The sequence below is a fragment of the Pholis gunnellus genome (genome assembly GCF_910591455.1).
Source record: "Pholis gunnellus genome assembly, chromosome: 7".
Taxonomy (NCBI): Eukaryota; Metazoa; Chordata; class Actinopteri; order Perciformes; family Pholidae; genus Pholis; species Pholis gunnellus.
In genome coordinates this window covers 4426017-5002732 of record NC_136533.1, presented here as the reverse complement: position 1 = coordinate 5002732, position 576716 = coordinate 4426017, and the positions used below count along the sequence as shown (strand labels likewise).

Sequence of the window (576716 nt, the reverse complement as noted above, 5' to 3'; positions counted from 1 at the left end):
GCTGAGGTCATTGACTGACCCTTGAGCGAGACATCGTGTCAGCAAACAGTGAGGCGGGATGTTGTGTAAGGAAAGAAATATGACAGAAAGGAGCCAAAGGAAAAAAAAGAGAATAGAGAGAAGAAAACTAAGAGTCTTTGAAGTTAAAGGAATGGTTCATCATTTTGGGATGAACGCTCTTTTTGCGTCCTTTGCGAGAGTGAGACGAGAAGATCGATATAAATCTCATGTCTTTAGTTAAGGCGAGGCACATTTATTTGTATAGCGTAGCGGCTTTCACATGAAAAGGATTACAAAAGGATTACAGTGCAAATTTAAGTATATGTAAGAATCAGGGCGTGGTTAGCCTAGCTTAGCATAAAGACTGGGGAAACAGCTAGCCTAGCTCACACCTAGAGCACAACAACTCTAATTCTGACATATTTACACAATGTATGTCGTTTTGTTTAACCATTACATGAACATAGATATGTAAAAACATAAATGTTCGATTTTAAAGTGAGTTATATCCTCCATTTCCTGATGAACAAAGTTAATTCTTCCGCTCATTGCTACTGTGCAGCATATTTGGCCATAGCGTGGGTTACAAGTTAGCATGCAACTCCAACCAAAACCAGAAATGGTCTCCTTACATTTTTTTTGGTTTATGTATTAGTAGACAAACTAAAGTGTGTGAATGAGGCAGCTTCAATTGTATTTGGTGTAGATGTTCACTTAAGACAGATCCAGGCTAGCTGTCTTTATGCTAAGCTAGGCATAACACATCCTGACTGTCTCCATATCGGAACGCATTGATGTCAATCTTCTCATCTCACTCGTGGAAAGAAAGCAAACAAGTAATATAGCAGTAATAATAGTATAATATATATATTCTTTGAAAATAATAGTCAACTGCAAATCTGTCTTCCTCCCCTCGAAGCTTTCTGTGAAACCTTTGTAGTGTTGTAGCTGATTCACAGAAGTTACGATGGTTTTAAACGGCAACCCGGAAAAACATTAATCAAAACTTATTATAAATAGTATAAACTTCTCAAATCACTCAGGCAGCTAAATCCACTTTACATGCTCAGTATGTTTCAAACAATGTTTACTTTGCCTATAAATATGCTGCTTCCATTGCTGGAGATTTGTTCTGCAGGAGTGATTTGAAAAAGGATAGACAGGAAATATTTCTACACATTTTTTGCTTTGACGCTGGAATCCATCTCAACTACTGGGAATCCAAAAGGACGACAGCATATCAGAGTGCCTTTCCATGCACAGAGGAGGGGAGTGTTTGATATTCGAAAGAAAGATTTAACTGGATAAATGTGGAGCAGAAACTACAAATAAGTTCTGAAGAAAGTAAGTGAGTGTCCTCATAAAGGTGCAATTTATTTGAAAGACGTGGGAGACAAAGAGACAAAGTCAAGAGGGATCAGACGAGTCGTATTTATACTAATCGACTCTCATGTCAAGTGTTTGCTCGCCGGCAAAGTCAAAGTAACACAATCACCTATTAGGAGATACTGAATCCCTTAACCACACAGAAACAAATCCCACTGACCAAACATTACTCACGTCAGGTGGAGACTGGCAAGACAGTGGCAGGCTCAGAGACCGGCAAACACACACACACACACACACACACACACACACACACACACAGACGAAATGGACCACACACTTAAAGGGAAGTTTCAGGAAGTGAAGCCAATTGATCACAATTCTCATAGAAAAAAAACAGCGTAAGGAAAGAAATAATAATGTTTGCTCGACATTTCCATTATCGTCTCTTGATATTTTAAGTTATTGTTCGGCTGTAATGAACTTCTCTAGTACTTCTCTAGACTCTTGGTGGTCAGACATTTTTAAGCAATATACATTTAATGTAATTAAATGATTTAATCACGCCTTTATATGGTAATTTTCCATTGTTGGTGGCGGGGTCCGCCATTCCTGTGCAGGATTCTAATTGCATATTGATGCGGGAGTGTAATCCAGTCATTCTATCTCAATGATCAAAGCGTTACTCTCATACAGCCTTACAATGTCTGCATTTAGTTATCTAGCAGCAGTTCTAGCAGCTAGTTCTTACTGCTGCTAGCTCACATTCAAAGCACAAGTACAAGCACATCAAAATGTGTGTACATCCTGTAAATACTTCTCTATAAAGTACTTTTTATTGTGGTGGAGTCCTGCTCTAATACGAGGGATTCACAGGAAATGATTCATGTAATCCAGGCCAGATTCTTCTCATTGATATCAGCCACACTGTTTACTACCTCAACCTTTCCTACTGTCGCTGCTTTACATTAAATATGATCTTGAGTTTGTTATCAACCTGATGCTTATTTAAATATCCAGCAGATACAGAGAATAATAGCATGGTAATATTCTCAAATATCTGTATTTGTACTGGATAAAAACATGTAATAGTGATCATTTAAAGCATGGGAGGTAATACATTTAAATGTAGAAGTGAAGGTAAAATCCTGAACCTTCCCTTTAAAGATGTCGGTTTCCAGGTTTGATGTAATCAATCAATCGCCAGACAGCAAAGCGTCCAAAGCCAAAAATTAGATTAAAGGGATTCCTTAATGTTTGACTTTTACTTGGTCAATCAGCGTTCATCTATATAGTCATGTTCCATTTCAGGGAGATGTCTCTTTGTTATCTTTGTTGCAACAGAAGTTACAGTAAATGATATAATTCTTTCAGTGTCAAATCACACTTTAACTGAGATACTTTAAAACGTACACAAATATCTTGAGACAAAAGAACTAAAGTCGTTACATTAAAGGTATCCCTTTAAACATTTTTCATTATCGAGCTCGACCAGCTGAGGTCAGTTCAGGTCGCCTCCATCTTTAGTCCATTTCAGTGAAAAGCAGGCGGGCGAGAGAGAACAAGACCCGAGACCAAAAACCACCAGAGAGCCACGACACACCCAATGAGCACAGACGTACACAGACAACTCGTCATCCACATGATACTGACCAGGTCGCTCTCATAGTAATTGTCCCAGTGGAGTTTGTGCGATTTCGTTGTCATCTGGAAGCAAGGCAGAGCGGGTTAAGAAGGAAGGAATTACACACCATGAATACGCACACGACTTGGGAAAGATGAGACATGCAGTTAAATATGTGAGGAAACAAATGACCAATCCTCACACACACACACGCAGACACGCAGACACGCAGACACGCAGACACACATCTCCAGAGCAGCACTCAGTTATTCCATGATGGTGGAGGTTATGTTTTGACTTTTTTTACACTACGTACACAAAGTATTGAGCTCTTTTACTGAAGTAAAAGTAGCAATAAACTGTAAAAAATACTCCCATTACAAGTACAAGTTTTGCAAATGAAATCTTACTGAACTTAAAGTACAGAAGTATTACCCAATGATTATTAAATTGTTGTATACTATTATATTGTGGAAGTAGCATTTTACAGTTTTAGCTTGTCACGCTGGAGATAGTTTACACTTATATAATGTACTCGGTTGTTTGATTTGTAACAATGTGTCATATTAACTGTCAAATAAATGTAGTATTAAAATGTACAACATTTCCCTCTTAAGTAAGCAGGTACAGGGAACATTAGCCTGATGATTGCAAGTCCTATATTCACTCTTTGCTCTGTTACAGTCAACTACAGTCAATATCTGACTTTTTAGAAGCTAAATGCTCCACTATTATCACCAGCGAGTCACTTACTGTGTTTATCTGCTGCGCATATTTAGATATTTTACACTGAAAACAGCTGCCTGTCTCGGCGAGAAATGATGTAAAGACACACGATGAGAGCTGTGAGAGTGAAGCAAAACAGAAGTTGAGGGGAGCTGCAGATTCTCTTTCGGATCATCACAATGAGCGACCCTTTGTCACGTTGTCATTTAAGAACAAGAACACGCAGAGAACAAAATCTGAGAGAGATAAATATGGATAAGCATTTTGTTCCTCTGTGACACCACGTGTGTCAGGAGTGTGTGTGTGTGTGTGTGTGTGTGTGTGTGTCTGACAGACAGAAGGCTTGCTGTGTGTCGTGCACACGCTCATAAACACACACACACACACACGCACGCACGACCGCCGGCGTCCTCTGCACGAGATCAAGTCAGATTAACTCCTGAGTATTGCAGTTGCCATGGAAACAGGGCTGCATGGTAACAGGCAGTCGGCAGCAGAAGATGAGGATGAGGATGGGGGGGGGGGGGGGGGGGGGGGGTTGTTGTCGTGGGGATTAAGGGAGGAAAAAAAAAAACTGTTACTTTTCGGGGGAAAGAGATGAACAAAGGGGGTTCTCTGATTGCCTCCTTCGTGTGCTGCCATAGGAAGAATATGAAGCCTCACACATCTGCTGCCAACACACACAGATGTGCTGCAGAAGATGGACACGTGGGGAATTTTTGGCATGTACACAAGCATGTAAACAACCCCCCCCCCCCCCCCCCCCCCCCCCCACACACACACACACACACATCTGAGACACAGTCACAGATGCAGGGTGGACATTTCTTGAGCTGCTGCAATCAACACTTCAAAGTGATCCAGTTATGATAAATGAGGGAATAAGATCCAACAGAGAGAAAAGGAGGGGGGGGGGGGACCATCTTCAGGGCGTCCATCAATCTCTCAAGCTTCGTTTCTGTGAGTTTGTGAAGGGAGAAAATACTAATTTCCATCACGTGGGCCTCATGCAAAAACAACTTGCACAAACAGATTTGTTTGTACGGCGATTAAAGAGAATTTGTGGCATTCACCAATTTTCCTCAGATTTACATTTTTCTCTTAGCTACTCACTAGATCTACGAGTGGTATTCTGCCTTTCATCGCAATGAAAAAATACATTTCATGCTTTAATCTGAATACATTTGGAATTTAAAGATAAGATTGAAATGTCTGGACCCTATTTCCCCGTGTTTCTGTGTCTCAGGGACTAACTGGGACAACACATTGTAAAATGGGTTCAGTATTGAGGGAGTACGCTTTAACCGGCTGCTGCAAAACGAGCCCCGAGGGCATTTGTGCACCTCAGTGTAATGTTACATTCACTAAAATGCTTGTTTTTGCAACCAAAATGCTCAGATTGTTGTTATAAGTGTCTGAAAACATTACGAAAAGCCATCAAATCCAACTCTTAGATCACAATAATACAAATCCTTTTCCCGCTTTTTTCCTTCTTTGGCGGTGGCAGAAACAGGATTTGAATCACTTGACGGGCAACATAACAGGATTTGCATGAATATATATCAACGTGGAGTTATTTTTTATTTTTTGTATTTGTGCACTGAATTCTGTGTTGTCTGCATTTGTGTGTGTGCCGACCTGGTTGAGGTAGTGGTATTCCTCAGGTTTCAGCAGGTGGAAGGACTTCCTCTCCTCTTCGCTGGCTCCGGCCAACAGGTAGTAGAAAACATGGTAGTTCCTACAGACACACACACACACACACACACACACACACGCACACACACACACACAACAAGTTAGAGGGGATGATTCTTTAACACAAAAACAGGTTTCCCATCATTTTAAATTCCCTCTGAGGTGAACTGAGGACAGCAGCTTTCACAACTCCTCGCTCTGCCTTAAACGACGCCTCGGGGAGGAGACTCCATTCAGAGGCTTTTGGAGTAGAGTACAGTGGAAAAACTCTCCATCTGCACCCTACAGTATGTCACAACTCAAACCTGCAGCATGTAATAAATAGGTCACACCTCTCCACCCGACAGGCTCGCGTTTCAAGTCAAACAAAGCGTCAGTGTGGCGTGTGTGTGTGTGGGCTGGAGGTTAGGACTTGTGCCTCTGTGACAAAGGCTGTGGCCTCGGCCAACGCACCCAGATGTCATTTTATTACAGCTGGAAACGAGCTTCCCTGCTCTGCACGGGGACACTTAACGCCCGATGGAGTGGTGGAAAGTTAAAAAGCCCAGAAAGGATATTAAAGAACCCCGATCTGTAACTGGTGGACGGGTAGAAGGATGTTTTAAATGAAACCGAGACGTAGTGCGAGTTAACGAGCTTCTAAACAATACCTCCACGAGTAGTTTTACTATTTCCATAACTGTCACTGCTCCTGCTGTCAAAACAGCCACTTTGAGCTGCGAAATGTGACCTGAAATTAACTTCAAGGTAACGTTTCTATCAATGTTTCTCTTTAACAAATAGAACTTCATTTATGTAATCCTCCTGAAAATGTTACCTCCATCTACTACAGACATTCAGGTAAATAATAAAATGAACCTTAATGAACATTTACTGGCAATAAATATTTAATGAGCTTCCAAAATAGAGGCCGAGCTGGCTGGCTTGCTACAGTCACAGCACTAAACACTAACACTGACACGTGAAGATCGGGTTTCTTGATGATTACATTTCCCTGAGCACAGCCATTACAAAACCAGTGCCCTTGACCACAAAATCGTTTTTTGCTGACCTGCCCAGAGGCTCATTTAAAGGCAGGAGCCATCAACAGAGCCATGCTAGCTGCTCCTAGCCTTTGTGCTAAGCTAAGCTAACCTGGTGGTGGTCACATTTATCGTACAGATCTGTGAGAGTGCTTCTTGGCAAGAAGGCGGAATAAACTAATTTCACAAATTATTATCTTTGACATGTTTTGGTTTTTATTTGTATTTTTTTTCTTCCATGTGAGGTTTTCTTCTATACGGTGACTCACAATCTGAAACGGTTTATGTATTAAGTATGTTTTGCATAAACAAAACCTTTGGTGATTGTTGCATGACAATAAACAGAGCGCTACAGTATAAGACATGAATACAAACATGATAATTTAAACAAACAATATAAGATTACGTTATAATAAGTTTATTATTAAAGCGTGTATTTTAAAGTGAAGAGTGGATGTGATTGTCTTGGGGATGTAAGCGTTAATGGTGGAGCACTATTATAGCTACGACTGTTAGCACTATTAATGATCCTCAGTTAGAGAGGCTAAAAAAACAACATATTAGCAAACTTAAACCTAAAACCATGCTACTAATAATGTCAGACAGAGCCACGGTTGCTGAGTAAAGTCACAGCGGAGTCGTAAAAGCGCGACGGCATCACCGGAGAGCTCGGCTACTCTTTTATTTCCTCACTCTGAGGTCGTACAGAGGCAACCTGTCACGATACCGGAGTTAAGATTTAAGATAGTTTGCGGTTCATCATCAGCCCGCCTGCTCCCCCACCTCTCCGCTTCAGGTCTGAGCGTCTGGGGGGTCCCGTCTTCAGTTCCTACCCTATTAATATGGCCGCCAGGGCCTGTCATCAGGATGAAATAGAAACCCAGAGGCCAATCAGGGTTAGAGGGATTAGATGACCGGTGGAGGGTTTTACATTGTTTTTTCTCCTTCGCTCAAAAGCTATTACACTGGTGGGACCTGTGATGAGTTTTTTTTTTTTTTTAAACCGTCGCCGAGAAGAGATGAGCGATACTGAGCCGGTTGAGAAGAGAGAGTGTGTGTTGTCTGAGAGAAGACATCTTAAGGATGTACAGGTGGACATTCCTGTGCATATGTTTATGTTTGTGTGTGTGTGTGTGTGTGTGTGTGTGTGAAAAAAGAAGAGAGAACAGACGGTGAAACCGATTTCTATGAAATATCTCAGAATCTATTTTCTCAAAAACAGTTCTGATGCGTAATTTGTGTTATTAAACAATCATGTCCTGTGAGTGTAAATGACCACACTCGGAGGGGAACCTGAGAGTTTGCCGTGTTAATTCAGAAAGCAAAGGGCAGAGGCCTTTGTCAGATGGACACCCGATATATATTCTCAGCTTGCAGAGGAAATGATGGCTATTTTAGTATTAGGTTTCTTAGACAAAGACAAATCAGCACAGAGATATGGATTTGACATACTATCTGTCAAACAAGTAGGAATATGGCTCCATGTTTTCTCCTTTCTTATTCATGGCTGTGCCCGGGTTGCCCGAGGTTCATTATTCTAATCGTTTAGAGATTTTAAGGAGCAGATTGATTTTAAAAGATGTTTGGCTTTCTGCTGCAACAAGATGTTGTTAACATGATCTTAATATCACCACAATTGAAAAAGCGGGTAGAAATTTAAATCAGTAAGCAGCTGAATGAACCACCAGGAGTCAAAGTGCCTCGCTCACCTCTCATTGTGCTCCTGGTACACCAGACGGGATTTCTCCAGCAGGTACTTCTCCACATAGGCTCTAAAAGTTAAAAATAAAACACACACACAGGCACATAAAAGTCAAAAGAGATATCCGGAAAAACAGTTGCAGGTCTGATAATAAAATCAGCTGATATTAAGTAAACAACATGAAAGAGTTCAGGGGAAACGAGTCGGCAACACTGAGCTGGGTTTTATCAACCCTGGCTTTAACTGATACACTCTAAATATTAAGTAACTGTTCAGTCACCATTAGTAAATGTTGCCACTCAACCAATTAGCATTGGTACGACTCCTATATATGTGTGTGTGTGTGTGTGTGTGTCTCACCCTCTGACAGCGCCACTCTCCTGGTAGTTGACCTGGATGAACTTGCCGAAGCGGCTGGAGTTGTTGTTGTGGGCCGTCTTCGCGTTCCCAAAGGCCTGAGGAGAAAATGGAAACATGTCAGCATGTAGACAGGTGACACTGTCACACCGGTACAGGTACAGGTGTGTGTTGTTCTCCTTCCATTCCGTGTGCACAGTAGTGAAACGGAAAGACGCACACATCCTTTAAACTACAGCAGAAGGATTCACTGCTCATCAACAAGTTGTTGCAAACAAGACAAGGTTTTCAGGTCTTCACACAAACTTTATGATGGGAACTGAACTCCGATCCAAAGTGAAAAAATGTGTTAGGAGTCGAGGGGAAAGCTACCAATCACAGAACTGTAACAGAGGTCATGAGGCTCAGGAAGAGGCCCACAAGGCACGCACACACACACACACACGCACGCACGCACACACACACACACACACACACACACACACTAAACTGCCAAATTCCTATAAAGGCAAACACACTACAGAGCTGAAAACAGACACACACACACACACGTACACACAGGGAGTCAGTCCATCATTAGAGGCCCCTGGAGGACTCATTCAGGTTCTCATTAGGTGTCTCGTGGGCCCCAGTGGAGCTGGTTAGCTAGAGGAGAGGAGAGGAGATGAGGAGCTAAAACAAGGAGAGGAGAGACGTGAAGAGAAGATGAGAAAAACAAAGACACGAGAGGAAAAAAGCAGAGGAGGAAAGAGAAGAGGAGGGGAGAGGAGAGGAATCAAGGAGAGAAAAGATGATGAGAGGAGAGGAGAGGAGAGACGAGGAGTCAAGGTAAAGAGATGGAACAAGGAAACAAAACAAGAAAAAGAGAGGAAAGCAGGGTAGAGGAGACCAAACAAGGAAAATAGATGAAACAAGGCAAGGAAACAGGGATGGAAGGGGAAACTAGGAAACTAGGAGATGATAATAGGAGAGGAGATACAGAAGAAATGGAGACAAAAAAAAGGAAAACTGTAGAGTTTGAGAAGAAAACAAGTGGGAGGGGGGAAGAAGGGAAGATCATCTAGGAGATGATGAAAGGAATGAACGAGGGCAGCAGCAAAGAGGAGAAGACGAAACAAAACAGATGACAAGATGGAAAATGAGGACAGGATAGAAGATCACAAACAAATGAGGAATGACATTAGAAAAGATGAAAGATGGAAATGTAAGAGTGAAAGAAGATGATGTGAAACATGAGAAAGATTTAACATAAAAAGACATCATATAGCGTCAGATAATTGATTGTGGCTGCTGGGTGAAAACTACAGCTCTGGAATAACACGGTTTAATAAAAGTAAAATCCTGCTCCTGAATCCTTTGATCTCTGTGAGGATTTGTTCAAAACGCCGCCGACCTGACACACATTTAACAGACCAATCAGGGCAAAGAAGAAAAAGATAACTGCATTACGACTCATCGTTTTATTTGTTTTGGTGTTTCTCTGTAACACCATAAACAATACTTATTGTCTCCTTCAAATCCGTTTTTTCTTTTCTCTCTCCACCAGACCGCTATGAAGGCTTTATAAATAAACGTCCATGGGTTGATACGTAATCAACCACAGAAGAAGAGAGGACCGGCAGCGAGATGAGCCTCAGTCCAAAATGTAAATCGAAACTGCAATTTACATGATAATGACAGAGCTTTCATTCTCAAGTCATTTACTGGATATAAGAGCCCTTTTGTGGCAAAATGTATCCAGTTTTGAGTTTTAGAGGAAATTCCTCTTCCTGAAATGATCGAGTGAAATGAGCACCGGCTCTAACGGAAACTGCCAATGACGATCAAACCACTGCTGGAGGAAGACCAGTCGGCAACTGCCGGGTGAAAGAAGTGAAGCCAATGTGGAAGAGTCTTGAACTTGCATTCTCTCTAATGACCATCAGGGGCGACTCCTCTGGTTATATAGAAGTCTATGAGTAAGTATTGATAGGTCAGAACCATGTCGTTCGGTCAGTGTTTTTGTCTTAAAACTTTAACCCTTTCACAGTGTGTTTTCAGTTGATGAAAGCCCGGTGCGTCTCATACAGACGCTAAAGGGTGACCTGATGCTTCGGCATCAGATAACGACGAGCACTGAACATGCTTTGGTATCTGACGAGTTGGGAGAGAGAATGGGATGTATGTTGGTTTGTTTTGTATATTTAATTTAATTTAAAACACATTGAGGGAGATCCATCATTTAGAAATGGTGCCGAGGTACACACAATAAATGCAAACACAACTACAATCAAATAGAAATAAAAGACGACGTTATGTACTGTTGGAGCTCATTATACCACCATGTGTGTCATGTGTGGATGCATGCAGCCATGTGTGTAGTGTGTGTGTGTGTGTGTGTGCTGTATGTGTGACAGAGATTAATGAGCAGGGCTGAAGTGTCTGGATGATTTAGTGGTGAACTCTGCTTCATGGTCAACGCCTGCTGTGACCACAGCACAGGAAAACACACACTGTGAATCGGTGATTACTCTGCGTGTGTGTGTGTGCGTGTGTGTGTGTGTGTGTGTGTGTGTGTTAAACATGTTAGTATTGAGAGGGAGAAAAGGGGAGTGCACGAGAAAGAGAGTGTGCCAGCATAAAAAACGAAACTAAACATAAAACAAACCGTTGTTACCTTTATGTCCTTCTCCTCCTCCTTCCCCCTCATTTAACGTCACCTCTTTACTGTCTAATCAGAGGCAATAAAGCCCACTCAGAGATTAAAAGTCAATAAAGAATCTGTCAATTAATTGAATGAATTTCTTAAACGGGTGATAACGACTGAGTCCTGTCAGTAGATTGTTGTTCGGGGCATGACAGGGTCAAGTTGAAGGTAATTCCCTGAGGGGAAAAAGGTTAATATTCAGTGATGTAATTATAATTCTGATTTTTCTTTTTGCTGAACCCTGTTTGTGTTCTTGGTGTCCATATGTGTGCGTTCATTGGGAACCATTGTGGCAGCCTGTGTTTAGTGTTGAGGTACAGTTCAGTTTCATTTAATTCTGAAGGTGTTTCTTTGTCAAAATGTAACATAACAGTAGTGTCTTATGTTAAAACATTATTTTTGTCTATTTTCTACACATTAATGTACAGATTCTCGTCCATATTTCAAAACATTCGGACTCCCCAATTCAAAAACGACAGCTCGGTCAGTGACCCGAATCTTCATAATACAGAACGTACCCGTCTACTGTCAGATGCGTACATCGTCTTTTCAAAATAAACTTTTAAAAAAGGGTTAAAATACGAAAGGTTGTTACTTTGTTACGTAGTTATTAGTACGTTACGTACGCGGCGTAAATTAAGTACGTCATGTACGCTACCTTACATAACTTAACATATATGTAACACAGGTCTAACACAGGTCTCCTGGGTGAAAGTCCTGTGTTTTCTGTCATGTCTTGTGAATTGTATTGCTCTTTATACTGCCTCACTTGACTCCCTCCTTTAATCCCGCAATAACTGACATTTATGAACACAACGCTTGGCTTTGTTTGGATCTTGGTCTAAATTAATGACATGTTTCATCTTTGGTTCTCTTTGAAAAACAACAACATGAAGGAAGCATCCAAGAACACTGAGTGAACACATTTGCTGTTCCCATAGACTTAAAAGTTATTTCAATTTAAAATTAAACATGACTCAATACAAACTCAATTAACCCCAGATTTCACTGCACAGCCTGTGGTGCCATATGGAGGTCCAGAAATAACCAACTTGAGTGTGTTAAAAACAGCTCGCCACATCGTCCACTTACACAAATCAAAAGATACAGCTTAGCCGGCCATATGTTAGAATTGATGTTGAAGCAAATGTGCTGACCCCCGAGGCTTAATCCTGCTCTGACTAAGTATGTATATGCGTGTGTGTGTGTGTGTGTGTGTGTGTATATCTCTATATTTAAGTCCAGCACTGGCTTCATACTGACATTATGCTAATGTATGCTCATGCACTGCGTTAGCCCCTGCGGGCTGTTCCACGCTGTCACAGTGCGTTAGTTGTTTCCTCCGCCGCTGCAGAGAAGCACGACTCTTCATCAGCCTCAGAGGAAGCAAGCAGTGTTGATGCTTCTATTTCAGAACGGGATCTAGTGTTGAGGGGACAAGATGGGAGCTAGCCTGCTAATTAGCATGTCAGGACCTTCTTCAAAGCAGTAGCTAAAATCAGCTCTAATACTAACGCGAACATCTCTTTCTCTCTCCTGCGCTTTCTCTCTTTGTCTTTTTTTTCCTCCCCCCGTACAGTTGCAGTGTTTCCCTAAACGCTCTTAAAAAAACCATTTGGTGACCTAGATTGGGAAAAGCAAGTGGCGAAGTGCCAAACCCACTGCTGGGCTATAGCTTCCATTAGCTGGTTCCTTCTGTGGAGCGCTGAGTGGTTGAAATTATTGATGCTGCTGGCTGCAGCGCCGTACGACCAGGTGATGGTTGACGGCTCCTTTCAGCAGGATGCTTCGTGAGGATCCAGGTCGAGAGGGGGTTGACATCATGTGGGGGACCAGGGTGAGACTACGGTCCACATCTACAGGCGGTCCCTTTTAGATCACACTTTATATTATTGCAATATATTGTCTTTGATCTGATTACTCAGTATTTTGTGTGCATGAATGCAAACCAGGGGAGACGTTTCCCAAAAAACAACCAGTTGAAAGCTGAGAACCCGGCTTCCGTGTACACTGCTGCTGCTCCGTACACATCAGAACACATCGCCATGATATGCACTTGCTGCAGAGACAGTATTGAAGCAGCTCCCAGACGGTTATTTTGGTTTTATCTTGCTGCATGTAAATTGTGCTTTAAAAACCAGCAGGTGGGCAGAAGCTCTCAACCTCCTCCCTGCAGATTCACTCTAACGAAAACCCAAACCCAGATACCGCCGCTCTGCATCCAGGCGCCACGTGCAGCACAAGTCAGTCAAGCTTATACCACACGCTGAAAGATTTTGTCAGCAGATACAGTAAATGCTATTCAATTACGTAGAGACACGCACTCACAGGCTCGGTGGGGGACACTAACCCCATTTGCTGCTTCATTGAACAGCTCCGTGACAGGAGCAGACTGACAAGTTAAACTGTTGATACGCGAGAACAGTTATACGCGCCAAAAGTGTGACTTTGACAGCTTCATCAGCCGTAAAACAGCAACATAGAGGAGAGGATCACGACTTTAAGTGTCACACAATTAGGGCTTAACAACAGTGAAAGTTGTTTTGTTGCAGCAAACGAGGACCAGAAAGAGAGAGGGGGAAACATTTCTCAAATAGGGAAATAAATTATTTATTTTCTCCAAAAAAAGAAACATTCAGGGGATTTACTGCAAGCGTGTTTCTGCCCTGTTCTCTAATCAAAGGCTTCCTCTTTTAAAGATGTGTTCAGTAGCTGGACTGCTTAGCGCCGGTTTACTCCTGAGCGGCTAATTTCAGCCCGCTGGGCCATTATTAGAGCAGACGTCTGCTGTTTCGTGTTTCTACCAGCACATTACAGTGTGATGAAAATACAGACACAGTCACAGCGGGACGGCAGGACGGCCTAAACTCAGTTAATCTACGTTATAAGCTGACAACGTATTATTACCTAGTAGTCAGCCTTCTTCTTTTTTTACACTATCGTTGAAACAATACCTACATTTATGTACTAACACCAAAACAAAATGTTTTCATGTATAAATATGTTTTTCCTCATTAGCAGCTGTATTTGCACTTCCTGTTGTCAGCTCCATTCCACACACTATTAATTTGTTTCAGCTTATACTTGACATATCATAGTTAAATTACTGACAAAGCTGCATTCGTTCGTACTGTACGTTTTGTTTATTTTGTGTTTAGCACAGTTGCATCCCTTCTCACTGTCACTACCACTTTGGTCTGTTCTGTTCTTTCTCTATATCTCTAAATGCACTTTTGCAACAGTTTGCTCTTTTGGTTTTTACCGTGTACGACAAAAACAATGTTGAATCTCATCTAATCTAGGCTCTGGTGACTTAAAGGGGACATAACATGTTTATACATGTGTTTTGGGTTTCTAGTAGAACATGCTTACATGCTTTAAAACACATCCGTCTGAAACCCTCTCCGTGTCTCTTTAAGCGCTCCTTCCGATAAAGCCCAGAGAAAAACACAGTGCAGGGACGTTCTCAAGCCGTATATTCTAATGAGCCTGCATGTGACGTAGGAAGGAGAGCCAAATCTGAATGGCTTGTTGAATCACATGTTTTCAGATGAATCACTGGGTTCTCTTATTTCACAGCTCTTTTTTCACGACGAGTCCCCTTCAATGCATTTGCTTTAGCTTCAGTGGTTTGCTTTGTTATGCTGAATCACAGCGAGTAACACTCATCATGAATAACACATAATACATCCCAGGAGTCACAGGACACAAGAGTCACTCTGCTCTGGGGGAGAACCGAGTTCAGGTGAACTGAAAAAGACTTCCAGGGACAGAGATGTGACAAAGACACTCATGTTGTAACTCCATCTCATCACCTCCGTCTCTTCTCCATCCCTTGTTCTTTCCATGTGTCTTGCTGCTAAACAGCATGTGGAGCAGCAGAAATACCTCGAGAACAATCTCTCAGAATGATCTCATGCTGTATGGACGGATTCCCCCAGAGGGCCGTCTGTGTCTGTCTGTGTGTGTGTGTGTGTGTGTGTGTGTGTGTGTGTGTGTGTGTGTGTGTGTGTGTGTGTGTGTGTGTGTGTGTGTGTGTGTGTGTCTGCTTTTAGACCCAGAGTTGTTGTTTGGTTAAGGCTTTACTGCTTCCACGTTCACAGGCGCTCTCGGCGAGATGACATCACACGGCATTCCTCCACTACAGCAGGTGCAGCTCGGCTTCACATGGCATGCTGGGAAAACAGAGCGTGTGTCTGTGTGTGTCTGTGTGTGTGTGTCTGTGTGTGGTTCTGTGTTTCATGGTGGCAGCCTTTCCTCTAGGTGTGCGGTCAGGCACGAATACACACAGTCACGCAGGAGAGCAGGTGCTTGTGAAGAGCTTCATTTCACGGCAACACTCATAAGATGAGACAAACGACAACAATGTGTGAGAGTGTGTGTGTGTGTGTGTGTGTGTGTGTGTGTGTGTTTGCGTTCAGCTCAAGTGCGCTGCCTCCTCAATCTGTTGAGACCGAGTTGGTAAAGTGCTCTGAGGTGGACGCCCACAGGGCCCTCATTAATGTGACCGACTGGTGTTTGTCACCAGCAGCTGGGAGGTTGAATCACACAGAGACTGACAGCTCGTAATGCTCGATCCTCTGCAGGAAGAGGGAGGAAGAAAGGTGGTTTCATTCTGCCGTCACTGCCCAAGTGTCTCTGAGCAAGGCACCAAACAAGAGCGGCGACTCACAATTACTTTCATTATGGATTAATCTGTCATGTGAACAAAGCTAATCAATAATGTTTCTGTCACTCCCCAGACTCTTGTCGTTCCTCTCTCTCTCTGTTCCTTTTCTTTCCCTCACTTCAGATACACTTTCTAGGAAAAAAGGAAACAAGGAAGGGAGAAGGAGGCGAGGACAGAGGAGGGGCGCAGTCACGTAAACATGACAGGTCACACTGACGGGCGTTACAGCCTGCATGTGTAGAAAGGAGAAACAAAGAAATACGATAGAGTACAACATAAATATGCACTTATTCGAGCAAACATTCACTAATATCTATAAGTCAACACACACACACACACACACATATTTATTACATAGTTTTGAGTTGCTGTCTGTCTGCACCCTTTAATCAACTGTTTATTAATTAAATGGTGATGTTTATACTGTATTATAATGTACTTTTTAATAAGTGACACTGTTCTGTAAGCCTTTCTGCAACTATGTCCACTTAAAGGAGAATTAAACTTGATCCGTAACGAGGCATCGATGTTTAATATACTGCACATTAACGTGAATCACATCCATCACATCATTTTCATCTCCTGCAGAGTCGGCTCTCTTTGGTTCCAGCTTTCTTCATCGCCGCTCTCCACGCGGGTGCACTTTCTGGCTCGCAGTGCTCTGCTAATAGGTGACACGCTGAGGACGGAGGTTCGTCTCGTGCGGTGAGCGCGAGCAGTCAACGTCACGGCCGAACGACTGGTGCGTGACGTGAAAAAAGGCCTCCTCCGCGACCGTCCTCCATTTGAGTAAGTGTTCGGTATTTATTGCCCAGTTTGACCACAAGAAGGTTTAAAACTGGGCAACGAGCTGTGGATCCACAGAGGAGGGAATAACAGACACGCGCTTTAGAGGGAAATAAAGAAAACGCAAGTAATAGGCAGTAAACTAAAAAAATATATGTAAGCACGTTCATTGATTTGCATCCAAGCTCTGTGAGCTGTGCATGAAAGAAAGTAGAAAATAAACAAGTAGTCATTTGTCTTGGCTATACAGAGGAAACACTGGCTCTTTCCAGAGAGAACATAGAGTACAAAGACAGCATAGCGTCTCTACATACATATATATATATATATATATATATATATATATATATATACATATATACATATATATATACATATATATATATATATATACATATATATATATATATACATATATATATATATATACATATATATATATATATACATATATATATATATATACATATATATATATATATATATATACATATATATATACATATATATATATATATATATATACATATATATATATATATATATATATATATATATATATATATATATATATATATATATATATATATATGTATACTGTGTACTCTTTCTGTACATATCCAGGATGTGCCCGCATGAATGTACAGTATTAGTCATCTGCGGCTCTTCGTCAGGGTCATCCTTTCAACAGGGGCCCATCAGTCCATTCACACACATTCACAAACATGAGCGCATACTGCACATGCAAGGTAACACCTCTGCAGCGTCTTTACAAAGAAAACATCACACACACACGCACACACACACAACGTGGAAAAGAGATGAAAGTCACTCGTGTCTCTCTTTAGTCCGGGAGGCCAGAGAGACACACAGAGTATTACATGACGAACACACATGTGTACTTCTGTACTTGTGAGGACACTTACTGACGTGGTGCATTGCCTCGCCCATGAGAATCACAGCAAGCCGATATAAAATGTGCTCAACACCAGACCATACTCCCTCCTTAACCATTAACACAAAATAAGTAAAAATAAGTATTAAAACTGAAATGTATAACTATAATTATAACTTTGGACAGTTTCCAAAAATGTTTTTTTATGTTATTCTATAGCAAAGGCAGGACATGGGGGGAGCGATAGGGGGATGGCATGCAACAATATCGACATTCGATGTATTCGTGGTTTGCAGAATGCCAAAAAAAATTTCAGGCGACTCGGCTGGCAAGAAAGGTCCCCAATCAAATATGTGGCTATATATGCGGTATGCGTCTCAGACCACAAGCCACTGAAAGTAATTCTAACCTTCACCCTGAAACCAAGTCTTAAACCCCAAACAGCTCTTTGAACATATGAGGAATGTCAAAAATGTCCTCGCTTTCCCCAAAAAACGTCCTCAGCCTCGAGGTCTGAAACTCAAATGATTCCTCACAAAGATCCACGCACACAAGAAGAGGCAGCAGCAGCGTAACGACCGCCTTTGAAACGGCGTCTTTATCCCGACGCCTCACACTGAATCGCCTCTTGGCGGGTCTTGCTCAAGGGCACTAGAGGCCGGTTCATGCCTCTGGCTTGTTAAATGCAAGTCCCACGCAGCCAAACACATCTGCACACGTGTTGAGAAGAACGACAACACACCCACACACACACACATTCTCTCTCTCGCTCCATAAATGGCTGCTGTCACTACAGCGCTGGGCCACATCTGGATCCCATTGGCCTCAGGAAGGGCTGAACACAGAGGCCCAATAAAAGCCTCCTTCCACTGCACGGGACTGTCAACAGGCCCTCTTCCACTGTCCACGAGGAGGGGGAGAGAGGAAGGGAGGGAGGGAGGGAGGGAGGGAGGGGGGAGGAATGTGAGATTGGAAGGAATTAAGGAGAGAAGATAGAGATAGAAAAAAGGTAGAAAGAGATTTTCTGAAGTTTTGACAAGTTGAAATGTCACTAGAATAAGCATGTGGCATCAAGACACACGAGCTTATCTTTGTTTTTGAGGAGTTGTAGCATTATTTCACCGACAAACAGACTGCACTGCTGCATTCACGTTACTGATAACGTCATTCTCATCGCCACACACTCTCTCTCTCTTTCTCTCTCTGACTTTACACCGATCTTACAATACACTGGTGGAAACCCTCACATAGTTTGCCAGACAGACGCGGCCTACTGGTCTAGATTCAATCTAGATTAGCATCCTTAATAGAAGCAAATACAGGTACTGTGTTATCGAGGTATTTTCAAAATATCTATTCTTACCAGTTTTTATTGTATATACGCCAACTTTTCCACCTTTTGCACTTTTCCATATTTGTATTTCTGGCATTTCCACTCAAATTTGGTTCCAGATCAGTGTGTGTCGGTCCAGTCATACCTCATAAGCTTCATGTCGTCTGCCAGGATAGCAAGTAGAAGGTTATCAAGTTGTGTGTGTGTGTCTGTGTGTGTGTGTTTCAACCTCAGCTACTAGCCCTCCAATAAAAAAAATAAAAAAAACACACCTTTCAACAAACATTAATCGAACCCGAAACCACGCTGTCTTCGATGCAGCGCTCTAACGCACCGCAGCTTCGCAGCGTTTGGCAAAATCCTGAGCGTTTCCGGGAGTGTGCTCGGAGCTGGCGGTGAGCCGGTAACGCTGCGCGGTGTGACTGACAGAAAATGTAACTCAGCTTGCGAGCTGGTGTGGGAAAATCCCACGACTGACTGTGCTGAAGTGTTAATCCCTCGAGAGCTGGACTCCTACATGCTGCAGTGTGCAAGTGTGTGTGTGTGTGTGTGTATATGTGTGTGTGTGCAGCAGTGAGAGATGATTAATTTAGGGATTTGCGTGGGAGGAGTGCATATGTGTAGTGTGTGTTTGTCTGTGTCGTTCAGGGGTTTGGATGTTGTGATGTAGAGTTTGTGCATGTGTGAGACGAAAGCATGTGTGTGTGTGCATGTGTGTGTGAGAGACAAAGGCCTCAATTAGAGTTTTTATGTGTGTATGAGACCATAACGGCTGTAAAGAGCAGGATATTTGTTCTGCCTGCATTTAGATTACACATCGGTATCTTCTGATTATTGTCTGAGTTTGCATTTGTTGTCAAAACTGTGATTTCCTAAAGTTGTCGCTTTATAACAAATATTTAGCCACGTACGATTTGCGTGTTAAATAAGTGTTGAATAAGTCAAACACATATCCACCACACCTGACATCATCAATTTGTGCAATGCAATCTGGCATTGAGTGAGGAGAAATCATGCGGTTTGTATAGATTTGTGTCCATGCGTTTGTGTGTACATTACATGCTTTGTTTACTGTTTTGCAGGGGAAGGGAACACTGGTTACAACCTCAGGCGTTTCCTCTCTCTCTCTCTCTCTCTCTCTCTCTCTCTCTCTCCTCTTCCTCCTCCACTACCCTCTTAATTTCACTTCATTAACTCAGTTCCACAGGCCTTAGCGAGCTCAATGTTGCTTTTCATTTCCTCGCGAGCAGTGCAGTCTCCTCTACAGTTTATAAAATATACAAAGAGGGATCGCGCAACCTCTTTGTCATATGCAACATTTAACGCACCTGAAGAGTAGCTCACACAGGCACTACAGATATTTACAGACACTGTATAGAGTACGCAAATGTACACACAGATTTATGTGTTTAAAGGTTTTTCAGCCTCAAAACACTGCAGAACGGTTTCTAAAACTCAGACGGGACTTTGCCTTCTTTCATCACGTTGATCGTGAGCAGAAACACGACGTTGCAAAGTCATCCACCAGGAATGTGTGCTTGCACGTTCGTGATTGGCTAATGCAACGCCTCGCCAGATGAAACGGGAAGTAGTGGAGTCATGACGTCCATGACTCCACTACTTCCCATTTCCCTGTGCATTGGCTAAGTTGCTCTCCATGTCCTACAGTAGGCTAAGAGACACAGCTTCAAAGTTCGCCATGAGACAGAGACGGATTAGTACAGAGAACCTCATCAATCACGTCGGGACTGTCTGAAAGGTCAACGATGATGAGAGGGAAAGACCGACCGCCACTTCAATCATTCTCCATCTTAGGTTGTGGGCTCAAAACTCATTTCTACAACAAGAACCTCACATCACTCTCCAAGCACCAAAGCACATCACTCTTCTACGAGGCTGACTGACGGGATTCAAGAGAAACACACACACACACACACACACACACACACATACAGACAGTGAGCTGATGACACACTCTGCAGTATGGATGCTTTTATGGATGCTACTTGCCTGGTCTCCATGTATATTTTATGTAACTGTTCTAAGGTTTTGTCACTCTTCAGTCTGCTGACGGTTTAGATGAGCGGGTACGTTAGAGACAGCGAAGCCGACTCATGTTGATGTTTAACTTCAATCTAAATTTAAAAAAGGCTGAATGAGAATCAGCAGGTCGGTTAAGAAGAGACTCATTTAATAGTTTGCTGCTGTGGAAGTATAAATGCTAGCAGTGCTTTACTTAGGCACAATGCTACTTTAAACTTAATACAAACTGACAAACATTCTCACAATGACAATAGTACAATGCTGATGTTAAGCATGTGCAATGTTTACTATATCCTCCATCTTAGCTTAGCGTGTTAGCATGCTAACGTTTGGTCATTGGCACTTAATGCAAAGTACAGCTGAGCTGATGGGAATGTTACTATAGTTTTGCAGACAAAGTGCTGCACAAATTATAAATGTCAGCACTAGAATTCGTCATGAGAGGGACGTGAATGTCTACACCAAATTTCATGGCAATTCATCAAATAGTTGTTGGGACATTTCGGCAAAAGAGTCGGATCGGATGGGTTGTCGTGAATTTTTGTACGCACAATGACGGTCTCCAAAGAGGTAGACCGTCCGACCAACACAGACACCATCTTTAAGATTAAACACCAGAAAGAGCGGCTTTACGTTTCCATATTTAGGTCACAGGTGAGCTCACTGCCTCTTCAGAAATACAGCTTTTAAATTCATGACTCAAACACAGTGGATTTATAGCCATTTTGGCTAACAAGTCCAGTTTCCAGTTTGGCCTTTTCCATGTCCAAACCATATTTCACATTGTCCAAAAATACAAATGAATAACTCCAGCTATAACTGAGAGTCACCCATCTGGCCATAACTCAGCGGACGCCAGGTTGAGAGCCAAAATGGCAGGTCTTGTGGAATAATCGTCCGATCTCTCCGCTCACGGATGTGCTATCATGTTACCAAAGTGCCAGGGGAAGAAAGAGTGAGGAAGTTGAATTAGTGCTGTGTATGAGCGGTGGATTTGGCCATAATAATTAAATAAAAGAGCACGGCATTTCCTCTGTGTTATCTCTGTCTGTCGGGGGGGAAAGTAACATCGGAAGGAACTGAAGCCACCTCAAGCGAGGCGCTCTGTGAAACTATTTCCTCTTTGTCTATCTGAAAAGAAGCTGGCGCTTCTCTCTGGAAACTGAGAAGCCATTCATTCTTTTTTCCCCTTCTATCTTTGGCTCTCAAGTTTTTCTAATAATATGCCACGCGCCATCCCTCTTGCTTTCCTCTGCCTCTTTTAGCCGCCATCACTTCTACCTCACTTCCAAGCTTCATTATCTTCCACTTCTCCTTCTCTATCTTATCTCATCCACGTCTCTCCTCCTGTGACCCCGGCGACTTTCAGACTTCAGGACGATGCCTCGCTCAACAAAGATCTATTTTTACATCAGCCGGCAGCCAGCGATGCCGCAAAAATGCACGGCGCCAGTGTGAAGAGTACAACAGGCCACTGGAGCACTTACCGCATGTAATACTAAAAACACATTCCCTGCACACTCACACAAACACACACACACACTCAGTGACTGAGTAAATAAAATAAAAAAAGATCCTCACAACAACAAACGTGTAACCACAAAAACAACAGCTAAACCACAGGATCAGCATGTTTCTCTCTACACGGTAAACGAGCGTGAACGTGACGAGACGGATGTCGAAGAGCACGTTAAACCGGCGTCTCAACACAGGCGCAGACGTGTAACACACATTTACAAATGACATTTCTTTTATTATCTTGAAAAGTGACTCAGTGAAGCAATATTTTCCACGTTCACATAGTTCAAAGTAGCACAATATCTCTTACAATCAATGTTACATGGATTCATTAGGGAATTGATCACTAACGTAAAATAATAATCTGCTTTCCCAACTCAACCTCCTCAAATCACACAGACATACGACTACAAAATCAGACATGTTTTGTATTTTGGCAGCAATTTAGAGGTCCGGTTGAGTCTCACCTCCCTCTGGTTAAGAAGATAAAGGAAGAGTCATATCGCTGAAATCAATATCACAATATTAATACGATTGTTTCCCCTATTATTTACAAAAACAAACATCTTCTCTACATCTCTTTATATAACATCTATATTTCTAGTCTTTTTTTAATTTACTCAAATGGTCAAAGATATTGAACTGAGATTTTGTCACAGAAAGGAAGTTTCATAAAGTTTGTTTTGTCAAGTCAATAAAAAGGCGGTTAACCGACTTAGACTCGGGCCTTTACACACCTGGGGCGGTTTGTTTCTTGCAGTTAATTCGTGTGTCAGTAGTGTTCAGAACCAAGAAGACTTTATTACTCCTTTCAACCTTAACAAAGGCGGCACCAACCAGATCCTCTCCTTCTGTTCTTATTTTTCACAATAAAAGCCCTAGATACATAATATTCACAGGGGGGGTATTTCGCATTTTCGTATTGTTTGATCGTCACGCCCCCGGTGTTTAAAGATTAAACATTATAAATAAGAGGGTTCACATTTGTGAATAAAGGACGTCCTCCATCAACGTTTTTGTGTTTGCACCCATGTGGAAATCTGCATCAGCAGAATCTCGCACGTCTTACATTACTAAAAATGAGCATCGAGCACATGTGACTTTAAAGTGACACTCCTCTGTCATCCTGCTTGGCTTTTGCCCAGAAGAGTGCTGAGGGTGCCGCGGTTGCTCGGGTGAAGCAGGGCTTGTTTGGTGTTTACTGGGAGGAAGCGGTTAACGGCGCAGGCTGCAGCAGACCTGGACTATTAAACACCTTAAAAGGATCTTTTACGGAAGTCAGAGCTCCAAGGACGCAAGTCTTCGTACGGTTCGTTTACAAGGTGAACCAGCTGCAGAGGGAGCGAGAGGCAAGGGGATATATACGGCGCGAGAATTGCTTTGCCCCCCCCCCCCCCTGGAGGAAGTGTTTTCTGCTGCACTGCTTTACTTCTGAGGGAAGACGGTAGAAATCTGTTGGCATTAACAGCCTCATCTCGATTTCAATAAACCCCCCGAAACTGGGGCACTTGGGAGCTCGCTCGCTTGAAAATGACTCTCTCGCTGTCTATTATTTAAGTGAGGATTTCATCCTCCGTCTCTCATCTCCCTCCTCCTCCTCCTCCTCCTCCTCCTCCCTTCCTTTACTCTCCTCTTGCTCCGTTATCCTCCCCCTTTCCTTTTTATCTCCCCCACCCCCTCCCTTCCATGTGCCCATGGCGCTGTAGTAGGGTGGGTGGGATGCAGAGAAGATTAAGGCAGGGAGACGGGGCTGCAACAGAGCGCTCTCATCTTCTCTCTGCAGGGTGGTTGCATCGGGGGGGGGGGGGGGGTTGTATCACAACTGTACACCACAGATGTACTTTATACGACTCAGTTCTACAACGATCTGGTCAGTCAAAATGTGCAGTGAGACAAGTTGTTATTACAGAAACTGCTCATTTTAAGCCTTCAGGAGATTCTGCTGCTTCCTGCTTTAAAGGAACTCCTCGACCACAATATGAGAATTCCAGAAGAAAACTGAGAAAAGTCTTGATGTACTTGAAGTAAATGGGGACAGCGTTTAACAACAGCACAACTATATCAAAACATCTGTTAGCAAACTCTCACGCAATGCGAGTGTCTCGTCAATAGCACAGTATTGCAACACTGCAGTTATTGCGACAGCCCTAATTGGATTATACTGCATGAGTTGTGTGAGAGTTTCAGACATTCTGATATAGTGTTGCTGTTGTTAAACGCTGACCCCATTTATTTCAATTCATCAAGGTTTTTATCCATTGTTGGACTCTTTACTGTGGAGGAATGCGAGAAAAAACAAAGTTTTCTTAAGTAATTCAAGGTAACACAGGGTGAGTAACTGATATACAAATGGTCATTTAGCGGGTGAAGTATTACTTTAACGTTGACCAACAACATGATTTATTTAAGTGCTGCGCAACAGAGACTGAAAGTAGTTTTTTTGTGACCTTACGGCTCATAAAACGATCTTAAAATTGAACTACATTCATATCTCATTGTGCAACGGGATACATTAGCCACGGTAGCTTTCCTTGCAACGTCCACAGGAAGAGGAGGAGGGACTCGTGGGACATCTGAGAGAGGAGAAGCTGGGATTTATTAATGTGAGGACTACAGAGGGTTTATGAAGTGAAAGCGTGGAGACATGAAAGGAAACCTGAACATTGTAAATAACCAATTTGCTGCAGGAAAGAGCCGTAATGAGAAGAGATGGTGGAGATAAAAAGACTGACATGCTCTGCTTTGTCAGGTGGGCTCGGCGCATCGAATACAGAAATAGTACAGTGCACACACACACAGATGTGTGTGTGTGTGTGTGTACAATAACATGACAACCCAAACCAAAGCATCAGCTGGTAGACTCAGTCTGAAAACAAGTTCAAACTTCCACCGGCCGCTCCCCACCTTTTCATTCACCCACCCACTCACACTCAGCAGGCCGCAGCTCTCAATGGCACATCTGCACCATTCAGCCCGTCATTCATTTACCCACAACAGCCTGCTGGGGCTTTCAGTGGCCGGACTGAACGTGACTGTACTTTGTTTGGTTACTGGTGGAGGTTTCCGTAGTTCAGACACAGACCTGTTGAAACCTGACGGACGAGGCTTCGTGTTCCGGTGCTTCACGTGTGAGAAGTTGCGTTTTGTGAGACGGTGATCGGGACTCACAAAGATGCTCGCAAGGCAAAGACAAAAGCAGAGCAGCGGGGGCTGAATACGGACCGCCGATGAGGACTTCCTGCCAATCTGATAGCGTGTCTGTTACTAAACTCGCACGGCAGCTGAACCACTTCACCGAGTGTGCAGTTTGACTAAAAGCACTGTCACGATTAGCAGTTATCTCACTGTTGCTGCTCTCTCTTTATGCACAGACCTCCATGTCAACAGTGTTCATTGGGACTACTTTCTGCTGATGAAATACTTCTTATGAAAGCTGTTCATAGAGTCACAGAGAAGCTGTTTCTGAGAGAGAGAGAGAGAGAAAGAGAGAGAGAGAGAGAGAGAGAGAGAGAGAGAGAGAGAGAGATTTAGTTGTTCTGTCAATCTAAATAGTGTTGGCTCCACATACATATTTAATATACAGACATGCGATGGTATCAGGATCTGTGTGATTCAGCTCAGCAGGTTATTTATAGATTGATCCCATTATATGTGATTGATCAATACGCTGCATGTAATCAGAGCACTCTCCTGGAAGAAAGCCTGACTGTTACAGAGTTAAATGACATGATGTTCGTCCTTTTGTTCAAAAACCAATAATCTTAAAGACGAGATAGTGAAAAGAAAAACTGTGAAACAGAAATGATTTGTGAACAGCTTCCCTCTCTTTTGTAATTCTCTTTTCAAAATGCCGTTTGCAGGGTGGATGTGGTTTTAAGCTCGCACATGTGATGCACACCAATTTGATAAAACGCTATTTCACGGCATTTCTTGAATCTCCCCTTGGTCCTCTGTGTGCGACACCATACGCTGCCGTCGTGCACCGAGGCCACCAATTAGTCTGAGGCAAAGCTTCCCCCAGAAAGGCACATACAAAAGCTGCATTTGTTTTTCTTTGGAGACTTAAAATAACTCTTCAAAAGGGCGGATCACAACCGCAGAACACAGAGAGAAAAGGTAAGGAGTAGCATGCTGGTGTTTTAAAAAAACACTGAAAACTTTCTAGGAATGAAAACGAAATCCCGAACAAAAAACACAGATCACAACAGACGACCCTTTCTGTTTCGATAGATGCTTAATTAGATTCCAATTTGATTGATGACGGTCTAGTTAACGGGCTCAAACAGACGAGATCATTAACGCAGATCGAGTTTGCTCAATTGCTCCCGTCATCCCAGATGGCCTCGTGTCCGACTACGACTCCTAATGTCTGTAATGTCATCTGTGTCTGATTGCTGTGTGACACCACGTAAGCAGGCTCGGATTGAATCAGGCCCATTTGGACTATCAATTTCCTGTCGCGGGCCTTTCACTAAACCCGGTGGGCGGAGTCGGCGAGAAAGAAGAAAAAGTGGCGCGAGGAAGGGATGAAATGTGGCTACTTCTTCCACTGTCAGAGCAGAGGCACGAAGGACATTCAATCGGGGTCACCGCACAAAAGAAAAGGACATATATGCAATACCCACGAATGCCAGAAAATGTACTTTATTATGCTTTTATTCTACATGAGTGCAGATCAACGGGCACTTCATACTGAGTGAATGTGGAAATACTTTTTACTTTGATGACTCAGCTCAGAGGCAGCATTTCATACATTAAAACTCAAGTTGCAGAAAGAAACAGTGAGCATTTTAGATTAAACACTTAATCCTGAACAAATAACTTCCCCGGGCTGCAGGGAGCAGAAAACCCGCTCGCTGATATCACATTGAACCCGGTCCAGGTCAACTACACGACCACAGAGTGTTCTGAGTACATTGTGTACAGCTGTCTGCTCTGCAGGGATAAACGCACGCTGTACTGAGCTTCCTGAGAGAGGAAAGCGAGAACTCTCCGGAGAAAGACAGAATGAGAAGGAGACGGGGATAATCCAGCCAACAGATGTTTGGGAGCACATCGAAGAGCGCTCGCTGCCCAGAGGACACGGATTATAGGGGTGGAAGTGCTAACAGGAACATAGAGGGCCCGAGGTGGGCTACGTGATTAGCCAACACATACGCACGATAGCTAGCCAACGTATGGCCCTCTGAGGTAAAGGCAGCAGCTATTGTTAAGCCACGCGTGATGAAAGCGAGACTCATTGCTGCTGCTGCTGCTGCTGCTGGAGAAAAGACGGGATTTAAAGTAGCAACGCACAGACGGAGTCTGCAGAGGAAGTAGTTTATGAGAATGAGAATGTTTCACCCTGAAAGAGGGACATTCTACCTGGTTAAATACAAAAGGGAGTAGCTTCTTCAGTCCAACAGCCACGTTAAAAATGATGAACGAGAGCTGACGTGAGCGCTCACTGAGGGAGGCAGAGAGAAGTGCTGTGCAACGCAACCAGAGGAGACCAGGCATGATGGCAGAGAGCTTTCGGTTGTCTCATTGTGATTTAGAAGACCGCGCGGACACACTCAGTCGTGGCTGAACCTCTCTGCTGGGAGAGCTGGATGCTAACACGTTCTGACAGGCACAGAGGTTAGCATCACACACACAGACACACACACACACACAGTAATACACGTACACAGTAGCAGCCTCGTTGGAGTGGGAATAAAAGCAGCTCACACTCCCTCAAGTGAAGGTGCTTTGCAGACCTGCCAGCCTCGTCACATGCATTATGGTTTTCAGTTGGTCCGTCGGGTGGACTGGGTTCACAGCAGCCATGTGATTACTAGCGACTATATGTGCACATGCTACATGGGATTTACAGCTTTAAAAAGTGAGTAGTTGTGGTCTGTGGCGCTGCGCAGCTTCTCGAGCCCTTACACACTTAATGATACACAGGCCTTTGAACACACACTTTTAAAACCAGAGGGCCGAGGCACTACCTGGAGCCATCTATCAGCCACAGGAGACAGGTCTCGTCCCTGAGGGCCTGGTTAGGAGCAGAGGGGTTGTGTGTGTGTGTGTGTGTGTATGTAGGGGGGGGGGGACATCTGGATGGGAACCATCTGGTGAAGAGATGGGAGGGGGGGGGGGGGGGGGGGGGGGGGGGAGATCGGCTCGGCTTCTAATGCAGCAGGCAGGGAGGCAGGTCTACCGGCCACACCACCAGAACAAAGACCGGCTGTAATCTGGCCCCCGCGGCCCCTCAGGAGCCCTCGGTCTGTCTGCCCCCAGATACAGCAGCACACAGCTGGGGTCAGTCGCAAAGCCTCAGTCGCTCTTCAGGGAAGATTTGAGGCACGGGTGCACGCTTGTCATGCAAGAGCCCGGGTCACCTATAGGGTCACGTCTGAAGCAGGAAAGAGCTGCCTTCACTGTTCAAAGACAACAACTAATATGTGAAAAAAACGAGGACTTTGACCAACAATGAGTCCAAGATGTGTAACTTATTTACAATTGTATTCTTTTCAGGGTCATTTGGCGTTTTCATTCCAGTATAAGACACAAGTCAGTGAAATATGCCGGCCAGTTGCCAGTTCAATGAGGTAAAAACGAAGAAATAAAATCTTTCAGTCTTGTTCAGCCAACGTGTCCATCAACAGCTGTGCACCTTGAATCAGACGAGACCCTAATTCATTGACTGGATGTGTTTACCAAACATCTTGAGGTAAATAATGAATGTTTCCATGCAGAGCATGAGAGTTCTGGAGAAACGCTTTGTTTTTTTTGGTTCAGATTCATGAGTCTGTGTGGAAGTCTGTCCAGTTCAGGAACGAGAATGAAGCAAACGAGTCCTTTCTTCCCGAGATTCATTGTTGGTTTTGGTCTTTTTACGGGATGAAATATACAAAATATCACCAGACTTCTACTTTAATCATTGTCAAATGGATAAAGCTGACCTTAAAACTCTCAGCACAAAAAAGGTCGCTGCAGGAATGAGTCCTAAAACCCAGAAATCAGTGAGCTGATGTCATCAATGGCTTTTTGGTTAGATGCCTGAAAGAAGGTCTGTGGTAAACACAAGTTTAAGAGATTGTTGTTCTACAACATAAAATGCGTCGGTAAATTACCCATTTGTGAATTTTGAAGCTTTTAAGTGTCTTAAAGAAAGCCGGTTGCTAACGAGGGGCTAAATGAAACTACAAAACGTCATCACTTCGACTAGTCCGCCTTCACAGCCTCGTTGTGTTTACGCTCACTCACGTGACCGCGGTGTAGTTCGTTTACAGCCTAACGTTAGCTTTTTATTGCATTTACGCTTCAAAAATTGCTTACGTTGTTTGTGAAGATTATCTTGCTGAACAAAATATGTAAATATCATAAACGTTTCTTTGCACTTTTGTTTTTGTAATAATCCAAAATCAATTTGAAAAATACCGCTTTCTGTCAAAGGACCTATTGGCCTACAGAAATGTTATCCCTGCAGTAGTCTATTCAATTCGAAACATTTGCTGTAAGTCTGATCAACAATCAAACACAGTAAAATTTCCCTTTATGTGCATGTTAATTGTCTGAAACCCATTAGCGTGCAGTGTTGAAGCTGGGGACAAAAAGGGAGCATCTGAGATCACCTGACTGCACGACGACCACCAGACCGCCAGACTCAAGCGGCCACAGAAGCCGAGTCCTTCCCATCAGCCCACCAGCTGTCTTCCCGTCAGCACCATCCTGCTGTAATGTCATATCTCTACTGTCGCCTGGCTCTGAACGCAGCTCACATTACACACGACCGCAGTTACTGGCCGTCTGCGGCGCGTTATTAAAAGGCTTTGACCAGAAGCGATGCCAGCGGGCGATCGGAGCATATAGAGAAAGCGTTAGATGACACCGCTGGCCTGATGTAATGCTGACCGCTCATTGTTTCGCCGTGTGGCTGCACCGCTTCATTCCTGAGAAGTGGTCCGGTGGCCACAAAGGCTGCAGTGTGGCCGACGAAAGGTCACAAGATCGATCCCTGCAGCCGCTGACGTGTCCATCAAGAGCGGGGGGTCGTCGATCGAGACAATAAAGCTCTATGTGCACAGTCACATCGACTCTCCTCGATGCTGCAAGTGTTAAATGGACAAAGAACACACACACACACACACACACACACACACTCACACACACACACACACACACTACTTGTCCTTGGTAGAAGAGCAAAGTCCTGGTGAAGGTGAATTGAGTCAAGTTGATGTCATAAGCTTGTTGTGTGCATGTTAATGTGTGCGTCTGTGTGTGTAGATAAGGCAATAAGGTACAAAATGCTCTTAAAAACAAAATGAAATAGAAGTAGGAGAAGGTATTATGGCTAAAATCAATATCAGGATACAAATACAGTAAGAGGAGCTGAAACGATTAATCGATTGAGAGAAAATTCCTCAGCAACTAAAATGATTGATAATCGTTTAAGTCATTTTTTAAGAAAACCACCAAACATGTCTCAGCTTCTCCATCGTGATGATTTAGAATATTTGCATTAGTTCAGACCTAAACTATTAATGTAAAAGGTAAAAAACTCATCACTGCTGTGCATCTGTGCGTACGTCTGAGTTTGGAGCTGTCTGTTACATTCTGTGCTTTCGTGCTCGTTATGTTGTGCGTATGAACGTATATGAACCTCCACTCTGGCTCAACGGATGACTAAAATAGCCTTCGCCCTGCGATGCCGTTGACCTCGCACTTCACAGTAACGCGATGTGAAGCGTTACGGCCGACGGCCGCACCGGATCCAACGGGAGAGGAGAGGTCGACAGACGAGGAGTTGAAGAGGAAAACTGGTTCAAGCTCTTCCATTTCATTCTCACCATCACATTCACCATAAGCGTGTTTCCTTTGATGTCCCCCGAGCAGAAAGAAGCGTTCACCGTTAAAATGTAAAACTAAGGCGAAGAAGAAGAAGAACCGAGGGAAATAATCCCCCCTTTCTGGATTTCGACTCAAAGCACACCCCCGTGGTGCTATTTAGGATCTGCGTGTCCCGTTTAAATGTTGTCAATCAAATGTGCAAAAGCACAATATAATTGATTTAGATAATTTCTAAAGAACAAGGTTTAAAAACTAATATTTCACTCGCCCGCAGTTTCTCCTCCCTCACTCCTTACATGCAGTTGGCAGTATGCTTCTTAAGTGAATCCAAAAAGAATGACTTATCTGAGTCTACAGGCAGAAACATAAATGTTCTCAACCACAGCATCTCCTGCCAGAGAGACACATTTCATCCTGAGAAATGTTTTCCTTTCTATCCCAGACGTTCTTTCTTGACACTGGTACACAGATACTGTTAAAGTCGTTGCATTGTGCTTCGCTTGTTGACACAAAGACACAAAGACGTGCCGGGCAGCCACATCCTTTCACATTGTTTCTCTGTTGGTTGCCTTTATTTTAAGGCATTTTTGAAACTGAAAAATAAACCATTATCACAATGCAAACTATAGGGCAGCACAATTAATCCAAATGTGATTGAAATCACAATATGGCTGACTGTAATTTAAAATCGTGGGAGGTGCTATCTTTGCTAAAGATCCTACAGACCAAAGAAAACATCTTTGTTTAGTAGTAAAACTACTTTTATACTCATTTCAATTGTTAGATTTATTGATTTATTACTAGCAACTACAATGAGTAATTGCTAACCTTTTGGATACTTTGAAAAACACCACTAGCAGAACAATTTACAGGCATTAAGAGGGAAGGTGGGAGTAGATGGAGGTACCATGCATAGAGCATCATGAACCGCATCAAGGAACCAACGAAGAAGACGGAATTAATTATTTGTCACGACTGGCGCGCATTTGAAATCCATCCAATATGAGGCCTTGCTGACCTCATATTTGCAGCCTGACTCACATTCAAACTCTCACAAAGCTTCAGTGCAGAGGCGGCAGCATCTGACCGAGGCAAATGGTTCTGTAATTGGCATTACAACTTGTGGAAACCAAAGAATTTGGCTGGTTCAACTCAGCAGCCTTGTTTCTTGGCTGGCGGTAAACTTTTTTTTTTTACCCCAGAGAGCTGCTTCTCAAAGAAACACATCAGGCCCCGGGGCACTCTCAGGCAGCAGCCCATAATGTCTCCAGCATCCAGCTGTTCTCCGTGGGATGCGAACAGCGCATTAATGTGGACGTCATGTTCAGCTGTGTTGGAAAAGCTACAGCACACCGGAGAACAGTTGGTGTTGTTTTTAGTGTGTGAGCAGCAGCTGGATGGTGAGAGTCACAAGTTCACACAGTGTGATGTCGTCACTTTGGCACGCGTGGTCACATATTTCTGTTATTATCAGATTATCCTATTTGTAAAAGCAGCTTTTTTTTAAATTACATGGCGAACCAGAATTACTGCCTCGCTTGACAGTTTTACATCCATGTCTGTCCAAAATGTCATCATTTTATCCTACTGGACATTTGTCATAATTGGCTTGCTTTAGGGCGGGGCTACCTTGTGATTGGTGGCCACCACAGCGTTGTCCGGTCTGGAAGTCGTCCATTTTTTCATCTTAGAATTTTAACTCTTTTAGTGTGTTTTTAGTTCATAAAAGTTAATTGTACATTTTTTTGTCGCCTAAAAATGTCAGTGTTTGGTTGTACTTAGCTCCACATTCTCGTGTCACTTCTGGTCCAAAAAAACACAATGGCAAGGCTAAAAAACAAAGATGGCGACAGCCAGAAACAGTCAACTTCAGGCTTCCAAACGGCAGTCGACAAACCAATAGGTGTGACGTCAAAGTGACTACGTCCACCTCTTATATAAAGCCTATGAAGTGGGAATTTGTACCAAATTTGAGAAAATGGCCCTCAAGGTGTTCCTCAGATATCTCGAATGGACTATTCCACAATATGGATAAACATATTCTGCCTCAACTGTGAAATAATTCCAACTAATATTGCTGTAATTTTCTTAACGCTGAAGCATTTTCTGATACAAAATTGTCAAATTCTCGACAAGAAAACAAGAAAAAGACACAAAACAAACACAACAACGGTAGAACAAATGTTCCCGCCCTCATAACTCCCTTTGCTTGTTCGTCTCGGTGACATTTCAGCTGTGCACCTTGTGTCTCCCACCTCGGTCAGGCAGGTGATTGATGGGGAAGTGATTACATGGGACACAGTCATGCTGCCACACACAGCACACACATCAGGCCACCAAGCACAGTATCTAGTTCCTCAGAGAGAAATGTTCCTCTATCTGTGCTATTATCAAAACAAGCCTCTCAGCTCTCCCAGTGTGGCCTCAGGCACCTGACAGGTATTCAGTCACGGGTGTCAAATCATCACCTGCAGAGAAGTGCAACTGTGTCCGTGTGACTGTGAGGTTCAACCGCAGATATGTGGCGAAACGCCAAAATACCAGTCATTTTCAACGCATGTAATACATCCCCTTGTTTGTTATTTAGCAAGAGATTCCTAGGATGTATGGCATAGTATGAAACCGTAGTCACAGGCAAACTGTCTGCTTCCAAAGCTTCTATTTTGCTGGAGATTTTATACAATATTACCTTTTTCACAGAGGCCAGACACCATTCGTTCTTCATGAAAAGCAGCTGCTCTTACACGTTTCTTCCCCGGAAGCAGCGAGGAGGTCTAAAATTTGATTCATGCCTTCCAGATGACAAAGCATACATGCACCTGACCGTACAACTATTTTCTGTTTGACTGTACGGACCTCCACATGGGACGCACACGGTGTCAACATGCACAGCTGCGTGTCGACACGACATCCCCGTATGTCCTGACAGGAAGCTGCAGAACAAAATGGTTGCCAGAAAACAACACACAGTTGGGAGCTCACCGAGTCACATTTATGGAGGCTGAAGAGAACATGTCGCCCTTCAGTAGACCTTCCGAAAACATGAAATTCCCAATGAAATTCCATAATCCATAATCCATTATTGATTCATAATCCAGGCGGATTAGTCGACATTCCATTAGTTTTTTCCCCCCCCATCAATGCAGAGATTGGATTCCCAGTTTCTGGGTCAAATAATATATCTAAGAGTCATAAAGCCGGGGATGAATAGAGGCTTCCCCGCACGTGGAGGAATTCCAGGTTCAGAAGGACATTTCCATAATCCATTTCATGCCTCGTCTCATGAGCTGACATTCCAACACCGGAGGAATAACCTGCTGACTTCTCTTCAGAGTTCATCAGGCTTTCGTCACTTACTTTCTACTACCTGGGCCGTATCGTTCACGCCAAATGAATTACATTCAGCCGGGCTTTCAGTTTGCTGCTACAGGAAGTAACACAACTAAACACAGGGATCTGTTGAGGAACACGTGGCATATAGAGTAGAATATTTCAGACCTATATTTAGCAGCTCTGGCACTACAACACGTGTTGATCTCAAGCTCAAAGACCTTTCTTGATCTTAAGCTACAGCTTCTATCCAACAACTAGTATTTTGCGTCTTGATCTGTCTGCTTTTGCTATGAAACGCCATCTTCTACACTGTCTACACCGAGATGTTAAGAGAACTTCACAAAGATATCTGAACGATCAAGCTACAGGATGGACTCTGTTAGTAGCGCTTGTAAAAAAACGTCTTTAAACAGTCGTCTCAGATTGAACGTGCACCAAATGGTTCTGGGAACTAAACTCAGGAACTAAATCAGGAACTAAATCAGGAACTAAATCAGGACGCCATTGTTTAACTTCCTGAGTTCGTTAAAAGGTTTGTGGGTTTCTGTGAAAGTTCCTGCAGTGCACTTATGCTGCGTTCACACTACGAGCGACACAGCAACAGTCTACAAGTCATTTTTAACGGTGAGCCGGTGACGTGAAGCTACAGGCTAACGCCCAGACACTTGTTGTTGACTGATGCGCTCCGAAGACGTGGTGAAGAGCCAAACAACCGTATATTTTTGTTTCACCCCGTTCCATCAACAAAAAAAAATGCCTTTAGCGAAGTTCCCAATGCTACTTACGCTACAACGAGTGCTTGAGCAACACTTAAACAGGGTCTTGCCGACAACTGTGTCGTTTTGTTGCTTTCGTCGCACATAATTGGAACATATCATTACAGTCATACCAGACAGTCGGGTACGATGCACTCAAAGCACAAATACATACAACAACAGGCTCATCACTCATCACCAGGCGGCATTCCAAGTGTTCCAAGTGTTAATCTGTATTTGTTTCTGAGATATTTGCTCATGGACTGAAAGGTGGAAATGAGATCTGAACCACAACCAAAATCAATCCTCTGTTCCTTTTTCCAGAACCAGACTTCATGAAAATCTATTGTTAAGATCTTGAGGTATCTTGCTGACAGACTAAACACAAGCAGAACCATGTCCTCTGTAACATTTGTTCAACACTGGAGGTGTTGTAATGTGGGTTTCTTACCTCCAACACGGGCCCCGCTCCCAGGATGATCTGCTCCACCCCGCTGGCGAACCCCTTCTGGCTGAGTGCGGTCAGGTGATGAATGAGGAAGTTGGTGCTCTGGGTCTTCCCAGACCCGCTCTCACCAGAAATGACTATGCACTGGTTCTTCCGTCGCTGTAGCATGGCGTGATACGCCACATCCGCCACGGCATAAATGTGGGGCTCCAGCTTCCCCAGTCTGTGGTTGTCGTACAATTTGACGTATTTCGGATTGTAGATTGGCAGGAACTGGAAGGGGTTAATCACAATAAGAATACTCCCAATGTAGGTGTAGATCTTCTCCTGGCGGAAACGTGCACGAAGGCTTTCCAAAATGGTGCGCTCTGTTAGTTCCGGGAGAGCGCAAAGGTCGGACGGAGGGTCGCTCCCTGCAGGCTGGGGGAGGAAACCCCGTTCCACCATGCGCCGGCGCTCCTCAGTCACCCGCAGCCACATCTGCAGGCTGCCGCCATAATGAATAGATCCGTCCAGGTTCTTCTCCCGCAGGAGGAAGCGGTAGTCGTCTCCACTGCCCAGGCCGCTGCGGTTCTCCAGGGCGCTCCGCGGCCACAGCAACATCCGCTGAACGGGGCAGTCGCCGGGGTTCAGGATCCACTCCTCCCCGCCGAACTCCTTCACCTCGGCCAACACGTAGCATTTGGTTCGATCCAGGCGCAACCGTTCGATGAGGCACTCGATGGCTTCGGCAGCTGTGGTGTTCTTGCGGGCGCTGACGGGGCAGTAGATGGTGCCCTCAGCCAGGGCGCCCGGGTAGACGCGCAGGGCGAACTCCTGGTCCTCCAGGCGCCGCCGCATGCTGCCACAAGCGGTGGCCATGTTGGCGCTGCTGGCGTAGCTGCAGCCGCCATCTTGTAAACTCATGGTGGTGCAGCAGGTCCCATCAGCACACCGCTCTCTGGGCCCGGAGGACAGACTCAGGACATCCCAACTGGAGGAGGACAGAGATGGAAGAGGTCAAACATAGTAGAACAGCAACACGACAACAAGGGTTCAAAGGAGGAATGAATGGTTTCAGACATCAGTTCATGTCCTCGGGCTTTTCCAGTACACTGAGTCACAACAGGGTCAGTAGAGTCATGGCGATTTCATCCGTCCCATGACAGAGTCGGGCGACTCAATAGGCTTTCTGTTTTGGATCGTAAAGGGGTCTACTATCACGAACGCCACAAAAGAGCAGCATGAGACCGAGTCAAAGAGGGAGACGAGAACCGATAGCTATTCAAAACAATGAGGAACAGTAGCTGCCTCATGAATTTAAAGGCTACCCGCCAGCTTATCAGAGCCACAAACCCTGTGTGTGTGTGCCTGTGTGTGTGTGTGTGTGTGTGCCTGTGTGTGTGGGTGTGTGTGTGGTGTGTGTGTGTGTGCTCATGTGATAATCCAAGGGCTCTAGCCGTGTGCCAAGATTAACAGCTGCCACCTTCCACACAAAAGTGGCTGTAATGAGAGCACAATGGTTTAATTCACCACTTCCCTGTTGATAGTGAACACAGCACTCCACTCTCTCTCACACTCACACTCACACTCACACACTCACACACACACACCTTCCCGTTTCACAGACTACAAAGGCTCAAATGTGACGTGTGAAAAAAAGATAAACGGTAAATTACTGTTAAATATGTTGATTGTGAGATCAAACGGACTACATGATACTGGTATACTGTGTGTAGCAATGTTTCTATCACGCTGATGTTTGATGTTAATGTTAATCTCACTGAACTGTGAGAAAATTCAGATGCTTTTACTTTAAACGATAATATTGAAATGCCGCTAAACTAGACTGAAATTAAACTAAAGTAACTATTTATTCAGATGAGTCTTTGCAGCATTAAGCTTTCCAAACATCATTTTAATTAAGTAGGTCAAAATTCATTATTTAAAGTGCATATAATCACATTTTTGGATGACATTCTTTAAAATTCAGCAAATTTAATTAGGTCTCTCAAACAAAATAATTACAGAGAATTTTGTGTCAAAACTAATACACACAATTATATATTAATCAAAGGACACAGAATAATCCCTGTTTTCTTTACTCAATTATGTTTATTAGATGTTGAGAGTAATATCATTAGGAAACCACAACTCTGACATTAGTCTGTTGTTTTTCATATTGTCCGTCAGATCCTGTTCTGTTCTACTGCATCATAACTAAATGCAGACAATGCATTAGGAGAGACAATAACCAGACGATGCATATGAATCGCTAAAGGTCTATCCCAAAAATGTCGAAACAAGAACTCGAATCAAACGCAGGTGAAACAAAGACCACCGCTGTGAACGCTTTACTGATCCCTGCTCTTCATGCTGCTCTCTTTTATTCTTCCAGGTTTTCTATCTGAGCTTCATCTCCCTCACGCTGTTTCTTTTTCTCTTTCTCTCTGGAGATTCACTTTCAACACAAACAATACGCATCACTTTTTCTTTTTTCTTTTTTACATTTCTACCTGTTTTCCCCTTTAAATGGATTCTCCATTGAAGTTCTGTTTGCACAGCCGGGTTTTATTTGGGAAGCACAAGCCATTAAGAATGAACGTCTTCACTAAAGTGAGGTTATTATTTAGATTAAAACATGTACCATTGTCCTCTTACGCTCTGACTCCTGCTCACATTTTTTAAATATCTCTTACCGGATGACTTTTAATTTACTTTAATGGCTGCCTCAGCTAAGTGCATGCACGAGACAGATAGAGGAGAAGAGAGAGAGAGAGAGAGAGAGAGAGAGAGAGAGAGAGAGAGAGAGAGAGAGAGAGAGAGAGAGAGAGAGAGAGAGAGAAGGGAGAGGATGAGCCAGCCAGTCGTCCTTTGAGTGCCCCAGACGGACCCTCCTCTCCCTCCTGCTGTCTGGAGGGATCCTGACCACCTACAGCAGTCTGCAGCAGCCCGCCACCACCAGAGAGAGAGAGAGAGAGAGAGAGAGAGAGAGGGGGAGAGAGAGAGGGAGGAAATAACCAGCTGGGCGTCTGTCAGAAACAAAGAGGTGAACTGTGATAGATGAAAGACGGAGCAGAGGCAGAGACGACGGAGAGAGAGAAAAAGTACACAAGATCCAAAACAACGTCCCTCGCGACTGATGCGGTCGCTTGTTGAGACACTAACGAGCTGTTCAAACGGATAACAGGTCGCAGTATCAAGTCTGTTATGCAGAAACGTAACTACAGTCAGTGTTCACGGTCCTTTCATGCTGTCTGGTGGGGGTCCCTATGAGCATTTCTGGTGCTTGTACAAGAAAGAACACAACAAATGAACGAAACAACTCTGAAGCAAAGCTACTCGGGTAAATGTCACTCCGACGTTCCCAGACAGCAGATCAAAATCTGCACAGCGGTATGTGAGGTAATGTATCCACTGGATCGATTGAATGGCAAACAAATAAACAAATGTAAATTGTCAATTGACTTATGACTGTAGTCACCATGTCCTTGTGTCACCACTAAAACGTTAGATAGAGGAGCATGGGACAGAGTTCAGTGTGTACGTCAGTAGAGTGTGTGAGTTTCATTAGTATTAAGTAACAACTGCATATATTTCCGCACACCGGAACAGAGACTATTAAATACCTAAAGAATATTATATATTACTTTAACCCAGGGAATGAAATGTTCAAAATATCATGTATTAAACAATATAAATCACAGTTGGTCTAAGCAAATCTTCCTGAAAGCCGAGCTTGTATCAACAAAGTTCTGCAGACTTACTGAGAATTTTAGTAGTTAAATGTACGAACCAGCAGGAAACTTACAATTCTGTACAAACAAAACACGAGACAGTCACCATTAACACATTATGAATATACAGTTAGTATTTTACCCTCGTCCTGATAAAAAAATATCATACCAAGATATAAAACAAGAGACTTTCTCAACTGGTGTCTGCAAGGTTTTTTGTTTGTAAAAATCTATTTTAGACAGACGGTTATTTTATCAACATAAAACTAAATAAAATACATTACAGTACAGTAATCCCTCTGGTACGCCAATGATCTCTGGGAAATACCATTCTTAAACACCCCAGATGTCACCAAAATAAAAGGATATTGCAGATTACCAGTTTAAAGAATAGGAGGGCAATCCAAATCCCTACTCCGGGTAATGACGGGGTTTTCCTCTCCCCCAAAACGGATATACGGCAAGTTTAATTCTTCCCTTGCCTGAAAAGCGAGGATGACCAAGTTAATTTGAGACTCGACTCAAACCTCGACCGTAGCGGAGCAGAAAATCACTCAACTGTCCGCTGAGAGGTTATGAACCAGCGAGCTGGACAGCAGCAAAACATCAGCTGGAAGGCTAAAGGGGTTGGAAATGACGGATGGTTATTTAAGGGTCAAAGGCCAGAGTGAGGAGCCAAGGTTACAGCTGGGGCTCTGAGCTACGGAGTTGGCCGGCAAATTTCTTTATTTGGGGGGGGGGGGGGGGGGTTGATAAACCCTTTTCTGGCATTTCCTTGAACAGATGCATGTGGTGAGGTCATTCAGGCGGGAACTGGACGGCTGTTAAGACACAAAGTACAACGGAGAGACGCAACCTTAATACTGTATGTTCAGCATTCACAGCGACGGAGTTTTGATGATGATGGATGCAGACGGAGAGTGATAGAAATCAGCCAGGCACAGCGAAGGAAGGGAGGAGACGAGGTGAGAAGAAAGAGGACAAACAAAAGCGAGGCGGTGAAGTGAAAGGAGGCTAAACGTCTGCTACGTCTTTGTTTTTGACACGGTCCGATCTGAAGCGCTGACAGCGTGTTGAGATAAAGCCGTGAGCTGACGGGGTGGAGGAATGAGCTGGTGCTTTCAATTGAAGAGAGATTGAAAGAGTAGAGGACGTCTTAATGACAGCGAGCCTGTCGTTTTGACTGGCGGACAGGTTCAGCGCCGGGTCACGGCCATTCAGAGCCATCACTCGGGTGCTAGTGTTGGAAAACAGAGCTCCTTTAAAAAAGGAGGCGTTAATATTTAAAGAGAAAGAGACCGACGGAGGAAGGAGAGGGGTTCAGTGAGGAGAGGAGGAATGGTAGTTTAGAGGAGAAAGAGCAAAGGATGTCTCCTCCATGAAGCCTGCAAGTCTACATTGCGGTTGCACACGTCCATTAGTTGCTGCATTAGAATATCATGAAGGGGGTTTATGTGTTTTCTGCATTTGTTCGAGGAACCGTCGGGCCAGACAACTTACAACTTGTGTTCTCTTGCTCTCGTTTATGTGACTTAGTAGTTTCTGTAAATCTTTGGGAATAAAAGGGGCTTCAAGACTTCAGACTTGCATCTCGTGAGTCATGAACATCTCTCCGTGTCCACTGACAAGACACTTTTGTCTCTCAAGCTGCTGAGATTAAGTTTTATTTTAAAACTCCTACATCTCTGGATCGTTCTTTGGCACAGAAAGAAAATAAAAAAAACACGCAGTAAATTACTCGGCCTCTGTTACGACTGCATTAGAGGAGACGGGGAATCTTTAGGATCTTATGAAGCAGAACGCTGCCAGGGACAGGCACGCATCCAAGACATTAAACACAGATGAGAAGCTCAACTCGTCCTGCAGGTCTTCAAGAGTCTGGCTGGCAAACAGTAACACCCCCTCCTCTCCCACAGTCGCTTCTCACCAGTATAATGGCAATAAACACCAAACCTCAGCATTCCTCCACAGCACTCACACACACACACACACACAGGTTCACCTCACTTTTAATCTCTTATCACGGAAGGTGTGTTTTCTTCCTGGTCCCCAAAAAGAGGCTTATTTTTTCTGTACTCATTACACTAAAGATGATTGCATTAGTAGAGAAGTTACTATTAGGTTCATTTGAACTGTGACTCACACACAGTTCTCTCTACCTACACACACACACACACACACACACACTGACTGCTCCCGCCCCTGATCACTCATCAGGGAAGATCATTAAAAGATTACAGGCATATTTTAAACTCCCTGTGCGGTTACTCCTCACTAGTGGCTGCTGATGATCTACAGTAGGTCCTGAAGCTTACTCCAAAAGCACACACACAGGCACACACGTACAAACACACACTCACGCCGGCTCAGACGAACGCCACACCTTGTGTTCACACATCTCACCAACGGTCCGCGAGTTCAAAACTAAGAAAGGTGTGTGTGTGTGTGTGTGTGTGATTTGCATGCAGCTGGTGTTATAGAGGACGAGAAGTCACCTGGAATTTTGTCTCATTGGTTTTGTTTTTGTGTACAAAATGTGTGTTTTTTGCTTTATTTATAATCAAAAACTGACATATTCCTGAATCTTCTCATTCAAAAGCAAAAATATAAGTAGCCGTGTCTGTACAGTAGGTGTAGAAAGTTCTCTGACTTCTTCTCATGAAACTCTTTCGTTTTAATACCAAGCATTCATTCTTATCAAGCTAAAATCAGTTGGTTGATTTTTCCTGAGTATCTACAGTTGAAGTGCCCTTTAGCAACATACAAAATCCCCCAAAACTGTTCCAGCAGAGCTGCCAAAGAGCCTCAGTGTTCTTTAAACGAAGCGCTTGTCGGATCGTCAAACACGCCCCTCTAAAACCTTTTTGATGTCTTGTACGTTTCAGAAACTTGTAACTTTCTGAAACTGACAATCCAACTTGATGCAGCGATTGGCCGGGTGTGTGGAGTCCAGAAAGCATGCAGGATACATTTTTTTTTTTGCTTCTTCAAAAGAATTACATCCGATACCTCTCAGGTGTACAACGGAGTGCATCATCATCGTCTTTGAAGAAGGATCGTCCGGACGTGTGAGCTGTTATCTCCGTCCAGCCCCTCACTTTGGCTCTATGAAGGCTTTATTTCCCTCTGAAACCTTCAGACGCGGTCGGACGACCTGCTTCGTTTGAGGCACACTGAGCCCTTCAGACTGAGCTTCCACTGCAGCGTTTACTACTGTAAGTGTGAACGTGACACAGGACGTTACTGGAAAACAGAGAATGTGTTCAGGCAACTTTCCCTGGAAAGTTAAAGTAAAAAAAAAAAAAACCCAAATAATAAATGCCTTGTGTGTGTGTGTGTGTGTGTGTGTGTGTGAATTCCTGAATTCCAGCAGGCCAGCAGAGCTCACAGGAACTGAGCCCACACACACACAAACATCTGCCTGAAACTCGTGCACACTGAGACAGAGTGTAGAGTCATTCAGTGAAGCGTGTGCGTGTGTGTGTGTGTGAATACGTAAAAGAAAAAAAATGCATGTGCAAGTTGAAATTTTCTACGCAAGTTGAAATTTTCTACGCGTGGCTCAAATCACCAATCTGATTGGTTCATATTTGTGATATAACCACAAACCACTGCTATGATGTCCAATTGCATTATCATGGTTCCTTAGCAAAAGTGTCATGAGAGGATCACCGTGACAGATAAAAAGTAACAAAGTAAGCTGCGTGTCTGTGGCTGTAAGTGGCGACAAGTGTGAAAACTTTCTCCAGAGCTACTGGCAACCGAAACTTGGGGAAAGTAGAGCATCACCCTCGCCACGCCAAGCAACACACCTCTCCCTAACAATCAACGGCACGCCGGGTACAAGCAGCTATCAAAGTACTGACGCTGGACAGTTTCTCAGTGGTTCAACGTACAAATAATACAGATGCACGTTACATCACAAACAAGGCTCTATTGCAACCGCCTCGGTATGCGCAGCGCGGCCAAAAGGCTATCATCGTGAACATTATCGTGAGCTATTGCTTATTTATGTCTTTACATGCCGTCATGTGGGTACACACCCTACACTGGTCCCCTCAGAAGGTCAATACTGTGTGTGTGTGTGTGTGTGTGTGTGTGTGTGTGTGTGTGTGTTAAAGGCATGATGCAGAGCCACTTCCCCATCCTCTGCACTATTACACTCCCCAATGGGAGATGACATCACCTCGACCTGCTCCACTCTACTCCTGGTGCGCACGCACACACACACACACACACACACACACACACACACACACACACACACACACACACACACACACTAATGGGCATCAATGTCAGAAAAAGGCTGCGACAGTGGGGAGCTATATTGATTAAAGCCCCCCCCCCCCCCCCCTCTACAAGACCCCTCACTACAATCAGACATCATCTGAGCATCTGAGCTGATAGCATGTGCATCTTGTGTCTTCCTATGTGATATTGTTGTGTTTGCTGGGTCGTATGTTGCATCATTGTGGCTCTGTCTTCAGTCAAGGATCAGAAGTGGGAGGGTCTTTGTTTTGTGGATTTTTCCCAAAAAATCTCTGTTTTCCGTCTTCCTTTCTCTTTTAAATCTTTCTTTTTACGCGACATAACGAGCAGCAGAGCCAGCAGTAGTGAAAGCAGCATTAATAGTGTTTGTTGGCCATTTAAGGACAGCAGAATGAAGCCGCAAACACTAGATCCTTGATGGCAACAATTAAGACGGAGCTAAAACATTTTGTGGGCCATAAAAGAGGGGCAAGTAACATTTGGCTCATTTCAAAACAAAATATCTCATTTAAAAGACATTCTTCACATAGTTTTAGAAAGCTGATGGTTCAATCTAAAATGTATAAATGTCCTTTTAGCACAAAATCTTTTCTTGAATTCCTAATAAGTGTTTTTTGCTCTTTTCTGTCATTTTATTCATGATTAAATATATTTTATTTTGAATAGTTTTCATAATTTGAGACCTCTCAAATGACATATATTGAGAACTTGTCCTATCTGTCCGTCTTTCTCAGGCTGGTGTCACCGCCCCCCCCCTTATGTGCCACAACCATGATATTTTCCAGAATAATATTAAAAACGTGCTTTTTCAGTGCTTGTGCACATGCATTTGGGTATCTGGAGTTCCTACCAACCAACAAACCGATAAATAAGACAACCCAGTCAGTTTTTGTGGTCTGCTTGGATCAGAAATCATGTGATTCAACAAGCCATTCAGATTCGGCTCCCCTTCCTATGTCACATGCAGGCTCATTAGAATACACCGCACATGGCTCGAGAACTGTCTTTGCAAAGATGCAGCATATTCTTTCTCACAAGACGACTTCTTTTTTTTTTTTTTTTTAAAGAGAAAGGTGTGAAAACTGAGCTTTTCAGACAGAGGGTGAATACAGGTGTATTCAGGCAGACAGTATGAGAAGAATATTGTGTTTTTTAATAATTAAATGTAAACATGTTCTAGTAGAAACCCAAAATAAAAGTATTAACATGAATATGAGCATGATATGTCCCCTTTAAAATGCATGTGAATTTAATCTTAGAATGATTTTTGTATCGTACATTTTTAATATCATCTTATAAACGTGAGTAAACTGCACTGCACACACAAAAGGGTGAGTTCTATCTGGCTCTTTGCCTTCTATTCTTCCTCAGGATGCAGCTAACCAACCCCCGGGGGACACAGATGACTCTATAAGTGATGAACAGCGAGTGGTTATCGATCCGAGCCTGTGTGCAGGGAGAACTTGCCGACCTCGTCTGCAGGGGGGGGGGGCGTGTCCCGCAGGCCTTCTGCCTGAGGTTTAGCCTGAACATGACCGACAGGAAGTGAGCCTGAGAGAGACAGACGGTCTGGGTGGTTTGCTTCTATGTGCATTATGTTATCTAACGTGACCACTCAAGCGTTAACATGCCGGTTTCAGACCGAACATGGTTGAAGCATGTTGTGTTCGAGTGTTTAAACAAGCTTGTTGGTTAGAGCATTAACGAATTATGTATACAAAGAATGATCTAACTTTCAAAGGATTGAGAGATCACACAAGTCTTTTCAAACAGGAAGAGTAGAGCAGCTGTAGTGCAGTCGAGTTTGTGTTTCGGCAGTGTTTGCTGATTTGTTGAATCCTATTGTAGCAGCAGTTACTGCACAGAGATTTCATTCTGAATTAGTTTCCTCTCAGAGATATTTATTCAAAGACTTGTCTGCCAGTTTCTAACAGGGCTACAGCCATGCTAGCAGCTCTGTGAGCTTTGAGCTCAATGCTAACGTCAGCATGCTAACATGCAATGTACAGCACGTAGACTGTTTACCACCATCTTTGCTTAGCATGCTAACATGTGCTAATTAGCAATGAACACAAAGTACAGCTGAGGCTGATGAGAATGTCGTTAGTTTGACAGGAATCTAGTCATAAACCAGAGATATGAACTTTCATGGCAATGCAACAAAGAGTTGTTGTCGGACTGCAACCACAAGTGTGGAAATGTAAAATAATAACCTTGACCATTTTGGTCAAAAACATGGGCAACATCCTTACTTTTGCCAAATTCTGTGCAACAATACATATTGTAATCGATACAACAGATTTAGTTTCAACAGTTTAGAGATGTCAGACATGTCTTCGATGTGGAAGTTCTTCAGCGTGAGTGAAGAAGACATACACCTTGCTATATGTCACAACTGCAAGTCCAAATGAATCAGTGGAGGAACAACCTTAAACACATTTGGAACGCCTAACTTAATCAGACACTTATTATATTGTAAATCATTCCAAAGATCATTGGACGGATTTGGCAGAAAATTGCAATCGGAGCATCTCTACCAAGTTTTCATGTAAATTACACCAAAAACTCGAGCCCTTCTCTTGCTGTTACTGTGCAGAATAAAAGTGCATGCGAGTCTGAGCCGAGGACAAGTTTGGCCTACATTTCTCTCCCACAACCTGAGCGAGGCCAACGGAAACACCCCTGAGTGTGTTTGCATTAAAGCAGCTTTGTCCGGGACTTGCGCTCCAGAATAAGAGATGATCTGCCCACAGATTTGGCTCTAAAAGGCGCGGTCAGCTGAACTTTATCCAGAGGGGCTATTGCTGAATAACTACTGGACACCACAGAGCTGTGGAAAATAAAAGAGTAGAATTTGAGAAGGCGGGCAGGATCAACAGACACACTTAAAGAAGCACAGGCCCGTATCAACACGGGTGAGGAAACCTAGGTCTGAAATGTCAACAGAACAACCACAGCGGTAGCATCAGCTCTCCCCGTAACCGCCGCACAGTTACCCAACATCAACAGTCCTACTTTCCAAACAATGCTACCAAAACCAAACAAACATCGACGGTGTCACTAATGGCTCCATCATCCTCATTGATCCTCCAGTTCCCACCTCAGTTTCCCGTCGGTCCCGCAGCTCTATGCTGGGATTTGTGTTTGCAGGACAAAGATCAATATCTGCCTCTCCGTTTCCTGCATTAGATGTCCACATTTTTCATTTTCAAATAATCAATGCAGAGATAAACTCAGATTTTCATTTCAAACTGCAGAGCTGTAAATGTCAAGAGGATGGAGCAGGTTAGGCCAAATTAGTTAACGTCAATGTTAACATCAAATTCATTTTCATCAAATTGAGAGTAAATATAAAGATGGGAAATAATTCAGAACGTACAGTAAAACAAAGCTTACTGCATTACTCACTCTGAGCTGCCCTTGTTATGATGACTGTCCATAAAAAGGTCAGGACCAATTAAACGCCCACAAAAGGATGCAATCCTCTTAACCCTGAATTTAAAACTGTTGTTTTTTTCTTTCCAATCATACCCAAAGGGCCTCAGGCTGAGTGATGTTTGCGGACTGACAGTTGCTCATGCATAATTTCCGCTCTGTAATGACTGGCAGGGCCGTGGCGTTTTTTGGAAAAGATCTAAGCAAAGCAAGTCTGGCCCTAATAATGGCCCTCACAGCGCTGGACCAGGAAGAACCAAACATGTCACGACCGGCAGGATGCGTGCACGTGTATCTAAGGAGAGCAGGAGATTACCCTTTTTGATGCAGATGCAAAACCTGGCTCCTAAAAACACAGGCTTTCGTGACCTTTGCTGAATGCAGTTTTGCAGGAGCTTTTTCAGACACAAAGTCATGTACAAAGCAGCGTGACACTTAAAGCGATTGTTTACTCCGAAACAGTTGACCAGCTTCTCTCTGCAGGCCTGTCACTGTTGGTTCACGTCAACAGGCTGCCACGCCTTGATTGTGGACGGACAAAACAGGTCAGCAGCCTAATGCGTGCATTTGTTTGGTGTTTGTGTGTGTAAAAATACATAAAAGCAGTTGCAGTCCTTGCGGACGGAGCCAAATGGCTTTTGAGATGAAGAGGTCTGCAGCGCGGGTTGCCTGAAACGCGACACCGGTCGCCGCACAGCCAGAAAAAGGCAAAGACAAGCAAAACCATGGGTGCCACAAGAATCACCAGTGGCATGTCTTTTAAACAAGCGATGGTATTTGACAATCAGCAGATGGGATGTCGAATTGCATGTTTGCGCCCACATTTTAGGCTCTGCCTTTGACAGCGGGTCTCAAACTTTCTGCAGATGTACAGGAATCTAAAATGACGTGCCGTCTGTTGGAGCACAAGCCTCCTTTTCCTCACCGTCTTTCTCTGGCTTTTATTCTCTTTGATCATTTTTTAGATCTTGAGAAAGCACAAGACGGTCCAGGAAGTACTGTGTCTTTATGTAGCGAGTGTGTGGAGGTCAGGGAGGTGGACGGGCTCATTACAGCATACAAGCTTCATACAGAAGACCGGAGTTCAGGCCCCTTTGCAGACCAACAACTAACGGTTACGATCCTTCCCGGCCATTAATTACGTGTTTTAGTTGTTTCACCCTCACCATAGCTTCACGTTTATTTGCCATAACCACAACCTTTCCTTAGCCTAAAGCTAAGGTGGGCTTCACTAAAGCCACTAATGATCGCACAACTTTCATCAGCAAAGGCTCTGGGGAGGTGCGACACATAACTCCTTGAGCCAAAAACGATGCATTCAAGAGCAGCCTGCAGTATTTGATAAGGGAACATGTATGCAATGCAATGCAAATTGATAGACATAAAAAAAAAATTATTAGCAATTTATATGTTTTTAATTCTCTTTTTTATTGTTTGCCTTAATGTTTTGCACCCAGGACTTAAAGCTGGACCATATAGCCCAAAATGTAACACACTTCTTGTTGGTCGTCTCAATGCTGCGTGCTAGTTAGTTAGCCAGCTAACTCCTGGTTAGCTTCATGCTAATTTGAATGGGGATAGGATCATTTAATCGTGCAGCTCGTCTACACTTTCCAAATGTTATTGGATCAAATTCATCAAAATTGGATCGTGAAACAAGTCGTTTTTGTGTGTCTTGAATGCATTGACGAGTAAGTAATTGTTGGATGATAATTTCCTCTATGGCACAGCTGAACAAGCCACGCTACCGGTAGGATAAGTGGATTGATTGCTCTTGATGATTGGTTGGTTGTAGTCTTTTCATGATAACTGCTGATAGCAAAGAGACAAAATTATCCTATTCTGTACAAAGGTAGGATGTACATACAGTACATAACGCATGGTGGTACAGATATGAAAGCACATCGTGGCCTTGATAGGAAACAACAGATGAAGAAGACAAGAGGCTCCGGGGGTTGACTCCGGTCAGAGTGAGTCACGAGAGACCAACCTTGGCAACATGCTTGTTAAGAGGAGTGGCGTCACTCAAGTGACGGGAAGAGGAGCCGTTATGTTCTCCGTGGTCAGCAAGGACGGACGGAGGAAGAGCAAAGACGAAGGTCTTTAAGGTTCATTTCAGTGTAACACAAAATACAGTTTAAGTCATTTAAAGAGCATTTTTACTAAACAAGTTGGGTATAAAATGTGTTGCACAGCAAGATTGGACAATGATCATACAAATCTCATTTGATGAGGGCTGGAATTAATAGGTTTCCCTAAAAGAGAACAACACATCTTACTTAAAAGTTCACATATAGTCCAAATATTCTTGGATGTCCAACGCATTCACTGAAGGACTATAAGCTTCATCCAAAAATCTGAGATCACTGAACAAAAATACAATGTTTGAGCTCTGACAAACTCCGTTGAAAGGCTTTCTAAACACTCTGAGGTGGAAGACCTCTCAGCCACACAAGGTGACGTGGTGAAGGAAATTAGGTGTTTCACTCGGGGAAACTGTTATCTGTAGGTGGTTAAATGGTAGCACCGTTTCCAAGCAATACCGTTTGACATTTTGATTTGTTTTCTGGAGGAAAAGCCTGTATTGTTTGTCTCAACCCCACCTATTGTGTGTGCCACACCTTGTGTTTCAGCAAATTCAACCAGTCTGCAGACACAATAACAATGTGAGGGCTTTTCTGCCCTACATTCACTTGTTCCCCTGTTCCCTCTTACCCTGAAATCCAAAAGGAAATGAGTCTCTAATTAGGGAAAGAGGAAGATGCTTCAAGGTCCTCTTTTCGTTCTGGTGAAACATGACACGATAAGAGGCGAAGGGGAAAACGCGGCACTGTGGTTGCTTTCACTTCCACCTCAGACATTTTAAGCCACAGAGATCTCTGCATTGTTTTTGCCCTCTTCCCATGAATCATTTCCTGTGACGATCACTTTGAATATGCAGACCAGCAAAAAATGTAGCAGGCCCTCTTCTGATAATTCACTGTTTCTGATCAGCACTGGACATTTTAATCGTGAGAAACCTGAGAGTCTGAACCTGCAGGACGGCCTAAATTACTCACAAGCCTCCCTGACAAGCTGCATTGTTGTCTCTGCCACTGCAGTGCTCTGAGCAGGTCAGACAGATGGGGGGGGGGCAGAAGAAACAACTGTCAAGTGCAGATCTGGGCTGTGGTGCAACGCCAGGTAATGACGGTGCTCTGCAGGATGCGAGACTGGTTCAACCCTTCATTAAGGCTCACGGGGCCGCCTCCAAATGAGACTGACTTTGAGGAGAAACACAAACTGAGGCTTTATTTAAGATGTCAAACACAACAAGGCCATGAAACGCAAAAGGACAGGATATACTCAGCACGCTGAAAGTCCAATGTTTACAAAAAGGTTTCCGAATCGGAATAGCCATCAAAAACACTGGCGAGCAGCTACAGGAAATGTAAGGTGCTTAGTTGGCGCTATTCTACAATAAAACAGGAATACACAACAACATATGAACACATTTGGTCAACGGATCTGTTTTATATATCTGAGGGAGTAATTGTACAAGCAGTGAGATGTTAGATGGATTACTGCATCATCCAGGGAAACCACTTCTTTTACCTTGACATGTTGTGAAGTGGAAAAACACACACATCACGCTAACGCGGATTGAGTGAATGTTGTTTCTCAGAGCTTGACAATCCACAACTACCATCGACAAAATCTGGGCCTCACTCTCCAACACAATAGTGCACTGCCAATAGGAAGTGGACGTAGTCAGCGTGACGTCACAAGTTGTTTGTGGACTTTCGTTTTGAAGCCTTGAGTTTGGCAATTTGGCCTTGAATTTTGCAACCAGAAGTGACACAATATGCTGAACAAGACATTTGTAGGCGACCAAAATGTCACAATTTACTTTCATAAACAGAAAACCCCAAAATGTCCAAGCTGTTTGACAAGCAAACAACAAAAAACGACAAAAGAAAAAAAGGGAACAAGTGAAATTGACCCGTCCCTGATATTTGGGAGTTAATTCTATAACCGATATGTCCTGAACAACTACAGTTTTAGGGCAACAGCGGGAATAGAGCTAGCAGCCGAATGTGGAGCTGATAGAGATTCTCATCTTCTCTCTGTGTTCAACTGATTATGTTATTGAGTGAAGACCTCTGGCACTGAACGCTCCACTGCGCCTCATCATTGAAAAATGGATGAAATGGCTGCAGAGACGGTGTTCAGTTCTCACCCTGGAGGCTAAGAGGGGGACACAAAAGGCTCCCTGGCAAAGACAACTCCAGATAGGGTCATAAATCAAGGTCTTACCTCAACGAGATCAGCGGCGCTGGTTACAGTTACTCACTTACACCTCAGATAAGATTCATGTAAAGAATTACATGATAATTACAACACTTAATTAAATGAGTTTGAGGCATTTAAATGCACAATATCCTCAGATTATGGGATTAGTAGTGTGTGACAAAAAATGTTTGGAACCAAATGAAATGACGCAACATTGAATATCAAAAACGGTCACGTTCTGAAATCTGGCATCAAGGCTTTTTGCTGAGGTCTTTTGCACCTCCTTTAATCACGTTTGATAAGTTTGGCTTCGTTTACTAAAAGGAACAATTGCAAATGTTGAGAATTATTTGCTTCCTTGATGAGAATTTAATGAAAACATCAATACCACACTCATATCTGTCCGTTAAATACGAACTGAAAAAGTTTAATGTGGGTTTCAAGAAATAGTCCGGCACGTAACCCTCTGTAAAAACCATCCTTCTTCTTTGGTGTCCTTATGGATTAAACAAATAAGATATTATGTTTTAATTAGTGATCTTTGGAGGTGCTGATAGTATGATTTAGTTAACTTTGGACGGAGCCAAGCTAGCCGTTTCCAGTTTTATGCTAAGCTAAGCTAACTGGCCGCTGGCTGTAGCTTGATTTTTACCATTCGGACATGAGACTTTAACATTTTAGAAGTTTGGCTTCTTTTGCTTTATGAAAAATAATGATTCATTATTGTAGCAAAAAACTGTTGAGTTTTGGTATCAGTACAGAAACTCAAGTATCGTATCAGCAATACTCAGCCCCCCACAAAAAAGCTCAACTGAGGTGAAATTCTCATCCTCTGAGCTACAGAAACCCTTCAAACACATCTCACTTTGCTTCTCCTGAAAGATGCCTGGCCCAATGATTATCCCTTCCTCAGTCACCATCTCTGCCCTCCAAATCCAATCCTGTACGGTTTAGATCACACAGAGGAACTGAATGCTCGGGGATTATATCACAGAAAACTCACAGCTGTACGCTCCCGACTCAGATTCCAGACTGAACTTGACCCTTCAAATAACTCGAAGGATGTTTTTAAGACCTTCATGTCGCCTGCAGACCAAATGTCTGTTTTCTGTCAGCTAGGCGGGGAAAAAAAAGAAAAAGTGTCCAAAGAGAAGAGGCAGTGAAGGGAAAGGGACAAATACAAAAAAAAAGAAAGAAAGTGGTGTCAAATTCTTCAGCTGCGCTTGCCAAATCCCGCTGGATGATGTCAGAGATGCTCAAATAAGATTATTAATACGGTAATGAGGCTTCATGGCCAACAGCTATTCCTGATTAACATTTAGACGCGTCACATTCACGATGACGTTTTAAAGAGCAAAGCTTCACTGAGGGTCCGTCTGCAGAGTTGGCCACCAGTCTGCTTCCTGCTCAGAGGGCCCTGAGGGAAGACGCTTGCTTTGTGCGAGTGTGTATGTCAGCATGTGTGTGTGTGTGTGTGTGTGTGTGTGTGTGTGGGGGTGTGTCTGTGGGGATATCAATGACGTGGATTAGGTACACTCCATTTAGTCCCAAGAATGCAGCCAATAGGCCAAACACATCTCCCACAAGGACAAGCCTCAGGGCACGCTTAAAACAGGGTGGGACCGAAGGTAGTCTCACACACACACACACACACACACACACACACACACACACACAATCACCACAACACATCCTCATCATCATATATATAACCATGTCTTCTCAGCCATTAACATGAAATCATACACATAGAAATACACACTCGCAGTGAATTTTCACACGCATGACCACGCAGAAATGAATAATACAGAAGACACGTGTGTGAATCCGCTCCGGCAGCAGAAAAGACGATACCATGCTCATCAATAAATCAGACACTGATGCGATGGGGTAATGGAGAGGAAGCCTGCTCCGCCATGACGGCCCTCTCAGGGAACTGACACGCTTTGCTCATGTGGAACATGCAGCGTTAAAGAAAGAGGAAGTCTACTGTGAGTAAAGGTGATCAAATGCAAGAGAAAACATATTAAAATGTAAATGTGTGAACTCCTCTTCCACTCCGCCATCACATTACTGTTTTTATACTGGATTGACTCCTTCGTTAAGCCCCGCCCCTCGCCGTTACTCCGTCAAGCTGTCAGAGCTACCGTGGAGCCCACACTGTCACCAACTGCTCTCACTGAAGAAATATTACATTTTTGGAAAGAGCTGTTTCAGAGAGCAGACAGAAGGGTCTATAATATGCGTGTTAAGGACATATCCAGGATGTCAAACTGATTCAGCAGTGAAAACAGGTTGAAAAGATAAAGACAGAAGCTACAGCTACAGATCACAGTGTCAACGTGAACCATCACGTCACCTGGAGGCCGAGACAGAGGACAAGGAAATTGAAGAACAACGCTATTCCTGCGAAGCCGGGTCTTTATTTACCGTTACAATCATTGAAAAGCAAACGCAGCACGTGTATACCTTCAGTATACCTTCAGCAGCTAGCATAGCATGGAAGTGTTAACGCTAGTGAATGATTTTTAGGGGGCGGGACTTAGTGAAGGGTCAGAGACAGAGCAAGTCAAGAACAGAGACAAATAACTGTCTAAACTTAGATATTTGCTCGTAGTCTGTTATCGTTTACCTGAGAGGATTTACTCACCGTATCAAACGACAGTCGAGTGACAAAGAGAGACTTGAGCTCTTTCCGCTTCCTTTAAAGTACGACCACAAACTCTCACCACCTTCAACACACTTCAACAAAAGATGAATCCAGCCACAGAGTGCGTCACAAAGTGCTGCAGCAACAACCGGCGATGAAGACGAGATGAAACTTCACATCAACAACAAACGTGTGCGAGCAACAGACAAAGACATCGGGTCGGGTTTTTAATGCTTTCTGCTTTGCGACAGTCCTAAAATGAGGAGAGTCATTGGTTCAACTGTGGGGCCTTCGAGACAGTGTTTCCTATGCTGCCATCCATCCATCTTCTAGGATCTGAAACCTCCTTCAACCTCTGCACTATTATATCAATAAGGTGGCGCTATACAATAGAAACCCCTCTCAAAATGTTTTAACAGGAACTGACATTATATCCATTAAGGTTGGATTTATTGTTGTACTGGATTGCATTTGTTTGAGCACCTAATAAACTGGTGACTGAGTGTAATTTTAATGTCGTCAATTACACACCTTTCTTATCATCATACATTGAAATTTCCTGGTAAAATGCACCATTTCTTATCTGTATCTTATTAATTTGTTGGTGAAACGACCCAGTTTTCTCCACATGGATCATTAAAATCATCTTACACACACACACACACACACACACACACACACACACACACACACACACACACACACACACACACACACACACACACACACACACACACACACACACACACACACACACACACACACACACACACACACACACACACACACACACACACACAAAACCCAACACGTGTCCAACACATTGCTGGCAAAAACCGAATCACTGCGCAGAACTGGCAACACACACTCCCATCATAAAAACAAAAGGCACATCTAACCACACACACACACACACACACACACACACACACACACTGTCCACAAGGCGATCTAGACACGTAGCACAGACGTCGTATCCCCTCCCCCTCCATCCCTCCATCCCTCCTTCCAGCCACCAAATCCACTTAGAAGCCAGTGAGAGAGTCTCTGATTGTTTTCTCTCTGGCAGCAGCTGCTCCGCCTGAATCTGTCTCGACCACCTAATCAACTGTCGGCCAGGCGGAGATGAACTGAAGAGGTGGGAGATTTAAATTTCCTTCAGCAATCAGCACGGCTCTCTGAGTCTCACACACAAGGGTAATGAATACGGGATTTGACGCAAGGATCCAATAGATTTGAAATGTAAATAAGTGATTTTTATTATTTGTATAAAAAAAAAAACACACAAAAGAAACAGATGGGCAAAACGAACCTCAACATAAACAGATGCAAATAATACGATAAAAACAAAAACAACAGTAAATTAACAAATAGTATAGGTGCTGAAACAGGAAAACTTATCTGATGCTGAAGGCGTTTTGCTTCTATGATGTTATCTTTTCTCAGAAGACTAAAGGTGCGAAACCTCATCTGCACACAGGAAGTGACATGTGTGGTACGGTGAAGACACTTGAGGGTTTTTCAATGTTGTCAAGTGAGGGAGCATCACAGTGGGAGGGGAATCAGCTTAAAAGGCCACGATGGAGGCTGCCATCTCATCTTCACAACCCAATATATGCACTAACGAGATTGCGTTTAATGCAAGCGCGCGCGCGCGCGCACACACACACACACACACACACACACACACACACACACACACACACACACACACACACACACACACACACACACACACACACACACACACACACACACACACACACACACACACACACACACACACACACACACAAAAGGAGCGAATCCATGCGGTTGCTCAGTGAACTAGAGGAACTGTTACAGATAAAACAACGCTGCAAATAACGCCAAATATATCAGGATTCTCTGTTTTTAAGGTTCTTTAATGAGAGGATTCTTTTCTGTTTTATAAATCATCGTGTATTTAATATTTTGAGGGTTTTGGACTGTTGGCTAGACAGAACAAGACATTTGCAGACATCTTGGGTTTCTGAGGAATTGTGATGGGCTATTTTGCAAAATGTTCTGCATGTATTAAATAAGCGATTTATTAAAAAATATAAATATCTGACAGTATCATTTGCAGCCCTACCTGCAATGAATCCTAACCTTTGTAGTCACATGTTGAATTCATGACTGTGAGCTTTCATTTTTAAGCGAGACTGTTACTTGCTCATGGATTTCACTTTTGATTTGTCAGGGATTAACGGTGTGTTATTTTTTCTCATAACAGTCACGCAGCCTCGCTTTAAGGTTTTCATGTCATTTGTTCCTCCCTATATATGAACACTTGCAATATCAAGCAATGAATCAAACATTACAAAACACAACTACAAACACCTTTATGTGAGCAGAACATGTTACATTATGTAAAGAAACAGGATTCTTTAATTAATAGTAGATATTATTACTGGTAATTTATGAATTTAACAGAGACTGGGAGACAAAGAAGTGGCATGAATGTGGACCTAGGTTATTAATCGTGTGTGTGCGTGTGCGTGTGCGTGTGTGTGTGTGTGTGTGTGTGTGTGTGTGTGTAGAGCGTGTCATGACTCAAAGACCCTTCATTCACACCCATGTAGCAACAGCAGGCCAGTTTTCACACCCTGCTCCGACTTAAATGAAACCCTACCGCGCTCACCTTGACCTTAGCTTTTTAACACACACCCACGCACACACACAAACACACACACACACACACACACACTTTCCCCCCCCCGGTGAGACTTATCAGCACCGTGACAACAGCCAACCGCATCGCGGCTCCTCAGAAACGACGAGCCAATCGCCCGCCTCCCTTCGTTCTCCACCGACCAATGAGAGAGCTCTCGTGTGCGGCTCGCTTTACACGAGCAGCTTTCATCATTGTTCCAGATGAGACGGTGGAGCTGCTGCCTCAGAGGGAACGGAGAGCTTTTCATTAACACAACAGCAGCCTGAGACTCCCTGATGTCGCTCCTTATTCATTATCGATGAGTCCACTGTGCTTCCCCGACTGCTCCTTTAAGATGTTTGTTCTCACTTTGTATTGGTCCATGTTGAGTTTGTTTACATGTCTTGTATTTCGTCTTTGTTTCATTACATTCTATTGAGTAACGATTATTTCCATTTTTTGATTACATCTGTCAATTATTTTCTCTCACGACATATTCAGATGTTTTGAATCATCAACCTAAGCCTCAGAAAACCAGAAAATATTCACATGTGAGAAGCTGAAACTAGTGAAAAATGCTTCATTTTCCTTCTTTTATATTGATCGACTAATCAACTAAACTGCTTCAGCTCCATTGTTTGATATTATCACAAGTATCATTCAAACATTTCAATATTACTGAAGCCAAATTAAAAGATTTTCGCCTCCAATACTGCATCTTACAATATTGCAGTAAGATGAATCTTTTGATATGTTGTTGACAAAGCCAGCCGTCAGCTACAGATCGGGAATAAGAGGAAAAACAACGACACAACTGAAGATCTCACAAAATGTGAGGAAAACTGTAAAGCTTCATCACACCTAAAAAGACTGAAAATATGCCTCTTTTTACTGAGTCTGAACATAAATATAAGAATAATCTCTCTTACCTGAAGCCGAGTCAATAAATAGAGAGAAACACCTCTGTGAAGCTCACCAGCAGTGACCCTGAGTGTTACCAACTAGCTGCTTATTTAAGAGCGAGCGAGTGAATCTGGCTCCTAGCAACTGGGGATGAAGAGGTATGTAGCCAGTCAAGACCATGAGTGACGAATGAGTGGCTGAATGAATGAATGAATGAATGATGAAGAGAAAAGGTGGAAGAAGGAGCCAGCTTTAAATCCCTGCAGAGAAGGCTGATTGCTTCCCGATACATCCGTGCCCGCAGCTGAAATGTTTCCTTTGGTGGAAGTGTTCTCTGAGCACAGATCTGAAAACATCATCAAGATCCGTCCACCTGTCCACCTGTCCTATCACACTATATTTAATAATTGAAAAGACTGAACGCATGTAACCAGCGTGTTGCTGGACTTTCGTAGGAAAGCTTTTAGGAGAAACTTTGACTGAAGACCGCATACAACTCTTTGTATGAGGAAACGTAGAAAACAGCAGGAGCCACAAACACATGTGATGAAAACATGTGGGTCTCCATTGTTGTGGTGAGCGTTTATGAAGGCCAGACACAAAGACATCATCAGCTAACAATGTTCATAAAGAACGAAGAAAGATGTGGTACTTCATGTTAAACAGCATAATCACATGTTCATAGCTCCTCCTCCACATTTACCTAAAATTAGATAATAGTGGCTTGTTTACATTTTAGGCAAATTTGCTGCCACTCTCCTCCAGAGAACCACGACGAGTCTCTCGTCTTCTTTACAGGACAGCGACACAAACGTTAACAAGACAGAGGAGAAGATGTCGGAACCTGCAGCGTCCGATCTGCACATCATGTGACTTTGAGCCACTGAACCACCGGCTCCCGCCTGCTATATTCGTACTGTGGCGTCCCAGTTTAGAGCCGAGCACCAAAGCAGGACGGACTGCAGGACGGAGCAACTTTCAGACAACCTTGGCAGAATGACTAAGCTGTTCGGGCCAGAAGAACAGAGACAGGAAACGAAGGAGAGACACAGAGTAAATGTATGGAGCTGGGGGGTTATTTGGATGTTTTTGATCCAGGCGACAATAAGACACTTACATTTTGGCACAAATGCCAAAGTCATACTTATATGAACATACTTCTGTTTATTCAACAGCCATACAAGAAGCGAAATTAAGGCAGAGTACTTTCCCAATTAACCACATGGTCTATAAAACGTCAGAGAATGTGAACGATGTCCCTTAAAGCCCGAGGTGACGTCTTCAAACGTCTTTATTTTGCCAAACCAACAATCCAAAAAAGCCAAAGACATTCAGTTTACGATCAAATAAAACAAGAGAAAGAGCAGGAAATCCTCACAACTGGGAAGCTGGACCTGGATGTTTGTGCTCGAAAAAAGTGACAAGATTAAGACTTGAATCAGGAAACACCTGATGAAGGAAAATGTAAACAAGACCTGACAGAGCAATGCAACACTTTGGTGCTTTGACAGTTTTTGATGCTTGATGAGACACGTTTCGGTCAGACCTCCTAAAAGTGTTGAGGTTTGCTGAAATGAAGAGAGGCTTTAAAGCACTGGCATTGAGACATCAGACTTCATTTGGTGCTTCATCAAACATGAGTGCCACACCCAAGTCCTCCGGTCGCAGACTGCTTTGTTCTGGCTCTGGCCACTGCTCTCTCTCTCTCCGTCTCTCTCTCTCTCTCTCTCTCTCTCCGTCTCTCTCTCTGTCTCTCTCTCTGTGTCTCACACACACGCACTGCCAACGGCATAATGCAACAAACCAGTGGCAGACAGCAGGTCACACGCTCGTTGCTGTATTCAAATTCCTTTCGCGTGTACGTCCGCTGCCAGCGCTCCTCAGCAGGCCGTCAATTTGGCTGCGAGTCCCGGCCAGTCCACGGTGACGGAAACCAGACGCCGCACAGACGGCACAAATGTGAGACGAGCGCTTATTAAAAGACAACAGCTTCCAGGGGGAAGTGACACGAGCGCTGGATAACGCAGCCTCCCGAGTCTGCAGGCCCAGGCTGTCAAAAAAATGTTAAGACCTGAGCCACAGACACGAGCGAGATGTGACATTATCGGCTGCCTCAAAACCCCAAAATGACACGGTGCTAATTGCAGAGGGGCGAGAGTTTATCTTCCTACTGATTTACCCTCAGAGGCGGGTTTTTTTTTCACAGGCTGGCTTTAGGGGAAAAGTGGCTTGCTGAGCTAGATCTGTCAATCTGAGCTGCAGCTCCATCAATCAGCTGGCAACACAGTGAGACAAACAATGCAGCCTCAGCAGCACAGCTGACAACATGCACTTCAAGGCACAAGCGAGCTTTTGGGCTCATCCACGACTGGTTTCCATCATCCTTTCCACACGCAAATTACAGCTGAAGTATAAATCGGAATGAATAGCAATTTGAGATGTTTCAGTACTGTTTGTGCATCGCATCCTCTGAGCCTCCTGCCATTGTTTTCTTTTGGTTCCAGCTGCAGCAGTCATGGTTTGGCTCCTGCCTGCGCTCAGCTGCCCGACGCTGAATTAAGAAAAAACTAAAAACAGCTTCCTGAGTTGGTAAACAAAATAATTAATGAGATATTTTATTCATTGCTGCAGGGAAAATTCCTTTTTCTTGTCTTTAGACCTCGGAGTGCAGGGTCAGCTGTCACACTGTGACCTCGAGGCTTTTAGGGATTCAGAGAACTGATCAGAGACACTTCAGCTCGGCAGATGACTGCCGGCTGAATGCTTGGGGTCGTGTGGATCATGTGGACGGGATCTCTGAGCAACCAAACCACCCAGAAGTCAACAAGAAGAGGGAGATAAAATAGAAAGACTTTTAGGGAAGTTACGGTTTCATATAGCTTGGCTCTTAAACCTCCAACATATTTGACATACAGGAAAAATAAACTACTGTAAAACACAACAATCATAGCAAAATTCTTCTAAAAACATTATTAGTTATGTAAATAATGCCTTCTGAAGAAGAAAAAACTGATCGTTGTGTTTTTAGGATAGTATGTGATACTTTAAATAAGGGCTCTTGGCAAACATTTTATCCATTCTATGTAATCTATTAAAACTGCATTGACTGCAATTGGGGGCTTTTGACAGGATCCCAATACTCTGGGATTTAAAGACATTATTCTGAAGCACCAATTTAAACAGAAAATAATTATTTTAAGTAATTAGAACAAATCTTGTTCATCAGCAAGAAGCGTGAATAATTGTGTGAAGAAGGCAAAGAGTATTAGCTAATCAGAGGGGCTGCTCTTCACGGAATAAGGGTGGGGAAACATCAAACTACCGGAAATAAGAACGAACAAAAGAGGTAATTTGGCATGCAGATCAGAGACAGTAAATAAGAAGTGGACGTAGTGACCATGACGTCATCAATTTTTGTGGGTTGCCGTTTTGAAGCCTTGAGTTCGGCATTTTGGCCGTCGCCATCTTGGTTTATGGCCGATGCCATCTTGGCTTTTTGCAACCAGAAGCGACACGAAAGGGTGTCGTTAAGTACCACTGAACGCTGGACAAGACATTTTAAGGCAAATAAAATAATTACAGTTAACCTCCATGAACTGAAAATATGGTGTTAAAGGGTTAAAGTTGTAAGACAAAAACTCGGACAACTCCCTGACCAGACAACGCCGTGGTAGCGACCTGTCAATCACCACGTAGCCCCGCCCTAAAGCATACCCTGCTTTATGGTTTATCTTAATAAATGGACCATCATTTACTAAATGAACATCATGCTGTATTGAAGAAGACTTGAAACTAGAGATTGAGACCATAAACTCATGTTTACGATGTTTACTGAGGTAAGAAATCAAGAGAGAAGTAGAGTCGTTTTCTCATAGACTTCTATACAACCAGAGGAGTCGCCCCCTGCTGGCCATTAAAAATAAAACAAGTTCAAGGCACCTTTGCTTTGGCTTCACTTTTCAGACCCGCAGGTTTCCGCCTGAAGTGGATGACAGGTCTCTTCAACATTTCCAAAAAAACTCTCTTGCACAGTGATTGCTAGTGTGTCAGTGGTTACGCTACCTGGTGCCAGTGGCCTACCCAATTATATACAGAAGCTAGTAGAGGGATATACAAAAAGGCTAGAGGCATAGTCCTATATTCTGCAGAGAGGGCCTGTTGGCTGGTTGATTTAAAAGGAATCCCTCAACATGTATTAACGCCTAGACTCTTTCTCATAATCATCCCTGTCAAACTCTCTGCTCTTGTCTCTCCATCTGTGATCAGCCAAGCAGGACGAAGCGTGGCGATGCCGCTCTTTGCCCCGGGATGTGCCCGGGGGGGTGACGGATCAACGCCCTCACCAGCTGCTGCCTGTTGCACTAAACACAATCAAGACTTGCTCCCTCCGACTCTCCACGTCAAAATAACTTCAGCAACAGAACCACGGCATTCGCACAACGACAAAATCTTTTCGTTTATGCCTAAAGCAGCGACAGCCATCGAACGAGGTTAAATGAATAATACAAAAGAGATGTGAGAAGCAATAATGGATGCAGAAATTCACAGAGGGCTTTGAAGAGCCGGAGGAATAACAAGCAGCAGCGCCCTGTTAAGAATCAAGCCATGTTGGAATCAAAAGGACTTCTGCTATCGTGCTAACAATCCGCGCCAGTGACACATATTATACTGCAGCAACTCCTTTGAAGGAGACTGTGGAAAAAGTGAAAGTGATCCTAATACTGTTGGACAGCCGCACAAGAGAGAGGTAGGATTTCTAGCCGGCTTGTCTTTTTTCTTTTGGACATAGTTTCTTTGAGTGTGAAGCCCAACAAGGAGAATGTGTTTGTGAATTAACCTCGTCTGTGGATGAAGGCTTCAGAGAAAGAAAGAAAAGGAGCGTCTGTGTGCGGTCGTCTGATTCCGACAGCGGTCAATGTGACGGAGGTCACTTTAACACTTAAAAGACTTGAGGCGTCAACACTGTGACTAAACACTTCCTGTCACATGAGTGTCACAGAGGTCAGCGGGTCAACGGGGCGAGCAGCATAAACGGCAGAAGTGTGTCGGCAGGATCCTTTTCAGATGCTTAAAATTACTGAGCATTCTCTATTTCAATGTTCAAGCTGCGTGCATGTGTATAATCAAGCGTGTTTGTTAGGAGCAATAAAAGATAGTTTGAGTAGAAAGAATGTGACCAGATGTGGCCGAAGTACATGAGCAACATCCATCAAAGAAGTGGCTCATGGTGTATTTTGCATTTCCGGGGAAATGTTGATGATCTGTTTGTTTTTTCTTCATTCATAGTGTGAACTTATCAAACCGGGATAACATGAAATAAGGCCGGCATTATTCTTTACACTTGACTTTCTTACCATGTCTGTGGCGTACTGATTGCTTTTGAAGATATGTGTCTTGAAATAAAAACAGGTGAGGAGTACATACATTCATTTAAAAAAAGAAAAATGATTTCCTAGAACAGCTGCTGTGTTGCTCAAACAGAAGTAAATAATGCGTTTGTTGGGGACTATTTTCAGCTGTGGATTTGTGTATTTGCTGCAGCAGGAGGATGTGGGTGGGATTAAGTCAAAATAATAATGGCCGAGTGAAGGAAGGCTAATTTGAGTGTTGTAATAGTTTTTGGTTAACAATGGAGCTTTATGGCACAGAGCAATAAGATACATCCAGCTTTGGGTACCCAGACAATACTTGTTTCTATGATCAATTCCTCGCTGGTTTTGTTTTTTCCATCAGATTTGTTGACAACAAGTAAAATATGGAATCTCAACAGATGCCCTCTAAATAGCAAGATGTATTTAATATCCACAATGTCACATGTTGGTGTCCATCAGAGGCAAACAGCAAATGCTCACGTTACAACTTGGCACAGCTGTATGACAAACATGCAGAGGAAAATGCATACAAAGAACAGGAAGACACGTCGATTACTCCACTGATAGCGGCCTCAATTGTCCAGAATGCATTGCAGCCTCGTGATTGTTTTTGTTTTTTTAATGAGGGCTGTGAGACTTTTCTTCTCTCACTATCACTATCACAATCACAACAGCTCCACCCAAACAACGTATCAACCATGCAGCTCAATGCAACCGGATCAGGCTCAGGTCACTGGGAAGTGTTGAAAAGCATTCTGGGAAAATCACTCTCTGCAGTGCGAGCAGATGAATGAGGAAAAGAGGTACAACTGGAGAGTAAATTAAAACGCTCCTTGTATGCATTTACACATCACAGATCAAAGATACAACAGTGTACAAAGCAACAAAGGCTTCCCTTTGAATGTGTAAAGAATGAAACTGTCCGTCTGACTGCTGTTAGGAGAGGTTTGAAGGAGTTGATCCATAGAAAAACATTACCTGGATACCAAGGAACAATAATGTTGACGCCAGTGATAACAATGGAAACCTGACTGCTTTACTGTAGAGTCTTCTCAAGTCCTCTTGTCTGTGTCAGGACAAAGACAGACGCTATATAAGATGCCCAACACACACACACACACACACCACCATTGTGGAAGGCTCTATAAATACACCTGGTTAGAGATGCATATAGGCACACTGACATGGTATGTGAGACATTGACCTCATCCTGGTATTGTCTTTCATGAAGCCTTGAGCGCTGCGGCAGCAGGTTGGAGCGTGATCTGACTGCTCGAGCGAGGACACTGGGATCCAGTGGCAACAAGAGAAAAAACATTTCTCTTAAAGACATCCGTTCAAGAGGTCAGACGAAACAGAAATGCGGGTCAGCGAGCTTCTTCAGCTCCTGCCTAAATCTGCTGATGAGTTTATCTTCGTCATCTGACACAGACTTCATCATCAGAGCTTGTAGATTGTGATACATCTGTGAGAGAAGTGTTTGAATGTCAGTGATAAAGGTCAGCTATGAGATCATATAGGACAGTTGTTTTTCCATTCAAAATATCAAAGAGAACACCTTCCTGTGACTCCAGTGTGGAACATACAATTCACGTCGCAAAAATATCATCACAAGATAACTGGGAAAACAATTCTAGTACTAATTCATAGGACACAAGGTTGGCAATTCGGTGCAAACTAACTCATTTGGTTTAGATGCTTCTCAGTCAGCTTTCAATGTGACTCAAAGCAAGCCGACCAAAGATGATGTATAGATGTTTTGGTTTTAGCATGAATTCAAAGGCTAAACTGCATTAAATCCATGTATTGATCATTAACTGTCAAGTAAGCCATCTTTTAAGTGGCCTTTTGTATTATATTTGGCAACAGCGAGTGCGGAGATTTAACCTGATCAACGTTCAGTCACATCGATGCACCAAAGTAAGTCTCTTTACTTGATTTGTTTCTCCTCGTTCTGGATCAAAGGTACTGTATGTATGGACCCAACGGACCTCAAGTGGTTCAGATGGACATCCTACGATGTTGAAGGAGAAGGACAGCATCGTTAACGCTAAAGAAAATGTCGGTAGCGTCCTCAAGCGGCTCCAGAAAAAGAGGCTTTCGTTCTATATGAATTATTCAAACGAATGACATTCCAATTCAAAGCCCCCTCATCCCCGTGTGCGATTAGCTGTTGTGGTGTTCATATTGACTGTGACTGGGTAGAACATGTGGATGCTCTCCTTCTGCCGGGACGTCTTCATCCGTCACACGATGAAGACGTGTTTGGAGCCGCTCTGCTTCGCTCACGAGCGCGTTCGCCGGGGCGGCTGGAGCTGTCAAAGCAATGTTTTCAGTCCTCCTCTCAAGAGCTTTGCCAATTACATAACAACCCGAATGAAATGTTAATGTCAGCAAAGTTCACATCGCGTTAGGGGGAATTCTCCCCCCTGACTGAATCAGCAGCCGGGGAGTCCGACGAGGCGACCCGGCTTTTCAAAAACGCCGCACCTGTAATGACTTTATCCCCCGTGGCGTTTCGTGAGCATTGCCACACATGCAGCCAACGGCTCCTCAGCGCTGTGGCTGAGCCGGAGAAGGAGGAGCTTTTTGGGCGTGTGGACAGAGACCTCGGGGGCCACTGCTGGTCTGGTCTGGTCTGGTCTGGTCTGGTCTGGTGTGGCCGAGGCCATGCAGGCCTGTTTCAACAGGTCAACCGACCGCTGCTGCTTTGCTGAGTCGCTCAACTGTGATTAGGTAAATCCACCAGAACTGCTTTGCTCTATCTGCCTTTAGAGGTGCCATTATTTCCTTCCCCCATATCCCAGACTGATTTTTTTTTCCTCATTTACGATATCAAAACACTTAATTATGTGGAGCACTTTGGAACACAATGGTTTTCTGCTTCAAAGCCGACATGTAAAGGCTTCACTTTATATGTTCTGACACTCAAATTACCCACCTCTTCATCATCAGAGATGTGATTTATCTGTTCTATAAGAATCCATTCATTGTTTGGTCAGAAAACAGTAGAAATACCCAAGTTGACAACTACAAATTGCTTTTTTTGTCCGTCTAGATGTCCAAAAGCAAAATATATTTAGTTTAATATCATAACAGCATGACAAAGCAAACAGGCAAATAGTCACACTTGAAACCAGTGAATGTTTTGGCAAAACAACTGACGTTACGAATACTTGACTAGTTGCACATTTTAGTGATATGACAACAAGACGTGTTAAGTCTGTGGGTTGTGACCCCACAGCAGCTTTCACGACAATACACTAAACAACATGAACCTCCATCCGCAGCAACACATAGTGTTGAAGTATAAGTGCACAGCAGATGAACATGATGTCCAGTTGTAAAATATATATATATATATATATATATATATATAAATACATTTTAAAAAGCCTCAGCCATGTTATCAGGCAGCAGCGGTGTGATGTAAGCAGACGAAACGCCTCACACATGACGAAGAATGTCACAACCGTCCGTCACAGCTCTCAACACCGCGTAGTAATGTGGCGCACACACACACACACACACACACACACACAAAGCTCTGCAGCCTTTTTTACAGCCCCATTCAGAGCCCCAACCTTCCTCTGCGACAATAAACCCAACCAGCTCTGGATGAATCGAGCTCTTAACAGCATCATCATCATCATCATCCATTTATACCAGTGCGTCACGTTTATTTCTACTGCTGCACCGTGTCACACTCACGCGGAGACCCAAACCGCAGCCCAGATGTGGCGTCCAGCATACACCGGGGCCACATCTGTAACGGCACATTAACGCATTATGTAAGAAGAAAGGAAACAGTGTGACATTTATCCGAGGCGGCGGCGATGGAGGGGTGAGGTGAGGAGGAAGGTGGGAGAGAGGGGGGGGGGGGAGGCTGGAGCCCTGGGTGCGTGCATGGGCTGCTGGAGGGTATTCTGACCATGCCGATCCATTTATTTCCCAATCACACCCGCTACGTGGTGTGATGTCCCGTTTGAATGGGGGGGGGGAGCAGGAGGCTGCATGCAGCTGATGGCACATTGACAGACAGCGAGCGACCCGTAAAAACGGAGGCTTGACATTCCGCACCACGAGCTCCGCTGGTTCCGTTTTACTGACAGCAAAATGCAAACACTAGGAGGACTTTGAGGGGAGAGAGGAGAAATAAAAAGAGGGGCTTACCTCCTCCACTGTGCCGTCAGTCCTCTGCTCCGTAAACCTCCCCGCTACGAGCCCTCTGTTCTGACGAGGAAGAGCAGCAAGCCGCGCGCCTCCTGTCCGAAAAGCTTGGGGTGTTTTTTTTTTTTACCGCAGGGAAACGCTGTCGTGCGTAACAGTCCGCACCACGTATCCCGCCGCACAAATCTCCAAATCTGCTGTAGATATGATCCAGTGTTTTCTGTTTTGCTTATTTCTGTGTGCGTGTGTATGTGCGCGTGTGTGTGTCGTACTCCTGAGAGCTTCTGTTTTGGGTGCTCCCGTCACGTCGTCCTCCTCTCACAACTCCCCTCTCTCTCTCTCTCTGTCTCTCTCTCTCTCTCTCTCTCTCTCTCTCTCTCTCTCTCTGTCTCTTTTTCTTTTCGTCCACAATCGCCTGCCTGTCGTATCGCGCGTGCACTCGCGCTGCGCGTCCACGTCATGGCCGTAGGGGTGGGAGCTATATCTCAGTTGTAATGGGCGGGTGGGATTTGGCTCCATAAGGACCCTCCTCTGTGTGAAATAACTGTGATTGTTTTCAAGTGAAATGTCAATTAAATTAGGATTTTTCTTTTTTTTTTTCCATTTATGTTAGTTTTCTTCAACAGAGTGATCATGTAGGATTCGATAACAGGCATTGTCACTCAGCACATGACTGACATGACATATGGGGGTGTGGCCAAAACCGAGGACACCCCCTCCCCAATGCACACACACACACACACACACACACACACACACACACACACACACACACACACACACACACACACACACACAGATGCATGTGGGGGATGAACCAGACTGTGAAAACCCTTTAATATTCCTTTTATTTCAAAGGATTTACATTATGTATCTGTGAGGTATACTTGTGAAAACATCTCTAAAATGTGTTATTCTGCTACTTGTCTATACATTTTCCCTCTAGAATTAATTGCATCAATAGAAATACTACATGCGCATTACTACTTGTTTTTATGAGGATATTAACAGGATTCTAATCAAAATTGGGGCTCAAAAAGCTCCAAAGACGTAAACATGTTTCAATATTTACCCTAAAGTTCACTGTTTTTATCTATTTATTCATTTATTCACTTTGCTTTATCGTGTTTTAAACACTACTCTGTGTGAACCATGCGATGTTTCATTTTGTGAGATAACAACTGATTTTCTCTTAAGATAAGTTATGCACAAAGACTTGGTTGTTCACATGTTTGAGCTAGATATTTGGACAAAACCTTGGAAGTGAAGACAAAAGAATTAGCATTTTGTAATTCTGTGTGGGAAGAGTAATGTGTTTGACATGTCACATATAAAAACTAGGATGTGAATGCTTTAATGCTAATAAAAGCCTCTAATGCTACCAATGCTGGTGGAAACCTGTCACCAAGAGACGTAGCTATTTGCGAACATAATCTTAATCCTAAATTTTAATCCGACAGCGGGGCTGTTGTTTTAGCCACAACAGCAGCACGGCTCTATGGGATGGGAATGTCGGTCAGTGGGTCGGTTGGCCACCACTTTGATCAAACGGAAGTATCCCAACAACTATTGGGTGGATTAACGCCTTTTAATGTTTGTGATCCCCTGACTTTTCCTTTTAGCTCCTCCATGAAGTTGACGTTTTTGGTATTGATGGAATTTTGCGCCAGTATTCATGTGCCTGATGGATGGATTCTAATGACTTTTATGACCCTCTAACCTTAATTTTTTTAGTACCACCAGCAGGTCAAAGTTGTTTTAGTTATCCATTGCAATAGCTTAACAACTGCTTCATGGATTGGCATGGAATGGGTCCTACAAGATTTAAAATTCACTAATAGCCAAATTCAGAGTTATTTTCCTTCCGCTGTTCATGTGGATGAGGCTGGACCGAGGGTGTTTGCTCGGAAGGCCCCTTGATGCAGAAAATTGCCAGAAGATCCGGATAATTTTATACTCGGCGGTCAAACTTTTTTGTGCCACTGAGTCACTTTAGCAAGAATGAACTGGGTCCCGCCTCTGACGCCGTATCCAGTTCTCTTTATAAATCCATACATGGTAAACATTACACCTGCTAACGGATCTGTCAGTTGAAAGGTCAGCGTCGTTTCAGTTTTTGTTATCACCGTGGGGGTGTTGAGTGAAATTCAACTCTTTTTCAGGTGCTTAGAAATAACACAGATAGAGAATCTTTGGTGAATCTAATTAGAGAAGATTTAGCAGCAGATCTCGGGTAAACTGCTCCGGGGCTGCTTACTCTTGACAGACAATACCTCTGCTGGCAGGGGATTGACACTCTTTACCCTCAAGTGTGTGTGAGGGAAGAAACAGATCGCACACACTCCTGTGGCGAGTTTGAAAACATCCCGCCTCTTTTTTCACGGGATCGGTTTCCAGCCTGGTGACATATTTACCAGCCAGACATTTTGAAAAGGAAATCCTCCCTTTGGCCCTCAAAGTTGGAATCCAACTCCGCGTCAGGGGCCCTCGGCGTGCATATTCAAGCCAACGTCAGAGTCCAAAATGACAGGAGCTTCTCATAAAATAACAGAGACAGTAGCTGAGGGCAGAGGGTGGGCTGGCGGAGACAATAGACTAGAAAGGTTGAAATGTTGGGGAGCAGAGCCAGGAGGCCGACAGGACTCTTCTGTCAACCAGAAAACTGAGACGGGATGAAGAAAAGAATGACAACAAAGGGGCCTCTTGGTATTTTAGCAAGTGTGACATTTGGACATTTATTTTACTGTAAAAGAATCCATCTGAAAAAGTTTCTGGATTTGTGTGTAAATGAATCTCATGTAGATTAAAGATACTGCCAAAATCAAGGAAAGGTCTGACATTTGGTAAATACGAGAGTTAGATAAGAAGATTGGTATCACTCTTGTACGGTTAATATGAAGCTACAGCTAGCAGCTGGTTAGCTTAAGTAAGCATAAAGACTGGAAACATTGGGAAACAATTCAAGGGTTACAACGTCTGCCTACCAGTACCTCTAAAGCTAACTATAATTAATACATTATATCTCATTAAAAGTGTAAAAACCACAATGTGTCGCTTTTAAACATGTTGTCAGGGATCATGCTAAGCTAAGCTAACTGGCTGCTGGCATGACGGTGGAATCTATTTTCTTTAATGCCATTTTGTATCAGTACTCTTTCTGTAAATTTGGGATTTTAGAAACCTTTATATTCTACACATAAACATTTCACATGGTGTGTATATTTTGGCAGATTTCAATATTTTTAGAGTCAGTATATCTAAAATATACTCCTTTAAGGCCAACAATACAAATTAATATGGGATTCAGTATTTCGCAACCAACGTTATAATTAGGTTGGGCAATACAGCGGTGACTCTTTATTTAAAGGTGTGTATAGTCATTTCCAAGAAATAGCAATATAGAAATAGAGACATTCTGAGATATTTGAGTTAAGAGTTTAGTTGAGTGTGTAGGCAGCTGTTCTGCAGATGATATAACTAATTAGCTAACTTAATCCAAATAATACAAACCTTTAAGAGACTTTTCTTTTGGTGTTGAGTGTGGGATGTTAGGGGGACTTCACCTCCTGGGATTAGACCCCAAAACTGCTTTCATGCTGCCTTTGTGCCCAATGAACACGACATAAATAACTCAGGAAATGGCAATAATATTCTTCGAAATTGATTCTCACGCTCCACCTGAGATGACACACTGTTGTTCTGATACCTGTCTCATGACACTATTTCAAAATTCACTGGTAGTTTCGTTTTGTGTCACGGTTTCCCAATTATGTCTCATGATGAAGCTGGGCAGACATTGTGACTCAATAAAACACAAAGAATAACCACTTTGAATAAAAGTAGATCCACTCGGCTGTGTGATGTGGCAAATAAGACACATAGAGATCGGATTATTTCCCAGATTCAAAACACCAAGCGGATGATCGTCCATCTTGCATTTTTGGTTTAATCTGAACCTGAATCTTGATAGAAATTGTCTTTATAAAGGACCACAAGAAATTGACTAGAATAGGAAGCCAATTTTATAAAGAAATGGCGTCCGCGAACGAAATACCGTTAGCTAGCTAACTTTTAAAGTGGCTAAAATGCTTCAGCTCCTGTCACATGAGTTCATATAATGATGCTTCAATGATGCTTCAATAATATGCAATTCATGAATGATTAACATGACGTGCACTGGCTGGTGTAGTTTTATGGTGAGAGTTAACTTCAGCTAGCTAGCTAGAAGGGCAGTTAGCGTCCATGTATGAAGAGATTTGGATACAGCGTTGGAGTCGGGGCCCATTTTACAACTGTTAGGACCAAATGATTCAAACACAAACTATTCTAGTGTTCACATTTGGAAACATTTGCATTTTTAAGTTGCTTTTTACTACATTTTGTCTCTAAATGTAGCAAAGAATTCGTTGCATTCGTTGCTACTCCAGCAACGAATACAATGCAGCAATTTATAATGTTATTAGTGGCATCTGTGTTTATTTCTGCAATGAAAAAGATCTATTTAACTTTTCCCCCATTTGATAAACACTGTATCATGCAATAACAATGTAACAAAATACAAATACTTGTTGTTTTGTGGAACCTATTGACCTTCTACTGAGAGCAGATGGAAGGAATTGAAGCTGATTTTTTGGTTCACGTATTGTTGGCAGCTTTACACACGAGAAAGTGAAATGTTACAGAGAGCTTGACAGTATGACTGAGTGTGTGTTTAAATGTTTGGTTTATCTGTGTCTCTATGCCTCCTCAGAGGGATTGGTGGCTGGCCACCACAGCCTTCTATAGTTCACCTGGCTGCTGAGCACCTTTTGCCACCTTGATACGTTTTATAGGGGCCCATAAAAATCCCCTTAAAGCTGGCCTCCACCACTGGCAGCTAAATAACACTTAAAACAACTTAAGCCACTTTAGAGATACCAAAAACTGTGAAGGCCAGGAGAGACTGGATAGTCCACATCCATCACTCAGCCTGTATGTCAAAACAATGTGGGAGATTGAGTCATAGAAAAGATGTTTCGAGTTCAGCTCAAATGTAGAAATGACAGTCTGTCGTGAGAACAATGTGAGAGCTGTGTCAGGGGCCTTTGGACGATAAATATGGCGAAGGAGTTATAAACTCTGCATCTTCAGGCAGATCCAGGAGGATCTGTGAGCCAGCTCCACAACGAGGTCAACAGAACAAATCGAAAAACGCAGCACACTCCTCATCGCTGAATAAACACTGCAGTGTTATGGGTTGTTTATTGAGGTGCTGCAGCTGCAACTTTACTGCGCCAATCCTCGGAGAGAACAATGTGAGGATGTGATTATTTTTGATAATCTCAAGGTAAGCTGCCAGGTCGTGGCAACACTCCGATGTATAACTGAGGGGAAAAGCTCAAACAAGAAACAAAGAGGTTTGTTCTGTAAGGCTATTCATTAGTAGACTAATGTATCAATCATTGGCTACTTCTTATCATGCGACTCCTCTAAAATATAAAGTATAGACAATAGATCTATGTTGTATTTGTACTGGATCCTCACCCTCAGGTGGAGTTTGCCATGTGTCGGGAAATTAAAGATGTTAAAATATCTATTTTGAGGAAAGGGTGTATTCATAACTGAGGATTTGAAAAAACAAAACTCAGCAGACTACTTGGCTGACAGAAGAGATGACTGTTTATGTGTCATCAATTAGAATCATGATTCATGTGGAATGAAAATTAGCTGAGTAACCTTCCAAAAATAGAGACTGAGCGCACTGTCTGACTGAAAAGGGACCACAGTGCACACACACCACCACCTGACCAGAGAGGTCACAGGTCAGAGGGCCTCCTACAGACAAACGCTTTGAGGAATTTTAAATCCCTGTAGGTGTACTTCAAAAGGAGATGGGCCTCATCTTTACCACACATTCAAGCCGAGGGGGCCTCCTAGTGGTGAAAATTATTAATTACACAAATTAAAAGCTGGTTCAATATGCATATCTGACTATTGTGTTAAGACACACTAGTTTATCGTGATTCCTACATTTAGAAAGTCTTGGATTTGTGATTTTTACACTTTTAGTTTCATTTGTGAAAGCAACTTCAATCTGAGCGGCCACAGAATGGAGAAATCTTCTTTTTCTCCTATATTTCGTAATATGAAAACACTGAAGGAAGGAAGTGACTCAACAAAGTGCAATGTAAGAGCTAAGAATCAGAACTTACCTTTATTGGAACCACAATGACTCGAGTTATGAGTTGTGCTGACATCCCATTTAGTTTAGCAAGAATGTATTGACTTGAAGGAAAATAGTAAACATGTCAAAAAAACCTGTCCTATTACAACATTTGTAGTAAAAATGTATTTTTAAGTATGTACAGTGAAAATATAGAATTACATCTTTCACAAACGGAAAACGACATCAAGTCTCACCAGTGTTTTGCTGTAAAATTGAAATAGTAGAAGATATGAGTATGTGACTGGAAATGTCTACAAAAAAGTGTGGAATGAAAACATTAGTGAGGTTAAAGTTACGTAGGATTTTACATTTATTTCTCTAACATTATTGGGTATACAGAAGGTTTAAGGTTATGACAAGGTTTCTTTTTCACTTCAAACATGCAAATGCTTTATGATCGACAGGGAACTTAAAGGTACGGATTCGTTTTTGAGAGGATAATTCATTGCTACATATTTTCATCGTATAATGTCGACATTGCTTGTTGGTGAATGAAAAAGTTTCAAAGTAGTTTGGATGGAGAGAAGTCACAAAATAATAGAAAAGCGTACCGGTAATATCTTTAAAATATGTACCTCTTTCATTTCCTTCCGTCTTTAATAGAGACATGTTCCCATGCTGATGTTTGTTTATCAAGATAATAATACTTTTTAACAACGGTTTTTCACTGTATATAAAAACTATTACAGCTTGTATCAATAAAAAGCCGATAAAAACTGTAAAGACGTGTTTAAAATTGTGCATGAAATATTTATTTTTCATTATATACATATATATATATACATTTTTGTCTGATTATCTCACCTTCTGCAGTTGCACTACTATTTATTTTTATTTTTAAAATGTGTGACATGTGCCATTTGTTCAATAAATAAATAAATAAATTAAAGTGTCGCGCCTACACGTCGTCGACACGACGCCTTTCTGTGATGTCATCAAAACGCGCCTCACAGAAAGCCCTTTAAGCGGTAAGCATTTTTTATTTTTTACAAATTAATATCATAACACTGTCGTAAATAACATCGTGTTCTTTCTCGATCAGTGTGAAAAGCATTTATAAAAAGTCTCCGTTGTTAGCATAGCCTGTATCGCTAGCTAACGTTAAATGCTAAAGCATAAAGCTGTTGCTAACATTTTGTTGATTCATCCCCCGTTCGTATCAACAGTCTAGCGAAGAATGAGCCTTTTCTTTAACGCTATAGTTGTTAGCGTACACTTTAACAACTTGAAATAATATGAGAACTTAATACCAGTTAGCTAGCTGGTAGTGGTTTAACAATACAGACGTTAACGACTCTTAGTTTGGTCTCTTTCACTTTCACGACCGTAGATAACCAAGCTAACTGGTCTCCACTGCCTCATAAAGACACTCAAGTCAACTTTGTGTTTGTTTTCCACAGAAGAAGAGTTCAACAGCAATCTGCAAACATGGTGAGTTATCTCTACTTTGTATGATGTAGTGTATTTATATTAATGATGTGCTGCTTGGCTTCTTCCTTTCTCTAATGTTCAGCTCTTGGACATGAGGAGTAGTTCAGGCTGAACCTGCTGATGTTCACAGTGGTCTGCCTTCAGGGGCTCCCCGTGGTCTTATTATGGGGCCTGTGTTCTGAGAATGATCAACAACATTTCAGTTATTTGTCTATTAGATAGCCGGGAGTTCTACATGCTGATGCTACAGTAAACAAGCTGTGTAGGTTCCCTTCATGTACGGAAGGTTGAAAACAAAGTGCCAGGAAGGTGTTGGGCCATCATGAGCCTCTCTTCTGCTTCGTCAACAAGCAGATTTAGTGATATTCTCTGTGATATGCTCAGCATCCACTTGCATCCAATTTCATAGCTACAAGAAAAAGAACGAAAACAATCTTCGGATGATTTAAAGAGTAGCCACATGTTACCATTGAACGTGTAAGATATTTATAAGAGAAAGCTTCCTATTTGTCCCAACAAAATACTCTTTAATATGTGTGGTCTGTGTTTCCTGTTTCCTGTCAGTCCCGTCGATATGATTCAAGAACAACCATCTTCTCACCGGAGGGTAAGAGCTCTTCAACAATAAAGCAACTGATGAGGCTGCAAGTTAGACTTTCTCACATTTTAAACCAGGAGAAAGCATCTTGTTTTGTTTTAGTTTCTGGCCTCTTGGTGCTCTGTTGTTGCGTCCTGGTCTTGACAGCGCTGTGTGTCCTCTGCAGGGCGTCTGTATCAGGTCGAGTATGCCATGGAAGCCATCGGCCACGCCGGCTCCTGCCTGGGAATTTTAGCCAATGACGGAGTGCTGCTGGCCGCTGAGAGGAGGAACATTCACAAGCTGCTGGATGAAGTGTTTTTCTCAGAGAAAATCTACAAGCTGAACGAGTGAGTTAAGCCTTGATGTTGTTTTTAAATAGTAGCTAGGCAGTGTGCAAAGGTTTGTCTTTGCAATGGTCCTACATCTTCCCATCTCCTTCTTGCAGAGACATGGCGTGCAGTGTGGCGGGCATCACATCCGACGCCAACGTACTGACCAATGAGCTGAGGCTCATCGCACAGAGGTGAGCTCCAGTCAGGCACACGGCCGTCTTCATTTCTGCTGCACCCGAATGCTTCTGGTGGGACAGAATATAAATATGGACGTAATTGTGATGATCTGTGTCGCTGTTGCAGGTACCTGCTGCAGTACCAGGAGCCAATCCCCTGCGAGCAGCTGGTCACGGCGTTGTGCGACATCAAACAGGCCTACACGCAGTTCGGAGGTACAAAGCAGCGCTACACAGTTCTGTCACAGCAGGAGACGAGTGTTTCATCTGAAAATACAAAGTTATGAAACTACCGAACATCATGTTTTAAAAGAATTTGGTTTAAAGAAAATAAATCTTAAGTTAGGAACACCAGACCCTCGACATGAGTCAGCGTTATGAAGCCACCGTGTGTTGTCGTCTGTCCTCACAGGAAAGCGTCCCTTTGGCGTGTCGCTGCTCTACATGGGCTGGGACAAACACTACGGCTTCCAGCTCTACCAGAGCGACCCCAGCGGAAACTACGGCGGCTGGAAGGCCACGTGCATCGGAAACAACAGTGCTGTAAGTCTCACCGGCGTCAACGCTCTCGACCGGGAATTGCTCGAGTTGGAAAGGAAACTAGTGTGTGTGTGGAATCTGAATATTTGGATGAAAACTGTGTGTACAGACCAAAACAAGGAAATTATAAAACATATTCCACCTCATGACACTAGAGGGCGCTGCTGCACTGAGGTTTTAAACACAATGGCCATGAACGGGGCTGGACCCTCAACAATGAACACGCTGTGGCCTACTTAGTGACGACTCTTGGGGCAGCTGATTGTGCAAGTCTTGATTTGATGGTGGCTTTGCTAATCTCAGCGGCTCTTCACAGGGCTGCACACAAAGCATTGTGGGTAACAGAGCCTCTTCAGAGCATCGGTACCCTGAGTGTACGCACGTTTAGTCTCACGTGAGGATTCATAAATCCTCCTACAAAGAGTTGCTCCCAGTGAAGACAAGATCCTGGTAAATATATTATTTACAAAGCATCTTAGCCCTTAAGAAAGCTTGTGAACTAAAGGTTTCCTAAACAGAGGAGCAATGGTGGAAAGACGAGGAGATAGAAGAAATATTCCCCCAAAGCTGAATTCTCCTAATGAGCCACTACAGATTTCATCATGCAGGGATAACGTTAGCGGTTTGTCTCATTATGCTCACATCGCCAACGCTGTGAGGCCAGACATTAATGTGGTCACTGTGTTCTCAAACATGTTGTTGGCCACTTTGAAAGTATGGTGTTATTTCATTCAAAAGGAGATTTGTCATTTGACAGCCGGCAATAGTCTGAGAGAGAGAGAGAGAATGAGGTTTAAATGGAATCTTCACATATGGAAACAGATGGAGACAACAATGCGTAAATGCTTCCTACATAATTTCTGCAGCACTAACGAGACGGACGGTGTGTTTAAGAGTGATTTTCTTTGTCTCCTTTGCTCGCTCTCAGGCAGCCGTCTCCATGCTGAAGCAGGACTTCAAGGAGGGAGACATGACGCTCTCCACAGCCCTCGCTCTCGCCGTTAAAGTTCTGAATAAAACCATGGACGTCAGCAAGCTGTCTGCAGAGAAAGGTGCGGATCAATGTACATCATGAACGTTCTACTTACTTGAGATTAAAGAAACTTCGTAGACTGCAGATTCCCTCAGCTCTGCAGAGCTTTTAGTGTCTTTCAACATATCGTCTGTCTGCGCGGTCCTCAGCCTCACTGTTAATAGCAGACAGACAGTTAATGAACATAGTGGAGCATTTAGCAGCTAAACAGCCAGATAAGAGACCAGGAAAGTAAATATTGCACTTGCATTCATCACTCAGTCTCTTTCAATTGGTTGTGCACAAAACATGACTATATTTGCATACAAGATAACATTTGTTTGGGGGACTTTCTACAAACTAAAAGCATGAATATAGAGTAATCCTCTCAGAACTCAACATTAAGTAGAAATATAGATGAACCACAGGTGTCCCTACTAATACGTTACCGTCTGTCTGTGTGTTTGTTGTTTCAGTGGAGATCGCCACTCTGACCCGCGAGAACGGAAAGACCTGCATCAAAGTGCTGAAGCAGAAGGAAGTCGAGGCGCTGATCAAGAAGCACGAAGCCGAGGAGGCCAAAGTGGAGAAAGAGAAGAAGGAGAAGGAGCAGAAAGAGAAGGACAAGTAGTCCGTTAGTCCAGTTTGTGTGTGAGATCCAATGTGAATCTTCAGGTATGTTTGCCTTTGTGTTGTTTCTTAAAATAAATCCAGATGATGAATTATTCACTTGATTTTTTTTTCATTGTTCTTATTGGTTTCAAATGAACTCTTTTACATAATGTTGGCGTTAACAAGTTCAAAATGGCGTAGTATAAGTTCTAGGTCATAAAGTCATATTTCATGTTGAACTCCCGAATCCAGAATGATAACTAGATCAAATATGTTCTCAGTCCTCCACTAAAGAGGCCGTTCACTGAGGGGCGATGGTTCAAATCTGCAGGAACTATTAATCAACTTTAACCCGTTGTGACGCTGTGCTGTGTCCTGGTTGGATGAAGATGCCTTCACATCATCGATAGGCTGTAAAAAGTATTTAGATATTTACATTTATCGAAACGGTCAGTGTTGGCCTGCAAGGTTCAGATTTGAAACATGGAGTGTTTCAACCCATGAAACGACGATTATAATATCCCATCATATGTCCTATCGTTTAGTTTACAGCTAAAACAAAATGTGTTTAGAGCTAAATGTGCGTCTGTTTGAGGACCGAGCAGCTGGTCTTAATGTATTCTGCATGAATTGTGTAATGCATACTTTTAATCCGTTATGAAACAGAGACCACGATTACGCAACGATACATATGTTCTATGTTTAAGTGGAGCTGCAGGACGTTCCAGTCCTCGGTGTAAAAACAGGAAGTTTCTTTTCTTAATGTTTTCTTGGTTTAGCCGAGTGGTTAGTAAGATGTCGATGTGATTATTATCTGGCAGCATCATTAACTTAAAGCGGATGTGGACATTTTTCTTCTTCTTCTTTTACATGTTTTACAAAAGCAACCGTACGCTCAATTCCTTTTTAATATTTAGTTGAGATTGGTGAATTTAAGTCAAATTAAAATAAGACTTCACAATAACAAAATGTGGGGGGAAAAAGTGCAGTGTTCTTAATATGCTGATGTTCATGTAAAACATTTAAAAAGCTTCTTGTTCTCTTCGGGTTCAAGAATCTAAAAAAGAAATGTGAACATCTATATCTGCTGATGTGCATCAGGACACTATTAGATAACAAACACAGAAAAGTAGGTTTACATTCAAGCACATCGGATGTGACGCGATCTTCAGTGGAGTCCCTTTAGAGCGGATTAGATATCCACCGGCTGGTTTTAAACTCCGCTAACCGGATGCTGGAAACCGAGATGGAAGAACAAGTGCCTGTGTACGTGATGTGGTAACGGCTTATCAGCCTCAATCTGAGGTGACTTTATGTAAAGTCATGGTAAGATTAAGGCCAGCAGGGGACTATCTGCCTCTTGTTGTTTAGTCCAGGGGATTAGTGACACAGCTGACTTCAGATTTCCAATGTGACGGTGAGGGAAGGCCCCAAACAGCTGGATCGTCTTTGGACAGAAACATGAATTCATTTAACAGAAGGGCCCAGAGACACATTTTATAGGTGGGAACTGTTTGTAGCATTCCGAGTGCTCATACTAGCACACTGACTGAGGGAATTTCCTAGACGGTCTTGATGCAGAGAGACTAATTTGTGGACTGACTTTTTTTCAAGCCTCAAGTTTGACATTTTGACCGTCGCCATCTTGTTTCTTTTGCAACCAGAAGAGTGACGGGAGGTTGGAGTACAACCAAAATTTGGCATTTTTAGGCAACCAAATCATTACATTTACCTTTCATGAACTGAGAACACATTGTGAAAGGGTTAAAGTTGTAAGATAAAAGACTGACAACGCGGTGGTGGAGACCTGTCAATCACCACGTAGCCCCGCCCTAAAGCATACCCTGCTTTATGGTCTGTTTGACTCTAAATGGACCATAATTTACTAAATGATCATGCTGTATTGAAGAAGACTTGAAACTAGAGATTGAGACCATAAACCCATGTTTACAATGTTTACTGAGGTAATAAATTAAGAGAGAAGTAGTCATTTTCTGATAGACTTCTATACAACCAGGAGTCGCCCCCTGGTGGCCATTAGAGAGAATGCAAGTTTAACTTTTCAGACCCGGAGGTTGCCGCCTGGTTTTGAGGTGATGTCGGCTTTTGTTGGTAATGACAATTGATAACTGACGCAATCAATGCAGAGAGAAATAATGAAGGATTTAAAATGTAAAAAATCTGCTTTGAGAATGTTTTATTTGGGAAGAAATGCATTCTACTCGTTTGTTACACACATTTCTATTTGGTCTAAAACCGTGAATGTAAAGTGAATGTTTAGCTTGTTTAAGTGATTTCTGTGATGTGTTTTGTGAAAGGTTTTCTATTTTGTCGACGTGTGTCGTCCAGGGCCGTTTAGCACCTCGGGGCCACCTCAGGATAAAGAACACGGACTGAACGTTCTCCGTCAGGCGGAGACAACGAAGGTTGCTGCTGCATTAGACACACAGATATAGCACAGCTGAGTTCATCCTGCCCTGCACACTGAAAATAGATCTCTAGATCAACCGACCTGGGAGGTTGTTGCCGTGTTTGGCGGGAAGCCAGCGGTTACGTACCGTGAGCTGAGCTGGTTGGGGGATTAGCGCCTGAGTCAGCGATCGGCTGGATCAGAGCTTCACACAACTACCGTTCAAGAAAAGCACTTTCATTACCTCACATCGGCCTCAGCGTCGCTGCTCTACTTCAACGTTTTCCGATCTCACGTCAGTCTTAATTTGTCTGCCATGGGGTTTTGCTTGTTATAGCATTTTCTGAAGCACAGCACTTCTTCTTCAGTTCAATTCAACTCAAAAATCTGCCTCAGAGGGCTTCAGTCTGTACACAGAAGACATCTTATTGCAAGATGTCTTGAAAAACTAGTTGAACGAACATACGTAAGAACGAAGCCTCAACCCTGATCTGACAAAAACAAACAGACACCAATTAAGATAACAAGTTTTATTGTCCCACCCTCCCAAGACAAAAAGTATACAAGTGTGGATTGTCATTGAATGGTTGCTAACTATTACACCGACAACACAAAATAAATCCCTAAACTATCACAGTAAACATTTGAGAAATATACATACATAAAAATATACCTCTGAGAAAAATCCTCTATTGACATTTCCTAACAGCTCATCGTCAGGGGGCTCAATCAGTAGCAATGAAGACTCGTGTGAACACATGCAGAAGAAGAAAAGCCCCCCCCCCCCCAACATGGAGCAGACCGCCATCATGTTCCTCTGACTATGGCCCATGGGGAATGTTGCTTATAATATTGCTTTACACACCATACTGGCATGGTTTCAAACCGACAGCACATTACAGACAGAATGGATTCTTTGGCGTTTTGTTAACTAAAATAAACCTGCACAGGATTCCTTTTATTTGCATATATGTAAATGACCTGAAGCCCCCCCCCCCCCCCCCCCCCACACACACACACACACACACACACACAGCATGGGTCTGACTCTGCATGTGATTAAATATATGAGTGAAAAATGTACACACTCCTCAAATAAGACTCAAGAGTAAAAAATATGAACATTGCACTCTCCTCCTTTAGGCACAAAAAGCCTCGTTACAGTCGAGCTTTCACCTGGTGAATGAATCTACGAAGCTCCACGAGCCTCCGTTTGTGCCGACGTCCATCTTTCATCCCATCGGTTTAGACTTTCATACAAAACAACGTCTCGACTTCTGTCATTTCCCACTTTCACTACCCGGATAAGACATTTAGCTTTCATCCAGATCATCAGAAGAAAAACCTAAAAGTTTTAACAACGGATGCGGAGCACAAACTGGGGCTAAAGCGTCACTAGATTCAAACCTTGTATGTACATTTTAATGCAATCTGACACCAGCAATTATTCAGCTTATGATTTTTGAAAGAACAAAAAAAAATTAAAAGAAAAGAAACTGAGCGTTTGTTTCTGTGTGTGACGGGCAAAGTGACTCACACCGTGAGCTTCACAGGGGGATTATTCCACAGAAGAGGAGGAGGAGGAGGAGGAGGAGAAGGAGGAGGAGGAGGAGGAGTTGTTTACCTCTGAGAACATTCAGGCTGCGGTTTTGCTTTGACACGTCTAGACAGACTAACAGAGTGTTTTGGGCAGATGAGAGCTAAGAAGTGATTGACATGATTGACGTGTGCTGGAATGATGCCTCAGGAAGAAGTGACAAGAAATGCTGACGTGTGATTTAATGTTAAATGTGACGGATCAGGCTTTCACCAATCTATATTATGAGGAAAAAAAACACACATTTTACTGACCATAACTCCCTCAACCAAACGCAGCTCACACACAAGGACAAACCAAAAGTCTCTTTTCTTATAAAAAGGTCGAAGCCGTCAGGAGAGAGATGCTGAATTTTAATGTAAAACGCCGCCTTCTCCTGAATGTCAAACAGTTGTTTGTCTGGTTGACGGCAGCACAAACAAATAATGTGGCCAGGAGAGGAACCGCTAAGAGGAAAGCCCAAATCCCAAGATGCCACGTGATGGCTTAGCTGAAGCTACGCCACTCCCTGTTTATCCAATCTGCAGATATCCTCTTGCATCACATGGAAATCCTACGGGAGGGAGAGCGAGGTGTGGAAGTCACTCCTCGTCCGAGCTGCTGCTGCTGTTGTCCAGAGAGTAAACCATGAAGGCCAGATCGGGCCGGGCCGGGACCATGGGGTGTCCCGGCTTCACCATCTCAAAGCCCATGTAGTGGAACGTCTTGACGATGGACACTGGAGGGCGGAGACAAAGAGAGAGTGTGAGAGGTTCAACTGGAGTCACCTCGACCCTGATGTTAATTAGTGACGGTCACTTGATTCATTAAAATGATGGTTTTAAGGGAATTTGCTCTACAAAAGTACAAAAGCGACTAAAACATGTCCTGCTGTATTACAGTATTCCTCTCGTTAGCCTAGCTTAGCATAAAGACTGGAAGCAGCTAGCCTGGCTTCCTCCAAAGTCAGACAGTTAAGTTACAGCTGAAGTTGAATGCGACGCGTTGTGGTTTTTGGGAGGATTAACTTTATGGAACCATTTGTTTGGCGAACGTCGAGGTGCAGGAGGCTTCCTGTTCTAAAAATAGAACTGTGTCTGTACCGACGTCTTTACCAAAACCTGTGCCAACCTGCGGAGGCCTAGCAGGGCTCCATAACTGGTTCATCCAGTCACGCACACACGGGGAAAAAAACAAAATCCGTATTATTGACTGCATACCCAGTTTAAGGTATTCCCATTTTCTAAAAAACATTATAAAAGAAGCAAACCCTGCCTCTACAAATAAAAACTAAAATAAACCAGCGTTTCAAGAATAAGACGAGCTCTTACATCGATCCTCTCTGTTTTTATGGAACCACAGGAACACGTAGTTAACTTTGATCTTCTCTTCCGCAAACTCCAGCAGAGCAGTTAGCCTGAGGATGAAGACACAGAGACAGAGACAGAGAGTCAGTGAGTCAGCTGGGGAGGCGATGACGCAAAGTATGTTTTTGTTTTTCCCACTCTACATAATAATGCAGTGGCGGCTGCTCTGTGCCGGCACGCTTACTCTGCTCTGGCATCGATTACAGCAGACACAAAGCCAGGCAATTAAAACAGAAACGTGATCACATCCATTTGAGACACACACACACACACACACACACAAAAACATCATTATAACCTCTTGTGTATAATTTACACCCATATGGTGAGCAGACTACCTCCACGCTTCACTTCTAATATCTTGCACTGAATTAGATCATTTAGCAGCATTAAGAAACAACATAACATTAAGAAATCATTTAAAAACGGTCCCCCGTCGAGCCTTTATTGTAAATAAATTACATTTTGTTTGCCGTTGACAATAAATGCAGTCCTTTTAGGTTTCTTTCATGTCAGGAGAAACACAGCAGAGTCCTTCGTGAGTCCTTAATGAGACGTTTGAGCACATTCCTACCCTTCTTTGCTGCCCTCCGCCAGCGGCCCAGCAGGGGTCTCCAGGAAGAGGCGGTCTCCTGACAGAGCCGTGTCCCAGGAGGCCGAGCGGCGCTCATTCAGCTGGTAGTGGAAGCGAAGAAAAGAGGAGTTCCCACTCGCTGGAGCGGCCTGCGTCACCGTTAACTTCTCATCCTGAGGACAGAAACATTCGGTTCATCAGTTCAATGCTCCGTCATCATTAATGCAGAGATTGGAGAGAGCTTCGAGGGGCCAGCTACATTGTTGACGAGTTGCTGTTAAAGTGTTGCTCAACAGCACTGGGAAACGTGGACGACGCTGAAAAAGACCAGCTCTTTTGTGTGTTTCGTGTGTCACGCACGTCTGCAGCGACAGTTTGTAGTTTCACGTCACCGACTTGTAGAAAAAGACCAAATCTATCATTTGATCACAGAAATATGATCTATAGTCACATACGTACTGAAACGGTTTGAGTTATGAATGAATGTTCTGCGTTTTCTCTCTTCCTCAACTGATCACAACTCAAAATACAAACATGTTTTACTCTCTACATCATCAGAAAACATCATAATATCGTCCCAGCTGGCAGGATTGTACCTGTTGTTACCCACTGCACCGCTGCAAGACAGCTTTCTGCTTTTGAGAACAGCTCTGAAGCGAGCTGGTAACAGAGGAAGTGGTTTTGGAGTCTTGTGCCGACGTGTGGTCAAACCACTTCTGTCTTTATCAGCTCACTCAGCTATTGGATCAGACTTATGATTATGTAATGTGTAATAGTTGGTTAGTTGTTTGGTAGTATCTAGATTGCTGCAAAATGTTTGAGCCGTCCTGTAAATACTGAAAGAGACGCGTCACTAAACTCATACTGTGTTACATAACCTCCACGCACAAGTACACAAGAGTACACAAAGTGGATGTATAGAAGAGTCTGTGACCAAATCTGATAAAAGCGGTGAAGTTAGAATTTTTGCTCGCTGAGGACAGATGAGGATGTTGATATGACAGCTGTGACTGATCCGTCTGATCCTAAAATCTCTAATCCCCGGGGACAGTCAGTCACATGTCTGGGGTACAATTTGACACACAAACACACACACACACACACACACACAAATGTTTGTGTGTAGAGGTTTACGCAATACATTCCTCTGATATCTGTATTGTTTTACTCTCTGATGTTCTCCCTTCGTTAATACTCATTTCTCTATAATATAAAATTTGTGAAAACTACGCAAATGAACTAATTAAACCCACTGCAGGTGCTTATGATGAGCAGGAGACAGATACAAGGATTTTTAAGCTTCAAAAAGTAATTTACAAGTAATTAGCTGGGTGATGAGTGGCTCTCTGAGGGATGAAGCACTTAACATAATTATTACTGGAAGTGCTGACAGCAAATACAAAGATACATCTCTCCTAATAATGAGTTCTGCCGGTGTCGTTTCACAGTTAATGTGACAATTATGGGCCCGATTTATGCTTCTAAACCAAAACATCACTGCAGCTCATTCCCACTATTCTACAGGGGGGGGGGGGGGGGGGGGGGGTCACCTGGTGTAGTAGCACTCCGAGAGAGTGATCCCTGACCGTCCCTCGCCCACTCGGGATCTTCAGTTGTGGGTGAGGGGCATCAGGAACACCACAGAGGCCCCGGAGACTGAGGGATGGAGCCGGGCAACCGGGGCCCCGACAACCAGGAACTGCAAAAGGACAAAGATCAGCTGGTTAGATTTTAATCTCCTGTACTTACTCTACACAATGACTGACTCACGTGAGTCACTCACACCGCCCACCCTAACTTCATTAATTCACCTCCCTGTTATTAGCAAACATAAAGCACCGGCGGCAACACGCCCCAACTCTGCCGTCAGGATTTAACTCGAGGATTACACGCTTTGCTTGTTTGTTGGATCTCTTTAGTGATTTGCAGGTCTGAATTTCAAAGATGCGCATCGAATGCCGCCATAGAAAAGTTCCGATGTCGAGGATCCTCCGTTCAGAGGATTTACAGGAAAATCCCACAAGGTTTTGGAAACGGGGGAAACATGTTCGAGTCAGTGTTTATTGTTTTGAGGAATGCAAAATGAATATCCCCACGAGAAATGATAATGTACTGAACTAATCTAAATCTGTAGGATCTGTCCTACCCAGGAAGCCTTCTTGACTGAAACCTTTCTGGAACTAAGTGTCCTTAAACATGAGACTCAGTGGTCACGTTAGTCAGGACTGGTTGGTTATATATATAGATTTTGGAATATTTCTTCAATCCTGTGACCCTAATTCAAACAAATTTGAGTCCCAATACATAAACAAAGGACAACGCCAACGAACATGTGATGTGGGTTTTCAGCCCAGTGACGCTACCGGCTGATTGTTTGTGACGAGCCTACGACAGACCAAATGAAAGCCTAATGATTAATAACAGAGCGCTCAAAGAGCTGCTGACGGGTTGTGCGTGGGGTGGAAGGCATGCATCGTAAACAAGCACATGACCTGTAAACACCTCTGCAAATAGCACGAGAGGCTTTTCGGGAACACACATCGCTGGCGTTTTGAGTTACAGTCGCGCATCTCAAACCAGACGCGATGGCAGCCGGCCGACGCTGCCAGACGGGCACGAGGGCCGGGCGACTCACATTTTGTCCTTTTTAAGACGAGCAAAAACTTCCCCCACCCTGCCTCAGATGTGTCCCCCCCGACGGATTCTCGCACGACACACAATCTTCTATCTCAAACTGCAGCAGAGAGAGCGATCTATGACCGAGTCGTGCCACAGTCAAACAACAGATACGTGCATCTCGGTGTTTTTTTGTGAAAGGGAGGAGCTGTGCAGCCAGTTTCCCTGCAGACCAGACAGGTAACCCGAACAACCTGATGTGCACAGTATAAGCCAAGAGAGCGAGCAATGGTAAACAAAGCACCCGCTCCCTGTCCCATCACCTCATGGTTCGTATCTACGATAGATAACAACATATGAAGAGCAGAAATAACTCAAAACACAATCCTGCTACCAGCAAAAATCTCCTCTTAGCACGGTATAGACAGCCAAGGGTTTCTCTTTATTCATGCATTTACAAAAGTGATGAAGACTGTGTCGAAGACAACAGGTAGGACGCAGATGGAGGAAGAGATTAGCACGCCTGCCAAGGCCCGCTTCTCTGTTTCCATCTTCCCTTCCAGAAGCAGACAGTAGAGCCCGTCCTTGATGGGAATGCCAGCTTGTTTTGAAAGGCAACACTTTCGTCTTCTGACATTTCGGCCACACTCAGGCCCCCCTCAGGCCCCCCCCCCTACAGAATTTAGGTTACGTCTTTAAAGAGTCTTTTAAGGTCAGGGGTTGACTTGCCGGGTGAAACAGACTCCGTGTAGGCCGATCACACTCACAAGCCTGGACTGCTTTAATGTGCTTGTGAGGATTTAATCATCAGTGTGTTACAGTGAGACTCAATGATGCAAAGTGCGTCACGGTGGGATCCTGCTGCCAGGAGGGGCGAGGTCATGCATGCGTCTGCAAGAGGAACTGCTGTGACATTATTTTAAAGGGTGAATGCTTCCACTGCTGGTTTGCTCTTCCTGGGCAGTGTTGTTTTGAGAACTGATTCAGGTAAACGGTTTGAGGGGATGCACGGCCCGAGTTGGCCGGCCGCTGACGCAGATTTTAGCCGAAAGCCAAGAAACACACAATTCAATCAAAACAGGAAGCGCTGTGGCAGCTTCTCCGAGAAGACTGAAACCGACTTCTAACACTGTAATTACCAGCTTAGTAATGGAAAAAAGACTCAACTTCAAAACCAAAATTGTCAACATATACAAGCTTGTTCGCTTAGGTCAGGGACACAAACAACACGTTGCTGCGTGGAGGAAAGTAAACAGGGTCCTCGGTCCTCCTCCTGGACGTTTGGCAGAGCGGCGCGTTGTTAAAGATGTCGAGACGGAGACAGGAAAAGGCGCTCATGCCTCGAGTAATGACGGATGTATTGCTGGCAAAACACGTTTCACTGACCCCTGGACTCAAACTGTGTCTGAGCGCGGCCGCTCAGACACACAGAACACAACAAACACAACCGGCCTGCTCTGAATAACCCGACCAGTACACAGCAGAGGACTCAAATCAGCCAAGTGTGAGCATGTGCCACTGAGAGCAGAATAGTCATTATTACAAAAAACAAAGTGAAAATAGAAGTCACGACAATTACAAAGCCACCAAACAGGAAGCACTATTATGGTGCACATCCCCTACAACACAATTCCAACACCTACATTGGTGTAATTCAGCAGAGTGTTTGTTCAGTACAGGAACAATTTTGGGAAGCCCTGTGGCAACGGTATGACACCAAACTGAAGAATGAGCACAACGACGCCATAATTCACCATGTTATTAACGCAGCGTTTGAGCCTGCACGTCTACCGCCTGTTGACAAAACAAGCTCATCGACCTATTCGTCCAGCAGCGAGGAGGGTGTGTCTGCGGTGGCGTTCTGCATCAAGTTAAATGTCGGGCATACTGCACTTCAGAGGGTGAAACCAGAAGCTGCCAACGAAGCCTGATTAAACTAAAACACCCGGAGAGAAACAGAAAACCATGTTTTTATTGTCCGAGTTCATTGTAGAGTAACAAACAGAAAAACAAATACTTTATTTCACATTCTAAAAAAGGTGAAGATGAGAATGACACTACTGTGTGACAGACACTTTCACTTCACTGCTTTCCCACTTTGCCAACTTCTGACTATATAATAAATTGATTAGAGATGAAACAATCAGTCAATTAGATGATCGGCAGAAAATAAATCAGCACTTCTTTATCCATATTTTAGTCATCAAATTATTGTTTGAAGTATTTTTTTTAAAAATGCCCAAAATGTGGGCTAACTGGTTTCAGCTTCTCACTACTGGATATCTGTGGTCGGGCTGTTATTTTCTTGGTTAATCATTTAGTCAATAAAACTTCAGGAAATAGTGAACAATGAGTCCACGGTGATGTCTTCGAATGTCTTGTTTTGTCTCACCAACAAAACCCCCAAATATTAAGTTACGATGTTATTTTTGGGAAATCCTGTCATTTCTAAAGTTCATCGATCGATTAATCGTTTTAGCTCCAATTGTTTGGTTTTTGATCGTTGGACGGACAAAATAAAACATCGTCAACATGGGCTTTGGGAACCTGTTCACTTATTACTATCTGACATTTTTATGTGAAGAATAAACTGTAAATTAAATGTGGAGAGCCTCCTCACGTGTTTTTTTGTGACACGTCCAATATCTTCATTTCAAACCCGTCTGCAACTCGTTACTCAATTGTGCCTGCGTGCCTCAGGTCCGCACCACAGCCTCGCCTGACTTCAACAATAATAGCCGAGGTTGACGTCTCCAGATGTCAGCTGACACCGGTTGGCACAGTTAATGTTTTGGTTTCGTTTACGGAAAAATTCGACAGCGCTCTGATCCAGAATCTTCCAGCAACCACTGAAAAAAACAAGTGTGCCAGTCAAGTAGAGGAGCGCTTAGTTCCACTCAGGTAGGTCAGGTTAGATCATCCAGCTGTTGCTCACTGAATGCACCGCCTGACGCTTGATAAAGTGAATCAGTAGACTGAGGTTATGCAACCAGGCTGATGTAGGCCAGTCGATGCCTTCAGCTGACATGGCCGTAACAGTCTGAGTGCTCATATAGTCACCGCTCTGGCTCACAGCATCAATGGGCCTCTCCCACTCTGCGCGTCAGACGATAGAACCCACAGGAGGACAAAAACAAGTCCCTATAGGACCGTCAATAGCAGGAACATCCAGTCCACAACAGCATACGGTCACCATGCTGCAGCATACGGTCACCATGCTGCAGCATGACGGCACATGCGCCACGTAAAGAAGGTCAAACATCATTTCAGCACGACTCGTTACGAGTGTTTCTCCCGTAGGCCTTGAATCAAGCTCGTTATTGTTGAAACAAGTAGTCGATTTATCGATGAGTTCATCAACATTAATCCAGTCACTTGAGTGGAAGCATCTGCAACTTTCTCTCTTTAGCTTCTTTGTAAATGTAGAATAATATTTGGGACATTTCACAGTTAAACCGATTAATCACATATTCGATTACAGCAAATCAACAGATTGATAAAAGAGTGAAAATAAGTATTAGTTGCAACCCTACGTCTTACAGTCTTTGCACGAACAAGAAACAGGTTCCCAGGAGAAACAACGATACTTTAAAAGTTGCATAAATGCGTTTGAATGGGGATTTAAAATGTAAAAAACATAAGAGGCTGGTGTGGTTTGGAGAACATCTGGCCTTGCAACGCCCCACATCTACCACTGAAATAAGTAATAATTGATTTCACTTCAACTTTACATTATATTATACATTCAAGGATCCTTTCTATTTGTTGTACACTCTTGCATCTAATGCATCTCTCTAGATATTTAACCTTAAATAATCTGCAGGATTAAAAAACAGTTATCATCTAGATGTCAGTCTGCAAACGTGTGTTTACTCTCTGCAGTGATGGAATACAACGAAGTACATTGTACTTAAATACAAATTCAAGGTACTTTAATTATGCTACAACTACATCTCAGAGGCAGATATTGTTTGACTTTTTATTCCACTAAAGTTTGAGTTATTAGTTACTTTCCAAATGTTTTAGTAAGGTAGTAGTACATTATTATAATAATAATTATAGAATAATTAAAATGAGCCCCATCTTTACCACCTACAACACGAATACATCAATAATATAATGATTTAGAGATGGGCATTCTGCATAATGAGTACTTCTACTTTTGAAACTTTAATACTCGTTTTTACTTTAAGTCAGAGGTTTAATTCAGGAGGACTCTTACTATAAAGAGTATTCTTAGACTGCAGTAAAGTAACAGACCTGAATACTTCCTCCACCGCTGCTTATCTGTCACTGTTTTCCTGCCATTTTGCCAGTTAGCTAAAAGTAAAGTCGAACTATTTAACAAGCTCAACTCCATAACAACCTGCTACCAGTGGAAACAGACCACCAGGCTGCACTCATTAAGCTTCTAGAAGAACATTAGCATTCTCCTACCTTTCCTCTGTGTTCAGCATGATAGCTTCGAGGAAACACGGGTCTTTAGCTCCTTTTTCACAACTAAAACAATTACTATTCGATAAGAACTCGACAGACAAGTTCACCATCCGTAAATTAAGACTAAACCTTGTCGCGGTAAAAGTATCTGGTGCGTTTGTGGGAGAGGAGGAAAAGCGAGTCTTCGACACTCCGCCGTGCAGCAGCGAGTCTGCGGTCCGCAGCAGCAGGAAGAGAGACTTTATAGTCGCAGCAAGGCATCATGGGTAACCCGGACTGGTTTTACGAGCCTTCACGAGAAGGTAAACAAACAGCCGTCCAACGGTTAAAACCTTCTCATATACAGTCTGTAGTTCAAACACAAAATAAAAACAATAATCACATATATGATGAGTATTTTTAATGTTATTAAGTGTACTGGAACTTTATCACACATAATGGTAGTTTTAATTGCATTATCGTAGTATTCTAACGTTACTTGTTAGACGTGATGGGAAGTACATTTACTCAAGTAGGCTACTGTAGCCTATTTAAATTAAGTTTAAGATACTTACGTTTTTAGTAAGCATACGGTTTGTTTTAAGATAGATAAGATAGAAACAATGCACAGTATGGCTCACTTCTTAGCGTGTGTGTGCGTGTGTGTGTGAAATTTGGCGTTTGTCTATTCTGCACTTGCACTTGTATCATTATGTTATTTTTACGTAAAGCACATTGTGTTGCATTTCATTTTTGTGCAAAATGTGCTCTACAAAGTCAAACAGTTGACTTTAATATGTACAGATGTTTTGTCTTGAATACATTCCTTGATGTTACTGTTGAAATATTTAGGATGCATTTTTTCTTGCAGTGATATTGTAGTAACCTTGATTAATGGATAATAATAGATTAGTATTTCTATCTACGTCTACAGTTTTTGTCTCGAAATCAGAGCTCTGCAGGATTACCTGCATCTATTTGCGCTGTAAATGTAGTGCAAGAAACATCTCAAATAGATGCATAAGGCTCTCAGTAGCTGATCGAGAGAAGAAATGTCATGGGGTCATAGGTAATCAAATTCTCAAACCAAGTAACTGTTGTTGGTGTTTTTCTATTGTGATGACTCAACATGTCTGGTGAATATCTGAGAAAAGGGGAAGCTGAATCAGACTGAGGAGGAGAAACTAGATTTGCAAGATGAATGTGGAAAGAAAAAATAAACACTAAATATAATATGAAAGTATTGTTGAGTCTGAAGCAATGATCGTGGCAACAGATTGTCCCTTATTTCCTTCATATGTGGGATAAAAAAGATTTATAATCCCAGTCTCAGCAGATTTGGGGGTTGTTGTTTGACTCTGACCCCTCTGAAGAAAAGCCTGACAACGTGAACTAAAGAGAGAGATAAAACAAGCTTAAGTTGCTTCCTTGAAGTGACCACAGTGTCCTTTTCTTCCTCTAAAGCTGTCCGTCTGTCCTTCGCAGTGTTATCTTCTCTGAACATGGACCCAGTTATGTAAGGAGGAACGGAAAGCAGCCCCTGTGCCAAACAGATTAGCAGATTAGTAACAAGATAGCAGCCCAGCTACTCGATCCTGGCACATCACAGCATTCATGTTGGCGGTCCATCTTGCCCGGGAAAGAGGGGACACGGGGGTCACCGCCACCTGCCAGCCACCATGGACCAGCCACCATGGACCAGCACCCTAATCATGATGTAACAGTGAGTGAGACCAGTAAACCACAGCAGCAGTGTCTGGACTAGACCGAGAGCAAATTTGACAGTAAAATCTGCTCGAGTTGAAGGTCAGTACCTTTGCAGAACTCACATCTCGAGCCTGGACTCAGACTTACATTTTATATCTCACATAAAAAACAGGTGACCAAAGCAGGTTTCTTTCATTTAAGAAATATTGTAAAGGCCGTTCTTTTGCCAACAAGATGCCTAAAAACGTGTTCATGCCTTTATTTCAAGCAAGAAATGTGCTGAGATGTTGTTGCATTAAAGCATTCATTTAGATTAGAACCTCATTTGTTACAAAAACATACATTTTCAATGACAAAAGGACGAAAAACTGCATAACTGACGACCGAGGGGTTCGTAGAGCGCCATTGGAAGCTTAGTGCCACTGACCAAAAGTGGGTTATTAAAGTAAGTCAGTCCCAGATGTAGGCCTACAGCAGCCAGCAGCAGACAAAACGCAATCCGAGCTCGAGCCGAAGCTCAGGTGGAAACTGAGCGTCTTAGTTTCCAGGACAAACTGTCCCTCCGCTGCCCTCCAGCGCAGCGTCGCAGATCCGCACATGAGCTGCTGGCTGAAATGCAGAAACATCTCTCGTGTTTCAACCCGTCGCCTCGGTGCTGTTTGAGACAGACCCCGCTGACCTGGTGTTTCATTTTCGTTCTCCTCGCACGAGCTCCTCACACGGGAGACAGAGGGCAGATCGTGTGAACGGCAGGAGACACTCTATCTCGGCTTGGAGGATGAAATATTCAGCAGGAGCTCGGTGGGGGAACGAGACTTGGTTGATGTTAGAAATGGGCCTCACCGGAGGATGCGTCATTCAGATAATAACATTTCTGCACGAGCGTATCCCTGTCTCACTCGTTCTCTTGTAAACACATGCTTTTTCAGTAAATATATGAAGTGCAGAGAAATGCACTCAACAAAAACTACATTCACATTGCAGAGCACAGTGCCAAAGTCAGTTTTTTGCTTGATTGCAGTCATTTGTTTTTGTTAAGTTTTTATTTTGAGTCCCTATGAATGAGGCTGGACCGTTATAACTCAACACAGTCTCTGCCAGGAAAGTAACAAAGTTTATTCCCCACAAAAAAGACTGATGATGATTCATGTTCGTGTTCATTACAGGTTTTTTTCTCTGACTTTCAACTTAGATTGTTGCTGATAAAGAGATGAATATTTAATGTAATGGAGAAATACTTGGAGCCAGTTGCACCAGCTGTTTGTGAGCTCAAACCTATCATAGCTCTAACGACAGCATTTACTCAGTAGACATTTACGTTCCACTTAATAAAATAAAGAGATTATTTACGAAGTATTTACACCAGCTAACTGACCGGTGTGACTGCCCTGAAGCTAATTGAACCAACAGGATCCTGAACCCGTTCAGACTGAAGATTACATTCAGTAATATGGAATACAGTCAACATTTCTGACCTGGAACCTGATAAAAGGATGTAAATCAACATTTCACACAGAAAACACAGCATGCCTCAAATTATGAAACATAATGCCAATAACATGACTAAATAATGTCATGTAGGTCAGCTTAATCGGATAATTCCCACTCATAATAAACTGTATGAAGACTACTGTATTGAGACATAAATAATACAAACACAAGGACACACTAAACTCTATGTCCAGAATTCCTTCATGTCTAAATATATCGACAACTGCTGTCTTCACTTTCTTGTAACGTGCAGCTAAAAAGTCTAGATACAGAGCATCCCTTCTCTCTTTGCCAAATCCTCAGTGGAAGTTATGATGATGATGATGATGATGATCGTGATTGTTGTGGGTGAGGCCCTCGTCAACAATGGAGCCAAGCGTGTGGGCGTCCAAAGGAAGGACAAGTTGTCCGCTTTTTGTTCTTCAGATGATTTGTTTTCATGTACTTTAGTGAGTCGCATGGCGGATGCTGTTACACAGAGCAGTGAGTGGATGGATGCTTTCCACTCCAGCTACACCACATCCTGACGTTCTAATAGAAATCATCACGATAGAACACATCCTGCTACTTTTATTTTGTATTTTACGTAGAATCATTCAGGAAATTGGGAAATGTTTGAAATTTAAAGCACCATCAGGCTGGAATAACCAACTCGCTCAGATTGATTACTTCTTTTCTTGACTACAGGACTTCTTTACTTTGCTAAATACTTGTTCTTGTTTCTGATTGTATGACTCCTCAACCTACCTGTTTACAATCATACAGACTGTGGAAGCTTTATGTGACATCAGATCATACTAGATTTGGTTAATTACATTCATTTACATTAACAGTGTGATTTTATTAGGAATCCATAACAAAAAATACGTATTATCTGCCTTTAAATGTTGCATTAGATGAAGTTAGCTGCACTGTTTCCAAGAAGCCTCGCTGTCTGTTCAGAGGGAAAGTGTTGCAGCCTGCAGGGTGTTGGAGGAAACATCGGCCCGATCCCGTCGCTCTCTGCACGTGTCGCCTTGTTTTTCTCAGGAAGTTGCCCTCCAGTGATAAAACTCTCAACACGTGCTGGAATTCATGTCTGAGAGCCACGCTGTTCTCTCTCTGAAGTCACACTCAGCACCTTTTATTCCTGAGCTGATTGTCTCACTGTAATGCAGCCCTGCAGGAGCATCTCACTGCTTCCAGGTAGAGCTGTCCAACCCGTCCTGCAGCTGATTTGATCTTCAGACACATCTTATCTCAGTCTGATCACATCAGTTAACTGCATCGATAATCAGTTATGGCAGGCTGAGACTCGGCTGTCTGTCTCACACACGATACCTCACTTCTCTTGTTTTGCATAAGAACAAGAGAAGTCTTGATTAAAATCAAACATGTGTCGAGTTTCTTTACCAATCATATTCCTTGTAGTGTGACAAATTATTTTAAACTTTAGAACATTGTGTGGAGAAATAAAATTGACAGAAAATATAATTTAGTAAAGTTAAAGCTGCAGTTTTCTCTAAACGACAAAAGAAAAAAAGGGCAGCGATGAGCCTTTTGGCTTCAGCTAACAGAAGGCTAAACTATTTGCAACTCTCCAGAACTGCCGGACTCGCATCTTGATAAGCAACTTTTTGGAGTTGCTTTGCAGTAGTAGCAGTTGATGCCAGCGCTGGAATTGCAACTTTTAATGCAGGATTTTACCAAAGCGACGTGCGCTCGCATCTCCATTTGTAGCCAATAGGAACACCTCTGGCTAGATTTTCTAAAGCCTGAAACCAGAGTCAAGAGGAGCTGCAGAAAGAAGTCTAGCTTTCTCTCAGACTACTTGACTTACAATATGCTAAAAGGTTATTATGAACGTTTTGCCCAAATGGCGCTAAAATATTCTGCTTTTTGTTTTTTTGGACTCATAACTTCTGTATATCTGAAATCCAAACTATTGAAAGCTGGACAATAGAAAGTCATCTTTACTGGCAGCGTAAAATACAGTGAATAATTGTTTGTCTTGGTTAGAGAGCAGCGTGCATACAGTAACCAACTACTGTGTTTTAATAGCATAAGTAAAACCACAGAAATACTTTTCAGACATTATCATTCTATAGGCAGTTGTCTTCACATCACCTTTTATTGCCCTCATGTAGATCTAATTTAATACAGAGAACACTAAATTATTATTCAAACACTATTATTTATTTTTTTACCACTACATATCTGTCCATCTCCTTTTAAGAATGACTAATTTACACAATATATTATATTTGTTTAATTTGCACAACGGCATCATTCATGACAGACGACATGTTCACTTATTTATGAACTCCCACCTCTCAAACCAGCAGCCCCACAGAACAGAAGCGGTGGTTGGACTGCAGGAATATGGTCATTTCTGGACGGGCGAGGCGGTCTGCAGGAACTGTGTAAGTGGGTAATCTCCCAGAGGGCTCACTGTCCGACTGGATATGCCGACGCCTCAAGTGGCAACACAACGGCTCTTTCTAAAAGAAGCCCATGTTGCCCCTCAGCTCTGCGCATTATTACGTAAGTCCTGCTGTCCCGTTTCCACCCACCATTCTATATATGTGCTCCACAGAGGAACGTCTGAAAGGACCGTGAAGACTTTCAGTGTACAAATCACAAGTTATGGTTCCTTTCCTGAAGTGTGTGTCCCCATGAATATTGAATTAACACTTACATTTACTCTTTCATGCATACATGCCTCCTCTATTTCTCCCACAACACATTTCAATACTTGAAAATCTGGCACCGGGTCCAAAGCCTGCCTGAGGAGCTACAGTAAGAATGAATATTTCATACTCTTACACAACCCCGTGAAGTCAGCATAACCCAGTGCAACTGCTGTTACCCGGCTACATGACACCAGCAGGAATGCAGCAGCACTTTTATTGTCTCTATAGCAGAGCACTTAACAGTGTCCCCATGCCACAGCTTTTATCGTGTCCCCAAAAATATGCGTTCAGGCTGTGACTTCAATTAGCCAAGTACCCTGGACTGAGTGTGCAGAGCATTGAGGCCAGCTGGTCTGTACAGAGCAAGCGGAAAGCCATTATCCCCTTGAGATTTTACTTATTAACTAGACTTTTGTTTTAATCCTGAGGCTGAGATGGAGATGATGGAGAGAAGATGAGGTTTAGAGGGATTTTAGAGCCTCAAGACAATTTATTAAAATTGAAACTTTTAAAAAAAGTGCAGTACGATTAAAGTTTTGGTGGCTCAATGATAATATGGTCCAATAACCTGTAAGCAAGGAGCTATTTATGAACAACAGTATTTTCTTAATTTATGGCATATAGCAACAAAAAAAAGAAATGCTCAAGAGTCTGAAGGATAAAAGTAGTCCACATGTTAAATAAGTAATGATTCTGTTTTGACTAAAGCTTTTTTTAGCACTAAGATTGTGGAAAATTATGTTCTGTTTTCCAACTTCTCTGGCTTGTGACTATTCAAAGTAAAGTAATGCTTTTAAATGACCCTTTGTCTTCAGTGTCAATGCACTCAAACAACGACTTTGAAGTAAATGTCTTCCCTTCTCAGTCTTCATTTGAATGACGTTTGGAGACCTGGAGGTTCTGGTACAATGTTTACCATGTTCACCATCTTAGTTTAGTGTGTTAGCATGCTAACAATTGCTAACGGTAATTAGTTTTGCGTGTATTTGGTCATAAACCAAAATAATGGAAAATTTAAATCAATGTCCTGATGATGGCACTATGGGGAAAAACCCATTCATCCTTTGGGGACCATGAATATCTGAACATTTCATGAAGATCTAGCTATTGAGATGTTTCAGGCGGGACCAAAGTGGTGAACGATCAACATTCCCAATCCGTTCTTGTAAGCACATTCATACCTCACAAGTTTAAAGCATGCACACTCTTAACTCAGATTCACTAATTAGCTTCAGAGAAGACACAGGCACATGGTCTTTCACGTAATTCCCATTTAAGACAATAGAAACCCATCAAAGACGGCCTAAATTAGCGCATACTCTCAGTGGCGTTGTTGCACCGTCTTCCTGTTCAGAGCGGCGAGCAAGCAGTCGCTCTGGAGGAAGGGCAGGAGATCGTGGGAACCCGGCGTGTCACCGCGGCCTCGGACAGGTCCAGAAAGAAAGCTCCTTCCAGAGAACAACATGACAAACTCTGCAAGCAGCAAAGGGGCGGAGGGACCGGCCCAGAGAGGAAACTGGAGAACAATGAAGAAATGGATGTGACACCACTCACTCGGCTATTGGTCTGGGTGGGAACCCAAAAGTCTGTTGTACTGGAGTCTCAAACTCATTGACAAAAACACGAGGCCCAGTTCCCACGGTGACCTTTCCCACGCTGCTGCTCATATTGTATATTTATGCTTCTCTTGTCAAACTGTTTCCCCTCTGATTTGTACACTGCATGTTTATGTTTCCTTATCTTGGTGGACGTGCTCCGGCTCTTGTTATGTTGAACTTGATCCCGGCTTTTTTTCGGGGCCTTTCAACTGCAGAGGCTTCTGTTTTGTTGTTGGTCGTTGAGTTTCTGTTGGCCCTTGCAGTCAAAGACGCTTTCATGTCCTTCCAAACTAACTTCTTTGACCTGCTTACTGGTATTAAAATGTGTTTCTTATTCCTGTTTTTTTCCATTATTTCAAACATTACACGTTTTGGAAGTCATTGTCTATAAAACCCCCAAAAGAACAATGAATTGATCCAATTATTGCCAACTCATGACATCCACGCAACTTTCAACACACTCTGAGGTAGATTTGATTTCCAAAAAATTGCAAAAGCACTGAAAAAGCCCCCAGAAGCACAGTGAGCTCCATCAGGAATATGAAACCACCGAGACTCTGGAGCTTGAAATCCTGCCAAGCACAGTATCTGAGCAGGAGTGACAACGTCAGACTTCCTCTGCAGAGAGGTTGGAAGCTGCCAGAAGGACATTAATCTCTGCAGCGCTCCATCACTCAGGTCTTTGCTTTAAAGAGAGTGAGAGAGAGAGGCTGAAACAAACGAGAGCTCACGTGATGAAGATTCAAATTCCAGCACAGCAATGATGCAAAACACAAAAAAACCCCACCACTGGAGTCTCTCTGTGCCCTGGAGAACCACAGCTAATGTTCGGACATGAACCCTGTGACCGAAAATTTGTAGCAACATGGTAGTTGTTACAACATGGTAGTTGCTACAAATAGATAGATGCTCCAAATTCAGAAATGGGATGAAATGTCCAAAGCTACAAGCCTGTTGATTTGTACATTTCCTTATTTTAACTTTTATATATCTGCAAACATTAAAAAGGAGATTGAAGAAGGACATTTAATATATTTTAAAGCAGAATTAATCTCTTTGGCCACTTGTGGGCAGAACTTAACTAACTGGAAGTCATACACACTTTTGACATATTATGGCCTAATAAAAGTTGCTAGCAAACAACTATTTGTCTAGTTACACATCCAGCAGATATGAAGCAACATTAGCATTAATGTGGAGCTGTGTTTGTGGCCATTAATTCCGATCATCGCTCTAATTTTAGCTCTGCTTTGGTCTCCACCGACCTCTGAGGAGCATATGACTGCATATGTCCAAAAAGAAGTTGTGTGGCTGCAGAGGCAGCTTCACAAAGTATGATATGATCCAGAGTGATAATTCCCTGTGGGTTTGTAGATGTTTGAACTTCTAATACAAAATAAATATAACTTTATGCAGCTTTAAGTCAACAGACAAACAGAAGAAGTGGTCTGACTACTTTCTGAAGGCCTATTCTGCTGCAGATGCACCTGCTTCTGTATCAGCTGCATGCAGACTTTCAGAGTGCGGAACATAACATAACGACATGTTTCACTGGTCCCTGACAGGAGGGCAGGATGTGGACGTTTCGGCCCTCCAGCGTGACAGAAAAACCTCCACGCTCCGTGTTGTGATCCTCTCCACTGTTCTTTTAATCTCGTTGACAAAGCCTCTTGCAGGAAGCTATGCCAGATATGTCCGGCTTCTCCAGCAAAGCCAGTAAGTGAAGAATAACAGTGTTTCACCGGACAATCCCCAATCGCCACAAACAAGGCCAAACCGAACAACAGAGGGTTTAACCAAGACCACGGTTGTGCCTACTCCGGGGAATTCTTGCCATATTTTCCTTCTGGTGAGTCACTCCACGCTGGAGTGAATCTGGGCAAAACAAATGACTGCCGGACGCAAACTGGCTTTCTGTATCTCATCAAAAAGTAGTTTTCCTTGGCTGGATAGTTGCGAAACATATTTCCCCTCAATTCATTTTTTTTTTTTTTTTAAAGCATGCATGACATGATAATGATACAGACAAATGTAATGTTATAAAACCCTTGAGGCACAAAATCCAGTTTGGCAACTTGCATCAAAGCTCATAAAAAGCCAAAGTGGATTATATAATTCCATACATATGGTGGGATAATCTTTCCAAATGATCACTCAGTAATGTTTACAGACTCCTCTGTAATTAATGCAACTTCACACAAACCCACGTCTGGTAATAAAGACGGACTTTCCCAGTGGTGAAGTCTTTTTAGTCAGGCTGTGTGCCTGTAGTATTACAGGATCATAATATGTCAAAAATATCACTTAATGTCTGAATCAGATGTGTACATTTGTGTTTTTGATGGCTGAGGTTAGTTTTAATCTTAAGTATAAATAAGTATATTCTGTATATTCTCATTTAATTCACCTTCAATGTAATCCAGAATCAGTCCAAATAGATTGATGTTCCTATGGCACCGTTTGATCCCTGTGTTTCATTCTGGATGAGAGGAGACCTTGCCTCGTCTTTAAGCCGTGGGTGTCTCCCCACCATTATAGTTGTCTGGGTCAATTCTGAAGCTCGACAGTCTGCTAAAGTTAGTGGGCCGCCTAATACTAACAGTCTGGGAGAGAAACCAGAATTACAAATACATTCATGAACTTCTCCTCCAGTTGTCACCAAAAACAGTTGCTACAAAATCCCTCCAGATCCTTTAGATTTCTAACACCCGGCATCGCCTCTGATCTTGAGTATAAACACTTAAAATGATGGGATTGGGACTAAGGATTCGAAGCTAAATCCTCTATTTCTGTCTATTTACATCTCCAGAAAAAGACCGGCCAGAAACAAGCAAACAGATCAGTGATTAACGCTGTTTAAGTTTGAGATGTGAAAGCGGAAACACATTTCAGACTACAGTCTGTCTGAGGTCAGTTATGTTTAGGAATACCGTTCCCTCACCCGGCACTGTTCCCATGACCTCTTCATGTTTCCAGACACTGCCTCTAAAAATGGCAACAAATTACATGATATTACAATTCTATCAGTTGTTATCAGGGGCAGCCGAAGAATGTGGCTTTAACATATTGGAAACATTAAGGTTTTTATGATGTAAGAGCCCAAAATATGTGAGCATCTAACATTTGTTTTTATCATTTATTCCCATGTGGCTAGTATACTCTATCATAAAGGTATTTAATGCAATGCTTACACTCAATAATAAACTGTATTTATTCACTTCTCTCTGTCAGTCTCTAATACGTTGCTATATGAATACACACCAGGTGAATAGTCACTTTAATCCTTAATCTACAGCCAGTTATAACTCAAAAACAAGCAGGACATACTGCACAGACCTGGCAGTGTTTTGTTTAAACATGCTTGAAGCTCCAGATGGGAGCGGTTTTGCCTCGTGAGCATCAGGAAGATGAGACAATCACAGGAAGGTGCGTCTAATGTCTCCTTTTCTTTTCTGTAATTGACCACGTTAACCACATGGTCCTGGTGCAGAGGGACACAGCCGCCGCGGTAGCAGAGAAAGAAGCAAACCCTGGAGATTCTTCTGTGAACGACTTCTTTCCCTCAGAGAGAATGTGTGGAACAAACCAAGCGGAGAGCCAGAGGAGCGGCTTTATGTCGTCAACAATCACGATTGCACTAAAATCACACGTGAAACCACAAACGTGGAGCTCCTGTGTTCTGCTGCAGCAGCTGATATCTGGTGTGAGGGAGCCCTCTGCAGTTCAGACACTTCAATGTAATCTGTGAACGGCTGTGACGCTTAGTCCAGAGGAGTCACTCAGTGAGCGTCCTCTGCTAAATAAATTAAAATTATAGTAAGTTATATAAGATAAATAAGTAGTGGAAAGAAACTACGTACATTTACTCAAGTACTGTACAATTTTGAGGTTCTTGTACTTTACCTGAGTACTTTTTTACTTCACTACATTTATCTGTTTATCTGGCAGCTGAGGTTACTGATGACTTTACAGATTGAGATATAAAAAACTAAACATTCGATCAATTTATGAAATATACAGAATTATAGATTAAACTACCCAGTACATACATTAGATCAGAACATAAAGTAGTTTAACAGTATATAAAGTAGCTCAAATGTCCTTCACCACATCTATATCAATCCATCCATATACTATACAGTATACATATACACAGAGAGGTATATACGAGTACAACTGAGTAGTAGTACTACAATGTAGAAACAAATCCTCTGTTATTGGTAAAAGTCCTGCATTCAAAATGTTACTTGAGTAATTGCACAAAGATTATCAAAATATACTTAAAAGTACCAAAGGTAAAACTACTCATGATGCAGAATGCACCAATCCTCAATCAGTATATATTATTAAACTACAATAACGGCATTAATATTTGTATCACTTACATGTTGCAAAGTTGAGGATAATATGAATCATTGTGTATTCTGCCAGGTCATGTGATCCACATTAATATATTAAAGTGTATTTTTTGATTGAATTTTGTAATAGTCTAAATCTGCAAAGTAAAATAAGCTTTAAAATAATGGTATAATATTTGGCACTGTATTGTAGCCAAGAAATAGAGAAATACTCAATAGTACATTACTGTATTTGGTAAATGCACTTAGTTACTTTCCACAACTGGTCATTGTAGCCAATAAGTCTTTTATTTCTACATGGCTTCATACTTTTTGAAGAAATCTGTACAAAAATAAAGATGAACGTTTAATTATAAAATAGGAACATATCTGAGCAAACAGCCCCCCCTAGCGGCCACAAGCATGATTATAAAGTGTGTGTATGATGAAGAGGAGATGAAGAGTCATTTGAGGGTTCTTACAGTGCATCACACTAAACACCCACATAACTAGAATAAATCACTAGATCTGCAACGCTGGACTGACAGAAATATCACTTTGAGGCTTGACTAACAAATGAAGACTAATAAATGCTATTCCTAGAGGAATCCTTCAGCTAACAATGACAGTCTAGAGTTACAGAAACCACCTCTTTTAAACAGAATATATATTTAAAAAAAAATCACTAATAAAAAATAGTTTGTCTGCTAAACAAAAAAACATTCCTCTGGGAAATGTGTTTTTCTAGTATTGATTGGGAAACATGGCTTCCTCCATAGAAATGAGTTATCCCCAACAAATGGATACAAATATAAGAAATAAGATTAAAAAAAGAAAAGAATTGTGGATAATATTTATCCCAGCAACAAAGTCATCTCAAGATTTGTGGTCTTTTTTTCTTTACTATATTACAGTTACTCAATGTCCTGTGATGCCTAAATGTTTACGTTTTGTCTTCATGTCACATGTAAGTGTTGACTTCTACAATAAAGAGTAAAACACGTTTTTGTCTTAATACGTCGAACACAAGTGAACAAGCAATATCAAGCAAAGCCAAAACATGAATTCCCGTAGTGCTCGTGATACCTAGTAGGTGTAATGAACGTCACTCCGCAGTTTAACAAAAAATTGAAACCTTTATTTCAGATCTCTTTCTTTTTTTACAAAACCAACAACGAACAGTTAAGTGCACCTTGGAATGCTCGTTGTAAATGGACCCATTGTGTCGTCGTGATTGCTCGTCTGGTGCTTTAAGATGGCAGCCACCGACACCGAGTGACCCACAAGAGCCCTTTCTCCGGGATCACAGGGCTGTTGGTGATAAAACAAGGTGGCCCGCACGATTCTCCTCTCTCCCCCCAGTCCTGGCCCCCCCCCCCCCTCTCCCACAGCACTCCACTACTCCTTGGCCACCGCGAATGGCTTGTCCACCTCGATCTTTCCGCAATCATGGATGACAACATCTTTAAGAGGCTTATCGCGTCCATCTGTCTTTGTGTTTTCGATCATTTTCACGACATCCTGGAAGATAAAAAAGAGGAAGTCATCAGAATAGTTAGTCGCATTCAAAATCAAAGTCAACCTGATATTCAAGCATTTCAACACAAACGCTGTAGGAACGTCTCAGTCGGTAAAGACACTCACCATCCCCTCCAGGATTTTCCCAAAGACGACGTGTTTGCCGTCCAGCCACGGAGTCTGAATGGTGGTGATGAAGAACTGGGAGCCGTTGGTGTCTTTGCCGGCGTTGGCCATGCTGAGCCAGCCAGGGGAGTAGTGCTTCAGCCTGAAGTTCTCATCGGCGAAGCGGTCTCCGTAGATGCTCTTGCCTTAATATAAAAAAGAAATCCATTTTAGTCAAGTCTGTGCAAGACAATTAGTTGATGTTTTGGTTTCCACAAACTAGTCTCTCCCTGTAGCGACCTTTGCATCTCACTTGGATGACTTTGATTGCAGCCAAATGTTTATCTTTCACTTTATCCGATGACCTTTTTCTTATTCGGAGTCATCCTGGATGAGCGCATCTGCCAAATGTCACATGTACTCAAGTGACTATTGTGAAACAACTCTTGGCACAAAGTTATAGATAACTTTCGGTGCTTATCAAATACAGGAGGACGTCTCTGTCCAAGTGTCATGACGTTCCCAAACCATAGAATAAACCATCAATTCATTAAAGCATAAACACTCAGGAGATCGTAGCAAATCTGTTCCCCCAATGATATGGAAACGAGGAAAAATATTCTCCTGACTGTTGGCACAGTTTAACTGCTTTAAGTAAAAACAAAAAACGACACCAAAGTGTGAAACAACCCTCAAGTCAAAGGTTCAGGACATCGTGAACATAAAAGCCATGCTGCAGGTGTGGGCGGTCTTACCTCCGGTGCCGTCTCCGCTGGTGAAGTCTCCGCCCTGAATCATGAAGTCCTTGATGACTCGGTGGAATTTGCTGCCCTTGTAACCGAATCCTTTCTGTTTTCGTTAGAATAAACAGAACAACACTTCAGAAAGGGAAATCAGCCGCCAGTATTTGAGATGAAAGAGAGTCAAATGATTTATTTAAAGTCTTACTAAGATATGGTTGTTTATGGTTTGGGGAAAGCAAACAAGGAAGTTGAACCCAAAAGTTAAAAGTACACAACACCAACTGAACTCTCTTTTCTGTTCTCTGTTACGGTGTAAAAACAAAAAGGAACAAGGACTCTTCTTGCTACAACTACTTTATTCTCGAGTCATGAATCTTGGCCAAACAAGTCACTGCAGACTGTCCCACTCTGAGCACGAATTATGAACCGCGACCTCCTCACCTCTCCTGTCGCCAGAGCGATAAAGTTGTCAGCTGTCTTGGGAACGGTTTTCCCAAACACCCCAATGACGATTCTCCCAACTTCTTCATCTCCAACTTTCATGTCAAAGAAAACCTGAGGAAGAGGATGATGAAAAAACCTTTATATTTACAGTTATTCAAAATCTAAAGGGGTGGGTTAAAATAACAACTATTATTAATAGTAATTAATCTTATAGTCAGATAAACAGTTTTGTATAATTTCAGTAAACACTTGAAATGATCGGTAGTACAAGATGTAAACAATACTTGGGTGCCTTCTTTTACTAATTGCTCACATCAGTCTTAATGTTTATGTTAATCACTCCATACAATTTCGACCACTGCAATTACATCTTCCTTTGTTGAAGAGATTGCCTGCAGCCGGTCATATTTTAAAGTAATATTCAGTCTGTGACAAATTAATTTATTGTGCAGTTTCATTTTCTCTTGGGTGCTCTATTTTCCAAAATTATTAATTTATAGGCACAACGTCAACATAACTTCGCTTCAAATCAAAGTTGCAGACCTTCAATGTACACAACAGCTTCTACCCAACTGACTCACCTATACACTGTTTTGTGGTGCAAGGCCGGTTTTTAATAGACGTGCATATAGAAAGAGATATTTGGTTTTTCCAAGTGGTGAATGAGTAATTGTGAGTTTTGCACTGAGGATTATTTCAGGAACAAAGAGCCCGTGGAGTCAGACGTTACAAACTGTAGACGTGGACAAACCTGATGGCCCCAGACATAACGAGGCCAGACATAACACCTCACTGAGCTGCAGCCGAGAGGGCTAGCCATAGATGTTATCACCCGTAGCTCAAACCTGACACTATGAGCGAAGCTTAAATATATGCAAGGCCATAAAAACGTTAAGTTACCGGCAGGTTAAGGCGAACTGACGTTAGCTAGCTCGAGCTACTGTTAGCTAGCACAAACTAACGTTAGCTAGCTCGAACTAGCGTTAGCTAGTAGAACCTAACCTTAGCTAGCTCGAACTAGCGTTAGCTAGCTCGGCTGAGATTAGCCAGGAGCAAAGGAATGCCCATTTCATAGCTGTATGCTAACCAGGTTTCATGCATCAACTTGGTCTGAATTAGCTACTGCACTAACGTAAGCTACAATACCCCACATTAGCCTCCGAGCTAAATACCACCAATCCCGGTTTGTAGCATTAAAAAAATGAACATTTACAGGCTAATCTTTGTGTGACGTGGCTCATCAGTCTGTAGCTAGCGGTCAGCATTAGATGGAAGGGAGAGATTTGATTTTTCTGCACGATCCACTAGCTAGCAAGCTAATGCTCGAGTTAACACACAACCTACCTTCGCAGTCACTTTGGGGCCTTTCTTCTTCTCGTCAGCGGATGAGCCATTTGGGAAAGCGAGGAAAATCAGGGATCCCACAATGATCGTAACGGCCACAAGGAACTTCATCCTTCTCTCGCAGAGTCTAACCATCAACAAGAAAAATGAACAGCCGGGGATCGGCCTATTGGTCCTGCTAGCTTTATATATACGAGTCGGGTAAGGAGCGTGGTATCCGGGGAGGAGACTGCCGCGGTGGCCGCTCAAGGCTGCGCTGCTGCTGCCGCGGCCTCCTCAAACACGGCGCACAGACGCACGGGCTTCTGATTGGTTCACGTACCGGAACGGTCTTAGCCAATCAGGTACAGCCGCGTAACACCGATCCAGCATTCCTCAGCAATGTTTAAACGTAAAGGACGTAAAACACTCATGACTCGGTACAATTTTGAGATGTCTGTACTTTATTGAAGTCTTTTCATGCCACTCCCTACTTCTACCCCACTAGAGCTCAGAAGGAAATGTTTGCACAAAAAACATACGAGGAGTTTGTGTACTTTTACTTTGTACTTTAAAAGTTTCTTGGAAACTTTCCTGATCATACTCTTTACTTAAGAAGTTGTTGTTTTTTTTAACAGTGAGGTATTACTGCTTTTTCTTAAAGGATCTGAATACTTCCTCCACCACAAATGTATAGTAAAAGGTTGTTCAGCAGCAGTTAATTGTTCATTAAAAGTTGTTTAATGAAACCCAGAACCGGACTCTGATCTGTTTAATAACTACAATGTATTTACAATTTTAAATGACTATGTAGCATGAAACCTGCTTTGACACATGCATTTGGGGACATACAGTATACTGAGGTCATAGAACCAGCAGATGTACGCGCAATGTATCTGTGTAGCTTATGCTGAATCAATTAAATGTCATTTAAGAAGGAAGCGTTATTTACAATGACTGAATAATAGATGACAAATGAGTTTGAAATAAAGTTTTTAAGATGGAAAGGAGCCGAGTTGCTGGCCTGAAATTCATGTTACCATAATGCCAACGGGCAGCAGGCACGGGTAGTAAACATCTGTAATTTCTTAAAGTAAAGCAATTTGAAAAGTACTTTACTAAAAACTAAACTCTTTTTCCAGCCTTCTTCCAAAATACTCAGACTAATACACAGGCATTGTTTTGTATATAAGTTTGAAAAAAGACAGTTTTTATCATCTTTAGCCTACACAAATACTATCATTTTAACAGCCAGATGAATATCGGTAGCTACCTAATAGCTATATTCTCTATATTCCGTCACATTTTGCATTTCTGATCCACTGATCGGTTTTTGATGGACTCTTTGAACATCTTTTAAAACTCACTATTTATAGCCACGACAGCGTCACTGGTGTCATTTTCACCTGGAGTCTGTGTGTGTGTGTGTCATCATGGCAACATGTGGTCCTGGAGAACGTTACTGTAGCAGGAACGACTAAAGAGGTTGAAAAAGTACTGAGCCAAGTGTTTGTTTAATCACAGCTGTAGTGTCGCAACTGTAAAAGATGCAGTCACGAAACTTTACAGGTGTGTAGTCGAGTTCAAATTGAAGGTCCGGTTGGAGGCTGGGCGTGGCCATTGCCCCCCCCCCCACACTTCATGACCCGATTTAACATCGCAGCTGGTGTGATCCTGTTGCAAGATGGTCTCTTCTTTGTTTAACCAATTCATCCATTTATCTGTCAATGAAATGCTTCTTCAATAAATTGTGAGAAATTAGTAAAAATAAACTAAAAACATTGCTATTTCTCAAGAGGACATCTTCCAACGTCGTGATTTGTTGAACCAACCATTGCTTCACAATGATATAAAAACAGAGAAAATAAAATAGAGAAACTGGATCAGAGAATGTTTAGAATGCATTCTTGAGAAATGCTTCTAAAATTGCTGCTGAAGAACGTAAGGCCGATCGACAAATCGAAAATTAAACTAATCATTGAAGCACTAATTTGAAGTTCTTTCAGAATTGGCAAACATGCACAATAATCTGCATCGCCACAATAAAAAGCTTCTACTCTCCGTACATATTTTAATGACAAACTACAAGTAAATGAAATGGGTCGACAGTTACAACTGTTCAAAAACATGATACATAAACTAGCAGATGAATAGATTGTACTTGCTAAAGATAAAGGGGGGCTTCGGAGGTTACATTCACCTTTGCAGGCACACCTGCCACTTTGTACTAGTGCAAAGAATTTATTCTGCTCAACAAAATGCCTCACATCGTTTAGTTGCATGTTTGCATTAAGACTCCATTATTGCAGGCCTTCAGTGGCCGTGTGAGGTATACAAACACATTGTTCTGACAGCTACGTACTGTATATAGCTTTCCTAAGTAAGCTCAGAAAACAACAAAAAAAACACATAATGTACCCATACACAAGAGCTAGGAAGCTTTCCCTGGAGTTTCCAGCCAATCAGTTTACATAGTCACATTTTATAAGTGAGCGAAAGCGACAACTGATAAGAAAGAATGGAAGTGTAAACAAAGAAACTAGTACCGTAACCCAGATAACATGGCGCATTTAGAAATGACCTTAAACTTACTTTAATGACACAACTTTTACGTGAATCACCGTAAACTCTGCTTAACTGCATAAAGAAGGATCCCCTTATAAGTGTAGAATTTCAATATTTGACAAAAAACTGTTTTACGGACGCTGCATCAGTGACTTATACGCAACAGAGATTACAAGTTTACAAACACCTTTAGAGCGAGAGTGCTTAGGCCAAAAGCTGAGAAGACACAGACTTCGTCACACTTTTATCCTCTCGGGACAAATAACAAAAATGTCAAGTATATCTAGTTAACAGTTTTTACTCGTAAAGAGCTCGAGCTTTCAAGTGGTCTAGTGACTCGTGACTTTGACGTGAATGCCACCAAAAAAGTTGAAGATACACAGAACATCAAAAACACCACTTACAATATAGAAAGACGCTCATCAGTTTCCAGTCAAACAGTGTGAATTCATGTCTATCTCAGAAATGCATGATGTAACGCTTAGTTTTAAGTTTGGTTGGCTCTGAAATATGAATAAACTATTATAACTTTTAGATTCTTGTATTTTCCCAAGGCACAGCATACTTAAGATATGCAGGTCGAAGTAAATTAGGTGAGCCAACAAAACTCTTTGGAGTTTGTGGAGATGGCTTTGAGCTGCGTCCGGTGCATAGAGTCAGGCCACCTCGCAGCCCGGTCACATGTCAAGTTCTGCCTCAGTTTCTGTGTCTGCAGGAGGACTCGAGGAGGGAGAACCGAGGAGACCGGAGCCGGCTGGTGGAGTCACCGGGCAGGATCTAAAACTATCGCCTACGATTCACATTCTTAAACTCAGTTTGGAGCTTCGGGAAGGAAGACACAGAAACGGGTTCAGGGCACGGAGGCCCGAACAAGTATAGAACTCCAAACCCAACAACCGCAGCCTTCCACACAAACGGGGTGTCCGATTCAAGCGAACCCTTTAGAAGGGCTGCTGGGTCATTAACTCGGAGTACACTAGTCCCTCTGCTGAGATGGCGTCCCCGAGCCCCACTGTCCGGAGAGGCTCTTTGCAGACCAGCACGACGGTCAGGTGGAAGGTGACGTTTCCTCGGCGCCACACGGTGACGGGCTCCGCGGGGTTCAGCCACAGCTTCTCTCGTGGCTCGGCGTGCGAGCTGTGAAACTCCAGCGGGGCCTTGAGCTCCACTTTGCCGGCGTCAACCGACTGGAGGCCGCAGGCCTGACTGCTGGCCACGCGCGCTCCAGCCATCACCGCCGCCGCCTGGTTCCCCCAGTATCCGTCCACCGTAGCCAGGATGTGGTAGGCCAGCGTGTGGAAGTGAATGCGAGTCAGGTCGGCTTCGGACGACGGCTCGCTGCGGCCGTGCTGCTCCAGGATCCAGAGGAGGATGTCGCTGACCCGGCCCACGTCCGGAATGCCTTTCCAGGCATCCAGGTGTGAGTGAGGCCCCTCACCAGCCTGAGAGAGGAAGAGCAGCTCCTGCTCGTTCAGCCCAATGGAGTTGACAATGGGCATAACCTGCTAACAGGGAAACAGAGGAGAAAAAAGACTCTCCGTGAAGGGCTTTGTGAGGTTCACCACATGAAAAAGACTCTTAGACACGACACGTTTTTGCACACGTACCTCCTGCATGATGCTGTTCATGTAGTCTTTGTCCGTCATGCTCGCCAGCTCCAAGTGGATGGGAATATCGTGACGGATGTCAGATATGGCTAACACAGCCTGCGAAGAGAACGCAAGTAAAAGATGTGAGATGAGCTGCACCGAAATGTGAGCAACATACTGTGAATAAAAATACATGTTTTGTTATGAATAATTAATACAATCTCTAGCTTTGTGCGTTGACTAATCCATGTGATGCAACTTTAAATGTATTTTATGTTTCAAGTCTATTGAATTGTTCTGGATCAAAGAATCACCTAAAATAAAAATAGGCACATTTTAGGACCACAAAGTTTTTGCATGTTTTTCTGTGAAGGAGTACATTACAGCAAACTATTTAAATAACACATAAAGTATAACATGATGTGCAGTTAACGGGCCAAACCATGCAAACACCAGCTCTGTTGATTTAAAACTGTAGAGGACAGCTTTCAGCCACTGACCTCCTTCAGTCGCTCCTCCCACAGCTCTCTGCCCTGACCCTCCATCATGTGGAGCCCCGACAGGACGACCAGGTCGGGCTCGAACTCGTCCAGGCTCGCCACGAACGTCTCCAGGGAGCTCATCTCCCCGTTGGTCACGTCGTGAGAGAAGATGAAGCGGTTGGCTTGAGGTGCCTGAGTTGAACCCCACTGTTCACCTGGAAACAGACAAAGAACCAAACACATGCTGCATCAACGCATCTTAACAGAATGAAGTGAGATCCTGTAGAAGCTGCAGCTTGTTTGTGTCTTTACCCGCTTTATACTCCAGGATGAGGTGATATTCGTCCGTGTCCTGCAGAGAGTCCGGGGGAACGACGATCTGCTCATCCAGCATCTCGTGAAGTTTAGGACCAACCGGCCCACATAACAAGACCTGTGGCATAAAACAGTCGTTTAAAGGCCGGGGTGTCTGAACTACACGACAATACTGTGTTTAAAAACACATGTGAAAATGTAAAGAACATGTTTTCACATTGTTACTTGCTGAAAACATGCTGTTGTACCATTAGATCAGGGTAGGTGGCGAGCTTCTGACCAATGAGAGCAGCATTCCCGCCCACATACAGCTGGAAGAAGACGCAAGTAAAGTTCACCAGGAGGAAGAACATTTATTTTAAAAAAGGACTTAATAAAAACAACAACAAGAAGTTTGGGGAGTGAGGTCGCCTTGCCTTCGCACCGGGGTACTCTGCTGCTGCGCGCGCGATCCTCTGAAAGGCCTCGTGGTCGCTGAAGAAGCGCTCGGCAGCCGCCCCGCGCTCCATGTAATGGATGAAGGCTTCCTTCAAGTCCTCTTTGGAGTGCAGCACATCGTGATCCAGGCCGGCGCCCGGATCCACCGCCATAGCCTGCAGCAGTCCCACTCCTGAGACGACCACGTCCACACAGGCATTCACCCTTAAAATGAGAGGGGAGAAAGAGTACGGGTTATTTGATTAGTTGATAATAATAATATATAATATTAAAGGTCTGCTGGTAGCCTGATCAGACTAAATTGGCAAAATTGGAGAAATGAGCAGCTGCTAGAAAGGCTCAGAATAGTCTGGTGTCAGTGCGTCAGCATGTGTGTCAGTGGGTTTTGTGCAGATGCAGAGAAATCATTTAAAATGTAAACAGGTCAGCTAGTTTTAAGGACACAGTGAAATAAAAGACAAGCCTTAAAAAGTAACTTCAGGTGATCCCCCACCCCCTCTCTACTTCTTTCCTGGTAGAAATAATCTGTCCATCCCTCTAGTAGGCGGTCCTTCAAGGCCAGCCAATCACCACCTTCCACTTTGATCCGGTGTGTTGGCTATTCTAAAGCATCCTAAAAGGCTTTAGGCTCCGTAGAGAATCAAGCCCTCCAAGTTGGGACTCCTGACAACACATTCCTTCACACCAGCAGAGCTGATTACCGCCTCTAAACATGCCGCCGTGAGCAGGAGGTCAACTTCAGGCATCTATATCTCACAGTCCAACCCTCTAAAACTCACCCTACTGCCACTTTGCTCCACTGGCGGGTCGGCAGAACTATCAGAGTCTCCCAGGCGCTGGAGATCACCTGCTCCAGGCTGTTCTGACTCTGAGACGACGGCTGAAAGTTTGGCAGGCCGATGTACTGCAGGATCTGCTCCGGCAGGTCCGGGCTGCCATGGTAGAAGTAGCCAACAGCTAACGCCAGCAGGGCCGCTGCTGAAGCCTTCCTCCACATGATGCTCCCACACACTCCTGCAGCGAAAGGGAAAAGATGTCACTTCTCTCATTTCAACCGTTCAAACGCGATTGTTGTGTGTTGAGCTACATGCCGAGGTTCAGTGCTCAAAGACATGAACAAGGATGAAAAAAAATAAGTGAATACTCGTCAAACACGCATGGGAAAAGGAAAACCGTGGACTAATTGTATAGTCTTGAATGACAGCTTGCTTCAAACAATTAACTTTGATAACATTTTCATATGATTGAGCGGAAAATGTATAAACAATAATACTGAATTGTTTGAATTGGAGCGGAAACAATAAGTTAATCAGCAGCTATTTTGATAATCACATTTTCTTTTGATGGTTGCAGGTTCTCAAACGTGAGAATTTGCTACATTTCTTGGCGTTACATTATTTCAAATTGAATATTTATTGTCAGTTAAAAAAAGAAAGGTCAAGTCATCCAATGTGTTTCTTTTTCTTTTGTCCGACCAACAGTCCAAAACCTCCAAATAATAAATGTACTACCACGAAGACCACGAAAAGCAACACATTCTCCCATCTGAGAATCTAATACCATCAAATGTTTGACATTTGTGCTTGAAAAATAACTCAAACAATGAATATATTCAAAAATAGTTTATATATATATATATATATATATATATATATATATATATATATATATATATATATATATATATATATTACAGTATATAGATGTAGAAAGACAGTACTTTGAGTTAACTTTACACATATTCTTATTAGTCTTTAACTCAGTTGATTAGCTCCACATTTACACCTTGATGACAGCGCAGGTTCAACACATGTTCCCAGATACTGTTACTACTCAGAGTACTGGGACAACCATAAGCCAACCATGAGAAACATTGCACTTTAACCTGCAACTTTGCCAGTATGTACTTTATGGTACAGAATACAGGGGTTAAATTACTGCTAACGTGTACACATACGCAGGCACGCGCACACAAACGCACACGCACGCGCACGCGCACACACACACACACACACACACACACACACACACACACACACACACAATTTTGTTAGCTGACATGCTAGCACCAGCACATAGGGTGAATCTTTAGGCTTCAGTTAATCAAAGCTAATCTGACAGCAGCAATTAGCTTGTAGCACAGCTTACCAGGCAATCTAATTTAGAGTCGAAGAGCAAAACGACTTTTCCAGCTAACTGCCACACGCGTCACCTTGATAACAGCTCTTGTTTTGTTAAAATCGAAGTAGCTTCGCAGCTTGTTAGCGGAACGTACCGACTGATAATGTGCAGGCTCCACGTTTAGTGAGTCAGGAAGACAATCCTGTTTCCTGGTGAACTACACAAACAGCATTCAGTGTGCTGAATAACGCCGCCAGTGGACTGAGAAGTGACTGAAGAAGTCGATGCATCGAAGGCGGAATGATTGGAAGAGACAGCTACTTCCGGGTACCGCTCTGCGCATGTGCCACTACAGGATCCATTCCATATAGGCTGTGCATTCGTGGTAGTGTGAAGAACACAACTGGGAGGGAAATGTGTGTGTGTGTGTGTGTGTGTGTAGGTCCTGAAGTAAAGTACAAACCTGAGGTACATTACAAGATTGTGCATAGTATTTATCTCAAGATATGTGGTTATTGATATATAAAACCCCTCATGGATCAGCTGGAAATTGAATGATCAGCCAAGAGTTCTTTTTTTCCTTCCTTTTTTAAAGCATACATTAAAAATGTGCAATAAACAGATGGATGGAAACATACTTATAGTAGGAAGAGCACAGGTGTAATAGTTCATGGTCGGATCCGTATAAAGAGAGAGTTGCGTCAACAGAAGATCAAAATGCTTGCTCGTCATGGGATTCACATGTACTTCAGATGATTCCAAGAAGTACTTGGAATTTGCATGTGTAGATATTGGTACAAATCGGTACAAACAGAGAGACGGAACCACGAAAGGAAGTTCTTTGTTCTCTGTCACTCATGATGCCACGCCCCTCTCAGTTGATGCCACGCCCCCCACGCTAGATCAGGATCAAAAGTCTGAACTGAAAAAAACCGATGTGAACTGAAAAAAACATTTGAAACCGAAAAGAAAAAGATTTGAATCTGAAAATATAAAATCTGAAACTGAAAAATATAAGAACTCAAATATCAAAATATATATGAAAGTGAAAACTGAAAAGAATAACTGTATTCAAAAAGATTCCAGAACTGAATCAAAATTATACTAAACTTGAACTTTCAGGTTACATTTTTTTTTTCAAATGACCAAAACTTTTGACCTGGATTTAGCTCCATAGATTTAGCTCCATAGATTTAGCTCCATGGTGGGGCGACGAACTTCGGTTAAGTGAAGCCCACTTCTGTATGGAGCCAAATCCAGGTCAATAGTTTTGATCATTTGAAGAAAAATAAAATAGAACTTGAAATTTCAAGTTGTGGTCTTGAACATTGAAAAATACAGCAATGTATTCAAAATAAAAATAAGTGAATGAAAAGTTTTTTGGGGGTTTAGTATAATTTTGATTAAGTTCTGGAATTGTTTTGAATATAATATTTATTTTCATTTTTCACTTTCATATATATTTTGATATTTGAGGTCTCTGTCCTTATCGTATTGGTTGGTCAGGTGTCAACGTGTTGCCAGCCAATCAGAAGAATCTGATGAGAGGTTTTGGTAACCTACCGGGTTCTTAGAGGGGCGGAACTAACGACCAGAGAGCGGGAAGCGGACAAAGGGGAGCCGAGAGGAATGACTGAGTCCACTGTGGACAACTGAGCGCCATCAGATGTGTAGCAAACAGCTAGCTACAGTAGCTAAGAAGCTCATTGACTCATAATGGGCAACTGTCAGTTTTCTTTAGTTTATTTATTTTAATTGATTAATCAAACTTCATTTTCTGCCTGTTAACAGGTCATATTAATCTTATTACCTGTCATAGTTTGGTCGGTATGATTGTGAAACGGGTATTAAAATGCTTTATATGTGTTGTTAAAACAATTTATTTAATGTAGCACCCTGCTAATTTGTTTACATCTGTTTTTTTTTATCATGTATTATTTGGTAGACCAGAAAGGAGAACTTTGCAGTCGTCCAGTCTGCTGGTTATAAAATGGCCTCATGTTGGAGATGTTCTTTGAATGTTAAAATGCTGTTTTTTGTGATGTGTCTTTTTAAGTTGATAAAGAAAGAACCATATTCAGCTAGCTGAACATCTAACAATATAAGGACCTGGAGAGTCGCCGCATGTTGACTTAACAGTTACGTCTGTTTCCTAGTTAGGCTCTGATGACGGTGTTCATGTTCACTAAGGATGGCTGGGTAAAAATAATATGCCGTGGGAGTGGACAAACGGGTATCTACTTTATGTTTTTACACTGTTAGGGTAAGGCAGGAGAGAGGTGTTAGGACAGTGGGCGGGGTGGTTTAAAATCCTGTGATACCACTACTGTTACTACTAGTACTTCTTCTAATCCTACTAATACTTTTTTTACTAATATTTATAGTACAACTACCACTTCTACTACTACAACTGCTATTACTACTTCTACTACAGCTATTACTACGACTACTTCTACTACCAATATTACTACTTCTACTAATACTGTTATTTCAACTACTACTATGATCAGTACTACTGCTATTACAATACTGAGCTACAGAGTGGAGTACCCTGCATTCATCTGGTTGTGGCTCTTAAAATCTCTCAATTTAAATACTCCTGCTAATAAATAATCAAGCCATAAGTAGGCCTATACATTAATACAAATCATTTGGTAAGAGCCATGACTGTGCATCTATATGCACATATATATATATATATGTACCTGTCTGTTGTGTTATTATACCTTTCATGGCCTAACAAGGTTGTCATCTGTTTGAAAACTGTCTAGAAAAAACTACAAAACATCCTGTTGACCATTTTACAGTCTCGTTCGTTCATAGCCTAACATTAGCTTATTTACCTCTGCTGATGAAAAACGTGAAGATGACTTAACTGAACAAAACGTGGAAGTATTATAAACTTGTATTTTTTGTAGAGTAAAGTAGTGCAATGCCAACTTCTGGGCTTGACTCAGGATGACATAAAATAAACTTTTATATATTTATTGGGCTGACAGAAAAAACGTCACCAAGCTGCCAACATACCCTTTAAACAGCACAGACCATCAGCCAATAGAAATTCAGCAAAGCAGACTTTAAAAGTCGAGTAGCTCATACCAATTATACAATAGGTGGGTACGGTTTCGTTAGATTTTGATTTTACTGTGTAGTTTACAGTAAAAACACCATATTCAAACAGGTGTATTGAATGAGAGTTAATAACAGTAAATAGTATTAAATAGGCCCCTTTGCGTTATTTTTCTCAGTTATACTCTGATATATATTTCTTCTCGCACCCCTATGTCTTAGACTTAAGATCGTCCGGTGTCAAAGTTGACCGGCGGGGCTGTCATGTCTTTGTTGCCTCTGTTGCACCTCATATGTTGTGAATAGAATAGCGGGATAGATGGAATAATAACGGTTATACGAACAGAAGATACTTGTTTAGACCTTACCCACAACAGGTACGTCTACGTTTTTTAAATACCGGTAAAGTCTGTGCAATTTATACGCGAGGAATCGGAGTGGACCCGAAACCATTCATCCATGCTAAGGTAGCTGAACAGCTAGCTGTTGGCTAATATTAGCTGCACTTGTGGCACTGCGGCTGAATTGCTTTTTAACAATACAATTCATCTTATGTCCCGGAATACGAAACGTATATGATTTCAACGAGACAGCAACACACTCATATATTTACTTGCTAGCAGTGTAACGTTATTTTAAACCTATTTAAAATGAATAACGTTCACTGGTTTCCATTCGGGTTTAGCTTATTAGTTAGCATAGCAGGTGAAACGTTAGCAGTGTTGTCGCAGAGTTTGCTGGGAAGAATATGCACTGTTGTACTTTTCATGAAGTGGGGCCTATAATGGCTATTTTAACTTTGTTGTATTGTGTTACCGCCATCGTCATCCTTTTGTTGGTATTGTTTATCTCGTGGTTTTACCTTTTTTTTTTTTTTTTTTTTTGCTAACTCCACAGTTTGTCTAAAATGCCCTGGCACATGCATTCAGATTCATATACACTGCCAGACTCTATGCTAAACCACATGTGCATCACCTAGCAATTCTTTTCCTCAATTTGCATATTGATTTATTCGATAAAGTCAAACCACCCAAAAGATGGAAGACAAGCTGAATGGATTCCCTGTTGTCTCCCCGGAGTATCTTCAACAGTGGTGAGTCTTCCTCCACACCTCAGTGTTGGCCGTACACATCATAGCTGCTAACCTCCGAATGGCAAAGTGTGATGAAAATGAAATTAAAGTATGTATGTGTGCCCCTTATTTGAGTTTTGTTTTCACCACTGATGATTTACAGTTTTGTGTCTATTGTTTTGTTTCAGTGCAGGGAAAAATAAAAGGAAGCGTCTCTTTGGTGGAATGATCTTTTCGCTTTTTACAGTGTCTTCATTTCACTCACCGTTGTTGACTGGGAGCTTACAGTGTGGGCTTCCCATCTGGTGTGCACACAACTCTGCACAGTGATCTGTATATTGTCCTTTTTTGAATCGTACACACTCCGGCTCATTAGGTCCACTGCGCTGAAACTAATGCAAACTTAATACAACAGACATGCAATCAATCAAAACTTTCATTCAAACTAAGCTCCACAAATATCTCTAAGTTGTCTCCAACTGAATAAATTAACCAAATACAAGCGTCATCCAATAACCTGGTAAACAATCTGGACCTAATAATTAAGGTAACATAAAGGAACCGATCCTTCATGAGGATTAACTGACTCATGATCATGTTGCATCACAATCCGGTTCATTAAGTAGGTTTTCACATACAAGGAATTTGCTTTGGTGCATAACGGCAAACAGAGAGTAAGTTCAAAATACATTAAAATTATAGAATTAAAATGAAAGAGCTGAACAGTTTAAAATGTTTTGTCCAGAAAAATACAAAATATTGTTCAGCGACTGTGCAAAAGTTCATAATATGATGAATACATAAATAACAAATGTGCCATTGGTTATATTTTAGAATTTATCAAACTGAATTCTACGTCCTCGCTGGTTAACACTATCTAATAGAGAAAGAAAGCACACGGTGCTTCTATTGTTACATAACACACCGGTCTAACTGAGCTTTAGCACTGCAGCACATCCCGCTGTGATTCCACTCGTATTAATACATCGCCCTGTTTGTTTTACAATCATTCTTCCTCACAGGGTTCAGTCTGCACAGCAGTTTCAAGCTCTCCAGGCCCAATATTCAGGCTTCAACCACAACCACCAGTCTCACTACCCAGAGGGGCAGACGGGAGAGACGGCCATGGCAAACATGGCTTATCCAGAACCCATGATGGAGGAGCAGGAACCTGCCAACCCGGCAAAACGTACTACGATCCCCTTTGAACTCCCTCACTGTTTATAGATCAGCTGGTTCTGGGTCAGATCCCAGAGTTCTTAATTTAGTATAAAGTGTTGACTCAGTATGGCAACAATAGGTCTGCACAATTAGACATACATGACTAAATCTGGTGCATAACATTAGCATGCTTGCTACTAGCCTGTGTGTCAACAGATTCAGGCAGGTCTTCCTTTTCACGTCTCCTCTCTGAACCTTTCTTGTAGCTCCAGCCAAAAAAAGAGGCAGAGCAGCTCAACCCAAGGAACCCAAGGCACCAAAACCACCTAAAGTCCCCAAGGCACCAAAACCACCAAAAGTCCCCAAGGCACCAAAGCCACCTAAGGACCCAAAAGCACCGAAAGCCAAACCCGGTCCTAAGCCCAAGAAGGCCGCTGAGGCTCAGGCAGATGGCAAGCAAGAGAAGATAGATGAGAGCTTCAAGAAGGTGAAGAGGAAATTCGACCGCTTCAAGGGAATGTCGGAGGAGGAAGTCATGACGAAAACTCTGCCAGACCTGCTGGATTACAACCTGGACTATGTCATTGTAAGATTCCCTGCTCAACTGTTGTGCTGGAGCCAAACACTGTGCTTGTCAGCAATGATTTTGGGGTTTGTAAGCGTAAAAAAAACATGCACTGCTTATTTTTCCAGATTGGTATCAACCCTGGACTGATGGCGGCTTTCATTGGACGGTGGTTTCCAGGTCCTGGAAATCATTTCTGTAAGTTATCCCATAAGAATGATTTTGAGTCGTAAGTTAAATGTTTTAAATGAAGCTGTGACTGTGACATCATTAACTTCAGACACATGCGTCTGCTTTTGTTGGCCCACAGAGATGAATGACGAGGTCACTTTTACATTTCAGGGAAGTGCCTCTTTCTGTCTGGGTTTACTGAGGAGCTGCTCAACCACATGAGCGACACCGTCCTGCCTGGCAAGTACAAAATGGGCTTCACCAACATGGTGGAGAGGGCGACGCCAGGGAGCAAAGACCTCTCGACGTAGGTGCAAAGACTGTCGCTCACCGTCATGTTCGCTTTGCGGTGACGCTGTGTTGTAACCATTTTTCTTTTGTTTTCATCTCGACAGTAAAGAGTTGCGTGAAGGAGGCAAAATCCTCGTAGAGAAGCTGAAGAAATTCAAGCCTCTTATTGCTGTTTTTAATGGAAAATGTAAGCACTCTACCACCACAGAGCAACGGTTACAATGAAGTTATTCTTTAACGTTAACGTAAGTCATATTTTCTGTTCTTCTGCCCCCCCACACACACCACCACCACCACCACCAAAGGCATCTATGAAATGTTCTGCAGAGAGATGTTTGGCAAGAAACCAAAGAAACTTGATTTTGGTTTGCAGCCACACAAGATCCCCGACTGTGACGTGGTGAGTCCTCGACCGCTTCACTGTCCTCGCGTATCGATGAAAGGTAGCCTCTCAACATGGATTTTTATGTAGATGGCGTTTGAGGTGCTGATCCGACGGTGCTCTCCCCTCCGCAGGCTCTGTATCTGATGCCCTCGTCCAGCGCTCGCTGTGCTCAGTTCCCTCGAGCTCAGGACAAAGTGCACTTCTACATCAAACTGAGGGAGCTCAGGGATCAGCTGAAGGGGGTCCAGAAGCCCGCCGAGATCGAGGAGGTCGATTACTCGTTTAACCTGTCGTTGGCGAAGGGTAAGCACGACGGTGGACGGACGGACGTGTGGTTTGATTAAAGTCATCCAGCCTGTATTTAACCACTTTGTGGCCGGGCAGTTACACATCTTTATTTTCTTAAAGTGAAACTAGAAAAGAAGCATCGTGGCACACTGAAGACAAACTACATATAACCATCATTTAAAAACCGTTAAATGAAGAATTAATGCTCATCGGCAGTGACAGTAGCATCATTGGCTCAATATCTTGTGCGTTTCAGGACATCCTCGTCTTATAATCCTGCGCCTGGTGTTCACTCTTCCCCTCCTTTTTGTTTCTTTTACGTGAACAGAGGATGCCAAGAGGATGTCGATAAAGGAGGAGCAGTACGATCCTGGTTACGAAGATGCCTTCGGTGGAGTGTATGCAGAGAGAGGAGCCGAAGAGGACGCGGCCCAAAGCCAGACCAACGGTCACTGTACGTTCTCCACTGCAGAAACCACAGGTAACAGTCACTCTGCACGCTTTATTAAACACGTCCAGGTAGATATTTGAACCATCTTTTAAGGTAAATGTTTGTGCTCAGCTGTGATTCAGTCGGCTTGTTTACATGAACTCAAAGGAATACTTCACCCACAGAAGTACCATTTGTATATTAATTACTGTGTTTTTTTAATTCTTTCACCGTAGAGGCATGCAAGAAAGATATTCTTTAAGGAGTTAAAGGTAACACGGGGTGAGTAATTGATATACAAATGGTTAAGTATTTACTTTAGTAACCAGCATGTACATTTTAGATTCTTTGATCAGGGTAGACAAACCTGAAATCTTTTCTTTTCCATGTAGGAGAGTTTCTAACCAGACCAGCCCGTCCTCCAATAACCAAGTCATTCTTGCAAAATAAAGTCTGGGGGGGAGAAATCAATTTGTGTGTGTGTGTGAGAGAGAAACGGGACTAACTACCGGTAAACGTGTGTGCAGCATGAACACAACGATCTGTTCTCCCGAAGTCATTCAATATTTACAAATACTACTGTATCATTGGTCTGGAGCTGCTATCGTGCATCAATGAACGTAATAGACTTCAGTTATGTGACGTTATCTTCAGTCTGAGTGTTGTCTGTCTTCAGAGGGAGCACAGGAGGCGACCACGTCCCAGATACCAGAGGGCCAGCTCCCAGACGGACAGTGGATGACCCAGTCCTTTGCAGACCAGATCCCAGACATCGGCGGGGCTCCAAAGGAGGCCCCCGTATAAGGAAAAGACTTTAGATCCTTTTCTTTTTTATTAGTGTCCGAGTGGAACATACACACATAGATGGACTTTTTTTGTAGCGTTTTTGCAGATTATTCTCTCTGCATTTTCTTTACTTTCTTGTACTAATGTATGATCATCTTCACGGCAGTCTTTTTTTTAAATATGTGAAATCAGGGACTTGACAATGATGCTCGACTGTCTTTGAAGAAGGTCATGTATTTAAGCGTTTGTGTTGCCTTCGTACTGCACGATGATGCAGTGAGTGTAAACATTCACGTCTACCGTGTTGACGGTAGATGAACCTCCAGGTGGTTTGATTGATCAGCCTGAGCCGTTACGTACGATCCTCTGTGATTTGGGGATTTTAGTTTTACCCTCATGGTGCTATGAACTGACCGCGATGCAAAGTGATCACTGGACGAACTCATCATGCATGTTAGAGATTCCACACAGGGAATTCCTGGCAAGCCTTTCAACATGTTAGTTATATTTTCATCTTTTATCATCACCTTTTTATTTTTATTCTGGACTTTAGGAATTTTAGAATTACATTTTGTATGTTTATGAAAATGTCATTCGCAAGGACTTTTATGAAAGGTGTCCATTAAAATGTCTTGATGATGCCTTTTTCTATATTATTGGACTAGCGTTCAGTCATTTCATTGTGAACTGATAGTGAAGATAACCGAGGCGTTTTGTTGTGTGGAGATTATATTAATAACAGAAAACAACATTAAAGACGAGGGTTGACATGCAGCAAAGGTTGTGCGTGAGATCGTGAAACATGTAACATGGTTTGCACATTCAACACAGGATTGAAACGTCCAGTTTGTAGGATTTAGGGGGATTTATTGGCAGAAATGGAATATGGTATTAATATGCATGTTTTCTCTAGGGTATAACCCCTGTGACTAAGAATCAGAGTACGCCAAGTGTCCATGGACAAACCCGAATCGAAATCTGCAACCTCACCCCTAGATGCCACTAAACTCTACAAACTAGACCTTTTAAGTTCAGCCCGACTAAAGGTGATGGTATACTCGCTCTGCTGTCAGGGGGCTGGGCTGCTTTTAAACAAACGAGAGGAATTAATCAAGATGTCAAAGGTCAAAATCAGCTGCAGGTGAAGAGGTCAGTGCATCAATTACTTTCATTAGCAGCATTACAGGAGCTTGTCACAGACTAAACGGTACCGTGCAAGTCACATAAGAGATGGATAAAGTAAATAAACAAACATCCAAATGTTGATATGAAAGACAGATCTATTCTTGCGAGGGTTTGTATGAAAAGTACAGCTATGTCATACCACTAACAGTATTTAACTGAACCTAGAAGAAGGCTCCACATTTACGTTCATACATTCTAGATGAAAACCACATTCAGCACCAACTTTGGTTTTCTTGTCGACTCTGGAAAGTCTCTGGAATGGTTTTATGAACCGCGTTCAACATGCTGGTCCTTCAACAACAAGGCATGCTGGGTAACTTTGATTCAGATCAGGGTACATTACTTTAAGTGTGATCATCTCAGTTCATTGTTGAGCCAATACTCGCACGAGTTAGACGAATCCAAACAAGCATTTCTTCTAGAAGTGTTGAGAGATCATAAATAAATATCAGCAGAGCTGCTCTACTTCTGATTCATCTGACATGTGATACATATTATATCCCATTCATAAAGGGTTTTACATTTGCGGTTGGTTTCTGGTGGATGAAGTGTCCGTTTTACTTCTGCGGTTTAAAGTCTCCTTACCACACGCAGGTGTAATGGGGCTGGGGACGTTGGATGGACCTAATGTGAGGGAGAAGAAGTCCAGGTTAGTGTTGTTGTCCCAATGAAGAGTTTCGTTGGAATTTGGGGTGATTGTTGAGGTCAGCGGTTCGATATTTCTGTCTCCTCCTGTCCGGGCTCTGAGGTCTTGAGTTAGAGGAGCTGCTGCTCACCGGAGAACACAAAGACAAAGACCAAAATAAGCATCTTCAGATGTCGGACTTTTACGATGACAAAGTGCTGTGTATGTAAATACCAAACCAATAACTGAGATTAAAATGACTCATTTGATAAACTCAAGGTTACGTTCAGTAAAGCGTTCTCAGTGCACAGACCTGTTGGGGCCTTTGCCTTCGCCGCTCCATGTCTGCCGGCAGAGATGTGAGGTCGACGTTAGCAGTGATAACGTGCTGTCACAATAAAAGACCAACAGAGTATGAGTGTACAAACTCAAGGTGATGCTACTGTGTGCCGTTGGTCCAGTGTTCAATCCACTTTACCTTCTGGTGAGTAAGAAGATCAGCTCAACGGGCAGCATGAGGAGGGTCAGGAGACACATCAGCAACTGGGTGACCCGGGACCACTGAGTGTCTCCACAGGGACTGTCCCTGCAGGCCTCGCACAGCACTAACACACACACACACACACACACACACACAATTTACCATTAAAATACACATCTACAGTAGTGATCTCCATATAGGAGCTTCACAGGAGCATGTGGTGGTTCAGTGTGTATACATATATTCCTCTCCGCTTACCCTTTTTTAATGCCAACTAAAACCTTTGTTTTGCAAACCTGTGACCTGCTGACCTCTGTCCTCCTTACCTTTCTTGATGCCTGCTGGGAGATTGTCTGTGACGTGCAGGCCCAGCCTCCAGTGGTCTTCCTGCTGATGGCTGTGTCCATTCAACAGTGTCTTCTTGGACCCTCTAGCTTGAGCCACTTCCTTCACCAGCTCACAACAAGCCGGTTTCACTGCGTCCGTCTCCGCCATCAAACTGGACGGAACACACCGTGCTCCAAGCAGACCTGTGACAGACAGGTAACTCATAACACGCTTTAGTCGTTACTACGTGGTGTGTGCTTACCAGACAAAGCAAGGACTCAGTGAGGAGGATGAAGGTGGAAGAGCTCACCTCTTTCTCTCAGGAAATGAAGAGCATCCATGTAGCCGTTGTGACAGATCTCTGCCAGCTTCTGTCAAACACAAAAGAGGAAACCATGAAGCTTTGTTTGCTCATCTCAAGTTACATTTGTCTTTTAACCTGAATTCATTCATTTTCGAGGTGTGACAGAGAACCGACGTAGAGATTGTATGTCTGCTGTGAAAGCTCTGTTAATTAAAACATGTTCAAACGTCACTGTTTTAAAGAAAAAAGCACCCACCTCTGGTCTGGGAGGGAGGAAGGACGTGCAGATCCGGTGCACATTGCCGGTGTTGATCTGGATGCTCATGTTGCCGTAGTGCGCCTCGAAGAAGTTGAAGGTTCCCTCTCTGGGGCAGATGTCGCTCTCGCCAGAGAACGGGGCCATGGTGATGGTGTTCCTCTGCTCAAACAGAGGCATGTTGTTGCTCAGGGCTCCATCCATGTAGTGCTGATGAGAAAGAAAGACACATGACTGAACGAACCCTGCATGACTTGCATGAACTCTATCTTTTTATAGAAGAGGCATGTGTAGTGTTGCAATGGAAATGGATTACACGGTAAAGACTTATTTGTTCGGTGCATTCAAGGAATTATTTTACATATAACTATCTTTTTTGGTGTGCTTTCATCTCCACCTGTGCATTTTACTTCAATTAAAGATGTTCTACATTACCCAGAGGACTTCTGCAGGTGTTGACGCAAGATTCGATATTCAGAGTATTATTATAGAGGCCAACATTCATCTGAACAAGAGAATGAAGGAGTGTGAACATTTAGCTATGACTTCAAATGTGATGTCTTCTGGATGCAATGCATTCTGCTCTGTTGAGGCAGAAGACGCTGGTGTCCGCTGCTCTATATTGGTTGTATGACTTGTGAACATGGGTGAAGAATGGGCAACTCTAATAAGTCTCTCATCCTGCCATGAAATTAGTTTTAAAACTATGTTTGTAGCTAAAGAAAATGCCTCGCTGATGGTCTCGTTTACTTATGCGGGTCATACGGAGGCATCAGAATTAAAGTCATTGTTATAAAAACGTTCATCACAGTTACTTTAAAGCCCCAATTTATAGGATTAAACCAAATCTGATTAGAGGGATGAGATCATATTGCATAACCATTTCCTTCTAATCCTCTCACAAAGACTTCAGAATACAGTATATATACCTACTCACCACTCCGTGGTATGAAGGTGGGGTGAAACCGCAGTAAACAGGGAAAAAGCAGCTGCACATCAGAGCCTGCGAAGGTAGAACAAAACTTCAGAACAGGTGCCGTGTGCAAACATTTCAGTCCCCCTCCTCCTCCTCCATTCTACCTGAATGAGCTCCTCTCTGCTGCCAAACTCCGACACCAGGACGTTCTTCCCATCAGCCAGTCTGGTGAGGGACACGCAGAGCTTTCCAGAGGCCCGAAGGTGGGCGTCAGCCGGAAGCTTCTCCAGCAGGGAGTCCCGTACTGTCCGCAGCAGACTGAAGGTCGGGTGGAAAACTCCCAGAGTGTGTTTTCTGGCCTCTTTGGCCAGAGTCAACACATCAGCACTGAACTGCTCTGAGGAAGGAAGATGTGACTAGTGAGGAGTCACGGCTCATGAATGAGTCCGAGTCGATAACGTTCAACCTTTAGTAGAATCAACGTTTGATATTGCTTTGATATTTTCTTCAGCTATTTGGGGTTACTTTTTTGATCTTGGATATATTGAAGAAGCAAAAGTTGTACCCCTGACTCCCTGAGCGCCTAGTCTCCGAGCTGCAAAATGCATTCTGGGTAATGAAGGAAATCTTTGGGGCGTTGTTTGTTTCTTATCTCACTGCTCTTTGGTTGTTATTGCTTTATTGCTTTACAACGGCAAACATACTCTTCAATACAAACACAGATTCAATTGAGTTCAATATAATATCGTCTGTTTCTCCTTTTTGGGGTTTCGCCACCATTCACTGTCATTTATAATGTTCATATTCTTCAGTGTTGGCATCACCTTCATGCGATAATTAAAACTAATGGTGCTCAAATTCTCCTCCTATTCTTTTATCTAAGACGCCATTATTACTCGCAGTTCAACGAAGGTTACAAAAAAATCCTTTAGTGACATGAATCTATGCTCTCATGCTGATTATTGTACTGTAACACGCTATTGATTGATATTTCCACACGTGGGTGCATTAGAGGACAGCGAGTGACGAGTGTTTCCCCTCGCTGGGCCTCCCTCCGCTGCTCTAAACTCAATGCGACCTCTGGAATTTGCTCAAACTATTGCATGAACTCTGCGTGTGTGTCAGTGAAATCATTACTACAGGCGTACACAACAACACTTGCTCTGAGATAACGTGTCCCTGAACCTTTCTGAATGACCATGCACTTCAACTACTGCAGGAGGAAAAATAAAAAACGTGTGGTAAACATGTCAGAAGTACAGTAAGTGTATAAGAAAACAAACATAATGTCATGTTACTTTAATAATGTTTGGTTTTAAAAACACACAGCGTTTAAACTTTACATGTTCTTTAATATGATCATTGTAGAGAACCATACTGCCACACTGCCAATGAATAACTTAATGAATAAATCAATTACCAAATTACTTATTTACCTGTTTAGGTCAGATTTAGTTGTCTTTAAACATTATAACGAGAGGGAAAATACATTATAAACTGTAACCTCAAAGCATTTGTTGATCATCACTAGAGAAACAAATGTCAGACAATAAAAGTCATCGACTGCAATGTGCAGCAAACTCACCGATGGGAATCCCAACAGTCAGAGCTGCAGCCACGAGACAACCAGATGAAGCTCCACAGATCTTAGAGGCTCCGTGAACCAGCTGTGGGACCCGCTGCAGGATACAGCTCAGAGCTCCCAGGTAGTAAATACTCCTGAAGCCACAGCCTGCAAAGGAGATGTTCCACTCCTCGTCCCAGTCGAACATCTTCTCTGAGGTTTCCATCAACCTCAAAGCCACATCGCTGTCGCCTCCGCGGTCTCTTCAATCATCTCCTAGAGTTCAGCAGGTGCACTTGGATTCCTATCAATACTCAGACATTGCCTTATCTCCGCTGCATCCACATGTAGAACGGGCAGTGCTTCAGTTGGATATGCTTTGCTATTGCCAAACTCACTCGGCTCAAATGTCACATGTTTCAAAATAGAAAGCAGGCTGGAGTCCCTTCACTTACGAAATGTAATTAAGCCAGCAGCATGACATGTGATACTGCTTTCATAACTTACTTACTGTACATGACAGGAGGGGACGACAACAACAAGCTCATTCAGAGGGATTTCTCCTCTTGTACCCACCAGCTGTTAACTTGTTGCACATCATCACACAGAGAGAAACAGACGTACAGGTTCAAACGATGCATGTGAAGCAACTAACTGAAATTGAAATTAATTATTATTTATCTTAAACCATCGGTGTGTTATCAAGTTCCTGAACTATAAAAAGACGGTGTCGGACGTAGATAGAAGCTTATCTCAAGATAAGTTGTATCTGATAGAGATTTCATTCACGACAACTCACTGATAGTGTCTTTGATAGTGACATCACAAAACACAGAATCGTTTTGAATTCATTTATTCAACATCTTCGCTTTCTCCTCTTTCACTGCAACGTTAAATACAGTTACTTGAATGCCGAAAGGACAATCCTCCTTCTTCACGGGGGTTTGAAGGTTGCTCGGATGCAATATTTTGCGTCCATCCCACAGCTCCGCCCATACCCCGCCGCCACCTGCGCTTTTGGGCGAGTCTGTGGCGTCGTCACCGAACCCAGAGGCGGGGCTGTCGGTGGGTGTGGGGGGGGGAGTCAGAGGCATGTGGTCCAACTCCTCATGTGTATCCCAGGAGAGGGTAAGACCGGAGGTGGGAGTGGCTCCTGGGGTCACTGGGAGAGCGTTCAGGTCTTCTTTTCTCGGATTGAGGTTGAGGCCTAGTGGCAGGCTTGTACATCTGCGCAGCGACGACTCACTGGAAAAAAAAATCACACGGCGGAGACAAGGATTCATCTTAAAGGGAGGAGTGGTGGTGGTGTGTCAGTCCGCCACTTTACCACTTTAAGAAAAGTTCACAACAACACGAGCATTCAGCCAAGCGTGAGGGCTTTTTCTCAGGCTTTGGAATTTGCATGACACAGTCTGCTCATTTTCTGAAATGATTATGAATGTTACGTTATCATGATGAATATTAAGACTGCATACCGGTCACCGTCCGTCACGGTGTCCTTCCAAGCTTGTTTGTACATGTCTCCAGCCATGCTGCAGAGCCTGCTCATGTCCCTCGGTACATGAAGGATCCAGCCCACAAGTCTAAAAAAGTCTTGAAGAGTCAAATATATATAAAAAAGTACTTTTACGTGACTAAAATCAGAGCTAGTCTAATAATCTATATACATATTTGACTAAAGTGAAAGCTGCAAATATTAGTAAGGAATTGTTCTAATTGTGAAAAACAGACATAAAACGTGTTATCTTTAAGGATTTATGTACTTTCACATGAGTTCAAAATGGAAAAGAAGAAGACAGGAAGGAATAGACAGACAGAGAGAGACGCTATGATGAAACATCACACAACATATTTATTTGTAACTACACAGAGAAATCAGACTATCCCAGAAAAAAACACCATCATCCCTCAAATATCCACATGTAGTTCATAGTCATCAACACATATTGGTCAAAGTGTATTTGCGGATCATCTGTAGCATCTGTTGCAGCCTGTTTGGACTACAGAAACAGACAGGTGGGGGGCTTTTGGCACCAAGATGACAAAGACGGTGATGATTTGACGATGTGGCTGCAAGCATATTAGAAATCATCTGGATGTGGTACTGTACCAGGTGGAACGCGGGCTCATACACTTTACCTCTGGGCCAGAGAGAAGGCAGATTTCACCGGCAGAGTGCAGGGGATCTGCAGGTAAGAGGTCACCCTCTTTGGCAGGTACTTGGCCATGTGGGACAACAGACCGCCGGCAGTATGCGTCTCCCTACAGGCCTCGCACAACGCTGACACAAGTACAGTTCACAGCATTACATGTGCTCCTCTGGCTCAGTGGTAAACTATTGTTTCTTTGGTTTGAATCACCTTACCCTTTTGGATATTAACTGGGAGGTTTTCTATGAGCTGTGGATCCAGCCAACAGTGCTCTTCCTCGTGTGGTTTCTCTCCATTCTGTTGCCTGCTGTCATTGGACTCTTCATCTTCAGCCGGGTGCTCCGCCTTCAGCCCACAACAAGCGGGTTTGGTGGAGTCCGTCTCCAAACTCCTCAGAGGACACTCGCTGCTGATCAGATCTGTGATGGGCATTTAAATTGAGATGATTTCTGCAATAAGAAGCACCGGATTATTGATCTTCAGCTGTTTAACATGAATATTCAACAGTGATCGTGTCCTCACTGTTCTCTTGAAGGAAGCGGAGAGCGTCTGTGTAGCCATTCTGGCAGATTTTAGCCATCGTCTGTATAATCCAAAAGGGGCTTGGTGAGGATGCATCTAAATATGCTTGATCTTCACAATATTGCAGGCATGGTATGGTGCATTGGTATCAAAATAAAGAGAGTTGTTGTATATTTGAGGTTGCATTTGAAATTGCAATTTCTGACCAGAAGAGGGCAGAAAAGAAATGTACGAGCCATGCTATCTCTCAGCCAAGTTTTGGTTCCTGCAGGACTTAAATCTCCTTTGAAAAGGAGAAGAAGCAACAACAGGTGGCCCGTATGCGTGGGTATTGATTAGTGTTGAGAATCAAAAAATAGCATATATTAGTACCAGAATAAAACCCATTTTAATGAAACCTTTTTCTTACAGTAGAGGAAATATGGCTCCCTTAGCTACGTCAAGCGTCTAAGAATAGAGGGTGTCTGTCTTATGATGTACAGATTGTGAAGCCCCTTGAGGCAAACGCGTGATTTGTGAAATTGGGCTAAAAAGATAAAACTGATTTGCCTTGAAAGGGCAGAAACGAGGAAAGAAATGACAAATGCACAGAAAACAAGTGTTTCACATACATCATATTAAATTCAATACTGTATTCTATTAAAGGAACAGTGTGTAGTAGTATGTGTGTGTGCCTGCGTGTTTTCTCTAGGATATCATCATCCTGAAAATAAGAATCGTTGTGTTTTTGTTACCTTAGAATGAGCCGTTTATATTCACATATGGAGTAGCCGTACGCCATGTTCCTACAGTAGCCCAGAATGGACAAACTAGATAAGGACAGATGTGTTTTTGCGTCGGCCACCGTAGTTCTCCTTCATGCACAGTTGAAGTTTCAGTTGGTTGCAATCTGAAACATCACCGCTAGATGCTGCACACTAGATCTTTAATTCAAACTTTTCAAAATGTCTGGTATAAATGAAAATGGCTGCGAGTCAGTAGCTTCTGAAACGCGGACCCCTCTGTGTCTCACCTCAGGCTGCGGGGGGAAGAAGGTGCTGGTGACCCTGTACATGTTGTCTGAGTTGACCTGGATGCTGACGTTGTTGAAGCGCACCTCGTGGAAGTTGAGCGCGCTCGATCGAGGGCAGAGGTCGTTCTCTCCGGCGTACGCGGAGAACGTGATGGTGTTTTTCAGGTGACACTGAGGCAGGTTGTCACTGGCGGCACCGTCCACATAATACTGAGTGGGAAAAAAAAGGAGCATGTTGATCAGTGGGTAGAAAAGAGAAACGCATCCATTAAGTTCTCAAGTATTCAGAATAATGAACACCGTTCAAGATATTAGGCGCCATTCCCACGAAGAGGTAATAATCAACAGATTATGCAATAACTAAATAAACATGAATGATATACAATCCTCTGCATACAATTACACAAAATAAATAAAAGTATGTGACACACATGTGTCATATAAATATATATATCTTGTTTAATAGCAGGGACTAGTGACCATAAAGTAAGACACATACGCATCAAATCTGATTCATTTATTTTCTTAATTTAATCTCAGGGAGGCTGCACTCATTCAATGTATGCTTCTTGAACTCAGTCTGGACGCAGTTGAGAGGGAAACTGTTGGCCATTAGCAAGTACTAAATGATGCTGAGCTGTAACGTGGTACAGACTGAGCAAAGTTCACCATAAGCGCCCCGGCTTAAGAGGAAACATTGCACGTCCTGTACAGCTTGCTGGTTCACTCACCACTCCCCGGTACGTAGGTGGAATAACACCACAGTAGAAAGGCACGAAGCAGCTGCATACCAGGACCTGGAAAAGCCGGACGTTACTGCGGATTACTTACAGAAACTCAAACTCCCTGTGCAGACACAATAGAGCAATGGTTAGATCAGATATGACAGATAAGACAATCACTCCTCCAGTCCTGGTCAAGGAGGGAACACTACACTTCCTCAGTAACAGTCTAATCTGTCTAGTCAGCTGTTCACTATCTAGAACTTGTAAACAGGGATGACTGTATCGCCAAAGATCCTATCTACTGTTTTTCTTGTTGCTGTTGGCAATCAGGACACTGAACTGTCGCCTGACCCGAGAAGACTTTATAAAAAAACTGTCAGCTTAACTCCCAAGCTGTAAAAATATACCTGAATGAGCTCCTCTCTGCTGTCAAACTCAGACACGAGAACGTTCTTCCCGTCAGACACTCGGGTCAGGGACACACAGAGCTTCCCGGAGGCTCGAACATGGGCGTCTTCTGGAAGGGCCCCCTGCAGAGAGTCCTGGACTATCCGCATCAGGTTGTAAGCCGGGTGCAGGGGCCCCAGTTTGTGCTTCCTGCCCTCTTTGGCCATGAACATCAAATCAGCACAGCATTTCTCTGCACACAGTAATTAACAGGGCTTGCATGTTTAGAAGCGAACACAGCGGAAAAAGCGCTTCATGATTAATCATGACTTTAGAGGATCTTTGAAACAGTGATTCTGTCAACTTAGGACTTTTAAAGTTGCCTCATTAGATTTAACATATGTCATGCTTTCCTTCCTTTTGTGCAATCAAAACTTGTGAAAGTAGACTATTGGGCACTTGCATCAAATAGTTGATGGAAACTGTTTAAAGTACTGTTAAAAGTAATATCTATTGATGTCAGATTGTGTCTAAAAATTCACCTGCATGGCTAATACGCCAAGGTTGATGGAAGGCCATCTGAGGTAAAGAACACAAGTTTGTTGCTTTTGAATTCAGAAAAATCTGAGGTGTTTCAACAGATCAAAATGTCAGCGGAGGCTTTTTGGTAGGCGATGTCCATGAGGGGACCAATGAGGTCAATGTGGGTACAAGGGTACAAGCAAAGTGATGAAGATGAAGTGGACACAATGAATCCATCATGGAAGAGACAGAGGAATCACCCGGAAACACAATTTCAAAATCTATATTTTAAAGTAATTAGGGGACAAAAGAAACAAAAATGTAGTGTGCTAGAATTACTCCCCATGGTGTTGACAGTGGCATTGACATTGGGGGATTTATCAAATTACAATGCTGTTTGGTGCATTAGATCAATGCTGAATAATATAATAAATGTAGTCCTTCAAAAAGGCAGCTGGAATATTGCTTCCTTTAAACCCACACGTTTGTTTATTACCATCGTAGCGTTGAAACGGCAGATTTTAGAATGGAGTTTGGTCAGACAAGAAGGGCGCTTCGGCTCCTCACCTAGGGGGACTCCAACCGCCAGAGCAGCGGCCATCAAAGCACCTGCAGACGATCCATAGATTTTAGAGGCGTCTTGTATGAAACGAGGGAACCTTTCAAGGATACAGCTGCTGGCTCCAACATAGTAAATCCCCATAAAACCGCATCCTGCAAAGGAGATGCTCCATTCCTTCTTCAAATCAAACATGTTCTCTGATCCCACCAGAGAAACTAACCAGTGATAGCAACAACTTGTTGAAGCGTTTATTTAAAAGGATCACTGTTGGCCCTAAGCTGCCACGTTCACATCACCTGCAAACAGCCTCCAAAGGTGACAAGATAACCAAACTGGTGCGTAATTTCGCACAATAGGAGCTCTTTCCCCTCATTGGCTGAACAAGGTCACGTGACAGCAGAACGTCACGTGACCTCGGAAGGTAGCTCGCAGCCAGAATGTGCGTCCAGCAGCTCAACACACGAGATCGTGGCAGACGCACTTAAAATGAGCATTCCGGTGGTTGACTTTGGTGCCTTCAGCCTGAGTGAGGAGGATGTTGCTGACGAGCAGATGCGCAACCTGAGCAAAGAGCTGGAATCAGCTTTCACTGAAGTTGGCTTCGTGTTTCTGAAGAACACTGGAATCACCCAGGAGGAAGTGAGAAAACGGCAAATAAAGTTTCGTTTGTTGCAGTAATAACTTACTGAAAAATACTCCGCTGCAGGCAAAAGTCATGCATTGAAATCCTTACTTAAGTACAAATGTTGAGTATCAAAAGTCTGTCTTGCTATTATTATGTTTCTGGATTAATATCACTGCTGCATTAATGTGAGTGTTGCATTTCACTGCTGTATATGTTTAAGGTTGTGCTCATTTTAACTCCTTTATATGTGTTAGGAGTCCTGTTTTCAGCTTTGTGCATTTTCCAGCTGATCCAAGACGCCTATTAAAACGTTTATTTAGCTCTTAGAAGCAGGACAGTTTTTTAATCAACCCATAAAGGAACTTTTCATCCTTCCTGTAAGAAAAACAGTCAAAACCACCAAATTAGGAGTGTCTCACTGGACAGGAAGAGGATAAAAAAATGTAATCTGTAAAAGTAACGAAAGCTGTCAGTGGAGTAGAAGTATAACGTTCCATAAAATGAAAATACTCAAGCAAACTACCTCGAATTTGTTCTAAAGTAGTAAAATGTCTTTTCTGCTGGTGTGCTTCGACAGGTGGATCGTGTTATGACCCTATCCAAGACGTTCTTCCTGCAGCCAGAAGAAGAGAAGCGACCCTTCAGCAGGAAAAGCTTCGCCATCAGTCCCAACCACGGCTGGGTGGGTCTGGAGATCGAGAGGTGGGGACCAGAAGAATGAACACAAACACACTTCTCATCTGCACAGTTCAGTCGTTTCAGAATTAAATCACTGTTTGTTTGTTTTTCAGGTTGAATCCTCGTCGCCCTGCGGACCTCAAGGAGTCATTCAACGTTACTTCACTCGATCCTGACATTGTAATGACTCATTGTTAATGTTTGATTAGAGATTGATCCCACTTTACAAGTTACTCTATAACTAGAAGCTCTGTCCTACTTGAATGTTCACCAGAGAGCAGAGGTCAGTTTTCAATTGTCCTGCCGAGCCCATATCTTTGTTCCCTATCAAAGCTGCAGATACATTTTCCTAAACAGTCACAAATCAATATCAGTTGTCCTCTGCTGTAGAAATGGCCATCGGGTGCTGTAAAAGGGTTCCAGGAGATCCAGGCCTCTTTCTTCCAGCGCTGTAAAGAGCTGAGTCTGCGGGTGCTGAGGGTGATGGCCCTCAGTCTGGGTCTGGACCCGGAGGTGTTCCTGAGCGCGCACCGTTTCCTAGGAAGTATGTACACTCGACAGTCAAGGAGTCTTAATCGGAGCTGCGTTCTAAATGACATACTCTTTTTTTTTTTTTTTTTTTTTTAACTTTTAGTTCATAATGCAGCTTACCTTACAAATAATGTACTGTTGGATGCAGTGTGCATCCAATTGGGACATACTACTACCTCATAACACCTTAAACTTTGACCCTCTTGCTCATACATCTGCTGAGCAAAGGATGGCTCAGAAATGCGAGCGGATGTTAGAACATCCTGGTATTTCTGGCGCACTGCATTTGACACACTATGTATTGGGACTCAAATAGTATGGGTATTGGAAAGCACAGCTGCTGATATGTGGCTCTGTGAGCCACTGTTTATCTGCATGGAGTCCATTCAACATTGCGTTCTGCTATGCAGGTGAAAATAAAGACATCTGCTCACAGCAACAGTGCTACAGATGTGGCCAGATGTTCCTAGTGATTCAAACTGTCCTCGCTGATGTAACACTCGCTAAGTTAACGTTGCCAAGCCTCTTGTTCTTGTACCATAGAGCCACGAATGCCATAACTCCCAGTGTAGTGTGGATCTGAGGCACAAGGTACGCGTTTATGATGCTAACAACCCAGTGTCGTCGTGTCTCCTCCAGCTGAAGGGAACAGCACAACACTGCGGTCTCTGTACTACCCAGCAGTAAACCACGAGAGCGTGAAGGAGGGTCAGCTGCGATGTGGGGAACATTCAGACTACGGCAGCATCACCCTGTTGTTTTCCAGCTCTGGGGGTCTGCAGGTAACACCGCCGAGAATTACCAATCGGGACGTTTGTTTTGATATTTGTTGCTATGAGAGAAACCTCCAGGCGTGCAATCCACCGGACGGTCTTGTTATAACTTCAGGTGCGGAGGCGTTCAGGTGAATTCATCTATGTTCCCTCCGTCCCCGGAGCGGTCCTCATCAATGTCGCCGACCTGATGCAGCGCTGGACCAGCGATCACTTCGTCTCTGTGGTGAGTTTGTTTTACAGTTATATGGTTTACAGACTCTCTCCCTCAACCTCCCAACGCTCATATTATACGTGTAGTTCATTTTCATTCCTCCAAATGTTCTATAGATATATTATCTTGATTTCTTTTGGCCAGGATAATTCTGTGTTAAAAGATCTAATATTGTGACAGCCCTAAGTGAGATAAAAAAAAAAAAAGATTTGCGTCATCATGGTTGTCCGCTCTGCCTCAGGTCCACAGAGTTTTGCTGCCCCCTGCTGGAGACTCCAGCACACGTCAGTCTCTGGCCTTCTTCGTCCAGCCGGATGACGAGGCTCTGATCAGCTGCTGCGACGGCTCCAACAAGTACCCCCCGGTTACAGGAGGCGGCTACCTGGAGGAGCGCTTCAAGGCCTCGTATGGACAGAACTGAATGTCCACCCATCACTTCATTCATACACAACTGATGATCCCGTACCTGGAAGGTCTTTAGATCACACACTGTTTTTACAGTGAGCCCAATGTGTACGACTAAAAGAAGAGACACAAACCTCAGACCTGCAAGCTCATTCATTTTATTGTCCACATTCAAACCTTGTACAGTTTCATGAATTCCTCACACAGGACGTCGGGTTGTGGGAAAGATGTAACTGCTCGTTGATCAGGAAAAGAGAAACTATCTTTGAGTCCTTTACTCTCTCTGATCTGTTTTATTAATATATATAATCAAGTTTAAATTTCCCATCTCGACCTGCTACGTTTCATTTACAGTGGTGTGGAGAATAAATAAATTAAGAATTATTCCATCATGAAAAGAAAAACACAAATTCACAGACAAGCTCTCTGCACACATACAGCAACTTTGGAATTCATACGATTGTCACTCTTAACACCAGCACAATTATATTACATTAATAGATTTAAATATATAATTATGTGACTTTATCTGTAAACATCATGTTATTCAATCATTTGGTCCTAAAGATGGATGCATTTTATGTAAGTATAAACTTTGTAAAATAACAAATAAAACAAACAAGATATCTAAAACAAATAAAATACGGATGCTGTTTCAGTGTGGACTCCTAAGAGCTGATAGAACAGTTGAGATGTATTAGAGAACAAAATCGACTGACATGTACCAACATGCATGTACAGTACACGATCACATGTGAAATTAAAGAAAGAAACAACATTTTACAGATCCAGGATGTTTGCTAATATTTGGAATATATTTTTCTTGTGTTACTACATGAAAGATGAGAATCAGACCATTTCGTTGTTTAGCCAGCAGCATAACGTGAAGTTAAGTGTCCGACATTCACGTTGATGAAATATTCAGCTCAGTTTAATGGAATAAATGCATCTTTTTCAAAGTATTTCCGCTACGAAACAATATCAGTGACAATGAACTAGAGTGTGCACAAAACAAAACATTCACTTTTCAGGCCCCCCCCCCCCCACACCGTTTCAGGCCAAAACACTTCCCATGGAGAACAGAGTCCTTGCTGTGATAAAAGGACCGAAATGACAAAAACAAAAGGGTTGATTGTTCACCAAGAACACTGGACCGGCTCCACATTTCGGATTTATGCCGCCCACATTCAGCGTAATGGGCACTGAAGCCTGAAATCGCGATTTTCTAAACGTGCGCTTAATATTTAGGCGTAGATTTTTTTTTGGTCAAGTGGTGTTTTGAAAATCCTGAACAAATAATGGAAAATTGAAATCATTACAAGGCAAACACGCACGCTCACTGGCATTCACACAGAGCCCCGAGGTCTGCTAAGAGTGTCCCGGCACTGGTACGTCTTTCTGCTGGTGACCAGCGGGCAGCGGTGGACTGTTTCCTGGTACAACTGGTGCAGGTTCACCTGCAGTCACAGCAGCGTCCGGCTCTGCAACAGAGAGTCATTGTCGATGAGCTGCACGAACGTGATCGGGACGCTAGCGATGACATTTCAGATAAAGACTATTTTCCCTTCCTCATTTGCTATTATGGCAGCTGAGGTTTTGAGTCCTTTTTTTAGGTGCTACTAGTAGAAGCAGAAGAAACATCGTTTTATTTCTGCACCGTATGACTTTAAAAGGGCTCTCCACTGATAATCTCTTCTGTGGCTCTGGAGGGAGATTTCCAACGTTTTGGGAACTCCAGGTCCAAGCAGGTTTGGAGTTTAACGCATACTAAACTAAAAACACAGGACGTCTTCGCCTCTGCTGCTTTGATTTTGACGATTCTTTTTTAATATCTATTGTGGGTCCCCAAACCTTATAGAAGTGCAATAGTGTAACTGTGTTACTGTAAACGTTCTGCATCGACTCTCTTTGGTTAAATAGGGTTTACACAACAATCATTGTAATGGGACACGTACCTTTGACCGCAGATTTTATCCTTTGGATTTCTTCTACCGCCTGAGGAGAGAAAACAAAATGGAAAATATTTTTGTCAGAACACAACTGTACAGTTTGCTTTAAGCTGCCCACTGCGTCTCAAAAGTGACCGCAGCACTAAAAATGTACGCTGTACTATGTCAGTCTACTGCACCTGCAGACTGTTGAAGTAATCCTGACTGAATTCAACCGGACAATCATTTGATGTTTTTAGTTCACCTGCTGCAGCCCAATCTTCTGAGCGTTAAGTTCTTCCTGTTTCCTCTCCAGCTCCTCCCTCTGTTTCTGCAGCTCCGCCGACTTCTTGTGGATGTCGTTCTCCTCGTTGTCCAGATGGTTTTCATACTCTCTCAGCTCCTCCTCGGTGTAAAGGGGTTTTTGATCTAAAGTCTGTGTCGGGAAGGGAACCATAATAGGATGAATTTACCATGATAAAGCAAAGCGGCACCACGTTGTGTGACATGGTGGATAACTGATTTTGTCTCAAATTAGGCAAACTGCAAAAGAACGGTTTACCACCTTGCGTTTGTCCTGACTTGTATTGAATTCAACATTGATGAAACGCACCAACATGACAGCAAGTTCAACCAAATTTGGACTCAGCTCAGTTGACGTCATCCTCTCACGTAAAGCTTCACATTTCTGTCGGCATCCATCAGACTCTTCCATTAAATCCAGCCCTTACCTCCCACTCGTCTTTTTCCAAGAACTCCTCCTTCTGAGTGGCAGCCATGAACTCGCTCAGTGACACCAGTCTGTCTTTGTTGGTGTCCACCTGAACATCAACACAAGCTTTTGGTCAGTAAATGATCTCCAAGATGAACTCTTGAGTACAATTTTGTCACATTTCTCCATCAATGACTAATCAAGTGATATCTGACACACACCTGTTCTGATTTTGGCATTGCTTAGATGGATATTGTAGTTTTTGCACTTTAAAAATGGACACATTTATCAAATAGGGGTGCTGTAAACTGAAATATTTCAAAAAAACAATACTGCACTTTTGACAAAAAAGGAGAAATGCACTTGGAGCTATGTTCTGGTGCTAAATATTCAAAGTCAATCTCTTTACTGACTGCATTCAAAGGGAGGATGTATCATCTGTGATTGTTGCTGTATCAATAACACTGGACAGGCTCCAGGTCTGTTACTGTGGCGGCTCACCTCACTCATAACGTGCTCTCTCATTCGTAGCCTCTCTTCCTCCATCTCGACCATGTCGTCCTCTTCATTTCCCGGGGTGTACACCTTCTCCAGCTTTAACGACACATACAGATGCTAATTTAGACTTCACGTTCTCCCAAAAATGTGCAGAACCAGTTAGACCTGAATACTGCAACACCAATACCTCTTTAGTGAAGAGAGCCTCAAGCTCGCTCTCATCCAGGAAGCCATCTCCGTTGCTGTCTGCAACACAAAACCAATGACCGGAATGAACACGTTTGTCACAGATTAATACGATGTCAACAGTGTGTTATGGTGCTCGTATCAAAAAAAACATTCAGATTTAATGAGATCTTTTTTCACTAGATTGTAGAATCACGAGTCTTATATTCAGAGGTGCATGATATGAGACTGGGAGCATTTTGACTGCCTCTCAACGGCTCATAGCTAACGATGCTAACAGCATTAAATAAGGGCGAAAGTGCTGACAGAGCTAACAGTGTTTCCCTGAGGGGGAACAAGAGGGTGGGTAAGATGTAAGCGGTTTTTGGGTTACCGTGCATTTTGAAGAAGGTCTTGGGATCAAAGTTGTCTGGGTCCATCCCGTCTGACTCCTGCCACACCTCCTTCAGCTGGTCTTTACTGCCCTGCACACACACACACACACACACACCACAGGAGGTTGTCAGTTCACCTTGAAGCACAAATCGCTTCAAATGAGTTGAATGAATGAGCTCCAGCAGCAGCCTTACAGGGTGGTTAACTTTGGGATGCTCGGCGTGTTTCTTTCTCATCTCCTCGTAGTGCTGCTCCTCCGTCTTGCGCTCCTCCTCATTCATGTTCCTCAGACGTTCCTTCCTCTCGTGCGCCTTCGTCATCTCGTACTTCTTGAACTCGTCGTGGCGGTCCTTGTCGTAGTTCTCCAGGTCTTTGGTCGCCTACGAATGAGAACAGAAAAAGGTGAGGAGGGGAAACTCACACGCAGGAGAGTTCACTTTTCTGGAATTGATCCCAACACAAGTTGTCCTGGGAACAATCAAGTAAAACCACCAGGCTGTGTGAATGTCAGGTCCATGCTCAGGGAACATGGCATTTGATGAAGCCATGTCTCAGAGGGGATCAATATGAAATGGTCCTCGTGTTTAGCTCGTGCAGTGCAAATTACACAATGTGATCCCTTTGAATCTGAAAGTATTGTTTTTGGACTGACTTTTGTGATAAAAAAAAACTAAACTTTCATGTAATTCTTTACTCTACATCCCTGCCGGTACTCGCCTGCTAAACAGTATATGAAAATCTTATGGCCGTTGATACTTGAGTAAAAACACAAAAGTATCTGTATTGTATGTATGTCACCGAGCAATACCAAGGCATGAATTGTTTGTTAACACCTAAAACACACAAATAGAGAGAGCTGACTTCCCCTTTGTTTATTCTTAGTTCACAAGAAACACGTTGCGCTCTCCAACAAAGAACCACGAAGCCGTCATGTGACACGAAAACAGTCCTGAGGCACCCGGCTCGCTGTTTGACACGTAGTTATCATCCTAGTTATAGTAATGATATGAGGCGAGGTGTTCTTTACTGGGATTATGGGTCGGACTGCGATGCAGTTACATACAAGCAGCATCACTACAGTACCCACACACAGTGTAGAGGAGAGGAGCATGTTCCCTATTCGCTTTTAAAAAGTCTTATCCATCCAATCTGTGACTAAAAACAGGAACAAAAACAAAATGTGGGAATCTGTATCTAAGATAACCCTGAGTGCGTGTGTGGGGCCGCCGTGTGTTTATGTCGGTTATTTGTTCTGCTCGAGCAGTCGATATGCTCTGAGGCAACAGCAGTTATTCCTCTGTTTGTTAAAGCCTGAGGCAGATCTCTGTTTGATCAAAATGTTGCGCAATTAATGTGCAGATCCTGTGGTTGATGGACTTTCTGTGATCCAGCATCTGTTGGAAGTTTTCTGGATGTGCGTACCCGACACTCTGTTACTGTTTGATGCTTGCTATGCCAATTTATGAATGGAGTTACTCTGTCTCACCTGATGCATTTCTATGAATGAGGATCCGCAACTACAGCCGTTGAGTAAAAACTACTTTGTCTATTTAGTGAAGTCATGACTGCCTTTTACCGATTGGATGAGGCGGTCCAGGTCCTCCACCTCGAAAGTGTTGGGATTGAGGTGGTTGAGATGCTCAAACTGTTTCAGCAGGGCCTGGTGGTCCACTGTCCGGCCTGCAAAGGACGGGAATAAGGAAACATGTTATTTCACCTTGAAACTGCTACAGCTGTAGCAGCTGAAGATATGAAACAGATCTTTTGACTTATTCTGCATTTCACAAAAAGAGACATTTTGTGCTTCAGTAGTTCAGCATATAACGGACACTCAGCTCGGCAAACACCGGCTTTGTTTACTTAAGTTTCTGCTCAAATTTACACTAGAAAAGAGTTAAGCAAGAGTAGATAAATGTAAATGTGTTGATTTATTATGACACCACCTCGGAAAATGTGTCCACACATTCTGTACGACTGTTTTTAAACGTCCACGTGATATTACTTTACACAACTCTTCACTCTGGCCAGTGTAAGTCCCCGTTAGCTGCTGTATTACATCATGTTCTTCTGTTTCAGAGCCACATCCTACGTTCGACTGCTGATGCGAATTACAAAACCTCTTGTGCAACTTTAAGAAGCTCAAGTTTGGTTAGCGACACATCAGCATGACGTGCCGGAGTGCTTACCGTTCCCCCCCTGGATGTCATGTTTGGCTCTGATGAGCATCCGCAGCCGGCCCATCTCCTCCCTCTTCAGCTCGTCCAGCTTGGTCCGAAAATTGTGTTGGACAAAGTCCAGCTCTTTGGAAAGTTTGCCATCCTGCGAACGGGAAAATCAACACGCCACAGCTCAATACAAAGTGTTCGTGTCAGACAAAAAACAGTGGCGTGTTTCGCGAGTGTGCAGACGCACCTTGATGTCATCCATGTTGGCATTTTTGAGCTTCTCTTTGAAGTGGGGGTCTTTCTCCAGGTACTCAATGACTTCCCTGAGGTAGCGGTCGTAGTGCAGCCCGGTCTCCTGAAGCATGAAGCCGAAGCACACATCAGTGTTTGTTGACAGAGGACTAACATCTTCACTTAACCTGTTAACTTCTAACTCGACTTAGGGCCATTATGGAAAACCTTTGTCTTACGCAACTCTGCTGATGACGACAGCACCTAATTCAAACGGGTATTGGTAACGGCTTGTTTGTTTTGAGCAAAACCTCTGAAATACTCTGAATTTTACAGTCAACCTTTCACCCAGAAGCAAGTGCACTTTCCATGTGAAACACCCCTCGCTGAGACACTGCAAACACACAAAAGATTCCATCCTGGGCCCGACCCAGAGGTATTTGGTGTAATCAGCTGCAAGACTTTAAGTGTGACATTGCTGTGTACGACGGAGACTCACAGCACTCTGTGGTGGCTGCAGCTTCTCTTCTTGAGGCTTCTCTTTGGTCTTGTCCACACTGATCGGAACTGACTGGATGCACAGCCACAAACTCAGCAGCACCAGCCCACAGTGGGCCACGCCTCTACCACTCGCCATCTGGTTCGGCACATAAATGAAGACAAATAGGAGTTAATTGATGTTAATTGATGTTGTGATGCTACACAAACACGGCACACATCTCTCGTGGAGTTCTTGTTGTGTATTCGTACATGTCCAGTGTGTGTGGACAGGTGCACACAACATCACGGGGGGACCATATGGAATGAGGTTATGCAAGTTAGTCCTAATCCCAAAAGCAACTCTCTGCCACAAGCAACGCGCTGTGCAACGTGTTTTGGTGGATAAAGACGCAACGAGCCCACTTTGAAGCAATTCGTCCACCTGTAGCCTTCCATCTTCAAACAGAGTTGTGTGAACCTGCAACTTACACGTCACGACAGGCTCACGAGCTAACCGTATCACTTTACGTTAACACGGTTGCTAGTTAATTCATTATCCCAAAGCTGCAAAAACAAGCCCTATGATGTGGTCAATTGGAAGAATGAATCGCATTTCACGTATAATAATCCCTACTTGCACATGTCTACTTACTTTGAGCTGCTCTTGCTTTGCTCTTGCTTTGCTCTTTACCGTTTGGTTGTTCCTCAAAGTGCCTCCGAGCTTCCCTGGAGCTTGTTTACAGCTGTCATCCACCAACAACACGAGCTTCTCTGAGGCCACAACCTACAGGGAGAGAGGAAAAGGTTGTGATCACCACGGCAACGCCCCGCCTCCCGACGCTCCTGATTGGCCAGGGGGAAAAGTACACTTTCTTTAGCAAAACAGTCGCGTTGAGAGCTGATTGGGCGCTCGACCTGTCAGTCAAAGAGTTTAAGCGCGTCAACACGTGTGACTTAATAAGGCGCTCTGAGAAAAAAACCGTACGTGGCGTTCACGAGGGCGGAGTTAGAGTTTGTGTGTAAGAAACGTTATTAATCGTGTTGTAAAACTGGATCACACACTTAGTTATATATGTGTACACGGCAGCACTGGTCCAGTGCGAATTAAATCAACGGAGATGGAGAATATTCAGCATTTCGATGGAATTGATGTCATTCATTTGGCGTTTTGGGTCAAAATTGCTGTAAAACACAAACTGTTTTTCTTTATGTTGTCCAAAAGCTCATTTAACATGTCTAATTTAATCAGAATCAGAATCATACTCAGCTTTATTGGTCATGTATGCGCACTCATAGAATACATAGAATATACAAAATAATATAAAAACAAGGACATTAAAGACAACAAAGTAGAACAGAGAAACTAAGCATACACATTTAACAGTCAACTACTATGTACAATATAAATATATATCGAAGAATATATATGAACATAAAGAGCAACAACAATGACAATGGACAATGGATTTGGGATGCACATTGTGTGTGTGTGTGTGTGTGTGTGTGTGTGTGTGTGTGTGTGTGTGTGTGTGTGTGTGTGTTTAGTCTATCATTGCATCATTGTTTCCTTTCACCCACATGTTTAACAGTGTTTACACAGTCTAGCTACTGCACACATGGTAGGAGTGAGTATGCCTGAACAACAAAACACCCACAGGGTACCAACAGTGGTGGGATAAGTAATCAGATATTTTATTTAAGTAAAAGTACGAGCAATTGCATAATGTTAAGATACTACATTGACACAAAAAGTCGAATTATTATAAGTCGTCTTATGTTCTTCATAGTTATTACGGATGCATTACTGTGTGAGAGTAATATAGTATTATATATGTAACATCTTACTCAAAATACACAAAGGATGTGTTTATATCATAGCATTGGACATCATTATCATTTTGTATTAATTATGTTTCTGTATTTTGGACATTGATACACTTCCCTCCTACTTCTGATAACTATTCTGATGACAGGTTTACAGTTTCATAAGAAAAACAAAGAAAAAAACAATTCTTCGTCGGAAAATGATTATCGGATTAACGCTTTAAACCGTAAAAGCCACAAATAATTAATTTGTCTGTTTAATTAGTTGTTAATAAATTAAACCAACCCCTCACTCTCTGCATGTTTACAGCAGTGAAATAAGTGTACACAATTTACAAAAAATATCTTGTTACAGTTTATATACAGGATACATTGTGGGGTTGTTATCACTGATACAATAAACAGCATTTTAATGTGGTGTTCAGTGATGGATTGTAACTTAGTACATTTACTCAAGTACTGTACTTTTGTACAATTTCGAGGTACTTTTACTTTACTTGAGTATTTACATGTTATGCTACTTTATATCTCTACTCCATTACATTTCAAAGTCAATATTGTGCACTACATTTATTCAAAAGCATTAGTTACTTTACTGATTCAGATCATTTTTAGAAAATATAAATCATCTAATATTTGATGTTGTATTATTATAGCCGAAGCTACCCAGCAGGACACACAGTAGTTTAAGATAGCTCCACCTTTTACCAGCTGCAACATTAGTGATGCTGACTCCTTGATAGATAGATAGATAGATGGATGGATGGATGGATGGACGGATAGACAGACAGATACTTTATTAATCCTGTAAGGGGAAATTTGTTCACTACAGCAGCATTATGATACAGATAAGCAATCAAAGTAACAGAGTATAAAAATGCACAATATGTACAATGAAATAGAACAATATTAAATTAACTAACTAAACAGTAGTGCAAAGTTAAAGTTGTACTAATTATAATGTCGTGGTGTAAATGTATATTTACACATGACTTTTCTCTGAGCATTGTATTCAGGCAACACGTGTGAGTACTTCTTCCATCACTGGCGGTGTGTTAATGCTGCACAAAACACGAACAGGTTCGTCTCAACACTAACTACTTTGGTCCACACGGTGGCGCTGCTGTCACATTTAATCTTCAGCAACAGAAAAAAAAAAAACCGACCCAACCAAAAACTCACATCCAACCACCTCAACAGGAACTGACGTCTCTTCGGTGCAAGTGGATGGAAAAAAAAATGCAGCTGCAGGAAAAATGGCTCCAAACACCGCACCGCTAAAAGGTAAGAAAGTAGCCGTGTCCGCGGTGAATGTCTGCGTGTTGAAGTTGTACTTCGTAGTGGCCTGAGATCCACGGTTTGCAGCTCCGTCGTGTCCCAACGGTCCGTTTCCAGCGCGACTAAAGCTGCGTTTCCTTCCTTGTTGTCGGCAGGACCGCAAAGCAGTTCTCTGGGTACTTTTAAATCATTTAAAAATCTCTGCCCCTGCAAAGTGCGGAACACTCGTGTAAACTTTCTCGCCGTGGTGTGCCGTGTTTTCAGCTCACGTTCCACGTTTCTCTCAGCGCTCTGTTTACCTGTTGGTGTTGCTTTTGCGTAACGTTCTGTTAGCGGCTAACTTTAGCATCCAACAAAGTTAAAAGTTCCAAAGTGTGTTTTAACGGCTGTACACACTGTTTGTATGTTCAGTTAGCGGTGAACGGAGGCGGAGTCACAACAACACTTCAGTCGGTTTGTATTTCCAGTGAATGTCTTCTAAAATGTGATTATTATACAATACCTCAGAGCTAACCATCCACACTGGGGATCAGAGGAAAGGGTTTCCCCCAAAGTCAGCAGAGGGACAATTTAGATTTTTAGCTAATTAACACACACACACACACACACACACACACACACACACACACACACACACACACACACACACACACACACACACACACACATCATAGTCAGATTTAAAGAATTCATGGGACTGCTTGTGTGCAGTGATTGTATGTGTTTCTCTGCTTATAACAAGCACCAAATGTGCAATTCTGTGTTCCATTAGAGCTCCTGCAGTTTCAAAGACACGGTTAGTTTTAATGCATTGTGTAAATACTGTGGTTGTCAGACTAAACCCTCGCTGGTGAACGTGGCCCAGTGGTCCTGTCTGTTGTTGTTTTCTTTCTGCAGACTTCGTGTTCTGCACAAGGCGAACATCAGCAATAGATGAGCCGGTGCAGGAAAAAGAAAACAAAGATTTGAGTGCGCCGTTAACTTTCCCCACAGAAACACATCTATAAACTTGACCTGGTTACTTATTTTCCTTATTTTAAAGATGTGCTGTACTTTGATCGGCGGTCCAGTGAAACGCAAACATCTGCACTTTTGCACAGCTACTGGAAGGAAACACTCTGTCTCATTAGGTTCAACATAGGTTCACAAGTTAAAACAAAAGTAAGTTCACTTACTGACATGAGGCAGCTTTTGATTGCTGTATCCGTATCATCCCGGTTGACATGAGGAGATCCTCTCCTGATGTACTTTCAGTGGAGGAGATGTGGAGGAAACTCTCTGTCCTCGCTCTGTGCACAAATGTATTCCACAGTTTATCTGAAGCAGTCCGAGTGAGTCTAACAAGTGTGTATCTTCTAAAGTTAGTCTTTTTAGTACAAAACCCCCGTTAGTGTTTCCCTGGGCAGGGTTTTTACACTGAAACGACTGTAACTTTGAAAGATATCCTCTTGATTTGACTTTCAGATGTACTGTGGATTGTATTATTGCACAGAGCAGGTTGTCCTCCATCACTTGCATTGAAATTGCTTCCAGAAGTGATCTCTTCAGGGTTTGTATGAACAGGACGACCGACGACAGCGATGCTCACATGGACACCGAGCTGTTGTTTCAACCGACTAGAACGCTTTTAAAACGTATTCTTTAATCTCTAATTCTAGTGGAAATCCAAAAGTCTCAGAAGACGCAAAATATGTATGAATCTTTGGCAACATATTTGTAAAATTGTGCTAAAAAATGTAGAACATTTACACGTAATGGGATCTATGGTTTGAATATATTGAAAGTAGGTATGTTTGTGATTATTTTGAGGTTAGGGGCCCTGATGCACCCAAAAGAGTAGTCTGTCAAGTAAGAGAGGGAATACGAGCTTCCTCCTCCTGCTAACGGGTACTTTATGTGAAATATAAATGCGGACTAATTATGGGGATGAATAGCCACAAATCTTTAATTTAGCTTCATTGAAAATCTGGAACAAGCTGATATATAATATATGTGTGAGGCTGGCACAATAAGATGATTTTACAATATTAAAGCGACCTAACGGGCAAGTTAAACTGCATGTTAAGGGGTTAAAAACCCACGATGGTGGCTTTGTCAAACCATCAAGCAAGTGATCTCCAGTCTCTCCGGTACAAACTGTTATTGTGACCTCCGCTTCCTCACATCTTTTCAGTCCGTGAAGCATCTTCACTGGAGGCTTACGGCTCTGCCATCCTCTGCCATGGTGCGGTGCAGAGTATTTGTCTTGGCTGCCGTTGGCTTTTCTCCACAAGTGGGGCTTTCCTTCTCTGTATGTCTCCTGGTGCCTTATATGGGCTTTAAGCATATGACCATCTTGATTCAGGAGGGTCTGTGTTTAGCCGTGGTTTTGGGTATTTTAGTGTAGCTTGAGTCCTGTTGAATCTCCCGTTTGTTAAAGCAGCATGCAGCCCATTGTGCTCGTCTCAGTCTTCCTTCTGTTGGATACGCTACTGTGTTTTGCATTATCGGCCCCAATCTGCAATTATCTACAGTAGGAAACAGTTTTATCACATTATGCGGTTTCTTAGATGACCTACTGATTACATACAGAACCAGGAAGTAGCTGCTGTTTAGTGTCTGGCTCGGTGAGTCAACCTGACACTCTGCAGTTAAGGGGCTCTGATCTTTTGGTTATAGAACAGTGACTTTAAGTACTAAGCTTACCATACAGGGCATTCTGACAGTATGCAGACTCAATAACACACAGATGGACTGCTTTGGTCGGAGCATGTGAATGAAGGCGTCGGTGACAGCAGGCGCCACGAAGACGATGACCCTTTGATGCGTTTAGTGTCCCAAAGCTGTGCTCCTGGCGGAGTTGGCACCGAGCTCCCAGAGTCAAATGCCTAATGAATGCAGCCACATTGTCACGGCCCGCTGGTGTTAGCACAGCTGATAAGACAATCTTGGGCCACGGTGCTAACATAATGCTAACAGAGTGAGAGAAAGCCAGGGGAAGAGAGCGAGAGGGAGAGGGAGAGAGACCCGTTGGGCTGATTAGCATGCCAAATTCCTCAGCTGCACAATAGTGCTAGGCTAGCCCCGAGCCCCAGCACAGCCAGCCCTCTCCACCACAATGGGAGGGGGGGGAAGCTCAGGAGAGGCCGGTGACGCCTGGGGAGGGAAGGAACTCACTCAACCCTGGGGCTTTGATCGCTCAATGAATGGTGGCCTTTGAGAAGGCGCCGTGTCGTTTCAGGACCACAAGACACTCTCTGCAGCGGTGTTGTTCTCGTCCTGTAGACGTGGGATACTCGTGGCTCCCGCCTGTTGTAGGGCAACCGTAAATAGTTTGGATTATCAAGAGTTAGCCATTGTTGGGTTGTTTTGAGAAGGAAAAAGCAGTTTGATGACATCACCCTGAGATGGGAGATTATTCACTAAGGAGCTGTTACTTCCTGTCCTGAACAGAAGCACACAGATTTGTAGGTTACAAAGTGGCGTGAGTCATATGTCACCTCCTTGTTATAAATCGCGTTGCTGCTGTTTGATTACGTCTTTTTTTGGTATGTGGTCGGCCCAGCTGCTTGGTTAAACAATTGCTCAGTGCACCTTTTCAATGTCACGGTGAACGACAAAGAGGCTCACTGATGGGCGAGAGCTTGTTGTGGGCGAGCTGATCAGCTTAGATGTCATGAACATGCTGGTAATGTGACCTGAATGACGCCCGTCACTCCAAAATCCAGCGCGAGTAATTACCGGCTGTGCATACGTGACAAATGACAAATCAATAATCAATCGATGCCAGGTCACAGCAGCAAGCCCAAGAGAAACCTTCCATAAAGAACTGAACTAAAGCTGTCATGCATTTCACACAATAAACAATATTTGATACACATTCTGTCTACGACCAGCTCATAAAGAAATGCTTATGAATGGCAATATTATAATTCTTCTGGTCTGATTTGCCAATATAGTCTCAAAATGTTTTTAAATTCTACACCGGCTGCTTTGAATCTGTTTGACCACCTCTTGATGTCATTAATCCAAATGTTTCCCCCTTCTTTTTTTTTAGGTGTTTAAAGATCTGCTACGCAACCCTTTCAGCCACACTTACAAGCTGTCACACTCATGGCACCTTCCAGTTGACACAATGGCCCAGATATCAAGTGGTAATGGGTTCAAGGTGGTTGTCCCCCAGCCAAAGGGGGTTGTGGGTAAAGAGGAAGCCCTCCGCATGGAGGAAGAGGCTTTAGCAAAGTTGCAAAGGGATAAGAGACCCACTCTTTCAGCTTCGACATCCTCGTCTTCCTCTGCAGCCTCCTTATCCTCCTCCAAAGCATCCACATCTACCACTACTGCTCCTCGGCCTTTACCCGCCACCAACAGACCCGAAAAGGACCTCATTGTCTTCCCAGAGACCAAGAAGCCGGCAGAGCAAAACACGTTCAGGGATATCGATGTTGACAAGCTGACCAATGAGGAACTTGAAAAGCTCCTACTGGATGACAACTTTGGGGTTAACAGCAAAGTGTCCCGCCCCTCGTCCCTGCTGGGGTTCAACCTCAGCGCCTCCTACCCTGGAGGCAACCCCGGTAGCTGCTCTCCCTTCAACAGCGGCCAGTGGACGCCTGTTCTGTCCACCCCATCGAACTCCAATGTGTCCACTCCCACCCACCAACCTGCCCCGCTTTTCCCCTCTGCTCCGTTCCCCAAACCAGGCACATTTCAGAATGGCTTCACTCCGACCATGTCGCCCTTCATGGCCCTGACGGCGACGCAGCCGTCCTTCATGGCCTTCGCTCCCATCCAGCCCGCCGCCGCCATGGTCTTCCCGCAGCCGACCGTGGACCTGGAGATGGCCAAACTGTTCGACAAGATTGCCAGCACCTCAGAATACTTGAAGAACGGCAAATCGGCCGGCATCGAGGTAGATTCCTCTCAAGCGGGCGCAGCTTCTCTGGCGCCCAACCCACCACCCCAGCAGCCAGCAGCGGTGGAATCCCCCAGCATCAGCCGCTTTGACTGGCTGGATCTGGACCCGCTGACAAAGCACAAAGCTGAGAATGAGGAAGCATCTATGGCATCGGGGGGCGCTGCGCCGACAGTACCAGGAGTCGCGGGGGATCCCTGGGACGCGGTGCTCGAGACCGAAGGGAACAGCACCACCACCACCACCACCACCACCACCACCAGCAGCAGCAGCCCTCCGCCGGAGGCGAAGGCGTTGCAGACGGTTCGCTCACAGCACAGGAGAGCATCAACGGGAGCCTCCGTCACCAGGAGTCACTCGCTCAACATCCCGGGGACCTCCTCGCAGCACAAACCAAACAACCAGGTAGGACTGCAGTGGAATGGAAATCTTGTCTTACCTTTTTTAGATTTCAGGGACATTCTGCAGAGTTTTCTATCGGCCTTTTCACAAGCACACTTTCTGGCATGTTATAGCAGGAAACCTGAAAACCTACTTCCTCAATCTGATTGCACCGTTGTCCTCCACGAACACACAGTTTTCTGCCAAAGCTTTTGTAATTTAACACCATAAATGTGTGTCCCTGCTGTTTTGTGATTTTCTCCCTGGTTTGAAGTGGACAGGACTCAATTGGGGAAAAGGCGATGTCACATACTTCTTCTGTGCACCATATCAAGATTTAGCAACAATCCAAAATGTGATGACGGTTGTGGGGTTGTTTGCTGATGTCGTCAGACTACTGCAAATCAAGTCTGATCAAACCACAAGCACACAGTTCTGATGAAGCAAATTAACTAACTCCTAATGTGTAAGGTCTTTCCGAACTATTGCTATTTTTGATCACACATATTTGATATCATGGAGAAAAGCTTCATATGTAAGAGTTTTGTCATGCGTTACTTGGGTCCAGTGCCACCCTGTAAAGTCCATTTACTGAGTACAATCTGCCTTTACACAGCATTGACAGCATTATGCATTGCAGAGTAGATTACTGAACAAACCCACAGGACTCTTGCAACATGAGCGAGTGGGGAGCAAAGTTTAGTCAGAACAGACGATGGTGGATCTTCTCTTTCACCCGAAACACCCATCAAAGTCTTTCTTACAACTGCAAGTATTCTCCTCATCCATTCACCAGCACAAGCAGAACATCCTCTTCACTTCTGCTCCCTGTAATTCAGTGTTTTCGCTGCGGTTAGCTTCCCACTGCTTCGCCCCACAATTTCCTCTCAACCGCGTTTTGTGATTAATTTTGCCGTGCAAGTGATCTGATTCCTTGTGATGAATATTTACAGCATTCATTTGGGACAGTGCTGACAGGCAAGTGGCATGGGACCATTGTTGCCTCCACTGCTCCCCCCCCCTTCAACCAAACAACCATCTGTCATTTGGCTGGCAGGTCTGTGTTGAGACGAGACGACCATCTTAGTCAGCAGTAAAACGCATACCGAGGCCGACCAGCCCAACATGAATGTGTCACCATGTGTCTTCCTCTTTATTCAGAGTCAGAGTAACCAGACGTTGTAAATCTTCTGTCGGGAAATGAATGAGTAAAGATATTACGGCACCTCGCAGTTGACCCTGCCTAAGTCCCGCCCCCTTTAGGTAATATTGCGAGCTTGACGATGTCAGGATGGGTCAATGGGTAGAAATATGAACAGTCACACCTAGTATAGTCATGCTTCAGGCATGCACGTCTCTCCCCAAACAGAGTACGAGGAACAAACAATACCGGATTATTAGGATAACTTCCTGCTCATTGTGTTTCTCTGTGTCACCATGACCAAACAATTTGTCTGTGGCATGTTTCAAATTGTTTACTGTACAAAACGTACGGTTATTTCACTTAACGTAGACATTCAACCTGAGCAGCCGAGGGGCAGTTCCAACGTACTGTTCCAGTAGAAGTCCTCGTGTGGGACTCGACAGACATGTAATTTGCGCCTCATCAAAGTCGTCCAGTCTGTACACCCAGCGGAGTCCTCCGGGGTTGAGGAATGTCTCTTATTTGCATATATGTTATGTCTTAAGTTCAAGCCGGCGTTTGCTGGTCAGACAACCGTGTTGTATAACTTGAGCCTTTTTTAGCTCAACATTCTTCACATTATGTCCTTAAACACTTTCACTTTTTTGTATGTTTGCCTGCACCTCTTGTTCCATCTGCTCGCTAGTCAGTCGGCGCCCATGTTGTTATGAACAGGAACAAGTCTGTACAGCTCCCCCGTGCCTCACAGCAGCACCACAATCACCTAAAGCATCGCCCTGATAAGTTGCTCACGGGATAAAGATGCCTTGTTTTTTATATGATGTCGGGATGCCTGAGGCATGCTGGGCTTCAGGATGAGATCCTGTGATGAGGGCAAATAAGACAACAATATCTGCTTCACAATAAAAGACTCCCAGTAGTTTGTGTGTGTGTGGAAAGTGTTTGATACGAAGCAGCTTGAAATGTTCAGTTTGCAGGAGGTTAATCAGAACAATCGGTAGACGTTGAGGTCGATTAGAGGGGCGTGAAAGCAGGAACACAGCAGCGGAACTAGACGTCCAACCACAGAGGCTGTAAATCCAGGAGCTACAAGACCAAATAACAAAGGCTTAACAAACAATCTTCCTCTTAGTTGCCTGCATGGTCGGTTTACAGTGATGACACAGCTCGGTTGAGGGCAGAGCTTAGTCGAGATCTGGCTTTGCTTTCCAAGAAAGACGAACATATCGCAGTCCCCTGAAAATAGTTTGTTGTCTCGCTTCACCTAAAAGAACATATGCTCGCATTTGCATTGCCGCAAAAAAACATCTTTCAAAGCATTTATGTTAGATTGCTGTCTGGTGTTCCTACCATTTCAGAGTGTCTCAGGTGAAATAGAAACTTGCTTGTTAAATGTTATTTTTATTGAACTTCCCAATCGATTAGTATCAGCGATGGTCGTAAACACCCACTTATGTTTTTACAACAGATACAAATAACTCTGCTGCTTCACAAAATGCATCGTAAGCAAATCAGTTGTGCAGAGTTCACGCTACACGACTTAAGCATATCGGCAATCAAGCATAGAAACAGTCTTTGAACTGTTCAAAGACGCAAGCAGACCGGCTCGCCGATGCATCGCGGAGACGTCCCAGATATCTAGCAGGCTAAATATCTGGGATGTCTCTATCGGCTGAGCGACAGCCAATGAGAGTGCAAGACACGGATTGAGGGGAATCCTGGGGTGAGGGTCGCCTGTAACAATAGCAACTTTACCGTATGTGTTGCATGTGCAACTCGGACCAAAGTTGTTGTTGCACTCATAGGAAACAGGCTATGAAGAGCAAAGTCGTGTGTGAACCGATATTAAAGTAAATAATGTTCTGTGGATTGATTGAACAAAAACAATCCTGTCCAGCCCATTGTATTACATCATTTCCTGCGCCACTTCTTGTGTGTGACCGGACATTACCGCTGGTAATAAATCATGTAGTGTGTGACCCCCCCCCCCAGTCATGTAGTGTGAAAACCACAAGGACTTCAAGAATCCCGATTCCATTAGTGTAACTGGAAAGAAACCAAAACAAACCCGGCTTTGTTGCCGGCCGTAACCTCGACAAATGTGGAGAAATTGATCCTGATGACTCTGATTCAGAGTTGCAGAATGTCACATGTTAATGGGGTCAGACTTAGCTTAGCATGTGGTCTAACAGAAGCCTTTTGAGGAATCGCATTTATGAAAAAGAAATAATTCTGAGTTCACCTGGCATTGTCCAAGGCATTTTTCTGTGTCACTAGCAATTATGTGTCCAAAGACGTTTTTTCTTCTCGTTTTTTTTCCCTCCATACCATTATTTCCAAGATGAGTGTTCGGATGGCAGTAAGCCTTGCTTTAGTTGGCCAGACCGCCGTGTAAGATGTGGTGGCGTGGGCAGAAGGGGCAACATGGAACGAATGAGGTTGAACTTGGAGACTTAGTCACACCATCTCTACTGTACGTCTCGTTCTCTTCTTTTAGTCTTCACTGTCTATTAGTTTCCCTCCTTTCGTTCTCATTCTGTGTTCACGATCTCTTCCTTCGTCTCTCGATTAGTTTCTTCACCTCTTGTCTCTCTCTGCTCTTCTTCTGCCCTCCATGTCTCCCTCCTTCCGTTCACCGTGGTGCCCGGCGACTGATCCCTTGCTTTGGCCTTGTGGGTATGAAGCTGTAGGTTCGTGATAATCAGCAGTCAAACAAATAGCTCTAATCTGCGGTCACGCCTCGCAGCACCAGCGCCTGTTCACACTGTTTGCAAAGCACTACTGGAAATGAATGCGTCATTTACCACATGTTGCCATGTCTGGCTTCATAATACTTATCTTCACAATTGTTTCAAGGAGTTCTGCTTGATTCAGTTGGGTTTTTCGGGGAGGGGGGGGGGGGGGGGTTGGTGGAGTAGGTCTTCAAATCCAGAGAGGAAATGGAACGGACGCAACTGTGGACTGAATACAAACCACAAAGCATATACGTATGCAAAGAGGTTGGACTAACTTGGCTATTCATCTGTTGGATTTAGCAGGACCAGTTTTTCAGTAACTCTATACTGATGCGCGTTGTGACTGTGGTTAATGGAGAGAACGATTACGTAAGGAGCCGGATCAAACACTCGGCTGGACTCGGTTTTGAGTGTCCCTGTTAAAACACACCCTGAAGTACTTCTCTCGCTCTTTCATTGCAGACGGTGTGAGCGTGTCTGTGCCTGTTCCTCCCCAATGACCCCGCGGGCTGGTTTTTGTCTGAACTAGCAAACATGTCTCTGCTGTGATTCAAGATCTTGTTGTGTGTGTGTGTTAAACTGAACCATACAGTACGCCAGCATGCACTGTACATGTTTTTGCCAATCAGATCTCTCCTTCCTCTTCCATTTATAGACCCCCAGCAGCTCTTTTACGTCTCTCACACCTCCGTGCCATCCCACTCCAGACGCCGGCCCATTTTCTTTTTATTATCCTCTAATTACACCTTAAGCACGGGTATGAAAGCGTTGTTCCACCGGGCGGATTGCAGGTTTAAAAAATGTTGCAGTTCCTGGTGGTGGCACGGATCCCAGTCAACTGTGTCTCCTAACCTTTGACCTTGTTTACTGGCATAAAAACAGCAGATGCATTGTGGGAGAGTGATTTAGGAAGCAGGTAGAAACCAGATGCCAATGCACATAATAAAACACGTGTTTAAGGAATGAGTCGAACTCTGCAGAGATTTCGGAAATGTCCTCAAATCACAAAATAGTGAATCTATCAGATGCTCTTTGACGGTCAGCCTGCGATTTCAGTCTCTCACAGGAAGGGCGAGCGAGGGAGCCGTCAGTCATTTCCTGATCGAAAGAAGAAGTGGATTTGTTTTCTGAGCAGCTGGTTCCTCCGACGTAAAACCACGGAGCTTCTCTCAGGCACCGATCGATGAAGCTGCATTCGGGCAGAAGTGCCACAAAACTTTTAGCTGACAGTTATGAGCATCAACAAGCCGTTAAAATCAATCTTCATCTCTTCAGTAAGTGCTGGATCAGCACAACGGCACCACTCAGCATTTTTCCCCTCACAAAGTCATGCTGTACAGTGAAGCCTGAGTTCACACTTCTGGGTCATTTACAGTTCGAGTGTCAGATGCATGAATTTAGATTTAAAACAATTATACAAGCTACTGATTTAAGCTACTGTTAACACATGTATTTGTCAGAGAATGGAAGTTTAATACTAAAGTATTTAAGATAAGATAATCTTGTAATGTAATGCCCAGCGTCTTGATTTAAGAACGGGAAGGCTGGTCTGATGTGTGCGATGGCTAGTGAACATGTGAGTGCAGGTGTCCTCTGTGTGGGGTAGTGTTCATTAGGCCGGCACAGAGCGGTGAGGAGGTATCTCGTGTCTAGATGTGTGGTGTAACTCGACACTGACGCCGGGCTTGGAATTACCACCAAGCCATCAGTCACGGCTGTGCTCGTCTCAGCCTTTCAGCTCTGCTACTGTAGTCAGGCTCAAAGTATAGTCAAGCTAACCGCGTTGTAGCTCGTGATGATGATCGTGTGCGTGCACGTGCATCCTTGTTTGCATGCACCAGAACAAGCAAAACCCACAGGAACCCACTCATAACACGGCACATATCATCCTCCGTGGTACTATAGTTAAACCACCTCGTCTGAAGGCTGAAGTGTTTCTATCTTTCCCTGCTGCTCTGAAGCACACTGACACCTTAGATCCCATCTCTAGCCTCAGCTGAAGAGCACATTTTCTAAAATGTTCCAGATTCATGAAATATCCATTAAAAACCCCTCATCAAAACATCATCATTCAATGCGTCTCCTCAGTCAACACCGAGGTTAAGTTACCCAAGACAAACATGAATAGTTGTACCTCTTGGTTCTTTAGTAGAAGCAGGAAGTCACATGTTTCATAATTGATTACGTCTCACTCAGGAGCACAAGGTGTCCAACTAAATGATGGAGGACAGAAACGCCTCTTTTCGCCAAAACAGACAATCTGTCAGGATGGTTATGTCAGAGCTCTCAGCTGGTTTGGAAAGTCTGATCATAGCTCGCCAAAAATCCATCAGTGGAATCCGTCATGATAATGTTGGAAGACGGCGAAAAACCAGCTGGAACCACCGGTTCACATACCACAGTTCACTCTGCATGACCGGCCGCCATCAGTGGTCATAATCTTCCTTTATGTCGTGCCGCGTGTTCTCGGTGTTACAGTCGGTACCGTGACACATCACACAGTTGACAGCGGAGAAAGGATGAAGGGAATTAGTCTGTGTGGGAATAACGTGAAGCCGTTCCCAGGACTTCAGACACCAGGAGCTCTCCGTCCCCGTCCAACTAAATCGATGGAGTGAAACGGAGACGGGCTGTCCCACCGGCGGCCCCGCTGAGTGTGTTTGTGTGTGCGTAGCAGCGTGACCATCGGTTAAAACGGCCTCGTTGGATTATCTGCCCGTGTTTGTTTTCGCCGAAGCGATCTTCACTCCAAACATAAACACTGCGAACGTCTCTTCTTCCTCCCCCCCCCCTCTGTTTTCTGAATCTCTCTCCCTCTGTCCCTCCCCGTCTCTATGTCGCCTCTCTCTGTTTATTGATTTCCCTGTTTTTGTTTTGTTTTCGTTGGTCATCAGCTCCAGAGCGATGTACGCGAATAGTCTTATTGAACCACTAACCGCATTGTTTGAGACAGAGTTTTTGTGCAGGCAGGATGCCAGTCTCCTCTGTGCCTCTTGCTGGGAGATGCAGGTGGTTTGGTGGTTCCAGGCTTGGCCTCCTTTCCAGGCTCCACATTGCTGGCTTTTGAGATTTCTATCTGCTGGTGGTTATGTCAGGTCAGCACTTTTGAGCAGAGCTCCTGGGGCTGCACAGTTATGGTCTACGTGATATCTTCGGATTAATCTGCTGGATGTTGTGATCTTGGTAATTTGGGTTGGCGCTCGTTTTAAGACGTATTTTGGGGGCATTTTGCCTTTTTAGTTGACAGGAAAGGCTTCAACGTGCAACGAACCGAACCGGGTTCATCGTAGTTATATGTTCTTTAGAATGTCAGACATTCTTTGGTTCTAGCGTCTCCAAAGTGAGGCGTTGCTGCTCTTCCTTCTTTTATATAATTGTCAATCGAATAGTTTTTGAGTTTTCGATTGTTGGTCAGACAAATTGAAAAGTCCGGGGCATTTAATACGCCGAATAATTAATACATTTGTCAGAATAATCAAAACTGAACATTATTTTTAAGCTGCAGCCCTAATGTTGTGGCTCCAACATAAATCCATATGATCTTTTTTCACTGTTTTAAAGCTACACTTTCAGGTAGTTTAATAATTCACAACATTAAATGACTTCAAGCATGTCTGAACTGACTGTGATTCCAGAACAGATTAATGTGAGGGCAGGAAAAGATCCCCTCACTGTACTGGGTCCTTTATGCATCTGATGATCTCCAGTGAGAACGTTTAAAACAATTTTTTACGCTCTCATTTCACTGCACATGAAAAATAAGCTGTACCTCCCCCCCCCCCAAGCTCATCAAACAAATAAACTCTTGCTTCAGAATCTCCCAGAGGTCTTTTAAGAGGAGGAATAAACTATTATTATTACTTTCCAAACATTCCCTTTACCCTCGCTCCCCTTTTTCTTCCCTGAGTGATGTCAGAGGCTCAGATTTGCAGGCCGTGACAGAGCACTTTTGCACACAGCCCACAGCCTGGTGCAGGAAGGGGCGGGGCCTGTCACTTCTCATTTCCTGTGCCACAGGAAGCGCATTCCTCAGCCGCTGACAGTAAGACGGCACGAAAAAAAAAGAAAAAGGGGAGAGTGTAACTACAAGTTCCAGGAACCTCTCAGAGTGAATCCTAAGGGGGGTGTGTGTGTGTGTGTGTGTGTGTGTGTGTGTGTGTGTGTGTGTGTGTGTGTGTGTGTGTGTGTGTGTGTGTGTGTGTGTGTGTGTGTGTGTGTGTGTGTGTGTGTGTGTGTGTGTGTGTGTGTGTGTGTGTGTGTGTGTGATGGAGAGACGGCGTTCAGCTCAATTCTTGAAATATTTATGAGTAAAAAAATAGATTTGATAGCAATGTTTTCTCTGCGTATTGCACCACGTTTTCTGGAGTGTATATGTGTTGTTGTTTGTGTCAGAGAGACGGTCTAAATCAGAATTTACACTTGAGAAGATAAACCAGTTCAGGAGATGAAGACCTCTCTGTGTGCTTCTTTGTGTCCCGCCTTTGCCCTTTGCTGACATGTTTATTGGCTCCGGAGGATTCATAGCTCTGAGATGTTTTTAATAACACTGCCCCTTGTTGTCCAGTCAGCCCTGTTAAACTGATGGAATGAGTTCATATGTGTTGCACTATAAAACCCACTGTGTGAGTGAAGCGTGTTACTCACATGTATTCTTCTTTGTGCACGTGTCTCCTGTAGGACAAGGGAAAAGGAAAAGGTTTGGTGAAGAACGCCGCCCTGGAAGAACAGGACGCTCAAAGCCTTGAGGTTGTCGCCTTCTGTGAAGACGTAGCAACGTAAGATCCTCCCTGTTGGGAAGATTCAGCCCTCCTCACGCTATTCTTCACCTTCTTTGCTTGTTTGAGTGCTTTGTAAAATGTTGACATAAATAATGACCTAATATAGATGTACATATAGCAGACTGCAGTTCTACACCTCAATGCCTGTCCAAAGTATCATAGCTAATCCAAAAATGTGTTTGTATGCGAGTGTAAATGCATGCTTACTCATATTCCTGCATATATACACATAATTGCATGTTTGCGTTTGCTGGGCCGGCACAGAGTCTCTCTCTCTCTGCAGCAGTTAGTTTGGGTGGAGTGATGATGAAGCTGCTCTCGGGGAATCCACTTACGTTGAGATAACGGAGTCAACGCCCGCTGTGTCTGCCCGCCTGTTGGTCGCTCCACATAGTCCACGACGAGTAACTTAACCGCTCATGAGAGTGTAAATGAAGAACAATGTCAAAATAGGCAGCTATTTCGACTAGAAATGGCACATTTCAGTTGATTTTACATGTAAATCCCATTTTTATTCAGAAGTCTTGGCCCCCCCCCCCCCTCCCCATCCTCCTTATGATGCATCCAATATTCTCATCCAAGCAGTCTGATGAGGCCGGCTGGCTCTGGCTGCCAAAACACTGGGGGAAAAAATGTTGACTCTTCTCTGTTGTGATTTTCATTTTTCCTCTACTAGTCTGCGCTCCAAATTCCCTCATGGCGACATGTCCACCAACCCCGGCTTCGTCCTGAGCCCCGTCATCACCCAGAGAGACAGCGGGGGGGACGGTAGCTGCTCCGTCAAGGTTTCTATTGAAATCTCAGAATCTCAGCAGCCGGTAACCTTCACCTGTGACGGTAAGTGTCTCTCGCATGTGAACCAGTTCAACAGAGGAAGAGAAGAGCATCTTACGCTGCCCTCGTCCTCTGTATTTTAGAGGTGTTGGACTTGTTTTCTCTCTCTCTAGAATAGACACACAGTTAACGGTAAGAATGGCCCAGTGTTGAGGAATGTATAAAATCAATATGCGGACCATCAAGTCAGCTAAAAATGGAAACCTTGTGCCCACTTTGCCTTTTAAGAGTGAGCGGCTCAGATTGCAGATATGAGAGCTCTGAATGAGGAAATGACATCCGCAGCTGCCAAACTCTTTAACCCCAGGCCCCCCCCCCCCCCCCCCCCCCCCCACACCACCACACCACCACCACCACCTCGTTTCTTCTTTTCTCTTTTTTTCTGTCGTGGGAAGTACACCACGTTCCTTTTCCGCACAAATAAAGGTTTGTCCCCTCACCATGAAGTACCCATGTTGGGACTCTTTGGTTTCCTTCCATGGGTATATTTGGGGAGCTGCTATTGGCTAACCTCCTCGTTATACTCGCACAAAACTACACCCGCCGTGATTGACGTGTCTTTTGGTGCCCCGAAGCCGAGCATACTGGAGGCTTGTCTGCTAGTCCACTGGGCCTTTTTGTTCAGCGTGTTATCCCAACTGTGTGACCAAGTTCACCAGTGTGGCTCCCTGAGGATCAGCACTAGGCCACTAAGTGTGTGCGTGTTGATGTAAGTTTATTGTTTGTATATATCTATATATCTATATCTTGTGTTTTGAATGATGGCCAACCAGAGTCGAGCTCTGAGCGCTCCGCGTTGTGTTTATGTAACGAACTGTCCCACTGACCCCTTCATCACTCTGCATTGCTCGGTTCAACAGCAGCAACCTATAGGAAGTATATTTACGACTTTCCTCGTCCTAAATGTACTCTCCTAGCTTCCTGCGTTGACTCCTGGTTTACCTCTCCTTCCTGCCCCGGGGTCACTTCCTAGATGCGTTTCCTTCTTTCCTAGTACGATGCCTCGTTCGTTGACTTCTTATGTTGTCGGCGGCGTGTTGACCCACATTGTTGGTGTTTGCATTCCTCCGGTTGGGCATTGCTGGAATTTTGCTCTCCGGAACAAAAGGCCTCAGTTCTGCTCAAAGCTTGGATAGAAAGATAGGAGAGAGATAGAGGACAGGAAAGCTGTTCTCCTGCCCTCTTTCTGTTACATCACTTTTGCTGTCCCACACTTCCTAGCTCCTGTGCCTCGCCTCCCTTCCCTCGCGTTACAATATTCTCCTCCACCCTTGTTTCCTAGCAGCCTCTCCTGAAGTCTCTTGAATGTGTCATCACCTCAGAGACTAAACAGATTTACTCAAGACTTAAGACATTTGTCACTCCCCTCCATCTTTTCTTTCTCGCATTCTTTCCCTCACACTTCTGTTTTTCTTTCTGACTTTTTTTCTGCTCTGGAAATGGCTAAATTGTGCAAAAAGATGAGGATGAAACATCTGTTGTTACTGCCTCCAGTGCTGAGAAATGAAGCCAAGTGCCAAAAACTGCAATTCTTAAGATGGCCTGGCTCCAAAACGGAGTCCATCCCCATAGACCTTCATGTTAGGATGCCCATCTGCAGAGCAGAAATAAACATGTTTACAGCCTGGTGCAAAACAACTCACCTGTTTGAATGATATCGAGGCTTTAAGTTGTGCTTAATTAAGGGCATGGCAGCTTAGAGTGACGTCAGGGCCTCATAACGACTCTTCAGAAACCAATGTGTGCCGTCACGGATCCTACGTCCATATTTTATACACTCTGTGGTCACTTCTGGTGTGATTCTGGTGTTGCGTCTTTGACTTTACCCTTCTTTGAGAGCGGGCAGAATGAAAGACAATCGATTGTTCCGGGGCTTCGCCGTGAACTGCTTTGATTCTGGGGATTCCTAACATACTGTGGCTGAAGAGGGGAGATGGAAGGAGTGAGGGAGAGTGAGAGAGTGAGAGAGGGGGAATGCATTAAATAGAAATACAGAAGAGAGGGAAATGCAGAATGCAGTAAGAGTTGGAGCAGAGAAAAATACTGAGGGAGGGAGCGAGGGGAAAGTGAATGTTCTCAAGGACCTGAAACCTGCTCCATAGGTTACCTTTACTAGCTATTGAGCAGTCATTGTGGAAGATTTATTTAACATTACCACTTCACTCCGTAGTCCTTAGACGTGTGTGTTTGTTCATCAATATTTTTGGGTGTGCCCACATGTGACCATGTGTGAAATGGTGAACAGCGTCACGCAAAGGAGGAATTCTCTCCTCCTTTTTAAGTGATGCCCGGCTGGGGAATCCCCTCACCACCTCAGAGCGCACACAAAACGAGGCGTAGCCCGTCTTAATTGCTTTGTCACAAAACACGCATGTATAACCCCGGCGAGCACCGCCGCGGCCACACAGGGCCGTGAAGCTGAAGCTTCTGGTCTCAGTGGTAAAAAGAGACGCGCCATTCCTCTGAAGGGTGGAGGTCTGTTCCCTCCCTGTGTGTCTATATGAACGTCTGTTTAGTAGCCGGAGTGTGTTTCCGAGTGTGAAGTGTCTGTGTCCGTCTGCCCGTGTTTGTGTATCGGCAAGGTTAAGAATGTGCTAAAATCCTCTTTGAAAGTAGCTGAACGGCAGGATAATCTTCTGTGTATCGGGTATCGCTCTCCACCCCGTCCTCCCTCGGCCAGACACATCAGATAACCGAGCATACACAAACTAGAGCTGACCCCCCCCCCCACCCCCTATTTTCACATCGCCCCACAACACACAGCTGTAATTCCTTTGACTCGAGAACAGGTCTGATACCTGAGCCGGTCAAAACACGGCAGGAAGGTTTGCGGTTAGAGTGAAAATCTGATTAAATGTGAGGCCTGGAGTTCAGCTCCCACAGCAGCAAATGAGTGTCTATGTTGAATAAGTCTCGTAAAGATTGTGTGATATTGTGTCATGACATAATTGGCACTTAACCTCTGATCCCTCAAGTGTGTGGGATGTGTTGTTTGGGATGCTCCAAATTCCTCAGTTCTTTGACTTGAACCACCACAAAGCCTCGTCTTGATGCTCCCACTTGTTTTTAGTTTCTTCTAATTGAGGTATAATCTTGTCGTTTTTAAAAGCATTATACCTCATTCTCATTATGTATTCTCTTTTTTTTTTGCTCCCTTCCATCATTCCCTTTCCTTCCATCTCTTATTTCTCTCTTTTCACCAACCGCTGACCCCTCCCTTCTCTCCGGTTCCCTTTCCCCTCCGTCTCCTTCACCACCCACCTCTCCGTCCTCTCCGCCTCCCTCAGTGAGCTCTCCGGTGGAGTTGTTGATCAGTCAGACTCTCTGCTGGGTCCACGATGACCTGGACCAGGTGGACTTCTCCAGCTACCTGCTCAAAGTCTGTGGCCAGGAGGAGGTGCTGCAGAAGTGAGTATACGCCAACAGAAACGTTGAAAAAGAAAAGGTGCATCCCCAAAACTGACTTAGCAGTTTTGTTAATCATGCACAGGGTTATGAATCATGTTAAGCCCTCGGCTCTATCTTTCTACCCCTCTTATCTTGACTTCCACTCAAAAGTCTTGTACAAAAGAGACCCCAAGCTGCCCTCCTTCACCATACCAGGACCTCAAGGCCCACGACACTCACATGTTCACAACAGCATAATGAATCTGTGGTGACTATCACGGCTGGACAGATGAATGTCTTGTATGATAAGTGAAGATGTACTGTAACCAGAATGCCCATAAATCAGAGGTTTGAGGTGTATGTTGCTCTCTTGTTTAACTGCTACTACTGAGGGCCGTTGTATGAAGTGTAAATCAGGATTATTACGGATACTTTGATGCGTTTAACAATGACATCATTGCTTCCCCTGTGATCACAATGAAGACGGCCCTCTCAGGATGAGGCCTAAAGCTGTGCGTCAACTGCCAGACCCCAAATGTAGGTCATGTAGTGAGAGTCCCCGGCCGCACCAGTGGTAACTTGTTCAAACAGTAAAGCCTTTTGTCTGCGAGCTTCTCTCCGACTGCGATCACAGGTTGGTTTCTGATTGGCTGCATTTAAAGCCAACTTTGCACAAGATTGACGACACAAAATATCTAAACTTGAGCAATCTCGGGCAGACGGTTTATCTCCAAAGAATGACATTCCTGACATTATTTCAATAACTGCTCATTGTGATCCTGGACATACGGTACGGTTTTGTTAACCTTGCGTCTCTGTGCCACAGTAAACACAGCTTAGGCAGCCATGAGTACGTCCAGAACTGCAGGAAGTGGGAGAATGAGATCACGTTACAGCTTCTCTCTCACTCCACCATGAGAAGAGACTTGGCCCGCAGCGTAAGTCCCTTCATCCACCTCACATAATGAGCTCTTGTAAACTTTATGGAAGGATTTTTGCTGAACTTTGACATAATACATTTCATGTTGTGCCGCTAAGATTCATTTGCAGCTTTTGTCCCGCTGCTGGAGAGCCAAGACATCGTAATCCTCTTTAATTAAAACGATGATTTATCGCTGAGACTTCGGCACCTGCTTACCTGTCATCTCACTTCTTTTGTTCAGGCGGAAGATGACAACTCTCTGGTAGATTTAGAGAAGCACCTGGGCCAAGTGGAGAGGCCATTTAAGGAGAACATCACCAGGTATGAGGGTCTACCTGTTGGGGAAAATGCTATTTAATTATCTATTATTGTTGAGAAATGATGTAATGAAGAAATATGATTGACTCAGTTTTCCTGGTTTGAGTTAAATGTGTCGCTTTAGTTTAGTTTGCTGAATTGTTGCAGGATTAATTAATACGGAGACTTCTGCAAGTTGTCTTTGTAGTTACAGTATAATCTGTCGTGTATTCTCTCTGTGTGCTGCTTTTTAAATTGCATATACATTTTGTTTTTGTTATTTCTATTATATATATTATCTATATACTAAAACATTTGAAAGACCTAATGGCTGTCTTGAGTTATTTTCAATTAACTTAAGTAAACTTTCTACATTCTGTCCTGATCTGATTCGCTCTAACAACGAGTGAAACTCATCCCTCTCTTCTCTCTCTTTGTGTCGTCTTGCAGACAAGGCCTGGCTGATTATTTAGAAGGCTATCACAACCAAGTCAACATCTGCCTTCAAAATGAGGTACATGTCGTCCCCCCGTGTAGGTCTTCAAGGTCCAATATTTCCCGGTCTTAAATCTGGAAAACATGAAATACTCCATTGTGTTACTGCTGCCATTGTGCTGTGAACTCTTTGCCCGTCCCTCAGTGGGAGTTTGTATACAGTTAAACCAACGACAACATTAACTTTCATATGTAGACCAGCTAGTAATGTCTCCACAGCATCTGCACCGGACTGTGTAGAAAGGTGCTGATTTATATAATTGGATTGTGTGTCGCTGCCCTGTATATCGAGACTCATTTAGCATCTACTATCAAATACTTCACACGTACATGTGAGTATACTACGACATTCCTGGAAGGCAGGCTTTCTAGAAACTGCACATCTGGTTTTCAGCCAGTGTGGGTTTCTGTGGAGTAATTGAATACAGACTGAACCGAAGCTAAATTAACGCTCCGCCCTCGACCCAACTTCAACCTGATAATGGCATCAAGATTTATTTGAGCGTGCCTTGTCCAAACCGAAGCATGTGCAGTAATTGATGTACTTGTAGCACGCAAGCGTGTGTTGTTGTGAGCCTTGTTTGTTGAAAGGTGCACACGCACAGTAGGCTGGCTCCAGTTTGAAATACCGTTTGAGGAATTGTTGGTGGTTGGTCCTCTCACAGAAACCCTGATGTGTGGTTCTTGTGCTAAACAACGTGGTTTTTACTGTTTTAAAGACGGGCACGTTGATGCACTTACAACACACTTGCTGTACCAACCTGCTCTCTACCTCGTGTGTTCAGAGTACCCAGTACAAGACCGTGGACCGGGTGGTGCAGACTTTGAAGAACCTATGCTGTGGCCTGGATGAGGTGGAGACCCGAGCCATTACAGAGGCTGTCAAAAGGCTGCGACACCTCGTCAACTTACCCAGGACTCGCTCACCCAAGGTGGGCATGCCTCACACGTTCACACATGGCATTGTTTGGATGTCTGGATGTTGCTCTAAGACCAACATGTTTTGCTTTGTAGATGGGGTCCACATCATCCGGTCAATCATCAAATGGTAAGTCCTGTACACGGTCACACTCGGCTTTCTCTCATTCAACTAAGCTTTGTTAGTTGCCCATCATGGACAGACTTATTAGGACGTTACTTTGATATATCAGACACGTCTATAATAGTCTTAAGTTATCAAAAGCTTATTAAAACCTATGTGGTTTATTCCGATACCAGTATACATCTTCTAATAACTGTGTTTGCAGTCTCAACAACTACCATGCTATCTCTATGACCTCGCCCTGAATCCCTCACCTGACTCTCGACAGGTCACCCCAGTCCTCTGGAGGAGGGCATGGCCGTACTGACGCAGGCCGTCTACGACCTGGCCAAGCTCTACCTGCGCTCCTTCTGCCCCCCCTCCGCCTCCTTCAGCTCTCCTCCGTTGCCCCATGCTGCGGACGGGGGAGGAGCAGAGGGGAGGAGCAGCAAAGAGGCTTCTGGCACCACAGACCACCTCCAGTTCACTCTGTTCGCATTGCACGGCATCCCGGCCAACTGGGTCAGCAGGTAAAGAGTCTGAGGATGAACCTGCTTCGTCTTTGTTTTTTAGGGACAGTAGAAAACCCTGAAGTGACAGAGATGAATGTCTCAGAGATGACTCTGTCGCTGATGATGCTACTTCTTGCACAACAATGTATCATTGTATAGAGACATCCGAGTACATGAAGCACGCAGTGGGACGTATTTTGCTGCAGAACGTTTGATTTTCACACAAATCTTTCCTCGGCTTATGTGAAATTGTAAGCGTTAGTAGTTGAAGTACTCTTTCCTTTGCTGCGGGATAATTAAAGCCTTTATTCATGCTTTTGATCTCGCATAATCACCCACTTCTTGTGTATTATTAGAGCAACCCACATTTCATTTAATTGCGCTTCTGCAAGATAGGGTTGAAGATGAAGGCAGAGGAAGGCCGTGCAGAAGTCTAATTACCCTGTTTGCTGAGTGCATACAATTAGTGCAACAGCAGCTTAAATTGACAAGCGACTGACAACATGATGGTCAAAAAGCGTGGTTTTGTCTCTGGATTAAGGTTGTATGATAACGGTTTATTGTTAAGCAGCAAGGACCAATGAGAGTGTTTTTTTGTGACCACATTACAGCGTCATAGCAACACAGTCTTGTTGTCTTCCACTAATCAAACGGCTCCGGTGTTGCTCCCCACGTCTTTTTTTTTTTTTTTCCATGCCAGTGTCCAGTTTCACCCCGACTTTATCTCCTGCAAAGTGTCCGGCCCACAGAGAGAGCTGAGACACATTTTCCGTTCCCCAGCTCTGTCACGCGTCAGTGACCAGCATCGGTACATTTGTGACAAGCCCTTCCACGGTTGCATAGGTTTGTCGGGTCGAGAAACGCGAGAAATGACTGTTACTCTTGCTGTAGGAGGGAAATAGAGAGATGAAAGATTTTGAAATTGCACAGGAAGTCTGTGTGACTAGAAAGAAGTTTCAGTGCCTCTGTCATTTTACCTATTGTCATCACAAAGAATCCTCCGCCATAGATTTGACCACATCTGGTCAAGAGTTACGGTTTGATGAAAGATTGATGGCAGTTGAAAATACACAGGAACTCTTGACTGTAAGATGGAGGCAGTTTAAAAACCTGCCACGGTCCCTTCCTTCCATGGTCATTTTGTGGTCGGCCAGCGAGGCCTTCATAGAGAGAGAGAGAGGAACTGCTTAATAACAGGCCTATTTGCTCCAGCACGGCCTCTTCCAGCAGCTATTTTAAGCCGGCACCAAACATTGCTGCAGTGACAGTCATTCCAAAGGCCCCTCCAGAAATATTTAGCTCTTCAGAACCCCAAGGCCAGAGGGACACGGCGAGTACAGTATCCTCCAGCCCAGACGAGTGGCTCGGCATATCTGTCGTGTTGCGGTGTTACTGTAAAGCCTTCTTGGCGTTGTTGTGGCTCGCGTGTCATCCATCTGGAGCCTCGCTGCATGCCGCGGCTTTGCCAGCATATTGAGGCACCGTGACTAGTGGTGGGGCTGCCAACACAGATGGCAGCGAGCTCTGGAGCCAGCCTGTAATAGTGGAAGTGAGTGTTTTGTGTTTTCACTCTCCACTCACATATGTATCTCTAGTAAAAAAACGCGGAGGTTATTTTTGGATGTGTGGTTGAGCAACAGCACTAGATGCTGCTGGAAGTTTCCGATTTTGTTTTATTGCATCAGAAATGGAAATATAAAACACCAAATGTGCATGCGACATTATCTTTAACCGTAATTATTTGAGTTTGTTTTTGTTTTTTTAAATCATGAAAGCATAAAGAGTTAATAATGACAATAAACAGCTGTTTTACTGTATAGTCTTAACGCCTCTGCACCGCCATGGCCCAACACACCTGATTACACCTCCTCTCCGGTCTGTGTGGGTTGACGCATCGAAACACAAGTGCAATTAATAACCTTAATAATGGCTCATTGATATGACTTACTGGGACTTTTCAGTAGAACTGGGGCATCGTTATTGTAATTAGTTCCACCCTGGGCTTCTTCTGGTGAGTCCAAATGAATAGAAAAAGGTTTATTAGCACATGGAGTTATGCGGTCTCATGTGATCCTCGGCATGGCTCCTCCCGTGGTGGAGAAGAAGACTTGTGACAGGAAGTCTGCTGGCTCAAACTCTGGACTAGCTGCAGAAATCTATGTGCGGAAATTGTCAAAGCGGCGCCTGCCCTTGCCCCTCATTAGCACCGCGGAGGTGTCCATGAGGGAGGCCTCATTAACCTGCAGGGAGCAGTAGATCTGAACGTGGTTGTACTGGGCAGCTTCAGGTGTGAAGTTATGCACCTGTGTGACTGTAAAGGAGAGTTGTGATACTCTGTGGTCTTAAAAGCACAGACATGCTCCACCCTCAGAGGTGTTTTCAGGTCTAATCAGAATGACTGAAAGGACCTGTGTGGGAGTCCAATCCTACTAGTACTACAATCAGTGTTATCAGTGGTAGATGGTCCCAAGCTCATGGATTCTAATGTTTTTTTTTGTCAAATCTATGTAAATATCTGACAGAGCCTCTGATCAGCCACATAGTGCTGTCTTAAAGGCACAGTAGCACAACTTATTGTGTTGTTTTTTTTGCAGTTATGAGAAGTACTTCCTGGTGTGTTCTCTCACCCACAATGGCAAGAACCTGTTTAAACCGGTCCAGTCCAAGAGGGTGGGCACATACAAAAGCTTCTTCTACCACATCAAATGGGATGAACTGTGAGTCCATGGCCCCTCTCCTTTCCTTTATTCTCATTTCCTTTCCTCTTCTCTCCTCTCCTCTCATCACGTTTCCTCTCTTGCATTTCCCTAACAACAAAATGCTGTTAGCACTGTACTTTCCTTTTCTCTCCTTTCCCCTTCTTTCGTTTCCTTTATATTAGTTTCTCCTCTCTTCTATTCCTCTTCTCTCCTCTTTGACATATCCCGAGTAACAACAACAAGCTGTTTGCACTGTCCTCTCCTCTTCTATCATTTCCTTTCCTTTTATATTTCTCTCCACTTGTTCTCTCCTCTCCCATGTTCCTCACACTGTCCCCGTCTCTCCCAGGATCAACTTTCCGATAGCGGTAGCTGTTCTCCCGCTGGAGTCCATACTGAGCCTGACTCTGTTCGGGGTGCTGAACCAGAATGCCGGCGGCTCCCCGGACTCCAACAAACAGAGGAAAGCTCCAGAGCTGCTGGGCAAAGTCTCTCTGCCGCTCTTTGACTTCAGACGGTGAGGAGAGAGGAACAGCCGCTTGTGGCTGGTCGTGTTTTTTTTTTTTTTGCATCTAATTTGACTGGATGTCCCACAAAATGAAATATCACTCAGTCGTGAAAGATGTATTTGAAAGAAGCAGTACCTGTGCACATTGTCAGCAGGATTAAAGTACGTGTTTTATACGTTCTTGTCATTTGATGGACCTGCAGCGATGCAAAGTGATTGAAAAATCCTCAAAGTTAACATCCTGGCCTCAGTGTTAGGAATGTTGCTTATTAATCTGTTTCCCCTTATTGTTGTTGTTCATTGCTGACTGTGCTTTGCAGGGTGCTCGCCAAGGGCAGCAGGTTGTTGTGTCTGTGGACATCCGCCCAGGGAGCTGCCGCCGCCGCCGGCTCTGCAGCCAGCCGCAAGAGGGTGCCCACAGAGAGGATCGTATTACAGGTATGTGTTGGTGGAGTAGCATCTGTCACAGTCGCAGCATTAGTATTTATCTGGGTTTTAGTATTATGAGTAGTCATGATTCATGTACGAGTAGTGTTGTTAGACTTTGTGGTAGAACTTATAGTGATCTTACAATTGTGATAGTAGTAGTAGTAGTAGTAGTAGTATTTGTGTTATCTTTTGCCTTTCTATCTCTTTCTGCCCTTTATTGTGACAGCTACAGTACTACTACTGCACTACCTTCATTTACATGATCTCTAAAAAATGATGCTCTATGCTAACTATTGCCACATTTGTCAGTAGTACTACAACATCAAAAGTGTATTGTACATCTAATACTTATCGTACTAGTGGTAGTAGAGGTAGCAGTACTGGTGTGTTTTGTAGTGGAAACAGTACTATGGTTTTTAATGATGCCAGTTCTTGTGTAATATCTACAACCTTGCAGTTTATTTTAGACCTCTTGTCATCTTCGTTACAAATAGGAAAGAACACACGGTAATTCTTAAATGAGTGTTCTTGAATTAAAGTTCCTTCAGAGGAATAAACTAACCACGTTTGGGTGTTTTGTTGTCGTCAGGTGGACTTCCCCAACTCGGCGTTGGATGTTTTGTACGTGGGACCAAAGGAAGAACCCAGCCCGGAGCTCGACACGCTGGAGGAACTGGACCCTGATCTGCGACGCAAACTGGAGAAAATCTGCAGCCGTGCTTCCAATTTTGGGTGAGGGAATCTCCCCCGTGTTATTATTACTATAAAGGAGGAATAACAATCTGAGAGCAGAACATTTCTAACAATGAACGTTTCAGCTTTTTTCTGCTGGTTTCCATCACTTCGCAGTTTGTAAGGGAAATTTGATTTGCAGGAGTGATTTTAAAATAAAAGCTCATTCCACTAGAGAGGTGTTCTTAATGTTGCTCAGCTTGATGTGCAAAGCAGACGTGCTTCTTTCACACACGAGAGGCTTGAAGCAGCTGCAGGATCGTGTAATTACTTCTCAATGTATTTATTAAAATGTCTTAACTGCAAGAGTAAAAAAACAACTAAATATGATATTCAAACTCTTTTTGTAACTTACCACCACGTGAAAGCACGTGTGCATGCAGGACAAAGTTTGAATGCTGTCTAATGAAACCAGCGTCTTTTTGTTTTCTATATGGAATACATTTTGCCTCTTCAAAATCAAAACCAAAGGTTGTCGCTTATTTATTTGACGTAGTTTATTCTGAATTAGAATTGTAGTCCATTGACTGCTGGTTGTGCGTTTTGTAGACTCAAAGTACTCTGTGTTGTGAGAGTTTCAGAAACAGGAGTCCTGCTTCTATTCATCCCGCTCAGCAGACAGCTCTTTGGCCGTCTCTCAGACCACCCGAAATCCACCGGACTTACTCGATTTACGGAGAGATTTTAAAAGATGCCACTGACTTTGCCAGCCACAGCTCCCCATAAACGCCTGCATGTTTGCTGCTGCAGTGTGTCTGTTCTCTTCCAGCTGCTCCAGGCGCAGCTAAATGCTCTCTTATGCCCGCCTGCCAGCCAAATCTCCTCCACTCTGCCAACATCCATGAGACTCAGCCGGCTCTTCAGCACAGAGCGCTCTCTCACTGGGCTCTCACCGCCTGCTGTCTGTCCGGCCCATTCATCTCTCCAGCCTTTGGGACTGCAGTTCACTGCTCTGTTGTGTGTCGTTTTCAGTGTGTGGGATATTCCATCAGTCCGTGAGGGAGAAATGTTTGTTTTTATTACTCCAGGGAGGTCAGGGTCCAGGTACAGACGACGATATAGAGGCGAAATGCTATCTGACAGAGAGATTTAACTTAAAGCACTGCTTCAAGTAGTGACTTAGTGGTTTCTGTCGTACCTTGAGTTTCGCGTTACACACACTCACAGCACTGAAGGACACAAAGCCAAGAGATTACAAACGTGTTCAATGTTTGTTTCCTTGCGTGGTTATAGTCTTATAGGTCTAATGTTGTGTGTGTTTTGCTCTCTAACCCTCTGCAGATTTTGTCAGATGTTCTCGTGTTATTCTATTTAAGTGTTCTTTCTCTGTTGTCTGTTTTAAACATTATTGTTCACCCTGCCAGGAAAACTCCTCATTTGGAGTCATTTGATATTTTCTGTTGGTTTATTTTTTGTGTTGAAACCTAGAAGCAGTTTTTAAACAGTGAAAGGCAAAATATGACACATTTGAGTTGGTTAGATTAGACTGATGAATCTCAGAAAAAGATGAATAACTCAAACTCATTTGTTGGCGCATCTTTATTCACATCTTTATTTAGTATTTTGTAAACACCATCTCATCCGTCTTCCGTCTCCAGGCTGAAGAGGGCCGACCACCAGCTCCTATGGGACCATCGGCTCCACTGTCGGAAGGACCACCCCAGCAGCCTCCCTAAGGTGCTGGCCAGCGTGCCCAGCTGGGACTGGGCCAGCATGGCTCACATCCACTCCCTGCTGCACCACTGGCCCCCTCTGCCCCCCGTCACTGCGCTGGAGCTGCTCGAATCAAAGTATGCACTGTGCTGAAGACGTAAAGTTACGACAAGAAACTAGTTGCACAACAGTGTCATTTTAATACTGACACTTCTAGATGACCTACATAAATAAAGTACGGTTAGTTTTTTAGCTTTCTTTTGCGCGTGTGTGTGTGTGTGTGTGTGTGTGTGTGTGTGTGTGTGTGTGTGTGTGTGTGTGTGTGTAGGTTTGCAGATACAGATGTAAGAAATGTGGCTGTCAGCTGGATTGAGAAGAGCAGTGACGATGAGCTGACTGACTACCTGCCACAGCTAGTTCAGGTACAGCTAAAAATGTCCACGCACAAATACTTACATGCACTTTTAAAATACTCTTGACGCTCACTTTCGCATGTCACCCACTCATGTCGCGATTCTCTTCCGTCTCTGAACAGGCGTTAAAGTTTGAGTGTCACCTTAAGAACGGCCTCGTCATGTTCCTGCTGTCCAGAGCACAAGGCAACATCAACATTGCCCACTACCTCTACTGGTGAGTCCGCGGCAGCACGGAAGATGCAACCAGTCGTCCGAACTGCTTTCAAACACACTTTGGGAAATGTTGCAAAAGAAATGTGATTTTATAGTGGCAATCGCCATAATAACCCACACACCTAGACAACCTAGAGGTTAGTTTTCCTCGGAGTCTAGGAACTAACAACACAGTGCTATGATGAAGGCGTAAAAGAGTGAAACACCCAGTGGTATTAGTAAGTAGTCATGTTTTGTTACTTACTGACTTAGAGGGATCCTTCTCCCAGGTTGGCCAGAAGTAAGTAGAAGTCCTGTGTACAGACTGAACAACATCGTAGAATTACAGCACAGTCAATCCATACGACGTAGATGACACAACGCCAGCTGAACGTCTGTTTGGAACCCTCTCAAGTCCCAGAGCTCTCTTCATCTAGTGCTGAAACAAAAAGAGATGTCCTCTCGTGTGTTTTGGTTGCGCAATGGTTGACACGCTTCCTTTGTGCCGTAAATCAAGCCTTCATTTTCCCGTGAGATCTTTCCTGGTGGCCGACAGAAAAGCGAGGATTATAGGGACCCAATCTAAACACCAACGGTGTCCTTATTCTACAGCCTTTACATCTTGCATTGTGCAACATTTACTTCAGAATGATACGTTATTAAAGCAAACAATGTGTCCACTGCCACTTTAAAGCTACTGTCCAGGATGATGGTGTCCCTTACATTTGGGCTGCTGCTGTTGTGTGTATGATGGCTGCAGGCTGCTGAAGGACGCTGTGCAGGATCCTGCCTGGGGACGACGCTACGAGCGGGTGCTGGGGGCCCTGCTGTGTCTGTGTGGAGTCAAGCTGAGGGCCGAGCTGGAGAAGCAGACTCGCCTGGTCACCCTGCTGGGAGCCGTGGCCGAGAGGGTTCGACAGGCCGGGGGGTCTACGCGACAGGTTAGTGTGTGTGTGTGTGTGTGTGTGTGTGTGTGTGTGTGATCTGACTGTATTATTCTACGTTATACATTTGAGTTAAAGGCAATTTGATTTTGGGGAAGTAAAACCAAGTTAAAGACAGGAAAAGGTAAAAACAGAGAGGAAACGGGTCGCTATATCTTGTGTTGTAACATTTCTGTGTTTTGTATTTTGTGTGTGTTCAGGTGGCGCTGCAGGAGGGCCTTGAAAACGTTCAAAACTTTTTCCAGAGGAACAGCTGCCGGCTGCCTCTCAGCCCCAGTCTGGTGGCTAAAGAGCTAAACATTAAGGTAACACACACACACACACACACACACACACACACACTGACAGGCTATGAATAATGACAAGTTGTCAAATTAGCTTAAAATAAATCAGGGTCTCCACAATATTCAGCTGTTAGCAGTAGTGAATTCAGAACTATAACATTAAATAGAAGCAGGAGAATAAGAAAACCTCAAAAGAACAAAAACAGCTACATACTCTTTATAGAACTACTGTGGTTCAGACCAGGAAATGAGCTCATTAAGCTACAGTTTCAACTAAATATAAAACACATGCATGTGTATATTCTTAAAAAGACGGACATAGATATTCATCACCGATCACTCTTAAGACAGAGGATGGTCACTACTTGTCACATAAGTAATTGTGGGCGATGAAGGAGCTTCTGACCTTCCTCTGGTGATTCTATCTGGATATCATTTTGTGTTCCTCAGGCTTCAATAGAGGCATTTATAGATGAATTGGTAATTAAATGTAGACTCTAGTAAGACATGACTTCAATGTATCTATTATGTGGATATGATCCACAATTAGTCATTGGATGTCGACGTTTTTGGACAAGCACAATGCTGACCTACGCTATGCGGCCTCTTGTTCGGAGAAACAAAACCACTGATTTGACATCATTTCAGTGGCTCAAAGACTCAAAGGCAACAATAAAGAAAGACACGATCAGAGGCTGTTGTAAAGCTTCATCTTAAAACAACATAATGTGGTGCAGAAGATTACAATCGTACTGTGTTTGTTTGTTTGTTTGTGTGTGTGTGTGTGTGTGTGTGTGTGTGTGTGTGTGTGTGTGTAGGCCTGCTCCTTCTTCAACTCCAACGCAGTTCCTCTGAAGCTGGCCCTGGTCAACGCCGACCCACTGGGAGAAGAGATCAATGTTATGTTTAAGGTACTGGACCCACGCACACCGTTATGAAATGTGTGTGGACACTCAATGGAAAATGATGAACATGAACCATATGAATAGACATCGTGATATGGTACACACACACACCTGAGAACTAGTTATTGTGTAACACCACTAGTTTAAACTAGGGAGTTGTCATCTGCTACATCAAAACTTGTTTTAACCAACTATTGTTTACATGCATTTTATCTGAACACTGCGCCCCCTGGTGGCTGAAGAAGTGAAATCCAACCCGTGATAATAAAAGTGTTGGTGTGATTCGTCTCTCTGTTTGTCTGTTGGTGTGTCAGGTCGGAGAGGACCTGAGGCAGGACATGTTGGCTCTTCAGATGATCCGCATCATGGACCGCATCTGGCTGCAAGAGGGGCTGGACCTCCGCATTGTCAACTTCAAATGCATCTCTACCGGCAAGGACAAAGGTAGCACGAGCAGGGACCCCATTATACACCTGTCATTTCAAGTGTCCCGGATCCAGATAAACCCCCGATGTGATTTTAAGAACAAAATATACAAAATAAAAGAGTCAGTCTACTGCAATACAACTCGACAGCACCATAAACTCGTGATCATACAAGTTAATTCATCACCTCTGAACAGTTTAAACAAAAACTGAACTTTATAACCTTCATAAACGTAGGATTTATTGCAGGACTGTTGTAGTGGACTCAGTTAGATTTAGCTCGGTGGAACCTAACAGACCAGCGGCTGAGTGTATATGCGCCTCTGTTGGTTGGATTCTGATCGTCCATGGCGGTACAATAAAAAAAAAAAGAGGAGAATTAACGCAGAGCAGACTGATGTGTGCTCGCATTGTGTTCAATAAAAGTCGTGGTGTCTTTGTAAAGGCATGGTGGAGCTGGTGCCGTCCTCCGACACCCTGAGAAAGATCCAGGTGGAGTACGGCGTCACCGGATCCTTCAAGGACAAACCGCTGGCTGAGTGGCTCCGCAAGTACAACCCTGCCGAGGATGAGTATGAGAAGGTGAAAACACAATAAAGCATTCGTGTGAACGCTCACATTTACAGCCAAAAAGCTGTGAAACTGTTATTTATTTGACACAAAGTCCTATATTATGAATCTCAGTTACACCACTGAGCTGCTTTTTTATGCCTTATGGTGTAAACGGCTCAAATATTTAAACCGTCATTATGCTTTGAAACAGTCATTTGCCTCTGTAGGAGTTAAAAAACACACCGTTTATGTGCTCTTGAAGTTTATAGCAGTCGTACAACTTTGTGACCTTTTGACGCCTATAAATGTGAAACCTTTACTCCACACTCGTAACCTCTGACCCTGACAATCTACTGCACAACGTTTGACCCTGAACTTCAGCAGGACGCAGGAGTAAGCTCGTTTTCACATACATGCTTATATGGAGCTCTGACGTTTTTGGGGCTGGTGACATTCTGGCACAATTTTTATAATTTTCGGATTTGCTTGAAACATCTGGAAAAGTAGGTAATACATGGTCAGAAGCTTCACAGTGTTCATATCTGTTCTTCCCTTCTGTCTTTGTGTCACTCTCCCCTTTTAGGCATCAGAGAACTTCATCTACTCGTGTGCGGGATGCTGCGTGGCAACCTACGTACTGGGCATCTGCGATCGCCATAATGACAACATCATGCTGCGCTCCACTGGCCACATGTTCCACATCGACTTCGGCAAGTTCCTGGGCCACGCCCAGATGTTTGGCAGCTTCAAAAGGTGAAAACCAGATATGCTTCTGGAACGCGTGATTGCGTGTGTCAAAGACGGTGCTTGTCAGATAAAACACGCTTTGGTGCGCAATCAGGGTTGAAAGGTCTTTCCATAAGTTATCAGATACTCGGTATAAGCTCATGCACCAGTTGTTTTCAGTAGGGAATGCACACAGCGCATCGCAACTCATTGCTAGTTTCAGATTGACACAGTTGTCGTGTTGCCCACGTCTTAAAATGAGGTGTGGTCAGGCGTGTTGTTGGCACATTGCTATCTTGAGGCAGCAGACGGCAATTGCTCAATTGACCAACCAAAATCTGGTCTAGTCAACGGCTTAGCGCCCCTGGCTTTTTAATTTTTATGTTGTGACCAAAACACTCCTGTGATTAATCACGAAACTAAATACAGGCCCTTTGCCCCTTCCGCCTCACTTTGCACCGTTTAGCAAAAGTGGAGTCAGCAACGCCCTCGATGCGCTTCAAACCATGTGCTACAGATCGTTTAAATAGGGCCTCAGAGCTCTGTGTCCCAGTTGTAGTGTTATAGTTTGTTGTTTGTCATTCGGTTACTTTCTAAGAAATGTCAGGTGTTGGATTCACTGTATTTCTACTCAATTAATGTGTCTCTTCAAGCATGACCCGGTTCAAAGCTCACACACTGCACTCGTTCCCAGCCGGTGGGCTGCCTCACAACCACGCTATTTTTAGCCTCCGAGCATCTCCACTGAAATATTTAGAGGCTTTGTAGTAACTTGCTTCAGGCTGTCCCTGTGGTAGCTTTAGTGTGGTGCATTCACTCTTTATACGATTCAAACTAAAGATCTTTGATCCACAAACACTGTTTTTTTAATAACTTTTTGAGTAACCCTCACAAGCTGACGTCTCTCTCCTTCCTTCCCATCAGGGACCGCGCTCCGTTCGTTCTGACCTCTGACATGGCGTACGTCATCAACGGAGGCGAGCGTCCCACCAGTCGCTTCCAGCTGTTTGTAGACTTGTGTTGCCAGGCCTACAACCTCATCCGCAAGCACTCCGGGCTTTTCCTCAACCTGTTGTCACTGGTGAGACAGAACACACACACACACACACACACACACACACACACACATGTATGCACGCATAGATACATAAACATCTTATAATTTACACACACCGTCATGGCAGAAAGGGATGCAGCGCAGTCTGTCACATAGGTGTGTGCATTAAGTGGACATTTTGTCATGGTTTTTACCTTGGCTGCAATAATGATTATTTTCATGAGAGACTAATCTACAGATTATTTTCTCAATTAATAGATGAATTGTTTGGTCTATAATTTCCTAGAGTCGATGGTGACATCTTCAGATGTCTTGTTTTGTCCAACCGACAGTTCAAATCCCCAAAATATTCAGTTTCAGATTATATAAAATAGAGAAAAGCAGCAAATCTTCACATTAAATAAGCTATAACCAGGGACAATGAGGAATTTGTTCTTTATTTATCTAAATTACTAATACGATTAATCAATTAACAAAATAGCTGCTGATTGATTTTATGTCAATCAACTAATTAATAATAAGCTAAACATTGCAGCTCTAGATTCTTGTTCTTACCTCTTGCAGCTGACTTGTTTTCTTACAGCCTTTTTCTACCTTCGGCTTCTTTTTCTTCATCAGTCTTTAAAGTCGTTTTGTCCTCTTTAAAGTGTCCTCATTGTTTAGGGGAACCCTTTTCTTTTGCACTTGCAGGAGCCACAATAATAAGACATGAGGAGAGAAAACAAGAAGAATTCTGCCTTCACTGTGCTTCACTAAGAAATAATAATGCATTAAAACAAAATACATTTTAATATGACTGTAGCTATTTTCACATTGTCTTCTGTAAGCCTGAACAAAACAAAATAATGATTTTATAGTTATTTTTTGTCATCTTGCTGTTATTTATTGCTATTATTTAACTTATTCAATACATATTCTTTAATATGCATGTACACTATTTCATATTGTTGCATGTACTGTGTATATATACAGGCTTTATGTAATTATCTTACTGTACATATTGATGGGTAATAATTGAGTAAATCTCTGTGTCTCTGTGTTGTAGATGACGTCCTCGGGCCTCCCAGAGCTGACCGGCTCTCAGGATCTAAAGTACGTGTTTGACGCTCTGCAGCCCCACAACACGGACGCTGAGGCAACCATCTTCTTCACCAGGTAAGTTACGGCTCGGCGATCTGACCACAAAATGCATTGACTGAAGAAAAACAACAACATAGGTTGGCAAAGTTTAAAATGTAATTTCTCCAACTCTTGGACAACCTCAAAGTTGTACACATCTCAAGAAAGAGAGGAATCCCTCTTCTTTGTTTTTTGTCCTCTCTTCTGAAGTATCCACATTTGCACAGCTGCTATTTTGGCCAGAGCTGTTATTTAGAGAAGAGTTGAGTTCAAGGACAATTCTGTTTCTTTTCTTTCTTTTTTGTTTTGGTTGCTACAGACTGAAAGTCCAGCAGGTGGCAGTATAAGCATAGGAAGGGAAACAACAGCTGCTGTCTCACATTACAGAAACAAAAAACCCTGACACACGAGAAGTATCATGTGGGCCGTGTTCTTTTAAAACCAGTCGGGTTAGATTATAACGACGTTTGTTGAAGGAAACTTTGTGACAGCTTTAGGTCGTAGAGAAAACAGCCTATTGATAAATGTTTCACCCGACTGGTTTCCTCCATATTGCTTTCTTTTCGGCGCCCTCCTCTCCAGGCTGATAGAGTCCAGTCTGGGCAGCGTTGCCACCAAGTTCAACTTCTTCATCCACAACCTCGCCCAGCTGCGATTCTCTGGTTTGCCGGCCAACGACGAGCCCATCCTGTCTTTCTCCCCCAAGACGTACACTCTGAAACAGGAGGGCCGCATCGTCCACGCCTCCATCTTCTCCTTCCAGAAGAGATACAACCCCGACAAGCACTATGTGAGTTTCGCTGCGTCGTGTCCATGTTCCATCACACCTCTGGATGTAAACTGTAAAAAGCACTGACACCTGACCCCCACGGCTGTCTCCCTGCCCGTCCTCTCTGTGCAGACGTATGTGGTGAGGCTCCTGAGGGAAGGTCAGAACGAGCCCCAGTTTGTCTTCCGCACTTTCGATGAGTTCCAGGAGCTCCACAACAAACTCACCATCCTCTTCCCGCTCTGGAAGCTGCCGAGGTAAGGCATCACCTCCGCCGCGACCCTCAGTTCGGATGTTTTGAAGTAGGGTTGCATGAGGTACTCATTCATAGTAAGCGTGTTACCTACGGTGAAGGTCGGCATGCCCCCAGTTTGGAGAAACAGAGAACCAGCACAGGAGCAAAGCAATATACTGCTGTGGAAGAGGGCAGCAGCAGCTAAATGTATTTTAGCTGGCTTAAAAAAAAAGAATAATTTAAATATATCAATATCCGTTTAAGTGTACGGTATATTTACAATATTTCCACCACTTTACCGTGGCATCAGAACTAAAGCTGTTTCATCCATCTGTGCTCTCTTCAAAGCCACAAGACTCCTTTAATACAAACAGTCATTTATTTTAGTTGCTGGTCTATCGCTGCCTCGATCGATTAGTTTGTTTGCGTTATTGTGTGGCTTTGGTGTTTTTAAAGAGTTAGTTCGGATTCACCAAAGTCACGCAATCACAAAACCTATCTAACTGATTGAGGCAGTGGTACTCTGTGAGGTAAAATTACTGGTTTTGTCAGTGGAGTCCTGTGGCTTTGAAGGGGGCATAGATTGCTATAACGGCTGTAGCTCCCCGTCGGAAAAGGGCTGTCTGACTGCAAGCTAAAGCGGTGAAAACATTCTAAATATAGCGTCAACCTACAGTAATATTGGCCTTTTCTTAGGTGGCTAAAATGTTTTGCTGCTCCTCCTTCTGCAGCAGTACATTCCTTTACTGCCGCGCTGTCTGTTTCTCCAAACCGCCTGCTACTGCGGATAAGTACCTCATACAACCGCACTTAAAATAATGCAAACTCACTGTGAAAACGGTCATTCTTTTATTGACACATCAGCATTCAAAACAGTGTAACTATCAAGATACTTGGCATGTTTTGGAAAGAGAGAATCTCGACCTTCTTGATTAATATCCCTCTTTAACAAGCCCACTATGGCCCACTTAACGTTCCCTCTTCATGCCTGTGAGACGGCTATGCAGACGCCACCTCAGTGCTGGAGCTTTGACGAACATCTGGTTGAATATGTGGAATATTCTCCCCTCTCTCCTCATCTCTAGTTTCACCAACAAGATGGTGCTCGGTCGCACCCACATCAAAGAAGTGGCAGCCAAGAGGAAGCTGGAGCTCAACAACTACGTCCACAACCTGATGAGGAGCTCCACCGAGGTCACCCAGGTACACATACACACGCAGTACACTCTGCTCTGACAATGTTAGTATTGAGTGCCAGTCAATGAAGCAATCTCATGATCTCTGTCTCTAGTGTGACCTGGTCTACACCTTCTTTCATCCGATTGCACGGGATGACAAGACAGAAGGTTTAGATGCCACGCCCAAAGCACTAGGTAAATAAAACCCATCCGCACGCTGGTTATATCTGAATTTGGCGAGTATGTTGCTAATCATTTTAGTTATTTATTGGGTAACAGACTAAGAGAAAAGGCTTGATTTAGAAATGTGTGTGTTCTTGTGGTAACGACGAGTGATGAGTGGTATCTGACTGTTGCAGAGCCTCCACTGAGTCCCACTTCTGGTCGGGTGGAAGGAGAAGTGAAGCTCTCAATCTCCTACAGGAACAGCAATCTCTTCATCATGGTCATGCACATCAGGGATCTGGTAAACAGCGATGACTGAATACGTAACTTGAGATGCTGCTTTGACAGACGTGCTCTGTCCTTTTGTTTGTCTTTCTGTTGTCATATTATAAATCCATCTCTCCAGGTTTCTGAAGAAGGAACGGATCCCAATCCATATGTGAAAACCTACCTGCTTCCAGATCCACACAAGACTTCCAAACGCAAGACAAAGATGTCGAGGAAAACCAGGAACCCTACTTTCAACGAGATGGTATGGAACTATTAAAAGTGGTTCATTCATGGCCAGTGTGAACCCAAATAAGAACTTCACAGTCACTTTTTCCTGCTCTTCCTCCACAGTTGGTGTACAGCGGCTACAGCAAGGAAACCCTGGGCCTGCGGGAGCTTCAACTGAGCGTGCTCAGTGCCGAGTCGCTGCGTGAGAACTACTTTCTGGGCGGCATCACGCTCAGACTCAAAGACTTTGACCTCAGCAAGGAGACGGTCAAGTGGTACAAACTCACGGCCGTCCCCTACTTCTAACCCTAAACCTGCCTCTCTCCCGTAGCCGGGAACGACTCCGCGTCTCCAGACAAAAGCTGCATTCTGATCATATGGGAAAGGCGGCAGATGCGGCCTTACTTGAAAATACCGGTCACTGCATTTTTCAGTTCGTACAAATACCGTTTCAGAACTTCATTTATTGGTTTATTTCAAACTTGGAGGCCTGGAGATGAATTGAGGATTTCTGACATGACATTAGAAGTATAAGCGGTGATTTATTTTCTTTCTCTTTTTTTTCATTTAAAATGTAATAAACCAAACGCACCGTTTCTTTCACATGAATGATGTTGTTATCAATATTCTGAAGACATGGAAGTTTACAGCTGCGCTTGTTGCTGAGAAACGAGCATCAATAAGTACATTTGTGTTGAGATCACTCACAGTATTTCAGGAAGGTATTGTTACGGCTTCAAACTAGGCTGAACACCACCAGGTCACTGCTTGTGATAAGGGTCATGTGGCTTCAGTGGTTTATTCCCATATGACGTGAATGCAGACTTAAAGGCTCCTTCAGACGCGCACTCTGAAAGAGCGACCGAACAGACCGATTCACGAACCCTCAAAGCGGAGCCTGCTCTCCATTCCTCTCTGTTTTTCTCTCTCCCTCTTCAACTAATCAAGATTGTTTCTGTGACAAACAATCTTCACTTATTTTGTCTCTCTCTCTTTTCTCTCTTTTTTTCCTAAACTATAACAAAGAGCTGTAATGTTTTGTACATTTTGATATTAGAGGACCAAAACGGCTTACTATGAGAAGAGTATATATAGATTGACACGTTTATTTTTTAAGGAATAGAAAGGGGGTTCATTTTTACATTTTCCTTGTTTATTTTCTATTCAGACAAATAGGAGGTATCAGGGTTTCCTGCTCCTCAGCAGACACTTCTGGGTAGAGTAGTCCAACACAACAGATTCCAGGAGATCAACAGTGACCTTATGATTCCCCGAGAATGTGCCAAAAGTAATGACGGCAAATCAAACCACTCTCCCACGTCGGGAGCTGAACTGGGTGCCCACGATCCCGTTTTAATGCTCAACTTGGCCTTATTGCTATATATATATATTTTATTAACAATGTGTCCTTATTCTAGAAAAATCTATATTCTCTAAAGCTAAATCAGTAGTTCTGACAGAGCAGGTCTGGTGCCGGACCGGCACCGTAAAGGTTTTTTGTAACAGTGGGCTGCCACTAAATGCACACTACCAGGTCTTTCTCTTGTGTTATTACTTGACTATTTTCACACAGCACACTTTTAAGGGGAATTTGTATCATAAGCTTTGGAACACGCTCTTGCCGTGTGCTTTGGATGAAGAGATTGTGGTTGCCCACTAACGCTGATCATAAGTCTGTTTCCTTCAGGTGGTTCAAAACCATAATTCAGACTTTTTCAGAGTGCAGTTAATGAGTTAAAACTGGACGTTTGGACGTGAGGCTGTCTGAGGCAGCAGGACCACCCTCGCTCCCAGTGCGCAAGAGTGGCGTAATGACGCCGCGATGAGTTACCGGGTGGAAATGTTAGCAATACACTGCCAGTGAAGTCCAGATCCCTCCAGGTTTTATGATACTGAAGTGAGAAAAGACTCTGAATTTTGAGGAAATGTCAGGCGAACTGAACTCAGATCAGCGCTGAAAATGCAACTTTAACTTAAACCATCTTCACAAAAAAGGGAACAAGATTCTGAGCATTGGCTGCTTTCCTCTCCCCTCGCTTACTCTAAATCTAAAGCTGTTATTAATGTTTAATAAAGAATTTGAATTTATCTGAAAAGGTTTTTTTTTTAAAGAGAAGATTCTACAAGACAATTTTGATCTGAGAGCATCACTCGCACTATGAATATTAGTGACTTGATCCACTCTTTTAGTGACTGTACAGAGAAAGCAAGCAAAGTTTGTATTAACATGGCCAGTTATTTATTCCTAATTGGTGACCTGTAACCTGAATGGATCAGTGTGAACTGTAATCCCTCTTTCCTAAAGCAAATTAAATGTTTTTGAAACGAATATGATGTGACTCTTTGTTTCTGTTGTATAAAATGGGATGGGTGTGGATGCATTGAATGAAGCAGTACAGACACCACTGAACGTCTTACGCTGTGAGTTTGTGGTTCACAATATAATTGTATAATTGATTGTAGCTTTAAGAAAAGATTTTGACACAGGACCCCACAAGAAAGCCCCCAGACCAAACCCAAAGGTCTCTTAAAACCCATACAGTTTAAATTACACAACATTGTAAAATGTTGCATACTGAAATTAAAAACTATTATACACATCGACTTTGCAGCCTGCTTTGCTGAGTCAGTATTCTAGCCTTGTTACCAGCAATAATAATACAATACTTGTTTTAATTATTACAGTAGAAGCACATTGTTACAAAGTTTAAACGAGATTCGAAACTACCTGAACAAATTTACAATTAAACAAAGACTGAGGAGGGATATTCAGGAAATATTGGGGAATATCTACGTTGAATGATTTACGTCAAAAATGTGTAACCAAACATTAAAATATATTTGCATGACTTTGTAATACTTCGATGCTACAACATGCAATTATCAATTTGATCAATTGTGTCTTTCCTTAGTTTCTTTCAGGCTACGTTTGACTTCATAACGTTCATCTTGAATTACTCGACGCCTTTTTTTTTGTCTGCGTCATTGCGTCACTTCCGACGCAGGCGCAAAATACCATTTTCTGACGCGTGTGCGGCCTCTCTTCCTCTACCGCCATCATGGGTCGCATGCACGCTCCCGGGTGAGCTCTCGTTTCACGATTTTAAGTTAAAATATTGTGTCGACAGACTGGTTTTGGTGGCACCAAATCGCATTTTAACATGTTATGGATGTCTGAGGAACATTTAGAGCGATTTAATCCAGTTTAGAAGCCAGAAAATAACTTGTATATACCGACCGCATATCGACATCCATCTCTAAGGCTAGCTAGCTAGCTTACTTAAGCTAACGGCGCTGGCAGCGCACCACGATTCTGCTGCTTGGCTTTGTCTTCCACGTTAGACAGTAATACACAGTAATATATTACACATTCACGGACGAAATGCAGGATTATTTACGTGAAATTGAACATTAAACGAAAGCATTAGACGTTTAAATTACCAACAGTCTTAACACGAGTAAGTAGCTAGAGCTAACGTTAGCCCAGCCCATCAACCTTCACCATGTTCGCAGATAAGCGAGCTAACATTACTAGAACCCTTTTAAACATGAATTTAATGTTGTTAAATGCGTCTTAACTAAACCTTTGTTTATTTCCTACAGAAAGGGCTTGTCCCAGTCTGCTCTGCCTTACAGGCGCAGTGTTCCCACTGTAAGTAACGTTAACAAAAATCATGTATTATAATGTATCAACGTTTTTCTGTACTACTTTGATCCGTTGGTTAATCATTTAAACATCACTTGCAGTGGCTGAAGCTCACATCTGATGATGTCAAAGAGCAGATCTTCAAACTGGCCAAAAAAGGCCTGACTCCCTCTCAGATCGGTAAGTTTTTCTTAGATTCTGGGTCTAGAAATGTACTCATGTGTCATGTGTTACAAAGTTATTGCATCGCTTGACAGAGTATGTGAACACCAACTGTTGTTGGTATGCAGCACGGTGCTTATAACGATATGTATAGTTGTATTAAAACACATTTAAATTAGTATAGTCTTAGTTGAGTATGTGGTTAATTGCAGAATAGGTATATTTGTACTTTTTATTTATTTTTATTTTTTTATTATATACAACTTACCTTTTATACAGCTGTTCAATTTGCAGCATAATGGTTGTTTTCTTTCAACAAAATCATACATAATGTGAAAAGGCTTTTCCAAAACCTGTCCATTGCTATGGGCTAATACAAGCAGTGAAATTGACTAATTCAACAGATGGGGGCATTGTGTCATAGATGTTGTAGAATCTATGACAAATGTCACCAGAGTCTCTAGCCATTTTAGGTTTGAGAACTCTACTGTTATCAACATTAACAAATCATCCATGTCTCTGTTTTAAGCATGCTCTATATCCAAATAGGGCTAATATTTGAGTGTTTGACTAATATATAATTAATAGTATAACTGTCCACACATGGTGACAGTCAAATAATGGGTATTTTGTATGAAAACAAGGGACTATTTAAGCACAATATGGAATTTAGGGTGTAACATCTTTCCCCATCAATCACCTACTTTAGTGGACTTGTTAAGTTGCACCTTTCTCTAAATTTTATGTCATGATTTCATACAATTGCAACTCATAGACATATAGGTTAGTTCTGACTCTTTATAACACAATGTAGACAAGTTGAGATTGATTTGAGGAGAGCAGAGAGACTTTACTGTCAGTCTGTACACAGTTGAGTACATCGAGGAACGGGTGTTTCTCTTCTGTCGCAAAACAAAAATAACAAATGATGCAACATTCAGACTGCACATCGGGTGAAAACAAGATGCAAACATTTAGTGCAATAATATAAAATATATTGTTAGATTTTTTTTCTTACCTCGGTATTTAAACTTTCATTGGCCTTTTGTGGAGTTAAAAAAATTGAATTATTACAATGAAAAGTCCCACTTAAGAAGCCTGTTCAACAGTCGTGTCGGAGGGGTTTACACTACAGGATGGGATCATTAGGTTTAAGATTTAAGTGATTCTATAACTATAAAGAAATTGATTCATGTGATCTGTTTGTTTTTAATTAAAAGATGCACAAATCATTGTCTGCTCTTCTCTTTATTGAGAGTAGTGATATTTCTGTTGTGCTATAAAACATGGAGGTAAATTAACAGAGTGGCTACTTGGTGCCACATCTGCCAGTCCCCTTCACACAATTACATTAAACATCTTTTAGGTGTTATTTCCTGCAAATGTATATTTTATGAATTGGACTAACTCCCTTTCTGGAGTCATTATAACCAAATGTATGGATTGTTTGATTACATTTCTTACCTAATTTCTGTTTTTAATAAAAACTTTTGAAGTACATGTTTAGTCCGACACCGGGCTGAAGGCTGGTATCGATACGTTGGCACCGTTCCATATCATTGACATAAGATGTAATGTTTGCAAATCTAGTTTACCAGCATCCACGAGAAATCCCTTTTGTTTAGAAACATTCTAACACATCAGTTGGATCAGTTTAGATGAAGTAAATAAACTAAGTTTGTCTATTGGCCCAACATACACTGTCCAAGTTTTAAGCCTGTCTGTCACCATGTCCAGGTGTGATTCTGAGGGACTCCCATGGTGTGGCCCAAGTACGTTTCGTCACTGGCAACAAGATCCTGAGGATCCTTAAGGGCAAGGGTCTGGCCCCGGACCTGCCCGAGGATCTCTACCACCTCATCAAGAAGGCTGTGGCAGTCAGGAAGCATCTGGAGAGAAACAGAAAGGTAAAAACGAGGCCCCGAAACCCTACCCACACCAAAATAATGAGACCAATGACTGTCATTCTCCGCACGGTTTAAGAGTGGCATCTGGTGTAGTGTGCTTCTGTTTCCTGAAGGCTTGAGAAGTCTGCTTTTTATGTCTTTTATATAACAACCATATGCTGAGCGAGTGGGTTACAAAACAATAACTTGTAATTTATAAATGCCACCAAATGTTTTGCACACATAACTTGGATAAGCAAGCTGTTTTGGGAGGTATTAGGATTGAGTAGACTATTACAATTTGTTTCATCAGGAATGCATGACTTGAATTTAACATTTGTTTCATGAATTTTGGCTTTTTTATGACATGAAAGAAAATGATCAGAGTAAGATGTAAAGGAAACCAAAGCTGTACTATATGTAAAGGCAGTTACTGGTGTTTTCATGGCTGAACGCACATATTCAGTAATATAACATGTGTTACACTTCAAACCCATAACATGTTTTTAACTGTACTTGCAGGACAGGGATGCCAAGTTCCGCCTGATTCTCACTGAAAGCAGAATCCACAGGCTGGCCCGCTACTACAAGACCAAGAGAGTACTGGCCCCCAACTGGAAGTAGTACGTATTGGTTCTGCTTTGCGAGGCTTCTATTTTTCACTTCCATTTTGTTAACAATTAAAAATGACTACTTGAGACTTGCTACTAACATTGGCTATTTGCATTAAAAGATGCACAAATCATTGTCCTGCTCTTCTCTTTATTGAGAGTAGTGATATTTCTGTTGTGCTATAAAACATGGAGGTAAATTAACAGAGTGGCTACTTGGTGCCACATCTGCCAGTCCCCTTCACACAATTACATTAAACATCTTTTTAAAGTGCTATTTCCTACTAATGTTCATTTTATGAATTGGGCTAACTCCCTTTCTGGAGTAATTATTTATAGTAACGGCAGAAACAAAACACTTGATATTGACTGTATTTTTCCTCACCATGTGAACTAGTCCTGGTTGTTGATCTGAAGGAGTGCTCCCTCTAACGGCGTGTTTTCTCTTTGTCTACAGTGAGTCCTCTACAGCTTCTGCTCTGGTGGCATAATCGCTACACTTTTTTGGATTAATAAAAAGATTTAAATTGGAAATGTTTCTGTTGTCTTTCTTTAAATTGTCAAGTGTTCAGATGTTTTTTTAAATATTAAAATATATATATAAATACAAATATATATTAGATGGTGTTGTGATAAAGCAGACATTTTCTGTATATGAGAATGTAAACCAAGTGATTGACTGAAATTGAAACTGCACCTTTTTTTTTTACAATTTGCTTTTGACTCTCAGAAAACTCCCGACCCTTTCACTTTATGTCCTTTATCTTCATTAAATGAACGGTAGAGGCTATTTACAGGGATTTCCAGCTGGTGCGGGAAATTACTAGGCAGTTTCCGCGCGTCACACGTTCGCTTACGTTACGTAACCCGAAGGAGTGGGTTATTGCGTAAGGGGCGGGCCTGTTCGGTGAGCGACAGTGACGCTCTCCAATCACAACCCGTTGCCCTACGTCACGTTTTTACGTTAAAAGGGACTGGTGTTGTAATCTCGAGACATTACGCTCTACTACTACAACTACGAAGACAACCACACAGACTGAGAAACATGGAGAAAATACACGGGGATGTTTGACGGACGACATCCGAAAATGGCGCACACTTGCCGGACAATGAAGCGACAGCACATCGACGCATATCGGTCACCGACTAATACGCGAAATCTGTTGGTTTTCGACGAGGAATACCAGAATACGTGAGGATTTTTTTTTTTTATTGTTGGTTCCAAGAAGAAGTAAAGATGGCTACGCTTGTTGGTTCCGAGAAGGGTTCTGAACGGACCGCGATGGAGAGGTTCGGTAGCGGAGGGATGGCGCTCCTGCCGTGGACTAAACAGATGCTCACCGTGCTGTGGGAACAGCTTCGACTGCTGGTGCAGGTCATATACTACACCTTCGTGTCCGGTAAGAACGACACATTAATGGAAGTAAAAACTTTGTTAGTCACCCCCAACCCCCTCGTAACCATTGACTTCATGGTTACTGGAAAGTCCAGAGACCGTTGAGTCGATACTTCACTTTTGAATTATTACAAAATCCTATTTAACAATACACCGTTAATTCACAGTACAACTCTATCATAATGACCCTTATGGAGTTTGTTTAGGCCAGTTGTATATTTTTCAGAAACATTATCTAATTTTTGTTGTCCTAATTTAGCCATAGTACTAATTCGCAGTATTAATCCCTGTAAAATCCATGTGGTACTACAGTGATTTTTATATTATATTTTCATGTTTTGAATCATAAAACACTGTTTAGCTGTTTTTAAAAATGCCATCTGTGACTTCTGCCTACAGTTATATATTTATACCCAGCCCTATGTTTCCATTATTATGCTCTTATTTAATAAAGGCTATTATTTTATACCAGGAAACACAGAAACACCAGCATTCTGTTGAAATCATTCTATTTTGAATTCCGACCCACTCTTTAACATTTTTTTTCTCCCGCCTGTCCAGTTTTCCAGATGTTCCGGTTTGAGGTCCATGTGAGAATCACAGACGAGACGGGTCAACACATCCAGCACATGACCACGGCGGCGAGCCCGACCGATTCCTTCCTGTTCTCCTCGTTGTTCGACGGCGACGTCGGCGGTTCGAACCCCCTCTCTAACTTCTGCGCCGACGTGGGCGACTCCGCCGCCGAAGCCCTGCTGTCCACGCTGCGCGCCGACGACCTGTGCTGCGGGTTAGTGGACGATTTTGTGTCCGGCAAAGACGACGGCCTCTTTCTGGGACACCAGTCCAGCTGGAAAATGGGCTTCCCCGGCGACTGGAACATCTTCGTGTCGAGCAGCGACACCTCCGGTTCAAGCGACGGCTGCCATAAAACCAGCGAGAAAGGCTTCAAGCAGGAAACTTCAGAAGAGGAGAGAACTTTCCTCTGGAGCAGCGAAGAAGACCAGAACGTAGTCGAATTTGACAGTGAGGAAAGTAAGGCGCTCTGGGAGTCCCTGTCAAAATCCAGTGATCCTTACAACCCCTTCTTTTTCTCTGCCTGCATTTCAACAAACACTAATATGGGGAGAAGTAAAGGCAAAGCGACGGAGAGCGACGCCGACCTCGTGTCGGCGAGGAAGGCCGGCGGGGAGATGTTGGGGCCCCAGGGCCTGAATGTCTGGGTCAGCCGCTCTGACAGCGAGAGCAGCTGGAGCAGCTGGGCCAGTTCGGAGGGGTCGAGTCCCGACATGGACGAGGAGAGCGAGAGGCTCCTGGAGTTCTTCAGCAGCCCCAACGACCCCTACAACCCCATGTGCTTCACCGCCTGCACCTCCGGCAGCGCGGCACCTCAAACCACCACCACGGCCTCCAAACAGCCGGCCTCGCTTCCCGCACCTCCCTCCAGGTCGGACACGGAGGAGAAGGAGAGCAGCGTCCCTCCTTCGTCCGAGGATGAAGAAGAGCAGCAGCTGTGGAAATCTCTCGGCCAAAAGGACGACCCGTACCACCCTCTCAACTTCCAGGCCTGTCTGCAGAGCTCCCTGGCAACGCCGCCGCCGCCGCCGCCGCCGCCGCCGCCTGGGGAGCATCCGGAAGACCTCGCTGTCCAAACTCCACCCACGAAGGGAAAGAAATGTGAAAAACAGTCCAAAACACCCAAAAAATCACCCAGAGCCGCCAAGCCCCCGCTAACACCGAGGAAGCTAAAGCATCACTCCCATCCAGACAAAACCCTGGTGCCCTGGAAGAGAACGGGACAAACACAGCCGTCACTGCCGGAGGAGACGAGAGAAAGCAAGACCAGCAGCACCCAGAAAAAGGTCATTACCTAATAATACCATGTGGTTAATCTAGCAGACGGGATTAGATGGAGCTTTACAGGAAACCCCGGTGGGATTTGAAGTGAAAAATAGTCTCCTCTGTAAATACTGCACAGCAAATGGGCTTTGATACATCAAGAGAAAAGGTTAAATAAGTATATCTATTGCACTTCGTACCGAGGTAGACGATATAAAGGGAAAAACTACAGCTTTGCCTTCAGGTAGATGACAGTTTCACTAGAGTAGATACTGAGGAGCACGTGATCCCTCAGTTTAGGATGGTACATTCATATCAAAGGAGTGTCCTGTGGTTGGAGGCGGTCTGAGTCACATACTGCACAGTGTGTTCGGCTGAGCTGTTGTTTGTCGTCGGTTAGCAACGCCGCCGGTCGCCATGACTAAGCCGTGTGTCACGTGACTCCGGCGAGTCAGCAGAGAGTTCGGCTTCTGCATTGGGCTAAATGTGAAGTTGCTGCAGTGTTGCAAACAATTTGTCCAGAAACACTTTGTCATCAGACTCGGGGGGAGGGGGGGGTTACAGCCAGGGGGGGAAAGTACAGGGTTTAGGGTGTTTACACATAAAGCTTCGCTCTGAGTGGTAATAACCATCTATATGAAGTTTAGACACCTTTTTACTTGCATCAGTTGCAGGTTAGAAACTCACTAAAAGCACAAATGAACGTCAGTACCATTTTAACAAAATGTACTCAATTTCTGTCTTCATCTCTTCTGGATTTCAGGTGCGGTTTTCTCCTCAAGTCCAAGTCCACGTCATGCGGACCTGGCCGTTCGCTCGCCAGGCGTCTCGTAAAGGACACTGGGAAGAAATGGTGCGAGACCGGGACCGCTTCCGGAGGCGGGTCCGGGAGACGGAGCAGGCCATCGGCCACTGCTTGGCCCCGGCCCACAGGGAGAGGGTGCGGGCGTATCTGGACGGTGCCTTGAAATAAACAAAAAAGTCCCAAACGCTGAATGTTTCCTTTCCTTTTCGGATGAGAACTCGTGATTGGTTGCAATGCAACAGTGATTTTGATTTAGGCCAATTAGGAATTTGATGTTAGGCCAACTTTTTAATGTTCGGTGTCAAGTTGAACAACCTTGTACCGCAGAAGGTTTTCTACATTTTGTGACTGTTGCACTGACCGACACTTTCTCATATTAACCTCAGCATTAACGTGTGGGATGTTGTTTTTGTATGCCTTATATACTGACCTAGTAATGTAACTTATTTATGCCCTATGGAGCTTGTTGTTTATTTTTTACCGTTGGTTTTAACTGTTTGTGTTTTTACGTGTGTGAACAAACCTCAGTGGTGAATCTAGAAGTAGAAGATGATGTCGTCGTAAGAACGCAGAGCTTCACAGTACAAAGTGTTTTGTTTAAGCATGACCTGTTGATATGAAGTTCTGCTTCCATTCTTGTTCAAATATTTTGGTTCTTGATATTTTTAAGTTTTGTCTCGTGTTTTCTTATTTGATGGAACATATTAGCAGTATGGAGATCTTTATTACTATATTGACTGGAAAGATTCAAACACTTCTCACGGTAACATCATGCAGACAGAAAATATGTCAGAAAATAGCAAGTTTGTCACTCGGTGTTTTGCCAAATCAATAAAGATTTGTTACACTGTATCATTGAGCGGGAGTTGTGCCTTTTATTTGTTCTACTTCACATAAGACAGAATGTTAACGCAGACCAAAACCACTTCCTGTTTCTGAGTCATGACGTGTATGTACTTTGAACTACTGGTCCATCTGGTGCTTCCTGGCTTCAGCGTAACAGGGAAGTGGAGACAGTACACAATGTCCCCGAACGATGTAAACAACACATACACACACACACACACACTGGGGTCAAATTTCTGTATGTGTGCTGTAGTGCAAGTATCAGCTGTGAGAGCCTTTTGTGAGGACGTACTTGGTAAATTCACAATCGTATCTTCAGTAAAAATGTGTATGTGTATCGCTGATACTTCTAAAATCCTGCACACAACACACACAGTCTCAGCAACCACAATCCGCCGAAGCAGCAGAAACATCCTGAAAAGCCAGACGGCGTTCCTAAAACAAAGTCTGTGAGTTGAAAACACACCGAGCACATTTCACTGCAGCACCGTTAACCTAAAAACACCCAGTTTGACCTCTCACCCAGTGTGTTCAGAGGCTCTGGAACCGGTTCACCTGTGGTGAGACAAAGCTGACTGCACAGCCTGCTTCCCTTTGCTGGTGCTTTATACACATTGTGCTGCACCTTCAACGTAAGCGACTACATTTTGGGACATAATATAAAAAGTCATGGGCCAAACATCTGCCGCTCTCAAATTTAATTTAATTTATTTCAATACTTTTAAACTACGTGCCCATTTGAAATATATAATGTTTTGTGTATATTTGTAAATGGGAAAAGTTCAAACAGGCAGCAATTGCCAAATCTTATTTTTTTTATTTAGATTTGTCTTGGCCTTAACCCCCACTTAAAAGATTACGATGCAAATGTAATGTTTGATGTGAACATGTAAGTTTAATATAAAGATCAGAACAGAAAGAAATGGTCAAATATTGGTTTCCGTACCAAGAGTTTAAGACACAGATGATTACACTGAATTTAGTTCACATCTACTGTTTAAACTAGGATGTGCATACAGTGCAAATTATAAGATCGTATTCTTTAAAACCTGCCTATTTTAAGATTGAAGGCTCAGCAGCCTGTAGTTACTACCTGCTCACTGCTGAACTGTAGTCATTGATGTTAAAACAACAGGTATAAATAGTCTAGACATCTTTAATCTGCAACAAAACAAACACGTGTTCTGGGTTTTACATTAATTCATGCTGCCTTGTTCGTTTTCCTCCCTGTTATGTTTTTCTCAAATATTTAAGACCAGTTAAAAGTCTGTGGTATGTAGAAATTATTAAAATACACATTGGTTTTTAAAACACAGCCCTCCTTCAAAGCTTCCTCCTCATGTACCTTGTGTGTGTGTGTGTGTGTGTCTCTCTCTCTCCCCTCCAGACATACACTCTCACACACACTCAGGAGCTTATAATTTCCCAGAGGGCCGTGAGTCTCCGTGCAGACTAACTGCTGTAAGGCTGTCGTAAGACAAGGGTTAAAAACACCAAGTATGATGAAATGACTTTCCAGAGGGCTGAAATCAATTAGCAGCTCTCCGACACCCCCCCCCCCCCCCCCGAGCATGGTGCAAAGGTGAGCAATTGCTGACACTGTTGCTGTGTCAACCCAGCGGTGGGTCTTTTTTGTCCTCCCTCCCTCATGTTGTGCACGTAATTGATCTCCTGCTGTTCTTTCACACAGAAAACATGAAGGTTCTTCTGAGAGGATGTTGGTTCAAAACTCGTAATAACGAGTTTAGTTCTACCGTTTTAATATTAATGACCTAAAAATTATTTCAGACATTTCACAGCATCGTGGAGGGTCTCTGTGGAACCACTCCAGCATTTAGGAAACCTTTCCGGGGTCTTTCAGTTTCTCACAGCGCCGTGAGAGATGTGAAGCAAGAGAACCGTTTTCAAGGAACTGTAATCTTTAAGCTAAAAGTCTGAATCGTATTTAATCACACTGAGAATTGCTGCGACATCCAGACATTTAACCAACCAATCGGCCCAAAGACCAGTCCAGAGTGTGAACACGAAGCCAGCTCGAATAGAGGAAACATCATGTATTCAAAACAGATATATTTATTGTTAATAAGATAAATGTCATGGTTTCTTCTTTCACGCGTTCTAAAACCCTTTTAGGTAAATGTGTGATGTGTGTGTAGCCTTTAGCCTTTTCCAGGTCTGAAAGCGAATAAGTGGACATTAAATTCATTGTGTTCCTCCTATTGTACGTGCAGCCATCATAACATGCTGTCCATGATGCAACCTCGAGGAATCGTTCCTGTCAAGCGTGCACATTTTCCAGATGCTTTGTCTTTGTTTCTGTGTTGTTGTTTTTTTATAAAGCCGACCTGATGACATTAGCTGGAAGCTGAGATGTGAAAAAACAAACTCTAATATCAGTTTTCCTCTGCTGTGTGAGGACAAAGGGACGGCTGTTTTTTTATTAGAATCCTGCTCAATGTCCATTTATTCTCCATTATCTTCTCCCTTCTCCCTCCTCTCCTTTTGTTTCTTCGAACCCACTCCCCTCTTTGTATCTTTGTCTCCGTCTCTCTCCTCCTCATCCTCTCCCAGTATCATTAGCTCTGTGGCCTAGGCGACCCCGTCTCCAGGCAACCGGCGGGAGTGGCGAGGCGTCGAAAGGATTGCAGGTGATTGCAGCAGCGGCAGAATCAGCATCAGCAGCAGCAGAGGAGGCAGTGGGTTTCCACTCTCACACACACACACACACACACACACACACACACACACACACACACACACACACACACACACACACGCTCGCGCGCGCGGTTGCCCCTCTCACTCGCCTGCCAGAGAGGGGTATCTCCTGGGTCACAATTAGCTGATGATGCAATCTACCAGCAGCTATTGTGTCTGACACCAACGCACACGGACGGACTGCATGAGCTGCAGAAGGCAACAAAGCCCAAATTCCTGTTTATACAGTACACTTAATGTGCAAAATACCAAAACCCACACCCCCGTCTGCCTTTTGATCCTGTCGCTCTGTTCGTTTATGGATTCTCCTCGTGACCTTTTTCAACATTTAGGATCCGCAGGGATTGATGCTTTCACTTAGATTCACCTGGTCTGGCTCAGGGATTAACAAGTGGTCTTCAGGGTCCCCTGTGAGGCCTTCAAGGGGCTCCAGAAGCCCTCTGCAAATAAGGGAATGATTCACTTTAGGAGAGTGAATGAAAACAAGAATTTAAAGGATACTATTCTGAACAACCCATATATGCAACTCATGCCCGGAATGATGAAACAGACATTATAAATAGTGTGTGACTAACACTGAGCAGTAGACATTTATTTGTTGTGTAATCAACATGTGCTCATGAGGATTAGCACGTCTGACCAACAAGCACACAGGCTAAACACATTTACATGAGTCTCAGTGTATTTGTGTCAGTGGGTGAATTTGAATAGGTGCAGTGTTTCATTTGAGGCACTGGGGGAAGCACGTCTCCTCTCTGGTACGTGTGACCTACGTGAGACACAATAGTGACACATGAAGAGGCCACAGGAAAGGGCAACGGTCAAACTGCAGGTGTGTGAGATTAGATTAGATCCAAGAGAATGATTGTATCGTGATTATAATTAAAGTGAAATGTGTCACTGACTGAAATCTAAAGTCCTAAGTCCTTAAAACCCTGTCGATCCAAAATAACAGCAGTGTCGGTATTAATATTCAGATCTTGCACATAAGTAAAAGCAGCATTACTCCAGTTGGAAATACTCTGTTACAAGTAAATGTTCATTAAAAATCCTTCTGATGTGAAAGTTTTAGCATTAAAATATGTGCCGAAAGTAAAAGAAAAGCCTATTTACGGTTCATATACTGTATATTATATTTTTGGATAATCATTATGTATGCCTTAATGTGTACATCATTTCCATGTTTGCAGTTGGTCGAGGTGGAGTGCATTTTAATTACTTTATATATACTGCCGGGTAACCTTTCCCCGAAGATCAATGAAGTTTTATCTTATCCTTTAATAATTCATCATCATTCATTTGTTGATTATATTTTGTATTATTAATCTGAACAAGCAAAGTAATAACTAAAGTGATCACTTCAATGCGGTGTGTTATCAAAACCAGAATTGAGTTTTGTGCTTTATTGAAATGTTCTTCCGTTACACAACAGTGATAACGCCGTAGATTAAAACACATAGAGATGCTTTTACTACCTTTGTTACTGATGAAAATGAATACACGTGGCTGGTTTGGGTGAGATTACCATGGCAGCAAAATACACTCATTTACTGTATCAGTGTGTGAACTATTTGGAGCTTCCTTCCACACCCAGAGGACCATATTTGGACATCATGTATCGAAGTAAAATAAAAGACTCTAGACACTGAACTGTGCAGCTCTGCTGCCCCCATGTGGTCAAAACCGACCACATCAAGGGTTTTAGTCGTTCGGAGATGATTTGACACTAACGTTCAATGAGCTTCAACCCTCTCTGTGTGTGCCTCGATTACTGTGCTGAAAAAGAGGAAAACAACATATTTAAATAAGGTCCTACAAAATAGTGTATACAGGACAATCACCTTAGTTCAGCGGATTGAAACAGAACAACACTGTAATCCAATCCACTAAGCTGCTTTTAAGGGGGATTCATGTCTGTGATCCGGCTGATGGACCGTCTTCTGTCTTACTGAGGAACTGAGCTTCTGTTTGCAAAGCTCTACATTTAAGTTTCTGAACTTCCCGGGATGATCCGGGGAAATCTGGACGAGGAGGCATTAAACCTGCAGTCCTGGTTGTTTTTCAGGAGTTTATGTGGTGGGGTTGTGGAAGTATTTCATCAGACTATAAATCATCAGATTATAATGACGAGGTTTCTCAGCACAGAGAGGAATGTACCATCATCCTCTAAATGTAGTTCTCATGTGACATCGCTGCAATGTTCCGATCGTGTCAGTCAGTGAGAGGAAACAAAGTTCCTTCAGGACGACGCGCAACCCTCAGATCATCACTGGCACTGTAACTAAGTACTTTTACTCAAGTACTCCAAGTACTATTATGCTACTTTATACTCCACTACATCTGAGAGAGACATGTTGTACTTTTTACTTCATTTATTTGTCAGCTGTAGTTACGAGTGACCTTTGCAAATTTAGAATTTACATAAAGCCATTTGAATTTGTTCGTCCCCATTGTCCTGTCTCAGATGAGTCGTTGATGGGACTTTTCCCCTCTAAACTGTTCAGATGAGTTCATTTAAAGAATGAAATCAAATCAAGAGATCAAATAATCAAACATTTCTCTAAAAAGATTAGAGATTGATCCAGAATACTGCCAGAATTGTGTGCAGCGGAGCTGTTTTCTTCTTTCCTCTGCATTAATCGTCTCAGATGTATCTAGTTGTTGTGGCCTAAACTACCCAACGTCACAGTATGAGGCGGTTCAAAGAGCTCCACTGAGGGATACGTGTGCATTGATTCATCAGAATCAACAAGCTGATAGTGTAAACATACAAGCACAAGTTTTACTTTTGATACTTTATCATTTTGATTATAATACTTCTGTGCTTTCACTTTTACTTGTAATAGAGTCAAATCATGGTATTGGTAGTTTTACTGCAGTATAAAGACCTGAGTACTTCCTCCACCACTGTCCATGCTGATGTTTTTCATCAAACAGCTTCATATCCATGAAATTGTTGGAGCTCAAAGGCACCGGTTCAGTCCTGAGTCTTCACTCAGTGAACTCATTCAGGTTTCGTTATGTTTAACACCACCAGCTGTGTAAGAAGCCCCTTCTGTTCACCACCATTAACACTCAGTATAGTGAATAATATATGTGAAAGGAAAGCGCACGAGTAACCGCTAACCCACATCTTAGTCATTTTAACACGGAGACCCTTGTTGCTGCACCTTATTAAAAGCTCTCTCTGAATAATTTGCTCCGTTTTTCATCTTTCCAAATCTTTGCAGTCAGTTTCACAGGAAAGAAATCCACCACATGCTCACTCTGAGAGCAATCTGGTGCAGCGAGTTTAGTTGTGCTTTGCCAAGACTGAAGATATTGGCTGTGTGGCTCAACGCAGTACAAAGGAACTCAGTGACATTTGATTAATAGTGCTCAATAACAGGTAATTCACTGACCTGGTTGTGAACAGTTTCTCTTTTCTGTCCACACACTGATGTACGTTGTTAGAAGTAGTTCTCGGATAAACTGTTTAAAATGTGATCCATATATTACCATCGGGAACTGTGTGATTTGTGTTGAGCAGACAACATCTCGGAACCTCCGCTCATCACCACACAGCTGTCTGTATGGATCGATATGACTACAGACAAATAGGGTCATTCACACAGGCAGCTCATTAAACATGTGGACTTTACTGCAGTGAATCCTTTTCTTCATTCAGTTCAGTTACAGTTCAAGATTCAGTTGGTACTCGGCGCTTCCATGACGAGAAATATTTGATCTATTTCCTAGTTTGTTGGTGCTGTTGTCCAGTGGTGAACAGCTGGAAATCTGATGCAACAAAAGAGTTGGAAGCAGAATAAGACATTTTCTATAATGAGTCCCATCAGCAAAGTTCCTTGATGTTTTGTTATTCAGATATAATGAAATCAGTGTACCATCAGTCCTCTATACTTTTGTTTCACAGCCAGCAGGATGAATTGACATCTGGTGTCCACCAGAGGGAGACAGAGTAATATAGAAAATGTTCCTGAAGAGGCTCAACTTGAGGAACTCTCACTTATAAGACGAATAAACAAAAGTAAAGAGACTTAATACAACAATTTTATAAGCATTTGTTCAGTTCACTGAGGCGGCTGCATACAGAAAACTCCATGTGTACTATTTTGACAATGAAACAATTCTGAACTCAAGTCTCACTCACAAGCCTTTTCTGGAGCTTTTGACCACATCCCACTGCCTTCTTCAGTTAAAGGAACTTGCTGAGGTCTCATCACCTGATTTAAAGGCGGACATCTTTTTGTGACTTGATAATAAAATCACAGAAAGAACCAGAAAAAGTAGGTGAACCTTGAACCAAGAATGACGTTTGGCTCTGTACTCTCCTTTTCTTTAAATGTGTATATCACAAGATTACTATGCTGACTTGCTTTATATTTAGACCTCGTATTCATTGTGTATTTCATGCACAGTTCAAGCAACAATTACCACATTACAGGTGCTGAAAGTAAGTTGATCAATGTATAAAACTCCCTAGAATTAAAGTCTTTACTGGTGCAGGAATGTTTCTGTCTCTGAATGTTTCTGTCTCCTTCAGGTGAGACATTTGAGTTTGTTTTTTATTCTTTATTTTAGGAGGCTGAAGCTCCATCCGGCCTGCAGGCTGCTTACACAAGTCACAAGCTGTGGGAAGGAGCCGCTCCGTGCATTATTCACCCCACATCTACATAAGACACAATGGGGCGAACGGTGCCAGACGACTGAGCTGTGTGTGCATATGTTCGCCGTGTGTGAGCTCGCCTCTGAATTTCTTCGCCACCTCTCTGTTCTTTCGATCAAATAATATTTATTTTTTTAACTCATCGACATGCTACATTCACCTCCCTGTCGTTTCTGATTTCTGTACTCAAAATGAGCCCCTGTAGGTTAAAGCCATTTGAAACAATATATATATTAAAAGGATAAAATACATGTATTGCAAAATGGTTTTAGTCACTGTTTCTTTATGTTCAAGATTGAACAACCTGAAAATGTCTCTGCGATGGTTTGAGACGGTCCACAGCTTCATGAAGAACACTTCTGTTCCTGTCGGCCTTAACTTGTCGACATGAACAATGCTGATCATGCCATCGTCTCTGTTTTCAAATTATATTTTCTGGGCTCTGTCACCTTTTTATTTCTTATGACTATACTCTCAGGCCAAAAACCTGCCGATAGAGCAGGAAATGAAAAATGTGTCAGGCCCCTAACATACATCTATTTCTGCCCCTTAGTTCTGTATAGAAGGAGCCCCACACTGTTAAATCCTCCATCCTCCTCGTCTCTGTGTTTGTGTGTTTGCTTTCTCTTTGTTTTCTCTTGTGTCTTTCAGCAGCTCCACACACACACACACACACACACACACACACACACACACACACACACACACACACACACACACACACACACACAACCGAAGATGTTGTTTGTCCTGGTGGTTGTTGTTTTCTTCTGCAGCATCGGTGAAACAGGGAGGAAATCAAGCTGCTGTTGCCGGCTCGGAGCAAAGTAACAAGAAATGACACTGTCTGAACACAAGGACACGAGGACAAACACAGCTGACACGTCTACAGAACGACAACAACGTCAACGTGACGGAACACAGCACAATAAAATGCATGACCTGGCAAATTAAATTCAACGTGATTGAGATAGCCCTAATCCAGGAAATGAAGTGAGTGTGGCGATCAGAGAGAGATTGTATTTCTTTTGAGTGAGTGTCTCTTATGTTGAAGAAGGAAAGAAAGAGAAAGAGAGACATTACATTACATTACAGACAGAATCCAGGACTATTTTCTGTTTGGATCATCAGACAGAAACTCTTATAAATTGATACTGTTGAACTATGTGCATATTATTCATTCATCAACAGTGTGCAGGAGCCTTCATATACCCACATGCAATTTAAAGCTGCACTAATCAATATTTTATACTAACAATGGATCACTTAATTGTGAGTATGTGTGAAAGGTGCTGCTTGTTGGGACAAACCCACAGAGAGTATCACCCAGTTCTCCTCTGGCCTACGGAGCATTTTAGCATCTTTCAGTGACTTGTTTTGGTTTTCCGGCCCACAACTTTATTGTTTTGGTTCGCTGTTGATTCCGGATGCAGCCGGCTGCTGTTTTCAGTGAAAAGACTCTGACAAGCCTCACTTTACGCTACATGTTCAGCACCAAACAGCAGACAGACACCGGTAGCGACTAGCTGGTGACCATAATGGAGCTTTAAGTAGCTTAAGCGACATACATTTCCAAACTATTCTTAACTATATAATTGGATAATATGTTAATTTTGTTACAGTTTGTTTGTGCTGCCCCCATGTGGCCACAAAACAGATACATTAATGCAGAGCTAAGAATTCTTTTGTCTTGTAGTTATTCTTAAATGCCCAATCTGTTATTATTTTTTGTTTGTTGTGTTTTGTCATGTTATTAATTAAAATAATTGAATAATTGACAAGAAATTGAACATAAAGAACTGCTTACAATTATTATTTACTGTAACAGCATATAAACAACATCAGAGAGCCAAGACACATTATGTTTAGCTGTTGTCTAGTTTTAGTCTGTATTATAATATAAGGGCTGTCTATCAACTCAGAGTCATAGCACGTTCCAGTCCTGTGATCAAAATGTTGTCCAGTGTGTATGGTATAGTGACATCTAGTGGTCAGGATGCAGATTGCAACCAGCTGAACGCCCCTCTGCTCACTGCGTGTTGGAGAACGTGAAAATGCAAAAGGCTCCGTCTAGAGCCAGTGTTTGGTTTGTCCATTCTGGGCTACTGTAGAAACACAGTGGCCAAATGTGTAGAGAAAGAAAATAGTTCCTCCATGAAACTGCTCACAACAAGGTCTGTGGAGTATCTTGAGTAACCAGGTCATGAAAGAGACTCTGCTGTTGACCTTTTTTACCAGCATCACACAATGAATGCCTCCTTGAGAGAAGGCCGACATCTCTGAGGCCGATATCTCAAACACTCGCACCAAAACAATCTTGATTGATAAATAGCACGACAGTTAAGAAGGAAAATATGTATTTTAGATTTTGTGGTGAACTGACCCTTAAAAGTAAGACTTTTTAATGCATTTTTGTGTGCTTTTTTTAAAAAAGTGTTTTGGTTTTCAGATCTGCAGCATGTGTGTAAGTTCAGCGTCAGGACAGCAGGCACCTGAACACACACACACACATACACACACACACACACACACACACACACACACTCATTGTAGCTTTGATTTACTTATCTGTTAGCCAGTGATATCCTAACTTGGCTGGAAAAGTCTCCATTGTTCTTTCCACTATGTGAGCACTTTTATCTTTCCACACAAATTCACTCCAAATGGTAGAAGGATCCCCTGGGCTGTCAGCGTTGTGTGCCGACCTCTACGCCCCCTTCGGCCCCCTTCGCCTCGTCAGGAGTTTCTGCTGTTGATGTTGAGGTGCCTCCAAAACCGAGAGCTGCCAACTGAAACCAAACAAGGCGGAGAGGAAATCAAGCACATGCACACAAAAGTCACCAGATGTGAAAAATATGCACACCTCTGGTAGAGAGTGTTTTGGATAAACGGTCAAATTGAGCCCGGTGAAAGGGTTGTCGGAAAGTCTTGCAGTCTTACCTGCTGGAGAGAGAAATGATTACAAAACAAGGAAATCACAAAAATATAAAAAAAAATAAGGCACAGGAAGTTCCACATGCTTTAGTGTTAGAAAAGGAATGACGTCTACCTCTCTATTAAAGCCCCGTGTTCCAGGGAGTAGATGAAGAACAGCGTGATGAATATCTACTCAGTCTCTCTGTTCTTCACACTGTGTTCCGCCCTTTTGGAAATTACTGTTTTTGGCGAGGAAATTCCTGCCGACTGTGAACTTAACAGCAGCTCAGGTCAACCGTTGGAAATGGCAGGTCTGCATGGAAAACATGTCAGGATGTTGTCATCAGCACGCCACCACACGTCTCCTGGATGCGGAGCCACTTTGGGAAAAAATGGAATTCCAATGAGCTCAGACTTCCTGGCGAGTGACTCAGAACAAACTGTCTGACAGCTGACGGAGGCTCTTATTTACTCTTAACGAGCCGTTGGGGAAAACCAACAATATGTTCGCTGTGTGTAAACATTAGAGCTCGACTGACATACCAGCAGGCTGATATTACTGTTTGATATCGGCTTATCGCAGACAAGTTGGTATCGGTGTGTATGTTGACGGAGAGAAATTGCAGCATCTGAATGCTTTGGTGACGCTTTATTTCACAGATTCGTCCTTTCTTTTTAAATTTCACCTCTTTTGAATGTTATCAAGCCCTTCAGACAGACGTTTTTAGTTATTATCACTCCCAGATGTATGCTTCAGAAGGACCAAACTGCCCTCGGGAACCTTTCTGGAAATAACTATGTGCTTTGGTACTAATAATAGAGAAATTACTGTCGAGATGTAGTTCAATTGCTGGACTCTCAATCAATTAATCAATTAAATGAATTGTTCAACTGTAATATATAATATATAGTCAGGAGTCTGAATGTTTCCGGCCTTACATAGTATCAGTCGGGCTCTGTTGCATCTCCTGGTCCTCTGCCCCCGACAATACTGTACTGCATCCAGTATTGTGTTGTATATATATATATATATGCAGTATACACATGGGCTTACTACTAATACTGCAACTAAATACAGTGTCCAACAAAATGCAGCCTGATTAGGATGAGAATTAACGTGCGAGTAGAGTAATTAAAATCAAAGCTTTTCCTTAATGACATCCCTAATTGGTTAAAGGAAGTCTTTAATCTTATAATCAGCCTCCTCCCAGTTAAATCACCTAAATACTAAGACGGCACATATTTTTTAAAAAGCCCCAAAATCAGCCCATTTTTCATTCACTCTCTACAATGACTGGCAGAATAAACACCAGCAGAACATCTCTCCTCCTCTGGTCTCTCACGGTAGAAGCCTGATGCCTTTATGTACTGACACAAATACTCATTATTAACTCCTAAAATATGAGTAGTCTCAACTAATGTCCCGGTTGGAGAGATGTGATTGTGAGTGTATTTCGATAAAATGTGTTTCACTGATGGATGTCTGCCGTAGGATGGAGACATGCATTATATTTATCCAGTGTGTAAAAACAAAACTAAGCTGAATTTAAACGACATCATTTCAATTTTGAGATGTAGTTGTACTAAGATAACCAAGTGAAAAGCAACATTCAAACTATCATTCGAAAGCATTATTTAAATCATACATCTTTGTGGCCAAACCAGGTACGGCAGGTGTGAAGAGTGCCACATAATTGAGGTTAACTTCACTTTTATATTTTGAATCAATAAACAACAGAGCAAATACATTTTGGCAGTTGAACCCTCGACCCTATGATTCATGAATAACTTGTTCTTCTGCAAATCAACAAACTACTACTATTGTTTTTGGGCGCTCCCGTTATTGTACTGACATAATGGTTTAGCAAAACCATTGGCCAGTTTTTCATTTAATGTATTTTTTGGGCAAGTTTGTCTTATTATACAGTGAACAATGAAGACCCGATGAGGCAAGAGAGAGATGGTGGATGACGTGCAGCTAAGATCCTTGTCTGGACTTGATGTGGGTGAGCTGCAACTACACGGTCAGCATGTTGAACCCCTATTGTCGATTGTTTTTGTTCTCATTACTCACGTTCATAACGAGGGCTGTAGCCAGGATTTTAGAAATATTCAGGGTTAGAAGTACAAAGTCCCCCGGCAGAAACTGTTTGACAAGCCACAAACCAAACGTGCACATTTCTGAGTATTTTAAGCAACAAGTTAATTTAATTGCTCAATTATATTTTCTGTAAATTCTGTATAGCTGAATTATAGTCTGGTACCAGCTGTGTTATTCCGGTGGGAAATTACTTTTATTTAAATTGTATATTTAGTTTGTGCCTAAAATCAATTAAATGTAGCATAACACATATTAGAATGACGATTATAAACAGTATGTGCAATGTGTGTGGAATTTTAATATAACTCCTCTTTATTTCATTATAATTAAATAAAACAGCAGAATGTTAGTGAAGACCAATCTGTCTGCAGTCTGCAATAAAACCAAACAACTACGATCTCCAACAGCTCACAATCCTGTGTTTTTCTTCAGCGGTTCAGCTCTCGGTGCTCAGATTTACGGGCTTCAGAGGAGTGCCTGAAGGCGGCGCTGGCCCTAGCGGTGATCGCTGAGCTCTCGGGAGAGACTCATGGAGAGGGAATGAGATGAAATAGGACTTCAGACCGGATCATGGCGGCGCCTCTCGGGCGAGACGCCTTACCTGAACACTGGTCGTACGGTGTCTGCAGGGACGGCCGGGTCTTCTTCATCAAGTGAGTGGATAACGAGCGCTTAAACGTACCGTCTCTCCCGGTTTAACGGGAGTTGGCGGAGTCTGCTGGTGTTTCCTTCCCGTTGGTGTAACAGGTGTTTTTTTCTCTCTCTCTCTCCGTGTGTGTGTGTGTTTGCGCTCGCGCTGCAGCGATGAGGCGCAGACCACCACCTGGCTCCATCCGCGCTCCGGTGAACCGGTTAACTCCGGACACATGATCCGCTCAGGTAGCTACCGTTTCACCTGTGTGTGTGTTTACCTGCGTGTTCATGCTGGGCCCAGCCCGACAGAGGGAGTGGGGGGTGGGGGGGAGGTAGGTAGACTTTCAGGTGTCACCAACGAAGTCTTGTCGTTTGTTTTTTATTTTTACTTTTTATTTCAGACCTACCTCAGGGATGGGAGGAAGGCTTCACGAACGACGGGGCCAGTTACTTCATAAAGTAAGTAGCGTGCGTCTCCGTTATGGCTCCGGGTCACCTGCGCATTGCTCAAAGTTACCGAGCAGCTTAATATGGCTGCTGTCCGTAATTACCGCGAGGACAGCGTGGATTTAAATGAGGTGAGACTGGGACTTACCTGCTGACCGATTAATGACCCCGCTGCTTTCATGAGCTGCTGTGCATGAGAGGAACACACCACGTTGCACGTTGCACTATGTTATTTATTTATTTTGCATGTTAGTGGTACTGAGATGTAGTATTGGAAGAAGTACTCAGACTACTGAAGTAAAAGTAGCAATACCACAGTATAAACAAATAACAAGTACACAGACATTCCAAACTTGACTTACTAAGGAAAAGAACAAAAGTATCAGACATATTTACTGCAGAATTAACCATTTACGATTATTATATTTTGCATTATTGTATTGTTCCGTATCTGTTTCCATATGATCCCCAACAGACACCGTCTTTATGGACAAGTTGTTGTTTCTTAGCAACGGACGTGTACTCAGCCCTTCCACCGTCAGATTATTTTGACCCGAGTCCTGAAAACGATGTCAAATCTTTGATACGTTGGGTTATTTTCCACGTTTCACGATTCTTCAATAATGAAACCGTTGTATGTGCCCGAGGTGCATGATGGTCTGAAAGCTTGTTCTCCACTCTGCCACGGATTAACTGTTGTATTTATTCATGCATTTGTTCATCTATCTTGGCCTAGAATAGTCAAATAAGTCAAAAATATTATAGCATAATTGTTGCATTAGTGATAGCGAGGTGAACTCTATGAACTGAGTGCATATTATGATGGAAGTGTGGAGAAAATCTAGAATCAGTCCACATGCAGCTGTTGAAAACACTTTCCACATCTGCTTTTGACAAATGTTGCCAATGTCCAGCCAACAGAACAAGTTGTGTCATTTGATCACTTAAGTAAATAATTATGTCGGTGGAGAAAATGCTGAATCGCCTCCAATGTAGCTGCATTGAGAATACAGTGTTGAAGCAGCAGTGGGACGCTTGTTCGTGGTTTACGGTTTGTCCTGTTGTCTGCAACAGTTAATGTTGAATAAACCACCAAACAATTGTACGGTTTTACAGTGTGGAGGCACATGTGGGCTGCGTAGACCAACAGAAAAGATAACACACTAGTTTAGCACTCGAAGAATACGTTTGAATTTGTTGTGTTGACTTTGAACTCGTAGCCAAAACCTTTGTCTCACTTAGGGCCTCAGTCCACCGACTGCATCATTTAGAAAAAACACAAAAAGAAAGGTGGGCACACGCCGTGTGAAGAAAGTCCTGATGAACATGATACGGCTACAGTAGTTTAGCTAGTTTAGTAGTTGAGCGTGAACATATGGTGGAATAAACGAGCGAACGTTCGCTAGGTACCAGTCGCTAAATGAGGATAGTTGGGATACCTTAATGCTTCATCTACTCACCGTGTAGGAGAGCACGCTGCTATCTGCAGATAATCAGTCATTAATACTGATTCAACGGACGTTGTAATGAGCTCATAGCTTCAATTTTAGTCACATATGGTTCTGGTATGGAAATGATAGTCGCTGTGGGGGGAGGCGAGTCTGATTAGAGAACGTTAACGTTCTTTAATTTCATGACGTAGATTAGTCCCAAACTCCATCTCAGTGTTCAGCTTTCAAGATTAGCGCTGAAACAGGGGATGTCGTTTTGAGCCATTTCCAACCATTAAATGATGATTTTTACGAGTCAGCGTTGATGGTTTTTCATGCAGTACAGTCATATCATTTAGTTTATAGATTAAAAAAAACAGTTTAAGCGTGCAGTTCCTCTCTAAATGTTTTTGGGTGGATGTGTTCTACATGTGGCTCCTAGGATCTTGTGAGTCGAATGTTTCTCGGGCCTGATTGGGAGCCCATGCCTCCACATACCGTCCTGCCGTTCATGTTTTTTCTGTGTGTGGGTTTTGTTTGTGAGGCTCCTGGGTGGATAATTGATTTCTCCGGTCGTTGAATATTCATACAAACACAGCCAGCACTTCTTCTAAAGCGTCTGTAAAATGGAGAGTTAACTCTCTGGATGTTAGATTAGTCGACTCAGTTGGTCAGTAATCCGTTGTTTTGACGTCTTGTAGTCTCCTCTGAAAATGCCCTCAGTGGGATTTAGTGTGGTTTTTTTTTTTTTATGAGATTTCAGTGTCGCTGCAGATAACGGAGGGCAAAGGTCGTCCATGTTGCCGTCGCTGCTGGTAATTGCTTCAGTACAAACAGAGAGTTCTTCTTCTTAAGTGAAAGCTGTTTCAGATTTTGAGGAAATGCTGTCGGAATTCAGGCTTCTTGCGAAATATCTTGTTGTTAGACACTGATTAAAATTCACCAGACTCCGTCCTGGTGTGCTGTTGTGGGTTTGATGTGCGACTCAGACTGTGTGTGTGTGTGTGTGTGTGTGTGTGTGTGTGTGTGTGTGTGTGTGTGTGTGTGTGTGTGTGTGTCTCTCTTTTCTGACACTCTCTTAAAAACATATCCTGAATGGAGTCATTTAAAAATACATGAAACTGGCAATTACTGTTTCTTTTCGTTCTTCTGAATGTCTGGTTTAAAATAAAACCTTTAATTTATTCCAAACCTTCTCTTGTTGAGCTTTAACGTGTAACTCTGTATTTTAATTGGCTATCCAGCTGTTAGCAGGCGGTTGTTGATGTTTCAGACATAACGTTGTTTGCATCTGAATTTTTTCCCCAAAATGTATGAACTTTCAGCCTCTGTGCTTTAAATATAGACCAACTGTACGTGATACTACCGTAATATAACAACTCAAGGCGTTTATGAAGGAGGAACGGCAAACATTTACATGTTTCTCTAATGTGAGGATTTCCTGCTTTTTTTCTTCTGTAGAGGAAGTGTCTTTTGGATTGACCCACAAATAATGATCATTGTCATTATTGATTCATTTATATACATATAGTTCAATATAATATGTTAGACAAAATGAAACAGATTTGTTTTGAAGTCTTGTTTTATCTGACAGACTCTCCGAAACCCCAAAGAATCTAAAACATAACATTCTCACACTCGAGGAGAAGCTTGAAAAAAACAAAGACTATTATTGTGCGATTATCAAAATAGTTACAGATAATTTTCTACCTGCTGACAAATCAATTACCAATCGTGGCTGCTCTACTTCTAACTTTGGGAAGACAAAACAAGCTAAAGGTTAACTTAGGACTTAAACATGTCATTTAAAGAGTCATTAAAGGACACAATTGTTAGTTACACCCCTGATCTTCTGTGCTAGTTACAGTGATACACTTAAATAATAAAGATGGAGGACTTCATGGAGAAGTATCAGAGGGGACTCTGACTTAAAGTGTGTTTATTCTGCAACACAAACAGGTTAAAACTTAAACTAAACACTCTTTTCTATTTGCCAGAGTGGGACATGTGTTTATTTACCGTCTCTCTCCAAGCTCTTAATTGGCTTATGAATGGTATTTCCTGAACAGAAACAATATGGTGGAGTAATAACTACCTTGAAATCCAATATCCTATTCACTTCGGAGGAGGACTATTCATCTAGAGGCCGTGTTATGTAACCCCCCCCCCCCCCCAGGGCTCTCTGTTCTGGAGCCTCTTCTATCTGAAAAAATGTTTTTCATGTTTTTATTACTGGCAAGAAGAACAACACGGCTCCCTCTGTGTCTCTGCATGTTTTTCTGAGAAAAGGAGTTTGATTCCTCCGAAGCGGGACAGTGTCTGTTTTTATGACGTTGTGTTTGACCGTGGTTTGCTTTTATCATTTTGAAGCTGTTAACAGAGAGATCCTCGGTGGCTCAGAACCAAGACAGACCCAGCAGATACACGGCAGGGGCCTCTAGAAAGGCCGGACTGGTTGTGAATAAATTATAACGTACGGTAAGCGTGACTTATCCGTCCCTCGGGCGTCACTGGAGGGACGAAAAACACTGTGTGGAGCAATGATGAGGAGACGTTCCTCAAACTAATGCAAACAAACACACATAAATGCTAATTCTTCTGCATCCTCATGGTTTAATGGCACAGGACTGGATAAAAACAGCTGTACGGAAATGCACATTAATTCACATTTTCTTTTGTAAAACTGAGAAAAGCATCTAATTGTCATATTTAATTAGCCGTCACCTTTTTGATTGTTTGATGTTTTTACTTGCTGTAGGTTAGCTGCTAACTGTCCAGCCTCAAACGGGGGCTACCGTTTGAATCTTAAGTTATCAGTTAACATGTCCACCTTCAATTCCTCGTATACAAAATTGTCTGTAAAAACAGAAGCCTGTACGAACGCGAGTAAACGCACCGACACACGCGCTGCGTTGACTAGATGTAGTTCTGACTGTCACAGGAATAGTTATAAATCAATGGAACAAAGACATTTTGTTGTGCTCGTTTTGCTGTTTACCGTTTTCTATATATTTATATATTAAGAAGCGAATGCCACTGATGGCAACCCAAAGGCCAAGTTCCCAACTTCTCATAGTGATCGCGCCTCGCTTAAACGATGAATCGATTATCAGAAGGGTTCATTTCTGCACGACTTCTAGACATCCAGACGGGGTTAAAAGCCTCTGAGGGAGTCTGAATCACTGAACCGTCATCACGTCCTCGGGGCACAATGTGTTTCCAGCTATAATCATCACACTCCACTATCTCTCAATAGGCCATGTGAACATCATTCTGTGACTCCCAGAACTGTAGATGAGCTCATTGTAGAAGTAGCAACAGTTTGTTTGTCAGACTCTTCCTCCGGCTCTGTTTCTTTTAACTTCGTTCCTGTCTGTCCCTGAAGTAATAACCCCCCCCCGTATGTCCCCCTAAGGACAAGTGGGATGTAAGTATGACTTTGAAGACGTCCACCTCCGCTGCGCTAAACCCACTCTCTCTCATACCTCTCCTCAGTATTACTCAGAGACGTTTGTTTGTCTGACGATGTTCTGACTCCCTCACAATCGGTGCCTCTGTTCTCGTGTTTGCTCACGCTCATACCTGCGCACATGCAAACAGACGTGATGTGTGATTCGCTCCTAAACCCTCGAGGGGCCTCCAGATGGGTCTTCTTCCTCCTCCTCCTCCTCCTCCTCCTCCTCCTCCTCCTCCTCCTCCTCCTCCTCCTCCTCCTCGATCCTGCAGCCACTCCCAGCGGGGGGGGGGGGAGCAGAGCCGATCAGATCCGAGGAGGGTTAAAGCTCCTGCAGGAACGTCTGCACGACCGGCTTCACTCAGAGGGGTTTAAGGGAGGCGGCAGGGGAGAGGGAGAAAGAATGAGACACACACACACACACACACAGTGAGAGACAGAGATGTCAGAGATGTCTGTTGGTAGCAGAAGACAGCTGTCCTTACTCATCATCCTGTGATCTAGAGATGTGTGAGAAACACGGTCACTACTCTGCTGCATGAGCCGTTGACTCTGTTTAGAAGTACTTCCTGTAGCTGTTTCAGTGACCTAGCAGTAGCTTTAGGCATTCATCCAGCTGAAATGCCAAACATTCTTGGCTTTCCAGCTTCTCAGATGTGAGGATTTGCTGCTTTTTCTCTGTTTTATATCGTTGGAAAGTGAAAATCTTTGGCTGTGTGTTTGGAAAAAAAGAACAATGTGAAGTCAACAAAGGCTCTGGGAAGTTGTGCTGGGTATTTTTCGTGATTGTTTTGACATATTTTAGACTAAACGATTAAAGGATGGGTTGAAAAAAGATAGTCAACAGAATAATTAAAAATAAGCACGAGTTGTAAGCTTCCTGTTTATGCCCGGTTGCTCTGAAGCGATGTGTGTGTGATGAGTGTCAGCTTGCTGCAAAAAGCCAAGTATGCTTCATGTTGACAACAAACATCCCAGTACAACACAGTATTACAACCCAACCCGCTCCAGAGCATTTAGTGTCAGTCACACAGGTATAACAGCTTTAAACTCCCATCAAGCTGTTTGCTGTATTGACCTGTGGGACTCGGCTACAGTCTAAACAGTCTTTCAGTGTATGCAGTTGAGTTTGAGTCACAGTAAATAAAAGATAGAAAAACGTAAGATCTACTGACTAGATAATGTTTTTCTTGACCTTTCAACCACATTTCATGGTCTTCCTTAGGTCAAAGAGAAGTGATCTTTATGTGAGGGATAAGATAGCAGCCCACTTAGTTAAATGCAGAGGTTCATATTTAGTGAATGTATTTAGACGAGGATTGATATAAAGTGTTTAATGGTCTGTAACAATAAGGATCGCCTTCAATCTAGTTAAAAAGTAAATTATATGAAGAGAATTTATGGGAGTGTACTGGCCAAGAACATAAAACATAGATGCTACAAAACAAGTTTAATATATTTGATAAATGATATAAAATATGAAGACGATGAATCGAGGATCACTCAAGATGGAAGATAAAAAAGATTCATAAAATAACAGCAGGGAATCTAAAATCAGTTCATTCAAATTCATAAAAAGTGAACCCATCACATGATCAGATCAGCTTGCCTCTGACTCTTCAATAAAAACAACATATATTTTAGAGAGTGTCTATAATCCGCTCCCAGCGAACGAGCGTGACGCTGAATGAGTTCTGCGGAGGTGCTGCTCTTGGCGAGGAACCCCGTTATTGGTTGTGCAGTGATTGGAGCTCTGCATGATCGGCAGCGTAAGCACAATGATGGTATCGCCAAGCCGTGACAGAGAGGCTTATCTCCAAGAAGCTTACGATAATGTCAGGAGTATGGCCTCGCAGGTTTAAACCCTTTTTGAGGCTCTTGTCTTATACCGGCTCTAGATACCATCAAGACCACTGGCGTAGTTTCTCTTTTAATAAATGTCTTTGTTAAACCTTTTAAAAGGTGAGATCTTTTGTCAGAAAAGTGCGGGATTCATTTGTTTTAACAGAGAACGTAGTCTTGGTTAAAAAGCCTTTTTTCACATTTATCTTTGATGAAATACAGAAGCTGACTCTGGTTCTTCCTCGGTGCTCAGTTAACCTTGACAAACTGTTAGAAAAACCCACTGATGAGTCACAGAACACGTCCATGTTTCCCCGGGAAGAGGCTTACGGATGTGAGCAGGTTTGACGTATTAAAGGCTGTTTTTCATTTCTCAAAACTTTCACGTTTGCGGTTGTCGCCCGGAGAGCGATGAATGGAGCTAAATATAGATTGTTATTTGCAGAGAAGGCCACGCTGCGTTCGAGAGGATCCACCTGAATGGCTGCTTTGTGGCCGTTTGCTCACACGGAAAAGGACGAACTTTAAAAGCAAAAAAAAACCAGCTGTTTTCCCAACCGTGATGGATAATATTTGTGAACCTGCTAATAAAACCGGCGGATCATGTTAAAGGCGTTTGTGCTCGCCGTCTAAAGCTCTTTGTCCTCGGATGAAAAAGAGGCTTTTGTTTGGCCGCGGCTAAAACCAAAGAACCAACAGTTCCCCAGCAGACAAATAAAAGGCTGGAAGAGAACGCTTTTGTCAACAACAGCTTTTTTTTTGTTTCTGTTGTTTTCATTGGTCGAAGGTGCGAACCAGTTTCTGTTTGCTTCCAGCGCACTAGGAAAGTTAAAGATTGTTTCTAAATGTCAGCCCAAGGACGGCGTCTCTAAGCGATGTTGTCTTTGCCGGCTGTGTTCCATACTTAATGAGGTTCCCTCCAGATATTTGCTTTCCAACACCTGCTTTCGCTACCGAACGCTCACTTCAGCAACATCTGCCAGGGTTATATCACGTGTTCACTTTAACATGCTTTTGCCTCTTTAGATTGTGAGAGTAAATTAGTAACTAATGAGGTTTGGATTATGTTTTTTTTTTAAACTGAACCTTTGAACTCTATCAAGTCACGTTTGATCAAAGCTCACCGGCTGCCTAGCTGGAATGCCGGGTACCCTTAATGGAGCACTCTTCGGGTGTTTTTGTCAAATTGAGAAATCACAGCTGTGTAATGATGATGCTATCGTAGCGCGGTTGTGGTTTCTTTGGCTTGGTTTAATAGTTTCTGCACACTTTGGTCTGCATGAAGCCGAAAGAACAAACACCCTCCGCAGGAATGTCGACTCTTTTGTGGAGCAAATGTTTGATGTTTGTTTTTGCCTCTGAAGGTGAGAGTTTTTTTTTTTTAGTTTGTAGTGAATGACTTTGGAAATAAGACGGGTACATTTTCATCAAACCCAGGAAGCTTCCCAAGAGGCAGCGTCTCTCTCACTGTTCCTCTCTGTCGCCATATGAACAGCTGATCTTGGTCCGTCGTGCTCATTAACTCTTCTTCTCTGGTTTTAAGTCTCTCGCTGTACCTTCACGTCTCATCCTCCACTCCGTCTTTCATGTGCTTTTCTGTTTCTCTCTCTGGGAGGTCAAGAGTGTGTGGGGTCCTTCTTCCAATTCTTTAGTACGCCATGCTTCATTCACCAAATGTTTTCGGCTAACTTTAGGCTAAAGTTAGCCGAAAAACGTCAACAAGAAGAGGTTTGTGCCATCGTTCTGGAGCTCTGGGAACTTTTGATGGACATTCGTCACGATTTGTTTTGACATTGTATCGCCTAATGATCTGATAATAAACAACATATAAAGTACAATTTACTTAAATCCATGTTGATTAGATATCAAGAAAAAGAGCTGAATATTCATTGATCTTGACTCAGCATTATGCTTTATTCATAAAGGAACAAAACAGCCTCGTCCGACACAAAATCGGCATCGATTCTGTGCTTCAGTGGCAGTGAGTGTGGGGCAGACTCGTCGTTCTCTCGGTATATTAATGTTTTAGAAGTGCGGGTGTAAGTTTTGAAAAAGTTTCTCGTCTAAAACGCCGAACAAAAAAAGAATCACTCATTTGAATTTTTAAAGCTGTGAGCTGCAGCTGCAGGTCTCCAGGAGGGACGTCAGGTGTGAGAAGTGAGCTCAGAGCAGTGAGTCAGTGTTAATGGCTGACTCACTCTATTCATGAAACCCCACAGGTCTCAGTCTGCATCACCACTGGCTAATGATTTATCAACAGCTCAGTGTGTGTCTGTGTGTGCGCTTTAACACATTCCTATTTCATTGGTTCATGACACCGGACAAACTCTGATAAAAGAGAAAATGCTCTGCTTGAAAGGCTTCTTTTATTGCCTCTCCACGAAATCACAGACATCCATTTAATACATATCTTTACCAGCTTCATCTACGGCAACACTAAGGTGCTTAATATCTCTTTTATTATTCCACACGTAATGTAATAAATCATCTTGAAATTCAGGCCAGACGGGGTTTCAGCTACACTTGACAAAATAGGACTACAGTACGTTTCATGTTTTAAACAGTTCGTACTATTAACAGATGTCTATGTGACAGTGGTGATAATGGCCCATTCTTCTGGGTGTTTGTGGGTGTAAATGTGCTGTAGTGTGGCATTTATTGAGGGAATTATCTTAACGATGTTGGTTACAATGAAGGGATGGGTCAACTACAATGAAGGGATGGGTCAACTATGAATCACAATCAAAGTACAAAGCAGGAAAGCAAATAATCATTTTTCATCAAATTTGTCGAACTATTCCTTTAACGCTCTGAACCTCGAGCAGTTTCAGAGCGTTCCTTATTGCTGTCGTCACATTTTACTCTCCGTGGCCTTGATCTTCACTGCACTATAGAAGTCCTGCACCTCTATGGAAACAACACAATAGACTAGAAGTAAGTAGAAGATGAAAAATGTCTTTTGTGCATTATAACACAGTTACCATGCCATAAATCTTAAATCATAAAAAATGCTTGTTGAATTTCTTTGATAACTTATTTTACAAAAAATGGAAAAACAATAGAATCTATACATCTAGATAGAACATTTGTTCACGTGTCCACAAGTGTTGGAGGCTCCGCGTGCCTCCAACATCTACTTACAGCCTCTCCTGTCCTCAATGCTCGGTGTTCAGCAGTTCAGTCCAAGTTTTACGACATTCTTCGTCACTTGACTGTTGGTCTCAGGCGGGTCAATCATGGCTTCCCAGTTGCGCTGAAGAGCGCAGAATGTAATGTATTTTAAGGTATCTGGTTAGAGCAAATGCTTTGTTTGTGGCGAGATTTTAAATGAGACGTGTAGAACAAAATATTTTTGATGAAATATCACAATTTGAAGCTTCGTTCCGGCTGCTTTTTTCTGATGGAAGCGTTTGTCACACATGAAGTGTTCAAGGACCGTCGGAAAGATGAAGATCTGACGATAATGGCGTTTTTTCACACCTCGTGGCAAAGATAAATAGTGTCGTTCTGGCGATTGTTTAAAGAAAATATGCTTTTCAATCCCTCAGGCAGGTTTTGGAGTTCAGCGGGTGTGAAGGAATTAATGCAGTTTGATTTGTACTTTTTATTCTCGTGCTATAAATCCCTTCTGTCCCCTTTGCTACGTCCACTTGGACACGATTAATCTCGCCTGAGTAGGCAGGCTGATTATTCAGCTGTTCGTTGATTTTCATCTCGTGGATGGAGGATCTCGTCAGTGACCTTTCCTCTTAACCTCAGCGCTGTAAGTGTTGTGGTACTTCTAGTCGTGTTCGGTTAGTTATTCTGTCTCCTCTCATTTGTGGGTGCTGCTGGTTGGAAATGGTTCTATTTAATGTTCAATTTTGGTTTTGTGGAAGCGGACTCGTACAAAAAGCATTTTTGTTGTACTCATCCTCAGGAGCCGTGAGCTTTTGTTCTGCCTTTCAGATGATCCTCCTTCACATCAAGGAATGTTTGTCCTAACCATGCGCCTCCTGAGTAGCTGATAATTCATCACTCATTTCTATTCCTCTTCAAACCGAGGTGTTCTTTTTGGAGGCTTCTCTCCCTCTTGTCCTCCTCTCGCCGCGCTGTTACAGATGCAAAGATGGTCGTCTTTCGGGGTCATTTCAGCACCAGTGTGTGTTTGTGTTTGTTCAATACCACCTTTTGAAGCAAGTCTGAAAATGGATGTCTTGAATATTTAACCTCGCCCCGAGGCTGCAGTATTAATCCACAGACTCTCACACAGGATCTGAGTACAACACAGATCTGTCGGGCTGATGTGTGGTTTATCGTGATGCTCTGTGTGAATCTGAAGCGGAGATGAAGCAGTGCAGACTGCTTGCTCCTTTTTTATTTATGTTTATGAACAAATAGATGAACAGAGGAATTTGTTCGGTACGAGACAAACACTCGCATTCACAAAAGATAATCAGAAAATAATGAAGAGCCCTCCAGCCTCATCCGAGGAATGCATTATTGAAAAGGAAACGCAGCGAAATGATTCTGTTCGTGAAGGTGAACAGTTTTAAAATGACAACTCCATAATTATTAGTCGTCCTTAAACTTTGGTTCGCTTGAGCATTGATTTGGTAATCATGTTGTGATCATTAAGTCCTATTTTTCTTTCTCTTTTTTGTCTTCGTCTTAATCAATATGTAAAAGTTCAAAAGCTGAGTGGCCTCTTCCTCATCATCTCTCCCCCCCCCCCCCCCCCCCAAGGAAAAAGAATAGGCCACTTTAAATGTTTCAGGAAGTCAAATTTCTGTGACAAATTGTACTTCGGATAAATGTCACTCCTGCACGTACACACACACACACAGAGAGTTTCTCACTCGCACACCATCTATTAAAATGTCTAAAAAGCAGATTTGTGTGCATGACGACGTTTCTCTTGACTGAGTGGGAAAAGCTGCACTTGGTTTCCTGCTGATTATTTTCCCTCTCTGTACTTTATCAGCAGTTATTTTACATGAGTTCAACACATTGGGATCAATACATCACTCCGTGAAGGTGCAACAATGTCCACTTGGACCCAAGGATTAACAAGAGTAGACTTTGGTGGTCAAAGGTCACTGCGACTTCACGAAACACAATTTTGGCCATAACTCAAGAAGTCGTATGCTAATTATGACAACTTCACACTACTAATGTGAAATTTGAATAAATTCCCTCGAGGCGTTCCTGAGATAATGCATTCACATTATCATTTGGTTCATATTGTGCAAAGACAAATTTCATCAGCTCACCGGTAAGGCCGATCATTTATTGTTTGGAGGTGCTGTAGTGTTGGAGCTGGTACTTTACGACAGCGTGTGTACTGCCACTAAACCTGTGGCTTATTGGTATAGAAACGATATATGTTTGGAGTCTATTGCCGCTGCCAGAATAGTCTGTGAGAAAGCCTTTCTAAAGTAAGCATATAACTTTGTCTTTGAAGAGGAAATGAGAAATATATCCCCGGTCTCTGGTCGGCTGATTAGGTGATTTTCTTGAGGGTCTCAGCAAATGCCATTTTCTCTGACACGGAGCCTATGAAGTTAATCCTCAGAGAGCTTTCTGTATTTCATGATGTATTCCATTTTTCCCCTTCCAGCCAAGTGTGCTTTGTCTACTCAGCCTCACTTCCCAAGAGATTGAAGTCACCTCTTCTGTGCACAACATTGACTGCTCGCTTGTAGCCTCAGATTTTCCTTTAGTTCTTTGATTTTTTTTTTTTCCCTGGTTCAATTGGCCTCTTTTATCAGGCTCTCAAAATAACACTTGTGAATAAAAGTCGCTCTCTGAGCGATGAGCGTAACACAGTTCATGAAGGAAGCGTGGCAGTAAACAAATCAACATGAGTTGTGCAATGAAACAGCATGGTGTCGTCCGTTCTTTTAACCAGAAAGTGGGCAGTAATGGGCCGTAAGTAAAATAAATGGCAAACTAAATAAAAAGCAGAATTCAAAAATTCGATAAACGGCACAGGATCAAAAGCTAGGCAATAATCCATCTCGCTAAGTGGCTGTTTTAATTCTAGATGTGTACATCGGTGCACCAGATCATCGCCATCAAAGGTGCTGTGGCAGCACAGAGCGTGCTTTCATAAACTTCAGAAGTGTAAAAATGTGTAAAATGCAGAGCCTACAAATGGAGACGTGGACCAAAAGGCTTAATTCCTCCACATGACAAGCCCACACATCTCTACCGCGTAGGACCAACCCGTCTCGCTCTACCCGACTGCTGTCTGTGGACCAGAAGAACAGGCCTGGGATTGGAACGTCCGTCTGTGTTCAACACTGAGCAAAGGAGGACAGACACAAAGGAGGGATTGAGGGACACAGATGCTAAACCGCGCGCGAGAGAGAAACGACAAGATGGTCAATACAATGTTGTGGCTCTTTAAAGTCCGGCATGGTTGTGGGAGACAGTAACACTTCTGTCAGTGTGAGGAGGAGGGCCAGGCGACCAAAACATTAGCAATGCAGCTCGTAGGGAGAGAGATCATGTGAGGAGCACTGGGGAGGTCGGAGACGGAGAGGACAAGGGAAGAAGGGGCGATACTTGTTGGGACAGTTGCAAGCTTTAGACTGAGAGGAAAGCACGGAGAGAAAAGTTTAAACATCTGAAATAGCGAGAGTGCGTCATCATGTCTGCAGCGATCGGCTTTGCTCTGGTCCTTTCCTGTGACTCAAGAATCTCCTAAAAGTAAAATTTGAGAGGGAAGACGAAACAGCGGCGAGAGACGGCGGTTGTAGGACACTGTAGAAGAACGACACTCGCAAGAGATGAAAGTCTGGGGGAAAGGAGCTAAATCGAGTGAGGTTTGCGTGAGATAAAGTCTCTAATCAAACAGCAAAGAGGTCCTTCTGTCGTGGAGGATGGGTACCTGCTGCAGCCGAGACCCCACGCGGGAGGCCGGCCACGAGCTGGTGGCGATCAAGCGCCACGCGGCCTGGCCCTCGACGGCCAAGGTGGTCACCAACGCTGACGATCACGAATTCTCCACGTGGGATCTGACGTGTGACTCGAGGTAAGCACGTCATCTTGGCGCTGCCGAGCATCGCGGAGGCGTAGTGTCGGGTTTAATACGTTGCAGAAGTTCTTTATGGTTTTCTGTGTCGTGCCTGAGGAGAGTGAAGTGGGTCAAAGCTCGTTAGCTTCCTTGTTTCCTAGGGAGAAACGCGGCTCCCTTCGGTACAGTACGCTGCCCGGCCGGCGCGTCATAAAACAAAGTTGCGTGCGGCGTAGTTTGTCAGCTTTATGGGATTGTATCGGGGCATAAGAGACATAAAAGCAGAGGCTCCAAATGTACACAAGTGAACACGCACACATCCTCAAGCGCACACTGCGCACCAGTTGTGGCGGAGGCTGCCACGGTGGGGTTTTACTGTAAGCACACACTCGGAACATCAACTGAATGCAAAGGCGAGATTAATTCAGCTTGACAAGAGCTGTATGACAGCTTTACTGGCACGCTCAGCACTTTCCTCAGCCTCACTCAGCTGTTCAGACCATAAAGAAAAGGTGGATTTCCTCCTGCTGTAAGAAACAGGGCGAGGCTGAGGACACAGGGGTGACAGAGGGGGACGGATTAGCCTATTGAAACTATAGACTGTTACTACATTAATCTCCCAATTGCCTTAAAGACACACAATCCAGATCTGTCATCAGAGTGGCACAAACTCAAAGTATCTGCTACTGTTTTCAATGCTTGGATGTCCAAACAGAAGCTTTTCTTCAAAATAGATGTTGTTTGCTCTACAATTTAAGAAGGGGGGAAGGATGGGATCTTAGAAACTGAATATCCTCCATATGTGTGCCCCCAGAAAAGATTTTAATTTCAAAAGAACCTGTGTGAGGATTTGCCTCAAACCCAAGCACCACTATTTTACATTTGAGGAGCTGAACATGATAAATATGCCAAGACAGCTTGATGACCCGACTGGAGTGTAAGCTTTATTTATTCTTAATCAAACACAGTGGCAGATAATGAAAGTGTGGTAGAGCGCTGCCATGTTTTCTGTTTTTTCTTTCTTTTATTAACATGGTGTGGAGTGGATTCACTATTCTAAAGCAGCTTTCATGATAAAAATAAAATTATTTTGAAAAAGTAAGAACTTGTCGGACCTTGAAATTACATAAACTGCTCATTTCTGAATCCAACTATTTTTTGTAATTGTAGTATTGGTGAAATAGTCCTTTAATTTAAATGCTGTTTAGGCAAATGTATTCAACACCTCAAACTACTGCCTCAGACATCGTCACACAGCTTTCACACACACAGTCCATGAATACTGAACATCGTAAACTTCATCAACTGTAATTGTGGCGCAGTGTGTTGCTTTGGAAAGTATTCCTGTTGTTTTACCAGCCTTAAACGCACACAAACCCAGTTTACACTGTAAGGCTGACAAACCTGTCCACACAGACTGGTTCAGCACTCCTTGATACTACACAAGTCTTAACATGCAGAACTTCAGCCTGCCTCTTGTGTTCTCTGATTCCATCGTGATAACGCACGTTAAAGCAGAAATATTGGGGGTACATCAGCCGCTCTGGGCTTATTATAAGACGGCCACTGCAGACAAGAGCAGAACACGACGGTTTCATGTTTGACACTGGAAGCACTTTGTTCTCTGCACAGGTGGTGGGAGTTGCTGTCAGCTTTAATGTCTGTCATGGGCGGAGGGGCTGCTGCGTTTGTATCTGGAGATGCAGTCAATTATTCAGGAGGAGGATTTAGCGACTTAATGCGCTCTTGATGTGACACCGTTGATTACCGCAAAAATCAAAATGGGAAGGACCTGCCTTTCCATTTATTCTCACCTTCCCCCACCCTCGGTGCCCTTTTGTAAAGCTGCCGGACTCACCCGAGCTAATAATATTGACTCCATGATGACAGAAATGGGAAACGCTCGTCACTGATGGGTTTAACCGGGCCAGATGTCAGATTTGTTGACGCGGTCTCTCCACCGTCTGAAGAAAGTCCCTGCTGTTGTCTTGTCTCATAAATGGAAGGTCAAGACTTCAACCACTCAGCCTCTTACTTTCTCTAAAGGCAATTCTAGTTTTTAAAGATAATTGTGTGATCTTCATACTGCATAGATTTTAGTTTTTTAACACAAGGTAAGACTTAAAAAAGATGACTCCACAGAGAAATAAAGAGAGCGAGTGCAGAGTGGTTAATGGTAGAAGTGCTTCAGACTGAGTGAAAAGGAATGAAGAAAATATATTTATAATCTGCTTTTAAAGGTGACTGAGTATTTTATTCCCTAGATGTTTGTTCCAGCTTTGTGTTTCATAAGTAAATATATTTATATGCAGAAGACAATGAGAGAAAACATCAACGGGAATAAATCGGACACAATGGATGCCAATGTAGAGTCCTGATAATTGGTCTGTTGTGTTCAGACCGACTCCGCACCGGCGATAGCCGCGGCCGGAGGCTTTGTGTTTTTGGGGTTGTTCGTCCGTCTGTCCGTTTTTTGTGTGTTTGTGTCATTAAGGATGAACCAAACTATCTTCTTCTTTTCCAGCACTGATTCTGTTCAGTTTACTGTGTGGAATGTTATGTAAGGTTAACATAATACACTACAATAATAAACTTCAAAACAGAGTTACAAAGTGTTTTACATGGTTGGACGAGAATTAAACCATTTCTTGGACGGTGTTGAGGCAAACACAATCACAACATGATACAAAAATACAATGGAGAACCCAGTAATAACACAGCGTTTGAATGACGAAAGTCATGAGTGTGAATTGGCAAAAACAGTATTTAATGTGAATTTCTGGTGTCATAACCGATACCTGATCCACTACATGAGGTCAGGATCGGTGCCAATACCAATCTGGTCGATCACACATTAACCAAAGTCCCAGTTAACACGTCAATAATTGTCACTTTTGCAGAGCGCCCAGTTCAATGAGAGGAAACGCACTTGTCTTTCATTCATCATTGGAGGATGACTTTGTTATTGTTTGAGGCGGCCATTAGAGCTGAGATCGGATTACATTGTTACACCAAGATTTCTTGCAGTGTCATTATACATTTGAAAGATTTGTGGGTTATTTATCCGGATATTAATAGGATGGCAAATGTAGGTTAAATGTCCCTTGTCAGCTTTTTGAAGTACGAATTTACTGGAAGATTAACTGAAGTGTTTCATATGCGTCACACTAATCTGCAGAGGAGCTTTCAACACTGACAAAGAGTGGTGGAATGTGTTTTTTTTTGGTGTCGTCTGTGACACCCAGTGCATCCAACCCTCGTATGCCGCTCAAAATAATCTGCCAACTGCCGAGCCACTGGGACGCGCTCAGTCCCTCGCTTCTGTCAGTGTTTTGGCCTGACAGGCTGTCTACTCATTGGCCAGCCTGTTTGGTATTCAGGTAGTGAATTGGCTGCTTGGTTGCCGCCAAGCACTGTGTGTTTGACTGAATCAGGTTAGCAGTAGAAAGCAGTCCATTAGTAAAAAGGACTGCTTTCGTCCAATCCCCTGGGGTGTTGTGATGATAAACCGCACACTGTGGCGGGACTCAGTGAGACGGGAAACTCTCCTTGTGGACGTTTTTTAACACCTCAGAAGACCGATAACGGGATGTTTCGAAGAGGAGGTTTCATGTTGATCGTACAGCTCGTAACATTCCTGAACATATCAAAGCACTATGAGCTGAGTAACCACTGAAATGTACCATAATGCAAGTAATACTGTACCTTACATATTGTATATGACTGGCATGTATTTGCTGACGTTCGGCTTTTAAGTTGACACAAGTCAGTGCACAATACACTAGAGTGCCGCAAGCATGATGTGTTCTTGTAGACCTACCCCGTAAATCAGCATCACACTGGTTCTCGCCAAAAAGTCAATGGGATTTTTCCATTGGATTTTGGATTATTGCAGAAAATAAGTAACCACTAAGCAAAAGGCGGACTAGTCGGCGTGATGACGTTTAGTATTCTCATTTAGCCACTTATTGGCAACCAACATGTAAAAGCATTCCTGCAACAAAATGTCAAAGAAATGTGAAGCGTTCAAGTTGATAAATTGATTTATCTGACAAACAGTCCAAAACCCAAAGACAATGATATAGAACAAAGAAGCAGCAATTCCTCACATACCAGCAAATGGTTTCAGATGTAGTACAATGCTTCTGCTCCTCCTGTCATCCAACACACAACCACACAAGATCTAGTTCACCCTGTTAATCATTGAACATTCTTTTATGAGGTGTACACACCCCACCTGGAGATTTTGGGCAGCTGGACACTACAGACACAATATTGGTGTATTGCACAAAGCAGGGTTGGGTCTCAGGTAATTGTTATGAGATTGTTTACATCTGAGTCATCCCTTTTCCTGTTGAGGTTATGAAAGGTATCCTTTCTCTTTACTTTGAAAGGCTGCAGTCAGGCCACCTTCACACAGCTATTCTGGTACGGAGTCTAGACATAGTGTGTCTGCCTTACCGGCTGTTATACATGCAAATCATGATCACAGATGCAAATTGTTTATGCAGCTGTTGATTTGTGACCAAATGCTTATTAACATTTCGTTGCACACAAGGGGCACTTACAATTTATTCAAATGTAAATCTGAATTAAGCAAGAAAAAAATGTCTGCAACAGCAGCGAGCAAGTAATTTATGCAAAGAAACTTGGTTTCTGCAACATTAGAGTCTCTTTACTTTTTGCTGCTTTTATATATCGTACAGCAAAAAGCAGAATACATTTTCTTGAAGTATTGCATGTAAAAAATATGCATTTGTCCCAATCCTCGTCATTTTTACCTAAATCACAGAAGTCTTTTTGTGCTGCTGGTATTTTGGCGACCGTTGGAGACGAACAAAGACGTCCGCACTCGGCACTTCTCACTCGTTCAATTTATCTGCCATTAAAAGTCAACTATTGACCTTCGTTGCATGACCATGTGACATTTCCAAACAATGGGAAGGCGTTGACAGAAAGATGAGCATGTGGAGAATTTCCCCCTTTATTTTCTTTCTTCAAAGGAAAGCTGAGCCACAATGCCCTCAAACACACTCTGTCCCTTTGTCCAGGCGTAACTCTCCCTGCCCTCTCTTACAGTAGTGCAACGTGGAACGCTTCATCACAGCAGCCACCACCCAAAACAGAGGCTAATTATAGCACATGGAAAGTATTTAACTAAAATTGTCAGCACGGGTTATTTTGTAACGCCTCCGTTCCATTAATTTCATGCATTTGTTTCTCCGCGTGCTTGCTGTTTTAATCTCAATCATCCCGTTTCAATAATTCAGCTGATGACACCCTGGTTCATCTGTCCGGCCTTTCCAGTGACACCTTTTCACACTTAAGCGAAAACAGTAAAAGCGTAACCTTGAGTTTCACCTTCGTGTCACCAGCAATGACGGATCGACAGTGAGCTCTTCCTCTGTTCCTCCGGCTGTGAACTGCCGGCCCGTTCACTGTCGATGCCCTTTGAAGGCCAACAGAAAGGGGTCACCTTTGGGTGGGGAGGTCGAGTTCACAGTCACAGAGACGCAGCGGGGGACTGATCATTACCATTTCAATCGGAATCCAAGTGAATCCAGTTCAGGAACCAGAATAGAGGAGATATATATATATATATATATATATATACAATGAAATACCTCGTATTATTAGCTCAAAGGCAAAGCTAATGGATTGCAATTTATATCAATTTGAGATGCTCTTATCTAGAGCAGATTGAATACTCTGCAGGGCATGATTTTCAGCTTCCAATGCAGAGTCAATAAGCATTACGAGAGCTAATGAAGCTTCATTTCTTGTTTACTTCCCTCTATGGGCCTAGAGAGACAATATTCAGGGTGCAATCATTGCTATTAGTGAGAGAAGCTGCAGTGATGTTAATAATTCAGAAAGCCTGATTTGAATACCAGCTTCCTATTATGGAAGGATCTTTCATATTCCAGTTATTAGCTGACACTCACAGGACCATAGAACAAGATTAGCTTCAGTTTAATTTAAGTAATATCACTAAAAATGGGCAGGACCGTGGAAGCAAGTAGAGCTGAATTTCCCTGGCAGTGTGATTATAATTATTATGCAAGCCAAGTGTTGGTAAAATCATTTTTAGAAATAGGTGCATATGATACAGTAAGTGGTTGAAGGTTGGTTTTTTTCCCCTTCAGGATAAGATCAAATTTGAGTTAATAGATGAAAGAAATGAGTGGGATGAAAGATGATTCAGGAGGCAGAGGGTGATGTGAGTTGCTCCAGGAGATTTCAGTCAGTGATGGAAGATAGAAAGTGATTCTGCTGCTCCGTCTTCAGCAGAACTGCAGGGTTACAGATACAAACCAGTCCAAACCAGCAAAGTACTGTCTGATAGGGACGTATGACCCTGGTGGTAGATCTAGTACGTTCAGCTCTGCATTAATGATCATCCCCCCCCCGTTGTCACCCGAGGCTTTGTGAACTCTGCAAATCTCTACTTTCATCACTTTCACTGCCAAACGGCCGGGAGCGAAGCCTCAAATCCAACTGCTAGTTGCAATTTCTACAAAGTAAGAGTGGCGAGGGCAGCACGTTTTAAGGGGATTTCTGACTTTGGCACACCCCAATATTAGTAGTATCATAAAAGACAGGCGGGCAGTTGGGATTGATAGAATATTAAAAAACACATTTTTATTAAAGTGAATATGTAATCTGCTGAATGAATCTGAATTCTGTCAAATCTAGTAGTGAAACCATTTGGAATCAATAAGTAACATCTAAATCAAACTGACACATTGGCTGAGAATGCCAGAGTCACTCTACACAAATACATCAAAATCTAAATGATAGCATCCATACTGCGATTCCTACATGTGGCACGTATTTCTAAGAAGAGAAGACAGAAATGGTGCTAGCGCTCATGAAGTGTCCGTCCTCCTCCATCAGGATTAGTTTGCTGTGTCGACCTGTCGGATGTCACTTATCGGCTCCCTACAAGCTCCAGAGCTTTGGTGTGAGGATCAACGTGGTGTGAGGTTAATATTTTAACATTTTTATGCCTCCTGCGCCGGCGACAGCTGTGGCCGGACGCATTGTGTGTGTTGTTTTTTTTTAATGCAACATCTCATGAACGCCTTGAGGGAATTTCTTCAAATCTGGCGCAGACGTTCACTTTGGACTCGAGGATGAACTCATCTGATTTTTGGATGTTTAAAAAGTCAAAGTCACTGTGTCCACACGTTCGTCCCATTCTCAGGAACACCGTGAGCACATTTCTTCACACGTGGCGCTGAGGTCCACCTGAACTCAAGGTGGAGCTGATCAGAGTGTGATGGTCAAAGCTAGCTCGAGAGTTCATATGCTGATTATGCCAATTCCACACAAATGTCTAAGAGGATAAAATGATGAAGTGATGAGCTTTTTGGACAGACATGGGAGTGCGAGGCGGTAATTCTAGTTTTTTATAATTTGTTGTCAAACTTAATATACTCTAGTTAAAGAAACAGACCGATCTGCTTCAGAGAGATGATCAGGTCATTTCAGCCTGTGGTTAAAGAAACAACGAAAAACGATCTTAACTCAGAAAGTTTCAGGAGCCTTTAGTGACTCCTTTCATCACCCCCCCCCCCCCCCCCCGCCTTACTCAAGTTTCTCTGTGTAATAGAAAATTCTTCTTCAGTTCGAGTTTTTTTATGGGGGAAAAGAAAACCAGTGAAATCCTCTTGTCTGTCTGTGTGGCTGTAGAAGCTGCCCGGCTTTGAACCTGAGCCTCTCGGTAGAGGGAGAATGAGCTTATGTGCTTTGATTTACAAAAGAGGAGAGTAATGCTGCTTCTTTCCCTTTGTGTATTAGATTCTCAATGCACAAAGAGACGCGTTTCTCTCTCTCCAGAGTGAGGTATTGTGTTTTGTGTTGGACTGGTTAAATATGATGCACATTAGCCTGCTATTGTGCCAGCAGCTGATCTCATTACGATAGTCCGTGGCTAATAAAGCACACCTTTTCAAACGCTCACACACGCGTGTCTACATTTGCAATGTCAGTGATGCAGTGATGCAGTGATGCAGTGATCCTTTGTGGCCGTTTACAGGTTGACATGCTGCCGTTTATTTTCTATTTCCCCTCGTTGTATGTCACTACTATTTACTGCAGCAACAGGATCATTACAGTTTCATTCTGTCCTTGTGGATTATGCATGCTTTGAATACCAATGGGGCTTTGTGTGTGTGTGTGTGTGTGTGTGTGTGTGTGTGTGTGTGTGTGTGTGTGTGTGTGTGTGTGTGTGTGTGTGTGTGTGTGTGTGTGTGTGTGTGTGTGTGTGTGTGTGTGTGTGTGTGTGTGTGTCAAGAGACAGTTTTTTTTTTTTTTTAAAGAGCTGTGATTTTAATTAATCATGATTGGACCAAACTACAAAATACAACTGTGGTCAGTATGCTTCATGCAGGCTGCTGTCGGGACTTCAAACTCAGCCAAAGATGGTTTCCTTCAGACTCAGTCTTGAGCAACTTTATCATTTTGATATTTCAAATGAAAGAGCATCTTTTTGCTGCTCAAAAAAATAATCTTTATTCAGATAAACGATCAAGCTGACCCACTGACCCACAATGTTTGACCCAACATTGGTCAAAACTGACTTTTTGAACATTTGTTCTTAAAAAAAACAAGTCAAACTATTTGAATATCATCTTTTGTGTATTATGTCCATGACAACGTGTCCTAACTGTCCGGGAGCAACGCAGCACGGCACGTTGAGCTGGACTTTTGTCAGATGCAATGTTTTCTATTTATTCCCGTTTGCCTGAAAGTTTCCTGCTTGCTGCTGGCTATATCATACATCATCTCCAGTAAATATCATTCTGTGAAATGTGGGTTTTCTGTTTAATAAGTATAAATGTTGCAAGACAGCAGTTACTACTCACCCGTCCTCCAGTCTGATCTCGACCACACAGCTGATTGGTACCCGGTTTGTTTACGTTTCATTGTCAATCAATCAAAGTTACATTGAGTGAGTCCTGTCATGCGGTAGATTCAGTGGCAAAGCTGCTTATTTTACTATTCAAATATACATTTAAACGTATTCATAGCATATTTGTTGACTAGTGAGCAGTAGTGGGGATCTCACTGTTACAGCTGGAAGCTTTTAACCTGAAAGCTCCGTCGGGTCTTTGGAAGAAGCCTCTCCTGTCAGTATAGAGCTGTCCACTGTCATCAAGGCAAGTTTATTTCTATAGCACATTTCAACAGCAAGGTAATTCAAAGTGCTTCACATAAAACCATTAAAAGCATCAAAACATAAGGCAAAAGAAAAGGAGATTTAAGAACATTCATTCATCAGTGACATATCAAAGCTTTTTCACAATCACATATGGCTTCACCCTGGTCCTTGACATGTGGCTTTCAGGGCACTAGCTAAGATATCGTTTTCTGGTTTCCTCTTAATAGTTTTTCACTGTTTGGTTTGATTATGCAAAGACGTGTCGGACTCCTGTTGCGCAGCACCAACGCATGCCTCGGAGAAAGTGTCTTTGCTTTCCTCTCAAGTCTGGTTCTGATCCAGAACATAAAAGAAGTCTCCTAATTGTGGTGTCATATTTTGTAGCTCGTGAGCCGGGGAGATGCGAGGCCTCGAGGCATGATGAAAGGAAAGAGCTCAGTGGAGGAGGTGTATTAATAGTAGGACCGAGTCTGTGTGTGTGTGTGTGTGTGACTGAAGATTGAAGAATCTGGATCAAAAGATCCCCAGAGATATTGACACACACGCACACACGCACGGCTACACACAGAAGGCATTGCGTCATTCAAGCTAGCAAAGCTTCTCCCAAGACAGTCGAGCACGTTCTTGAATTATATGAGCCAGATGACAGGAGGAGTTTATCCAACGTTCTCAGTTACAACGCACGTAAACAAGCCCGATCTGATTTATTTGGTCTATTTTTCATCCAGAGACTAGCATAGCAGAACCAATGCAAAGTCTTTAGGGCGGCCCTTCATTTTGGGGCGGTGACATGCAGAAGACAACATTTAAGCCAGTAAAAGGTTCCAGAATGTGACTCAGCGGTCGCTGGTTTTATTCCTCCAGAATCTTCGGCTAAGAAGTAGACGTAGTCGTCGTGACGTCAACCATTGGGTTGTGGACGGCGGTTTTGAAGCCTTGAGTTCGGCCTTTTGGCAGTCGCCATCTTGGATTTTTGCAACCAGTGAACAGAAGTGATAATATTTGGATGGCGGAGGAGTGACGCGGTGGTAGCGACCTGTCAATCACAATCATGTTTCCAATGCTTACTGAGGTAATAAACTAAGAGAGAATTAGTAATTTTCTCATAGACTTCTTCTTTTTGCAACCAGAGTCGCCGCCCCCTGCTGGACAGTAGAGAGAATGCAGGATGAAGGCACCTGCACATTTGCCGCCTGGTCCCCATGCGTGTAGATAAACGGCTGTGATTGGTGATTGTAGGTTTGTTCTAGCAAAAACTTTGCATTAAGAAATCCCCAGACATTCGGTAGATCAGGCAGTGACTGAACACAGGCGAGGTGGAGGAAATTAGGGAGCTAGAGATTGTGAGTGTGTCTAATTTTAGAAAGTGTGTGCGTGGGAGAGAGTGTCGAAAATGGGCCAAAATTATCCTTGCTTACAACTTTTTAAGACGGTAGTGAGAGTAATAGTAAAAATTTTGCCGAGCTAAGCAAGATGTCATATCCTTAGCTGCTGGGAGTGGTAGTGAAGAGGTTTACTGTTGTATATATTTGAATGGAGTTTTATGTTTTTACACCTTCCTGTGGCTATAAAAAAAACGTTTTCTGTGATTTCTGGGGGCAAAACAGGCGAAAGCGCAGTGACATCCTTGAGCGGCAAATGTCAGGTCCTGGAGGTTTTTTTATGTATGAGATTTTAAAACCAGTAATTTCAAGTTATGAGGAAACAAATGGTATCGATCAACAACTAGGTATATCATGTTTGTGCTGTTTGGCAGTGCTGGAGTAAAGGAAAGGGTGCAGGTGCGTGTTTTTAAGGATTTTCAGAAATATGGGCTCAGATGTGACCTTGACAGCAGGCGGAGGTGTGTTAGGTGTGTGTGTCTGTGTGTTCATTTAGAAGCGAGCGGCTATGAAAGGGCTTAGGCTGTAAAAGCCTGATAAGCCCAACCGCAGGCCGAATCACACTTCTGCCATCTCACCCACTGACACAATGATTCAACAAAGCTGTCAGCAAGACGCCAACCGCTGTGTGTGTGTGCGTGTGTGTGTGTGTGTGTGTGTGTGTGTGTGTGTGTGTGTGTGTGTGTGTGTGTGTGTGTGTGTGTGTGTGTGTGTGTGTGTGTGTGTGTGTGTGTGTGTGTGTGTGTGTGTGTGTGTGTGTGGTCTGCACACGCATGAATGTGTTTATAAAAATCAGTGTCAGTGAGGCTGTGCAGAAGATAGTCCACCTCTCGTGTGTGTGCGTGTGCGTGTGTGTGTGTGTGTGTGTGTGTGTGTGCGGGGGTGGATAGGCGAGCAGAGGTGGAGCCGGTCCACCTGCGTCTTCAAACAAGGCGAGTGAAGACAGAGACAGGGGATGGAGAAAAGGAAGGCGCAGGGTCCCCTGTGTTTCCCGGCCCTGATTAGATTGTGCTGGAATTAAATTTCACAACAAAAACAAACAGCGGGAGACGGGCAGGCGCACCTCCTTCCCTCCCACCTCCTCTGTGCTTTTTATACCTCCCAATCCCTCACCCTCCTCCCTCTCCTCCTCCTCCTCTTTTCCTCCCTTTTTTGTTTGTCTCTTTCTGTTTCGTTCTGTCTCACCACAGCAAAGAAGCCTGATGTAACCAGCCAATTAATCCACAGATGGTGATGTTCCTTCAGGTCCTGTGAATACATTGAAGTCTGTATGACATCAGAAGTTGCCAGACAGGGATGTGTGGCTCTTCATTAGGGTTGCCCCGATTGATCGGCAACCGATCGCCAATATTCAGTAAAAATATGCGATCAGGAAACGGGCATTATCATTTTTCGCCGACTGGGCTGTGGACGAACTAGTATTACACCTGAATACACACTCTTGTGCTTTCAGTGTATTATTCCTACGACACATATGTCCATACATTTAGTATAAATATGTAAAAGCAAGATGATAGTAGACATTAACATGCTATGACCTTTTGTATAAGAAGCAACCAGAGCTGCAAGTCATTATTTTTCAAGTTAATGATGAATTAATGACAATCATTAAATAAATCCAAAATATAAAAAATGGCCGTTTCCAAGAGCCTAAGACGACGTTCACTATCCTCTATGACAAAGCAGCACATCCTCACATTTGAGAAGCGAGAACCAAAGAACAGATTTTTGCTTTAAAAATAAGTGAAACAATTAGCTGGTTATCAATTTGGTGGCTGAGTAACTTTGTCAATCAACTAATCAAACATCGTCTCCGCTCTAGAGGCGATGTCTTGTTGCTCACACGTCAATGAGCTGTGAAGCACATTGACGTTCAAGCTTCTATTCAAGCTTTTATTCTCTCTTCATCATCTCATGACCCCTACAGGTCAGAAGCCTCTATGTAAGGGGGCTCTGGCTTGTTGTGGTGCTTCCCGTTAATTGCTTGTGACGTTAATAAATTGATCGGCATGACGTAAGCTCGTCCCGCTCTTTGTCACTTCTACCGCTGTCTGGTTTGAGTTACTGTGAAATATCTCCACGTGAAAGCTCCAAATGCCACCGACCTCGCCGCTCAATCCCTTTTCAATTGATTACATTTTGAACTGCGTGCTGCTTATCGGAATGCTTTTTTGATGAGGAGGAAAGTTTGTTTAGTTGGGCGACGAACGCCATGACCAAACGTCGTCTGGGTGTTGGCGTTTCTCGGCGGCTGATCGGAAACTTTTGACGATGTGAACGCCACAGGCTCGGGGAAATGAGCTTCTTCTGTCATTAGGCTGAGGGACTTTCACTTCACACGGGACAGTGATGCAAGATGATCGAAAGAGTGTCATAACGGGGTGTAAGATGTCATGAAAGAATGAGTAAACACATGCTCCTGAAGGGAGAAAAAGCCCAGCTAGTGCTCATTCCCTTCCCCATATATTATCCGATAACCAATTAAGACCTTTCATCATTAAAGTATCAATGTCGCGAGGTGAAAATCGCTTTAGGGAATACAGAAAGAAAACAAATACTCACGAACTAATCCAGTGGCAGCATGGTTGTAGGCACTACCTCCCTGTGGGAACTCTTTTTTTAACATCAGATTACACGTCTGGACTCTGACCCAACGTGAGTGAAGCTGTCATTTCGCCAGCCGGTGTTTCGTGTCGCCAGCCTTTCCCCAGGTGCAGCGCCGTCCTTGCAGCGGGGTCACGGCTGTGCTCTGCTTAGCAGAGCCATCTCTGTTCCTGACCTCTCACCCGCAGGCTTCATGTGCCGGTTGGGAGGTTTGAGTCGGAGTGTGTTCTGCTGTTCACTAACACCGTCTGCTGTTAGCTCACCCTTTTCTATTCTTCTCTCTCAGGGGGTTTGAGTTCCCTCTGGTTAATGGTAATGCAGTGGACTGTGTATGTCTAGGGCTTTTATTGTGAAAGGCAAGAATGTAAGGAGTGGATCATGGTCTTCATTTATTATTTGATTTGATATTTCTTGGTGGTGTTAAGACAACATTTAACATCTGAGAACTTTTTTTTGTTAAATGTAAAAAATCAGCTTTATGGGAAATATGTTTCTATAAATTTCAAAGTAAGGCATTGAAAAAAAACATAATACCTATAGAAACTCCGGTATAATATCGGCACTAGCTTTAAATAACAATACCCAACTATCATGACATTAGTTATTAAGATGAACATGCTCCACGTCAGCCCTGCACCTGCACAAATTGTTCATAAAGTACAATACAATAAAATACAATTGACACGTATACATATTCTTTCTGGCCTCCGTTTAGCATTCTACGTTCTTCACTGTGACTTCACAACCGCAGTTGACTGCAATCATAATTAGCCTGGCAGAGGTGAGGTGAAGGTGTTTACACGAGCTCTGCCAGCTTCTCATTCAGGTCTTAAATTACACCGTAGTCACATTTTCTGTGTGCATGTAAACACGTCACGGTCTCTCCGTCTTTCCTCACATTGTCTCTTTACCTTCCTCCCTCTCTCTCTCTCTCTCTCTCTCTCTTACACACACACACACACACACACACACACACACACATTTTGACTCTCTCTCTCTCGTCCTCTCAGCGGTGTGTATCCTGCCAGATGAGCACGAGGCGGGAAAAGGAATGCAGCTCCGCTCTGTTTACCTCTTCCTCGTTCTCTTGCCCTCTCACTACTGATCCATTCACTTCACTCTCTCTCTCTCTGCCAACTCACCCCCCTCTCTCCTGCTCTCTCTCTCTCTCTCTCTCTCTCTCTCTCTCTCTCTCTCTCTCTCTCTCTCTCTCTCTCTCTCTCTCTCTCTCTCTCTCTCTCTCTCTCTCTCTCTCTTTCTGTGAGTATGCTCAGTCATTCAGCGTCGTGCACCGCTGTTCTTTCGTGAGGGTGGAGAGCCGGTGGGAAGCCTGTGATTGGGGAAATAAGCGCTTGTGCCGGACTAGATGCAGCGGAGGGACGCAGGGGGCTGTGGATTTTAACCTGCTCATGTCCAGAAGAGATGGATTTGTGGCGCCTGTGAACTTTGGAGAGAATGTGCTGCACGTGCAAAAGACATAAACAGATCCTGCGTGGCGTCAGGGAGTGCTGGAGAAACGGAGGTCTCTGAAATCCTACATTGGACTCCTTCTGATGCAGATCGGCGTCTGTGAGGTCGTTAAAAACCCCCCCCTGGAAGTGCGAATTGAGACGCATATTACGCATGATTTATCAGGCAAAAGATACAGCTCAGCAAGGTTAACCCCAAAGACATCTGTTCTACCTGATTACACCTGAGACTGCGAGGGGAAATGACTGGCTCGAGGCAGGATTAAAGGAGCAGCCCGTGATGTCAGACTTCACCTGGGGCAGTCGTCTGAGACTCCGCTGAGCAGTCGTGGCCGTTGTCGAGGCGGCAGAAGCAGCAGACCTCATTTCCAGGTGTGTGTGAACCACACCAGACTTGACTCACCTGACATCATCCCCTCTCTGTATTTCAGCACAGCCCCCTCAGCTCATTTTCTCACCTCATCTCCTCAGTAATCCCTGCTCTCACCAACGCACCGTTTTCCTCCCCATGGAGCCACTCCAGAGGAGAGAGAAGAGGCGCTGATTAATGTGACTCTCCCAGCAAGCCCGCGTCTGATTCCCCTGCACTAGAAATAGAACGCCGACAGAAACGGCGGCGGGCACTTGTGAACTGTCATCCCGTGGAACGAGAGAAGCACCATGTGGAATCAGTCTGGATACTGCAGTCACATACCTCACCATGGATATCCCTTCTACCATGCGCCCTGCAGGTACGCTATCACAACCCCAGCGAGTACCCGAACTCTGGCTGTTACTTGGTTTTGAGTCTCCTTAAGTTTAAGTACCAGTTTCGATTCTAATCACTTTAATCTGTGGTGTCCCTCAGGGGTCAATGCTTGGCCTGTTGTTTTTTTTTGGGGGGGGGGGGGGTTCCGGAAAATTGTTATGGCCATTCGGGACAGCTGTTGATCCCTTGAGTCGGATTTAATGCATCCTTGTTCATTTTAAAATAAGCCTCTGTGTTTTAGTCTTTCCCCAAGTGGAGGTTGTGACCAAACTGGTTTGTGAGTAATGTTTGTTTGGCGTTTGCTTTAACGGAACCAGGAAACTGGTTTTGCCTGTGCAGAATAATAGAAGTTAGTGAATAGGCAGTAATACTGGTCAGTGTGACAATAGTGAAAGACAATAGTGCTGTTTTCAAGATCTAAGCTGTGATTGTGTTACCTAAAAAAAACCCACTCCTACAGTGAGGGTGTTGAGCTCATTCACCATACTGTATTTCAAAGTGACCGGCTCCATTTCTCTCTCTTAAAAAACACTGGATTGAAACGGATTGCATAACATTTTGCTGGTCCTCTTCCATTATGTCTCTGGTCCCCCCCACCACCTCGCAGCAGTAATGACATCATTACATTTATCACAAGGTTTCAGATGTGACCCAGTCTCAAATGAGCACCATCAATCCTCATTCCCTGAGGGCAGAAGAGACCCCCTGCCTACGCCTCTTTTCCTGTCTGATACTGTGATAGTCTCTCACCTCTAAAGGCTGCCGGAGCTCACGCACCTGAATACTGATTCACCATTACTAGTAATGTGGGGTTGAGCATATCGAGGACATGTTTAAAAACATGTATAGCGTGATAAATGCTATACATATTATGTATTATGTGTATAGCATTATGTCTTTATCCCAGGTGGCAACCTACGTTTCTGAAAAGTGAAGCCAGTGTGGAAGTGCCTTAAACTTGCATTCTGTCTGATGGACAGCAGGGGGCGACTCCTCTGGTTGCAAAAAGAAGGCTGTTTGTATAGAAGTCTATGAGAAAATGACTCTACTTCTCTCTTGATTTATTCCCTCAGTAAACATTGTAAACATTCTTCAATACAACATGTTGTTCATTTTGTAAAGGGTGGGGTCATTTAGAGTAAAATAGACGATAAAGCAGTTTACGCTTTAGGGGCGGGGCTACCTCGTGATTGACAAGTCGCTACCACTGCGTTGTCCGGTCTGGGAGTTGTCTGTTATTTCATCTCAGCTTAAACCCTTTCACAGTGTTTTTTTAGTTCATGAAGTTAATTGTACTTAGCTTCACCCTCTCGTGTCACTTCTGGTTCCAAAAAAAAACAAGATGGCAAACTCAAGGCTTAAAAACCGAATGGATGGCGTCCACTTCCTTAATACGGTCTATTATCTATCAATGTTGGTGCTCTAGCAGCAGTAGGCTGGAACAGTTGGGGTCGTCTGCACCGGGGGGACAGAGGGATTTAGCTGATGAGTGAGTCATACCTCAGACCAGTGGGCAGGTCAATGACCTGTCAGATCAGCCAGCTCATGGCGGAGAGAGGGAGAGAGGGAGAGAGGGAGAGAGGGGAGGGAGGGAGGGAATAGGAATCCAGGAAATAGCCCTGAGCTCCAAAACAAACTAACCATTGCTATTCACTCCCACTCTAGTCTCTTATGGTGAAGTACTCTGACTCACACGATGAATATTCCACCTGTTGCCCAATCACCTCATGTACTCGAGTCAAATTGGACATTGTGCTGCATAAATGCAACGTTCGACGTGCTTAAGATGCAGGAGAAACAAACTGGATGGCTGCAGGAGATCTACTCACAGTTTTATTTATCTTCCTTGTCGGTGCTTATTTTTGTGAACAGATCAGTGGCGTCCTGGTTGCTTCAATGTCACTTGTGCCCCGTTTCCCCATCTTCTCATCTCGATTTTTAATCCTCTTTTTGGATTTACAGTCCTCCTGCGGGATTTTCTGTTCACCTGCACATGCCTCCTCCTGTTGGGCGATTGAGTGCTAAGTAAAATATTAAAGTTAACTCCGACATCTCGCTGACAAGAAAGGGGAAAATGCTTTTTGGTTCACAGTTGAGGTGCTAAGGGAACATTTTGCAGGATACGAGGAAGCGGACAGCTGAAATACGATCTTTGTTTTTCCTTGGAGGAGGAAGTGATAAGGCTTCAATATTGCATTTGTCACTCCAATGAAATAATAAAGTGTTCTAACGGTTTTATTTATGAGCCTCCTACTGAACTGTCAAACGGCGGCTCATGTGTTACGAATAGCTTTTATTATTAATAAAAAGCCCAAAGCTGAAAAATAACACATCACACTAAAGAGAGAAAGAGGCATCGGCACGATAATGAAGCCCGTTCTATGAACTCTGTGAAAGGTCAGTGATCCTCTGCCGAGGCCGCTCCGGTTAATGATTCCCTCACCTGTCAACAGACGCGCCATTGACCCAGCTAGACTCCGCCCCCCTCATTCCTCCGCTTAATCCAATGTGTTTGCATTCAAATGACAAGGTAATCATCCGCTGTTTGAGGAAGTCCTCAGACAGACTCCGTTGTTTGGTCCGCTAATCCGGCGTAAGCCAGCAGCGTCGGTAGACCGCGGAGGCTTGAGGTGAGCGTGAAAGCCTAATGAGGGCCTGCGTGTGATTGCCTCAGAGTATTGATTATATTTATTTGTGTGTGTGTGTGTGTTTGTGAGTGTCATGTTTTCTGAGTGGGAGTATCTACTGTTCGACCTATGGTATAGGTGTTGATGCGCATATTTGACAAGTACAAGAATTAAAAATGTAGGAAGATTTGATAAATAAGTTAATTAGTGTATATTTATCAATGTAGCGTCATATATCGCATCATATTAGTATTCATCGGAGAGAACAAGAAGAAATACAAGAGAGTGACACACAGACTCGCATCTGCAGCGCTGCATGTGCTGAGTTACCACGGAGGTGTGTGTACCTGTGTGTACTTAACCTGCAAGGGAGAGTTTTACTTTCTATATACTGTACTGCAAGTGAGCGCGTGTGTGTGTGTGTGTGTGCACATTGCTGTCAGCCTTACAACGGCTCAGGGATGTAAATAGATTTGGGCAGGTGGCCCAGCAGGGGGTGAATGGAGCAGATTGTCTGAAAGCCTTTGCCTCATCCCTACACGCACACGCACACACTCGCACACCTACACACACACACACGAACACTCACACACACGCACACACACACACACTCACACACACACCTGCACGCACATTCATGCAGACACACGCACACACAGTGCCGCATATACACTCATACATACTGTAAATAGGCACAGCCGTTTCATAATGCAACTTCCAAAAACTCGTAAAAGAGTGGTGCAGGGAGGTTCCCTCAACTTGGGATTTTTCGATTTGAAATGTTTGATTATTGCAGAAAATAAGCTCTGTGGCAAAAACAACTTAATGATTCTTCCATGTTTTGCTCAGCAAGATAATCGTCACATAAGAACACCACTTTTCAGATTTTTGAAGCGTGAATGCAAGCGCCAGAAGTAAAGCGCTAACATTTAGGCTATAAGCTAACTAGACCACGGTCACCACTAAGCTAAAGGCAGACAAGTCCTCAGAGCGGTGACGTTAAGTCGTCTCATTTTTAAGACTCATAAAACCGTCAAAATTCACAAGAGGGGTATATACTGATGTATTTTTTTATCGTAGAACAAAGCCTTTGAATCTCCTGAGCGTGAGACCTTATTTTCAAGCATCTAACTTAAAAACTCATCCACAAAACCCACCGACTTCAAGATGGAACCGGAAGTATAAAGACGTTTTCGGACTCATTCCTGCAGCACTCTATTGACCCCGTAAGAGCTACTACCCTTCACCTTTCTCAAATATTTGGATGGCAAAGTGTGTGTGTGTGACTGTGACCACTCGCTAATCCCTAAACGTGGACTGAATGATGTGTCCGACAAATGAAACCCAGCAGGAAAATCTATTACAGTGGCGCCCTTGTCATCTGTAGTCAAAGTAATTAAATAGATTTGCGTAAAAGGATTCTTTCTGAAAGAATGAAAATGAGCGTTTAGTGTTCAAACTTTATCTGAAGCCAAAGCAGAAATAAGCGTGACGAGAGTGCGATAGGTAATAGCTGTAAAGAGGAAGGACACTGTAATAGTTTCAGAGGTTTTAATGTGAGTGAGTAGCTAAGAGACGACTGTATGTTCAGAAGCATTCAAACTTAATTGACACTTAGCAAGAAAATGCCCCCGTCCCCATAGACGGTGCATAACATGTGTTCTCTTTATTACAGTACAGTGCAGTAGGCGATCGAGAGGGGAGTTTTTTTTAAAGATATTCTTGTGTTCTGGGCAAGAAAAATGGCATTGTTTTTTAATAAGGAAGCAACTGACTACATAGCCTGAAGCTGTATAAATGTTGGCGCCGTTCAGCCTGGCATTAAAGAGCGTGCCAACAACTTCACATTACCAGTCAGCGTAAACTGGAAAATAAGACAATTGAGGGTTTGGAGCAGAGATTATTTTGGGGACAAAGAAACAGGAAATCCCTCTGCGTACAGCTTCCAGTACCGGCAAAGAAGATAAAACTAATCGCAGATGCTAAAACAAATCAGAATAAATGTGTCTTAAAGTTGATTAACCGCCCTCGTACACTGCATACTTGTATTTTTCTTTAACATTCAAATAGAAAATTGCACGGAAAATGTGCAAAGAGAATGTCCAAGTACAGTACAAGCTTCTGACCCAGCGTCTCCTCTCGAGACTCTGCAGTAGAATCTGTCATTCAGCTCTTCTCCCACTGAGTGTTGACACTCGGCTGCTGCTGCTGGCTGTTTGATGCGTCTGACACTTTGACAAAATGAATTCTCGACAAGTCACTCCGAGGGAGGGCGCCCTTATGTCACACAGTGCCGGGCTGTCACGGCAGCAGACTTGGATGAGGATTGCACCACCACTAAAGAGACAGAGAGGGCTGTGGTTTCTTCGACACTCGAGGTTTGTTTGTGGCGGTGGTGATGTGGTAAAAAAAAAGATGGTGGCCGAACCGTCGATGTCAGTCAATTTTCACTACAAAGTCAGAAAACCGCAGTAGAGCAGTAATCCTGGTTCGTTACGTCAACTGTAAAGCAAAAGTTGACCAGAGCACAATAAATAATCGACTTCATTCTGAAGGGTGCGCTTCTTAAAAAAAAAAAAAAGGCTCAGTTCAAAATTCGTCTCTTCTTTGACATGATTTTGACATCAGATGATTTGCTACGACGACACTTCATAGTGATGCTTGTTCAAACAGAGAGAGACTGAAAACCAGGTTCTAACATCTGTCATTAAAGGAATGTTTAAAAATAAAACATGTCTTCTGATCAATCTTAAACTCAGACTTTCACAGAGAAAGTCGTAGCTTCGTGTAGTACATCTAATCTTTTGGGGGACCTTCCTCCTTTCTTAGGACCTTCCTCTATTTATAATAGTTCATTAATGTGGATAGTTTAGCAGCCTAAGCCTAGCAGTAGAAATACAGGCTGAAAATGTTCCTTTTTGCTGACTGAAAGGCATTATATTGTTGCTGTTGGAAGAAAAGCATCGCCAGTTTGACATTTCAGCAACATTCTTGTTTGTTTGCACAAGTCAAAGGGCCATAGAACTGTATGGGGAAACAATGCAAACTCAGAATACAAATTTTAAGAATAAAAGACATTGCTGACATTTTTGTAATGTCACATTCTTAGACGGGACAATGTGTCCAAATGCCACCCTTCTTACAATTCAAGACGCGTCCTCGTCTCAACTTGCCTAATTCACGAGTTAAGTGGGAGAAAATAAAAACAAGCAAAGTGGTTTTCTCGAGTTCACTGGAGGTTTGGTGTCTAAATCCAGCCCAGAAAGCTGTTGGCGGCGAGTGTAATCTGTGTTTTTTGTTGTTGTTTTTAACTTCAGCGAGTTGAGAAGATCTCTCCACCAACCCTTGAAATTGCACCGAAAAATCTTGCTGGATATGATGTCATTGGACATCATATCCTAGCCTTGAGCGACTCTCGGAGAGCGCCGACTTCAAAGGCCTCTCAACTCTCAACTGTTGATTCTGGCTGAATCGGAGAGGAGACGAGATGTTGAGCACTTATGTTGTCAAGAGTAACATCCGTCCATCAATGTTGTCCTTGTCTCGAGTATGTGTTGTGTTTAACGCATACAGTTGCAGTAGTGTGGACTGTTTAACAGCACTGGATAGACCACACTCACTTCCAGATATTAGTAAATCTTTGCCTTAATGGCACAGAAGTGTCTTAAAGATAACCCGGTGTTAACAATAAATGATGAGACAAAGCCTTTTATGAGGAGAGTGGGCCTAAAGGTAGATACATTTTCCCCTCAAAAGACATTTTTATCTATTCAAACCTCTAGAACTGTATTCTGAAGGAGATGACACATTGCTGTGTTATATTGCAGAATATTATATATTGGTAAAAAAATAGTGATTTCCACTGGGAATGGGGGATGCACGTCGCCTGTCACTCAAAATCGTATTTTTGTCGCTCTCACTTTTGCAGTTTCAGTTAAATTTACTCATTTAAATCTCATTAAATAAAATCCTCTTACTGTCCAGCTGTCAAAATCCAGAGGTGATAAAAATGTAAATATTCTTATCTGAGAATACTGCAAAGTCCTCTGCGAGTTTTTCAGGGGAACTGTTTTCAATCTATATTTTCAAAGTCAATATTCTCCTGAAGAATGTTAGTATTGAACATTCATCAAATATTAAATATTGGGTAAAATGCTCTTTTTGTGAAAATGCGCATACAACATCATAAAGTATATGTTGCCTCTATTAACAAATAATGAATTATTCTATTAATGATACAGCAATATACACAGCATTGTTGTTTATTACTTACATTTTCATTAACTATTCTTAACTTGAAAAACCTGATGACATATTTTATATAATGTGTTATTTTCTAGATTGATAGAAATATGTAAAATGTTGGAAATAGAAATCATGTGTTTTTTTTTATTTTTTAAAGAACTTCTGACTTGGATGTATAAAATATGCAACTGTTAGCGTTCAACGTTAAAGGTCTTTGTTGTGCTCGCAGCGTGTTTCTGCTGCCCCCAAGTGGCCAAAAAATCTGTTATTGCAAGTATAAAAAACCTGATTTATGGGATCGGTTGTGTGCATGTTATGGTTTTATGTTAGCAGAATGAATAGTGACTGATGTATTGTTAATAGCTCTTTCAATTCTCAAATGTTACTTCTGGTATCAGCCTGGCTTTAGTTTGCTTTAGGGGTGCACTGATCCTCCGCTTCATCACCTGATACTGATTCCAGTATTTAAGATGATGTTTCCTCTTTTTTTTCTTTCATACATTTCAAATCTGTGTACTTTATTTTGTGAAACTCAATCATGTGTTAGATCATATAAGGCTATAACTTCACATAACCCAACATTCATGAAGCTTTCTTCTAAAGATCACGTGAATTTTACTCAAATTCGAAGGATTATGAAAGGTTGATGCAATTTTAGAACACTGACCGAGTCCTCATGTCTGGGCAACACCTGAAACCTTTAATAAGGTCATAAATGGCACCAATACTGATCCAGTGTATTTAGTGCATTACAATGTATTTGTTGTCAGTATTTATCCGGATGCACATTTTTCCCGTCCAAAGGCCATTAGCTTGAAGGACAGGAGCTTTCTTTCTATTTATATACGTCATTATGATATAAAGGACTAATTCGTCATATTAGCATGATAATGTGTTTTTGCACTCAGGGGAAATTAGACTGAATTGTGTTGTATTTTTCCTTGTAATTATCTTATTCATCTACCAGACAATGTAGATGGAGTCTGCAGCCTTTGCAGGTTTTAAGTAGCGGTTTTATCAGGAACGAGCCCCGACTTCCACTCCAGAGCTGGATGCGTAGGAGTTTTGGTATCAGCCTGCTCCCCATTCTCCATCTGTCTGTCACTGAAACCCTTTTGAGCTCGCCAGTCTCTCTGGTCTCACATTACGCCCCAGCTGGCTCAGTCTGTGTGGGCAGCACAGCTCTAATCCCGGCCTAATCTGAGACAGCTTTGTGTGTAATCAAAGCATCCACTGTACATGTATGAAGAGGCGGTGCTGTTCATGGGGAAAAAACCCCACAGATACAGGTTACACACCATATGGTTCCCATCAAAAACCCAAAGACGGATTGGTGTTGTCTTACAGGATATGCAGATAGACATTTGAAAGTCAAGTCCAGAACGTTTGTGCCCGACTGGATCTTTTTGAGTGGGCGGGGCTCACACAGACAGACCCACCCACCGCCTGACGTCATCACATTTCCTAACTTTACTGAGACGTTTTTAAAGTTGGTGGTGTCCACTCAGTATTGAACAGCGCTGACATAAGTGGAATTAATGTTTTTAGCATAGCTCCCCACCAGGTTAGGTTAAGGCAACACAAGTACCTGGTTAGGTTTAGGTCACAAAAGTACTTGGTTAGGTTTAGGTCACAAAAGTACTTGGTTAGGTTTAGGTCACAAAAGTACTTGGTTAGGTTTAGGTAACAAAAGTACTTGGTTGGTAATATAAGTCAGTTTGTTACATATCTGGCATTACTAAAGAACACATTGTGATAAAACTACGATAAAATAAGTCAACATTGACATTTTTTTGAGTCCTTTTTTCTGGCCACTTGAAGAATTTAAGTGCACTATTTACTTTTCGTCCAGCTTTGTGTTGGACTTCCACCAATTTCTGAGAAAGATATCTGGGTCTTTAGCTAAATTCTTCACCATTTGTTGGTAACTTTGTCGGTGTGCTGTTTGGTGCTGGGCAGGTAGCACACCGCGGGTTCATCAGCAGTTCACATATCAACCACACAGTAAGTGTGCAACACCTCCACTGTTGTGTTGTGTTATGTCTCTGGGGTTAAAAAAACATTGACTAATGCAGTTTTGAGGATGAATTTTCGGAAGTTCTGTGTATTTTGCAAGGTGGATATGCCTTACAAAAGCATTACTCACTCAGTAATAGCACTTTCATGTGTGACTTTGTGAAGCATAGTGTAGTATGTTTGGCACGGCAGCGAGGCGTTAAGTGCCGAAACTATCTGCTGCGGAGGAACACAGTTAAGTAGGACAAATGGGACAACCCAAACACATTTCCAGCGCTTGTATTCCACTTCCCACGTTGGCAGCTCCAAACAAGAAGGAACTCTGTCTCGCGTCGGTCTCAGTGGACTCGGCGAGGGGAGCGTGGGCCGGAGCAGAACTACACTGACTCTCCTCAGTGTCAGTGGGCAGACTGAATTCCACCTCCTAATGAGGCATAAAGTGCCATTGTATACCTGAGGTTAGCCACAGAGGTCCAAACTTTTAATATTTCAGCAGCAGTTGCCCCTAAAAATACACACAGGCGATTGTATCCGGTAGATTAAAAGAAGAACATGTGCAACTTGAGATTCAAAGCAGGGATGGACTTTATTTTTAGTGCCTGCATTTCTCCGCCTGCTGTGTTCTGAAACTTTTTTTAGTTTATGGGCACATTTGGATCTTGGGTAATAAATGCTGCTGCAGATCTGTGTGTCCCTCGTGGGGGAAGAAGTGTTCACGTCTTTGAAGCCAAGTTTCAGTGAAGTGATGAATGTTGCCGTAGTGGCCGGCCCCAGAAATGCAAATCTAACACTGATGGAAGTATGAATTTCTGAGTTAGTTTTCTTTTGCAGATTTTGTTTGAATATCGCTTTAACTTTAGACTTTTAACATCTTTCTGGGGTTTTATACTTACTTATCTGAAATAATCTGTTGGTTCAAATTCGGGTTGTAACCCATAATTCACCACTGCTGTGTTTTCTCAGACCAAGCCAGCTGAGTGAGGCCCGACTCTTTTGTTTGTTCATTACATCTTGATCGTAGAACTTGGTTTGGAGCTACGTTAACTTTACATTCATAGGCTATTGACTTAAATACCTCAAATGTTTCCAAAGCAGGGCTTGACATTTGCAAGAAATTTGCAAAATGGCCTTCGGTTGCCATCAGTGGCAACATCTTTTTAACATAATAAACACATACAAAAATAGGGACAGAAAACTTAGCAAACATGGAACCAAAAATAAATACTTTTTAATCTTTGTTGCATTCGTGATATTTAGATTTAACTGTTAAAGAACTGGAACCAGACGACGCTGCGTGTGCGTTGGAGAGTTTACTCTCCTGCACACAGCAGAGACAGCTGTGGTGACAAAAAATAGCATCTGTGTTTTCAGTTTCGGCAACCAAAACATGGCACAGATTTATGTTAGTGTGGATTCCTGCAAGGTGACTGTTATTTTTCATGGATAAGACGGAGCCCACAGAACCCACAAACCAGCCTTGCTAGCTCTAGTACTCCAGCACGCCTTCTAAAAGTCACATACAAAAAAACAAGTATTTCAAATTCTGCTGCTTCCTCCGTCTTCCTCTCCTCACACCGTGATTCACGAGATTATTTGGAGAGTGATGCCGGCCTTACTCCACACCGGCTGCACAGTTACGAGCACAACAGTGACAGCTGCGAGTCCTTCCTCAGTTTCTGGAGTGTCGGAGCTCACAGCCCGAAAATTCAACGGCGGGCTTGAGGTGTAAATAGATGCTTTGGTTTGCAGTTGCGGATGGAACGCTTGGGTGAATCATGAGTGAAGCATGAGTAGTGGCAGGTGTAGACGTGCCACTACTCATGTAGTGGCACATTTTATACAAATTTCTAAAAGGATAAAAGGATTAGGTGATGACATTTTCAACAGATGTATGTATGTAAACTGCAATTTTAAAGCATCGTCTATGACACTCTCCACATTATTCGTTCCTGATGCTCCCCGTCTGTCGGTCTTTGCTGTTCTCGGGCTCATAATATCATGTAGTCTGACCTGGCATTAGTCTTTTGCTCGGTCTAAAGCTGGGAAGACACTATGCGTTTTTATAGATCAAATTTGTTTCGTCAACTCACACGCTACACGTTACAGTCCGCTTTTTCTGCACAACCAGAACCTGCGACTTTCACGCTCACGTTGATGAATGGACCGGCCACGACGTGGGTACTACTCCTGCCTGGCTCAAAGTGCTGCTGCCTCGCTATCATCACTGCTGCTCACATGTGACATTAAATCCACCCAATCATCCACCTTCAGATTCTAATTTGTGTTACATTAACTGCACACTCAGTATTCACACAACTGTTCCCCAGGTGAGTTGGAGCTAAACGGCTTATTACGTTCAAGGGCCAAGGTGTATATTTGATTTGTTCCCGCTCAGCGATGTGTTGTTGCCCCTTTTAATCACCCGGATTAGTGCGGTATATCACCTTAATTAAACGTGGGAGCGGGTGGTTTGATTTGGTCATATTAAATATCACAGGGTCCTGCGTGGCATTCAGAGGCCTTTTCTCAGCTGGATCAATACGATGCTCGTCAGTCGGCCCTGAGAGGGAAACGTCTGTGTGTTTGTGTGGGCGAGTCTGTCTCCTTGTGACTGTGCCGTTTAAAATTTTTTTATTTTTTTATCTCCGTCTCACTCACCGTCTCTCTCTTGGACATTTTCTCATAGAATCTTAAGCTGTATTATCTTTGCATTTCTCCTTCACGCTGTCTTTATTCACAGAGAATCTGGTAAAACGCGTGGATCAAACGCAGCCTCTGAAGATATATGTGAGAAATTGCAAATGAGCAGATCTGCCTGTCCGAGAGTGCTGCCGGCCTCATTCCAAATTAGTCGCACTAACCGAAATAAGCCTGGCTTATTTGTTAAGCTCGCCTTATGGAACGGGCCCCTGGTATAAGTTCCATGTTTTTCCAGTGATGCTGTCACTAAGTCCAGGCTATATGGTTGACGACGTCACAATGATGATGATATTTTTCTGATTCATGGCGACATATGTCATGAATCATATGTTATGGTATTGGCTACCGTGGTGGTGTTTCATTCTCAAGAGCAAAACTCTTGTAAAAGAAAAAAAACTTATTTGTAACTCATTTGTTGAGCAACAATTTGCTTGAAATATTACAATATGGCACGGTTCCATTGAAACACCACAAAAGATATTAAATTATTGCTCCAGAAAGAGAAAATGATTCCTATGGTCAAAATATACAAAAGGGAGCTCAACTGGAAACAATTTTATGTATTTTTGTCTGCTTACTTGAATATTTCTGCGTTTATTTGACAGCGATAGTCGGGAGGTCAAAGGGAAGAGAAAGGAGAGAGAGTTTTGATCCACAAACATCCTCGGCCAACCTGAACTCGGGTCATCGCTCCAGGTCACCAGAATGCCCAAAAATGTATTTTGTAAAACTCTATACATTATATATATATATATATATATATATATATATATATATATATATATATATATATATATATATATATATATATATATATATATATATATATATATATATATATATATATATATATATGGTGTGTTTCAGTATAGGTATTAAACCTTGTTATACCTGCACGTGTTCAGATGTGTCAACAGCTCTTGTCCTCTTTTAGAGGTTACATCAACACATCTACAGTTCCTTGGTTTTCTCTGCTATTTTGCTTTCTTTCTTTCTTGCCAGATTTGATTCGACTCCCATTGATACTCTAACACACACGCACGCACACACACGCACACGCACACACACAAAATCCCTTCTCCTCTCTGAGACGGGGCCCCGTCAGGACACTGTGAAGTGTTTTGAATGTGAATGCAGTGTAGCCTTGTCTTCCGTTAGCATGCCAGGCTGTCGGTCTCAGTGCAGAGTCCCTGGCTGTCCGGCTGAAAGCTGCTCTCCTGTCGGACACACACACACACACACACACACACACACACACACACACACACACACACACACACACACACACACACACACACACACACACCACACACCACACACCACACACACACACACAGAAGAGGTGTTGCTTGCAGTAAACACTCTAATCTCCTTCTTTCGCAAAAAGCCTGCCATAAAATCCCAACGCTATTTGGCAATATTTATCGCAATGGACAAGAGTGAGGGGCTTATTTAAAGCCATCTCTATGTTGCCATAGCAACAAAATGTCCCGAAGCAGTCTCTTGACGGCTCGGGGGGGGGGTTTGTCTCTGCCTTGTGGCATCACCATTAGCAACGGAGGTGGACGCCACTCCGTCTGCCGTCTCTGATTGGTTGTGATGGACATCTCTATTACACCTCCATCCCTCCCCAAAACAAAACGGCCCCAATCAAGAGAGAGCAGCTCATCAGGGCTGAAGAATCCCAATCCTGCTACTTGATGGAGCTGCAATTAGATGTCAGAGCTGCTTTACAACCCGTGTGTCTGTCTGGGGGGGGGGGGGGAGCGTCCTGGTGGGAGGTGGGGAGGGACGCAGGGACATGAGGTGGGACAGCCTCAAAAAAAAAAAAAGATGACAATGATGAAGCTGAAATAAATGGCAGCGATTTGTCACAAAATATAACAGTTTTTTGTGAAACCAGGATGTTGAGGGGGAATAAAGAAATGCTCAGTCCAGGGCGATGAGAAAGAGAATAACAAAGAAAAGAAATAAAAAGGAGCTGGTAATATTCAGCGCGTGATAGAGAGGAGACGGGAGGTAGATGATGGAACAAGAAAGGTCACGGAGCCGGAGTCACGGCTGGGAGGTTGTGTGTAGCTGAGTCTGCCAAGCCGAGCCGGACGCTCTATAAATAGTCCGATACATGTACTTTTGAGGGGCACAAAGGTTGATATTTCTGGAATCAATGAAAATGCGATCGCCTCAAATTGAAGGTCAACAACAGTGACTCATGTGGCACTAGAGATTCAATTAACGTGGTTTTAGAGGGAACTCAAGTTGCTATTTCAAGCTGAGAACCACGGAGCCTTGGGAATGGTTTTAACAGCCGGAATATGTGCAGGAGACCATTTCAAATACTCAACCTAACGCCTGGTTTGACAATTATACAGCACAACAATAACAAAACATCCAGGTTCAAATCAATTTCCATTAGATTAATAATCAAGACAGCAATCCACCAGAAGCTAAAGATAACAAATGAATGAATTAAATATTAACAATGGAAGTATAAAAGATGACACTTTTACTCGTTATATGTTACTTGTGTTACCTGTTATCTTTCACAGACATTACAAAAGAACCATACAGAATTGTCAGATGAAAATACATTGGGTGTTTTCCTCATATGCTATTTTGCTGGCACCAAACAGAATTTACACAAGATAGCTGTGAGGAGTTGTAATATTCAAGCTGTGCAAATGTGTCTTATGTAAAGACTTGAAGCTTTTATTTGAGAGTTGACAGGAAACCAGGAGAGAGAGTTTGGGAAATCAAACAGAGACCAGTTTGACGGTATACATCCTGACATTCCAGGATCTATACAACTTAAGTTTCTATATCTGTCATTCAGAAGTAAAATAAAGTACCGAACTCATTTCTTCTTGGGATACTTTCCCACATTATTTACACTAAGAGCTTACACAGTAAAACATGTTTTCAGTACTAGATGTTTACTTCTATATCCCTGTTTCAGTTCTCTTTGTTTATCCTATTATAAATATTTGAATACTATTTATCTTTATCTTTCTTTGTCAAAGTTAAAGGCACTGACTCTTGCCAACATACGTGTCTCACTGGGATGATCATTTTCGGGGATGTAATCCACTTATCAGATCCGTCTTCTGTGCCGCTTCAGTTGCGTTGTCTGCCGTTACCGTTTTCTTTTTGTTGTCGTCGGCATATTTGCGTCCTGCTCTGTTTGCTCGGTGCCCTCGTGTTTGTATGAACGGGGGAATTGTTTCATGTCCACAGGCTGTCGGGACAGACAGGATAAGAGATGGTGGAAGTAGATCCTGTACAGCAGAGCGACTGCTACCTGTCGCTCCGTCAGGGGGATTGACGGCTCCGGTTCTGCCCTTAACAAGCTGCTAGTTGCGTTTCAGCACTCCAGAGTAAAGTAAAGTGAAACTGCTCTTCAGTTTTAACGACGGTAGTGATTTAATTATGATAGTGTACCATAAAGCCTATTTTGTTTTGATTTATCATCTCTTGCTTGTCCTTACATCCCAAAAGCTGTGCCAGAAATCACCAACATGTTTCCAGATCCATTACAAGAAGCGCATGTAGACGGCATTACCCAGATATTCAGCTACCATTTATGAATATGTTTGTATGTCAACATTGGCGTTAAAGGCTGCAGAATATTGCAAAAAGACTAATATTGTATTATTTATAGTTAAGGTAGCGGCGTGGCTCGATGGATGGCACGGTCAGTTAGTCTGTGCACTATATTTTAACAACTGTGGGATGGATTGCCTTGACATTTTTTTGCAGATATTCATGATTCACAGACGATGCATCCCATTGACTTTGCTGAGCCTCAGACTTTTCCTTTTGGCTCCTTTATCCACTCGATGATTTGGCAATACAGTTTGCTCTAAAAGAGATGTTAGAATTGTGTTAGAATTCCCAACTTTAAAGCAGAAATAAGCATGTCAACAGCCTGGTACAAAAGAGTGACAGGTAGGTGACGTATCATGTCACTAGCTGTCTGCTCTGCTGCGTCACCAGGCCCCGAATCAGCTCCACCGACGATCCACCTCTTTGCCCATTTTTAGAGTCCGGCTGTGTCGTCGCTACCGAGATGGCAACAGTCGGAGCCAGCAACATTGAGCTTCACAACAATCCTCAGAACCCTATGGGTGAACGTCGCAGCGACTACGTCCACATTGGATGCCTATAAAAAATGAAAAAAACACAGCTGCTCGCGGTATTTTTAATTGAAACCTTTATTTAACCAGGTGAGTCCCATTGAGATTAAAAATCTCTTTTTCAAGGGAGACCTGGCCAAGAAAGTTGAAATCAGAATCAACTTTTGGAGAAACGTAATCACATTTCAAAAGACAAGCCAGTCATGTAACTGGGGATCCAGATTTGTACAATCCGGCCACGAGGGAGCACAAACGCGTTAATCGTCGTGCAGTCGCTTGGCGTGAATGGCCCACTTAAATGACACGGCCACACCGCGGCACAACCCTGCGCTCATCGCCGCAACGCCTGATTTGGTGTGAATTCAGCTTTAGTCTAGTTTTATAAGGGGTGGAAGATTATCTTATTTTTTTTATAGTGAGAATTGAACTTTTTTTGTCTCTAGCATTCAAGTTTTAGTTTAATTAAATTTCATTGCAATCATTACCGCCGTATAAGTGCCCTTCAACAAATCCCTGAATCCCAGCCCGCTGCAGCAGAGCTCTTTTGCAGGATGTCCAAACTAAAAGAGAATTTGCCAACAGGGATCAATAAAGTATGCCGTTGTATTATTAACCCTGCACACCGTAAGCAGAAACTCTGCAGCTTTGAGGCTCCAAACAGCTGCTTGAGTTGCACCACTGACACGTTTTCCCTCCACTTTACCTCTCGACGTTGACCCTCGCCCACGAAGCCCCACCACCGCTGAAGAGCAACCATTAGATGGGACGCCTTGTTACTATGCTGATGACGTTAACGTTGCACTCATGTCCTACATTCTTGTCCTCTATTACTCTACAAACGTCATTCTCTTCCAGAAACCGATGGCCTTATTGTCTACAAAATGTTCGGCTCATACAGAAGCAGTTAATTTGTAATTATAAAATCCATAGAAATAGCTTCTTTTTGCAACACATTCTTTGCCCCCTGAATAGCCTCCCAAAATCCTCCCACTCTGAAGCACATCCTCAATTTGCTCGCAATGAATCTCACTTGCAGCGAAGGCACAAGCTGCCATGTGACGGCTAATTTTCAGTCAGCGCAGGCGCTTCCGTTATGAGCCGGGGCGTTATTCACTCCTCTACATGCTCCTCTGAATCACGGGGCTCCATTCCGCTGCCATCCCTGTTTATGCTAATGCCAATATTTTCATTATCTCTGCAATAAGACATTTAACAGGCACTCTGCTCCTCAGCCCGTCGAAGAGCGGCTATAATTAGAGTCAGCCAGGCGCTGAGGCAGGGGGGCCAAAACATCACGGCTGATTTGAATGCGGACAAGTGTCGAACAAGCCGGGATCTGATTTCCGTAGAGCTGTCAGGAAATGCGCCAGCATGTGGTCTGCATAATTGAAACGGGTTTATTCTTGAAGTAGAATGATTGTTGGAGAAGGTGACCCCGTGACTGTGATGCATACTGACTACGTAGTAACACAAATGCATACTGTATCGCCCTCATTGTAAACGACACCCTGATGGAATTTGTCCAGCATTTTGAAAGTTAAATCTGTGTTTTTTTAATGTAAAACTTTGAGGCATGAGAGCCGCAACCGTCCTAAACCTGGATTCAGACCGAGGTTTTAGTCTTGCTTGGCTTAAGAAATAAAAACTTGCCCCTTAGGGATGGAGTGAGACATAACCTTATTTCAAGTGTGATATAGTGAACTATAGCAACAGCCATCGCTAGCAGCTATGTGTCGCTCTACGTAGCACAATACACTAGTGCTTTGAGCTAAATGCTAACATGAATGCAGTGACCATGTTAAAAGGATGATATTCAGCAAATCTAATGTTTACCAATAGTCACCATCTTAGCGCATTAGCATGCTTGACATTTGCTAATTAGCACTAAACTCAAACCGCTGAGCTGAATGGGAATGCCATTAGTCGTGCAGGTGGTGCATAAACAAATAAACATCAACAAATGTCAACCTAATGATGTCGCTAGATGAATAGACAATAGTTACTACAATCTCTGCACCTCGATTCCATGGCAATCTATCTCTTTTAATTCATCCACACTAACAAAGTTGGTTGTTCATTGCAGACATCTTCATGCAAAGATAGTACTCTCATTCAGTGCAGAGAACTTGAGGAACTTCATCTGTTCGCCTTGAAAACACAAGGTGATTAAATACAGTTTGTAGAGGGAGACTGAGTTGGAGAAAACTGGTTTAAACAAAAGAGAATTTGACCGAGATGTAAATGTCCTATAGGTATGTGAAAGTGAATTTGTTCAACTTTGTAGCTCGAACAAAACACGTGAGAGACGGTGACGCTGTAAAGCTGAGAGCTGCAGTAAATAAAGAAAAAGAAAACCACTGCAGCATTGATGCGCTATGATATTTAGACTTTCAGAGGTATTATTATGCACCAGCCGTATGCAACCATGGGGTGAAAATGAAACTGGCTTGTTAACATTTCTCATTTAAAGTAATGAGCACTGCTCCCTCCAAGCCTCTTCACCCATTGCAGGTTGAGAGGTTTTTAATAATGAATGCTGATAATCTTACAAATTAATTTAGGGGGATGCTGGAGGGCAAACAGAAACCCATTTTTTTTGTCGTGCCTCCAGGCCGGCGATAGCATTATGTTTCTGGGGTTGTCTGTCTGTCAATCTGTCCCATTGTCATGAACCAGGCGGCAACCTCCGGTCCCGAAAAGTGCTTAAGTGTTTTAAACTTGCATTATTTATAATGGCCAGCAGGGGGCGACTCTTCTGGTTGTGAAAAGAAGTCTGATTGTATAGAAGTCTATGAGAAAATGACTATTATTCCCTCAGTAAACATTGTAAACATGAGTTTATGGTCTCAATCTCTAGATTCATGTTTTCTACAATACAGCATGATGTTCATTTAGTAAATTATGGTCCATTTAGAGTCAAAAAGACACTAATGAAGCGTTTGATTTAGCCACGGAGTTGTCCGGTGTGGGACTTTTGTTTGTTTTAATCTTAACTTTATCCTTTCACAGAGTGTTTTCAATTCATCAAAGTTAATTGTAAAACTTTTGTTGCTTAAAAATGTCTTGCCTGCTCAGAGTTCGGTTGTATTTAGCTCCAGCCTCTGATGTCACTTCTAGTCACAAAAAACAAAATGGTGACGAACAATAAAACAACATGGGGGACTTGAAAATGCTGAACTCAAGGCTTCAAAACCGTTTGGTGATGTCACAGTGACGTCCACTTCTTATGTACGGTCTATGTCGACTCGAGGTTTAACTGAAATTCCTATACACAATGATCTGTTTGGTGTGCAGTGTATCACTCAAACAAATAACCATACCGTTTCAGCACATATCTAACCTTCGCATAGCAGCACTATATAAACCGGCACCTCCCTTCATATAGCGCCAGGGCTCGTTCTGTCGCCTTATGGTGCGTTGGAGGTGCATTTGTTGTCGATGAGCTTCTCTGGCAGCAACACTGTGAAATATTTACCTTTTTCGTGGGCTGTCGACACAGAGAATGATGTACAGTATTTGTGAAGTGTTTATGTTGTGAGACAACTCCATCTCTAAACTTGGCAAGTTTAGAGATGGAGGGAAGGGATCATCTTCCCCAACTAGCATCACGAAAAGGTATTCATGCACTCGTTTATTATTCATTATGAAGTTTTACGAAACATAAGTTTCCATCCTGCTTGTTGATTTTAAGTTAACACCTGCTTATTTTCTTTGTAATCCAGGAATTATTTCAAATACTATCTTATAAGTTAGTAACGACACATACACAATAGTACATTTTATGAATATAACTGTATTTATAATTGTGTTTGCGAAATGTAGATAATGCAATCCAGATCATTTATAGCGGAAGTGTTTCATTATAAAACGTCATAGAAAGAAGTCATAAACTCTCAAAAGTTGTGGCTCCTCATAAATGTTTGCAGGTAATCTCATTTAGACTTTATTAAAAATGAAAACAGAACGTAATGTTACGTGCTTGATAATGTATATTGATCTGAAGAGCATATTGCGTGGTGTTGTAGAAGCATTTGAATTATTGCCTAATATAGACCGCCCTAAAAATGTATCTCATCTTCGAGATGAATGCCTCTGACTTGATGCGCTGGTAGAGCCGTTCCGCTTCCAAGCTGTACCTTGAGACCTTTAGACTGTTTATCTGGGAATTTCCAAAGTTATCAACTTCTTAAAGCCACATTTCTGCCTCTCAGTCGCTGCAGTGGAACTGGCAATATGTGGGTTGATTCACTTACTTGTGTGTCTGTCAACAGAAATAATGTGGTCATACATCCCATTAAAATACTTTGCTATCTAGTAGTACATTGCTGTGTTGTTGATGGCACTGGTGGGTACATGGTCTCCATGCCAGCGATGCCAGCGATGCTCGTGTGCTCAGTTATTACTGGCACACGAGACTGTTCTCAGTCTGCCAGCGGGGCTGAGCGGCTGCCCACCTCGTCCCCTCTGTGCTGCTGGAGATGTTTCTTTAATTTGTATTTTACTTGGTCGTGCTGAAACCAGAGACGGGCTGCCCTGGCATCGTAAAAAGTGCTGTGATGTAATGAGCAGAATGATCCTTCGTGCATCAGCTCCTTCGCTGAGGTCGTAGCGGTGCCCCTTTTACCTCTACTTCCTGTCTGAACAGTCAACAACGGGTGGGACGAAGGGAGCCAGGTGAGATGAGAAAATCCAATGTGATGCTGTGTCTCTTTACAACCCTCCAGCCTAACTCTAAGAGCCTTGCACAGTTTGTGATGAATCAACTTGAAAGCTGGAACCGTCGACCACTGAACGGGAAAATGTGGAACAAAAGACCAGCATTATGGGTCTTGCTTATCAGCCCCGTAGGCCGAGCTGTGACGCGAGCGATTTGTCAGAATAACCGTCATTACGGTGATTTTGGTGGCAGTGTGCTCACCGGTAGTGTTCAGCTCACACATGTTGTCTGGGTTTCACCACTTAACCTGACAAAACCTCTGTGGACTTGTATACACCTTCTTTTATTCAAACAAGGGGGGGGGGGGGGTGCAACTCTAAATGCCTTCCAGCCTTAGTGAGAGTGAGGAACTGAGGGATGGGGCAGAGTGTGTGTGTGTGTGTGTGTGTGTGTGTGTGTGTGTGTGTGTGTGTGTGTGTGTGTGTGTGTGTGTGTGTGTGTGTGTGTGTGTGTGTGTGTGTGTGTGTGTGTGAGAGAGAGAGAGAGAGACTGTGGGAAAATCAAATGAAAGAAGCTGATGTGTGGGTGGGTAGGCGGCAGTGGACGACTGTGAAACCTGAACAAGAGATAGTGGCAGGCAGCGGCGTGGAGCCGGACCAAATGTGTCACCGCCTCATGCTCACTAGGCCAAGGAAGGAATTTACTGGCAGCGTCGGCCTGCTAGGAATTCAGCGTCTCTGTCTGTGTGTGTGTGTGTGTATGTGTGTGTTTGTAGTGGTCAGATTGTGTTCCATCTTTTCACTCCCCCCCCGGCCAGTTATAGTACCGAAGCTAGCATGCCGGCGCTCCCTCCTACAGACAGGAAGAGCGTGCGGTTCATGCAGCACTCGCCCACACACTTGGAGGGGAAACAACAGTAATGACGCCGCAGCGGTGACCGAGTGGACACAGGTAAACAAAGATAAATACAGGAAACAGTCGGGGCTTTTCAGCTTTTCATTACGCTGAAGAGACTTCCTGCATGTTTTCATGGTTTTTATTTTTCTGCAGTGGCAGAACGAGGTGGAAGTGGACTCTAATGTAACGCTGAGCTGCTCTCTGTCTGCGCTGCCAGCCACCAGCAGAGATGCACTGATATTAATCAGCGTGCTTGATAGCTCTTTATGCGATGTTGTATCTCTGTGTATGAGTGCAGCCCAGCTTTGCCTTGATCAGGATAGATCATACACTAATCCATAGTGCTATTAATAACACTGCAGAATGCACTAAGTAGTCCGAGTGGAATGATAAGTGGGTTTGAAGTTTCTTTTATTGCTCTGCTGAATAACCTTTTAAAATATTGTGATTTGTTGACGACTAAATGACCGTCTCACAAAATCTCACATTTCTTGCTGTTTTTTTTAAATTTTTATTAGGAAGCGTTTGGCAAGGCATTACTTTCTGGTTCTGCTTTCCTCCTAAATTGAACATAAATGTATTTGTGTATCTTTTTACCAATTATGTACAGTGAGTCTGATCATTCTAAAACTAACAACAAAAAAGGCAAAAAAATGTATTTCTCTGTATATTTATATCAAAATCCATTGATGTTTTTCTTCTTGTAAAACTAAATATGACATGTGCTCAAATGAGCCAGAAACAAACTGTTTCAACCAAAAATATTATGACATCCATCCATCAATTTTAGCATCAAGGGCTAGATTCTAAACCCGCCCACTTTTTATCTGTCCAATCATATACAAATTACTCATAAATTCCGTTTCACTGTGTCTTTAAAGAATCTATTCATTTGTTCAGCACCAATACATTAAGATTGTGCTTTGAGAACCTCAACATAAACACTTGTGTGTTGGAGTTCATGTGTTGGGGAGAGCTGGAGGCTGAAAGCATCGTCACCGAGCTCCTCTGACTGTCGGAGGCTGTTAAATAATCAGGCCGCTCTGCAGGCTGCCAAAAATCAACCGTCATAATGTTTTAACCTACTTTTGTGCTGCGGCCAAATCAGGACCCCTTTTGCAGCTGTGGCATTGTGCAACTCAATTATGGGATTTTTATTTAAACATTAGGCCGTGGACCAAAGTGCCATTTAGTTCTTGGCAGAGGTGTGCGTGTGTGTCTGTGTGCCTGTGCATTCATGTGTGTGTTTATGTGCGGGTCTGTTATCGAATTAGTTAAAGGAAACGACTGGTGCTGGTCTGTGCTCTCTCCAATAGATTTCAAATTACAGTCTTTACAAAGAGCACGTTTTCTGGTCCCTCTATTTGAATTGTATCAGAAACCATCGCGCGTCAAACTGCTGGACTTTTTCCAAAGTGTTGTGTCATTTTGCCCGGAAGAGAAGTCATTTGGCTTTTTATTGTAATTTCTATTTTTTTCCCAATTAAGATTTGCACTCGGGCTGCTGCTTGTTAGTTTTGAAAAGGTCACACATAGCCACAGTGTTAAAAAAATAACTTCTACCGTGAGTGCATTTTAAATGAGCTACTTTAATTTTTTTACCAAAGATTTTTTAACTCTTCATTTCTTGATGTTTGCTCACCTGCAGCCTGAAACGCACTCTTGCATCGTCCACACACACTTTAAAATGCAAGCATTATTGCTCTCCCTCGGTCTCTCTGTGCCTAATACTGTACACACACACACACACACACACACACACACACTTTGTTAAACATGTACAGTGTGCTCTGAATGGCAATGACCTTGCTGTGTTTTCCCATACTGCACCGGCAGCGCTCCTCCCCGCCCGCCCTCGCTGCACTTCAAACACATTTCATGTGGAAAAAAGCCTTTAAATAGACGTAACCTTTGACTGAGAGAACACCTACTCGCCAAATCATTTAGAAACACGCTGTCTAGCTACACATCTGTTAACAGGCGGGCAGGGTGGCAAACGAAGACGAATACCTGCCATTCATCGGAGATGAGAGTTGCGGGCGAAGCCAACAGAAACGTTCAGTCAGGCGGAGGCGTGGCTTATCTGTGACGGTGACTCATCGATCAGCCCAGCGTCGATAGAAAGACGTGTCGGGGTGCCATGTGTAGCATTATAACTGCAGTAAATCATTAACACATTAACTTTAGCCCTGACAGTGTCGTTGGTTATTAACCGAACACAAAGGAGGAGCACAGACGAGAAGTCTGGCAGATTCAATTTAGCCTCTTTTATGCTGCGTCTTACATAACGCCATTAAACTCTGCAACCAATTAAAAAAAAAAAGCAGATTTTTTACCAGGAGAGATTTCACTGACGGTGAATAGGAATCAGAAAATAATGAGATACCATAAATGAGAGCTACACTAAAGGGTTTATACTTTTTAGTGTGAGTTACAGATTACAATTATATCAGTGCTTAGTTTTGTTTATCAATTTTCTGAAATTAAAAAAAGTTTGAAATTGAATTATATATATCCTTGTTCATTTAAGTCAGTATGGAGCTCCTTTAAAGCTAGGGTTGGTAATGTATTTTAAAAACAGTTTTTTCTATATTTGTTGAAATTGTCTTTACATCCAATGAATCAAATCCAAAACGATAAGCTACGGTATCTGTGGCTGCACATTGGACTCCCAGCCTGCTCGCCCGCCCGTCTACCTGCGCACACTTTGCCCGTGCACTCATTGCGTGTCACAGGATTCTTCCACAAGCCGCTAGCTTGACAGCTGTGAGTACGAAAAATAACCATTCGTTTACATTCATTACAAACGTATGTTGCCTCCACACGGCTCTCAACTCGCTGCTAACAGTGCAGTGCTAACAGTGCAAACAGTGGGGAGAACAGGAGGCTGTGTGAGGGCAGTGCAAAGTGTCGGCCATGAGCTAGCCAGTGTGTCACACAAACACACACACACACACACATGCACTAACGTGCACTAACGTGCACTAACGGGCACACAAGGCTGGCCCGGCTATGTCTACAAAACACAGAGAAGCTCTGAAAACAACGCACACAGAGGGAGAGTGACGTCATTCTCTCCTCGGGTAGACATTACTCCACTTCATCTTTACATATTTGTTTCCTGCTATATTAATGCTCTGAATATCGTATAGAGAATCTTAAAACCACATTACATAAGTGGACTAAACATAATTTCAAATCAGGTCTATTTGTTCTTTCCTCCCCCCAAAACCATTATATTGGGCATTTAGGTATTAAAAAGGCAACTACAAAAATCACTGACAGCCAATCATGACTGTGTGACTAGTCTCTCTGACCATAAAGGTATTTGTGCACTTTCACACAGGCTCTGAAGTAACCTTGATTATTAAGATGTGCCAACTCATTTTTGGCAAGAGGACTAATAGAAAGAAAGACCTTCAGACTGTAATTTGCTTTTAGAGCGACGAGTAATTATCATGTTCTTTATTGATTCAACTTTTCATTATTTTTCCGAGTAGCTGGCAATAGTTTTTTGTGTTTAAAATGTCAACAGCGAACATGTCCATCCCAGTCCCTCATAAACCAAGGTGATGAAGATGAAAATATTCCGTTCATAATGATGTAAATACTCTCATGAAATGTGTTGGTGATTAATCTTCAGTCAGTCGATTGATCATTTCAGCAGCACCCACTCGGCTCGTCCTGTAACTTGGCTACGAGGACAAACAAGAGTAAATAAAGCGAGCGGAGTTCCTCGAGAGACCCGGTGACACCCGAGTCACATGACGCAGCAGGTGCAGCCGTGCCAGATCATGTGTGGCATGCGTGATTGTGCCCGCTTACATGAGAGGTGGGACGCTGTTGTTTATGTAACCCCACCCCCCCCGGAGGTTTACCGCCCGTCCTTCATAAATGTCATGTGGATATCGACAGGGGCAGAAAAGTCAAACGCTGAGCAGCTGAAAGCAGTTCAGTGGTCAAGATTGTCTCGTAAGAGGAAGTTTAATTCCCCGATGTCATGCCTGCGTTAAAAAACAGAAAAAAAGTCTGCCTCAGCTGCAGGGGAGCTAGTCTGATAAATGGAGAACCAGAGAATAACAGAGTGGTGTTTGGATCTTCACCTTTTCTCAGAAGACAAAGTAATGAGCCGTTTTGTCTGAACAGCTTCTTTGGGTTTTCTTAAGAATGAAATGGCATGAAAGCGCTTCTTGTGTGTCTTCTTTAAGATCTTCCAGTCTCATGTCACAAAACCCCAAATTACTGTCTTGAGACTGGATGCTGGCGTGAAAGGGAGAGAAGTCACGGGAGTGATGAGCCTCTTTATCTGTCGGGGCAGTTTTCTCTGTAAAGCAAGCTGTCGTATCAACAACGAAAGTTCTGTGCCTCCAAAGTTACACAGACAAAGAAACTGTGATCAATGTGGTGGTTTTGATGGAGGCATATGTTCCCTGCTGGGATCAGCGCTGAAGCAGGTGCCAGAATCTCTCTCACACACACACACACACACACACACACACACACACAAAGAAAAGTGTGTCTGAGCTCAGCTTATTGGTGCAATCAGTCTTGTGTCGGGTGCATCTGAGAAACTCTGCTGACGCAGCTACATTTTTAGAAAAATGGCATCAGATTTGAGAATTCAAGCTGCCACTAATGGTGAGAGGAAGGATTCATTTGTTGGATTGATTCTGAGGAAATGATTCACGCTAACATGTTGCAGTGCATCAAGGCTGTGATGATCTGTTTATGAATGGCAGTTTGTTCACATGCTGACAGATCTGCTGCTGTCCTGTGTGGTCTGTATCAGAATCCCTCTGGCAGAAATGATGTTCTGCCTAAACTGCTTTCATGTTAAAAAGAAGGAAACATATTTCATGTAATTCTTTCGATCAGCGGCCGAAGGCGATATGTCTCCAGGTTGTCCTTCTCTCAGTCCGTCCCCGTTCTCGTGAATGCGATATCTCAGGAATGTCTTCAAATTATTGATATTAAATGATATCGTACGCTTGGACTTAAGGATGAATTGTTTAGAATTATTGGGTCACTGTGACCTCACGCCCGTCCCATTATTATGATATTTCAGGATCGCCTTGAGGGAATTTAAAAAAAATTGGACAAAGTTCCACTTGGACTCGAGAATAAACTGATTAGACTTTGGGTGGTCAAATGCCAAGGATCTCAAAAAACACATTTTTGGCCATAACTCAACAAGTCACATGCTAATTATGACAATTTCACACAAATGTCTAGGATAAAATGAAGAAGTCTGACATTTGGGACAGATGTAGACGTGGATGTAAACTGTCGACAAATGAAGCGCTAACCTCAGTGTCAAACACACGGTGCTTCCTGTGACTGCTTCACAATAATACCCATCCTGTGTTTTGTCAGTTGAATGCTTTTATTGTGAAGGAGTTTCAATCTGAAATGCTTTAGCAACAACTTAATGTAGCCCTGTAGAGAGAGATCAGAGATCACACTGAGATAAAATGACAGAATAAGTTAATAAACTAAACTATTATATGGACAGGTAGACACAAACAGCATCAAAAACCAGGTTTGGATTCATTAAAATCATTATTATAAGCGTCACTATTAGAGAACTTTGTCTTCCTTTGTTAAATGAATAAGAGGGTTTTTAGAAAAATGTCAACATTTAAGTAAAATATCATAAAAAGGTGATTTTCATATTGGCACAAAACTCAAATGTTCCATAAACTCTAAAAGAGTCGAGTCGTCGCTGCCACCCTGCAGGTAAATGCATCTTTTATGGAACGCTGCCGTCATAGTGTCGCCCTCATCTGAGACTATTATAATCAGTTGGAGTTGTTGTTTTTTTGAGGGGTGGCTCTTTAAATGATATGGTTATTATGTAAGTGCTGGAGAGAAGTAGAGTAGTGCCTCAGTTGTCCCTGTCCTTAAAGTTTATGGGACAACCAAGTTTTTTGGATGAGTGGAATACATTTTTACAGCTGCACTGTGTGCTTTCAGCTGATGCTGTGTTTCAGGTGCACTTACCTCTCAGCCACCGTGAGCTACAATGGAAATAACGTGAGATGTGAAACATGACGAACACGCTAAAAGGCCGAGCAGAAGCTTTGAATTCAAAGCCTCCGAGCACTCACATTCTCACCTGAGCCACGTGGGCCTTTAGTGAGTTCTGATAATGAGTTCATACAAACTTCATCTGTACCTCTTATCACAGCTTTCATCCACAGATAGCGTACCGTGTTCACACTCCAGGTACGCCGACCCACAAAACCACACAAGGGGACGCGTCAAAACAAACCAATACGGACAAAAAAAACAGTTTTCTGATTACTTTAATATGAGTCAGCATTTATATATGTATACAGGGGGAAATCAATTAGATTAATAGCTTAGTAACCCTTCATATTATCACCTGTTTGTTGTGTAGCAACGAGTTTTCTTCTGTAGAAAAACAAGCGGCAAGAATTCTCAGCCTTCTAAGCCTCATCTAATTCTAAACACACACACACACACACACACACACACACACACACACACTGCAGATATCAAAAGCATTAGTGATAGCATGATTAGAGCAACTTTTTCCGGACTCGTCTTTTCTCTGGATCTCCTTCTGATCGGCTGATGTTACTCTTGGTTTTGGTTCTTCTTGTGTGACTGATTAACACTCGAACTAAGCGGTCCCTCCATGTAAAAGCTCTCGCTCTTAAGTGATCTTTACCATTTATGTTTGAGACGCTGATGAATTCCATCTCTACTGAAGCTGCACTTCACTCGCTGTGAGAGCGAGACTCAAAGGACTCCCAGATGTGAGGACGCATTGTGTGGACGTGTCTTTTATTGCCTTTTATTAAAGGGCATTGTTAAAAGGGTGCTTTATAAAGCTTTTAGCGCCGCGTTCAACATTTTTTTTGTCCCTTCACAGCTCGGGTCATCGTTGCCTCGGCATCGACTGAAATGACACCATCATGGCGTCATTGCATGTCGCACCGTTTTGAACCTCGCTGCAGAGGGAAATCACAGCCGCAGATAAACAACCTCTCAGGACTCTGAGACGCTGTTCCCGTTCTCATCCTGCAATCAGACATGGATTTATCAGTTCCCCCAGGAGGAGTGCTCCACATATCAGCTGAGAAGTAAACAAATGCGCTTGATTTGATCTTGAAATGTACCGCTCTTTCACTGAGAGGATTTGAGGTGTCCTCAGCGGTCATAAATACCTCTGTTACCATTTAATAGTCTGGCAAGGAGATCAGAGTTAATAGGCTTAGCATTTTATTTCATGAGCTCTGTATGAATTCTGCATGCGTCTATTAGTACTCGCACATTAGTGTGAATGAGAGATGGTCTTACAGCTGTCATCATGGCGTAATTTACATTATTTCTTGAGCTCATGTTTATTGTGTGTTTTATTTATTGTATTAACGTCGCAGCGTGTTTATTCATTAGGACAAAGGTGTTTGAGGACGCTTTGCTTCACGCGTTCACACTTAGAAGTCGTAGATTGTTGCCGTCCTCTGAATCATTGTACTGTAAAAGCACTGTCACGTTAACAATAAACCAATAATCTATTCATTTGTATTAATCCTGTTAGCATCATTTCCCACTGAAGCTCCCATTTATGTGAGCTGTTCCTGACGATTTAACTCATTTTCTTTCTTAGTGTAATCCATGTACCCGACCAAAGACTCCTGCCGTACAGATTCATACCTTTTAAAAAATGTATCTCCAAATACTGTAGTTAGATAGATATGTCATGTTATATATTTATTACTTTAGAGGATTTTGTAGAGGATATCACCAAAAAGTTCTGCCATTTTTTGAAAAAATGAAAAAAAAAAAGTTAAAAACAAAGGTACCAAAAATGATTTACCTCAAACAGGTTGCGAGGACTTCCTCCAGATCTGCAACCATAATGCAACATACGTGACATCACCTGAATCGACCCCGGTAGCTGTTTAGCGGTAAACCGGCGCCGACCGACTGCGGCTGCCGTTTATCATCAGCTGTTGAATTTGCCTCTGCGAGGAGAGAACGTCTCGGCCATAAGTCATGGCTCAGAAGCCTGTCAGGACTTTCTGTTTCCCTTTACATGCTACAACTGATCTATTATAATTCCATCCTGTTCTCAGAGCGTATCCCCCCGAGGGATGCTACTATCTGGAGCACTTTGGTGTGTAACACACACACACACACAACCACACACACTCTGGCAGCATCTCCAGAACCGTGCTGCTGTCCTCTCCTTGTGGATTGGAAGCAACGGTTTTTTCTCCGTGTTCATGAACACACTCTTCTTCGTTTCGCTCTGTAGAGATTTTTTTATTTTTATTTTTATGGCCAGCTGTCAAACATTTGTGTGTAAGTGTGAGTGCAGTCCCCTGTGGGCCGCTGCAGGTGAGTCGTCAGGGTTTTTGGAAAACTATAAATTCCCCACATTGTGCTCCGGATGTCCTTTTTTCTTTTCCTGATATCTGACAATCGAACCCACAGCCAGCATCAGTCCAGTATGGTGACGTTATGCAGGCAGCCAGCAGTAGAAAAGGCCAGACTCCTCCGAACCTCAGCGGAAACTAAGATTAATCCGACCTGCACACTCACTGTTCAGTTGTGAACTTTTGTTTTCACAGGAAACGGCAGTTTGGTGTAAAACTACTTGGTTAGGTTTAGGGAAAGATCGTGAAATGCTTAGTTTGGGTTGTGTGTACATTAGCGCTCTTTAAACTTCCACATTCATGATTACGCACATAACATACATATAGCTACATGGGCCTGCAGTAGTGGCAACTAGTGAAAGAAAGCGTCTGGAGGCAGCGCGTTGAGACGTGACCAGCTTCATGTGATAAGTCGTGTTTAGGTCTCACGCTGTGAGCTAATAACAGCATCGTCGGTGCTTGTTATTCGCTCTTTGACATTGCTGTCATGTCGCCGGGTCTTCTGGGAAACCTTGTAGTCCTGTCGGGTTTGATCTTCTGCTACATGGAGCAGGAACCTGTACAACATGAGTAATGTGAGCTGATGCAGAATGGAAAACGGTGTCGCATCGATCGCTGTGAGATATGGGAAAAGGTTTCTGAACCTTTACACACACACACACACACACACACACACACACACACACACACACACACACACACACACACACACACACACACACACACACACACACACACACACACACACACACACACACACAGGGTTTGTTTGACGAGTGTTTCTGGTGTTTCTCTTCAGCGTTGGGCTTCTGTTCTCCAATTCAGGGGAAAGAACTTTTTATCAGACTTTTGTGTCGCTAGTGATTCTGTGGCAAACTGCATGCAGCACTGATGCTATTCTTCTATGTTTTTGAGGCTCTGTTTACCCAATTTTTGTCAGTGTGAATACATTAGTCTGTACACTCTATATATATATATATATATATATATATAAAGGGTTTATATTCACCGAATTGGCTGGAGAAGTGCTATTGGTTTATCTGCTATATTTCCGAACCAAAACTTTCTTAAATTCATGTTTTTAAAAAAGATATGATATAAATATTTAAGCACCAAACTACGGGTTATTTTCAATACATTTGTGGCATTTTTCAGATGAATCCATGACTTAGTTAGCTGCTAGTCTGAATGTCAGAAAACAGTGAAACATGTCCATCACAGTTTCTAAGAGGCGACGTCCCAAAGATGAGCGGATTACAGTGATGTGAAATTGAGCTTGTTTCAGCACTATTGTGTTGTCAGACAAAGACGAGGCAACGTGCCTTTTATCCTTTACAACGTTGTACTTTTCTAGTTTTAATTATTGCTTTCACATTTTGAAGTTTGTCCACTGACCTCTTTGTTCATTGACTTCAGAGCTGTAAAAACTTCACTATAAACATCAATATATCACTGCAGTCATTGTCAAATCCCTGCTGTGAGTCATTCAAGCTCCACACACACACACACACACACACACACACACACACACACACACACACACACACACACACACACACACACACACACACACACACACACACACACAGTGACCCTCCATGCCACCCTGTGTTGTTTACCCTGTCAAAGGCTTTTACACTCTGGCTTAGAATGACTGACCGAGTCTATAACTGATGGAGGCCCAGGCCTGCGCTGTCCAGCATTTTGTGCTGAGCCCAACACTTTGTTGCACACAGGCTGTATGGGACGGTTTGGTTTGGGTGGGGTGGGGTTGGGTGGGCGTCCCAGCAGCCAGCCCTCACATTCTACACGTTGCTGGGAAAGTCAGGGACGAAAGGCCCATCGGGGGTGGAGAGGTTGGACAGAGCCTCTAAGCCCGCTACTCCTCTGGGGAATGATCGGCTTGTGTCCGCTGTACTTGTAAAATCTTGGGGGGGGGGGGGGGATCCAGGGTGATACCCTCACAGTGTTTGCAGCACAGCCGCGGTTTCTAATTTTGTCTCTCCTCCCTCTGTCACATCAGTCATAACCAGAGGACCACGGCGTTTCGCCATCCTGTGAGCGGGCAGATCTCTGCAGAGAACATGGATTTTATCCTGCAAGAACAGTGAGTGATGACGTTTCTTTTTACTCCTCTGCAGCCCCATACATACAAACAATAAAAAGCTGTGAAGATAGAAATGATGCATTGACTTCCTCCTGCTGTCTTGATGTATATATATATACAACACTAAAAATTGGCAAAAATGTTTTTGTGTTTTCACCTGTGAGTTGAATGCCACGCTGTGAGCTGGTTATTTTATCACCTTCTTTAAAGCGATGATAAATCCGGAGGGATTTAGAGAAACTCCTTTTCTGCTCTTGCAGTTGTGACTGTTTTACGGTTTGTTATAGTGTTGCCTGAACTTCTGTTTGACAGTGACTTTGAAAACATCTAACCTGAGCCTTAAAGTAATCTTTTCTTAAAGTTTAGCTTTAAGTCATAGTTCTTTATTGAGTGGGTATTTGGCAGGTTTCAATAGAAGTTCAGGGTTGTTTTATGTGAAGACGTGGGCCTTTTCAATTCACTGCTATTTCAAATGAGAAAACTGAGCTTGAGAGGTGCTGCCAGGCTGTTTCCCCCTGTTTCCAGTCTTTATGCTAAGCTAAGCTAAGCTGTCACGATACAAGAAATTTAGAAGTAGATACCAATGCCAGTGAAATTCCACAATCTATTCCTTCAAACTATTGTATTTATTCAGGATTCTCGTCAAAAACTAGTACTTGAACGCATCATAATGAAACTCAATGCAACCTCCATTAACGTTGGCTGTTAGCTCCACAAGGCTGCTGATAGCTTAGACAAACGAGTACTGTCAGAGTTTTCAGAGTTTTGGGATCCACTTGGTACCGAGGTATCGGTTTTTCTACTAAGCTCGTAGGCCGCTGGCTGTAGTTTCATGATTAGTGAATTAGGGATTTATGGCACAACTTCACCGACTTCAAAGGTGCACGGAGAAGGGAAAAGGCCAGCAACACTTAGCGTGCAGAACAACTTCATTGTTGAACCAACGTGTTCCGGCTTGTGGCTTTCGTCAGGGTCATGGTCAGATATGAGAGTAATGTCGATCTTTGTCATCTGTCTCTCAACAAGGAAGCGGATGAGTGTATTCCCCCAAAATGCCGATCTGTTCCTCGCATTCCTAAACTAGAGGGTGTTTTTGCGAGGTGCGAGGGTTAAATCTACAGTGTTTGTGTTTTAACCAGACTGTCTCCCTGTGATCTCAACCTCACGGGACATAAATATGTTTCTTTGTACTATTTTGGTGCTTTATCACTTTAAGAGACCCGGTAAGTGCAGGTCTCCGTAGAATAAACAGGTCAGAGTGCTTACTCATGCTTATTTAGGAGACATCGCACTCTTAAGGGCTTTGTGTGAGCAAAGCTTTTCTTTCCAGTGACTCTATACCCGACACCAGACTTTCCCCATAATAGAGACGATCTCTAAGGTCTCAGTTACAATAGATTGGACACTCCTGCTGCCCCCAAATTGTGAAGTAGGTCAATAAGACTGGTGAATAATAAACACATCCTCTAGCTTGAATATAGAAAAAACTAAAGAAAACTACCTCTACTACAAACCAAAAAACAAACAAGAAAAAAACACTCTTTAACAGCGTTTGCACAGGGGGTTTGATTTGTTAGCGGCGGTGTGCCTTGAGAACAATAACTCCACATCTTGCTCCTGGCACTGTAAACCAGTTTCTTTTTTTATACGTGTGACAGTGTTCCCATGTTTTCAGTACTGCAGGCCGCTGTCTGGAAGCAGACTGCAGCACTTCCTCCATTTCTCTCAGCTGCTTTAAAAATCGTACCTGCATAAACCCTCGGGAGGCGAAGATGAATTTGAATGTGAGCTTGCGGAATAGATTTGGCGAGCGCCGTGCTACTTCCAAAATACCACAATTTAATTCATTCCTTCACAGCAGCCGTGGTGCTATTGAACATTTTGGCTGTCGCTGCTGTAGGAATGGAAGAGTCTGAATGCCGTGAAAATGTCTCAAAATGGTGTATTATACAGTGACCCTCATATTTTGGGTCTAAGAGCTGCATATTGTTGTCAAAGTATGATAATTGCTTTATTTATTTTTAGGTCCTAACCGATAAGTGGCATCATTATGCCGCCCTCTGTAGATTTTAAGGCTTTTGACGATACCACCACTCACAGGACTGTTTGATATAATTGCTAAAACCTTAGTTAACTCGTATCTTTTTGGTAGAACTCTAAACTGTTCTTGGTTGATGACAAGTGGTCGGATCTCTAAGGAGAGCATGTGTTCCTGGAGACTCTACCACAGAGGAGGGTTTGAGCACTTTGACAGGTGTTCACGTGTCTGTCTGTCTGTGGACAGATTTTGTCAACACAATAGCTTCACAACCGTCCAAGACACATTCATGAAACTTGAGATCAAAATGAAGGTCGAGTTTGAAGATGGGTGGGGTCCGAGCAAGAGCGCTGGAAGTAGAGGGGGGGGGCGGCTCCTCTATACACCCCTGAGCTGATTTGGCGTTGCAGCTGATTTGATCCTATCGCAACTTCTCCTCTCGTTTAAAACTGTTGTTGACAAGAGTTAATGCGGGAATCTGCTCTCCATCCAAAGTGCTCAGTACCATCACACTGTGCTGTTTCCATTAAACATCTAACGTTAGAAACCTTGATTTCTCTCAGGACGCTTCACTTCCTGAAACATAAACAATATCGGTGATTGTTGTAATCAGGGTCTCGGTGTGTGTGATAATTGTCCCACTGTGATCTTGACTAATATATTGTTGGGTCCCAGGCGTCATAGATATTAATCATTCAATGAGACTTCCTTAATAGATAAAGCTTAACACAATTATTTCCACTTATTTTGGTTGATTACTGTGTGTGTGTGTGTGTGTGTGTGTGTGTGTGTGTGTGCGTACGTACACCAACTTCATGTCTTTTGTGTCTATGGAGTTTGGGGACCTCAGCAAAGCTTTACCCCTTTAAAGCCTGAAGCAAGGTCTTATCAGCCAGAATAACTCAAAACGTGTGTGTGAGCAGTACCTTGAAACACTGAACTCGTACAGTATGTCCAGTGAAAAAAATATATCTCTTAATATAAGAAGGTCAGACAGAGGAAGCTTTTTTTGTGGCTCTTCACCTCCCGTCTGGATCTGAAGCCCCAAAGCTCCAAAGGCGGGAGACACCTTGAGCCAAGAGATCAGTGCTCTCAGCCTCCTGGCTTTAGATGTTCCTCACTCAACATCAGAGCTGCATCTGACCGATGCATTAAGGCTCCTGCATTGCATTTGTCTGCGTGTCCTTTTGCGTAACTCGAGAACCCGTTCATCCGATCTACTCCACACTTGGAAGGTGTATCGCTGGGGGGAAGAAGAACGGCTCTTGTTGGTGCAATTAAGACACGCGACCGGTTCAATATTAGTAAACTTTGAATAAACGCATGAACAGCGCTCTGTTCAGCAGCAGGGGGCGGGGCTTCAGGACTCTGCAGACTTGAGTCCAGCATGTCGTTCGCAGCGGGCAGATCAACACTCATCGACTGCAGTTCTCCTCACAACCAAACTCTTCGTCACTTCCTGGAGTCGACGTAAACTGACAGCCGACTGGACGCCGAGTTGAACCAGAGCGTATTTCACCAATCGAGAGCCGGGTGCGTTGGCTGTATGTCCTCGGTGTAGAAATTGTAACTAATTTGTTTCGCTAATAATATTACTGCCAGCAAGATATGCTGAGGAGATATAAGCACAACGGTTTCCTCTGGAGTAGAAGTACACAGTCAGTATAGTGGACAGTTGAGTTGCATATTTTTGTACACATTTTGCCAGTTATTTCAGGGTACAATGAGCAGTAATAGATCATAATAGATCTATTGCTAATTGCCCTCCCAAGAGTATGCCCCCGGTGGGTTTTCCTGAACCAGAGTGTTCTGAGGCTGAGCAGCGGTGTGGTGCGACTATCTCCCCGTCGATGTATCGCTGGTGACTCAGGAAAGTGCAGCGTTGAGTGTGAAGTTGTCGGTATGAGCTGCAGGAATTCAGCCGGTGGAGATCGGGCGTGTTTTGAACAGTCACTGCACTCTTGATTTCTAATTCGACTAAATCAAACTCCGCAACAGTTCACTCGGTAGAGGAGATACGCAGAGTGCTCTTCAGATTTGATAAATGAGTCTTGGTCGTTCACATTCATGAAGTTAAGGCTTCATGTTTTCACTGCTGTTTGGATAGAAGTGACAGCTGTTAGTGTTGATGATTTTAGGGACAGCGTTATTTCACTTCATCTGAAATAAAAGACATAACCTGAAATAATAATCAACCTTTTATTCGTCATCTTCTTTAAATTAGTTCTGGTTCAGACTCACATGTTTGTTTACTTGTATAGGTTTTTTTTTTTCTTGTTGCTTTTATTACCTTGAATTAAAAGATATTCTCCGGTACTCGGGAAGTGTTTGAATGAAAGTATCAACATATAAAAAGAACACATTTTGTCTGCACTGTTGGCTACAAAACACAAAATACTACAAAGGCTCAGTTCTTCCCGAGTTGTAGCTTGTGAGACGTCTCTTGAAGAGACCCTTCATTTAATGTTACCTACTTTAATTCCTCCTCTCAGACCTCAATGGAAACATTCTTAAGCTCTTGATGAACAGTTAATCATATACTTTTAGCTACATTGTGTTCCCTTCTTGAGAGTTATGATACTGGTTTTCTTTTCTCGTCCTATTAGTGCCAAATATTTTCCACGTTTTATTAAATATATCTATGCAGCCTCAAACACATATTTTACTAATTCAGTGAAGAGCAATTAATAGAGCTTTTGTACTGTAGCTTCTAATGCAATGAAGAAACGCATTAAAATGTAATGAAGTTTCACTCCATTTCCAGCGGCCTATTTTCATTTCACCTCTTGTTCATTTTTTTCCGTTTGTCTCATTCTTTTAATTTCCTCTTCTCTCTATTTCCATTCGTCCCACCCGTCCAACTTTTTCTGCTTTTCTCCGTCTTCCTTGTTTCTCAACTCTGCTCGTTTCGTCCCTTTTTATTTGATTTGTGCCCTTATCTTATCTTCAGTCTTTTCCCTTCTCCCTCTTTTCACTCTTTGATCTCTCTTCTTATTTACGCCTGCGTCTTGCTGTCTTTCTCCTTTTTTACGATTTTAAATTTGTCAGACAATAACCGTGAACTTGTCATTTCATAGAATTGATTAAGTGTTACAGACGAACATAAAACATGACATGAGAATGCAGTTTTTTTTACTAAGACTTGATTAAAAAATGTGAATAACAAAAACAAAATGCAAGAAATGTGTATGATGGATGCCCCCCCCCCCCCTCTGCTCTACTGTCTTCTTCTCTACTGTCTCTGGTCCATCTCTCCGTTCTAAAGGAGGAACCAGGTTACATTTTTCCTTGCTCTGTTCTGATGGATCTGTCTTATTAGCAGCTGTGTGGGCGTGAAGCAGGCCTGTCCAAGCTGCTATGATAACGTGTCAGTACAGCACACACAGACATTGGTGTGTGTGTATATGTGTGGTTATGTAATAGATGGTGGATTCTGCACAGGTTGGAAGGACAGGTGGTGGTTAATACAGGATGTGCACTCAGAAGCATTATTTTCTGCCTCAGTGTAATATTGCAATGATGCACTCGAGTGAAATTCTTTGCTGTGATTGTGCAGCACACAGCTGAGTACCATCAGCAGCATCGAGCTTCATACTCGCAGTAAAGAACGTCCATTGTGGCTTTGGAAGACCAGTGAACTTGACTGAAGAAGCTTCATTAAAAAAGTGCATGAAGGAAAAAAAAAGTGCTGTTTAATCCCCTGGTCATTTGCAAAGCAACTTATTAATCAGAATGTATAAGACTAAAAATACACTAGTTGTTCAATATTTAATTAGATCCTATCATTTATTTTTTTTGTATAAAAATAAAAAAAATACATGTTTAATGAAGATGTTGAACAAACTATCTTTGGTACAAAATGTTTTCTTCTTTAAAATCTTTGGGCTAACTTAACAGCACTTTTTATGAAGTTCTCTTCCAAGAGAATCTTAAGATCGTTCCCCATGGAATGCTTGTCTTTGGTTCATATATGATACTAGGAGTTACGCAAGCTTGTTTTTAAGAAGCATCATTTTATCTTCAATATCTTCGACGTATTATGTAAACATCAAATTAATATGCTTGCAGAGTTGGGAGTACTTGGTAATACTGCGAATGTGTTAAAATGTGTGATTAAATCCTTGAGCCAGGCTAGCTGTCTCCCTCTGTTTCCAGTCTTTGTGCTAAGCTAAGCTAATGGCCTCCTGAGTCTAGCTCTGTAGTCATGAGAGTGGTATCTATATTGGCAACTAACTCTCGACAAGAAAAGGAATAAGCTAATTTTCCAAAATGTTCAACTCTTTTCTCATAACATTACATTTGAATAGAGTACTATTTTGTAATAATCATAATGATGATAATATTAATAATAAATGTAATAAAAAATATAGCACCTTATTACAAGAAATGCAGCACAAAATGCTTTACAACAAAGAAAGACAGACATAAAATAAAATATATATATTAAAAATCCCTCAGTGGAGGTAATTTAAGGCTTAATAAAGTTAAATAAAGTTTGGTTCAATTACTTTTGGGTACCTGGGCATCTGAGGCAGAAGCAAACACGGACCCTCCCAGTTTACTGCCGGACACAAATTCCCTACAGGGCACAATTACACCGAAAAAAGCATTTTCCAGCCATCTCAGAACATCTTCCCCGGGGTTTAACCTCACGGCAGGTCTTATCTGTGTCGGGTACAGACAGAAAACTGCCCCGGAAAAAAAGACTGCTGGTCTTGATCGGCTCCTCACATTGAAGAATTACTGGATTTTTCTTTAAAAACAGTTCTTTAGTTGGGATTTTAAACGTCTCAGGGTCCAGTGTATTTGGGGCCATTCATCAGATAAATAAGACAGGAATTGTTGGAGGCTAGTTCCTTTAGCACGTCTCCACCAATAACCATGAAATCCAATGACCTTGTGTTTGTTATTGCTATCGGATTTTAGTTTGTTAGTATTACGGGTGACATGTTTGGTTGTAAATGTTGTAAATGCAATTCCTCTCATCTAATTATAATGTACCGTACACAACAGAGATGATGTAATTACCATTAATGTATGGAGAAGGCTGGGATTATATTCCCACCGTCTGTTATCTGTGAACCCTAATTATCCAATTACCATCGCTCCACTGCCAACAACACAAGAGAAACGATTTCAGCTGCTGCCCAAGGCGTTATCCAAAAACCTCCACCGTGGTGCTATTCAAGGCTTCTCTGAGCCGGCAATGAAGCTCTTGAGGTTTTCACTGAGGCCAAAGCTCTTTTGTAAACCTTTATACTCGTCCAAGGATGGAGCTTTTTTCGCTCAACTGAGCTGCTCTTTTTTTTCATCTTCACATTCATATACTTTCACACCTTTTTACTGTCGGCCACTGAGCCTCTCAGCTGGAGCCGAGCTAACCTTTGGATTACTGCCACCCTGTCGACGACACATGCTGGCACACAAGTTGTGGAGTTCACTGGAGCTCATACTGTGGTATAAATATCTGTCAACTCCAGCACCGAGCTGCACCAGCCGGGGCTCCTTTTTTTTTTTTATTTGATGTCAACGTCAACTATGATGGAGGCTTCAGCTCACGGGTCATGAAAGCAGAGTTGAAACTCCATCTGAGAGCGTTATTAGCAACGGGGTGCGGCAGGTATTTGTGTGCACGGCGGCCGGCGGCAGCGGGCCTGCTCACCATGGGTTATCGCAGATTAAAGTGGCTAAAGTGTCAGGACTTTACAGCTCCGAGGAGCACTTTATCAGCTCTTATTTTGGCAGCAGGAGAGATGGAATAACTTCCTTGGCTGGTTCTCAGTATCTGTCTGCATCTGAAGTGTGTCGAAGTCTATTTGCACCCCGTCTGTCCGTCTGTCTGCTTGTCATCAGCTCTGGGGTCATGCCGTGACACTGGTGGATTTCAAATTTTTTCCCATGTGTTCCTATACTGGGCTGCATATAACAAGTGTACGTAGTCACTTAACACCACCCATTTGTTAGTGGACTGCAGTTTTGAAGCCTTGAGTTTGGGACTAGGGGGTGGAGCTCGAGAGAAGCGAGGCCAGGCAGGGCCAGGTGCTGTACCTTATGCTAAGTTAGCAGCTAAATCTAATGCTAGCTAGCTTGGTTAGCAAGGTAATTAATGTTAACAGTGATTAATTTTGGCGACCAAGAAACAGCCAACTAATTAGCTTGTTTTAACGCTGAACAATGTTGTGGTAGCGACCTGTCAATCACAATGTAGCCACGCCTTTAAGGATAACCTGCTTTATCTTCTATTTCACTCTAAACGGGATCTAAATGTACTAAATGAACATCTTGCTGTATTGAAGAATGCTTAAAACTAGAGATTGAAACCATAAACTCATGTTTAGAATGATTCCTGAGGTAACAAATCAAGTGAGAAGTAGAGTCATGTTCTCATAGACTTCTATACAACCAGAGCTATAAGTTTAAAACAACTTCCACATTGGCTCCACTTTTCAGCAGAGGTTGTCCTTTGGTTCCCATACGTGTTATTCCAGACTTTATCAATATTCCTAATAAAGGAAATGACTCAGACTTTATAATTTACTTCTTCATTTTGTACAACATAATATAGATCTCTAGCCATGCACAAGGCTAAGACAAGACCGATTTTAGAACCAAAATCCTATTCCTCTCCTTAACTTTTGAGAAAAACGTTCTCGTTTTACTGGTTGAACGTATCTGGGGAATTAAACTGTTGTTTTGTTAACACATGCTTGTCAGGCTCGGGTCAAATAGACGCTTAGTTTAGCTGAAACAGAGCATGCATGCTTGGTGAAACCCTTTCCTTTTGTAAATGGAGGTAAACAGAATTCCTGGCTGTCACTCGGCGTGCCTTTTTTCCTTTTGTCGCATTTGTTTCTGTCAACTCTTCCTCCAACTATTCCTCTCATCACGTCCTCCAGAAGCTTCTTCTGTTCTCTCTCTCGTTGTCCTTGTAGTTTGTCCCCCCCCCTTGTCTCTGACCCTTCCGTTGCTCATTGATATGGGACCTGGTGATTTAAGAGAAGTTACGCCAGCAATGTGAACACATGGTGCTTCGCCGGGGGGGCAGCTTGGCAATGCTTTGGTTGACTGTTGCCATAGCAGCAGCATTGTGGAATTGAAACGGGGGATACAAATGTAGGAGGAATGTGTGGTCTCATTCTCTCTCAATTATGTTTCTGGCTTTTCTGATCATCCTACACTGGCTACAAACATTTAACATATAAACACATTCTACGTTTTCACAGTGATGGTGTTCTACTGGTCTCCATTATATTGAGGTGTTTCTAATCTGCCTCCTTCGTGTGTGTTAAGGGGAAGGACAAAGAAAGTTGAACACCTCTCAGTGTAATGTAGTGCAATGCAGCACCACCTTTAACTATGACCTCAGTGATAAACTTAATTGAATTTACACATTTCTGTTAATTTCAACAAAGAAATGAACATAATGAACTTCATGAAGGTAGACTTTGGGGCAGAGCTGCTGAATTGAAAATGGGAGAAAAATGTTGAACTTCTCCTTTAATACACAAAACTTTGACAACTGTGACACGCAAAACAACAAATCAACTCACCAAGATTTAAAGATAGACAGATGACAAAACAAATGTATGAACCAGAGACCGTCTTGTGACGGGATCACAGCAGCCGTGACGCAAAATCAGCCCGGACCACACCCATCGTCACACTTTGATCTCAGCTACACAGCTCTAAAGTTTCAGGACTGGGTCGTGCATGATTTAGACGCTGCCGCGGTGATAAGATCTGTCCACAGAGAAGCACATAGAAATACAAAACACCAGGTACGGTGCTGAAGACCTCCTCTGTTGTAGCTCCCGTGTCTCAAAGACCACATTTTTGCCACGACGACTCACAGACAGTCTCACAAGGTAAAAGCAATACCAGCGCCGCTGTTGTGGCTTTTAAAAATACTCCATGAAAGACAATTTGGCCCCATTAGCATCATGGAGGAAGATCTCACTCAGACGTGTCAGGGAAACTATGAAGCAGAGAATGGAGGTGCAGTAGGGGGATTGTTTGAATAGCAGTTATTTTAAGTAACATCCCTTTTGAAATGGGGACGCTGGCTGTCCGTACCAACATACTGTCTATTAAGAAAGTTTTGTCTTTTTGGGGGGAAATTGGGTTCAACAATGTGTCAAAGCTGAAATAATGATTTCCACTCTTCTGTTTGAGGACAGAGTACCTGTGTTTTTCTCTCAGATCATTTAAAATCTCTGAATATTTTGGTCTGCAGAATCCAAGCGGTGTATTTAAATGTCAGCTGCGCCTGTGTGGGAAGCCATTGTGTTGATTTCTGACATATTGTGGGGGTGGGAGTACGTTTTTTAAGTGTGTAAGTGTTTTAAGTTTACTTTTTCCTGTTGTCTTGTGAGAAGTATCATTAAATAACTGGTGGTAAAATGTCCGAATCCTTCCGACAATTACTTTTCCTGTGTGATTTAAATCTCCTCCGTGGCCTCTCCGTTCTCAACATGGCCGCCTTTATCCTCCCACAGACAAAACAAGAGGAGGCGACCTGCTTTGCTCCTGATGAGCAGCCAATAAATGCCCCCCGGCCCGTTCTGTGGGTCCACTTTTGACCCACAGCCACTACTGCTGAGTGAGGTTAATATGCAGCACTCTTTAGATCCGGGTTCCTGCCTTGTGTCATACTCTCACGGGGCGGCTAAGTGCCCGTCTTAAGTGTTGGTCCTTCAGGATCATTTTCTTCTTCTCCACACAGTTATTTGTTCACGTCAGAGAACATATTTCCAGCGAGGCTAGAAGAAATATGGCATGTTTGCATTGACTGGAAGATTTCACAAGAAGCTGAACGTTGTGCGTTTGTGTTTGAGTGATATTTGTTCCCATGTTTCCATGATTTATTTTAATGATAAGATGCGAGTATACGAAGCTTTCGCCCTTTATTTTAAAACAGCCCAGTGCATTTTAAGGTAGATGATCTGATTTCTCTGAGGCGATGGCCTGATTGGGTTTCATCACTACATCCCTTCCTTTCATTGGTCAAAGAAGTCATCATTCTGTGAAGCATTATTAAAATAGTACTCGGGTCTCACAAGAGGAAGATGAAGGCGAGACACCCCAGGCACATTTTCTTCATGCACTGTTCAATTTTGAGATTTTGGTTTCATAACTCCTGGTGAAAGAAAACCTCCAAAGTACACATTCACGGGATTATTTTACTTCACTAGATTCACCAAAAGTTAGCACTAGATAATGCCTCATTTGTGTATTCAAACACAACATTTCAGATCACTTGTAATACAAAAAAAGAATTGTCTTAATGTGAGTAATCAACTGGGGAAGTTTCATGGTGATGTAAGAAAATGAAGCAAGGATTTTGTACCTGGCTTTATCCAATGTTTTATCCGGAATAACAGATTGTTGTTGCGTATCTGAATCCACACGCCAGAACAATGTGATTGACATGTAGACGTAGACTCGGTTTAGATTGGGTTTGACTGGTGTTGTTGTACTAATACCTTTAGGGTCAGAGCTGTTGGATTGTAACAGGATGTCTGATAGTTTGAGTAATTACACCAGCTAGGAAAAACTTGGCATGAAAATGAAGTGAATAAAGCCTTTGCCCCCTCAGCTCAGCGAGCCCTTGAGTGGAGCACTTAAATCAAAACTGCTCCATGTAGTTTACTGTATGTTGTCGTATTGAATGATGTCTCGCTGTGTAACGGCAAGATGTGAAAATATTGTTATTGAAAATCAGATGTGTACATGAAGACGATAGACATCAACATCATTGTTTATTACCGTTTTGGAGCATTTGTTATTACATGTGGACTGATCTGATAAGAAATTGAATTGATACTCAACTTAGGTTATGTTGTTTAATACATATATATATATATAAACGTGTTTTTATAAAATTCTAACACAGTCCCATAGCAGGTTTCATATTGATGTTGGCAACATGCCCATTTAATCCAAATAAGTCTGCCAAAAGTTTAAGAAATGGATGTCCACTCTGGTGTATTTAAAGACAAATTGAAATTATATAAGTGACACAAATAAATAAATGGATAAAAAGTAAGTTTAACCCTTTTCGATCTGCTCCTTCTCTCATAATGAAAGCAGTCTGCGGAGACCGTGGACGCCGCACTGATGGAGCTGCAGCGACAACACGTTTAGTGGAGTGTGACCGCCTCCTTTCATGTGGTCTCCCTTGAATTACTCTTCATCACTCATCTGTTTCCCCCTTTTTCCTCACTTTCCCCTCTCCACTAGATTAGTTCATTTTGATTCAAAGAGGCTTGTTGGCTCGGTTAGAAGCCCCAAGTTCTGGTTATAAAACCAGTAAGTAAACTTCCAAAACTAGAAACTAGAAAGGTGCAGATCTAGAAACACCACCTCTGTTATGTTTGAATGAATGAATACAAACCAAAGATAATCAGATAATGCTCCATGTTGACTGTTTCCTCTGAACAGAAACGGTCAGTCTGGCTGTGTGTTAAGTTCCGTTAGCCGTTAGCTCTGTTAGCCAAACACACCGTAGGACAGACACAGGAGATGCACACACAAGCAAGCGCACACACATCTCCTGGCGGCGACAAATACATATTAATATAAAATGATAAACAGCTGACAGCTTTAACACAGAGTTGAGATGTGAATGTAATGCCTCAGTCTTATAGATTTCTCTATTGTTCTGTCATTTTCTCTCACGTTTAACTTTTGTACCGCTCTGTTTGCTGCAGAGAAGTACACTGATAACCACGAATGACCCCCTTCCTCTTTGGGCATTCGAAGTAATTAAGTGTCTTGTGTTTCCCGTGGACCTCCAGGAGCTTTGTGACATATAGATTACTTCACAGAAAAGAGAGGTCATACCTTTCTCCAGCCCTCCTGAGCAAGAACTGGCCTTTTTCCTCATGAAGGCCAGATTGTGCCCCTAAAGACTCAGGAGCTTACTCGATTGAAGTAAGACGACCTCGTATAGAAAATCAGATAACAGACTCCCAGTAGAATCTGTGTCCTTTATGGCCGATAGTAGACGCGAGCCTTGTGTGTTTCTCCGCACAAAAAGCAATCGTCTAATTTGTCTGTTTTTTTTAAAAATCTTTCTGAGAAGAAATCAAAGGCTCCGTCTTCGACTTTATCTCATTTCTATTTCAGGCTCAATTACCTCTCTGTGCTGATTTCCTCCTTCTTTCAACCAGAATGCACTCTTGTCGTTCTCTTGCGCTTCAGTCACTTCTACCTTTTAACTGCTTCTTTGCAAATGGTGCCATATCATGACCCAAAAGCGACACTCTAAAGAAAGACGTTTCATAGAAAAGATACCGGTCAGTGGAGTCGTTCGGTTTCATTGCACAAAAAGTGCCTCTCCATGTTATTAAATTAAAATTAATCAAAAAGAACGACGTTCCCTGATGTAAATGATTTTTTTTAGATCCGTTCTATTTCAAATCTTTCCAGTGAATACTTTTGACTTTGATGAAAAGGCATCTGATGTACATTTTATAGTTCCTGACCTTTCAACAGTTTGCATGAAATTCTCTTGACGGCAGAATGAGGAGAGAGCTAATGTCTCTCTCTCTCTCTCTCTCTCTCTCTCTCTCTCTCTCTCTCTCTCTCTCTCTCTCTCTCTCTCAACCCACCCACGCCATATTCCAGAGATTTACATTATCTGTAGATGAAAGTTGTTGATGTACTGAAACTGGTGGCTGTGTTACAGTGCAGCCTGTAATGTGGAGGACAGCAATGAGAAAAAGGAAGAAATACAGGGAGGATGGCCGCAACAGGGAAACTAAATATTCACCACAAAATCAAAGCGAGACAAAGACGGAGTAAGAAAATGTTAAGGGAGACCAATATTTAAAATTTATTCCAGAAATAATTGAAAACCGAACAAGTTGGCGCAGAACGGGTCACTAAAACAGCCGTTCTCCGACAGCCACAAGTGTTTGTTCGCACAAATAAAAAAACGTATGGATTTATATGAAAAAGATAGAGGCGTGTGTGTGTCAGAGAGAAATATAGTGCGAGGTAATTAGGTTGGATTCCTGGACGGAAGAATGCATCACACTGCCAGTGTTTTCCCTTCTGAAACTAATCAGACAGATTTATACCCACACTCCGCCTGGTGTCAGCCCGCTGACAATAAAACATCCGGCGCGGAACGTCTCATCCGTCTCACTGCGGCAACACAGCAGCAATAACGGGGCTGTCATCATGCAAAGAGATACACCAGTCAGTGTGTGAACTGTGTTTGTTTTCTTATCTGCTCTTTTTAGATTTACGATTGAAATCTCATTCACAGTAAACTAGTATCAGTGCAAAATATTTGTCACTTTTATTTATCCTTTATTTAGATCATCACTAGCCTCCACTAAGAAGTTGTTGCTCGTCTTTCAGGTTTAAACAAAAAAAAGGAAAATTAGGATTAAAAAAATCTAATTTTAAATGAACACATTATAAATCATACAAGCAAAGGGCAGTACATTAATGTTCATTATTATTAACTGATACTGCAAATGAAAAGGACAAACAATAAAAATACATGTTGAAAAGAAAAACCAACTGTTGGAAAAAGCGAAACATTAAAGTATCAGACAACAACCAAAGTCATTCATCTCTGTTTCAGTAACCTTTTGAAAGAAGGTTCTACTAATTAACTGTGTTTATGTGAAGCTGGCGTGAAGAAGGTCTGTAGAGAACACATTTTATCACATAACTTGTATGTGTAGACAACCAGGGGACATGTCTTATGCTATGTATTGAGATAGAAGGAAATGCACACAGTACTAGGTCTTTAAAGGCTCGTCCCGTGTTGGAGAGGCCTTTAAACACTCTTTTACCAGAGACAGGCGACTACTGAGACGGGACGGTTTGTGCATCCGTGGCTTGAATAATTCACATAATTCATTATTTCTTATTTGCCAAACTGCCAACTGTGAAAACTATTAATTCTATCAGCAAGTTCCAAAATATGTCAGCCTGTCTGAACATTTTTGTCAAAACTGTAAAATCGGAATAATCCGCCCTGCAGGAAAAACAACAACAAGTGTTGAGTGTTGGTGACCAACAGACAACTAGTGATAGTGTTGATTTGTTGAAGCTGTGCAGCAGTTTGGTAATGAACTGAAAGCCTCGTGCTGTACTCTACCTCTGTCCTTGGCAGCCGGTAAAGCCCTCCTACAAAAACGCTGCGAGATAAGAACATGATTTTGAGTGAGTGCTGCTTTTCTTCTTTTTTCGAAAACAAGCCGCCGCGCCAAAGACTGCAGACAGGAAGATGTGTTGAAGGGAACATTCGGCAAATTCTGATAAAGCTGATTTCTCCTTCTGTGATGTGTACCAGAATTGAGCGTGAGAGGCAACTTCGCCATGTTACACAACATCTGTTTCAACTAAAGGAAAAATATATAGGAAACAGGGTATAAAAGCCTTTGTAACTCTTCGTAAAACACGCTTTTTTTTCAAAATCAAAAACCAAAACCTTCTTTGTTTGTCTTTCCACTTTTCCAACAACTAGCAACTCTGGTTTGGTCTTAATAAATCCTTAATTCACTGAGTTAGATGTGACAATATGCCAACTCCACACGCTTTTTATGCCTCTGCTGTGCCGGCTGCCCGCTGAGCAGCTGCCCAGCTGTAGCAGCTCGTTGGCGTCTCTCGCTCCTTCTTCTTCGGAGGCAGACCGTTAAATTAAGAAAAATACAATGACAAAAAGAATTCCCCCAAAAATCCCCCTGCTGGTCTTGTGTTTTTATTCTTTATCTTCGGGCTCCTGATATCCTGTTGAAGGTCTCCAGCACACCTCTGTCCCGGTTTCATCCATAGAACACGCACACATGGGTTGCTGACTCTGCATCCAACAAAAGCTGCCCTGACATTCATTACAACTAAATGATTCCATTTCAGTTTGAGCAAATACGGCTGAATATCCGAGTCAGCCAAAACACTGTTAAATGTACGCTGAAAAAAACCTTGTCCATAACTTTTTCTCTGCATACGTATATTTTGGGATGCAATTTTTGAGGTTGGAAACGTAACACAAGCCTCTTCCTTGCCTCCAACGACGTCACTGTCATGTCACTGGATGCAGGAAGAACGATATCCCCCGAGACACAGAACATATTGGTGTTTTTCACAGGATATCTTGAACTCAGAAAGATAGAAATAAGGTTGAAAATCACCTTGAGCTGTGCAAATAGATCAATGTTTGCCTGAGAAGCGGTCTAAGATTAACAGAGCGTGCTACAGGGTTTCCGTGGTTCTTTATGAAAGAGCATGATTCATTAAACCACTGTACTATTCAGAGTAGTCTGGGTGCCCTTGTGAACATCACTTATTTATCACGTTATTGACCCCTGAATAGTGTTTTGTAGAGCGACCCATTCATCTTCAGTCTTTTTTATCATAGATGACGTAGGTCTGTAGCGCCGTTTGTCCCCCCCCCTCTCTGTTCCCCACATCTTCTGTTTCTCTCTCTTAACAGGCATAACGCATTCAAATGATTCCACTTCAGATCATAAAAAAAACAGAATGCAGATGACATCCAACACAAATATTTAGAAAGACAAATCCTTTTTAAAGCATCAAAATAATTCCGTAAACTTGTGACTGTATTATCTAGTTTACATTGGGATGAAGGACTGCTGCTCATTTATCTTCCTGTAGTACACAGTTACATAACGCAGTCTGCTGCTGTGTGCACTTTTATCTTTCTGCTGGGGATCTGATTTGTTAGTCTATTTATCAGCTTCCTGTTGTGAAACGGTCATGTAAGGTAAACCTGAGGGTACGAAAGGAAAATAGATTTGTACGCGCACACAAATATACACACACACACACACACACACACACACACACACACACACACTGTTCAGAGGAGGGACTTTATTTATTGCCCACCAAGGTGTGTGTGTGAGAGAGAGGGAGAAAATTTAGGACATCCTGTCTTCAGGTCATTCAACCGTCTCAGTGTCACTTGTTGGCTGTCAGACACACACACACACACACACACACACACACACACACACACACACACACACACACACACACACACACACACACACACACACACCCCGGATCTGTCCATAGCCTCGAGTATCTCCAGAAACATTTTCTATCCAGATTTTCTTTACCTCATCCATCCATCCTTCCCTCCTTCCCTCCTTAATGTCTTATTAATTTGATTATTAGTTATTTTATTTGGGTCATTTACGAAGTACGTGATGATGTTAATAAGATGTAATTCATACATTGTAATAACCAAAATTACAAGAAACCATTAGTGTGGAGTCAAAAGGATAAAATGTTTAATGACCACAAGATCTCTCTCTCTCGCTCTCGCTCCCCCCCCCCCCCTCTCTATTTTTTCAAAATAATGGACTGTCCAATAAAGTGGAATAATAGCATAAATCCGTCACCACACCCTGCTTTAGTGCTCCACAATGTTCTATCTACCCAGCCCTGTAATAAACAGTCAAAACTCTTAAAAAAAAGCCCAGATGATGTGCAGCAGATCTGTAAAGGTGTGTTTACCCTTTCTCTCTCTCTCTCTGTGTGTGTTTGTGTGGTCTTCTCCAGGCCGCAGGGTGCTTCCATGATGTCCAAACCCGCGGGTGAGCAGCTCTCCAGCACCACCATCAGTGAGGCCTCCACTGCCGTCACCTCCTCCACTGTGGACACCACCTCCAAGGTGGGTCTGTGTGTTTGTGTGTGTTGTTCTGCCGTGGTTATATTTACATCTTTCTCATAGCATGTTGAGGACAACCATGAAAAAAATATATATCACTGTCTGTATCATAGCGTGTGTATAAAGATGGACGCCACGTCTCCACTTCCTTCTGCTGTACGGTACAAAAATGAAGCCAAAGTAAGCGTTTCCTTGTTTTGTTGACATGTGTTGACACATGAGCCTATCCCCACTGGTTGGTTCACGGCCGCCGCTCTACTCTGCTCTCATACAGCAGTTACGGCTGATAATGCCGTCCCAGCCGTCAACCCTCAGGTAAACATTGTTCGCTCTGTCAGCACGTCAGTAGTTTATACATACATATAGTTTAGCGTCGCCATGTTGAGAGCCATGTGGAGGTAATCCCTCTATTTTATATATGCTCTGAATTTGGAATTTAGCAAATCAGTTGTCAGAAGTGACATAAATCCTGTGTTTTTAAAATTATTTTAGAGGTCTATTTTTTTTACTTCTTGCCTTTTTAAAATGTGCCGTTATGAGAACTTCTGAACCCCGTAGCTCTGTCTGTGGTGGATCAGTGGATACACAAAGCGGAGACGCCTGCGCGGGCGGACAATCTGCTCAGCACTGGTCTTGTTTGCTAACGTTAATTATTTTGATGGGTGAAGTCAATTGTTGTCAGAAATGTTAAACACTGCGTCCTTTCTCCGGAGCGCTTCAGACTCCTCTGACAGTCTCTCTGTCCTAAAGCTGACAGGTGCACTTTGCTGCCTGGACTGTGGAAAGTCATGCCTGAGGCATTTAGGCTGGCAAACTCCATCACATCATCACTATAAAGCAAACGTGACTTGCACTGTGAAAGGACTGCATTCATTTTAACACTTGTTTCTATATTTTGCTCTTATTTAATCACAAATGATTATGTCCAACCCTCCTTTCCTACTATTCCTCGTGGTGTCCTGGGTTCAGATGAGATCTACAATGTATGAGTAAAGCATTAGTCGCAGTAGGATTAGTTATAGAAAAAGAGCCTTTGCTGTTATTTATGGCCACTCACTGATCTGGCTAGCAGCGGTTTTTAGCTGACTCATGCCAGGATGTTATGGATGTTAGATAATGATGAATGGGGGTTCAGAGGTCTTTCGCGGTTGACCAAGATCCATGCCAGGCCTGCAGGAATGAGAACATGGGGCTTAATTGGAGGGAGAGGTGGAGGTGGAGGGTTGATTAAAACAGCATTCAGATCCAGGCAGGTAGACGTGATGTAACTACAACTGACTCCTACCTGTCAGACTGCATTGTTTTAGACGGTTCATTTAGTAAACTCTGGATCTCTCTCGTTTTTTCCAGACACTTAACTGACAACTTGTCACTGCAACATTAAAGTAACTATTGGACTCTCGATCAGTACTCTTTTTTTGGGAATTATTCACAACGTACAGCTCATTACAAATGGAATAACCGCTCATGATATCTTACACCACGCACAAGCAATAATTATACCTTACATTTTTGGCCATGGTATCGAGGGATCGCAGTGTCCGTTGGACTGTTGTTCTGTCAGTCAGCTGGTTCGTCTTTTTTTTGGTCCAGACTGAAATATGTCAACAAGTGTTTAAAGTAATCTCTAGCGTTTACAAGTGGTATTATTGTCGCAAAACCAAGTGGATTGGATAAATAGAATATAGTAAAATTCTCCCCTGTTCATTTAAGAAAGGCCACCGAATTTCTTTTCTTTTGTTTAGATTATGAAATGGACAATGACTGCTAGCATAGCTAGTGTTTGCAAAATGGCGAGCACTTTTGTTCTTTTGTTGTCTGGACCTATTTACCTTGTAGCGTTTAGTTTTTTTCCCTGCTGCTAGCATCGGGCCTTCATTCTCCCCAGAGATCACGACCCAGTGGAAGACAGAATTTCAAAGGGAAAGCCGGGCTTAAAGGGAGCCAATCTCAACTCTGATGATGTCAGTATTCTATAGCCATTACATTAATATTGCCACTGTAATGGGTTCAGTAAAATTCCATAAAGACGTTAATTACCCACTGTGGATGAGTCCTAGTGACTTTGGATCTCAATGGATCTGAATCTCAATTATTGGATGGATTGATATGAAATTTGATGCACATTCATGTCCCGCTCGAGATAAATTGTAATCACTATGCTAATCTTTTAACTTAGCGCCACGATCTGGTCAAAATTCGAGTTGGTCTAATACTTTGTTGTTTGGTTTATGACCAAATACTCGCTAAGCCTCAGCTGTGCTTGTCTGTGTTCAGTGCTAATTAGCAACTGTTAGCATGCTAACATGCAAATGGCGCTGAACGTGGCAAATAATATGCCAGCTAACTATCAACATGGTAGTATCGTCGTTGTGAGCATGTTAGCGTACAGCTGTTAGCATTTAGCTCAAAGCACTTTAATGCCTAAGTAGCCTCACAGAGCTGCTAACATGGCTGTAAACTCTTGTCGTAAACTCAGTTAACACTTCATTTGAAAGAAAATGTTAAATCCTTCATCTCTGTGTCTCTTTTGCTTTTTCTCTGGCCTTGTACTGTATCCGTATATATGTTCATGTCAGATTTGCTTTATGTCTCTGCTCATAACTGCTCTAGAATACAACCCACACACATACCAATATCCACTGACAGGAATGCCGGAAAGAGGCGTGAAGAGTAACAATAGAACAAGGCAATTTGTGTCCGGTTGTCCTTCATGCTGTCATTGGCTCAGGCAATGTGCTGTTGGCACCAAAATTATTAAATTTGTCAAAGCGGTTTTGCATAAGCCAATGCTGAGGAATCCCAATTTGAGCTTCCAAATGCAGATCTCAAAGAGGAGGTTACATTCTTTACGATCTGGTTTTGGCGCAACATAAAGTTTTCTAGGTTGGAATTGGAAAGTCTCTTTCTGTCTTGGTTGCTCATTTACTTCCGTTTTTTATTTATTTTTTGGCTCACTCCTTCACCCTGCCACTTTTTATTTTCTTTCAGTCTATATCTCACACTCCCTTTCACTCAGTCACTCGCACACATGCACATGCACAGCTCCACAGTGGCGTGAAATCTCATCCCGCACCATCAACAGGTGCCGCGGGACTAAGATTGAACACGTGTCATCGGGTGCGGTGCCGAGATGACAGGACATCTATCATGACGGCCTGTCGCCATTTCCACGCTCGGTGTTTTACTGGCCTGCGGCCCTCCCAGGTGCTCTGGCTCATCACCCCTGCCACCGAAACAGCAGGGGAATAGTACAGAAGCCTCATTCTGACAAGAAAAACTCTGAACAGAGGAAAGATGAGTCTTTCATTCCCCCACCCCCCGTTTTGCAGAGCACACCACTGTCAAGAAATGAATTCACAGTTTGAATAAGTCACATCCATTCCGCTTCTGACTAAACATCAGAGGGAGCGCCGAGACAGAAATCATCCCATTTTTCCAGAGAGTTTTGTGTCAGAATTCTCTTTTGAGCACTTGTGTTCTCTGTCGCTGGATGCATATTTAGGGATGTTGTGCTCATAACCAGTCTGCATAACGTCTTTGGGATTGATCAAAGTCAATGTCATTTGGGAGTCCCTGATGTTTCTCAGTTTACCGTTATGAATTTATGAAGCTTTATGTGCCTCGTCAGTTCCCTGCCTCAGTGGGTTTTTTTTAAATAGTGCCACTTCGAGCATGAAAACCAGCACATACCACCATTAAAGATTAGCCCATGCGCCGTTGGACTGTGATAGGTTGAAGGATTGGTTTGTCCACTTAAAGGTCCATGATTTGAGTTCCTGTGGTAACTGGAATAAATCAAATTTGAAAAAGAGTGACTGACACTCCCCCTTAACTACTGCCATTAAGGTAACACTCCTACCTCCTAATGCATTAATGTCATCAGTCATTTAACTGTAATTTGAGGTGATTTGGGGGTTTATGATATTCTGGTTTTACTTCTATTTTCAGTTTGATGAGCATGCAAGCTTTCCCACTAACATCAAGCTTTATGATCACACAGTTCACTGGAGATCAATAGTAGGAGACTATTTGTTCTGAGCAGCTCACATTTGGAAATCCACTGCTTAAGGCATATTAGTCTTTGTTCCTCACCCCGACCTGTAAATTCTTTAATTAAATTGTTTTAAGCCAAACTAGTGGCCTGGTCCTCAGGCTGGAAATGTTGGCCATTTAATTGGTCCATCCCTTTAGTGCAGACTGAAATATCTCAACAACTATTGGATGGATTGACATAAGATTCTGAGGAAACCTTCATGATCAAGAGAGGATGAAAACAAAAGACTTTGTTGAATCCCCGACTTTTCCTTTTGTCTGGTTGACATTTTATTTTTTTCGTGAAATATCTCAACATCTACTGGATCTATTGCCATGGATTATGGTACAGACGTTCATGATGCCCACAGGATGAATGTCAATTCTCTATTTTTAAATAGATATTTCACTGTCTGTATCATAGCGTTCACTGACAGTGAAATATCTCAACATCTACCAGATGAAAAATACCGGTCTGCAAGTTCTCTTCTTAACTGATTTATCTGTCCATTTGTATGCGTCCTTGCCGGAGACAGCCGTGACAGGAGGCATTATGTTTTCAGTTGTCCGTTCCCGTGAACAAGATATCTCAGGAACGCCTTGAGGGAATTCCTTCAAATTTGGCAAAGACATCCACCTGGACTCAAGGATGAACTGTTTACAATTTTGTGGTCAACGGTCAAGATCATTGCGACCTTCAGTCCGACCCATTCTTGTGAAAGCATTATCTCAGAGAGAACTTCTTTAAATTTGGCACAAACGTCCACTTCAACTCACGTCAAGAATTAACTGATTAGAAGTTGGCGTTCAAATGTCTAGATCGCTGTGACCTCACAAAACACGTTTTGGGCCATAACTCAAGAATTGATATGTTATAAGTTTATATAAATTTGACGATGTCTCATATAACGATAAAACGATGAAGCGATGACATTTTGGTTGTAGACTGCAACTTGACTGGTTGGCGAAGGCATACAACCGTGAGGCGTTAATTGTAGTTTACAAGTTTTTAGTCTGTAAAATATAAAAAATGTCTTAACACAATTGACTAATTGTTTCTGCACTAAAAGTAACCCAGAATGACTCTTGAGAGCTGCTGTGTTCTACTACACTCAAATGCTGTTAACGACTGATTAGATCGACTTGAACAGATTGAGATTTCTAAAGGGAGGGTAAAGTGCTACTCTTGTTTAATTACCTCAGTCTCCCAGATAATTCTCGTCTGGCTAGGGATTTGAACCTACAGCCTCCAGGTTTTTGACTCGTCCCTCCAGGCTTATAGGTTGTCTGATCGTGTGCCATTAATGTAACAAATAGCTGCTCTGCACCCCGAGTCGCTCACCTCCAACACAGAGTGCTACTTTCCAGCAGGGACCACAGCCTTTTCCACAGAATTACCCCCGACCTAAAAATAGACCACCGCATCACACACACACACATACAGGCAGAGACAAACACATCAACCATGCATAGACATACGCATACTGTATATTTACAGATAAGGGACTCCGATGTGACAGCACTGGAGCCGCTCTGCATCTTTGCATCATGCTTGGCCAACCAGCCTCCCTCTAATTAGTGAGTGGGTTTGCTGTTTTCCAGCCGTGGATGCCTCCCCAGTGCTGCTTCCAGTCCATATACACACTCATGCAGCCGTCACACTAAATCTTAAATTATAATAACAGAGTGACCGAGGTGGCAGGGTATTTGTGTGTGTGTGTGTGTGTGTGTGTGTGTGTGTGTTTGCACAGCCTTGGGGAGTCGTATTTCTTCTGAGGTTTCAGAATAGAGGATGGTGTAACGAGATTTCATGAATACATGCACGGTGTATAAGTATGTTTGCTGGCTTATACAACAGGCACGCACACACAAACACAACAATAATGCAAGAATTTCATGGTTAGCTGAGAGAGAGAGAGACGACCAGCATCCACGCATATCTTAAATGTGTGTAACGGAAGACAAATTGACGCCAGTGCCTGAATTGTATCTTAAAGGGCTACAACAGTTCTAAAGAGATAAACACTGCTTATAGACTTCAGCTGTAGGTTAGTTGCTTACAATAAGATTTCACCTGGTTTTGTATTGACTGACCGTTTCAAGGGCTTTATCACATTTATTTGACATTTTTTAGAATTAACAATTACTTGATTAATCCACAAAGATAATCAGAAGATTATTCGATAACAAAAATAATTGTTCTAGTCCTAGTGGCAGGAATGTGATTGTCACTCGTCAAGGGGGACATTGTAGTCAAGTGAGTGGTTCAGGAGATCAATAAATTGGTTTCCCGGAATTCAGATGTTGTATTTCCAGCTCAATATTCCATCGGGCCATCTGGAACTCTTTACCTGTTGAATTCAACAGTTTTCCGGCAGAGAAGTTGAAGCTGAAAAGTTTGAGTTTATCTGTGTGTACCTATCTGTTCAAGCTCAGAACCTTTTAATACTTTTTTTTAATGATTCAATTAAGCTCCTTTCTCTGTGAAGTTTACATGTTTTTTTTGTCTGCAAATGTTTTCTCTGATTTATTCCTAATTATCAAATCAGTGGCGTGCATGACAAGGGATGTCACAATAGTAAAACGGAATCCTATCCTGACTGGGACGCTGCTCCTGAAACATGAATGAACCGCTCACACCCTCTCCGTCTGGCTGATGTTAATTCTGGACTGTAGGCATCCTATAATATTTCATAGAGTGATACTATGGGCTACAAATAACCAGAAGCACCTAAAGTATTGACACTATGTTTAAAAATACAAACACGCCACCTTATGAAGTTACAGTTGAAATATCATTGGAGTACTATAGATCTACTATAGAAGATGCAGAGCCCAAGTGTTGAATGTAGAATGTATACAATAATGTAAACTTGGATTGCAACACACAGAGCGAGAGCGACTTAAGTCCCTGTTCAGGTAGACATTAAAGGCAACAACTCCATTGTTACAAAATCTTCTGTAGAGGGGCCTTTAGTTAACCTTCTTCTTCTATTAGTCCTTATTATTTCAGTTTATATTGTGCTTACATGGTGCATTCACTAAATCACTTTTATTCTGCTTTATACATAGACAAATCATACACTATTCACAGACATTTTGTAGGACACCGGATTTCTGCAACGGACGGATGCAGATATTCAGTGTTTTAAGACGATTTACATAGACCGGCTATTTTGGGGACAACCCTTGACTTGTATGCGTTCACTTCTGGATGCTGCTCAATGCAGCTGCAGTCCGTCACTGCTGACATTGAAAGACTTATTGCCTTTGCCTCTTTGATGGGAGCCGCTCAGGTTCACTGGCCAGACCTTCCAGCAGGTGTGCGTCTGGCGGTCGAACCAGCAACCTGCAGGTCACAAGCCCGCTTTTCTAACCTCCCACCTGATCTGTCTGCAGAGGCTTCGACAATTTCTGACTCATGTCATGGCAACCCTGGCTGGCGCTCTCGTTGGAGGCCCAGTGGAAAATTGTCTGTACTCAAATAATGGCTGTAATTACGAAACAACTGGGGCAGAAAAAGGTACCAGGAGAAGAAAAAAAAAAGGATAATCATGGTGTGTGTGAAGGTCCATTCAGTAATGTACTTAGCCAGAGTGAGTGGTCTGATGAGCTACAGATTGCCTGTTTCCAAATATAAGTCACTGTGACACACAGATCTGTCGCACTTTTGTCCCTTTTGGCAACAGTTCCGCTGCGGAGAATAAATATCCTTGTTATCTTGCTGTTAATTAACCAAGCTAATATAGCTCTGCAAATGGTAATGTTGACATGCAACAACTACTGCAGCCACACAGCTTTGCTTCTGAGCAAATTAGATGTGTAAAAAAAAAAAAATCTGTACAAATGTTTGGTCAATTAACTAACAAGCTGGCAATTAAACAGAACAGCTGATTGATGAGTAACAAACTGATCATCTGCCGGTCACCTGCACGTATGCATTCGTTAAGGGCTTCGATCATGTCTTCCTACACCTCATGAAAGCCCTCTTCATTTGTCTGTGTGTGTTTCAGGGCTCCCGGTCCAGTGGGAAGGTGCACAACTTTGGGAAGAGAGAGCAGGCCATTAAAAGGAATCCCAACGTTCCTGTGGTGGTGCGAGGATGGCTGTACAAACAGGTCAGGACACACACACACACACACACACACACACACTAACTGAAACACACTCATTCTAACGCATGACTGGGCTTGCACCGTGACATTCAGTATATTTACTGGACGGATATATTCCAAAACTAAGACTCTGAACAGCATTTTTCTGATTTCTTAAATACGCTCCTAGCTGTTGTGTGGGGCTACCAACCACATGGCTCGGTGTAGAGGTCTGGCCTGCTGCCAGTCTGGCAGCCGGCGAAGACAGGTTAAGTCCTTGTTGAATATCTTGACTCTTGGCTACAATAACTAGAATCTAGAAAAGAATATTGTACATTATAATGCCAAAATTAATTGAGCAAGGGCTGCAACTAACTATTATATATAACATAAATAATATGACCTATATTATCTCAATAAATCCCCAAAATGTTCCCATCACAACATCCAAAATGTCTTGGGTTGTCTCACCAACAGTCCAAAACCCAAAGATATTCTGTTCGCAGTGTTATACAACAGAGTTATATAACACGGTTAAAAAGCTGAGTACACCAGAGTACAATTACTCAAAGAGGACATATGATAGAAATCTCATGTGGGTATCTGCATACCAAGCTACTAACTGTGAAACTCTAAATGAAGCTATACTTCATAGCATTAAAATGAATGAGATAGTTCTTTAAACCTGCACGAACACCCTCATTGAAATACTGTCTTACATAGAATATCTTCAGTCTATTTGCTAATTCAGTCCTGAGATGTCCGTCTCTTTAATACACTACAAGGTTGAGTTCTAGCTTCAGTCTGCCACATTTCCTCCATTGGCCTACTTCTATTTTTTCTTGATTTATGCCTTTTGCGTTGGCAATATAGAGCACCTGCTGTTGATGACAGACAGGCTATTACTGGAGAGACTCTGAGTATTTGAAGTTGTACTTAAAATATCTGTAGTTGGCATCGTCCCGCTGGGTAACGCTTGGCGTCAGTACAAGACAAACAGTGAGTGATGTTACTGCGAAGCAATTATACTTTAATGACCGCACGCGGAGGCACGCACACACAAATACACACAAGCAGGAATGCACACACAACCGAATGCACAGCCGTTTGCACATACAGTCTAATTTTGCAATTATCTTTTAATTAGAAAAACACTGGCAGGAACACACACACACATGCACATGAATGTACACATATAGTTGCATGTGCACACATATTATCACATGCTATTCACACACATACATACACACTCACACACTAACAGGACCATACATACAGAAGGCTTTCAAAGAAGATGCATGTATCTGTGATCCCTCTGGATCTCCTCTCCTCTTCAAATGGCACCATTTTCAGACAGCGAACATAAAAGACGAAGCGGGCGGTAAAGCAGCCGTGACAAGCCCAGCGAGCCAGTGGACGAGGACAAATGATCCCTCCTTTCCTCCCTCTCATTCTTGTTCTCTCTTTTTTTATTTCTGCGCCTATCCACCTCACTTGTTTTCCTGTTTCCGCTGCCCCCTCGCCGCTCTTTTTCCATCTCGAAAAAAATCTCCAATCGTCTTTCTCGTTATCTCCTCCAATCTTGTGCTTCTTTGTGTCTCGTTATTCATTCACTCATTACTTACACTCTCTTACATCTCCTCCTCTCTGCAGGACAGCTCTGGGATGCGTCTTTGGAAGAGGAAGTGGTTCGTCTTGGCTGATTTCTGTCTGTTCTACTACAAAGGTGAGTCCTTGTTCCAGGAGAAGGTTCTGCGTAATGTCGACCGGACCTAACACGTGGAGGAAATGGTTAAAATTCACACTTACTACCTGTTCCACCCCCCCCAACAATCATACATTCAGGGAAGGTAAAAATAACAAAAACACCTCTACAACTAATAGACAAACACCTCCACTGCCTTTAAAATCACCACAGCATTGAATTAACACTTTAGAAAATCTCAACAAAACCTGAATGTCATAAGCGTCACATGTGTCGATCTATTGAATGGCTTTTGTATTGGACTGGATTTCTATTCTGCCGGTGTCTCACTGGTGTTGTTTGAAAAACATTTTTCTTACCATTTTTATGGTGTTTTGCTACCATAAAAGTGGAATTCACTGTAGAGTAATCCTACAGTTTAGAACACATCTATCTAAAATACGGAAGCGTTTTGCTGCCACTCCAGAGAAAGACAGACGGATCAGTATCGTGTCTCTTTCTCGTCTTTAAAATTGAGGGAAATACAGACAACCAGGGGGAAATATTTGTCACTGGAGATGAATAAAAGATATGTCTGTATTGGAAATATGAACGCTTTTAATAATAAAGAAAAAGGTTTGGACAAAGTTCAAACGTTTGATTGGATTCTGATGCTGCTGGGTTTGAAGTGAACTGCAGCTGACAAAGGAGCCAGTGATTCAATTTGGGCGAGCATTAATCTGATCTCTCTCAGTGAGTTATAGCTCAAACACCATGGGGAGATTTGGATGCACACTGAGCTGCATCACCGTCCCTCCCTCACCCTGGCTGTCTTTATCTGCCTCTCCACGCCTTTCTTTTTCATCTCCATATTCTTAACCAAACCTTTTGGGACATGCTCCTCTACCTCTTCGCCTCCACGGATGAAATCAATTCTCTTATCTGTCTTTCTCTCTCAGTTCAAAGGTTTCTCCTCTTGACATGAAAACACTTGATCTGTCTCCAGCATCCCTTGCTAAACCCTTGTTTTTACACAAACAAGCTAACCTTCCATTGCTGTCTTTGTATTTTAATTATCGTTATTTGTTTGATGGTTCGCATCAGGGCTGTAGAGGTCATGTCTATCATTTTTCTCCGAAAAAATGAGGTACTTGTAGCAGCCTGGTGTTTACATTTTAAGATTGAAAAACTTGCACATCGTATTCTATTGTCTCTGCCAGGAGAGAATGATATCGGTTGTGTGTGTTTGTGAGTGTGCACGCTTGCCTGTGTGTGTGTGTGTGTCTCTGTGTCTGTCCACAGCTAATCTCACATGCTGCTGCACCAAACTGCACAATATTGTCGGTGCTCATTAATGGCTGCATGCTCAAGGTCCTGTCGTGGTCGCAGTGGCTCACAGACAAAGATTAGAAACTCTTTCATTTTATTGTTTCAGTCATCTTTCAAGTTGAAAAGCCTCACATTCTCTGATTTCAGCTTCTAAAATGTGAGGATCCTCTTTTTTTTCTTGTCGTACAATTCAGATAAAACATGAAATTAAAGATGCCACAATGGGCCTTCTTCATTATCTTATAGACAAAACGCTTAATTACATCTGCAGATTAATCAGTCATTTACATGTTTGTTAATTGCAGCCCTAAATGAAATATGAAAAATCCATACAATATATATATATATATAGTTTTTTAATTTTACAGACTTTGCTTTTGTAAATTGGTTAAAAGAGGGAACTGTCCATTAGACACATACTGTCAGTATTTATAAATGTGTGGATACCTCACTGCTTTCTCCTTATTTCCATTACAGCACACACAACCTTTATCCTTAGTCCCTCAAGTCATATAAGAAAAAAAAACCTTTAACCGGGGACAAAATAGAGTGACAAAATACTGCCATTCATGTGCTCTTTGGATGCTATCTAACTTCACTCGTCACGCTCTGGTCTGCTCAATGTGTTTGTACGCGTGAGGGAGACAGACTGAGCAAAGCAGATAAAAAAGACCTCACCGTCTCGCCCACCATTTAGGGAATGTCTCCTCCAAAGGTCCTTGAATTATTTTTAAACAATTACCCCTTTAATCCACAGTGCTGCCTTATCACCCCTCAGGCAAACACACACACACACACACACAGAGGTGCCACACACACATATTTTCATACCATTACTAAATGTTGCGATGTGGTAATCGCTGTGTGGACACGCGTGCTCACACACATTCTAGCGGGCTGTCACAATGTTCCGTTGAAAACAAATGCTCAAGATATTTACAGATGTGTGAACTAATTAACTTGGGACATATTCTGGTGGCACACTTGTGTTGGTAGAGGACCTATTTTGAATTTGAGAGTAAGGATGTTTTTTTTTTTGGAAAGTGAGGACATTTTAACAGCCCTCGCTGCTTCAAAGGGCTGTTTGAGGGTTCGGAGTTTAGGTCACGGTGAAAGGTAAACAGGTTGAGGACTGCGTTATGTCAGTGAGGGTCCTTACAAATATAGAAGGACAAATATGTGTGTGTGTGTGTTCACTGTGATCTCAGCGTGTGAACCGCATGGGTCAGCCACAGAGGAATGGCGGCTGGCTGCCAGTTGGATCGGGCCGGCGTTAACTCTGTGACACTGGGATACCGGAATGGTCATTTACTGTTTTGGCACGACACCGCGGGCATGAGTGACGGCACACAAGTGTGTTTATGTGAGTGTTGTGATACTGGTGGCAGGCAAGTGATGAAATTAGTGGGTGATGACTGATATTTAATCTCTGGCTCTTTCCTCTCCCCCATATCTCCCTCGCTCCTCTTCTCACCTTCCTCACCCTGTTTATCTACTCCCTTCCTTTCTCTCCCCCGTTCCTCCCACCATCTCTCTCTCTCTCCTTCTCTCTCTCTCTCACCAGACAGCAGAGAGGAATCGGTCCTTGGCAGTATTCCTCTGCCCAGCTATGTCATTTCACCCGTGGGACCTGAGGACCACATCAGCCGCAAGTATGCCTTCAAGGTACGCCTCTCTTCGTTCTACTACTACTCTGTGCTGACTCAATCACTTTCTGATGCGATTGTTCTTTTTTTGTTTGTTTGTATTTCTGCTTTTTGGATTAAAAACAAAACTGTTTGCAGCACAGTCATGACACCTAATTCAGCCAAACACAAGCCTGCAAACTTCAGAGCTAGAATAGGGGAATACAAACTATTCAAATTATGTGTTGTTGTACCTCACGGCATGAACGTTTCTGTTAATTTGACGATAAAAACATTTGTATCCAATGTGATGACGTGATTCAGGCACTAACGAGTGGAATCAATGCAAAGAGTGCCAGTGCTATCCTGCTCATTTGATGCTGTTGAACATGATTCACACATCAAAAATATTTGAAATACTGAGGTTTTATTCCCACTTTAGGCCCATATGCTAACACTATATAACCCTTGTGAGATTTAATGCACCCGCTGAGAGTTTCCACCAAGTCATTCATATTGTTGATGACACATACGTTCATCAGTAATACACATACCCTTTCAACTGAAAACCTGCTGCCTCTTTAGAACATAATACGACCAGAACACCTGTTGCACTCTATGTTGACCGGCGGGTTTGGTGGCACGCAACTTTTCTCCCTATCCTGTCGAGCGTAATTTATGAGTTATATAACAGTTATGCACATTGTGCATTGATTTATTATTGAACAAACCTTTGTGTGCCGTTGAGAACACTTGTTTATAAGAGCCTGTTATAACTCACAGCAATGACAAGGTTGTTTGTTTGCCGAACATTAAGTCAGTTAATTTACGTTAAATTACTGTTTGTTTTTATTATCATTCCTTCTCATTCAAAATGTGTAGACATTTTTAAACCATTGCTTTTTCAGCAGTCACCTAATTGATTTTAGGCAGTTATGACAAAAACACGGAAACAACAAAAATGCTTTTTAAATGGTAGTGAATAAAACAGGTCTTCATACAGACATAAACCTAACTGCCCAGCCACCCCTCCGCTTTGTGCAGCACTCCCCACCTGTTGTAGCCATGTCTATTACCACTGAGTGTCTGTCAGTGTCTTTATTGAGACAGACAAGCTCCTCTGGAATGGAATGAAGCTTCTCCGTTCCCTGAGGCAGTGAAGTTGAGTCGAGCCCGACGCGTGTGAAGTTAAGAGGCAGACGTAATGTACAACAATCACAACTGAGTGTTTGCCCTCTTGTGCAAATAGGCTTCAACTCTGAGTGGACAGTGAGTCATCAAGTTTGATTTAACGTTTTTGGTTCACGACATGAAGTGACACGTTTGCTTAGTTGTTCAAGAAAAGCCTTGAGAACAAAAGGTCATAGTTTGATAGCTGCAGCGTCAATGTTTCCTGATCCTTGGGCAAGACACAGATCCACTACCTTCTCACTGCTTAAAGGTCTTTGGATAAACGTGTTGACTTAGTATGACTTAGTGAGGATTCAAATCTGAAAACTTACTAGCACTTACAGAAACAGTCAGACATTAAACTAAGCTTTCCCCCTGTGGGTCTCGACATGAGATCGGATCAGCTAGAGATTCCGTTAGCATCAGTGGTAGAAGGTGGCAAACATTCAGAGACTCAAAGGATCCATGTGAGCTCCAAGCTGGAGTTACAACAAGATCAGTCAGGAAATGGATATAAATAAACCAGGCAACAAGCTCTCTGAAGCTGTTCGACGTCAACGGCAGGAGGGGGAACGCCTCGGCTCGGTGTAGTGGGAGAAAGATAACAAGGCGTTCAAAAGCAGTTGAGCTAGGAAGGCAGGGGTCCAGGACCAAGTGGAAGCTACCCAAGAGGGAGGTCACATGGGCAGAGATATGGAGATCAGAACTCTTTACTGGGTTCAGTATATGACAATCATCCCTCACCAGCATGCACTGGGACAGCAAAGGGGAAAACGGCTTCTAACCCAAGGTAGATGGCGCCATGACACTGTCTTGCTGCTCTTAGATAATACATTGGAGCGGGAGAAGCAGCCAGTAGAACAAGTCCTTTGTTCAGGAGGAAACCAAGCCAGGCACATCCCGCAGACCAAAACCGACCATATGCTGCAAATGGCAATGAAAGGTTGATGTAGGACGGAAGCTGCAGTTTCAAGATGTGGCCGACTCCTTTCTACATCCAGACATTATGTTGTGGAATCAAGAAGACAAGAAGATAATCCTGGTGGAGCTTACATGGGAGGAGGGTCTTAACGTGGCACATAGGAAGATTGCCTCACGTTTGAGGGTTGAAACAGGGCTACAGTTACCTCCTTGAAAGGTAACTAAGAGAGAGCACCAACCACCAACTGGTGTACAAACACAGTGGGCATTAGAAAGATGCTGAACATTGGAAGAACATGGATTGTAGACCATGTCTATGATACAAGTCAAAATATTGTAGCCAGTTGCTCCTCCATGAAAAGACGTCTTTTACATAAGAAGCCTTGAAAATGTTTTAGTTTTGACTAAAACCTTACTGTGGTGATGTAGAAGTTTACCAGAGGGGTTGGTCAGTACAAAGTGACACCACAATTCCAACAACACCCAACTGTAAGTGTTGCTCGGTGCTGTCGGAGGTAAAAGCAGACATTGCAATACAACCCTGGTTTTCAGCCAGGTGGTAAGTTACTCCCAAAAAGGTTTAAAATATGCAGCATTTTGTTAGTTGGTGTTTTTGTAAACAGCATTCAAAGGTCATTCCTCCCTGGCGGTAATTGACGACTTGAACACACTGAACCAAAGGCCCCTTGCTGATGCCCAGAAATGAGACTGAGCTGAAGCAAAACCCAAGTTTCTACTGCAAGAAAGGTGACCCAAGTGATAACTTCCCTGCTGCAGAAATCCCCCATCAACTGGTTCAGAGCAGGTTCAAACAAACTCCTATTTAAGATGTAAAATGCTGCTAAACAAAGGTCTGTAACACCAGCAGGACCAGTTAGCCACCTACACGATCCCAATGGGGTGGGCATCATATGATGGTGGTTTACTGTGTGAATGCTGCACCAATTGTGTACCAAGTTGACCTACACACATCACGACGCCCCGAATGAAACCTTCAAGCTTCGACGACCCCCCCCCCCCCCCCCCCCCCCTCCCCCTATTCACTGAATCCTCTTCCCTCTCTTGTTCCCATTGGTTGGCTGCCCGACTGGGACTTCCCTCTGTCCCCGCGAGTGTGTCGCGTCGCCCAGTGACAGTCCTCCCATAAATAGGTACTCTAACCTCTCTCGTGCTCTCACTTTGCCAGATGTGAACGTTATATATCCCTGTTGTCCGCCGTCGGTGTGGCTTTTTTGGGTCCAAACATGACGGAATATACAGCAGCCTTGAATATTCCTCTGTTGGTTTTTTGATGCATGTTTTGAGAATAACGTCCTTTTGGCTGACGTGGTTGTGTCGTGTTTTTTTATTTCAGTGTTCTCTGTCTGATTTAATTCCCCCCTCTGTCTTTCTCCCCTCATCTCGCTCTCTCTTGCTCACCCCATCCTTGTTATCTCAATATGAATCTTTGTCTTTTGGCTTATCTGGCGTGGGGCTTATCGTTCATCTTTGTGCTGCGCTTGCTGCCTCCTCCATCTGTCACATCCACTGTACCGGCATGCAGTTTACTGATGGCGTGGAGGAAAAACTTCCTCTTCACACTACTTTTCCAGAAATGAAGATGCACTGTAGATGCAAGCTATGCAACCACACAGTCACTAAAATGTTTTTGTTTTTTCCAAAGCGGCTGCTGCTTAAGGGATCTTTTGAAGGAGAGAAACCTGTTATACTCCAGCTTCTTAACAGGATTATTCAACAAACAGAGTCGTAACACTGACTTTAAACCGAGACACCCACTTGCAATTGCTGTCTCTATTTTGTATTTATTTTTTTATTGTAAATTCAGTTTCTACAGATACAAGTTTAGGAGAACGTACCTTATCAGGAGCTTTGTGGTGCTCTGGCTGCTCAGGCTTATCTTTATGAGCACAGTGACTCTTTAAATAGCGCCCTGACAAAGAGTGTGTGTGTGTGTGTGTGTGTGTGTGTGTGTGTGTGTGTGTGTGTGTGTGTGTGTGTGTGTGTGTGTGTGTGTGTGTGTGTGTGTGTGTGTGTGTGTGTGTGTGTGTGTGTGTGTGTGTGTGTTTGTCTGGAGCCGTCCACCGGAAAAGAGCCCACACTATTGTAAGACCTTCCAAGTGCAGGAAGTAAGTGATATTCTTAAATGTGTAGAAAAAGAGCGCCTGTAGGAGAGGGCACACAGAAAGGGAAGGAAGTGATTAGGGCTGGAGAGTTAAAGGCGAATAATAGAGAGGAAGCGATAGGTGGAGTCATGACGGCTAGTAAAATACAGGGCAGGGAGATTTGGCGAGAGGGAGTTCTAATATTTTTCCATAAAGCATCGTTAAACAATACGGTGGAGAAAACAAATAATCAGGAACACCCTTAAAACGCCCACACAGTCACAGTCCACAAAGAGAAAAAAGAGGCTTAGCTGCGTATGAATTCAGTGTGTAGGTGTATCGGTCACGCACTCAGAGCTGAATGACCCACTCAGCATTCCTGCTAAAAGGAGGCAGAGTCTCTCGTTGTTATTTTGGACCGCCGGTGGTGCGTGTTGGATTTTGTCGCTATTGTGTGTGTGTGTGTGTGTCTGATGTAACTACAATAGGGATAAAACGAGGCTGGTGTTATGAGACTGAAATCGACAGAGCTTTTAAATGTGTGTTTGGTCTGGTGGAGCGTGTGGGCGTGTGGTAGAGGTCGACATCATTAAACAAACTATCGGTAGTGGCTGACCACCAGTCACGAGAGGACGTACATCAACGTTTAACATAGAGAGGCTGAAAATATCTGTGTGCATGTGATTAACTCCTGATAATAATCTAAACAACTGTTCAGGGCCCTATGAAATACTCTGCCGGAGGAGCTGTAAGCGGAGGATACATCGGTGTATCCTTTGCGGTAGACTTTTCAGCACCTGGCACATATAAAAGGGGCGTGACACACAGCTGGAATAATCTCAAGCCATGGCTGGACTCTACATGTGGAACTGTAAAGAGGGTTTTAAGACGATCAAATGCGCGGTCAAGCTTTAATGTAGCTACAGCGCCTCGTAAGGCGCCATTCTAACCGCATTCCCTAATGACATCTCACCTTGATACCTTGTTTTTGTCCTCTACATCCAAAATGGCAAATTATTATAACAATAGCAACTTTCTCTTGCATTCATGGCTAATTTGGGGAATTCTACGTTTTCTTATAGATAGACAGGACAATGAGATGTCTCATTTGTTAAATGCCCGTTGCCTCGACTCCTCTCCTTGCGACTCTTCCTCGCCTCCTCTGTTCGCGACTAAGACGCGAGGAGAGGAGGTGAGGAAAGGAGTGGAGGATGTACAAACTAATAAGAAAGTTGAGTTATTAACAGCAACTTGAAGTCATTTCTGTCCAAAAGCACCATGTGAATAGGATTTAGAATTAGGGTAAAGATTAGAGATAATCTTTGGTTAAAGTTTCTGTGATTCAAATAAGGGTTTGAATTCAGTTCAACATAATGCAGTACAAGTGTGTGTCTCTGTCTCTGCACTGTTTGTGTGTGTGTGTTCACTGCACTTACATGCCAATATCTCTGCACGTGCCTAAACATCTGACGAGCGGCGCATTCCTCGGTCTCTCATCAAGAAGCCTGTCCCATTGAAGCCATAAGAGGCCGTCTGTCAGAATGCTGATGGTGAGCGAACAGCCGTGTTTTGACAGCTGCTTCCTGAGGATGCTGTTATTCCTCTCGTCAAGATATTTAGTGCGTTTTGTTTGGGGATACATCCACCATTTGTTTTTTTTTTGTTAAGATGAATGGTTGCTAACTATTTCCCCTGCCTGTGTCCTGTCCTGTCTTAACACATCTGTATGCCTGACAGTGACGTGTGGTCCACATCTGTTGTTTTCCTCTGGGTAGCGTTGTGGTCAAACTTACAGCAACCAAATATTGCTTCAGCCGATTTAACTGATCAGACGGCAGTCAAGGATGAAGTAATCAGTGTAATCAGCTGCTGGAGTGTTTGGTTCGGATGCAAACCTGCGTAGCCCTGGATCATGGTTGGAAACAACATACGAAGTTCATTAGGATCCAGGTTTCTGCACGAACAGAATAACCTTCTGAATGTAACTACTTCTACGGCACTCTGGTAGATGAGGGAAATTATTTACAATTTTATTAAAACTCATCTTTTTAAATCTGCCTTTAACCTGTGATGTGAGTTCTGTATGTGTTTTTTACTGTTATGTCATCTATCTGCTTTGTTTATATTGTTGCTTTTATGGTTTGAGTTTTTACCATGTAAAGTGCATTTGAGTACCTTTTTTAAAGCGCTATACAAAATAATTTAATTATCATTATTGTTGAGATGAAGGAGGGACTACAAATGGACTAAAAATGGTCCGTTGGTAGAAAAGAAACCACTTTAGCACTGAAAAACAGGAACCACTTTGTCGATTTAGTGGAATTGCATTCATTTGAATTTAAATTTAACATTTTATCATCAATCACCATGTTAGAATAACCTTAAACAACCCCTCCCCACTACCAAAGTGCACAAGGTCATTAGGACTTGGACGAATCAAGTGAGCTCTGCAAGCAACTCCCGGATCTTAAAATATGTGCCAGGAATCAGCATCAAGTAGATTCTCAAGATTTCAAGTTTAAAGAGATACACATCATATCAAACGCACCTCTTCAGTGCTTGTGCACACATATACATATTGATATCTGAAGTGCCTGCCAACCCACAAAATAGGGTTGGCAGGCACAGCGTTTTAAATGTTAAATAGGTTGTTGAAATAAAGACATCCCAGTCAGTTTTCTGTGGGCTCCCGAGATCAGAAATATGTGTTAGAATATACCACCACCCATCTGAGTATCTCCACCCACGGCTTGAGAACTACCTTTGCAAAGGTGCACCATATATCGTGTTTCTTAAAGGGACAGGCACTAAAGTCAGTCAGTGGGCGAATGAAAGTATGTTCAAGCAGACAGTATGAGGAACATAAAGTGTTTTTTTTTTTTTTAACATGATATAATTTAAATGTGTTCTAGTAGAAACCCAGAATACAAGAATGAACATGATGCGTCTCCTTTAAGTAATTGTATTAGCGCTCAGCAGCAGCCACTGACATGAGCTTGTTTCAGCAGCCAGACGGCAGTTCTTTCAGACGGCAGGCGACCCATTAAGCTGCCGGGGAACCTGGAGGGGATGCAGGAATGGGAGCATTTATCTTTGTTTGTGTACATTGTCTGCGTGCTGGGATTAATTCAGACTTTATAGTAACAAAGATAGACAGTCTTTGTTTGCATTATTCACAAACTTGTTTAGCGCGTACAGTACATTGAACGGCACGAGTGGGTGTTTTGTTTGTTCCTGACTGTCATCGCGCCGCAGACAGGCAGCCAAACTGCTGAGGAATCATCTCATCTTATCACAATATAAAGTCCAAATGAAGAAATCCCAGTGAAATTATTGCTGCCGCTGTAGATCCCACCACAACACTCCTCGCACACTTATTATCCTGCATTCATTATTCAGTGAATGAATTAGGGTAGGGGAAGATTTAGCGTCTAATTACTTTTCATTTGCATGCATCTGTTGTTGAGTGGGCTCTCTCATTTGTCTTCCAAACCCAACCCCCTGAAACACTGAATGAAGGAAGGAAGGAAGAAAAGTAGGACATTTAAAGATCTGTGCCGTGCTCAGTGGAGTGCAACTCACTCTAAAAGGGCCTCTAATAACCCCACTTTCACTGCAAGGACATCTTCATCAAGGATACAAACACTTTTAACTAGACAGCTGTTAGTGATGTACTGTTCCTTGAATTTCTTGGCCACTTCTGTTGTTTGATGGTGTGCTTTCTTCTCCCTGTCAATAGCCAGCCAATTATAATATCAGTGACATCATGTTGAGCTATTTTAAGCACAGCCCGAAAACGAGTCCAGCGGCACCAAGAGGTCCTGCCTATATGAATTATCAAACGGTGAGCGTCTTGGTGTCGGCCTCTCGAGGTCTCCTCTCTGGACCGGCAGGAACTTGAAGGCAGAAATCCATAGTAGGAGAAAGCAGAGATACCAGCGTGTGGACTGACGGGAGTCTCAGTAGACCAAAATGCAGTGCTGCCAGAAACGTGTTGATTTTGTCAGAAAGAAAAAGCAGCTCTCATTTTATTTTGGCTGGAAAGAAAGTCTCCTGCAGTGACTGTGCTTTCGCTAGTATTGCTGCTCTCTCCGCCTACACGAACAGAATAACCTTTTGAATATCACTATCAGGCCCTCTGGTAGATGAGGGAAATTATTGTTAAGAGAAAGTAGGGACTAAAGCTGCATTCTTGATTATTTTTTTGGTCACTTCGGGGAACAAGTGGTAAACACAACATTGAAATAATTGATCTCTTATAAAGTGGTATAGTGCACGTGTTCGCCAACAGTTGCTTATTTACTCATCTACAAGACAAGGAGCAACATTAAAGCTCGGGTTCTTTAGAAACTAGCAAAAGTACGCTAGATTTTAAAGGACCAGTGTGCAGCATTTCTGGGGGATCTATTAGCAGATCATGTAATATTCATAACTATGTGTTCATTAGTGTAAATTATGATCTACAACTAAGAATCGTTGTGTTTTCTTTCGCGCAGAATGAGCCCTTCTAGTCTACACAGGGAGCAGGTCCTCGTGCACCTCCATGATTCTACAGTAGCCCAGAACGGACAAACCAAACATTGGCTTTTAGAGAGAGCCTTTCGGCATTCTTGCATTACCTGAAGGCCACCATAGTTCTCTGACATGCTTGTAAAACTGCGGTAACTTGAGCTGTAGAGTGTAAAACCGTGGTACCGCCAGCCGCCGTCTGACTTCCGCCTCTCCTAAAGTGGTGTTGTTATGGCACGGATGACCTCTGAGCGAGGCCACTGGCAATACCACAATTTAGCTCACATTACCAAAGAGTCTACAAAAAGGGTGAAGTGGGCAGAGGGGCATTCGGTTGGTTGCAATCTACAACCACGCTGCTAGATGCTACAAAAACGTACACACTGTGCCTGTTTGAAAAGGATTCCTCTACAGGTGCACAGACTGCACTCTATATTATTAGGCCTGTAGTAGCAGCGAAGGTAAAGTAGTGCTGCAACATCACATATCAAATGTTTTTGTTCAGCATAGCACAGAATGATTCTAGAATTCACTACACGCTGAGCCTTTATATCTTCCCCCATGATGAAACGGTGCAGATGTGCTCTCGACTTTCACACGCACACACACACACACACACACACACACACCAATAACAGTCTATTAGATCAATGACTAATAACCTTTTATACTGTGTATTCAAAGACATGTCAATCTCAAGTTTAGCTGTGCCTGTCATGAGCTCTGCACTTACATCACAGAGTACAATTCCCTTGTCATGGCGTCTAATCAGGCTTCCATTTCACACTGCGTCTTTGCAGAGACACTTTTCCATGCCAGACCACTTTAATGATGTTGCATCCTTTTTAAAAAAAAAACAGATATGGTGTTGAGAAATATGGCAAGCATAATGAAAAGCTATTCTCATATTGCTGTTTGTTTATAAACTGTCATTTGACCTTGTATGTATTCTTAGTAGGTTTCTAAGCTGTAGTAGCAGCAAAAAAACAAAACAGGTTTGTGAGGAGACCTTGGGGTTCTTTTTTTTCCTGACACTCACATTTCTACTTGTACCGGAGAATTTTTCCTCCCATCGGTCAACAGTTGTGGCTTTGTTGGTCGTTACTGGCTGGCATTTCTGTCTCTGTATTTCCCTGTGTGGTTCCCTTCATTGCCTCTGTCTCCCCGTGTTGGTCGATGCGTATGTGGCCCTCGATGTTGTTTCTTTTGTTGGACAGCATGACACCTCCCTGTCTCGTTGACCGAAGCTCTCTGCTGATCTCTCCTGCACCGCTGGCCTTTGACCCGGCCTCTTCTCTCTCTCCCTGTAGGCCAGCCACACTGGTATGCGCTCGTACATTTACAAGCAGAGCTCTGTGATTGGCTCGCAGGCGGAGCACACTGGGATGCGGACGTATTACTTCAGCGCCGACACCCAGGAGGACATGAACACCTGGCTGAGGGCCATGAACCAGGCCACACTGATGCAGAACCAGACCAACACACTCATCAGGTAGGGACACACACACACACACACAGCATGTCTCATGCATGATCCTTTAGTACATTCAGTCACTTAACACTTGAAACAACCTGAATAAGTTCCATATCTTTTCATTACGTTTCCACTGTCAATACTTTGATTTGTCCACCTCACGTCATGAGCTCCCCCTTGTGTCTGTTGCCAGTATTTTGATTCCTACGTTGCTTAAAAGGAAAACTTAAGTCATGTTTTGTATTTTTAAATAGATAAAAAAGAATGTTTATTTATGTACCATCCCTAATTTGGATTACACGAGGACTCACACCTGACTGAAAACACACATATACATGAACGTACACATATTCTGTAATTCAGTAATTATAGACACCTACACACACACACACACACACACACACACTTCAAATCTTCATCTTCCATTAGTTAATCTTTGGTGTCGAGTCTATTGTACAGTGCTGTGCTGATTTTGAACTATACTTCCCAGAGATCACCTGTTAATGAAGCAGGAGTCTCTTTACTGGCACTTCTTTTTTTAGACCTCCGTACTGTGTTGAATGGAATACATCCTCCACTTGGACTGAAGGATGAGTTGATTTAGAATTTGGAGGTCAAAGGTCACCGTGACCTCACAAACGACGTTCTTGGCTCAAGAATTCATTTGCTAACTACGGCATTTTCACACAAATGTCTAAAAGTGATGAAGTGATGACATTGTGGATGGGCTTGGACTTAAACTGCAACTTGACTGGTTGGCGGAGGCATACAACAGCGAGCCATTAATTATAGTTTCTACATATCTTGCAGTTCTCGGGACAATGTATTCATTTATTTGTTGCCTTGTTTGTAAATATTTATTTATTTTCTGCAATTAAACAAATTGTTTTCTCTTATAATCCTCCCCCCCCCCACACACACACACAATTCCATCAGTCTTATTTTAAATATTCCACACTGCTTTGTTTATAAATACCCGTACGTCATCACCATGCCCTTAGCGGTTGTGAGACATGACTTGTTAATGCTCTGTATGCGATAGCGACAGTTGTTAAATCCCACAAATACATACTTCCGAGTAAGTGTTGCCGTTCGTTTGTCTCTTTTCTCCACTCCGCTGTCGGTCCCGAAGCATACATACTGTATAGCATACAGCGCAGTGTATTTATGTTATTTGTTTTTGGATGTTTGCTTGTTTTCAAAGAGTACATCCTGATGTTGTCAAATGCTCCTTTTTGAACAAGCATCCTCTTTCACCATGTATTATTCATATGTTGACGTCGGGAGGTGGCACAGATCAAATGCATCCCATCATTCACTGGCAGCCCCAGACACACACAGCTTGTGTACGGCTCTGTTTTCTTGTTTTTTTGTTTTTGGGAGGAGAAATCCCACGAGCCTACAGCAGTACTTAATGACTGACGGGAAAGGAAATGTGGCTGAAGACAGCTTCCACTCGGGACATTTTTAAAACCACTTTTTCATCTCCTGTTTCTGCGTTTTCCTATTGAACAAACTATAAAAGTAGCATTACTATTTGCTGGCATGTTGCACTTCTTTTTCAAGAGTTTGGCTACTTTTACAAGATGGAAAATACATTCTCAATACAGCGATGGAACACACTACTTGTGAGCTAAAAGATAACGCCTTCAAAGCCCCATATAACTCTAAAAGGAACAAACCAGTCATCATAGTGCTAATTTGTATTAAATATCTTCCGATACCAGCTGCTGGCAGGGAGCACGACGCCACCTGTTTAATTCATTTTCCGACTTTGGTGTTTGGTTCAGTGAATTTCAAAGACCTGACTATTCCGCTCGCTTCTTGTCACAGGAGGTTTCATTAACGCGTTTGAAATCTAGCTGTGGTTACAAGACTTTGCTCGTCACCTGTCCCGCTTTAAAGCGACGTATTCAGCCCCCGTGCTTAAAGTTTAGGACGAGTTAAAAGTTTCTCTTTTATGTGACAGACATCGAGTTCAAATTCAGTCCAGCGCACCAGAACAAAGACTAAGGTGACTGAAACGGTGGAACACCAAGTCCTTTGAGAGATTCGAGTAAAAGAAATCAAATGTCAGCTGTAGTTAATTATCATCGGGTTCTCTTGTGAAGCGTAGGTTTATCCAAATATTTGAAGTAGGACTCGGGCGCCAGACAGGAGGATAATCATAATCCTACACATGTCATGTTAGTTTCTGTTCTCCTGCTGTTTTCGTTAGTTGTTTCCCTTCCTCCAGCTCACAGGTGTGTCAGATGTATTCTCCACCTTTCCTTACTAATGAAACAAAACATAAAACAACATAAAGTATGAAGAGGGTAAAAGGCTAACATTCATCCCGGCTTTTCATGCAATGTCATCTCTCAACAGACCATTCGACAAGTTCGAGACGTTTAACTTGTTGCAGCAGCAGGCTGTCCCGCAGATGAACCACGTGAACCACCACAGGTCCCCCGACTCTGACCCCATGAGACCCATCGTCCACGAGGTCCTCCTGGAGCCCATACACCGCGACGCCGACGAGCGCTGCAGCTGCCACAAGGACTCTCCGGCCACCACCGTGTTGGAGCACCCCACGGAAAGCACTGCCCTGGAAATGGACACACACACGTCCCTCCCCTCCAACCCCGCACCCTCGGCCCTCCCGCAGTTTGACCACGTCACCTCGGCCTCGGCCCCCGTGTCCCGGGCGCCGTCACGAGCCGCCTCCACGCTGCCCTCCAGCGTCTGCACGAGGAACGGCCTCGTGTCTACGCCCAGCCCCATCCTGGAGCCCAACGGGATCGCAGCGGGGACGTACCAGAGGGCCCCGGCGGAGACGCCCCCCGCCGACACTCACAAGCAGGTGCACAGGAGAAGCACTCTGGAGCAGGTGGAGCAGTGGGTCAAAGTGCAGAAGGCGGAGCACAAAGGGTGGGTCACTGTTTGTTGAATTTGTTATGTCGTTACATGAAATTCAAGGTGTGTTAAGATGAATCTATGGATATTCTGTTTATTGGTTTGTTAAAAATATCTCTGTGCGTCCTGCTGCTCAACAGCCCCCCGTCCAGAGAGAACACCCTCCCTCGTCGCACACCTCCAACCCAGCACAAGTTCACCTCCATGGACGCATATCAGACCCTGCCAAAGACCCCTCGCCAGAGCCCCACGCCGGCCCGACTTGGCGAGTACAAGTACGCCCAGGACCGCCTCAGCCACTTCCGCCTCACCCCCGACCCAGGGCCCAGCACCGTCTGGCAGCTGTACGAGTGGCAGCAGCGCCACCAGTTCCGTCACGGCAGCCCCACGGCGCCGCTCTACACTCCGGCCCCGGACTACCCATTCGGCCCCCGGCCCCCATCCACCGTGCCTCCCAGGTCCGAGGGGCCGCCCCGCTGTGTGTCGGTGCCACCGTCGCCTGCAGACATCCCTCCGCCGGGGCCCCCACCCGGCAGCAGCAGAACCCTGTCGCCCACACGGAGGCCGCACACGCCGGCTGGACGGGTGACTGTCAGGCCCGTGGGTGATAGGTCAGTGTTGGACATCCCCTTCTCTGTGTCCCCCCGCAGGACCAAATCTCAGCTGCTCAAGGTAAAGTAAAGTCTGACAGAAGCAGTTGCAAACTACCACATAGGGAAATTAACTGATAAAAACTTTTATTTTAATAGGCAACTCTGTAATTAGTTGTCAATAAACAACAGATGTTCAGTTTTACTAACCACACATGGTCTGTGATGCTCCTTACCAAAGGGACAAGAAATGGAAATACAAATGACATTAACAACTTTCTCTGGACACATTGATTCTGTATTCTATTCTACTCTCTGTACACAGAAGTACACAACACTTATATTTCATTTGGCAAATTAAGCAAAGGAATGAGATTAAACTGTCATGTAAGCTGGCATCGTATTTACATTTTAGGCATTAACCTCAAACTCTTATCAAAGGCAAACGACAGCAAACCCAAATGCCTCGCTCCCCAGTGATCAATCAACAGATAATTATTCAAGTGTTCCCAGAATATAAACGAAAAGACGAAATTGGCAGAGAAAAAAGAAGAAGGAATGCAGAAGAAAGTGCTGTGATGTATGAAGGATAGACACCGTAATGCTAGCATGTATAGATATCGATTACGAGACATTATCGGTAACGTCTGGATGGCAGCAGATTGTTTCCTGTCGTTCTTCTGCTGCAGGGCTTGTATGGAATTGATCCCGTTTGTTAGTGCTCTTTCAGAGATTGGACCATTAATGCCTTTTTTTTTTTTTTTCTTCCCATTGTCAAGTGCAAAGTGTCAAAAAGAATAGTTTCTCATCCAGAACAGTGTCAGTCATTCTGACAGTGTGGGGCGGGTGTTGGACCTGTGCTTCACTGAACAGAATAATTGTTTCAGAGCTTTTGGAGCACAATAGCTGACACATTTATTTAAGACACTCAGTCTGTGTAATTACCTCAACTGTGTCAGCAATCAGTCAAACGGCCAACTGTGAACTACATTGAAGATGTATACATACCATTTAATATACTGTATACTATATTGAATAATGTATATACAGTATACTGTGTATCAATACATTTGTCACATTTATGCAAACTGAGGAAACAATAGCAGCTCCATTAGTATTTTGCATATCACATTTCTCAAATTGAGTGAAACAACACAAATATGCAGATTTCCGCCCACTCTTCCACAAGCAACTCCATTTTGCCCAGAGATAATAAAGAATACAGTGTTAAGTCATCAAGGCCATGCAAAGCACTGCATCCTCTAAAAGAAGAATTGAAGCCTGTGGTGATTCTTCACTATTCAGATTACTTCGTGTGGTAGGACCGTCTTTTTTCTGTAATGGCTATAACACACATTGTCCGTCATTTTTTTACGTTATATTCTAAACTCCATTATATGTGTGGTTGTACTGTATGTGTGTAAAATGTGCTGTCTATGTGTTGTCAGGCTGCTACTATCGAGAGACGGTCAATGCCTTCATCTGGCTACATCACACACACAGTCAGTGCACCCAGCCTTCACGGCAAAACGGTACGTCTATAAATATAACACTTTACTGTGTTGCAAATATGAATGTTTTAACAAACATTACATGAGGCGTGGATTTCATTTCTCACTATTTGGAACTTGGAGCAGAAACCTTGACGCTTGACGGCTTAAGAGACCTGTGTTTGAGTATCCAGTGAAACGCTTCTTACAATGTGTTCTTAGTATCTTAACTGATATTGTCCAAATCTTGATTAGCCTTTTGTCTGCACGGGCCAGTTGGCTGTTGCTGAGCATTTTTTGGAGACATTGCCTGTCATCTACAGTGCGTTGCTGTGAGTTGTGCCTTTTTGTTTTCGACGCCGTTAATCCTCCTAAATTCTGCTTGTTCAATTTGGCCGTCAGCCAAGTCGCGCACCAAAGTGGCTGCTGGTGCTGTGAATGCAAAGGTTTGAAACAACAGACGTTTTTACTGAAGTTTGGCGTGGTCAGTTGTGATGCCAGATGTGTTGTCCTGTATTGGTGCCTGACAGCCCGAGGAGCTCACCCTGCTCCTCATTCAGCTGCGCCGACATCAGGCCAAGATGGCCTCCGCACGGCAGCACGCGTTTTCCCAGCTCCAGAGGCGCAGTGGCCCCAAAGAGGCCTACCACCACCACCACTTCCTCACCACCACCACTAGCTCCAGCCCCCTCCTCAGCTCCGGCCCCTCTCCTGTGTCCCACCTCGGACATGTGAGCCTCTCAGCTCCCCTGGGGTCTTACAACACCCAGGTGGGCCCCCCCCCCCCCCCCCCCCCCCCCCCCACCTCCTCCGCGTCATGCCTGCCCCTCATTTTACCAGGGGCTGGTAGAGGTTGCCACTCAACACATTGCGGGGCTGCATTACACTTCATTGTCATTTTCTTTTGGTTGATTTTATACATAGAACTCCATTTCTTATTGAGCACTGTTATCATTATGGTCAGGTTGACGAGCACAGAAGATATTTCTAAATATGCCGGATGGATTTTCATAACAGAATATTCAGTAACATCTCAGGTCTTTCCAGTGAAAGCAGTGAGATTCCTCCGTTGTAAAGGCCTTTGCACAACAAGACTGGTTTTTAATCCGTCATGCGATAAAGATCGTTTCACACAGAAACCTTTATTATTCTACTCGTTGAGAAAATTAGCAATTTTAGATGAAAAATATAGACTGTGTGTCTGAACCATTAAGTGACTTGTTGCCTAACTCAATCATGTGGCACCTTGTCTCTGGCTGCTGGATGATTAGGATCAAATTCATACACACAACCAGCATTTTATGCGGCCTAATATCACAAAAAAAGATATTATAAACTTTAAATTCCAAACTGATCCGATAAGTCTCTTATACCTTGTGTATCATTTAAAACAATGCAAAGTTTACCACCTTCACCCCACCACCACCAATGGAAGTTTAAAGCAACACATAGACCACCATTCATTTTCACCAGGGTGCTCCAATCACATGAGACTTTTACACAAATTCATCGTCTAAAAAGGTTCATTACATGTTGTCATATTCACTGATACTGACATCTCCTCCAGTCCTACACCAGACCTGTAGCTCTGTTGACTTGGGTAGTTCCCTAACTGTAAATACATGACTCAATGTGAAAAACAACCTACCCCCGGATAAATAAAGACACCAAAAGTTTAGAACAACAGCAGCATCAAGAGTCTCGGTATATCGGTGGCAACCTCTACCCAGAAGCCCCAGTGCTTTGGCGGTGTGACACCGGGCATGGTTAATCCGTGAGTGCTGGCCTTGCTGCCGTCATAGAACCATCCGCCGCCTCCTTTTCCATGTGCTGTTCTTGGCTGGCCCGTCTCCATACCGTGCTTCTAGTGAAACTGTCCATAAGCATGTTGTGCTGCTAACTTCTCGACGTCCGCAAAAAACACATCCCGTGCTTTTGGCTAACCGGCTGGATGTGTCGGTCAGTTTGGTCTTCTGATTTCGTGAATCTTGTTGTTGTTGTTGAGTGGTGTGAGCTGAATTCGAGCTGAATTCACGTTCATGTTTCAATATCTGCTGCTTCCAATGGATCTGGTTTGTGCTGGTGTCTTTTGTTTGTTGCAGTACGAGCATCTCAGAGAACATGAATTAATACGTTTTATGTGTTGTGATGCATGTTGGCACAGACGCATAACAAGCACTTCATGCCCGACGCACAAACATCAGTACGTCCTGCTACGTCAGTGAAGCTTCTTTAGAGTCAGAGGACTCAGATGGTGAATTATTTCATTCCTGTCGACGCAAATCAATAATCCACACTCGCGTGTTTGTCTCCCTCCAGAGCGATGACACCTACATGCAGCTGAAGAAGGACTTGGAGTATCTGGACCTAAAGGTGAGAAAACCAGAGATCAGCGTTCGTCCCACGATCCCCGTTAGTTCTTCTATTTTTGCTGTGCCTTTTTTTTTTTAAATGTCTCTAGCTCAAACTAACGCTCTTGGTGTGTTTCTCACTGACGACCACTTGTAACTCTCCGGCCACGAATAGAGATGCTCAGGCTTCTGGGAGAAACAAAACCTCCCCAAGTAGACTTCTAACTCCTCTTATTGACCGCGGCTCTGTGTCTTTGTGATTTTGACTCCCAGATCAGAGCTCTAGAGCCCCTGATCCTCGCAGTTCACAGTTTACTACTGCACTGCACTGCTGGGCCTCTCAGGCCTCTGATGAACGTAAGCTGTATGTGTCTGTGTGCGAGTGTCCGTACAGATGGATAGTGACGTTGTATGTAGTGCGCCTGTGACTGTGTGTGTGTGTGTGTGTGTGTGTGTGTGCAGGTGCATACATGCTTGTGCATGTCTCTCCTGTGTTTCTGAGTAGGGACGCATGTGTCCAGTCTGTGCGTGAGCGTATGTGTTTTAGATGACTCTGTTGTTCTAGAAAGACCATCCCATTGCTTCCAGCTTCGCATTCACGGCTTGAATGGCATCAGATGTCTTCTATGTGACCTTTGACCTGTCCTCTCCCCTCCCCCCTCTCCCCTCTCCCCTCCCCCCCGTGTGGTGATGTTTTTTTTCCCGCGATGCTGTTGAAACGTGGGCATGGGATGGCTCGGCAGTGCATGTGATGTGGCTGTGGCCCGGTGGTTGATAAGCCAGCTGCTTCTACCATCGTCTCTGAAACGCTGCACCTCCTCGACCAGAACACGGGGCTCTGCTGTGTCATGTCGCTACTCTAAAGGAGCACATGTGGTCCTAGACTAATCATTTCAAAGCACAAGAGAGAGCTGCTATCGGTGAAACTTCTCATTGTGAAATTTGTGCACTTGTGCCCTATTTGAGTGTTTTCTCAGCGCAAGTGTTCAAGGAGGTTATTTTAGACCCAGTAAAACTCAACGTGAGCACCTGAACCGGGTGTGTACTTAAAAACCAATACTTTCCTGTTTGGGACATAGTGTCCTGTATAGAGGTTTTATAGTCAATTTGTGCAGGGCTTCAAAGTCTCCATAGCCGTTGTGTTGAGCTGATGTTATGTGCAAAAGAAACCTCACTCATATTGTCATATTCCTTGGAGGCGAAGAGAATGTGTCACAGATAGCGTGTCTCAGCCTCGTGATGCTTTAGTTGGTAGCTGGTCTCTGTGTTCTCTGGACCTCCTTTGTTTCAGCACCATTGTGCCGCGGCTCAGACGCTTTGCCGTTAAGTAACGTGAAAATGCTTATTTTTTGCCGTTTCTAGGTAGCTGGAAGTCAGACGCTGAAGGAGTCAGGGAAACCTGTCAAGGTTGCAGAAAGTGACGTGGATGTAAGTACAGGCGAAACAGCTTCTCAATACGTTGGCTGCATTTGATGCGTCTGCATTCAAATTCCATTTCTGACGCTGTCGAGGGGCGATATGTGTTCCTTCCTAAAGAATGTTCACAAAATGCAGTTACATTTGGTAGAAAGTGAAGCTGTTGCCAATAAAATGTTGGACATTAATGTTTTTTTTTCATATTTTCTCATCTCTTACTTCAATGAAAATGTCTGGCAAATGTATCCGTCGATTTTCTTTTACTGTGTGTAGTTTGATGCAAATAGATATTCACAATAAGTGAAAGCGTTTCTACACGTTTGCTATCATTAAGATAACACATCTAATGTGTTAGAATGACATTATAGTTCATAGAGGCAGAGTTTCTATGCAGCATGGAGAAATTAGATTTTAGTCATTTCCAGGCCTGGATCAGTATGGAAAAGAGAATATGACAAAAAAAACATTGGGGTTTTTTTTTGGGGGGGGGGGGGGGGGGATATGAAATAGTTCAATAGTTAAGGCCAAACTAAATATGGATGCTGTGTAAAAGCGATAAAGTATTACTCTTGACCTCCAGAGGCAGCCAGCGTGGGAGTGTGTTCATAGGTGGATGCCAGAACTCCCTCAGTTTCATAATACAAACAATTCCCTCGGGGTCTCGTGTCTCCTGTGGAAGTATTCCTCAGCATAAGCTCCATACGCAGCTGTTTCAACAATTTATGAGAGCGTTGTCCGCGATGAATATTTGATCAGATCCAACAACAACATCACCGTGGAGACAACAACAGGATTAATAATTGATTTGATGGAATGTGAAAACTGGCGCCGAGTGCAACGAAATGTGTACGAGTAGCAACGGTTCACATCAAGCTGCTTAGGCCGTATTACATGAATGCTGTGCTGCTGTTTAACCGCAGGATGATAAAGGGATCCAACCTTTACCCTGGAGTTGGCAGAGTTCAATGGGGGGGATTAACAAACAAGGCTAACTCTGTAATTCAAAGTGTCGGGTGGGTCGCACACCCACTCTGTGTAATGTGTGCGCAATGTAATTACACCCGAACGAGACCCAACAGACCTGTAAACATTTAGAAAGAGATTTGCATGCACGCACATAAACACAAACACAGTCTGCAGCTGCAGAGACTAGGGGGAGTCGTAGTCAAGTGAATGGGCCACTTAATTACCGGAGGTCAACGCACACGGACACAAACTTTGTTGATCACTAGAGAAGTGAGCGTACAGTTCCTCCCTTTCTCTCTCTCAGCTCTGTTTCTATCCCCCCCGCAGGTGAAGTTAAGTCGGTTGTGTGAGCAGGACAAGATCCTCAAGGACCTGGAGGCGAGGATCAGCTCTCTGAAGGAGGACAAGGTACCTGCTCTGCTAGATGTATATACTCAGTCAGTGTGATGAGTCAACGGGAAAAACATGGTGGAAAATTAGAAGAAAATATTACACGATGGTGTCGCGTTCAAGGACAGAGTTGATAACGGAGGATGATTTTTAAGAGTAGAGAGCGTCACACGTCATATTTCACTGTCAGTCTAGAACCAAAGTGGTTTTCCTTCTATATTCAATATCAACAGTCATGAGAGGAAATTCTATTGAAGGGAGGGTCAGTCATATTGATGCCTCAGACTCTGCCTCTCTGATTCTTGACTGATGATTAAGTTGGTGTGGTATTAAAGACGCGTCCAGAAACAAACAAAGCCCAACCGAAGGCACTACGTTCCCATTAGCTCTTATACCGAAAGCAATAAAAAGTGAATTGCAATACAATATATACTATCAAGACTGGAATGCAAGTCTGATGAGATAAAGCTCAGAAGGTGAGTGAGAAGAAGTTAAAGATGGTATGAGGCTCATGACTGTAGAAACATGCTGCCCTCTGCAGGCATGTTTGATAAAGTGCCATCTGCTGAATATTTTCAGAGCAGCTCACAGGGAAGCAGGTCTTGTAGTTGCTTTGGTTGACCTCGTGCTTAACGACTCTCAACCTCCCACCCCCTTTCAGGACAAACTGGAGAGTGTACTGGATGTGTCCCACCAGCAGATGGAGCATTACCAGGAGCAGCCGGCCCACGCCCACAAGATCGCCTACCAGCAGAGGCTGCTGCAGGAAGATCTGGTGTCCATCCGGGCCCAAATATCACGCCTCTCCACGGTACGTACGCAAGTGTGTATCTGTCTTTAAAAAAAATTCTTGCACGATATACTGCGCAGTCTGGAGTAATGGGGTTGAAATCTATCATAATATCTCGAAGGATAGTTTTCTAAAACTTCGAATGTATGCAAACTCATATAATATGATGGTTTCCTTTTAGTATTTACAAGTGTGCTGAATTAAGTGTGTGTGTGTGTGTGTGTGTGTGTGTGTGTGTGTGTGTGTGTGTGTGTGTGTGTGTGTGTGTGTGTGTGTGTGTGTGTGTGTGTGTGTGTGTGTGTGTGTGTGTGTGTGTGTGTGTGTGTGTGTTTCTGGGCATGCATGTAGTGCAGTATGCGTCTGTAGAGTGTGTGATGCCTGTAATTTAGGTTGTGTATACATATAGATATCTCTATGAGGAATCAGTACTACTACTGTTCATGTAACCTAAGACTGTGTGTGTGTGTGTGTGTGTGTGTGTGTGTGTGTGTGTGTCTGTGTGATGCAGGAGATGGCTCACGCCTGGGATGAGTACAGCATGCTGGAGAGATCAGTGGAGCAGCTGAGGACGGCGCTGCAGGCACACATGAACCACAGCGCCACCCCTCAGGTGAGACCCGGTACTGCAGCTCGCAGCAGGTTCACCTCCAAACTGCCAGCTCTGCTTTTTCAGTTTAAAGATTTTCTTCATAGGCTGGGTTTTATTTACAGTATCTGTGGCTTTTGAACTGTCAATATTTAGTATTTCATCAAAGCTACAGTTGGTAACATTAATAAAAAGAACTTTTTGTCATAAATGCTCAAACTGTCGCTATATCCTGACAGTAGTACATGAGCCAGATAATCTGTGAGAAGAGCAGGTTTAGAAGCGTTAGAGGCTCTGATTTTTTTGTTTTTCTTCTGCTGTGGCGGTATCCCGCGAATGCCATCTTACATATATCTTCCACATCCTTTTCTTCTCATCTCCTCAATTCTTACATCACAAGTTCATTGATGGCATTTTCTTCAAACTATTTACAGGCCAAATGTGATAGATTATTAAATCTGTGACATTGAAAACTAAGTTGAACCAAACCAAAATGTGTGTGTCGTGTGTTTGTGTCGTGTGTGTGTGTGTGTGTGTGTGTGTGTGTGTGTGTGTGTGTGTGTGTGTGTCTCAAACTGCAGCAAGAGAAAGCTGAGATGAAGCGCGAGCTGTGGAGGATCGAGGACGTGATGGGGGGACTGTGTGCCAGCAAAGCCAACTACAAGATCACCATTGACTCGGTCCAGAACCCAGGTTGGTAACCACGGCACAGCAGCGGTTGGTACCGGCTGTTTAGGATTAGGACAGTGGATATCAAGATGAAAAGATGTGGAAAGAGCGTTTTCATAATGAAATACAGGTCGTCCCCAGTTAACAATGACCACACTGACACGTTCAGTGAATATATGGTCTACTACAGATTCTCAAGATATTTAGCATTGTCAACATATTATGAAGTTATTAGTTGTTATTGGTTCTAAAGATCAGAGTTTGAGGGAAGTTTAGAGTGAAGACTGTGATTGTGTAGTTTGATGCTACGTTTACTGAAGTCTGTCTCCTTGTCTGGTTTCACTACTCTTCTCAGAGTAAACTGTGGTCATAATTCCCCCCCTCTTTTCTCCATTTCAAAAGCTGCTTACATTTAAAAGCCAAACCTTGATTTCTCCGTGTGTTCACGCCCTCTCACCAGAGAGGAAACTAGTGCCTTCGGTGTCGGACCCGGCAGTGCCTTCTTTCAGCACAGAGGTCCAGCCGCCGCCTCGCAGCTCCATCCCCAGCATCCTCTCCCACACTTTGCCTCACAGAACCGTGCCAAAGTGGGTGAGTGTCCCCCTTCTGCCGATCGCTTCACATTCAGGGATTAATTGCCGGATTTTAGTCGGGTTGAGTTCAATACAGCAGCGCTTCTAAGATACTGAATCCTTTCCTGCCTCGCCGTCCAGGCGGAGGACACTGCCCCCCCGAGGCCACCGCTGCCTCGCCTCTACGACTACGAGGACACGCCGCCTGCGGTGCCGCCTCTCCCCAAAGAGGCCTCGGTCATCCGCCACACGTCGGTGCGTGGGCTGAAACGCCAGTCGGACGAGAGGAAGCGGGATAGGGAGAGTGGGCAGTATGTTGCCAATGGAGACTGTAAGGTATTCTCACCTTTTGTGGGAATGAAGCCTTGTAAATGTAGTTTGGGGGGATTTTAATGAGAAATTGAGACATTACGTTCTACAAATTGTTGTTTTTCTCTGTCTAACTTTTTGTGGTTGCAGGCGGACTTGCGGTCATACGTGAGTGAACCTGAGCTGCCAGGTCTGAGCCACCAGAGCGCCGTGTCTGACCCCGACTACCAGTATTTCCAGGACAAAGGTATCAGTGACGTGTAAAAAAATACACATTTAACAGACTTTGTGAGACTGTTTTTCATGGCTAGTGATAGAATGCAATCATCCTATCTTAGTGCATTTTTGTATTTCTTAAACGGTGTGCAGTAGATCGACGAGGTTATTTTGAATTTGAATATTTGTTACTGGAAACAAACTTGGTTTTGTTGTCAAGTATGAGAAAAATGTACTTGGCAAGCTGTATTCAATTAAAATATAACTTGTATATTTGTGTTCTGGAAGACATATTTTCATTAGAAATCCAATCTCTTTAGAACAGAACATTCATCACTTAAAACATGGAAGATGTTGTGCTTATCTGTGCGTAATGTTTCAAAGAGACAGTCGTCATTTGGAATGTTATTAAAATTCTTCTAAATCCCGAGACAAATTTTTAATAAAATCTAAAATTTTCTTTTGTAAATATTTTTACTGTTCAGCAATTAAGTTGAGGAATTTATTTTACCAGTGTCGATACAAAATATGTTTTTTTTGTTTCACCTGAAGTTAATTCTATTTATTTTATTGTGCAGTCTGTCACTGTGTTGTCATTGTCTGACCTTTGGTCACATATGAAACTAGACTCTGCTGGTCCTCGTCTTGTTGTTGTCTACTAGGTCTGTCCGGCTGCTCATTTCGACTGAACCAGTCCAACTCCATCGCATCCTACGTCACCCTAAGGAGAGGCCCAGGTAGCTCCGCAGCCAGGGTGAGTCGAGACAACAGCATCCGCAGATACCTGATGATCAGCTGGAGAAATCCACGCTCTCTCGTGTTTGTACACGCCTGCTTTGGTTTGAGATTCCGTGTTAATCATGTGTTTAATGGCAAGTTTAGGGTTTCAAATTTGAGGCTGAATGATTCTAAATAACACACAGCCCGAAGGAGAAAAGTTCCTCACGCGTGCAAGTGTTGTAAACACAAGCTTTGCTGTACAGCATGAGATTATTCAATACTGTATGTTCATGAGCCATCTATTGATTCTAATATATGTATTACAGACATTAGGTACGGATAACTAACGTACTGCAATAGGTGCATCTCTATATAAATATGCAGTTCTAATATGAATAAGGACAGGACAGGATTTTTTTGTGGGATTTCATGGGATTGGGGCAGAAGTCTTTTTGCAGGAGTGGGATGGAATTCTCTTTTCTTACTTTCTGTCCACTTTTCATCTTGTTCTGTTCTTAACTTTGTCCCCGCACTAACCATCCGTCCCCTCTCTCATCTCCACTCCTTCCCTCTTTCCTCCCCCGTCTCACCAGGAGAGACCCAAGAGTGCCTTGGAGCGTCTGTCGTCGCCCACAGAAGCCCCGCAGCTCCCGAGCGGCCAGCCGCGGGGGCGAATGACCGCGGAGGAGCAGCTGGAGCGGATGAAGCGCCACCAGAGGGCGCTGGTTCGCGAGCGCAAGAGGAACCTCAGCCAGGGCGAGCGCTCCTGCGCGGGCCTCTCGGCCTCCTCCGCCGCCGGCACCCAGCGCTCCTCCTCCTCCTCCAGGCTGCCCTCCGGCACCTCCGATCCTCCGGCCTCCGTACGTTACCCCCTGCCCCCGCGTAGCAGCAGCAGACACAGGGAGCACCACCACTGCTGCTATGCCACCCTTCAGCCCCCGGCCACATAATAACCTAACACACTAGCACTCTCTGCCTTGTGTGTAACCAGTGGTTGACGTGAGCACTAACATGCTAAAGGGCAGGACTGAACTTGGTTACGCTTTAAGAACAATGGGAGACCAAATGGGCACAGGGTAGTGAGGGGAATCCTTGGCTAGTTGTGGACCGGGGCAGTCACTCCCTGTTGATTTCATTTTTTTAAGGTCCGACCGTGTTACCGCTGCCCCCTGGTGGGACCTCACTGACACACTTCTGAATGTAAATGCACCGAGAAAACGAGGAGATGGAAAGCGTCACCCTGCGTTCCTTCCTCTGTTTTTATCACCAGACGGTAGAGAGAAGAGACCATTTATGTACATCTACACCACCGTGTACTTGTACACCTTTTATTTATTTACTGAGGGATATTTTCAGTATACAGTTGTACAGTTATATTTTGTAGAGATTTGGTATATAGAGCATATAGAGGAGTGTGTGGGGGGGGGGGGGGGTGTTGGAAAAAGAAGTATTCAGGTTGATGGAATATGAAGAAAAGAGGCAACGCTAGTGGCACAAATCATAATCACACCTCCCTGCTTTCTTTCCTTCTAATGAAATCCAAGTGCCTTGTTTTTGCTGAGGATCTTTTTTGCCTTTGTCCCAGATTTACCTCCTTAAATCAACATTTTAATTAGTCGTGATTTGTTTCAAGCACGCGTCTCCACTTCAGAGTCATAGAAATGATGCAAGAGCTGGCGTTAAGGTGGCTTTTCTGTGTAGTAGGAGAGACGCTGCTGGCTTTAACCCCTCGAGGAATACTTTGACATTAAGACTAAATCCAGTTCACCCTTTGGTTTCAGTATGGAATGCTAACAATGCTAACATGCCTGGGTGAAAAAGATGATTCAGAAAGTAACTCAAAATGTCAAAGTCTTCCATTAAGATAACATGACGCATAATAACCAGAATGGTTTTATGATTACAGACTAACACACACCAGACTGCTGTGAGATCTGCCTGTAATCGGACTACATTTTCCCTTAAATCCTTGAATTTTAAACGTCCCCATAACAGTGAGCAATACATAGTCTGTAATCCTCATCTCTTTTCACTGCACATAACCATAAAGCATATTTTATTTTCTCTACTCCACCAGCGTTAAACATGTTTACACCATTTTATATTTGAATTAGCAAACTCATTAATACAGCCTTTTTCCTGTGCAGATTGAAATGTTATTTTCTATCGTTTGACAGTGGTTGATAATAACTTTGCCACAATTAGAGTTGGAAAAAAAGAATCTGTACTCGTGTCTGAGTACTTTTTAAGTGGCCTATGCTGTGCTGTTTTATGCATCATAAATATACAGGACAGGTTCATGCTACAGGGCTGAAATGCAATAATATTAAGATAAGAATAGTTATGAACAAGGAGCGGACAACTTTGTCATCGGAAACATATGTGGAAAGTAAGACGGCAATGTACGGTGGCCACAATTGTCCATTTGTGTTAAACAGATTCAAGTCATTTTTTAATCGATAACGCAACTTCCCAAATACTAAGGTGATAATTGCCCAGTTTATCCTCATTCTGTTGTTATTTATGCAGCGAGTATGATATAAAGTCAGGGCTCGTCAGTTAGGGTCAGAGTCCCTTAAAGACAAAGGTCGGGAACCACAAAGCCCAGAGGTTCTCCAGAGGTTCTCCAGAGGTTCTCCAGAGGTTCTCCAGAGGTTCTCCATGGCGCTGCTGTCCGCTCCTTGTTTTTCTGACGAGTATTAATCCAGAAAGCTTTTCTGCCACATTGCTTTTTATCCTTCCACAGCTGCGTACAATATATCAGATCAAAGAAAACGATAGTTACAGGAGGTTTGCTCAGTTGGAGAGTAGAAATATAGTAGAGAACTTAGAGAAGTGAACCCGCTAATCGCCACCTAATTCTGTGTCATTGAGAAGCAACGCACAACTCTTCCCTCTTCTTTTCTATCATGTAGAGATTTGCACTCGACAATAAAGAGTTCCTTGCTTCTGAACCTCCTCTTGGCTGTGTTCTTCCTAATCTGTCCGGGGGTTTGATGAATCTGTGTCCGCATGGTTTTTCCTCCTCTCTATCTCTTCTTCGTGTGTGTGTGTGTGTGTGTGATTGATTCTCCTTGAGCACAACGAGGCGTGGGATTCTCAGAGCATGTTGAACACGCCAACAGATCAGACCGTGCTGCAGGCTACTGGAGGGGGAAGGATGCATGCATGGCTTTTGACGCTCCTTGGATGATTACTCACAAGTACCCCTTCACCACACACACACACACTCTCACACACACACACACACACACACACGTATATCAGAATAAGAGTCGAGAATATTTTTCTAGATGCAGAAGCGCTGGCGTACACAGGAGAGAAGCATGTGTATAACCACAGCTTCCAGAAACAGAGTCTTTTCTGGGGTAAAGATACTAAACTTGATCCTTTCAGACTCCTGAATGAGCTTCTTGCTATGAGTTTTCCTGGTTGTTACATTCATATATATATATATATTTATGTCTCCCTTTCAGTTCGGCGTTTTGTCTCCTCCTACCTGAGACACGACTCACTGCAGAAGCACTTGATGTTTTCATACACCGATATACTGTATGTTATAGAGGTTGCCCAGGGAGACGACAGTAGACTGTTGCCAATGCTAGTTTTCACATTTCCCCATAAACTCCACAGCTTTCAGTCACAAAGAGATCGTCACTTTCCTCTTCTGCTCTTCCTGCCGCCGCTCCACGTGGGTCGGTCTTTTCTTTCACTTTATTGAATTATATAAACACTTTTCTTTACTGATCTATAAACGTACTCGGGCTGCAACTACGGTGATTATTTTCATTCTCTGTTTACCTGCCGGTTATTTCCTCAATTCATCTTTTGCTCTGAAAATAATCTGCCCTTTTTTCAAATTGCTTGTCTTTTTTAGTCCCAACAAGCAAAAATATTTAGTTCACTATCACAGAAGACATACGATAACCAGCAGCAAATATTCAAATTTAAAAATGTATTTAATACGAGTTGAATAACTGATTAATCAACTAATAGTTTACGCTGAAAAAAAACATGCGTTGTGCGAAATGTTAAGGGCTTTAGCTCCTTATTTGTAGATCTTATGTTGACACATACTGTATGTAAAGTATTATAGACACTGGTATTATTCATAGAAAATCTGTGGCAATAATATCAAAGGCTCAACATCTATTTTTCAAATAATATGAAACATCCAGGACCTTTTTAAACACATGCTCAGACAAACAGAGGTTTTGTTCTTGATTTATACTTTAAAGGGCCAGTGCGTAACATTTAGGGGGATCTTTAGGCAGAAATGGAAAACTATATTAATATGTATGTTTTCTTTGGTGTATAATCGCCTGAAACTAAAAAATCCTTGTTACCTTAGAATGAGCCATTTATATCTACATACTAGAGTCGGTAACACTGGCACTCATACACGCTTGGCACACGGGAGAAGTTTCAGTTGGTTCCAATCTGCAACCTCACCGCTAGATGCCTCCAAATCCTAAACACTGGCCCTTAAAAGACTTTAAACGATGGCAGCAAATCTATTTCTATGTGTAATCCCGACTCCTGCCGTTTCCAGGTGTTTGACTGGCAGGAGGAGCGACTCGCTGCCGAGGGCCAGAGCGATGAAGGGTGGAATCAAGGGAAAGAGAGAGGAAGGATCCAGGCGGATGAGTGGATAGTGGCGACGGCCACACGCATACGAGAGGTGGATGTGGAGCCTCTCGACTACGACCTGGATATCAGCCGGGAGGTAAACACACATCAGTCGTGGCAAACACAAGCGGCAGGACACAAAACGATGCTAATCCTCTTAACAGCTCCACTGTTCTGATTCCTTTGGTTAAATCTGCACTTTATAGTTATCATCTGTTAATCTTTGACACCTTCCATGATCTTTCATAACATGCAGGTGTAAATCTGAGCTATTCTCTAAACCCGAGAGTTTCCTGTCATTAAGGAAAAGGTCCCACGTGATACAAAGCAAATGACTTAATATCTGTTATATTCCTCTGAATACAAATGGTCAAACTGCAGGGAACCGTCCACAGCTGTTCTTAAATTATGGGACTAAAAGACTTGACTGTCTATCCAACATGCAGCTGTCCAAACCGCAGAAAGTTCCCATCCCAGAGCGCTACGTAGAGTCTGACCCCGATGAGCCTCCGAGTCCAGAGGAGCTGGAGGAACGCTCCCGCCGGGCCGAGCGCATCAAGAACCTCTTGGCCAAATCCAGGTACTCAAAGTAAAACACTAAAAACAGACCGTATCACCTGCTGAGTCATTGTTTAACACTGGGGCTGCGTTAGTATGCAAAAGGGTTTGGAGTGAAATATTCTGTGTTTCTTAAACTAGACAAATGCACTGATGTACATGAAGTGAGTTCAGACGATCCACTGCATTCCTGGTTTGGTGTGTTTGTGTCCCGTCAATAGTTTTCGGAACATACAGCCGTCTGCACCGCTGGACTTCAGCGAGCTGGACTCGGCTCTACAGCAGCAGGAGAGGATCATGACCGTGTCCCACGCTCTGGCCTCCGAGGCCTCGCGCAAGAGCAAACTGGTGGCAGGTTAGTGTGCTCGCACCTTAATTGACATAATGCATCACCGAACACTTTAAAGCATCAACCGTCACAGCTGCGGCTTCCTGTAGACACTTATACTTACATTTTAATCAGCCTAACCTTTACACTAAAAGCAACTCAGCCCTCGATAAATGGTGAAGACCAACCAGAATGTCCTCACTCTGTAGAAGCTCAGTTATCACAGAGGACTCGTCATTAGCTGGTTATCTCAGAGGCTGTGTGTGGTTTGTCCCTGGTGTGCAGGGACTGAGTGGCTGGAGAGTCGGTGAGCGTGTCTGCTCCAGGTACTGGTTTTGTATCTCAGTATATTCACTTTGGGGTCAGGAATGTGCACAGATTGGTGACAAAAGGGACTCAAACCCATAAAAAAAACAAAAAATATATATATTTTAAAATCTGCTGCTGATGTAAATGATGTGTTCCGAGTGAACCTAACTTTGTTTAATTAGTTAGTTCATGAGCTCATTTTCTTCTGTAGATCAGATATGTTTTGATCGCATTTGTCCATAATTTCAGTTTGGAACAGGAAAAGTAAATGAACCTGTAAGAATAACGAAACAAAAGCTAATGACCTTCTCTACTTGAAAATAACATATTTTGCCTTTGATTGAATATTTTGTGGTTTGGTTTTGTAATTTCTTGTCCATTCATCCCTGAGACCAATCTGTGTGCAGTCCTGGTTCCTTTGTGTGGCTTGTTTTGCAGGTGTCCTTCGATGTGCAAGTGGTGTTTTGGTGCGAGTTGTGTGTTTTCTATTGACTGAACTCTTGCATACTACTCGTGGTTTGTGCAGCTCCTGTGTTCCTCAGGAAGTCACAAAGCACTTTACATCACACGGGTCCAACACTTGTACTAGATGACTTATTATTGTTTTACTGTTGAAATAGACATATTTGCACATACTATGTAAGCCATGGCTTCTCTCTACAGAATGAACAACATAATACAATGACAACATAGTTAATACATATGACAGAAATGATGCACAGCATGGAGGCAGTAGCAGCACAAATAATAGCAGTTTGTGTGTGTTTGATTTGCCAAACTACACAAATCTACAAGAGGCATTTTCTCCTGGGAGCAGTTTGTCTTCGTGAAATCTACTGAAACTAATTAAAGTCACAAATGCAAATAAAATGTTTTTATTTGTTTTATTGAAGAATGTAAACAAACAGACATTCAACACAATTCTTACACATTCCACTGTGATTAAATGTGTGTTTAATTTAAAGGTTTAGAACTTCAAAATGATCCTAATGTCTTCACTTGTCTTTTTGCTCCTCAGCCAAAGCTGCTGCCGAGCACTGACCCACATGAGCGACCGACACAACCCAGCAGACGAGTCTTTGAGAAGAAAAAGGAACTTAATCATTTATCAGCCGTTGCCAACTAACTGATTGACTTGTAACAAATCTATGTATGAGTGAGCACAAAACACATTTCTTTAAAGATTTGATTCCTTGTTTTAAAATAGAATCAATTCTTGCTACAGCACAATTAAGCAATAATAATTTATAACACGAGTGAACTGCTTTTTTTTTAAATCTGCAATTAGCTGTTTTGTAGTTTTTATGAGTGAAAAGAAAGCCAATGCCAACATGCTCCAACTACAGTAGGAATGCTATTTATTACATTGTTTGGCTTAACATGCTTGTTGAACTTCTACTGTACATTTTCTAAATAACAATGATCATGATCCTGTCAATCAACTGAAATGCATGAGAAATATAATATGAATTAAAACAAGTTCATTATTTGGTGTCATTTCCTTGATGGTCAATTATTTTTCAAAGATGTAATACATGTTTCTCTGTTACACTCAAAACATTTGTCATAGGCTGAATAGATTAGAAAATAACAGCAAAATATAATGCTGTTCATTTTATCGGCATATTTTCATTTGATTTGTTGATTTGAATATTGTTAGCTAGAAGGAAACAGCTAGCTATGATGATTCCATATATAGTTCTACACACGGAGGAGAGGCAGCCTTTCAGAGAACAAGAAAATAAAGACCAAGCTAAAATATAATTTTTTAAGCAACATGTTAAACTAAATATACAGTTGGGGCGCGTTCACACACACCAGCCTTGCTTGTCCGGTTGAATCGGACCCTGGAGCGTTTACCTCCTTGTTGCTGTTACTCCGGGTTGGTGTGAACAGACCAAACGGCTCTCTGGTCCGCCGCGAGGTGAACTCTGGAGTGGTTCATTTCTTATGTGACGGCATTAGAACCAACCACAGGACGCGCACCATTTATGTCTTTTTATTGTTTAGAAAAATGCTTGCTTTCCTATTTTGGTGACGGAAGCTTATTTGCACATTTACTTCTACTGAATTTGATGAATTTACTGTTTATCAGACAAATAATTCGGCAATAATTCGCTACCCCGCCCCATGGAGACCAATAGAAGAGCGGTCAGCAGCCCACTGTTTGCCTCACCAGTGTAGCATAAAATCATTATTGTTAATATTTATTCATTTGGCCATTGATGCTGCATTGAAGTATAAGAAGCGCTTCTATATTCTGCATGATGATTTTTAAATACATCTTGATTTTACTTTAATTTAAGTGACCGTGGCTCGTATTTGTTGTTGCAACGTAAAGTTTAAATATAACAAAGTAAGAATTGTGCTGCTAAGTGCACAGAAGACAATACTAACAAGTTGTCTTTGCTGAAGTTAGGATAACTTTCATTTAGACAGTTACAGGAAACTCAAGTGAACTAAACGGCCTTATCCTGAGCTTTGAATTGAGAGGTTGCTTCTGTGTTGTTTTATAAAAATAGATTTTATATTCTGCTTCAGAAACTGTGTTTTAAAACATTTGCACAGTATTTCATCATGCAGAGAAAAACATGGACCAAAAGCTATTCTACTCGTCTGCTGCACCAGTTTTCAGCTCTTGAGGACAAGAATCCAATCATCATGTTTAGCAGATCAAAAGTAAAGGAATCTCCTGAATCATTAGGATATTTGGGAGCAAAGTTCTTGCCCAGCGGGTTGATGGTTCAGTCATCGTTGCTGAAAAACATCCTCACAGCGAGATGCTGCCACCACCACGCTTCACCGTTGGGATGGTGTCACACCGGTTAAACGCAGTGCCTGGTTTCCTCCCAAAACTCCAAGCTTACATGTGACTTTCACTCTGGAGCTCATCCAGTGACCATCAGGTTCTTTGTCACCTCTTTTACCACAAAGGCTCTTCTCCTCCCATTGCTCGAGGAAGAGTCCTGGTTCTACCAAACTTCTTCCATTTAAGAATTATTTGGCCATTGTGCTCTGAATGCATCAGAATCTACTCCAGATCTGTGCCTCGTCACAATCCCGTCTCTGAGCTCTGCAGGCAGGCGGTCGGTTCTTAACTGAAGGCCGCAAAGCAACTAAACGGGCAAAGAGAGAAGGTGGCCGAATATCTTCTGGATATAAAGGCAAGGCAAATAGCCGCTGGACTGATAATCTTCTATTAGCGTAAAAAATGTGCTGTTTCCAAGTAAAGAAATGCCACCAACTTGTTGACTAAAATTCATGTAAAAACCCAAATTAGTAACCTCACTGGAGATGGTATCCAAAGAGGACATTTTATTTACCGCATTTCATCCATAAGAATTTTTCGGACACTTTACATTTCACCCCGGGAGACGAAATGAACCGTTTCCTCTAAAGAGAATGACTTACGTCTCAGTGACGAGGGCCGTGACGGGTTAAATTAATGGTCCATTTATTACCAGTATTAATGCTGACTTCAGACCCTGTTGAGGTAAAGGTGTCCACTTTATGTATCCTCAAGGATTCATAATGCAAAAACATTCTTACATAGAAACCCCCCTCCTTTGTCTGAAGTGTTAAGAACAGCAGATTGTATACAGACACTTCCTTTTATTGGTTTTCAAACAAGAATTCACAAAATGTACAATGTGTATACCAATCATGCTGAATGGCAAGCAATCCCGTTTCATCCAACATAATTTGTGCAGTGACTGTTAAAATGTTCAAACTAAATAAAAATGGGACTATTTGCCATCTTCGTAAAGCTGACTTCTTTAGCCGGCAGACTTAATTCTTCGACCACATGCACTCCAGGATGTCGGCCAATCATGATGAGTGCTTGTGTAGAGAACCCGTTTCTACGCAGTAAGAAGGACTGAAAGATGGGCGATCGCCTACAGTCAAACAAATAACGTCAAAATGTACAAATTTGAGATTACAAAAACTAGTTCCTCCCTGCGAGGACCGCAGCCCTACGCCGACTTCACAAAGGCCATTGTGTCGTTGTGTTTCTGTTCTTCGTCGCTACTGTCTGAGCTGGACCTGGCCTGGTCTGAGGTCTGTTTCTCTGAGTCGGGGTCGCTGCCTTCGTCCTGGGCATCTGAGGGTTTATCTTCACCGGTGGACTTCTCTGGCTCTGTGTCTTTTAACTGACCGTCTACCAGTGGGGAGGGCAACGACTCTCGCTCTGGGGAGGGCTGTGAGTAAGACAACAAAAATATATTGTTATTATTTTTGACTTCCGTCATTCTGACAACAGGATATCTGGAAAACCTAGAGCGTAAACAAACGTCCCTGGGTTACGGTGACTATGTTAAGCCCCGGGCTAAAGAACAACCATTACGTTGTGGTGGTGATCGTGACAGACTTCACTGTGAATTTAAATAAAGGGTAACGTCACGACACCGTGGGAAATGACTTGGTGTTGGAAGTTCTTCGGCTACATCCATCATTCCGGTTACTGTTCTGTACCATTTGAACTTTCTCGACCTCTCAGCTTATCCTGAACTGTTCTGCTGAGATGGAGAAGCAGCACATAAACGTGAGACTTGCCCGAACTTTTGCATCCTAAACTATCTCCTATTTTGTATCTCTTAAATGGTCTTTGTATATAAATTATACTCGATATATTAACTTCCCCGGCATTAAAGTATTTATTGAAATTCTAACAAGTGATTTCTAGTAATGCAATATAGCAACAGCTACAAATATGAGTTTTCCTGTGAAAAGTAAGAGAGTTAGTTTCCAATCATTTTAAATTAAATAAAAACATTCAGCACAATATTTCTGATAGTGTAAAAGAAAAGGAAGCTGCTGTCGGTCAAGAGTTGCTGGTGACTGCAAAATGAACATATAGTGTGTATTAAACTACAAGTCAATACACTCAAACACTTTACTGATGGACATGGTTTCACTAGAAAACTACAACAAAAGCAAGTCTGTTATGTAATCAACATTCAGCAGTCTGAGTCTCTCTGTGCTAAATCTGTTAAAAGGTTGTTTGTTTATGTCTGGCGAGATCAATTAAAGATCTGACCCCCTCACCTCATTGAAACCCAGGCCACAGTGTCTCCTGTTCCGGCCCGACAGCTTCCCATCCATGCTCTGCTGGTACTGCATCTCTAGCTGCTCGTTCATCTTCTTATCTTCGTTCCCTGCAGAGGAGACACCAGTCACAGCAGGCACACCCAGCCATTACAGGCCTATCCATGCATGGATAGTTCTGTGCGGCGGATGTGTAGTGGGGAAGCCGGGTTAATCGCATTGGGCAGAAGTACGAGGCAGCAAAGGGACAGTAGTTTGGACATTAGCAGAACAAATACGGCATTTGACAAAAGCTACATAAAGAAGCCTACCACTGCGGAACTGGGACGTCGACTTGTGGTCGCCAATGACGAGGCGTCCTGTGGGTTCTTTCTGGAAAACAGAAAAAAAATCCCATTTAAATCAAATATAAACGTCTCTTTATCTTACAGGCCCGCAATAAACCAAACTGAAAGTATAGTGATCTGAAACACACAAAACAAACCTTGCCAGCGCCCATCAAACGTAAAAACTTCTGCTTCCTCTCGTTGCTTCCCAGATCCGCTGCTGCCCACTGGGTAGACCCATCCTGCCAAGACAAAACAGTCATCATTTTGACTCACACGCTCAACAAGACCTCCATCAAACACCAGATCATTTACACAATGAATGTTTTTACAAAGCACTCGAGGCTGTTTCCAACCAACAGGGCCGATCGTCCCTTTACCCGCCGAAGACTCACAACACGATAAAACGAGACCAGAGGGATCAATGAGTCTATTGGAGGTACGATTGATGTTGTTCATTCCAGAATTCTCTTTTGGGATGATGTTGCCTTTTGTATGAGTAAGTATAACTGAGTCAATATTTTTCCTGTATATTTGTCAAATTCCTTGCATGCCTATGCGTACATGGCCAATAAAGCTGATTCTGATTCTATTGACATGGGACAGAAGACCCTTACAAATCAGAAAACTTAAATCATAAGATGATCCCCCCCCCCACACACACACGCACACACGCACACACACACACACACACACACACGTGGAACTGTCAAATATATAAAGTGAGAACATATGACCACATTACGCGATCCATTGGAGTTATGTCCTCTGTGTTCTGAGAGGAAAAGTATGCAGCTATTGTTAAAAAAAATAAAAAAAGTCTGAAATACTGGCATCATGCAGCCACACAATGGGAAGTGTAACCAAACCACAACACTAACAAAACAAATATGGGTTTCATGTATAATTAAAGCTGCAAGCAGCATTGACCGGGCCCTCGCACATTCACGCACGTCGAGGGTACTGGCAGGACTCTGGAGGACGCTGCCGTGCGTTTCTGTGACCATCAAACACTGCGTGCATGAGTTAGATGATATTTCCTGCGTCGACCAGCAGCGTAACAAGATCGCGTTGACAGGTCTTAAGCCTCAAATGTGTTGAGGGTACCTCCAATACAATCATAAATGAAAGCCTGTTAAGATCATCAAGAAAATGAATGTGCGTGAATGCGCTTCAGGGTTAGTAACATAACAGACTGTCAGTTTACTGGGATGGGGTTCAACTCCCTGCAGTGTCCTGATTTTATTTGGACTTACATGAAAGTTAAGAAAACAGTAGTATCATTTGCTTTTACTTGAACACTTTAATTTAACACCGTTTTCTTTTTAAGCTCTTCTGTAACTTTAGACTGTTTTGTGAAGCATTCATTGTGACATTTAACCTGATTCTCGTGTAGAAGCTCCGGACAGATCATTTATACTAATGTCGACTGACATGGTTTGGAAAACCTACTGTTATCTAACTTTTGCTCTCCAAGCATCTTAGTTTGCACATATTTAGATCAGAGAAGTCTTTTTCTCATGGTGTGCCCACAAACCCTTTTAATAAGTTCAGTGTTTGGTCCGCTGTAATTATAAAATCCTGCTTACGTCCGTGCTTATCAGTAGGTGGCGCTATGACTATGAGTTAATATTGTCATGCAGAAGTCCTAAAGTCATGACAGTCAACAACCATGTCAAGTTTGGGACAGTTTTGACAAAGTACAGTAGAGTTACAACAGCTTGATGGATGATGGTGAACCATGTAAAATGGCTGCCACACCAAATCCACGTCGTTTGATGAAACCTAAAGCTTTTAGTAACTTTTAATCACTAAGGTCTTGAGATTGTTCCGACCAAATTCTAAGTTGATCTGATTAATTCCCTAGGAGGAGTTCGTTAAAGTAGAGCGCCTGGAAATTGCACAAACGACACTATAAATTCATACAAAATTCAAAATGGCTGACTTCTGGTTGGGTTTAGAGCTTAGAACCCTAAGACCTTTTTTTAAGTCTATATGTGATACACCTACTTCCCAAATTGTATACATCTAGGTGTGACGTACTGCGAGGGCTGAATCGTCTAAATATTGTAGGGGGCGCCATCGAGCCAACTTGCTTCTCTGAAGCATTAAAATCACATCAGATAACTACATTCATGATTTTAAATGTGTTTGACAAGTTTCGTTATGTTTTGAGCATTTTTAGCCCCTCAAAAACACCTTCATTTTTCATGGCGAAGAATGCGTCGCCACGGCAACAGCTTTTCACGAAACAACAAGCTTTGAGTAACTTTTCATCACAAAGGTCTTTAGATTGTACTGACCAATTTTGAAGTTGATTAGATTATTTCCCTAGGAGGAGTTCGTTAAAGTGCAGCGCCTGGAAATGACAAAAACGACACTAGAAATTCAAAATAAATTCAAAATGGGTGACTTCCGGTTGGGTTTAGAGCATGGTCCCAAGAGACTTTTATTTAAGTCCACATGTGATACATGTGCCCACCAAATTTTGTAAATCTATGTGAAACGTAGTGCGAGGGCTGCTTCGTCGAAATGTTGTAGGGGGCGCTATTGAGCCGATTTGCCACTCTGAACGAATAAAATCATATTATATAACTACATTTTGGGCTTGTAATCTGCGTGCAGAGTTTGCTTATGTTTCGACCTTTTTTAGCCTCTCAAAATGACCTTCGTTTTTCACGGCGAAGACTGCGTTGCCACGGCAACGGCGTTTGACGAAACATCAAAAGCTTCATGAACTGGCATTATGAACTTCTTATATTTGTGTGGAAGTAGTTTGATGTTGATCTGATTTACCTACTAAGAGAAACAAGGCAAAGTATAAAGACTTTAACTTACTGTTACCAGTAGGTGGCGCTATGACTATGCTTAAAAATTGGCCTGCAGATGTCTTCAGGCCTGGAGTCTAATCAAAGATGTGAAATCTGGTAAAGATCTGATGATGTGGAGTCAAGTTACATCAGTTTATTCGTTCATGGCGAAGGATCGAAATTCGCCGAGCCGCCACGTCGCCGCCCTTCGACAACTTCTTTCAATCTTCATAATGAAGCATTATCAAGGTCTTAAGGCTTTCCTGGCAACATTTGAGAGGGATCTGATTAATCTGTGAGGAGCAGGATGTCAAAGTACAAAACGTACAACTTCCAGTTGCCACTAGGTGGCGCTCTTACTATGATTCTAAATTTTCATATACATGTGTTCTGAGTCCAGATGTTATGACATATGAGAGATTTGGAGTAGATTAGACAATGTACGGCCGAGTTACAACAACTTCCTTTTTCATGGCGAATGGTGTCTTTTTGACGCCACGCCACGGATACATAGTTCGATAACTTTTTGATCTTTGAGTAACATTTCACTGCCAAGGCGTCAAGAGCATACTGACCAAGTCTGAAGTCGATCGGGTTGAATCTCTAGGAGGAGTTTGTTAAAGTATGATGCCTTGAAACGGTCCGAAAACGCCATACACTTCAAAATGGCCGACTTCCTGTTTGGTTTGGTGAAAAATTCCAAGAGGATTTTTTGTACGCCCCATCACGTTCCACATACCTACCAAATTTCATACAGCTAGGTGAAACCCAATGTTGGGGCTACTCAATAGGGGGCGCTAGCGAGCCAATATTTCATAACGCAGCTGGACACCCAAATCAGATTAAAATTTTCACAAATTCTGGCTTGCGTGCAAAATTTCAAAGTTCTGCCAGTATCCCAAGCACCTCCTTTTTGAGCATAAACAGTAAAAATAATAATAATAATAATAAACATTACGATTACAATAGGTCCTCCGCTCCGACTACGTCGGTGCTCGGGCCCTAATTAGATCATTCTGTGCTGCAAGTTAGGAAGGTTTTTAAAAACTCCTACAGGTTGTTGTACTCTGGAGAGGTTCAGGGGCACATCCAACAAAACATTCCGGATGGTTTGATGTTTACAGCAGGATGCTGTATGTCATATCCATTGAATGTGTTGTAACTCTGTTGTGTTGTTCATTCGGTACCCATGACATGTATTGCTCTGATGTCGTATGTGTACAGAGTGTAAAACCCTGTGAGGCTAATTTGTGATTTTGTGCTAAACTAAATAATATAATTTAATCCGTTTATTGGTTGTGCAACAAAAAACACATATTACTCTATATACACCACAGCCCCACATTTGTTTTAATGTCATTTATTTACAATTGAGAATATAACTTTAGTGGTCCTTCAAAGTAAGATAGTGTTGTGATGCCCAGTCATTGCTGGGTAAAAACACTAAACAAAGACAAACGTACTATAAATCCACCCCGAGACAGTTTAACTTAATTAATACAACATAGTACAACGCGTGATGTGTTTTCTGCAGAAACGTTTTAAGTCAACCTAAAAAGGGAAGTAAACTTCTGTCTCGGGCTGCATAAAAAAACGTGTTCAGATTTCACGATAAAGCGCCTGAAGAATAGCGTTAGCAAACATGCTAACGTGATGCTAGCTATATTTAGGTGTCCCATAGCTTTCCTTTACGGGTTTCAGTTCAGATGTAATTAATTTACTCACGTCACTTGGAGACGCTGGTCGTTTTGTTCCATGCCTATCTTCTGGATAACTCATTATTAAAGAAAGCTTTAGTAAAAAATGTCAATGAAAATGGCATGCCACCTAGCAAAGGCTAGCTGGATTTGTCAACAACCCTCCGTGTCACCACTTCCGGTTCCGTCTTCTTCTACGTTTATGTTGCAGTCGGCTGTGCCAGCACTCTGCTGTCACTCACAGGTGGGTTTTGTTACATCACCCTTAATAAAACAGATAACTGTTTATCAAATTCACTGAAAGACCATTTTTAGAAAACCAGTTGGCAACACTGCCACATACAGTCATATGTATCATATTATTTTATGATTTTCTTTTTGTATTATATTGAACTAGAGGAGAGGTTTATCAAACTGCTAGAGAAGTCATCAGAAGCATAGATATGTATCTCTGCTCAGAAGTAGCCTATGGAATGAAAAAACAGCCCTACTTCTAATTCTAACAAACCACAAACAATAATTTGTATTTATTTATATGCTATGCGTAATTACATATCCTTGTGTCGTTCAGCAAATAGGCTATATTTAATCAAATAGTTGACTGGCTCAATTCAATTCTTGATTTGGCTAATGTTAGAATGTCCTTGTAAATGTCAAGAGGCTTTCTTAAAAAGGGGCTAAATGGAATTTAATTAATCACCAGTGTGATTCAAAACACAATGACCATCTCTGAAGCAGATGTTTTTGAATGAAACTAAAAATGTGTTTTCTCAACGGCTAGATTCAACCTGGTCTTGGAGAAATGCTAATTCTTGCAACGAAATAGCTCGGATTCATTAATTAAGGCTTGTTTGGAGGATGTTTAGAAACAAGTATCTCGGCTATTTGATAAAAATGGAGTAGTAGAGCAAGGCAGGGCAAGGTTATTTATCTAGCCTGGCACATTGCATACACAGAGGCCGCTCAAGGTGCGTTACATGATGACGTCTTTAAAAAAGACGCAGATATATAAGATAAAGAAATAAAATATTAAAAAAATGATGATTAAAGGGACGTAGATAAAATGGCAAAATAAAAGCGCAAGTTCAGTGCAAATAAAACACTTTAATTTAAAAAGCAGTCACCAGTCACATAAAAGTCAATACAAGTAGCTACAGTTGGGGCAAATCTGAGATGTTATTTCAGTTTTCAACATGCTGTTCTCATTCAGTTACATCACAAAGCTGTCACTTTTTAGTTTTACAGTATAAAAGGAGCTCTCTATTGGACGGCCTGCATCAACGCTGCCAAAAGGTGGCGTAAGAGTAAGTGTCATAAAGAAGCGCTCGCTCCTCTGACAGGACGCTAAAACTCAATTTCTGCAACACACAATCATCGAGATATAAAAAGAGAAGTTTTGGGGGCTTTTAGTCCCGTTTATTAAAATAAACACGTCTTGTAAAATTAATCAAGGTGAGCTTAGATACCATAGGACTACTTTATTATTTTCAATAAACTGGATTTGTTTACTTCAGCAAAATGAAGAATAATCAAACTTTGAAGACTTTGCAATTTATCGGTGATGCGTCAAAAGAGGAGATTCATTTTGGATCACAGACTCATTTTATTCCCAATCAGACTGTAACAATGTGTCTGTGTGTGTGTGTGTGTGTGTGTGTGTTTTAATAAGAAACGACCAGTGGTGAGACATCCTCTACTTACATCATGCAAAATAGGACCACAGAGAAAACTTTGTGGTTTAAAATTTGCCTAAACTGTTCAAAAAAAGCTATTTAAAAACATTTAAATGAACATGAACAAACATTACGTGTTAGTGTGTGTTTCAATGTGGGGCGATTTCTGACAAATAGAACATGTTTATAAGGAGAAATAAATATGGCCACAGTTAAATAGAAAGTAATACAAGCAATAGGCCTAATTTATTCAAATTGTATTAAAAGTGACTGCCAAAAGCAGGTGACCATGCAAGCGCGCCCACACATACACACGCGCACGCATACAGGCAACAGAAAAGGGGACAGCGGAAAAGTTAGAATGAGGAATAGGGGAGAAAAGGAAAATGTAAACTGTTTATGTTCTAATGAACAACACGCATTTAGAAAGCGAGACAGAGACACATGGAGAGAGAGAGAGAGAGAGAGAGTGAGAGAGAGAGAGAGAGAGAGAGAGCGAGAGAGAGAGAGAGGAGGGGTTATCCTGCATCTGCCTCTCTACCCGACACTGCCCCGCACTCTCACTTAACCTCCACACAGTGCCGGACGGGAAATAACTTAAAACCCTTTTTTGTTTTTAAAAATAGATCCTCCTAATGACAGCTCCTCGGGCTCAGTCTCACCCCTGACGACGACGCCGAAGCGTTTTATTCTACTTTCTGATCCCGAGCGGAGCGCAAACAGAGGAGTTACTAAAGTCCCAGACACGCTCCAACGATGGTGACTTTACGCACGAGATCTGAAGGCTGTTCCAACTGACTGCTCTTGTTTTTTGGTCTCGACGCTGAAACTCTTCATCATCGCCAGCAACGATCTCCCAAGTTTTGCCGAAAAACACGCAGCGAATGCCGAGCAAGTGAATCCAGGTAAGAGACGTCCTGTTGCATCAGTGTGGACCAGCGCGTCCTCCTGCGCTGCTCGTGTTTGTGAAAGTCGGTGCGCACTCCGGTTATCTCTGCTGCACAACAGGCAGCGATGACAGCAGAGGATTTGTGGCGTATCGGGTCTTTAAACCTGCAAGTTGGACCGTGATTAGACCCTACGTGACCTGCAAAAACTAACTCACAGATGACATTTCTCTTTTTGTTTTGTTTTGAAAAGTTTTTAAGGTGTTGTTGACCAAAACAAAACTGAAATAAGTAATAATAAGTCATTTATGGATGTCTTATCTTACTCTCAGAAAGGACCAAAAAATAACGACTGGCACGAGTTAACGGTCAATTATTGTTATAGTTGTAATCAACGACACGTGCACGTGATTAGATATATCAGTTATTCCCCCTTAAAATATCCAGAATTAAGCTTATTATAAACACACCAAAACCGCGTGGCTGTGATTCTGCCCCACTTTCATCCACTGAGACTCATGTTGGAGCTGACGAGGTGCTTAAAAGAAATACAATTGTAACATGAAATGTGTACTCCGGCAAACTACACCGATGTGATCAGAAATGTGACTTCCAAACACATGTTAATGAATTTGCAGCTCTATCTTCTTTTTTTTTTAATCCTCCAAGTTTTAGCTGGTGAGGTGTTTACATCCAAATTAAATATACTCGGTTAATTTTTGCCATAAAAGATGCAATATATAAATATAAATATGCTATATTGAAAAAGCAGAAACTTCAGTTTAACTTGCACCCTTCACTCCATCGCTGTCAGGCACAGAAATGGTTCAGCGGTTCTGTTCCATCAGAAAATGGTTCTACGGACTCAGAACCCACTAAGAGACATTTAGAAAGAGTCTCTGAAGCACCATGTACACAAAGACTTATTGCTATAACAAATTAAAGACCAAGCTTTATTTTTTAAGCACTTTTCTTTTTTTAAAATTAGTTTCAAGAAATCGGAGGACTCCTGAAGTCATCCCATCCGGACCCACTGGAGTCTTTGAGATGATACTTCCAGTAGTTTCTTCCTCGGCCACACAGCGGTAGCCTTCTGTCCAGGAGCGCTCTGTCCGGACAGGCTGCACCATGTGTTCCATGTGCTGGAATTAACAGAGATAAATAAAATAGATGAAAAAAGTGGTGCGTCATTAGGGCCAAAGTTAACTTTCCCTTCAGAGGTCACAGCGCCTGACCCCAGACCAATGCGCGAGTCTCAAATTAAAATAGACACGGAGTCCTAAAACGGACCCATTAGGAGACAATACAGAGGGACAACAGGACGGTGTCCCAGCACGGCGACAGAGAAATAAATGTGTAAGTTTCCTTTTTTTTTTTACTCTCCTCCATCATGATTTCCAGTTGCCTTTCTTTACGTTAGATCGTTAAAAGTTTGCACCGCGAGTCTTAACTTGGGTGCTCAAAAAGTGTGAATTTCACTTATGAGTTGTGCAGCCTGATAGAGTGACAGGCCGCGCTGATTGTGCATTGAGTTACGTTGTGGTCGCGTGAACTTGAGCCATGCACGCAGGTAGCCTACAGTTTTTATTTATTTTGTCCGGAGTCAGGAGTCTGAAGCTCGGACAATGAGGATGAGACAGGGGGTACGGGAGGACAAGGCGCACGACGACGGGCCTGGAAGTGACCGATAGAGCCACTTCAGGGTGTTCCCCGTATTTAGAGCCACGCTACACCTCTCAGATAAGCCGCTGCTCGCCTGCAGATAAGGAGCTTTTAGAGAAACAGAGCGAGAGCGAGAGAAAGAGAAAGAGAGAGAGAGAGATCACAAAATGAGTCTGAAAACCGCTGAAGAGGAAACGCACAATTATTCCTCTGATTTGTGAAGCAACTTGTTCTGGAGTTTTTGCGCAATTTCCCAGCATCAGCTTTAATTGTTTTACGCATCCACACTTTTTTGTTTTTTGTTTTGTTTGGCATCAAATCACTCCGCTATTCAGAGTTATAATTGCCCGGCTTGACAGATCCTCAAGTTGCCAGTTTGGACCTGCCCACGCGGGCCAGCGCAGTAAATCACAATTTCCAACAAGTTGTTTAATTGTTTGGACTGTGGCAGGACAATTTATAGACCCCCACCCCCATCCCCCCTCCCCCTCTCTTGTAAGTGAGAGTGTCTGTCTGAAAAACAATCCGAGCAGGAGGGGGTTGGGTGGGGGGGTCACCGAAGTTGATCTCCTATGGCATTTTGTTTTGAGCAGGTGCTGCGGGTTGAAGTTCCCTCATAAGGTAAAGTGGCATTAGAGTGTCCAAATGGCAGACTTATATATAGGCTGCCAATTCAGCACATTGTGCCGGGCTCCATGGTTGCGCTCTCTCCGCTGTCTGAGGGAGACCTGCAGCCTTTTCTTTTTTTTTCTTCTGTGGAGATCCGCGCTGACAACAGGCGGCCGGTCACTGTGTGGTCCATTAGGACCCCGTCAGCAACACTGAATCATATATTATGAGCCGTGCGTATAATGCCCCTTATTACTGGAACATTCGAATTAAAGTTTAATATGAGAGAAATTCAAAATAATTTACTAGAAGGAAATTATTTTCTCTTATCTTAATTTCTCTCATTTTCATTTTTAAGGTTACATTCTGTTTTTATTTTATTTATTATAATAATAATAATGAAATAATACAGGTACATCTGTTCAGTTAAAAATAAAATGCATCTTAATTGTTTGCGCCTGAAGTCTAATAAACAAATATTTATTTTATTTTCTGATTTTATATCTATATTTTCTGATTTGATATCTCCAACACTCACACTTTTCTTTCTGTCCTGGCAGCAACACAAGTTTAACCGCTATGAAAAAAATCCCTACAAAACATTTAGTAAAAATCTTGCTCTAAAAATAATTTATTTTTCTCTGCCTCCAACGTTAAGCTCCAAGAATGTGCGAACTCCTCTTAATGCAATGCAAGGCCAACCTCAGGATCTAATTGTCATACTTAGAAATCTATCCATTGCTCACACGTTATTCTAATTTGTCACATATTTCTTTGATTCTGAGAGACCCCCCCTCCGGTGTTGCCCAGAGAGACTCTTAAGTGTCAGAGAGAGGGGAAGAGCAGTTGGAGAGACTGAAGATTAAGAGATCTGACGGCTGAGCGAAAGAGGGAGAGATGGAGGGAGTGCATGAACAGAGGAGGTGGAGGAATGCTCTTGAGTTTTGACATTTGCGTCTGCCAGTTTGCCATTCATCAGACATCACCCCCCTGACATGCAAAAATAAATAATCACAGTTATAGGAAGCAGCATCATGTTTAACCTCTTCAGCATCACTGGGATTTTATTCACCCCGTCTATTATCGCTCTTCCATCTGACCACCGTGTTTGCACATTCAAGTGTTTGCACTCGTTTATTTTGTATTTCTTTTGAAGATGTCATTCACCTTCCTCGGAAAACCGTCGCTCCACCATGTTAAGCCTGTGGCCGATCCAGTTGAGTCTTAATTATTTGTTGCCGGGGCTTTGAAAAAGACACCAGCCCCCAAATTGGACATGTGTTGTACAAACACAAATTAAACATTTAGCCCTAAGTATTTCTCCCTGGGTCCTAAGTGCATATTAGTCAGCCTATACTTATCTGTGGCCCGACGGCACACCCAAATTGCAGTGTTGCTGCTGAAAAAGAAAGGTTGAGGCCCCCGGAGGATGAGCACTTGAAGCACACTGGCAGATGCCCATACGTTTCTAAAACCACAATGCAAGCTTAGGTGTGTGTGTGAAGGATTAATATGTGCATGTTTATGGGTTTCTATGTCTTTTTGTGATTGTCCACTTAAACAAATCCGTCAAATGTTCCTCTGTGCATTCTGACAGTGTGTTTTTTGCATGCTAGTGTGTTATAGGTACGTGTGTGTGTGTTTGCAGACTACCAATGTATATGTATGTTTGCATGTCCTTGTGCACACTGAGGTGTGTACGAAAGCCTTTGTCTGTGTCTCGTGATGTGTCCTTGCCATGTGTGTCTTTACTGGGCGGCCTTTCTGCCTGCACGTATGTATGTTCATGTATGTTCTTGACTCTGTGTGTGTGAGTGTGTGTGTATGTGTGTGTGTGTGTGTGTGCCCTGCTGGGTGGGCGTACTGCTCCGCGGATCCCTCCTCTGTTCTCCACCGGCGCATAACCTTGGAAACAGCTTCCTCATTTCCCCCCTTAGAGCGGAGAATAACGAGGGGCCGCGCTCATTCTCCTCTCTCTCAATGGTCGGAGTAACCTTTCCTTTCCGTCGCCGATCCTCCAGCACCTGCTCCCCACCATCCAATTTCAAAACTCAGAATAAGAGCTTACCTGACACACCAGCTCCTAGTGACAACAGCATTCCCTCTACACACTCACACACACACACACACACACACACACTCCTTCTTCCTCTTCACTTCCCATCTTAACGTAAGTTATAAGGGCGACATCTTTGTTCGGATGTCCTCGTCACATTTCTCAGCAGCTCGTAAGTCCTATAGAGCTGCTTGAGTTCAAGAAGTTTATCCTCTTCCTCGACCTTTTTCTCTCCCTGACTTTTGCTTTAGGCATCAGGGTGTGTGTGACAACAACAATGGCTATTATGTACCTGCAGAGGGATTGAGTAAGATTCATAAATGCGTGGTTTACATAAGAGCCTTTGACAAATGACTGCTGCAGTGTGAACACAGTCACAGACCTGGCGTCCTGCCTTGAGAGAAAATAACAAGGGGGTGGCTTAAATCCACACTTGACTGAAGCCTTTTTATAGATTGCCTGCAATCGTTGTCGCCTGCACCGTTGTCGTTGTTATTTTTCTGTTTCCTTGCTTGTTTTGTGATCTGTGAACAACTCGGCGTGGCAAACCGCAGCATCGCTCCCGCTGCTCTCTCACTTTTTGTCAAGTGGAAAAACTCACCATGAGACTCTCCGGCAGCAGATCACACAGAGCTGCCGTCCCTCTGAGTTGTTGAAAATACATTTTTTAAAACATAGGAACTCAGTAAGTCATTTTTTTGAATGCGCCAAACAATCAGACTCATCATGTCTGTACACATACTAGGTACTGCAGGAGAAACGTAGTTTTGGGAGGCCAGGTCAACGTTTGTTCTTGCATCCTGAGTCCTCTCAGAAGGAAAACTAAATGACATTTGCTTCATTTTGCATATAGTCACATTGACTGCTTCTTCAGAGTATTTGAAGCGCTCGGGAAACATTTTCACGTCGATCCGACCCCGCTGACCACGCTGACCTGCCCCAAACAGATGTTCCCTTTTTAGAGTAGGACACTTCTTATTATTCTCACCCCAAAAGAAACAGAAGATTCTCTGATGTTGCTTGAAAAATAGATTAGCTACCCCCAGTAATTATTCATTGCTGTTTGGTCATGGAAACCCCATCATTCTGACTTTATTGTTTCACTTTAAAGAGGCCGAATCGTCATAAAAAGACATAATTCAGACTGTTTCTTTCTTGGTTGCACTTGACGGGCGACTAAGCTTTGCCAGGAGCAGCAGCCAAATCAACGGAAAAAAGGAGTCCAGGAAAAATGTCCCACACAGTTAAATCTGTGCTAATTCATGGGCATAACATACCAGATTAAAGAGTTGTGGTCGGTTCTCTTTGTTTCAGACGGCAGACTTTTTGGTGAATTTCATACTAGACTGCAAGGTGACCAGGTGACTGACACTGGCACTCAAGTGGCTCTTTATCTGTCAGTCTGTAGTTGTGGCCTTGGATTGCTGCAGCGGCAGATGCTCCTGACGATTTTACAGAAAAGGGAAATCACATGTGAGCATGTCCGCATGTCCAGGAGGTTCAGCCTTTTCTGCTCCTTCCACTTCCTGTTGGTCTATCAGTCTGTCTTCAAATGGAGATGTGTTTTTCTCAACTCTACAGGAAGGTGTTGTTACTAAATGATTCTCCCCTCAGTAATATTAGTAGGTAAATGCTCTAAGATGACTCCCAACTTCAATAAGAGCCTTCAGTGTGCTTTACATAATGCAGGGAGTCAATATGGGACAATGGGTGTCATCAGCAAATATCTCCTGGTTTGTGTGGTTTTAAGAACCAGATGGGTGGGGCTCCATCTAAAAGACAATACAAGCGCCTGAAAGTTTTTACAATCAAATGAAAGTCTTTGAAGATGCATTTACTCGTCATTCGCAAAGAAAATAAATTATTCCAATTCCAATATCTGTTTAATGTTAACGCACGAATCACTCTCAGGTGCTCTGCTTGTTTGCTTTGCTATGCTTACGATTTTCAATAGAAGTTGTTTCCAGAGTCACTGGAAGTACAAGACTGGAAGTTTATTTTTGAGCTTTCACCAAAACGTAAAGGAAAAGAAAAAAGAACTGCGCTGAAAGCCAGGATAGGAAAAAGAGGGTGTGTAACCTTCACAAGAACAATTGTCTGTGAGACAAATATGACAAACATTTTGTCAAATGTAAGAATGCATTGGGGGAAAAACATGCCAAAATATAATTTAAAGGGGCACTCCAGCAATTTAGTGTTGCACCTCCAGAAAGTAGGGGGTCTTGTGGAGGACAGATTTCAGAACAAATCGTCCAAATTGAAGCAGCTTGTGATCAGATATCTTTTGTGTTCCCTAGTTTGGGTAGAGCTCCAAAACTGCTCAAACCTACATTTCCCGAAATGCAAGGGCGGCATGACTGACCTTGCAAAGAAATGAATCTGTGATATATCATACGATATGAAACAATCGAAGACATTTTCACCTTAGAATTAACACATTTCAAAATTAAATGCAGCAAGCTAGAACAAAATTAAGAGGCCAGAAAAACAATTTTGTGTGCTAGTAAACAATTTAATCATAAACACATTGGCTGTATAAATCTGAATGGTGATGACAGCGAAATAAGCATTTACCACAAAGCATGGTAAACGAGACGGGGGCCGTGTTTCAAGACGGGTTGGCTGGTTCACCGACATCACAGCAGAACCCTCGCACCGACGACAGTCCGCCCCCGTTGATTGTCAGGGACAGGTCCTCGCAGCATGCAGCCATAACCGGGAAAACCGAAATATTATGTAGTTTGCCTCAGCAGAATTGCAAGATTAGCCGTGGACAGACACAGAGGTGCACATTCACTCCCACACGCGACCGATCGCTTGATCCTTTTGTCGGAGATAATTAGGCGTCCTCTAGAAGAATGTTTCTCCCTTTGTTCAAGCAATTCATGAAGTACTTATTAAATTCGGAAATTTGTGACAGTTAAGCTTTTACTCCTGACAAGGTGGACTGCAATTTTAAAACAAATGCAAACGAGCCCGGCAGGATTGTGCTCTGAGCTCATGTTTACATTGTTTTTACAGTTTGATTCTGCTCCTCCCATCCACAGAAGCTCACCCTCCTCTAAAAGCAGGCCGGCTAACCTTCACTTAACCACTCGTAGTGGTTTGGAGTAATGGGGCGTGGCAGCAGGGTTTTCGGGGTGCGAGGCCTCTGAAATGACCCTGCGGTAAAGTAGTGCGGGCCAAGATAGCGTGGTCCCACCCACTGAAAAGCCCATATCCAATTGGTCGTTGTCCAGCTTGTCCACGCAGGGCGTTGCTAGGCCGTAAAGAAGTCTTTAATCGAGCCGTTGTCATCATGAGACGGTGGTGAGTGTTTTGGCTCGCGATGGAGAGATAGAGGCAACAGCAAAAAAAAGAGGGAGAAAGAGCTGGGGATCTACTTTCTGGCTGAGAATAGAAATGCACCGCTTGATGGACAGCTCTGAGAGTGGCAAGTCTTCACGAAACACACACATGAGGTTCATTCCTTGTGTCATGAAGTTCCCAGGGCTATATGGTGCCTGGGAACGTATTCATAAAAGAGAGTTCTCCTGACACACGCTCCTGGCTCATGTCTATTTTTCATACGGTATGCTATGTTCTGCACACGCTGTTGGATTAACACAAGTGTGGAGTGTGGTGTTCAGTGATGACGGGGTGTGCAGAGGAGTGGCGCTGGCTCGGGTATCGAGCTGACTGGGCTCAGACCTCAGGTTTCCGCCACGTAATCCAACACACTTTACATGGTATGGCGGACGGCGGCGCCGTGGCCCCGCTGACATTTGTGCCAGAGGGTTCCACGCACACAAGAATAGGCAAGACGCACTCAATGGCAACGTTAGCAGCATTGTGCGTGGGACCCACCTGTTGGGCTTTTTTTCACGTGTCTAACACGAACCGTATGTTTTGTTTTACCGTTCAGCCTGAGATGAGACTACAATGGAAACAACCAATCAGGTGAATCATACTACTGTATTGTTAAAGGTAGTTAATTTGGCTTGGCGGGCAGCCGGTGTGTAACTGAATAAAATGGCCCTTTGCCACAGTCCCTCAAGTCGATGGTTCCCTGTAGGAGGGACTGCTGTTTTCAGGGGGGGAAAATCGCTGCCTCAGCAAGCTGTTTAGTCTCATGCTCAAGGAGCTTACACTGTGTCTCCCTGTTTAATATGGGAAACATACGTAGGCTGGCCTGTGATGTCAATTGTTATTGCTGGAGGCCTGCTATAGGAAAAAAAAAAAAATCTCATTTGCCTTTGTAAAGCACTGTAGTGAAAAGGAGCTTATGTCATAAAGACGCTATTGTGGCCTGCCATGCGTGTGTGTGAGTGTGTGTGTCTTTAAGTGTCACCTACTTTGACTCACACATTGTGGATTGCACGTGTGTTTCCTCACATTTGCACAGGTTTCAATGGACAAAGGTTTCTGCTGCAGTTTGTTCACTGCTCGCACTAAGGGAGTTAAGCGGCGCTTTTGTGCCGTACCTTTATGAATGAGAGCTGCTATTGTAGCTGCCATAAATTATTGCATATTTCTGTCGTGCAGCTCCATGATTTTTGCTGGATGGAGGTTAAGGTACAAGATAATGACGGGGATGATGGAGGAGGTCATAGTGCGTCAGCTCAAACAGAACCAGAAATGCAACCAATTTGACATAACCCCACTTACACAAAGGAACGAGGTATTATTAATGCTTTTTATTGAATAAAACCCGTCAATCCAGTTCCACATGTAGAGCTGTTTCTGTGGCCCGCAGGGGTTGAACTGCTACATTTCCAAATGAGTGTAAATGTGTCAGTGTTGCTTAAAATATCATACATACTCGATCCACTTTCCCCGGATTATTTAATCTTTTCTAACAGCTCCAAATTGATAGTGTGAGCAGCATCGTAAAATAACAAAAAATGCAGCGTAGTGGATATCAGATCAATAACTGTTAGGCATGAAATCACTCAGACTGAATCTCACTGACCTCTAGCAGGCGAGAAGCAGCAACAATGCTCATATGCATGTATGAAATTTCTTTCTGCGGAAAAATCAAGTAACGGAAAAATGTCTTCATCCTCAGTAAACGTTTGTATCGCGCTTTAAAATGAAATACGTGTATTATTTCTTTAGTAAAAAACCTTCCACCTCACTGCAACAAGAAAGAGCAGTGTGGGGAGGAGGAGTTTGGATCTGGCACATCAGATAAACTGTATGTTTGATTTCTCTTATGAATACAAATTGGAGACACATGTGGGAGGAGAAGATTGAAGTAAAACATTTGATATTTATTGCTACCACTGTTGTTTTTTTTCATCCATTCCTGACGACCACCTCTTCCATCTCAGCGAGCCTCCCCTCACATTCAGCTTCTCCGTGTTTTACGGAGCAGCAGATTTGTGTGCTGTCTTCTAAATCATTTACCTCTCTCGCAGATTACTCCCCGCTGGAATATTGGCCCGACGGACGTTTTTTTTTCTTCCCTCCCTCCGCTTCCCCAGTGGACTCATTTACATTTATGCACGCAGCAATTAATTACAGGCTGGCGCTGGCCTTGTAAATTAGAGGGAGCCGAGGTCGGCCTCATTATTGCCCCTGACAGTTAAAGCCTTGTTTGGGTTGTGACAAGGTTGACTTCGGGCTGGGACAGTGGAAGCTCAGCAGTGGTTGGCTGGTCTTCATACATCTGATATCACTTTGCAGCAAATGAAGAAAATTTACTTTCTTGATGAATACGATATTTTGTTATCGTTTTCTTTTTTTTACTTACTGGAAACAAAACTCCATTTTCAATATTCCAGAAAATATTTTCTTCTCTTTGCAGCCATAGGTCATCATTCCAGGCCTTGTGTTTTGCCTTCAGCCTCATGCCTTCTGTGTGTTTTGGGGGTCTTTCATCCAAATACTTGTGGAGGTTATTTTTTTTCTATAGACCCGGGAGTCAGACAGGCGACTTCTCACGGTATTGGTCTTTTCATGCGAAGACGCTCCAACTTTTTTCCGGCTCTTTTCCCGACAAGGCCCTCCTTTCTTCTCTGTCACGCAGCGATGTGTTTGTGCATACCTTACCAGCTTGACAAAAGAAGGGAGAGATCCTATTCACTTCTGCCTTTGACATTCGCCTCTTGTTTTTACAATCTTTCCAAGGCGTGCTGTTTGCACAGTGGAACAGGCTTTGTCTTGAAGAAGCGGGACAATGGCGAGCGCCATAATGTAATCTCCTAAGGGTAGTGAGCAGAGGGGCGAGGTTTAGATGTATGTGCTGGCGCTTGCCCCTACCAACCCTCTCCCTCCCTTCTGCCCTTTACTTTTGCAATATTTCATGTTAACAGCGACTTAGGAGAGAATACATGTTGTCACTTAAGCCTCTCTAATGTTCACCTAGGTCTTTTGTGAAGGGAACACAAAGGCTTTTCACTCATGCAAACATCCCCTTCCCTCATTCCACCTATTAAAGGTGTTCTGTGTAGCAGTTTGCCCACCCACATGCATATCTGCAGCCCCGTGTTAGCAACATAACCACAAAGCATTTATATTGAAACATTATCTTTCCCCCACCTGAAGTAAGTGTTTTATCAGCTTAAACCAACCACACACATGGGATCAAAGTTCTGTGCTGTGTACCGATCAAGCACCCTTCGACATCTGTCCAGTGTAAGAAGGTCAGTGTGCCTCAACCCCAGTAAGATTAAACAATGCTCGAAAACCTACACCTCCCGCACCTCTCCGACATCTTTATTTAAGTGGGGCTGCATGCTGCATGCGTCTGAAAATCTTAAACTATCTCATATTTTGGAAGCGTTTGGAGGTGAGACAGCAGGCTAGGTTTGAACTCTCTCAAGCTCTCTTTTTTTCATTCTTCACACAACTACTTCTGCTCCTGCTTCTGCAAAATCATTAGATAAAGCGTGAAACCTCAGAAGTCTCAGGTTTGACATCTATCAGTGTCAATTTGTGATTGATTGTGTTTGAAATGCAGCAAAATAATAGATCAGCGATAATTGGAGAATAAGTTGCTTGAAACATTACGAGGCCCGTACAACATGGCCAGCCGACCTCTGAGAGTCAACGTGTGCTATAAACTCATCGTTTATGGGTCAAGTTAACCTCATTCTGGTTAAATTGCCCATATGATTAGTTGGAACCATATTTCGTTTCCTATGGTGCAGACATGGAAGTGGCAGCACGGAGCCTCATGTGGCGCTAAGCTCATTGAGAGAGCTTCTGTCTCATAGAGATCCATTGTTCTTACTCCAGTGCGTCCGCGTCTGCACAAGTGGCATTGACAGCTGCAACAAGACAACATTTGGGACTGTGCATATTTTGTTGCGTTTGAATGCGTGCATTCATTGTGCAGGTGCAGGCATCGCTCCGAATGTAATACAGTATATCTCCTTGACGTGCAACATATCTCTTACCTCTCTTGTTACTGATGTCAAGGCTTTGCCTTTGCAAAAAAAGCAAGGCCTTTTAGTTTTGCTGCTCCAAGTTGCTTTCGCAGCGGTATGGTAACATGTGTCGTTTTACAGCAGTTGGACAGTGGGCCAAAAAGGTAGCTGTTGCTTCCTGCAGTTGTCAGGAGGAGCCTGGGATGGCTTCATAGCCTGGGTCCCTTATGTCAGCTCCCCTCAGAGGTGGAAGAGAATGTATCTCATAATAATCCCATCACACAAAATGGACAGGCTCTAGGACAGAGATATTCAGTTCACAAACTGTGTTTCATGGTTGTGTCTTCCATGTTTTGCATCGTAATATTTTTTTGTTTTTTGTAAATCAATAGCACAACATTTTATCTTGACCAAACTTTCTTTGTCTTGGCTCTTGGTTTAGGATTCTGAAGCCTCAGTTTAAAAAAAAAACTTCTGTATAGATGTTGCAGTTCACAGAGAGTTAATATTCTTGAAACGCGTTATTGAAATCTTGTGCCACACCCTCAATGAGTGCAGTATAGTTAAACCTTTGCACGCACAGTTATTTACATTCATCTTCCCTGCACCACACCTCATTTCTACATATTAACAAAGTGAAAGTGCACCTTTAAACAAATGTATCTAGAGATTATTCACATGTCAGTGTATGCAGAAAATGCACGGGCCGTTTTGTGCAGAATTCTTGTAGGTTAGTGTGAATGCCAATGTGTGCCTGCACACAAGGCTTTTGCCGAATGTGTGTGTGTGTGTGTGAGAGAGAGCATGTGCGTTTTGCGGCAACTCTCCTGAACTGGGCAGCCAGCTGTCTCTCTGATTACCCAGCATCCTCCAGGTGTCAGATCTGCCATCTGCAGATGAGTGGCAGGGCGTGTGGAGAGCGGAGGAATGGAGGGAAGAGAGGGGGTAAAAACAAAAAAACGCCAAGAAAAAAAAAGAAGAGGCGAGGAAAGAGAATAACTGGTTCTGAAGACATCTGGAACGTGTTCAGACGGGTCAGCTAGAGGCGCAGAGTGTGAACGGCGCTCCACTGAAAAGGTGGCTTAAAAAGGTTTTTTTTGGGCAATACTGCTTCTTCTCCACACAAAAAGGAAAGAAAGAAAGAAGTTGCAGCTCACAGAAGTGTTTACAGGGGTATTTCACACAAGCGTGTTTTTGCCGACTATTTGTTACCATTATTATTATCACAAGAAACTCTTAGCGTAAGAGCCTTTGAGTTGTTTTAGTCAGAATTGCCCGTAATTGTGCCCTGAGAGGAAAAAGAGAGATCCAAGAGAGAATCATTTGGTTGATTAATATAAAGGCATGAATAAAAGATCATACATGCCCAGTGTTTGCTTTTTTCTTCATTGTTCTCAATTAGCCTCAAATTGTGGAATCAAAGGCCTGTTTGTGTTGTGCTCTTTGTGCAACTTAGATGTTGTGTTGGGGCGCCGCCGTGGTGCATAGCGTCAGAGAAATGCTGCCGTGCTGTGTTTTGTTGCTCGTCTGTGCGTGAACTGAGTCTCTCTTCATCCACTTCTGGTCTTCCTTTAATTAGCCGCCTCCCACTCTCAATTAAGACTCGTTCGCATCCTCTCTCAACTTAGGGGCCGTACTAGGGGCGGTCCCCATTCTGAACATGGTACCTTCAAAGCGCTCTGTCGGCAGTTTGACCTCTTTGATGTTATTATTTGTTTTCTGTGACCCCTGGTTTAGCGAATGGGCTGATTGCAGTGTGTGCTTGTGTGCGTGTGAGGCTATAACGCTGACCCCAGGTTAGCTGTCCGAGTCAGTGTGGTCTATTTAAACCAGGCAGCCCAGGAACGATTAGCTGTCCTCTTGATGAGAGTGGTCCCCCCCCCCCCCCCTCCGCCATCTCATTTTCTTCAATTTTTTTGAAATAAATATCGGGCATCACTAACTCTATTAAGACAGATTTACTACTTCAAAGCTTCGTACAAGAACTGCGCTGTTTGTCGTTTGTAAGACTCTGCGTGTGTGCCGTTGTTTGTGCAGTTAAAATGCTTTGCGAGAGATACACTGATCCTCTGTTGGCTCTGCTGAGGACTTCACACAGGACCTCTGTTCTGTCCTGAGCGTCCACTACAGAGGGACCTCAGGCGGCTCCAGAGTGCCTTCACTGGGCTCCAAAAGCACGTTTCAATCCAAATTTTCATACTTTGTCAAACCTCAATTTGTTAGCGGGATGTGAAGAATTTGGTCAGTGTCCATCAAAATGCACCCTGATGCGTATGGCAACACGCTCCTTTAAAGGGTTGGTTCACCCGCAATTAAATAAACCTCTTGTGCCATGCAGATAGTTTTGGTTTTACTTGCCAAGGCTTTAAAGGGGACATAAGGTCATAAGACATAAATTCAGCTTCATACTTGAATTTTGGGTTTCTACTAGAACATTTTTACATGCTGTGATGAAAAACACATTATTCTTCTCATACTGTCTGTCTAAAGATACCTGCTTTCACCCTCTGTCTGAAACGCTTCGTTTTAGCGCCTGTCTCTTTAAGCCCCCTCCCAAAAAAGCTTTGTCTGCTCAGATTGGCTTGTGAGAAAAAATAGAGTGCACCTTTTCAAAGGTTGTTTTCAAGCTGTGGGCAGCATATTGTAATATTCTGAGCCTGCATTTGAAACATGATTTCTGATTGAAGCAGCCCACAAAAAAACTGACTGTGTTATCTTATTTCACATATTGTTGGTTGGTGGGCACTCCAGATACCCGTATGTATATACCACATATAACGTATGTGCAACAGCACTGACAAAGTGAGTTTTTCATGATATGTCCCCTTAAAGATATTTATGATAGCATGATAATAAGAGAGTTTCTTCCCCTTCCGCAATCACATTTTGAAAGAAAAAAAATAAATCAGCAACATCTCATCCCAGAAACATGGGTGCTATTTCTTTGGTAGAATGTAGGCCTAGCTATAGTGAAAACTGTGACTGTAAAATTAGATTTAATTCCCCAGAAAATCATCTATCTTTGCAACCTGGACAAAAAAATCAAAACTATCTGTAGGCGAATGTGGCAAAATATATTTTTTGGGGGTGAAATGTCTCTTTTATTGATGGTGCTGATGCTATACGTGCTTGAGGAAAGTAATTTTTAAAGAAGCATGATAATAAATATTTTCCTCTGTTTTGCTCTTTTCCAGGTGACGTTCATGAATTTTAAAGTCATCCAGAAGTGAGAAGAGGGTGTTGGAGTTGAAGTCTCTTATTTCTGTAAGTTTCCCTAATTTACTGATATGAACAACTTTTATTTCCTTCCACTGTGACGTTGCCAGCTTCCGTATGCTCTTTGTGCCACATGCTGTTTGGCACTTTGGATGATTGCTCCCACCAAAATGGCAGATAATAAGCTTTTATAGAGAACACATGATTGTTTCCTCGGAGCGGTAACGGAGCAACACTTGCCTGTGTTCGTGGCGGTTTCGCAGCGGCAGAACAGCACGCAAAGTGTGTGTGTGTGTGTGTGTAGGTGTGTGTGTGTTCACGTTAACAAAACTGTAGCTGACTCTGTGCATGTTCACTGCCTCGGCACATACAGAACGCTTTTGATTTGTTTCACGGCTAACGCAGACCTCCACTCCCGGTTAGTATTCGGCCCTGTGCAGCCCTCAATAGCTGCTTTCACTTTGGTGAAGAAAGGGGTCTTTTAAAGACTCGCCCAGGCGTCACTCCAGGAAGCTTTCAGCGCCGGGACCTACAGTATGCCTTTTAATGGACTTTCTCTCTGTGAGCAATAAAGATTATATCTGGAGTCAAATAGTGCTGTAGGTAACACTAGCCCAAATTAAGCTAGTGAGGCCGATCTTGATGGCTTCAGCAGAGTTGGGAGACATATGAAATGTACAGATGGGAGAGGTTGGATAAAAGAGCGATCTGACCATCTGGCTAATCCTCCTGTTTAAGAATACTTATTAAGGCCCTCTCTAGTGGCCCTTGAGCCGTGTCACTGCTAGGTCAACAAGTGGCCTCACTGGCAACTTGCTCGCACAGTGGACAGACAAGCCTCAGTGTTCTGTTGTGGGTGATAATCTGTGTCCCGCTGGCTGGTGGAGGAGTTCGGTTTCAAAGGCTTGATTTATGGCTCGTGTAAATCGTGTTGTATCACAATCTGGAGTTATGGTTCCCACCCAGGGGGGTCGAGACCCTATTAAGGGGTTATACTGGCCTGTGACAAGATGTTACAAGTAGACAAAGCTTCATTTTAAGGGCTCACAAGTCAAAAGACACTGATTTGGAGCAACTAACATGGCGCAACGTCGGCTGAAAGATACTTTTCAATACATTGGAGGATGATATTTTCAGGATTTGAACAGCAATAAAATAATCCAAACATCACAGTAATCAATACAGGCCTCATCCGTTTACTTCCTCTGGCTAATTGCCCTGCGTTTGAAGAAAGAAATTGTGTCATTATCGGGGAAAACCGGACCACTTAGGTCCCTTTTAATTCCATTGAAACTCCCTTAACTTCATCAATTCATCTAGAAACTTGAAATGACGTTATTGAGTCTTTTAAAATGCAATTGCTTTTCAGATCTAATTACATGGTGGTGAGATGACAAGTGGCCCCTTCCAACAAAATTACCGTCTCTATAGGGTGCCGATCGTGTCATGACAGGAACAATTTATGATATCTTTGTTTTACAAGACTTTTGGAAGGAAGTGGTTGCAATTTGTTGGAGGATTTGCTAAGTCAAGGCCTTACTGTACACGCTGCATCTTTTGGCTTTGATCAGAGGAGCTGGGGGCGTGTCTGTGACTAATGCTTCAGATGATCTGACATCACTGGACATCTCAGGTTCGTATTGGTCACACTGTGTTTATCGTCGGAGCGTGGAGAACTACATCCAGATTCTTATTTGTGCATTAAAAATCTGTTTAGTGCTTGATAAGGGAAATACGATCACGGATCATTTAGTGCCGCCAGTGTGTGTTACTCTGTGCGGCGTGGCGTTTATAGATGTAAGAATGCTGAACATTAAGTCATAGTCTGTAAGTAGCGGTGAGAAAGAGTCTGAGAAAAGATTTCAGCCGCACCGTGCATCATGACAGGCCTATTTGCGGAGCTTTGTTGTTACGCATGGTTGCTGTAATGGCAGTCATTTGCAAAGAGTTAGACAAGTTACCAGACAGCAAGCAGCCATTGGGCCGATTTGGGTTAAGCTAACGAGCAAATGAGCTAATGAACTCACTGAGGTTACCTGTTTGGCTTCCCCAAAAACAATGTCCGTCTCTGCGTCTTTACTTCGGCTTTGTATGTGAACTTCACTGCGTCGCAGTGCAAGACGAATCACCGCTGCTAATGGGCAGCGTCTAACAGAATCTAATGCAGTTTCTCAGTACTTAACCTTATGTTAACAGTGAGCTATTATGCCCTCTTGAGCTCGGACATCTACCTAATTGATCTGATTTGTCCACACATATGAAATGTCCACTTAGGTCTAGGGTGGACAGAATGCCTTGCGGTAAGGGAACCTCATTCAACGGTGGGAAAAACAGAGCTGAAACTCCAGCGATCCATTCGCCGCGCTCCAACTCGGCACATCCGTTCATGTGCGCCAGCTCGCCGGCACATGTGCGACATGTACATATGTTTGTGTGTTATGCATTTAGTTGTTTTCCAGGCGTTGTCTGCATCAATTTATTTGTGTTTGCGCTCGCATGCGTGTTTGTGTTTTGCACACTCATGCCTCATCAACATCCCGTCTGAGGTCCCCATCTGGTTCGCTTTTAGAAGAGGCTCGTGGAGCTGCGGCGGGCCGGGGCTTTAAGGCAGGGCCGGGCCAGCAGCGGTTCCTCCCCACTTACACATAAATCCACGGTGCGAGGCGCTCTGCCAGAAACAGTATAGACCGACCCTCGTGGCTACTTCCCAAACCACCCAAGCTCATACCCCACTTTCTCTCTTCTATTGCCCTTGAAATGGGGCCTGCTCTAAATATTATCTCCCCTTGTGCTTTATCCCTCCGTTTATCCCTAAGTCGGCAGGGAGAAGAAAGGAGCCGTGGGGCTGAGTCACTTTTTCCCCTCACTTCTCCTCTCTCCAAAACCGCAGGCAGCGGCAGCGGCTTCCTGGAGATGAGCGCTTTTGTCTGTTGTGTGACCGCTGCGGCTTTAGGCAGATCCTCCTCTGATGAGGTAATGCTCAGGCTGGATGAGGAGGCAGAGTGAGAGAGGAGGGAGGTGAAGGAGGAGAGCGGTCTCCGGATCTATATTTGAACCTTTTGATTTATCCAGGGAAAGGGTACTTTATGGGGATGCATGCTCCTCTTCAGCAAACACCCCGCTCCACATGGAGGCCGCTGCACAGATCCACACCTACTTGGAGGTGGCCAGAGCCGCTGGTTATCGGCTGGTGCCTGCTGGTCTTCTCCACTGCAGCATCTGCGGGCGCTTTGATGAGTCAACAGTTGAGGGAGGAGGAATCGTATTTCCTTTATGTAAAGATTTCCCCCCAGGTGACCTTGTTTTCCAACCGTCAACCACTAAATAAGAAGAAATTGTATACTTGTAGGGAATTATGTTACTTTGAGGGTGAAATGTGCGATGCGGTGGTAAGGGGAACATCCCTGTTTGCGTTGCCGGGATAAGACAGTCAAACTTCCAAAAACATTAATTGTCCTCAAACGTGCTGCTGATGTAAAGTTGCTCATTAAAATCTACTTGACTTGATGTTAGTGTGATGGCGGTTGATGTATGGACAAATGTAATAGACTAGATGATCACCCTGAGGTCAGCGTGTCCAGAGAGTATTCTCCTTTATCAGGAAATAAAACTAACACAACAACAAGTCTGTGCCGGAGTATCAACCTTTCGGATGAAAAGAAGCGTCTGGCCACTTCAGTGCTGGTGCCGATGCTTCAGAAAAAGCACATGACACGCACGCAGCCCGGGCCGAGCGAAGGAGTTGGCGGCGGAGTGAACTGTAGCTACATGAGGAAGAGTGAGGCTGGAGAGGAGAGCCGGGAAAACGTTGAGGTGAAAGCGAGAGCGAATGTGCTTCTTGAGTTGTGTCTTACGGTGACACTGGACTCTGTTAGCGGTCTGCTGTGTTTCAGTTTGCTATTTTGTGTCACCTTCTAGGAGAAACAATACTTCAACAATGTTTGATCTTCAAATCTTGTCACACGCTGTTGTGAGATGAAGATACATTTTCTATGACGTAAAAGAGACAATGTTTCTGCTCAGCTTTCACATTTGACGATTCATTTAGTCGGTCCACTCGTGCTCACGTCTTTTCCTCTCGTCCCTCCGGTGACAACTGTCTCGGACTAGTGGCCTTCTGTTGAGGAATGCCCCCATACTCGCTGACATTCAGGATAATTGCTTCCTGTTTGAACTGTCATGGGTCACGGAGGTCAGAGGTCAGGGTCAATCTCAGCTGTTCTCAGGGCTTCACAGGGGGACACCACCTGGTCCTTAGATCATGGTGATGCAGCACACTATTCCCCTCCTAACACCTTTTTTACTTTCTTCAACAAGCCATAGCTAGAATGAACGGTCATTTTCAGCTGTCTGGCTTCCTTCAACACTTCATTAAAAAAAACGGAGGTTTTTTTAAAATAGCTTGTGTTTGAACGCAGTGTTGCCCGTGTAGGTAAAAAAGGAGGACGGTCGCGGCACAAAGCACCACCTCGCTGCAACAATGTTACCGCTGCAACGCTAACACCTGTTCCTATAAGACTTCCCTTCTGTGAGAGCGACCTTCCTGACTCTGAACTCAGCTCATTACCAGACACCAACATCACATCCTCATAATTACAGCATTCTCATTACAGTAAAAATCCTGCATCTCATTTTAAAGCTGCCATCAGCCAAAATTAACTGGCCTTAATGGCCGCTGATTGCATTCCTAAACTGGCCAACCCCTTCCTCCTTTTTTTTAGCGATCTGATCGTTTAAGTACATGCGAGCATAATTGAGGCCTCTCCCTTGATTAGATTTGCACCAGCTTTTAACAAAGCCTGCTCGAACTTAATCCAATGAGGCCCATTGTGGGGAGAGCAGAGAGACGACATCGCTCCTGGTTAGCTTCAGAATCAACCGAGCCGTCGGGCAATTAGAGGGCTACGCTGATAAAGAGGCCGGACAACCAAAACTAATGACATGACGTTTCTCAAAGCTCACAAGAAAACAAGTGGACAATTGAACAGTAATTCATCGCATGAATCTCCTTTTTACTTTGTTAAGACACTGACCTTTTAGGTAAGGCTTAGAAATGGGAATTATTTCCATGAATTTAAGTTTCAATGGTAATTCAACAACAAAAAAGCTTTTAATGAACAAAAAGACATGAAGCAACAAGGCAGCATTTAAAAAGAAACAAAGGCAATGAAACATAGTTTTGATTGGATTTAAAGTTGGTCTGGTTTATCAAGAAGGGCCTTGTTTTGACTGGAGTTGTCACGCCCAACGAGTTCCAGTGAAACCCCACTGCAGTGCTTCACCACTTCTGATGTGTCTGCTCAGCCAGCCCGGTTTAACCAAACAGCGTACGAATGACACAACAATTTAGAAGTCATTACAACGCCGTGCTTGCTTTTTTAATGCTGTGTAATGCGTACCGACTGCACATGTGTGAATATGCGTACCTCAGAGCAAATGGGATTGTATAAATAGTGAGAAAGACTACTAATGGTGGGTGGACGGCTCAAAAAAACACCAGACTTTAAACCAGGAGGCTGGTGTTCGTGTTCCAAAGCTTTGATGTTTGTGACTTGTTTGTTGTTTATGTTTTCAGTTCATATACTTATTTTAAGCCCAACCATGATGTTTTTTCTTAACCTAACTAGTGTTTTTATTGCCGGAACCCAACTGTGGCTGTTTCACGGTAATGCCGTGGCGTAAAACGACACACAAAAAGCCTAAAACGCATCGTCATATTTTATACAGTCTTTAGATGACGCCAGCGGCGAGGCATGTCAGTGTTTAGCAATTTCACACACAGTTGCAGGAACGTGATGCAATCAGCAGACCTGACCCACTGGGACTGGAACGAACGAGCAGCCCAGCAGGGAGCAGAGGTATCGGCTTTGGCCTCCAGTGACACCTGCCTCCATAATCTCAGTTAGTCTAAACCGCCTCCTGACCTGTGGCTGTGTGTCACACACTCAATCCCCTAATCTTCTCCTTTGTTCTCTGTCACCGTCAATTAGTCATGTACCAGGAGTTAGCCAGAGGAAAGTGTGTGTGTGTGTGTGTGTGTGTGTGCGTATGTGTGAGAGGAGACGTGCCTGTGCTTGACGATTTTAATTACCCTTACTGTTAACTGCTGTATGCATTTATGTGCAAGAGAATTAGAGTTATGTGTGAACTGTCTTCATTACTTTCTATAAACCAAATGATGAACCGATTATAGTAGAAAGTTGGCAGATGAATTGCTAATGAAAATAATTGGTAGGTGCAGCCCTGCAGGTGAAAATATAAAATCGATTATAAAATCAAAGTATTAGCTCGAAAAATCCGTACAAGAAGGCAACATCTTCTAGTTCTTCAAAAGCTATTTTTAAAAACACACACCATAAACAGATTTGACATGTTATGCTTATCTTTATGTCTCTTTACAGTCACTAGACTTGGTCTAATTGATCTCTTCTCTGACCAGATCAGTGTCTAGATTAAGAACAGGAAGGATTTTGACTGGGACAAGACTCTCTCTCTCTCTCTCTCTCTCTCTCTCTCTCTCTCTCTCTCTCTCTCTCTCTCTCCTTCCTATCTAACCTGTGCCGGTAAACCCTCCTCTGTTCTTAACAATGGGATTTCACACTCTCTATAAATACGTAGGCCTGAACAAGTCGGAGCTCACCTAGTCAAGCTGTAACTAATCCAGAACTATTTCTATAGTTCCCCTTGAGGTTCAATGATCCGGCTCCTCGAGGTGCCAGGGGATGAGCGGGCATGCTGGTATGTTGGAGAGAAAGAAACACATTGTTTTGGACGCACGCCCAGTTCGTAAAGGGGACGTTTTTTCCCCCAAATCAAAAGCTGTTGATTGCGGTTTCTGGATGTTTTTGCTTTGTTAGTGTACTTCATTGAACTCAATCACTCAGCTTTGGCAGAACAGGAATGGCAGGTCAGCGTATTGGCACACATCGTGCATAGCGCACTCACATGAAAGAGCATGTACGCCATCTTATCTGAGTCCTGTGTTTACAGGCGATTGTTGACAATAGCTGATATGCAGCGCGATAAATGCACTTTGATTTACAGAGGGAAACAATGCTGTATTATGTGAGCCAGGGACACTTAAGACCGGAGTAACTGTGATGTGAACACAAGCCAAATATATGCTTGTGTGTGTGTGTGTGTGTGTGTGTGTGTGTGTGTGTGTGTTCAAGTGGGCAAGCAGCTCCGGAGTATGTTTGTTAAAGCCTTTGGATGAGGCTCCAAAATGCTTGGCTCCCTTTCAAATCCTGGATCACTTGCTGATAATAGAGACAGATTTCTGATGCTGCTGCCAATATGTTGTTCTTAAAAGATGCTCGTTTGCATATGCAGTCAAAAGTGCTGCGTACAGGCATCGCTGAGGAGGAAATATACAAATGCAAATGATTTATCATCTGGATGCTATCAATTTAACCTACGGAGTCTTACTCAATAATTAATGTCTATTGGCGTATGACCCTATAAGCCATACAGTAAACAGCATGTCTCATAACTATGTATGAGATTTTGTAGTCTGCTAATATATGGCTGCACGACCCAGAGTCAAGCCCTGGGTCTTAATAAATCAACCATATCTAATGAACCCCCTAATTGTGATTTACAGCCTGCGAGCCCAGCGCTGTGATGGAGAGACAAATGGCTGCAGAGAGAGAGAGAGAGAGAGAGGGCGAGAGAGGGAGCAGTCAGGGAACGAGAGTATCCTCGTCCAGCGGAGCACCAGGCTAAAAAGAGGCTTTATTAAAAACGCTGCTCCTTCAGCAACTGTGAAATTCTTGCGTGAGTCTCAAGAGGTTTGTCAAGATACGATACTTACTGCGATAAAAACCAGAGCAGCTGGACGAGTAATCGTTACACTCACAGTCCAACCAACAGAGAGAGAGAGAGAGAGAGAGAGAGAGAGAGAGAGAGAGAGAGAGAGAGAGAGATTTGGGATATTTATACATTTACTTAAAGCTACAGTTGGTAACTTTATTGAAAATAAGTTTTTGTCTTATTTGCTCAGACTGTCACTATGTCCTGACAGTAGTACGTAAGACAGACTGTCTGTCTGTGAGACAATAAGCTTCCTCTGCCTCCTTTTAGTGCTCCTAATGGCATTTACAAGATTCCACCGCGCTCGAAGACATAGAAGCAGCCTCTAACGCAGCTGTCAATCAATGCTCGTGAAGCTTGTGAACTCCGATCAAACTGTCAAAATAGGCAGAGCTGATCAATTACGAATCAAGATCATGTTACGGTATGTTTTAGGGATTTACTGTTTAGCTTTAAAAAGATTTTGTTTGTGACCCGGCAGCCAAACAGTCGAGCCAAAACCGAGCACCGCCCACCCGCCGGAGCAAGCTTTCTCATTTTACAGCTGAACTGTTCACTAGAATATGTTTCTAAAAGAAGGAGAAAAAGGCAATGCAGTAACTGAATTTTGATTTGATATTTGATCAGCGCTGACTAGTCTGATCAGTAGTGATTGACAGCTGTGTTAGAGGCTCCTCGGCTGTGATTGGTTGTTTTTCTTCGGGCGCGTTGGAATCTTGCGTTGGCCATTAGCAGCTCTAAAAGGAAGCAGAGGAACTCGAGTTTTTCACGTGTTATCTGTCTCACGTACCACCGTCAGGACAATGTGACAGTTTTTTGCAAATAATAGAAATATATAGTTCCCAACTGTAGCTTTAAAGTAGCAATCCATGTAGGCCAGTTTCTTTTTTTTCAATTTGTAACGTGTTCTCCGTGGTGATTCGGGTGGAAGCATTGCCATGATGTATGTGTCTTTAGTTGTCTTTAATGTTTCTCTTTTTGTCGCTATCGCTGAATAATTATCCTCCTATTTATTGCAGACTGACTGAAAACATGCCGCACATTTTCTGTGAGGCAGATATTTGCTTTCATTAAAGACCAATCGGCCCCTCAGAACAACACATGTACAAGCTCTTATGAACCATCTGCACAATAGAATCACTACCGTTCTTAATGCCACTGTGTTATTTCAGTTGAGGAAACTAAGCAGCAACATATGAAAGGTTTATTGCCTGATGCACAAAATGCCGGACTCTGCACGGTTGACGTCAGTCATGTTGCTGAACAACCCTTATATATATATATAGTCTTATATATCTGCCCTGATTCAAAGGCTTAAGTCCATGTGAAGAACGGCTGCTGTGAGTTGCTAGGTTAATACCCTGCATGGTTTGAAGTGAGGCCTTGTGCACCGTGAACAATGTATATTCGCCGTCCGTAAAGGACAATGGATACCTTGTGTAGTAGCTCTGACCTCGCGGCACACACTCACACCTTCCCTACACTCAAGAATGTGACCGTGTGCATGTGTTTTTACGTCTTGCTTGTGTTCATATTCCAGAGCGTGACATATTCATTTTCTCCGGCAGGTTTTTTTCTCAGCTAGCATGAACTGTGCACAGAACATTTCCACCCTACATGTATCTATTGTATGTCGGCCACTCGTCCATGGTATCAGATGTATCCATCACACATAAGTGTTTCAAATCACACAGTTTCACATAATACACATATACCCTGTTCCCACCAGAATAAGGGCGTATATGCAGGTTTCTTTTTTAAGGATGGGAAACCCGCTAAAAATAGGCACTAGACTCCTTTCCAATTGCGAGCATGCCATGTCACTGGTCTTTCTGTCCCTGCTGTGCCACTTTCAATGGAAGAAGGGTCAGAAAATAGTGAAAATATTGAGGTGGTTTCTTATTTTTTTTTAATCTGCTACTTATCCAGTTTTTCTTTCAAACTTTCAAATCAGAGCTGGTGATTGTCGGAACAGTGGAAGGACTAACAAAGGGTTTGAATGAGGTGCGTTTCGACGATTATTAAAATGACTGTCGTCATGACTGGAGTCTGGTGGGATTGAGGAGAGCACATTAGTTGTTTTAAAAGTTTTGTACGTTGATGAATTATGATAATTGTCCAAATCCCATTAGATTTTATTTATTATATATTCACTTGAACACGCGTATGGGGAAAGGGGTCAAAAATTAGTAGTTTGTTATATTTCCACCACTGCCGATCGGAGCTGGAGCCGATAAATACCTAACTACTGCAGAGTCATTTGTCCCGGGAATGAATGCCAATTGTAAGTTTTCCTATTTCAGACAAAAGACAGATGTTAGTGGGTGTAAGTTGTTTTTTTGCCCGGTGGGAAAGAGGCTATATACAGCAAAACACACACTTTATAACAAGTGGCTGCAGCCAGACCAGGGGACACAGGATTGGAAAGGAAAGGATTAGTCTGGATTGTGACAGCTCGAAATGCCAGGGGACGTTGACATGCCTCCAACCGCCAAACCAGGCAACTGCTCCTGGAGAGGAGAAGAAGTTGCTCCACTGCTGGTTCAGCATTACTTCCCTCACTTCTCCTCTACCTTCTTTACACTGCGTTCAAGTCTTGTTGTGTAGATAAAGAAAGATATATTGTGTGACTCAAATTCCAGTTTTACATCTTGGGGATTTATTACACGTTCTCGTCCAGAGTTGACGAGAGGAAGTTAAGTAACAAATGAAACTTAAAGCTGCTAAATGTGAATTTCAGGGTATATCTATGATTAAGGGATTGCCTTCACATGGTTCTCAGCATGGACCTGCTGAGCTGGGGGCTAGAAGCTAACAGTGTTTACAGCATGAAGAGTGCAAACAACGACAGAGTTGACAGAGCTGACAGTGTTATCCTGAGGGTGACACTTCCGCAACGACGCCGTGGGTCGGGAAGGCGTTTTCAGTATGAACGCAGTGCAGTGCAGCGGTGATCAGGGCTCACACACTGGGACTCACGTACACTAACATGCATTCGAGGCCGGATTTATACGTAAACAAAGCGCGGAGAAACTCGGATTACAACACACACAGAGGGAGAGAGTTGTTTACTGCTATATTCCTGTTCTGAATTTGGAATTTATCAGCTTTAAATGACATAAAGTATACAGTACTTCATCAATACCAGAATCAGGTGACAGTTTATAGAAGATAAGAGACAGAAGCTTTTATTATTCTTTGATGTTTTAGATACTGTGGATTATAATCATCAGATTTCTGATTTGTCATGTTTATTTTCTTTATTGTGTTTGCTTTGTTGTCATCAGTTTAGTTCTATTTATTGTAATCTTTTGGCTCATTTGTCTTAACACAAAATTATATTTAAATTGGAAAAAAGGTAAAAATTCCCAAATACAGCAATATAATTATATATCAAAGCATGTTGGAATAAAGTTAGGCACTACAACAACTGCCTCTGGAGCCAAATATTTCTTTTATTAATTTATTTACCAGGGATAGTGCACATTAATCATCATTTCAGATTGCCAGAATTATCTCACCAGCTAACTTTCATCCGTAGTCTTTAAGTCATTTTATTGTTAGAATGACAGTTTATGGTGTTGCACTCACCCTAAAACCATGTGGATACGAGTGTCACAACGCCTGACGTGTTCAGAAATGTAATTACATTCCTACACAGCTCCACTCTTTCCCAGTTATACACTGCCAAGATGAGTATCAATTAAATCCTGTGTTATGCTCGTGACTTTTTAGAACCATCTGTACACATTACCCATTCAGGCCGGTCAATAATTGAACACAAATATGTTGTTTTGCGACTGACTGGAAGTAGCATGCCTCTGAATAATGCAGCCACTTCATGCTAACAAAGCTGAGGAAATCCTCAAAGCTCTTTCTGAGATCGGGAACAAAGCTCATTGTCAGAGGATAGAGAGGCAACTGGGATTACAATGGGGGCATCCAGTGAAACGATTTGTCAGTCCTAATCTGGGATTAGCAGGCATTCGCGCCTCCTGGGCGTTCTAAAAGCCACCTGTTTGGACACCCCTGCAGATGATGTTACTCTCCTTGTTTGATTGTAATTCTTTTGTTTACATCTTACAATCTTATATCTTATCTATCATACAATCTTATCTATTCACAAATGTAGTTAAAAAGTATACCATTAGTTTGAATTTGTTCAAATAAAAGGTATGTATTCGTTAATTCAGTCCACCATATCTATGTAGCTACTGTCATTATGTAATTAGTCCGAACAAGAAAGTGTTCTTTGAGATTGCAGGGATTTTTATTCTTAGTAGGAATATGTGCATGGTCTGTGATGCCTTTGCTTTTTATTGTCTGTGTTGTCAAATCAACAACTAAAAGTAATTAACAATTAACAAAATTGCTATCCACTTTTGTGTTTTTAGAGAGATTTTGTCCCTTGTGTCCTCTCAGCTCAACAAACTGAATTATAAATGTGTACCAGCGATGGACAACTGAAGTAAATTAACAATATAAAAAAAACAGTAAACATGGATGTCTGATGATTGTTCTTAGCTGCGGTGAAACCCTTGAGTCTTGTAATGACTTATTGAAGCTCACTTTTTTTCTGCTGCTAGCCTCAGGGCTAATGCAATTACTCTAAAAAATGTGTGAGGGCAGCTGTTGTATCGCCACGGGCTTCTATCATGACTTTCTACTGTTGATGTCATCCTGAAATAGATTTAACTGCCAATGATACTACTTCTGAAACTTAACTCTTTGGAAAATTGACCCACTTTGATTTCTTAATCTGCCTATTTTCTTTGACGTAAAGCACTGTAAAGATATTTGCGTTCCTTTGGGCGCTTTAGAAAAATATTTTGTTGCATATTCCTTTTGGACAAATATTGGGCGAGTTCTTTTTCTATACGGATAGTTGATTTCAAACACAGTTATTTGTCTTTCATCCTTTAATATATATATATTCTTAAGATAATAGGATTGTCCCTTGTTTACAGCTTCTGCCATCTATATGGAAAGGTTGAAGCACAACAAGGCTTAAAACTTATGTAACAAGCTTATTGCACATCGCAGGGCCATTATGTTCGAGGTCAAAGGTAATCGGTGTAATAATTAGGATAGTGGCTCGAAGTGAGAGGACATGTGGTGGTTTGGTGCTGCCGATAAACCGAGTATTACCTCCTGTAAGTCTGGTGTTTGTCTAATGGTAGGCAGTTTGTGCTTTAAGCCAATATAGATCAGAGGTGAAGAGAGGTGAGGCGAAAGAGAGATGACAAAGGGAGGGTTAGCAGAGTGAGTGTCTTTATGGAGACTTAAAAGAAGAAAGAAAATGCAGAAAAATTTATATTGACTGGGCGTCAAGATCATTGTTGGTAGAATTAAAGCTACCTTCTCTCCGAAAGAAATATTTGACTACATAATACATTTGTTACTCTTGAAGGGCTCCTTATCCTCAAACATTTTCACATTTTTAATTCAGCTGTGTTTCTGGCCAAGGTTCGGCAGTACGTTGCTCCGAAATTGCACTATTAAGTGAACACAGATCTCTTGTATTGTAGAGCCATTACTTTCAGATGGCTTCGATACCCTTTCTCATTATAGAGAATATAATGTACATTTTAAAACAGCTTTTGATTGGTTAAGGTACTGTTGTAAATGTTAAATGGACTTATCTAGCGCTTCTCTCGTCTTCCGACCACTCAAAGCGCTTCAACACTACATGTCATTCACACACTGACACATTTGAGGTTAAGTGTCTTGCCCAAGGACACATCGACATGGACTCGCGTAGCCGGGTATCGAACAGTCGAGCTTCTCATTGACGGATGACCCTGCGCGACCACTGAGCCACAATCCCTCCAACTCTAGCAGATCAACATTTACTCGTGGCATTCCTCAGGGTTCTAGCCTTGGTCCTCTTCTGTTTTTGCTGGTTCTGTTTTATTCCTACATGATACCTCTGGGTCAAGTAATTCCACTTGCACAATTGTTATACTAAGGATATATATACATATATCTGTACATAAATCTATGAGAATTTGGGCCTCAAGCAAATAGAGAGCTTGTTATAGGAAGGCTATAGTCTGATTTAGTTTATTTTGCAAACAGCAAGCTATAAGTTGTGGGGTGGTTTTTGACAGAAGTTTAGCAAAATTACAAAATGTCCTACAGAGTCTGAAATGACCAGACTCCCCACGCGTCTGTAGAATTCACAAAACAACTTGCTTGAAGAGCAAAATGCTTTCAAAAGGCAAAAACAACTTCATCTTTCTTTAAGTATCTAAAATAGTTTTTGTTTAATATATATTTATACAAGTACTGTACGAAGTCTGCTGTTTTATGGGCATATTTTATCTGTTTGCATAGTGGCATAGCCACCTGGACAATATGCTCTACTTTAAGGATCAAGAGATAAAATGTTCACACTGGCCAGGTCTTCTAACTTCCTTGGGCGTGAGTTGGTAGACAAACAGTCCTTTTGAGCCACCGAGTGTTGACTTTGGTCTTCAATGGTTTCTTCAATGGTTTACTCTGTATCGTTGCCATGAAGTAGATAAATGCATGTGTGTACTGTATTTGTGTTAGCTAGGGGTGTGTTCGCGTGCCAGAAAAAATAACAAGCACAAGGCAGGGTGTTGGTCAATAAGGGCACTTCTGGATTTTTTGGGGTCTGCGGTTTTGGTCCCGGTCCCTGAAAACAGAGACCCGGCATAGTGATGTGTGTTTACGCCCACTCTACAAACGACGCATTCATCATTTCAGTGTTCCATCATCGGCTTTGATTGAGATTTTCCATCAGCGGGACTAATGGAGACATCGAACCCCATGTTTGCTCCAGGTGTCCATATGATGAGAGACAAAATCCTTAAATTGCACTGCTTGTGAGTATTGAGATACTCCGCAGACACTGGATACAGTGAATGTCTCTACATAGTTTCCTCCATGGAATAGATAGGAAATATGTTTTGGCAATTTTGTATTTTAAGAGACTCATTTCAAAACCAAATCGTTTTAAGGACTTTTTGGAAATATTTGTATTCAAGTATTGTTTAATAGGTAATTTGACGGCAACAACTGATTACCATAGATACCAATGAGCCATTAACAAACCCTCTTATAAACACCATTCTTCAGGACCATCTTCCTGTCGGATCCAGTGCAGTGTGACCTTTCTTAAACCGCCACCTACACCCTCTGCCGACCCACTTCCACTCCGTTTTTTAATTCTCGTGGAGGGTCTTTTTGCTCACGTCTTTTTTTGCTATTCTATTTTCGTGTTTCTTGTTTATGCACCAAAGTTAATTCCTTGTATGTGAAAACCTACTTGGCAATAAACCTAGGCCTATTTTATGTGGAGTGAATGTAATAGTCAGCCACCTCACTGCCCACATTGTTAATTATGTAGCTTATTATTAGTGCTGTGTGTAATAGTTGCCGCATGATACGGAACCATGCGAAACGTTACAACAGTTCCTGTTTCAACCAGAGAGAGAGAAGTTGGCCGCTGTATTTATACCTTACACCTTTAAAGAAGGGTGCTTCATTCAGCTCTGTGACTACAAACGGAGTCTGAGTGAGTGGGGAGGGTCCGGATTGAGAAAGGCCCCTACTGTGAGGAGTGTCTGCACTGCAACTCTTAGGCATCATGTGTCAATCAAACTGTGTGGGTGAGTGTGTCAATCACTAGCTGTGATAGTTTTTTTCTTTGTCTGGTCAGTGATGGTGACTGTAAGGGATGAGCCAAAAGAATTTAAATTTAATTTACGTATATAATACATGTAATATGTAGAAATTGTTAATAAAATAACAAAATGGCAATGTCTGTCCACGGCTAATACAGTGACATGGCTAAACAGAACTATGTTTTTCACATACCAACTGCTATATATTCTTACTGTTGTAGAATGAAATCACTCAGATCAATAGGAGTCACTTCACTTTGTGCCCTGCCTGATTGATGCCTCTGTCCATCCCCTCTGAGTGCCTTCAGGTTGTAAATACTTCCTAACGAGGTAAATACATAGAACTCTCCAGTGTAACATGCTGATGGTCGCACAATGACTTCTGTTTACCTGAGAATTTGGTTGTGATGGATGATGGATGTACATGCTATTCTAACCCGACCACAGCATACGCCTTCTGCTTACCTCCCTTCATTGTTTCACTTAAGTCATGAAAAGGTCAGCGAGGACCTGCAGACCACACCGAGACCAAGACATGACCAAGACCAAGTGTATTGAGACCGAGAAAGTTACCTTGATAGGTTGAGAATAGGTCAAGACCAGGGCGAGTCCGACATAACACCAGGACCAGACCAGTCCAAGTTCCACACTTCGTGACACACACACACACACACACACACACATATCAAATGATCAAAAGGCATTGCAGGGAATTTAGCAATCATAGTAACGATGTTAAAAAATAATTCAGACAATGTACAGGCAGTCTATTGATATCCTCGTAGTTGTCGAACGTTGACCCGGTCTTGAAATAAAATCCAGAGTCTTCTTTGTCAAGACCGTGTTAAGATGCGGTGGATTCAGAGACAAGACCGAGACCACGTCCCCGATCTTGAGCACTACAGCACAGCGCAGCTACTTGTTGGCTCTGCTGAAGACAGAGCTGCCTTTTATAGTGAAAACCATGTTAAACGGTTGGAATTTCAGAAAACAAAACTGCTTTTCTTGCCGTTAAGGCATTGACGAAGTGGGCTGATTTTGGGGGTAACTGGCGTTGCCATTGAACATTTCTATTTTGGGCAAAAAGAGCCGGGACGAGGGAATCTCAGGGAGAAAACAGGGCAGCGTGTGTGTGTTCACATTCCACATGTCTGACCTATGACAGTGCCCTCTGTGTGCAGCACTCTGCGATGATCTAATGAGAGTCCAGACAGACCCAAGATTTAGGAGCCGTTCTCATACAAGGCCAATTCTCTTTTTTCATTTATTTATCTAGGGAAGGTAACTGAGCACATGTGTTCTTCTAAGCAATGACTTGCTACTCAGTCACACCTGGGAGTTGCCTGGTACAACCACAGACTTTTACTGATGGCCACCAAACTTCAGGTTTTAAAGACGTGAGCATTTAGGAGGCAAGCGGTCTAATGATAGACGCTATCGAGTTGCATTGTTGGTAGGGGTAGGATTCTTGTAGCTTGACCTTTACAAGAGACTAAAAGTCAGGATTTATCGGCACCTGGTGCTCCGATTTTATTTTTAAATCGACCTCTTGTGAGTTCCACAACTTTATGGAAGTGCAACACAAAATCGCTGGAGTAACCCTTTTAAAAGACAACTTGGATCTTATTTTGTATGTGTGACCATATTTCAGTACGTTAATAGCTTTTTACTCAAAAAAGTAATTGAGAGGAACTTTGCAACAAAAAAGAAGTCGGTGATTTAGCTTGTGTTTTAGCCTCTTTCTTTCTTCTTAAACCTTCAGATTCCTTTTGCTTTTCTTCCACCTTATTTTCGTGTTGGGACTGTCCAACAGACAAACAATTCCAAGGAAAATCCTCAGCTTTCTTTCTCCTCTTGTTTTTTTTTTTCTCTCTTCTCTCTTTCTCTTTGGTATTTCCCACTTCCTCAGTTCTATCCAGCTGGGACGGCTGGAGATTTTACACCCAATTGGTCGAGTCGAAGGCCTTTGTCGGAGCCCTTCTCTCGCTCTACAAGTGGCAGAAGGGACCTGGGTTGTGAATGGCGCTTTGTGTACTGTTTTTCTAAGAGGGGGCCCTCTCTCTCCCGCTCTCATCTGTCACAGGTCCCTCTCCGTCCACGCTCCACAATGCCTGATTGTTTCTGCCAAGTCGCCAGGTTCCAGGCCAGATCTGAACGACGCTTTCCTGCCAAATTCCGACCCCGGTTTTCGTTTTTCTTCCACTCACAAAGGGATTCTAAGTTACTGTCCACGTTGTAGAAGGGGACTTAGCTAGCTGTCCACCAGCAACAGTTTGTTTGCTGAATGTGTCTCTGAGCTGAAGGCTTTAAGAATGTCCAAAGGCAACAAAGGAGGGAAGGGAACTTGAACCAAAATGCTCAAAGAGAACAGTAAGTAACATTGCTGAGCATACCTTCATTGTGATTTTAATTACATTAGGTGTCTTATCAACTGAGATGTTAACCCTGCTCATGGAAAGATCTTCCCAACCTGACTTCACACTCATAAAAAAACCTCAAACAATGCATGAGGACGAAACATTAAAGCTGTTCACTCAACAGTGGGTGCTCTGTTTAGCTTTCAAGCAGGCAATCTCACCAGTATCACTTTCCAAGACATATTTCAGATCGGAGAACTGCTTTCAGAGGAATAAGTTGATGTTTTTCTAGATGGCTGACAATATGAAAGGGCTTTTCGGAAAGAGCCAAGGCGATGCGTGTGCGAATGATGAATTTCCTTTTTCAGCTATCAGTGCAACATTATCGTCATATTACTGTTTCCTGAGAGTGTTTCCGCGTTGCCAAACTCATTCTTTTGTTGGTCTCGTTGGGAAAAGGTTGCTCCTTCAGCTATAATCATTCAGTTTCTTCCTCAGTAGGGAGGGTCCTGATAATGACATGCATAAGATTTTATAATCTTATAATATATAATAACATTTTTTTTAAACAAATAAATGCATTATTTCTCATAATGCACATGTATCTTTTGTTTTTAAGTGCAGTGTTATCCTATAAAAGGCTGTTCAAACGATCAAACTGAATAGGAAAGACAAAAAGTAGTGATGACCGACATCCCAAAACTACAGCACAGTAGCTCTCTGTTTTTCTCAATGACGTGACAGAAGCAGCTGCAGCCTGATGGCAACATATAAGTGGGCCTGATAGGAGTTCCTCTTCTTCTTATTGTGTTGATATATATTGTTTGATATTGCACAGCACACAGCATTATGATTATACCTGATGTCTGGTACTATATTCTGGCACTGTGTTGAATGTAGCTGTTTCAGTAGTTTTTCCAGTCTGTTTTCATACAGCGTTCGTAGCTATAACTACAAAAATGAATACGCTGTAATTTGTTGGTATCCCACAAAATCGATTTGTATGTTATCCAAGTTATCATGAACCAGGAAGTATAAAGGCCGCAAAGACCCACACAGGGCGGGCGGGATGTGTCCAACAAACACCGGTCTTTCAGCCAGGAGACCGCTATTTGTTCCCCGTGTGAAACGAGAAGTTAACGTTAATTCATTTGTCACGTAACTTCCGTACTTAAGTAACGCCACTTCCGAAGTTATTTTAAACCAAACTACGCTCTTTTCCTGAACCTAACCAGGTAGTTTTGTTGCCTAAACTTAACTTAGTTGTTTCCTGTGAAGACAGAAGTTTATTGTGAAAGAATGTACGCACAACGAGCATCAATTGACAGATCTAGCTGGACTTTTGAAGGAAAACGCACGCAAAATGATGTCATATGAACCATTGTATGAGGATAAGATTTTAACATTATGTATGTTCACAAATTATTAGCATGAGAACGTCGTTCTGTGTTTATGTGCACTGCCTTTACAAATGTGGGTGAACTATATGCCAATAATTTTACTTTTGAATCCATCAACAGATATGTGAGCAGTGAAGAGAAATGATTTTAGAATCAGCTGTAATTAAGTTAAACTGTGGAAAAAAAAGAAAAGGTGAACACTTTCAGCAGAAAATACAAATAAACAACTCCTCACCCTTCACCCGAAATCTCGAAGTCAAAATAACTACTGGAGCTCCTAAACTTATTCCACAGCAATGAATTGGTAGAGCTTAACTGTTGGCGTGTTAGTTAAACAACAGAGTCATCTAAACACTGGTAATGTGATTCTCTGCCGGATGACGAGCGCATGAAGTATTGTTTTCCTGCCCCAACCAATCGCATAAAGGCCTTGCGGCATGCTTACCAACAAACCCCCGTACTGTTGCATGATGATACCATATCAGTGGCAGCGAGTTATGGGGCTGGGCATTCCTGGCCATATGAGACACCAGTTCCAAGAAACTAAGTCTTAAGCTCCGCCATAAACACAGCACCAGCAATATTGTCAGCTAAATATAGGCGCTCCTCTGCTTTCTCCCTTCCCGGCTCCCCATCAGCCCCCTCATCGCTCCAGTGTGGATTGCAGGGGTTGATTCTGGATTAGTCATTAGCTGTTTGCTGGTTGTCTGGGGTCTTATGATCTCATACTCAAACCGCCGTGTAAAATAACGGAGGTTCTGAGAAATGTAAACATCAGGCCGACAGCGGTCACCAGTCCAATTTGTCAAATCAGGCATTAGGTGGAGCTTGGCACTGATGGCAAATTAATGAATCTCAGACTTCACTTAGTGAAGTGGGAAAAATAATTGTTATCATTCCCAAGACTGGCAGAAGTCTTCTAGCTGTTGCAGTCTTGGTAGTAAATTGCTGAAACTCTTGACGGACTCTTGATCGGCTAAATGTTTCAGTCTCTTCTCCATCACGTGTCCAACGTCATCTGACTGCCGTTAGGCGCTGCAGGTAGCGCACAGAGTGGTTTCAGAGCTTCTTAGCTGAAAACAGCTGCCTGCTGCATCTGGAAATGCAACATGATCTCACGGGAAGGCGTATAAATAGCACAATATTTTAAGGACATTTTGCGCTTAATAACAACGCATTAAACCATTTTAAGTTGTTTCCGTGAACTGGACACATTTAGGTTTAGGCAAAAAAACTACTTAGTTGAGTTTAGGAGAAACATCATGGTTAGGCTTAAAATATGTAGGTTAACTAAGTCAAATATAAGTAAGGTAACATAAGTACAGAAAACACATCACAAACATCACTAAAGCAACTTCTAAATGACACTATGGGACACAAACAGCGGTCTCCCGGTTGAAAGTCCTATGATTGATTGACCCACTCACTATTACTATTACCGAGACCACAGTTAACACAACTGTATTTGGGTTAGGTTTGGTTTAGTTTATACTAATAATATTCCAGCGTATGCGTTTACATTGCAGTCCTTGCAGACTACATGGCGTAAAATGACACGCTAAAGTAAGAAAGGCGTTCTTGTTGCACGGTAAATGACTTCCAAATTGCTGTGTCAATAAGAGGCCATTTGGTGAGACTGGGCTGGAAAAATGACACTGATCAGAACGAACCAAAAGTGAAGTTTGCTTCAAGATGCTAAAACATTCCTTAGAGCTGAGCAAAACAGAATTGAAGTAAGCCAGAGAGCCTGAAAAGATGATATTATTATTATTTTTTATTGAGCATGAATGAGAGAAAAGACTCTTTAGGGTAAGATAGACAAGAATTGCAGCTGGCTTCCAAAGGACAGAAAGTGATCCAGTAAGTTACGATGCTGTACTATTAATGGTTCTCCAACATCTTCAGGTCAGAGTTGAGTGAGTCTCAGTTTTCGTGCGGCGACACTATCCGGCAGCCGTCCTCTGGTGTAACCTGCATAAGAGAGTCACTGACACAAGTAGTAAAAGATGACATGCAAAGAACGTCATGACCCCTCGGAATCCTGCTACGATAGTCAAACCCACATGGAAACGAGCTCTTTCACGTAACACACTTTAGATCCAGAAGCACATGTCTGGAATCGACACTTGCATGCGCCTTATTCATGTTTTCGTCTCACATTTTCTCCATCTATTCATTCTCTTCGTTCTCTCTCGCATTGACATGTGGTTTCAGTCTTTTATCTCACTCTCATCAGCTCCCGGTGTAAATGATTTTGCTGCCTCCCCACACACACACACACACACACACACACACACTCTGCGGCCGATCGCTCCAGACATATCACTGAGGGTCAGATTTACGTTTAAGGGCACCCAGGAGGCTGCATATTTCAGAGGTGGACAGCCTGCTGTGATTTACTGACCGCTAACACTGAAGTGGCAATCTGTTTCACTTCGCAGAAGTTGTGTGTATGCGAAGGCTTGTGTGTGTGTGTGTGTGTGTGTGTGTGTGTGTATGTGTGTATGTGATATGTTTTTTTTCTGGAGCAAAAACAATTCCTAACAGTCTGTCGCCCTTTTCCGCTGGAATTTGCATTGTCAGTTATCGCATAATAATTTGGTGTGGGTGTGTGTGTGTATTACTTAAACGCACCAATTATCTGCATCAGGACAAAAAAGATGTGGAAAACCCTTTAAAGCGGGCTTGTGTTTCAATTTAGAATAAGAATTTAGGGCTGAGATTAGGCTACAGGAGAGGAGGGTTGAGGGAATAAATGTGGTCAATGAAAGTCCTCATAAGTATAGGGCAACAAAGGGAAGTCATTACAGTAAATGATGTATTAGCCTAATGACTCTGCCAGCCTGAGGCTTACTTTAGAAAAAAAGAGAGATTTTTCCACTGAAAGCAGTAGCACAGCGTCTGCTTTTTTTTTAACAGCTCTGAGGTGATGAGTGGCCTTGATGCTGCTTAATAGATTAATAGATTATCCCCATGGCAGTATGTGCTTAATGTGCACATGTGTGTATGTGTGTGTGTGTGTGTGTGGAACATTCAGCATGAATGTCTTGTAGTCATTGTAAGTTTCTCAGATTGCGATAAAAGCCAAAGAATATGATGTGTACTTTAGGTTGCTTGTGTGAGTGAGCTGTAATTACATCTTCAGCATTCATGTGTCTGCATTTTAAATAAAGTTGTGGTGCTGAATTCAAATGGATGGTTCTGAAATCTCCAACACTTTTCCTTTTTCTTTTGTGAGAGCAGCGGCACAAGTTTAGACCTTCAACTGGTCACTTGAACTTTCCTCCATCACGGGTCCTCCTCTCCTCTCCTCTCCTCTCCTCTCCTCTCCTCTCCTCTCCTCTCCTCTCCTCTTTAACCTCCCCTCTTGTCTCTTCTCCTCTTCACTACTTTCCTTTCCTCTCCTCTCCTTATTACTGTCCTGCTGTCCTCTTCTCCTCTCCTCCCCTCCCCCCTCCTCTCCTCCATTTTCCTTTCCTTTCTTGCTCTCTTCCCTCCCCCCTCTCCTCGCCTCTCCACCTAACCTGAAATAACGTTCGGCAATGCGCCGGTCTAAACATTGCCATCAAAATGAAAGCCACTTTGTCTTGTCCTCCACAGAATGATGTCTTCCATGCGAGCAACGCCTCCCTTTCACCCAGCGTCTGAGGATGAGGAAGCGATGGGTCAGGACAATGCGGCCTGGACCAGCGAGGAGCGAGAGGGCCCGAAGGAGACACCGTCTCCCTCTTCGCATGACCGACCCCACCCGGATGAGCTGCAGCCAATGAGGGAGAAGCTGACGGACGCAGAGTGGGAGAACATGGTGCCTGCTGCGATGGTGAGATGTGAATTACGCACAGGGCTGAGAAATTGACCATATCTTATCTTGAGATTTGTTGTCGTAACTCAAATCTATAAAACAAATGAGGTGAGTGTGTGTACATAGTGTACACACTCAGGGCACACGGCTCATAAAACACTCATGAAATACATGCAGGGGTACACAGGGTGTGCAAATTCTCATGCATAATGATGATTGTGCACAATCGAATGCATACGCACGTTGAACACATGCATACACACTCACACACACACTCACACACACGCACACACACACACCAGTGGTCCTCTCTGGTCTGTGTGCTGCAGGCAGTGCTGTAGGCAGCCCAGTGAGGCTTCTCCTCTGGAGAGTTATAGCCCTTGGTTCTTCTCATCTCCACCTCCTGTCTCTCTGTGTGTGAGAGTGTGTATGTGTGTGTGTTGGAGAGTGTGCATGTGTGTGTTAAAGGGTTAGTTACTTGGCTTCAGGTTCTGTTGGTCCCTAATGGAAGAGGCGTGTTTGACTTCAGCCTCTGAGGAAAGTGGAAAGTTCTGAGAATAAAGTTTCTTTCCGTATCAATGTTGTGGTATAATACATTTTACATTTCCCAAAACAAAAGTCCTGTTCACACTTCTGATTTTACTAAAACATACTTATGTTTTCTGTTGTCATCTTGAGACGATAACTACATTAACCATTCTCAGTGCATAGTGAGAACTTTAAAGGCAATTAGATATTATAGAAAACTTGACTTTCAGTTCAAAGTGACCTTGAGGCAAATAATGTTCCTGAATACTTAAAGCTTGTGAAGTTCTCACACACTTCTGAATCTCCTCATGTGTAACCGCACCAAATAATGAATTAGTGATTTAAAAAACAAAAGTTATTAGTGTATTCTGAATGAGATAAAAAAGAAAGAAAAGGAGAAAATGAACTGCCACACGAAAGCCTCCACAAAAGACTCAAACTGTGGTTAGGTCAACGCATTTTTTATATATTTCGAAGAAATAAACTTATTTCTAAACCTAAGCACAATTCTTTGTGTTTGTCAGCTGACCTTGGAACTATGAATGAAATAAAGAAGACAAGGACAACGGTGTGTGAAAGATCTACCTTTCTTAACAAAAAGGGCAGAAGGTCAATGAGGGAGTTGGTGCTTCTTTTATGTTGGCCACGTTGGTTAAAAGAGTAGAAAACATTTCCAAAAAGTTATAATATGGAAGAGGGACAAGCTGAGGACAAAAAACACCGGCCTGCTTCTCTTCCTCCCACCACCGGCCTCCAACAGTGAGAGAAAAAAATACATATTTGTGGAACTCGTTTCACTTTGGCCAGTTTTAAAAAATCTCATTTTTACAGATTTTTCTTAAATGTTTCCTGCATTTCAAAAGTCTCCAATTTGAAGGACTCTTCCTCTGTGTGTAACAAAGCTCTGTGGGACCAGATGGTTCACGAGTTGACCCACGCTTTTGATATGCTTCTTCAAATATTTCAGTTTCACATTTGAGAATGATGCCTCTAGGGGCGAGTGCCTTGCTCAAGGACAAACATCACGGGGGTTGTCACGGATCTGCATTGTCTGCTGCAGAGGTTGAATGCGTGACCTTTTGGTTTTGAATATGATCTGATCATCAGGCCTTCACCACACTGCTTGGCGGCATTATGTGTCGATCTGAAAAAACACACCTGAACAATCCGAGTGACACACTATATCCTAATCCTCATTACAGAGGCATCTTCTGCTTAAAGACAAAGTGCACAGGAGGGCCTCCAGGAGCCATTTCAAGGGCGTCTTAAGATCCCGCTGTTAGTTAAAGCCCCTTGTCTTTGAAACATAAGCCTGCTAAAGTTCTTGGAGATCCCCCCACTCTGTAAGGGGAGGAGAAAGCGTCCAGAAATAGCCACGGTGTTAGAACACCTGTGCTAAAGTGTCTGTTGTGTGGGACAATGTGGTCGTCTTGAAAGGCTTATCGTCTCGGTAAATATAGACGCCTTGTGCCTCTCACTTAACTCATAACCCAGCAGAGCAAACAGCAGTGGGACAGAAACACTCCCGCAACACCGAATAGAAAAGCAATATAGTTTGTAAGTTAGTAACGTGGTGATAACTGTGCCAACATGAAGGGTTTTTTGGGACACTGTGATTTCATACATTTCTTACGGTACATTTCAATTAATCTACAAATCTGTGTTTTAATTTTAACTAATCTATGATGGCTTGTGTTGATCTCAGGTGACAGCCTCAAGTTCTGAAAAGTGAATCCAATACTAAAATGCCTTAAATCTGCATTCTCTCTAATGGCCATCAGGGGGCGACTCCTCTGTTTGCTAATAGAAGTCAGATTGTATAAAAGTCTATGACTCTACTTCTCTCTTGATTTATTACCTCAGTGAATATTATAAACATGGGTTTATGACCTCAATCGCTAGTTTCAAGTCTTCTTCAATACAGCATGATGTTCATTCCCCAACCTGGAATTGCAACAAACACTGACATGTATGTTAAATAGTAGAGTGATGGAGTACACTTATTTAAAAGGAATAAAATGGGGTGACACCACAGAGCTCCTGATGTACCCAGGACGCTCTCTGAATGTAAGCATATACTGAAAGGGGACAAGTTCTCTGAGTGCATCTAACCTGCATCAGTGCGCATATATTGCAGAAGCTCTGACCTCGGTTCTCTTATTTGTCTCCTCCCAGGACAATGAGAGCAGTAAAGGCTGCTCAGTCTACTCCTACCGGAATAACTCTACCTCTCCATCCAAGCCAGAGGAGTGCTCCAGGGATCGCGGGGAGCCAATGATCGGCCTCGTCTTCGGGACGCCGGAGCGCCGCAAAGGAAGCCTGGCAGACGTGGTGGACACACTGAAACAGAAGAAACTGGTGGAGCTGACCAAGACGGAACAAGACGGTAGGCCAAAGTCTTCCTCCATTTCTATGTTATAACTGTAATGACTCCAAGGAAAGTGGGGCACGCACACTCAATTTCAAACACTGCCTGACTTAGGAATCACACAGTAAGAACAGTTCAGACCCGGAGGCTGCAACGTATGGCTCCTCTTCCACTTAGGAACGTCACTGAAGTATGTATTGTCATGGGAAAATCTTAAAACAGGAACTTACAAACAGACTTGTTTTGGTTGAATGGTATAAACCCATTTAACCTTTACATTTGGAAGCAGAGACATAATCAAAACAGGACAAACAAGACTCTCACTCGATAGCAACAGCTTGAGGCTAAATGTGTTTTACAAGAGTGGCTCGATGCTGAATAAAAGGTTATGTTAATCATTCATGTTACAAATCTGGATTGCCTTTACTGCCATAGGGTTAAACTGAAATCCAACTGTGTAATAGCAGGAGAGTAAGTGAAAATGTAAGTTTCAGAATTATTATAATTATTATTATGCTCCCCTGAAAGCACGGGAAAGTAAATAAAGCGTCGGTAAAAGTAATTTTAGCTTGCTTTATTATAAAAACACTCTTCATTCAACTCGATAAAAAACTAAATTACGGTCATGTAAACCGTCTTTCCACTGTTCAAACAATCACCAGTGTTTGAAGGAGAGACTAAGATAGTACCAGATAAAGACAAAGGAAACCACACAAACCCATTAACTCTTCATTAACCCTGTTTTCCGGCTCGTTCATGACATTGAACATAACACGAGAAAAAAACAGAAAGCATACTCGTCCACTGGGAAGGGAGTCTGTCGCCTATGTTCAAAAAGACAGAAGCTTATTCCCTCACTTTCGATACACAGGATGCTGTTGTTGCTCACTTACTCTTCATTCGCACAAAAAACAACAGCGGTCTCGCCTCTACTTTGTTTTCCCTTTCTGAACACATCCTCCCAAGAGGATCTTTGAACATCTAAAATTACAACTGACAGATCCTTTTGCTCGTTAGATCACAATATCAATCAGGGAAAACACAGGTTTCCCTTTCTCCTGCGCCTCTGATCTGCACCACGAACAGAGGAAAGTCTCCCAGCATGCCCCAGCTCGCCCCTTCTCACCCCACAGCAAGCCAGATCTAAAACCATCTGACACCCCTCTTTACTGTTATGTGCACATAGTAATCATGATGGTATCAGAGGAGCGCTTTATCTCTCTCATTTAAAGGTTTTACTTTGTTATTGATACAGTGAAGTGGGCCAGAATTGGACAGCCGGAGGCGGAATACAGCCCTCAGTGTCTTTAGTTGAAAGACAGGTAGCTCTGCCTCTTATGTGCAGTACGGAAACTGGTTTGAAAGGAAAAACGTGTGTGTGTGTGTGTGTGTGTTTGTGTGTGAGCGTGTTAAAAAGTGTTGTGACATCTTCCTGTCAAATCAAAGGGGACATGAGTGGAAGGAACTGCTGGGGGACAAGTTGAAGTGTGTGTCTTCCTTTTATTATTTATTTTCCATCACGTGTAACCGTTTCCCCTCCAACCTGCTCAACTTCTGAATCTGCTTCTTTTCCATCTTATGGCCGGTTTCTGCAAACAGTCAGTTGTTCCTGTTTGCTGCATTTTATTTTAAAATAATCCATCACATTAAACGTTAACAAAAACTTTATTTATTTCTCTTTGGATTTCTCTTTTTTCCCCCTTATTTAATTGCAAATATTTCCAGGTCTCCTATTGGACCAGGGAATATTTCATGCTTTTGTAACTGGATGAGCAAATGCAATGCTCACTGTACTTTATATTCTAAACGTTATCAGAATTGGAAGTGATTTTGATCATAAATGGCACACTAAAAGACTATTTTTGAAATATTTACCGGGTGGCAAAAACAGTTAGAAAACAGGAGCATGATGTTGAATTTGCGGCTCCCTTACTGATCATTTTGGATAAACAAAATTCAAATAACTGTAAACCAGATAATCAAACTAGGTAACACTTTTTATGACTATAATGTATATGACCATACTTATAATGCATTACAGTCTGCTTATAGCGCTGTATAATTATTGTTATAGGACATCATAAATATTCATAATGCTTCATAACAATGACCATAACACATAATAAAGCATTTGTAATGACTTATAAGGTCAAATATTATGATACTTCATAATTACTGGTCACTCATTGACATTATAATTCCCATTGTTGTAGCACATCATAAACTGTTTTTTTAATCATGCACTATAATCACTATAATGCATTATAATGTGTTGCTCTCAGTGGTCATTGTTCGCTTTAAGTATTAAGTAAAGTTGTTTTTGCATAGATTCAATTATATTTTTTCCATTTTGCTTAAAGCAAACAAAGTCAGTATTGTCATTATTAAATGCTTACTAATGTGTTATGGTTATTGTTATGAAGCATTATGAATAGTTATGAGTGCTGATAACTATAATTATTCAGTGCTATACTCAGATTGTAAGACAGTGTGTTTATAATGACATGGGCGTCATAATGAATGCACTTTTCAGTGGAGAAGACAAGCACTAGTGGTGCATAAAGACAAACAGGTCAGCGGTGGATTTTACATCAGCAGCACCAGTAAATACAGCCTGACATGTTTCATCCATTGATGCCAAAGAATGACTCTGATTTCACACAGTTTTCCTCTTCTCTGGGAAAAAAAAGGGGAAAAGAAAAACACAGCTCACTATTGAGTTTGGCTCTTCCTTTGCTAATTAGCGGAGCTGCTATCCCGAAGGACTAGTGGCATTGATCACGCTGCAAACACTTACCATAGACAAAAATTAAACGTGATTAACATGTGCAATATAACCAGGCACATACAGTGTTAGCATGAATAATAACTCTGGGCCTTGTAAACGTTCCTGTGAATGGCTGTTGTCCCTGAAGATGCATTGTAAAAATATATTTCATGCACTGCGGCGGTAATGCATTTCGTTTTGAGTCTATTGTAAGCCTACGTATGCAGATTGACAGCTTTCTTTTTTCCTAATGAGTTTAGTTGAAATGAGAGGAGGTGATCAATAGATGGCTGCGGCTGAATGCTTCATTAAGTGAGGCAAGCGGCTACGCTCAGAGCTGTCGAGTGCTGAAGCTTCAAACCCCTGTTTTCTATTTCTCATTTGTTCATTTTTAGGAAATACTGCTTCTTTGTCTCATTACATCTTTCTCTCCTTTACTACATGGTGATGGGATTGCTGTTTCTCTTTCAACTTCAAGAACCCTTGAAAACATATTTTCTGGAATCTCTCCTCAACAGGCAACCTTGCTGATTTAATGCTTTGTTGCGTGTCACCTTCAAACGCAAAGCATTCCAAATTCATAAGCTGTCAAGAGTTTTTAAAAATCACTTTTTAAAGCAATGTAATGCAGACAGGAGTGCAAGGCAAACCTGGTAAATAGGTTTGTATATGGATTCCTGATGTGACACAGTTGACAGATCACTTTGCATTTCAAACGTTGCACGGCAGAAAGCTCCACAGGTATATTTAGCAATCCAAATCTTTTTTTCTTTCTTTTTTCTTCCTGACTCTTCACCCAACTGTCTCCTCAGCTTTTAAAAGCTTTATCAAGACGTCTTTAAGATTGAGACAGCTTTCTGTATTACCACACAGCTGGTTGCTGCAAATGGGTCCTTTCTGCCTGGACGTAGACAAGATGCAAGCCACGAGGGTGAAGGTCCCACACTTTCCTGACAATTTTTCATTTACATTGAGTTTCACCTGCATTGTGTGAAGGTTGAGATACAAAGACTTGCTGCATACAAAAGGCTTATTCTATACTGTTAAAGCACTTAGTACTTATTAAGCTGGTAGGCTGGTTACTGAATAAAATGTACAAGGCCAGCATGAGGGAACATCAGAAGAAAAAATGTGGGCACGAGATGTGCTGCGGAATGGAAACGCTCCTCCATCCTCTGTCATTTTGGAGCTAAAATAAGAGCAAGAGAGGATGGGAAATAAAAGCCTGTAATAAACAGAGAACATACCCACACAATAACCCGTCTCTTAGCATTGATGGGTGCCTCATTAGCAATAATGAATCTGAATTCACCTTGTCTCCTTGAGCCCTCGATACAGAAAAGGAAAAAGCAGTCAGAAGTGGACGCATTTATCTCAATGCTAAACCAAGCCATTCGGGGATGATGCCCGATGGACATTAAACCCAGTGAAGTGTGCAATCAAGCTCCCTCAGTTTTGATGACTGAATTATCATTATCTGTATTGTTGTGCCTCCCGGGGGCCGACCCACTGTTAACGGGGGCCTGGCATGGGCACGGTGCCCTCGTGCCAACTTAGTCAGCCATCTAATGTGGCCAGAGCAGCTCTGGCGCCTGGCAAACACTTAACATCACTCTACTCCCCGCTTATGCCCCGAGCCCTTATGAAATACTGTACAATTCACGTGTTTCATTTGCAAATGAGATCAGGCTCAATTACCGCTACACTGCACTGCTGCAGAGTGGTTATAACATGGACACCTGTGTGACTAATTTATGAATCCTGAAAACCTAAATGAGTTAAAGGAGACATATCGTGCTCATTTTCAGAATCATATTTGTATTTTTGGGTTTCTACTAGAAAATGTTTACATGCTTCAATGTTATAAAAAACACTTTATTTTTCTCATCCTGTCTGTCTGAATATACTTGTGTTCACCCTCCGCCTGAAACGCTCCGTTTTAGCACCTGTGTCTTTAAGACCCCCCTCCTGAAAAAGCCCAGTCCTGCTCTGATTGGTTTTCCAGTCTTTTGTTGTCTTCACAGTGTCACTGCAGCCGGTGACTCAATCTGTGTGCCAACTACACACAGTTTAGCGTCGCTTCTACCGGTGACTGTATAGTTGTGACATCACCACCTTATGGAAGTCACGACGGCTCGTTTAAAAGCCACAGTTTCTGATTACAGGCTGTGTGCGTTTCTTTGTGAAATGGGCGTTTTGATACTTTCACAGTAGTCATGACAGCACCTATAGACCTACGACATGATTTTTTTACAATATGGGACTTTTAAGTCTCAGGAGAACATTTGTCCTCAGTGCTATTGAGGATATAGGAACAACACATCTGCGGTTGTCTGAGATGAAAGCATATAAACTGACAGAGGCTTCAAGTGTACAGCTCAGATCTGATGGGACATTGCTGTCTCATGTTTTTTTCATGATCACTCTACAATCCCGGAGTTGACAGACAGTCAGAGACTATTTGACAGTAACCCATCAGTCTGGAGAGGCATTCGTCTCAGAGATTTGTACACAATATCATGAAATATCATGAGCTCCATATATATTTGTTAAATCCCAAAACACACACTAGTTAAAAGAAAACAGCAGATTAAAAACCCTGACCAATGAAAATGTTTCAGATTCGTGCATTAGTGGGAACATGATGTGACGGTGCATTTCTGTGATCCAACAAACACGGGTTTCTTTTCAAAAGTCATCATGACCGTCTTGAATTGATCCATTTTTGCAGAAACTTGTGATTAAAAAGCCATTTTCCATTTTTGCCAGCAATGCATGATTAAAGAGATTGAAAACATGTTTTTTTTCAATCAGCTTTATGTCACAAAGTGCACCGATCAGAATTTAGCAATATTTTAATGAAAATCTGATGACACTTTAGGGGCTGTTAACTAGTTTTTTTTCAGGCCATTGTCAATTAAATCTGATCGAACCACATCCACACAGTCCTCATAGAAGATTCAGTTTTAAAAACTACTCAATCCGAGTATTTTGTTGCCTCTACTCGGCCCTCAACATGGCCCGGCTGAGCTGGAGGCTCACAGCTAATGGTCCTAACAGTGCAAACAGTGCAAACAACGGTAACAGTGCTGACAGAGCTAAAAGTATGAGGGAGGTGCAGAGCGGTGCAGAGCGGTGCAGAGCGGCGGCCATTAGCTAGCCAGTGGGGCACGCTCACACGGAGTCACATGCATTAAAAAGCATGCACTGCCAGCCCTGCTATGTCAACAAAGCACAGAGAATATCAGATTACAACACACACAGAGGAAGATCGACTTCATTCACTGCTCAGGTAGACATTACTCCACTATATCTTCACATAGCAAATAGTTGTTTTCAGCTATATCAATGCTCTGAATTTCAGAATTAGCACCTTTATAGTGTTACTAATGCATACTAGTGATGCATATTTAAAGTTAACAAGAACCACATTTCTGGGGGCTTTATAACCTTGTCGTTTACTTTTCATAAAGACACCATGAGTCTAAGCCATTATGTCCACCAATAAATTTCGGTAAAATCAATATACATTGAGAGGAAACTGGTTTGCATTTCACTGACTGTATCCTGGTCACCAACGCTGCCTTCTGACCTCTTGCAGCTTCTTGTGCAGCAGCTGTTTTATGAGCCCTGTCCTTGTCCATGTGTTTAAGCTTGTGCTGTCCAGTTTGGAGGAGTCTGCTCTGTGTCTTAAGTTGAGGCCAGGCCAGAGCTAGGCACCCAATCACCCATATAATGGCTTCCCCAGCTGTAAGAGGAGGTCAGAGCGAGGCCATGCCTTCCTCTCACCCCGCTTCTCTGTGACAATAGAGACATTCTGCCAGGCTTCGTTCACTTTGTTCTCCCTCGCTGTTGAAAGCCTGTTTCAACATCTCTGCTGTTCCCGCCACTCAAACTGTGGAAAGTATGTCCTCTCCTCGAGGGGGTCTAGATAGTTGGCAGGCTGGGAGTGATGTGTAATCATGTGCAACCTTCAACTAGTGTACCTCTGTGTATTCAGCATCAACACCTGCGCTGCAAATGTTCAATGACGCCTTACCGGGAAAAAAATTAAATAAAAAATACATTAGCCGTGAGATTCCTTTTGTTACAGGGCAGCAAATGGATCTCTCTTCAAAAATAGCAGCTTAGCTACTAGCCAAGGGTCTGTCAGAAACATTTATTGAAGGACAAATCATCTGAAGGCTTGTTGAACTAAGCTGCCGATGAAGCTGCAGGTCAGGACCGAACTTTGAACTGAAACGAGCCCTGAGAGCCCGACCGGTTAGTGCGTGTGTGCGTGTGTGCGTGTGTGTGTGTGTGGGTGAGGGCTTACCGATTCATACACTCAGGTGGAAGTGGTTGTGATGACAGCTTAACGGGCGAGTGGGGTCGGCCCCGAGAGTTAAGCCTATTGGCTAATTAACACGCTCTTGGCTCTGGCACTGTTTGCCTTCCTCTATGGGATTGGCAGCTTGAGCTGTGATTGTGTGCAGGTATGGGCTTTGTCTTTCTGTCTGTGCGGATTAGCATTTGGGACACTGGTGCGTAAAAGAACTGTCCCAACTCGCCATATTCGACATAACAAGGCAGGGCAGAGCTGTACGTGTAGAAAGGCTTTATTTGCTTCAAACTTTGTTTTAAAATATTGATATTTAATCTACTTTTCGTGCATCCCAGTTTGGTGGTCAGTGCTGTTCTCCTCGGCTCGGCCAACAGGCCGACTCCCCCTGGACTTCTTGTGGTTGGTTTCAATCTCCTCCTCTGTAATTGATAGGGATCTCTTTACTAATGATCAGCCACAGCCTGTGGGTCTTGACTACAAATACAGTCAGCGGGACATGCCTGGTAGTTTGGCTGCAGGCCAGCCAGCATATGGTACGAGCGCATGCAATGCGGTTTGCCGGAACAGTTTTGAATGTCGTCCAAAAGAATCAGATTAAACAGTGATTTTATCAAGCTCTCCTTTTTTTTCTTTTTTACTAGGATTTCAGTTAAATGCCAAATTGTTCACCTGATAATTGAGCATCTGGCTAAGGCCGACGTGATATGACTGTAATAAAAATAAACAAGACGGGCCCGTGTCAAAGCCAAACGATATCATGTTTGAAGCCAGTGGAGCGTGTTTGACGCGGCCCCTTCATAGAAGTGGACTGTGAGGAGAACCGTTTGTCTCCAGTGAACCGTCACACACATGGCTTTGATATACACTACGCTGCATCTCTAATTAAGTTTCTTTTTTATTTTCAAAACACATAAGACAACCATCTGTCAAAATCGGTTGAAAACATTCACTTTGTTTACAACATAATTTGATTTTTAGGGATTTCTTTTTTTGTAATTTTCTTGAAAAATGAAGGGTCATTATTTCTTGTTACAATGATAATAAAGAGATCTGACTTAATCTGTATGTATTTATTTATTAATAAAACTATTTAAAAAAATACAACAATACATATAATACAAAAACATAAAATACCATTAGCAGCACAAATAATATTTCCTTTATGAATTTATCTGCAGGCCTCTGGTGTATAATCAGAACCTTGTTTGCATCTTTCCCCTTCACTTTCTAATACTGAACTGTAAACCCAGTTTCACTGTAAACTACGGTGAACGTTGTCATCTGGATGCAGAAAAACAGCAACATTTGGATGTGTGGAAAAGGCCTAATGAAAGTGCATCGTTGCCGTTATTCACAAACATTCAGAGAAATACTCTCAGAGAGCTCCTAACTAAGCCTGAACTATTTCAGCAAGGAGTTCTAGTTCTGGAGGGATTTAGGAAACTTCTCACAGCAGCTCTGAGCGAGGAAGGGACAGTGAGTCCTTAGTGAGGAGGTGTGGTTTCACTCTTTTAAAGAGCTGTGATTGGTTGATCCAAAAGAAAAGAAAACTGACGTGATAATGGGCATAGAATGGACAGTGAAACCAATCGGCCAAATCCAACAATTTAGTTTCTCATCATGGTGCAATTATGAGTATTATTATACGTAATGAACATCTCTGTTGACTAAATCAAAGGAAGCCTGGAAAATGTTTGAAACCACAGGCGCAGCAGCCTATTCACATATTATATTTATTTGCTTGTGTTTATTTACCATGATGGTCATTTTAGTAATTTATCTATTTGATATTAAACATTAAAATGACTCAGCTTCAGTTCCATCAGTTTCAGAAATCTGTTTCAGTGAATGCCGGCCAGTCTATATAAGCGGCGCCGTTGGTTTTTCACTTTAGGTTTCTCTTAAGTGCCAAGATACCTTTATCTGTACCAGGATGTTGTCTTAACCGCAAAGGGACAGTCTTAGAAAAAGTCGTAAATATAAGATTCTTTCTTAGAACGCCGACACTAGGAGCAAGTCTTTGTAGCAGGAAGCTTCATCGATACGGCTGCTGATCATTTTAAGTCTGAAATCGGGTCAATTGCATAAAGGAAACTCCAACTGCTCCAACTGAACTGCATGATCGTGAGGTTGTGAATCGGGCGGTTGGTGGTTCAGGTGGCCATGTTGGATCCACTTTCCTTTTCTCCTCTTTGGTCAGCTGAGCGGTTCTCGACTTGGCCCAGACTCACCACTAGGCCCCCCCTTTGCTGATATTTGGCTCCCTGACCCCCCCCCCCCATCTCTCATCTGTGACCTAAACCACAGGGTCCGCCCACATCAGCTCCCCCCAAGGGCCCGACCCAAAACAACGCTTCTATTGTGTCTGAACCACACATCGCGCTGCGTGTCTGTCTGTGTGTGTGTGTGTGTGTGTGTGTGTGTGTGTGTGTGTGTGTGTGTGTGTGTGTGTGTGTGTGTGTGTGTGTGTGCTAAGTAGGGTAGGGTTTCATATATCATGCCTAAAGTGGAACCAGAAGCTTGGGTCTTGAACTGGTGTTTTGAAAGCGTGCGTTTGACAAAGAAGCAATTTTGCACCCTGGACGTGAGTCCATTCGAGTCCCAGTTGTTTGATTTGACCTAAGAGTAGAGACTTTTAAATGTTTTAAAGTCTAAAATATCAATATCTTGACAGCTGACGACCGATTTAAATGTGTTTATTGATTTAGCTTTTTTTTTCTTCTCAGTATCACATATTCCAATAGAGTTTTCTTCCATTCAGTCTAAATACAAGGATTTCACAAAACCCACAACACTTTGCTCTTAGGGAAAAACGTCATTTCTATTCATAAACAGACCATTTATGTTTTTTGTTGTTTTTTTTCAAACAAAAAGAAGAAAAAAAATGAAACCCTGAAAATGGGAGAGGATAAATGAAATATGAAATCACTGCCATCAACCAGTGAATAGATGTTTTACTTTACATTTTAAATTAATTAAATCTAAAATGACTTTGTTGCTGCTGCGGTGCATCATACGCCCGAGCTGATGCAGTTCTTAAAGCTCATCAGTCATTCTTACTTGATAGTTTTCCGCTTTGACAGAATCAGGCAAACGTAGGAAAATAGGGTTCCTGTTGAAAAAATACAGTTATAGTTTAATTTCTAACACAGTGCTTTCCCTTGGTGGACAGACGTGGCTTCCTAACATCCAGACTATTAGGCCGCATAGCTGCTGACATCAGCGCTGTAATGCGGGACAGACCGGACCTCTCTGGCTGCAAAGCAGGGATCAGCAGCCGAGCTTTCCTAGTATTAATCTCACACCTTCAGTAGAAACTCTATCTAATTAAGGGCTGCAGGATTTCAAGCGGGCGCCTTTGGCAGCGCGGCTGCCGTATATCACATAAACTTCCCTACGCCGCTGGGAGGGACTACTTTGTAAGTATTTTTAACATGGGTGGCCCCAGTGCGAATCAAAGCTGGATCCAGGCAAAGTTGGGGCCTGACTTAATTCTCTAAACTGCAGGTGAGGTCAAATAGCAATCATTTTTGTGAAGGTCAAAGGTCAGAGCAAGAGTTTAGGTTGTGTGCAATGTAAATGTACACCCATAACCTCTATTGGTGATCTTCAGGCTACTTCTGAATTGTATTTCATTTTTTTTTTTGGTCAGAACAGGAAAAACAAAATGCAGAAGAATTTTCAAGGAGTCAACTTTTTATAACAAAATATTGAGTTGAGGTAATATTGAATTGCTTGTATTGTGAAGTTCAACATGCAACATGTAACATGCATTAAAGTACTTGCTCAAGTACTGATATTTTGTAGATTTAATTTCTACTGAATTTATACCCATAATGCTTTTAGATGATGTACAGGCTGCTTGTGCATCACAGTTTTAGTCAGAACAGGAAGAAACAATGAAACAGATACCTGAATTCACTTCAACATGCTCTTGTCTACAGTTTACTTTAGAGCTTAAATAATGACAATAACTTTGACCATACATTAACTGTTTAGGTCATTTTTGGAACGACAATGCATTGTTCCCAGTTTGAATATGTTGGAGTTTGGACAAAACAAGCAATTTAAATGTGAAGTTTTTGGCTTTGCAAAATTGTGATGATATTAATCATCAAACTGACCAAAAGATAAAAGCAGGAACATAATCAGCAGATTAACTGTTAAATATAAATAAAGTTCACAAAAATATCAGATCTCACTTTTAATACTTTATATACAAATTCTTAATTCACAGGAATGAGTTGTTGCATCTATTCGAATAAAAACCTTGTCTTTTTTTAAATTGATTTGAAAATTAAAGTTTGTTCATGCTGCACTCGTCATAAATCAACCTGGATTAGAGCATCAGTTTACCGTTGAAATTGTGGTTTGCAGTGCACGCAAAGCCTACATGTGGCTCCTACAGCTGGCCTGCTCTGCTGGAGTAGCAAAAGAATGTGTGTGCGTGTAAGCGTGTGTGTGTGTGTGTGTGTGTGTGAGGTGGGGGTTGATGCTTGAAAAGAGGGTTACACAGGGCTACTATCCCTCAGGAACCCCCCCCCTCTGTCCAGCATCGAGGGCCGGCTGCTTTCTCAGGCCATGTTCTGCGATAAGAGAGTCTGGGTGTCATCTGACAGATGAAAATAGTGTGTGTGAAACGGACACCGCGCTAACACGCAGTCAGGCTAACCACTCTGCAGTTTAATGGCTTTACAACACCAAGCGAGCAGTGATAGCCCATTGAAAGTGTGCATGTGTGTGTTATAACATGTGCAATTAAACATCTCAGTAGCGTACTGGCATTCTTTAATCAGTGTGTGTGGCGCGCATTTATGTTCGAGTGCTTCAGAGCGTTCTCATATCAGTGTGTTTGCGTGAGTGTGTGTGTGTGTGTGTGCGTTTGTCTGTGTATATCTTTTTCCTCCTCTTGGCTGGCCTGTCTCCTCATGTTTGGACATATGTTGAGTTTTATTTCACTGAGACATCAATCCTGCTGGCCAGCTGTTAGGACAGCTGCTCTCTCTGTGCCTCTTCTCGCTGTATTCACTCCAGTCAGTCGCTCGGTATCTTTCTTCCTATCTGTCTGCCTCTGTTTTTTTTTCTTTAATATCGTCCTTTGTTTCTGTATTATTCATCTTTCTTTATTTCCAGTTCAGCTCTCTGTCCTGTTCTTGCTCTCTTTCTCTCTCGTCTTTCCTCTCTGATGCTGTGGGGTCCGCAGCTGAAGTCACACCACTGACATAAATTTGGAAGTGCAAAGTGTAGCTGTCAGCTTCCATTTACACACGCTCGGTAGCGAAGTTAAGACGCAAAATGTTTTTTTTCCAGCCGTGGGTGTGTTACGCAAACATCGGGCACCCACTAACACATTGGTCTTTGTTATTGTTAACATTAACTAATTTTTCAGATTAATGTTTTTTTTCTCTCTTTACCTTGGCGCTTCGACTGCAGACTTAAGGGTTCCTGAGCTTTGGCAACTGTACATTGTGTGAGAGAAAGTGAAACAGACGCCATGTTTCCATTCAAATGCCAAGTAAATTAAAACAGAACTTTTGAAATGTCATCAAATATAAAATGTGAATGAAATATACTTCTACAAAGCAAACAAACTGGCTTCTCGAATGTAGACCCACAGCATGTCAGAAAACAAATGGAAAGTCTCTCTCAAGAACGGTTTCTGTTCTGTTGTGTATTTGAATTATGGTCAAATTTCACCTGGAATCAAAACGCAAGATAAATATATCTATCGACTGACTATACAACCACAATGGAGGCGTGTCCTGTCTTGATAAAAGAAACAACGTATGATATTTCACAGACGGTGTGATGGTATTGTGTTGACATTTCTTCAATGTGACAGTTGGATGGACGTTTAACTTTTCCCACTGAATCGTCAGTACAAAAAGTTTATTTATTGAATAAAAATTCAAAGACACAAAGGTGCTGATGCTACACATATAGCCATAGCAACCCCCCTTGCATCTCCAAGAGCTTTCAATGGTTTATTTATCATTTTTAATGCCTTAGAATAGATGTTATTGAGTCTGTTTGAATTTTGAATTTCTGACGGGAAATAAAAGTTCATAGGGAGCCTAAAATTAAACAAAACTGTCATCACATACAAAGCATTATTTATTTATATTTATTAATAACAGCATTAGGAACCGATGTATACACCGGTTTGGATGTGTCTCTCTCGCTGACTTTATTTGTAGGCCAACCCCAGAAGTTAGCATCGCACTGGTTCCCTCGACAAAAAGCCAATCGGATTTTCCCCTTTTTTTGATTACTTCAGAAAATAAGTTCAAGATAATCTTCACAAATGAACTCTACTAACTGACTACAACACACGGCTGCATGAGCACAAGTACACACGAATCTGCAAAGGCGGACTAGTCGGTGTGATGACGTTTAGTAGTCTCATTTTGTAAGTTTAGTCATTTGTAACTTGTGACAACTTTTTAAACTTGTGTTAATCACAGACATTATTTCAGGCATCTAACCAAAAACCCAGTGACTTTAAGAAGAGGGAATCGGAAGGTGCAAAGTTGCTAACTCATTTCCGGGTTTTAGGACTTATACTGTGGCAACCAGCACATTAATGGGGAACCCTTAATTAATTTCAGAAAACCCAAAATGAAAAGTCGAGCAAACCCCCAACCTTTCCGAGGCTTGTCGTCAACGCGAGGTTGCTAGCAAACCGGGAAAACTCAGGAAGTCACAGGCCAAGAAAATAGTTAAACAAATTAAACAACCAGATTACAATGTGTTAATTAGTGAGCTTTAGAGGTGCTGGTAGGCATATGTCTTTTTACTTTAGCTAGACGCGGGCTAGCTGTTTCCCCTTGTTTCCTCCCCTTAGTGCTAAGCTAATCGCGTGCTAGCTCTAGCTTCATATTTAGGGTCAAGACAGTGACAGTGTTATCAGTTTGTTAAATCTTGGCAAGCGAATAAACATATTTAGTGTCACAACTATTTTTTTTTAACTTCCAACTCCCAGTACTTCTTAACATTTGTAAAGAAATAGTCAGTCACCTAGCTTAAAATCCGTTTCTCTAACAGGCTACGACTAAAACTACGCTTGTGCAGATTCTCCAGAAATCAAGTTCAGATTCTGAATCAATTGTGGATGAATTTGGCAAATATGGTGACGAATGATACGTTTTCGAATTTGCTACAACTCCATTGCTGGATTTAGAGCCATCGTGGTACCAAAGAGGTGGCCATAACGTAAATCTCATTACATACTTACATTACTAGACTCCTATTTATTTTTTCCATTGCTAAACATTGAGGATATCATTGAAAGAAGACTTAGAAATGGGATCGTACTCACACTGGTGCTCAACTAAGAACATTTTATTGAAAAGTCCATTCCATGAGAAACGTTTAAACACATGGAAACAGAGGGAGAAAAGGGAAAAAGAGAGAGACTCAGTCTGAGTGGAGGCCTGTGGCACACTGTGTTGTTCTTGGCAGTGGCAGTTTTGGGAGCGTTGATGCTTGCCTCACACACACACACACACACAGTGAGTTGCCTGTGGCTCGTGTAAAACACCCAAAACACTGTCTCTTGGCAGGTTGGCGTGGGGACAGGTGATAAAAGTGTGTTTACCGTAAACGCTCGCCGGCTCACTGCCTGCCTCTGCGCTGATTTACTACAACTCTCTCTCTCTCTCTCTTTATCCACTTCTTATCTCCTTCACCCTCCTTCTATGTCTCCTTCACTTTGTTTTATTGCTCAACCATCCCTTCTCTCCATCTCTCCTCCCTGTCTTCTTTCCCCGCTGGTGTTGAAACCGTGTGGTTTACAACCAATTAAAAGCTCTGATCTCAGGGCCAAGGGTTAGAAAAAGTTTCACGTTCTAATAGAAGAGTTTAAGATAATAGAAATAAAACACCTTTTATCATCAGTATACATCCACATATCAGTATTTATATATTTGCAAGGGCTTTTTCATCTTCTCCTTACTTTTTTAGCTCTCCTCTTTCCTTTTTTATTTTTTATTTCCCTACTTCCTCACATTCCTAATCTCCCATCCAAACTCAACTCTCTGTACTTATAGAGAAAATGAAGCATCTTCATCATCTTGCTCCTCAACTCACCTTCCCCCTTGTTGACGTTTTCTGTCCTTCACTTCCCTCCTCTCTCGTGTCTCCCCCTCTCTTTTCCTTTTCATCTACCTTTCCTTCTCTCCTCACCCCATTCATCCTCCCTTTCCCTCCTCTTCTTCAAAACCATCCATCTTCCGCATTTCTCCCCCACTTGATAAAGTCGGTGTTCTGACAGCGAGGAATTTTTATCCACCCTCCAATCTAAACAGCACTTGATCCCCGACTCGGTCGCGGGGACAGATAGAGAGCCATCTAGGGTAACATCTCCCTCTCTTCTTCCTCTCTTCCTCTTTTTCTCCGCACTTACACCTCACCCCCTCCCATCCCTCACGTGTCTGATCTGTTTATTGGTACGGGGGGTATAAATTGTGCATCGGAGTACACACGCGGTTGACTTATGCAGATGTATCTTGGAGTTACAGGTTGTATTTTCCTCCCTAAGTGCTCCCATAAATTGCGCTTCCCTAATTTTGTTTTATAAAAGGCTCGCTGAACGAGTGCACATCGGCGTCTTTCAGTCTTGTGATGGGGAAAAAAGAAAAGAAAAGCCTCACATCCTGACCCCATCCTCCAGCTTTCCCCCCCAACCAGCAGTAAATATCACCCCATTGAACCAAAGATACACAAATACATATCCAGTAGAGTCACTTGTCCGATAAAACTATGAAAGATTGGGTGGATTCCATTGTCCTGAGGGTGGGGAAATTATCTTAATTCCCTTATTTTGCAGCAATGTGGACCATCTGTCTGGAAATACCCGTTGTTTTTTTCTCCCCAAATAAGGGAAATCACCATTATTACTGTAGTTTTTAAGTTGTTTCTTTGTCTTGGAGCTCCCTACGCTGCCTTTGTCCCCCCCCCCCCTGTTTACATTGATCCCATGTGATCTGGACGGCTGCATTAGCTTATTTACAACAATCATAATCCGACTGTAAACATGCAAGGCTTTAATGGACTCAACGAGGAAGTCGTGCTCGGACGGCGGACGGCATCGCTTGACCACACAATGGTCCCATACGCACAAACTACACATTAAGCCATTCACAATAGGCCATGTGCCCTTATGAATGCCTATAGCGCCTTTTGTCAGGATAAAGGCTCCACAAATGAGCTATTGTCCGACTTAACCATTCTAAATCAGGCAAGCCCTCAGGCGCATGTTTTCCACACAGCGCCCAAGAATGTCTCCTTTTTGTGTGTGTGTGTGTGTGTGTTTTTGACGTCCTTGGTGACTGAGGCTTCGGCATTGGGCCCCTGCGTGACCGTGACACCATCTGTGGCGCGTCCGCTGGCACGAAAAAACTGAATATACACAAACACTAACTAGGGCCGGTGCGTGGACATTTACAGTATGCACAAGGGAGCAGTTTCACATGCAGACACACTCACACAGGTATTGTACACCTGAAAGTGGCGGGAGAAGTATTAACTGTGCAAAGAGTACACAGTATTAGAAGCAAAAGTGGTCATTATACAGCGGAATGCCTCCTGTTATTGTTATCTTTTTATTACTCTAATACAGACTCATTCAACATTTCTATGTTGTAGCTGGTTGAGAAGCAGCTGGTTTTAACCACTTTATAGAAACAGATGGGTAGTTAAGTAATAATGTAATAATGTGTTATATATTAATAACTTTTTGTTCATGTAAAATCCTTATTTGCAATGGTAAAAATCCAGTTCGGTACCAGTGCCTCAAACAGTAAATGTACTTAGTTACATCCCCCATCTGATACCTGACAGCATGCACTACTTTACTTTGTGCATTTCTGTCTTTCTTTTGTGGAAAAGTCACACCCAAACACTCATGCTTGCACATGTCTCTCTCTCTCTCTCTCTCTCTCTCTCGCTCTCTCTCTCTCTGCTATCCGCCTGATGAAGAATTGAAAAGTTCCCATTGTCTAAGTAAAGTTCACAGCAGGACTCCAATTGAACAAATGAGACCTTATGAATCTGGTACCACGTGTCTCTGATGTCTATTATCCTGAGGCTATGAGACACATTGTGAGAAGAAGACAGCCACGAATCAGAACAATGCGGACATTCTCAACCGCTCAGCTGGATGGCTGCTGGATTTTTTTATTATTTTAAATGGTTGCTTGTCCTGATTCTATTTTTATTTTTAGTTAACAATTCATAGAAATGGGCTGTTATCTCTCTTGTCCTTTCAACTCTTTCTGGGATTTTTCTTTGTGAGCGACTCTGAATGTTCTCAGGCATCTTTAGCGAACTTACCAAACAGTTTTCTCTCATCAGGCGCATCCCATGCATTTGTTTTTTGAAAAACAACAACATCAAAAGTGAAGGTGATTATTCTCTGTGTTTTTGTAGAACCAACTTGCATGGAAAGGCTCCTCTCAAAGGATTGGAAGGAGCGCGTTGACCGCCTGAATGCAGACGAACTGCTGGGGGAGGTCAAAGGTAAGAGCATCCACGTCCAAGGCCAAATGTGCAGCTACAACTAAATCGACATCCACTTTCACACGCGCAAACAATGAGATGTCAAAGTTTACTAGATGCAGAAAAACTGTCTGCTTCACTTTGGCCTTCTGGCAACAAGTGGCACATCAATACATGCTGTATATTGGCTGTTTGAGGGAAGAGTAGGTGTGTAAGAAAAAGAAAGACAGAAGGAAAACACCTTTGCTTTTCATTTTTTTGCCAAAAGTCTTACATTTCTGAAACCTGCAGATGCTAAAGCATCTGAGGAATCTTGTTATACACACAGGCGAACGGTATACACGTGTAGAAATAAAGGTTCCAAAAGGGTTCTTCCTGAAGGGCTGAGGACCAAGAACCATTTGCTTCTGAAGAACCCTTTTTTAAAAGTAAGGGTCTTTCAAAGGCTCTTTATGAGACTAAGGGTTCCATTAAGAACTCTTAATGTAAAAGAACCATTTTCATCCAAAGAAGAAGTGAGTTCTTGGAGGATCGTTGAAAGCATTGGTGTTAAAAGATAACAACCCAACCCCACATCCTCCCCAAAAAACTGTTCTTCTGACCCATGATTGTTGTTGGTTTCACTGCACCACATCAGTCCTGGCCCCTTACGAGTCTTATGTGGAACCGTGTACGAGATGAAACCTTTGGATTGTGAAAGGGTTCTTGGTAGTGTGTGTCATGTGTACTATCACACGGAACGCAAATATTTTATGGTGAATAAGGAACTTTTTCTGAAACAAACTCGATTTTTCACTGCAAATAAATCTATTGGAATTTTTTTTATTTGCATCACTGCCGGTATGAAAAGTTTGTAAAATATTCATAGGCGGGTATTAGGGCTATATGTAGAACCTCTCATGGGGGTTCTGTGTGGAACCTTTTGGACAGATGGTTCTAACCCTTTATGTTGGGTTCTAGCCCACAACATCTAACCCTCTGAAAGGGTTCCAGCTGGAACAGGTTCTACCAGGAACCAAAAAGGGTTCTCCTATGGGGACAAGCTGAAGGACCCTCTATGGTTCTAGTCAGCACGTTTATTTCTAAGAGCATATGTGGACAAGAAAAGACACCATTTGGCAAAACAAAACAAAATTCAAGGGTAAGAAACAGTCAAACATGCTGTAATTCTCTCACCTGTGTATATTTTCAGCATGTTTCTGCATAGGAAAGCAAAAAGAGTAAGTGGGTGACCTACCTGTCGCCATGGAAAGCAGTGAAGGCCGGTTTAGACTGTAGGGGTTATGATTGTAACTTTGATTAAAGGGTGTGTATGAAGAGAGAGGCTGCACATTCATGAAGCCATAAATCGCACAAAGGCACAAAGGTAGACCTGCACCGAAGAAAGTCCAAATAGCAGCATTGCATTGTGGGGGGGGGTCTATTGTTAAAATCTCATTCAGCGGCTGCAGCAAGAGATTATTATTGCATATAGAATTGGATCAAGTTGTCCCGTGATGCTCACTGCTAGTAGGTGATAAGAATGAGGAAACAATATCTGCTTGATATCCCTCTAACCTTACTGCTCGGACTGAAATGTCAGGTTGATGACCGACCAGATTTATAACTTTTTTGAAGTGTCTCCAATGATGTGAGCCCACTATTTGAATGAAAGAAATATAACAGACACTGGCAGAAAACGCGTTATTTTGGAGGATTGATACATTTAAGTAGACAACTGCTCTCTGTCTCCTGCGCTGCATTAAATTCTGTTTGTGTGCCGTAACATTAGTCGCTAACCGCTCGGCAGTCGAGCTCCTCTCAGTGAGAGAAACCGTTTGTGATCGTCTCCCGTTGAAATGGCAAGCATTTCCTCTGTGGAAAGTGGAAAAAATGGGACGACAGAGAGGCTTCTGCAGCAGAACAGCACCGACATTGACTTTCACTCTGAGACAGAGATCTCTCTCTCTCTCTCTCTCTCTCTCTCTCTCTCTCTCACATGCATATGCAAGGAAACTACGCATACAGTATATTCTTAAACACATTTTGCAAAACGTGCACTTGTCATCTGTTATGTAGAGTAAACATCTAACTGATCACTCAGTCTGCGTTACAGAAATTTTAAAAAAGACCAACTGTTAAGTTGAAAATCCACTTGTTATGACTTCTTTTCATTTAAAAGTCAGGCCTATAATTTCCACTTGTATAATGTTTTCTCTTTTTTTGGAAGATCAGGTCAAGTGCTAGATTTCTCTTCTCTCAGACTTTTTCAACTTTCTTTTTTTAATATTTTTCTGTATTTTACTGGAAGTCATAGACTTGCAAAAAAAAAAAAAAAAACGATCAAATAACCTGCTCAAGGCCGTTCTGTATTTGACTTACATTTTGTTGGCAGTATCTTTCTGCTGTAGGTTTTTATTTAAAATTTTTTTTTTTTAAAACCTCTTTTGGGTGTTTTGTGGTCTACAGTGTTGATCATCTGATACTTAATATTTCATGATAAAAACAAAACTGTTTGTTTTTATCAGTTCACAACTTCTGTAAAATTTATCTCAGTTCTCATGGCTTGCACTTACAGAGGTCATTACGTTGGTACATTATTATTTTAATACAAACTATCATGTTTTTTGTAACTTTAATCGAGTTTTATTGCCTCAACCTAACGAATTGTGTCACAGTGTCAACCACTTGTCTTATTGTGTTTCTGCGGGCTTGATATGAAGCTGATATGAAACACTTTTATGAAATATTTTTGTTTCAGAAAAGTCGACATTTAACGTACCGTGTAGTTTGCAGAAACATACTATGCCATTTTCTTTTCTGGTGACTGGGTTGCTCAAATCAGTGTTCAGTCAGATCATCACCGTCGCAGAACTTAGCTAGAAAACCCCCAACTTTTAGCATATTTTATCAGAGTCTGATGAAAACCATCAGAGACAAACGATGCATTAGAGGGAAAACACGTGATCCAGGACAATTGCTGCCCTGAGGTACTCACTTTCAAGTGCTGTACACGAAATGTTACACCAGAACTCAACCTATGTTCAACTTTACATGCAGTATATCTTTATAGCTTAACAAACCACTTTGACGGAAGCATGTGTGTAAGCAACCCTGTCTCCTAGATTTAGGTTTATATACAGCTAATGTGCAGCAACAGCTTTTGAGGGAAACATAATGCCGACTGGATTTTAGTTTCCACTGACATAGTGAGGACATTCTGTTAATTGAAAAAAAGGGTTGGTACTGAATGTATTAGTGAATTGTTCATTTATAGCGTATTTATATTTTTTTTCCCGCCAAAACATCCAATCTTGCAATTCACATTCACCTGTAGTGACTACAACATTATTAAACGTTGGTAAGGTTATGTTTAGGCACTGGCAGCACTTACTTGTCTGCGTGCATGCACGTGCATGCACATTCCCGTGCACGTGCACAAGATAAATACAGGAATTCACTAAACAGTGAACGGACAATATTAATATCTGACATTAAACACTCATATGTTGCTGGTTTGTAAGATGCAAGATCTTTTTTTATTTGTATTGTGGTATATCGTCGCTTCACGGATCTTTTATTAGATGCGTGTAATTCAGTATTTCTGACAGTTAAAAGTTAGTATGACATTACTTTTTCTTTTACTTGCGTGACAGAAAACCATAACGATGTCAGAGCTTCGATGGAGGCAACTAGAACCGAGACAAACAGCATGCTTGTCCTCTTCATAAAGCTGGAATGTGCAGTATATCAATTTTCTTGTGTGTTAGTTGAAGAGACTAATACCATGCGTAAATATAGCATGTACCAGTACATGCATGCACATAAAGGATCACACACAGATGTCTCTGTTCGTCCAGCTGCGTCCTGACCAAAGCAACGCTCTGGTTGAATTCAAGCGTCTGAGTCTTTTATTTCTCGACGGCTGACACGAAGCCCAGTCTGGATGACCTAAATTCACAAACACAACTGTTGCTCTGTGTCTACAACTTGAACCTATTTGTTCAGTCGCAGTTATTTTTAGGGTAAAGAAGAAAGATGACCTCTTTTTTTTCTCTCTCATCTCACGACTCATGAACGCATAACATGCTTGTAATGTACAGCAAATATAATATTTATCTCAGAAAAGGCTTGTATGCTTTTTAACTACAACGTGCCTCACTGTGTCACACATACACATCTGGGAATGTGCCCAGAATGATTTCACTCTTCTATTGCAACTATTGCAACTATTGCAAGTGCTGAGCTGGAAAGAAATAAAAGTGCATCAGTTTGTGTTTTGCAAATATTGTACTTATATTATAGTTATTATATAATATATAATATTAATAATATATTATATTATTATAGGACTTTTGACTTTTGTTTGTTTAGAACTTTAGGAAGCACTGGGGCCCGTTGGGTAGGATGTATAGATATATATGTGATTAGATGTGTTTACCATAGAGACAAGTGTGCAGATGCTTTGATCAATTCCATCGTCTCACCCCTTGGTGAGACTTTTCCACCAAAGACAAGCGAGCAAAGTTTTACCAAATTTTTTAATTTCTTGCTTTTAATTTAATTGACTTAATTTTTTTTATATGAAGTCAAAGTGAAAAAGCTCATTAGAACAGATGGGTAGAATGTGTCTGATTATTCTGTCAGGTGCAGGAGCTGGAACATCTGGTAGCAATAAGCACACAGAAATGTAAGAGTCGCTTAAATCGAGCATCTTACCCATTGCAACTGTTTTATTTTCATATATGCAACTGACTGTCTGGAGAAGTGAGCTGTTTACAGTAAAAGTGAATATGTGCAGATCAAATGTGATATCTTTATACCCAGCTAGCCCTGGGCAGATCATGACACTTGTTTTGAGAAAAAAAGGAAGTGGCCGGTTTTGTCTCGGGGCCTGTGGGCTGATGGGAAGTCAAGTGTCGGAGTGTTTTTTTGTGGTGTGACACTGAGGCGAAGGTTTAGTCATCCAGAGGAATGCTGGGAGTTTGGCGCACGGATGAAACGTGATGGTTTGGCAGAAGCCCAAGGAGTCCGAGGCCGTCATGAAGTGTGATAATGCGAGTGTGTGATGGTTCGTATGTGTGTTTGAATATTTGTGTCATGGCATGTGTGTGTCATAAGTTGTGTTTGTGTAAGTGGCTGGGACAGGATTTTCCGTATAAAGTCTGAATCCACATCGTTAAACTTAATAGACTAACAATAAGAAAAAAGAATGATTTATTTCATTTTTATTTTATCTTATTTAATTTCTTTCTGTAAAATGACTCATACACTCACATACTGTAGGCATGTAAATACACACTGATACATAAGGTAATGCAATATACAGTATCGTTGCTCTAAAAACTATTTTTTCTTTTCTTTTTTTACACCTAACTTAAAGATTAAATTAAAAAAATTAAAGTATTTTTAAGTAGTATTAAGTCTAAAGGATGTTAACTTTTTTGGGGGTTTGCTAACTTGGAAAACAGTAGTGCAAGTAAAACTGAATAATAGTAAATCACAATCAATGAAAATGATTGCCATAAAATACAAATGTGGAGTTTATAAAAATACACAACATTATTATACATTATACATGCATGGGTCAATGGAGGTTTAGGGAAGATCTAGATTACTGACAAAGACACTGATTTGCATTTTCTAAGTACACATTCTACTGTGGCAATGCTTTTTTATTACTTAGTGATATTAATATGTCGCAATAAAACAAAAAGCTGGATTTGATTCCCATAAATACAAACACTGTGTAACCAGTAACAACTAACAAACAGCACATGCAGAAATAGGTCTCGGTTCAGAGACGAATCGTCCAAACAGAGTGAGAAAGCAGTTAATGACTTTCTGTTTTGGCTGGTGCCCTCAGCAGGTGTCGGGAATAATCCTGATGGATGCAAAACGGAAAACGTCTGATGATTATTGGTGCCAGAAGCGTTGAAGGAAAGCAAGACGCCACCTTTGGAATGCACGACCCGTAATCCACAAGGATGAATCATGGAGCTGTAATCGCAGTTGTTGCAATTACACAACAGGCTTCACTTCCCTGCAAGAAATGTAGAGGAATATGAAGAAGTCTGTGTGTCTGTCTGTGTGTGTGTGTGTGTGTGTGTGTGAGTGTGTTTTAAGACATGACAGCATTATGAAGTATCCATCAGTGTTGCAAGACTGAATCGGTCAAAGAGACTTAGGGAGGGGTGAAGAAGGGAGGATTAGAGTGGTGATAAGAGCAGAGGGGACAAGAGAGGAGGTGATGAAGAGAGGGAAAGGGGGGACTCGGCAGAGAGGTGATTGAGAGTGCTGATGAGAAAAGAGGGGAGGTGATGAGCGAAGAGAAGGGGACAAGACAAATGAGCAAGTAAAGAGAGAGTATCAAAGTAAGGGTGGAGGAGATGAGAAGAGGAGGAGGAGAGTGAAGAGCAGAGGAGAAGAGAGAAATAGTAGGGGTGAGGAGGAGAGGAAAAGAAAGGAAAGAAGACGAGAGAAGGACTCACGAGAGCAGAGAAGAGGAGATGGAAAGAAAGAGAAAAGGAGATGAGAAGAGGAATAAGGAGAGGACAGGAGAGGAGAGAAAAGCAAAGAAGGAGCGGGGAAGAAAGGAGGAGAGGAGAGGAGAGGAGAGGAGAGGAGAGGAGAGGAGAGGAGACAGGGAGAATGTGGACTTGGAAGTAGAGTAACTGATGGGGAGGTCGTTTGGGGAAAAAACCCCAAAAGGGAAGAATGAAAGCATGAAAAAAGAGGGACAAGAAGAGGAGAATGTTGCCTTTGATACAGGGCTGCTGAGGGGTAATTTCTGTGTGTGTGTGTGTGCGTGTGTGTGTGTGTGTGTGTGCGTGTGTGTGTATGTATATGTGTGTGGGGCCAGTCTGGGGTACAATAGGGGCCTGACAGGACTACAATGGAGACTCTGTTAGTATGCAGGTAGTGTTGGGGCCACCCTGCAATCTCCCTACATGGCCCCAGGGCGAGACCTTACACACACACACACACACACACACACACACACACACACACACACACACACACACACATACAAGAGCAAGAACTTCTAAACAAGATAAACTTCAGTGTGGATGTACACAAGCACATATACACACACTCCCACAAACAAGATGAACGTGTGTGTGTGTGTGTGTGTGTGTGTGTGTGAGAGAGAGAGTTTGTAACTATTCCCACAATAAGGAAAACACACACTGACACAGAAAACCAAGAACGTGTCACCATGTTGGACATGAGTGGTCTGCTTTCACTAAAGAGGAGGAAGAAGAAGAAGGGTCAGGCAGGTTTGTGCTGCCTATGCTGCAGCTGATATAAATTACCTCATGGGTTTAAGGGATGTTGCTGGACAAATTAAATTGAACTTATACATTCAAGTATGAGGTAAGATAAAAGGAGTCTTTCTATGTGCAGACATTTGTGGCTGAAGTGTACCCCTCCCCCGCTGCAGCTTCAAAAACAACATGGCCTTAATGGCCAGTTATGTGGCTGAAATTCAACACGTACAACAACGATACACGGTCTTATATAAGACATCCACCTTCTCTGCTATAGTTTTGGAACAGAGTGTTGCCGGAATGAGTCCTAAAACCCCGAAATGAGTCAGCACTACAGCGCTACCTCGTCCCCTCGTCTCAAAGTCAATAGGTTATTTGAATGGGTTTCTGTTTCGATGCCTGAAATGAGGTCTGTGGTTAGCACATTGTTTTTAACCTTTTGTTCTATGATATAAAAGTCTTCAGTAATTAATTCTTTTGGTTTTTTAAACTTTCACGCATCTCAAAAGAGACGGTTGCTAACATGTGGCAGAATGAGACTACAATATGTCATCTTGTAGTTCTTCTTTGTAGCCTTAACTTCTGCTGATTGCATATCAAAAACCCTAAAAGTTGTGTTCATTATCTTGCTGAACAAAACATGTTAGTTTCATAACTTGTGTTTGCCACAGAGCTTATTTTTTTTGTACAATAATCCTAAATACCATTGGCTTTTTGTAGAGCGAACCAGTGTGATGCTAACTTCTGGGTGAATACGTCGTCCCTGGGTGGCTACTCCCCTAAATATCCGATGTTGGAGTCACCCCCTGATGAAGCAAAAAAAAAAATAAATGTAAAAACAAACTGGGAGAAAACAGGGGGAGAATGTTTATTAAAGACACAGGTAGTGTGGTGGGACTTTGATGTGAGATGATGCTGGTGAAACAGTAATAATTGTATATTGTCACTGTCTGTTGTCTGACACAGTACATTCAATAAGTCCTTCTAGTGTTAGCACTCCTTCATGACTAAAACCTTCCAAGAATGTGTACGTCATAAACCTGACAAAGAGCCTGTGACAGCTACTTGTTTTCAAAGGTTCACTCAAAGTGATTTTTATTGTTCATGTGTGCAGACGCTAAGTGATAAACACTGATGGCATGCAGAGACAAGACAGCAGATAATAAGTAGTAATATGAAGCTACAAGCCCCGTGATTTATGAGAATTTGGGGGGTGTGAGTTTCTAAAGTTTGTCTTGTTCATGTTGGCCAAACACATTGGATTTGTTTCGGGTCGCTTTTGGTTCGTGAAGACTTTTGTTGAAGATGCTTTAGTTTGTTTACTTCAAGCCAAAAAAGGAAAACTTGTTCAATTCCTTTCTCTTTTCAGGTAGTAGCATGTTGAACGTCAACATCACCAAATGTCTCAATGTTGTTTGTTTTTACAACAATATTACCAGAACCACAGTGATTTTGAGATTACTTTAAAAAGATGTGTCAGTCTGTATCATGTTTCTCTTTTTTTGTTCAGCAGACCTTTCCTGTTTTTAGTGTTTTTTTAACTTAAAACCCATCCTTCTCCGTCTACCTGTTCAGGTACGCCGGAGTCGCTGGAGGAAAAGGAGCACCAGCTTTCCACCATGATCGGTCAGCTGATCAGTCTGAGGGAGCAGCTCCTCTCCGCCCATGACGAGCAGAAAAAGATGGCCGCCTCACAGCTGGAGAAGCAGAGACAACAGATGGAGCTGGCCAGGCAGCAGCAGGAACAGGTAGGGGGGGTCTGAGTGTGTCCTTTCCTTCATTCCTTTCAGGTAAAACCTTTTAATCATTAACTTAATTGCTGAGATTTGGGGATGCAAATACAACCGGCTGAAGAACATACATTTGCAGACAGATGATCCGACTGGTCGGACAAACTTCTAGCAAATGTATTTAACAAAAAATAAGAACTCAATAATACAAAGCGGTGCCTCCTTATGCCCTCTCTTCATAGATTGAGAAAAATGATGTTCCCTTTTCTTTGCATATGTGTAGAAGGCCTAAATAGGCACAGTTATACAGCCTTTTGCAAGAAAAAAAGTAAAGAAAGGCCTGATAAAGAAACACAATATTGTGAAATAGAATTAGATTTGTTTTGGTGTTTTCTACACTGGCAGTCATCTTGTCAACCCCTTAGATTCTTCACGCAACCCACATTGGTTTCGATGTAATGCTCAAACTTTGAGTGTAACTTGAACAGTATGATTTCTGACCGCTAAACATTTGTCCTTTGTCTTTGTTGGACTGCCTTCTCGTTATGCTCCTATGTTTAATGTCACCATAACACAAAGGAATGACAGCCAAAACTTCCACAATAACAGGTTGTGAAGTAAACACAAGAAGAAAATGTTTCAGTGTGTCTGTATGTGTGTGCGTGGCTTCAAACGTGTGTCTTCAGGTGTCAGACCACGAAACATTAGTGTGTCACAGAAAAAAGAGACCGCCTCAGCAGTGAGGCGTTTAGGTGAGCGGCTCTTTGTTTTTCACTCTTTGCCGACATGTTACTGTAGGTCGACATACGACAGGCTCTGTTTGGACAAGTCCACACCTCCCATCACAACACATTCCACCTTTCACGGCTTCACAAAGGAACGGGGAAGATGGGAGAGAGTGAAGAGAAAGACAGATTCCAATATCAGCCAGTCATTTGGCTGTTGAGACTTGATAGGATAATGCCCTACAGACAAACCCTGAGAAATCTGCCTTTAATGAAATATGACATGTGTGCAAATGGGGCGCCGCCTCCCATTCAGCAGTCTGTAATTATATTTCAGAATAAATGTACTAAATGACTTCTCAAGAAGAAAGGGAGGCAGCTGCTTCACTTTTCTGGAGCAGAGTGGGCGGGACCAACTGGTTGACGTGCTGCGCCTTTAAGGATTTTAACCTCACGGGACTGGCCGGTCCCAGCTGCCCATCACTGTCTGAGACTCAGCCCTGCAACATTTGACCTCAGATGTTTTTTACTAGACAATCTTACATCAAAATAACAGAGGGAGAAACGGTGTTGTTGGTTCCCCCAGTAAACATGTCAATCTCACAGATTCAGTGTCAGTTAAGAGATTTGTTCAGAAACTCGCCGCTCTTGATCTTGAATGCAGCGCGATCAGTAACCTGCTGCACAACACGCCAGAAGTTGTTAGTGTTGTTGAACATTATTGCCCTTATTGATATAACATGCATGGATTCACTTCTGGTCTTTCTCACTCAATATTAAAACACATTGTTTGTTTTTGACAATTTTTCACCCGTCAAAAAATGTATTCTTACCCAGATTTGATGTTCCCATGCATCCAGAAGCAAGAAGAAGTTTATACAGCAATAAAAAAAAATGTTATTCAGAACAAGGTTTATACTGCGGCCATTAGTTCTTTGTGCAGATTTTGGAATTATTAATATAGTTAGGAAGATTTTCTCCCATTAAAAAAGAAAAGAAAAGAAACACAAGAATTTGCCAGAATTAAAAACAAAACTTCTTATTCTACATCCTCTCAGAATTATGTCAGACTTTATTGTTTCATTAACATTTTCCCTTTTTCTCTTTGCGTGTGTGTATGTGTGTGTTCAGATCGGCAGACAACAGCAGCAGCTCCTGCAGCAGCAGCACAAGATAAACATTCTCCAACAACAGATCCAGGTTAGTGTGCAGAAACACCTCCCCAACTCACACACACACACACACACACACACACACACACACACACACACACACACACACACACACACACACACTTCCTCTGTTCATAGCTCGCATTTTTGAGTTGACTCCTGCCCTTCTTCCCCATCGTCTCTTCTCTGATGTGTCCATCTAATGTTTCGTCTTTTGTCTTCCATCTGGATGAACTGAAGTGTCCCATTGTCCTCCTGCTCCATTATTATTGGGTCACGTGTGATTGGAAAACAACAATAACATGAGAGAATGTGACCTTTTCTTTTAAAGTTTTGCCTGCTATGAAGAGGTACGACAGTTACGACACACCAGCCTTGCATTCCTACGGAGTCATGCAGATACACACAATAACACACAGCGGTGAGGCAGTAATTGCCCTGGTTATGGCCGGATCATTTACTTTCTCATTGATCCGTCAGAAATCAATATCCCAGCATCCTCTATAGGCTTGCTCCTACTCTCTCTTTTCTCCAGTTGTCTATTTATCAACATTTATCAACTCCCCCTCACCCGGACATGCACTCCTCAATCGAACGCTTTATGTTCCTCTCAGCTCACGCCTCTGTATGCTGTTTCTTCTGCCTTTTGTCTCTTTTTTGCAGCTTTTAAATCCAGCCCGTTAACAATGGATCGCAACAAAAATCTCGATGAGAAAAGAGGAACATAAACAATATATATTTGATCTACACAGACGCATGCTTATAAAAAAAGATATACGTATATCTATTTCTTGTTTCATTTACACTTTTTATATATCCTTGATTCTATTTGATTCCTTTTCTTCTTCCCTCTTTCTTTCCCACATCTGTCTCATCCACCTGATGCTCATGATCCGTGTGCACTGGATGTGCTTACATACTCGCCGAGAAATTACCACCAGCTGCGAGCCAAATGCTGCTAAATTTGCACGCTGTGGCTGATGGCCATGTGGGAAGTTAACCAGCTTGTATTTCATCCGTTTATGTTTTTTAAGTGGTTGGAGTGCTGTAGAATTAAATTGGCTTGTGAGACAATCTGAATCGGTTCAGTCTCGTCCCGTACCCCGTTTACCCCCCATCGGTCCCGAGCTTTGGATCTCCCTGTGCTCCGGAGGTGTGATCTAGTTAACGAGAGCTTGTTTCCCCCTCCTCTTCTTCTTCTGCTCTTTTTATTACGAGGCCCCACCCTTGGATCTTAATGAAGCTCGGATCGGACTTCATTAGGGCCTCTGAGCCCCAGGGGAGAGCGAGACCATAAAAAGCAGCTCCTTCATGGATCCTCTTCCACGCTGTGAAGCATGGATACTCTTGAGAGCAGCATTATATCATGTAGAGAGCTTCAGAAGCATCTGCTGTAAATTCAGGTGAAACGTATTCCACCGTATCTTTTGTTTCACGCTCATTTTCTATGTGGAACTCAATCCAAAACGGCTAGAATTCAATCTGCTGTTTAGTAAAGGTACGGAAAGAGACTAAAACAAAGAAGTTGTTTTCATTGTAAAGTTGCTCAACATTATATGCATCACAGCTGGGTGCGCGTCTTGTTATTTTAAAAAGCAACGGCATTTCTTGGTGAACAAACCCAGCTTAGTATAAGGAGCATATGGTCTATCTACTGTACAGAGGTTTAGAATTATTGTGGCTAAGCTCCAGGGCTTAGTCACTGGAGTGCGGGCTGTTTACGCTGTGTTGGCTTTAAACACACAGGCAGCGCTGCACCGGTCTGTTTCCACTTATCAAATCCAGACCTGAGCTTCTCTCAGGCCAATACTCTGAGGAGCTGACCAAATGCTACTGTTTCAGCTGAAAAGAAGAGGCCTGTAGTGTGGTAAAGCCACTTTTTAGAAGTGCCGGTTGTTGTTCATATCTTAATCCGAAACACGAAAATGTTGTCCAGATGGAAAAAATAAGAAACCCCCCCTCCAAAAAAAGGAAAAGTTTTTGCTAGAAAAGGGGAACAGTTGCAACTCCCTGATGTGTTCAGCGCACACACGCCAGCTGTTGCATCATCACGGCAAATAAAGTTAACCGACCTTCAGTGATTAATTAGCATCGCTTTTATTGACTTATTATCATATATTTTGAAAGTTTTATAGATTGGCATCAAACTGAGTCTGAATCTGATTTATGGACGGAGACAGTGACGTCCCGGTGGGCGGCAGTATTCAGCTCATTCTTTTCCATTTGTCTCATCGTTCCGTCGTTCTCTTCTGTCCGCTGATGGTGTCAGTGTGTTTGTCAGCGATTGTGGCGTGGGTGTTGTAGTGGGGGGGGCCGGGGTGGTGGCTGGGGGAGCACAGTGTAGTTCAAAGTGAAAAGGTTTCCTGTCATGTGGTTTTAAATGGTGTGGAGAGCCAGCGGGGGATGTCCACGGGTTAAAGCAACGCTTCCGAAGGCCCCATTCTGATAGATATGGTTACACACACGTCCCGGCACGCATGCACACGCAAAAACGTGAAGAAACGCACCGAACAGCTGATATATATATATATACACAAACACACACACACACATATATATATATATATACTTACACATAAACAGGGATCTGATATTAACAGTATATTAACATCTGGTATAGACAGCTGATGTTACTGCATAAACGCACACATGTGGACAGTTTATATATATATTCCCCTGACACGCACACAAAAAAAACACACATGCACATGTGCAAAAACATACATATAGACACCCACGCGCACACACACACACACACACACACACACACACACACACACACAGTGGTGGTGGGCCCTTTGTGTGCCGTATAAGCAGAGCGGCCCAGCCCAGCCTGGTGGCTGACAGGCATGTGTCTTTGTTAAGTCAGTCCCTATAATGGCTCTCATATGTGGCCCATTTCCTTCGGGCCCACAAAGGCACAGGCCCTAACCGCACCGCCCGGGCCCTAGCTAACGGGCTAATTAATGACTGCAAAGCCGCACTCCTCCTCCTCCCTGTCTCTGTTCTTCGCTTATAACTCCTCCGTCTCCTCCTCCGCCTTTGTTTTTATACTTTTCAATTTCATCTTGTATCATTTCCCTCTGCCGATGATGTCGTCAACAGCTTGTTCCATAAATGCAGTATGCTGCCCCCTCTTGAAACACTATTAGCCCACTGGTTTTTTTTTTGTGACTAATTAAGGTAAAGATACGGTTTTGACCAACAGTCATGATCTGAGCTTTTGAAACAGAACTGGCAGTGCGTGACGAGTTTCAAATGCAGCCATTTATAGTCAAGACAAAGCTCACATTAATCTGTGTGTCATGATACATGACAAACCTCTTTGTAGTGTTACATGGACTGTAAAGTCCATGTTTCATCACTGTTAGTCTGTATCAAAGGTTTGCGCAATGCGCTGACGTTGTGGTGAGGTTGTGAATAGTCTGGGTTGCTAGACCTGTGTTAAGACAAAACAGGCACAAACACAATAATCCACACACACACAAACAGTACACACACATGTATAAGAACTAATGGGGCAGGAAAATGGCTGTTAGAAAGACAGCAGCACCTACGTCAGCATATACAGCTTCAGACACAATGACTCGGAAAGCCATGCAAGGCCCATAACGTCGATTGGACTCACCAGCTATGGAGAATGGCTAACTTTTGACTTTACAATGGCCCTCACTCCAGCGTATTAACCCTTGTGTTAGCCTATAGAAAAATGCTATAAGTATACAGTAATTCTGTGTGCTTCAATTAAAATCACCTCTGGCGCTTTCATTGTGCTCACATGGGTGTAGCGAGGTGGTGAAGGAACAAACTGAGCAATGTAATTATTTGTAAGTGTATTGTGCTCTTAAAGCTGCATTAAGCAAAGTCTGACCACAAAGGGACACCACAACAAACTAAAAAAACTCACCCCGGGTTTATCACGAGCTTATCAAGTTGCTATGGCTAACATGTTGTTCTTTAGCTTGTGTTTTACCCGCTGAGAATAAAAAAGCTGTCTTTAGCCAGCTGCTTTCTTCGGTCGCTACTTGTTTAACCTTACTGTTTCAAGCTAAGTAGGTTAGCATGCTTGATTAGTTTATAATACAAACTGTAGGAGACAATAGCAGTTGATTAAGGATGTATTCTTTGTATGAACGCATGGTTTACGAACCAAAAAAACGCAATAAAAAAAGTTTAGCAGTACACATTAATTGCAACGCTAACAGCTTGCATTGCGGATAGTATTTGTTTTCAACTTTTGGATCACTCAGGATTGTTGTGTGTACACACACAAGTCAGAGAGCAAATACATTTGTGTCACATTTTTTAGCTGAATCAGAATAAAGCAAACAAAATACAGAAAACACGCTACGAAAACGTGCTCATCAGAAAGAACCAGTGAGATTTTGTACCCAAATCGTGCCTCCAACTTGTCTATTAAAACGTGTTGCTGGCATCACAACGGTTTGGTCCTTGAAAATGTTGTAACGTCATAGAATTTTAATATTTATATATTATTCTTTTTCAGTTTTTTTTTCATTTTATGCTGGACTGACACATATGTTTGGCTACAGAGGGTAACAGTGCATAATTCACCTGCGTGATTGTTACCTCAAGTGTCATTAAGCATACCTGCCAACGGCACAACCAGACGACCACGTTTCTTTTTTTTCTCCTCTCTCCTTGTCAAACACATCACCGTACAGACACACCACATACGTACTCATTGCCCTCTAACCCTGATGGCCGTCCACAAGAGGACCATTAATTCGGGGGAGTGTGCATGCGCGTGTACACATGTTCCCTGTGACTAGGTGTGTATGTCGATGTGCCTGGTGGGCAGTTAGAGGAAGGGGGCCTTGTGTTTTCTTAGGGGCTGAGCAGAGCGGGGCCCCCGCAGCACCACCTTCCCCAGTCCATTCATCCCCCCTCGGTAAAAGAAGATCTTTGTGTGTTTGCGCTAGTGAAGCAGCCCCAGTCAGTCCCAGTGTTCCCAAAGGAATACAATGAATGGGAGCATTTTGTCCACTCTATACCCCCCCCCCCCCCCCTCTCCACTTCTCTCTTCTTCTTCTTCTTTCTTTTTGCCATTCAGACAGACAGACTCGTTTTTATTCTCTCTTCATTCCCTTTTCTCCATGTCACAAGACGTCAGACAGCTTGTGTGTGTGTGTGTGTGTGTGTGTGTGTGTGTGTGTGTGTGTGTGTGTGTGTGTGAGAGTGATGAGGGCCTCCCAAGCTATCAGGCTTTTTTTGGTGGGTGACCTAAACAACCTCGTCTGAAGAACCGGTCAGGTGATGAACACATGTAACTGCACGCTTAGTGAACAATGCTAACTGTGGGCGATACAGACGTGTAGTGGCACGCATACGCACACAATAAGTCTGAAGCCTCAAACGGCACTTTCATTCAGTGAAGACCAAACAAAATGTCCAAAAATTATAAAACTCTTTTTGGTCCGAACTAATAAAGATACAAGACGAAGACGTCACACACACTGAACACATTCTTTTCTTCTCAAGTTGATTCTTAAGTAAAATAATTTGATTTCACAAAATATTTTCCCTCCAAATAAGCAAACATGAAATATTTTCAAGGACTGAGCATGAACACATACATATAGGACCAGCCCTGTCGTTATGTTCATATTGATTAAGTTTGCAGTTACATGATTTTTATTCAATAAGACTGGAAAATACGTAATGCATCACTTCATATAGTGCTTGAGAATTGGAGCGTGGAAGTATGTAGAGAATGAGGATTTACAAATCCTAAACATGTATTGTCATTTAAAAAAAGAGTATTTAACCATGAAGATGATGTTTCCCTTCCCGTAACCACGTAGTTTTAATTAACCATGCTGTCATTTCCAAGAGAGGAAATGAAATAAATAAAACAAACATTGTGTTTGTATGTTGAAACTGGATGTTTGAATACATTGAAAGCGTTTCATATTGAAGTTCTGCTTTGCATACCAGTTCTTTTCAATATTCATTCAAAACAATGAAAAACAGTAAATCCTTACGTTTGAGATGCTGCAAATACTTTATGCTTCCTAAATGCTTTACAAGACTAATCCATCATCATATTAATGTTGATCACTTTTCTGTTGATCTTGTCATTGATCGACTAATCTTTCCAGCCCTTCAGCAAACACATGCGAGTCAAGAATGGTCCTGTTCATCTCTCTCTCTCGGTTTAGTCATGCTCTTTGAACCTCCGTACAAACCCTCTCTCACGCACTCCATAAACATCCCAGAGGACGGCCATCTCATTCAGCCACGTAACCCTGCAGTGCAACTGCAAGGAAGTAACCACACAACATGCTGATTGTGTAAATTTCGGCTCTAATGATGAACTGTCCCAGGAGGACAGAGGCGGGGTCAGTGTGGCTAATGAATTGGTAGTAAAGGAGATGAATGGAGGTAGATGGCATTGAATGGAGGTAAAGAGGGAAATGGAGGGGGGAAAAGAAAGGTGTCAACATGTGTTCATCTGAAAGAGGAAAGAAAAAAGAGGGAACGATGGGAGCAAGACAATGTTGAATAGAAGACGTGTAATGAGAAGAAATGGTTGAGAAGAGAGAAGTAGAAAGAATTGGATAATGAAAAAAAGAAGAAGCCAAGAAGCCACGATAAAAGTGTGATTCACTAAAAATGTACAAAATACAGTGAGGATTAAATAAAAAATAAATAAAATGGGAATCACAACAGGACAAAAATGGGACGAAGAGAGGAAAAAAGAAAAGCAAAAGGGAGACTGTCAAGTATAGAAACAAAATAATAAACATTCAGAAGTGTTGAGAGAGATGAGAGAGGAGAAACAGAGGAGAGAAAACTGGCAAATAAAAACGAGAAAATGAGAGAAAATGGGAGACAAGTTGTTGCCGTTGCAAACAGCCATAACATCTTCATGAATACGGCAACATTTTATACATGTTTCTGTATCCACAAAGAGATTGAGACACAGCAAATTGCAACATGAATGCAAAAATGACCCCTCCCAAAAGTCTAATTCCTTCTGCTCTTTTCGGCAAGCATGAATTATGACTGAAGCTAAGATCAACAGAAAGTAATCCAAATATATAGAGAGATTTATAAGTCTATGAAAAATGCCTAATTTGCATTGGATTTTTAAGGTTTGAAAAAATCAGCCCGACATTCAGAGCGGAACTTAACGAGCGTGAAGAGAAAAGGAAGCAGAGAAAGACAGACCGAGGGAGAGACAAGAAAAGGAGACACGGGGGGGAAAGAGACAAACAATTTTACGAGACAGAAAAAAAATTAAAGTTGAGATAAAGGGAGAGATGGAAGGGAAGAGAGTGAGACAGTCCAGTGGTTAAGTACAGCCAGCCCTAATAGATTCCCGCAGGCTCATCTTTGATAGTTGGAGCCCTCAGCGCCTTAACTCAGTCGAACCCGCAGTTTTTAAGAGTCTTTCAAGTCGACATGAAAGGCAGCTGTTAGCCTCTCTGTTGTTTTAAAGGCATTTTGTTTCACATTTTTACATTTGTCTCTCAAGAGCGTGCGTCTTTATTTGTTGTTCGGTTAACGTTCTTTAGCTCTGTCAATTCAAACCTGCTCATCATTTCATTCCTGAAGTTTATGTTTTTGTCTTTTTGCTGTTTTTGGTTTTATGTCAGCAGTATTCTTTTTATACGTTTATTCATTTATTTTCCTTTTTTATTTTTCAGTCACTCTTTCTTTCTTCCGAGCTTCTTCCGTTGACTTTCTTTTCTCTGTTTCACGTGAAGTCTGTTGTCTTCCTTTCCATTCCAACATTTTTCTTTTTCTGGTTTCATCTTTTTTTTACGTAGATAAGAGTTGTGTGTTTGTCAAGGTGATTTTAATCATTGTCTTTTTGTCTCTCTCTCTCTCTCTCTCTCTCTCTCTCTCGCTCTCTCGCTCTCTCTCTCTCTCTCCCTGTCTTTGTCAATGTCTCTCAGGTCCAGGGTCACATGCCTCCTCTGATGATCCCAGTGTTTCCTCACGACCAGCGGTCTCTGGCTGCTGCCGCTGCTGCACAGCAGGGCTTCCTCTTCCCACCGAGCTTGTCCTACAAGCCAGGTATACGAACTAACTGCACTATTGCCCACACTGGAGAATGTTAAGGAAATATATGTCTTCTCACACAAAAGCTATACGACTCGGACATTTCTCGTTAACTAAAAAGGAAACAGCTATAGTCACAGTATTTCTCTCCCTCTCTCCCTACACACACACACACACACACACACACACACACACACAGAAACACAAACACTGGAATCCCAGTCTATGTTAATGAGGTGTGTCAGGTGAGGAATGTTCTGGAAATGAGCGGAGAGATTTACAAGCTCTGCTTGTTCGCGTCGGGAACAATACATTGGACACAGCGAGGACTGGAATGTCTCTTTTATGGCGTGCTGAAAGCATGTCAGTTGCACAACACATCTGCAACATGGAATTTCACACTTTCTCACACTTACACACACACATACACACTCAAGTTTCTTCTCCTGGTACACACCGACCCAACAACGTACACGTAAGGAGATGCAGACAGACAAAACACACTTAAAGGATTGCATGCATGTTGCATGTTGCATGTTTTCAGCAATCCACGAGGGTTTTTGCAAACAGGTGGAACAGAACACTTGAAGACACACATGCAGAAACGCACTTCAAGTACAGTCTTCTTATTGTAGGATTCACAGCACCACCTGCTTTCTTCCTCTTTCCTCGTCCTTCACACATTCCTCCCTTCCATGCATTCTTCCAGGTGCTCGCCTGACGCCACGCACCACCGACCCTCCATGCTTTGTACGGAATAATACATGTTTATTACTCTTGCGCGAGCATACACTCCCACAAGGCCGCAAAGAGAGGCAGGAATGAAGAAAGGGATTAAAAAAGCCATTATTCTACACTCTCCTTTGACTTCGGTCTGTTTTCAACAAAGGCTCGGACATGGAAAGCCTTTTAGGGACAAACAGTGGGGGTTATAAACGGTACTCGTATATGCATTTATGAGTGCATCCCAATGAGGCAGCACTGGACTAGAACTCGGATCGTCCGAGTCCCAAGCACCCGTGTGTACCGACAATGACCGTTATTAACCTTTGAATGAAACACTCGGGACCCTTTGTGTTTCATTTGCCATGAATAAAAACATGAGAGCAAGAAAGGAATAGGGCGAGTCTTACACAGGCTGACTGAAGGTAAAGAGCAGGTTAGTTCTTGTGCGATAATCTGCCTCCCCGACTTCTCTCTACAATGTTTTGGTTTGGTTTTTCAACAGGTGAGAATTACCCCATGCAGTTCATTCCATCTACAATGGCAGCTGCAGCGGCATCTGGACTCAGCCCATTACAACTACAGGTAAGTTGGAAACAGCTGGTCTCCTGAAATTCCATCAAAATCAAAAAACTTTGGAAGGAAATTATGTCTTCTCTTTAGTTTTTTGGCAAAACATTTTCACATTTCCTCTTGACTAAAACTGCAAATTGCCTCTGATCTTATGCCTAAACCCAAATGTATTTTTACTTGCTTGAAGGAATAGTGTTCAACTTATTGTTATCCTTTTGTAGTGTTGTATAAAAGCGGTTACATCATCCTGGAGTTGGCGAAGGTGTCAGAGTAAAGCCCAACAAAGCAAACTTAAGAAGTGCCTCTTCAATATCTATGATGATAAGTCAAGTGAGTGTTTCACAACCAGATAAACAACTGGAGCAGAAAGTTTCAGAGCAGCAGCAGGAACAAAGACACAGCTATAAGAGTGAGGGTTTGTACACTGAGAAAGTACATATACATCTAATCCTGAGGGTGTAACCAGCCGACCAGAACTCAAGACAATTGTGCATAAGTGAGTAGATAAATAGAAAATACAGTAAAGATAAGGAACATTGGCAAACTAAATTCAACTCCCACTTGTTCTAACCTCGGCCTGTGTTCAAGTGTATAAAAAAGCCAGCAGCATTTTCATAGAATAAAACCACTCTAAACCACAACAAATTTAATGCTCCATATTCATTGCAACTCAACTACACAATTAATCTATACCTTATGCAGGAAACCTTTTATAATTTGTATATGAGATCTAGAGGTCAAGGCTATTATCAAACTCGTTGGGTGTCTGGTAGATTTAACGTGGGAAAAAAACATCGTCAAAAAATAAAGAACTAAAAGTGCACTAAGTGCAGACCTCTGCTCGGTGTGTCTGCAAAGACCACTGCTGTAATGTTTGATTGAATGAATACAAACCACAATTGCCCCCCTTCAAGACCGCAAGTGTATCAGATGTGTTTTTCACTCGCACGTCTCATACAAGAGAAGCTGTCATTTTAATTAATGCAACCAGCTCAGTGCAGTTGAACTGCAGTGTAATATGCCACCTTGACTGTTAAGGCTTCCCCTGAACAGAAACAGGACAGGACTGACTCCTGCTTTTTGTATCGTTCCGTTAGCTGTTAGCCCCGTTAGCTGTTAGCCAAACGCACTGCAAGACTCTGCAGCCCACCAGCTGCTAACAGCTAACTAGCTCTCCTATCGACATGAGGAGACATCCTCTGTTGTAGTAAGGGTGCATTTCAGTTCGTCGTACGTTAAGTGCTTCATTTAAACTCGTCTCAACAATCACTGACTCTGTTTTGGTTAAAATAAAGCCTTAATTCACGAGGCTTTTCCCCAGCTGTTTCTCTCTCTCTTGGCAAAATAAATTGGCAAAATAAAAGACAAAAAACGGCCAAATTATTTCTCTGCGAAAAAAAGACGCGGTGATACTGCCAAATGTCTGCTAACAGCTAACTAGCTGTCCTCCTGACGACATGAGAAGACACGCTCCGTTGTACACAGTTTGTCATCAACATATTATCGTTGACTTGTGTCCCCCACCAGCAGGTTAAGAGTAGTGAGCAGTCAGCAGTCAATGACGGCATGAAACAGTCAATAAAATATGTTTCCAAAAAGTGTGAATCACTGCAACCACGAAAGTTCCTTGAGCATACATTCATAAATAAGCACACAAAATATGGATTTGTCCAACAGTATAGGAGATTAGCCGTGGACAGACAGACAGACACAGGGATGCACAAAAAAGCAACCGAATGCATAATCTCCTGGCGGAGATAACTAGCTATTTTGCATGAGGAATGATAGCTGTCATGACTGCAACAATACGAAAATTAAAGGAAAGAATGTCACCCTGAGTGCTTATGAATTGGAGAGGCAGATGTGTGATCACAAAAATACCATCAAAATGTAACTGAAAGTTACTAGTAAAATGATAATTTGCCTGCTGTCATTATTATTTCCTTTCTTTGGTTCTTTGTACAGCCAACCAATAGTCTCAGCTGCTCCATGTTGCAGTATATGTTACCCCCCCAAAAACATCTATAGGGCAAAATGATGATAACAAATTCAAATGGAAGCTGGAGGATACATCGCAGATCACAGTTAACTTTTTTTTTTTTTTTAAACAACATGACGCTTTTAAGAGGAAGCTCTATAGGGCGACGCTAACATGCTAGCTCACTTATCTGCTGCCTGTCAGCTGTGACAGACAAAAGCTGTTATGATGAATCACAGAGGAATTCCGCCCCACCAGCACAACACCTGGCCCCAGCAATTCATCAAATATTTTATTGCTGCTTGACACCTGTGGTTTGAGAATAGCACTTATCCATAATGATTATCATAGAACATATTTGCAAAGAAAAAAATCAGTGGAACAAAAAAAAAAAGAACTGAAATCGCTAAGGCGGTTTGGAATTACACAACGCGACCCCGTCACCCCTGCTGCTGTATCTGCTATCAGTGAAATGAACAAAAGCCCTCAAAAGCTTTTTCACTGGCAAACAATATTGATTCATCATGTCAGTCATTACCATAGCATGGCTTTTGGATGCCACCAGAATCCTTATCTCAATTTATTCAATTTGTATTGTGGTTTTCGCTTATCGAGGCCCTCATTAGCCGCTATTGACTTAGCGAAGCGGCGTGCTGTGCCAATGGGAATCGGAGCCGCAGCCTATTTCCACTCCTGGCTTTGAAATGATCAAAAGAGTCTCTTACCTCTCACACGAGTGAGAGGTAAGAGGATGAATGATGTCGGAGATGCAAACTCATTCACATTGAGACACTGCTTCAGACATGGAGAATGAGAGGCGGAGGGGGAACCTGAATGAAAGAGGAAGCCTCTCATCAGGGCGGTGGCTGAAATCAAGTCGGAGACCGGGAGAAAGGAGGAAGACAGGGAAGCGTGGGGAAGTGTTCGTGATAGGAAAAAAAAGAAAAGTGTGATTATCTGAGGAATTTTTGTGAGACGGAGTCGCTGGCTTCCAGCACATGTTTGGATATTGTTTTGACAACAATGCCTAAGCCAAACGCAATCATGATGAGATTTACGAGTTGTACTTGTTCAGTTATGTATCTTCCTCTCACGAAATGTGGCAGTATAGCACTCTTTGTACTGTGATACAGTTAGATGCTTCCAGCGCACAGGATCTAGATTTGGATGGATACAATAAAAACACCTGCATGGTGAGCTGCCACCCAATCCAACAGCCTTGCAATTAATGCTCACTTTGTGAAGTTGATACGGTTCGGCAGCTTGAAGTGAATCAACACCTTAACACCTCTAAATCTGTATAGACTCGTATCGTTGTATCATACAGGTTGCATCTTTTTGGAGAGTCTTTGCTTTGTGTGAGCGGCTTCTTTGTGTCTCGGAGAGCTCGACAACTACAGGGTTTCCCACAGGAAATGTGTTAGTAATTGAGTCATTAGCCTTTACCTTTCCCAGCTGAAAAAAGAACAACTTTTCAGTGTTTCTTAACATTGTAGGATATATTGGATTGATTAATTACCATAACCAGAATATATGATGATCCATTGATGACAGATCCCAATGCATCTCGTCTCGAAGTAGTTACTGTATAGTAACACATGGCCTTTGCTGTTAGTCCGCATCTGCTACAAAATTCAGCAGGAAACCCTGAACCAACGGGGTGCTGAGTAGAACAGAAACATCCCGCACTATCTTCAGCCCTTTGGCCTTCATGCTGCCATCGTGGTTACGCTGTAGTGCCACAGCGTCTTTTTCTCTCGTGCGCAGCTCCGGCTCTGCTTTCTCTATGGGCTCTCCTTTTTACGGAGGTGAGGGACAACGACAGCATCAAAAAATCTCACAATTATTGTGAGGGGATGTTTTTTTTACCCAGAGCCTTACTTACTTTCGCTAACTTCCTCTTGTTTTTACTCATTACCTCTTCATCACACATGAGAATTGCCTCTGTCCTTCACCCTTTGGCTCTGTGCTGTTTGTAGCTTGTCATGTTGGTGATGTGTGAACCGAGGCCTGTTATGCTGTAGCAATCATTAAAAGACTTGCACTTACAGCATACAATATGGGACGTGCATCATAGGCTGAGGTATGGTGTAATTTATGTAGTTGCATGGATTAACGACTCATTAATCATAATTTGTAATCTATAGATTGTGTTTTTCCTTCCGTTGCTTGTTCAGCAAACTCCTGCACCTTTTGTTGAGTCATGCAGTTGGGATTTGAACAAGGCACTACTGCAAAGGCGTTGTCGATGTCTTGACATGGCTGTCCAGTGTGCACACTGAGATCTTTTCTGTTTTTTTAGTTGTTAGTCTCAGTAACGCCACACTTTACAAATCTCCAGTGTGTGAAACTGTGCATTAGCCTGTAAAAAAAACACTGTAAAAACACAATTACACCAAGTTAGTTCTACGTTCGCAATCTCCTCTGCTCCATACGGCAGTCAAGTACACACCGGCTGGCATCGAAACCCTTTCGATGCCAGATCTGTGCTCAGCACAGGATGGACAGATGTTGCAGGCAGACTGTTCCAGATGTTCTGTAGTTCTGCCCCGTAGCAAGCCTTTAGACAGCTGGCTGGCACTGATGGTCAAGCGGGCATAGACTGGCATACGGAACGAGTGAAAATAAGCTTGCACAAGCTACAAGAGGAAAGTAAAGGTTCAGAAAAGTAACAGCACTAATAATTCCCTTTGTCTTATGCCTCTAGCAAATATTTGACAAAAGCTGTCCTGTTGTGCTTGACTCATCATGACCTGACCTAAAGGTTTTGATAGCACAGTGTCGTGCAATCGGCGTGGGAACTTGATGGGGCCAATTGCTTTCAGAGCCTCGGAGTAGACCCCTTCACAAACAGTGGATTCCTGCCGAAGAAAGGCCCCCTTTGTCGCGGCTAATGCGAGTGAAATACAGTTGCTTAGCAGACATTCTTGTTGAAATCATAAGACATCTCTCGCTGTCTGACTCTATGTTCTGCCTATTTCTGTGTATGAGGCATGGAGACGACGGTGAGGAGCAAACTCTTGTGCCCCAGAGTCATGATTACTGCCCCGTTGCCAACGCACACTGATTATGCCAGAATGGCTTTCTTTGTCTTAAAATGAGGACAATGACTGGAAGGATTTGGTTTGGATATGGTTTGTCTCGACTTAAAAAGCTAAGCATCTGTTCAGTTAAAGAGAACTGGAAGTGATATAATGGTTGTCTTTATGCGGCCTGCCTCTGTGTGTATCTCTTTCACTGTCTTGGACGCAGCTAACTCTCCAAGTGCAATATTTAGCCGCTGTCCAGCTCAGTGGCAGTCGATCCATTTCGCCCTCCTCCTTCTCCCCCATGCAAACCTGCTGAAAAAGACAAAAACCTCATCTGTTTTGTGCACTCCTTAGATTGATGGCAGCTCGAATGCTAAAAAGAGGCCAGCGAAAGGGATTCCCCACTCAGTCCTATGTGGAGAAGTCTGTTGGCAGGCTACAAAACAGCAGTCCGGACAGTGCCGCCCACACCCAGACCTCAACAACGTCACCTTCTCCCTGCTTTTCTTCCAGGATTATGCCAAAGTAGGCTAAAAACCTGCTGATGATCAGGAGGGCCAAAAATGACAGACTAATCATTTGGATTTTAGTCAAATTAGCACTAACGTCTAAAGGCCAGTCAGATAGTCTGGACAGCTCCGGCGAGGTTCGGGGCCCTCTTTGTCAATTTGTAATTTAGGAAATTGCGGCATTGTCTTCCCTTGGGGGTTGAGTGAATGGGGAGAGCTCTGGTTGGGGTTGTTTACTCAGCACATTGGCCTCCACGGTCACTAATCAATCTCAGAGTGTCTCTAAGAAACAAGAAAAAAAACAAGGTACAAGCTCTTATTCTCCGTCTTTTGTTTGTTCAACGATTCCCTCATCGTATTTGGAATCGCTGACGGAATTGCTGCTAACAGCACAATACCAGTACTCTGTGTGTGTGTGTGTGTGTGGGGGGGGGTGTTTGTGAGATCCTAACTGTGTGCTTCACCTCAAAGACTCGTGTGTCTGCTCCCCTTAGAGCTGTAAGAATATCAGGCATCACCAGAAGTAACTCTGCGGTCGGGCTTGATTGACGCGAGAGGCCTCACCACCAGCCATTCGAGGCACATTCTTACGGGGATCTCATATCGCCAGGGGTTGGCCCGAGCACTCCCGGTGCCTTCCAAGGAAAATAAGCGGCGTGACATCAGGGCTTTGTTTCAACGGCGAGGCCCCTTCTGTTTGTGTTTAATATCGCTCTGAGAGAAGTGGAAAGAGGGCCAGCCAATTTTTTTTCGGGCCTCAACCACTGAGCCTGGCGCTTCGGCGGTGAAGCGACGGTGGTCTCGTGTGTCTGCAGCGCAACACTCTTCTCTTTCCCTCTCTCTCTCTCTCTCTCTCTCTCATTCTCTATTGAGCACTCTTTGCTTTTGGATCTCTGGTCCCAGGAGGCCTTGCAGTTTTGACTACAGGGAAATCAGATCTCACAACACCAGGGGCGGTTTAGGCTGAGGGGGCAGAGAGTAAAAACAGAGAGAAAGAAACAGAGATGGAGATGGTGGGGAAGATATGAAGAATGATTTTGGAACAAAACTGAGAGACAGAGGAAAAAAAGGGAGAGAGTCAGAGGGAGATCAAATGAGAGAGAGAGAGACAAAAGAAAGATGAATACGTAGACCGAGGGGGAGACTATAGATGAGGTGAGAGTATCGAAATGAGAGGAAGGCAGGAAAGAAAGAAAGAGAGGAGGGAGTCTAAGTGAAGGCCAGCCACGTCTGGGTGGTTTTCCTGAGGACAGGCTCTTTGATACTCCAGCCCTCACACTCCAATGCATTTAGACAGGGGTTGACAGTGGTTTCAAGCAGCGGTTTGTCTGGCTAGCTAGCTTTGATTTAGAAGACCCTGGACTCTGGGCCGCGTATTTGACTCTTTGATTTTTGTTGGATGGAAAATCGGTACAGATTTTCAACATGTAATGGTTTCATCCAACCCTGAAGGCAGAAGGCTTATACCTTCCAATGTATTTTAACATTATTTTCAAGTGTTTTTAAATTGACCAAGATAATGACTACGCCTACTTAACAATGATTGTCCTCTATTTTTTACTTTGGATTAAAGTCAGTGAAGAAACTTGATTGTCTGAGCTGTTAATGCAAGGACTAACCATACCTGACAAGATTAGTCTCAAGCGTTTTTTTTTGCAAGACTCATAAAGTATTGTTTGCAATTTTTTCTTTTTAATCTGACCTTTACCATTTACAATGTCGAAGCAGGTTCAATAAAAAGTCAGAATAACAAAAACAACCATATGGCCTTTTTCAAATTTGGTTCACATTGTTGTTGTTTTTAAATAAAGTAAAACCAGACTTTTATTGTTAGCAACATTGAGCCAGGCATTGTCTAAAAAACATTCATATTTGTGCATAACCAAGACATTTATATCCAATTTTATAGATAGTCAATATCAGACTTAAAGGAAGATTTTAGCTATTGTTTGGTTTTATTTCTAGATGCAAATCGATTTACAAGCTGTCCCCAGCATCTGTTGAAAGAATAAGTGTCAGAGATGGATTGTAGATCATTTATTTAAAATATATATATATATATATATATATAAAAAAAATTCTGATAAATACTTGCCAGCTCAAAAAAATCTTCCATTTGTGTGGGACACTCCTGTCAACTTCAGAATTAGGTGTGTGTGACTTTCGTGTGTGCTTGGCTCAGACACACACCGGTCAAACCTCAGAAGATGCGAGCGATACCAGGGGGAGGATGTAGCAAAAAAAACAAAAAGAAACACAACAGGATCAAGGATGTCGGGGATCACAGGAGAAGAGAAGGGAGAGAATGAAAGAAGAAAACCACTGACTGGCTGCTGGCGGGCAATGTTAATAGCCTAACGGTTTTGCTGGTTTCTCCTTCTTTCTGCAGCAGCTGTATGCCGCCCAGCTGGCAAGCATGCAGATCTCACCGGGAGCCAAGATGGCTCCCCTCCCGCAGGCTCCCAACTCCTCTGGTCCCCTCTCCCCCTCAGCCCTGAAGAGCGAGAAGCGAGCATCCAGTCCCGTGGTCAACATTAAGGCGAGTCCATCGATGCACATGTTGTAAAATGCTTTACGTTGAATGGCACGAGTTGTTGAAATGATTCAACAGGATTTACAAGAGCCAGGTGGACACATTTATGAGTGATAATATTGCAATTCAAGATGGACCAGAGAGCAGTAGGCAAAGACAACAACACCATGTTGTCCAGCAACTGGGCATTGAGGACTGTATAACGGCAACGTATGGGAAAAGAAGCCATGTCTCTATGGTGTGCAACAAGCAACATAACTAGTGAAAGGAAAGAGTGAGTTCAGAATATGTATGAAAGGAAAACACCCAAGAATAAAACAGTTCAAGTAAAAGTGAGAGGCTGGAAATTTGGAAGTTGTTGAAAACAACAAGCCGCGCACGGCCCTGTGCTCTTCACTAACGATTAGAAACAGCTTATCTGAAAGTCACACACTGATTGACGCACACAAACAGACGCACACTCCGAAAAATGACACTGGCGCTGGCTGCTGTTTGGCAGGGGCCCAGACCCCTCCGCTGGAGAGAGCGTACGCCTCATCTTTACTCGACGACGAGGCAGTAATGGGAGCCATGTGTGTGTGTGTGTGTGTGTGTGTGTGTGGGGCACAGCTGCAGCCGGCGTCACAATAGACCGGCGTCAGAGCTCACTCAAACAGTAGTGCCATGCCCTCCGAACTCCCCACCCTGCGCTAACCCCCCGTGCACGCTCAGACCCCCCTCCAACTTCGGCATGCCACCCGCAGCCTCGTCCCTCCCCACCCGCCAAGCCAGTCCTAAACTCCTCTCCCTCTCAACACTTCCCTCAGCGGAAGCTCAGCCCCAAATTAGATCCACGTTCATTAAGCGTCTGCTGCCAACACAAGAGTCGCGGTTCAGCCGTGTTGACGTGAGTTACACCACATTTCCTCTTCCTGGGGTTTCCTTATGTGGATCAGTGTGGTCGTGAATCTTTGTTTAGAAATAGAGGAATTGCACAAAGGTGCCCTTGTTTGGATGAGAAGATACACTGCAACCCCCCCCCTGTCAGGTTCACAGAGGTTAGCAGTGGAATTCATTTATTGAAGGGCAAAAAAAAACGGTAGGGATGACTGATCAGTGAGTGGGAGCATCACTTAAGCACTTTAAGGGATACTTTGGACAAAATTGAAAATCAGCAGCTGTGGTCTTCTTAAAATGTGTCAATTACACTTCCAATGAGGAACCCATTTCCACAGCAGAAACATGCAGTTTCGCTAAAATATTGTATCTGTGTTGCACTAAAATTATAGCATCCGATGCTTCCAGTATATTTAGAAATAGCAATATTGGTAAACTAATGATTCCTTGGAACATACTGTGCCAATGGATTTGTTTCTCGTATAAAACATTTGAAAAGTTTTTTTGAAGAACTTGAAACCGACGTTGTTTATATCCCTCTTTGCTTAATAGACACTTCTTTGCCTTTGTTGCTGCAATGTTACGTTTCTTAGTTAATTAGTCACCGAATGTTGATCAGTGGAATAGTGTGAAACCGTTGGCAGGCCCCGCATGCTTGTGCGTCCTTGTGTTTGTACTAGAGTTACTCAGAAAATGAAGAGCACTTAAAAACATGATTAAAAACAACGCTTCACGGGGTATAAGCAATGTTTAGTAACACGTTCAATTATTAGCAGACCACATAATGCCACACACACAAAAACACAGACACAAAATATAAAATGATAACTAATCACTTGTTGATTTGACTTCTTTAAGTTACATTCCTATAAGGGGTGTCACAACATATACATATACAACTATAACCTTGTTATTTAAAAATAAAATACTAATATAATGTTAATAATCCTGCTCTACCTCCCTACACACACTATTTTGAGTTGAATTCATTTTCCAAAAAAGAAACAAACTCATAATAAACAAAGTAAAGATGAATTTGTCTGATAGCATTATTATAATTATTATCTTTTCATTTTCTTTAGATACTGTGATGATATTGTTATTGTGGATTCTTTTGACCACTGTAATCATGTACTGAAGATCTGATATGGTGACAGCTCTGACTCTGATCCTGCTATATATTAAACACCGCTGTCTCCGTTCTTCTAACAGGAGGAAGCGTCCACACAGCCGTTGAACCTCTCAGCCAGACCCAAGACAGCCGAGCCTCTTCGCTCCCCGACGTCCCCGACTCACGGCCTGTTCTCCGGGAGCAAGTCCAGCCCTACAGGCGTGGGCAAGGGCCGCATCCCAAGCCCCCTCGCCAACATGGGCAGGAACACCTCTCTGGGTAGGCAACAAACACAGACACCTTTAGTAGGTAGGCAGGATGGGCCACCTGGCTGCCCTGCCTAAAATGAATACATTAGCTTCACCGACGTGTTCAGTAAGAATCACATGGTCTGAAAACTGCTTCACAACGCAAAGGGGAAACACTCGTACGCGTACACAATGTCTCCTACACAGACACTCAGACACCAGCGTATTGTTCACATCTGTACCGTGCATCCATCCAGAGCAAACACGTCCTCGCTCACAGTGTAAAAACTTGTGTCTTCACTCAACCGGAAAAACAAAAACATCACCCACCCAAACACCTCCCTCCTCCTCGCCACACACAGTCAAAGCGAGCAGCGCCGCATGCGTCTGATAGACTGCAGACACCTCAACTCCACGAGGAGACCTGTGTGTACTTGTGTGTGTGTGTGTGTGTGTACTTGTGTGTGGTAGTGTTTGTGTGCCTGTGTTTGCGTTTTACAGGAGTCCAAAGCCCTGTATTTAGCCCCAATGAAAACCCCAGCAGCGGAAGCAGTGAAACCCAGCACACGTTATTTGGTTTTTAAGAGCTTCCTCACATCATTGTCTGCCCGCGCTAGACCTTTTATGCCCCTACCTCTGCTATCTGTTATTAAGGCCAATCTAAACCCTCTCATTATAACCCCCCTAGAAAACAATTTCGCCAGCTCCTCTGGAGTGGCTTTGAGGACGCGACGCTCGTGTTCCCTGCAAAGTTATTTTTTGCCCATTTTAACGGCCACCCAAGCATACAGCGCTTCCTACTTGTCTGCTAATTAAACGAGGAGGGCGACGGAAACTTTGCATGCTTTTATTTATTTATTTTCCTTATTCTTCAAATGTGCATCGGCTTCAAAAAGTGTGAAGCGCGGCACATAAACAAGGGGGAGGAGGTTCTGTCGTGTTTAGACACAAGTGGACCGGAAAACTACTTTGGCGACATTTGGCCCCAGTAAGAGTTTGGAAGAAAATCCAAACTTCATACAGATGTTTGAACAGAATTCCTTCGGAATTTGTATGCAGCCGTGCTAAATGTGTGGTTCTCAGCTCTTACGTCAACTTAAGAGTGATCATAGAGCAGCATGAAATCACACAAATAAGCAAAAATTGGATTTTTTCCAAGTGTTAGATAGAGGTGTGGTTCAAAAGCATCCGACTCAAAACCCTCTGGTTTGTTAAAGGGGACACATTATATTCATTTACAGGTTCATACTTGTATTCATTGTTTCTACTAGAACCTGTTTACGTGCTTAAGTGTAAAAACACATTATTTTACTCGATACTAATATACCTAATATACCTGTATTTGTCTGTCTCTTTAAGCCCAGTCTGCTCTGATTGGCTTGCATGAATAATATGGTACACCATGAGGATAACTGTTACGTCAACAACTACTTTGTCCATGACTAGGACGAGACGATGACGAGATGACATCATCGTCGTTAAGCACTAACCGACGATATCAACATGCAATATCGTTGATCAAAAAATAAAGACTAAAACGTTGTTTAAAAAATGAAAACAATACCCTGCATTCATCCTCCCCCTCACATTCTTAGCTTTAGTTAGAGATGAGATGAGACACATGAGATTTCTTTATTTGTGGGTTTCCCTGTCCTCTTCTCTCTAGTTTGAAGTGGCTTTGTTGGGAAAAAGTGATGTCACATATGCGCTAACCAGAACTTTTGAATCAGAATCTGATAACAGTTGGGTTTTTTGCTCATGTTAGGGTAAATCTGATCAAACTACTTATTAGGAAGATTGTTTTTTGAGTTAATAAATATTGCTAATAAAGTTTTTTAATTGTTCTTTCTTATGTCATTAATATTTGATGATAATAGATTACGCTGACTTGTTTTTAAAGCCACGCGCTCTTTGCTTTCCTTTCCTGCCAGTCAAAGTAACAGACTGTTGTCCCTCTCCCCCATCCTGTCCTCCCCTCTCTCCCATCCTGTCCTCCCCTCCCAGACATCCTGTCCAGCCTCAACTCCACGGCGCTCTTTGGGGACCAGGACGCCGTGATGAAGGCCATCCAGGAGGCCAGGAGCATGAGGGAGCAGATCCAGAGGGAGCAGCTCCACCACCAGCATCAGCAGCACCCGGGACACCACAGCCTGGAGGCCAAACTGTCCGCCCTCAGCAGCATGACCCTCAACAACGGCAACAAGGTTAGAGGGACAGACAGATCACATGTGGCCACACAAGGACATTCACAGACACACTTCACTGACGAGGTCTATAGGAATCACATGCTGTAAATGTTTTCAAAGGCATTTTCCTTCATGTGAAGAAAGAATTCTGATCGTAATTGCACACACACACACTCACACACACACACACACACACACACACACACACACACACACACACAAAGTACACACATGCAAAGACACACAAACTGTACAGTTCATGTGACACACACCAACGGGCAAACTTTGTTTCTTTGTTTTTTTCCTCCACTATTTGTCATCTATTCTTACTTTTTATTTAGCAGATTCAAATGTTATAGACGTAATATATGATCTGCGTAGGAGAGACACCCAAGGTTGTTCATGCACTGGTGAGACATTTGGGCTATAGCTATGTCTGCTTTCAGACGAGTGGAAATAAAACAACTAAAATACAAATTTAGGTGTTTATTTTACTTCTACTTTCGTCTGTAGAGTCTCAACATGAAACTTCAGAAAACGTAAATAAAACAATAATTGTCTGAATGTACTCTCAAAACAGGCTCATTGATTTTAATCTCTCTCTCTCTCTCTCTCTCTCTCTCTCTCTTGTACACTTATCAAATGGGAAGGTTTCATTGTGATATCTATTAGTTAATTAGTTTTTATCCTATTCACCTGTAGTATCTTCAAAATGTATGCAATTTTACAAGACGTACAGTTTTCTCTAAATGAGTTCATTCTCACCAGAATTCTCCCCTTCAGCAAGAGTTGACTTTCCAGTTTCATTCCTCTCTATATTCTGAAGGTTTCACTCTACATTCCTCACTCATAGCATGATTTATACTACATTTTATTTCAAAATCATGGCCAATACTTTCAGATTTATGGAGTGATAAAAAGAGATATCCAAAATTCCCTCAAATAAAAACTTTTGACTCTAATCTTTCAACAAAATGAAACAATCATTTTGAACCTGCCTTTATCCAATCCCAAGGTTTCTGTTCTGGGAATGCATGCAAATTAGCACAGATTTAATAAGATTCTGTACACTGTACATTTGTACATTTCCTAAAGATTATGGTCCCGTATCCTTGCGCTGCTTCTACATATTTTTACAGACATAGAAGTAAACCTTTGATGCCACTTGGAGTATTTTTACATTGAGGTATCACTACTTTTCCTCCAGTAGAAGATGTGAACACATCTTCTAAACTGCCCACAGCTACAGGAGCATGCAGAGTAATGTGGGAGGGAGAAAAAGGAAGAGGATCTCTTTTGCGTTCATCTCTATACAGCATTCAGAACAACACCTCGCTCCTATATCGTATTTTCTCCCGTATTTCATTTGCCCAGTCTTAGAGATTTAAGCTCAGCGTCTCGTCTGTCGAATATTCATGGATGATTTTTGGTGTTGTTTGGCTCGGGCGGCTGCTCTTGAGTACTTCTCTTTTCTCTTCTCATCTCCACGGCCACCCAGAAGCCAACAGCTTTGAAGACGGAGCAGCTGGGCCAATGACAAGTGATGGTTTTGGCGTTTGAGCGTATGTGTGCGTGTGTGTTTGTGTGCCTGCCTTGACTGAGACCAAGTGGGTGTTTTTGGGGGGAGAGGAGATGGTGTTAACATTAGTGTGTGTGTGTGTGTGTGTGTGTGTGTGTGTGTGTGTGTGTGTGTGTGTAACGGAGTCCAGCTCTTCACTTGCCCTGGAGGGGGATCCCGGCCTCGAGGTTTTAGCCCAATTAAAGGGCCTTTCTCTGGAAAGGGACCTCCCCCCTGCATGCTCACCTCTCCCCCCCCCCCCCCCCCCCCGCTCATCTCTCCCCCTGGGCTGAAGGAGATAGGGTTTTTGTACCAGGATCTCATATCCAGCGGGACATCCATATTCCAAAACATCTTCTATCACTCTGATCAGCCAATGAAGGATGCCAGGGATCAGACGTTCAGTAAAATAGGGAACATGATTAGACCGGCTCTCCTGCGCAATTGATGTTGAAACCATGTTGCTCGTGAGGATGAGGAGAAGGAGGAGGAGAGGAACTCATGAATATTTTAGGGGTGGAGACTTTGAACTCAGCCAACCCCAAGTAGGTCATGATTGGTGCACTCCAAGGATAGGCTGTTTTGAATTTTTTTGGACTTGTTTGCTTCGCATCTTCAGGAGGAAAACATCCAAAATCTGGCAAAATATATCTCTGCTGTACTTATCCTCAGTCCCAAGTTGATTTTTTTTCAGTCATTATGCTGGTAAACACTGACAAACGCATACATATAAATTATACAACGGCCTTTACTAATAAATTGTTTATTAAGACTTAATTTGAGTTGTCTGCTGCAGGTCTGGCGAAAAAATCCCACAAATGTTCCCAAGTAAGTTTTTGCTTAAAAGACCTTTTTTTTTTGCACAAAGTTAACTTCGGAATGATCACAGATTAAGGTGCATTGCAGTGAGAGCCCTGTGTGCTTCTCAAGCGCTGTATTTTCCAACTTTATAAGAACAAAACCAAAGCGATGCAGTAATTTGGTTTATAGCTCAATGCCTCCTAATAAAAAGCTCATTCGGAAAGTCTCAAAGTAATTGTTTCCGGTTCGAGGACGACAGCAGGCCTTGGTGTTTGTTGTCAGTTTGTTATTCGTTACCTAACAACAGCAGCTCAAAGACTCTTTCTCTTAGATTTAAATACATATTTTTTTTCTTTTGGACGGAGAAGTTTTTTTATGTGTGTGTGTTTTTTTTCTAAAGCACTCAAAGGCTTTGCTCTGTCTTAAACAATTCATGGATGGAACTTGCTGGATACTGAGAGTGTGACTCACCCGCTCCACCTCGGGAGGCAGCGAGACCAACTCTTTTTCTTTACCTTGGATTTGTGTGTTGTTTTCTGTTCGTCAAATAAATTTGTTACACAGAGACTTTGAAGCTCCGGCCAAGCCTTTTTATTTTATGACATTGTACTAACGCAGCATATTAGGCGTCTTTGGAGGGAATGAGACAACTGCTGTTAATGGTACCTCAGTGTTATATTGAATGTTGAGCTATTTATTGAGTTGTCGCGGTGACGTCTGACTGCGTGCGTTTGTGTTTATTTCGCTTTCTGTTTGGGTATTTTTGTCCCTCAGCTTTCATTTCTAGCCCAGACGACATGGACATTTCCCTCAGAGCTGAAAGTAATCCTGGGCTCCTTTTGTGTGTGTGTGTGTGTGTGTGTGTATATATGTGTGTGTGTGTGTGTGTGTGTGTGTGTGTGTGTGTGTGTGTGTGTCCTGGCTCTGCACTGGCCTCCGCCATGTTAATGTCATTATAGCTGGTGTACAGACGAGAGGCCTGGCCAGTTAGTGGCATTGTTGAGTATCACCTTACGCTTACGTTGCGTCCAGCTGGCCTGCGGCTGCCAAAGCTCACTGAAATAGCCGCCGCGTATGTGTGTGTGGGTGCAAAAAAAAAACTTGTGCACTGCTTTTTTTCTTTTTTTTAATCTAAACAGCCACACAACACTCCTTAAAGCCACTTAAAAGAAGTTCTGAGAGATTGTCACGTAACTCAAGTGACATGTTTTGGATGAAAACACTAAAATCAACCATGTGTCTCCGGTCGATTGTTCACTCAGGCTCCAACTAATCAGAACATGGAGTCATAACATGTAGAATTTATAAGTCTAAACCTTAAAAGTGTCACAACTCTGAACAGGAGCTCTGTAATGTTTACTTAAAAGATAATTCACTGCTTTGAACCACGAGGGACTACTTTTCCTGTTTCCGTAGGAGGTGAACACGGTGGGTGATGGCAGGTAAATCTACAGGCCACATAAGCAGGAACACAAACAGGTTTTTTTTTATTGCTCCAAAATCTGTTTTCTCACTTTGGATGATGCCTGTTATGCAAACCATCACTCGACAGCCGGTTTTAAAATTGTAAATGTTAAATGATGAGGACACATGGATGTTTTTTAGTGTCTCTGCTTACGCAATTAAAGGGTTAAGTTGACCGAAGTGCTGAATAGCAAAAGTATTCACCCAAAGCTGTCAGCAGATCCTTCGCCGGCCTTCACAAGACAAAAAAGAAAGCAATTCATGTAAATGAATGGCAACAATCCAACACGAAAGTTTCCTGACTAAAGTAGTGAAGGTTGAAACTGTACGGCTACCCCTCAATACAAAAGGTTGCCATCAGAAGTCAGAGTGAACAGAAGTAATATTGTCCTTAACAAACTATTCATACATTTTACATGTTTACACTTTCAACTTAAATTGTTTAAAAAGTCAAACTTGCAGTTTTGCCCTCATCTGTTGTTTCTTAAACATTTCGACTTCTTAACTTTTGCACAGTTTTGAAATTAGTATTTAACTTAATGAGGCCCATTATAGAGAGATGTATGTTGTCTGTTGAATAGTTGAAAAGTACAGTTTCTGTTGGTTGAGCAGAGTAAGTCTGGAGGGAGGAAATGGTTGTATAGAAGTTTATATTGGCTCTGCTGCTGAGTTTGGTCTTTGTAGGAAGTGAGCCTGTTAAACCGACAGCTCAGGCGGCTCCATGTCTTGATTAAAGGTCACAGTAATGTTGCTGTATTTGAAGCCTGAATGATACACATTATAATAATGTATACTACAAAGCTGAGTACTGGCACCTGCAAATAGACTGTTGAGTGTCTACTTCTTTGGGGTTGGAGCCTCGAGGGGTGGAGGGCTGGTGGCGGTGTTAAGGGCTATGAATAGGAGGAATGGTAAAAAGGAGAAGGAGGGGGACGGGGCTGACGGACAGCTCTATCGGCACACAGCAAAGTCTGAAGAAGGAAAGAGAGCAAGAAAGATGAAGAAAATAGGAATAGAGAGGGAACGGTGGGAGGGGGCCGATGAGGTTGCCAAACTTGATTGGCCCGGGAGGAGACAGTAAACGGTTGCGGGTCAGCTGGATGCAGGCCGTGCTGGCGGTGGGCGAGTTGTAACTGTGGTAATGAGCTCAGTACGGTGTGGATTTAAAAAAAAAAAAAACAACAGTGATGTTTAGAGCGTTGGCAACTGTGGGGTGACACGGAAGAGTCGGGTGTCTCTTAAATTATGAAATATACATTCAGCAGCAATATTGGGCCGTAGACCCAGTTAAAGCAATAAGCGTGTTAAACATACACAGATGTGATTTGTTTCTCCAGTGCTTGTTTTTGACGTGAATGTTACGCACCTCTTCCCTTCTGTTTTTGTCCTTTAACTCTGATATATTTAATTAGTCCTTTGATTTGATTTACCTTTGCCCCTGCAACTCTGTGTGTTTAATTAATTTAGTCCTTGATTCGTCAACTTGTCTGCTTTGAATTGCTACTTTGTTTGCTCCGATTCAGGCCTGTGTTAAATAGTAATGAAATATCAAGTACAGGACGTGATGGGTGGGTTTTTGCTGTCTGAAAGCCATTCAAAATACGCAAAACAGTCTATCCTGAATAAGTGTGCTTCCTCTTCACTGCAACTGCATGAACAACAGGACTCAAAAGCCTTGACTGTTTTTAACCAGAACAACCCTCTGCTATGAAGACAAAAGCTTTTATAGGAGCACAATACAATCGTGTACACAATACAATTGGAGACTCATGAAAGAAAATTAAAAAAAAGTCTATAATGCTGCTCCAAAAGGCAGCAGTCCAGTATCAAACCAGCGGGCGCGCAGGCCAAACCTATTTCAATCTTGACTAAACAAAGTAAAGACAGCTCCTTATTGCATTCGCCACAAGAACTTTCAAGTAGACCAAAAGTAGACCAACCGCATGGAATATTTGCAAATTTTGACCCAGGTCTGCTGTTAATCTGTATTTTGGATCAGCCTTCCTCTATTGGTGCTGTCCTAGTCTATTTTCCAGAACCCTAACTCTACTGTGCATTAGTTTTCCATCGTCTCCTCCCATTAGGTCTCTAACTACTTAACTTATGCTCTGTGGTGCATCTGATAGCGCTACAGTGCAAAGCGGTAATGTTTAGCATCTTTTCAAGAACCGTGAATTCAATCTTCTCTAACTTTTAATGTTTAGAGTACTTCCAGTTGTCTGAGCAAAATCATCATGGGCGATGGCCGCGTTCCACTTGCATGCTATTGTTTAACACTGCAAGCTAAAGTCCTTATTCTTGTTTCTGGTCTAGTTTTCCACTCCTGTTTGCTCTTTCTATCTCCCTCTGTCTCTCTTTTCTTTAGTCCTTTGTTAGGCGGTTGCTTCCTGCGGTGAGCATGGCACTGCCCAGGCACATGTTCTGTGGTGGGCCTGATTACAGCCCTGCCGTAGTGCTGACATTGGCCCGCGTCGACTCCTCATCTATAAGCACACACACACACACACACACACACACACACACACACACACACACACACACACACACACACATATATATGTACACATACACGCCGGCCCCTAAGTTCCACCAACTCTGCCAGCGGCTACCGCGGCATGACTTCACCCAGCAACCATTCCTTGCGTCAAACAAAATGCCTCTGTCACCAGAAAAAGGAGGAGAGGCGGGAGGGAGGGAGGGAGGGCAGGGGATAAGAGAGGAGAGGAGAGGAGGAGTGTAGATCTGCGGTAGCTGTGCGGAGGGTTCGATGTTTTCCACCACAGTTTGGGAGCGTGGTGGGGTAATTTTAGCTGGAAGGCCCCAAGGCAGGCGGCTTGTAGAAGTTATTTGTCTCAGAAGTGGAGTGGCAGGCAGAAGGCAGAATCAGAGAGAGCGCATGATGCTAGGAGGCCGGGGAAGACACTGTTTATTAGCGCGGTGCTGAAGGGGCAATCGACTGAGCTTACGGCACGGTAATGAGCCAACACCCCTCAGATACTGTGAAATAAAAGTTATGGAGCTGCATCGAAATAAACCGCCCACTTTTAGGTGCTGGACTTTCCTTTGTGCCAACTCAACCTGGCAATTTGTTTTATTGTCATTACCATCGCAGTCATCCCCAGTGACCCAATTTAAAAGATGCCAGGCACACACAGGGACTTGATCCAGACATTAGATAATAAGAACTGCATTGAATTGAAACGTTTTTGGGGCAGCTCGTGTCTCGTTTCATCTTTATTTGCAACTTTCTTCGAATAACCGCTCATGTGTTTTGTTCTTGTGTTGCAGGAGCGGCTGCACTATGAGACGCTGAGCCAGCACCTGGGTAAGCTTGGGGAGGATGCTGGGAAGATGGTCCACCGAGTCATCGACCTGACGAGACCAGAAGATCTGGATGGTAAGCACCACCTTACTCTTCTTCCCTTTTTCCTCTTTTTCAAAGGCTCTTCTTTTGGTTTGTTTCGCTTACCTTTCTGATTCTTACACTCCTCATTTCTGGAAGCTTATGATCCTGGTAATTGAGAAATGTATGCAGATGGAGAAAAGACATGGTAGAAAATGGAAGGCTAGAGGGATATAGGAAGGAGTTGCTGGAGCTTTGAGAAGCAGAGTCTCAGTTAGAAGCAGTCACATCCTATTCAGACTAAATTGGTACCAGTGACCCTTAACTCCGTGGGCCCCACATGGAAGAGGCCCTACTTCTAGTGTTCTGCCATCTCAGAAATCCGCAATAAAGAAGAAAGCATCTTCCAGAAAGCCAGAACACGCAGGTATTCAGGGAATACAAATATTTATTGTGCTTCTCAGGGTGCTACGGTGAAGGACACCCTCAACAGCTAAACAGAGTGTTCAATGTCAACAGTTTACGCTCTTGAACAATTTCACACTGTTATTTTCACACTGAGTGTTTGTGACACAAGATCCCACCCAGTCCAAGTATGCAAACAAGAGCAGGCGAAGACATACAGCAAGTGTGTGGGGGCTAATGGTCAATGAAGTTTACTGCAAAAAAGAATTTTATAACAAATGATAGCAAGACTTCTTTTACGGAGTACATGCAGTTACCAGTTACTGGTGCATAAAATACCATTTCTGAATGAAGTCTAAAGACACTGACTTGGTGTTAAAGTTTTTCTCCCAACCCACCTGTTACTCATAAAACACCAGTGTTTACAGGCGATGAGGAGTGCTCATTGTGGTTTAGTTTAGAATCAGAGGACTAAACACAGCAGCGTAGGCTCTGAGATACTATCAGGCGGAAGCCAACTGACTATGGTGTGTATAGCTCATGTGTGTTTGTGTGAGCATGTTGAGGGCGTCCCAGCAAGACCCCCATCACACTTTTGTTATACTTATGTTATACATCCTTTCTCGAGGATCAAGGGCTGAAGAAACAAACAGGAAGGGCTCATTCATATCAGTGCAATATCCCAAATGTTCAAGCGTGAAAGTATGACAGATGAATGTGTCAAAGATGGGCATGCTGAGAATGTTATCCCTTTGTGTCACTACAGGGAGTAGCATCACAGAGGCAAGAGTGTTCAGGGAGGCGCGGGGCAGGAACAACGCCGAGCCCCACATCAAGAGGCCCATGAACGCCTTCATGGTGTGGGCCAAAGACGAGAGGAGGAAGATCCTGCAGACCTTCCCTGACATGCACAACTCCAACATCAGCAAGATCCTCGGTGAGATATTCCGTTTCTTTTCCTATCGAACTTATCACCTTTTGGATGCGTTGGGACATAAAATATGTGTTAAAAAATGTGTTAAAACCCATCTATTAAGGAATATGTTTATTTGTTCAGTAAACATTTGTATAAATGGTTTGCATCAACACCTTAGAGACGCACGCACACAAGTCATCAGCTAAAAGTATTTGTGGCTACAATGGAGGTTTTGCCACCATCTTGTTGAGAGACGCAGTGTATTTGACAGTTGATGGTCCTCAAACCTGGACATTTGTCGTCATGTTAGCCTCTCCGCTCAGGCTGCAGACTATAAGAAGGAGTAGTGTGCTTTTAAACCTTGAACACTTCACACACAGAGCTCCACTATGTAAGCCTGACTAGTGTGATGGATGCATTCAGTTATAATGTAGCCGTGTTGATACTAACCTCCTCGACACAGATAGCCATTCACACGGCGGTAAGGACCACCACTGTCTGATGCAGACCTCTAGTCAGCTCGAGGGTCGCTGAATGCTCCTCCTGAGCAACATTAATAGCTTTTTCTTAAGTGGGATTGTTCTTCTGACTTGGAACTTTGAATGGGCTCTGATGAAGATAGATAGATAGATAGATAGATAGATAGATAGATAGATAGATAGATAGATAGATAGATAGATAGATAGATAGATAGATAGATAGATAGATAGATAGATAGATAGATAGATAGATAGATACTTTATTCATCCCCAGGGGGAAATTTATTAAAAGGGAGTTTTGTGTTTGACAAAATGCTTCTTGCATTTATTTGATTTATCATTTGTGCAACAGTTTCACTGACAGAATCTTAATTTAAGTCAGAAATGTACTTCTTACCTTATTATGAAGAATAGTCATGTTTGAATTATTCGATTGAAAGTGATGTTTGCAGGCAAATATTAACAGTAAGATCCTGTTTGCTGGAAGCATTTAGAAATGATTTCCCTGTAATTTATCAAGCCTCTGTGGTAATATAGGAGCAAAAAGCAGAATTTAAAGTGCACAATTGTGTACATGACTGCATGTGTACAATGCATGTCTCTCCAACGTAATAACACAGCTGGACTTTGGGGAGTGGGTGGCAGGCTTAAAAAAAACATTGTTTCCTGTGTCACAAAAGTACAAGACTAGTTTGTGATAAACCTTGATAAACAGAGAAGCGAGGCGGGGTGTGTATAATCAGAGTGCTTTGCAGATGTGCTGCGTTCCTGCGGTAATGGCCCTGTCCGCTTGTTCAGAAGGTCCTCTTACCGGGGGAAATAAGAAGTACACAATGCATAATTCTTCTTGAGCGAAGTGGGAGCTGAGTGTTATCCACTCCTGAACTGCCTCCTTGGTTGAAGAATTGATGGTGTCTGTTCATATGACAACATCCAACCTTAAAAAAACACCAGAAATGCTGATGTTTTCATGGTTAAACCAAGGCTCTGTCACTCTTTTGTACGATTGATTTAATGTGCAGCTGAAGTGACAGTATGTTAGCATTGTCGGATCACTGATTCAGTGCTCATTATATCTATTGTAGATGTAAACTCTGCTCAACCAGTAACATTGAAACAGCATAGAAAAGCATGTCAATGCCTTTTTTTGTCATTCCCAAAAGTCCTTTAAATGTAAGGATGTTTAAATTGAGTAACTCCCTAAAATTCCTAATTTTTAACACTCTGAAATGTTGATTTTCTAAAATACATATATGTTTTATGGGGAAACTAAGTCAAACTAAAATAAAAAGAGAAAGGTGCACTAGATCGTGTAGACAGACATTCTGATATGCATGAGGGTGCCATGTCATTAAGCCGTTAATAGCAGTGAGTGAGGAGTCAGCAGGCAGTCAGCGGCAGTTTGAAACGGGTAATAAAAGGTGTTTTGAGAAAGTGTGAGTCTCCGCAACCACGAGAGATCCTTGAGCATGCTGCCAGAACTGGTCACCCAAAATATTATGCAGTTTACTGCAGCAGATTGCGAGATTAGCTGTGGACAGACGCAGAGGTGCCCACTCACTCACAGACACACACACACAGGCAATTGCATGATCCTCCCTAGACGGAGATAACTAACAACTAAAATGATTTCTTTCTCCAGGCTCTCGCTGGAAAGGCATGACCAACCAGGAGAAGCAGCCGTACTATGAGGAGCAGGCCCACCTGAGCAAGATCCACTTGGAGAAATATCCCAACTACAAGTACAAGCCGCGGCCCAAGAGGACTTGCATCATCGATGGCAAGAAGCTGCGCATCGGAGAGTACAAGCAGATGATGCGGTCACGACGACAGGAGATGAGGCAGTTCTTTGTGGGGTGAGTACCAGAGTCAGTAGAGAGGTTTTCCCTGGACATCACAGCTTTCTGTAGAAGTGCTCCTCGTGGTTTGAAAGAGAGCTGCAGTGAAAGAAGATGTTCAAACCCAACCTGACAGTCTTATGTGTGGAACTACAAAGACTGCACCAGTGTCATACACAGTTTGCAATGGAATTCTGAATGTCACAGCATCATTTTTAATTACAAGGTTTAATTCTAAAGAAATAGCTTGTCCAACACATTTTTCTCCACCATTGTAATTGCATACAATATTTGAAGGAATTCCGCTTATTCCTTAGGGTCATTGTGCATTGACAGCCACATGCCTTTGGTCACACACAGGCTTTGTGTCTCGCTCAAGAACACTTTGACTAATTGACTGTTGCACCTTTCAGTTCCGTTGGCCTGAATACAAGTGTTTAAGCAAATCTAATTAGCTAGATAAAAGAAAAGACATCCAAATGTAATTCATGAATTCAATCTGGTATTTTCTTTGTTTCTTAGCACTTTATATAAGGTATTTCTTCTTAATGTGTCACAGTATGAAAATAGAAGAAATATTCTAAACTACTTCCATTTGCTGGAGGTTTGCCTGGTGACCATCGGGGTTTATGGACCCTTCATGAAAGATTTATTTTTGGAACCTCCCAGTTGTATCTGCAAAACCCTTTTAACCTGCGCTGAATAGCATTATATTTTTTAGAGTGTAGTCAGTGCAGAGAGGGGAAAAACAGTGGCATTGTCTTAATAGGAACCAGCCATGGATGTGTTTAAAGCCATCACAGTGGTCTGTGCTTGAGATGGATTTACCAGAGGCCACAGCTTTGAATAGGAGCGATTTTTAATAGCTTGTCATTTATTAAATTAGGACAATGCTGGGCGCTTGCGGGCAGTGAAATTGGACACAGACAGACATAGTGGAATATGAAATGTAAGCAGATGTATGAGAGGGAAACGAGAGCGAGGCAGACGTCACAGGCTCAATGCCACATCTACTGTGTGTGGTCAAGTTAATGCAAAAAAAAAAAAAAAGAATAGCTCATGATTCTACAGGCCTGGTCTTTCAATCTAAGCTAAATCAAATAGCTACTGGGAGCCAGTATACATCCAGTTTCTGGCACATTCCATATAACTAAACTGCTGTTTTAAAAAAGCATTTCATGTGAAAATGTGTCCGTCAGAGCGTACAGCGGTAATTGTTTCAGGAGACTGAGGAGGGAAAACTGTTAGGTGAGAAAAGTGACAGCAATTTTCCTGCTTTATGTGGTTAATTTGAGGAGCCAGAGGGCCTGCTTGAGTGATGTGCGTTTACCCTCATTCCATCTATATCTGAACAGGTTATTTAGCCGATGCTGCTGTCAGCTGGCAGGGAGAGCTGTGTGTTAGGACATGCCTGGCCAGATGAGAAGCCGTTGCTGTTTTGCTTAAGTGGTCTCAGAATTAATGTTTTGTTCAAAGCAGTTTGTTTAATAAAGAAGGTTATAATTAATAACCAGTTTACTGTTGCTATGACTAAATCTTTTTATTGTTAAAAAAAACATGCTGCCTGTCTTTGTGTTTCTAGCCACGTCCGACAGACATAACATGTTTCTAAACTATCTCAACAATTATCAGATGGATTGCTATTACATTTGGTTGAGACTATCATGTCCTCTCAGGCCTCACAGTCTTGTTTGATGTTTTATTCATTCTGATACCATGGTCCTTGTGTTATGTATATCAAGGTTGTTTAATACCTAACAGTTTTCCCTTCCATTCTTTCTCTTCTTTCCTTGTTTCTCAGGCCTCAGCCACCGATGCCTCTCGGCAACAGCCCTGGCGGCGTAGGAGTTTACCCAGGCGCCATAACCATGGCCACGGCCACAACATCCCCACACCTGACCTCAGACTGCTCCAGCAACTCAGTCAGCCCTGAACCTGCCATCCCTGTCATTCAGAGCACGTACGGGATGAAGTCCGAGCCTGGCGGCGTGGGCAGCAACGGCGGTTTGGTCGGAGCGTTGGATCTGCAGAGCGACCCTACCAACGGAGCCGACGACATGGACATGTACGAGGACTTCGAGGACGAGCCCAAGTCAGACTATAGCAGCGACCGCGAGACACGGGAGGCCGTCAGTGCCAACTGAGTGTGCTCAGGGTGTCGGTTGTAAAAAGAGAGAAAAAAGAGAAAAACTCCTGTTATACTCAGAGACACTTTTTAAAAACACAGTTCATTATAGAGACCTCGAAGCAAAGCATCAGGACGTGTTGCGTCATGCACTGAGCATGCCCAGACAGGATCCAAACTCAGCAGACACGCTCAGAAAGTTCTTGGACGGCATCTCGAAAGACGTCCATTTGAAGAATAGGGCTGATGGAAACAAATGTGACCCAAGAAAACAACCTGAACAGACATTCAGACATCCAACTGACAATGACCTTCAGTTTCCTACACTTTGACAATCTTAACAGGAGCGAATAAGAGTTAGAGGAAAGAAAGAGGACGAGAAAGAACGGGACAAAGGACAAATGAGCGACGGACACATTACTGTGTGGTTTGTAAAGAGCATGCATAGATTGTGAAACATCAGGAATTGGTCTTCAACAGCTATTTGGTCTTAATGTTTAAGGTGTGATTTAGTTTGTATCATTATGTATTTACTTTTTTGTGTTCTTGTTTCCTCATTGTTTTTTGTTCTATAGACTTTTTTTCTGACAGGTCACTGCCTGTACAAACTCTGGACTGTCGGAACTTGAAATTTTAAAAGTTTTAATATAAATCCTAGCTATTGTAATCTTATAGTCTTACTTTTGTTTCTTACGAATACAGTGCATCTACATCTTGTTTTTCTGACAAACTGCTTACATTACATTACTGTTTCTTTTTTTTTTTTATATCCCAGCTCAGGTATGATGTGCCAGCTTGTGAATGTGTTGTTTTGTTTGTTTTGTTTTCATACAGAAAGAATGGTAGGACTTTTCAGACTGTCATCGAAATAAAGGGAGCAAATCCCTTATATCACATTATTATTATTATTATTATTATTATTATTATTATTATTATTATTATTATTACTAAGTATGTAAGTAAGAAAGTACCCAGGCATTGTACAGATTTACTTCAAATGTGCCAAACCTACATTCACATTCACTTGGGATGTTGTAGTCTTAACTTCCAATGCTGCAAAAAAAGTCTTATACAATCAGCTTTTTTCTAGGTGATGAGATGAATTCCTACTTGGTAACTGTTGGCTCCCCTCCTGGCCCAATCCCAGGCAGAGCTCAGGGAGGATGTGTTTTCATCACGCTCGCTCAGTCACACACACACACACTTCAATCTCTGGCAGCCCCTCCAGCTTCGAGATGTAGTTCGAAGAGTCTGTTCTTCAATTCCACTGCATTGGTGCTTTCATGAACCACATTGCCCATAGTTCCTCGAGGCCAAACACTTAGCACATTGTGCTGTAATTGCAGCACGGTGTAACCAAATGCTGGAGTCTGTCCCTTTCAATCTGGCCAAAGGTATAGACATTCAATTTCTGCTAAGACACTTCAAGAGTTCTTAAAAGTGTCCCGATAGCTTTGTTCATCCAGCGTCAGAGAAAAGGGGATGAGCAGCCCCAGTATTACCCTACTGTAGAGAAAGAGTTTCTAATATTCTGCATCCCATCACTGTATTTTGAATTGTGTTTTGAATCGGTACAAAAGTGTACAAAATGTTACTATTTTTATTAGCCTGTTAATATTCGTAAATGTCTTCTCAGCATCGCGTGGGAAAGATAAACCAAACTTGTGTTTTGAAAAAAGAATTTATATAGTTTCAACAAATGGGTTTAAGAGGTCTGTTGTTTCAAAAAGGGTACCTTTTTTCTACATTGCATGTATATTTTGAAGACGAGTAAATTATTAAGAGAAGAATGGAGGAAAAAAAAGGTGCCTAATTCTTAATCAGCTTCTCAGTCAGTCAACACCCCAGTCAGAGCAAATCTTGACTACAGTCTGAAACGAGACGTTCCTCTTTCGTCTTGTTGTGTGGCCCAGTGGTCAGCACCTTGTTGGGTGTGCACGCTTTTTCCTCTATTTTACTCAAATGTCACATTCTTTCTCTGAAGACACAATATTTTTTCTTTGTCTCTTTTCACCACACTCTACATTTGGAACATTTTTCAACACCTGTGACCTTGGGGTGGTTTCTGAGTGCTCTTTTTTAGCTGTTTAGCTGTTATACTCGTCTTCGTGGCTCCATGTTTCTCACCATATCTGGCAGTTTTTACTTGGGAAAGCTTCACAAGCTGGGACTGAACATTGTTTTTTGCTTGCGTCACAGTAAGAAAAGCCTCATGCATAGACATTTCTGTTAGTGTCATACGCATCCTAAGCACTGGATATAAATTCTATGTTTTTTTTGTTTTTTTGTTTAGTATTGACTAATGTGAAGTTGTTGTTTGATTTTCAACATGATACATTAGAACAGTCAAAAGTCACATGTTTGGACTCAATAGGAAGCCTCGTACATGCTAGGCACAAGTAAATTGCCATTTCTTTAGAAGCATTTCATTTATTGAAGCAAGTTTTGTTGCTGCAGCTCTAGTGCCGCCTGAAGGGGTCACATCGCCTCTGATCTCTTTGAAACCTCATGCTCTTGTCAGTTGTGACCTGCAGAAGCAGAAAACAAGTTTCTTGGTCACATATATTTTGTGATGAGTATTGTATTTGAAATTCAATTGTGCGTTTTAACATTTCATTGTATTTATTAGCCAGCTTTGGCTCTAAAAAGTGTCAGTACAACTTGGTGAGAAAGACAATCAAAAAAAATAAATAAATAAAAAGTAAAGACTTGAGATTTTCCTTATAAATCTGTCACTTCATCATTGCTTTTGTAAGTGTTTCTTTGACTTGTGTGGAAAGATGGGAGTTATGCGCAATTTGTTCATTATGCGGAAAAGCACTCATACCTATTGTGTTGTGCACGTGAAAGCACTGCGCACAAGCTACAGGTAGTGCTCCATGATTCTTTTTTTTCCATTACTCTAAAAAGTGCTCTTACTTTCCAGGCATCTAATAATTTCCAACACAGGGCTTTCTGTTTCCAAAGTCGAGCTATTCCACTTGGTCTTTATATTTTGGTGGCCCATTACAGTAAAATGTGGCCTATTGTTCCATTGTGTGTGCGTGTGTGTGCGTGTGTGAGGTAACGCCACACATACTGACTGTGCTGTGGTGTGGTGTATACGCCACGGCGCCGGTGCTCGCTGCAGCCAATCCCAGCATTTCGGAGAGAGAGAAACAGAGGGCTCAGCCATATGCAGCCACATCATAAATCTCATAGTAATTCCCAAATCAACTGTAGCGTCACCCTGCAAGGGGCGCCGGCAAGTTTGTCACACACTACTTTGTGTGCACTTTTGAGTGCGTGTATGTGTGTGTGTGTGTGTGTGTATGTGTATGTGTGTGTGTGCTATATTAGTTGGGAGGAAGTTTGAAATCATACTTGTGCTGTTGCCATGCTAATCTCGTGAAATAAGTCATCATAATTTACATTTCCTTTTTTTCTTTCTGCAGGATGAACGTTGAGCTGTTTGCAACTTAACAGATTGTTCCTGTGTGTACATGGCTGTGTGAGTGCATGCAAAGCTTTCAGCGCCACAAGGGAGAGGATAGTTCATTACAGTGCAGTCATATATTAATATGATATAACTTTATATATACAGGACTGTCTCAGAAAATTAGAATATTGTGATAATCCCCATACGTGTGATTTAGTTTACTGAACCAAGCTGAGTGTTTTTCAAGGCTCAGGAAACCCTTGCAGGTGTTTCGAGTTAATTAGACGATTCAAGTGATTAGTTGAATACCCTACTAGTGTACTTTTTCATGATATTCTAATATTTAGAGATAGGATATTTGAGTTTTCTTAAGCTGTAAGCCATAATCAGCAATATTAAAAGAATAAAAGGCTTGCAATATTTCAGTTGATTTGTAATGAATCCAGAATGCATGACATTTTTGTTTTTTTAATTGCATTACACAAAATAAAGAACTTTATCACAATATTCTAATTTTCTCAGACAGTCCTGTACATTCATATACAGACTTCATTTAGCCAGGGAGGAAACAGGTGTAATCTGCAATTTTCCATGATATCCCGGTTGTTAAAGCTACTCGTAGCTACATTTAAAATAGATTAGCAGTCAGAAAAACATAAAAAATTGACTCGAGTCAAATTCGTGAATAATTTAAATAATTTGTGAGCACGGAGTATCAGACCTGGGTGGGGCTTGCATCTGGAAATGAGTCACAAAAAACAAATTGAGGGACTAGTTTTCGGTGGTCATTCAACTGAGTCACTCTTGAATTGTGCCAACGAGGCCAATGAGATAACCTCCGACCACGTACAAGAATACTCTGCTTGAATAATATTGTGTCCGCTATGGTGTCTCCCACAAAGAAAAATCTTAGGAGTGTATTTACTTTTTAAATGAAAATGTTACCCTACGCTATGAGGTTTTTTGAGAAATTTTACCAAAAACTGTACCAATACTTTTTATGGCATACTATACTTTGGATTAATAAAATAAAATACACAACAGAAAGCTTTTGAAAAATGTTTAAAATAAAGTCTTTTTTCAAAAGATTATTTAATTGAACTGTCGATGCCCTGCAGCTTTAAATTAATTGAATTCATGTGTGATGTCAATCAAAAAAGTGAAAAAATCCATATTAATATTTGGATTAATAAAATTGTGTGCAGGAACTTTGTCTGCGGTTATTGAAACCACTTGTTTCAGCTCTATTCCTCTCTCCGTTAATATTATTGTTGGTCAGTGAATTAATTTATTAGGAACCTAATCATATTCGGCTCTCAGGTTTATTTTAATGTGCCTTTATTTCGGATGTGAGTGGGTACGTTTGCTTAAAATATTTGTGCTTTGTCTCCGAGTGGTGCTTCATATTGCCGCTTTTTGATAATTGCTACAGTCTCTGAAGGTAGCAGAGATATTAGTTTTGAACTGCCCGTAGGGAAACTGAACATATAAGAGTCTGTTCATTCTTGGTTAAAGGTCGAGGGAAATGCCAATCGGAATACACATATTTGTTCGGCCGAGTAGCATCATGTGAGATGATTTACAACGCATGTAATTGGTTGGTGTGTTTCCTGGACCTCTGAACGAGTGAAAAGTTGTGCCGTTTTTAATAAAAGCACTACATCAAAATTTGATAATTTGAAATCCTATAATACATTTTTTGACAAACTATACTATGACTTTTTTAATACTTTTTTGACATACTATGCTATCACTTTTTTAGGACTTCGACAGACAATACTATGACTTTTTATGATTTTTTTCAACATGCTATACTGACTTTTTTTCATGACCTTTTTCAAACTACTATACTATGCCATTTTATGATTTTTCGAAAAATCTCTACTATGATATTTTTCTAAAATATTGACTTTTTGACATCCTATACTATTACACTTTTTGATAAACTGTACTTTACTACATGTTATACTATAACTTTTTTCATGACGTTTTTCAACATACTATACGGTTACTTTTTGACATGCTATACCATGACTTTTTTTAACATACTACACTGTGTGCAGAATTATTAGGCAAATGAGTATTTTGACCACATCCTCCTTTTTATACACTTTGTCCTACTCCATGCTGTATAGGCTTGAAAGCCAACTACCAATGAAGTAAATCAGGTGATGTGCATCTCTGTAATGAGAAGGGGTGTGGCCAAACGACATCAACACCCTACAAAAGGTGTGCTTAATTATTAGGCAACTTCCTTTCCTTTGGCAAAATGGGTCAGAAAAGAGATTTGACAGACTCTGAAAAGTCAAAAATTGTCAGAAGTGTTTCAGAGGGGTGCAGCAGTTTGGAAATTGCTAAGCTTTTGAAGCGGGATCATCGCACAATCAAGCGGTTCCTGGCAAATAGTCAACAGGGGCGCAAGAAGCGTGTAGAAAAAAGAAGACGCAAAATAACTGCCCATGAATTGAGAAGGATCAAGCGTGAAGTTGCCAGGAAGCCATTGGTCACCAGTTGTGCCATATTTCAGAGCTGCAACGTGTCTGGAGTGGCAAGAAGCACAAGGTGCTCAATACTTAGGGACCTGGCCAAGGTAAGGAAAGCCAAAAAGAGGCCACCTTTGAACAAGACGCACAAGATAAAACGTCAAGATTGGGCCAAGAAATATATGAAGACTGATTTCTCCAAGGTGTTTTGGTCTGATGAAATGAGAGTGAGTCTTGATGGGCCAGATGGATGGGCACGAGGCTGGATCAGTAAAGGGCAGGAAGTTCCTCACCGACTCAGACGCCAGCAAGGTGGAGGTGGGGTACTGGTATGGGCTGGTATAATCAAAGATGAGCTCGTGGGACCTTTTCGGGTTGATGATGGAGTGAAGATCAACTCCCAGACCTACTGCCAGTTTCTGGAAGACACCTTCTTCAAGCAGTGGTACAAGAAGAAGTCACCATCATTCAAGAAAAACATGATATTAATGCAGGACAATGCTCCGTCACACGCATCAAAATACACCACAGCATGGCTGGCCAGAAAAGGTCTAAAAGGAGAAAAAATAATGACATGGCCCCCTTGTTCACCTGATCTGAACCCCATTGAGAACCTGTGGTCCTTCATAAAATGTCAGCTCTACAAGGAGGGAAAACAGTACACCTCTCTGAACAGTGTCTGGGAGGCTGTGGTGGCTGCTGCACGCAATGTGGATCGCAAACAAATCAAGGCACTGACAGAATCTATGGATGGAAGGCTTTTGAGCGTCATGGTGAAGAAAGGTGGCTATATTGGTCACTGATTTGTTTTTGGTTGTTTTAGAATGTCACAAATGTTTATTTCAGAATTATGAGTTGTTATATTGGTTTACCTGGTGAAAATAAACAACTGAGATGGGTATATATTTGTTTTTTATTAAGTTGCCTAATAATTCTGCACAGTAATATTTACCTGCACACACAGATATCCTCATGAAATGGCCAAATCTAAAAAGAAAGCACACCAACTTCCAAAAATATGAAACTTTGATAATAAGGAGCCTTTTGGGTTGATTGAGAACACAATTGTGGCCCAATAATAAAAATAATTATCAAAAATACAACTTGCCTAATAATTCTGCACACAGTGTATACTATGAATTTTGACATTTGTAAACATCCTATACAATGACATATGTCGACAAACTGTACTTTGACTCTTTTATGACATTACTACACAATGACATTTTTGAAGGACTATACTTTGACTTTTTTCCATGACAATCTCTTATTTACTATACCATGACATTTATGACGTACTATACCATGACCTTTTTCAACATGCTACACTATGGCTTTTTCAGTTTTTGATTTCTAAAAAAACATGTTGAAGAGTAGTGACAATAAAATCCTTTCTCTTGATCAACCAAGATCAAAAGATTCATAAATTGGTATCACAAAGAAGGAGCCCCCTTCAGACGTGTTGGATCGGCTCTTTCAATGAGGCATCAAAGCCACTCTGTAGATATGATCATGAAGGCTCAACTACTCATTAAAACACACAGAATGGTCCTGGTGCTGCACCAGCCTCTTTGAGCCTAGAGCTAATGATGCTTAATCATTTGAATGCTTTTGATTCAAACGGGTAATAATTGACCCTTGCTCGTCCATTGAGTTGCCCGTGTTTTACAATAAGCACTGTTTGTGCCATTCTGTAGGTAAAACATTGCTTAGAAGTCTGCATTTAATTGAAAAGTAAATGTTTTTTCTTTTTACTTTCAGGTTATGTACAACTGCTTAAAACAGCATTTCAACATAAGGCAGGTATAATTACGTACGTGTTTACTGAAAGGTTAGGGTTAACAGAGATCAGGCAAATTGTAATGTTAATAACAATTTATACCGAGGGGGACATAAATGTCTGTGCCAAATTGCATGACAATCCATCGAATAGTTGTTGAAACGTTCCACTGAAAGCACAAATGTCAGGCTCATGGTGATGTTAAAGGAAGAAACAGCATGATTAATCCTCTGGGGACCATGAATGTCTAAAAAGGCTGGCAGACAGATCAACTTTGCCTTCTCTGACTACAACTACATACTCTGACACAATAAAGTGTCTACATGCACCAATTTTATTATTGTATATGTCTCAATGATATAATAAAGACAGAATAAGACATTTTACATTTTCTTTCAGATTCTCATAAACTGAAGAGGTGGTATGACTTTATATAATATGAGAATATAGAGCATGTGTTCTAAGTAGAGTTTTTAATATTCTATGAAATACAATTTTTGAAAAATCTGCTGCCCTTTATTATAGTGTATACTAATATAATATACTGTATTAGTCAGTGTAATGTAAAACCTTACCTTGAATACAATGTTAGACCGTTTTAAGCAAATTAAAATTGATAACAATTGTAAATTGGGAGGGGGTCTTATTAGAATTCCAAGGGTCAGCAGCCTTGCGAGGCCTTCAACAATAACTCAAAATCTCAATGCAATATCTGAATAAAAGGAAATCATACACACAAAAAAGCTTTGAAAGGAGTTGCTTTAGCAGCATTTGTGTTTGAATGTCTTTGAAACATTGCATAAAGGCCTATACTTCCTTTTTTAATGCAATTAGAAGTGAAAGAAAACATCTACAGCACTTTTTGGATGGGCAATGGACAAAAGGCCAATTTTTCGTCTTTCAGGAAAAGTCCTTGGGTCTTTTTTAGTACATTAGTCCGCTAATTAAATATTATATGTTTAACAAAAAATGCACTTTGAAAGCAGCTGGATTGTTTGACTCAGAGACACGGCTGCAGCCTTGATGAGTGGAACTGTGTGTGACCATGAAGAGGTAAAGAACGTCATTGTTGGCAATCCTCCCCCCATTTCACCCACCATAATCCTTTCTGCCGATTTTACAATCACATTCCCTTTTGTGCTTCCTTCAGATAAAGACACTAGACACAGTTATGCAGAGCAGGGGACTCATTGACATATCCGACCATCCGAGCCTCCATTATTTCACAGTCTGATATGTTTGTTTCATTGACCGCACACCAACTTATTGTTCACTGTTGAAAATGGTATGAAGCACTGCAGGCTACCGGTTTGTTTACAAGACAAACTGAACAGCCTTGGGTTAATAAAACAACAGGAAGTGTTCAATCAAACAGTGAACGTTGGAAAACTTGAACTTATCTCAATTCCATGCAGGTTTTTTGCCAAACATTTCAACATATATATTGTATTTCATGTTTTAAACTCTGTAGAGCTAAGCTCATTTGGTCAATTTCCCCTTTACACTGGCCAGCTGGAAAGTTTTAACCCCCCAACCTGTATTACTGTCACTAATAGTATATTGCATGTATAAATATTTTTGACAGACTCCTCTCTCTTATAAACTCTTTACCATCTGTGGATTATGTACAAAACTAATATGCTTTTGAGGAAACACGATGATCCTTTGATTATGTATGATTATGCTGCTAAATCATCACTCTCCATTGTTTTGTCAACTGCTGTCGCTAAAGTCAAGAATAAATAATAAATGTACATTTTTAAGCCAACATGGATGAGAGGCTCCTAAATTTCAGCATCTAATTCAATTTCAAACGAGCAACGTTAAAATGAAGGCGATATGATCAAAAGCTCCAGAGCAGCTTCTAAACCTTGGACCCCGTGTTGAGATTGTTCAACTTCACTCTGAAAGTGTTTTACTTGTTTCCCCCTGCAGTATCAGCTCCTGACAAGTAAAGCATAATTAAGGCCTTCATTGATTATGTTTGGACAACTCAAAACACTTGATGACGGTTCTGTAAATGTTGTGGTAATGGAAAATTCATCACATGGCTGGACAACCAAAGCACTTAGTTACATTTTGACAAGGGTTATGATCTTGGTTATATACTGAAAAAGTCGATGCGGATTTGAAGGATTAGGGAGTTGAACTCTGTGACATCCAATGCTCGCTAGAGTATTACAAGGTTGCACTACTTTGCATTGGAGCAGCTTGTTGCAAGTGAATATGACCCAGTCGCAAATTAGTTTAAAAATAATTATTTGTAGAAGACAATGTTGTGTTACAGTAATTCCAGCTTGGTACCGTATGTGCAACCTTTATTTGTGTCAGTAATTCACCTTTCCTTCCGTCTCATATGAAAATATCCAAGGTGGGATTAGCCACATTAACCACATTAGAATCAACTTTGATCACTTTGAGCCATCTTCAAACAGGGAAGAAGAAGCTTTTCATCTTAAACAAACTTGTAGCCTCAGATCACAAGTTCAATTTGACATGTGTGGAACCTATTCATTACACTGCTCATTTCTGTGTCACAGTCTTACTTTTATGTGTGCTTGAAGCATAAAAACACCCGTTTCAGATTGTTTAAGAGCACTACAGAGCATCTTTTCTTTAGTTTTACATTGTATCATAACGCACTGCACTGACAGCAGAAATACTGCAAATAGATAAACAAATGTAACAAAGCGTTGACATGCAAATTTTGGATTAAATAAATACAGTAGCATTTAGTCATAAATCCAAACTTGATTTGCATTCATTTTATTTAAACGATAAATGACTTGATCATTAGTAATTGCATTTCAGTGACAAATAAAGCATTGTATACATTGAGTGACATGATATTTACTGTATGTTGGCGTGGATCTTTGTCTATGTGCTTTATGTACAGTTGGGACACCTCCACCTGATTGTTCTCTGCTGATTGAACCCCGACATGCTGGTTCAAATGCTAAATGTGGGGCAGATGACTGCTGCGGTTTGCATGATCTTGATCTCCTGGTGCAGAGCTGTGGTCAAAACAGTACAACTAATCTACCGCTCTTCTGATTGACAGACGTCATGCTTTTTCATGACTTGTCATAACATAACAGGTGGAAACTGTATTAATTGTGGCTATGGTACATTCTATAAATGTATTTCAGTTATTGGGTCCAGGAATGCACCTAAATTGAACAGACCCATCGTTAGTGTTATTAGTTACACTTGTGCTTTTCCAGGTTAGACACGTCAAAATATCTGCTGTGTGTTTCTTACTATAAATTATTTTAAGATTTTTCAACTTCAAACAACTTTCCCTGCTGCCTCACTGCACTGAAGTTGAATAAATAGTTCAAAGTCTTCTCTCATGTAAAGCTGACTGAGATGATTCATTGAACTTCAGTTACTACGTTGATTCAACAACTGTAACAGACCGATTTGCTTTTACATTTTCTCAAATTTACAAGTTAGTCCTTCATTTGCCACAAAGACTACAGAAGCCACAGCTGTTGAAGCACCATATAGTTCAAACACAACATGCAAGGCTGCTCTCAGTAACCTTATGAAATTATAATCATAGGGGCAGGGACTGAATGGGATACTAACCTTCATTGTAATCAGCATAAATTCTGAAAGGAAAGAAAACATGACCCATCATTTATTAAAGACACAAAGCAACTTCCCATCCTCTTAGTTTTCTTCAAACTCAAAGTCATACACACACACACACACAGGTACATATATGCAATTTGACCTGTGTATTCTGGGAGCGGTTCAATAATTTGCTCAAGGACACTTCAACAAGAAGTACTACCCTGAGCCTTCCACTTAGCACTCATTGTATTCGTATTAGCTTATTGCACTTATTTTATTCGTATTAGCTTATTGCACTTATTGTAATCGTATTAGTTTGTTTCACTTATTGTAATCGTATTAGTTCGTTGCACTTATTACATTTTCAAATTTGCAGTATACTGTATGATCGGTATACATCCTGTAAAGGTAGGTAAAAAGCATCTTTACAACAATAATCCCAGAGATACAAACGTCCAGTAATGCACTCCTGGGTACAGCAAATAAGTTGAAACTTGTTTTCCATCAGAACTGTAGTTCACACTGAATAAGCATGCAAATAACCCTTATGGGTTTCATGATCAGGCTCAGTTTTTGTGGCTGAATGCGACTCTGCTAAATGTGGGAACAATTAATGTGTTTCTGGCACGACCTTTATCACAATGTGCCAAAAAGGCTTATCGGGAAATAGACTGTGGTAAAACAAATATTTTAAAAATCACAATGATACAAAACATATTATCTCAAACTACAGCCTGACATAACAAACAATGGGGAGCACATTTCATTATATGCCTTTAGTTCAGATTTACGTGTTAATATGACCAAGAAGGACATTGGTAACTCTTCTTGGACTCACAGCAGGGTAATGCTACATATGCTGGTTAGTTAACCTCAGTTTTTAGCTCGTCAATCCAAAATATTCCTCTTTCTTCTTAAAGTAGTAGTTGAGTCGTGCCATGGCATATCTGGGAGGAGAGCAGAGAATAGAAAAAAAAACAATCAGAGAATACAACATTTTCCTACAAAGCTGTTAAATAATCAGTAAATAATCTGTTCACCATTCACTGTGCATGGATGTTTAGTGTGCATTTTCACAATGTAATGGCTTTAAATGTGACACAGCACTATTGTTGCATATACTGTCATCTTCCTGTGTTGTTTATCTTATCTTTCCGGTCTCTTTCCTCTCTGTGCTAAATAAATTAAAAAATATATAAATCTCTTTTCAAAGGGCTGTTTTCTGTGACAACCTTCGTCCAAACAACCAGCACTTTAAAGTTGCTTGCATTGAATTTAAGTCTCTCCTCAGCAGATTTGCATTTTATTACAGTAGGGTGGCTTTTTTGCCATCCTACTTGCCACAGAGGTAAAGCTCTGTCCATTGTCTGGCATAGATGTCCTTGTATTCATTATATATGGAGTACATAAAGGGAAGTGAATATCCATTTAACTTCACCAGGTTTGGGCAAAAGAAGTGGGATTTGAGCAACAGAAATTCTTCTCTTGCATCAATTTTGGTTTGCAGGCTTCTGCAGTAAATGTGAATGCAACCCATAAAGAGTACTGGATACGGTGTTGGCTCATTCATGTGAACGAAGGATGGGAAATAACTCCGGGTTTGACTAAATGCATTTTACAACTTTTAGGACCTAATGATTGGAATAAGGGCAATTCAAGTGTACAAACTGGGAAGTTGATTCACCCAAAAAAAAGTGTCATTCCCAATGTAAGTCAATGGGGAAAAGTAATTTTCGGCCTCATAGCATTACATGACGCACCCAGAAATTGTAATTCCACCATTTGTCCACTGTGTAAAATTAGCTTCAAAGCACGGCACTCGGTACTCTTAGTTTGTTGGTTTAAATATCACAACACAAAGCTATACTGTAAAATAACTTTCCATCATGAAATATAAACATTAGATGAAAACAATATTCAATATTCCAACACATCTCCGTCAACAAATTAATTAAAATTAAACAACAACATGGTCACGTTCCAACATTTCTAGACATAAGAACATGAGTCTCTCGTCTGTGCCTGTAAGGTCATTCGAGTTAAGCACATTTTTTACTCTGATCTCCTGAATCTGATGACATATCAGTACATTTAAAATTAGTCTGCACACTTTGTGAAATATTCTCTGAATAAATACAGGTAACTAGCATTCACAAAAGAAAGTGTCAATTAACGTCCAAGTAAGATGGCGAGAAAGTATATTTAAAGGTGCACTCAAACGATATAGTATTGAACTTTCCTTAAATTAGGGGACAGAGATAAAAAAAAAAATGATGGTCATAATCAAGGAAGCAGAGACCGGCATACCCTGACTTTTAGTCTCGAGTTCGGGTCCAACTCTAAAAATGCTGAATTTCCAAAATGCAACTTGGTAGCTTGTTTGTTTTTTTTAAATCTTAAACTGAGATGACATCATTATGACATCGTCAGGGTTATTTTCTCAGACTTGACAAAGCTCCTTCAGGGCCACAGGAAATGTTCTATGCTTTTACTGGTTGTTATTCACTAAGATGAGTAAACTGATCCTTATATGTACAATTCAGAGAGGGCTCATTTAAAGTGCATCATCGCAGGCATCTCAATACACTTCAGAAATATGATTAATATTACAATTTAAAAAAAGTAAATGTAGTAAAAGTATTCATAGTAATGGAATATTTAGTCTGTATTTGTTTGTTGCATATATTTAAACTACCTGAACTTTTCTTTGACATATCTGGCTTTTCACCTGATTCATGATATGAATGACATCTTGTTACTGCATCCTCTCATCTTCAGTGTGCGTACCTTAAAATGTTTAAATCAAAAATGGCATTTTTCTTAAAAGATGTAGACTTATCTGTTGAAGTTCAAGTGCATAATCTGTTTGTCCAGTGTTCACTACAGGTCACACCTCATGCTCTGCTTAAAGCTCAAGGTGGGCACTATGTTTTTTGTTTGCAAAACTTGCATAACAATATAGCATCAAGTCTCTATTCAACAAAGCACTGAGTCTGAAAGCTGTGCCAAAGCCTCAGAACTTAACTGCGAGAAAAGTGGTTTATTATCGAACACTTCAATAAATCTGATGTCTGAGTAAGCTGTTGCCCTTGGCCATTATACTATACCCTTTGAAATTAAGTGAAGTTTCAAAAGCACAGAAAATGAAGGCACAGAGAGGAGTTTGTCCTTTAATCAGTGCTTTCACTGAACTCCTCAATGTCGAATGAGTTTTCTCCCTTTTATTGCACGGTGAGACAAAAACATAATTCAGACACATGCCTTTTAGTTACTTGTATTCCATCACTCTGTTCTTCACCTGTGTCTCTGGGTAAAACTGCTCCCTAATTATTGTGTCAGAGTCTGACTTCTGTTGTTTGCTCTTTGCAATTTTTCTTAGAGTTGTTTCTTTCTTTGAGTTTCTTTGCTTCACTTGTGGGTCACCTTTAGACAAAGAATACTCAGCTTTAGCTTGTTGATAGAGATATGTTGTACAGCATGCGTCTAACCTTTGCCAATGAAAAGTAGTAGATTAAAAAAAATTGGGGGAAAAGAAAAAATAAGAAAAAGAAAAGAAATCACTGGTGTGGCCCTGGTAGAGCCAGCACACCATTTTCTCTTCTCTCATTGTGGTTTGGCAACACACAAAAGACATTTTCTCTGGACAGATTTTTAATACACCATATGCTACTGTGGATGATTGACTCAGATGGCAACACGAGACCTTCCTAAACCTGATTGGATGAAGGCAAAACCTGGTTGTAACGTGTAAAATATTTGCTTCTGCTTTTCAAATTGAAAAAGAAAATATGGTGGCTGTTATACTATAACATCAAACTTCTTTGTTAGGCAAATTATATAAAAATCATGTAGACTCATGTTGTAATTTAAATCTATGATGCAGTTTAAGTTAGAGATGTCCCGAGGCAAACCTAAGGATGAAGGTTTTGGGAGTGTGAGTGAGAATGTGTCAAGGACCACACGTTCTCACTCCCCACCCTTCAAATACCCCTCTAACGTTAGTTTTCAACTTGTCGGGACCATTTGTCAATATATATATGCTCGTTACATTCATAGGGCCCTCTCAAAATAAACTTCTGTCTACACAGGAAGTTAGGTTTGGCCAACAAAACAACTTAGTTAGGTTTAGGAAAAACGAGTGATTGGCATTAACTTTACTTTCTAGCGACTTACGACTCACGTCATTAGCGAGCGACAATCAAGTGACTAAGGACTGATGTGACCAAATGTCAATGTTTACTTTTGTACGGGACTGAGATTCAACCCTTCAGTATTTGGATCAAGAAGCTTGTGAAAAATAGTCCTATTAACTATTTATGTGAGTCAAATCATATTTAACAATAATAATAATAATAATTAGCTTTTATTGTTACGAAGGCAAGATGTCCCTAAATGTTGAACCATAGCATTTAGAATAAAAGAGTGCCTGTTTAATTTGTGTAATACTATGAACACGTTTTACATGTAAGCAGCACTGTACTCTCAACATGTTTCACACTCCCAACCTTCTTATATACATACAGTCTGTGCTCCCAAAGCTTTCAAAAATGCAGCTCGGTAAGTGCTCCTCATTGTCTGTCACTAACGTTTATTTAGCATGTGTATATGCAACGCACCCACCCGGCATCTCAGCAACTGACAAAATAAAGTGTGCAAGTAGGAGGAGAGGGGGATGGGACAAACAAACCCAGGACCTTCTGTGAAGATAGAAGTATATTTTGAAAAGACACTATGCATATAACAAGTATATTGACACGCCCTCACTGACACGCGCAAAACTGAGCTAGAGGAGTGTATAGAGCATCATGTACTCCTCTAAGTTTGAAGCTTAGTGCCACTGACCAAGTTGCGGTATTTGACACATTGGTATGAGAATGGGTTGGTACTATCAATGAAATTGCCTCAAACATTAAGTATTATGACAGTAGTTCTACTTTCACACTAAAAAGGTGAAAACAAATTAAACACCACATTAAAAAATGTTATGAACATTCAGTTTGTTCAATTAAAAAGTGAAAAGAGCTTCAATTTCAGCTTATCAAAAAAAAGTAAAGTAAAACTAAATAAATCACTGGTCATGGCACTTCTCTTCTGTTAATCTAATTACCGGTTGCGCTCACACCCTTCATAAGCCAAAATATATTTGAGTATACCCATTTAAAAGAACAGCAACCTTCACAGGTGATCCCATTCATCATTATTTTATTACGGCTGACACCTCAAACTAGCGTGCTTAACATCAGAGATGAATCTGAGATGTTTTCCTATTTAGCAAAAATAGGGGAAAATGAACTCCCTCCAAAAGCAGGTATTCTATTTCACAATGTGCTTTTGTGCACAATTCCTTCAGTTCTGCAGTCAGGCTATTCCAAACAGTGGGCCTCCTCCTCATTCATTTCCTCATAATAATGTCTTTGTCAAATAACGGCTCACCTTGCCAACACGTCCACAAATCTAAACCGCTGACTCGCAGACTTTCAACACATGAATAAAATCATATAAGGAAAGTAAACATGGACGGTAGAGGGAGGGCGGGTTTGCATTCCCGTTGTGGCTCCCTATTGTCACATGTACATCTGGCCCTGGTTAAAGCACAAGGCCTGGGCGACGCCTGTCAGGGAAGTCTGCAGAGATTTGGCTCAGGGGATACCAGTGGAAGGAAAGACACACACACACATATTCAGGGTTTGACTCTTAACATCCTATCTCTTGCCTCAAAAGAACTTGTTTATCACAAAAGCTTACAGCAGCCACGCATTGTGTGTTCTCTTTTGAGTTAAGGGAACTAGAACTGCGTGGTGAAGCTGAGGGTAAGGTTGTGGTCATGTCAAGTAAGTTAAGGCTTTCATCATTCTATTTTGAATTAAATAAAATGGCTACATTTAATGCAAACAAGGTCTTGCAGTAGACTAATTAACCTGCACAGAATCATCTCTTAACCCTGCTTTTCAGCACTTATGCTTTGATACATTCACTTTACGCCAACAACCTAGAACCAAATGATGGACTGACGAAGTTAGCGGCTAGCTAAATAAACCTAAAGAGGTTCATTTTGTTTAAGATAGCAAAAAATGAAATTGGTGAACTTCTTCAACAATTCGATTGAAGTTCTGGAAAGATCATTAAATTAGGGGTTACATTAGGGGGTGTTGATTGATATTATTTTCAGATGTTTCCATAGAGTTACAATGAGAGTTACTGGTTGTCCAACTAGACAAGCTTCAGATTAGCTATCACGTTAGTTAACTAACGGGAAACCGGCGGTGCTACACTTCCGTGTTCATTGCACCTTTAAGGAAGCCAATGTTGACTATAATAAAGAAGATCTCCGGTGTTGAAATATAAGACGCTTCGTACACTTATGGCCTGGTCACACCAGACACCTGACTACTTGTTGGGATGGCGAGCTAACCGCTAACAAGCAAGCAAGTTTTGACATGCAAACGCTAGTCAGTCCCAAAACTTCCCAAAGCTTCTTTCTATTACCTTTGAACAATGCCGTTTACGTAACTCCCCCTTGGCATTTTTCTCTTGGGTTTTTACACCATTTAACTTGCCATTTCATATTGAAGAGAGAGAAAAAAACACTTACTTAATACTTTGCTATTAAATGTAAATGTTGATTGCTTTTATATTTAAACAAGGACAGTCTCATAATGTTATTACTGTGGTGCTCACTGTCGATGTATTTAAGTGAAAAGATAAAAGTGAGGTCAAACTTGACAGTTGCCACATTGTTTCTTTCTTTACATCATGACTGATTAAGAACTCTGAAAGTAGTTGGCAGAGGTAATTAGGATGTATGAGTGTGTGCGGGTGTGTAATGTGAATGTGTTTATTGGGAGACAGAGGTTGACCGGGTAGTGATGCTTTCAAACCTGTTTCCCCATCGTTACTCTGAGCTCATTTATGTCTAACCCTCCAGTTAAAGAAAGGTAACCTGACCCTCACCATGCACTTTAGGACAACCTTAACTGGCGGCTTAGAGGAGCAGACGTCTAGCAGGCGCATGTGGCCCAGCCAGGGATGAGAGACGTGTATGTAAGGGAGGACCGACGGCATGGGAACAATAGTGCCTCTGTGCCTCTGCACCCCTCTGGATCACATTTCCTCACAGGTCCAGATCGAAATGAGGCGGGGGCCCTGTCGCTGATCTAGCAAGCGAGCGGAGAAAGCCACACAGAGGGGAGGGTGCCGTATGTCAATAGTGATTAGGATCACGATCACAACTGCGGCGGTTGTGGGGCACTAAGAGAAGGGAAGAAAAAGTGGGGGAGAAGGGAAATATTTCGCCCTCCTGAACTTTATTGTCTGGTTGCTGGGACTGAGGAATGTCTCCTGGACTTGTTTAAAGATAACTACGTGGATCATAATACATTTAAAAATTGAATAAATTAGTTTGGATTTCTATAGAAAGTCTGTACGAAAGCTGAACCTTTCCGATTTCCTGATTTGGGGTTTAAAAGTGAAGAAAGGCAGAGAATTTCACGTGTAAATATGTTAAGAAGTGACAACAAGAAGTGTGCTCGTCCTGCCTGTTTTATGCTAGATTCTAGATACACAAGTCTTAAAACACTGGTGGGGAAAAAATAAAATACTTCCACTTGGACTCAAGTTCCCAGCTCTTTACTGTAATTTCTTTGTCAGGCAATCTTAAAGAAGAACCTGTTCGTTTAAACATTGCAATAAAATAGGGAGTGCTTCAATTCAATGCACAGGATATATTTTTACCCATTTGTGAATATTTAAGTGATGTATAATGCTGTTAAGTAAAATTGCACTCAGGTCATAATTTTCTTTGTGGTTTTATGTGTTTCTACATTAAAATGTTGCTGAGTTGCTGTCAATATTAAGGTGGTGCTTTATGTTAGGAGGACGTTGATTTCAATATTAACAATTTTACAATATGTCTATATTGTATAGTGTTCGATGTACAACAACCACAGCACTTAACAATGTTTATACAAAGTGACAACCAGGCACACTCCTGCAACTGTGGATAAAGAGTAACCACATGGAAAAGGCTTGTTCTTTCTACTCCATGTGACCTTTGAGCCGCATTCGTCAAAAATACAAACCTTAGGAAGTCAAAGTCAATCAAGGAAAACCGTGATTGCAGGATGGCCCAGAGACCCCAGAAGAAGTTTGATGCCTGGTGGAAGAGAAAGAAAAAAAACTTGAAAAGGAGCACACTAGATGTTTTCATGCTTAACACCATTTATTACTGACTAGTTTTCAAAGCATTGCATTACGAAATGAAAATACATGACTTGCTTAGGGTAATCCATAACAGTGGTCATGATTTTATTCTTGTCAAAATTGCTGAATAAAGCAGTTGAAGTAGTTACCAAATCATTAAATTAAAGCACTATAGAACGTGTGTGTGTCTGTGATAGATGTACGTGACTTTATACGTAAATATAAAACACATTTTGAGTAAAACTCTGTGAAAAGACCTTAAAAGTAAAAATAATTCGTATTCTATAGCTGTTTTATCAAAATGACCAGAAAGAGAGGTCCACACTTGGTTGGAGCAGCTTGATGGTCCACTCTGGGTAGTGTAGGAATGTATGTGTGTGTCTGTAGTCATGTTTTACTTGTGTTGTTGGGGCATAAATCTGTTTACACAGTGGGGACTCGCCTTCCTTATGAGGACAAAATGCATATCCCCATTACGTAAATCATTACATTTACATTACTTAGAGCAATGAAAACGTGTGTGTGTGTGTTTTATTAGAACTAGAGCAGTAACATTATAGAACCCAATGTGATGAGTTTGCATGTTCAGCACAATTCTTGATGTTGTCTGTAAAGGAATGGCAGCAAGAATGTGTGACTGGTCTGCAATTCTCATGCACCCTTTTGATGATCCAATTAAAGCTTCAAAAGCACACTTCTTCTTGCCCTCCTGCAGGTCACGGTGGGGTCAGATGTCAGCGTCTTCAGCATGGCAAAGGCTGGCTGACGGACTGAATAGTAGCCAAATGAATGACAGACTTGTTAACTGCATGCAGATATAGTCCATGATACACCGTTAGGTCTGTACTATGTTTCAAACGTGTATAACTCTGGATTATGTTTGTGGTATTTGTGAAAATAAGTAGTGCAGATTGTTCTAAATCAAACATAACTGTTGCTGTATGGTTTCACCAACTTTGTTTTTCTTTGATGTTTTGCTACATTTCCTTGTGCCACAGAGCAGAACTCTAAAAACACACTTCAGTGACCTCCAGTTGTCGTGTTATAACTGCTCCCATAACTGCTGCCGCATGCCAGCTGTACGCTGCTAAGTCAGAATGACAAACCTCTGTATTGAATGGTTCCCTCCTTAATGGCTTTGCTCACTTAAGCTTACAGACTTCCATGCCTCCATAAATTTCTGTTGTTCTCCACCCATATTGTAAATCTTCATGGTAGGACCACTAATAGCAAGTCCTAATAAGATCCAGACAGGCCTCTGTTCTGCGGCCCAGTGATATAATCACATTTTTATTTGATAATCAAATAAAGGGTGGAATGAAATACTTGAAGAGCAATGTGCGGTTTTCCCTGGGTTTCTTTCCCCTCTCCCTGGCAGATGTTCATCTCTAATCTCTGTCTCGAGTTGGAGAGAGATTGAGCGTGTTTCCATTATGATTAATAACTGCTCTCCATTAAGAGAGCATTAGTCTAACACTATGCAGAGACCGTCGGTAAGAGGGAGCCATTGAGAAAAACAGAGATGGGAGACGTGTGGGCAGAGTGACATCACAGAGCCGCAGGCTTTAGCCACGACATCACAGGGGATCCCTGTGGAGGAGGCGAGTCGCAAAGACCCCACGGCTTCTTGGCACAGTTTGCCACGGATTAAGATTCGAAAGAAGCAGCTTCACACCGCAGAGCTTTGGCAACTGGCCAGGGTTTGTTAATGCCACACAGCAGAGCCACACAGCTTCCTTCAGTGCAGACTGGATTCCTTGGTTTTGACTATTGTATTGTCATTTGATGAGCCTTAACTATAGTGGGAATTCAATGTAGTTTGATTATTCCAAGCAATTACCAAGAGATATGAAAGTAATACAAAAGTTACATTCCATAAAAAAGGGAATACAAAAAAAAAACATAAAAATGTTAAAAGGAATCAGACTGAATTGATGATCATTACAGTTGATGGAATTTTTCCAAAGCATGTTACACCTTATCAGCTATATAATCTGGTTTTACCAGATGTAATGAGAAACAATAAAACCTTAAAATAAATAGTCGAAAATTGAGGGGACACAACTTCCGATGGAAAATGGATGCAAATAATGACTGATTTCATTAAACAAATATTCCAAATATATTCTTCTTGTTGAATAATTTTATCTTTAAATTGTCAGAAAATAGTGACAATTTCCCAATTTCCCAGAGCCCAAGACGACGTCTTGAAACCCCAAATCACTTTAATTACTATAATAGAAAATATTCAAGGAGCTGGAATGAGAAAATCCTTGGCATTTCTGCTTTACTATGCAATTAATCGATTATCAAAATTGTGGCACTTATCGTTTTCGTAAAAAAAAAAAAATCTGTAAAACTTTTTTTTTTTTTAAATATCATTAGGGAACTATTGGATTATGTTTGATACTTGGAGTATTTTGTTGTTGGGGGTTTTTTTTGTCCCATGACAAAGGAAAACCAGTAATAAAAGGCTCTTAGGAGGAAATTTAATTCAGTGAAGTATTGTACATAAACACAACATTTAGTGGGTAAAATGCCTCTTTTGGTGTATATTTCAAAACGGAGAAGTTTCAGCTCAATTCCTTGAAATTATAGAGAATAGACCCTGTGATTTTCTCAGTTATCAGACTGAGTATCCCTCATGTTGACACACGGCTCGGCAAAACGAGTCCAGTTGGAAACTTGGCTTGTTAAGCGTCAGTGATCAATTTCTCCCACTTCCCTCGAGTCAAGAGTCCTCCTCGGTTTGTCATTGAAAATCTGATTTCAATCAACATGATGTTATCGCCTCTCTCACTCCATCCCAGGCTTCATTTCTTTCCCCGGCTCTCACTTCTCCCTCTCTGTTATTTTGGCCGAGGCACGACTTATTTAAAAAAAAGTAAAATGCTTCCTCATCATTTCTGGGCTATTTCAAGAGACATTCACACCACCTCAAAATTGGTCAGGACAATTCTGCATATTGTGTTGAGCTATGAAAGCACTTTTAGGCAGATAGTCCAGCACCACTTGAGCCACCAAAGAATGAAAATTGTGGTCATAAGAAAAATAATTTTGGCTGCTGTCTTTCATTTTTCCCTGCGGCAGTTTCTAATCAACTCAGATGGAGTCCATCAAACTTTGAACAGTGGTGGGTCAGCCGTGGATCGGGTTTGGGATTTTTTTTTTCTTTCCGGGAGCTGGAAAAGTTAATTGTTAAAATGTGATGGTGAGGTGTTGCCGCCCTGTCATTTCAGAGGTCTGCACACATATGGATATTGTTGAAATGCACACAATAATCTCATAATATTGAGATATTTGAAGACCAGAACTTGAAAAAGGAAATAACTGTTCAGAGATTTGTCACTTTCCAAAGAATTTCCAAAGTGTTGAGGCTCTACATAATGACATATTTCAACAAAATCGGTGGGAGCAGACACTTACCAGTGAGAATTTGCAGACTTGAATGTAGAGCTGCGTAACTTCTGCCTCTGTAACAGTGACCTCATGTCCTGTGCTGTGCTTGTAACTCTCCAGATAGGCCGTCAGCCAGTCCCTCTGCAGCTCCAGGCTCGGGTAGAGGCTGTAGTTCACATCATTCACACCTCAAAACACAAAACACACATATTAGTGGAACTACTGTCAGTGTTACAATTCAATACAATGCCTAAACTAACTGACAGTTTTGATGATTTGTCACAGAATGCATCAGCTCAACTCTTGAGTCAAAACTAGTGAGGTCCACATACAATGTTCCAATTAGTTGAGCAATTAAACATATATTAAGTTACAACAAAGAAGCAGGGGAACTGGACGACAGCACTTTCAGTTGAACACGGATTTTTGTGAGATTGATATGGTGCAAATAAATAGTCAAAAATTGTCTGGACATGATTGTCATTGTGCCAGTTCCGGCAGAAAGGGATAAAGACTCCAACTAATGATTATTTTCATGATCAGTTACTTTGAGATGATTTTTTTTGCAAATAATCCGTTGATTTAAAAATGCCAGATAATTGTCCAAATGCCCATCCCAATTCTGATGTTACAAACACATAATGTCAGCTTTGTAATGTAACTCAGCACATTCTTTCATTATTAATAAACTTTTATTATAAATCTAGTTTTTATTTCACATTGTTTTGTAACTTTTAATGTTATTATAGCTATTAATTCTATTACATTTTTATGATTTTATTGTCTCACATGCAGTGTTCTCAATTTGTCAAATTGCTGACTTGCTTTTGTCTTTTATGCTGTTTTTTTTCACACTTGTTCTTTCTTACTTTTGGCTTATCAGTCATCTGTGAAGCACTTTGAACTAAACTAACCTGAATGAAAGGTGCCAGACAAATTTATATTTATTGATTACTACTTCATTTAAGTACTTATGGAACTTTTTTTATTTGAGTATTTACATTTTATGCCACTTTATACTTCTAATAAATTAAACTAAATTAAATGACTCAAGAGTTTAAATAGGAAAACATTACGATAACCTAAAATAAATATATTGTAGAAAAACTACTCCACAGTATAACATGTTTTTATAAATGAGCTCCGAGTCTAACTGAAACAGTCTAATGCTACTCACACATAATAATCTAACACTCCATATTAAGTACTTTTAATTTTCTATACTTTAGAATATACTAGACTATCACTTGTAACAGAGTATTCTTACCGTGTGCTACAGCTACTTTTCCTTAAATAAAGGCCCTGATGAATATATCCTCCATCACTGCATACTTAAATTGTACAATATACCAGAAAGAAAGATGCATGGAAATTGAATGACACATACAACATTTTCTGTTTGAAAACTGATTTGAAAGTCTTTAAGGGATCTGTATGGTGCAAATAAGGGAAAATAGCTTCTGTAGTTTTGATAATTGACTGCAGTTTAGCTGTATTCTCTCATTATCAACAGGAACAAAAAAAGGGATTCTTGTGCTTTCACTAAAAAAAGCATACGAACGATTGTTTGCCTTTTTGTGCTTGACATTTGGGTAACTCAAGTCAACATTTAGCATCCTGATAATTTAAGGATTGGACCAATTTTGCAGAGTTGACAAGTGATCTCATGAAAGCTGACATGATATGCTTCATCAAAACTATCTTAAAAGTGATAAATTGATGATTGTTCCACAAATGTTCAAATGAGCCCTGTAAAGCTTTGCTTTAGGCTGTACCGGCTGTACCACAGCAGGTACATCAAAGACACTTTTAATCACCATGCAGAATACACACTGAATATAGCAATTTGTCTTGGCAGCATCAGAAGAGGGACAGTTTCATGGTACATAATGGCAGAATGATAAAATGATATCGTAATCAAAGAGACAGGACAAACTGGACAATGATTCTCCACACCACTTACTGTATATCCAAATTCTACTTCACTCAATATCCCACATGAGGCAATATTGTATGTTCTGGCAATGAAACAGATTTGGAGGCAAATTGAACTTCTTTTCATCACAACACAGACCTACCAGCAAATTCATTGAAGTGATTGCCAATATCGAAGGCCTGGTAGTTGTAATCGGCGTACTCGTAGTCAATGAATTTCACCATTCCTGATGGAGGAGGAGAGGGAAAAGAAAGAAGCAGCGGTTACCAGGACAACATGAAGAACACATCTTAGGTATAGTTGTATATCTGACGACTCTCCTTCCTTTTATTCAAGTACAGAACCTTGTGGGAGTCAAAGGAACAAGGAGTCTCTTTTGACTGAGAGGCACCCTGGGCATCCTTGTAAAATATGCGAGATTAATTAAATCCTGGTAAAAGGATATGACAAATAAGGTAAGACATTGAATAAAGGGGTGCAAAGGTTCACCTTTATATGCAACATACAGAGGGACGAGGTATGAATACTCTGTGAGCTGCATTATTTCAACCTGATGAAAAGAAACACCTTCATCATTATTAACACTAGCCTCAGTAACAGACTGAGACCCTTCAATCGCAAAGCGATTAACAGTATTCAGTTTCTTTTATTGTCTCTGATTGATGGTCTGCCACACTAACTTACTAGCTCAGTATAATATGCACCATGTTTTCAGTGTCCTCACCCTCTTTGTGGTTGTAGATGATGTTTTTTGTCAGAAGGTCGTTGTGGCAGAGGACAGTCGGCGAGTCAATCTGCAAGAGGTGTCTCTTCAATGACTCCATTTCAAATGACAATGTCTCAAAGCTGGGCACCTCTTGTAGAGTCATGGGACTGTAAAAGGCAAAATCAATGAAATTAGTTTTTTTCTTTTTCTGCACAAGAGGAATGTTTCATGAAAGCGGGGTGTCTTTGCTATGTTATTGTAAAGGCTCAATCCAACCCGGAATTTCCCCTTACACATGGTGACTCACCTGCCTTTAAGAATTGTTCACTCTAAAAGAATTTGAATTGTCTGGCTTTAAGCAGTGTGTTAGTGTCCTTTTGTGTACTGTAAATGCTGTTTTAGAGGGTTGTCAAGCATTGAGAAACACAGACTTCACGCAATTCTTGAATCTTAAAATATCGATCTTCAGAAATCCTCATGAGTTGATGGAGTTTTTGAACATTTTATATAATATCTAAGGAAAGTGTAGTACAGCTGAGGAAAAAAAATCTGTTGTACAAATGAAGGGAAAAAAATACTTTCATGACGCAATTGTTCGGGGGAGTACAGATATGTAAAACCAACTTTGTCCCAAATTCCACACTTTTCTTCTCGAAGCAACATGTTTGTAAAGTAAAGCAGCTCGACGTGCCTCATTGAGAGGTTACATGCCTTGTTTTCACTACGTCGATTGCTCGATCTATCAAAGAAGGCAGTAATGTCCTTGGACGTCAGTGCAAAAATGCACCTGGAAGAAATGCTGCGCAAGCATCCGTCTCCTAATTAATTTCCGTGTTTCCTTTTCAGTCGTCAGGTCACGATAAGAGGGTAGTTTAAACAGTGTAGTTTAAACACTACCTATTTATTCGTTGGGGAACAAACAGATGCTCCGGTATTATACACACTTGTAGACATAATTTAGTGAGGCCTGTTAGGAACGAGGAGCGAGGCCTTGTTTATAGCCATGACACAGAGGCTCTGCTGCCTAATTCAACTCCACCTACACATCCTCAACAACACAAGTCATTTTGGTATCCCTCATTCACTCAGTTCTCCTTCCTGCAGTGGATAGACAGATCAATGGATTGATTGAATACAAACACTGTGAGATCTATTAATCATTGTTCCTGCAGACAAATACGCAAAAACATATATTCTTTTTAAAATATCTGCTTGAGTTTGGACTTTTTTAATATGTTATTCAACTTATATACTTCAAATATTGTAAACTACTTTCCAAATAGCAATCTCGGAAAATCTCGGCCAACAAAATATCTGTCAGGAGTGTTTGATTCACATCTCCTCGCCTATGAGATCTTTCTGTTACTAAAAAACGACCCCCTCTGACATGCATAATTTATCTATCTCCTCTCTAATATGAATTAAAAAACACATTTGAATGGTGAATCACCCTGATTCCTTTTCAACCCATCCATGGCTTTAACTTAACAAACTGACTTTTACCATAGAAAACCTGCGATTACTCGGGAGTCAAAGGCTAAATGAAAGACTTCCATTGACGTTAAATGGAAACCTTTCGTCTTGCCATCAGATCTTTTCCTCTTTTCTGTCCTTTTCATGGAAAACAGTTCGTCAAGTACATTCGCCTCCTGCTCCTTGTCAACTCTCTGTAAGGTAATTAGTGGAATTTCCTCCTCTGGCGCTTCATTATCAATGTGCCTTATTTACATATGATTTCAAACACCAGCCGAGCACTGATTTTTTTCTTTCTTTTTTTCCTTTTTGCAGTTTTATGCGATTCGCGGGAGTGCAAACGGGAGACGTAGCAGGGGGCCTTTGGGAGAAGAAGAGGTTGCACTCTTGCCTTCCATTGCCTTTCTCTCTTTTCTCTCCCATCTCTGACTTCTACTGTGCACTCCCTCTCCGAACCTTGCAGCTGCTGCAGCCTCTTTCGCTCTCTCTCTCTCTCTCTCTCTCTCTCTCTCCATGTCTCTCTTCATCTCTCTCTCTTTGCACAGCGGGTGGCTTGAGAGCTGAAGACCTCCTCTGCAGGTGCAGCCACTTCCTGCTCTCTCTCTGCCTTTCTTTTACCATTTCCTCTGAAGATCACATTCATACCAGCACTCATACATTCTCAAATACAAAAGTTTCTCTGATGCCTGTTTAAAATCACTTTTTTTTCCTTCTCTGTCTCTGCTTCTGTGTGTGAGTGTGTCTGTGTGTGTGTCACATCAGTCAAGCAGTTGCATATTCAAGAGACCCGCATATATGCAAACAGACTAACACACACACACACACACACACACAGGTTTTAACCAGGACTTAACCTCTTAAATCTCATCTGTTAGATCTTTTAAATTATGCCGTGGAGTTCCTTTAATCACTTTATCGGCTTTTTCCATCATTCTTCGTTCCAAATCCTAATAATTAATATTTTACTGGTCATTTTGAGTTCTTCTGTGCGGCTGTGTTTGAGTGGCAGTGGACTATGTCAAGCCCCTCAGTCACACAATTGTCTCACAATATAGCACCATCTGTTGGGCCTCTGAATGTGGTGCAGCTTCTGTAGATGACCATTACAGTGAGTAATGTCCTGATTCATCCATGCACTCATCACCTTTTGTATCACATTGTATACAAAGTCATCCATTGTACAAATCAGGAGTTTTGTTTAGTGATACTCCTATATGTCTGCTGTGTGTGAAACGGAAGCTTAAAAGGGGAAAAAGGAGTTAAATGTAAGATTTAATATTAATAAAACCAAAATCTTCATAATGTCTTGAGACGTTAAAAATGAAGCTAAATGTCTGCTACTTTTTCTTTGCTCCATTTCACTCTATGTGCCTTACGTTGGCAGTGTTTCCTTTTATGTTGGTTGAATTTCCAACATTATGTAAAATTCAAAGATGGGACGGAATCAATATTTTTCTTTCAGCTTGCTCCAGGTAAATTAAGGTTATTTTAGTACATGATACATAATCATATTGGCTAAAAGTACAATCATTATTATCTTCAATTGATACTGTCTATCTCGTAGTAACAAAACAAAAACTCAGTTCCACAGGGTTTCCTCCTGGAGCAAAGCAGAAAATGACAAATAAATATTTGGGTGTTTTATGGGATGTGCTCTAAAATGAATGAATTTATAATGAAATAGTGGACAAACCAGAAAATACAGACATAAAAAAGAGAGTTGCTTGTGTCTTGTGTTGCTTGTCCTGATGACAAAGAAGTTAAGTCACACTGGCTTTCACTTCGACCTTTGTCTTTCTGAATCCAGAAAGCTTAAACTCCTTATTATTAAAGTCTCCTCCTCCGTCCCCCAATTTTTTTCAAAAGCGACGCAGAGACTCTCGGCCTGCCAGCTTCAGTTTGCTTGGACTTCCGACCCCTCCACTGCATACATAAACAAGGTTGAACGTTTGACTGATAAGGGAGAGCTCTGCAGGAAGCTTGTGGACGAGCGTCTGTTTCTTTGTAGTGTCTGGACGGACCCGCTCACCTCTCATCCCGTGACCCCTGTCAGAGATAATGCAATGTCACTGCCACGGAGGCCCCTCCCCTGTCTTGTCCCTCCGACCAATGAAAGCTCACAGTGGCCACTATCCCCAAGGTTGGAGAGGTGAATGTGCCATTTGAGTACAAGTTGTTCAGTTAATTGAAAGACAATGTTATGTACGGGTGGAGAGGAAAATTACAAGGAATCGCCTAAAAGATAAAGATGTGGAAAATGTTGCTGGTTTCTATCGAATGGATGAATGCAAAAAACTACCACTGTGATATTTTACCACTGATGTAGCCTCCAAGCAGAAGCTCAATAGGTATTTGTTTTAAACTGAGGTAATTAATTGACAGCTCTTTTTTCTTGCTTATTCATTCATTTAAACCCTTGCTAAACCTGATAGGACGATTGATCATTCACTAACACCCCCCTTAGTTACTCTTGCTAACCTACAGTTTCCAATGATAAAGTTTCCAGTTAATGACTCTGAAACAATGCATTCTTGATATAAAAGCACACTTTGCATTGATTTTGCTGTCAGAAATGACAACCTGCTTGCATGCATCATAAGCTGTAGCTATAACCTACTAATGAAGCTACAGTGTCAGCTAACGTTTTGATGTTTGCAAGTGGCTCGTTTTAATACAAGAATCTTAAATATGCCCTTGATGGCTACATGCTATTGTGAGTCTAAATCCTTGTTTCCCAGTCAAAAAAATCAGCAGCCTGACTTGTACATAGTAAAAAAAAACACTACACGGTGTATGGACTAGTCAACAATGGAGCTTTTTGTTTAAAGATAACCTGTAACCTCACAAACTAATGTTGTTAGATAATGATGTTTGGATTAGGTTAGCACTGTTGGTATAAAGACAGTTTGCCAGACATACTGATGTTTTCAATTCATGTAAGGGCAGATAAACAACGATTAATCCAATCCCTTCACTCATAGATTTCTACACAATAAGACTTATTTTTGCATTAAGCGGAGTCGCCCACCGACGGCTATTATAGACGATGCAAGTTTAAGGCACTTCCGCACTCTTCAGGTTTCTAAAACACACAATAAGATGATTTTGTCAAGGGTTGTACCTCTTCGTGCAGCGCTGTGAAGCCGGGCTGCTCTGCATCAGTGTCAGAAAGTGGGACATTTTTGTCCAGAGAGGAGGTTCAACAGGCGGACCACAGTTTTGCTGGATGGAGTGGATTCTCCCCATCTCTGCTGCGATCAATCTGCGGAGAGAAAACATTTTCTCAGATGAGCCTGGCCGACGCTGTTATTGCACAAACAACCATTATCAGAGTAGAAACACAACTCCCTTTCCATTTAGCGCTCTTATCTTGTTCTTCTTCTAAAAAAATGGGCCTTGTTGCATTCGTGACCTTTTGACTACTTGAGTGCTCGATCTCGAGGCATCTTAGCCGTGACATAAGGTTTTCTGGGTATTCCCCACAGAGGCTATCAGGCAGAGCAAGGTTGATTGATGTGTATCGTGGCCTCGGCTGTTCAGCCTTGGCTGGCTGTGTTGTGTCCTACTGTCCTGTGGTGAGAATAATGGTGCTGGTCTGTTATCGCCGGGATGATGAATGAACCCGGGGGCATGACTAAACAACATTGCTCAACATGAAATATTACTTAAATAATTAAAAAAGAAAAGCACCTGCATCAGCACAATTGAGATGCCCAACACACACACACACACACACACACACACACACACACACACAACTGTTGCCTTAGAAAACATAAATGGTTAAGGTTTCACATTACTCTCAATAAACCTGTTGCATTTTTAACAGTTTGACCAGTAAATGGACCTGGAAATAATAGCTATCAGCATGTATTACCTATTTTATTTATGGTAATGTATGGCATCCTTCATACTATATGCAACGGTTATGTCTTAACTTACATATTATATTTTAACTTTTACATTTTAAATAAGTAGTCTTGTTCAATAATAAAATCAGTAATTTTATGATACAATATTACACATTGTTTTTATAAATTGATGTAATAATACCTAATGCATTTGACTAGAAATGTCAGTTGAATGAAGGAAATCTTCATAGCAAGTACATGAAATACATATTTCAAACAGTATAAAGGGTTCAAATGTATTGCTTAGGGTCCTTTAATTTAGCTATTGCATAGAGTGCTTTTATTTTGAAAATGTAAACCTGTAATGACAGTATGATTCATTTTACCATTTTCTTTGGCCAACTTAGTGATAAGGCTGATTCTCGTACCATTTTTGAAAAGTCATAATGTGAGCATGACTTCTTTTGATGATCATCATATTGCAGTATTCAGTGAACCAGGAAATTCCCCCAAAAAGCACAAACATGCTCTCAGCACATTGTCTCTGATAAAATCAACTTTGTAAAACAAATAAATCAAAATCTGAAAGCTGTTTCAGGCAGAGACCTGTAGATGGAAGGTTGCCGGAGCAGCTTATCGTCCAGCACCGTTCCTCTAACAAACTCGTAGCAGATGCCATTCTGGAAGGTGCAGTAGATCTGTGGACCACACCCGTGGGCGTGGAAGACCTGGAACATCTCCACCTCGCGGTCCCTGTTCACGTAGAGCTCCGTCATTCTGCCGTAAAGACGCACCAGAACACAACCGGGCTCCTGGAGAGAAGCCACGTAGCAGCCGATCAGCTGGTTGGTGATGCCTTCTGTGAATGTCTGAAAGGACAGGAAATCAAAAAATAAACTTCATTTAATTAAGTTGAGCATTTACTGTCATAATCCAGTCCTGCTCCTAGGTTTATGTTTTTCTTTTGCTTCAATCTTTCAATCATTCATGTTTTGTGTTTCCTGTTTTATTTTATCACTCACCTCTCCTCTTGTTCCCGATCACTTCACTTCCTGCCTTTGTGTGTTCTCCAGCCGGTTTTGATCGGCTGCTTCGCCCTGATTAGTTTCACCTGTCCCTCGTTAGCCCCACACCTGCTCACCTGTTCTCACTCTGTCAATTAGTCTGACAGACAGAAACTGATCACACCCTTTCATGGAAAATCCTAATCTGAAAAGTAGCTGGTAACTATGGCAGTGCAATACATTTAGAATAAAAATTACAATTTGTCTCTTAACTGAAATGGAGTACAAGTATAAAGTAACATTAAAACATCTAAGTGTACTTGGTTACATGACAGTTTATGTCATACTTATGCTATATCTATTGATTTGTTAGATATTAAAAGTATATGTACCAAAAGAGCAAGGTGAAAGTAATATTTCAATGAAAATATTGTAATATATGAAATATGTAGCAAGATAATATGCAAGGATGGATTACCGAAGCGGGTAACAGGTAGCCCAGACTCATGCGATCCCAAAATGTCTCAGGTTCACCTGTCCTATCAGGTGTCAGTTGGTTTTTGGTCTTTTGACTAATGGAGTGCTGCAGGGATGATGTATTTTTGTAGGCCAACCTTGGAAGTTAGCGTCGCAACTGGTTCCCTTGACATTTAAGTCCATGACATTTTTGGGTTGGATTCTGGAATATTGCAGAAAATAAGCTAATAAGATACTTTTTATTTTTAGCAAGATAATCTTTACAAATCAAAACCACTTTTATGATTTTTGAAGCGTGGATGGAATCACCAGAAGTATAAAGCAAACATTCGGCAACAAACAAACTAAACCACATACGCATGAGTGCAAGTAAACACATTTAGCCTCATTTAGTAACTTGTTAGCAACCGACTTTTTAAAGATACGTAAAAGCTTAAAAATTGAAGAGTGGTATTTACTGACGTATTTTATATCGTAGAAGAAAATGTTGAAATCTTTTAAGCTTGTGTTAACCACAGACCTTATTTCAGGGATCCGATGAAAAACCCATTAAAAAAGAAATGTACTTCAATGCGAGGGAACCGGAAGGGCCAGAATGCTAATTCACTTCGCGGTTTCATGAGTCATTCCTGCTGCACTTTATTGCATATTTGTAAGAAAATTCACACAACTGCAATATTAACCAAGACGGGTCCTGCATTTAGCTAATGTTGTGTCTTGTTGAGGGACTGTGTGTCAAAAAAAATTATATTTTAATAAAATGAAACACGCCTAGACACAGTAATGAGACATAGAGCTGTAGACAGCTGCAGCCTGAAGTTTTTGACGTTAAAGATCACACTTCCAGCGCAGCCTGTGCTGCCCTGTGTGTGTACACAACAATACCACAGTGACCACTGTTTGCCTGCAAAGGCCCCATGGGACATTTGTTGTCATTCAGTGGTTTCTCGAAGTCTCTCATTCTCTGCCACAGTCTCCGTGGCATTCTGTGAACCTCAGATAGGCCCTGCACACAGCGGTTTTTCATTTAGATGGAAAGTGAACAAACATGCCCACCTTGACATCGGATCAAGCATTTCTATAGTGGATGAAGGGCCACTTGGTTACTTTTCACTGGCTTTGACATTGTTATCAAACTCCCTTTGTCTCTGATTTGCACATATTATCTTTACGTGAAAGTTTTTCTGATGTACTGCGTTTTATTTGATGTATAAATCATTTATTGTCATTTTAAAACAAAAACTCACTGTCATTTCTGGACGTATATAGAGATGTACATTACAGCATGTGTATCTAAACTGCTTATATACAAGTGCTATTGTAGTCTTTTAAATACATTTTAATTATTTATTTTGTGGGAAACCTTTTTGACATTGTCGCTTTCAGTTTCTTTGTCTTGTTTTCCTTTTGTTTTTTATTTCTTTTGACGTTAACGTGCATGTTAAGCACTCAAATTTCCTTGAGTTTTATCTATTGTTTGTAAAAAGAGCAAAGGTGAAACACAAGATATAACAAAGTAGTTTGAAAAAACCTCCCATACAAAACAGTTTAAAGCACAGGTGTAAGAGGAACTATATGTCCTTCCCCTGTGTAGTCTGTATATTCAAACAGATGAACACAATACATCATTGGATCTGAAGGGAAACATCTACTCTTTTGTGTACACTACTGGACCTGCTGTAGATTGAGAGGTCACCCACCAAATATGCTGTCACCAAACAAACATAAACCCTATTTCTCTGAAAGATTGGACCTCGTGTTTGCACATGGGACCAGAATGGGATTATACTGTTCTGAACAGACTACACACTACACATCTGTTTCCAGGGTTGACATAATAAAAGCATCTACTTCTGTTGTCCAGTTACCTTGGTTTCTCTGCTGGTTTTTATATGTTAGAGATGGCCACGACTTTCCATTTTAAAGCATATAGATGGCGATAATTTTTTTTATCGTCAACAAATCCCATGAAAAGACCAGAACCAACAGTGTATTAGTCTGTCTCTCAATACTATCTGACTTTCCCAGCCTGTGGCAACCAAGTCTTCAGAGAAAATGTTGGCATTGTACATGTCTGCAACCACAGGAGAAGTTGAATGTTTCATTCATACGTTACATCAGCCTTGTATCTTGCTTGCAGAAATGCACATTATTGTTTAGTTTCAGGCTTGAAAATGACTTGGTTAAGGTTAGAAAAAAGATCCTGGTTTGTGTTAAAATAACTATGTAACTGGCCTAAATAACTATCTATTATGCCATTTGTGGACATTTCTATATGTAATGTTATGCAACAAGCGACAACAATGTTATGTCACAACCGGTCTCCCGGGTCAAAGTCCTGTTTGATTGATCATTGGTGTTATACCACGTATTTTTCAGCAACGGTTGCTAGACATACGTCACTGCTCTGTGTATTCCTTACTGTATAACATAATTTGCTCGACCGAATGCAAACACATTGACATTTTTCGTATCCGTGGTTTGCAGAAATGCCAACATTTTCCTGGCCAACTGGTTCCTGCAAAAAACATGAGCCTATAAAAACGCCCCCAGATTTACTTACATTTGTGTTAAATGCTAAATTTTGTCTTTTTGGCAAACGTTACTGAAGACAGATGAAAATAGAGCACTTTGTGGTTAACTATTTACAACAGGAAGGTGTACATGGGATCCATTGAATGTAAGCTGCAGTCCATGTTTATGATAACATAGGAACACTGTATATATATGTATATATGCAGCCACTTTTTATTAATCTTGTACAGTCTGTTAACTCACACTACACTTTAATCCTCTGCTCACAATGTACAATGTCATTTTTTTTTTCAATAGACGATTACAGTGAAGCTTATTCAAACAAGACAACAACCACAACTATATCCTCAACAATGTTGACGGAAAGAGATTAAGGTATCATTAGACCCTTTTTGTGCAATTTAAGTAAGAGGAAAAATATGGTGCTCTGGGTGGCTGGAAAATGCAGACAATATGGTCTGCCTGTTCTGCACTCAAGTTCAGTTTTATATTGCAGCAATCTCAGTCAAAACTGCAGTTTGTGAAATACTACTCCGATAATATTAAAACAAGTTCACAAAGGTTTATGAAGGATCTTTCGAAAGCAGCCGTGAGGGAAATTGCACTGTGGAACTGCTTAAATTGCAGTAACACAAAGGGTGAAACAGCATGAATTGAGTTTTATATTCCCTGTGAAGACTAGAACCTCATTGTGAGTCTACACTTTAACAACTTGGATGTTTTATGAAAATGAGTGTAGGGAGAAAATATTGAATTTAAAGTTTGACCATCTCTACATCTTTTTTTGCTTTTCTTTCGTCCATGCAGCATTTTTTCATGGAGATACTAAACAAACGCAATTGGAAAGACAAACTATTTGCAAATGTCACACTGACATGTGCTGTGTTGTCATGTGACATATCAATGTGACATTCAACATCTAAATTAGAATTAGGGTCCAGTCCAACCCTGTCTCCTACAAAATTACTTTCCCATACTACTAATATGCATTCTCAATTACGCTTTGAGGGAAATTTATTTTATAACCTGTTATAAACATGCGGTTAACATTGTAAATTGAAACAAAAAAAAAGAATAAAAACTACTTGGGTAGGTTTAGTAAAATGAATTAGTTATTAATTATTTTTTACGTTATCTACGCTAAGGACATACATTTAAATAAGTGAATGTTAAATTTTGGTTACACATGGGACCCAAAGTGCGCTCTCTTGGGTTTAAGTCCTGTGTAAGATTGAGCTGTCCATCACCCCAACCTGCTCTGCATGCAGAAAATCATTAGAAACCTATTTGTGATACGTGAAAAACAAATCCACATCTATAAGTTTCCCTTAAAAACTAATTTAAATGCAGTTTCATTGTTTTAGGAGTAAGGGCTGCACAGTCTGAACAGATGCAGTACATTAAAGTGAAAGTTGATGGTGAACCTATTGTAACAATAACGAGGTTGAGTAAAATCATTGGACTATTTAAAGAAATTAAAATCCCAACCATTCTATGTGTAAACACTTGCTCAAGATGTCTAAAATTTAGATATCTGCCACACTTGGAACGTCATCATCATATTCCCAAATAATGAACCCCAAACTCTGACCTTTTTTTGCAAAGTGGCGCACATAAGTGGTGCATTTTTTCAGAGCAAATTACTTAGTACAGCGAGCAATGCACAAAGCAGTGACTTAGAGCAACCCTTATGGAAAGTTACATCTTATATAATAACGAGTATAACAACTAAGAAAATCCACTAAGGCGGGCAGGAAGGGTTAGTGGACGGGTATCAAGAAGAACCTGGTGCCCCATTTGAAACCAAAAGTAAGCATTGACTTTACGCTTGTTACGTAACGTTACGTAGCGTTGTTAAGTAATGTTACATGCAAAAGTCTGCTAAGGGCAGTTGTTGTTTATTTACAGTAGTTATATTGTTAAGTTACTTTTTGTTACATTTGTTACGTATTTCAAATAAAAAACGTATTTTTTCTTAACTTAACCAAATAGTTGTGTTGCTTTAACCTTACTAATCGTTTCACAACTTTAACTATGTGGCATTGTGCTTTTTTTGCATGGGATGTATGAGGCGGGTATGAAATGTATTTATGAAAGGACATTCAATGTATGGTGTGGTTTGCAGAAATGCACAATGTCAACATTTATTCTAGCAACTGGGTTGCTTTTACAGTCGTTATTGAATCCCTTAGACACAAACATGCACTTGCCTTCATATGAATGTCCTTTGCCTTCCAATTCGGACGGAGTCTGCTGAGGAGATCCAGGATTCCTCTACGAGATTCATGCTCATCAATTTGGAGGTCCACATGGAGAAGCTGATTCCCAGCACTAGCAAACCGACTGTTCATTTTCAACAAAGCAGACGTGAAGTCTTGGATTTTCCCTCCAAAAGTTTGAGGTCTAGAGTCCCACTCTGTTGGAAGACCATCAAAACATCCGCCAATGTGGATTTGATCTTAACACTAAAAATGAAACAAAACAAACTTGAATGAGGTAGAAAAGTCTTAATGATGGTGATACAATACACAACAGCGCTCTGGCATCTGTTTTTGTCAGAATAATTCGAGAGCCATGCGTGGTATTTGCCGGTCAGTCAAGTTGTCCACGTGTGTGTCCAGTGACTCAGCAATCCGGCTTGCTTATCAGGGGCCAAGTTCCTATGGGCATCTTCATCCTCACTTCTACAGTTTACATATTAACCACCGGTGCTTCGAGCTCTGCTCCAGTAGGGACATGTAGTGCTAAACAAATTTAAAGGAGAAAAGTCATTGTGCTTCAGTAAACCTTCTGTTTACCTTCTGGATTTACTTCTATCATTATCTGAAAACAAGCAAAAGTCCTATCGATAATTACTGGGAACTATTCGATTATTCTCTGAAGACCTTTAAACTTATTTCATCATATATTTAGTCAACAAAACTAATACTGCTACTGTGAGGAACATTTATTTCTCACCGTAGCTCAGACTGCAGGTCAAAGGCGGCAGCAAAGCCAGATCTGGGTGTATCCAGATGCAGTCTGAGTTGAAGGAGTTACATTATTTCATCTGATTTCACGAGAATCCAACACAGTGGAACCAATGACCAGCGTTAAGAATAACTATATAGAAATAACCAATCTTCTCACTGATGGTCGTTTACTTATGAAGGTCATATCGAGTCATCAGTATTAAATTGAGACTGTTCACAACTAGTTAAAAGTTCCTCATAGTAACTTTAAATAAAACAATGAACATTTTGTAGTGTACAATCAATTGCAACACAATAATTAAGGCTTGGAATGAATTAACTTGTCATTACGGGATGTCTGTAATCCGTTCAAACAGCCACAAAGATGTGACACTTGTGTCCAAATTGAGCTCAGCATATTTTCTCTCCAGAAACTGAGCTCTCTTTGCAGTCAATTTCAGCACAGCTCTCTGATAATAATAATTTTCAGATGCATTACATTTGGCTGCACCAGCAAAGGACTTTAAATGGGTGGAGTCTATTGTCTGACCCGAGTCACTGTGTAATCTAGAGGACCCATTTAAATATCATAGAATTAGTTCATACAAACATGACCTTCCATGCAAGCTCAATGCCATGGAACATTTCAACATGATCACTCTATAAACACAAAAACGCATTTCATAAACATTGGAGCAGCATGTTTTCAGTCTGTTAAATTATTTAGATGTTGGGCCAATGTTTACCATTTTGCATCATTACAGTAATTGCCTAGAAGTCACGAATGTGGTGATCATCTTGAACCAAATACTTTGCAAGCTTTTAGACGAAAATTAAATTCACTTGCCTTCAAAGAGAGTCTCATCATCAAAGATGTTGTGTATTGAAAGAGAGATGAGTGTCTCGATTAAAAATGTAAGGGTCAGGCGGTAGAATGGAGTAGTAGAGTCAGTGTTTGAGTTACTCCATGTACCTCTGAAGTACAGCTGTGCAAGAGGGCTGGTTGAAAAAGAGATGACAGACACAATAACCCAGGCATGCATACATATACTGTTTTGACACTCTTAAGACAGACTCACTTACTGTATGTCTGGCTTCTCTTTCTTTCTTGTTCCTCCTGATTGTTAATGTGGAGAGTACAGGCATTAACATTAGGGCCTTTGAGCCTTGAAAATTAATGATTTATGAAAGGATCAACAAAGTACCGGTTGTGTCGAAGACAGCATGAAAGAAACTCAAAACTGAGTTAATGTTGCTGGCGTTTCGCTTGACTTCTTGACATTTTTTAGACTATGAGTCTTTATCACTCAAGTCGTTTAAGCAGTGGAACCACTAGCTATATCTATTCAACTAAATGCGGAAAGAAAATAGCGTAGGGGGAGAATAGTGGAGAAGAGGATCGGAAGATTTCATTATTCACAGATATTTTGTTGATTAAGGATCGTATGTGTTTACTTTTCCTTCTGGAAACTGCTACATAGCACTTTACAAGATTTCTGGATAAAGAATCGATTTCATGGAGACATTTAATTCAAAACCATAAATGTGGACTTCATGGTGGCACTATAGAGGAGAAGTAAGAGGATCATTGTATTAAATATGATTCATCCTCTGAAGAGAATAACAAAATATAACAATCGATCCAATAGTTATGCAAAAGTATGTTTTTCCCTGGATAAGTGAACACTTTGACCTGTTGTTTGAGTTGGATGAAAGATCAGGGGATCACCAAACATTAGTATTCATCCTGTGGGGACCATGAATATATTTTTCCTAATTCCATTACAATCCATCCAATAGTTAAATACATATAGGTATATAGAAATTGCACAAAAAAGCTAAAATGTCAACTTCATGGCAGTGCTAGAGAAAAATTGCATCTTGGTTTTGATGAATTGAAGTGTAATATAAATTGAATTTCAGTGATGTTTGAAGATGCAACTTAAAAACTGTAAACGGAATAAGAAATATGTGATGAGTTCTTTTTTATACCCCAGATAAACATCAACATCTTGAGAAACTAGCAAGAGTAAGCTTGATTTTTTTTTTAATTATCCAACCAAAAAACCAAGCCCAGTGTTGCCAACTCTTTTCCAATCAGAGTAGCTAGCAGCAACAGCTTCAAAACTAACTAAGTCTAGGGAGAAGTTGCAAATTCGGCAACACGGAAAATCATTTAGTTTCTACAGACCTGCGACAGCTACAAATAGATACGTCTTTTTTATTATTGATTGCTGTTGGGGTTTAAAGAGAATTTCAACAAAAATATCAAAATATGTTTTCGAAGACAATTACCAACCATAGCTTTAATGTTACAAACTGTGTTCTAAAATTAATACTGGTACTTAGCACCACTTGGCAGTTCCATCAAATTTGTTTTGTGAAACAGGGAAGGAAAACGGGGCCATTTATTGTAACAACGCAATGTACAAAAAAAAACCAAGTGAATAAAACAGTTGAAAATCTATTGTTCATTGACTTAATTACCTGAGATTGTGTATTGTGGGTGTGTCCAATATACAACTATTATGTGTCAGGACAGTGCATGGAGGAGGATCTTGATCTTTCAAAACCAAAAACTCAAAGAGTACTAGTTAAAAAGGAAAATAAAAAAAAAATGTGTAACCTCTAAGCCTATTTTGAGGCCTCCTCTTGAACATTTCATACCCATACTTAAAGGGGCTTATCTCTCTAACTACAAGGTCTATTTGAATAATTTCAATGGAATAATAACACTAACACTTGTGATAGTTTGATAGCATGTGTACATATCAGTGTATATGTTACTGGTAAATGCTGAATGAATATAACACACAGCTCAAATTGAAAATGTTCAGGTTCGCCTGGAAAAAAAAGCACTTTTGTCTTTGAAATAATTCAGCAGTAAGCCTAAAACTCTCCACAGTCCTAGCACAACATGTCAGCATTCCTTTTTAAAAAATAATTGGCTTTGATAAAGTGAAGCAGGCCAAGTTGATAGAGGTTGGAGTACAGAGAGTTCATGCCAGGTCAAGCCAAAATTCTGAATTTTCCAAATTTTGGAACCAGGTTTACAGCTATTCTATTCTAATTGTATATACTATATTACTATATATTTCACTTGTTTTATCACTAATGAGGTTCAATCTATCTAATACAGCAGTTTGGCATCATTTTGAAACATTTTTGACCTCTCAGGGGCCTGATTTATGTGTTTTATGTGATTTTTTCGTCGCTCCCTGTGTGTGTATTGGCAGTTTTCGCCCAATTGGGCCAATTGGGCGTCGTTCGGGATTAACAGGTTAAATGATACTTATGTCAGGCAAAAAAAACATTTAAAAAAAAACTGACTTTGAGACGAGGGAACCAGAAGTGCACGCACTTATTTACCGGTTTTATTACTCATTAATGCAGCACTCTATTCATACAAGCCATCACATTTCTTCCAAAATAATGAGTAGATCTTGAAATTCATCAAGTTTTTTTCTGTCTTTTTTAATGCCACTTCATACTGAAGTTTTTGGTTGTTCAGAATATTTAGACCGTTTCTCAAATGCCAAGAAAATGGTGATTTTACCCACTGCTCAGAGAACATTTTCATAAATGTATACATCAAACCACTTCAGTGACTGTCTTAACAATTTCAAATGAATTTGTCCTTCACAGTGCAACACAAAATACTGTGGCTCCTTTCTTCCCTGGGCTTCTTGCTGTCTTTCAGAAGTTTTTGAAAAGAAAAAATGTCCTTTTATTACAAGGCAAACAGTTGTTGGTGTCCTTTATAAGACAGCTCTTTGAAGAGAAAAAGAGAGAGAGAGCTATGCAGACATTTAACCTTTTTATATAGTCTCACAATTGGGGTTCTCAAGGCCTTTCATTTGTGAAGTTCCTGTGGAAAAATCAGGGAGCTTGGACTCATCACATTTACCGTTACAGTATATTTATATTTCAGCTCCAATCAAAGCTAGCCAATATGCCATCCCTATGTATTTTCTCCTCTGAGCCCTGCCTCCCCACTATAATTTCCACCGACATTTTGTGTGCAAATGCAGTAATAGACACATTTAGCACATCAAAAGGGATTCAATTTTCTTTTCAATCATCCACCGGTATGAATAGCACCACATCCTCTGCGGCCAACAATGAGGGGCCATTACCGTGAGCCAAAGGATGGCTTCGCCTTCTCTATGCATTCAAGGGGAAAGTGTGTCAAACTGTTTGCTGACGCCAACGTTTGTTCTAGGGAAATGGAGACAGCTTTCAGACAGGTTAGTACCCAATTTTATTGTCAGACAAATGTCATTTTTGTTTGGGGCCGTGGTAATCATTGGGCTCAGACACCGGTGTTCTTCGACAGTAAAGCCTGCAGTTAGTCCATTTAATACTCTAACTCTCATGTCAGTAACAGATTGCCAAGTCCAGACATGACACCCGCTGTCTCCTCATTATGTGAAGAGGGTGACATGCAGGATTCAAGCCTCAGCCCTTGGGGGAGGGGTTGGAGGGGCTGATTTCCCGACACATTGTTGATTTACACGGGGAAAGAAAATACTTTGCGACTGCAATTAATTGTTTCTTTGCGCTGACAGGTCAGAGACGTGGACGGGATATTTTCTGTCAGATTTATTTGCAGTGATATGCTTGCCGTTACTGTACGTCCGTTAACTGATGTTTACTGCTGCACTTCAGGCATGTGCTGAACTGCTGCAGGTTAACTTTAATTAAATAACTTCAGTAAGTGCTAATCAATACTGTAGTTGTTTCCAGTTTGGGGAAATTTGTTCGGAATGAATAATAGCCCAAATTGAACATGCTTTGTCATACCACTGCATATTATTAATTTAGACAAATATTTGATTAACGGATAACATCCTAATATATTTATAAACATATTTATCAGAGTTTGTCAGAGATAGAATTATAAAGTCCTGGACTTATTTTCAAGAAGTTTAATCAAGATCAAGACAAGTATTCAAAGTTTGACTTTAACACGCTAAGAAAAATTAGTTATAAAATCGATGGACTTTAAAGCAGGATAAGGAGTTTTCCCTAGAATATTCCTAGTTTTTTGACCTAACTTAAATTGTAGCCTTTTTTTGTAATTATATTTTTACTCTTATATTTAAGTTAACAAAAACAACGAGAGAAAAGATTATTATTATACTCTGGATTGCGTATTTCAGCAACACTGAGCAAAAGAAAAGTGCAGGTTGCTCTGCACAAAGCTTTCATATATTGTAGTAAATAGTTTGACATGTGTCTGATTCTTTCAATGATTTAAACTCGCAAATGTTTCCAAAGCATTACTCTTGTTGACTTAATTCTATAAAATAAAGCATTTAAGGATCAAGCCGATGCCTGTGTCGGCACCAACACGCTCTTTGCGCGGAAAACATCTCTGCTGTGTTTTCCTGTCATCTCCTGCCACAGCTTATAAGCAGTTCCCTCGCTGCCAAACCACCCTAGCCACAGCTGATGAGGTCATGCATGTCGCCAGCACTGGACGGGCCCTGAAAGCTCTGCTTAATCTGATATCATTGGCAGAGAGACGCTTAACCAGCTCCATCTCTCACCACACTATATTTTGGGGGTGCTCACCATCCAACAATGCTGTCTTGTCTTATGCCTGCGGGGATTCTCAGGGGCCGCTCGTAAAGCTAAATCGCTATCAATTTATACTTTTGAAGTCCACGGGGAGCTTGTGATGCCGTTTGCAAGGAGTAGTGCGGCGGTTGGGACAAGGTTTATAGAGCATGGCGGTAACGCTGAAACAATCTCGAAATGAAGAATGAGCCACGAAACCACGTCAGCGCACGAGGCAGAGGTAGCACATTTGCTTTTATGTTAAGTGGAGTGTTTTCTAGTTGTGGTCTGGCTACCGGATTATGTTGGAAGTGGCGGAAATGAACAATCAATCTCTGGATTGAGACCCTGCCAACTGAAAAAAAACAAGCATTTCTTATTAATGATACAGTGAAAATAATAAATAATGCCGTTTAAAGATGCTATGCAGGGATTTATTTGACTGCCTAATTTATTTCACAGGCTAAAATGAGCAACATCAGCTGTGGATGATATTTAAAATACAGTAAAACTCAAGCATCCAGTCACATATGTTCACATTCTGTCTTTCTCCATTAAATATGTATTGCATAGGCTTGTGACTCTGACCTTGGCTTGGGAGAGAGCTCGCATCATTTCATCTTGAAATAAAAGAGACTGCTCGCAATTATAGCATGTTAATTACATATTCACTTTCATCTACTAGAAAATCACACAGATCTGCCCTCAATGCTGCTGTTGGGTCTCTTTTGATGGATGGGGGGGTGAGCGCTGTACTGTATTTGAAAAACATCTGTCAAGTGCCCTGTCTAGTTAATATCTACTTGTCCTTACCTGTTTTGGTTACGAGCGCTGCTCTTGTTTAATCTTTGATAGACGAGGGAGAGAAAAAATAGTTTACGTTTGTGTGAAATACCTAGAGAAAGAGGTGAATTTGCAGGAATTAGTACTGACAGAACAAGGCTAGTATCGTGATCTTGTGTTAAACATAATACTGTAACATCTGCAAGGAAACATCAACCTTTTGAAAAACACACACACTAAAACACACACTCAAGAAAGACTCTTTATTCTGTCTACAAGTGTCTCTAACAGAAGACCAGACCAGCGCTCCATTCAGCGGCTGTTGTAATTTCCCCTGTCAGGGTATATGAGGAGGATGTGGAGGGGTTGTTTGACAAGCACTCTGCACCCTCTACACACACCCCCACCCCACCCCCTTGTCTGTGTGTCGAAGAGCAATTTACATAGAGACGGTAATGTCGCTGCCATGTTAGATCGGAGGGCAGCAGCGCGGAACAGTGCAGCGGAGGAGTCGAGACTTTTTACTGGGAGAAATTAAATTAAGCCTGCGTGTAGCTATTTTTTTTACAGAGAGGAAGGAAAATAAAATCAACATCAGGGATTTGAAGTTGAATGTGCCCAGTAAAAGTTTTTGAACACTAGATGGAAATGTTACCTAAACACGTGAGAGGTGATTCTTTTCTACCTCCACCAGGAGAGAACGTGATCTGTCGTGTGTGCCTGAGTGAGTGAGCGTGCATCTCGGTGTCTGTCCACAGCTAACTGCTGCACCAAACTGCCAAATATGTTTGTGTGCTCATTCATGGCTGCATGCTCAAGCACCTCTTGTGGTTGCAGGTGACTCACACTTTCTCAAAACACCTTTTTTGCCCATTCAATACTGCCATTGACTGATTGCTGACTGCTTAATGCTTTTAACGGTGTGTTTTGATATCAGCTAACATAGCTACGCGCATGCACGCTTTTACAGAGCCAGTTTAGACATCTGCATAGATTAAAGTGAGAGCGGATCCGTTGTGTAAGACATGCGAATGAAAAACATGTACACTTTTAGTCTAGATGGGGGGTTAGCCAAATCTGGGCAGGCCGAGACTGACTTTTGTGAGCACTGGGTGTATTTCTGGTCAGCTGATTGGCCCAGAGTACCAGGCCAGTGTTAACAATGCAAAAATGTAATTGGTAAATCAAAGTGGAAAAACAACACGAGGCAGATCACAGTCACTAAGAACTGTAGACAGTCGGCCTCCCCGCCTGCTGTAACTCTGCCTGTCATCACTGATGAACGCATCAACACAGTGTTCATTCAGTCTGGCAGAGCAGGGAGAAAGATCAGACACCGCAGGTGAGGGAGAGAACGAGAGAAGGGGAAAAAGGAGCTAAGAGGACGCAGGAGGAGAAGCAGATTGTGTGTGTAGTTCAAACTAAAAGATCTGTCACTGGTATTAACAGTTAACAGGAAAAATACTAGTACAGTAAACGTGATCTGTTGTAAATTTGTGGAACTTGTCCTGGGCTGCTGTTAGATTCCTGAATTATGTTCCCAGTTTCCCTGATTGTGATTTGTATTGATTCAATCAAACACTACAACAGTGGTCGTTGCAGACAACACTGGTAAAGATCTCTGGGATGTCTTTTTATTTCTATTTATGTTCGACTGCTCAGTGAAGTCATCACGTCTATTCTGCCTTCAACTGTCTCCTGTAAATAAATAAAATTGTCTTTCATCTTTGTAACAGCAAATACATTTTTAAATAATGCCATACAAATATGCTACATAATGCAGCTTAAAATATGTTGTTTAGTTTTTCCACATAGTGAAGAAATGTTTTTAATGAATGTATCGGCAAAGTAGCAAAATATTAACTGGCATCTTATTTAATTTGTTTTCCTACAGTATCTATATCAATAAACTACCAGCTCGTAGTAATTGAAGCATAAATAACGTCTTCGAGAGTCAAAGCACTTTAGGTTAGGGAAAGATAGGGATCTTGGTTTGATATTAATAAAAGTCAAAAGTGACATATTCAGGAGGCTGTCATGAATATGAAACTGTTAAATGACTGTGGTTAAATAAAGTTTAAACAGCAACAACATTCCTCCTTATATAAAGACACATGTCTGAGTTATCAGTCACTTGTTATGACAGCAGCTGAGGGTCATACACAACATCAAAAAACACATGACTATTTTTTTTCCTCTTGTGATAATACCTGCACACACACAGACACACACGCAGAGTCGTTCATGCTCAAACATGCACTCCAAGAGGGCAAACTCAATCAACCCACCCACCTTAATGTTTAACCAGTTTAACATTAACGTTTAACCAGAGTGTCACTTTAGGACATCGGCGCTTACACACACGAGGCAATCTTTTTATTTACTTACTGCTCCTGGAAAAGTTGCATGGATCAGGTGTCGGTTCAGCTGCATTTGTTTCATCAGCATCTAAATAATAGTCTCTTAAAAACTAGAAACTAAATGTAATTTTTAAACATTCTGTGTGTGTTTTCCTTTTAGCCAGTGAATTACATAAAAAACATTTATAAAACAAATAAATGACGACTGAAATATGGATGAGGAAAAACAAGAAAAGCCACTAGAACACTCATATAACATATGGGCATTTTTAATAACTGGCATTTCCTCACATCCAGCACAGTTTTGAAGAAAACATCCCACAACATGTCACTCAACATATAAATACCCCGGAGACCGAAAACTTCTCCTGCCAATCTCAAACAGTGTCAAACATACTCAGTCCTGTCAGAGAAATGAAACTTAAAGGCTACAGATGTTACATGATATACTCCGTCATAACAAATGTGGACACAGACAGTTAGCACACACAGCCCGGCGGTTTGCTACTGTAGTTACAGGCAGAGCTGCAGAAAAAACAAATACAATTCTGCAGCCTGGTCGTCTGCAGGAGAAAAGAAAGTCTCTCCACAAATCCTTTGAGACGTGCGAGAAGAGTGCGTGTGTGTGTGTGTGTGTGTGAGCGCGTGTGTGATGGGGGAGGTTGATTTGACTGGAGGACCTAAATGGAGAAGGCGTGCTGCGGTAGCCTGTTAATGGCGAGGGGGCCTCAGTGGACCAGAGGGGAAAGTGTGTGTGTGTGTGTGTGTGTGTGTGTGTGTGTGGTGTTGTGTTGTGGTGGAGGATTATGGATGCCGTATGATTTGCTGACCAGAGGAGTGTGTTAGTGAACAGGGGTTAAATAAGGCTGTTCTGTACAAAACTGATGGTTTTTAAAAGAGAAACTGTAAAATGTGTTTAATTAGAATTATCTAAATATATTGTGTGTGAGGACTTGTACAGCTATCTTTGTGAGGACTAATAAAAGTTTTAGACCTTCAGAGTGAGGACATTTTGCAAAATGAGGACATTTTGGCCAGTCTTCACTTTGGGGACTTTCAAAGGTGTGTTTTAGGGTTCAGACTTGGTTTAAAGGTTAATGGTTAGAATTAGGTTAGGGTAAGGGTTTAGGCCAGGACTTTAGTTGTGATGATTAAGATTAGGATACGGGGCAAGGGAATGCATTATATGAGGGATGTTTGAGGGCTAAAACTTGGGACACGTATTTCTATGTGGATTGAGCATTTTTGGGATACCGTCACGGTTTTCATATAGCACCTAAATCTGCTTTATTTGTCTGGGTTTCCGGGCCATTGAAGGGTAAAAAAAAATGTACAGAGCCGGGGGAGGGGGTAACATTCTGTGAGAATGAAGCTGCAAATTTATAAGCAAAAAACAACGGCCACACCCTAATACGACATCTCACTCTCCTTTAAGAGGTACTACTGACAACTGGCCACACAGTTTCTTTTACCTCCACTGTATTGGGGTGGCTATAAAAATAATAAAAACAATCTGTATTTACACCAAAAGTCTTGTCTTAAAACACAACATCAGTGAGGAGGAAAGCAATTTCATCGTTTAATTTCAGGCTTCGGGCCATAATGGTTTAGGTTTCGAGACTGGAATCAATTATGTCAGTGAGTGTCAACAAACGTGTGTCTTCATATGTGATGTTCAAGGCAGCTCTTCTCTGCCGGAATTGCCCCAATCCCTAAAGAGCACTTGTCACTCTCTTTATCTCTGTCTGTTTCACTCACACACACATACACTACTAATATGCAAAAAACAGACTTAATAAAAACACCCTTTGACACTAACAAGACTGTGGCTGCTCAAATTTTAATTACCACATTTCATTAATTCATTCCTTTATCCACGAGCACACAGCTCTCTGTCCAATGAGCCACCGTACACCACGTTCCAGAGTTATTTTAGTCAAAGAAAAGAGATTCAAAATGTTAATTTTCTGTAACTGAAAAGTAATCACCATTGTTTGTCTTTGACTCTACGGCGTCAAAAATAAATTGCAGCCCTGAATATGCTGAAGATTTTATCAAGGCCGCACGTCTTGGGACAAAAAGGAGCTGTTCGAGCCTCGCCGCACAGCATTTATTTGAGAGTCAATTCTGACCCACACAGAGCGACCTCCCGCCGTCCTGCCTGGCACGCACAAATTAAGGTGCACTCAAGCAACAATTGAACAAATTCATGGCAATCCACGAGGAATTCTGCTGAACACAAAGAAAAAGTAGGTTTTGTTTTACCTTGAAGGTCTGTGAAAGTTAAGTTTATTGTACACTGCATACTGCCTGACTTATGTCTCTTTTAGTTTTTGTTGTAGCTTTTTGTCAGTAGAGTGACATACAGAAGTTTAAATTATACTTTTTCTTTTGACAAAATGAGCTATATAAGAAATGCCAGGATAATGTCTTGTCTGGGTTTTATTGAGTGGACAGTAGCTAAATAGGATAAAAGACTATCAATTATTCTATGGGATTTACATACTGTACTATGGAAAAAAAAGATAACTATACCTTGAGCTCTAACAAACATGCTGAATGCATTTTATGGCCCATAAATCATTTGCAAAGTCGATTTTTTAAGTATTTGGTTTTTATGTTCCCATACAATGAAACAATATTCTCATTTACATTTTGAGTGAAATGTCACACAAGAGATCGTTGTTAGTGTAACAAATGTCAATGTAACAAAAAGTCAACATTGACTTATTTCAATTTACATCTGTAACTTCAGTAACAGAACAAACATCCTTAGTTTAACCCAAACCATAATGTTTTACCAAACCTTGGTTTTAGTTTGGTTTTAATTTGCAAATTTGCAATTTGCAACATGCAAAGGTTATCCTGCTGAAAATACATTTCCCACGGTACGTAATTGGGAATGCACAAAGCACCTGTAGGTCAGTGAAATGGTACTTAAAAACCTTTTAATTGTATCACCAGGTCTTGGCATGTTAAGGGATTGGACACTCCTTTACCCAGCCATTTGGGGTTTTTCCTGCTGGGTCTTTAAATTTTGAAGACGTTGAGGTTTACGATTGTGATGTCTTGCAAGATAAATTGCAATAGTTTGCATCAGACATTTGCATTCAAAATTATTTTTAGATAATGTTAAATGAACTCCTGCTACCCAACAACAAACTTAAAAGGTTTAGAAAATTCAAGTTATTCAGCCAGTAGTGATTTCTTTGTATTGCATATTGTTTATTTATTATTTATTCTTCTGTAGTACTAAGTCACATCCAGTAGAATAAAGTCATGATTTATCCAGAACAATGTTGAAAACTTTATGAAGCACCAATGCAAGACAGCTAAAGATAAAGCTATATGACCACTACACCAACCCGTAAACATATTTGGCTTTAGGCTTTTACTCTTCACTGACTTTGGCCAAAAGTGATGATAATAATTCATGCTCAATGTTGTGGTTGTATTTCAGCAATTAAAATCCCCACTGGGTCCTCTAATGCGAGGCCAGCTGGGCACTGGACTAGAGATATCAGTAAACAGGAATATTACTCTCTTAATTGGCTGTCCAATAGATATGGCACTTAAGTCATAATTAGCCTTTAAACTGTGAGGTCTATATGAGCTGCAGCAGGATCCTAAAACTTTAAACCTTTCAGTTTTACAGTTTACAGAGCCCAAAGCTGACAGAACATCAAGCAAATTTTAGAGGCAACATGATGAATAATTGTCTCTTTTCAACAAAACAGAATTTAAGTGGTGGATTTTAAAGGCCAGGAATATCTGGCCCCTTGTCCATGAGTAAAATATTGTACACAAAATACAACAAATACAAGCTAACTATGTTGTTAACAAGTTACTTCTGCAAACCAACTAGCATATCAAATATATAGAGTGGTGCAGGAATGTGCAGCATTTGTGTACTTCCAGGTCCAGGGAGCCAGTGCGATGCTAGCTTCTCAGCTCAGCTTACAATACTACGTCCTCTCTGCACCACTCTTGTGTTCTTGACTTAACATGTCAAAAATGACAACCAACAATCACCCTTTATGGCATTTGAGATTGTACCATTAGTGCTCTCTGGTATGAACCATCTATGACTCTGCCGTTGGTTTGGAGGCATTTATACTAAGCCAATATATCAGACTAACAATTGTAAAAATGCACTTCTTAACACACCGTAGCGAGATATCACCATGTTCAGGGAGCTGCTGATGTTTGGTGCTCCTTGAAAACACTTTGACCTCCTTGTTATGGAGTCCGGGGGCCTCTGATGTTCCATCAGTAGACTAACCTCGGAAACAAGGGGGCCACACTGCTTTGTGTGCATCTCTAAAATATGTGAAAACTAGCATCACTTTTCATCTCTTGGCCAAAAGAATTTGACTTTCAAGTTTGGCCAAATTATTTCATCTCTATTTGTGCATTGTAAAAGTTAAGTCTGAGTTTCCCTCATTTCGGACCCTCTGAAAGAAAAATAATCAGACATAGAAAAACTTTTCCGTGGCAAAAGCAAAAGATGTGACCCATAAAGTATTAAAATCTCCCGGGGGTCACAGAGGAGTTGCTCCTTGCATTAGACTACAAGTGCTCAGATCCTTTTCTTACACAGAGCCACTGTGAATTATGGTTTAAGACAGTGAAGAATACATGAAAATGACTGGTGCAGCTTTGCCCTTTTATTATATCTTTGTTATTGTTATGAGTTTTATTTGTAATGTGCACTTTCCATGTTTAATGTGACAGTGCTGACATGCAGATACCTGTTCATGAGCAACCTTGTTGATAGGATGATTGGATAAACTTTTCTTATTATCTAACCACCTTGAAACATTTGAAAACAACAAAGATGGCAACAGCATGCACACAGAGGACCGTGGAGAGGGAGGAAAATGAAAGTTCAAGCGCTTAGAAACTAAGAAAAAACGGAATAATCCAGAGCTACAATGCTTGGCATCAATGGTCATGGTCGAACCAAAACAATATCAAAGAAACCTGTGTTTTTAGGCCGTCTGTTTAGTTCTCCTCTGTGTCGATACATATTTCATCGGGTCTCACCAAGGCGAGGCAGGAGCATATTCTATCACAAAGGCCTCTGAACACATTCCCACGTGTATGCTGGACAACACACACGCGCTCACACAAAGCAGCTCAATTGTCTCAACTCTGGGTTGGATTGTAACAAGTCCAGGCTCAGCATAAGTGCCCTAAGGTTAAAAAAAAGCTACAGAGAAAGAAAGAAGATCCTCAATTGTCTCTCCAAGGAGAGGAAAGCTATCGGAGGGGGAGGGGGTAGACCTGAGTATGTTTCTATCAAAGAAATGACAATATAAAAGGAGAAGTTTTTGCAGATAAGCCTTACCATATTTCTTTGTAATCACTTGCTGCATCATGTCCCAATAATTGAAACATTTTGTGTGAAAAGTCTGCAGCAGTTGGGCTTATGAATCCTTTTCGAATTCATTATGATTGAATAAATAAATGAATTCTCAATGAGTGAAAATATTTCATTTTGATGACAAGTTTTTCTACTGCAAGCAGCTACACTGTGTGCTTGCTATTCCTCCCAATGAGACCCACTGTTTTTGGAAAGTTGGAGGCTTAAATAGCAAATGTCCCTCCTGTCTTTTTTGGGGGGGGAGGGGGGGACCTAGCAGTTCACGGAGGACCACCAGGGTCCACCTCTTCTTGGTCCTTTAGCCTCTTTCTTTCTCTGTGAACCTCATTCAAAGGCTTTCCTCATCTTTGTGCAGAAGACAGAATGTGAGAGCTCAGTTCCTCTGAGATAGCTGGAGGTCGAGGGGCCCTCCAAGGAACTTTAGACAAGGTGGACCCTGACTGCACTCATACTGAAATAAGGTGGCACTGTGTGTGGACTACTTTGAATGCGGTGTGCTGTACCAGTAGTTCCGCAGAGTCCTGCGTGACAACAATAAATATGGGAAGAAGTTGAAGTTGATATGGTTATATTTCTTGCATATTTATTTAATATCCATGTTTCTACGATGCTTCGTAGTTAAATGGTTTCTTTGTCTGTCTGTTTTAGTTTTGTTTATTGTTGTTATTTCCTACTTTGTTGTGAATACCGTTTAAAGTCCAGTTATGTACAACATGGACCAAAGATTTCTGGCAGTCTGCAAAGGGTATTTAATTTGACCGGATGCTTTAGCCTTTTCACTTCTTGCCCAGCTAAATCTGTTCTGTGCAAAGCACATGGATGTATAAAGAGAACCCAGTTCATTCGTGTGAGAGTTGCTCAGTGGAGCATGAAGTGAAAAAAGTTTGTACTTTGAGTACAGAATTTTGGTGAATATATCTGCAACAATCTTCCCGCATTATAGGCCCATAAAGCAAGTGCAATAGCATTTCCCTCATCCCCGCCTCCCAGCCCCCGGTCCAGCCTCGTTCACATGAACCGAGAATTGAAAATAACTTTGGATTTGGCTATGGGTGCTTATTATTTGGCTAAAGCTTTACAACTTTTTGGACCTAATGATTGTATGGGCTATTCAAAAGTTCATACTGGGAAGTTGAATCACCTCAAAAAAGATCCACTGACTGGATTCTCTTTCCCAATGTAAGTCCATGGTGAAAAGTCTTTTTGGGCCACATGGCATCACGTTACAGCTCTGAAAATTGAAATTCCACCATTTGGCCGCTATGTAAAATTTGCTTCAAAGCCTGGCCCTCTTCCTGGGTGCTTGGCAACGCCTTGTGTCTCCCTTAAAAATACACAAGGCATGTAATTGTAGTGTAACAGAGTGGAGAGCTGCTTCTGAAACTTGCTACGTTGCATCTGGTGGAATCACATGCATTGAGATTGACATGCATAGAAAAGTTAAAAAAGTAATCAAGCCAAAGTTATGTTACTTTTTAATTTTTTTTATTGCCCTGGCGGATGCAGAAGGCGGCGTGCAGGAGCGCCCGGTGAAATCCAGCTGTATGTTTAATATTCACTCTCTTTTGGTTAGGTCTGTTTGGTCTGGTCTTGGTTGTTATTTCTCTTTTTCTTTGAAAAAGATGGCGACATGAGAGCAATGAGAGTGAACCAAAACACAAAATTAACCAACCAATCAGCTGTGCAATGAGTTGACACTTGCTATAAATATCTGTATAGACGAGGTGAGCTGCAGATTAAGAAATATATAAGATAGAATCATTCTTTGTAGGTTCTACCAGTGACCCCTTCCCCATCTTCACACTGAGAAAGTATTACTATGTGGGGTCCTTAATTTATGTACTCTTTCTCTGAATTGATTTCATCAGCGGGTGCATTCTTCTCCAGGTTATCTTTATTCTGAGTACTGCTGCTTCACACTGTGTAAAATTTTGTGAGAGAGCTTCAGTGACAATACGTATTACAGAATGACACACACTGAACAATAGATGATTGCCTTTATTCCATGCATGGCATACAATAATGGTAATTCTCCTTAAATAAAAAGCATTTGTATACTCAAATTCAAGGCTATTTCTATAGATTCATTATCCAGTGGCAAATATACTATTTAACATTAATGGCAAGAGAATAACAACATACCATACAATGCGCTTTAACAAAACAATAAATTGTACACCAGTATAAATAGATCATGTTGCCACACTCAGTCATACATTTTAAATACTAGTGCCCTGTCAATTAAGGTACTCAAATAAACTGAAAAAATGAAATAGCAAACTGTAATAATTTAGTTGCAAATGGTCCAAATAAAGTGTCTGTTCGTTGAAAACATAAAAAGGCAACATTTCTTTAAACAGACAAATAAAAGAATTTTACCAGACAGACATCTTTGTACTCGAACACAAAATGCTTCAGATGATCATTTGTGTCAGAGGCATTTTGCTGTGTTATCCACTCAAAAGATCTTTCTCTGTTCTCAGATAGCCGACATGCTTTGGATACAACATCTTCAGACTTTGCACAAAGAAATTGCACGGCGGTGGCAAAAAAAGTGTTTTCATTCCAGAACAGGTTATACTTTCATTTCCAAAAAGTAGCATCTACTAGTACAAAATAATTATAGAATTACCAATATTAAATTCCCAGTGAAATACAATAAACAAATTACCTTTTTTCTGGAACACTGTACACATTCATTGCATTTAATGTGGTCACTGAGATGCACTATAGGCAACACATGTATGTACATTTAAATGTCTTTTGCATCCAAACTGACAATTTCACTCAATTCGCCCAAATTCTTGATGTCCAGTACAACATTTGGACAACAAAAATATTCTTAGGACACACAGGAGGAGACAAACCAAAGCTTGAGTCAGGAAATAAATGCAATGTTCTGGAGTGAAGCCGCTCGTTAGTACTCGCTGTGTACTAACGAGCGGCTGACACGGCTGTGTCATATGTGCATGATGTTGTACATGAGTTCAGCTCTCCGCTATCAGTGTTCACTTTGCAGACCGTCATACAAAGCTCTCCTCCATGTTGGAGCACAGCAGGAAAGAGTCGACTAGCCGCGGTTTGATCAGCTGCTGGTGGTCGGCTTCCTCAATGCTGTCTGGACACCCCGCTGCCAGCCTCCTCAAGGCAGCCTGGAGACACACACACACACACACACATCAGTATGCATGTGCACAAACCCCCCAAAAAACACACAGACATATGCATTAACACTGACAAGATAATGCTGTACTACTGTATACAAACACACACATGTTAATATATTAGCAATCACAAAAAAATGTTGCCATTGTAATTGGCTGCAAACCATGGATACGTTGAATGTCAATGTTTTTCTTATTCGGTCAGAGCAAGTCGAACGGCCGCTATTGAAAGTCACACGGTATGGTATGTAAGTTACGTTAACATTTAAGATTACAAATGATCCGTGCGAGCTCAGCATCCTTTTGAAGGTGAAAAATCCAACACCTACAAATGCTCTATTTGACCTTTGGCTAAAAGGATAAAATAGAATCACATTAATTTGAATAGACTGACAAGTGTGGGTACAGTGAAGAGGAGGGCATTTCTCAGCCCAATTAAGCTCCGTAACATTATGGGCTTCAAATCCCCTCATCGGCCCTAAGATCTGGTCTCAATAATTATGATCAGTATGAGAGAATGATGAACTGCGAGCAGGGATATTATTCATGATATGTACATATTTAAACATACAGCGTTTGAGATGATGTGTACCGGTCAGCTAAACATGGCTTAAAGATACTGAGGTTGTGATATATTTTACATTTTCAGTATTGCCCTGTGGATGTAATTAAATTCGACAGTCATTTGGTGCACTGATGTTACACATGCAGGCCTGCGGAAAAATGCCCTCAGTTTGTACTTTTTAAGGGGCCAGTGTGTGGAATGTAAGGGTATCTATTGGCAGAAATAGAATATAATATTTCTAACTACGTTTTCATTAGTTTCTAATCACCTGAAACTAAGAATCATTGTGTTTTAGTTAGCTCAGAATAAGCCCTTCATATATATATATATCTATATATATATATATAGGGAGCGGGTCCCCTTCACGGAGTCAGCCATGTCACACCGCCATGTTTCTACAGTAGCCCAGAACGGACAAACCAAACACTGGCTCTAGAGAGAGCCTTTCATATTTGATGTCACCTGAAGGCCACCGTAGTTCTCTGACATGCTTGTGAAAGCGAGAGAGTGTTTTTATGGTGAGAATGGCCTCTTAGCGAGGAAAACGGCATTACTACAATTTTGCACTGTGCAGCTGACATTACCGCAGTCTTGGAGAGAGAGGAGTGAGCAGAGGGGTATTCAGTTGGTTGCAACCTGCCACCACACAACTAGATACCACAAAATCCTACACACTGTACTTTTAAGCACTACATAGCAAGTGCAGCAGGAAATCTATGGTATTTTAGCTGCATGACTGAAATACACTGGAAAAAAGCCACTTCAAATATATATATATATATATATATATATGTTTAACTATGAATGCAAGGCGTTTTTGCTTGTTAAAAGTAAAAAAAAATCTGCCAATGGAACAAGTGACAATTTGCTTGGTAAGATTTCTTGAAATAAGATGTAATGTTTAGGCCTTTCAAAATAAAAAGAGATCTTGAAATTAACTGGGAAAGCTCATTTTAAACTATATCCCACAAGTATTTCCGAAGAGTTGTGCATCATAAAGTCTGTGAAGCTCAAAAGTAGTATTTTGTAACTTAACAAGATATTCAAGATGCATTGTCTAAAAGCACGCTCCTTAATCTCACTGAAATGTTATGTGTTCGGTATGTTATGTGTATACTTGTTAAGATTTTGTGTTTTTTGCAGTGTAGGCAGGGGGTGAATGTTTGAATGGCATATTTGTATTCCGGGCATGGAGTCATTTACATATATCTCAGGGTATGCATGCACACACACTCACATGGACACACACTTTATACCTACCAGGCAAGCGACCAGCACTGAGTCGCTGTTATTTCTCTCAGTAGGGGAGCGACACAGTTCGATAAGACGAGGAACAGCTAAAGACAGCAAAGGGGGGAAAAAACAGTTACAAGCTTGTCCCATTCTTAGACATTGAAATTGACCATAATCAAGGGTGCAGAAGGAGCACATGTGTACTGGACACATCTTTTTATAATGCTGAGTACATTCCCAAAATAACAGGGAGGTTTCTGTTACATGTAGGTATTTGCTTTTACTTAGTGTTTTATACACCTCCCGGTGTACTTTAAATACATTTAAAGAAAATTATATCACCTATACTTTGGTTACAAAAAAAATAAAAGAAGTACTTTCCATCTCTGGCTTCTGTTATGGGGCATATATATATATATGTTACTTTCCACTAATCAGATTAGGCGGTTTCATAAAGCATTCATAGAGAGCTGCTCCCCATGAGACAAAGAGGTCTACTGGCAAAATGGATGTACAGTACATTTGTATATCAAAGTGGAAGTTTTACAGTCCAGCAATAGGATGAGGACCTCTAATCCATGAAATGATGTTGTGAGACATTTTTACCTCCTTAATTAAATGATATAAATGTACAAGCTCGAAGAGGATGCAGAATCATGGCATCATTTCCAATTGATGGTTCTGTTTGTCTTTAAAAGTACAGTGTGCAGGACATGGCTGCATCTTGCGGTAAGGTTGCAGATTGTAACCAACTGAAACTTCTACTGTCTGCCAAGCATATAGGAGAACTACGGTGTCTGACGTGAAAACACACAAGTCTTCATTTTATATGATTATACACTAAAGAAACATATTTAGGTAAATTATATTCCATTTCTGCCATAGATTCCACTAAATGGAGTACTTCAAGGCTCAATTCAAGGTCCAGCTGTAGTGTAATGCATTTCGATTGATACATTGCCTCTCAAAAGCGCTAAATAGCCGGCGGCTCTTAGCTAACAGTGCTAACAGTAAAAACTACGGCAAACATGCTTCCAGAGCTAAAAGTGGTTAACTGAGATGGACCCGAAGGGTGGATGCTGAGCTTTCATGACAACACTGTCAGTTGGGACGGCGTTATCAGCTGTAACCGGTGCGTGAGAGCAGTGCAGAGCAGCTGTGAGCTAGCTAGTGGGCCACGCTCACTTGCACGAACATGCACAAAGCAGGAAGAAGCTCAGATAACAACACACACAGAGGGTGAGCGACTTCATTCTCCGCTCAGATAGACGTTCCTCTACCACGTCTTTACATCGCAAATAGTTGTTTGCTGCTATATTACTGCTCTGAATCTCTTTTATTGCCCCTTTAAGATAAGACTGCATACAAAGTGGTAAATTGTGACAAATCCCTCCGATGGCTGTGATGCCCAAAGCTGCTGCTCAATTAATTTATTAATTTTCATTGATAAATATTTTCACTTTTAACATTTGTTTTTCAATTTGTTTACCTCAACTTTTTCTGAATTTCAACAGTAGTATTTAATAATGAATTAATTGTGTTTTACGAAAACTGAAACGCTGCACTACCTTTTAGCTGGATGGCTGTTTGGGCCACTTCAGGGTCTCTGCTCAGACGAGCCAGGGTGACAGCAGCTTTCTGCTGAACGCGCTCACAGGCAGCACCCTCTGATGGACTCGGGGAGGTCGGCTTTTCTGCCAGCAGCAGCAGCAGTCGCTCTATTCCTAAAAGACACAATATATATTAAAGATTAACAAGGAAGGTAAGGAGAGAATTAATGGTGTCGGGGAGGATGGAAATGAGCAGAGATACAACAAACAGCACTGACATAAAAAGCAGCAGTGTACCGACACGCAATAAATAACAAATTAACAATTGAGGAGAAATAAGTTGCATACATAGGGACACACACACACATAGGAACCAAACACAACCGTTTAAAACAGACGTAAAGTTACACAAGACTCAGACACAACAAAGTGCTCAGGTGTATTGGAAAGCAGCCAGAAACTACTCACATCAGAAAGGATTTAGACCAAAAGTGCAGGAAGAAAGCAAACAGTTCAAAACCACTCGATTCAAAAAGAGTCCGTCTTCAGGTGGTTACACATAATTCTCCACAAGTGTTTCAGGACAATTGCTGGGACAAAGACTGCAACAAACTGACTTTGAAATACATTGTACGGATTGTAAAAGTATAATACTTTTGGTTGCTCATTCTATGATTGCATTTTATAAATACTCAGCAAAGAGCAAGCCATACGATTTATATGGAAATGACTGAGGAGACCTTGATGCATTAAAGCAAGAACTAAATGTGTGAATGAATATTACTGATACTGGCATAACATATACATACCAATCCATGTATTTTACAATACATTAATAAACAACATAGACACAAAGGAAGATGTTAAACTGGATGGACTTGAATTTAAGAGCAGAAATATTAATAATGCAATTAATGAATGACAAACAGGATTTAAAAGATGTTTGTTTAAAGATATTTGCATATGCTCAGAGGTTGATGTTATATTTAAGCCGCTCCAGGCTACTTCACAAATATTATCTGTTGCTGCCATCTTGAGGATTAAACAAGAATTACACAGATTGTTCTTGTTTGTACGTCAACGTATGGGTGTCAGTGAGTGGTTCAATACATGCTGGTGCATTGGTCTTTCCATCCAACAGCAGTTTAGGTCATAAACAATAACACATATGTGTAACATGCATGTCAAAATGTTAGCTGTGAAATAGATTACCTTGGTCTTGCAGGACTTCAGGGGCACACTGCTCTAAAACTGACAGGTTTGCCAAGATTGTCACCACCTGAGATTAAAACAGATTAAAAAAACAAAGTTAAACATACTTTTGTTATTTTAGCCGAAGCTTCATTTGATAAAGCAAAGTTTTCTATACCATACTTCACTAATAGTTCAAATGAAATACATTCCCTGCTAAGATCTGCTCCTGTACAATTACAACCAGCTGTTTTGGTGTATTTACTACAGTATATTTTGTGAGAAACAGCACCTAAATGCATGGTAGGATGTGCACCTGGTCTTTGGAGTAGGGTGTGTCGACTCTCTGGCGGTCTCTGCAGGCCTGCAGCAGGATGTGGATGGCATTAAGCTGCAGGAGAATCTCACAGGCCATGCTGTCGAAGAAGGTGATGTTGGCCAAGGCTGCAGACGCCAGGAGGAACACTTCACCACAGGAGGCGCTCTCGCACAACTCTGAGAGATGAAGACATTGCTCTTTCAGTACAGTGGTTCTAACGAAACACAAAATAAATGGAGGGCATGATCTGTTTGAGGTTGGATGCATTTCATGCGAACTTTGCAGGATGGGTCGGGATTAGTACCATTACACCATACACACATACATGTTACATTAACATTCATTCGTGGCATTAGCTAAAAGCTTTAAATATACTTTATTGAACTGTTCAAGTTGTTTGTTTTTATTGTTTTTTTTTCGCGTAACTGATTGTTGTTCCACTGATATCTGTCATCAGGAGATTGAGACCATGAACTCATGTTTACTGAGATAATAAATCAAGTGAGAAATAGAGTAATTTTCTCATAGACTTTTATACAATCTGACTTCTTTTTGCCACTGGAGGATTCCCCCCCTGCTCATCAGTAGAGTTAATGCAGGTTTTTTTAAACCTAAGAACAAGCCAAAGGTCTGGGTTACATTATCAGCACCCTAACATTATCCACATCCACTCACTGATGAGCGCGGTGACGATGTCGTGCATGCTCTCCAGGAAGCTGGCGAGGTGCTGTGTGGACGTGTGATGAGGCGACGTGATCTGAGCCACGACCGCCGCTGCCTCGGCCCTGGCTGCTTCCACGCTGCTCTCATCTGTCAGGATGTCCGCCAGACAGAGGATCCCGTCCACCTGCATATCACATAACATACAGTTTCATCATTCATTTTAATCTGTTATCTTAATAGGACATGAACAGTCATCGGTGTTTGATAGACTTTAGAGGAAGACACCTGGGATACTCTCACACTGTACTTAGTCAACTATGGTCAGTGCATTCCAGAATTTACTCAATTACTTCATTAGTCATTTACAGTCAAGGACATGACTTCCATTTCTACCTTTATGGGCCCAGCTCAGGACACTACAAATATAGTCCTCAGCAACAAGAGCAGTGTCATCTTCATAGACGTTAGCCTTTGGCACTTAACATGACATCCTGACCAGTTTGTGACGATGATTTATTTGATTTAAGATGAGTAAAAGGTGACGCAAAGTCTAACATTTTCTGCCATCCGGCTTTCGTTAGCGTGACACAATGTTTTCACACTCCCTGGCTGCTATCGACTGCATGACTGTTGGTCAGGGTGCATACACACTGTTTGAAATCAAGTTTAATGTTTAGTAGAAGCTACAGTATGATGTTACCTACGTATTTGTCTACCGGCATCTTTAATCTCTTTACATCAAGGACCAAACTGGAAACACGTTTTGGTTGTTTTTATAGTTGTGTGTTATTTAACGTCCTTTTTTATTGTCCAATAAAAACGAGCTTACACATACAAAACCATGAGTAAGGTTATTTAATAAAATATCCAATAGTAGAGGTACAAATCACTTTCAGTGGTATCACTGGCCAACCATACTGACAGTGAAGTGTCCATGCAGGTGTCAGCTTGGTTAAAACTGGCTGCTCCGCCCGTAAAGCCATCACAATCAGAGCACTGATTTAACGGCCAAGAGACTTGTGTATATCTGGCTGGCATAGGCCCAGAGAGTGTGCATCATCAAGTTGGAGGAGGAGCTCCGAGTTATAGAAGAGCAGAAAAGCCTTTTTTGGTCTAAAGAGAACTCAGGGTCATGAGGTCATGTTTATCTCATCTTTGTGTTTGCTTGTGTGTGCATGGTGCCGTGTTTTACCAGCCTTGTGGGGACATTAATCTGTTTAAGGCTTATGGGGACTCGCGATCCTTACGTGGACGAAATGCACTTTTAAGGGTAAAGACTTTTTTTCAGGATGGTAGCAGAAATGGTTAAGTCTCCAGGAAATGAATTCAAGTCAATGTAATATCCACAAAAGTCATGAAAACAAACAAGACTGTGTGTGTGTGTGTGTGTGTGTGTGTGTGTGTGTGTGTGTGTGTGTGTGTGTGTGTGTGTGTGTGTGTGTGACTTCATTAATTGGTATTCAGGCTTCAGGAAATGATGGCGATGTAGAGCAGATATGTATCCACTTGGGGGGAGTATTACACAGTTCATACAAACTTTACTACAGCATCTCTGCACCTGTCCACTGTAGTTCTTATCAAGTCTTGCATGAGTGTCGAAAATCAGAATGCAATCCATACTATCAATTAAAATGTACAGCCATAGACTGCAGGATCATGGTTTCCATGGTGGCGATGAATACCTAAATTGTGTCCTGGAGATAAATCCCTCAACTGAAACATCAGAAATGTTTTGTTTTATTTATTAGTCACTTTTCAGTCACAGTTATTATTTCTATCATTGAGGGAAAGAGCAAATTAATGTTTTTGATGCTCAGCCACCACTTCTGAAACAAAAGTTTAGAGCATCCAGAGAGAGGCAAACTGTCAACTCTCAGCCCGCCACACCTGTCAGTCTCATCTGCTGACGAGCATCAGCGTGCTGAGCTTCACAGGGCAATTCCCTATTTTTGTCTCTGTGGACGTCAGCAGCACTGTGCCATCGCGACCCACTGACGTGGAACAATCCACTCTCCAACCCCCCCCCCCCCCCCTACTCGCAATTTCTCCTCCTCCCTAAAATAGGATATTCCCCAACTCCTCATTTACCACACGCCGGATGCATCTCATTCACTTCTCTGGGCCAACGCCAAATAACTTTTCTGTTTCACTTCATACCACCCGGTTGAAAGTATTTTAGCCTATGAACATACAAATGCAATGAATTGTTGTTCTCTGTGTCAGGAACAAAAGTGCAGAATCCCAAACATCAAATTCAATTTGCTACATTACTTTTCTTGTTACGTTTCTTCGTCGTTAACATCAATACTTAGCAGAGAGGCAGCACTAATGAGTTTGATATGTAACTCAGACTTTACCAACACCAGTTACGTAGCAAGCGTACTAATTTGATGTGATGAATATGTTTTTATCCCAAACCACGATCTATACCTAACCACTTTGTTTTGTTGTATAAACAAAATACAAAAATCTAAGTAAACCTACTTTATTTGTTTTTATTTTAAAAAGACACCATGAATGCAACGAGTGAAAACTGACTAGAACAAAACTGACAAGAGAGCTCCAGTATTTGACAAGTCGGAAGTGATAATGGCTGTTTGTGTGTGTGTTCATAAAAACTAGGTGTGGGAGTAGGAGTGGCCTATAACCAAAACTTCTAAATGGATTCACGTACCATGGCAAAATCTATGTGCTATAGACTTTTGTAGGGGGCATCATTGCTCTGAGGGGGCGACTCTTCTGGTTGCAAAAAGAAGTCAGATTGTATAGAAGTCTGAGAAAATGACTCTACTTCTCACTTGATTTATTACCTCAGTAAACATTGTAAACATGAGTTTATGGTGTCACACGCTAGTTTCAAGTCTTCTTCAATACAGCATGATGTTCATTTAGTAAATGATGGTCCCATTTAGAGTAAAGAGGCAATAAAGCAGGGTATGCTTTAGGGTGGGTCTACCTCATGATTGACAGGTCGTTACAACAGCGTTGTCCAGTCTGGTAGTAGTCTGTGTTTTGGTCTTACAACTTTTAACCCTTTCACAGTGTGTTTTCAGTTCATGATAGTTAATCATAACATTTTGGTCAACTAAAAATGTCTTATTCAGCTTTTCATTGTATTTAGCTCCACCCTCTTGATTAATGCATTCATGTCCTATAATTTAATTCCACGCTTTTAGATGATGATGTAGCTTTTCATATAACATGATGTTTAAAAGTTAGAATTTTCAGTCTCTGCAATCAACTTCATGCGGAAGTTCTGCTTCTTTGTCCATCAAGAGCAGCTGTGTTCCTAATCGATACCCTTCCCATCCACCATGTTATGATTACATAATGTTCCAGTTGGGGATAAAACTAAGTTGGTGTATAGTATATCCACCAATGAGCAGATGCATGCCGGCCCCGTCTCTCGATCACCCTTCAACAGTGACAGTTGTGTTTCTCAAGCCTGAGCGATCGCTGGTGAGCGGTTGGTAGCGTAGACTTGCCTGACAGCGTCTCTCCCGGGACGAGGCAGCTAATCTGGGGCGGACTTTGGTTTCCCCCGTAAAAGAGTTTTCACACTTGGATGATTCATGCTGTCCCAGCTGCTGTACATGTGAACACAGACGCCGTTGTGGCATCATTATTAGCCGGAATCAGGTTATATTTGTCTTTCCGTATGCGCTCGATTGACACAGGTGCGTCTGTTGTTTATTTTGGTTGAATCCTCGATAGAGAACAAACAGGGACAAACAAAAGAAGGATGTATCATTAGCTTTCTCTCTCCCTGTCTTGCCTTCTTTCCTTCACACACACTGTGAAGTCATCCAGGTCTACATGTTTGACCTGTCAGCTCAGCAGTCAAGAGGTCCTATATAATGATCTCACCACGGAGACACACTGCAAATCATGACTCATCTTTATTTGCGTATGTGTACTATATAATTCTGTCATCAGGAAAAAAAATAACACGGTACACAGAATGATGCCTTTTTCCTCGTCATCTCCGATCCTAAAATTATACAGCGAGAGTTTAATGGCGGTTCTCCTGAACCTGAACTCAGTGAACTCATTCATGAAAATGTAATCAAGTAAATAGCTGGAGAACAGCTGCAGTCAAACGTTTCTCCCCCAAAAAGTAACAATGCAGGAATATAATTAATAACACAGAGGCTGTGTCAACTGCTGCCTCTTAAACAATGGTAAGGTGCCACATATAATCAATCAATAAGTTATTTTGAGACATAAACAAAGTTTCTACACTGCATTTTCAAATCGAATCTGCTGATAGCAGTGGCTAAAATCACGTGCGACATGCCTCCTCCCGGCATCAATCAACAGGGTGTTAAGGAAGTGTGATCCAAAATTAAGTAATTAAAAGCACCAGTTGCATCATGTTTAAATAGTGGTTGAACCAATGTAGAGATATTCTAAATTATACATTACAAGAAATAGATTATTTAATTCCCCTGTAACGAAACAAATGCATTTTTTTCTGCATTTAAGTATCCTTTATTCTACGATCACACACTTTGTTTCTGTGCCGTTCAGCCTCCTCCTCCTCCTCCTCCTCCTCCTCCTCCTGCTGCTGCTTCTGACATTGTTGGCACTTTATTCACCTGTGAAAATAAACTAAGCCTCCCAGTCATAACATAGAAAGTGAGAGCATGGCTGAATGTGCAACAGTAGACGGACTATACTGTGCTGCTGGAAAGAGCGAGAGCAACCTCCTGTCTGAGCCACGACTTCAGCTGATCAGTGTAAACATAATCTGTCTCTGCTGGAGGGAGCCAAGGTATTTTACTGGAAGTACTGTACTTAGTTGAGATTAATGTCATCTCACTTTCTCTTTCTCTGTGTGTGTGTGTGTGTGTGTGTGTGTGCGCGTGTGCGCGTGTGTGTGTGTGTGTCGTAGGTACGTACACATTTTCAATGCAGGAAAATCTGGATTAGTGCTCATGTGCCATTTTAATTGATTTTGTACATCTGGCCACAAAATGCAGATGACAATTTGGGACAATTAATTAAATGATCTTGACCTCGTTTTTTTTCTCTTTTCCTTTTGTATGATATCAAATCAATTAATGTCTGTCTCTTTTATTTCAACATTTCGTAATTTCAAGAGAGGTTTACTTTGTCCAGTTGGTTGATGCCCTCCTCCACACAGCAGATGGAGGCCACTGTTCTCAGAGCGTGAGCGTAGAGGTCTCTGAAGCGGTCCTGTCTGCAGATCTTAAACAGGACTACCACAGCTCCTTCCTGTGGAGGAAGGAAAAGTAATTAGATGTTTGTGCATTAGGACAAGAAATACGGTGCTTTGTTAATCTGCACTGATGCTGAATTGTGAGACAACCACGACAGTAAAACCACGTCAAGCATCATTCACTGTCTGTCTGTGTCTTGATCAGGTGTCTTCGGGTGAGCTAAAGATGCTAAATCCTAATTAATACTGATTAACAAAAGACAACAAATTTCGTCTGTTTTCCGCCACATATTCGATAGTGACTACTGCATTATGAAACGTTTGTATGTCTAGACCCAGGAAGCGTTTGAGGAAAGATCCTAGTGTCGGTTTAATATAAAATAAAGTCTGCCGTCACTTGAGATGTTTTTCTATTAGCATTAAAAGGAAAACAATCCATTCCCAATCCTGAACAAAGTGCTGTTGTTGCCTAAACCTAAACCACAGACTGGCGTCGGGGTGCTGCGCTTTCTGTTTTCAGAATCAGTAACTACCAACTCCCTGCAGTTCATAAATGTTACACTTCATTCAGTCATTCAACATGACCTGTGAAAATAATCCAAGCCACGACTACATAAAACAGCAAGACGTAATATAGATAACAATTTGGTAATATATAAACATGATTTCTAGAGGACAGAGTTGCATATTTATACATTGTTAATGTAATAGTAGTTAAGAATGGCCAACAACACTACATGATGACGCACCTAAAGTTGTGTTCTCATATGAAGATTTTTGTTTTGTTTATTCGTCGAGTGGACACTGTGTTTGTTGCAATTGGTTCTCTATACGTTTTAATATGTTAACGTGGGACATATAGGTGGTTAGTTTGGGAAAACAACCTTCAGCGAGAGTTTTGAGACTTTCACAGGCCTCACGTTGCGCTCCATACCACCAAATTATTCACCATACGTCACAATCAGCTCTTGTCTTTGAAGCACACATGATTGTGCAAAATGATGGATCAATACTCCGTGCTAGACTGTGCTGTGAGAGCCAACGGTTCCAGCAGATCTGAGCCAATAGCAGCATGCTGGTTTCAAAGAGTCTATGAGACCCGGAATGACCGATAGACTTGGCCGGCTTTACTTAGCAAGCCTGCCAACCACAGAACCTATCAAATTGCTCACACAATCTATCATGTCAGATAAAAACAGCCAAAATATACATATTTCACGGATGGAAAACACTGAGCTGGAAAAAAAAAAAGATGATTTGCTAGCTATAATAGCTGAGACTATTCTGTTGGATTATGCTTGGTGTAAACAAACAGAAATAGCTCCTGTATTGGCTCCATGTCTGCACCAAAGCACCCCTCTGACAAAAAAACAACACTTGCAGGTATTGAATTCTATTGTAGGTAGATAGAATTTCCTGGAGGAAGACGGAGCCTGTACATAACTACCACCATTATCCTAATAAGGCCATTATACTGGGCTGGCATGTCTCATATGCTGCTAAGGCCATGCTGCTGGGGCTTGGAGTGACTAATCATCCTGCCCTCCAGCCTGACCGCTTTTCCCTGTTCGCCGCCTACGCAATATTGTTCCGCCATACCTGGAAGAACTGTGATAACCAAACAGACAGTTTTCAGTAAACCTATTGAAACTCCGTAGAGACTCGCAGGCTGAATCAAGCTGTGTTCGGGTAGTGAAGAAGAGGTTTTTGATCCTGTTGTTATGCTGTGACGCAAATGTTGCCTTAGCTTTCGGAGTGGGGCTGTGGAGAGAATCTCTGAATGGTCTAAGGCACTTTTGAGCTTTGGTTCGTTGGTTTTAAAGTCATATTATGTGACTTTAACTATTAAAAAGTTTGATTGAAGTTTACGGTTCCTTGAGTCCATAGATTTCCAGAGATGCTGCAACCAGGGAAGAAGTGGGCAACAAAACGGGACCTCTCACATTCCCGCGCAATGGTGGTACTGGCGGGACGCCGGTTGTGGCAGCCAATCACCGTAAAACAGGTCCTGCAATGATGGGTCCTACAAGCGTGTATGACACACGCTTCATGGGTTATGAAATTGGTGAGGCTAAAGTTTAGGGGCCAGATATAACCGTCACCAATGAAACAGGAACTCTCTGCTGAGTGCAATGACGCCTCCAATAAGAGTCTACAGCAAAAGGTTCATGTGTTATGGAAAGGGCGTGGCTTACATGTGGGGGCGGGGCTATGAATCTATATTTTCATGCAAATGTTCTCAGGTCTGGACCCTTATTATGGCTGAGAAATTTGGATTCGAGCAAGTTAGACAAAGGACGCTTAAGTTACAAGAACTTCCTCTTTTATGGAGAAAGACCTATTTTTCACCACCATGCCACGCCAACAATGTTGGATGAAAACGCAAAAGGTTAAATTTTAGCGATTTTGTAAGTGGAGCTATCGAGCCATTTTGTGTACCAATTGACCTTAATTTTTTGGTCCTCTAATTGGATAATCTAGCTACATAGCATCTGTTATATATGGGCGTTGAGCAATGCTTAGGCCTGAAAGAGGTTGTTTAATAAACTTGAAATAAACCATTGATAAGACAAATTTTCTTCAATCTTTCTTTATCCACTTTAAATCAGTAATGTATCAGAGGAAGAAATGTAACCCCCAGCTTGACTTCCAGACAGTTTTATTCAGACAATCAGTTTGTAGTAGACACGCCTTGTCTGTTTGTTTCATCTTTACAGACTGTCTCGTGCTTTTCCTTTTCACAGATCGTTGGTTCTTGTCTGTTGTTTCTTTCCTTTCCTCATCAAACAACTTGCAGTTCTACTGTTTCCACTTCAATGAACGCATTTATCCTCACACCCGTGCATTTTGGAACTTGCTGCACTAACATCATCATGTGAAACTTGACTACTTGTCTAAAAATGCCTCTCTATCCGTTTGTTTGCATGTGAAGGTCGACACAGCGTGTAATTTCCTTCCATCTCATCGTTTTCTGAACTGAACTCAGCGCTCTGGACTGTTGTGCTCGCTCACACAATGCCTGCAGCTTCTTGAGGTTGCAGGCAGTTTACGTCTTAAAAAATCATTCATCATCTTGTCTCAGCCCTCCCTATCCATGTAGTTTTGATGACTCTCACCAGGCCTGATTTATTGTCACGTCATGCTCTTCCCCTGTTAGAAGAGCAAGGGCCCACAGGAGTCTGCCAACATGGACACATTTAGATCAGTATCCATCATGATAGTAGGCAAACACTGAGACAGCAAACTCTCATGTACGTCATGACATAGTCGCTCTCTAATATTCCAGCTGCTCTTTGATATATATGAGGTGTTTCATGGCTCAGTGTTGAACACCGTCAACTCATATAATATTTTTCTCTTTAGTCATGTCAGCCCTGGGCTTTTCTGTGTGGAGTTTAAATGTTAAAATGAATAATGTCTAGCTATGATTTATCCCTGTGATATGAGATAAAAGAACTAAATAAATTGTTTTGGTTGATTAAAGGCAGTGTTGGCAACATTCTTCAAAAACATTTGAAATATATTTTTTTTAATTCTCATTACATCCTGACAGCAGGTATCTGTTTCTGTCGTAGGACTGTAATAAGCCCGTCCATTCAGTTCATTTGGGCCGAATGTAATGATCGGACGTCCTACCTGCCTTCGCTAGTCTTTCCGTGCACTCATTCTGCGTCACTGGAGTCTTCTACAAGCTGCTGGATCGTGTGAATACTAACAATAGCAATGTTGTTTACGTTCATCATGATAATTGGATTGGATATTGAGGGAGGCCTGAAGGAACGCGCTGTCGTGTTGATGACTTGGCAACTTTCTTACTAGATTTAGACACTTTTGGAGCTGCTACCTACTTAATAGGGAAAGAGTTGGCAACACTGGGCTGGGTTTTTGTGTTTGATCATTTTTTAAATTAGATTACTCTTGCTGGTCACTCCATTGTTGCCGACCCCAGCTGTAAGTGAAGTTTTAAGTACCCAAAGCTTTCATTTGATAAACACTTGTATGACGTCGAACAAAACCCAAGGGGAAGACTTTATGACCTGACAACAGCCGTGATGGGATGTAGAAGTTGATGTGTTAGCAACAAACAACGTGCTAACTTAGCAAAACGATCCGCTGTTGTCACCATGCAAGCTAGATGGCTGTAAATGGTAAGTTAATACCTAATTATCACACAGTGCTCTCATTTTCCCCGAGGAGCTGCCACCGCCTTAAACTGTCTGGTATCCATTATGCTGCTCAACGCATCTGGTACTTCCAGCATATATACACAATGATTCATCTCTATTCATCATGCTGCCTGCATCACTACCACACATTTAACCTACCTCCCTTCTCTCCACCCTGAGCACTCACTAAATACCGTCTGACACTGGCAAAGAGATGGAAAAGGAGGAAATATCAGGTGCCCACCCAAATATTTAAACGGCTCATTGCAGTTCTTCAAAAGTAAAGTCAGCGTGCTGCGGAAAATGATAATGAGCGTAGCACTCTATGATTCGAGCCAGTGGATGTGCTCTACTGTAAAAGGGTATGTGAGAGTTGTGACAGACTGACTGGTGCTAGTTCATTAACTCAGACGGCAGGTGGAGGATGTTTTGCGTTGGGTATTCATTAGCAGCCAGGTTTCCTTCAGAAGCCTCTCTGAGGGCTCGGCCAGCGGTGCCACGGAGGGAGTTGAGAAAGGTGGAGCGCATTGAAAGGTAAAGCAACCTGCATCTGTGACCAATGCTCACTCCTAATGGGAGCTGACAGTATTGATCTGACAATCTGGCAGCAAAGCTGGTATGTGCGTGTTGTTCTTTGTGTGCGTGTGGGCCATCAGGAAGAGTCTTATCATGAGTATCCTGGAAGCAGTCGGTTGACTAATGGCCAATTGAGACTTGCTGTCTGGTCTGTCTCGTCTTATCTCACAGTGAAATGGCTTTTTCGAGGCATGTATAAAGAGATAGCTGCAGGCCTGGACGATGAACACTGGCAAAAGGTGGAGCTGATTGTAACAAGGGTGTATCTAGAGGGAAGTGAGGGGTGGAGATGTAATATCAAATGAAGCGGCTTCTGCAAATCTTAGAAAAGAATACATCCTGTTGCCGTCTTGCCACTGTTTCTTTGCACAATGAAATGCGTTAGTTGCAATTATCATTTTCTCACTCCCAACTCGCCAAATGCAGTATTTGTCAGTGGCCCCATGCTTCAAACTTCAACTCTCTAGGTACCCCTCTAGTGATCTCTATTAACAGATTATTATTATATTGAGTTTGTTATCAAAAGGGTTCCGGTTTCCCTTTGTAGTCTGAGTACTATTGAACAATCAAATTCAAGAGGGCTTTAGTTGAATACAGTCCGTGTGGAGAGGAAAAGAGGCAAAACTCATTGGCCCGAAATGCAATCTCTGAATCTATCGACTATCGTCTGAGGATGATTTCGCTTTTTATTGGTGTAAAATTAGCTACTACTACTGGCTACTTGTGGAAGAATCTGATCGTCTCGCAACTCAACTCCTGTCTCGCATCTCAAGTTGCGAATCTGTAAACCATGAGCAGCGCATGGAAAAGGAAGTTTTGACCCTGATTTACGCTGGCTCAGAAATATAGTTCCTCACACCCAGAGGCTTCTCTGTTGTCAGACCGATTGGTTCCAAGGTTGCCCCACTAGTGTCAGTTCTCGCTCATTACATGTGTACATCCTTCATTTTTTAGATTTACTTATGCAACAAAACTACTTGGTTAGGTTGAGGCAACAAATCTACTGGATTGGGCTTCGAACAATATCACGTTTTGAGTTAAAATAAGTATGTTTCTTACTTACTTGTTACATAAACAGCGTTAGTGAAGTATGGAAGTGACGGTACAGTAAGACATGTTTACTTGGTTTTCTGGGACACGACCAGTGGTCTCCTGGGTGAAAGTATTGCGTTTGATTGACCCATCTAACCCATCTCGTTCTTAATGCTACATCCGTTGCTCTAACCTTCTAATAATGGCACGGAGGGGTTACATTGATGTTAGTTGAAAGTCCGGTGTGTCCCATACAGATGCTAAAGGGTGCCTCGGTGAAATGGTATCAGACCCCAAGGGGCACTGGAAATTATTCTCCATCTGATCAAGGTGGTACAGAGTCCACTAGTATGTCCACAGTACCTTGGCAATGATGCTGCAGAGCTGTGGTCCGTCCTGGGTGAGGGACAGCAGGTTGCTGATGGCACTGCCGATCGTGTGAACGCTGTCCGATGAGTCGATCTGTTTGATCAGGAGCTGCGACGAAGATCAAACATTTGTCATTGTCATTTTTTATTACAGACCCAAAAATGCAATTCACCTTGTCAGCAACTGAATGCCGTTAGAAGTGGATTTATTTTATTTTTCTGTAATTGTAACATCTTTTAAATAAAAAATATATAAATATATGTGCCATTTAATTGAGCCAAATGATATCAGTCGACAGCCTGGATAAAAGGCTGTTTATTAGGAAAACACTTAAATCACAGTGTGTCTGTGAAATCGAGTGAAAGGTAAAAGTTACTTTAAAGATATTCTATTATGTTTATACTCGTAGTCTTTATTCACCATTATTATTCACACAGAAAAATTGGAATCACATGAACCAAAGACTTTATTAAAAAATCTGTACTGATGACATCGATTTCAACACCTGACGGAGCGCATGTGGAGGCGCCCAAAAAGAAATACAGAAATCATATTTTGGGTAGATATTCAGGGCTGGGGGTCATGATTCAGTACCCGGATCTCATTGGCTAGAGCCATGTCGATCATGTTGCTGAAGGAATCGCTGACGTCCGTAAGGATCTCGTGGATGGCCTCCCTCATGGACTTCAGGAAGAACTCGTCATCAGTGTGAAGGCACCTGTGAGTGAAGAGACATTTGGGATTTTTCATCCACTTAAATCCAGTTGTGTACAATTTTCTTCTAGCATTCCAGTCTTACCTCTCTGTAATATTGGTCAGCTCCAGACACTTTTCCAGCAGAGATTGCTCATACTGCAACAAGAGGAAAAGGAGAATAACATAACGCTATGATAAAAGACAAAGAGAAGTAATGTAAGGATGAAAATAAATGGTTTTGTATCAAAGTTTATTCTACACAGAATGAGATTTGTGATCCACATGCAGTGCTCAAAGTGAGAGGTATTTATTTTTAACTATAAAACTTTCCATGGGATCCATAGAAAATAGATAATTACATAATGTGGATTAATCTAACTTCAGCTTTAATTCACAGCATTTCTCTGCTAAATAAACTAAATTCTTAATCTCTTGAGCTGCACAATATCACTGCATTTACCTACTTATACGATTTTTCAAGATGTATGACATGATCATTGATATAGTTAGTTTATATCGTAAGTTTTCAAAGGGCAAATGTAGAATACCCCATGAAACCATACAGCAGCACAGGTATCAGCTTTTTTACAATTTGTTGTGGTTTTCTCTTGTCACTAACATTTGCAAAACCCCCGATGGATACCTCATCATTTCAGGTTATAGAAATTGATCACATTCTAAAATTAGACTGTTGTATATAACGGCATGAACAAGTCCGTATCATATTTTAATTGGTGTGTCAGGAAGTCTTGATTTTAAAACCTCAGCACACATCTTCCTTTGTAACTTCCTATTTTTTATTGGTAAAAGCTTGCAAGGACCCCAAACTGACTTCAAATGCCGACCACACCTTCTGCATCTCAGGCGGTGTGCTTCGGGCGGCACTGTACTCGTGCACCAGTGAGCGCACGTGGCAGTTCGCCCTCACGGCAGTGCTGTGGACCCTCTGCCAGCGTCCCTTCTCCAGTCGCTGGAACATCTTGCCAAGCTCCGTGCTGACCACCAGCGCCCGGCGGAGCAGCGTCTGCAGGTTGTTCCTGGCCACGTGGTCGCCTGCGCCGACCCCGGCGGCCACAATCAGCTCTCCCTGCTGGGCGTCCTCCTCCACCCCGATGGGTTTGGCCTGGAGGACACACATACACTCTACCTCCGTCATGTGGCGGAGGTCCTCCATCCAGCGCTGGACAGAGTCGACGTGGAGCGACTGCATGCGGGTGCTGTAGGAGAAGTAAAGGCAGGACAATTAAGGGTCAGTTTATTCACTTTGGAGATGTGCCACAGTGGTTCAATAGCAGGAGGGATCTGAGTGCGAGTACAGGCCTACACAAAGTAGAAGAAACACAGGACAGGGGTGTGGATTTAAGCTTAAGTAACTGCATCAAATGCTCTAATCCCAATGGGAGCTGAAGACTGGAAATATTTAGATTTTTTATGGACTATACAATACCTTTAGTCTGTTTATGTGGATCAGACCAGAGTTCATTCACCTCTATTAATCGTGTATTCAGAGAAATTGTATCCCCTGCTCTCAAATTGATTTGCAGATAGAAAATCAACATACATTTTCTGTTTCATAGCATTTGCTCATTATTGATATACAAATAAAAAGTTGAACAATTGAACATTTGAGCAACGACTCTGACTCAGAAGCGCACAGATACTGTGTGCATGTTGAGGACAGTATTGTCTGAGCTCCGGGAAGTCGTTTGTGCTGACCGGCCTGCTGACTAAAGCTTGAACTGATTTATATGAGAAAACCGTAATCATCTTTGCCTCCTCCACAAGAAATAACATGCTTAATAAGTAGAAAATGAAGGAAGTGGTTACTCATTAATTCAAACTGCGGATCATTAGCTGTGCTGCCCTTGTACTCAACTTTCATTCCCCCTTTCTTCTTTTTCCCAATTATTTCTTTCATTTGTATTAGAAAGTATAGGTCGTAGTGTAGGTTTGGTATGATAAAACTAAATAAAACAAGAGGTATTCAAGACAGAGTTAATACTCGTTACCTAGGCTATTTAACACAATCTGTGATTTTATTTTAACCCACAAAAATCAAAATCCCTAAAATTACCGAGCCTTTTCTTGTTTACTGCTGTCTTAAACCCATTGTTTCAAAAAGTATTACAAATGTAACCGTGATTGGGTGCAGCAATAGTCATTAAAGGGGCTTGAACAGGGTTCAATTATAAAATATAAATCTAAGAGGAATAACGAAAAAAATGCTGCTTTTGATGAATGCAGGCATGCTGTGTGTGAGTCTACACTCCTACTAAAATTGTCATTTGAGTCCTCATACATGCAAATAAAACCCCACACACCTCCTCTAAAATGAAATTCCATTAATGCCAGCTAATATAACTGCAGCGCTAAAACCATCACGGCATTCCTAAAATCAATGATGTGTACTCAAGGTCAATTATCCAGCGATAACTGCCGGTTTACACACTTGTTAGTTTAAGCATTTTCCCCGAGCATGGAGACGGCTTGAATAAAGGGCTGCGCCGAGCAAACACCCCTCCCCACTTCAATCGCTCCCCCAGCGCTGACCCTAATGAGCGCTGGCTTAAGGGGGGGCAATCCAGAGTCCCGCACCCGGTGAGTCAAAGCTCCCTGAAAGTGGAGGGGTCGATGGCTACAGCAGCCACCTCTGCTTTGAGTCAACATATGGGAAAGGGTCTCTAATGAAGCTTGATATGTTTTGCTCTTGGCTCTCTGGGTATCGTCAGCGGTTGGTGAGAAATCGCAGCTCGCTGGAGACATCGGGATATTGCGTTAGTATTGAATATCGGTTGGCCTGGCTGGCTTGAGAGAAGCATTGTGGCTGCGTGTACGCTCAAAAACAAAGATTTGTCATTGACCAGCGACAGCCGGCTTCATTACGCATCATCTTCAAGGCAGGTATTGGGTTTCAGCTTTTAGCCACACAGGGCCGAATCATTAGAAAGCCACAGCTCAAATGATATCTCATCCACCATCAAACCACACAGAGAGCAGCTGTTTGCTGAAGGAACACAGTTGGTCACAGCTGCCTCGATGAACACATAAACTACTCATCTTAAACTGCTAGTTTTAATATTACCTTCACTCTTTTATGACTACCAGGAGAATACACACGTATGTGCCCTCTGTATCCTTTTTAGGTGAAGCCTTTCTTTAACACAGTCTGTAATTTGATGTTTTAAATTTAAAAATAAAACTTTCTGCACATTCTGTATATGTAGCCTATATATACATTTTACATTCAGTCAATCATCTGTCAGGTGTGGAGGTGGAATAACGATGCAGAAATATTCAAATCTGTAGGTTGCAGAGCGAGGAGGCTCCCCAGTTAAAAAAATTCTCTCCGGCAAATGAATCTCCCTCAATCTGGAAAAGGATGAAGATGTAATTAGCTGTGAGTGTAGACTGGAATAAATAACTGCAGAGTGTTACACAGAGCAGTAATCATTAATACGGAGCTTGTTTTGTTAAGTGGGGTAAATGGCTTCATAGACGATGGTGACTTCTGAAAATGGAAGAGAGATGAGTTTTAGTTTAAATCGAGGTGATTAAAGAAATGAATTTGTGCTAAAAGTTCCTTTCAAATTAAATAATACTGAACACTGCTTCAGTTGTTGGTCAGTTCTTTTTTTTCTCACATTCGAAAAGAAAACCTTAAAAAAAAACACAGATTAATCACACAGCAGTGAACAACACAGTGACTCAAACTACGTGAGTCAAATTAGCCAAAAGAGCTCAAAAGAGCTCTCATTTCTAAATTGGCATCATCTTCCTATACATTGCACCCAATTAACCTACACATTTGTTTTTTGTAAGACCAAACAAAGAAAAAGTCCAGATTTGTTGATCATAAACTTCTATTACGTTTATCAGGTAGAATGTATTTCCTAATTGCGCCAAAGTGATATATAAATAAACAACCAAATCAATCTAAAATGACAAATTCTCTTCGCGTCAGAGCCATTGTGGCCATTTCAAACCATTTTCCACAGTTATATAACAGCGTCACATGAGGATGAACCCGTCTTGATTTACACGCCCATTCACCCTCACCACAGGGGAGAAAAACAAAAAAAAGATAATAATAATAGGCTTGTTTTCCAAAGGAGGGGAAGCGGTGCACTTCAGCTCGGAGGGAATGACAAATATTTACATGCAGGGCCAACAGAGTGTCAGGCGACAGCAGCTCTATTATCCCAGACGGGGATCCTGATGTGGAGATGAAGCATCACTCGCTCTCATCTGCCGCTGGCTGTCAGGAAGCTGAGCGGCGGCGGCGGCAACAGCAGAGACAGGAGCTGGTTCATAGGCAATGTCCTTCTTTTGTTTTGTTTTTAAATGGTGCGGCACATTTTAAACATGTTGAATTTTCTTTTTTAACAAGGCTTGGAAGTCTATTCATTTATCTGTCTGTGTTTGATATTAATGTGTATTATGAATAGATTAGAGGGAGGTACTGTTAGTTTTTGATTGTCATACTAATGACATTTTATTGTGGGGGAAATCTAAATCCAATCAAGCCAAAATGAATCAAACTAAAGTGAATTGAAATGACCAGTGATGCTCATCTTTAATTGAGCTGAATGAAACAAGGAATTTGTGGAGGAATGTGTGCTTCTTTCACAGTGAGGAGTTTTTGATCCTACACAGCTGTCAATAAAACTTTACCGCGTGCAAGAACTTTGTGTGACTTAGACATGAAAGGGAAGACGGAAAGTACAGAGAGGCGTACCAACACATTGTTGGCATGAGATTTGTTGACAATAAGAAAAATATAGAACATCGACAGCTTTATCTGTTTAAAAAAGGGAGGGTTGCAGTGTGCATCTTAAGAAACTAATGAATGTTAAATGAATTAATCTGGAATTGTAGTGCGTTAGCGTGGCATATTACAGACCAAAAGGAAACAATATTCAACTTGAAGGAAGATCAAAAGATAGTTACACAACTTTTAACCAGAAACATGCAGAAATGTGACTGCAATAAAGGATGCATCCGGTTTGTATGCTGAGTTACCATCATCACTCTTCCTGCAACACATCAGGTGTAAATGATAACTGGAGCTTTTAGATGATTTACTTTTTCAACTTTTCATGTGCTTAGGAGACATCGAGAGAGTTGTTCTGCTGGATGAGTCACTGATAGGATGCTCGGTCTGTTCAGCTCCGTAATCGTCTGTCAATGAACTCCACAAAAAGAGGAGTTTGTGACGTCAGACTCAGTCTGTGTGTGAGCACTAAGTTGGTTTCAGGGTTCAGGTTAGAGTTTGTGTTACGCATGTAGTTGAAATGGCTGTTTTCAGGATCCCTTTTTCATGTTGGAAACATTACATCCTCGTGACAATGGTCACAGCTATTGACGAATATTCGTTTAATTGTATCATCCAGAATGAATAAAATAAAAACTCAGGCACGAAAGATATATATAAATATATAAATGTGAAAGTCGTGCTGAGGTATGTACGTGCATACATTAATCAATAGATAACAATTTTAGGACTTTTTCAGTTGCCAAGAGGCTAAACTATTAGAGAGATGGAGGGCAAATGTTAATAGTTTTGTCCTCTGCTAACTGTAGCCGCAGACGTTAGCATAAGCTAAACTTCTTGCTACACTTTTCTGGGTTGCTTTGGAGTGTAGGCATCTGTTGTTTTCTGTAAGAGAGTTAAAGGCATCCAAAGATTTATGCACCTTCAGTCTCTTTTTACTATGCACGATTGGTTTCTCTGCCAGGTGTTTGAAGTCAACTGGTCAATGCATGATTTTACAGAACAATTTGCATAAAGATAATTATTTCGAATGGCTTGTTGGTTAAGTGGCTCATCACAGACACATCGATATTCAGACATCCTCCAGACCACTAAAGTGAAAATTCAGAAGATGTTGTATTCCATAGTAAAGTGTAAAATTACAATAATATGAACCTCACAGTACATTTTCAAAACCCTTCCATCTGTGACATCCTGCTGCTTTAAAGAATAATCTGCTGACAGCTGAGGGAAACCCTCGCCGAGCAAACAGAAAGAAAACACAAAAGTGACACTTGATGTAGCACAAATGTGGACTTCTTACAGAATCCCTCATCACAGGATGTGAGTCACTTTGTTTGAGGCTAAAAACAGCAACAACGTCCGCATGAAAACACACTGTAAGCACGAATCTCTTTGCGTGCGCTGTCTGTCGGTCATTCGCTAATCGCATCACGAAGATAGTGAGAATAAATGACAATATAATTGTGCTTTAAACCACAGTGAAAGTCACATCTTTGCACACCAGACTGTATCACCGTGTGTTGCAGTGAGCAGCAAACGGGAAACTAAGCAGTAGAGCACCTGTTGTCACTCAAGTATAGCAGTTATTGCACAGCAGGAACTAGTTTGTTCTTCAGGGGTGGTTGCCCATTACTCGGCTGGTGATTCGGGAACTACTTTATATGTAAAACACTTCGTAGATCATGAGCACAGGTGGAGCAATGCCTGCTTCTCTTCGGTCTGCCACCGGTGTTCTGAATTAAAGTGAAGACGCCATGTGTGGCTCAGGCAGTCCGGTTTAATGAAAGTGTGTGAAATGAACATGTTGTAAAATACAGATAATGTGCTTCATGCACACTTTTGGACTTTGTGGAAGGAAACACAAAAACCAAGTAGTGTTACATTGAGTTTTACATTTAGCAGGGTATGGTGATGATTTTAGATGAGATTCAATTGTAACAGTAAGTGTTAATTTTGATCAAATACTACACTTATCTTGTGTCACCAGCACCAAAACATTACCACAGTAAGGTTTAAACAGGCTTTGCTACAATTACATCTGTAAATGGATACAATTCAAATCTTTAAGTTGCCTATAAGTGAGTTTAACAAACTGATTTTACTTGAAAAATGTCTATCAGCTACTTTTGCCAAACAAGGATATACATGTGAATATTGTGTTCTATTGTGTTGCCGAATTTAAAGAGAAATGTAAAAACAGAAACATTTGAATTGGATGAGAGACTGGCTCTGGGGTTTGATCCTCTATGAAGCTATACATATTACAAATGTATGCACTCGTTGTAAAGTACAGTGAGGGGTTTGGGGTAACAGCCCTCACCAAATGTTTTATCACAACATCTGGAATTGTCCACCGGCTGCATGCAGTATCACTTGCAGGCCGAGCAGCTTGTCTGGAAAAGAATCACTGCAACATGTGTTAGTTCATGTTATTAATTCATGTTTGGAGGATTCTTCCTCCAGATATGGAAGTTATGCAGCACACTATGAACGAGCCTTCAGTGCCGTCTGCTTTTCGTGAATATCCAAGCCTGACGCCTAATGTCACTTATGAACAAATGGAAATCTCTCTCAAACACCACAACAGAACTGCAGTCCAGCAGGGGAAGAGTGAATGGAAATGTGGGCAGAACGAGCTGCGAGAGTTTGTGGACCAGACCATTGTGGCTTTGGCTTCGACTGAAGGAGGAAACAAGGACACTCTTGTCCCAGAAATAATTAAATATCCTTCTGCTTAAAAAACTGAAGATATCTCTGAGCAAATCTTTATACACATGAGCTACAGCTCCACTGAAAACTTCAGGGAGCTTTGTCAAAATGCTACTTCACTGTGTAAAGAGCCCACCAAGAAAATGGTAAAAGCATATGGCAAATGGTACTTTTAAATGTGCAAGTCACGCCCTTGATTTTCTGGGCAAAGGTTGGGCCTGTGCTCCTCCCGAAGTAGCATGTTGCAAGGGGATATTGTGGCCTCTCACTGGTACAGTTGACTCCTGGCAATGTGGGCAGACATCTGACTCCCAGATGTTTCAGACGGCCTTTAAAGTGCAGCCAAGACCAGACTCACCTAAAACAGCACACCCGGAGTCCGTTTCTGTCTTGTTCTCTCAGTAACTTAATTCACTCCATCGTTTGTTCTCTTTCTCTCTCTGACTCTCACATGCCTTGTTACATGGATAAGACTTCACCTACTGCAGGAATAATGTGTATAGAAATCATTTTTCAGGACTTTTGCAGGACATTCTTTATTTTTCATCTCATTTTCAATGTGTTTTAAATGGCTGTAAAATTGGTCAACTGTTTTCCAGTGCGTGTGGAAAACCCAGTTATCTTTTTCCGTCTCAAACCATCTCCAGCTGACTCGTCTCTCTCATTCGCTTGCTCCGGTTTTCTCTCAAGTCTCCCACTCTTCCCCTCGCATCAGCAAACCCACACTTGTGCAACTTCCAACATTCCTGCATGGGCTGCAAACACGAATCCGCAACATAAAAAGACAGACGTGCAGACAAATGACAGCACAGAAACTGAGTTAACCTGCTCGCAGCGCAGCGGCCGAGCCTCTTTCAGACTGTAACCTGAGGCCTATTGCTCAAGCCGATAAGGGTGAAGTACGGGTTCTGTTGTGGAGCTGTTTGTCAACTGAGTGCATCTGTGTTTGCAATTTACTTGTAATACAATTCAGTCATTTGGCTCCTTTCATCAGTGGATTAACTGAGCCATGTGCTGCACACATAGGATTTATCGAAGTGTGTGTGTGTGTGTGAATGAGGGACGGACAAAGAAAGCAAGTCAGAGATGATCTGTTTGTTTATGTGTGTGCGTGTCTGGTTGCATATGTATGGCGTGTACTGATTCGACATCCACGGGCATTCACTGCGTGTCTTCTGCGACGCTGTGTAAGCATTTGTAAACACAAAACTGTCAGAAGACATATATTCAAATGTGTTATCAATGACTGAAATACGGCAGCTGATGAGGAGGATCTTGCCATTAAAATCAGTATCAGCAGCCGACACATTCACAACGAAGATGTAAATCACGGCTGCGTGATAAGACTTTTGTCTGGTGTATCTCCAGAAAGAGAGACTTTCCTGGAAGTCGGGAGATGAAAGATTGATAGCCACGAAATGTTTGAAAACAATGTCAAAAAACTACTGTGTCAATAAAATATACTGCCAGTCGCTGATTTGAAAGACCAGAACTCTCAGCTTGTGATGAAGGCTGTTTAGTTGATGGTTCAACAGTGCAGAGAGTCCAGTTTAGGTCAGCTGGAAAGGTTTGTGCTCCCTTTCAACTTATCGTGACAGCGCTGCTCTGTTTCTGCTTCAGTTGCTGATTGTTTGGTATGTGCAGACTTCTCTTTTTTGCATCATGACTACAGGTGTCTGACAGATTTTTCTGTATTTTTGGCTTCAATCTCTGTGGACAAATGTTTCCAGGCTGTGTGTGTGTGTGTGTGTGTGTGTGTGTGTGTGTGTGTGTGTGTGTGTGTGTGTGTGTGTGTGTGTGTGTGTGTGTACTTGCAATGTCACTTAGGATTTGATCTTTGCACCTCCTACTGTTGACCGCCTCTTAATTTGTTGATGCAGCGTCCTGACTATGGCCGATATATTGGTTTGGTGATGTTGAACCAACAACTCTAATCAAACATCAGCTGGTAAATATTTCCCAAGGCAGATATGAAGGCGGGGAGGATGTGATTTTACTCAGCAGCTTCGGGGGTGTCAGTCTATAACAGTGGTTCTCAACTGGTCTGGCTGCGGGACCCACCATCACCCCTTAGTGACAAGCCGCGACCCAAATCGTGGAAAATGTTGAACTTCTCCAATTTATTTAATGAAAAGATGGTGCAGTTTGAACCTGAGCTGAAAATGTCCTCTGCAGTCGTAGTATAGGGAGCTCTCTTGTGCAGAGAAATTGTTCCCGTCAGTCCCCGTCCCACACGTTTAAAATTGCTTTGTTTGTTATGTCTGTAGATTTGTAATGCAAAATGACCACTAAATTCGAGCTGTGGTCTGTTGTTTGATGTCATCCGACATGTCTTCAATTGAGTGTTTCCGTGTGTCGGTGTTAGACACTTGAGCACTGACCAAGCTGTGGTATTTTACACATTGTGAGCGATAACAGTTTGTTACATGATGATATGTCAATTTTGTGTTTGCAGCTTGTTCTTCTAACCCCTAGTGGGAAGAAACAAAACAATTATGAAACATTTTTAAAAGCTCTTTTTAACAGGAGAGGCCTTTGTTTGCCATAGTTTTTAACTATAGAAAAACGTCTTCCTATTCACGCACTACTGAGAACCAAACCTGCCTTCCTTCTCCTCACAAACAACCGAGAACGATGACACAACTGGACCCCGTCACCACTGTAAACCTCAATCCCTGCTCCCATGACAGCTGCCATGAAACCAGCGTCTGCCACCATTACAGATCATTATCAGAAGGAGATAGGTGTCAAAGTGTGCTGCAATTTTCGAGGGGTGTTATTTCTTGACATCATGGCTATTATTGTAGGTATGTTGTTTGGGTGTAGATGAATGTGTTGTCAACATGGAGACCATTTACAGCTCTGCACCTCTGCTGCTTTAATATTAACACAAACAGGGTTTTTCATTATAAACTAAATCGAAAATATCCAGTGAAAAATATTGTCGTGAACTAAAACTAAATAACTATATCCGTTATGAGGAATCTGAGGAATGAAACTGAGCTTGAGGCCGAAAGAGAAAAGAGCAACAAGCCTTCGGAAACAGCTTGAGAAAGAGACACAGTTCAAAGCTGAAAAGGCCAAAGAAGATGTGGAGGCCATAAAGCAGCTGATAAGACAATATATATATATATATATATATATAATATAATATATATATATAAGATAATATGTTGTTTTAGCAATGTTTGTGTGCAGCCGGTGGACCTACTGCTGCTACTTGCCTCATTGGGGATGAAGAGAGTGAGCTGCTCTGCCTGGAGCTGCTCTGAGGGCTCGCCATTCTGTCCGAGGCCATCTTACTTCAGCTCAGCACCTGAAACACAAGACGTTCAACGTGAACCTCAAGGTCACGAGACATGAAAGTGTTTTCTTTTATCGTCTTATTTTCCCGTCAAGTGTGAAAAAGTGTTACAAATAAAGTGAAAAGTGTTTACTGACTGGACTGAATACTTCTATGCGCTACATTTAAACATTCAACAAACACACACACACACACACACACACACACTGCATCCTCCTGGCTGTGTTGCTCGCCACTGCAGCCTTATCCACTACAATATCTCCTTATTGATCCGCCTCCAAGCATTCTATTCTTGTCTTGTCTTTTTTTCCTCCAAGTAATTTAATTATCAATAAACCTCACTGTTTTAAATAGCTGCAAGCCGCTGGTGTGCCAGTGGAATAATATTTCTTATCTTCTAATTTATTGGCTGGCTGCCAGCCAGGGACTCTCCTCCTTACTTTGAGCCTGAGCAAAAGAGGCTGACGCTCTTAAGTGCCCGCAACTTTATTCCGCCGTTTTATTGATGTATCCCATTTAGATTAGTCCATTCTGAATCGGGAGAAGCCGTGGACGCCCTCCTGCCTGAACCACACTCTAATCCTTTTAGTTAATGATATCCTGCAGTGGTGTGGTTACAAATTTCATGTTTACTGTGGAGTATAATTAGCAGGTAGTTACAAAGTGAGACCGTCTCTCTCACGCACACAAACACACACCCTCCCCAGTGTCACGGAGCAGGTTTCAGCTGCGGTGGCCTGCTTTTTATTAAATGCCTCCCAGAGTGTTGTGGGATCGATAAATCTAAACAGGAGAACTCACAATAAAGAAAGTGATACTAGAGGGATGTGTGATGCACGTGGGACGTCACTCGGTTGATCCCATGTCGGCCTGCTTTTTCAGTGCCGCAGTGTTTAAGCTTGAAATGCCGCGATGACAGAACAACTGAACCATTCTGTAGCGTTTGGAGATGGAGAGGATTGTGCACAACAGCGCATCGACGATTCTTGTTTTACCGCTTGCTTCGATTGCTCCGAAACTCCCCGGGTTACGTAATAATGAGCAAAAAAGGAACTATTTGATGATGAATGATTAGAAAAAACCAAACACTTAAAACAGGTTTTTTTGGAGGGGTAAGTCGGTGACTGTGATTAGAAGCCGGGTGAATGGGTGAGAAGATATTACAGATAGAAACAAAAAGATAGGAGGGAGCAGAAAGAGGATGCAGAGGAAGGGGGGGGGGGGGGGGGGGGGGGGTCTTTTAACTGCAGTCTTGGCATGGCTCCTCCAGGGCCATTTCAAGAGAAAGCATCACAGCGAATCAGAAATGATACCAATACTGTGCCAATACCATGGAAGTCTGGCAGTGCACGCAGAGCTTTGGAGAAAAACACATCTAGTTAGAATAGAGTGGAATATAGAAAACCATAGATTGAGGGCTGATATAATTGTGCCGTTAAATTATTATAATAGAGGCGTAGATTAATTATATCGGCCCTGTAATTGAGCACCGGGGTCACGGCCAACGAGACACGGATCCAGCGGATTCCATTACATGTGCCGCCGGCTCGTTACAGCGCTCTTCTGGGGATTACCATACAAATGGAGATGAGTTGTCCAATCAAGCAATTCAGTCCTGAGCACTTAGAGTGTGCCACTAAGTGCCGTGTTAAGGACCATTGCACTGAAAGTGATCCCTGTCATTCTGCAGTAAGTGGCCACCGACTGCAAAAAAAACTATGCATGAGGGAGGTGAGCGAAGGTTTTTTTTAACAAAAAGAAATGTATAGCAGGTTGTCGTGTTTCTTTAACTGCTTCCTGGACTGATTTAGTTTTGGTACAGACGGTGCTCTGTTATGTTGTAATCCTGCACCCTCTTCGTTTTTTAAGCAAGACTGTATTTCCGTGGGGATGCAGGCACCCCAGTTTAAACATCCCCAAGCACAGGAAGGCTGCACGTGTTACAGAAATACGAGTTTCCGAAGCAGATGGTCAGCTTTGACGGGATCCTGGCTAATTTTCTTGCTGGGGTGGACATTTCTTTTTATGTCTGGGCTGAAACCCGAGTGGCCCTATGGGTCTCCCCACTCGGTTGCCCTGGAGAACGTGTCGGTTGTAGGCAGCCAAACAAAGGACACCTCTGTCTCGGCCTCATGTCACATGCCGGGTAAAATAACAACCACTCTAACTTATGTGTGTGTGTGTAGGAAACCGCTGCGATGTGCGCTCCAGATTTACTGCAGCACTTGTATTCATTCTTTGAATGCGTGTCGAGGGGGATTGAAATGCTGTGTGCATGTTTCTGTCACTGGCAGTTCTCCAGTCATTTCTCATGTAATGTCTGTAGTTAGTCAAGCCAACTCCTGCATTTAACATGCGACTCATCTTTTTTTCTGTCTTGTGTGAGCTCAGTAGCCTTTATATATTCTGGCTGTAGCTCAACTGTTTGACAAAGGTCGAGCAGTTTCACGGCAAAGGGCCTAGATAATGAGTTAGTGTTTAAACAACAATCTATTTATTTGCTTTCAAAAAAATCAAAACATACACTTTTTCAGTAAAGCAACGGTGGATTATACGTCATTGTAATTATTCCTCCCTTATCCAACACAATCGTATTATTCACCTTTTGGGGAAAGGTAAGACAGTGTGCTATTCTTGCGGTTAGTGTAGCCTACTATAGAGTGACAAGTGACAGTTCATTGTCAGTCTCAGTTAGTTAAACTGGTGTTTGCCCATTGGCGGTCTCGTCCTGGTGGAAAATGGTGTCCATCAAAGGCAGCAACCACAAAAATATTATCAAAGCAATGATGTTGAGACAAATGTGGTACACCGTACATACTTAGAAAGGTTATGTTGCAGTACTGGAGGTTTTTTCTTACTTCTGCAACAGAACCTGGAAGTTCATGGTTTCACTTTGGTTCTTTATGGTATGAGCCTTTAAGTTGTGTTTTTTTTAAATCTTTTTCTGCTTGTTTCTGTTGTAGACCTCATTCTTAACCAATAAATAAAAGCAACACATGTGCAGGCCAATCTACCACTAAGATTTCATTGTCCGCTGACCTCATTGTTTGTACTCTCCATAACTGCAGAATCACTGGTTTATAAAAACAAAAACATTTCCAGCCCGTTTTAAAGTATTCTGTGGTGAAGCAGAATGCCTTTCTGAGTAAAACCACCAACTGAATACAAAAACTGTTCTGTAGGAAACAAAATACCAAACCACTGTGGCTTGGATTCAGTGAGCAATGAATATTTATTTGACAAAAACAAAAGAAATCTAACTGAGGAAATCAGAAGAAACAATCAAAGCCACTCACCATTTTGAGAGGCCAAGACCAGCTTGAATCAATGTGATGGAGTTCAGGACGGAGTGAGTCAGGCTGTGTACTCCAAAGTTTAATATCCTTATTGTTTCAGGAGTGCCTCATTGTGTAACCGATTCCTTATGGTTTGGCTTGATTTCAAAACTGCCAGCGATTATGAACAAAATGCTTCCTCTCCTGCTGCTCTCCTAACTCAGGCAGACAAAAGACGAAAGCGTCTAAGAAGTTGTCCCTGGCCTCTGGCCTTTAAATACAGTGGACATGGTCTGAATCGGCGACTCGACGGTGCCGTGCTGATCGCGTCCTATCATTGAGCTGGAGCCTGGGTTCACAGGAGGAGACAGTGGTCACGGTCTCACCACAGAGCTGTCATGTAGGGAGGAAAGCAGAGCAGGATGGGTACTGTATGGGTGGTTGGGTGGGAACAAACTGGAAGCAGGCAGTGCTGAGCCATGGACCCGACATTCCCATCCCACACACAGCGGGCTGGCTCAAAGTGGGCCCTTGTACTGGGACAGAGAGACCCACACAGGGCAGCAGATAATGCCTGATGTTAACTACTGTCTGAACATTTGGCGGGTCAGCTCATTTCTCCTATTGTACAACGTAAAAGCTACAGTTACAACCTGAGGTCATTTCATGGTTCGTACACAGTATATCCCTTGGTAAGGTTTTATAGCCCCAGCTGACATCTTAAGAATTCAGGCAGTTTTTACTGCCATGCTCAACCCATTAAGCTACCCAGTAATGTAATCATACATTATATACTGCAAAAGAGTTATATATATATATATATATTCATATACATCTTGTTTGAGCAATAATGTAAAGGGAGCATATGGGTTTCCAGAGGATATAGTGGAACTTTAAACAGATTTACAGGTGTTAGCATAGACTTAAGTACTGAATATGTTGCACAAACTAGTAGCTACTGCCTCAACCATAATAATTCCTGATGTGAAGAATTGTGAGAGAACTACTGTTTGAAAAAAGTGACAGTATTGTGTGTGTACACTATTGAACAAACTGGTACATTTGATAGAAGTTAAGCTAACGTATCATAAGCTAACGTTATGTAACCTTAAGTGGCCTAAGATTGTTATGTACGCTTACTTGTCATTGACAGGACCCTTGTGGACAATTAACTGGATAATTTTGTCACAAAATACATTAAATTGGCTCCCATCAATTTGTCTCTCGTAGACTACATAACGCCAGGCATTGGAAGGACATACTTGTTCTCTCCAGACACAACAGTCCTCTTGCCCATTATCTCAGCGAGTCTAAATGCAGTGCATTCCACAGATAACATTGGTATGGGCAACTTATTTTAAGTTGGGTTATGTTTTGCCCAACTGACTCTCAGCTAAAATTAGTTTGTTATGCTAGAGTTACATCTGTATAGGCTGAATAATTTGGATAGTTTCAGCATCTGCGACGTGGTCAGTGTTTTGAATATTTAAAGTCCCATATGTATATTTAGCTGTTTAGCAAGTCTAGCTTGGTTTTCACTTTTTCAAGGGCCTCTTGTTTATACTGCATGTTTGTTTGTTTGAGATTTGTTATTTTTAGTTTGTTGGGTGTTCAGTGACACAAGAAGATGTGGTCCTTTCCCAAATTAACAGTTTGCATGTCTAACCTGAAGGCCTGCTTGTTATTTTTCCTGTCTACACGCCCGTATTTGATTTCTTAAGGTTGAATGTGACTAAATGAATCGAATGTTTTTTCTCAGACTGCCATATGAACGCATCCGAATGAATATGCTACGCTGTGAAGAAGTGACGTGAGAGAGAGAGGTGGATGGTTTAAACCAACACAGGACTTGCAAACTAAGAGACCGGCGTCCCAAACTACTGTTGCTGGGTTTTTTGGTACGTTAATGACGTTAGTGACATGTTTTTTTTTACTGTTTAGTGGTCTCTGTATGTATTTTTATTATTTTACGTACATATTTTAAGCCCAACCATGATTTTTTTTCCTGAACCTAAGTGGTTTTCCTGCCTAAACCTAACTACGCCGTCACAGTAGTGTTTTTGCCTCAACCTAACTTTGGCCGTCACTGTATTTTTGTTGCCTAAACGTAAGCCAACAACGTGTCATGCCTAAAATGGATAATAATGAAACATGGAAATGTCAGAATGTCTTGCTATCTATACGCCTTCCCGTGAGATGGGGTTGGGGGGTCAGTGCCTTGCAGTTGGCCACTCACATTTTCCCAGCACGACCGGGGGATGTGAATGACCTTCTGAGCAAACTTTTTGGCCACAAGTCAAACCTCGAGGCTACCGTCACTCCATTTATAGCTGGTGAACATAAATCTGAGAACCAAGAAGAGGCTATAAGTATAATTACAAAAACAATTATTTAGTTTTCAGACAATAAATGAGGGAAGTGCTTGCAAACATTTGAGAAGCCACAACATTAAAGCTCAAAATCTGTGTATGTTTTGAAAGTAGTCTTCACAAAGAACGATGACTATGGTAAGATTGAAAACATATCCGTTAGTTTTCTTGGCAGAAAGATTAGCATCATGCCCAAAGAAACATTATATGGCACAATAATACTGCTTTGTCGTGCTACCGCCATCCTCTGCCAGATGTGGCATATTAAGCCATACTTTTGTGAAAATATGAGTGTTCGGAACATACGGAGATGGATTAGAAGACGACGATTACAATCTATCGTAACTGACATTAATTTAAAGCAACAGGTAAAACGGAGTTTCGAATTTAACTTACAAAGAATAATACTTTGTATCGCGTGAATACAATTCTTGAAACAAGCTAACCTTCACTGAAAACATGTAACATACTGTAATCTTACAACACTGGCGAGCACAATTTAAAATGAAGATTTATACTTTTTATTAAAAAATTATAAAATATTGTATGAAGACTTATACTCAAATCAATCTACTGCCAACTATTTTAAAAGTTGATATTTATATTTTTGTGCTTGTATATTCACAAGGACCTTTTAATATGAGTCTTGCATTAAAATAGCTGCTGCAGCACCTTTTTCTCTCTGCCTACATCCAGGTCTTCTAGTGGTCAGAATAATAGACATCCTTCAGATTCCACCTCAATCACATCTGACATTGAGGTCAAACACGGTGGAAACCACTGACAGCTCCAGTAGTTCACTCCAGATTCTCCTCATCAGTAAATTTGTTTGCATGTCAGGACAAAAACATTAAAAAACATTATACCAACAGCACTGTAAATTTGCCTAAAGACACACAAGACCAATTTCTACAGCAGCGCCACTGTAGCTGTGTGGCTAATGATAGAAAAACAATGTCAATGTCTCGACGTGCCTCAGGGTGATGGTGACAGGGGTTTCACGAGCGTCACATGTCGAGTGTGACACACCGTGATGTCAGAAATAAATGTGTAGGAGGATGGAGAGGAAGCACCGTTCCCTTGCATTTTATATTTTTTTTACGACAAAAAAGTTGCTGTGCAGTGTTTTGGAAGAAGATTGAAAGAGTTGAGAAAGAAGTGGAGAATTACAACGGGAAGTGTGGGAGATGGATTGTGGGTAAAGCAGGTAGCAACACAGCACTGTCCAAACACTCATGTTACATTAACCGCTCTCCAAATACAGCAGATTAGTTTTTCAGAGTAAGACTTCTCGAAGCAAAATATTTCTTCAACTATGGAGGTTCAGTTTACTTTAAGACTACAGGATCAAGAGGAGAGAAGTGCCACTGGAGCTGGTAGGTATTAACATGGAGTCTAACTTCAGGAAGGTGAACATACAGTATGTGGCCATGATTCATGCTTGGGACCGTTGTTGCAGATCATCCATTCTCCTTCTGCCGTCATTACTTCTCAACTCCCCACTGTCGAGGCAAAAATACAGAAATGTTCTCTGAAAATGGCACATTCATGGGACCATTATTTGACCCACAAGGTTGATCATTTCATCTTAAAGATGTTCATGTTTTTACAGTTAATTTCTTCTACTTCAACTTCTTCAACTTCCTGTAGAAAGTCTTGTTAGCAGCGAGGCATTAAAACACATAAATGAATAGATGACAACTAACAACAAATTTAACAAGAATGCATTGGAATGCATTTAGATACTGCTTTTATCCAAAGCGCCTTATCCACCCATTCACACACACTCACACACACCGTTGGCAGCGAGCTTCCACGCAGCAGGGAATAAAGTGGATGATGAAGACCCACTAAATTACGAGGCAAATAAAGTGCAGCTTTAGGTAAATAGTCGCTACGGGAATAACTCTAGTGTGCCGTCTGCAGTATATTGACAAGTGGTCAATATGAGTCATCTTTTCAACAATTTACTGGCTGGGTTAAGATTTTATCAGTACATAACAGGGAAATATGGGTGAATTATGGGTTACCTCAAGTGTCCATAAGGATGTACATGGATGAAGTAGTTCTACTGATAGTTTTGTGAGATGAAAGTATTAGAAAGTAAACACTGGTGGAAAGCGAGGGTGTATGAGAAAGTATTGGAATGCCTCCATAATTGATCATTGAAGTCTCCCTGACTTTAAAAATCAATTTGGGAAGAGGAGAGAGCGTCGTTCAGCGTCCGTCACCAGCCTCTACAGAGAAGACATGGCTTGACATGTGAAATGCTCCCAGAGCAGTGTACCTGACAGCAGAACCACAGTTTTGCTCCATTGTACTTCTGTCACTCGTACTGCACTCATCCACTGTTACCGAGGATGTAGACTTGAGGCGTGAGCAGGAACATCTCATAAGGTGTAATTGTTTTCTCTTTTGGAGTTTACAGGAACAAAAGTTTTCTTTCTTTTTCAAGCAGCAATCAGACAAGACGATAGAGTGCTGTGGGGATGATGTATTTCTGTAAGCCGACCCTGGAAGTTAACATCTCACTCGACCAAAAGCAATGGGATTTTTCTATTGGATTTTGGATTATTGCAGAAAATCCTGTGGCCAACACAAATTTGTGATACTTGCATGTTTTGTTCAGCAAGATAATCTTCATAATCAAAAAGGAACACCACTTCTGGGATTTGGAAGCGTGAAGGCAATCAGCAGAAGTAGAAAGCAAACGTTCGGCCATAAACAAACTTCACCACTGTCGTATGAGCGCGTTTATACACAACAAGGCTATAATGGCGGACTAGTCAGTGTGATGGCATTTTGTAGTCTCATTTAGCTACTTGTTAGCAACCGCCTCTTTTTAAGACAGCTAAAAGCTTCAAAATTCCCAAGTGGGGTATTTACTGATTGATTTTATGTCATAGAAATAACGTTAAACCTTCTTATACTTCAAGCATCTAACCAACAACCATCTGCTTTTGGGTCGAGGGAACAAGAAGTGCAAAAATGATAACTGATTCATTTTTTGCAGCACTCAACAGACTTTACTCCAAGCATATTCGGGGGGAAAAAAGACAAAATAGAAAAGCAATTTTCCAGCATTTGTGCAGTTTTAAATGTCACCAGTTGTCGCAGCTCCAGCTGATAAAAGTAGCATACAGTACAAGGCTATTTCAGACACACACAAAGCTATTCTTGGCAGTGTTTACAGTAAATAAAGTTGGTTTTGGTTTTCTCTAGCATGCCAAAGTTGCTCTGTTGTCTCTGTGCACCAGTTTGGGAGATGAAAACTTTCAAGTCCTTTCCTAACACACTCCTGACAGGACTGAATGAGAAGATTCCCTTGTAAGGCCAAAAACTGTGCAATCTATTTGAGTCCGGGAGCATTCTTTCCTTTGGTATAATAATATGGAAGTTTAATGCTCCAAACACATGGGGTTTCTAGGCAACCTGCGCTTATGGATCAAGATGAGATCAGACGGGGTCAAGTTGCACACACACAGTAACTGTAACCCCAAACGAAATCAGCCACCCTGCTGAATGTCACACGAATAAAAGTGGATAGATCATTAAAACTGATAGCTGTTAGACTTCAGCCCTTTCTTCCTCAGACACTAAGAAGCCAGAGACTTATTTCCTCCCAAAAAGATGAATTTCAACTGCATAAATAACTATATCGCTTCACCACAAGTCTGGTAAAGTGAACACATTGTCGTCTTGGTTCTTTATGGTCAGCTATAAAAGTACCCATAATTCTTATTTTCAAGAAATGTTAATGATAGCAGCACCATACCTCCTGAGAGCTCAAGCAGCCCCACCGTCACGCCAAGAGAAATATCCAAATGCATTTCAAGCTTCCCAGTTCCATCGACAGTTGGCCGAATAAATAGTGTTGGTGAAATAAGCCATGGATGAGTCAAAATCCAGAGCTCACAAAAGGTATTTGGAGCTCAGTAGCATTCGGGAGCAGCTCCAACTGGAACTGGATCCTGGCTCGGTGTGGTTCAGTGAAGGGGATCGTGTGGGTACCTGACACCGGTGCAGTGACGGCCTTGAAAACATCAGGAGCTGCTTAATAATGAATGAGCGAGGCCCCCAGAGAGGCACACAAATACACCACATGGCTAATAGGGAGTCACACGGACATAATTTGAGACAGGCTTACAGCATGGTCAGGTAAAAGTAAGGTGTATGACCATAATCAGTCTGAGCAACTTGACACATGTTGCTAACAAACCACTGTGTCGCCACCCTGCAGCACTCCACACTTTACGCACAGTGATGCTCGAGTGTGTTTAGTGCTAGTTTACACTCACGGGGCGTGACAGAAGAAAAAGTCTAAGGGATCAGATAGTTATAAGTCAGTATGGTGTTCAAAATAACAGGATTGATGGGTGTTGTCATGTATGACTTCACCTCTACCACACCCACCTCAGAGACAGAATATGATTGGCTGAGAAGCAGTCCTCGTGGCAAAGAAGAAGGGAAAAACCCAATCAGAGCCGAGCCATGCAGCTGCGAGCAACAAAAGTAGAAACCACTTTTCTCCTACGAAACATCCACTGAGTCACCTCGGAGCCGAGAAAATAAAAACAAATACTGAGGTTTAAGAACAGGAGACAAGAGTGCATCCAAAAAAACAACAACTTGTGGTTTGACTGACTGGGCCTTTGTCAAAAGAATAGATCAATGCTGAACCCCAAACCAAAACACAACACAAATGGAACCACAGTGTCATGAGATACTACGTGGCCGGTGTCCCTGAAATTTTCATTATAGATTTGAGCAAGACAAGGGGAATTTTCAAACCTGGTAACACACTGAGGTAATGCTTAGTTTCCCCCTGGAGGAACACATACCTAAACATCATTAGAAAAACGTTATTTGTGCATTGAAAAACACACCAGGTCTGCACTCTTTTTAGTGTGTTTCATGCACGAGTATCCTGGTTATGATCAAGTTATATGTTGCACATGGTTTTGAGACACCTGGATATTCTAGCTGGAGTATTGTGGCACATAAACACCTTCTTCTCTAATAAAGGAATAAAGGCACAGCTGCAACACATCCATTGGCCCAGTCCAGGGAGGATAAAATGCCTGTCACACAGCCCAATAACCGAGTCTGCACCTTATATTTTATGTCCAATGGCAATGCAGAAAGTAGTGTGCCCTACATGTAGCAAAGTAAACGGTAAAGGTGTGGAAGTCGGGGAGGTGGATAGGCATGCGGTGGAGTCTACCTAAAGCAAGGTAGAGTAAGTCAACGTTGACTTGGTTTCACTCAAGACACCAACAGTGCTCTCCTGGGTGAAAGTCCTGTTTCTTTACTTTTTTTCTTCATACTACGTCGGTTGCACTGGCCATCTAATAATGACGCAGGTGGGTTTTCATTGGAGTTAGTCGAACACCTAGAGTGTCTCATACAGACGCTAAAGGGTGCCCCGGTGCATCGGTATCAGACGTTGAGGGACATTGACCAAGCTTTGGTATTTGAAGTGTTGGGAGTGAGAGTGGGACCTGCAGTTATTGACTGCATTTATTTATTAACCATAAACGACTTCCCCTAACCTGAGCCAAGTGTTTTGGTTGCCAAACTCGAGGCATTCCTGAACCGTACATTATTTGCACCATCTTTCCCTAACTGTAACCATACTTAAGTTGCCAAAAACAGATCTTGCAGAAAGTATGAATTTGAAAAACATTGACACTACCAGCCAGTAGAACGGATGAAGCCATCTGGATGAGTGGAAAAACATCTTCAACTCAACAGAACATTTCTACCTGCTACCAACAAGAACTCCCAGTTGCTTTAATGGAAGTGCCCAGTATGAGTTCTCAATAAAACAGCAAGAATGAAAAAGTCCATGAAAACAAGCACTTAACACTTTAATAAGTCTATCAAAAATGTACCTGAACTGTCTTTGTTCTCCGTTCTTTGTTTTCTCAGGTCCTTTTTATTTTAGCTAAACTAATCGAACACCTCTGATACATCTTGGGATTTAACAACATTGAAGTACTGCATCTTCAGCAATCTTAAATCCATCGAATATTGTGGCCAAAGTTTTAAAGTCAGTGATAAATTCTTGAGAAATCAGCTTCTAGGTTGGACTCCAGGCATGTGGCCAAAGCAATCCTTTGAAGCAGATTCCCGACAGCGGCAGGAGCTCTGAACCCTCAGCATCATTGACTGATTTTCTCCTGTCAATCACGTGGAGAATGACGTCACTGGCATTTAATGTATGTCACGCAGCTCCTTCAGTTAGATGGAGTGCCTTGGAAATGGCATTGGTCCAGTTATGGCCCAACTTTACATGTCCGAGAGACCACTACAAAACACAGGAGTGCGATCTATTCGGCACAATTTATAGCCCGTAGTCTATCCATCTCCGCCCACAGGCACCTGCGATGTAAATTCATGACCTCATAACCAACTGCCGGATCATAAATATACCTTGAATAGATGCGTGGTTTAGACGCCACATTTGGGCTCGTGAGTGACCTGATATTAGGGGCCACACACAAAATGTCTGAGAAAAAGAGAGCAGAGAGGGAGGAGAGGAGGACGTAATAGCAACAATTCCGCGCAAGTCAACTCTACAGCTGTTTGACATTAGGAGGTGGGAGTAAATTAGGTGGGCTGGGCCCGTGTGTGTGTGTGCGTTTAGGGTAGAAGGGAAGAGTAAGAATCAGGGGTGGAGGATAGATCCACTGCCCAGATCTAAGACGAGAAACACAGGCACCACTTCAGGGCAGGGTGGAATTTTTTCAAGGCGTTTTCCCCCCGACTGTTATTCCACCGCTGAACTAAAGGCACATGCAGGGAAAATGTGGCACACATGGGGTCAATGTGATAAGTAAATATCGGCTGCAAAAATTGCACGGTATGCAGGAAAAAGCTCCATATGTGCCCACACGTGGCACTTCAAAAAAGACATTTCAGGGCTATTTTTTTCCGTTTGGGCTCGAAAAGTAAACACGTGTGAGAGTTTTCTGGGTAATTAGATCTGGAAAACAGTCTGCCATGTCTCATTTCAGATATACAGAGTATTCTCTGAGATAAAAACCCCAAAAGTGTAATTTCAAGAGATGTGTATCGTTTAAAAACACCTACTCTGTCAAAATGATTGCCGTAATTGAACCATGGTCTTGCAAACCATTTCCATTTTATTGAGTTTCATTTATTTGCATGAGTTGAATTAAACAATAGACAGAAAAATAACAAATGAAGGTAATATGCAGCTGGAGGAAAAACCTAAAAGGGGTCTATTTATAATGTCAAAGATGTAAGATTTATGTAAGATGTAAGTCTTTATTCACGTTCTGAAACGTGAGGATTGTTGCTTTCCTATGATTGTAAATGAAATACCTTTTGGGTTTTGGACTGTTGGTCGGACAAAAGAAGCAATGTTAGTTCATATCTAGACAGATTAATCGAGAAAACTATTGGCAAATTCCTTGATAATGAAAATGATCATTAGTTGCAGCCCTGTTTATGACATAATGATTTATAAAACACAGGTTAAGGTTCAGTCGGAAAACGTCATTTAATCCAATGCAGAAAAAGTTCCATGAGTTTGATCCCATATAGCTGAGATTTAGAGGTTAGAGATCATAATGACATTTAAACATATTCTGCTTAAATTAATTGTAGTTTGATTTCACATTTTCAAACATCTCTTCTGAGTTGCCATCGCTGTTGTATGAAGCAGTAAGAGCCATAAGACAGACAGTCGTAGTGAGGGTGGTTGGGGGTTACCCAAACAGAAAACGACACCACTAGAGAGAACGAGTCGTAACTCCTCAAGACTCCCAAAGGCGCTCTCAAGACTTCTTCAAAAGGAGGAGGGAGCGGGGACCTTTCTATCTTCTGTGAATCACACAGCAAACAAAAGCGCAGAAGTACCGAAGCCTCCATTTCCTCTCATGATCTCCCCAATGAACCCTAACAAGGGCCACGGAGCAAATACAGTAGATGTCAATCACAGGAAAGACAGATAAACAGACTGAAGCTTAGAAAGCCTTGACCTCCCTCCAATTAGCAGATGGATCAGGGAAGAAAAGACGAGAGCAAAGAAAAAGAGGTCAACGCAAGCGACGCTCTAATTCAACCAGTCTGATATTGATTTATCTCCCAGCCTTGGGCCCCAGAGTAGCTGCCATATTGGGCCCACCTACGCAAAAATGTATACATGCACTCTCCTAATTGAGTCCCCACTTTGAAGAGAGAGCCTCCACTGAGTCATAAACGCTATCGCAGTGATGCGTCGACAGGCGCCGTCAACCACAATAAAGCGGCGTCAAACACGTACACGTGACACATGTGCAGCGACCATGCTTTGTGATGTAACAAACATTGAAGTAGTGCTTTCTCATTCTCATTCTATTGTAAATGTTATTATTATTAGATTTCATTACTTGAACGAATTAATGTTTAAATCAACAGCAGGAGGCTTTGCCGAAACAAAGTTTTTTTATACAACTTCCTTTGATCGCAGTTGTTTTGAAGTCATAAAAACTGCTTTTTTGATTAATATCAGAGACAGGCAGTTGGCTCCATGCGGAGGAAGATGTTTTCTCTGCTCCACCGAGGTCAAAGGTCAGCAACTCAAAAGTACCAGCCAGGCGACAACCCCCGGGTCTGAAAAGTGAGGTCAATGTGGAAGCGCCTTAAACTTGCAATCTCTCTTATGTCAATCAGGGAGCAGCTCCTCTATTTGCAAAAAGAAGAAGGTTTTATAGAAGTCTATGAGAAAATGACTCTACTTCTCACTTGATTTATTACGTCAGTAAACATTGTAAACATGAGTTTATGGTCACAATCGGTTGTTTCAAGTCTTCTTCAATACAGCATGATGTTCATTTAGTAAATTATGATCCATTTAGAGTCAAATAGACCATAAAGCAGGGAATGCTTTATGGGGTGGCTACCTTGTGATTGACAGGTCGCTAACACAGGGTTGTCCGGTCTGAGAGTTGTCTGTGTTTTCGTCTTGGAACTTCAACCTTTTCACAATGTGTTTTCAGTTTGTGAAAAGTTATTGTAACCTTTTTGGTACACTATATATGCTATTCATTGTTCGGTTGCACTTAGCTCCACTCTGTAGTGTCACGTCTGGATACCAAAAAAAAAGATGGCAAAGGTCAAAATGCTAAACTTGAAGCTTCAAAGTCGGAGTCCCCAACACAATGGATGATATTTTCGGATATTTGGTCACAAACCAAAATATTGGACCAATTAAATCTGATGTCAGAGGGTCTCCAAAGTTATTACAATTCATTTTGGAGCTCTGAAGTGTTAAGTTGAGCTTTGTGTGCTGGTACCACAACAGCATCTTAAAATATAACCACAAATTAGTCAATGGCTGAAAACTGTATTCACTACATAGAAATCATGCTACGAGACTGGGAGTCTGGGATCCCTTTGTAACAAAAGGTAGTATAGAGATGACTTGTGAGAGAGACAGGATCTCACACACTGGCTGTAAAGAGTCCCCACTGCCATATATTAGTTTTTAATCAAATGGGGCATCTTCTTATGCATATTACCTCAAATTCATAAATTTAAAAAATCATTGCAATGGAAAGTTTTTATCAAAGGAGCACAGATGCCATGCGAGGAAAATTGGGCTTCAGTGTCATGCTCAAGGACACTTCAACACGTGGACAGAAGAATGGAAATAAAACCACCATCCCACTCTAGCTCCTGAACCACAGCCTCCCTGTCCTCTATGAAAACAAAAGTGGAAACACACTGTAGGTTTAGAGCTGTCAGACCGAAGCAAATGTCCTCAAAACTGTGGCAAAGTGCCTTGCCAAACGTTTATGCTGCCAACTGAATACCCCTGTGTATGATGGTATTTGGTATGTTATCGCTTGAACAATAGTACAGCTATATTTGAAATACAGGCAGAAAAGAAGTGTAACGCAGTCGTTTTCACTGAAGAAAATGCAATTAGCAGGCATCTGGATCGAAACCGTCAGAGGACAGGCTGAGCTGTGTGAGGAATAGCATGTGGGGAACACCAGACCAGTGGGAGGAGAGACAAAATGACACGGACCTGACTCCAACAAGGCACACAGACACAAAAAGGACAGACGGAAAAATAGCACTACACAAATAAAGAAACTACCTCATCCAGAAGAAAAGAATGGAGAATGGCAGACGCATGGCAGGTTCCAGCTCTAAGTGTGGGATCCAAGCCTTGAACGTGAATCAACTTGTTAACTGTTATTACAAGAGCAACGATACAGGATGGGTGTGACTTGTGTCTTTCATGAGTAAAAGAAGTCTTCTTCAGCATGAAGCCAGTTTAGTATGAGCATGCTAGTTTGGACACAATGCGTTGGCACTGTCTCCTCCGAAACCACACTTGTGTGTAGCCGAGTACAGCTTTGTGTTTCCAACTTTAGCTGTGGTCTCAGAGTTCAGTCACACCCTGAGCGAGGCGCTCTCTTAATGTCTCAGACAATGACTGTGGGGGTGGGACTGAGGAGAGATGAGAATTTGACTGCGTAAACCTTGAGATTCTCCGCCCATGGAGAGAAAACCTAATTAAAACAGTGTGACGGCACAGCGGCGGCCACACCTGCATGTGTGGTTCACATTGACCACGCTACGCCCTCCTCAGCTGTTCACCAGGCAACCGTGCCTCAGGATGTATCCACAACCAGTCCTGTAATATTAGATAGAAGTGATGAACAGATGTCGACGGGAAGCTTTTGTCGTAGCTTCTCGTATGCTGATTCTAAAAGAGCCATTCAAACCAGTCCGAAGCATCTTTTTTCTGTACAGCTGATGCTATAATTTTCTGCTTGGAGTGATAAAAGCAGCAATCACGTTGCCTCGCAAAGGTTATTTTTGTACCAAAATGTCTCTAGTTGCATTGTAAAACGTGTGTGATGTAATCAGTTACCAAATGCTAGGCTCGTTACTGTGTCCAAGACAAATATTAAGAACAGACCACTGTTAGCTTCAGCTAACTCTTTATGTATTTTTTTTGTGTTTTTGGCAGCCTGAAAGTACTCAGAGGATCATTCACAACATTCAGTCTTCCTCAAAATAATGCCTCATTGAGACCTCTATGAGTTCTTAGGAATGTTCCAGTGGATAATGAGCAGGTGCAGGGCAATACTGCAGACTTTGATTGAGAATAAAATCCGCAACTAGCTTTATGATATGCCTGCAAGCCCCCTCAGAAGAAATGACACTAGAATGACGAGCGTGGTTCAGTGGCTCTATGAGGCTGTACTTAGGCACAGTGGAAGTAAATGCTAACGCCCGCATGCTAGCATGCTCGCAGTGACAATGCCAACATGCTACTACCAATATCAATATGCAGGGGAAAAAGTTGGAGGATCACAAAGTCTGTAGGATTCATCCTCTGGAGATCATGAATGTCTGTACAGAATTTGATAGCATTTAATAGTTGCTGAAAGTCGGTCTGTCTAATAACAGCGAACAAAACAGGAACAGGAAGAAGTTCATATGTAAAACTCACCAATCAAATGCTGTGTGTGTTTGCCATGTAATTACATAGTGACAACATGACTTACATGGCTCCAGAAAACAGAAAGACTTCTGGTCCTGGTAACATATTTGCTGTTCAGTTGCATGTTTTTCCACTCATGTCAGTTAAAGTCAGTGAGGGTTCACTGCCTGAAGGGCAGTTGATGAACTTTGAGATTTGGCAAAAGAAGCAAAGAAAAGAAGAGAAATACACAGAGAGAGAGAGTACATATGGAAAAACATAATGACACACCTATGCTGTAATCTCTAATTGTCTCTGTCTCAAACTCACTCATTTCTCCACCACCACATCACACACACACACACACAGACGCCTGTAGTAAAGACATGTGGTAGCTGTGTCCTCATCATCACCGTCAGCCTCACTGTAATCTTTGTTGTTTCCCACAGTTTCAGCTTCCAGCACTCCCACACAATCCTGATCGGCCAACTCCAAACAGTTATAGCCACACTATGGTGTTCCGCGCCAGCATGACTCAGAACAAAAACACAAAATATTTTTCCGATGGAGAACACTGTGCAGTATCCTAAAGGGACCATTCGTATTTATCATGATAGCATCAATTGGCAAGTGCACGTTCCCACATAAGGGATGCTAATAGCAACACAATGTTTCTCAGATTAAAAATGTAAATATTAAGCTGACATCAAAGAAATGTTTTGGTAAACCACGGATACAATAAATGTGGATGTTTTCGCATTCAGTCAGAGCAGTAACATATAACGACAAGTGACACGCAGAGTAAATGTTTCAGCAACCATTATTGAAAGTTACGCGGTATAATAACGAGTTTAACAAGCGAGAAAGTCCAATTAAGGTGGGTGTGAGTGGTTATGGAAAGGGACAGCTCAAACACACACAGGACTTTCACCCAGGAGACCGCTGTCGTGTCCCATGTGAAACCAAAAGTAAAGATTGACGTCACGCTTGGGACATAATGTTACGTAAGCAGGTTTGGTATACGGTTGTTCGTTTTAGTTTTTTTTTACCCTTCTTACATTGTTACAGTGTTCATGTGACATTGTTAGATCATGGTTTATGTTAAAATTATAATTTTTTTTCTAAATAGTTTTCTTGCCTAAACCTTCCCATTAACCACGTGACATTGTATGTTTCTGAAAGCGTGATACAAGACTGATATATATTTTTGAAACTTTTTTTTTACATATCAGACAGAACTATCTACACAAACTGGCACTGCGTTTTTGGAGGCTAACTGACTCAGCAAAAAGTTGGTACAGTCCTTGAATTGTAAAGGCCTTACATAACTTAAAGTTATAATACTCTAGTATTTTTATGTTAACAATAGAAATAATTACTGTGTGTAATGTACTAAAAGGTGGCTCCTCTGTTCCAAACATCTTTTCAGAGAATTTTAGCATCTTTCAGCACATTGTTTTGGTTCTAGCGCCCTCAATTTATGCTGTTTTGGTTCACTGTCACCGCTCTCATTACAAAAAAAGTCTAGTAAACCAGCTGTACCTGTCTAGCACTAAACAGCAAACAAACAAAGTTAGCGACTAGCTGGTGAATATAGCTGAGCATTTAGCAGCTAAAAGGACAGCAGTTGGTGGAGACCGAAAACAGCTTAAAGTGAGTGAATATTAGACTTATATTCATCAGGTGGCTGGAAACCAGACTCCAATTGAATGCTAGTGTTGCTATGCTCAATAGAGCAACTTTAGTTTACCTTGAGCTGTTTTTGGATTACATACCCTCCACAATTAATACTTTATTATTTGTTTACCCTGTAATTAACTAAAACTTAACCCCAAAACCTGATCATTTTTGACAGTTATTTTAGTGCATTACCTTTCTAATTGCAATACTGTGTCATTAGTGTAGGGTTTACTTGAATTGCTTAAGACTTGGCATTTATCGATGGACTTTTTTTTGGTATGGATTACATTTTAAAAAATCAAAAACTTCTTAAATTCAACCAAGATCAGTGTCCAGAGTGGTTCATACTTCCCTTAAGATTAGTGAGAATCTGGGTGTACAGATGATCAATACCGCTGCCCTTTTAGATCAGAAGCTTTTAAGTTAAAATGCTCCTGACATCTTAAGAAAACCTTCAAGGTTTCCATGATGCATTAAATCAGACTTGGAAGTTGGTCAAAAACACTTTTATGAGGAAAAAAAGGCTTTGACATCTGTTAATTGCCCCCCATTTAAATGCGGGGCATTTGAAAACGATGCAGGCACCTTGCACAATAACCACTGCATCGCCAATAGGAAAGTACTCTGTCAACCAAGTGGACAACTGCATTGCTGCTGAAGACGTTTCTACATGCTGCACAAGTTATCTGACAAACTGTATTAACTAAGTGTTCCAAAAGTTCATGAAAAGGCTCAAAGTTCAGCATCATTCCAACATTCCCAGAAGTTGAGATTGGACTGAAGCGATTGTCAAACTTACCCGGTCAGCGACTGAAAGGTTAAGTGTTCCCAGGAGGGCTCATAGTAGCAGCTCGAGGTTCTTGTCTTCTTCACTGCAAACCCGTCTGTCTCTGTCCTCTCTTTCACTCGCTCTAACTTTGTCTCGCTCTGTTTCTCGTCTTTGGAGCCCAGCTGGGCCAACCACCACCAAAGCCCGCTGGAGTGGGACTGCTCAGAGTCTGAACGTGGCTGGCCTTAAAGAGAAAAAGCCCACATCCCACTGTCAGTCAAGCAGCAGAGCACATTTTCAGCTGGGACGCCTTCCAAACAGACATGAAACTATTCTATTTCGGTCTGCCATTTAAGCGGCGGTGCTGCTCAGAGGAGGGGGAGAAAGATTCTGTGGTGGGGCATGTAATTGCAGAGTGACCAGTTATGGCGAGATGTAATTGCAGACCTCATCAGATGGAGAGAAACTGCCAACAAGACAAGGTAAAGGACTTTTAAATAAGACTGGAAAAAAAAGCAACTCAGACCACATAAATAAATGAGGAGCTGGGTTCCAGATGTGGCAGCAAAAGGGAGGGAGGGGAGATGAAGAACGAAGAGAGGGAGGGACAGAAATAAGGGGGAGATGAAGGAACTGCAATGGCAGCAGAGTGAAATCCCATTTCTGACACGGTGAAAAAGTGTTTACCTTCCCAGCAACAGTTGCACAAGATGGAAAGGGGAATTGGGGAAGGTGAGAGGATGTCGGGCCGGCCTGATGTTGTTTCTGGACCTTTACCATGAGAGCTCCGGGGTGTCTGGTTTCACGTCGGCCTTAGAAATGACTACCTTATGGAAAAATTGGGAGCTTTAAAAATGAGAAAGGAAAATGAAAATATAAACGGCGGTCGGCTGGTTCCCATTATGAGCGAGACTCAGCTGGTCTGTGTTGCTGCAGTTAATATCGCTTTGTATTCTCGAGTGAATAATTATCACGTGACCATGTGAAGGGGGCGGCTCCGCACACACTCCCAAGTGCACATAAGAGCATGTTACACTATGTAGAGTCAATAAATATTAGCTTTAGCTTAAAACTGAATGTAAACAGCTAATTTCCTCCCTAATTTTACCTCATTTCCTTGCAAATGTAGCAGGGTAGTGCATTGAAGCACATTTAGAGGCACATTGCTCTGTGTAAAGGTGATTCTCAACGAGACCCCATTCTTTACTAAACTAGTTCTACATTTTGGTATAATAAGCATATTCGCTTTGCTGCCAAAGTGAGAAGATTGATGCCACTCTTAAGTTTGTACGCTAAATAGGAAGCTAGAGCCAGAAGATCATTAGCTTAGCTTAGCATAAAAACTGGAAGCAGAGGGAAACGGCTAGCCTGGCTTTGACAAAAGGTAAACAAAATTGGCCACCATGTCCTCCAGCTCTTAACTAATTAGTATATCTTACTAATCCAAAAGGTGGATTTTGTAAAATTTTGGACCCTGCTTCCAGTTTTCATGCTAAGCTAAGGTAACTTGCCTTCTGGCCCTAGCAGCATATCCAATATACAAATATGAAAAAATTATCAATGTTCTCGTTTAACTCTTGGCAAGACAGTGAAGAACATCCAAGTAATGTTCCAGAAGTAAAAAAAAAAAAAACTAATTAAAAATGTCATTGACATTTAAGATAATGTAAATAACAAAAAAAACAAACCTTGGAATTGACCTCTTCTTAACGTTATGTTGTGTGCTTTACTCAATATATTTAGATAAGGACCGTCATTTTAATATAGAAATATCACTGTTTGTTCTACATTCCTCTAATCAGCTGCCATTAATGAACACCATTTCCCATAAGCCCGAGACAATCGCGGGTTAAATGTCAAGGTTGGAGAGTAAACGAGTCGAGAGGCTGTAGAAAGCTGAGAAAAGTCATTTTAGAGGAGAGCTTTGGTGAATTCTGTGGGTATGGACGAAACTTAAGTAATGATGACGTAGGTATCACAGGTGCTCACAAAGTAATTGTTTTTGTTTGTTTAAACACCGTATATACGGCTCTGGTGGCGGTAGCTACCTGTCAATCCCCAGGTAGCACCTCCCTAAAGCATACCCAGCTTTATGATCTGTTTGACTCTAAATGGACCATCATTTACTAAATGAACATCATGCTGTATTGAAGAAGACTTGAAACTAGATTGAGACCATAAACTCATGTTTACTGAAGGAATAAATCAAGTGAGACGTAGAGTAATTTTCTCATAGACTTCGATACAATCTGACTTCTTTTTGCAACCAGAGGAGTCGCCCCCTGGTGGCCATTAGAGAGAATGCAAGTTTAAGATACTTCAGTGTTGGCTTTACTTTTCAGAATCGAATTCGGTTTTGAAAAGGCATTAAAATGCACGTACGGCCGGCCAGGCTACGTCAACAAACCACAGAGAAACTCAGATTATAACACACACACAGAGGGAGAGGGACTTTATTCTCTGCTCAAGTCACTTTATCTTTACATTGCATAAAGTGAATAATAAATCCTTTATAATGTACCTTTTAAAGAAACACTCAATGAGAGATTGCATTGATTTAAAGAAGCTAGTGGGGTGCTGGCCAGTCTGGATATGACATCATGACTCAAGCTCTCTATTTCCCAAAATGTGAAAGTCATCCTTTAGAACATTAAAAAGAAGCATTTACCAAAGCCTCAGGTTTTGAAATCCATTTGTGGTGTAGGTTTCTGGGAACTGGACGAGCGACACGTCTTCTATTTGGAGATGGGGGGGCTTGTTTCTTGGTTTCTCTTATACGAACCATCTAATTTTCAACTGGAAGGGCCCCATTCAAAGCAGCTGTGTGCCATTAGGACTGCTATCCTCATTGGCATAGTGGGATTGTTAGATTATTGCTGAGAAAGAAGCTTAAAACCAAACCGACCCACAAATCAGTCCTCAACCTCCCGTTCCCTCAATTATCAGAAGTGAGGGAGGGGGTTTTATTTTTTCCCTCCTCAGTCATGCAGGAAAAGTTTCCACGTGGATTCTAGCAAGACTCCAGACAGACGGACAGATAGTAAGACAGAGAGAGATGAGTGGAAAGACTGTGAAAACAACTGGCAGATGAAGGTTTTAAAGCTCCCATAGCATAAGGTCTCATCTTTTTCATACATTTCTTCTCATCTGTGAATCAATAAGTCATCCAGTTGAACACTTGGCTTTATAAGCAATCATTTGATGATGATCTGAACAAAATGAGATGTTTTACAAAAACCTTGGTTCTTTGAGCACACTGTGACAAAATGCCATCTATGTGCTCCGGTGCACACTCGGCATTCATCCGTGCAACCAAATGGGATCGACTGCATCCTGTTTTTCAATTTCACCCTTATTGAATGAGCTCATTATGCCCTCAAACTTACATCCCGTGTTTATCATCCAAAAAAAACGACCTTTATTTATCCTTGCTGTTAAGTACTTTTTAAGCTCTCTGTGAGAGATTTCTTTCTGGAAGCACTGCACCTTAAATACAGACGGGTAATGCTGTTGGCGGCGACCAAAAACTGTAATTATGCCTTTGTATTATAAATATTATAAAAATGCATCTGTACTGCTACAACAACCTTTGAGTATAGGTTACAAGAAAACCACGAACAAAAGAAAAGAAGGGTCATTAGTCAAAAATAATATCAACATTGTTTGTGCAATTAACATGATTTATGTGAAATTCATTTTCTAAATACCCCAAGTTTCATGTTCATGTTATTTTTCACTAATTACCTTCTTTTCATTGTTTTTTTTGTGGTTTTCTTTCTGAAGTAATACATTTCCCTCTGGAATCCACCGAAGAGCTGCCCAGTTCAACCAGTGTGATGGCTGGTTTGAGCAGATGATATTAAAAATGAATCAGCCCCTCGAAGGGCACCTCAGTGCTACTTTTAAAAGAAAAGAGAAAAAAATGACTTTTTCCCCATACATGGATTTCTGCATTTTTTTTGTTATTACAAGGTATTATGTGTTTCAGCAGCAGCATAAACGTTTTTAGTTTACTTTATTTGTCAACATTTTAAATATTAAAAATACAAGACATTGTCAGCGGTAACACGACAAAATTCAGGACTAATTTCCATCCTGCATGGTTCCCGTTGTTTCATCAGTTCATCCTCTCCACAACTCGATGGAGCGGGAAATATGTGACCTCATCCTAACACAACAATCCACTTACAGATAAACACTGAAAGAACAATAAATAATATATGATGTATATGTATATTGTGTCCTTTTGCAAAACAAAAACAGATTTCAGTGTATTTAAATGACCATGTCCTTATCTATCAGCCTCGTTACCTTAACGGCTTGTGGGTTCTGCACCTCCTTAATTACAAGAGGCAGTTTATTCCACATAACAGAAACCTTATCCTTCATGGTTTTACATCTCTAAAGGTTCAGCTAGCTCTGGTATTGTGATTATGGAGTTCTTAAAGTAAGTCTCAAGGTAACTATAGGGCTCTGCCATTTTTAATTCAGTCAGATCTGGGGCGCTCTATCCTCAACTGGAAGCCAACGGAGCTGAAGAAACACCATTTTTGTAAGTGTGGGACTTCTCATTAATCAACTCACCCATCAAAACCACATGTCCTTGTTATGACGCACTGGTTGACCACTTCTGTTTGAGATACACCTACATGATGAGAGTTCAACAGGTCCCTGTCTTACACCTCATCGCTGGCCAGACAGCCCTAAAGAATGATGTCATTTAAACATAGAAACCTTATTGAATGAAATGTCTTTGTCACTTTCACTTTCTTAGCTGTTCTGTGAGACTCTGCAGAGCTCCACTGAAGCTTGACTTGAGATAATTATGTTGCCCCCTGTTGGAGTGCTGCTGTAAAATCAAGAGAACCCCAAAATGTTCAGTTAAAAGATCTGTCAGCTGGTCGAAGTGCAGCTTGTGAATGTTGATTTATCTGCACTGATGCCGAAAGGACAATCTCTCGCAGAATATTTTTTGCTTCGGATGAATTCTTATCTTAAGTGTCCGTATGCACCGATACTGATCATAAATTGTGGTGTTGCACCGGAGCTAAAGAAGAACAAGTCTGACTGCAGGTTTGGCTGCCTTTTATTAAGCAATGACCCATGCAGTTTATTTTATTGTATCATCATGTATCTCAATATATCCATGCCGCTGTGGTGTCAGTCAGAAAATACTCCCAATAAAACTGGTGTGTTTACACCTGCAGACTGTTGCTGCATACAAAGTGACCCAAACTGTGCAGAATATGAGTGTGGATTTGTTTCTTAGGATATTTTGCCAAATTACAGGTGTGTGCTACAATGTGTTTGTTACTGTGAAATATTGTCATATTTCTTTATGTATTTACTTGAGGTTCATAAATGCCATATCAGTTATAATTTATGGACATTGTTCATCAATATTCCAGCAATTGATGTACAAATATAAGCTGATCATCCTTCAACCTCTTTCTACTCCTAAATGCTTGAAAACCTTTGAAGAACAACACAAGTACCCCAAACCCGAGTGTATCTAAAATACATTTTAATCTTGCTGAAATTCGATTTTCACAATATTGTTTACAATATTAATCTGTCTTCGTTCTCTTCCATCCTCGCTCGGCTCTTCATTATCGTCTCGAAACAGAACTGTACAATCATGTTCATGTAAATTGTTCTACATCAAGGCACAAGACAACAGCCGTTGTGTGTGTGGGTGTGTGTGTGTGTGTGTGTGTGGGGGGGGGGGGGGGGGGGGGGGGTGGGGGGGGCTTGGGTAGGCTGATCTTTAATGACGTCCCTCTGGCACACACAAAAGAAAAAACAGGATACCCTGGGCAGGGGAAGTATGGCGGATGTAGGAGTATGGATCTCAAATGGGGAGGGCGTCGCGTAGAAGAAATGTGCTCTAACGATGTGAAAGGTGGAGAAGAAATAAGGTGATAACAACTGCAGCTTTCATTTTATTTTACAATGATACTCATGTATAAAAAAGAGGAACCATTAGGATGTTTTTTTTTTCTTCAGGAGTTCATTTGTTCATGTACATAAACTAAAGTGCTTTTTTTCTCTTTTTTTCTCTTATTTGCTAAAAGCAAAAGGTTTCACTAACAGGATGGAAATGGGGACGAGAAGTCCTTTTTTTCCCATAAGAAGGTGAGGGAGTGGATAAAGGGCCAGTTCAGTGTTTATTTTCTGCTTGATTTTGTTTTTGTTGATTTTTGTTCTCAGGTTTTTTCTGGTGTTTTCTTGTCGGGTTTCAACCTCTGAAAGAAAGAAGAAAAGAGAAATTAAATGTAAATGTAAAGCTTTTCAAAGGACAAAACTGACTGCTGTTCATTAATAGTCCATTTACTAATCATTCCATGTTGAGTCCAACATTATTTAAATCCATTTGTGATTAAATACATGAATTGTCAAAAGTCAATTTATGTGTTATTGCCTAAATTTGAATAATTCTGCTTTCATTTATTTTTACTAAAATACTTTTGTTGCAACTTTTTGTCACTTTTTAAATTAGCAGATGATGCTCTTCATGCAACAAAAAATATTAAAGAAGAAAATGTGGAGATGAGAAGAAGAAAAAACTTTATTCACCATGTCCCTGGAGGTTTTGGAGTGCTCACATCTGGATGCTTCTCCTCCGCCTGCCGAAGGCCTTGGCACCGACGTTGGTGGGGACGAAGTTGCTGTTGCCCATTCCCCCCGACCGGCTCAGGAAGTCCGCCAGGCGGTGAGTCACGCAGGTTGCCGTGTTGCAGGCTCGCTTCTGTGCTGTAACGCTGCTTCAGGAGAGCAAACAAGGGGTTAACGCCAAGATCTGGTGTGACATCCATCCTTAGGATACTGACACACAGATGCTACACACACACACACAGTATTTCTGCCCACAGTTAATTTTTTTAAATCAACGTTAACTTCACAGCACAGAGAAAAAAACAGGACGTACAGGTTAAAAATATGCAAGTTTTAATCGCATATTTTCTTGAGTTCGACATTTTTCTTACCTTCGGACTCGACGAGAGCTTCAGAGATAATTTCAAGGATGCTATAAAATCCTATTTACGTCCATATTTGCAAACATGTTCATGAAGTACCCACTGACTAGCCTTAAGAATGAAAATGAGCTAAGGCTTCCTGGTAGAAAAATACGTTTATTGAACAAGAAACATGGTGTCGCATGAGTGGATCATTTATTAATGGTTTCGATTAAGTGATCTCTCCCAACTGTTAAGTTTCAGGGGCTTTGAAATGCCATCAAGTCACTCCACGCACAGTACACAGAGATGGATGTCTGAACTGGCTCCTGAATTACATAAACCAAGTCTGATTGTCTGAAAATTATTTGGGACAAATCATTCTCTGCCAAAAAAAAAAAAAAAAAAGAATGCAGGGAGGAGATAACAACTAAAAAGTTTGGTTGCCGTTAAAGGTCCTATTCTTCTCATGTCAGTCAAGCAGGTAAAATCAACATGCACTTGCCAATCCGAAAAAAACAATAAGGAAGAAACTGGGGATGAGGAGAGGAAGAGGAAGAGATGCAGTAAAGGTAGAAGAGGAAGGGCTTAGATGCTGTCAAACGTCTCGCCGTAGCTTGCATAGCTGTCGCTCTCAGGCGCACTGCGCTTCTTGCCGGGCGTTCCGGCTCCCACGTTCGTGCGGGGGAACGTCTGCAACTTGTGCAGCTCCTGAGACAGTTTGCCCAGTACACAGGTGCTGAGGTTGGCGCACCGCTTGGTTAGGGGCCTGTCCATGCTGTCGAGGGAGGGGAGGGGGGGGGACACATAAGAACACATGCAGAGAGAAACAGGCTCATAGGCATGGCAAAAAGAACATGCGGGCAATACTTTCTTCATCATGTCTTTCTTTTCCCTTCCAATAGCGCACACGTGCATTTCTATCTCATGCCATAAAAAAAGTACAAATAAAAGACATCCACCTCCCTATAGCATCATGCTCCCCCCCACCCCCATCCCCTTCCACACCATTCAAAGAACCTCTCTTCCATCCCCTCATGCGCCAAACCTCCACCCCCACCCCGAGTCAATCCCCTCTTATCACATCTTTTACACCCACAGAACAAACAGAAACCAGTCGCTTCCCACTGTCATGCAACTCCACTTAATTGACATCATGCACACTTATCCGTTCCGTTAGGCATACACTGTTCACATGCCCGGCGGGCAGGCTGGAAATAGTCGTCCGATCAAACAAAGTCAAATCAAACTCATCCATGCGGGAGCAGGGTCATGACAGAGAATAGGGATTTTCTTTTTATGTTTTTCTGAGAAATAGTTTTTTTTCCCTTCTGGTCAGCTAGGAAGTACATACCTCTACGCCTGATTGAACCCAAGTGGGGCGGTAAAAAGACGCATCTTCAGTGGTGTTAAAGTGAAACCAGAATATATGACACACAAAGTCCAGAGCTGTCCATTTTACCTTTCACATTTCACTGTTTAACTCTCCATCCTGTCAAATGTTTTTATTTTTTTAAAGGATTAAATTACAGATGAGTCACGTGTTTGTCGTCTGCGTACCTGTTTCCCTCAGTTGCCTGCTGCTCCAGCTCCTCTGCCGTCATCTGCACAAACTCCTTGACGATGGCGTTGAGTAACCTTCGCGCCTCGTAGTCCGTGAGCGTGACTCGGTCCGACATGGACTGTAAAACCGGTCTGTGGCGAAAAAGGGGATGAGCGGGGTTGGGAGGGGGAGGAAAGGCATTGAGATTGGCATTAAATCCTGCGCTGGAATTATCACCTGCAGTTAAAAGGAGCGATTGGGGGGTGGGGTGTTAGGGCGGGGCAGGGTGGTGGTGGAGTGGCTGGATGGATAGGAAGGGTCAGGGGGGGGGGTTGGCTGGGACGTCACCAACTCTGAGAGGGATGACGTCTGAGTTGGAGAGGCCCCGGCCAACGCGGGGAAACAATCTGCGGAAAGTGCCCCATCTGAGAGAGGGGCTGATGTGCAACCGGCTTTAGATTTATTACAAAATCGATGGCTTCATGGGAACAATGTGGGGAGTGGCTTGAGTGGGGTTTCATGTATATATATAGATTTATATACATTTATCTCAAACCTGAAGTGGATCACACCTTTTTCCCTGTCTTGTTTCACTTTTTGGGTTCTTTTTTAATTCCATTATTCCCTTTTTATTAAACCTAGAGCGATTGCATCCAATTTCACAAACTTCATATATGGATTAGGAAATTCTTTTTAGGAAATACATTCTTTTTTCTTATAGAAGTATGTGGTTAAAGACATTTTTTACATATTTTAAACCTAATAACTCTCAACTGGAGGCTATATTTAATCCTGCTAATGCAAAGTCCCAAAATGTACCATTATAAATGATTAAAAGGAACCAGAATAAGCATATTTAAAGTTAGTGTGCATGCACATTATTACACACTATCTGTGTGTTCTGCTGTACACTTGATCTTTGAATGAGTTTGCACCTCTTTGCATCAATCTATCCCAGTTCTTCATATTTTCAATCACTTCTGAAAATGTTGTGTCTTAAAATATATTAAAAGACAAACTATAAAATATATTCAACTTTTTTTTTGTTAAGATTTCGACCCTTCTCTCCTTTGAATTAAAAAATGTGGAATCTTACGTCCATTCTACTTTTCCTTACATATTTCAAGGTGCTGTCAAAATGCATGTCAGCTGGGAGTTTGAAAAATGTTGAGTAAAAATTGTCTCACCTGGCAGGGGCGGCTTGTGAGCAGTACATCTGGCAAATGACCAGGGCGTAGGCAACGAGGAAAGCAGAGATCTTCAACATCACCATGGTCCCCTACACCGCAAGAAAGACAACCTCCATCAGCTCCTTGTGCACAAGCCTGCTGCCAGTCACACTCACACCGCTGGAAATAAGTTTGCAGGTCACCTAAAAATCTAGAAAATACACCTGCAGATCCTCTTGTGCTGTTGGGAAGAAGTTGCAACAAGAAAAAGGGCTTCCTGTCACTTCCCAGAGAGGTGAGCTCAGCTCTGCCCACATCTCAGCTTGCCACTATTTTAGCCGTGGTCTCCTGCTGCACATCCTCGCTTTTACTTCCAAACAACACCCTTTCAAAATCTGAGCCACATAACAAGCCGCCCCCCCCCCCCCCCCCCAGCCTACTCTTCTTCTGAAAAACGCACCGTTCCTCCAAAACATCCATCCCAGAGCACAGGACAGGTAGTTCTCTCATGTTGTACGCTGCAGGTCCTGGAGTGTGACATGCCTGCGGGTGGGAGTGTGTGTGTTAGTGTGTGTGTGTGTGTGTGCGTGTGTGTGTTGTGGGGGGGGTTAACTAAGGGGGGTCCTGGTCTACGCAGGGCATGTAGTACTTGCTCGCGCTGGAAGAGGAGGGGTAAAATAGGAAGAGAGGGAGGGGGGACTCCAAGCTTGCCAACTCCCTAAGGGATCAGTGCATTAGTGTAATGAGCTGCCAGCACTTTCTCTCTCTCTCACACACACACACACACACACACTCTCTCTCTCTCTCAAACACACACACACACACACACTGAAACCTCGTTCCTCCTGTTCATCTCTTCTGTCCTATTCCTCATTCACTTACTGTTCTGTCACTTTAGCCCCCTTTCTTTCTGTCTTCCCATCCATTTCCCTCCCGTTTTTTCGGTCTCTGGCCTTCAAAAAGCGGACTGGACCCCTTTTGAAAAATGTATGGTGGTGCTGCCGGTGACCCCCGTGGCCACACTCCAATCCCATTACCAACACCATCACGTCACCACAGTCTAACGCAGTGGCTCTGTGTCCATCTCCCCCCTCTCATCCGCACACATGCAAACAAGCTTATCAGGTACATTCGTAGTCCCAACACATCGCCCAACATTAAAAGTCAACACTTACCTTCAGTGATAATCACCCAGCAAAAAAAATAAATAAATATATATCACTATGTATCTCTATGCAAAACACAATAAGTTGACTTTCTCTCAACTTGCAGAACAACTCTTGATTCTGTTGCATGCAGCGCCAACGCAGCAGCCTATATATCCCACCACTTGGATTTGTGCATTGACTGTGTAGGTGTTTAATTATCCGTCGGCAGCCAATCGCGTCGCTCTGATGCCATGGCGAGCCAATGGGACGCCTCCTCTCAGTCCTGGCTCACTAATAAGGGATATGGCATTGCGCTGACGTCATTCCTCAGTCAGTAAGTGCTCCATTCACAAAATCCTTCAGTCGTTTGGACCATTTGCTATCCCCAATTTGCATTGATGTCATTAATTAAAGAGGAGGCAAAGCAAGCTGGTGTCCATGGAGAAGTATCACCAGCAATAAATATTTTAAGAACCTTCCAAAAATGTTACATTGCACGCTATATCTCAAATGCCAAATCGATAACCCCCCCCCCCCCCACTAGCACCGCCGCCACCCTCAGCACTTGCAGGCGGGGCCATCTGCTGGGTAGGGACGTACACTACACAGTGACGCACTCCTGGCCTCTTCATTCATAATGCTGTTTGGATAGCACCAACTCCAGCTCCACACCCACTGTGTGCTTCAGCTCAGTATAGACACACAATCAGCTTACGTAATCTTGATTCACCGCAAATAATGAACTCAACCACATGTGTCAACTCTGCTCAGAGTATCGGCTAAACTACTTTCAAACTACGAGGCATTGTGCGATTGTCTTCTTCTGTAACCTAAATTGTGTCTTTTTTTAAATCAGTGTGATTAACCTGAAGCACATTTGTTGTCTCTCAGCAGCTTCTGTATGTATGACAACCTCCCTCCCCTCCCTACAGTGAAACATCAAACCACATTGAGTTAATAAAGTGATACCACAGTCAGTCCAGTAATGATCACTGCCGCCCGGGCCTCCTCCCACACACTGAGTAAACGAGTTGTCCTCAGCAAAGACCAATCGATGACAGCCTCCGACAAGAGCCGTATCTCAAAAGCAATTACACATCTGTTTGTCGTGCAGCATCGTCTCAATTCCCTTCCTTTTCATTAGTGTGCAGGACAGCATGTGTGTGTGTGTGTGTTTATCTGTATCTGCGTGTGCTCACGGTCTCTGCACAGTGGACTAAAATGAATGGGCGTACAGTAGGTGTGTGCGTACGTGTGTGTTCTGGATTATATGTCAGAGTGAAAGAAGGGGAGGGTTTGCCTCTCCTCGTCTGCGTCATAGAGGAACCCCATTAGACAGGATGAGCCTTTTAGTGCTATTGAGCCACAAGGCTCACCCATGTCAGACACTAAATCACTGCTGAACAGACAGCTGCTGGGTCTCGAGCCACATCTACGAACCCACACAGCTACTTTCTACCTGCACGTCCATCGTGCTGACCAACTTATTTCACAGTGCTGGACAAATTGAAGCATACTGTACCAGGAGACCACTTACTTGTTTAAAAATGAAAACTTTATTTCAAACACTCGTATGTCTTTTGACCTTTTATCCAAACTTCGAGCCCTGTTTCATGCCCTGCTCCAATGAGTCACGGCAGACTATGAAGTCTTGAATGTCAATACTCTAATTTGACTATGTCGGTGTATTCTGTTCAAACAATATATTGCGCGTCTGTCCGTCCGTCCAGGGAGAGGGATGTGTGTACAGTGTGTAGTATCACGTGTGAGCGCATCTCTGTGTGCGTCTGTGGGTCTATATATTGTATTCCTCCATGTGAGTGAGTGTCTCTCCCTACTGTACGTGTTTGCTCAGATATATATGTGCTCATGTTTTTAGCATGGGTGTTGCTTTTGGGTCATTTGCACCCCAGGGAGCCGCACAGGCTGTCCTCAATCCTCCAAAGTTTTCCCTCAGTTCCTGAAAAGACTTTGAAGCGTGGAGTCGATACGGTAACCTTTGAAGCCGGGTCTCCCCCATCTGAGATCAACCTGCCCACCCTAGTGTAAGTTATTACTGGGGACACGGTATTATTGGGTTTGAACAACCGTCATGCTATATGTCATCTTAATGGCTTAGCTCTATTGGGCCAATCAAGCAGCTCATTTAGTAGCAACAAACAGTACATCTGCATAAATTATGCCTACACACGTGAATGGTGTTATTGATATTACTGGACTGCTCTGCGATGTGTCATCCTAATGACGCTCATTAAAGGGGTGTTGTGTTGGTGTTTCATGTCATGCACATGCATACAGTCTTCACACTCATAATTTTATTATCGCACAATTTCAAATGTCATGCAGTATGTCAAAGGGTTTGTCAGGAATGTTAAGAATCAATTGTCCAATCCAATCAAATGTCCAATCTAATCCTAATACATATATCTAATACATTATTTAGTTTGTCACATAGGGGTGGGCAATAAAGGTCCTCCAGATGGTTTATTCTCACTTTACCCCTTCGATCAGTGATTCTTTCTTAAAGTCCGTCCGACTTAGGTCATCTTTTGAAGACTTTGGTTGTCTGTCAAAGAGTTTGGTTATCTGTCATCAAAGTCTTGAGTTGATCATGGTTGCAGCCAAGCTGAACAATCTAAGCCGATTGCCCTAGTGAGGGAAAGGAAAAGGTATATAGAAGATAAACATTGATTGAGCTGCACAGAGAGGAACAGGGCTTCAGTTGTGTTAAAATTCTTATTTGAATACCACTTTAAAATAAAAGGTGTTTCTTTAAACCTTAAATCTATGAGGGAGCAACATATGCAATAAAAAACAGCATTAACACATTAGCAGGTTTATCATCATGTAATATTAAAGAAGCAGAACCTCCTACAGATAAATAAATCCTGACCCAATGCTTTATAAGTGACAAAATAAAACAAAATATAGAAAAATGCAATTGTGTGTGGAGGAAGTTATCAGATGATACATATCATCAAAGGGATCAGTGTCTCGCTTTTATTTGGTTCAGTAGTTTACCAAAACACACACACACACACACTGAGTTAATGACGGATCAGTGACCAATCACAGCACTCTAATGTGTCTCTGTGTCTGTATTGTGCATGTTAAGCTTTCATCAACACCGTGGTAGAAGAGAGTTTGACTGCAGGAGGCAACGCTGCAGCCCAGTATTTCCTCGTGTTTGTTTGATAAAACCTTGAGCCTTTAAAAAAAAAAGAAAAAAAAGAACAGGCTGCACAAGTCTATGTTGGCTCCTGATGTTACACATGATCCCAGTCGCTTTACATGATGAGGCAAACAGCTTATTATTTAATAAACTCTGGTACTGGATTAGTACTTTGTATCGACCGATTCCCAAATCCCAGGTATCGGGACTGAGAAAGTCAGTGCATCGCTACAACACGGTCCCTCATTCTTTGTCACTTGCTGTCATTTCCCCTTTCCCAATTAATTTATAGCTGATTGGCACACCTCCCCTGAGTTGATTGGAGGGTTATTCAGATCAGCTGTTGTGCAGGGTGTGAGGACCAGCTGCTGTTTACAAAATGAGAGCAGCTTGGTGCGTTTCCCCTCTTGGCCAATCAGGTTGTGACAATGCCTTTTCTTTAGGGCTCAAGAGAGATGGGGAACTGCACACCGAAGGTCTTTTCTGATCCGTCCTCGATTTAACGTAGACCTCATTTCAGCAGATGTGTTCAACCAGAAACTCTGGTCTTTTGAGACTTCTTTGCCATTTTATCTTTTCTGCTTGAGGGTGATTTTGAAATATATCTGGAGTAAATTTTAAAGACACCTTTGACTTGGCCTCTATTTAGTCATTTTAGTCATAAAGCTACCGTTAGCTTGATGAGCTAGGCCACTAGAAATGAGAAGACACATTTTGTTTACCTTGGCTTTTTCTGACATCAAGATTTTGAAGTGGTAAAATCTGCCACTCTCTTTATACAAATTTCTTAATTATCAAAGAGTCATTTGTTTATTGTTGAAGACACATTTTATTATAATTGAAGGACCATTTTTTTTCATTAAGAGGATTTTTTTCATTGTGAAGGCACTTTATGAGATTTTTATTTTCTCCAAGTAAATATTTCTGTGTTATGTGGTTTGGAACTGGTTCTCGGGATTCTTCCTGATCAGCTGAAATCAAGTGTACCGCCACACATTTACTCAAGTACTGAAGTACAATTTTGACATACTTGTAGCCTATTTTACTTCATGCAGTACTTCCACGTTAGCACATTTCAGAAGGAAATATTGGAGCCTACTTTTTACCCCACTACATTTATTTGAAACCTAGTTTCTAGTTTCTTTTTCACATTATAAAAAACTTGATATGCTTCCGTAATAATGGAGTACTACACTACTAATCTAGATTCAAATGCTTCCACATATATTCATTAGTGATTAAAAAAACTAATATTTTAACAATTTGAAATGAAGCATTCGGCATGAGAAGCCTAATTTTACCTTTGGTACTTTAAGTACATATTGTACATCATACTTGTGTACTGTACCGCAGCCTTCTGTAATTAACATTCAGGACTTTTACTTATCATGGAGTATTTTTAGACGATGTTGTTTCTTCCACCACAGTGGCAACGTGGTTGTGCCCAAGTAAACATTATATTGTTTGGCCAGTCAAACAATGAGTGCCACTCCTTTTTTTTAATGGAGTATTAAGGCTCAATACTCCTTTTATGAAATGAAGCGGCAATACAGGTTTGTGTTTGCAGAAGATGCACGACTGTGATGGCTCTCTCCTCCTACACTAAACAAATGAGTGTGACACTATGATATTGAATCTCCAGTGGATATGTGTTGCTTCACTTTCAATAACTTGTAAAGCAATTGATTAAAAGCAGGCTAATGAGTGTGTTCGTGACTCTAAGTAAAGGAAAGAAAAGGTTTACAACCACTGGTTTCAATACTTGGAAGTGACGCCCACAGATAAATGGAAACCGTTACGCCAGATGGACATTCTGGGAAATGCTAGAAATCACTAAGTAGCTAATGGACACGGACGATTGACTTTAATACTGTTAAAGATGCTTTTTAGTGTCACACTGTGATTATTCTACACGACACTTAATAGCCTGTGAATCCCGTCTTAAGTCATTCCTATAAGAAGCCCATTTAAAATATGCTCATGTCTAAGAAATGTTATGTTGAATTTTTGCACTATAGTGCTACATTTTCAAATTTTACATTTAGAATTTTTTTTATTTCTGCCGTCTTGGCAAAGATATTTTGTGTCTCGAAGGTAAAATAGGTGGTTAACTAAAAAAGAAAAATGTGGAAAAGATGTCCATCCCTGTTTCCAAAAGTCAAATAGGACGTGTAAAATGTCCAACTGTCAATAGCCTGAAGATGTTAAATTTACCATTTAGATAGAATAAACATCAAAACTAAATTTTTCTTCACTTTTTCTGCCGATCGACTGATCTATTAACCATTCAACCTCTAGCTCTATCATATGTCTACAATTAGATAACTGACATTAAGTGAAGGACAAGAACAAGCGAACAGCGAGGTCCCATCTCTCAAGCTGTAAATATAACCAGTATTACATAGTTATATATGTTATTTATGTACAAAAAGCATAAATCATGTTGGGACGACGGTGAAATCCCCATTGGGAAGGCCGTGAGTGTTGATAGGGTCAAAGCAGGGAGATCTGATCTACGAATGGCACTGCTCACCGTTGGGCACCTCCCACTCAGTTAAGGCCGGGCCCATCCAGATAAATCACTTCCTGAAGAGAAAGGAAGGCGAAACAGCACTTAAGTCATTATCCAACTGCTGCCTCCTGTAATGGCCCTCCATCTCCAAATCTAATCAGTGGCTCGCCACCACACAGGAGGCTCGCCACCTGATTAAATGCAAGTTCAAGTGGTGGAGCTGGTGTCACTTTGTGGTTTTACATCAGGGAGAAGGGGAGGCTGTGTTTAACCACCTGGGATGGGGTAGCAGGTTGGAGTGGAGGATATGTGGCTTCCAGCAGGTGGTATTTGTTTTAAACCGACAGGACAAGTGGCTGAGTAGAAGGTCACGCTAACATGTGGGGACAGGTCGTCAGTTGAGGAAGCATGTAAAATGTCAAGGAGCGCGCATTTTTCGTCGCTCATGCCCAGGCATTAGGGAGATTACATTCAATCGTTGAAACCTCCCCAAAGCATCAATCAGGAGGCTTCGACTTTGCAGCGTGGGAGGCCTGTCTGAATGGCTGGGCTTGTTCGTATCTACTCCACATTCATTCAAGAAGTGGAGGCAAACAAGAAAAAAAGAGACCTCTCAGCAATCCATAGCCAGACACTTACCGATGCTGTGGACTGACAGAGCAACACTAAAGAGGGTTTCTGTTTCCGAAAAGTGCCCGCCGGGAGTCCTATTTATCGTGATTACACCAGAATGAATGAAGTGACCTGAGAAATATGCTGGAAGTGGATTTGAGTTGTGCAGTGGTTATGCTGGCCAGCTTGGCTATATAAAGCCTTATTAGAATCATTAATCATTTATTTAATCCACTCACATTTCCTAATAAAAGGTGAGACCTCTTGCAGTCCTAGACGCTGATGCATAAACAACTTCAGTCTTTTTGTGGGCCATTCCAAACACTGAAGCCAATACATCAGAAATCCAGCCAAACGGTGATTATCCATTCATATTTTAGCTAATAACTCAGCACAACGGGTCAGTCAAACTTTGGATTTCTCCACATGCTGAAGTGGTGTGCATTGGGTTCAAGTAAAATAGATAATTTAAGAGAGTTTGGAGAGTGTTGTCTTTTTTTGTCTTTATCAAAATCCAACAGCAGACATGTTAGGAGTAAACAGAGTTTGTCAGCTCTAACAAACTGTTAGCATGTCCAGCTAAAGGGCAAACATCCTAGAGTAGTAACTGCCAAAGAGTGCAATATGTATCTAATTGCACTGTGTGGGGTTACAAGTACGTATTACATCCATAAAATGTTGGAGAATGATCATGGCATTAAGTCTAAGGTTACGCCATAGACTGTCTACACAAAGTGACCTAGTCAATGAAGCATTGAGTTTGCCGTCCATCTTGGATTTCGTCCGTCGCCATGTTTTTTTCGCAACCAATGATCGGAATGCGGAGGATAGACGTAGAGACGCCGGATACGTCTCTGGTAGCGGCAGCGACCTGTCGATCATACTAAGCCAGCCCAAATACATACTCTGCTTTATGGTCTATTTTACTCTAAATGGACCATTATTTACGAAATGAACATCATGCTGTATTAAAGAAGACTTGAAACTAGAGATTGAGAACATAAACTCATGTTTAGAATGTTTACTGAGGTAACTTCTTTTTGCAACCGGAGGAGTCGCCCCCTGCTGGTCTGTAGAGAAAATGCAAGTTTTAAGATACTTCTGCATTGGCTTCACTCGGCAGAAACGGAGGTTGCCGCCCGAGTTACGCCATGAAACCTCTCATTTTGACCACCAAACAGTCAAGATATTCATTTTACCAAATCCTCACAATTGAGATGCCTTTTTGCTTGAAAAAATCCTTTATAAAAATAGATTCCAATTAATGGATCTAGCTGTAAAGTGCATATTTAAAATGACTCAGTTGAAAACAGTTATAGGTTGTTTTTTTTCAACAAACTCATAAAGCTACCGTTAGCTTGATGAGCTAGGCCACTAGAAATGAGAAGACCCATTTTGTTTACCTTTTTCTGACATCAAGATTTTGAAGTGGTAAAATCTGCCACGTCCTCATTTTAGTTGCATATGTGCCGTGAGATGACCTGAATGCTTCACAGCTGTAGCATGCGCAGTGGGCTGAGCTAACGGTCCTGTACCAGAGACCAGTGTGGAGTTCAGCCGATAATAAAACACAATTATCAAACCCTGAACGGAAACGACTGGTAAACTAATATTTCAGGACAGTATTCCCTTGTGCTCAAACTGGATCACAGACACAACAACAAACATAGTTTGACTGCCCTTTTTGAGATACATATACTGCTTGAGGTTTTGTGTATTGCAACCATTATTTTAGCTTGAATAACTCTGGTGTACCTTGAGAAACCATGGAGTGACTCAGACTGTTGCCCTGTCAAAAAGCTGAGCGGGGGCAAGCAGTTCCTCTCAAGTATCTTAAGGAAACTTGGCTCTCGTCTTTGGAGTCATTTCAGATTCAATCACACTTGATCAACTTGGACCACGTCCCGTAGTATTTATAGAAACTTAAACGTTATGCGGTTATAAAGCCTGGCGGAGACCCAAGAATCTGCCATTATTTCTGCCTCTGCAGCAAAGCTGAGAGTTGGACATTTCTGGCTCTCAGTATGACTCAAAGATGCTCAAGTTACAATGAAACAGAGAAGGAAAATCTTCATTAATAGGCAAGACATGTATTTGAAGATGTGTTATTATTTTACCCAAAGCTAGATCTACTCTATTTGGACGGTGGCTTGCAGCAACGGTTTAAATAGTCATCTCTTTTTGTGATTCTTTTTTTCCATTGGAGCAATATTTTTTTCACAATCTGTTCCTTAATATTTTCCTACTAGAACAGATAAACAACATTTGGTCAGAGTGATAAAACCAAGTTGCAAGCGGCAAGCATAACAGAAACAATATACAAAACCGAGACAGGACAAAGACATGACAATTACAACGAACATAGAAATAGTTGTTAGCTGTCGCATCATAATTAATAATGTTGCTAAAATTCCTGATCAAGTCCAGCTCAAGTTTATGCCCATCTTATAAAATGTTCTCAGGAAGCCTTTCATTATTAAGTCTTTCCAGTTTGACAATATAATGGACTTCCCTTATCTATAGGGTATGCGAAGGAGGTAATGGAGATTTCCATTGTCTGGCCAGTACGGTGACGAAGGAAGGGAGTGGCGCTGTGGGTGGAGTTAAACCGAACAATGCAATCGTAGCATTAGGTTTGCTAAATTTTACAGTAACCATCGACAACGATGTAAATATTTATCCCCCAGTAGGACTGTAAAGCAGGACCGGACCAGAACTTGCCAGTGCTTGGTGACACCTGTTGCAAGTTGGGTTCACATCTTCATAGATTCTAGGGCTGCTTAACCTTTTCTTGAGGTGGGTGTACAATGTATCGCTGTATCGGTCCATGTTTTGCACTAATAGATGGTTTGTGTATTTTATCCAGGCCATCCTCCAAAAGCTCCTCAGAAATCTCCTCTCCCGGATTCACTTCCGTTTGTGTCCCATGGTGACTCATTGGGTAGGTTAGGAAACTCAGGAAATCTATACCACTGCTCCTGAAGAGGTGTTGTTTAGCCAGGGCAAATAGCTCTTTCATTGTTTTGATGCCTTGGTTAGACTAAAAGGCACCATCTACCAAAGATGGAGGACGAGCATGATTTGCAGTTATTGGGGTTTTGACGTAAACTGTGACTGGAGACCAAAACAACGTCTGAGCTTGAGCTGATTCAGATTCTCAAGGACGTTTTGACAATTACATTTTCTCATGTTGTCAGAGTTACTCTCAATTAAATAATGCTGGAAGTTACACTGGCCCACAAGAGGTAGCCTCCATTTTAAGCCATGGGCGGGGAGTGGTATGAGCATGGTAGTAGAACGGATAAGCTGGCATGGTGGGAAGACATGCACTAGACTCCGACACTGTTGTGATATATGCCACGACGGCATGAGTGAGTCTGTGAGTTGTCGCAATATTGCTTCTATGGATGTTTAGTTAGCCTGTAGCTAGGATTTTATTAATCTAAGATTTTCTGCCTCAAATTTGCCCATCAAATTCCCGACCCATGAACCTCTTGTTTCCCTTGTAATGTCACCGTCGTTGACGTAATTGAGTCTTCACCAGTTAATGGTTCAGCCGACATGGCAATGAAATTAATATGGTGTGTTCAGCCTTTTTATTTATTTTTTCTTCACCACCAGAAATGGGACAGTTTCTCCAATTAGTCAAATGCAGTTAAAAGCACCCTTCAGTCGTAAAAGCCATTAATGTGACAGGATGATCCTGAAGCACAAGAGGCCATTAAGGGGGTTTAATGAGTAGATTAGCCGGAGCAGCCAGGTGTCTCCAGAACAACACTTGATCATACGCCCACCTAGACCTCAATGATGCCACCGAAAGTGTCTCCCACCCATTAGGTGACAAATCACAGAAGACTAGTCATGTCGTAGCTCTTAACTTCACCAGTGGACAGCTTTATTGAGAAAAAAAAAAAGTACATGTTCCTCACTTCTTGCAGGTAAAGAAAGCTTTTCTGGCTGTGTAAAAAACATTCTTTTCTTTACAAAAAGAAATGATTCTCTGAGAAAATATTCCCTCACGAAATCCAAATATATCTGGACTTTAGTATGTCATTGGGTTTCCAAAACAGCCAAGAGTCAAATATCATAAACATCAAATTGAGCTAACCTTTTGCTATGAACCCAAATTCCTGTTTGCTGGACTTCTTCATCTGAGTATTGATTGGCAGGCCTCCCTGTCCTCATTTGCTGTCATGCTTGTTCAATACTGACATCAGGCTGAAACTCAAAGTTGAAGCTGATGACATGATCACATAGCAGTGGCTCTCACTAATCAGTTACTGGCTATTTTTTTATATCAGGATGTAAACAAGTAAGGCACACCTTTTACTAAACCATAGACTTTTTAAAAAAACTGACATTCAAGTGCACAAAAGTCACATCACATGAAATTTTAAGCAAGCGGATGTTTCAGTTTTGAAGCTAGTTCGTCAAATTAGTTCAAGCTTTTTGTTGTCTGGCTTTCCTCAGTTGTCTGTCTGCAAGTTACGTTTCGTTTAGCAATTGTGCATCTCTTGTATTTTGGATCTTGTGTAACTTTTCTATTCCTATTAATTCACTGTTATGTTTTATGTTTTTTTCAGATTGTTAGTGTTTTTGACATATGGGAAAATACATTTATATTAAAATGTAAAAATATATACATATATGTATTGCTAAGATGTAATAATACAACAGATGAATATGTTTATTATATTTATTAAAGGCTGACTGATCCATTGCCTTGGCTATATTTTTAGATGAGTCTTTTTATCCTAGAATCCAACGTTAGTATAGTTTTACAACTATAGCATAGTTTACTCTTAAAATTGCAAAATGCAGAAGCCTCCTTGGGGCCGCTTGGCATTTCAGTTCTATTGTGCTTTCGTGAAACATATTATAGAATCAATTTGCAGTTAATTGAAACTAATTGCCATACAGACAATTTGTGTCCACTAAGGCTCTGGGTTAAACTTAAGCTATTACAATGGTCATACAAGAAATGTAACTTCTGCGTTTAATCTATTCTAGGCATTTAGGTGCAGTGAGATGCTGTGAAGCGCCCAGAAGCTGAGGTTCAATGTCTCGCTCAAGGACACTTTGACAGTAGCCGGTGATCGAACCGCCAACCATCTGATTAAAGGACGACCCCTTTTTACCAGCTTATCTCAAATCGTTGTGTATGTTCTGCTAATTATTTGTCAATAAACATCTGCCATCCAACACATTATGTTGCAGAATATTTTTTTCCACAGCTCAATTACTTTAAGCCTCATATATTGACATGCCAATACAAAGGAACTTCAACTAACATTTAACTGATCCGAACCGAGCACCAAGCAACAGAAATACATTGGTGACGTCAACATCGACCTCATTGAGCTGAACTTCACACGAGCCAGAAATCCCACCGATGCATCACACAGCAGACTGGCTTTTGTGTCAAACGTTCATCTGCTGTGAAATACCTCATCGCCGAGAAAAATGTGATCAGGAGCGACAATGAAATGGAATTGGTGAGTCATGATGAACCGTAAACCTCTCCCAACTTCTTCCTGCTCTCGCAATCATCAAATCATGTGTTGTCACCGATTTGACAATCATGAGGTTTGAGTTCTCACTTGTTTTCTTTGTGTGTTTTTTTTCTTGTTGCTGTCATCCAATAATAACCTGTGGATATTAAACAGTGCTGCGCTGTCTGACAGAAGACAATGCTCTCATCTCTAAAGCGACCACTCACATTAGTTTTATTCCAGAACTGCAGCGCTAGATGAGCAAATGCAATTAATGCATAATGTTTGCCGGAGAGCCAAAGTAATGATTGGATGTCTCCGTTCCGTAGGCTTGGCATCATCAGATGTTTCTGCATTGACACTGAGGAGGGATGACAAATGAACAAATGGTTCTGCTGCTTTTAGGTTTCAAATTAATTGACGCTGTGTTGTCATCAAAAATCAAACATCTTTTCTATTATATTCACATTCAGCTGTCCAGAAGGATGAGCAGAGACCTTCTCTGTCTACTTATATTGTGATTATATGAAGTTATGTTGTCATGTAACTACGGCTTGGATTAATTCTGTTTCTGTTTTTTTTGCTTCACTTAAATCAAGAACTGAAACCCTAAATGTGCATCAAGCAGATTAAGAAAAGACTGATATATTCGAGCAACAGATTCATCTTCATTACACCAGAAAACTAAAGTATCAGACGGATGAAAAGTGTAGAGACGACTTTGCAATTCTCAGATCTTTTCCATAAGCGAGTCAAAAACTGTGGCACGTTATTTAAAGAGTTTATTCTCTGTGTGATGAACATTTAGGATCAGACTAAGCTTGTCAGGCTCAGCTTCACATCAAAGTCATTTCACAGGTTCATATTACTTTAATGGACCCGAAGTTAGAGTTGGTTTGCCGTTGACGAAGCAACGGTTTTACATTTTTACAAAAAACACATAAAAGTACTAATCTAAAATCTAGAACCACCAAAATAGAATAAATAAATGAGTCGGATGATATTAACACCTGTCAAAAGCCAACAATACTATTTGCAACCCTGTTTATATAGCATGGCAGCAACAAGCACCCAGATGTCCGTAGCTAACAATAATAACTACAACTATTAGAAGAAGAACATATTAGAGGATTAGAAGATTAGCCTTTTGGCTTTCTTTATGATGTGAGATTAAGATGCATGTTCAACTTTGCAGTGTATGAATAGCCGAATAGCTGCCAATTGACTATTCTCCAGTCAGAGGCTGCACAGACACTCCAGATAACTAAATAAGCGTTGCTTCTATAGCATCAGTGCAACGTTGATGATGTCTGCAGGAACGGTTGGAGCTGAAGACTACAAGTTTGAAAATGAGTGTGGCGTTAGAAAGAAGTGAACCAGACATCTGTAGCTCTCCTCTCACATCTGTTAGAGCGACTTGATGCTGCATTAGCCTCCACTAGCATAACACACACGAATCTCCGAACAAACTGCCGCCAGTCGAGTTGCATTGTGGGTAATAAAGGCATCTGGCAGGGGGAGGGGGGGACAGTGATTTTTTCATCTCCTCTTATGTTTGTGTTGTGTTCATGTTTGTTTGTACCAACACACCAAAGTGTGTGAGTCTGAGTGGAGTCTCCAAGAGACCAGTAGTTTTACAGATACAATAATGAGTTACAAAAGGGATTTCCCTGCAGCTCATGCTGCACACAGTCCCCGGATGTTTGGGTTTCACCAGAGCAAACTTTATCACTGAAAATGTGTATTATTGAACAGTTTTTGGGTTGGAATATGTTCTTTCAGCTGCCGTTCACTGACAAAATCAACAAAATGAAAAGTCTGACCACGTTCTGTTGCATTTTTCATTGTATATCTTACTAAAACGTGGTTTTAGAAACAGGTTTATCATGGTTATCATTTTAAACTTAAACTTGAACTCCTCCAGCACCAGTGCAGTCTCCTAAAACTCCCTGTAAAAGTTCTACTCAGTGAGCTGTTGTCAGATGCAATCAAAACATTAAACAGATGGATTCCGGTACTCTTGACACTGATGTGGGTGCATTTCCTGGCATTAAAACAATCAAAATGATCGATAGGAAAAATGTAATCGCTGTTAACATAATGACTGAAATCTGCTCTTTCCAGAACTGCATTTCCTTCCTACAGTGAAGAGTAATCAATCACTTCTCACAGCAACCTCATAACTGTTAGTCAGAATTTGAGTGACTCAAAAGCCAGTATGTATGCATGTGTGCTGGCATCAGGTGGTTTAAAGTGAAGCAGCTTCTGTTGTGTGCTTCATAAAAACATTTTAAAAAGCCTGTGTCTGAAACGTGTTGGCTGTCTATTCTTAGGTTCATAGACTGAGCAAAGAGACTATCTATCAACCTGCTGATATTATTAAGTGCCTCACAAAGTCCTGCATTTTTTTAATTATTTCTTTTTTGTGCCAGGAAAAACGCCTCTTCAGCCATTTGCTACTGAAATGCTGCAGAAGCGCTTTCGTCAAACTGACGGCAGCGAACACGGTCTCTCTGCGAGACCTCGCCTCGTCTCTCATACGTATGCGCCGGCCTTTGCTGTCGGACACTTTGATGCCAATGACGAGACACGGTGTTCATGTAATGTATATATGGAGGGGGGAGGGGCTTTCCTACATTTGCTGTGCGGCTGGTGACCCCTGACCCGCCTCGTTACAGGAGTGCCGCCGGCTTAATGCAACCTTGGCAAAGCCGCCACCTTTTCCCGCCTATTACCCCCGTCGTATTCCGGGCTAAAACACATCGCTGACCTACTTTAAGCAACAAGAAGAGGAGAGTTGTGCAATATTTAGCCACTTGGGATGCAGAATTAGTTCTGTTTAGTAAAGATGCACTGCTGATGTGTTAGCCTGTAGCTCAGGTGAAAGCCACGAGAAAGTAAGAGAAAAGAAGAATCTGTGCTGATGCCATCACATGAATATAGTCTTATTCAAAGAAACCTAAAGGAATGAAATCTCAAGTTGTGACGGCAGCAGTTCACTCTTTCCCCATGAGATTAACACAAGCTGAAAACCATGAATGGGTAGAGGAATGGGAGCGCTCACACTCTCTTCTACTCCTTAAAACACCTCCGCCTCCCTCGTCTCCCCCTCCGCCACCACGTGCCAGCGCCGAGTCCACAGTGTGGTTTGGACCCACCCCACAGTGACTCAGGCTGCTCTCCATTTGAAAAATTAAACGGAGGGCCGTTTGGCAGAGTTAAATGAGGCCCCCAGGAAAAAAAACAAAAACCTGCTGAGCTCAGCACAGCCCCTACAATCTCAATCACAAAGGAGGAGGTTGGCGCGCTGATGTAATGGCCGCCGCCGTGCTGCCGCTGCCTTGGCAGAGGAGGAGAGCTCGTCAGCACAGCCCTACTAATTCATCTTCACCCCCCCCCCCCCCCCCCCCACCCTCCTCATCCTCCTCCTCCTCTTCCTCCTGGATCAAGGGTACATCAGATATCATTAAAAAAGCTTAAAACTAAACACGGCGCAGGATGTGAGAGAGGATGAGGCATCAGCGGGCATTTCTCTGAGAAATTCTCCCTGGAGAAATTAAAAAAGATGTTCCAATTTGTAAACCAGGATAGCCTAGAACGAGTTGACCACAGAGGATGTTCGGTATTAATGCATGTGGAATACATCATTTATTACAGGCTCACCTGTCGGCATCTCTCCACCTGTGGAGCTCTTCTACAGCCATATCATATCCAACAACAGTGGAACCATTAAAGGACGTGTTTCCCACTATTCCAACAATAACTTTAACAACTCGTCCATTTTACAAAAAGGACTCAGAAGTGTTGGAAGAAGCATTCAGACCCTGAAGGAAAAGAAGAATGACCCCAATGTAGAAACATTCTACAACGAGTCAAATTCAAGAGTTTACTTGAATATAAGTACAGAAGTTTTATCAGAAAAATTTACTTTAAGTATAATATATATTAAAGAAATGATAGCCGCATTTCACCAAAATGAAATTAATATTTTAGCACAGCTCACTCTATACTAACACGTTTTTAAGCCTTATTTTGGTTCAAGTCCACAGTTGGTTGTCTGCAGAGGACAGACAGATCTTGCACTCCAGTTTAAAGGTTGTCTCCAGTTTCCAGCTTTTAGAAATGCTCAGTGGATGAGAAGTATTGACCGAAGTGCTCCGTGGCACAGAAATAACATATGTGAATTATTAAAATGGGTGACATTTACCTTTTTAAAGAAGCAGACAGCACATAAACCGCTTTTGAGTTTCCACAAATGTATCTACACGATTGCTTGTATTGTTTATTTATCCATACATTCAATGACTGAATCATTTAGCTTGTTTGACAAATAAGAAGGTGGACATTATATCTCATACATCTACAGAAAGTTCAACTGCTAGTTGCATATTTTAATTTGTGCACCCGTGACTTTACCTACAACTGGTGCATCACAGTTTTGAGTAAGGACCAAGAAAAAAAGAGTCGGTTTCAAGTTGAAACGATAACATAAACTTTTAAATTGAACTGAATTTAACTCAACCCAGATAGTGGAACAGCGTCCGGTCATTGTAAATCTGTTTAAATTACTTTTAAAGAAAAAGGAAATAGTGAATTTTCAATATTTTAATCTCAATTCTCTATAAGTGTTTTCTGCAGACATGGAAAGACATTTACATGCAAGTATAAAACAGCCACCGTTGTCTCTTTGTGTCTCTGCAACAGAAATGTGTGTTTCACGTCAACG

At 42.2% G+C, this 576716-nt stretch overlaps 19 protein-coding genes across 29 annotated transcripts in view; 8 read left to right on the top strand and 11 right to left on the bottom strand.

Moving 5' to 3' along the window:
• The window catches only part of LOC306698651 (unconventional myosin-IXAb-like), a 126364-nt gene extending 58816 nt beyond the window's left edge, over positions 1-67548 (bottom strand). Inside the window, exons 1-6 of the mRNA XM_079163067.1 lie at positions 67206-67548; positions 35742-36711; positions 8456-8550; positions 8103-8165; positions 5315-5414; positions 2980-3033 (exon numbers count right to left, since the gene is read on the bottom strand). Coding sequence (XP_079019193.1) covers positions 2980-3033; positions 5315-5414; positions 8103-8165; positions 8456-8550; positions 35742-36644 — 1215 coding nt within the window. The 5' untranslated portion in view covers positions 36645-36711; positions 67206-67548. The remainder of the gene's footprint in view (positions 1-2979; positions 3034-5314; positions 5415-8102; positions 8166-8455; positions 8551-35741; positions 36712-67205) is intronic.
• Positions 67549-74321: 6773 nt separating this feature from the next.
• On the top strand, positions 74322-78212 carry LOC306698207 (proteasome subunit alpha type-4). The gene is made up of 9 exons (XM_079162421.1): positions 74322-74375; positions 74808-74838; positions 75403-75445; positions 75603-75765; positions 75864-75941; positions 76054-76142; positions 76339-76469; positions 77395-77518; positions 77955-78212. The coding sequence occupies exons 2-9, from the start codon at positions 74836-74838 to the stop codon at positions 78107-78109; spliced, it is 786 nt and encodes a 261-aa protein (XP_079018547.1). The 5' UTR covers positions 74322-74375; positions 74808-74835; the 3' UTR covers positions 78110-78212.
• Positions 78213-81513: 3301 nt separating this feature from the next.
• On the bottom strand, positions 81514-91268 carry oaz2a (ornithine decarboxylase antizyme 2a). The gene is given in 6 exon segments (XM_079162306.1): positions 81514-82815; positions 83408-83493; positions 84018-84190; positions 85568-85648; positions 85650-85716; positions 91071-91268. Coding segments are annotated over 6 exon segments (654 nt in total). The 5' UTR covers positions 91181-91268; the 3' UTR covers positions 81514-82678.
• Positions 91269-103970: 12702 nt separating this feature from the next.
• ppib (peptidylprolyl isomerase B (cyclophilin B)) lies at positions 103971-107246 on the bottom strand. Its single transcript, XM_079162881.1, has 5 exons — positions 107009-107246; positions 105662-105775; positions 105233-105326; positions 104499-104683; positions 103971-104375 (listed from the first exon to the last, which is right to left on the bottom strand). The coding sequence occupies exons 1-5, from the start codon at positions 107141-107143 to the stop codon at positions 104253-104255; spliced, it is 651 nt and encodes a 216-aa protein (XP_079019007.1). The 5' UTR covers positions 107144-107246; the 3' UTR covers positions 103971-104252.
• A 1239-nt stretch (positions 107247-108485) lies between these two features.
• adpgk (ADP-dependent glucokinase) lies at positions 108486-114788 on the bottom strand. 3 transcript variants are annotated; one of them, XM_079162493.1, is made up of 8 exons: positions 114652-114788; positions 113156-113390; positions 112355-112580; positions 112187-112249; positions 111936-112056; positions 111642-111838; positions 111160-111258; positions 108486-111057 (listed from the first exon to the last, which is right to left on the bottom strand). In XM_079162493.1, exons 2-8 carry the CDS (start codon positions 113371-113373, stop codon positions 110494-110496), a joined length of 1488 nt encoding a protein of 495 aa, XP_079018619.1. In that variant the 5' UTR covers positions 113374-113390; positions 114652-114788; the 3' UTR covers positions 108486-110493. The 3 variants fall into 3 exon arrangements, with proteins under 3 accessions (XP_079018619.1, XP_079018621.1, XP_079018620.1); XM_079162495.1 differs by having other exon boundaries at positions 108486-111054; XM_079162494.1 differs by lacking the exon at positions 114652-114788 and adding an exon at positions 114525-114649.
• Positions 114789-117816: 3028 nt separating this feature from the next.
• tdg.1 (thymine DNA glycosylase, tandem duplicate 1) lies at positions 117817-123366 on the top strand. Of its 3 annotated transcripts, XM_079162488.1 has the most exons (11): positions 117819-117943; positions 118588-118659; positions 119661-119827; positions 120066-120385; positions 120493-120562; positions 120707-120842; positions 120931-121013; positions 121132-121226; positions 121343-121514; positions 121828-121980; positions 122606-123366. In XM_079162488.1, exons 2-11 carry the CDS (start codon positions 118604-118606, stop codon positions 122731-122733), a joined length of 1380 nt encoding a protein of 459 aa, XP_079018614.1. In that variant the 5' UTR covers positions 117819-117943; positions 118588-118603; the 3' UTR covers positions 122734-123366. The 3 variants fall into 3 exon arrangements, with proteins under 3 accessions (XP_079018616.1, XP_079018614.1, XP_079018615.1); XM_079162490.1 differs by lacking the exon at positions 118588-118659 and having other exon boundaries at positions 117817-117943; XM_079162489.1 differs by lacking the exon at positions 117819-117943 and having other exon boundaries at positions 118015-118659.
• A 107-nt stretch (positions 123367-123473) lies between these two features.
• LOC306698968 (patatin-like phospholipase domain-containing protein 2) lies at positions 123474-128721 on the bottom strand. Its single transcript, XM_079163469.1, has 9 exons — positions 128395-128721; positions 126974-127206; positions 126831-126896; positions 125894-126103; positions 125644-125704; positions 125333-125536; positions 125004-125130; positions 124839-124913; positions 123474-124668 (listed from the first exon to the last, which is right to left on the bottom strand). The coding sequence occupies exons 1-9, from the start codon at positions 128597-128599 to the stop codon at positions 124551-124553; spliced, it is 1299 nt and encodes a 432-aa protein (XP_079019595.1). The 5' UTR covers positions 128600-128721; the 3' UTR covers positions 123474-124550.
• A 500-nt stretch (positions 128722-129221) lies between these two features.
• Positions 129222-134551, bottom strand: LOC306698967 (1-acylglycerol-3-phosphate O-acyltransferase Pnpla3-like; the record flags this gene model as incomplete). Its single annotated transcript, XM_079163468.1, has 9 exons — positions 134259-134551; positions 133190-133422; positions 132789-132854; positions 132058-132267; positions 131046-131106; positions 130739-130942; positions 130513-130654; positions 129849-129956; positions 129222-129618 (listed from the first exon to the last, which is right to left on the bottom strand). Exons 1-9 carry the CDS (start codon positions 134443-134445, stop codon positions 129222-129224), a joined length of 1608 nt encoding a protein of 535 aa, XP_079019594.1. The 5' UTR covers positions 134446-134551.
• A 125-nt stretch (positions 134552-134676) lies between these two features.
• Positions 134677-137803, top strand: LOC306698020 (uncharacterized protein). Its single transcript, XM_079162162.1, has 7 exons — positions 134677-134892; positions 135456-135580; positions 135670-135736; positions 135947-136100; positions 136727-136869; positions 136976-137086; positions 137316-137803. The coding sequence occupies exons 1-7, from the start codon at positions 134740-134742 to the stop codon at positions 137493-137495; spliced, it is 933 nt and encodes a 310-aa protein (XP_079018288.1). The 5' UTR covers positions 134677-134739; the 3' UTR covers positions 137496-137803.
• Positions 137804-138473: 670 nt separating this feature from the next.
• LOC306698018 (nucleobindin-2-like) lies at positions 138474-144812 on the bottom strand. Of its 2 annotated transcripts, none has more exons than XM_079162157.1 (13): positions 144707-144812; positions 144074-144211; positions 143591-143698; positions 143365-143497; positions 142755-142858; positions 141373-141558; positions 141177-141267; positions 140805-140863; positions 140621-140713; positions 140139-140228; positions 139673-139843; positions 139435-139474; positions 138474-138960 (listed from the first exon to the last, which is right to left on the bottom strand). In XM_079162157.1, exons 2-13 carry the CDS (start codon positions 144209-144211, stop codon positions 138848-138850), a joined length of 1326 nt encoding a protein of 441 aa, XP_079018283.1. In that variant the 5' UTR covers positions 144707-144812; the 3' UTR covers positions 138474-138847. The 2 variants fall into 2 exon arrangements, with proteins under 2 accessions (XP_079018283.1, XP_079018284.1); XM_079162158.1 differs by having other exon boundaries at positions 144746-144794.
• A 2287-nt stretch (positions 144813-147099) lies between these two features.
• Positions 147100-186365, top strand: pik3c2a (phosphatidylinositol-4-phosphate 3-kinase, catalytic subunit type 2 alpha). Its single transcript, XM_079162915.1, has 33 exons — positions 147100-147162; positions 151193-152455; positions 160988-161085; positions 161765-161925; positions 165210-165330; positions 166136-166247; positions 166473-166552; positions 166979-167042; positions 167809-167955; positions 168038-168071; positions 168334-168574; positions 171151-171273; positions 171605-171772; positions 172084-172201; positions 172782-172924; positions 174523-174714; positions 174906-174999; positions 175113-175207; positions 175946-176126; positions 176330-176434; positions 177232-177324; positions 177633-177762; positions 178189-178325; positions 178879-179048; positions 179946-180102; positions 181124-181233; positions 181780-181987; positions 182099-182223; positions 183287-183404; positions 183493-183574; positions 183739-183845; positions 183951-184076; positions 184166-186365. The coding sequence occupies exons 2-33, from the start codon at positions 151271-151273 to the stop codon at positions 184346-184348; spliced, it is 5208 nt and encodes a 1735-aa protein (XP_079019041.1). The 5' UTR covers positions 147100-147162; positions 151193-151270; the 3' UTR covers positions 184349-186365.
• Positions 186366-187044: 679 nt separating this feature from the next.
• On the top strand, positions 187045-190881 carry rps13 (ribosomal protein S13). Its single transcript, XM_079163755.1, has 6 exons — positions 187045-187124; positions 187646-187694; positions 187790-187868; positions 189588-189757; positions 190259-190359; positions 190805-190881. The coding sequence occupies exons 1-6, from the start codon at positions 187102-187104 to the stop codon at positions 190836-190838; spliced, it is 456 nt and encodes a 151-aa protein (XP_079019881.1). The 5' UTR covers positions 187045-187101; the 3' UTR covers positions 190839-190881.
• Positions 190882-191361: 480 nt separating this feature from the next.
• On the top strand, positions 191362-195233 carry LOC306698912 (uncharacterized protein). The gene is made up of 3 exons (XM_079163410.1): positions 191362-191747; positions 192305-193605; positions 194346-195233. Exons 1-3 carry the CDS (start codon positions 191585-191587, stop codon positions 194553-194555), a joined length of 1674 nt encoding a protein of 557 aa, XP_079019536.1. The 5' UTR covers positions 191362-191584; the 3' UTR covers positions 194556-195233.
• Positions 195234-208150: 12917 nt separating this feature from the next.
• On the top strand, positions 208151-331493 carry plekha7a (pleckstrin homology domain containing, family A member 7a). 4 transcript variants are annotated; one of them, XM_079162916.1, is made up of 27 exons: positions 208151-208287; positions 208437-208513; positions 208669-208726; positions 269516-269599; positions 287187-287298; positions 295344-295448; positions 297078-297150; positions 300002-300102; positions 310075-310256; positions 312606-313148; positions 313274-313805; positions 315172-315255; positions 317533-317586; positions 318927-318992; positions 320274-320354; positions 320998-321147; positions 321635-321736; positions 322294-322405; positions 322842-322972; positions 323095-323289; positions 323413-323509; positions 324141-324232; positions 324792-325058; positions 328751-328924; positions 329274-329407; positions 329607-329740; positions 331041-331493. In XM_079162916.1, the coding sequence occupies exons 1-27, from the start codon at positions 208205-208207 to the stop codon at positions 331061-331063; spliced, it is 3846 nt and encodes a 1281-aa protein (XP_079019042.1). In that variant the 5' UTR covers positions 208151-208204; the 3' UTR covers positions 331064-331493. The 4 variants fall into 4 exon arrangements, with proteins under 4 accessions (XP_079019042.1, XP_079019043.1, XP_079019044.1 ...); XM_079162917.1 differs by lacking the exons at positions 208151-208287; positions 208437-208513; positions 208669-208726 and adding an exon at positions 222288-222458; XM_079162918.1 differs by lacking the exons at positions 208151-208287; positions 208437-208513; positions 208669-208726 and adding an exon at positions 236903-237792.
• Positions 331494-333361: 1868 nt separating this feature from the next.
• On the bottom strand, positions 333362-340082 carry cUnh11orf58 (chromosome Un C11orf58 homolog). Its single transcript, XM_079162754.1, has 5 exons — positions 339930-340082; positions 335553-335636; positions 335380-335440; positions 335069-335178; positions 333362-334221 (listed from the first exon to the last, which is right to left on the bottom strand). Exons 1-5 carry the CDS (start codon positions 339981-339983, stop codon positions 333997-333999), a joined length of 534 nt encoding a protein of 177 aa, XP_079018880.1. The 5' UTR covers positions 339984-340082; the 3' UTR covers positions 333362-333996.
• A 2077-nt stretch (positions 340083-342159) lies between these two features.
• On the top strand, positions 342160-449148 carry LOC306698169 (transcription factor SOX-6-like). Its single transcript, XM_079162373.1, has 16 exons — positions 342160-342479; positions 357335-357404; positions 380178-380397; positions 383083-383293; positions 400795-400884; positions 409689-409861; positions 411700-411768; positions 419666-419786; positions 421000-421079; positions 428973-429122; positions 431205-431382; positions 433356-433555; positions 440649-440757; positions 441875-442045; positions 444146-444359; positions 446143-449148. Exons 3-16 carry the CDS (start codon positions 380179-380181, stop codon positions 446483-446485), a joined length of 2328 nt encoding a protein of 775 aa, XP_079018499.1. The 5' UTR covers positions 342160-342479; positions 357335-357404; position 380178; the 3' UTR covers positions 446486-449148.
• A 9458-nt stretch (positions 449149-458606) lies between these two features.
• LOC306698966 (ethanolamine kinase 1) lies at positions 458607-485348 on the bottom strand (the record flags this gene model as incomplete). The annotated part of the gene is made up of 9 exons (XM_079163467.1): positions 485337-485348; positions 483517-483771; positions 477897-478159; positions 476561-476701; positions 471985-472133; positions 471403-471486; positions 469352-469512; positions 465805-465878; positions 458607-458673 (listed from the first exon to the last, which is right to left on the bottom strand). The coding sequence occupies exons 2-9, from the start codon at positions 483655-483657 to the stop codon at positions 458607-458609; spliced, it is 1080 nt and encodes a 359-aa protein (XP_079019593.1). The 5' UTR covers positions 483658-483771; positions 485337-485348.
• Positions 485349-500422: 15074 nt separating this feature from the next.
• On the bottom strand, positions 500423-549573 carry insc (INSC spindle orientation adaptor protein). Of its 2 annotated transcripts, none has more exons than XM_079162199.1 (13): positions 549417-549573; positions 529762-529853; positions 519905-520271; positions 519158-519210; positions 518953-519076; positions 518353-518466; positions 512146-512271; positions 507046-507217; positions 506368-506546; positions 506073-506139; positions 504879-505034; positions 503338-503414; positions 500423-501500 (listed from the first exon to the last, which is right to left on the bottom strand). In XM_079162199.1, the coding sequence occupies exons 2-13, from the start codon at positions 529833-529835 to the stop codon at positions 501372-501374; spliced, it is 1638 nt and encodes a 545-aa protein (XP_079018325.1). In that variant the 5' UTR covers positions 529836-529853; positions 549417-549573; the 3' UTR covers positions 500423-501371. The 2 variants fall into 2 exon arrangements, with proteins under 2 accessions (XP_079018325.1, XP_079018326.1); XM_079162200.1 differs by lacking the exon at positions 549417-549573 and adding an exon at positions 545600-545650.
• Positions 549574-555187: 5614 nt separating this feature from the next.
• Positions 555188-559163, bottom strand: LOC306698331 (calcitonin gene-related peptide 1). Of its 2 annotated transcripts, XM_079162588.1 has the most exons (4): positions 559073-559163; positions 557903-558037; positions 555963-556147; positions 555188-555631 (listed from the first exon to the last, which is right to left on the bottom strand). In XM_079162588.1, exons 1-3 carry the CDS (start codon positions 559156-559158, stop codon positions 555988-555990), a joined length of 381 nt encoding a protein of 126 aa, XP_079018714.1. In that variant the 5' UTR covers positions 559159-559163; the 3' UTR covers positions 555188-555631; positions 555963-555987. The 2 variants fall into 2 exon arrangements, with proteins under 2 accessions (XP_079018714.1, XP_079018713.1); XM_079162587.1 differs by lacking the exons at positions 555188-555631; positions 555963-556147 and adding an exon at positions 556852-557120.
• Between the last annotated feature and the right edge of the window lie 17553 nt (positions 559164-576716).

Bases quoted from the DNA above. Each gene is read 5' to 3' on its own strand.
- LOC306698207 (XM_079162421.1), top strand. The intron at 76,143-76,338 runs GTACAAAGCAGC...CTGTCCTCACAG, and splicing joins GGCCTACACGCAGTTCGGAG to GAAAGCGTCCCTTTGGCGTG. The intron at 77,519-77,954 runs GTGCGGATCAAT...TTGTTGTTTCAG, and splicing joins CAAGCTGTCTGCAGAGAAAG to TGGAGATCGCCACTCTGACC.
- ppib (XM_079162881.1), bottom strand. From the start codon at position 107,143: ATGGTTAGACTCTGCGAGAGAAGGATGAAGTTCCTTGTGGCCGTTACG. The intron at 105,776-107,008 runs GTAGGTTGTGTG...CCTCTTCCTCAG, and splicing joins GCCCCAAAGTGACTGCGAAG to GTTTTCTTTGACATGAAAGT. The intron at 104,376-104,498 runs GTGAGTGTCTTT...TTTATCTTCCAG, and splicing joins GGAAAATCCTGGAGGGGATG to GATGTCGTGAAAATGATCGA.
- adpgk (XM_079162493.1), bottom strand. From the start codon at position 113,373: ATGTGGAGGAAGGCTTCAGCAGCGGCCCTGCTGGCGTTAGCTGTTGGC. The intron at 111,839-111,935 runs GTAAAGACACAA...GTCTGTTTCCAG, and splicing joins CATCCTGGAGTATAAAGCGG to GTGAACAGTGGGGTTCAACT. The intron at 111,259-111,641 runs GTCAGTGGCTGA...TTCTCTTCGCAG, and splicing joins GGGAGGAGCGACTGAAGGAG to GCTGTGTTAGCCATATCTGA.
- tdg.1 (XM_079162488.1), top strand. From the start codon at position 118,604: ATGGAAGACAAGCTGAATGGATTCCCTGTTGTCTCCCCGGAGTATCTT. The intron at 120,386-120,492 runs GTAAGATTCCCT...TTATTTTTCCAG, and splicing joins ACAACCTGGACTATGTCATT to ATTGGTATCAACCCTGGACT. The intron at 121,981-122,605 runs GTAACAGTCACT...GTCTGTCTTCAG, and splicing joins CTCCACTGCAGAAACCACAG to AGGGAGCACAGGAGGCGACC.
- LOC306698968 (XM_079163469.1), bottom strand. From the start codon at position 128,599: ATGGAAACCTCAGAGAAGATGTTCGACTGGGACGAGGAGTGGAACATC. The intron at 126,104-126,830 runs GTGAGTAGGTAT...CTTTCTCATCAG, and splicing joins CACCTTCATACCACGGAGTG to CACTACATGGATGGAGCCCT. The intron at 125,131-125,332 runs GTAAGGAGGACA...TGTGTGTGTTAG, and splicing joins CCCAGCAGGCATCAAGAAAG to TGCTGTGCGAGGCCTGCAGG.
- LOC306698020 (XM_079162162.1), top strand. From the start codon at position 134,740: ATGAGCATTCCGGTGGTTGACTTTGGTGCCTTCAGCCTGAGTGAGGAG. The intron at 134,893-135,455 runs GTGAGAAAACGG...GTGCTTCGACAG, and splicing joins CTGGAATCACCCAGGAGGAA to GTGGATCGTGTTATGACCCT. The intron at 136,870-136,975 runs GTAACACCGCCG...TTATAACTTCAG, and splicing joins CCAGCTCTGGGGGTCTGCAG to GTGCGGAGGCGTTCAGGTGA.
- LOC306698018 (XM_079162157.1), bottom strand. From the start codon at position 144,211: ATGGCGAGTGGTAGAGGCGTGGCCCACTGTGGGCTGGTGCTGCTGAGT. The intron at 140,864-141,176 runs GTAACCCAAAAA...TTTGTGTTGCAG, and splicing joins GACCTTCTTCAAAATGCACG to ACAGCAACGGAGATGGCTTC. The intron at 140,714-140,804 runs GTATTGGTGTTG...GTGTCGTTAAAG, and splicing joins AGGCTCTCTTCACTAAAGAG to CTGGAGAAGGTGTACACCCC.
- pik3c2a (XM_079162915.1), top strand. From the start codon at position 151,271: ATGGCCCAGATATCAAGTGGTAATGGGTTCAAGGTGGTTGTCCCCCAG. The intron at 168,072-168,333 runs GTAAGTCCTGTA...GACTCTCGACAG, and splicing joins ATCCGGTCAATCATCAAATG to GTCACCCCAGTCCTCTGGAG. The intron at 178,326-178,878 runs GTGAAAACACAA...CTCCCCTTTTAG, and splicing joins CCGAGGATGAGTATGAGAAG to GCATCAGAGAACTTCATCTA.
- rps13 (XM_079163755.1), top strand. From the start codon at position 187,102: ATGGGTCGCATGCACGCTCCCGG. The intron at 187,125-187,645 runs GTGAGCTCTCGT...TATTTCCTACAG, and splicing joins GGTCGCATGCACGCTCCCGG to AAAGGGCTTGTCCCAGTCTG. The intron at 187,695-187,789 runs GTAAGTAACGTT...CATCACTTGCAG, and splicing joins ACAGGCGCAGTGTTCCCACT to TGGCTGAAGCTCACATCTGA.
- LOC306698912 (XM_079163410.1), top strand. From the start codon at position 191,585: ATGGCTACGCTTGTTGGTTCCGAGAAGGGTTCTGAACGGACCGCGATG. The intron at 191,748-192,304 runs GTAAGAACGACA...CCGCCTGTCCAG, and splicing joins ATACTACACCTTCGTGTCCG to TTTTCCAGATGTTCCGGTTT. The intron at 193,606-194,345 runs GTCATTACCTAA...TCTGGATTTCAG, and splicing joins CCAGCAGCACCCAGAAAAAG to GTGCGGTTTTCTCCTCAAGT.
- plekha7a (XM_079162916.1), top strand. From the start codon at position 208,205: ATGGCGGCGCCTCTCGGGCGAGACGCCTTACCTGAACACTGGTCGTAC. The intron at 315,256-317,532 runs GTACGTCTATAA...GTCTCCCTCCAG, and splicing joins CCAGCCTTCACGGCAAAACG to AGCGATGACACCTACATGCA. The intron at 322,406-322,841 runs GTTGGTAACCAC...CCCTCTCACCAG, and splicing joins TGACTCGGTCCAGAACCCAG to AGAGGAAACTAGTGCCTTCG.
- cUnh11orf58 (XM_079162754.1), bottom strand. From the start codon at position 339,983: ATGAGTTATCCAGAAGATAGGCATGGAACAAAACGACCAGCGTCTCCA. The intron at 335,441-335,552 runs GTTTGTTTTGTG...TCTGTTTTCCAG, and splicing joins GTTTGATGGGCGCTGGCAAG to AAAGAACCCACAGGACGCCT. The intron at 334,222-335,068 runs GTGAGGGGGTCA...TCTTACTCACAG, and splicing joins GTGGCCTGGGTTTCAATGAG to CCCTCCCCAGAGCGAGAGTC.
- LOC306698169 (XM_079162373.1), top strand. From the start codon at position 380,179: ATGATGTCTTCCATGCGAGCAACGCCTCCCTTTCACCCAGCGTCTGAG. The intron at 383,294-400,794 runs GTAGGCCAAAGT...GTGTTTTTGTAG, and splicing joins GACCAAGACGGAACAAGACG to AACCAACTTGCATGGAAAGG. The intron at 419,787-420,999 runs GTATACGAACTA...GTTTTTCAACAG, and splicing joins GAGCTTGTCCTACAAGCCAG to GTGAGAATTACCCCATGCAG.
- insc (XM_079162199.1), bottom strand. From the start codon at position 529,835: ATGGCCTCGGACAGAATGGCGAGCCCTCAGAGCAGCTCCAGGCAGAGC. The intron at 518,467-518,952 runs GTACTGAATCAT...TCTTCGTCGCAG, and splicing joins CTCTAGCCAATGAGATCCGG to CTCCTGATCAAACAGATCGA. The intron at 506,547-507,045 runs GTGAGTGGATGT...TTCATCTCTCAG, and splicing joins CATCGTCACCGCGCTCATCA to AGTTGTGCGAGAGCGCCTCC.
- LOC306698331 (XM_079162587.1), bottom strand. From the start codon at position 559,158: ATGGTGATGTTGAAGATCTCTGCTTTCCTCGTTGCCTACGCCCTGGTC. The intron at 558,038-559,072 runs GTGAGACAATTT...TTTTCGCCACAG, and splicing joins TCACAAGCCGCCCCTGCCAG to ACCGGTTTTACAGTCCATGT. The intron at 557,121-557,902 runs GTACGCAGACGA...CTCCCTCGACAG, and splicing joins CAGGCAACTGAGGGAAACAG to CATGGACAGGCCCCTAACCA.